General features: G+C 49.0%; 25 protein-coding genes, 2 long non-coding RNA genes, 4 other non-coding genes and 4 pseudogenes across 82 annotated transcripts; 18 read left to right on the forward strand and 17 right to left on the reverse strand.

The window, feature by feature from the left end:
* Window positions 1-5,266: 5,266 nt before the first annotated feature.
* TRAF4 (TNF receptor associated factor 4) lies at window positions 5,267-11,404 on the reverse strand. Of its 2 annotated transcripts, none has more exons than XM_016930514.4 (7): window positions 11,106-11,404; window positions 8,086-8,137; window positions 7,403-7,528; window positions 7,172-7,333; window positions 6,925-7,086; window positions 6,682-6,837; window positions 5,267-6,402 (listed from the first exon to the last, which is right to left on the reverse strand). In XM_016930514.4, exons 1-7 carry the CDS (start codon window positions 11,246-11,248, stop codon window positions 5,770-5,772), a joined length of 1,434 nt encoding a protein of 477 aa, XP_016786003.1. In that variant the 5' UTR covers window positions 11,249-11,404; the 3' UTR covers window positions 5,267-5,769.
* Window positions 11,405-11,906: 502 nt separating this feature from the next.
* NEK8 (NIMA related kinase 8) lies at window positions 11,907-27,349 on the reverse strand. Of its 5 annotated transcripts, none has more exons than XM_016932161.4 (15): window positions 27,189-27,349; window positions 21,223-21,428; window positions 20,411-20,643; window positions 20,044-20,175; window positions 17,902-18,110; window positions 17,680-17,741; window positions 17,416-17,597; window positions 17,171-17,321; window positions 16,669-16,745; window positions 16,215-16,332; window positions 14,806-14,956; window positions 14,434-14,597; window positions 14,183-14,341; window positions 13,848-14,006; window positions 11,907-13,460 (listed from the first exon to the last, which is right to left on the reverse strand). In XM_016932161.4, the coding sequence occupies exons 1-15, from the start codon at window positions 27,305-27,307 to the stop codon at window positions 13,432-13,434; spliced, it is 2,151 nt and encodes a 716-aa protein (XP_016787650.1). In that variant the 5' UTR covers window positions 27,308-27,349; the 3' UTR covers window positions 11,907-13,431. The 5 variants fall into 5 exon arrangements, with proteins under 5 accessions (XP_016787650.1, XP_063654906.1, XP_063654908.1 ...); XM_063798836.1 differs by having other exon boundaries at window positions 11,907-12,065; window positions 27,189-27,341; XM_063798838.1 differs by lacking the exon at window positions 27,189-27,349 and adding an exon at window positions 26,585-26,904 and having other exon boundaries at window positions 17,680-17,760; window positions 17,837-18,110.
* A 1,108-nt stretch (window positions 27,350-28,457) lies between these two features.
* On the forward strand, window positions 28,458-31,080 carry TLCD1 (TLC domain containing 1). 2 transcript variants are annotated; one of them, XM_003315562.5, is made up of 4 exons: window positions 28,458-28,684; window positions 29,872-29,954; window positions 30,042-30,124; window positions 30,535-31,080. In XM_003315562.5, the coding sequence occupies exons 1-4, from the start codon at window positions 28,632-28,634 to the stop codon at window positions 30,916-30,918; spliced, it is 603 nt and encodes a 200-aa protein (XP_003315610.1). In that variant the 5' UTR covers window positions 28,458-28,631; the 3' UTR covers window positions 30,919-31,080. The 2 variants fall into 2 exon arrangements, with proteins under 2 accessions (XP_003315610.1, XP_511362.2); XM_511362.9 differs by lacking the exon at window positions 28,458-28,684 and adding an exon at window positions 29,181-29,531.
* Window positions 31,081-31,493: 413 nt separating this feature from the next.
* On the reverse strand, window positions 31,494-36,043 carry RPL23A (ribosomal protein L23a). Its single transcript, XM_511361.8, has 5 exons — window positions 35,461-36,043; window positions 34,605-34,788; window positions 32,524-32,700; window positions 31,786-31,855; window positions 31,494-31,559 (listed from the first exon to the last, which is right to left on the reverse strand). Exons 1-5 carry the CDS (start codon window positions 35,483-35,485, stop codon window positions 31,545-31,547), a joined length of 471 nt encoding a protein of 156 aa, XP_511361.2. The 5' UTR covers window positions 35,486-36,043; the 3' UTR covers window positions 31,494-31,544.
* Window positions 31,673-31,744, reverse strand: LOC112206154 (small nucleolar RNA Z17). The gene has a single exon (XR_002940355.1). It is a non-coding gene; the product is annotated as a small nucleolar RNA Z17 (small nucleolar RNA).
* On the reverse strand, window positions 31,935-31,998 carry LOC112206144 (small nucleolar RNA SNORD42). The gene has a single exon (XR_002940346.1). It is a non-coding gene; the product is annotated as a small nucleolar RNA SNORD42 (small nucleolar RNA).
* On the reverse strand, window positions 32,770-32,841 carry LOC112206153 (small nucleolar RNA Z17). The gene has a single exon (XR_002940354.1). It is a non-coding gene; the product is annotated as a small nucleolar RNA Z17 (small nucleolar RNA).
* Window positions 34,879-34,945, reverse strand: LOC112206143 (small nucleolar RNA SNORD42). The gene has a single exon (XR_002940345.1). It is a non-coding gene; the product is annotated as a small nucleolar RNA SNORD42 (small nucleolar RNA).
* A 980-nt stretch (window positions 36,044-37,023) lies between the features above and the next one.
* RAB34 (RAB34, member RAS oncogene family) lies at window positions 37,024-41,219 on the forward strand. 9 transcript variants are annotated; one of them, XM_063798855.1, is made up of 11 exons: window positions 37,024-37,134; window positions 38,213-38,291; window positions 38,510-38,601; window positions 39,446-39,511; window positions 39,603-39,704; window positions 39,799-39,863; window positions 39,997-40,048; window positions 40,227-40,308; window positions 40,381-40,471; window positions 40,603-40,710; window positions 40,793-41,219. In XM_063798855.1, the coding sequence occupies exons 2-11, from the start codon at window positions 38,238-38,240 to the stop codon at window positions 40,858-40,860; spliced, it is 780 nt and encodes a 259-aa protein (XP_063654925.1). In that variant the 5' UTR covers window positions 37,024-37,134; window positions 38,213-38,237; the 3' UTR covers window positions 40,861-41,219. The 9 variants fall into 9 exon arrangements, with proteins under 9 accessions (XP_063654925.1, XP_511360.3, XP_016787656.1 ...); XM_511360.8 differs by having other exon boundaries at window positions 37,071-37,382; XM_016932167.3 differs by having other exon boundaries at window positions 37,116-37,134; window positions 39,443-39,511.
* A 2,166-nt stretch (window positions 41,220-43,385) lies between these two features.
* Window positions 43,386-51,996, forward strand: PROCA1 (protein interacting with cyclin A1). Of its 6 annotated transcripts, XM_063798853.1 has the most exons (6): window positions 44,456-44,652; window positions 47,060-47,678; window positions 48,743-48,826; window positions 50,663-50,798; window positions 51,071-51,199; window positions 51,294-51,996. In XM_063798853.1, exons 2-6 carry the CDS (start codon window positions 47,615-47,617, stop codon window positions 51,952-51,954), a joined length of 1,074 nt encoding a protein of 357 aa, XP_063654923.1. In that variant the 5' UTR covers window positions 44,456-44,652; window positions 47,060-47,614; the 3' UTR covers window positions 51,955-51,996. The 6 variants fall into 6 exon arrangements, with proteins under 6 accessions (XP_016787667.1, XP_016787670.1, XP_016787669.1 ...); XM_016932178.3 differs by lacking the exons at window positions 44,456-44,652; window positions 47,060-47,678 and adding an exon at window positions 43,386-43,932; XM_016932180.4 differs by lacking the exon at window positions 47,060-47,678 and having other exon boundaries at window positions 44,089-44,652.
* A 1,281-nt stretch (window positions 51,997-53,277) lies between these two features.
* Window positions 53,278-93,332, reverse strand: SUPT6H (SPT6 homolog, histone chaperone and transcription elongation factor). Of its 5 annotated transcripts, XM_063798835.1 has the most exons (38): window positions 93,172-93,309; window positions 86,894-86,991; window positions 82,004-82,143; window positions 81,073-81,231; window positions 80,901-80,977; window positions 80,353-80,545; window positions 80,030-80,114; window positions 79,089-79,362; window positions 77,701-77,802; window positions 77,325-77,441; window positions 76,883-76,972; window positions 76,554-76,696; window positions 74,104-74,252; window positions 73,528-73,626; window positions 72,650-72,779; window positions 72,414-72,564; window positions 72,084-72,238; window positions 71,690-71,885; window positions 70,770-70,909; window positions 70,534-70,651; window positions 69,101-69,177; window positions 68,727-68,862; window positions 68,291-68,428; window positions 68,045-68,212; window positions 67,296-67,423; window positions 65,953-66,160; window positions 65,285-65,432; window positions 64,451-64,593; window positions 61,677-61,817; window positions 59,967-60,162; window positions 58,432-58,670; window positions 57,764-57,877; window positions 57,467-57,591; window positions 55,616-55,728; window positions 55,259-55,336; window positions 54,997-55,163; window positions 54,381-54,568; window positions 53,278-54,070 (listed from the first exon to the last, which is right to left on the reverse strand). In XM_063798835.1, exons 3-38 carry the CDS (start codon window positions 82,110-82,112, stop codon window positions 53,884-53,886), a joined length of 5,181 nt encoding a protein of 1,726 aa, XP_063654905.1. In that variant the 5' UTR covers window positions 82,113-82,143; window positions 86,894-86,991; window positions 93,172-93,309; the 3' UTR covers window positions 53,278-53,883. The 5 variants fall into 5 exon arrangements, 4 of the variants coding, with proteins under 4 accessions (XP_063654905.1, XP_009430793.2, XP_016787661.1 ...); XM_009432518.4 differs by lacking the exon at window positions 86,894-86,991 and having other exon boundaries at window positions 93,172-93,332; XM_016932172.4 differs by lacking the exon at window positions 86,894-86,991 and having other exon boundaries at window positions 81,896-82,143; window positions 93,172-93,312.
* Window positions 93,333-93,586: 254 nt separating this feature from the next.
* On the forward strand, window positions 93,587-106,992 carry SDF2 (stromal cell derived factor 2). Its single transcript, XM_024350400.3, has 3 exons — window positions 93,587-93,791; window positions 100,122-100,318; window positions 106,311-106,992. Exons 1-3 carry the CDS (start codon window positions 93,641-93,643, stop codon window positions 106,596-106,598), a joined length of 636 nt encoding a protein of 211 aa, XP_024206168.1. The 5' UTR covers window positions 93,587-93,640; the 3' UTR covers window positions 106,599-106,992.
* On the reverse strand, window positions 99,498-100,079 carry LOC107969036 (small ribosomal subunit protein eS12-like; annotated as a pseudogene).
* A 3,779-nt stretch (window positions 106,993-110,771) lies between the features above and the next one.
* Window positions 110,772-141,878, forward strand: KIAA0100. 7 transcript variants are annotated; one of them, XM_054670159.2, is made up of 39 exons: window positions 110,772-110,977; window positions 111,780-111,909; window positions 112,308-112,357; window positions 112,656-112,803; window positions 112,983-113,101; window positions 113,635-113,695; window positions 113,892-114,081; window positions 115,292-115,415; window positions 115,951-116,075; window positions 116,645-116,712; window positions 116,827-116,972; window positions 117,645-117,763; window positions 117,872-118,035; window positions 118,193-118,451; window positions 119,117-119,322; window positions 120,677-121,769; window positions 122,198-122,389; window positions 122,533-122,735; window positions 122,883-123,001; window positions 123,122-123,342; window positions 124,044-124,234; window positions 124,364-124,463; window positions 124,602-124,804; window positions 127,723-128,017; window positions 131,878-132,035; window positions 132,302-132,508; window positions 134,779-134,878; window positions 135,107-135,289; window positions 135,647-135,768; window positions 136,265-136,420; window positions 136,505-136,626; window positions 137,303-137,483; window positions 139,008-139,098; window positions 139,331-139,437; window positions 139,573-139,708; window positions 139,817-139,947; window positions 140,129-140,230; window positions 140,528-140,662; window positions 141,080-141,878. In XM_054670159.2, exons 1-39 carry the CDS (start codon window positions 110,910-110,912, stop codon window positions 141,260-141,262), a joined length of 6,708 nt encoding a protein of 2,235 aa, XP_054526134.1. In that variant the 5' UTR covers window positions 110,772-110,909; the 3' UTR covers window positions 141,263-141,878. The 7 variants fall into 7 exon arrangements, with proteins under 7 accessions (XP_054526134.1, XP_063654902.1, XP_054526135.1 ...); XM_063798832.1 differs by having other exon boundaries at window positions 139,008-139,094; window positions 139,327-139,437; XM_054670160.2 differs by having other exon boundaries at window positions 124,605-124,804.
* A 16-nt stretch (window positions 141,879-141,894) lies between these two features.
* RSKR (ribosomal protein S6 kinase related) lies at window positions 141,895-151,718 on the forward strand. Of its 5 annotated transcripts, none has more exons than XM_016932177.3 (12): window positions 141,895-142,237; window positions 142,636-142,884; window positions 142,979-143,062; window positions 143,178-143,246; window positions 143,637-143,706; window positions 143,958-144,062; window positions 144,240-144,280; window positions 144,529-144,556; window positions 144,668-144,757; window positions 144,843-144,931; window positions 145,071-145,181; window positions 151,408-151,591. In XM_016932177.3, exons 1-12 carry the CDS (start codon window positions 142,043-142,045, stop codon window positions 151,453-151,455), a joined length of 1,179 nt encoding a protein of 392 aa, XP_016787666.1. In that variant the 5' UTR covers window positions 141,895-142,042; the 3' UTR covers window positions 151,456-151,591. The 5 variants fall into 5 exon arrangements, with proteins under 5 accessions (XP_016787666.1, XP_009430797.2, XP_009430798.2 ...); XM_009432522.5 differs by lacking the exon at window positions 151,408-151,591 and adding an exon at window positions 145,625-145,957; XM_009432523.5 differs by lacking the exon at window positions 151,408-151,591 and adding an exon at window positions 145,625-145,957 and having other exon boundaries at window positions 142,639-142,884.
* On the reverse strand, window positions 146,056-157,642 carry LOC129137542 (uncharacterized). Its single transcript, XR_010152923.1, has 3 exons — window positions 157,489-157,642; window positions 156,880-157,037; window positions 146,056-146,215 (listed from the first exon to the last, which is right to left on the reverse strand). It is a non-coding gene; the product is annotated as an uncharacterized LOC129137542 (long non-coding RNA).
* Window positions 157,100-179,159, forward strand: SPAG5 (sperm associated antigen 5). 3 transcript variants are annotated; one of them, XM_016932174.4, is made up of 24 exons: window positions 157,100-157,839; window positions 158,100-158,225; window positions 163,676-164,760; window positions 164,870-165,044; window positions 170,226-170,300; window positions 170,543-170,635; window positions 170,727-170,861; window positions 171,072-171,191; window positions 171,314-171,406; window positions 171,510-171,623; window positions 171,980-172,073; window positions 172,248-172,395; window positions 172,476-172,578; window positions 172,742-172,875; window positions 173,078-173,216; window positions 176,609-176,720; window positions 176,892-176,978; window positions 177,244-177,364; window positions 177,477-177,588; window positions 177,977-178,057; window positions 178,201-178,356; window positions 178,437-178,511; window positions 178,639-178,719; window positions 178,959-179,159. In XM_016932174.4, exons 1-24 carry the CDS (start codon window positions 157,789-157,791, stop codon window positions 179,028-179,030), a joined length of 3,582 nt encoding a protein of 1,193 aa, XP_016787663.2. In that variant the 5' UTR covers window positions 157,100-157,788; the 3' UTR covers window positions 179,031-179,159. The 3 variants fall into 3 exon arrangements, with proteins under 3 accessions (XP_016787663.2, XP_024206170.1, XP_054526139.1); XM_054670164.2 differs by having other exon boundaries at window positions 157,638-157,839; window positions 163,680-164,760; XM_024350402.3 differs by lacking the exon at window positions 170,226-170,300.
* A 588-nt stretch (window positions 179,160-179,747) lies between these two features.
* Window positions 179,748-183,610, forward strand: ALDOC (aldolase, fructose-bisphosphate C). Of its 3 annotated transcripts, none has more exons than XM_016930612.3 (10): window positions 179,748-179,928; window positions 180,710-180,765; window positions 181,186-181,309; window positions 181,396-181,607; window positions 181,724-181,778; window positions 181,874-182,034; window positions 182,153-182,236; window positions 182,489-182,663; window positions 182,796-182,995; window positions 183,109-183,610. In XM_016930612.3, the coding sequence occupies exons 3-10, from the start codon at window positions 181,198-181,200 to the stop codon at window positions 183,202-183,204; spliced, it is 1,095 nt and encodes a 364-aa protein (XP_016786101.1). In that variant the 5' UTR covers window positions 179,748-179,928; window positions 180,710-180,765; window positions 181,186-181,197; the 3' UTR covers window positions 183,205-183,610.
* A 1,149-nt stretch (window positions 183,611-184,759) lies between these two features.
* On the forward strand, window positions 184,760-203,356 carry PIGS (phosphatidylinositol glycan anchor biosynthesis class S). Its single transcript, XM_511797.7, has 12 exons — window positions 184,760-185,267; window positions 185,542-185,681; window positions 185,767-185,878; window positions 192,822-192,911; window positions 193,207-193,298; window positions 195,102-195,309; window positions 196,540-196,682; window positions 198,128-198,242; window positions 199,751-199,896; window positions 200,457-200,557; window positions 201,662-201,872; window positions 202,228-203,356. Exons 1-12 carry the CDS (start codon window positions 185,234-185,236, stop codon window positions 202,501-202,503), a joined length of 1,668 nt encoding a protein of 555 aa, XP_511797.2. The 5' UTR covers window positions 184,760-185,233; the 3' UTR covers window positions 202,504-203,356.
* Window positions 203,357-204,104: 748 nt separating this feature from the next.
* On the forward strand, window positions 204,105-210,024 carry UNC119 (unc-119 lipid binding chaperone). Its single transcript, XM_001145903.8, has 5 exons — window positions 204,105-204,405; window positions 208,027-208,140; window positions 208,631-208,733; window positions 208,883-209,055; window positions 209,323-210,024. Exons 1-5 carry the CDS (start codon window positions 204,186-204,188, stop codon window positions 209,433-209,435), a joined length of 723 nt encoding a protein of 240 aa, XP_001145903.1. The 5' UTR covers window positions 204,105-204,185; the 3' UTR covers window positions 209,436-210,024.
* Window positions 210,025-217,830: 7,806 nt separating this feature from the next.
* On the reverse strand, window positions 217,831-250,781 carry FOXN1 (forkhead box N1). Of its 4 annotated transcripts, none has more exons than XM_063798858.1 (9): window positions 250,610-250,781; window positions 232,659-232,790; window positions 231,781-232,242; window positions 229,389-229,499; window positions 227,525-227,655; window positions 225,895-225,991; window positions 222,202-222,409; window positions 221,542-222,033; window positions 217,832-219,615 (listed from the first exon to the last, which is right to left on the reverse strand). In XM_063798858.1, exons 2-9 carry the CDS (start codon window positions 232,779-232,781, stop codon window positions 219,296-219,298), a joined length of 1,944 nt encoding a protein of 647 aa, XP_063654928.1. In that variant the 5' UTR covers window positions 232,782-232,790; window positions 250,610-250,781; the 3' UTR covers window positions 217,832-219,295. The 4 variants fall into 4 exon arrangements, with proteins under 4 accessions (XP_016787678.1, XP_063654928.1, XP_063654927.1 ...); XM_063798857.1 differs by having other exon boundaries at window positions 229,389-229,502; window positions 250,610-250,705; XM_016932189.3 differs by lacking the exon at window positions 250,610-250,781 and having other exon boundaries at window positions 217,831-219,615; window positions 231,781-232,245; window positions 232,659-232,795.
* Window positions 250,782-258,322: 7,541 nt separating this feature from the next.
* On the reverse strand, window positions 258,323-283,389 carry SLC13A2 (solute carrier family 13 member 2). Of its 3 annotated transcripts, none has more exons than XM_009432531.4 (12): window positions 283,219-283,375; window positions 267,710-267,838; window positions 266,461-266,597; window positions 266,145-266,350; window positions 265,434-265,614; window positions 265,199-265,321; window positions 263,261-263,479; window positions 262,945-263,033; window positions 262,538-262,659; window positions 261,234-261,395; window positions 260,463-260,600; window positions 258,328-258,919 (listed from the first exon to the last, which is right to left on the reverse strand). In XM_009432531.4, the coding sequence occupies exons 1-12, from the start codon at window positions 283,318-283,320 to the stop codon at window positions 258,689-258,691; spliced, it is 1,839 nt and encodes a 612-aa protein (XP_009430806.1). In that variant the 5' UTR covers window positions 283,321-283,375; the 3' UTR covers window positions 258,328-258,688. The 3 variants fall into 3 exon arrangements, with proteins under 3 accessions (XP_009430807.1, XP_009430806.1, XP_001146374.1); XM_001146374.4 differs by lacking the exon at window positions 258,328-258,919 and adding an exon at window positions 259,269-259,951 and having other exon boundaries at window positions 283,219-283,389; XM_009432532.5 differs by lacking the exon at window positions 267,710-267,838 and having other exon boundaries at window positions 258,323-258,919.
* Window positions 283,390-309,726: 26,337 nt separating this feature from the next.
* On the forward strand, window positions 309,727-311,317 carry LOC100612811 (ras-related protein Rap-1A-like; annotated as a pseudogene).
* Window positions 311,318-341,726: 30,409 nt separating this feature from the next.
* LOC129137668 (uncharacterized) lies at window positions 341,727-349,935 on the reverse strand. Its single transcript, XR_010152926.1, has 4 exons — window positions 349,847-349,935; window positions 348,350-348,458; window positions 343,989-344,045; window positions 341,727-343,875 (listed from the first exon to the last, which is right to left on the reverse strand). It is a non-coding gene; the product is annotated as an uncharacterized LOC129137668 (long non-coding RNA).
* Window positions 349,076-360,657, forward strand: SLC46A1 (solute carrier family 46 member 1). Of its 3 annotated transcripts, XM_016932193.4 has the most exons (5): window positions 349,076-349,412; window positions 349,830-350,682; window positions 352,980-353,063; window positions 354,535-354,691; window positions 355,589-360,657. In XM_016932193.4, exons 1-5 carry the CDS (start codon window positions 349,185-349,187, stop codon window positions 355,644-355,646), a joined length of 1,380 nt encoding a protein of 459 aa, XP_016787682.1. In that variant the 5' UTR covers window positions 349,076-349,184; the 3' UTR covers window positions 355,647-360,657. The 3 variants fall into 3 exon arrangements, with proteins under 3 accessions (XP_016787682.1, XP_016787683.1, XP_016787684.1); XM_016932194.4 differs by lacking the exon at window positions 352,980-353,063 and having other exon boundaries at window positions 349,087-349,412; XM_016932195.4 differs by lacking the exons at window positions 352,980-353,063; window positions 354,535-354,691 and having other exon boundaries at window positions 349,093-349,412.
* On the reverse strand, window positions 357,136-384,265 carry SARM1 (sterile alpha and TIR motif containing 1). Its single transcript, XM_003315537.7, has 9 exons — window positions 383,135-384,265; window positions 373,515-374,133; window positions 370,767-370,979; window positions 370,406-370,497; window positions 370,061-370,296; window positions 367,049-367,151; window positions 366,786-366,975; window positions 359,274-359,395; window positions 357,136-359,143 (listed from the first exon to the last, which is right to left on the reverse strand). The coding sequence occupies exons 1-9, from the start codon at window positions 383,602-383,604 to the stop codon at window positions 359,014-359,016; spliced, it is 2,175 nt and encodes a 724-aa protein (XP_003315585.1). The 5' UTR covers window positions 383,605-384,265; the 3' UTR covers window positions 357,136-359,013.
* Window positions 384,266-385,182: 917 nt separating this feature from the next.
* On the forward strand, window positions 385,183-388,275 carry VTN (vitronectin). Its single transcript, XM_001146856.6, has 8 exons — window positions 385,183-385,416; window positions 385,510-385,629; window positions 385,705-386,049; window positions 386,128-386,267; window positions 386,528-386,684; window positions 386,882-387,034; window positions 387,496-387,840; window positions 388,078-388,275. The coding sequence occupies exons 1-8, from the start codon at window positions 385,353-385,355 to the stop codon at window positions 388,188-388,190; spliced, it is 1,437 nt and encodes a 478-aa protein (XP_001146856.1). The 5' UTR covers window positions 385,183-385,352; the 3' UTR covers window positions 388,191-388,275.
* A 1,947-nt stretch (window positions 388,276-390,222) lies between these two features.
* SEBOX (SEBOX homeobox) lies at window positions 390,223-393,202 on the forward strand. Its single transcript, XM_003315538.6, has 3 exons — window positions 390,223-390,423; window positions 390,589-390,749; window positions 390,896-393,202. Exons 1-3 carry the CDS (start codon window positions 390,327-390,329, stop codon window positions 391,274-391,276), a joined length of 639 nt encoding a protein of 212 aa, XP_003315586.1. The 5' UTR covers window positions 390,223-390,326; the 3' UTR covers window positions 391,277-393,202.
* Window positions 393,203-393,483: 281 nt separating this feature from the next.
* TMEM199 (transmembrane protein 199) lies at window positions 393,484-397,868 on the reverse strand. The gene is made up of 6 exons (NM_001242622.1): window positions 397,651-397,868; window positions 396,538-396,611; window positions 396,120-396,209; window positions 394,978-395,020; window positions 394,702-394,814; window positions 393,484-394,393 (listed from the first exon to the last, which is right to left on the reverse strand). Exons 1-6 carry the CDS (start codon window positions 397,859-397,861, stop codon window positions 394,298-394,300), a joined length of 627 nt encoding a protein of 208 aa, NP_001229551.1. The 5' UTR covers window positions 397,862-397,868; the 3' UTR covers window positions 393,484-394,297.
* A 70-nt stretch (window positions 397,869-397,938) lies between these two features.
* Window positions 397,939-408,904, forward strand: POLDIP2 (DNA polymerase delta interacting protein 2). Of its 2 annotated transcripts, XM_016932191.4 has the most exons (12): window positions 397,998-398,244; window positions 399,653-399,734; window positions 400,939-401,036; window positions 401,733-401,829; window positions 402,208-402,283; window positions 402,505-402,612; window positions 403,725-403,861; window positions 404,749-404,775; window positions 404,978-405,103; window positions 406,085-406,215; window positions 406,377-406,456; window positions 407,308-408,356. In XM_016932191.4, exons 1-12 carry the CDS (start codon window positions 398,084-398,086, stop codon window positions 407,571-407,573), a joined length of 1,389 nt encoding a protein of 462 aa, XP_016787680.1. In that variant the 5' UTR covers window positions 397,998-398,083; the 3' UTR covers window positions 407,574-408,356. The 2 variants fall into 2 exon arrangements, with proteins under 2 accessions (XP_016787681.1, XP_016787680.1); XM_016932192.4 differs by lacking the exon at window positions 406,085-406,215 and having other exon boundaries at window positions 397,939-398,244; window positions 407,308-408,904.
* TNFAIP1 (TNF alpha induced protein 1) lies at window positions 408,528-419,825 on the reverse strand. 2 transcript variants are annotated; one of them, XM_001147285.7, is made up of 7 exons: window positions 419,690-419,825; window positions 415,829-416,147; window positions 415,077-415,246; window positions 414,231-414,320; window positions 414,101-414,153; window positions 413,114-413,309; window positions 408,528-411,191 (listed from the first exon to the last, which is right to left on the reverse strand). In XM_001147285.7, the coding sequence occupies exons 2-7, from the start codon at window positions 416,031-416,033 to the stop codon at window positions 410,955-410,957; spliced, it is 951 nt and encodes a 316-aa protein (XP_001147285.2). In that variant the 5' UTR covers window positions 416,034-416,147; window positions 419,690-419,825; the 3' UTR covers window positions 408,528-410,954. The 2 variants fall into 2 exon arrangements, with proteins under 2 accessions (XP_001147285.2, XP_054526935.1); XM_054670960.2 differs by having other exon boundaries at window positions 412,992-413,309.
* Window positions 419,826-419,923: 98 nt separating this feature from the next.
* On the forward strand, window positions 419,924-427,226 carry IFT20 (intraflagellar transport 20). 5 transcript variants are annotated; one of them, XM_003953094.6, is made up of 6 exons: window positions 419,961-420,205; window positions 423,171-423,407; window positions 423,566-423,694; window positions 425,032-425,117; window positions 426,280-426,383; window positions 426,818-427,226. In XM_003953094.6, the coding sequence occupies exons 2-6, from the start codon at window positions 423,332-423,334 to the stop codon at window positions 426,897-426,899; spliced, it is 477 nt and encodes a 158-aa protein (XP_003953143.1). In that variant the 5' UTR covers window positions 419,961-420,205; window positions 423,171-423,331; the 3' UTR covers window positions 426,900-427,226. The 5 variants fall into 5 exon arrangements, 3 of the variants coding, with proteins under 3 accessions (XP_003953143.1, XP_003953144.1, XP_003953145.1); XR_010152924.1 differs by having other exon boundaries at window positions 420,056-420,205; window positions 426,185-426,383; XM_003953096.4 differs by having other exon boundaries at window positions 420,061-420,205; window positions 423,372-423,407.
* TMEM97 (transmembrane protein 97) lies at window positions 426,866-436,488 on the reverse strand. Of its 2 annotated transcripts, none has more exons than NM_001251914.4 (3): window positions 436,210-436,474; window positions 429,908-430,052; window positions 426,866-429,021 (listed from the first exon to the last, which is right to left on the reverse strand). In NM_001251914.4, the coding sequence occupies exons 1-3, from the start codon at window positions 436,333-436,335 to the stop codon at window positions 428,765-428,767; spliced, it is 528 nt and encodes a 175-aa protein (NP_001238843.1). In that variant the 5' UTR covers window positions 436,336-436,474; the 3' UTR covers window positions 426,866-428,764. The 2 variants fall into 2 exon arrangements, with proteins under 2 accessions (NP_001238843.1, XP_009430738.1); XM_009432463.5 differs by having other exon boundaries at window positions 427,327-429,021; window positions 429,908-430,047; window positions 436,210-436,488.
* A 13,060-nt stretch (window positions 436,489-449,548) lies between these two features.
* On the forward strand, window positions 449,549-488,845 carry LOC737673 (keratin, type I cytoskeletal 18-like; annotated as a pseudogene).
* Window positions 488,846-494,747: 5,902 nt separating this feature from the next.
* On the forward strand, window positions 494,748-503,164 carry LOC107969211 (leucine-rich repeat-containing protein 37A3-like; annotated as a pseudogene).
* Window positions 503,165-549,342: the final 46,178 nt, after the last annotated feature.

Genomic DNA, 549,342 nt, shown 5'->3' on the forward strand with positions numbered 1-549,342 from the left:
ACCATGCCCAGCCAAGAAATGGGGATCTGGTTTGCTAATAACCCAACCTAAAACTTCAAACCTGCCTTCTTCCACTTCCAACACTTTGGAAATTCTGAGGGCCTCTGACAGAGGTGAAGGTGATAGGCACTGTTATCTGCAATGTAACTGGCTCCTCTTGGTGATTACAGTTTTCTTATGTTGAATTTTGGATAACTTTATTTTTTTGTCTGCAGAGGAAAAAAAAAAAAAAAAAAACTAAGTGATTGCAGCCAGGCACAGTGGCTCATGCCTGTAATCCCAGCACTTTGGGAGGCCAAAGCAGGTGGATCATCTGAGGTCAGGAGTTCAAGACCAACCTGACAAACATGGGAAAACCCAGTCTCTACTAACAATACAAAAATTAGCTGGGCGTGGTGCCACATGCCTGTAATTCCAGCTACTCAGGAGGGTGAGACAGGAGAATCGCTTGAACCTGGGAGGCGGAGGTTGCAGTGAGCCGAGATTATGCCACTGCACTCCAGCCTGGGCGACAGTGAGACTCCCGTCTCAGGAAAAAAAAAAAAAAAAAAAAATGAATGAAGTTACCCTCCTCTTCTGTTGAGCTTGGGTTTGAGCTAAGATGTAATGGAAGGAAAAGTTGATTCTGGCTGGGTGCGGTGGCTCATGCCTGTAATCCTAGCTCTGGGTGGCTGAAGTGGATTGCTTGTGCCCAGGGGTGAGACCCTGTGTCTTCAAAAATTGTAAAAAGTTGGGTGTGTAGTCCGGGTACAGTGGCTCACACCTGTAATCCCAGCACTTTGGGAGGCCGAGGCAGGCGGATCACCTGAGGTCGGGAGTTCGAGACCGGCCTGACCAACATGGAGAAACCTTGTCTCTATTAAAAATACAAAATTAGCTGGGCATGGTGGCGCATGCCTGTAATCCCAGCTACTCGGGAGGCTGAGGCAGGAGAGTTGCTTGAACCTCGGAGGCGGAGGTTGTGGTGAGCCGAGATCGCGCCATTGCACTCCAGCCTGGGCAACAAGAGTGAAACTCCATCTCAAAAAAAAAAAAAAAAAGTTGTGTGATGGGACATACCTGTAGTCCCAGCTGCTTGGGAGGCTGAAGTGGTAGGATTCCTCAAGCCCGAGAGTTTACGGCTGCAGTGCCAGTATCTGGGTGACAGGAGTGAGACCCCCATCTCTAAATGAAAAAAATATTTTTTTAAAAAAAGAAAACTGAGGCCGGGTGTGGTGGCTCACACCTGTAATCCCAGCACTTTGGGAGGCTGAGGCCAGCTGGATCACCTAAGGTCAGGAGTTCGAGACCAGCCTGGCCAACATGGTGAAAACCCATCTCTACTAAAAATACAAAAATTAGCCAGGCATGGCAGCGGGCGCCTGTAGTCCCAGCTACTCAGGAGGCTGAGGCACGAGAATCACTTGAACCTGGGAGGCAGAGGTTGCAGTGAGCCAAGATCGCACCACTGCACTCCAGCCTGGATGACAAGAGAAAAAACTCCGTAAAAAAAAAAAAGAGGAAAGAAAAAAAAGAAAATTGAGGCTTGGCACGGTGGCTCACCTCTGTAATCCCAGCACTTTGGGAAGTGAAGGCCAGCCGGATCACCTAAGGTCAGGAGTTTGAGACCAGCCTGGCCAACATGGTGAAACCCCGTCTCTACTAAAGATACAAAAATTAGCCAGGCATGGTGGCAGGGGCCTGTAATCCCAGCTACTCGGGAGGCTGAGGCAGGAGAATCGCTTGTGAACCCGGGAGGCAGAGGTTGCAGTGAGCTGAAATCGTGCCACTGCACTCCAGCCTGGGCAAAAAGAGTGAGACTCTGTCTCAAAAAAAAATATATATATATGTGTATATATATATATATAATTATAATATCTATATGTATATATATAATTATATAATATATATATATAGATTATATATATACACATATAGATTCCACAAGATGTGGGATTCAGGGAGGGTAGAATCAGACCCTTGGCGGCAAGAGTCCGCAGGTGGCTTCCTGAATGCTGACGGAGCTAAAGCACCAGCCTTCTTTCTTGAGCACACCCTTTTCTGTAGGGTGCTTTTGTTTTTTTATTTTTTTTTTGAGACGGAGTCTCACTCTGTCGCCCAGGCTGGAGTGCAGTGGCGCAATCTAGGCTCACTGCAGGCTCCACCTCCTGGGTTCACACCATTCTCCTGCCCCAGCCTCCTGAGTAGCTGGGACTACAGGCGCCCGCCGCCATGCCTGGCTAATTTTTGTATTTTTAGTAGAGATGGGGTTTCACCATGTTAGCCAGGATGGGGGTGCTTTTTTTTTTTTTCTTGAGATAGTCTCTTGCTCTGTCGTTCAGGCGGGCAGTGGCACGATCTTAGCTCACTGCAACCTCCACCTCCCGGGTTCAAGTGATTCTCCTGCCTCAGCCCCATGAGAAGCTGGGACTACAGGTGTGCGCCACCATGCCCAGGTAATTTTTGTATTTTTAGTAGAGACGGGGTTTCGCCATGTTGGTCAGGCTGGTCTTGAACTCCTGATCTTGTGATCCGCTCGCCTCAACCTCCCAAAGTGCTGGGATTACAGGCGTGAGCCACTGTGCCTGGCCAAGGGTGTTCTTTTGTGAAAGTGTTTTGACTCCTTTATGCCTCATGCCACCCCTGTGAAAGGAAGCTGTCTTCTGCCTGTGTCAGATAAGATCTGCAGTCGGCCCAAAAGCGGAGCTAGACAGTAGTAAAGTACAGCGCTTCCTCCAGAGTGAATGATTCCTGGGCTGAGGTAGATCCTTGGGGAGTGCAGCTCACACTTTTATTGCAGAACATGGCCTGAATTCTGCAAGTTATGAAGCACTGAATAAGGTCCAGGTGTGCAAGGCTTGCAGAGTATGGGGTTAACAGCCCCATTGTTTGCATGCAACTCTAGGAGGCACCATCTAGACTATGTGAATGTGACCCCCGGAATCATGCAGTGACAGTGTATTTATTTATTTATTTATTTAGAGACGGAGTCTCACTATGTTTCCCAGGCTGGAGTTCAGTGGCGCAATCTCAGCTCACTGCAACCTCCACCTCCCAGGTTCAAGTGATTCTTCTGCCTGGGCCTCCCAAGTAGCTGGGACTACAGGTGTGCACCACCATGCCCAACTAATTTTTTTTTTTTTTTTTTTTGAGATGGAGTTTTGCTCATTGTTGCCCAGGCTGGAGTGCAGTGGTGCGATCTCAGCTCACTGCAAACTCTACCTCCCAGGTTCAAGCAATACTCCTGTCTCAGCCTCCCAAGTAGGTGTGATTATAGGCACCTGCCACCACGTCCAGCTAATTTTTGTATTTTTAGTAGAGACTTGTGTTTCACCATGTTGGCCAGGCTGGTGTTGAACTCCTGACCTCAGGTGATCCACCCTCCTTGGCCTCCCAAAGTGTTGCGATTACAGGCGTGAGCCACTGTGCCCAGCTCCTTATATTTTTTTGTAGATATGGGGTGTCTCCCTTTGTTGCCCAGGGTGATCTCCAACTCAGGCTCCCAAAGTGCTGGGATTATAGGCGTCAGCCACTGTGCTCGGTCAGGTGTGTAGTTGGGATTCTGGAAAGGTGTTTCAGCCTGTTGCCTGAAAGCATTTATGCTGCTGGAGCCCATGGTTGCCTCTACCAGTCTCCAGGCATCACCGTACCAAGACGGTTTATCTGGTGAAGAGGCCCAGCTCTAGTTTCTCACCTAGGCAGGAGGGCCCCATTTCTCCCTAGATAAGTCAATTTGACCTTTTTGAAAAGAAAGATTGGGCCGATGATGACCTCCCCAGCCTGGCTCACTGAGGCTTAGTCCTGTCCTGTCACCCCATAAAGGGTTTTTTTTTTTTTTTTTTTTTTTTGATTCTCCCTGTCGCCAGGCCAGAGTGCAATGGTGCTATCTTGGCTCACTGCAACCTCCGCCTCCCGGGTTCAAGTGATTCTCCTGCCTCAGCCTTCCGAGTAGTTGGGACTACAGGTGCGTGTCACCACACCAGCTAATTTTTTTTTGTATTTTTAGTAGAGACGGGGTTTCACCATGTTAGCCAGGATGGTCTCGATCTCCTGACCTCGTGATCCGCCCACCTCAACCTCCCAAAATGCTGGGATTACAGGTGTGAGTGAGCCACTTCGCCCGGCCCAAGGCCTTTTTTTTTGAGACAGGGTCTGGCTCTGCCACACAGGCTGGAGTGCAGTAGCGCAATCTCTGCTCACTTTAACCTCTGCCTCCTGGGCTCAAGCCATCCTCCCACCTCAGCCTCCTGAGTAGCTAGTCGTGTGCAGCAGAGGCTGAGTTTTTTTTTTTTTTTAAACCCTCAGCCTCTGCATGTGAAAAGAAAGAACTACAGTCCTTGAACCTTCCCTTACTAATGATTCTCGTACATACAGCCTCTTCTCAGGGCTAGTCAAGACAGTAAGGCACTGTGTGCTGACCAGTTCATTTAATCTTTACAACAAATCTGGGAGGTGAGCCGCATTTCACCAGTGACGGTAATGGAGGCCCTATGTAGCTCAGAAACTTGCCAAAAGCAAGCACAAGGACCCACACCTATTGCCACAACTAGAGGGAGCTACAATTTCTAGGGACTACTGGAGTTTAAAACAGAATCGAGGCCCTGTCCGAACCTGCGGAAGAATCACTGATAAGTCAGTCTCCTCTGTTCATGTTTCATAGGTGAAACGTGGATAATCACATGCACCCACTGAGGCCCGTAAGAAAAGCCGATGAGAGACAGGAGAAAATCCAAGTGCCTTGAACATCTTGAAGGCCCCTTTTGCTCAACACCCAGTCCCTGGATGTGGCTGGGGTTCGGAGTTAGAAAGCATTCACTAAGCACTTACTCTGGGCCAAGAACATGCACTGCCTCATTAACTCTTCTCTAGAGCCCACAAAGCCAGTTACTGTGCTAAAAAGTATTTCACTTGACAGTTCTTTTCAATGAAATAATAATGCACGTAAAGTGCTTAGCAGTGTTGGTGCTTATTACCATTAGACCAAGAAAGCCCTGCCTAGGGTAGAGGCACTAATCTGGCGGGGCTGACCAGGGACTCCAGCCTTATGAAACATCCAGGCCATACACTTCCCGCATTTCATCGGCAGAGGGCAGTGGCAGGGACCGTCTTCCACACAAAGCCCGATGCAGTTTTCCCGGCGTCCATCAGAGGGCGAGCCAGCAGGTAAGCTGGATCCTGGGGCCAGACCCAGGCAGCGGCCCTTCTCTGACTGGTCCTTTCTTTGCCTTCAGTTTGGTTGAGCCTCCCAGGGACCTAACCAACCCAGTTAAGTCAGGCTGGAAGCAAATTAATAAATACAATTCCGGATTTATTAAAAATCAGGGCTCCCCTGCTGTGCCCTCCTGGCACTAAGGAAATAAATAACCAGAGGGGGCACAGCTAGGTAAAGGGGGAAAAAATCAGATCTCAAGACAGACTCTTTGAACTACCCTTTCTCCCTCCCCAATTCCCACCCCCTTATGGCTCTTGGGACATAGCACCTGAGCAGGCACCTCAGTCCGGGTAGAGTGTGACCGGCACCAAGGCATGTCTGCCCTACCCAAGAAGGGAGACAGGCCCTGGGGTCACTTGTTTCCAGCCCTTCATGACCCCAAGACCTGTTCCCCACAGGGGCCAGGGCTGAAGCACCAATTGGAGGCACCTGAGGGTGGTGGTTGGGGGAGGGAGAATGGGGTAACAGAACCTAGGCAGCAGAAGCAGCTGACGGGGGTCCGGCCCCCTCTCCAAGTTCAGCCAGTGCCTGACTGAGGTCATGCCCCATTGTCCTTTCCCCTCGAACCCCGCCTGCACTCAGCTGAGGATCTTCCGGGGCAGTTCAACAGCAGCACGGATGAAGACTGCATCATCCCGCACATAGTTTCGCTTTCGAATGTCCTGGTGGGAGATGAACTTGGGATAACCAAAGCCCAGAGAACTCTCATCCAGGGAGCCCCGCCACGTGCCTGGCTTCTGGAAATTCTTCCAGTTTGGGTCGGGGTGGAAGGTCTCAGTGACGTGCTGTGGTTTAGCCAGCCCAGGGTCGCTCTGATCCAGCAGGGAGAAGGTGACACGGCGGGCAAAGGGCCACTCAAGGAGATTGTCAAAGGCACCAGGCAGCACACGAATGTACAGTGAGAGGTGTGTGCCCTCGCCACTGCCATTGCCATTGAGGAATGCAGACACCTGCAGCTTGTAACCATACTTATGTGTGTAGAAGGCTGGGCTGAAGCACTCAAGGTTGGGCTTGGCCTTGGCCTCCTGTAGCCGCCGTCCATAGCTGCCAATCTTCCAGATGAGCACACCATCACTGCCCACTGATAGCTCCTCCAGCTCTCGCCGAAGCTCCTGCAGCTCCTGCCGTTGCCGGCTCACCAGGGCACACATCATGGCCAGATGTGGCTTCACACTCTCCTCCACATGCCGTGCCATTGCCAGCTTAGGGCACTGTTGGCAAAGCCCCAGGCCATGGGGGAAGGGAGGAGAGTTATCAGTAGGGGGAGGTCCAGGGAGAGGAGAGGAATGGGTACAGGGTAGCAGGCACCCAGCTCTACGTGAGGAAGACAGAGGGTGTTAGGAAGAGGCTGGAGCTGGCAGCAGAGGGAAGGACTGAGGGTTTCAGAGCAGCACAGCAGGGACCACCAAGGCCTAAGTGGCATCAGAAGCTGAGCCTCTGTCTAGGGCTTCAAGGGCAAATGGGGGCTGACAGGAAAAGGGGCATCTCACCCTGTGCTTGCAGCCGGAGTCTTTGAATGGGCAGAGCACCAGGGCGGTGTTACAGCTGTCCTTCAGATGGCCTGGCAGGTCCTCCCGAGCCACAGTGCCCACACCACATTGGTTGGGGCAGGCAACAGGCAGCCTTGGGCACTGGTACTGGTGGCTCTGGGGCCACAGAGGCAGAGAGGCAGGAGTCAATATCCTGACTACCTGTCACCTACCCTGCAACCCACAGTTCAGGGAAGGCCTCACCTGGATGGTGTCAAAGACGAACTCCTTAGTGCAGTAGGTGCAGGGCTGAGTGCGCTTGGGGCACTCAGAGGTGGCATGCTGGGCCAGCAGCCGCCGCATCATGCGGGCACCACACTTATTCTCACAGTAGACACTCTCCTGGGGGCACATACCCTCATGGCTCTGTGGAAATGTCAGAGGTGCTGAGTTAAGAGATGCCTAGGCCATCAGGTACCCCCTCCTCCACATTCAGCCAGACCCCACCCACCTCATAGGCCTCCCCACTGAAGTCACAGCCACAAAACTCGCACTTGAGGCGCCGCTTGGGGCAGTCATGCTGCAAGTGTGCAGGTAGATCACGGCGGCTCAGCTTCATGGGGCAGCGATTAGGGCAGGGAATGACATTGAAGCTGCAGGTATTCAGGTGGCCCTGGTGGGAAGGCTGCAATTAGTGCCTGCCAAGGGAGAGGTGGTGCCAGCCCTCACATCAGAGCCTCACCTGTAGATGACGTAGTGGCCCACTCCAGCGGCAGCCCTCCTCACTGTGGATGCAGCGGATAGGCAGGCCCAATACTTGTACTTCCAGCTCCGGGTCTGGGTAGATCTGGGGGTGGGGATGGGGGAACTGGCCAGGGTCAGAGCTGACTGCAGTGCCCAGTTCCCACCCCTAGACCCAACTGGGCTGGCTCTACCTTGGAGCCTGTAATAGCCTCTCTTGGGCTCTTTGCCCCTCTTGAGTCCAGGGATGAAGGGCACAGCAGGAAGCATCTGATCTGATGCTGGGTCCTAACATGCCTGCACAGGACGGTTCCTTTGAAGAGGCAGCCAATCAGCCTGCTCAATCCCAGGCTGTCCCTGGGGCTCTGCTTCCTTTCCCCTGGTGGAGGGATACTGGCCCTCAGCCACAGGTCTGGCTTGCCACCGGAAGGGGAGGGAACACTTCTTGCGGGCACAGAGCAGCTCTGTGCACCCCTACAGGCTGGTCATTGTGCATGCCCTCCAGGGCAAACAGGGGCCTCGTTTGCAAACTGGCCTGGTGGGAGGGAACAGGCTACCTTTGTGGAGGCGCACCATCCCAAGGCTTTTGGTTGACACTGGCCCTGAGCCCACTGGCTGCCAGCAGCTCCGGCCTCCAAGGGCAACAGACTGTGCTTGGGCTTCTTCCTGGCAGTGTGGACTCACCTTGGCATAGTCCAGAGGAAGCTGGTCCTCAGGGCACTTGAAGACTCCTTCACTGAAATGGGGGAGGGGCAGAGTCAAGGTTTCTCATTAGGGGAAAGGGAGGCCTGGCCCCACCCCCTCCACTGAGGCAGCCTCCCTTCCTCACCAGACCGGTTCCCAACCAGCCTAGATGAGACAAAAGGGCAAGCAGAGGCCTGAGGGGCTCTACTTCCCCAGGATCCCAGAACACCCCAGCCCCTGTCCTGGGAAGGGGGGTCTGGGCCTAGAGGAGGCACAGACAGCTGCCTCAGTCAGGACTTGGCCAACAGGTGGCAGCTGGCACCCCCTCCCCCAGGATGGCAGCTGGACTGGGAAAGGAACACGCTGCACAGTCACCCCCTCCCCCTAGGTTAGTTTTCATTGGCTGGGCTGAAAGCTGACTGGGAGGGGAAACAGGGATGGGCTGAGATTAAGTGCGAGGGCTGCCCAGTCCCCAGTAAGGTCCTCTGCCAAGAACCAGGGCAAAGGTCAGCTTGCGGCCACCTTACCCTGCCCTGCTCCTTTGAGGGTGTGTCTCCCACAGAAAACGGGAGGAAAGGCATGCTCCTTGGCACCTGTTTACATTCCCACCCGGCCCTTGCCACCTGCCTCTGAGAAGGGGTGGAATGCCCCCATTTTACAGATGAAACGAAGAGGCTTACAGGTGAAGCAGCACCTGGCTATGTGTGTCTGACTCCACAGCTCAGACAGGCTCTACTACACCACACAAAGGAAGAGAAGCTGGGGCAAGGAAAAATGTCCAGCAAGCACAGCTAAGACTCTGGGCACTGCTCAGTGGGCTTCTGAAGCCTGGTGACCGTCCCCTCCTGCTAGCTGCCCGCCTTCTCCTGCACCAAACCCTACCTGGCCGTCAGCACCCAAGGAGCCTGTTGGCATGCTTCTTTCTGTCGACATGCCCTTGCTGACCCCAGCCAGGGCCAGTCACACATGCCTGGCATGGCTCAGGCAGAGCAATGGCTCACCCAGCAGAACTCAGGGCCCTGGGGCAGGGCATTCCTGGCAGGTCTGAGTCAGGTAGGTGGAAGGCAGGCAGGGATCCAGGCGGAACCAGAGCCCACATGGGAGCCCAGTTCTAGAGGCACTCTCCAGGACCCAGGCAGTCCATGCCCCAACTGCCCCAAGGATTTCTAGCACCCACCTCCTCCCCTTGATCCCACTACCACTGGCCATGCTTCAATGCCAAGGACAATACAACCACAGGCACTGAAGGGGTGTGTCTGCCCACAGGGCAACCAGCCTTCCTGGGCCAACCTAACAGCTCAGGCAGGAGTGGGGAAAGAGGGGTGGGCCCAGGGGGAGGGGGTCCACTTGGCTGCTTCAGGAATGTGCTGACTGAGTGGTTTTGGAGAAAGGGAGGGGACGGAGGCAAGTCCCTAGGCTTCAGGCAGAAGCTTAGCCTGCAGCTTGGGGCCCAGCCAGGGCTGTGGACACCCTCACTTGTGCTTGTACCGTGGCGGGTGAGGAGCAGGGACCACCCAACCACCTCTCTCCCCTTCAGAAGCCTCAGCAGCACAGCTCAGGCACTGGGGGATGGGGGACAGGCAGGGCAGAGGCTGCTCCAGGCTGTGCAGTGGAGGCCAAGGCCCAGGGAAGAAGACAGGATGGGGGGAGGGGGTGTGGGAGTGGGAGAGGAAGAGGGGATTTCCGGGAGGGGGAGGGGCAGAGAGGGGGCCAAGAAGGTGGTGGAAGGAATCCGGCCTGACGGCCCCCTCCCCCGCTCCTTTCCCGAGGTAGTCAGGGTGGGTCAGCTGTGGGGGAGTCGGGGGGCTCAGCTGGCCTCATCTGGAACCCAGAGGGCCGGAGAAGAGCAGTGGCGGAGACAATGGGGCTGTGTCTGTAGGAGAGTAAATGTGTACACTGCCGAGGGGGAGGGGGCAGTCCTGCAGCTTGTGCCGGAGCATATGTGAGGGCAGGAGCCGGCCCAGGCTGTGGGGAACAGAAAACAAAGGGCCTGCTGAGATTTCCGCCAGTAGGAGCTACAGAGGACCGAGCGAGGGAGGGAGGTAGGGAGGGAGGCACGGAGGGAGGGAGCACCGGAGGCAGGCGTCTCAGAGGTACTATCCCTGCCGGGCCCTCGATCCCCTCGATCCCCTCGTCCCAGCAAACAGCCAGGCAGTGGCCGACTCGGCCTTCCCCTGCGCTCTGGGGGCATGACCTCCGAAGAGTCGGGGCTCCTTCACCCTGCTTCCCACACCCGGGCCTGAGGGGTTCCCTGCGTGAGCAGGAGATTCAAGACACACAGGGCGCCCAGAAACTTGATGGATGCCCAAGAGCCAAGGGCTAACCTGCGTCCTGAGAGGGCAGCGGGAGTTCAGTAACAACACGAGTGCGACCCCCTTCTTCATGACTTATGGACCACCCGCCTTACTCCAGCCCCCGGGAGAGAGGGGAGCCGCCTAGAGGGGTCCTTCTTCGGGGGAGGATTCAGTCCTTCCTCCATTGTGTGATCATAAGCAGTCCGGGTTTAAATCCTAGTTAAGCCTTTAAGTAACTATGTGACCCTGGGCAAGTCGCAGCCTTTCTTTGAATCTCGTTTCATGATCTGTGAAATGGGAGAACAATAGCTACCGTTCTCTGAACGTTCGAAGAATCAGAAGAGGTTAGATGGGGGAAAACTCCGGAGGCTCAAACTGCCACGCGGGAGCGGGTTTTGTCCTCTTCCCCCAGGATTCAAAGTTCAAGGCTGAGGCCGCGCCGGCTCTCAGGTGACGGGGAAGGGCCTCTTCCCCTCCTGACCCCACGAGAAGGCGCCGAGGTCTTCCGCCCCGGGCCGGGCAGTTGGGACCCGCCCGGACCCCTCGGATTCCTGCGGGGGGGCCTCCCTCGGGGCTTGACGTCATCCCTCCCCGTGACGTCACGGGGCGCCCCTGAGGTCACAGGGTCGCAGCGCAGACAAAGGCCCGCCTTGCCCCGGGCCCAAGACCATCCCCAGGCGGCGCCCCCCGCCCCGCCCCCGCTGTCCCCTGCTCCCCGGCCAGCACCTGAGGAACTCCTGCAGGCAGGTATCGCAGAAACGGTGGCCGCAGGTGGAAACCTGCACAGGCTCGCGCATGGGCTTCCCGCACAGTGGGCACAGCAGCCGTCGCTTGGGCTTCTCCAGGAACTTGTAGTCGAAGCCAGGCATGGCGGGCGAGCGGCCGGCACGGGCGAGCGGGGCCAGGCACGCAACGGCCCCACAGCCCGCGCCTCGCTGGAGCGGCGCTCCCGGCTCCGGGCGGCGCCGACTGGCGGTCGCGGCCAGGGCTCGGCTGTGAAGCCCGCCCGCCGGAAGAGAGGGCGGGGCCGCGGCCGCGCGGTCCTAATGCGCGCCCTCGCGGCCCCGCCCACCCCCGAGTGCATGGTTTTTGGGTCTGGTGACCGCCAGTCTCGCCCACCCACGGGATCATGGGCTTTTCTTTCCCCTGGGGGACAGAGATCGTGGCTTCGCTTCTCCCCAGAGCCCGCGGGCCCCGGGGAAGTGCGGGTCGGAAAAGGGGACGGGCCGCGCCACAAAGGTTTTCTTCTCCAGAGGCAACAGCTCGGCCTCCGGGGCCGTGAGCAGCCCAGGAACCGTGGCCCCAGCTTCCAGGTGCTAGGCAGCCGAAGCCTGGCAACCAGCTCCGGGGAGCCCAGCTGGGGCGGGGAGGCTGGACTGGGCGCTGGGCCAGAGGAACCTCGTCCCCAGCCTCCGGCTGCGCCCACATTCCTCCCTTGGCCGCAGCCCTGCCACCGAGGTCGGGCCCAGCCCAGTCCTGGGGTGCCTGGTCGCCACCCCCACCCTTGAAGACACCACACTCCAGGCAGGCAGCTGATATTTTTATTGGCTTTACTTCCTGTCCTCTGGGAAACCGGTCTGGTCCCACCAGCTACCCATTCTCTCAACTGTTTCTGGGGAAAGGCATGGGGGCACGGGCAATCTCCAGCGCGGATCTTTTCTGCAGCACTTAGTGACTCCTGCCCTCCTGCTGGGGAAGAGAGGCAAGCCGACGTCTAGCAAATCCTGCCTCAGGATGAAAGTGTAGGGGAGGTGGCAGCACTCCCGGGGACCGCCCAGCCCCGGGCTATGCAGAAGCTAGGCAGGCCTAATGGCTAGTCCAGGTAGGCCCTGGCTTGCCCTGCTCCAAAGCATGGAGATAGAGTCCCGGTAAGCACCAAAGACTTTTTTTTTTTTTTTTTTTTTTTTTTTTTGAGAGGGAGACTTGCTCTGTCATCCAGGCTGGAGTGCAGTGGTGCGATCTCGGCTCACTGCAAACTTCACCTCCCGGGTTCAAGGTATTCTCCTGCCTTAGCCTCCAGAGTAGCTGGGATTACAGGCGCCCGTCACCATGCCTGGTTAATTTTTGTATTTTTAGTAGAGACGGGGTTCCACCTTGTTGGCCAGCCTGGCCTCAGTCTACTGACCTCAAGTGATCCGCCCGCCTTGGCCTCCCAAAGTGCTGGAATTACAGGCGTGAGCCACCGCACCCAGCCTTATTTTCTTCTTCTTCTTCTTCTTTTTTTTTGGTGGAGACAGCGGTCTCGCTATAGTCCCCAGGCTGGTTTCCCAACTCCTGGCCACAAGGGATCAAGGGATCCTCCTGGCCAAAGCACTGCCTATGCAGGTGTGAGCCACCGCCGCCGGCCCAGACTTATTTTCTAACTGGGCTAGGGGAAAGAATAGGGTCTGTGTGGAGCTACAGGTGCCTTCAGCCTTTTTTTTTTTTTTTTTTTTTTTTTTTTTTTGAGACGGAGTCTGGTTCTGTCGCCCAGGCTGGAGTGCAGTGGAGCGATCTCGGCTCACTGCAAGCTCCGCCTCCCGGGTTTACGCCATTCTCCTGCCTCAGCCTCCTGAGCAGCTGGGACTACAGGCGCGTGCCACCACGCCCAGCTATTTTTTTTGTATTTTTAGTAGAGATGGGGTTTCACCACGTTAGCCAGGATGGTCTCGATCTCCTGACCTCGTGATCCGCTCGCCTCAGCCTCCCAAAGTGCTGGGATTACAGGCGTGAGCCACCGCGCCCGGCTGCCTTCAGCCTTTTTATGGCAAGGCTCTGGAGGCCACCCTGCTTCCAAAGGCTAGGTCTGCCTTCTAACTCTAGCCAGGCTGGACCCTGGGGACACTGACTGAAGGGAGGAAGGGGTAGGAAGGGCAAAGAGGTGGTAGGAGAACAAAGTGGTTGAGGTTTCCATATCCAAGGCCAAAAGCAGAGCAGGGGTTTTGCCAGCCCTGATACCCCATGATGACACAATCCAGGAGACAGCTGCAAGTCATGCCTTGGGCACCTGCACTTTTCAGAGCATTCAGAGGAGAAGCAATATCAGGGTGGTCCAGAGGTGAATCCGGGTGCCTCAGGGGGGGACCGGCTCATCTGTGACCGCTGGAGGGTACCGAAGAGAAACCCTTGCAGCTTCTGAGGGCAGTGCCTCCAGAAATCATCACCCACCCCCCACTCCCACTGGGCCCTGGATTCTGGACCCTGTTAGGCCAGAAAGAGAGTTTCAGCATCAACGGGACTCAGCAGTAGGAGAAAGAATGCATGTGAGCCCTGGGGAGCAGTGGAGGCAGCCCTTCCATGAGGCCCAAGAAGCACCAGCCTTGGCCACCCCAGGCAGGAAGCTTGAAGCTTTTCAACCGCAGCTTCTGCTTTTTTTATCTGGGGGCTAAAGATGCTTTTGGTGATGTGGGCATCTGTGAACACTGGGGATGGGAGTGTGGACAGGGGCCAGCTGGGCTGTGTGGTGAAGTGGGAAAAGTTACAACTCACATCGAACAGCCAGGAGGGTGTTTCCATGGCAACAGGACACGGAAGTCACCGTGTAAGGGTGTGTCTCATCCAACTGCACTGGCCGAGGGAGTCCGGCATCCTCATCCCTCCTTCCCAATCGACCTCGCGCCCCTTTGCCCCAAGAGTACACTTCGCCCTCTGCCAGGAAGAATCCCCAGGAGGGAAGTGGGAAGTGGGCACAGCCCGAGCAGGATCTCCCCTCCCACATTGCCAGGATGGCCCCTGGGAGGCTCCAGAGTCCAGTGGCCCTGAATAGCAACCCCCACCCCCCACTGCTCATGGCACTGTCTGCCCCCACCATGCTCAGTCCTCACCTGCCCCAATAGCTACAGTGAAGGCATCCCCACAGGCTACCATTGCCATCTTGATGCCCTCAAGGCCTTGGACCTTACAGGGTGCCCGACTGCCTCGGCGAGTATTGGTGCCCAACTGTCCGTGCTGATTGCTGCCAAAAGTGTAGCAATCACCCGAGGCTATGGGGGAGAGGAAGGAAAGGGGTGCTTCGACAGGGTACCAAGGAGACCGTGAGTCCCCCTCTGACCTCCAGAGCCCAAGTCCTGCTCACCAGTCACAGCAGCTGAGTGAGCAGTGCCCAGGTCTATACTCAGCAGAGGCTCCTGGTCCAGGGGTGCAGAGCCTAGTAGTGTGAAGCTCAGGGCCTCCTCCACTTGCTGGTGGGGGACAGGCTCCTCCCCCAGGGAGAGGTGGTCCAGGCCCAGCTTGTTGAACCTGAGGGCAGAGCCAGAAGCCAAATCCAACTGACAGACAGTTTGGGCAGGAGCTGGTGCACCAGGAGACAGATCCCACCCTGGGTTGAACCAATAGCACCCTCAACCCCCTCAATTCTGGTCTTTGGTGAAAGGTAGGCAATGATGGACGGAGCACTTGCAGCCAAGGAGAGCCAGGGGCAGGTTAGTCATCCTGATGATCTATTCACCTGTTGCTCCCACAGGCTAGGGCTTGGCCAGGCACAGTGAGGATCATGGAGGAATCGATGCCACATACAACTCGCTGAGCTTCCTGTCCTGGGGGCATGGGCACCTGCTGGGGGCAGCTGTGGGACTCCCTGGTGCCTAGCCCCAGTCTGCCTACAAGAAGAAACCCAGAAGGAGTTAATTTGAGCTTTAGTGGGGGTGATGCCAGAATGAGGAGGGCCCACTGAGGGGAGGGAACAGCATGAGTTCTCTGTTCTCTCAGTCCCAAATGCCTTTCCTAGGCCCCTCTGCTGGTTAAAATCCTCCTTCTTTATTTTTTATTTTTATTTTTCGAGACTGAGTCTCACTCTGTCGCCAAGGCTGGAGTACAAGGGTATGATCTTCACTCACTGCAACCTCTGCCTCCTGGGTTCAAGTGATTCTCCTGCCTCAGCCTCCTGAGTAGCTGGGATTACAGGCATGCACCACCATGCCCAGCTAATTTTTTTATTTTTAGTAGAGACGGGGTTTTACCATGTTGGCCAGGCTGGTCTCGAACTCCTGACCTTGTGATCCACCTGCCTCGGCCTCCCAAAGTGCTAGGATTACAGGCGTGAGCCACCACGCCGGCTCAAAATCCTCCTCCTTTAAAGCCCTGTTCAGATGACATCTCTCTCCTCCAGTTGACATTACTGTTCACTGAATTCCACGCCTCTGCACTGGGGTGTAGCCCTGATGCTATCTGTTCTCTGGCACGCTGGCAATGTCATCTTTCTCCCACTAGACTGAGTCTTCCAGGAAGACAGGAACCCATCAGTGTCATCTCTAGTTTCAGTGGCCAGCCTGATGCCTGACCCAAAGAGGACCTCAATAAAAATTAGTGGATGGGCCAGGCGTGGTGGCTCACGCCTGTAATCCCAGCACTTTGGGAGGCTGAGGCATGTGGATCACGAGGTCAGGAGTTCGAGACCAGCCTGGCCAAGATGGTGAAACCCTGTCTCTACTAAAAATACAAAAATTTGCTGGGCGCGGTGGCGGGTGCCTATAATGCCAGCTACTTGGGAGGCTGAGGCAGGAGATTCACTTGAACCCGGTGGTGGAGGTTGCAGTGAGCTGAGATCACGCCACTGCACTCTAGCCTGGGTAACAGAGCGAGACTCCATCTCAAAATAAAATAAAAAACTAGGTGGATGAATGAAATTTCCTTCATTACCTCATAAACACCTGAAGGAAGCCATATCTCCATCTCATCTCAGCACCCAGCACAGGGTGTGCACATAGTCGGTGTAAAATAAAGGTTTGTTGAATGAATGAAGAGAATTTGAGAGAAAAGAGGGAAGAGAGAATGTGCTGTGAGGTGGAAGGTGGGTATGAAGGGGAGCAAGTCATGGCTGAGGATGCTGTGAGATGGGGCCTAAAGGCTGGAGCTTACCGCTGTCTCCACGGCCCCAGGCAAATAGTTCTCGCTCAGTGGACAGGGCCAGCACGTGAGAGGCCCCACAGGCCACCTGCACCATTTCATAGCCCAGCAAAGCCTCCACAATGGTGGGCTAGAGAGGAGAGGAAGCAAGGAGAAACTGGGCAAAGGGTCTGGAGCCATCTGGCTTCAACACCCCCTGTAGGGACAAAGCTGGAGGCTACACATTCTCAGGAGGTGGCTGTGTCTTTAAATCCAGCCATACACACTGCCAGGTGGGCAACCATTGGGGAAGCCTGGTTTTTCTGTACTTCCCCCAATGTAGGTGGCCCAGAGCAGGTGCAGCTGGGAAGCTAGAGGAACCTGTGGTTGCTGGGAACTCCCCTGCCCCCAATCTGGTGTCAACTCACAGATGTGGGCTCCCCACCATCCCCCGACTTCCCCTTCCCAAGATATATGTGACACCCACCTGGCTGATGTCAGTGAGGCTGCCATGGCCTAGGCACCCATTGCTGCCGCTGCCGAATGTCATGATGATGCCTCTGTCTGGGGAGAAGGGCAGTGAGGAAGGAGAAGGGAAAGAAGTTAAACAGTCTTTCCAGATAGCCCGGTCCTCCAGTGGGTTGCAGCAGCAAAATAAAGTTGGGGACCAGGGCTGGAAGGATGGGATAGGAAGAGAGAAAAGGATATGAGTCCCTTCAAACATATGTGACTTTGGACAAGTGACACCCTCTCTGAGCCTTAGCGTCCCCACTTGTCAAATGAGGATAATATAATAACTGCCTTGCCAGGCCTGTCCGTAGGTTAAAGGAGGTTGTATAAGGAAATCTCCTCAATAGTTACTAGACAGAAGCAATAACTCGATAACTAGTAGACAGAAGCATTCATTAAGTGCATGTTTTGCAAGAGAAGAGAGAAGGTGCTCTGTGGGGCCTTAGAGCAGGTCCCACAAGGTAGGCCCAACAACTCACCAGTCAGGCAGGCAGTGAAGAAGTCCCCACAGGCCACGTGCTTGATGGTCACGCCCGACTGGCCCTCCAGGAAACGCGAGATGAACTGGGGCTGTGGCTGCTCCACTGCCCCAGGGAGGAGACTGCCTCCGCCTGCACCTAGGGGTGGGGCCTGCAGGGGCAGGGGGATGGGCAGCGCCTGAGCACCCCAACCCTGCTGTGGACCTCCACCTCCACCCATCCAGGCCACCCCCTGGCCTGCTCACCTCCCACAGGATGAGACGCCCAGAGCGCGTGACGCCGGCTTTCTGCGTGCGCCCAGCTGCCACCTGGACCACCTCTGTGTTGAGCATTGGCAGCCGCAGGGGGGTGCCCAGCCCACCACCCCAGGCATACACTGACGACAGTGGTGGTGGGATGGCTGGCCTCACAGGTCCCCGGGGGATACCTGCAGGTACAGTGCATGGGGACTATTAAACTGATGGGAATGGTGTGGCATCCATGGGGACTGGCGGCCTCTTCCCACTTACCTCTGCAGCGGACACTGGTGGTCCTGCTCCCTGTGCTGCTGGGGGCCACGGACTTCTCTGCCCTGCAGGACAGATGGGGGCCTAAGGACAAAGACCCTCCTGACATTCCTACATGCAGGAAGGGAGGACTTGCCCCAGGTTTCCCTCTGCCTCAGACCTCCTGTGCTCCCACTGGGTGCCCACACCCTGCCGCCCAGGACCGCTCGCTGTCCCTGCACAGGCCTCCGCATGCGGACACTGCCCACGTCGGTGTGGAGGTTGAGGAGGGCACGGATGCAGAGGGGCTGTGCCATGATGTGGCTGAGTGGTGGCCGCTGGGCAGGCTCCAGGCTGAGTAGACTCAGGACCAGCTGGCGAAGCTCAGGGCTGTACCGGTCAGAGATAGGTGCAAAGGTGCCACTCATGATCTTCAGCACCAGTGCTGGCAAGTTCTGTGAAGGCACCAGGTTGAGAATTTGGGGAAGTGAGGGCAGCACCCCCCAGCTCCAGCCCCTGGTCTCCTGGGATAATGACAGCTTTGCCTGGAGGCATCATGCTACCTGACTTCAAACTATACTACAAGGCTACAGTAACCAAAACAGCATGGTACTGGTACCAAAACAGAGATATAGACCAATGGAACAGAACAGGGCCCTCAGAAATAATGCCACACATCTACAACTATCTGATCTTTGACAAACCTGAGAAAAACAAGAAATGGGGAAAGGATTCCCTATTTAATAAATGGTGCTGGGAAAACTGGCTAGCCATATGTAGAAAGCTGAAACTGGATCCCTTCCTTACACCTTACACAAAAATTAATTCAAGATGGACTAAAGACTTACATGTTAGACCTAAAACCATCAAACCCCTAGAAGAATACCTAGGCAATACCATTCAGGACATAGGCATGGGCAAGGACTTCATGTCTAAAACACCAAAAGCAATGGCAACAAAAGCCAAAATTGACAAATGGGATCTAATTAAACTAAAGAGCTTCTGCACAGCAAAAGAAACTACCATCAGAGTGAACAGGCAACCTACAGAATGGGAGAAGATTTTTGCAATCTACTCATCTGACAAAGGGCTAATATCCAGAATCTACAAAGAACTCAAACAAATTTATAAGAAAAAAACAACCCCATCAACAAGTGGGCGAAGGATATGAACAGACACTTCTCAAAAGAAGACATTTATGCAGCCAAAAGACACATGAAAAAATGCTCATCATCACTGGCCATCAAGAAATGCAAATCAAAACCACAATGAGATACCATCTCACACCAGTTAGAATGGCGATCTTTAAAAAGTCAGGAAACAACAAGTGCTGGAGAGGATGTGGAGAAATAGGAACACTTTTACACTGTTGGTGGGACTGTAAACTAGTTCAACCATTGTGGAAGTCAGTGTGGCGATTCCTCAGGGATCTAGAACTAGAAATACCATTTGACCCAGCCATCCCATTACTGGGTGTATACCCAAATGACTATAAATCATGCTGCTATAAAGACACATGCACACGTATGTTTATTGTGGCACTATTCACAATAGCAAAGACTTGGAACCAACCTAAATGTCCAACAATGATAGATGGATTAAGAAAACGTGGCACATACACACCATGGAATACTATGCAGCCGTAAAAAATGATGAGTTCATGTCCTTTGTAGGACATGGATGGAGCTGGAAACCATCATTCTCAGCAAACTATCGCAAGGACAAAAAACCAAACACCGCATGTTCTCACTCATAGGTGGGAATTGAACAATGAGAACACATGGACACAGGAAGGGGAACATCACACACCGGGGCCTGTTGTGGGGTGGGGGGAGGGGGAAGGGATAGCATTAGGAGATATACCTAATGTTAAATGATGAGTTAATGGGTGCAGCACACCAACATCGCACATGTATACATACGTATCAAACCTGCACGTTGTGCACATGTGCCCTAAAACTTAAAGTATAATAAAAAAATAAATAAATAAACAATAACAGCTTTGCCCTCAGGAGACTTCAGTCTGATGAGGAGACTCCCAGACTGACAGGGGAGTCCAACCTGGCTTTCAGTGATCCCTAGTCTGATAGGGGAGCTGCAGCTATATCCTCAGAAACCCCAGCATGCTGGGAAAACTCAAGTCTTGCTCTTGGGAGGGTCTTCTGGGAAAGCCACAGCCCTGCCCTCAGGAGCCCTCCGTCTAATGGGAGGCAAGACCTACTCTCAGAAATCCATAGTCTGAGGGACACCCATAGCCCTCCCCTGGGGTAATCTGATAAGGGAGAGACATGACTCAGCTAGAGGAGAAACCTGAGGTGGCTTGAGCCAAGGGCTGCTGGGCGAGGCAGTAGATTTCTCAGTTGTCCCCTGGAGGGTGCATACACTCACCGCAGCCTCGAAAGCCCTCTTGAGGCTGGCCAGCTCGTAGAGGACACAGCCCAGGGCCCAGATGTCACTCTTCTGGTTGTAGGGCTTGCCCTCACACAGCTCAGGGGAGATATAGCATGGGGTACCCACCACCTGCAGGATAGAAGCTGGGATCACAGCCCTGCAGGGAGGGAAGACCAGGGGCTCTATGCATAAGCCCATTTGGGGACAGCTTCTTCTCAAAGCAAGCCAAGGGGCTTCCTCCTGCAGAACCACCCAAACAGGGGCCAAAGGGCCAAGGGTTTTTTAGGGGGAGGGGAGGAGGCAGGGTTAGGTCCTGGCCCTCAAGACTTCTAGCACCCTGGAGGTCCCTTCCATGCCCAGGCACCGTGTAGGCCTTGCTCTTGCTGCTAAGGATCTTGGAGATGCCGAAATCACCGATCTTGACGACCATGCGGTGTTTGTCAAGCAGGATGTTCTGGGTCTTGAGGTCTCGGTGCAGGATGAGGTGGGTGTGCACATGATGCAGTGCAAGCAGGATCTGCACGAAGAAGTGCAGGATGGTCTCCTCCTCCAGCAGGGAATTACAGCGCTTTTGGATGAACTCAGCCAGAGTGCCGCCTGTGGCCCAAGGGACTAATCAAGATCCAGGCTTTCTCACACCTACGACAACCCCTCTCCGTTGTTGTTGTTTTTTTTTTTTGAGATGGAGTCTCGCTCTGTTGCCCAGGCTGGAGTGCAGTGGCACGATCTCAGCTCACTGCTGCAAGCGCCCCCTCCCGGGTTCAAGCCATTCTCCTGCCTCAGCCTCCTTAGTAGCTGGGACTACAGGTGCCTGCCACCACACCCGGCTAATTTTTTTTTTTTTTTGTATTTTTAGTAGAGACGGGGTTTCCCCGTGTTAAACAGGATGGTCTCGATCTCCTGACCTCATGATCCGCCCGCCTCGGCGTTGGCCTCCCAAAGTGCTGAGATTACAGGCATGAGCACGGTGCCCAGCCAACAACCCCTCTCCTTTTATGTATGGAACAGGGCACTGGGACCAGAGAGGACAAGGGGCTAGCCGGGGTCAGATAATTGGGACCAGAACTCTAACCCTTGGCCATGCCCATTCCAAGGAGGGAAGCCAGGAGATCTGTGTCTGCCTGTCCCAGAGGTAAGAGGCCCTCCAGCCAGGCCACTGTAAGGAGGCTGGCCCACCTGGTGCATATTCCATGGCGATCATAAGGGCTTTGTCTTCCAGGAAGTTCTCGTAGTACTCAATGACATTGGGGTGGTTGAGCAGCTTGAGGACCTGGCACTCATTCTGGGCTGCCTGCCGCTCTTCCTTGGTCATCTGTTCCACTGGAATCTGCTTGATGATCACCAGCTTCTGGTCAGCCTTTCGCAGGCACAGGTGCACAATCCTAGGGATACGGAGGACAGGGACAGGTTACCAGCTAAGCCTCCAGCCACATATCAGGCAGGGCGGTGCAGCCTAGTGACTGATGTCTCTTGGAAGAGGGTTCTAGACTAAGAGGTCATCTAACCAAGCGCACAGAACACTGAGCTTGGGAACAGGGAGAACTGATTACAAGCTGTGTGGGACTTCAGTTTCACCACAGGCACTGTGAGGTAAAGTTAGTCTTGATCTCTAAGTTCCCACAGACTGCCTGGGTTCAAATCTGGGTGCCTCCTCTTACTAGTTATCTGGTTTGATACATTATGTGACATCATTGTCTGGAAAATGAAATGGGCCTCCCAGGGTTGTTGAGAGGATGGAATGAGAAAATGCATGTAAGACACTGAGTGCAGTGACCAGCACAAAGAAAACGCTCAATGAATAGAAGCCATTCATATTATTTTATTTTAATTCTGTGGTCAGTCTCCATAAAAGCAGGGACTACAACATTCTTGTTCACCACAATAACCCCAGTGCATAGCCCAATATTTAGCACACAATAGGCAGTCAATAAGTATTTGTTGAATGAGTGGACTATAAGCTGATCTAAGTCTCAAATTTTTACCTCCAGATCAGACTTCTCTTCTGAACCCTAGACTCAGATATCCACTTGAATGGCTCACAGTCATCCTAAATTTTAACAAATTCAAAATAAAACTCTTGATTCCTGCCTCCAAACCTTTCCTTGCTCAGTCTCTTCCATCTCAGTAAATGCTACCATCATCCTCCAGTTATTAAAATCAGAAACTGCTAAAATCAGAAACCTGAGGCAGGGCCAAGTGGCTAAGGCCTGTAATCTCAGCACTTTGGGAGGCCAAGGCAGGTAGATCACTTGAGTCCAGGCGTTCAAGACCAGCCTGAGCAAAATGGTGAAACCCACTCTCGCAAAAAAAAAAAAAAAAAAAAAAAAAATTAGCTGAGCATGGTGGCAAGCCTCTGTGGTCCCAGCTGCTCTGGAGGATGAGGTGGGAGGATCACCTGAGCCTAGGACATTGAACATACAGTTAGCCATGATTGCGCCACTGCACTCCAGCCTGGGTGACCAAGTGAGATGGTCTCAAAACAAAACAACAAAAAAACAGACACTTGAAAATCACCCTAGGCCGGGCGTAATGGCTCACACTTGTAATACTAACACTTTGGGAGGCCGAGGCGGGTGGATCATTTGAGGTCAGGAGTTTGAGAACAACCTGGCCAAAATGGTGAAACCCCATCTCCACCCAAAATACAAAAATTAGCTGGGCGTGATGGTAGGCGCCTGTAATCCCAGCTACTCGGGAGGCTGAGGCAGCAGAATGGCCTGAACCTGGGAGGTGGAGCTTGCTGTGAGCCGAGATGGCGCCACTGCACTCCAGCCTGGGCGACAGAGTGAGACTCCACCTCAAAAAAAAAAAAAAAAAAAAAAAAGAAAGAAAGAAAGAAAAGAAAAAAGAAAATCGCCCTAATCGCCCTAGAATCTTTCCTCCATTTCACACAAGCAAATCCCATTTCTACCTCTGCAATACTGTAAATCCATCCAATTCTCTGTGCCCTCTCTACAGCCCTTGCCCTATAGTCATCATAATTTCTCGCCTAAAATACTGTATAACTCTCCAAAATGGTCCCTTTCACTCCTGTCACCCTCAAATCTAAATTCTACATGAACCAGAATGACATTTATTTTTTATTTATTTTTCTTTTTTTTATAGATATGGGTCTCACTATGTTGGCCAGGTTGGTCTTGAACTCGTGGCCTCAAGATATGCTCCCATCTCGGCCTCCCAAAGTGCTGGGATTATGGGCATGAGCCACCATGCCCAGCCCCAGAATGCAATTTAAAAATCTTACTATCCTGGCTAACACGATGAAACCCCATCTCTACTAAAAATACAAAAAATTAGCCGGGTGTGATGGCAGGCGCCTGTAGTCCCAGCTACTCGGGAGGCTGAGGCAGTAGAATGGCGTGAACCCGTGAGGCAGAGCTTGCAGTGAGCCTAGATTGCGCCACTGCAGTCCAGCCTAGAAGATAGAGCAAGACTCCGTCTCAAAAAAAAAAAAAAAAAAAAAAAAAAAAAAAAAAAAAACTTGGGCCAGGCGCGGTGGCTCACGCCTGTAATCCCAGGCCTTTGGGAGACTGAGGCAGGCGGATCACGAGGTCAGCAGATCGAGACCATACTGGCTAACATGGTGAAACCCCGTCTCTACTAAAAAATACAAAAAAATTAGCCGGGAGTGGTGGCGGGCGCCTGTAGTTCCAGCTGCTAGGGAGGCTGAGGCAGAAGAATGGCGTGAACCTGGGAGGCGGAGCTTGCAATGAGCCGAGATCGTGCCACTGCACTCTAGCCTGGGTGACAGAGCGAGACTCTGTCTCAGAAAAAAAAAAAAAGAAAGAAAGAAAGAAAGAAAGACAAAATATAGAGGAATGGTCTGATAAGATTTTTTATTTTTCTATTTTTTTTATTTTTGAGAAGGAGTCTCACTCTGTTGCCAGGCGGGAGTGGAGTGGCGTGATCTCGGCTCACTACATCCTCCGCCTCCCAGGTTCAAGCAATTCTCCTCCCTCAGCCTCCCGAGTAGCTGGGACTACAGGCGCGTGCCACCACGCCCAGCTAATTTTTGTATTTTTAGTAGAGACGGGGTTTTACCATGTTGGCCGGGATGGTCTCGATCTCTTGACCTCGTGACCTGCCCGCCTCGGCCTCCCAAAGTGCTGGGATTACAGGCATGACCCCCACGCCCGGCCTTTTTGTTTTTATTTTTTTTTGAGACAGAGTTTCACTCTTGTTGCCTAGGCTGTAGTGCAATGGCACAGTCTCAGCTCACTGCAACCTCTGCCTTCCAGGTTCAAGCGATTCTCCTGACTCAGCCTCCCAAGTAGCCGTCACAACACCCAGCTAAATTTTGTATTTTTAGTAGAGATGGGGTTTCACTGTGTTGGCCAGGCTGGTCTCGAACTCTTGACCTCAGGTGATCCAACCACCTCAGCCTCCCAAAGTGCTGGGATTACAGGCCTGAGCCACCGCGCCCGGCCCCTTCTTTCTTTCCTTTCTCTTTCTTTTTTTCTTGTATTATTACTTTTTTTAGATAGGTTCTCACTCTGTCAACCAAGTTGAAGTGCAGGGGTCTCATCTCAGCTTACTACAGCCTCCACCTCCCATGCTCAAGTGATCCTCCCACCTCAGCCTCCTGAGTAGTTGGGACTACAGGCACATGCCAATGCCACCATATCTGGCTAATTTTTTTATTTTTTTGTAGACAGGGGGACTCATTGTGTTGCCCAGGCTGGTCTCTAACTCCTAAGCTCAAGCAATTGCCCATCTCGGCCTCCCAAAGTGCTAGGATTATAGGTGTGAGCCACTGCACCCTGCCCCTTTTCAAAAAACTCTGCCAAGTCTCAGGATCACTCTTCCTCTTTAAAACCCTTCCTGGTGGCCGGGAGTGGTGGCTCACGCCTGTAATCCCAACACTTTGGGAGGCAGAAGCAGGTGGATCGCCTGAGGTCAGGAGTTCGAGACCAGGCTGGCCAACATGGTGAAACCCTGTCTCTACTAAAAATACAAAAAATTAGCCAGGCATGGTGGCACACGCCTGTAAGGCTGAGGCAGGAGAATTGCTTGAACCCGGGAGGCGGGGCTTGCAGTAAGCCAAGATGGTGCCATTGCACTCCAGCCTGGGCAACAGAGGAGACTCTGTCTCAAAAAAAAAAAAAAAAAAAAAAAAAAAAAAAATTAGCCGGTTGTTGTGGCGTGTGCCTGTAGTCCCAGCTACTCAGGATGCTGAGGCAGGAGAATTGCGTGAACCCGGGAGGCGGAGATTGCAGTGAACTGAGATTGCCACTACACTCCAGCCTGAGCGACAGTGCAAGACTCCGTCTCAAAAACAAAAACAAAAACAAAACAAAACCGTTTGTGGCAAATGAACCTTTTATCTCAGGTTATCAGGCCATAATCTAGTCCCCGCCCTCGACAATTACATTTTATACCATTCTCTACCTTGCCCACTACATTCCAACTATTACTAGTCTTTCTCGGTTTCTTGAATGCTCTGTTTTCCCATGTGAGACATTTCACATACGCTATTTCCTTTGCCTGAAAAGTTCTCCCTTCACCTGCAGACTACTGGTCCTCATTCCTCAAGTCTTGGCCTTAAATCTCACTTCTGGCCTGTCGCGGTGGCTCACGCCTGTAATTCCAGCACTTAGGGAGGCCGGCGCGGGCGGATCACCTGAGGTCAGGAATTTGAGACCAGCCTGGCCAACATGGCGAAACCCCATCTGTACTAAAAACACAAAAAATATTAGCTGGGCATGGTGGCGCGTGCCTGTAGTCCCAGCTACTCGGGAGGCTGAGGCAGGAGAAGCGCTTGAACCAGGGAGGCAGAGGTTGCAGTGAGCTGAGATAGTGCCACTGCACTCGAGATCGCGCCACTGCGACAGAGTGAGACTGCCTCAAAAAAAAAAAAAAAAAAAAATCCAAAAAATTTAGCCGGGCGTGGTGGCGCACGCCTGTAATCCTAGCTACTCGGGAGGCTGAGGCACAACGATTGCTTGAACCCAGGAGGTGGTGGTTGCAGTGTGCCAAGATCGTGCCACTGAACTCCAGCCGGGGTGACAGAGGGAGACTCTGTCTTAAAAATCAATCAAGCAAGCAAGCAATCTCCCTTCTCAGAGAATTCTTCCTTGACCATCTCATATAAGTATTCTCACTGGTAATGTACTCTATCCTCACAACCTGCTAATAACACTTCATAACTGCTATAACTTCTTACTTCATAATGTTTTGTTTATTGTATAACTTTCCCACAGTCAGTAAGTTCCAAGAGGGAAAAGACCACGCCCGTTCCGGTTCTAACTATATACCCAGCGGCCAAAGCCTGACATACATAGCTGGCACTCAGTATTTGTTGAACGAATGAATAAAGAAGCTAACATAACTCAGTGGGCGGAGCAATGGGCCTGTCAGGGGCGTGGCCTCCGTAGAGGCGGAGTCTCCCCGCAGGACTGGGACCGGAAGCTTGGGCGGGGCTTCCCAGAGTGGCGCTCACGCCTTGGGGCGGGATTAGGCGGGCGGCGACTTCGCGGGCGGAATTGGGGCTTATTTTCCCTATCCCCTAGCAGTTTCCTCCCCCAGAGCCCTGGCTCACCCGAAGGCACCTCTCCCCACCACTCGGATCCGCTCGTACTTCTCCATCTCATTTCTTAGAGTTTCACTTCCGTCCCCCACGCGGCGCGTGCGCGGACCCACCCACTCTGGGCCCCGCCCCTTCACGGCGAGCGGCTTGCGGGGCGGAGCCAGCGCCCTAGGTGTGGGTTCCGCCACGCGTCCGTATTTGTGGGCCTGCACCACACACCTCCCGCTGCGACACGCCGTCACTTTTCCCCTCACGACCCTGCCCCACGCAGTGTCCAAGAATAGGGCAAGAAAATAGGGCGCGCCCGCAATGGCGGGCACGGTACCCGCCCCTCCCACACATATACCCAGCCCTTGTAAAGCTTGCTAGACTAAAAGGATGTCGCGTTCCCGAGAGTTAAACCCCACAGGCCGGGAAGGGGTGGGAAGAGAGGATTGACCCCCTTCTTGCCCACGAGTGACGCTATTTCAGGAGAAAGCGGGTTCTCCTTGGCACGCAAACGATAAATACACCCAAAACGACCGAGACCAGCGCTCCTGGGAGAAGGCAGCAGGGTTGGTTTCGTGTTTGCCTGGGGAGGGACGGGGGAAATACCAAGTCGTGCAAGTTGATTCACCTGAAGAGGACATGACACGGTCTCGGGCCGTCCCGACTAGTGAGCGCCGCGCTCGTCAGCACTCTCAACTCCCCTTTCACACACGCGCTGCAGGAGGGTAATCTGCCCTCAGTGCTCATCTTCCCATGGGGGAAGATGGGGGCGGTAGTGGGTCAGTACCTGAAAGCATCAAGGGGAGAAGGAAAGACCGCGGTTTCGCCGAAATGAGCTCAAGGCAAAAGCCTAGAGGCAGGGGGCTGGTTAGTGTGACCAGCTAGGCTCTTTACCGGAAGTGAGGTTAATTCCAGGTTCTCCCGGGCTCCTGCTCTGCGGGAGCTCTAGAAAAACTCAGTATTCGGCCAGGCGCGGTGGCTCACGCCTGTAATTCCAGCACTTTGGGGAGGCCGAGGCGGGCGGATCACCTGAGGTCAGGAGTTTGAGACCAACCTGGCCAACATGGTAAAACCTCGTCTCTACTAAAAATACAAAAATTAGTTGGGCATGGTGGCGCGCGCTTGTAATCCCAGCTACTCGGGAGGCTGAGGCAGGAGAATCGCTTGAATCTGGGAGGCGGAGGTTGCAGTGAGCCGAGATCGTGCCATTGCACTCCAGCCTGGGCGATAGAGTGAGCCTCCATCTCAAAAAAAAAAAAAAAAAGAAAACCTCAGTATTCAGGAGGAGGATGGTCACTAACCTGAAGGTTAGCGTCCCTGTATCAGAGTGGGCAAGGGGTGTGAGGAAAGGGGCGTTTTATCTTCTGCCCCTGTCCTGGCTCTCGCAAGGGTATCCAAACCCACCCACGTGGAATGACTGCTGGAAGGGCGCTGGCTCTGGCCGGTGTCGGCCGGCGGACAGAGCAGCTCTGTGAGCCAAGGGGAGGGGCGGGAAAGCCGCTCACCCAGGACACCCGTGTTCTCACCTAGAAACCGACTGGGCTTTGGTTGACTTAAGAGTCCCACAGGGGTTAATGTGTAACCTTGGAGCCATAGGGAAGGAAAACACTCAAACGGCTTGGTCCCTGGGTCCTTGCGCCTCAGGTTTTCGGCTTCTTCCTCCCGCCCGCAGCACCTTTCCCCTCCCCCGCTTCTTCCCGCCCCTCCTCTATTACCACCCTCTTCTCCCTCCCCGCTCTCATCTCCGCTTAACTTCCCTCGCTGGCTCTCAGCTGCTCCTCCTTTCGCCCAGAGTTTATACCTAAACTCTCCCCGAAAGCAGCTGCCTCGCTCGGAGGCGGGAGGGGGAGCCCGCGCCACAGTGAGGGCAGGCTGACACCTAGTGACTAGGAGCCGCAACTGCTGCAAGCTACCGGCTTGGAGAGCGCGGGTCACTCCAGCTGTCCCGGCAAATCGGAGGTCTTGCTTGCCCAGCCTCCGGGGAGCCGGGCCGAGGGCCGGGACTGTCTGAGGGAGGACTGTGACAGTCGCCCGGCCCCAGGAGTTTAAGAGCCGGCGGGAAGAGGTGGCGATGGGTTACTCAGCAGTTCCCAAGTGCCCACCTCGCGGGCGCGGGAGGGACAGGTAAACACGGGACTCCGGCCAGAAGACTGCGAGTGGTGCGGTAGGGGCACTGGGTCTGCACGGAGACCACTGTCGGACGCGGGGCTCCCGAGCCCACCCCAGGACCAGGACTTAGGGGGCGTGGGCGTGTCGGGTCCCGTCCAGCTCTGCGCAGAAAGTAGAGGGCGGAGAGAGCTCTCGCGGTACCCGCCCAGGGCGGGGTAGCCGGTGGCCCGGGGAAAAGTAGGGACGCGGGTTAATGAGGCCAGGCGAGCGAGGGCAGCGGGGACTCCGTCGGCAGTCGGGAGGCGCCAGCGAGGGGTGTCTCGGCGACGACGCCCTCAGCACAGCTCCTAGTTACCCGAAGTCCGCGGGAGCCGGCCGGTGGCCGAGAGGCCACGGGGACACCCGGCTCGCGCGGCAGCAGCGCCTGAGGGGCGGGGGCAGGCGGGCGGGGCGGGGCGGGGGCGGAGGCAGGCGGGCGGGGCGGGGGCGCGGGCGGCTGGGGGCGGGGGCAGAGGCCTCGCAGGGAGGGCGAGGAGGAGCCAAGGGGCCTAGAGGGCTTCGCCAACTGTGTGGGGCTGGCGGCCGGCCTAGACTGGCCCGAGAGGGACCCCGGTTCCCAGAACAGACCTAGGAGGCGGCCTCGAGGGCGGACGGCAGGGAGGGCCAGCATGCCCCGACTGCTGCACCCCGCCCTGCCGCTGCTCCTGGGCGCCACGCTGACCTTCCGGGCGCTCCGGCGCGCGCTCTGTCGCCTGCCCCTACCCGTGCACGTGCGCGCCGACCCCCTGCGCACCTGGCGCTGGCACAACCTGCTCGTCTCCTTCGCTCACTCCATTGTGTCGGGGATCTGGGCACTGCTGTGGTGAGTGAGCGACTGTGGAAATGAGGTGGCCAGGGGATCCTGAGCGGGGAGCCGGGGCCGGCTCTTGTGTTACTACCCCCATCGCTCACCGGCGGGCTGAGGCCACGCAGTCTCACCTGATCCCGTTTGGTATCCTATCCAACCAAAAGCCGCAGTGGCCCCAGGGGAGGGGGATCGCCCCTGGGAAACTGGAGGCTCTTGGGTTTTGCCCAGCCACTCTTAGCTTCCCAGTCAGCCACTAGCGCGAGCCCAGGCTCCCCCGGGGCTGCGAAGGGTAACCGAGAAGTTGATGGTCCTTGAGGGTGCCGAAATGCAGAGCCTCCTCTTCCCTCCTTTCCAGTGTATGGCAGACTCCTGACATGTTAGTGGAGATTGAGACGGCGTGGTCACTTTCTGGCTATTTGCTCGTTTGCTTCTCTGCGGGTAGGTCTTGCCCAGGAAGCGGGAGGCAAATTGGGGACAGGGAGAAGGAAGCTCAGTTCATGATCTCTTGCCCCATCCCTCCACTAGGGTATTTCATCCACGATACGGTGGACATCGTGACTAGCGGACAGACGCGAGCCTCTTGGGAATACCTTGTCCATCACGTCATGGTAAGAGAGAAGCAGACTATGTGGTATAGGCCTGGTGTCAGTAATCTAGTCTCAGCTCCGTCTTTCTGAATCTGGGAGAAGGCCGTGTTTTCTTACCACCCGCCCCCGACCTGTGTGCTACTTCTTATGCTAGGATGCTGGAGGTTGGCAGTCTGTACTTGTTCACTGAGGCCAGCAACCCATGGTTTCACTGCCTCTTTAGACTGAACATCACCCACAGCCAGCTGTGAGCAGGAATCAAAATCTAGTAATGTTGAACTAACAAAACAAAGCATCTTATCCACTATAAACTATTATTCCAGGGGGAAATTTGGGATTTTCCAGCCCTCAATCTGATACCCACACCCCCCAAACTTCCAGGAAAGCGTCTGCATCTGGGTTCCCTAACTCCTATTCTTTCTTCCCTCTAGGCCATGGGTGCCTTCTTCTCCGGCATCTTTTGGAGCAGCTTTGTCGGTGGGGGTGTCTTAACACTACTGGTGGAAGTCAGCAACATCTTCCTCACCATTCGCATGATGATGAAAATCAGTAATGCCCAGGATCATCTCCTCTACCGGGTTAACAAGTATGTGAACCTGGTCATGTACTTTCTCTTCCGCCTGGCCCCTCAGGCCTACCTCACCCATTTCTTCTTGCGTTATGTGAACCAGAGGACCCTGGGCACCTTCCTGCTGGGTATCCTGCTCATGCTGGACGTGATGATCATAATCTACTTTTCCCGCCTCCTCCGCTCTGACTTCTGCCCTGAGCATGTCCCCAAGAAGCAACACAAAGACAAGTTCTTGACTGAGTGAGAGGCACAGAGCCTGGGACAACAAAAACGGACAAGGCCAGAAACAGCTTCACATGGACACTGGGACTTAGCCCCAAGCCTGGGTGTCCTCTGAGGCCAGCCTCTCCACCTTCTGAGCCTGCGCCCACACTATTGAAAACACTAATGAAAGTACTCCTCTGAAGTCCTTGTCCTTTATTGGGCAAGGGGTGAGGGAAGCAGACAGACCGGTTGGACATAGTAGATGGGTGTGTGAGGACAAAATGCTACCAGAGAGCCAGCCAATCCACACTCCCCTGAAATGGATGCTAACACCCTTCAAACCCTGGGCATTGGTTTCATACACAGCCTCTTCCAGGGATAAAAGGGGTTCTTGTACAGCTTGTTACCCTCAACCATGGAGGCAAGTTCTGAGTTCTGGTTTTCCTAGGACACTAACTCTAGTCACAAAGATCTCTGGAGTGATCATACATGGTGGAGTGGCAGGGTGAGGTATTTCAAAAGGATAACTAGAACAGGAGTCTTGCCCAAGCCCTGTCATGTCAGTGTGTGTGTGTGGCCTCCCAGCCCAACCAGAAATTGACAGACAGGCATGTATATGGTGAAAAGATATATATATATATTCAGAATTAGGCAGCTGGACTCAGTTTAGATGATCCCAATCTGAAAAACAAAAGGGAGCCTCGTTACTGGACTTGAAATATGAAGATTAAGCTGGAATGTTATTTTTAGAAAGCAAAATGAGGAATGTGAGGATAAGGTTTGTCAAGGATAGGGGTGCAGTCAGTTAATTATGACTAATCAGCAAAGATCAGGCTTTGGTCGCTAACATATGCATCATTTGCACCCAAGGGGTGAGCATTAAGGGGTTTGTAGGAAGGAAACTTACTTTGTTGGCAACATCCAAAGCATCGTAATCAGGAGCCAGTCGAACATATGCCTTCTTCTCTCCATCAGGCCTAGGGTAGAGAAGGAAGCCTTAGTCCCTGCCACCCTCAACTGCCCCCACACCCTCCCCCTTCCTCCTCCAGTCCTCCGGCACTTCAGTGGTTCCTTTGTTCATGTCATTCTTTTCCAATAATGATTTTTCCATCATTAGCCCAGAGGACACCATGAAGCCACAAAGCCAATTCTCTTATGGGAAACACCACAGGCCACATTAAGACTTAAACCAAGGTAATCTGCCACGTGTCGCACTCTAGTTGCCTTTCCCAATAGAAGTAGGGACCCAGAAAATGAGCACCAACCCCCAATCAAGTCCTAGAAAGCATTGCCTCAGGTCCACACAAAGGTCTGTAACTAAGGCAGCCTGTAATTCCTGCCTCAAGGCTCACACACACTGCTAAACCTACACCAAGTTTAAGTCAAGGAACCTTTTTCCCCTGCTGAAAGGTCCAGGGGAATTTTTTTTTAAAAAAGGGCCTTGCTTGGTTGCTCAGGCTGGAGTACAATGGGGCAATCATGGGTGATTCCTGGCCTCAAGAGATCCTCCTGCATAGCTCGGACTACACGTGTAGTCCTGCATTACCAGGACTACCTAAACATCAAAAAGCTTCATGAAATGCAGGTTTTTTTGGCTCCAGACTGCTGGTCCAGCCTGCTCCCCATCCCTTGAGGCCCAACTCACCGAATCAGGGTGTTGACCTTGGCCACATCAATGTCATACAGCTTCTTCACAGCCTGTTTAATCTGGTGCTTGTTGGCTTTAACATCCACAATGAACACAAGTGTGTTGTTGTCTTCTATCTTCTTCATGGCAGACTCAGTGGTCAGCGGAAACTTGATGATAGCATAGTGGTCAAGCCTGGGAGAGGCAAAATGGGGTCACCTGGCCTGGGCCCATTCTTTTGGAGCCCAGAGCCAGGAGAGCCTAGGTGCATCAGACAACGAGGTACCAATCACTTTGTTCAGACTTTGGTCGCTTTACAGTGTCATCATCTGCACCCTGAAATCTAAGGGCCTGAAGCCCCAATCCCAGGGGCAGAACGTTGTGCATTTTCTTTCTCTTGAAGGGCTCTTACAACCTCAAGTGATTAAAGAATCATCTTTGGGCCAGGTGTGCTGGCTCATGGCTGTATTCCCAGCACTTTGGGAGGCTGAGGCAGGCTGATCACGAGGTCAAGAGATCGTGACCATCCTGGCCAACATGGTGAAACTCCCTCTCAACTAAAAATACAAAAATTAGCTGGGCGTGGTGGTGCACGCCTGTAGTCCGAGCTACTCAAGAGGCTGAGGCAGGAGAATCGGGCCAGAGGCAAATTCCCTTTTTTTTTTTTTTTTTTTTTTTGAGACAGAGTCTCGCTTCGCCCAGGCTGGAGTGCAGTGACAGGATCTTGGCTCGCTGCAAGCTCCGCTTCCTGGGTTCACACCATTCTCCTGCTTCAGCCTGGGACTACAGGTAGCCTGGGACTACAGGTAGCCTGGGACTCAGTAGCTGGGACTACAGGTAGCCTGGGACTCAGTAGCTGGGACTAGCGGCGCCTGCCACCACGCCCGGCTAATTTTTTTTGTATTTTTAGTAGAGACGGGGTTTCACCGTGTTAGCCAGGATGGTCTCGATCTCCTGATCTCGTGATCCGCCCGCCTCAGCCTCCCAAAGTGCTGGGATTACAGGCGTGAGCCACCGCGCCCGGCCAGCCAGGAGCAAATTCTTATGCACAGCTGAGGTTAAGCCACAGCAGTGGCTTAAGCACAACTGTAACACAGCTTTCCCCATTTAAAGTCACACTTGATTCTAGGTCCAGCTTGGTGGCGGGAGGGGCAGGAAGACAGTCTGTGAACTGCTTTCCTATATGAACACAATCCACTTTTTCTGTTAAGAAAGAGTAGAAGCAGCAAAAACCTATTGGTACTAACTACTACCATGGCTCTACTCAAATCTGTGCTCCCTAAAAAGTCAGTTATTACCGATAGCTCAAATACTCAAGTGTCCAACCTTCTGCCCATTTCCCCCCAACTGTTCCTTGAGCAGTATGAAAATTCGGGAAAATGAATGGAAAGAAGCTTCTATACACCGCAGCAGGACATAACTGCCAAATACAGATAATGGAATCCCCATTATCAATCAAGAATCAATCCACGTTCTCACTCTCAAGGATTGTTCCCTATAGCAGTAGGAGCTATGAGCAAGGAATCTCTGTATTCTACTTTATACTCCCCCCAAAATAAGTTTTCAAACCGTGACCACATGTGAAGCAATAATTAACCTAACAAATTTTGAGAGACTCAGGGTTTTTTTTTTTTTGAGACGGAGTTTCACTCTTATTGCCCAGGCTGGAATGCAATGGTACGATCTCTGCTCACCGCAACCTCCACTTCCCGGGTTCAAGCGATTCTCCTGCCTCAGCCTCCCGCGAGTAGCTGGGATTACAGACATGCGCCACCATGCCCGGCGAATTTTCTATTTTTAATAGACGCGGGGTTTCTCCATGTCACTCAGGCTGGTCTCAAACCCCTGACCTCAAGTGATCCGCCCCCCCCCGGCCTCCCAAAGTGCTGGGATTACAGACGTGAGCCACCGCGCCCGGCCTCTGGGCTGATCCTGCCAGTTTTGTAAATGCAGCAGAAACAATCTCCTCATACTTCCAATTAGAGAAGCACACTGGACACAATTTGTGTTTGAGAAACCATCACGCAGAGTGAGTGAATTTCCAAATTACCAATGGAGAATACCCAAATCTTTTCATGGGTACAGGGGGCAGTACTGACTTGTTTCTCCTGGGAGCGCTCTTCCGAGGATATTTGGGCTGTCTCCGGAGTCGCAGTGTCTTCGGCCGCCGGAAGGTGGGTGACGTGCGGATCTTCTTCTTTTTGTGGCTGTGGACACCTTTCAACACTGCCTTCTTGGCCTTTAAAGCCTTCGCTTTGGCTTCAGCTTTAGGAGGGGCAGGAGCTGGGAGAAAAGGAAAGAAAACGTGGGTGCGGGATTTAGAAATCGGTCACTTCCGGCCCCAAGAACTGCAGTGGGCGACCCTGGCCACAGGTGCATCAGTGGTTCCTTTGAAGACATCACAAGTGTCAGGAGATTAAAACTTTTCCATCATATGCACGATACCAGAGGCGAAAGCGACCAACTCTAAGTAACTCCAGGGATACGACTATGAAACAAAGTAGCACTGAATGAACGCTTGATACTTTCCAGAAAATGTCCTACGAATTTTACACATACCCCATCGCAAAACCACGCTGCGGAGAGATGGGCGGGTAATGTAGCCCGGTTGAACATGAACCAGAAGGAAAATGGTTAAAGCTGAGGGCACTAATTCCTTACAGGCCCGGGGACATGGAGCTCCAACCAGTGAATGCGTGTAGCTTCCCAGAGCCGAATGTCTGGCCCTCCCTGGCGGATGATGCCTGCCGCGTTGCCCCCCACCAACTCCCTCTACCGGAACTCAGCCCACGAGGCTGGGCCCACGCGGCCCACGTATACTGCAGTGTGTCCGAAACGCAGGGAACAGCCCCGGGGCAGAGCCCTCAGGGCTTAGCCCAGCAGCCGTGTTCCCAATTCGTTCGCTCTGCGGCGCGGCAATCCCCGGTAAACCAGCTGCGGCCCCATCACACACACCTTCCTTCTTCGCTTTCGGCGCCATCTTGTGAAAAGGGTCTCCAATGCCCGTTCCCACGGGCTTATAGCGCCAAAGAGCACTAAAGACTCGCGATGCTTTGTACTTAGAGCTGATTGGGTAATTTGCAGAGCGGCGCCCTCTGGGAACGGTAGTTAGGTTTAATTTCTTTTTCGTGCGTGAACAAACATGCGCCACTCCTCCCCTCAAAGGCACTAAAGCTTCATGGGGGTTGTAGTTTTTTTTTTTGTTTGTTTTGTTTTTTTTTTTGAGCGCTCTGTCGCCCAGGCTGGAGTGCAGTGGCGCGATCTCGGCTCACTGTAAGCTCCGCCTCCCGGGTTTACGCCATTCTCCTGCCTCAGCCACCAGAGTAGCTGGGACTACAGGCGCGTGCCACCATGGGGATTGTAGTTTTTTGAAGACACGCGTTTATTTGTTCAGGCCAGCGGACGGCGTAGCCGGCTGTCGCTCGGGTCTGGTCCCGGGAGCTTCCTATCTTGAGCAACTGCCAGTCTCAGGGAAGAGGATTGCCATGCCAGGAGGCAGGAACGCTGCCAAGAGGAAAGAACACATTTGGATTGACTCGGGAGTTAGATACAGCTAAGTTCTAGAGTGCTGGGGCAGGACTTGCTCGGTCGAACTGAGGTCCAGAGAGGAATGTGGTTTATCAATAACACAGTGATTTGGTGGCAGAAAAAAATCAAGTCAGGGCCGGGCGCGGTGACTCACGCCTGTAATCCCAGCACTTTGTGAGGCCGAGGTGGACGAATTGCTTCGAGCCCAGGAGTTCGAGACCACCCTGGGCAACACGGCGAAACCCTGTCTCTACAAAAGAATACAAAAATTAGCCGGGCGTGGTGGTGCGTGCCTGTAGTCCCAGTTCCTTGGGAGGCTGAGGTGGGAGGATCGCTTCAGCCCTGGAGGTCGAGGCTGCAATGAGCCATTCCAGCCTGGGTGGCAGAGTGAGACCCTGTCTCAAAATAAATAAATAAATAAATAAATAAATAAATAAATAAATAATCGAGTCACGAGGGGGAAGTGTCAGAGGAAGTACAAGGCGGCCACACCTGCCCCTCTTTACCTGCGACACTGATACTGTCAAGTTTTACTGCGTTTCCTGATAATGCACTTGAAGTTCTATGAAAATTCCACACATTTCTCCAAGATTCGCTAGTTCTTCTGGTTAGTAACTTCACTCACAATCCCCTGCCCTAAACTAGTCTTCCCTTCCGTGTCCTGGTCATCTTTACATCCTCAAATTCAGCCCCAGACACAGAGAAAGGTTTCTTAACACTCAGGTTTGCTTCTCCTAAGGTGTGTGCCTAACCCATCCCCACTTGATCCCTTCTTCTTCCCTCTCCCTTCATAAAACCAGACATGTACCCTTTGACGGTGAAATTGATTGTGCACTGCCCCCTCTTCTATCCTGCAGGACTTTGCACAAAGGAGTTGTCCCTGGGGGATAGATTCCAATGGGGCCAGAACAATGAACACCCATACCAGAGGGGAGTCCCCGCCTCCCAGAGCGGAGACCACCCCAAAGAGCAGAGTTTCCGGGTCCACTTAGCCCTTCTTTAACCGCCCTCGAGGGAACTTGATCTTCAGCCCTCCCACCTCACAATCTACACAGCAGCCTTGAAGGAAAAGACGCCAGACTTCAGACGTCTCTCTCCTCGGTGGGCACCTCATTCTAACCCTGGCACCCCCTTCGCACGCTTCCCCTCCACCATCCCCACCCCCGACCTCCCAGGGCAGAAGGGCGAGAGGGGGCAGACTCTATGAGTCACCTCCCAGGCCTGGAGTTGAGGAGGGAAGCGCCGCCTCTCCTTGGGCCGCTTCTCTCCCCCTTTCCCCTCCCTGCTGGTTCCTGGCATCGCCAGATGCTGCGCAGCAGTCTCCGATTCCCCATCACCAATTCGGCTGGGTAAGGGTCCCCATGAAGGCGCAGCCGGGCATAGAGGTGCAGGGGAGAGCAGCCTGGGGAGTCCCTATCTGGATAGGCTCCAGCCTGGGTCGGGGCGGTCCTGGTGCCCGGTGAAGCGTCAAAAGAGGGAGCCTGAGCGGGGCAACGCAGAGGGGTGGAGAGGAGGGGGTGGCGAGGGCGGGCAGCGAGGCCTGGAGCCGCCAGGAGAGGGGCGGGGGGCGGCCCTTCTCCAGGAATTTCCGGGGATCGTGTTACAGCGTTGGCGGAGCCCGAGCGGAGTGGGACTCGAGGCCCTGTAGCCGGACTGGGCCCCTCGCCCCCTCCTCCAGCGGCCTGCGGGCCTTGGCAGCGCCGCCCCTGCCCACACTGACCCCGTGTGGCGGGGCCGCTCCGCGCCCCCGGGCCGCTCTGTAATGGTAGGGCAGCCTCAGCCCCGAGATGACGTCGGGTCTCCGCGGCCCCGGGTTATTGTAGGAACTATCCGGCCCCGCGTAATCGTAGGAACTATCCGGCCCCGCGTAATCGTAGGGTCTGCGCGGGCCCGGCCCCCACCAGACGGGACTCCCCGCCCCCAATTGGCGGCCGAAGAGTCTCCTCGCCCCAGAGTCATCTTCGGGACGCCCAGGGCCCGGGTGATTTTGGGCTCGCCGCGGCCCCGGGTGATTGTTTCATCTCCGTGGCCCGCGGTGGTCGTAGCGTCTCCGAGACCGCGGACTCCCGTAGGGTCCCCGTGGCCCCGAGTTGTAGTCGGGACACCCCGGCCGCGGGTGATCGTCGGGTCTCCACGCGCCCGGGTCGCTGACGCGGATCCGGCATCGGCGCCTTCTCAGGGCGCCCTGCAAGGCCGCAGGCAGGATGAACATTCTGGCACCCGTGCGGAGGGATCGCGTCCTGGCGGAGCTGCCCCAGGTAGGCGCCGGGGCCACGTCGGGCTTCAGTCTACAGCCCGGGGTGTGGGCGAGGAGGAGGCGGCACCAGACCAGTTAGAGGACTGGGCCCAGCCCTGCCACCCAGCTAGGCCTGGTGCTTCTGGGTGGTCCCTGCACTCCACCCCTACCCGGGCCGCTTGGCTGCGGGACAAGGGCCAGGAGTAGGAAGCTCCATTCTCTTCCATCCTTCCCACTAAGTGCCTGAGGAAGGAGGCCGCTTTGCACGGGCACAAAGACTTCCACCCCCGCGTCACCTGCGCCTGCCAGGAGCACCGGACAGGCACCGTGGGGTGAGTTAGGGACACCCACAACAAAGAGAGGAGGTCCCAGGAAACTCTGTAGTCATAGCGAGGGTAAACAACCACCCCCTTGGGGCTTCATTTCAGCCCCTACCAGCTATATGTTTTTTTCCCCCTCTTTAAGCCCCTGTATCCCCTCCTTTTCTCCCAACAAGGTTGTTGTGAGTTCTATGAGATGGGGTTGGGTAGAAGGGTGGCAGCTGGATTTCTGAGTAGAGACTAAGGTGTCTGAAATGGGAAGGTGGTCACCTGCTCAGATCCCCACATAGCATCCACGGAGCCCCAGGGCAGGGGTCTGGCTGTGCTTACAGGGATGAGTCTTATTGTGGGTTTTAAAGGTAATACTGATAACAGTTGGCACCATTAATTAAGCATTTGCTGTGTGCCAGGCAGTGTTGGGTACTATCATCTTTATTGAATGGAAAAGTCCATCACTTAAGATATATCCTGATTTCAGACATTAAAATGCGGGGGGGAGGGTGTCTTAGAATATAGGACATTTATCTCATTTTAACCTTCACAACGACCCAGTAAAATATATACTAACTTTACTTAAATGTTTAAACTGAGGCTTAGAGAGGCTAAATAACGTGTCCAAAGTCACACAGCTAATCAGTGTGAGAGCTGGGATTCAAATTCATGTCTCTCTGCTTCTGGAGCACAAAACACTCCTCCTCCCCAGCACACCTGTCCACGCAGCTGCCTGGGACGCCTGGTGTCTATAATACCCTCAGCCTGGGTGCAGCTACCTTTCTGGACCTAGTCGGGAGCATTGGAACTCCCTAGGGTGAAAGAGCTCGTGCCCACTCCCCTTGCCCACTCTTGTGTCCAGCAGATTTAAGATCTCCAAGGTCATTGTGGTGGGGGACCTGTCGGTGGGGAAGACTTGCCTCATTAATAGGTAAGGGGGTGCTGGAGCTGAGCTGGGCAGGGTGGGGCCAAGCCTAGCCAGGTGGGCTGGCTCCAGATCACAGCATCTGGTACCCTCTCAGGTTCTGCAAAGACACCTTTGATAAGAATTACAAGGCCACCATTGGAGTGGACTTCGAGATGGAACGATTTGAGGTGCTGGGCATTCCCTTCAGTTTGCAGCTGTGAGTGCTTCCACACCCCTTCCAGCTATCCCTTCTCCCCAGCACCCACACCCCCCAAGATACATACCTGTGCTTCACTCTTCCTTCCTTCCAGTTGGGATACCGCTGGACAGGAGAGGTTCAAATGCATTGCGTCAACCTACTATAGAGGAGCTCAAGGTAAGGGGCTGGGTGAAGTGGGGTAGGTGGGTCTCAGAGTGCACATGGCTTCTCATATGGAGCTGGAAGGATTGGGGAAATGAGCAGTAGTGTCTTCCCTGTCAACCTGGGGCTGTTTCTGCCACTCTTCCAGCCATCATCATTGTCTTCAACCTGAATGATGTGGCATCTCTGGAACATACCAAGTAAGTGAGCATCCTGCAATATAATGGGAGGCTCCGGGAAGAGAGGTTCAGAACAGAGGGGTGGTCAGGAAGAAGAAGAATGCATGTAGGACCAGAGAGGGGGTAATTGGGCCTATGAATGTCAGCGGGAGGGGCCCTGCAGACTCACTCATCCCTTACTTTCCACCTCCCATGGCAGGCAGTGGCTGGCCGATGCCCTGAAGGAGAATGACCCTTCCAGTGTGCTTCTCTTCCTTGTAGGTTCCAAGAAGGATCTGAGTGTGAGTGTGCCAGTGGGGGGACTTCCCAGCTTGGTGAGGGAATGCCCCCCTCTGACTCTGGCCTTCCCTCAGACCCCTGCTCAGTATGCGCTGATGGAGAAAGACGCCCTCCAGGTGGCCCAGGAGATGAAGGCTGAGTACTGGGCAGTCTCATCTCTCACTGGTGAGTTGGAGGCTTTAGGGCTCTGCTGTGACACTCTTGCCTGGCTCTCCTCTCACTGCTACACCTCCAGCTGTGCCCTGTGTCCCCAGACCCAGCACTGCCCCTGAGCACCTATCTGCTCTCTGTGTCAGGTGAGAATGTCCGAGAATTCTTCTTCCGTGTGGCAGCACTGACCTTTGAGGCCAATGTGCTGGCTGAGCTGGAGAAATCGGGGGCTCGACGCATTGGGGATGTTGTCCGTGAGTGCTTGCCTGGTTGAGGGTGGCAGAGGGCACAGTGAGCCTCCAATCCCTGCTTCACATATTTTCCACCCTTCTTTAGGCATCAACAGTGATGACAGCAACCTCTACCTAACTGCCAGCAAGAAGAAGCCCACATGTTGCCCATGAGGGCTGAGGAGACTGTTCAGAGACTGCCCAGCCCTAGGGCACTGTGCCACCCTCATTCCTCCAGAGCTTGACCCCTGGACATTTGCACTGACTTTATCCAGACCAAAGAGCTGCCTCTTGGTGGCAGTATTCCCACAGAGGGGTAGCTGGGACCATGCTAGTCACTTCCTGCCCCCAGGCACCGTGCCAAAGACTGGATGCCCCCTACTCCTCAGGGGACTGTCCAGGGCACCCAGTGGTAGTGAGGGAGAGTGTCTCTGTTCTTTTGCTCAGCCTGCTGGGCCCTTTGTGTTTGAGGATGCTTAATGATTCCAGCCTCTCACTGTGCCTTATGCATTAAAATTTCTTTGTTACGAGCACTTTGGGGCTGGAGTTCTTTGTTGGGGATGATGGATGTGGAATGGGCATGACTGTGTGGCCATTTTGGCACTAGAGTCCCCTGGGGATGCTGTGCTGGCCATCCCTGGCCCCTGGGCAGGTTCAGGTAGGCTGGGAGCTGAAACATCAGTTTGGGGGCTGCACTGGGCCCTCACTGGGTGAAGTCTGAATGGCTGGCTTTGAGAGCCCTTTCCCCTGATCCTTTCCCCACACGTGTCCTCCTACTTGGTGCTTATACCCAAATTTTCACCACTGGAGAATCTTTTTCTTTTTTTCACCCTTTTCTTGCCTTCCCTTTAAGAAATACTTTTCCAGGCAGGGTGCGGTGGCTCGTGCCTGTAATCTCAGCACTTTGGGAGGCCAAGGCAGGCAGATCACTTGGATTCAGGAGTTCGAGACCAGCCTGGCCAACATGGTGAAACCCGCGTCACCATTAAAATCCAAAAATTAGGCCGGGCGCGGTGGCTCATGCCTGTAATCCCAGCACTTTGGGAGGCCGAGGCGTGCGGATCACGAGGTCAGGAGATAGAGACCATCCTGGCTAACAAGGTGAAACTAAAAATGCAAAAAATTAGCCAGGCGTGGTGGCTGGTGCCTGTAGTCCCAGCTACTTGGGAGGCTGAGGCAGGAGAATGGCCTGAACCTGGGAGGTGGAGCTTGCAGCGAGCCGAGATGGCACCACTGCACTCCAGCCTGGGCGACAGAGCAAGACTCTGTCTCATAAAAAAATAAAATAAAATAAAATACAAAAATTAGCCGGGCGTGGTGTTGCGTGCCTGTAACTCCAGCTACTTGGGAGGATGAGGCAGGAGAATTGCTTGAACTCAGGAGTTATAACCATTAACTTTTCTTTCTTTTTTTTTTTTTTTTTTGTTTTTTTGGTTGTTTATGCCATTAACTTTTATAAGAAAGAAAGGTGACCAAGACCCTGGCTCCCTGTTGACATCTAACCCAGAGTTCCAGAGTAGCTGGAAGCACCTCAGACATCTGGGTCAACAAAGGAGGACTTATGGCCTCGTGTCATCCTGGGAGGCTAAGGGGGTGTCCAAGTTAGAAGGCAGATTCTGGCTCCCAGTTGCCAAGTGCTCTGTCTGTTCCATTCCTGGTTCCATTCTCACCAGGATGGTTGGTTTTTCTGCACACTTCCCTTCTCCTGGCTTCCCCTCCCTCGCAGTTCCTAGACTCTCTAGAGCTACCACGGGAAGGAGGGTCTGGGCAGGAGCCCTACCCACTCCGGACTTGGGTCTGGAGGAAAGTGAAGGTGGGGATCAGGCAGAGCAATAGTAGCAGCAGCAGAGCCCCTGGATGATGGTGGAGAAAACAAGGTGTGGACCCCATCCTTTCTCCTCCTCTTCATCCTGGCTTTGGAAGCTGGTGCCAAGAGAAATGGAGGGGTGTGGTGCATGGAATGTCGTCGATATGGCGATAACTTCTTTTCACACTCTCCTGTGATTGTTTTTTCCATTTCTGTTCCCTGGCAGCACTGGGCTCCTCACCCTTGCCTTGCCTGTTAACAGATGTGTGTGAAGCCAGCACCACAGTCCAGGTGTGGTGTTTGTGCTGCACCGGGTGTGGGAGTTCTGTGTTCCGTGTGCATGTTGTATTAGTCTGTGTGTGGTGAGTATATTTTGTGTGTCTGTGATATATGCATGCGCAGAGTGTGTATGTTGTACCTGAGGGCGTGAGGGGTGTCACTGGGATGAGGTTCCTATGAATGCAGCCTGCCCTGTTCTCCAGACTGTCTATCAGGATAAGCTTACGACTCTCTATTGGGCAGTATTGTCTCTAGAATAGGGTGTCCCCTGGGGGCCAGGGGCGGGGAACGCTGCGGGGTGGCGCAGGGGCTGGGAGCAGACATCAGGTCCTCAGCCCGGAGTTAGGTCTTCGGAGAGGCCTGTGGGCGGAGAAAGGGGAAGCCCGGGCTCCACCAGAGGCGGAGGGACCTCGAAGCCCGGAAGGTGGAGTGGAAATGGCGACGCCAGGACCTCCCTGGGCTCAGGGGATCCTCCCATCTCAGCCTCCCGAGTAGCTGGGACTACAAGTGCGCACCACTAAAGTAGCTAATTTTTGTGTTTTTTGTAGAGATGGGGTTCGCTCTCTCGCCAGCGGGCAGAGGCAGGGCTGCGGCTGGTTTCCCAAGCGTCGGTGGGGCGGGGAGCGGGACGGGTGTGTGCGGTTTAGAGAATGGCCGGGGCGGGGCTAATAATGGGGCTGGGGGCAAGGCTCGTTGTAACACTAAGAATTGGGGCTACGATCTGGAGGCAGGGTGAAAATCTGGGGTTTGGACTGCAAGCTGGAACCAAAGATGGGTGGTGAGAGCTGGGCCTGTAAGGTTAAGGTCTGAGATAAAGAGGGGCCTGGGAGGCGCCGGAGGCCCCGGATGAAGAACGCGGCTGACGCTGAGACCCAGCTGGGAAGACTACGCAGCCTGGAGCCGGGTTGGGGAGGCCGGGGGCTGCGCCAGCATGAGGCGGGGTTAGGGGCTAGGCGGGGGCGTAGCCGAGACTGGAGTTCACGGCTGGGCCGAGGGCTCGGCCGGGCTGAGGCTCAGGGTTGGACTTCACGCAAGAGTCCTGTAGAGACGAAGACCTGGGCGGAGAGCGATGTGGGTCAGGACGACGCTCACAATTGAAAGATGGACTAAGGAAAAGACCGAGCCCAAGGCCCGCTCGTGGGATGAGAGCAGATGCCGCGGTAAGAGGGGCGGGACAGGAGCTGGGCAGAGGGCGCGGCCCGGCTCGCAGACCCCGAGCGGCGCACGCGGGAGGCCGGCAAACCGACGAGGGAGGCGGGCAAACCAACGAGAGAGGCGGGCAAACCAACGAGAGAGGCGGGGCCCAGTGCTGGGCCGGGGCGGAGCTAGGGCCGGGGCGGAGCTAGGGCCGGGGGCGGGCTCGCGTCGAGCCGCGGGCCAATGATAGAGGACTGGGGTCCTGAGGCCCTGCTGGGTCGCCCGCGGGATGGGCGGGAAGTCTGGTTCCAGCCAGAGCTGGAACGCTCGGCTATCGGACTGGGTGGCACCGGGCGCAGGCCGCTGCCCTTGAAGCGCCGGCCTTGGCTGGAGCCCGTGGACCAGCGCCCACCCGGACGCCGGGGCGGGAGCGGGCGGTTCCATCGACCCTGAAGGTGGACGAAGGAGACTAAGGGTTCCACCCGTGGCATCACAATTACCTCCGCGGCGACGAGGCCAGAGAGGCATTTCCAAGGAGACGCGGGCGCACTGCCCCTCCCTTGCTTCCTCCAATTCCCTCCTTCCTCTCCTAGTTTCTTCCCTCCCTTCCCGCCCTACTCCATCCCTCCCTTCCCACCCTACTCCTTTCGGCTGCTCTGGTGCCCACCCCCAGTGCCTCGAGGTCGAGGAGAGCTCCTCGGCCCCGCAGGACGGGGAGGATTCTGTACAGATGAGCATAACCTGTGAGTTTTGAGTTAGGCCTTTGTGCGCCGATTAACGCCTCACGGGGAAAGACGCCATAAGCCTCCCACTTTCTTTCACCCTATCACCCTCCTCATTCATTGTGTGTGTTGTCAGTCACTCCTGCTGCAGGAACTCTGGACTGCTGCTGGTCAGAGGTCTCCTCCTGTCCTCTGGAACTAAAGAGCAGATTGCTTTTCTCAGCTCTGAAGAGAGTTACTAAATTCGTCTCCCCCTTTGTCCTTCCTCCCCTCGTCTCCTTCACAAACAGAGCTGATGGGTGTCCGAGCTCTGGGGGAGCTAGTGAGTGGAGAGTAAACAGGCTCTGACCCTGCATGTGTGCTTTTTTTTTTTTTTTTTTTTTGAGATGGAATCTCGCTCTGTCGCCCAGGCTGGAGTGCAGTGGCGCAATATCGGCTCACTGCAAACTCCACCTCCCGGGTTCAAACAATTCTCCTGCCTCAGCCTCCTGAGTAGCTGGGATTACAGGCGCGCGCCACCACGCCCAGCTATTTTTTTTATTTTTTTTATTTTTAGTAGAGACGGGGTTTCACCATGTTGGTCAGGCTGGTCTTGAACTCCTGACCTCGTGATCCGCCCACCTCGGCCTCCCAAAGTACTGGGATTACAGGCGTGAGCCACCGCGCCTGGCCATGTGTGTCTCTTTCATGGTGGCTCCTGAAACAGCAAGGCAGAGGAGTTTTGGTTCCTCACCCTGGCTGAGGTCCCAGCGGCATGACTTTAGGGTCCAGGGTGGATAAGGGAGGCTGTGGAGTCCAGATTGAGTAAAACCAGAGGGTGAGGAATTGGTAGTGTTGGAGCTGAAAAGCAGGTGCAGTAGGAAGTGACTGTGCCTCAAAAAAACACCTGTCCTTCCCGCCGTCTCACTCTGCTGCCCACACTGGAGTGCAGTAGCACAATATCAGCTCACTGCAACCTACACTTCTGGGGTTCAAGCGATTCTCATGCCTTGGCCTCCAGAGCAGCTGGGACTACAGGTATGTGCCACCATGCCTGGCCGATTTTTGGATTTTTATTAGAGAAGGGATTTCACCATGTTGACCATGCTGGTCTCAAACTCCTGACCTCAAGTGATCCGCCCACCTCGGCCTCTCAAAATTCTGAGATTACAGGCATGAGCCACTGCACCCGGCCTGGTAGGACAGGTTTTGCATATGGAGCTGAACGTGATTTATTTTATAAGACAGAATCTCACTCTGTTGCCCAGGCTGGAGTGCTGTGGCTCTCTCAGCTCACTGCAACCTCTGCCTCGCCAGCTCACTCAAGCAGAATGTGGTTTTAAGGCTTGGCTGTGGGCCGGGTGCGGTGGCTCACACCTGTAATCCCAGCATTTTGGGAGGCTGAGGTGGGCGGATCACGAGGTCAGGAGATCAAGACCATCCTGGCTAACACAGTGAAACCCCGTCTCTACTAAAAATACATAAAATTAGCCGGGCATGGTGGCGGGCGTCTGTAGTCCCAGCTCCTTGGGAGGCTGAGGCAGGAGAATGGCGTGAACCCGGGAGGCGGAGCTTGCAGTGAGCCAAGATCCCGCCACTGCACTCCAGCCTGGGCGACACAGCCAGACTCTGTCTCAAAAAAAAAAAAAAAAAAGGCTTGGCTGTGGAGCTTCACATACAGAATGACCTTTGTTTACAGGGGTGTGTCCCCAGCCAACAGTAAGTAGACAGGGCTGAAAGAGCATAGGCTATGGAACCAGGAAGACCTGGGTTTGAATCCTACTTCTGCCGTCTATTAACATGCATCTTTGGACAAATTACTTATCCTCTCTGAGTTTCTGTGTTCTCATCCATAGAATGGGGCTGTGGTGGGGATTTAGAAACAAAGGCATATATTTTAGTTGAGACAGGGTCTCACTCTGTTGCCCAGGCTGGAATGCAGTGGCTTGATCACGGCTCACTGCGGCCTCGACCTCCCTGGGCTCAGGTAATCCTCCCACCTCAGCCTCCTGAGTAGCTGGGACTACAGTTGTGCACCACTAAGCCAGCTAATTTTTGTATTTTTTGTAGAGATGGGGTTTTGCCATGTTGCCCAGGCTGGTCTCGAACTCCTGGACTTGTGATCTTCCCGCCTCAGACTCCCAAAATGTCGTTTTTTTTTTTTTTTTTTTCCTTTTTCTGGAGAACGGGGTCTCGCTATATTGCCCAGGCAGATCTCGAACTCCTGGGCTCAAGCTATCCTCCCGCCTCTTGCCTCTCTGAGAGCTGGGATTACAGGCGTGAGCCACGGTGCCCGGCCCAGACTCCCAAAATGATGGGATTACAGATTTATGTCATTTCATTGGTGGATGTTGAAAACATGGAAGTTGATGAAGTTATCCAGGACATGCTTTTGTAGAGCCTTCTGAGGAGGTGACCAAGTCAGAACTCTTGTAATCACCAATTTAAGGCATACAACAAAACAAGAGGAGACAGCAAAGGAGACAGGGAAGAACTAAAGAGCTGGTTAGAGAAGGAAGAGAAAGATGAGGTCTGCCATGGAAGCCCAAGGAACAGTTTGCAGAAGGAGATTCATTGGTCAACAGGGTCAAGTGAGGCCGGGCGCAGTGGCTCACGCCTGTAATCCCAACACCTTGGGAGGCCGAGGGCGGATCACAAGGTCAGGAGTTCGAGACCAGCCTGTCCAACATGGTGAAACCCCGTCTCTACTAAAAATACAAAAATTAGCCAGGTGTGGTGGCGTGCACCTGTAATCCCAGCTACTCAGGAGGCTCAGGCAGGAGAATTGCTTGAACCCGGGAGGCAGAGGGTGCAGTGAGCCAAGATCCCACCACTGCACTCCAGCCTGGGCGACAGAGCGAGACTCAATCTCAAAACAAAACAAACAAAAACAAAAAACAAAACAAAACAAAAAACAGGGTCAAATGAGATAAGAAGCCCACTGGATTTGGCTACTGGGAAACTGCTGGTGGCCTTTGCCAAAGCTATTCAGATTGGGGGGCGGATGGCTGCCATGTTGCAGGTGGCTGGAAGAGAAGAAAGAAGTGAAGACACTGAGCCTACTGAAGGTAGGGACTGGGCCTCTTTTCTAGTGCCGAGGGAAGCCACCCAACATATGTCCTCTGAATGAGTTAATCAATTTGGATTGAAAGGGGGATATGCAGTGGTAGGAGAAACAGGATTGACAGAGTGTTTTGTTTTATGATGTCTATAGCCTGTAAGGGGGGAAAAAAGAAGCCAGTAAAGGAGGAGAAGGTGTCAGTTCTGGCTGGGACCTAAAATATAGATGCTTTGGGCATGAGAAAGGAGGGACACCCTTTTCCCAGGCAAGCAAAGTTGATGAGGGTTGGAGTGTCCACAGATAATGGCGGTGAAATTATCTGCTGAGAGAAACAGTGGTTGCAGGAGTTTCCAGGAAGTGCTTAAAGTCATTCATTCATTCTTTTGTTCATTTAACAAATTTTGAGTACTTGCCGTGCTGTGGAAAACAGGAGGAGGAGCTGACCAGAGACTTATAGGAGGATGACCAAGTGCCACTGAAGGCTTGCTGAAGACCCCAAGCAATCAGTTTCCCTTCCTTAAGCAGACCTCAAGTCCAGTGCCTCAAGGGATAAAGCTAGTTGTGGGAAGGAAAGGCAAAGGGGCAGACTGTCTTGTGGCTGCTAATGGCTGAGGGAGCTGCCACCCCAGTTGGAGGTCTGCTTAGGGTCATCCTCTGTCCAGGCTCCACACACCCTGGGACAGTTTCTGGAGCTGTCCCTCCTTGCCTAGACCCTGGCTGGCTCCTATTCATCACTAACTCTAGTGATGCTCCTTCCAAGAAGTCTTCCATAGTCCCCAGTCCTCCTTTCCAGTCCTGGTAGGTGGCCCTTGTCCTGTGCTACCATTTCCCTGTCAGCATCTGCATCACATTACTGTCATGAACCTCCCGTGTCCCTCTCCCCTCCCCCTCTCCCCTCCCCCTCACCGCCCCACCCCCCCGCAACCCCTTAAGAGCAGGGACTGTTGTTTAATCTCTGCATCTCCAGGATGCAGCAAGGGCCTGACATGTGGAGCTTCTCGGGGTATGTTTGGTGAATAAATGGCACAGGGAGGGGGCTGCTGCCACCACTGCCACTCTATGCTCTCTCAGATGTAAACAGGTTACCCAGCTGGGAGAGAGGACATCTGCTGGCTGGTGTGGCGTCCAGCACTGATGTGTCTACCTTCTCTGAAGGTGGGTCCAGGAGACCTTTGACCCAGGGGATCCTCATCACCCCTCACCTGGGAAAGCTGACACCTGGTGGAAGCTTGGTCCTAAGGCAGGGAGGGAGGGAAGTGTGGTCCTGAAGCTGCCCCATCCTCAACCCATCCCCTACAGATGCCAGAGGGGACCCCTTTCTCAAGGCCGCAATCACCCCATTCGTTTATATAGAACTTTATGGCACATAAGTATCTTTGACATATGTGAATTGAGTCCGCCCAACAACCCTGCAAAATTGGTATGACCACCATCCCATTTTGTGGATGAGGAAATTAAAGGCTCAGAGAAGTAAAGAAATTTGCCCTAAGCCACCCGGCTAGTAAGTGACAGACCCACGACTTGGGCTTAGGCCTGACTACAAGTTCAGGGCACTTTGCCACTATGCTGCCCTTTGGCCCAGCTCAGCCATGCTGAGGAAGGCCAAGGTGGTGGTGAAGTTTCAGGGTCCTGCCACATACCCATGCCTTCCTCATCTTCCCGGGGGATAAAGGGTACAAGAGGGGAGGAGAGAGACACAGATCACCCATGGGTCAGCGGTGTAGTGAGGACCCAGGACTTCACAGCCTTGTGTGGGGAAGGGAAGGAGGAAGAAATGTGGGTAAGCCTCAGGCCAAGCTGCTGCACTGTGAGGCCACTTGGACTCACACCCACAGCCTGGGCTCATTCCTGGCTGGTGGCCGGTATGAGGTCTCACCCTAGTTCCACTCCTCGTGGGGGCTGGCAAAGGCACAATTCTCGGCCTGTTTGAGGGTAATCCAGCCACAGCACCCCAAGCCAGTGCCTGCTCCCTCCCTCCCCTAGGAGTGCTGGGGAATCCGAGGTAAGGTCCCTTGTCCTTTGTCGGGTGAGTGAGATTCTGGGCTGTGAGAGGCGCAGAGTCGCCTCATGGGCTTACCTTTGAGATAGAGGCCTGAGGGGACAGCCGGGCCTTAGGCAGTGTCAGAGGTGAGGCAGTGGTGGTAGACCGGGGAAACTCCTGTCTTCAGGACTGGCATTGAGCTGAGCAACAGAGGTGGGGGCCTTTCTCCAGGGCTTTTCCCTAACCCCAAATTCTCACCCCAGCAGCTTCTTCCTGTGCCCTGGGAAAGGGGATGTGGTCTCTGTGCTGCCTAAAAGAGTGCTTAGGCTGGGGGTGGGTCATTCGAAAGCCTGGGGCTCTAGGGACTGGGGAGAGTGTGGGAAGGTGCTGAGTGAAGAGCAGGGAAAGGATCAAGAAGGGGGCATGGGAAGGGAGGGGAGTGAGAAAGGTGTCAGGCAGGAGAAAAAAAGGGGCTTGAAGGAGAAGGGAGGAGGGGGAAGTGGGGAGGGAAGGACGAGTCAGAAGCTAAGGAGCATGATGCAGGCCTTAGCTCCTGGCCAGGCTGTGAGAGATCAGCGTGGGCCAGGGCAGGTGTAGGAACTGAGGATGCTGCGGCTCTGCTGCTCCTGGGGCTCTGGGGTGCCATAGCAGGAGGGCCTTCTCCTACCAGGCGCCTTGTGGAGCAGGGCTGCCACTCATTGTCGGCACCTGGTTGAGGGGCAGGCAGGAGCTGGTGGAGGCCTCCCACTGGAGGGAGAGGACAGAAGTAACAGGGAATCACAGGACTGCAGGGGGCTTGATAAGGGTCTCCTGTGTATCAGACATGGAACCAGACACTTTGCTGGGACATGGGGTTACTCTGCGGCCAAGTTACTACTACTGAAGCAGAAACACTTCTTGGGGTGGACAGCTGGTGGTGGCAGGTGAATTTGGTGAGGTTTTAGCTTGAGCTGTGGGAAGACCCAGAGGTCTGCGGCTGCTACTGATGACCCAGACTCCTGCCCCCTCAGGTGACTGCAAGGAGCCTGACAAGTGCTGCTGGAGACACAAGCAGTGCACTGGGCACATCATCTACCCTTTCGCCTCTGACTGTGTCCGCCACAGCCTGCACCTACACTCTGTCAACCACTGCAACTGTAATTCTAGGTGAGGGCCCACCCCCTTGGGGGACCCATGGCAGAGCCAGGTCCGAACTTTCATTGTGGTCTCCCCTTCAACCTTTGGTTTGCCTCTTCAGCTTTGAATTGGTGCTGCCAGCCCAGTCCCAGCTCTGCACACCTTGCTCTGCTCTAAGAGAAATGGGGAGGAGGTCTGTTGGCCTGAGGCAGGCCCAGCGGAAGCCCACTGTCCCTCAGGCTTCTGGCTCTGGGTCCCTGGGGGAGTGATGGGAGCCAGGCTGAGAGTCCCATGTGTGGCAGGCTGAAGGACTGTTCAGAGGATAGCAGCAGCTCCCAGGGCGCGGGCCCAACCTGCTCCCATGTCATCGAGTCCCCTTGCTTTGAGCTCACACCGGAGGAGGAGCATGTGGAGCGATTCCAGTATGGCTGGTGAGTGAGCCCCGGTGGGCTGATGGGGAAGGGGCCTCTACAGGGCACTGCCCCCCACTCTCTGTCAAACTTCCCCCGTTGTCCCTTCTCCCAGGTGCAAAAGCTACAGACCTGTTTCTGTGGCAGTGATCCACCATCCACTCTACCATGAGTGTGGGGCAGATGATCTAAATGAAGAAGAGGAAGAGGAGGAGGAGGAGGAGGAAAGCAAGCCCCCCATCCCGACGCAGGTGGGGCCCGCCACCGCCTCCCCTGACCTAGGCACCAGCATGGCCACTGGTACCCCTGACTCCACAGCGCCCATCACCATCTGGCGCTCTGAGAGCCCCACAGGGAAGGGTCAGGGCAGCAAGGTGATCAAGAAGGTAAAGAAGAAAAAGGAAAAAGAGAAAGACAAGGAGATGGATGAGAAGGCAAAGCTGAAGAAAAAAGCCAAGAAAGGCCAGTTGACTAAGAAGAAAAGCCCGGTTAAATTGGAGCCTTCCCCGCCAGACGTGAGCCGATCATTAAGCCCAAGACAGCTGGCCAGGATGTCCGAGTCCAGCCCAGAAAGCCGGGAAGAGCTGGAGAGCGAGGACAGTTACAATGGCCGGGGGCAGGGAGAACTGTCCAGCGAGGATATTGTGGAATCATCATCGCCCAGGAAGAGAGAGAAGAACACAGTCCAGGCCAAAAAGACAGGGGCAAAGCCCTCACAAGCCAGGAAGGTAAACAAGAGAAAATCTCCCCCAGGATCAAACCCCAACCTCAGTTGAGGCCAGGGTGGTCAGGGTGCAGAATAAATGCCATCGAGCCTGTGGCTGGCCCTCTGCTGCTGTTCTCTCCCTCCAACCTGGCTGTTTCTTGCAGGGCAAGGGGTGGGCTCAGGGCTGCAGGGGTTTCTCAAAGGCAATCCAGCTTTCACAAAGGAAGCCCATGGGAAGGCAGGTGGGAGGGAAAGGAAGGGGCACAGCCCTATTTCTTCCTACCTGCTAGGACAAGGTGGAAGAGTGTATCTGGGGTGGGAAGGAGGGCTTCCCCTCTCTGCTGCAAGAGACTGGTCTGTGTGAAATCCACTTCTGGGACAGGCAGTACTGTCTGCAGCGATACCCCCAATAAACGGAACTTTTTAACCCACTCTGTGCCACTGTGCCTGGCCTTTCCCTCCTCTAAGTGGCTCTGCAGAAGGTGCTCGTGGTACTACCAGAGACTGACCTTCCCAGCTGGTGGTCTAGCTCCTCCCTTGTAGCCCTTTTGTGCTGAAGGGAGCTGACTTGAGTTCCTGGCAGAGCTGGCCCCTTCCCCCAGATCTTGAAGAAAAACAAGGGGAGGGAGTGTGCCACATCTGGGCAGCAGTGGCCTTTTCTGACTTCTCTGCTGAGCCCCAAGCAAAGGAAAGGGAGCCAGAGGCCCCACTCTCCCAGCATTGACTCACAGAGCTGTGAGACGAAGCCCTTGTGCAGAAACAGGGATGGCAGGAGTTCAGAACAAAAAATGCAGTGGGGCAGGGACAAAGGGCCAGGGCCAGTGTGTTGGAGGGGAGCAGGTGAGCAGGGCCCCATCCTGGGGCAGGAACACCTTACTGCTGAGAGCTTGCGAGAGACCAAGGCCCAGCTGGGAAAAGGGAAGAGATGAACGGCAGAGGCTCAAGTTGAGAAATCCAGATTTACTTGTGGCCTTTCTCCAGGGTGCCAGAGAAGACCAGCAGGCATGGGCGGATGGGGCAGCTGTGCTGTGGGTGAGTGAGTGGGTGTAATAATACCGGGTAACATTTGCGAGGTACCAGGCGTTGGGCCAAGGAGCTTGCACACGCTGCCTTGGTCCTCACAGCAGCTGATGAGGCAGGTATCACTATCTCCATGTTACAGGTAAGACAGCCAGCTGAAAGGCAGCAGGAACTGGCACAGGGTCACCCGGCTGGGAAGTAGAGCAGGGATGTGCCCCAGGCAGTCTGATGCAGAAGCTGCCTCTAGTCTATGAATCTTTGCCTCTGATGGATCAGAAGAGGGAGTCAGGGGAGTCCTTGGAGCTCCAAACACTGCTTTGAAAGCCACCCCTCAAAGAGCTGGAGAGTTGGAGAGAGAGGCTTTGGCAAGAGCTCAATAGAAACACTGTTTATTCAAATGACAGGCAGGAAGCGGTGGCAGCAGCAGGGGGGAAAGGGCAGCGAGGCAGGGGCTGGGCAGTGCTTCCCTGTGTCCCCTGCAATCCTGCTTGGACAGCCACCCGGCTGTTGGCATCAGGGTCAGAAATACTTTCCCTCCTCTCCCTCCTGCCCCAAACTGAATAAATAGCATCCCTCTCCCCACGAGAGCTAGGGGAGACTCATGTGCTGAGTTTGGTGCCCCAGTCACAGCCCAGAGTCCGGTGAGGGCAGAAGTTCAAAATGGCTTGTAGGGAGTAGAATACAAAACTGTTCTACTCATTCTCACCTTCCTCTTCCTCCTCCCTGCCACACTCCCCTCCCAGCCTGGTCCCAGGACAGGTGGTCGGTGAGGGTCTGGAGCAGGAGAATTGTTGCCTAGCATACACTGAGCTCAAGTTCACAAGGCCATCCAGCCTGTCACCCATCCGGGTTGACCACCAAAGAGAACGTCTCACTTCACGCCACTTTATGGACATAAAAGGAGGGGCAGGGAGGGAGGCAGTGGGCGGCCAGGCCTTTCCCAGCCTCAGAGGTAACCAGAGTCCGAGGAGCAGGCCCCCTACCGATCCATCTCGTCCAGGAGTGGGGTGGCATCGCCAGCAATGGACATGGGGGTGCTTTCGATCATGGGGCTGGGGGAGGGCCGAGGTGTCAGCCGCTGCTTCTGTTTCCGCCGTTCTGCCTCCTTTTCCTGCAGCCACTGCTCCGCCATTTTCCCCCAGTCGATGGCTGCATGGCTGTTGGACCTGGGAGGGGAAGAAAAGTTGAGATTGGGACTTTGCTAGAAGGAAGTCTTCCCACCAATCACTGTACCCTTGCAGAAAGGAACCTCATACCTATGGGCAGCAGCCCCTCTACTGGGATGAGGCAGATACAGCAGCAGCTGGCTGCCATACTGCCCTCTTCCGTCTTCACCCAGAAACTAGTGTTCCTGGCATATCATGTGGTCAGGGCCCTCAGAGGATCCAGAGCACCTGCCTCTGCTAAGCCTTTCGGTCTCTTGACAACACCTGCCCCTACCACTGACCTGCACTGTGCCACCATCCAGATACTTACTTTGGCTGCTGCTGCCGTTGCCGGGAGCTGGAAGAGGGCTGGGGCTGGGCCTGGGCCGACTGTGGGGTGGTGCTGGCCTGGAGCTGGTGGTACTGAGGGGTGGTGATGGGCTGGCTTGGGGTCGCGTAGGAGTAGCTAGGGGTCATTAGTGGTGTGGCCACTGGCTGCTGGGCTGGCGTTGGGAATACCTGGAGAGGCATGAACAGTTAAATAGGGATGGGTGTGGGGCTTGTTTGGCCTTGCTGTGAATTCTGGGTAAGCGCAAGGGTGGGCTCAGCAAAGCTTTCCAGATGATCTTCTACTGAGTATGTGCTTCTGACCAGCAGTGGGAAGCCTGCAGGTCAGCACCGAGCACACAGTGGTGCCCACTGGTCCTGACCATGTCAACTTTCTGGTGGCTTGCGGGTTCCAAAGATCCCAAAGGCCCGTGGAAAGGTTATGCCCTCTCTTACCCTCTTCCCCTTCAAATGGGCCTAAGGACAAGAAATATCTGTTGGAGACAGTTACCAAGGCCGTGGCAGCTCCATCTGTGCATGTGAAGCCCCTTGTGGGCAATGCGAGAGGGCAGTCTATGGGCCCCACCCTGCACAGGGAGCTTCCTCCCCAAGCCACATACGTGGTAAGCACTGCTGCCGCCTCCACTGCCGCCATAGCCGTACTGGCTGGAGGCCCACTGGGCTGGGGTGGCATTAGGGTTCTGTCCTTGGCCTGTCACCGCAGCAATGGCACTGAACATCTGTGAAGTCATGTTCTGAGGCAGGGCATTCACAGCCCGTGTCAGATCTGTAAGCACACAGAGGTGGGGAGGGGCATGTTAGAGGTGAAAGTCCCTTTAGCTCCATCCTTCCCACCTCCAGTCCCAGGCTCAAGCTCCTCACCTGCAAGGTTGATGTTGGCTGGGGTAGCATTGATAGAGGCAGGTGTCCGGGTCCTGCTGCTGCTGCTAGGGGTGATGCCTGCAGGAAGTGATTATTTAGTTACATCCCTCCAGAAACCTATTTTTGGTTTCCCAATTCAGGGGGTGGAAGGGGCACTGAAGTAGGTGGAAGGAGGAAGGGAAGCTGCATAGGCACAGTGGATGGAGAACCTTCCTGGTGCTGGGAGGCTGCAGGAGGAGTAAGACAGCTGCAGTGACAGCCTACTCCTCACCTGGTCCCCTAGGCTGGGACTACTCTGAGTCAGGTCCTAGGTGTTCCTCCAGCCACGTCCCTGAAGTCAGGAAGAGCAGAACTCACCTGGTACAGGATCCTGGTAGTGATCCTTAAACCATCTAAACAGTCCATTCACGGTTGGGAAGATCTGGCCCCGGTACCGGAATCCCTCTGGAGTCACCGTTACATATTCTATCCTAGGATTTTAGAAGGAAACATGCATCAGAAACCACTTGGGACCCACCACAAGAGCGACCAGAACAGATGCCCACCATGTGAAGTAGCCATTCTGGGTGCTAGGGGAAAGGAGAGATGACACAGCCAGTCCCCAGGCCTGTGAAGGGAGGTGAGCAGCACATGGCAGAACATATTGAAGACCAAGGAGTCAGTGGCCCTCTGTGTGCTGCATACGGACTGCCGGAGGAAGGCTTGCTGGAGGCTGTGCTACCATACTGGGCTGCAGTATGAAGGCAGGATACTGCCGGTGAAGTGAGACCGAGATCCCATAGTGCCAGGGTTGGAAGGGGCCTCCCAGAGCAGCAAATCGCAACTCCCCTAAAGCAGGCATCTTTCTGCAGTGGCTGTGGAAGGTGGTAGTCTGCCCTTGTTCAACACTTCTGAGAGTAGCAGATAGTTGTTAAGAGGGGCTCTGGGTGAGTTCCAGTTCTAGTTCTAGTTTTAGCTCTGCCATTCACCACATATGACACGCTGCACCAAGTTACCAAACTTGAATCTCTGCTTCATTTGTCCAATGAGGACCACAGCACTTAAGCCTATGGGGTGGGTGTGAGGATAAATGAGAATGCACAGAGCACATTCCACAATGCCTAAAGCTGGGTTGTGCTCAATAAAGGCCAGCTATCAATGGCAACCAGATAATGCTACATAGTACACAGTTCTCATTTCTATTAGGCTGACACCTGCCTCCTAACTCTTCCATAAGTGTTAATTCTGCCACACAAGGAGAGTCAGCTCCTTTCCCCAGAAGCTATCATGCTGCACCTGGTCCTGGTTAGAGCCCCCACCCCCGCCACCAGTTTGCTCAACTGTTCCACATAGGACACAGTTTCCAGCCCCACTTAGCCCTGGCTGCTGGCCTCTGGAAGCACACTGGTGAGTCAACAGGCTTCTCAAGAAATGAGCACAATATTCCAGATGTGCCCAAGATGGCACACGGTACAGAGTCTAGGGCTTCCTGTCATCTGGCCACTGAGCCCCTACTAATGCAGCCTGAGCTGTGCATCAGGTAAAGCCAGTACAAGGATAAAAGCAGAAGTGCACATGGCCAAAGGCCAATGGAAGGATGGGGGCAGGGCTTAGGCAGAGAAGCAAGTGTGATTACCAGTCTGTATCACAGACACAAAGATGCCAGTCTAAGGAAACTGGACTTTGTCCTCTAGGTTCAGGGTAAGCGCTAGAGGGACTCAGATAAAGGAATACCTCAGGAAGGCCAGCCTGTTAGTCACACAGAAGCAGGCAGAGCAGGAGACAGAGCAGAACAGGAGACAGGCTCTCCTGACCACCGCTTCAGTGCGGGCGGAGTGAGCACATTACAGCAACAGTGAGCCACTGTGTGCAAGCCCTGGTGAGGGTGAGGCAGGTGGTGGACAGGAGAGACCAGTGTACTGGCCCCCAGTTTCTGCAATCAGGTGAAGAGTGTCTGGTGACTCCTGTCACTCTGTGGGAGGGAGAGGAGGTGAAGGGAACTCCTTTCTCACGGTGTTAAAGAAAGCGCCCTTCTTATGTGAATCCTTGCCTTTTTGCCTTGAAATCATCACCCTCTTTTCCCACCTCCAACCTCCACCTCTGTTCTAAACAGATGAGAGGAGAAAGGCAGTCCAGCAGAGCCAGAGAGGGCACTGCTCCGGGCCTCTCCCTGCCTTCTAGCCTGCCTATGAACCCCAGTGGCAGCACCTTCTCAGCACTAGTGCTCACCTGGGTTTACCCCGGGGCTGGTATCCCAGTAGGAACTTGCCGGGCAGTTCCTTGCAGGCACAGATGAAATAAGGGATGAAGGTGGGCTTCTCCTTCTTAGTTTTGATGAGCAGCTCCTCTAATTTCTGGGGGTAGAATGAGGGGGAGAGGTTGGGATAGCAGCATGCTTGGTACACAATGTCTGGTGCACACATGATGTACACTTCCTTCACCGCCTGAGTGTCCCCTATACTGAAGGGAAAGCGTACATCCTTAAGTAATTGGCAAGTGTCATTCCTCAGAGGGCCCTGGGCTTACCTTGCGGTCCCCACCGCTGCAGTCCTGATAATACTTGTGATTCAGAAGGTCCCGGGCAAAGGATGCCATGGGCTGGACATAGCGAGCAACAATCTCATCCAAATCTTCGAATTCCTGTGGGAAGAAGGTAAAGGCCCCATGTGTCATATCCAGAGCTGAGATTCTTGATCAAATCCATCCAGAAGAAAAACCATGGGAGGGGATGGGCTTCTCAGTCCTGCTGAAGCCTCACTCCATAGCAAAGTCCCCTCAGTTTATCCATCTGTGTCATGTCTAGATATATTAGCTCACAGGGCATAAAGTCCTTTAAATCCTGGCTTTGATTCTCCCCTAGTGCTTGGGAACAACAGGAAAATTCACCAGATTTCTCTTCACTGAAAACAGAAAAGAGAAACTTGATATATGTGTGTACGTATATATGTGTATTTTCTCCTCTTCCTCCATTGGCTCTCTCTAGGTAGACTATTTTAACATTTGGAGGACACGGAAGGAGGGGACAAAATAAAATTGATATCAAATGACTCATTCCGCAAACCACCTCCCGTTTTGTTGCTGTGCACAGCTAAAATACCTATGACCCGAGTTACTAATGTCAGGTGAAGGCACCCTGAAGGGCGCCTTTCTGGAAGCAGGAGTGGGATGGGAGGTGGGCAGGCACTGGCTCTCACCTCACTGTTGATCCACAGAGTGGCTCCCAGGCTGAAGGCATTTTCCTTGCCCTCCTCCCGCACATCCACATGCTGGTAGATGCCATCACTGACTTTCCAGGTCACTGTCAGGTGGTTCTCGCCCTTGCTGCTTGGTCGGATAATCACATCACCCTGGTCCATGGTCTCCATCATCTTTTCTGCTTGCTTGAAATTGATATTATGGAAGGATGGGTGTGCGATCACTCTCTTGATGTATGCTGAAAAGGGCAGAAAAGCAGTACAGACTGGGTGATGGGGCTAGGAGCTGGCAGCAACAGGACAAACCAGGCCTTCATTTCTTATTTATTTATTGAGTTGGGGTGCTCTGTCATCTGGGCTGGAGTGCCAGTGGCAAATCATGACTCACTGTAGCCTCGAACTCCTGGGCTCAAGCGATCCTCCTGTCTCAGCCTCTAAAATAGCTGGGAATACACCGGTGCACATCACCATGCCTGGCTTTCTTTTTTTTTTTTTTTTTTGAGACAGTCTCATTTTGTCACCCACGTTGTAGTGCAGTGGCGCAATTCTGGCTCACTGCAACTTCTCCCTCCTAGGTTCAAGCAATTCTCCTGCCTCAGTAGCTGGGATTACAGGCGCCCACCACCACGCCTGGCTAGTTTTTGTACTTTTAGTAGAGACGGGGTTTCACCATTTTGGCCAGGCTCATCTTGAACTCCTGACCTCAAGTGACCCGCCTGCCTCAGCCTCCCAAAGTGCTGGGATTACAGGTGTGAGCCATCGCGCCTGGCCATTTTTTTTTTTTTTGAGACAGAGTCTCACTGTGTCACCCACGTTGTACTGTAGTGGTGCAATTTCGGCTCACTGCAACTTCTCACTCCTGGGTTCAAGCAATTCTCCTGCCTCAGTAGCTGGGATTACAGGCGCCCACCACCACACCTGGGTAGTTTTTGTATGTTTGGTAGAGACGGGGGTTCACCATTTTGACCAGGCTGGTCTTGAACTCCTGACCTCAAGTGATCCACCTGCCTCAGCCTCCGAAGTGCTGGGATTATAGGCATGAGCCACCGCACCTGGCTCCTGGCTATTTAAAAAATTTTTTTTGTAGAGATGGGGTCTTACTAAGTTGCCCAGGCTGGTCTTGAACTCCTGGGCTCAAGTGCTCCTCCTGCCTTGGCCTCCCAAAGTGCAGGGCTACAGCCGTGAGCCACCCTGTTTGGGCTTAATTTCTGACCCACTATGGGATTCTGAGACTCTTTCACCTTCTCTGGGCTTGGATTAGCTGATATGAAGGACATGTTCACCTGGGCTCCTAGGACACTGAAAGAATGAGGCTTTAAGAGTCACAAGGCATTAGCAAAGAAAATGTGACCCAAGAGACTCTGGGTTCCAGCCCTACCTATGACTTTTTCATGACATCTCCAGGCCTTAGCACCTCAAAGCTGAGTCCCCACTTCCACTGGGAGACTGACACATGTGCATCCTGTGGCCTGAATCCTGCACTGGGAGAACTGCCAAGATTCAGGGCGCACAGAGATGGTGGGAGGCACACTCACTGGTCCGCTGCTGCTTCCGCTTCATGTCCTCCTCCTGCTTGTGGTCTGCAGCTTCAGCATCAAAGTCATAGTAGGTGTCTTTGGGCAGCTTCCACTCATTGTTCCTGTCCATGAGGTCTGAGGTGCGGCAGGTCAGGTCTGCACTGAACTTCTCAATGTCAATCTTCATGATGCGGCAGTGAACAGTCATTCCCACCTAGATCCACAGAACATTTGAGCTGGAAGGAACAAAGATGATCTAGCCCGATGCCCTATTTCACCCATGAGAAAACCAAAGTCCAGGCAGAAAGGTGTAAGGTGTAAAGTGACTTGCCCAAAGCCAGCCAGCTGCTGAATGGCAGACTGGGAGTTTGGGGTGGAATCTTGTCTGTAGACTACAGGCCAAGCCCTGCACTAATGCCTCCACTCTGGGCAGGAAAACCAGCTGAAGCCTGCTGGATCTACCCTGTCCCTGGCACTCTTCTCTTCTCCCATGAAGTTGCCTAGTTACTGCTCCCAAGGTGCCATCAAAGGTTGACTCCCCCAACACCCCCCGCCTTTTTTTTTGAGACAGTCTCACTCGTGGCCCAGACTAGAGTGCAGTGGCGTGATCTTGGCTCACTGCAACCTCCACCCACAGGGTTCAAGCGATTCTCCTGTCTTAGCCTCCCGAGTAGCTGGGATTGCAGGCGTGTGCCACCACGCCCGGCTAATTTTTTTATTTTCTGTAGAGACAGGGTTTCACCATGTTGGCCAGGCTGGTCTCGAACTCCTGACTTCAAGTAATGACTTCACCCACCTTGGCCTACCAAAGTGCTGGGATTACAGGTGTGAGCTGCCATGCCTGGCTTGACTTCCCTTTTTGAAGGGGAAGCAAAATAATAGCTGTTTTCTGTATCTTACCCTTGATATGAGCCCTTCTGTCTAAGTAGTGGCAAAAGCCAGTCACTCTGCATCACTCTTCTCCTTGTGAAAAATCTCCCCAGCTTCACTTATTAGAACTATCTTTCCCCAGCCCTCCTAAGTCATAGTTCTCAGAGGTTCACAACACTCAGAACCAGTGAATTTCGCAGAGCTGGTATCAGCTATATCACTAACTGGGTGATTTTGAAAAAAGTTGAATTTCTCTGACAAAAGACAATATTTCCATTTCCATCAGCATGTGAGATTAGAGACAACATATGTCGATGTCAGTGCTGGTATCTAGTGGGTGCATGATATATGGCCGGAAAATAACAGAACAGAAATGGAGCCTAGAGATTTCCTCCCTATCCACAGACACCATCTCAAGGTTCCTTCTGTGTCATCTGGTTCTGCCTAGAGGATCCAGAGGCTCCCTGTGCACAGGGGCTGTGCCATGCATTATTTTCCACCCTCTAAAGCACTGATGCCTGGTCTTGGGAGAACAGGCAGAGCCTTTCTGTTTCACAGCATGTAATGCTGGGCCCTGCCCTCTGGACTGAACTGCAGCTTCCCACACAGGAAGAGCCCTCTCCCAAAGGACTGGGAACTTGCTGAAATTTCACAAAGGCAGTGAACAAAAGCTGCTACTCATTCAAATGCTTCTCACCCTAGCTTCTTTCAACTAGTTATAAATCTTCCCTGAAACACTTCCCACCAGCAGCCACTGGGAACAGAGCCTAACTTCTGGTGGGGACAGCCCAAAGTTAAAGAGACCTGATCTGGGCAGCTGAAAATTGCACTACGACCTTAGGACAGTCAGTCCTCTACCTTCACTCGTTCTTCTGGCCGCTTTACCACTTTGTCACTGAGGAATTTGGTGGGGATGAAGCCGGTGACACCATTGTCTAGCCGTGTTTTGACACCGATGGCCTGGCCTGGGCACGAACCGCTGTCAAAGTGGTTCCACACCTGAAGAGGGCATGAGGAGAGGAGCTTGATTATCAAGATTCTGGAGATCGCTCATTCAGAAAAGAGCTCCCAGAGGTGTTGTAATTTCTTTTACCATTGACACCTTGCACCATGATCTGAAAACACAATGACTTAGTCATCTGCCAAGACAGAATTTGACCATCTACAAAGTCCCTTGTCTCATAGCTGATGCTTGGCACCACTGGCCATCAGATGAATCTTTTTCTTTTTTTTTGAGATGGAGTCTTGCTCTGTTGCCCAGGCTGGAGTGCAGTGGCGCAATCTTGGCTCACTGCAACCTCCGCCTCCCGGGTTCAAGCCGATTCTCGTGCCTCAGCCTCCTGAGTAGGTGGGATTACAGGCGTGCATCACCACACAGGGCGGATTTTTGTATTTTTAGTAGAGATGGGGTTTCATCATGTTGGCCAGCCTGGTCTCGAACTCCTGACCTCAGGTGTTCTGCCCACCTCGGCCTCCCAAAGTGCTGGGATTACAGGCGTGAGCCACCACACCTAGCCATCTTTTTCTTATGACAGTATCACTCTTTTGCCTAGGCTGAAGTGTAGTGGTGCAATCAGGGTTCACTGCAGCCTCAACCTCCCAGGCTCGAGTGATCCTTCCACCTTGGCCTCTCGAGTAGCTGGGACTATAAGCGCACGCCCCCAAGTCTGGGTAATCTTTTTTTTTTTTGAGACAGAGTCTTACTCTGTTGCCCAGGCTGGAGTGCAGTGGCACAATCTTGGCTCACTGCAAGCTCTGCCTCCCGGGTTCACGCCATTCTCCTGCCTCTGCCTCCCGAGTAGCTGGGACTACAGGCGCCCGCCACCACGCCCAGCTAATTTTTTGTATTTTTAGTAGAGATGGCGTTTCACCGTGTTAGCCAGGATGGCCTCGATCTCCTGACCTCGTGATCCACCTACCTCGGCCTCCCAAAGTGCTGGGATTATAGGCGTGAGCCACCGCGCCCGGTTAAGCCTGGCTAATTTTATTTTGTAGAGATAGGGTTTTGCCATGTTGCTCAGGTTGGTCTTGAACTCCTGGGCAAGCACTCCACCTGCCTCGGCCCCTGAAAGTGCTGGGATTACTGGTGTGACTGTGCCCCATCCTCTTTTATGTTTATCCAACTTAGATCCCTTTAGCTGCAACTGAGGCCCCTCCCTTTTGTGTTTTTTTTTGAGATAGGAGTCTCACCACCACACCCTGCTAATCCTTATATTTTTAGTAGAGACGGGGTTTCATCATGTTGGTCAGGCTGGTCTGGAACTCCTGACCTCAAGTGATCCAACTGCCTCAGCCTCCCAAAATACTGGGATTACAGGCATGAGCCACTGTGCCCGGCCTGGCCCCTCCCCACTTTTTTTTTTTTTTTGAGACGGAGTCTCGCTGTCGCCCAGGCTGGAATACAGTGGTGCAATCTCGGCTCACTGCAGGCTCCGCCTCCCGGGTTCACACCATTCTCCTGCCTCAGCCTCCCGAGTAGCTGGGACTACAGGCGCCCACCACCATGCCTGGCTAATTTTTTGTATTGTTTAGTAGAGACGGGGTTTCACCGTGTTAGCCAGGATGGTCTCGATCTCCTGACCTCATGATCCGCCTGCCTCAGCCTCCCAAAGTTTTGGGATTACAGGAGTGAGCCACCGCGCCCGGCCAGCCCCTCCCTTTTTAAAAAAAGGAGATGGGGTCTTGCTATGTTGCCCAGGCTGGCCTCGAACTCCTGGGCTCAAGAAATCCTCCCAAATTAGCCTCTGATGTAGCTGACACAATACGTACATGCCACCATGCCTGTCTGCCATTTTGTTTTGACCCAGCGACCATAAGAAGTTTCTTTTTTTTTTTTTTTTTTTTGAGATGGAGTCTCGCTCTTTTGCCCAGGCTGGAGTGCAATGCTGCTATCTTGGCTCACTGCAAGCTCCATCTCCTGGGTTCACGCCATTCTCCTGTCTCAGCCTCCCGAGTGGCTGGGACTACAGGTGCCCGCCACCGTGCCTGGCTAATTTTCTGTATTTTTAGTAGAGACGGGGTTTCACCGTGTTAGCCAGGATGGTCTCAATCTCCTGACCTCATGATCCGCCCGCCTCGGCCTCCCAAAGTGCTGGGATTACAGGCGTGAGCTACTGCGCCCGGCCGACCATAAGAAGTTTCTAAGTCAGCCTTTTTTTTTTTCCTTTTCTGAGATGAAGTCTCATTCTGTCACCCAGGCTGCAGTGCAGTGGTATGATCTCGGCTCACTACAAACTCCGCCTCCTCGGTTCAAGTCATTCTCCTGCCTCAGCCTCCCGAGTAGCTAGGATTACAGGCATATGCCACCACAACTGGCTAATTTTTGTATTTTTAGTAGAGACGGGGGTTCACCATCTTGGCCAGGCTGGTCTCGAACCCCTGATCTCAGATGAACCGCCCACCTTGGCCCCCAAAGTGCTAGGATTATAGGCGTGAGCCACCGTGCCCAGCTATGTCAGCCTTCTCAGAAGGGACTTCATGCTAAACCTGTGTGTTTCCCATCCGTCTTCCTTCTTTGTGTACTTGTTTGGTGAGAGAATGATCTAGAACACCCTCATTTCTGATTCCCTTCTAGGCACCGAGATCATTCAACCAAGGAAATCCACTGAGCAGGATAACGCTGCAGCACACACCTCGCTTAGTTCAGGGAAATTGTCCTGCTGACAGAAGGGGCACTGCCACAGCCCTGTCTCATCATTACGGATCGCCTGGTCATAGCTCTCACCCTGGGGACGCCTGTGGGCGATGCCAGTGACATTGCAGATGATGAGCTTTCCTGCAAGAAGGAAAAGAGGATGGGGAGCAGGCTCAGAGAATGTGGAGAGCACTTCTTTCCACCAGCCTTTCAGTGACAGAATATCTGACTTCCTTCCCATCCTTGAAGAGGGAACTCTTCCCGATTTTTATTTATTTATTTATTTTTGAGATGAAGTCTTGCTCTGTTGCCCAGGCTGCAGTGCAGTGGTGCTATCTTGGCTGACTGTAACCTCTGCCTCCCAGGTTCAAGGAATCCTCCTGCCTCAGCCTCCCGAGTAGCTGGGATTACAGGTGCCCACCACCACGCTCAGCTAATTTTTTACTTTTAGTGGAGATGGGGTTTCACCATGTTGCCCAGGCTGGTCTCGAACTCCTGACCTCAGGTGTTCTGCCCACCTTGGCCTCCCAAAGTGCTGGGATTACAGGCATGAGCCACTGTGCCTGGCCATTCCCCTGATTTGATGATAGGGGAAAATAAAGCCTATAAGAAGACTAACTGCACGAAGATTCCATAGCACACTGGAAGCACATTTGACCTTAAATTCAGTTTTGATTTCCAGTCCAGGACTCTTTAGTCTTTTAAAATGCTCTCCTGGCCTTCCCCATGTACAACACAAACCTGCCTCAATCTGTTGGAACTGCTGCTTGGTTTGAATGTACACAGTAAACACACCTCCTGCCCCCAATAAAAAAATGACCCCAGAATTTACCAATGTAGAAGGTCTCTGGTGTTTCTTTGGTTAACATATTGAAGATCTCCTCTGTGTTGGGAGAGCGGTAGGCTGTCCGGAGGTCCTTATATCGACAGCTCAGCTCTGCCCGGATGTCATAGAGTGTGATGTGTTTGTCACCATAGCCCTGGGGAAGAAGCCCATCAAGAAGAGCCTTGCAGCTGCCCCCCAACCTGAGCCCCAAGGAGTCCCGTGGAAGGGGCGGGCCTCTCCAGATGGGAGTAAGTTTCTTTCAGGGCTTCTTCTTTTCTTTCCATCAACATCTACTAAAGGTGGTTTTCAAACTTAGTCATGAAACACTGTAATCAAAATGCTTTATGGAACCCCAATGAGTCCACAGATAAATGCAAAGCTGTGCTGTTAGAAAGGAGGAAAGGGGGCCTAGACGGAAACTGTAGTACTGACATCCTCCCAACTCCCTCCTGCCCCTTGTAATTATGGTGGCAATCTCTGAGACTTCCCTGGCTCCTTAACAAGCAGACCAAAAACTTCCTTGAGGAGCCCAGTAGAGCAGGGCAGGGAGATGAGGATCAAGTCTGCCATACTAACAGTATCAGGCTTTCTCTGCACACTCACTGCCCAAGTCTCCTACCAACCTGGCCACTTGGGATGGGTTCTCCTGCCGGGCCTTCCATGCTGTCCCTTACCTGCCTCTCCAGCTCTTCTGCAAAGGCATCAAGGTCCAGGTCTTTCAGTCGCTCTGGGTTTTCCAAGATTTCTTCAAGGGCTCCTGCAGGATTGGCATCCTCGGCTGATTCATCGTATTCCAGGGCATCCACTGCCATCTTCCTAGCCCACTCATAAGTCTCAGGGTGGACACGGGAACCATCAAGGACTTCAATATATGAGTCAGTGCTGGAGGAAAGGCAGAAAAGGAACAGGATATAGAACGATAAGCTTCTAGTAACAACCCAAATGTCCACCAATGGGGAACTGGTTAAATAAATTAGGGCACCTCCATACAATGGAATACTATACAGCCATTAACAAGAATGAGGTAGATCTATGTGTGCTGACATGGAAAGATGGCCACAATATATTGATACGTGAAAAATGCACTGCAAAAACACTATGAACCATATGATCCCATTTTTGTAGTAAATGGGTAGTTAGTAAATGCATAGCAAAAATAAAATTTAGAAAAACTGTAGTATACATAAAATTGTTATGGTAGTTATCTCTGGGGGGTGGGATTATGGGGGACTTCCACTTTCTGCATAATATTTCTATATGTTGAATTTTATATGATGAACTTATATGAGTCTCATAATAAGATAAATCAAGAAAGGGGAAAAAAACCTTTGAAAATTTGCTGATAGCTATTTTCCCCCATAAAGCCTTCCCAGGCTGGTCTTGCCCGTGCACTCACATGGACCTATGTTATTCGTGGAGTGTTACAGCAAAGCTGAGTGGAAAATGAAGTTTTAGAACTTGAAGCCTATTTCCCCACTGATTTCCATTACTGAATGAGGAGCTATGTGCCCGTGGAAAAGATCCTCCAAAGACTGAGTTGATAACTTCTGGAGAGGAAGAGGTCAATAGTGAAGTCCAAAGTCCAAGTGAATAGAACTTTCTCTTAATAACATCATCTCAAAACATACCAAATCTCTCTCCCCCTTCCTTATCTCTTTATACCCCCAAACTCCTTTTTCATTGCCCCCGCTATTCCCACCCTTATCTGGCCACAACAAACCATAATAATAAAAAAGCAAGTTTGTGTTTACTGAACAAAATCTTGTGTTTTCCATGCTTAATTTATAAGCTAAGCTGGTACTTTTTATGTTTCTCTCACACGAAAAATGTTTCACATGATTGAACCGATCTTTTCCATAGGTCAGGGGCTCTTGACTGAATAAAGTTCCTTACCTTTTCTTTAAAACATTTCCTAAGTTAAAATGGCTTGTGGCCCTTTGATAGCCCTAACCCCTGAAACCCGAAAACAAAGCCCACAAGGGAATTCCTCCTGCCCCATCCAGGCAGAGGGCATCACCTGTCCCCCAGGGAGGCCGTGTCGATCTTGAGGAAGCCAGCACAATTCATGAAGACTTTGGGACCCATGTGGCACATGGTGACCAGCTGGGTCCGGCTCTCGAGCCGGGTGTTGTTCTGCTTCAGGATCTGGGGGAGAGAGCTGGACTGAGCCAGGGCAGTAAGCAGGCCCCACCTCCCCAGACTGTTCCAGTCTCTATTAAACCCTCATAACAAAAACTCTATCCCACCCAGTATCTAGTTGAGCACTACAGCATGCTATCGACCACTCAAAATTTAAAAAAAAAAAAAAAAAAAGTTTTGCTTTAAATGGGAAAATAATAAACAAATAAATGATGTTATACCTACATCAAAGACCATATACAACGAATGTATGGCTTATAAGTTACAAGTTAACACTAGTTGGCCGGGCACAGTGGCTCATGCCTGTAATCCCAGCACTTTGGGAGGCTGAGGCGGGTGGATCACCTGGGGTCAGGAGTTTGAGACCAGTCTGGCCAACATGGTGAAACCCCGTCTCTACTAAAAATACAAAAAATTAGCTGGGCGTGGTGGTGCAAGCAGCAGTGAAGGGCACAGCTTTGGCCAACTGGGTCTGAAGTCAGACTCTTTTGACTCTCACTAGCTGAGTGATTTTGGACAAGTCACTGACCTTGGTCCTCCCGATCTGTCAAATTATACTGACAAAGTATATATTCATATTCAATGAAATGGCAAGTTTTAAAATTTCTGAATTCACTCCAATCCTACCTTCAGGAGGTGGGTCCCTTTCCGAGGTCCCAAGCCACAAACATACTGGATCAAGGCCTGGCTGTAAGGGTGGGCAATGGCACGGTTGACATCGACCCCGACCTCATTGACTCGGTTGATAAATTCACAGTACAAGGCGTTGAGCAGCTCCTCTTTCACCACATGCTCCTGTGGACATTCAGCAGGCAGGAGTAAGGTTACTCTGCCTTACCCTTCACCCAAGCCTGCCTGTCAAATCCTACTCACCTGCAAGGGGTGAAACTTGAGACATAGGATGTCTTCATCGGAACTGCACACCTGGGCAAATTCAATCAGAGGGTCCTGGATGCGCCGGGCCAGGGAGACGGCCTGTCTCAGCACTGGAGGATAATCCCGGAACTCTGCCTAGAGTCAAACGAGGGTCAGCAGGGCCTTAAAATCCCCTTAGCTACAACATCAAGAGGAAATCCAAACCATTCTGGTTTAAATCATTTTCTCTGCTTCTCTGGGATCTTTTTTCCTGAGACCGATTTAATTTCTGGGACTCCCAATCTGAACCGTAACTGCAAAACGGAGAACTTCTGCATGAATAAGTACACAGGTACAGTCCTGTGCCCCTGATAACCTTTGTTTCCCAATTTAATCTCTTTGGGATTAATAGCACTTGCCTGGGCAGGCCCTAAGGGTGAGGCTCCAGCATTACCTCTGACTTCTTGCTGTTCATATAGAGAATGGCCAACTCGTTGTCAACCAGCTCTACCCCAATAGATGACAGCTGCTGGCCCTGGTCCAGCTCATGTACAATGCGCTTCACATCTTCAATCAACATCTGGGCGTCCCTGGTGGGATGAGTGTTGGTCAATGAATACGTTTTCTTAGGGATGGACAGTCTCATGACTGCCTTGGGGGTGAAGAGGTAGGGGAGGAAAGGGCTTTGAAGAAAATGAGGTCAAACATCCCCAGGGACACTCCCTGCACAAGCACAAGCCCCATCTGTTATGGGCATATGCCAGACTCAATAATAAGGGATGAGTTGGGTCACAGCCTTAAACCAGGTGTGGTCTAATCCCTACCTACCTGTTCTCTCCTGCAACTGTCACCACATGAGGCTTCTTATTCAGGAGAAATTTCTTTAGTGTTTCAATGTCTTGAGCCTGGATTGAAAGAAAATTGAAGCTGAATGGCTCTGAGGATGTAAAGATTTCAGGAAATTCTGTCTCCCTATGTTGGAGATCTTGTAAGAACTGGAAGTCTTCAGAAGATATCTGGTCCAAGGTGCTACCAAGGAACTATTCCCACCTCTTCCTGAAAGTTGGCCAACTCTGCCTCTGCTTAATAATTCCACTGACTAGAACTGCGCTCCAGTGGTACCAGCTGCCACTGGCTAGGTCCCAAGGATGAAGTTAGGAAACCGTTCTTTTTTATTGTAAACCAAAATCTAATACTTAGCCATTGGTTCTAGTTTTGATGAAGCAAAACAAAGAACTAGTAGCTGCCCTCTTTTGGGTGAGGGCCCTTTGAAAAGGTCAACATGGTTAAGTATGATTTCCTTCAGCTTAAAGATGTCCAGTTTCTTATGATTTACTTTCCAGTGCCTCACACTCCTGCAGGTCCTCCTTTTGTGGCTATTTCATTTGTGGTGTGACTTTTGCTAAAATGTGAGTAGTTAGGACTATTAGATATTCTGATCTCCATTTCAAGATTTTAAGGGCTGGGTGCAGTGGCTCACACCTGTAATCCCAGCACTTTGGGAGGCTGAGGCAGATGGATCACTTGAGTCTAGGAGTTTGACACCTGCCTAGGCAACATGGTGAAACCGTGTCTCTACAAAAAATACAAAAATTAGACAGGTGTGGTGGTGCACGCCTCTGGTCCCAGCTACTTGGAAGGCAGGAGGATCACTTGAGCCTGGGAAGCAGAGGTTGCAGTGAGGTGAGTTCTTGCCACTGCACTCCAGCCTGGCGACGGAGCAAGACTCTGTTTCAATAATAATAATAATAATAATAATAAAATTTAAAAAATAGTTGTTTCTTAAGAAGTTTTTCTTTTAAGAATGGGGCTCTGTTAACAAAACTGAAAGATACTACAGATACCATTAGGATAAACAAAATTCAGAAATATACCAACCAAATGAATTGAAAGTCTTCTTTCCCTGGAAAAAAGAGACCCTGAAAGGCTAAAGCAGGGAAAAGGCTGGCTTCATGCCTCAGTGGCTTTCAGCTGCTGGAACAGCCTGACCCAGATGCTGGTAAGAAAAGAGGCAGTTAAAGCAACTCCAGAAGCACACAAGGCCTAGGAACTGGCCTCAAGCCAGAAGCAAATCCTGTACCAGATAACTTGAGTGCCATCTACTGCTCATGGAAGTGAGGCATCCCAGGGGACAAGTCAGTGACCAGATCAGACACAATCAGTCTTGCATAGGATGTTGCTTAGACCGTAAACACTTATCTCCACTGAATCATAAGACATACTCCAGATGTACACTTAGTATCCTCGTCCTAGCCACTTGCCTTCTTTTCCCGCTCTTCCTCTCTCCATGCAGTTCGCCGTTTGGTAAAATGGGGCAGTCGAAGGAAGTCTGTCACTTCTCCTTCACCATTGACCAGGGCGCAGAACACAGGGTGATCTCTGCCAGACAGACAGAAAAACAAGAGTGCAATAATCAGCAATATGAAGTTATGAATGAGAGAAAAATGAAATTAGGAAGACAAGAGATGGTGCTGGGGAGGCAAAAATAGGCTGTTACCTGGCAGAGGAGAAAGCAATGCCGAGGACTCGAATGCCCTTCCCTTGGTTCTCATCCATAAAGTCGTCATCTTCTTCCACCTGCTGATCTGGTCGGTAGGGTGCCACTCTCAACCAATTGTAGAGCTTTCGACTACAGGCCTGAGGGAAGAGACACAACAGGTATTACATACATGATGACATTATGGTCATCAGGCTCACCAAGAGTGCTATGGAAACACACTCATACACACATGTGCAAGGGTGTGTACTCTTATGTGCAGATGTTCCTAGCCATTGGCAGGCTTACCACCTGAAGGCATATCTTGCTTGTGGAAACAGGAGCGTATACAGAGAACAGTGATATAAACAAAGAATGTTTGGATGAGTGGGGCTGGGGGAGGGGAGAAGCTCCTGGAGCAGAGAGGTCTTGGAGGTGGTCCCTGTGGCCTTGTTAGCATTCCCTCTCAGATTATGCTTCACCTGCCCCCCGTGTTTCTCCATTAGCTATGGGACTATTCCTAAGGGGTTCCTTCAAGCCCAACTATAGTTTGGGGAAATCATGACTAAAAATCATGAGTCTCGGCTGGGCGTGGTGGCTCACGCCTGTAATCCCAGCATTTTGGGAGGCCAAGGCGGGCAGATCATGAGTTCAGGAGATCGAGACCATCCTGGCTAACACGGTAAAACCATGTTATTTTATAACATATTTTATACTAAAAATATAACATATTTTATACTAAAAATATAAAAAATTAGCTGGGCATGGTGGTGGGCGCCTGTAGTCCCAGGTACTCGGGAGGCTGAGGCAGGGGAATGGCATCAACCTAGGAGGCAGAGCTTACAGTGAGCCAAGATTGCGCCACTGCACTCCAGCCTGGGCAACAGAGCAAGACTCTGTCACCAAAAAAAAAAAAAAAAATCATGAGTCTCTGTCCTCACCTTTATGACATATTCCTTGGCTTCAGCCAGCAGCTTGTTCTTGAGTTCTTTGGCCATCTGCACATAGAGGAACTGCTGTAAAGCCCGTTCGATGGCCATGGTGCGCTGCCGGTTCCACTCCTGCACCTGGTGGCTGAACTCATCTCGGTAGTAAAACTGTTTTATCTCCTCAAAATATGTCTGGTCGTTGCCATAGCTGAGAAGAGACACAAAGCTATGGTGTCAGGAATGGAGAAAAGGTGACACCCAATGTCCATGAACATTCTAAGCAAGCCAGAGACAACAGCCTGCTCAACTCTGAAATTGTGGTTCCCCACTCCTGAGGGGCCCTTCCCTCCACCAGACTCCTCACCAGGCCTTCCCCAGAGAGTCGCCAGCCCAGGGCTCTGCTTACCCTTCCACTCCCTTCATATCTATGCTGATGTCAATGGTGAGGAGCCCTTCGTCTTCAGCCAGGCATATCTTGAGAAACTGGTCATCTCTCAGTTCCTTAACAGGCTTGTTCTTTAAATACTTGAAGGAATAGGCATAGTGGGCCTCATCCACATCCTGCACACATGAAGGGGGAATCATGAGCCTGCGGATGGGCTGGGCCAGGCCCCAGGAGAAAAGACAGCCTTTCTGCTTTCAGACACACAGCTCAGTGAAGAGGAAGGCAAGAAACTCAGGCAATCAAAGAAAGAGCTGGCGCACATCTTGGATCAAAGCCCTTCACCCAGCTCACCTTTCTACCTTTCTTGGTGGGGGTTATATTTAACTTGGCTCTCTCTTGGAAGGTTTGCCTCAGCACCTGCCGGACAAGGGGCTCACGGGCAATCTGCAGGGCTACCATGTAGCGGGCGCCTTCTAGCACAGCTTCTGGAGTAGGGAACTGGCTGTGGGGAAAATGGTGCAGCTACAGGACCAGGGTGTTGTGGTCCTCAGGCCCCTCCTCCTGTCAGCCACCTGCTGCATGCCTACCTGCAAACGTAATCCTTGGCCAGCTCCAAGGGCTCCGCGGGAAACTGCTCTGTCTCGTGCCGCTGGTAGCTGTCCCGCAGGTTCTCCCCAAACTGCTCGGGAGTAAGCCCAAACTTTTTGGCCAGGCCATCTAAAGCAAACAGAAGAGTGAAGGGTAAGGCAGCAGATGGGCTGATAAACCTCTTGGCTTTCAGAATCTGGAGTTGGAATTCTGGGAACTAGCCTTTTTTATTTTCCTGAGACGGTCTCGCTCTGTTGCCCAGGCTAAAGTGCAGTGGTGTGATCATGGCTCATTGAAGCCTTAACCACCTGGGCTCAGGTGATCCTCCCACTTCAGCTTTCCCGAGTAGCTGGGACTACAGGTGTGTCCCACCACTCCTGGCTAATTTTTTCTGTATTTTTTGTAGAGTTTTGCTACGTTGACCAGGCTGGCCTCCAAATCCTGGGCTCAAGTGATCCTCCCACCTTGACCTCCGAAGTGCTGGGATTACATGCGTGAGCCACTGTGCCTAGCTAGAGCACTGGAATTTAAAGAGGCCATAAATGAGCAGGACCAGGTGGTCAAAGAACAATGAAAAAACTGATTTTAAACACTTGATGGGCTGTTATAAGGCAGAAGAAACAGACAGACTGGACTCTCTCCCTCCAATCATGAGTTTCCCATTATCTCAGGAAATTAGGGAGAGGCTGAACCATCATGTCGGGCGGGAATGGGTTTGGAGAGGGAGTATTTTTAAAGACCAGGTAATAGGCTAGTTCAGGATTGGATTGGTGACTGACCCAGATAGCCTTTCTTTTTCCTACCTACCAGTCTTTTTTCTGGGTAACTCCCCTTGCTCAGGCTAGAATGCCTAAATCCCAAAGCAGCTAGCTTTTACCTAGCCCAGCACTCTGGCAGATGGTGTACATGTCTCGGCGAGAGGCTTGCTTGAGCTCAGGCCCCCTCTGCTCCTCATCTTCTGCCTCGTCACCTTCACCTGGGAAGAAAACATGGGGAGATTTAGGGTTCCAGTTTCCAATCACTCCCAAGGATCTGACACATTAGGAGAGAAGCCTCAAAGGGTACCCAGCCAAGGGCCTCCTTCAAGATGCCATGGGCTGTCAAGTCTCCTGGGTTTTCTTTCTTGATTTTTTTTTTTTTTTTTTGAGACAGAGCCTCGGTTTGTTGCCCAGGCTGGTGTGCAGTGGCATGATCTCAACTCACTGCAACAACTGCCTCTAGGTTCAGGCATGCCTCAGCCTCCTGAGCAGTTGGGATTACTGGCATGTGCCACCTAGCCTGGCTACTTTTGTATTTTTAGTAGAGTTGGGGTTTTGCCATGTTGGCCAGGCTGGTCTCGAACTCCTGACCTCAGGTGATCCACCCACCTTAGCATCTGAAAATGCTGGGATTACATGCGTGAGCCATCATGCATGGCCATCAAATCTCCTGGATTTTCTTTTCCAGCACTAACCTTCTTCATCTCCCTCTTCCCTGACACGCTTCAGCTTCTTGCGGCTAGCTTTGGCGGCGTTCTGCATCTTAGGGATGTCTCGGCCATAATAAAGAAGAAAATGGTTGTAGACATCTTTCAGCTCATCCATTGATTGGACATCCTTGAGCCTGAAAAGGAAGAGACATAAGGTTTCAGTCATCACTGCAGAAAGGGTATATCCCAATTTGGCTACAAGAGGTCCAATTCCCAAAAGGCAGTATCCCAACTAAAATGGGATCCCAACCAGTTTTTTCCAATTATTATTACTATTGTTATTATTTTTCTGAGACAGGGTCTCACTCTGTTGCCCAGACTGGAGACGGGATGATCACTTGAACCCGGGCGGTTGAGGCTGCCGCGAACTGTGACCACACCACTGCTCTCCATCCTAGGCAACAGAGAAAGACCATTTCTTTTTTTCTTTTTAAAAGACACATAGCTGGTGCAGTGGCTCATGCCTGTAATCCCAGCACTTTGGAAGGCCAAGGCGGAGGGATCGCGACGTCAGGAGATAGAGACCATCCTGGCTAACACGGTGAAACCCCATCTCTACTAAAAATACAAAAAACTAGCAGGGTATAGTGGCAGGTGCCTGTAGTCCCAGCTACTTGGGAGGCTGAGGCCGATGGTATGAACCTGGGAGGTGGAGCTTGCAGTGAGCCAAGATCGTGCCACTGCACTCCAACCTGGGCGACAGAGTGAGACTCCGTCTCAAAACAAAAACAAAAACAAAAACAAAACCAAGACACATGATAGCCCTAGACCATATCGTATTTATTTATTTTTTTGAGATGGAGTCTTGCTCTTGTCACCCAGGCTGGAGTGTAATGGCGTGATTTCGGCTCGCTGCAACCTCCACCTCCTGGGTTTGAGATTCTCCTGCCTCAGCCTCGCGAGCTGGGATCACAGGCATGCACCACCACACCCGACTAATTTTTGTATTTTTAGTAGAGACAGGGTTTCACCATGTTGGCCAGTCTGGTCTCAAACTCCTGATGTCAGGTGATCTGCCCACCTCAGCCTCCCAAAGTGCTGGGATTACAGGTGTGAGCCACCACGCCCAGCCTCTCTTCTTTTGAGATGGAGTTTTGCTCTTGTCACCCAGGCTGGAGTGCAATGGCGTGATCTCGGCTCATTGCAACCTCCACCTCCCAGGTTCAAGCGATTCTCCTGTCTCAGCCTCCTGAGTAGCTGGGATTACAGGTGCCTGCCACCACACCGAGCTAATTTTTTGTATTTTTAGTAGAGACGGGGTTTCACCATGTTGGCCAAGCTGGTCTTGAACTCCTGACCTCAGGTGATCTGCCCACCTCAGTCTTCCAAAGTGTTGGGATTACAGGCATGAGGCACTGTGCCTTGCCTCCTTTTTCTTTCTTTCTTTCTTTTTTTTTTTTTTTGAGATGGAGTCTAGCTCTGTCGCCCAGGCCTGGAGTGCAGTGGCACGATCTCGGCTCACTGCAACCTCTGCATCCTAGATTCAAGCGATTCTCCTGCCTCAGCCTCCCGAGTAGCTGGAATTACAGGCGCCCGTCCCCATGCCCAGCTAATTTTTGTATTTTCAGTAAAGACAGGGTTTCACTGTGTTGGCCAGGCTGGTCTCGAACTCCTGACCTCATGACCCACCCGCCCTGGCTTCCCAAAGTGCCAGGATTACAAGCGTGAGCCACCGTGCCCGGCCCCAGCCCCCTTTTTCTTAGGAGACAGGAGCGGCTGGGCGCAGTGGCTCACGCCTGTAATTCCAGCACTTTGGGAGGCCGAGGTGGGCAGATCACGAGGTCAGGAGATCAAGACCATCCTGGCTAACACACTGAAACCCTGTCTCTACTAAAAATACAAAAAAAACCCGGATCTTGCTCTTTCACTCAGTGTGGAATATAGTGGCATAATCATAGCTCACTGCAACCTTGAATTCCTGGGCTGAAGTGATACTCTTGCCTCATCCTCCCAAGTAACTGGGACTACAGGCAGAAGCCACTGCGCCTGGCTTTGACAAGCTATAATTCTTTTTTTTTTTTTTTTTGAGACGAAGTCTCGCTCTGTTGCCCAGGCTGGAGAGCAGTGGCACGATCTCAGCTCACGGCAACCTCCGCCTCCCGGGTTCAAGCAATTCTCCTGCCTCAGCCTCCTGAGTAGCTGGGATTACAGGCGTGTGCCACTGCTCCCAGCTAATTTTTTGTATTTTTAGTAGAGATGGGGTTTCACCATGCTGGCCAAGCTGATCTTGAACTCCTGACCTCAAGTGATCTGCCCGCCTCGGCCTCCCAAATTGCTGGGATTACAGGCATGAGCCACTGTGCCTGGTTGACAAGTTGGATTTCTAAGGGATGGGGCCCTGTGCTACACATTCTCCAAGGTTTAACAGTGCTCCTGCAGGGCCAGCCTTGGGGTCTGAGGGCTTCCCATAATGGAATAAACACCGCATGTTTTACCTCTCCATGTCAGTGGTGTCCAGAGCCCGGATGCCATCAGCAAGAGGTTTGTCAGGGTCAGCAGAGATCTGTTCATACTGATAAGCCTGCATCTTCTCAAACAGCCGTGTTAGGTTCTCTTTACGGATCCGCAGCTGGGTCCACTAAGGTGAAGTAGGGCAGGAATGAGAGCTTGTGTTCAGCCCTGGAGACTCAAGGCTGCTCTGTTCCTTACCAGAAACCTAGTGGGGGAGGACTAGACAGGCCTGGGAGGTTTGGGTTTGTGGTATCCTGGTAGTAATGGTGCCTTCCCTGGCCCACACCTCTTGGGGGCCACGGATCCACATTACCTTTTCATCCCACTGCCAGACTCTCCATAGGTCATTGATGTGCAACTCAGGCTCCACATACTCCTTTCGATAGAAGGCAATAAAAGGCACCTAGGATGGCAAAGAGACTGCAGTCACTCAGAGAAGACAGATTTGCTAAGATCCCCTCTGTCAGTAGATAATGACTTCCTGGAGAAACAGCTCCAGGAAATTCAACAGTCAGAAGCCTGGCCTCCCTCACAGCCCTTCCAGGGCCTGGTGCTTTCCTCAATAGGAGAAAATAAAGCTGCAGACAGGGTAGCATTGTTCTTACGATCACTAGGGTCTCTGCTGGTCCTAACACTTGTTGAGTCATGGATAGGGGATAGGGGAAGGGGGCTCCCACCTCATTTAGGTAACTATCTTTTCCCTCATCCCCTAACTAAATTTCTCATCAATGGGCCACCAGAGCTTGAGGTGTTACCTCAAAATGCTGATTTCGCATGAAGCCCAGGGCCTCTTTGATCTTCTGAATTGTGCTGGGCCCTTTCCGACTGAAGCTGCTGGCTGGCTGCCCTCGGTCTAGGTAATCACAGCTTTCCTACAGTAGGAAAATAAAGAAATAGCAAGACAATGTTTACTTGGTTTGTCTTACCATACAAGACTGCTTAATAACAAAGGATAACCTTTCTAGATGAAATCTAAAAAATTTTTCTCATATACACACACTTGTTGGGACTACATACACACAGTTTTCTAATACCAGGCACACGGATGTATGAAATAGGGGAGGAAGAGCTCCCCATCTTGATGAAGTGTCTTTTGGTTCATGTCAAAACCTAAGGATCTTTTTTGTGTACCTGGAGAGAAATGGTTGGTGTGGCAAAAGCATTCCTGTAGATCCAGTCAGCTTCTTCTTCTAGTTCATCATCTTCAGCCCCCTTGACTGGGATGGAGCGGAGCTGGAGTGGATAAGACAACAGGGTGAGACTGACTTTATCTTGTGTCTCACTTAAGAAAAACATACCTTTTTGGACAGAAACGTGTGATCATCAAGTGCACATTTCCAGTATTGTTCTACAAATGCCATACCAGTGTTGTTCTGGCATGAAATAAGCATTTTTTCTTTTGAGATGGTGTCTCACTCTTGTTGCTCAGGCTGGAACACAACGGCGCGATCTAGGGTCACTGCAACCTCCGCCTCCGGAGTTCAAATGATTCTCCTGCCTCAGCCTCCGGAGTAGCTAGGATCATAGGTGCCCGCCACCACGCCCAGCCAATTTTTTTTTTTTTTGAGATGGAGTCTCGCTCTGTTGCCCAGGCTGGAGTGCAATGGCGCGATCTCAGCTCACTGTAACCTCCGCCTCCCAGGTTCAAGGAATTCTCCTGCCTCAACCTCCCAAGTAACTGGGATTACAGATGCATGCTGTCAACGCCCAGCTAATTTTTTTTTTTTTTTGTATTTTAGTAGAGACAGGGTTTTACCATGTTGCCCAGGCTGGCCTCTAACTCCTGAGCTCAGGCAATCCACCCACCTTGGCCTCCCAAAGTGCTAGGATTACAGGCGTGAGTCACCGTGCCTGGCCGCCCAGCTAATTTTTTACATTTTTAGTAAAGACGGGGTTTCACAATGTTGGCCAGGCTGGTCTCGAACTCCTGACCTCAGGTGATCCACCCACCTTGGCCTTCCAAAGTGCTGGGATTACAGGTGTGAACCACCGTGCCTGGCCATAAGCATTTCATGGTTTTTTTTTTTTTTGAGACAGGGTCTGCTTCTAGGCTGCAGTGCAGTGGTGCAATGATGGCTCACTGCAGCCGTGACCTCCCAAGCTCAAGCAATCTTCCCACCTCAGCCTCCTGAGTGGCTGAAACTACAGGTGTGCACCATCACAACCAGCTAGTTTTTTGTATTTTTTGTAGAGACAAGATCTCCCTATGTTGCCCAGGCTGGTCTTGAGTTCCTGGACTCAAGCAATCTGCCACCCTGGCCTCCCAAAGTGCTGGGATTATAGGTGTGAGCCACAGCACCCAGACTGCATTTCACAGATTTCTAAAGAAAACAGTATTTCTAGAACCGTAAGCAAGGTAGAGTCTATCTTCCCTTCTCTAAGAGCTGGATTTCCCAGGACCCAGGTGAGATGAGGTTCAAACCTGTGCTGGATACTCAATGCCAGACTTTTGCTAGAATATTTCTTGGCTACAAGGTAATTATGGATTGGTAGAAGAGCAGAGGCTGGTGGTTTTTTACCTGGAACCTCTCAGGCAGGTCAGTGGCTCGGATTTCATTGTCCTGATCTGTGAGGTGGCTGCTTTCTAGCTCACTGGGCTCATACATTTCAAAGATGCTCCTACGGCTCACACGCTTCTTGGTGGTCTTCTTGGGGCGCACTCGGATTTCACCCTCAGCCTCATCATCCTCATACTCATACTCTTCCTCCAGTTCTTCATCATACTCATTGTATTTCTCAAATTCATCATAGTCAAAGTCCACACCGAAGATTTCCTGGGCTTCTTGCAGGGCCCTGTAGGTGGCAGCAAGAGGCAGGTGGCTCAGGTTCAGGTGAGAGGAGAGAAATGCAGCCCTTGCATAGATCCTTTACTTGTCCCAGGGGAACTGAGAGGGTTAGGAGGAAGGTAAACAAAATAACCATATTCACTGTGGACGAAAGGCTTCATTGGCGGATATTTCTGGGCAAACTATTGTATATGGAAGATTAAAAAGCTCATCTTTGGCACCTTCGAGTGACAGTAATCAAATAGCAACAGAGCAGACGGGTCTATATCTTGCTCAGTGGACCCATCTTCTGCTAAGGCATTACAGTATTCCCTTAGGGCAAAAGCTTTCAAATTTGTAAATTGTGATGCGGGCATTTGTCTTCCAACAAAAATATATTAAGAATGTCAATATATATATAATTGAATAAACATGGAGCTGTAGGCGGAAGAGGAATGCTGGAGTCTTGCCCATGTGGGACTCTACTCCAATCCCACAGTAGTCCTAGAGTGCAGAGACAGCTCCCAGGGCTTCCAGGAGCAGTCTGAAATCACTGCCTGGTAGAGGTTATTTGAGGCAGGGAAGCAAAATGGCTGCAAGCTGGGAATGCCCCATTTTTGGCAAAGGCCTCTGATCTCCTCCTTCCTGACTGGGCCCAATCACTTTATCCCCACCTTGTACCAGACCCCACTCACGCGTCTGTGTATCCAGGAAGCTTTTTCCGCCACTTAGGTTTTTTCAGAGGCTGTCCATCATCATCCACAATGAAGTCGTCAATATCTGGGTAGGAAAAGGACGGGTTGGGGCTCAGAGTCAGGGGCTGAGCCAGGACTAAATTGCTTTGGTTCCTACTATGTGAGTGGCCAGTGAGCAAGAGAGAAGGGAAGCTCCTGAAAAGGAACTTCTTTGTGTCAAATGCTGGGGGATGTAGCTAAAGAATGGTTTCCATCCTGTTCCCATGGGCCAGGAAATCCCAACACCCATCCAAACACTGGCTTCCCTGCCCAATATAACATACCTGACTCCTCATCATCTTCTTCCTCCTCCTCTGGAGGAGCCATGGGGGCCTCCATGGCCTCCTGCCCTTCTTCCCCTTCCCCATCCTGGAAGATTTCTTCCGCAATAGCTTCTTTTTCATGTTCCTCCTTGCCATATTCCTCCTCGTCATCGTCCTCATCATCTGACATTTTTTTGACACGCCGGTACTTTTGCTAGGGGTGGGAAAACCTGCCTTATCAGGATCTGAGGAGTCTGGCATATGGATACCAAATCTCCAGTCTCACTTCCTTCTTCCCACCACAATTACTCTGACCAAGAGAGATGGGAAAGAACATGCCGAGTGATGCTCTTGTAGCCTCAAAGCCCATCCTTGAAACTTGGACAAGACTTTCTCTAACAGGCACCCAGATCTGGGATGCAAATCTAGGCTCCGTAGTACAATGATACCGAACACCGTGCTCTAATGTTCTCCAAACTGTCCTGCGTGTGCCTCCTCACCCAGAGACATTGAAATTTCCAGGGCTTTTTCCTTTACCCCCAGGGACAAAGACAAAGAATGACACTTACTCCTCTTTTGACTTTGACACCCAAATTCTCCTCAATGAGGTCAAAATCATCATCCTCCAGGCGGTCATCAAAAGAGGCTGAAGAAACAAAGTGTTGCCCATGGTGATGGGGTTGCCCTTTTCCGCTGCAACCTCCACCCAAGCCTCACTTGAGCCAACGACAGACTACTCACTGCGTTTTCTCTTCTTGTGGCCAACATCATCTTCTGAATCACCAGAGTCACTGCCCTCATCCTCCTCCCCTTCATCTTCATCATCATCATCATTGATAAAGCCTTTCAGGTTGCCTTGCTCATCCTGATCATCTAGGTTCTCCTCGTCCTCCTCCTCATCTGGAAGACATGCATGTTTGAGGCATGGAGACTGAAAAACAGGCTAGAGGTTCAGGGTCACTTGATTAATGTGATTATCCATTTGCTCTGCACCTAATGACCTGGGTGCCATGTTAACTCTTCTGCCTCATGTAAAGACGCAAAACATAGCCATTGATTTAGAGTAGCAGCATCTGGAAAGAATGTTTTCTTCCCCTACATTCACCATCTGTCTTTGGGCAGGATGATCTTCCCGGTCACTTTGGCTTCTCAAAATCATTACTAGATTATTATAGCCACCAATAACTTTGTTTTACTCAGTTTGTAAACTCAGCAGCTATATTCCTTTTTTTTGCCATAATTCCTTTGATAAAACTTGTATGTCCCTTTACCCCTTTGAAGTCATTTCGTGGTTCTACTCTGTTGACAATTCTAAAGATTGGGCTTGGCCAGAGAAATAGGAAACTAGGTGAATAAATATCAACAATGCTAGGTCTAAAAGCAGAAAGTATTATATACAGACTTATCTATTGATTTATTATCAACCATCCCCCAACTAAAGTAAACTCCACAATAGCTGGATATTTGTTGTTTTATATTTCTAGTTCCAGGCCTAGTGCCTGGCATACAGACAGATGCTCAGTTAGTATCTGCTAAGAATGACTGAAAGTTCTCAAGCTGGTACCTCATGTGTGATAACTTCTGTGCTGAGCCTGAGCTTTTCATCAGCAAGAATCCAACTATCCAAAGCTTAGCAATAGTGGGGAGAAGCTTGAGGCTGGGGCCTCCTCACCATCATCCTCCTCTTCCACAAATTTCTTGGTGACTCGGGGTACCACCTCGCCTTCATCATTGTATTCTTCCTCTGACTCCTCAGCCTCGCTTTCCACAAAATCAGACATTGCTGCAGCTTCTCACTCTGCCTGAAGACAACTAGGGAAAGAAAAGAGTGAAGGATAAAAAAATGGGACACATGATTGTACAGAGGGCTCTTAAACCTTCCCACAAACAGCCTTTTAGCAACATGCCACTGCTCTGCCCACTCAACATTCCCACTTGGGGAGAAGAAAAGAAGAATCTGATGGTTCCAACTCTTCCATTATCCATTCCTCCCAGCATTGCTTCTCTCATATGTACTTTTTTTTTTTTTTTTGAGGTGGCGTCTCACTCTCTCACCCAGGCTGGAGTACAGTGGCGCAATCTCCGTTCACTGCAACCTCCACCTCCTGGGTTCAAGTGATTCTCCTGCCTTAGCCTCCTGAGTAGCTGGGATTATAGGCATGCGCCACCATGCCTAGCTGATTTTTGTGCTTTTAGAAGAGATGTGGTTTCAACATGTTGGCCAGGCCGGTCTTGAACTTCTGAACTCAGGTGATCTGCCCACCTTGGCCTCCCAAGGTGCTGGGATTACAGGCGTGAGCTACCGCACCCGGCCTCATACGTACTTTTAAAAAGAAGGCAAAAGCCAGGCTACTCGGGAGGCTGAGGCAGGAGAATCTCTTGAATCCGGAAGGTGGAGGTTGCAGATTGCGCCACTGCATTCCAGCCTGGCGAGAGAGTGAGGCTCTGTCTTAAAAAAAATAGCCATTAGGCCAGGCGTGGTAGCTCACTCCTATAACCCCAGCACTTAGGGAGGCCAAGGCAGGTGGATCACCTGAGGTCAGGAGTTCGAGACCAGCTTGGCCAACATGGTGAAACCCCGTCTCTACTAAAAATACAAAAATTATCCGGGTATGGTGGCAGGTGCCTGTAATCCCAGTTACTCTGGAGGCTTAGGCAGGAGAATGGTTTGAACCCGGGAGGTGGAGGTTGCAGTGAGCTGAGATTGCACCACTGCACTCCAGCCTGGGCAACAAGAGCAAAATCTGCCTCAGAAAAAAAAAAAAAAAAAAAAAAAGAAAAAAAAAGAAAAGAAAAAAAGAAAAAGAAGGCAATTATACCAGACTTGTATATGTATCATCTCTCTTCCCCAAAGTTTTACCTCACTTACCATTTGAAGACAGGAATGGGCAAATGAGGAAAGAAACTAATGTAGGGACAATTAAGTGGGGATATGGTGGTAGAGTGGGATTATGTGATCTGCTTCTAGGAGGCTTGGAAACAATAAGTGCCAACTTTATAAAAGGTGCTTTCATATGTTTACATACACTATTCATACTTATTAGCAAAGTCAAAAGCAAAATCTCTTTTCAATAGATTAAACACACAAATACTTCATGAACTTGAGCCAATTTGTGTGAGTACTGGTTGGGAGCATTTGGGTCTGAAAAGGGCCTATTTTTATCATTTACTCCCCTTGCAGGCAAAAAATCTTGAAAGGCTTCCATGTCCTACAAAATAAACGCAACATGGTTAAATGGAAAGACTGCTGGGCTCAAGAGTAGAAATCAAATCCTGGTTTCATACCCTACGGGCTAAACATAAACTTAAGCAAATTATTGGACATGCCTGAATATCACTTTCTTAACCTGGAAAATGGTAATAGCGCTACCTACCTTACAGGATAGTTGAGAATATTACATGACATAGGGGAAAGAACCTATTGTTTCAAGATGGGTTAACTTGAGTTTGAATTTGAATCCTGAGCCTAATTTTCCTTAGCATTCTGTAATTCTGTACCAACCAACCCCAACTTTATCTTCTACTTCCCTGCTTTCAGACTCATCCAAAGCCTGGGAACGACAGTAGGGATCTTCAAGAACCGTAACATGGAGCTTGATAGGCCTTGAGTAGGACTTAAAAAACAGCACACATCATCACAACAAGATTCCATTGTGGAACCCTAAAGCTGGCTGCTGACACACTCAGCATCACTCCTCACCCCATCCAGTAAAATGGTCTATGGGATATATCCCATGTACCTTTCTCTCACTTAGACTACAAGCTTCTGGAAGATAAAGAACATATCCAATGGAGGGACTAATAAAAATCATGAAAACATAAACGGCAATACAAGACGCATTACAAGGCACTCTGTGATTCTGCACCAGAAAAGCTATATCCCTTTAGGTGTGCTGCAACACATTAGCAACAAATTAGCTGCTAACAAATTAGCAACTGTTAAGTGTCTGTTAAATAAACTACTTACGTTTTCATATTGCTGCCATCTTCCCAGTTAAAGATGGCAGTGGGAGGGGAGAGAAGAGAAGGGTGGCTAATGGCTACCTGAAGGTGCCTTAAGTTCTGTGGCTCTAATTCTCCTCAAAATTGCCCTTACGGAGCTCAATCAATACTATAACCAATGAACTTGAGATTAACTAAACTCAAGAAAACAAAACTGAAGGTATAGGAGGGAGGGGGAATGTTCAATTTTCGGTTGAGGTTTCAGATGCCATTCTTTCCACAAACCTAACTGAATGCCTACAATGTACATATACTCTGCTAAGAGCTGGGGATTTGAAAAGAATTGTTCATTTTCTTTCTTTCTTTTTTTTGAGATGGAGTTTCGCTCTTGTTGCCCAGGCTGGAGTGCAATGGCGTGATCTCGGCTCACCGCAACCTCCACCTCCTGGGTTCAAGCGATTCTCCTGCCTCAGCCTCCCGAGTAGCTGGGATTACAGGCATGCACCACCATGCTGGCTAATTTTGCATTTTTAGTAGAGACGGGGTTTCTCCATGTTGGTCAGGCTGGTCTTGAACTCCTGACCTCAGGTGATCCGCCCGCCTCGGCCTCCCAAAGTGCTGGGATTACAGGCGTGAGCCACCGCGCCTGGCCGGATTGTTCATTTTCAAGGAGTTGAATGTCTCCTAGAGGTAGAAATATGAAAATAAGGACCATAAAATCGTTTTATATATTACAATAGACACACAGAACAGGCATAGGAAGAGAACTGGACAATAAACTCACAACACACACACAAAACCCAATCAAAATAATATGGGTCTCTCTTGGGTATTTTAAGCAATTTTTTAAAAAGTACCCTGAGGAATAATGCTTATTACACACCTACCAAGTGCCAGACACTAACAAATACCCTACTATTTTATGTCCCTATCAAGGAGAACAAGTATTCTATTAATCCCTACACTGTCCTATGAGTTACAGCACACTTCTCTCTCAACAGAGGAGGAAACAGACTCAGAGAGATGTAGTCATTTGTTCAAGGTGACAAAACTATCATCTGTAAGTGCTGAGGTCCGTCTGACTCTTCATGGTTGACAGTACCACATCTATCAATAGTTTTCAGGGCGTGGTCCAGGGGCCAGTCCCTCTGTTGTCTCAGGAGCATAGAGTGGAGTTTTCCAGAGGTTATATGACATGTGGTTATCACAACAGACTGAATGCAAAAACATATGAGAACACAGCTGTATTCTGTTAGAGCAGACATTAAAACGTTGTACTAAAAAACAAAGAATGTCATTCTTACTTAATTTACTTATTTTGAGACAGAGTCTTACTCTCTCACCCAGGATGAAGTGCAATGGCACGATCCTGGCTCACTGCAACCTCCGCCTCCTGGGTTCAAGCGATTCTCTTGCCTCAGCCTCCCGAGTAGGTGGGACTACAGGCGCTCGCCACCACGTCCGGCTAATTTTTGTTTTTTTAGTAGAGATGGGGTTTGGCCATATTGGCCAGGCTGGTCTCGAACTCCTGACCTCAAGTGATCCACCTGCCTTGGCCTCCCAAAGTGCTGGGACTACAGGCGTGAGCCACCACGCCCGGCTATTCATTTATTTTTTAAGACAAAGTTTCACCATGTTAGCCAGGCTGGTTTCGAACTCCTGAGCTCAAGTGATCCACCTGCCTCGACCTTCCAAAGTTCTGGGATTACAGGAGTGAGCCACCACACCCAGTCCATTCTTACTAAAATGTTTTGTTTTAAAAACTATTATTATTCGGCCGAGTGCTGTGGCTCATGCCTGTAACCCCAGGCTGAGGCAGGCCGATCACCTGAGGTCAGCAGTTTGAGACCAGCCTGGCCAACATGGTGAAACTCTGCCTCCACTAAAAATGAAAAATTAGCTGGGTATGGTGGCAGGCGCCTGTAGTCCCAGCTATTCAGGAGGCTGAAGCAGGAGAATTGCTTGAACCCGGAAGGCAGAGGTTGCAGTGAGCCAAGATGGTGCTACTGCACCGACAGAGTGAGACTCCGTCTCAAAACAAACAAACAAAAAACCCCAAAAAACTACTGTTATTCATAAAAAGTATTATTGTTTACTACTTTAAAATAAATCAATAAATATTTTTAAATGTCTCACTGAGTTTTAATTTCGAATCTGGTAAATATCAAAGGATATAACTCACATAAACAAAATGTCTTTGGAGTCCTAAATAAGTTTTAAGAGTATAAAGGGGTCCTGAGTCCAAAAAGTTGAGGAGTGACTGTAAAGACCCTAAAGAGATGCGGTATAGTAAGCCTAGGGGTTAGGGTGATGCTCCCCCATGACCCCAAGATCTCTATCCTTAAGGTCATTTAGCTTGAGCACTGCCAAAAGTGAAAGTCTTAAACTTCTGCCAATTAAATCTAGAGCTCTAATTTTAATTTTGACATTGCTCCCCCTCAGCCCTGAACTGAGCCATTAAAAATAGATTTGAGTACGGCAGCCCCCACACATAGCTTGTCCTATAGGCTATCAGACCCACAAGTTCAATCTTTTAAGGCCTCAACATCTTCAAATTAAATGCCAGCTCCTGCAGACCAGATGCCCCTCAGCCTACTTAACAGAGAAACACACAGCCTACCTGATGAAAACAACAGCTTTCTTCTGTCTCAAGGGCAGCTGGTGCTCCATGCTGCACACAGCTTGGAAAGATAGCTGTGTTCTCTTTCTTCCCATCGCCTAGGTTAGCAATAAAGCAAACACCATGCTATAGCTGGGGAATGCCTCCAATCTAGCTCAATACCAAGACTTCCAGTTATAAGAGGTGTGCCAGAAGCAATTCTGACTTGCTGCAACTTGCAGGAGCTAGATGTGCAGACTGCAGTAGCACTGCAGTCTGAGACTGACAAGTGGGAACTACTCTAGAATAAAGACACTAATGTATTTATTTGTATATGATTATTATTAATACATGGTATCTATGATGAGCCTGATGTAGTTTGGATGTTGTATTTAGCACTTATGCTCTTAAAATTTTCCCCATACTCACACTGTAAGTTAAATTTGCAACTGGAATAGGTCTAGAAGGGCAGTGGGGAGATGGAGGGAGAGGTTTCTCTAGGCAGAGGCACAGCTGCAGAACAAGATGTGGCTCAATGGGAGAGGCTGGTGGTTACCATGACATTCGCTGGAAGAGGAATGGAACTGGGATCAGATTGCCACAAGGCAGGCCCTCTGCAGTCCCTCCCTTTGAACAAGAAGTTGTAGTAGGCAATTAAGAGGAGACCAGAGTGAAAAGAGATCTAGTCTGTTAATTCCTTCCACTTTGCAGCTTCAATTAACATTTGCTGGGTTTTTTTTTTTTAGAGTCAAGCTCTGTGCTGGGACTTGTGTATATAAAAATGAGTAAAATATGCTTCCGACCCTGGTGGAGTTCACAGTCTTGGTGGAGTTCACAATCTATCTCAAAAAACTTGTTAATAACGTTATGACAAAGCACAATAGGGTTATGTTAAGTTATATAACTGGACCATGAGAGCAATGGGAAGGTTGGGGAATATCTGAGAAAAGGTGATGCCCGAATAAAAGAGGATTTAAGAAAACAGTCTGGAAAAAGGCAACATGAGCAAACATTTAGGCGTGGTGCCCTGGAGAACAGCCCCAGAAGTCTAGGGTGGAGTTTAAGCTACAAGACATTCCACGTTGTCTTGTATCATATATACATATACATATACACACACACACACACAATGTATTTATATATATATACACATATACATATATACACACATTTATATACACATATACATACATATATATACACATATACATACATACATATATATATGTATATATACACACTTTCTTTTATTTTTTTTTTTGAGACGGAGTCTTGCTCAGTCACCCAGGCTGGAGTGCAGTGGCATGATCTGGGCTCACTGCAAGCTCCGCCTCCTGGGTTCATGCCATTCTCCTGCCTCAGCCTCCCAAGCAGCTGGGACTACAGGTGCCCACCACCACGCCCAGCTATTTTTTTTTTTTTTTGTATTTTTAGTAGAGACGGGGTTTCACCGTGTTAGCCAGGATAGTCTCAATCTCCTGACCTTGTGATCCGCCCGTCTCAGCCTCTCATAGTGCTGGGATTACACTTGTATCCTATATTTTATGGGCAAGGGACTAGGACTATTCCAAAGGTATCCATAAGTGAATATCCAATTTGGAATTTCAAAACCTAAAAGTTTAATAGATAAAAGTATTTAGAGTCTACTTAAGTCCTTTTAAATCTGGAATTCAGAAGGCTTTGTAATTAAAAAAAACCTGAAAACCTAATTACATGAAGTCAAGATGTTAAAATACAGAAAAAGTTAATTTTGTTCATTTAAAAATATTATTTATTCGACTGGGCGCGGTGGCTCACGCCTATAATGCCAGCACTTTGGGAGGCTGAGGCAGGCTGATCACTTCAGGTCAGACGCTCGAGACCAGCCTGGCCAGCATGATGAAACCCTGTCTCCACTAAAAATACAAAAATTAGCCGGGTGTGGTGGTGCACGCCTGTAATCCCAGCTACTCAGGAGGCTGAGGCAGGAGAATCGCTTGAACGTGGGAGTCAGAGCTTGCAGTGAGTCGAGATCATGCCATTGCACTCCAGCCAAGGTGACAGAGCGAGACTCCATCTCAAAAAAAAAAAAAAAAAAAAGTATTCCTTTTCTTTCCACATTTCTTTAGAGAAACAGGGTAAGGGCTAAAGAAGAGTACAACTGAAATATGTAACCAGATTCAGAACCCCTGCAACACAAAGAGAGATTAACAGTTACTGAACCTTGTGGTACACACATTGAGGAGCGCATAGTTCCTGCTCTAGCACAGGGGTTGGCAAACCTTTCCTTTTCTCTATAGGGCCAAATCTGCCACTGTAGCACAGCATACATAACATGTAAATGAATGGGGGTGACCTTATTTGGCTCACAGGCCTTAGTTTGTGACCCCTGATTTAGAGAATTGATGATAAGGATAGCATGGGATCCTGTAATAAGACAACCTAACCTGGTTTTGAGGAAGTGACTTTAAACAAAGACCTTAAGAGTAAGGAGGAATTAGTTCAGCAGAGGAGCTGGCTTCTTTGGAGATGGTTTGGGGAGTGATGTCGGAGACTTGTGCTTCTAGCACAACACGTGTACTGTGGCAGGTACAGAGAAGGCCCAGGAGAGGAAGAATGGTTCATAAGGGTTGGAGAAGTCATAAGGATCTAGGCACTGGGAAGCCATTGCAGGGTTTTAAATGTAGAACTGAACTTAATCTACTTGCTAATCCAACAAAAACTTATTATTTTCTGAGATGGGGTCCTGCTCTGTCACCCAGACTGGAGTGCAGTGGTGTGATTACATCTCACTGCAGCCTCCACCTCCTGGGCTCAAGCCATAATCTCACCTCAGCCTCCTAGGTAGCTAGGACAAATACATATACATATACATATACATTTTTTTGAGACAGAGTCTTGCTCCATTGCCCAGGCTTGGAGTGTAGTGGCACGATCTCAGCTCACTGTAACCTCCGCCTCCCAGGTTCAAGCAATTCTCCTGCCTCAGCCTCCCAAGTAGCTGGGATTACAGGCACCCACCACCACGTCCAGCTAATTTTTTCTTTGTATCTTTAACAGAGACGGGGTTTCACCATGTTGGCCAGCCTGGGCCCGAGCTCCTGACCTCAGGTGATCCGCCTGCCTCAGCCTCCCAAAGTGTTGGGATTATAGGTGTGAACCACCATGCCTGGCATAAATATGTATTTAATGAGTGCCTACCACATGCCAGGCACGTACAAGACTAGGTCCATGCCCCTAGGATGCCCGTATTCTGGTGCAGGAGACATACTGGCAACAAATAAAATAAAACTTGCTCTAAGAGCGAAGAAGGAAATGCATATTCTCATCTCATCTAAAGTGAGTTTACTTAGGCTGAGATGTCAATAGGTAGGATATGACCTGTAGAAGTAGGAGGAGAGGTTCCAGTAGAGAAAGTGGGCAAGAACATGGTATATAATAGGTGATGTCCTGAGGCTGATGGCACTAGAGCATGGTGAAGGCAGCAGTCTATGAGGGAGAGGTATGCTCAAGCAGGGCGTAAAGGCCACGGAAAGTCACTGGAGAGTTTTAAGTAGGGAAATGACATGATCTGCCCTGATTCAATTCTGTTACATGGAAAATGAACTGGAGGAAGATCTGAGTGGAAACCAGGGAAAACTGAAGATACTGTTGTGGTAGCCCAGGCAAAAGATGGTGGTGGCTTGGAATAAGGTGGTAAAAGTGAAGATGGAGAATAGAAGACAGATTACAAAAACATTCTGGAAGTGGAAGTGACAAGACTTACTGAAAGACTGGGGAAGAGGAGTAGTAAAGGAGAAGAACAAAGATGATTCTCAGAGGTCTATCTTTGGTAACCCTGCGGATAGGAGCACCACTCAGTGAAACGGGAGGATAAGGTTTGCAACGATGAGAAAACCAAAACTTTCTTTTGGTTATGTTAGCTTTGGGTGCCTAAGAAATATCCAAATGGAGATAATTAAACAGGCATTTTTGACGCGTGATTCTGCAACATAGAGGAGAGGGCTGGACTAGAGATTTAAACTTTGGAGTTGCCAACTTTCAGGTGGTAATTAAAGCCATGGGGCTGGGTTACCTAAAGGGAAGCATGTAGAAGGCTCGGGATTCCTGTGAGAATTCCAACATATGTAGATATACATATATTTTGAGATGGAGTTTTGTTCTGTTGCCCATGCTGGAGTGCAGTGGCATGATCTCTGCTCACTGCACCTCTGCCTCCCTGGTTCAAGTGATTCCCCTGCCTCAGCCTCCCAAGTAGCTGGGATTACAGGCGTGTCGCCACGCCCGGCTAGTTTTTGTATTTTTAGTAGAGATGGGGTTTCACCATGCTGGCCAGGCTGGTCGTGAACTCCTGACCTCAAGTGATCCGCCCACCTCGACCTCCCAAAGTGCTGGGATTATAGGCATGAGCCACTGCGACCAGCCCCAGCATTTAGACATTAGATAGAGAGCAAAAGTTGCTAGCAAATGAGACTCAGAAGGAACAGCCGGAGAAATGGAGAAAATCCAAGAGTGAAATGTCAATAAAGCCAAGATGAAAGTTTGGAGGCAGGAGTAACTATGTTGAATATTGCAAAGACAGAGGAAGATGAGAACAAAGTATCCATTGGATTTGGCAACATAGAAGTCACTGGTGACCTTGATAAGAGCAACTTCAATGGAGTGGGCAAAGTAGATGTGGTGGCACTTGATTACTAGAAGCTGCCTCAGGAGGACTGCTTGAGCTCAGGAGTTCCAGGTGGCAGTGAGCTATGATGGGGCCACTGCACTCCAACCTGGGCAACAGAGCAAGACCCTGTCTCCACAAAAAAAAAAAAAAAAAAAAAAAAAAAAATGGAGTGGGCAGAAGAGAAGCCAGATTGGTATAAAATGAAGAGTGAATAAAAGGTGAGAAAGCTGAGTTGGTACAGGTAGAAATCTATGAATGGAAATTTAAAAAATTGGCATGGTAGTTGGAGAGGGATGTGAAGGATACCAGAACATAATTTGTATGCTGATGGGAACAGTTTCAGGGAGAGACAGGATTTGGTGACTGATTTTATTGGGAAATAGTGGACAGGAAGGAAGACGAGGATTACAGGCAGGACTGATGGTAGTGCCATTTATTAAGGTCAAGAATACAGAATCAGGGCAAACGTATTTGCCTACAAAGATCATGTTTCCACCACACTAGGTAGGCTTTCAGAGGAAGAACTGTAAAATTTGACTAAGCCTCTCCAGACGGTACCACTTTCTGATGTAATTAATCTCCTGATGAAGTTAAAACCTCTTAGAGTTGCAAGGCTATGCTAATCCAATCTAGCAGCCACACAAGCCAAGTGAATAAAAATGTACTTGTACTGGTGAAAGGGACATTACTCGTAAAAAAGGGCTCTAAATTCACAGCTGATGGAAGAGCAGTTATGTTTCTGTAATCAAAACACTGAAGACTTACAAACTGGTAACTTCCAGATAAACAGTGGAACCAGACATTTTTCTTAAGAAATTAATCAAATTCAATATTGTTTACACTCCCTAATGCTCATTAATGATGTAGCTTCATACACCCTTGTTACTTTTGATATTACAGTGAATTTCCACGGAAGTATTTTCAGAGATCTTAGCCCTCTGAAATAAGTATCAGTTCTTGCAACAACCCAGGAAAATTAACTTCTCCAGCTGGTTCAAAGGAGTGCCTGAGGAGAAAGGTAGAAACTAGAAGATGGAGTTTTGACTTAATAACTAATTTTGATGTTCATGATAGGCCTCTGGCAAACGTTTGAGGAAATAAATCTATAGAGAATGGACGGGCTTTAGGACTTCTACAAGACCTTCGATCTTTAGAAACGGATGAAGGATGCAACCATCTACAAAAAGTTCTATTTGTATTATTCAGCAATATGTAAAGAGCTGGAATTTGGCATCGCCCTCTAGCCTGATGGCCGAGCTGCTGAAAGCTCCACAGGATTCATATCCCCAGAACAAACAACTCGATCACCTGATCCTGGCTCAGAAGCCCCAGGTCCCTTCCATCCCCAATCCTTTTCCGTGGCCCAGTTTTTAAAACCTGCGGAGAGAAGGACGGGATGCCAGGAAGCCTGTTGATTCAACGTGCCACCCGATTCACGGGTTCCGGGTGTCACTGGGCTGGGAAAAGCTTTCAGATTCTGAGCAACTACAGCGCTTTCCTCCCCCTTCCCCCCATAGAGCAGGGAAGGCCAGGCTCCCCCTTCTTCCCGCATACGGCTCCCCACTGCCTCTTCCCTTACGTGACCAGGCCCTAGGAGCCCGGTTCCCCACCTGACTCCTGCGAGAAACACGCTCTCCAGTCGGAACTTTACCTGTCTGAAGCCCGCCGCTTCTCCAGTGCGCTAAGCCCCCACCGAGGAAAATGGAGTCGTCGAACCGAGACTGGGAAAAGATAGTACGGACCCACCGCACTGCCCCTCCGCCGCCGCCACCGCCGCCGCTGCTGCGTCAACGTGCTACGTCATTTCCGGCTCCCTGTCACCGGGAGTGGGCGGGCCATTTCTTGTTCTCTCTCCCGCTCTCGGGAGCTTTCGTCCCGTGGGTGCGAAAGGTAACCGAAGCGGCTCAGGAAGGCAGCTGTCACTGAGCCCCTGGAACAGAGCGAGAGTATCGTAAGTAACCAGGCTCAGCCGGTTTCTCAGGCCGCTCTAGTCAAATAAACCATAAAGATCAGACTCGGGCTTCTTCACTTCCTTCTCTCCGTGGTTTCGCCATTAGCTTCCGGTTCCGGGGAGGGGCCGAGTTTTCTTCGAAGATTTGGGGCTCCGCGATACAGTTAGGATGGCTGTTGTACCTCTGCTGTTGTTGGGGGGTTTGTGGAGCGCTGTGGGAGCGTCCAGCCTGGGTGTCGTTACTTGCGGCTCCGTGGTGAAGCTACTCAATACGCGCCACAACGTCCGACTACACTCACACGACGTGCGCTATGGGTCAGGTAATGCTGGGGACCGGGCTCGGGTGGGCTAGGGAGGACTCGGAGGCTCTGGAGGGGCGGGGCCTATAGAATATCTGACAGTGTGGTCTGGGAAAGTTAGGGGTTCCCTGGGAAGGTTCCTCAGGTCTAGAGAGTCGGAGAACTGAATTGTTCTAAGGCATCTTAATCGCAACACCACCTAATATTTGGTGAGCTACAGGCCAGGCACGTTACCTATGTCCTTTTTCCGATTATTAACATTGTTGTAAGGTGGACAGTATTGTTATCCTCATTTCACAGATGAGGAAACAGACGCAGAGAAATTAAATCGTTTATTCAAAGCCTTGCAGTTAGCAAATGACAAAGTCGGGGTTCTATCCAAATCTATCCAGGTTCAAAGCCTGCTTTAGAGACAAGAAAATTACAGTAAGTGCTGTGTCTGAAATTTTAAAGTTACAGTAAGTACTGTCTCTGAAACTTTAAACTCCAAGAGCTCACTCGTTGACTACAACCCTTTGTCTTCCAGCTCTTCTGCATCTTACACTTGCTCCTCAGTTTCTATCTTTGGCCCCCTTCTACCCAAACCTTAACCTCCTTCTTGTAAGAAACTTGGAGCAGTGACAGGAATTGCAGAGAAAACTGCTTTTTTTTTTTTTTTTTTTTTTTTTAGCGTTTGAAATTAAAATGTTTAGTAATAAATTATTTGTGGATTCATTCAGCATAGGTCTTAATGAGTTCCTACTACATGGCTAGAATTGTATTACATACGGGAGATTCGGTGGTGATAATCAGTCAAGAAAATTACAATATAATAAAAACAGACTAAAAAAAGAAAGTCTTATCTGCCTGAAAAAAAAAGATAAAGTTAAAAAAAAAGAATGAAGGTCAGCTAGTGAGATGTGAGAGGCATCTAAGATAGCTGGTAGATTTCTGTCTTGAATGACTGATGATGCTGTTTGCTGAGGGAGGAAAGAGTTCTGTCAGGTGGGCTAGTCTGGTTCATGATTCCCAAAACCCATCTGATCAGTCAGACTAGGCAAGGACATGAGTTATCATCACTGCGATGTCTTAATAATTCTAGCACCCATTCAGTGAACACCTACCATGTTGTCAGGCTTATTTTTTACTTTGTTTTGGTTTCCTACTTTGGATCTACTGAATTAGAGTGGAGGTGGACAGAGGCTTGGCAGTAGCAATCTGTAGGTTTAAAAAGCTCTTCAGGTGGTTCTGATGGACAGCCAGATTTGGGAACCAGGTTCAGTCCGGAGCTCAGAAAAGGGATCTGTGCTGAGCCTGAGATACAACATTAAATATAACATCTTGTACAGACTGTGGTTGAAGATGTCAGGGTTGTAGATGAAATTGCCCAGAATGAACTGTGATTCTCTCTCTGGGATCCATTTGAATAACTTGAGAAACTTGTTAAAAATACAAATGCTTTTGTCCTGACCCTCAACAATTGTTTAAGAACTACAGGTAGCCCTCTCCCTCTCTTGTCTCTTCTCTCTTTCCACGGTCTCCCTCTGTTGCCAAGGCTGGACTGTACTGCCGTGATCTTGGCTCGCTGCAACCTCCCTGCCTGGGGCTCCCGTGATTCTCCTGCCATGGCCTGCCGAGTGCCTGGGATTGCAGGCACACGCCGCCATGCCTGACTGGTTTTCGTATTTTTGGTGGAGACGGGGTTTCGCCGTGTTGGCCGGGCTGGTCTCCAGCTCCTGACCTCGAGTGATCTGCCCACCTCGGCCTCCCGAGGTGCTGGGATTGCAGATGGAGTCTCGCTCACTCAGTGCTCAGTGTTGCCCAGGCTGGAGTGCAGTGGCATGATCTCGGCTCGCTACAACTTCCACCTCCCAGCCGCCTGCCTTGGCCTCCCAAAGTGCTAAGATTACAGCCTCTGCCCGGCCGCTACCCTGTCTAGGAAGTGAGGAGCGTCTCTGCCTGGCCGCCCATCGTCTGGGATGTGAGGAGCGCCTCTGCCTGGCCGCCCCGTCTGGGATATGAGGAGTGCCTCTGCCCAGCCATCACCCTGTCTGGGATGTGAGGAGCGCCTCTGCCCGGCCGCCCCGTCTGGGAAGTGAGGAGCGCCTCTGCCCGGCCACCCCATCTGGGATGTGAGGAGCGCCTTTGCCCGGCTGCCACCCCATCTGGGAAGTGGGCCGCCCATTGTCTGGGAGGTGAGGAGTGCCTCTGCCCGGCCACCCCATCTGGGATGTGAGGAGCGCCTCTGCCTGGCTGCCACCACATCTGGGAAGTGGGGAGCACCTGGCCGCCCCGTCTGGGATGTGAGGAGCGCCTCTGCCCGGCCGCCACCCCATCTGGGAAGTGGGGAGTGCCTCTGCCCGGCCGCCCCATCTGGGAAGTGGGGAGCGTCTCTGCCTGGCCGCCCCGTCTGGGAAGTGGGGAGCGCCTCTGACCGGCCGCCCCGTCTGGGAAGTGGGGAGCGCCTCTGCCTGGCCGCCCTGTCTGGGAACTGAGGAGCGCCTCTGCCCGGCCGCCCTGTCTGGGAAGTGAGGAGCGCCTCCGCCCAGCCGCCCAGTCTGGGAAGTGGGGAGCGCCTCTGCCCAGCCACCACCCTGTCTGGGATGTGAGGAGCGCCTCTGCCCGGCCGCCACCCCGTCTGGGAAGTGAGGAGCGCCTCTGCCTGGCCGCCCCGTCTAGGAAGTGAGGAGCGCCTCTGCCCGGCCGCCCATTGTCTGGGATGTGAGGAGCACCTCTGCCCGGCCGCCCTTCGTCTGGGAGGTGAGGAGCGTCTCTGCCCGGCTGTCCCATCTAGGAAGTGAGGAGCGCCTCTGCATGGCCGCCCCGTCTGGGAGGGGAGGAGTGCCTCTGTCTGGCCTCCCATCGTCTGGGATGTGAGGAGCGCCTCTGCCCGGCCACCCAGTCTGTTAAGTGAGGAGCTCCTCTGTCCGGCCACCCCGTCTGGGAAGTGAGGAGTGCCTCTGCCCGGCCGCCCCGTCTGGGAAGTGAGGAGCGCCTCTGCCTGGCCGCTGTGCAGTCTTCCAAGTGTGAAGTGACAGTCTTTCTGCAGGTGTACCCAACAGCGCCGAAGAGACAGCGACCATCGAGAATGGGCCATGATGACGATGGCGGTTTTGTCGAAAAGAAAAGGGGGAAATGTGAGGAAAAGAAAGAGAGATCAGATTGTTATTGTGTCTGTGTAGAAAGAAGTAGACATAGGAGACTCCATTTTGTTCTGTACTAAGAAAAATTCTTCAGCCTTGGGATGCTGTTAATCTATAACCTTACCCCCAACCCCGTGCTCTCTGAAACATGTGCTGTGTCAACTCAGGGTTAAATGGATTAAGGGTGGTGCAAGATGTGCTTTGTTAAACAGATACTTGAAGGCAGCATGCTCGTTAAGAGTCATCACCACTCCCTAATCTCAAGTACCCAGGGACACAAACACTGCGGAAAGCTGCAGGGACCTCTGCCTAGGAAAACCAGAGACCTTTGTTCACATGTTTATCTGCTGACCTTCTCTCCACTATTATCCTATGACCCTGCCACATCCCCCTCTCCGAGAAACACCCAAGAATGAACAATAAATACTAAAAAAAAAAAAAAAAAAAAGAACTACAGGTAGAAACAGATGAAGGCCAGGCATAGAACTTTGGATAATCCCAAGGTATAAGGATTTGGAGGAGGAAGTGAACGGTTGAATAGAAAGCAGAAAATGTAGGAGACAAAATGTAGACCATGGTTTAGTGAAGCGTGGCTGTGAGGACCCAGAGAGCTGTAAGGCAGTAACCAGAAGTAGGAAGGGAGACTTGGTTTGCATTTTCTGAAAAAAGATATAATAAAGTCATGAAAGGAGCTGATAGTTGGCTACATTTACCCGTGTAACTGGCAGTGACACAATTACGACTCATTGCAGCCTTGACCTCCTGGGCTCAAGCAATCCTCACATCTCAGCGTCCTGAGTAGCTGGGACTACAAGTGCACCCCACCACACCTGATTAATTTTTTGCATCTTTTGTAGAGATGGAGTTTTGTCAGTTGCTTAGGCTTGGTCTTGAATTCCTGGGCTCAAGCGATCTGCCCACCTTGACCTCCCAAAGTGCTGGGATTGACGGTGAGCCACTGTGCCCAGCGTCTTTTTTTTCTTTTAAATATAAAAATTTTTTTTTAGGCTGGGTGTGGTGGCTCACATCTGTAATCCTAGCACTTTGGGAGGCTGAGGCAGTTGGATTGCTTGAGCCCAGGAATTCGAGAGCAGCCTGGGCAACATGGCAAAAACCCATCTCTACAAAAAATAGAAAAATTAGCCAGGTGTGGTGGCAGGCGCCTGAAATCCCAGCTACTTGGGAGGCTGAGGTAGGAGGATCACCCGAGCCTGGGAGGTCAAGGCTGTGGCGAGCTGTGATCGTGCCACTGCACTCCAGCCTGAGTGACAAGAGGGATCCTGTATCAAAAAAAAAATATATATATATATATATGTATGTTTAGAGACTGCATTTTGCTATGTTGCTGAGGCTAGTCTCAAACTCCTGGACTCAAGGGATCCTCCCCTCACCTTCCCAAAGCGCTTGGATTACAGGCATGAGCCACTGTGCCAGACCTCCAAGGATACATTTTGTTTTTGTTTTTGTTTTTGTTTTGAGACAGAGTCTTGCCCTGCCACCCAGGCTGGAGTGCGGTGGTGTGATCTCGGCTCACTGCAACCTCCGCCTCCCGGATGCAAGCAATTCTTCTGCCTCAGCCTCCCAAGTAGCTGGGATTACAGGCGCATGCGACCACGCCCAGCTAATTTTTATATTTTTAGTAGAAACGGGGTTTCACCATATTGGCCAGGCTGGTCTTGAACTCATGACTTTGTGTTCTGCCCACCTCAGCCTCCCAAAGTGCTGGGATTACAGGCGTGAGCCACCGTGCCCTGCTTAAATAATACGTTTATAATAATTGACCACTTATGGGAGTTGGGAGCTGTAATGGCTGCTTAAAGTTGGCAACATAAAGTAGTCTCATTTTAATTGTGAAATACAAAAATTTTTATCGTAATAGTTAATGAACATGAATAATATTACAAACATGTTAAAATTATGTGATTAGACACATTAGGGGCTATCCAGGCTAGTGTGTATAGGTTACCACTGCCTGTGCCTCAAAAAACTCACATAGATTTGTGCCTTGGATATCCTTTGATGCAAATTCTTAGAATTTTCTGATATGACATACCCGTAAGTATACTTTATCATATAATAACTAGTATTACGTGGACACAGTTTATTTATTTATTTTTTTGAGACGGAGTCTGGCTCTGTCATCCAGGCTGGAGGGCAGTGGCGCGATCTCGGCACATTGCAACCTCCACCTCCCGGGTTCAAGCGATTCTCCCACCTCAGCCTCCCAGATAGCTGGGATTACAGGCTGCCACCACCACACCCAGCTAATTTTTGTATTTTTAGTAAAGATGGGTTTTTGCCATGTTGCCCAGGCTGGTCTTGAATTCCTGGGCTCAAGCAATCCAACTGCCTCAGCCTCCCAAAAAGTGCTAGGATTACAGGTGTGAGCCACCACACCCAGCCTAAAAAAATTTTTTTTTATTTAAAAGAAGAAAAAGGCTGGGCACAGTGGCTCACCGTCAATCCCAGCACTTTGGGAGGTCAAGTTTCACTCCCAAAGTGCTGGGATTACAAGCGTGAGCCACCACGCCCAGTACGATTTGTATTTTTAATAAATATTTTAATGTTGTAGAAGAAAAAATATTGCCAAGCATAGCATTTTTCTCCCCACCCCTTCTTACCTGTTTTATGACACAGGGCACAATATTGGCCATAGGCAAGAAGGGTGAGGCTGAGCTCACTTGCCGTTTTTTTTTTTTTTTGAGGAATGGGTACCAAATTTATTTGTTAATTTCTTGCATTTGAAGTACACAGTCACATCCTTGGCCTGAAATTCTTTGCTGTAGCCCTTCACTGTGACACAACTGCAACCAACCACTTTACAAAGTTTTCCTTGTCTATCAGTTTTACAAAGGCTTAGCCATGTCTCTGGTTTCTTAAGGTCATCAACCTTAATTGGGTTGATTTGGTGTTCGGCACAAAGGGCCACCCCTAGCTTGACATACATAGGCTCTTCACATTTGGATGCAAGCACACAAAGATGGGCTTGGCCCTTGTCTAAGGCTTTGGCAGCTTTGCAGGTTCCACCTGCTAGGCCATCATGGCTGAGGGCGGTCTTCAGTCTCTTGTAAAGCAGTATTAATATCCATTACACCTCCAGCAGCGTGTCTTCCTTGGTCATGGTGGTGGGTTACAGGTGAAGGTGAATCTTGAGCGCACTCAAGCTTCTGTCTCTGAGCATGTTGTCCATGGCAGAGAAAGAGAGTTGCCTTTCTTTTCTTAACTGCAGGTAGTGGGCAGCAGTCAGTGACAGGTGTAACCTCTGTGGATGACAGCAACAGTTATTGGAGGATACGGGGGAAGAGTGCCACAGTGTGTGAGAGGGGAACCCCCATCAAGTGTGGCCAGCCCATCCGGCTGACACATGTCAACACTGGCCGAAACCTCCATAGTCACCACTTCACTTCACCTCTTTCTGGAAACCAGGTGAGGTGGCTTTCGATGGATTGTTGCTGCTCTGCATTACTCAGTGGGTGCTTGTTTGATCTCTTGGTTCTTAAATGTTTCTTTTCTAGGTGTAGATGTTCTCTTTTGTGCAGACCTGGGGAAATGGCTCTATTTTTGTGTGGGTTTTTGTTGTTTTTGAGACGAAGTCTCACTCTGTCACCCAGGCTGCAGTGCAGTGGCATGATCTTGGCTCACTGCAACCTCCGCCTCTGGGTTCAAGCAAGTCTCCTGCCTCAGTCTCCCAAGTAGCTGGGATTACAGGCGCATGCCACCATGCCCGGCTAATTTTTGTTTTTATTTTTATTTTTTTGAGATGGAGTCTCACTCTGTCACCCAGGCTGGAGTGCAATGGCATGGTCTCAGCTCACTGCAACCTCTGCCTCCTGGGTTCAAGCGGTTCTCCCACCTCAGCCTCCCGAGTGGCTGGGACTACAGGCATGTGCCACCACACCTGGCTAATTTTTTTTTTGTATTTTTAGTAGAGATGGGGTTTCACTGTGTTGGCCAGGCTGGTCTTGAACTCCTGACCTCGTGATCTGCCCACTTCGGCCTCCCAAAGTGCTGGGATTACAAGTGCAAGTCACCGCGCCTGGCCTGATTTTTGTATTTTTAGTAGAGATGGGTTTTCACCATATTGGTCAGGCTGGTCTCGAACTCCTGACCTCAGGTGATCCACCCTCCTCTGCCTCCTGGAAGTGTTGGGATTATAGGCATGAGCCACTGCACCCAGCTGGCTTTGTTTTATAAGTGTGAAGAAAATTGTTTCTGGTCAAAGTGGAGACAACAACTAAACCAAATCAAGAAATGGGAAGGACAGACAGACTGGGTATACATTAGCATATCATAAGTTCTGATATTCTGCAATAAAGAAACCTAATGTTTTCCAACTTGCAGTGTTTTTTTTTTTTTTTTAATGATGCTAACTAGTTACATTAGGAAAATAGATTTGCTTTCGTGTCACTGTTTTTTGTTTTTAAACAGGGTCTTGCTCTGTCACCCAGGTTGTAGTGTGATCTTGCTCACTGCAGCCTCAGCCTCCTGGGCTCAAGCAATTCTCCCACCTCAGCCCTCACTACAGGCTCACGCCACCATGCCTGACTAATTTTTGTATTTTTTTTTGGTAGATACGGGGTTTTGCCATGTTGCCTAGGCTGGTCTCAAACTCCTGAGCTCAAGCTATCTGCCTGCCTCAGCCTCCCAAAGTGCTGGGATTACAAGCATAAGCCACTACACCCAGCCTTGTGCCACTGTTTTAAGCCTTGAGTTGTCAGGGGATGTGCACACCTTAATGACTCCTTCCCTGTCCCCAGCCCCTGTATGCAGTTTTCCCTATTAACATCTTACCTTCGAAGGGTAAATTTGCTATATTTAATGAAGCAATATTGATACAGTTTTACTAACTAAAGACCATAGTTTTTTTCTGATTCCCTTGTTTTGTTTTGTTTTTTGAGACAGAGTCTCGCTCTGTCCCAGGCTGGAGTGCTATGGCGCTATCTCAGCTCACTGCAACCTCCGCCTCCCAGGTTCAAGCTATTCTCTTGCCACAGCCTCCTGAGTAGCTGGGATTATAGGTGCCTGCCACCACGCCCAGCTGATTTTTGTATTTTCAGTAGAGACGGGGTTTCACCATGTTGTCCAGGTTGGTCTCGAGCTCCTGACCTCGTGATCCACCCACCTTGGCCTCCCAAACTGCTGGGATTACAGGCGTGAGGCCTCTGTGCCCGGTCCCTTAGTTTTTACCTAATGTTCTTTTTTCCATTCCAAAATACCACATTACATATACTTGCCATGTCTCATTAGGCTGTTCTTGGCTGTGACAGTTTTTCAGGCTTCCCTAGTTTTTGATGACCTTGACAGCTTTGAGGAGTGCTGGTCAGGTGTATTGTAGATTGCCCCTCTGTTGGAATTTGTTTTTCTTGTGATTAGACTGGACTTATAAAGGGTTTGGGGGGAAGATCACAGAGGTAAAGTGCCATTTGTATCCCATCATATCAGGGGTACATACTATCTTTATGATTTATGACTGTTAATGTGGACCTTGATTACCTGGCTGAAGTAGTGTTTGTTCGTTAGGTTTCTCCTGTAAAGTTTTTCTTTTCATTTTCCCCCTTTCCATGCACTTTTTGGAAGGAAGTCACTATGTGCATTTCACTCTTACAGACTGGAGAGTTATACTCTGTCTACATTAGGGTGGAATATCTACATATTTTATTTGGGATTTTTCCATATTGGGGATTTGTCTCTTTTCCCCAATTTATTTATTTATTCAGTTATTTACATTAGTATAAACTTATGGATAGTTTATACTTCGTTATAATCTAATGCTACTATATTTTGTTGCTCAAATTGTTCCAACTTCGGCCATTGGGAATTCTTTCAGCTGGCTTTGTGTCCATTGGCAGTATCCCATTGTGTTTTTGTATATATGTGCCTGCACTTTAAAGCACTTCTTTCCTTTCTGACACCAAAAGATGCTCCAGGCTCATCTTGTTTATTTCTTGCTCCAGTACTAGAATCAGCTATTTCTCCAAGGAGCTCTGCTTCCTTTTATTGGAGAATGATATTAAAACCAAGTTCTAGGCCTTATGTAAGCTTGTTGCTACTGGAGTGTTTCTTTTAGGCCCTCTCACTTGACAGAATAAATAACTGTAAGCCAGGCGCAGTGGCTCACACCTATAATCCCAGCACTTTGTGAGGCAGAGGCGGGTGGATCACAAGGTCAGGAGTTCGAGACCAGCCTGGCTAACATGGTGAAACCCCGTATCTACTAAAGTACAAAAATTAGCTGGGCATGGTGGCGGGAGCCTGTGATCCCAGCTACTTGGGAGGCTGAGGTAGGAGAATCGTTTGAACCTGGGAGGCGGAGGTTGCAGTGAGCCGAGATTGCACCATTGCACTCCAGCCTGGGTGACAGGGCGAGACTCTGTCTCAAAAAAAAATTAAAAAAATAAAGAATTGTTACCTCTGTGTGCTTACTCGTGTATATATACGTATCTATAAATTTTTATTTGCATAGCCATCTGTATCTACATATATTAAGTTAAATGAGCTTTCTTTTTCTTTTTCTTTTAAGATGGGTTCTTGCTGTGTTATCCAGGCTGGAGTGCAGTGGCTACTCACAGGTGTGATGATAGTGCACTAGAGCCTCGAACTCCTTGGCTCAAGCAGTCCTCTTGCCTCAGCCTTCCAAGTAGCTGGGGATACAGGCATGCCCCACTGTGCCTGGCTAGTGTTCTTATTGATGTCTTTAGCTGTAATCCATTACCACATAGATCGTCCTAGCCTCCTCCCTGTGCTAATTTGTAAATTCCCACTCCAACAGTAAGATACCTTGTTCCTACCATCTGCCGTCCATGTATTGAACTTCAGTTCAGTTCCAGTATACAAATATAGCAGTATCAGAATTACATACTGGTACCCTCCTGGGAACAATTTTATCAAGTAGAGTGTACACACACACACACACACACACTTCTGAAATAATCAGTAATTTTTTAATTGCCATCGTATAGAAACTGAATATTTGGCCTTAAGGAAGATGGGATTTAGATGAGGAGTAGAATATAGAGAACTTGCTTTCTCTCTCACTGCCTTATTAGAAAGAAAGAAAGAAAAGAATGTAGAAAACTTGCTATGTTTTGCTCAGTTAATATTTGCTATCTCATTTAATTCTCACAGTTGCTCTGTAAGGTGATATTGTGATCATTTTATAGAGGAGAAAACAAAGGCTCAAAGGATTTACAGAAGAAGGGATCAAGTTGAGATTCAAGGTCAGCCTGACTCCCAGAGTCCATTCCCTTTTGAACTTGTCATCAGGTCATTTAAAATCTAGTTAAGAGAATGAAGCAGTAATATTTAAAGTCAAATAACAAGAGATATAAAGTATTTTAAGGGCAGAATGTGGTGGCTCATGCCTGTACTCCCAGCACTTTACTACGCTGAGGTAGGTGGATCACTTTGAGGCTGGGAGTTTGAGACCAGCCTGGTCAACATGGTGAAACCCCCATCTCTATTAAAAAATACCAAAATTAGCTGAGTGTGGTAGCACATGCCTGTAATCCCAGCTATTCTGGAGGCTGAGGCATGAGAACCCAAGAGGTGGAGGTTGCAGAGAGCCGAGATTGTGCCATTGCACTCCAGCCTGGGCGACAGAGCGAGATGCTGTCTCAAAAAAGTAAAGTATTTTAAAGCCAGCACGGTGGCTCACACCTGTAATCCCAGCACCCTGAAAGACCAAGTGGGGAAAATCATTTAAGTCCAGGAGTTTGAGGCCAGCCAAGGCAACACAGTTGCCTACAAAAAAACTTTTAATTACCTGGGTGTGGTGGTATATGCCTGTTGTCTTAGCTACTCAGGAGGTGAGGCCATAAGACCACTTGAGGCACTGCACTCCAGCCTGGGCAACAGAGCAAGATATCCTAACTGATTTTTTTTTTTTTTTTTGAGACAAAGTCTCACTCTTGTCATCCAGGCTGGAGTCCAGTGGTGCAATCGCGGCTCACTGCAACCTTCGGCTCATGGCAACCTCCGCCTCCCAGGTTCAAGCGATTCTCCTGCTTCAGCCTCCCGAATAGCTGGGATTACAGGCGCCTGCCACCACACCTGGCTAATTTTTGTATTTTTAGTAGAGATGGGGTTTTACCATGTTGGCCAGGCTGGTCTTGAACTCCTGACCTCAGGCGATCTGCCCGCCTCGCCCTCCCAAATTACTGGGATTACAGGCATGAGCTACCGTACCTGGCCACAATCCCAACTCTTAAAAAGAAAAAAAAAAAAGAAATTCTGTTTTAACACTGTAATAGAAAATATAAGGCAATTATAGTATTAATTGCAAAATAAGTGTTTGGACCATAATCTTTTTTTTCCCTTTCTTTTTGATGCCATGACTCAGATAAGAACCATGGACCATAATCTTATAGCAACGAATTTTTTTCCTCCTATGTCCTTTATGTCTTTCATCTTTTTCCATGGTTCATGGTTTAAACAACACTGGAGTGGCCGGGCACGGTGGCTCATGCCTGTAATCCCAGCACTTTGGGAGGCTGAGGCGGGAGGATCACCTGAGGTTGGGAATTTGAAACCAGCCTGACCAACATGGAGAAACCCTGTCTCTACTAAAAATACAAAATTAGCCGGGCATGGTGGCACATGCCTGTAATCCCAGCTACTAGGGAGGCTGAGGCAGGAAAATCACTTGAACCCCGGAGGCGGAGGTTGTGGTGAGCCGAGATTGCGCCATTGCACTCCAGCCTGGGCAACAAGAGCGATACTCTGTCTCAAAATAAATAAATAAATAAATAAATAAAATAACAACACTGGAAAGCAGCTGAATTTTTTTTTTTTTTTTTGAGATGGGGTCTTGCTCTGTAATCCAAGCTGGAGTGCAGTGGTATGATCACAGCTCATTGCAGCCTTGATCCCCTGGACTCAGGTGATAGCTGTAGTAGCTGGGTACCATAGGCATGTGCCACCATGCGCAGCTAATTTCTTTTTTTTTTTTTCTTTTTTTTTTTGAGACAGAGTTTTGCTCTTGTTGCCCAGGCTGGAGTGCAATGGCGTGATCTTGGCTCACCGCAACCTCCGCCTCCCGGGTTCAAGCGATTCTCCTGCCTCAGCCTCCCAAGTAGCTGGGATTACAGGCATGTGCCACCACACCCAGCTAATTTTGTATTTTTAGTAGAGACAGGGTTTCTCCATGTCGGTCAGGCTGGTCTTGAACTCCTGACCTCAGCTAATTTCTTTTGTATTTTTTTTAGGGATAGCGTTTCACCATGTTGCCCAGGCTGGTCTCAAACTCCTGGGCTCAAGTGATCTGCCCTGCTCAGCTTCCCAAAGTGGTAGGATTACAGGCATAAGCCTGGCCCCTCTGATTTTTTACTTCAAGGTGGCCTTCTTTTTCTTCCCATTGCCTCCCACCCCTTTTCAAGCCCTTGTCAGCCATTCTAATGTTACTACCTTCTGTATTTTCTAGGAAGTGAGTGCTTTTGGTGAGGAAGGTGAAGGTGATTATCTGGATGACTGGACAGTGCTCTGTAACGGACCCTACTGGGTGAGAGATGGTGAGGTGCGGTTCAAACACTCTTCCACTGAGGTACTGCTGTCTGTCACAGGAGAACAATATGGTCGACCTATCAGTGGGCAAAAAGAGGTGCATGGCATGGCCCAGCCAAGTCAGAACAGCTACTGGAAAGCCATGGAAGGCATCTTCATGAAGCCCAGTGAGTTGTTGAAGGCAGAAGCCCACCATGCAGAGCTATGAATCTAGAGGCTCTGAGCCACTGTTAACACACAATGTTCACAGACGTCTGTTGCTGCCTCACCTTGGGATCCCTGCCACAAGTTCCTTGGGCAGTGGCCATGTCACCATTGAGATGAAGATATACAACAGAAAATAGTGGCTGTGTTTGGAAGCTTCAGCCCTGCACATTTGAACTAGTCACTCTCCCAGACTTGCGTGGGTCAGTTCTTTCTGAGTAGAGGACTTGCTGGTAAAGGGGCAGATGCTTTTTATTAGTGCTGATAAAGCAAACTGAGGGGAACATCCCTCTTAGCTGGGAAACTTTTACTCTTCAGGAGCTTGGCATCATGGACTGTTAATGTATGTGATTTTCCCCCTATTTTCTCTCTCCAAAATGATAAAAACAATAATTTTATTATGAGTCACTGTGTTATTTATTAGGTGTGCTATTTCATTAGCTGCTTAATCCTTTGAGTCCTAAGACTCTTTGGAGACGCTATGAAGCTCCAATGTGGGCCCTTTTAAGAGCTTTACTTGCATACAAACCTTTTCTCCCTCTACTTTGACTTCTCTCCAGGCATCTCATCTTTAATAGATCTTTGACTAATTATAGCTAAAAACTCTCAGAGAATACAGCATAATAAATAGCCAGTGAAATGTTTGCTTTGTATCTGTTACTGCAGATGAGAAAAAGGTGTAGGGGTAGAACGAACCAGTATTTATTCACTGCTAAATACTAGGTACCATATTATAGATCTTTTTATTTATTTATTTATTTTTAGACAGAGTCTTGGTCTGTCACCCAGGCTGGAGTGCAGTGGCGCGATCTCGGCTCACTGCAAGTTCCACCTCCTGGGTTCACACCATTCTCCTGCCTCAGCCTCCCAAGTAGCCGGTGCTACAGGCACCCGCCACCACGCCAGGGTAATTTTTTTGTATTTTTAGTAGAGACAGGGTTTCACTGTATTAACTAGGATGGTCTCGATCTCCTGACGTCATGATCCGCCCGCCTCAGCCTCCCAAAGTGCTGAGATTACAGGCGTGAGCCACCGCACCCGGCCTATAGATCTTACCTCATTTAATCTTCACAGAATTCATATAGGGTAATACTGCATTTTTATCAGTGCAGCAGTTGAGTAACTGCCTGAATTCTTTTTTTTTTTTTTTTTTTTGAGACAAGTTCTTTGCTCTGTCACCTAGGTGGGAGGGGCACAATCATGGCTTATTACAGCCTTGACCTCCTGGGCTCAAGTTGATCCTCCTGTGTCCGTTTTTGATTTATCGTAGAGATGAGGTCTCACTATGTTACCCAGGCTGGTCTGGAACTCCTGGGCTCAAGTGATCCTTATGCTGTGTCTTCCCAAAGTGCTGGGGATTACAGGAGTGAGCCACCATGCCTGGCCTACTGCCTGAATTCTTTTTTTTTTTTTTTAAGATGGAGTCTCACTCTGTCGCCCAGACTGGAGTGCAGTGGCGCAATCTCGGCTCACTGCAACCTCCACCTCCCAGGTTCAAGTGATTCCCCTGCCTCACCCTCCTGAGTAGCTGGGACTACAGGCGCCCGCCACCACACCTGACTAATTTTTGTATTTTTAGTAGAGATGGGGTTTCACCATATTGGCCAGGCTGGTCTTGAACTCCTGACCTTGTGTGATCCGCCCACCTTGGCCTCCCAAAGTGCTGGGAAAACAGGTGTGAGCCACCGTGCCCGGCCTGAATTCTTAAAACTAATAGATCATTTTGGAATAGGAATCCAGCTGTTTCTGACTCAGGTTTTTTTAAGTGCACTACGATTGTGTTTAGCTTTTGGAAAACAAATCCTGTTTTTTGGACAAACGTAGATATATCTTTCTGTAAAAAGGTGGATAGAAAACTACTTTTGTCCTCTGCCTACCTGATTTCCTCCTTTCCTGTGTCAATTGCAGAAAATTTGCTCCTGTAGCTTTCAATCATGGTATTGGTGAACGGAGATGGCTGCCATCTGCTGGAATTTCAGTGACTAGCAGGCTTTTTTTATTTTTAGAAACTTCCGGGTTTTGTTCTTTTTTTTTCTATTTGTTTTGTTAATGTTGAACATTTAGAGACACCATTTCTGTGCCAAACATGGCCCGTGACGTTAAAAGACTTGGTCTCTTTTACAAGGGTTTGTGGTGATGTTATGCCCAGACCGTTAGTTCCCCAAAGAAGACCACCAGAGTCCAGAGTCAAAGCCAAGCGGCAAGGATCTTTACTACAAGTTCGAACCTGGTCCCTCCATTCCACAGCATACAAGAGGGCCCTGAACAATGCGAGTGTTTGCTTTTTATAGCCTGAAAGTTACAGGGGAACAAAGGAATTCTTTTGGTTCCCGCTCTTTCAGTAAAACTTTGAACGGCTGTCCCCTTATCGGAGACTTTCCTGGTGGTGTTTGTACTGGGCTCAGGAAGTTTGAGAGATATATGGCGATACGTGGTGGGATGGGAGGATGGGATGTGTTTGTACTGGGCTTGTTTGAGCCCGGGGCTGAGGAATGTGCCCGGCTCCTTTCAGTCTCAATAAATGGAGGCCATGAATTAGTTGAGCCCCACTGTTGCCTCAACCACCCCCCACCCCCGACTCCCTGCCTTTATTCCACTTCACTTGTGTTGATCCCTTAAGATCTCTCCAGAAAGAAATAGACAAATCATAAAATCAACATTTTAGGCTATGAGATGGCTGGGAGTAGGGCTGGTAACAGTCAAGGGAGAAGGAAGGAAGTTACAGGAATCTTGGTTCAATAAACAGATTGGATAAGATGAACCAGAGTAGGGATATGTGTTGCACGGCACCCCTCCTTGACTTGGACAGAGGTTTTCAGTGAATTGGGCCTTCCCAGAGCATTCGGAGGACATACCCTGGGGGAAGGCTGCAGATGACGAGGAAGATGACGCAAATACAGTGCTTGAGAGGTAAGTATGACCTTGAAACAGCGTTGGAGCTCTTGGGGAGATGTGAAATCACTGAAGAGAGGAATAGATAAGGGAGGAAACAATCAGAGGAGTGAAAGCAACTTCGGGCAACACACAGGTGAAAGATGAAATGGTGTTTTATCTGAGGGAGCCAAAAAGAGAGGCTCTGAGTAAAATCTTGAAGGATATATATGGAGATTAGGACGTGGGAGCGAAGGGGTATGAAAAGAGACGACCTCCTCCATAATACTTATTTTGAAACCGTCAGGATTTCCTTAGCTTGTGCTGTATCAGTAGATCATCATTCAGATACTGATCCTTAGCAGCACAGTAACGCTGAGGGACCTTTGTCCTGTTCTCTCATTTTACAGAGAAGGAAGCAGGCAAAACTATGTATTGTCTATTTTATGTAATTATGTTTGCTTCCCAGATAAACTACACAGAAGGAAGAAGGCAAAACTGACTATGTATTGTCTACTTTATGTAATTATGTTTGCTTCCCAGATAAACTATTTTTTGCTAAAGGGCAAGAACAATATTCACTACTTCTGCAGTATCTCCTCCTCTCCTCCATCAGGGCCCAGTTCGTGCCATAAGTAGATGGACCAGAACAGTGTTCAAACAGTAAATGAAGTAAAAACTCATTGGCCAGGAACCGTGACACGCGTCTTTAGTCCAAGCTACTCAGGAGGCTGAGGCAGGAGGATCCCTTGAGCCTGCAGGAGTTCGAGACCAGGCTGGGCAACGTAGCGAGTCCTTGTCTCAAAGAAAAAAAAAAAAACAAAACAAAACCTCATTAGTTTCCTCTGTGGATGGAATGAGGCGGGATTTTTGAGGCCTTTTAATTACCTCCTAGTTTCTGCCTCAGTAATTTTCAAACGGGATCTTGAATAAGATGGGAGTGCTACCACGTCTGACCAGGGGTGTAACTTCCGCAGAACCCTGAGTCCAGGCCTAAGTGGCTAGGCGGACTCCAACTCCCCTCAAAGTGAGCTCCCCGGACCGAAATGAGTCAGCCAGGTCCACCGCCAGCCCAGGTAGTGGTCCCGGACTCCGACCCCCGCGGGTCCCCGAGCCCCGCGGTTCGGGGCACCGTGGGGTGCGCCCGGGGCGTGTTTCAGCTCTTGGTCCGCTCCCCCGCGCCCTCCTCCCGGAACCACGCCCGCTCCTCGCGCACGCAGCCCGTCGGCCCTGCAGCGTCGTGGGACAGGGCGGGACTGGGGTGGGAGGCCGTTGGTTGGCTGGCGGGCTGCGGAAGGCGGGGCTCGTGTGCGCACCAGCGCGTCCTCGCTCAGCGTTGCTCCTGCGCGCGCAGCTGGTCGGCCCGCGGCGGTGCTGCGCGGATCCGGCGTCGGGGCCCGGCATGGCGGGGGCCGGGGCCAAGCCGGGCCGGACCCGGACCTAAATGCCTCTGTTCTTCTCCGCGCTGTTGGTCTTGCTGCTAGTTGCGCTTAGCGCCCTCTTTCTAGGCCGGTGAGGGTTCCCGGCCGCGCCGGCGGCGGCGGCGGCGGCGGGAGGGAGGGGGCGGAGAGGAGGAAGAAAGACTGAGGAGGGGGCGCGCGCCTTACTGAGGCGCGTGAGGCAGAGTGGGTAGGGTGGAGGGAGGGGGCGCGCGGCGAGGGGAGGGATCGTGAGGAGGCGCGCGGCCCGAGCTCCCGGGGATGGGCTGCGAGTTGGGGAGACTGAGGAAGCAGGCGAGGTCTGAGGAAATGCTGAGGCCAGGAACTGAATAGGAGTGTGAGGAAGGGGCCTGGTTCAGTGGCTTCCCTTTCCCCCTCCACCCACCCCTGCATGTCCCTTTCGCCAAGCGCGAAGGGCACCTGCAGCATCGGTCTGGGGAGAACAGCATTCGAGCTGCCGGGTCTGACCTCAAAGTGCCTTCTCGTGGATACCTGTCTGGAGGGTGGGAGCAGGAGACAGACGGACCCTCTGGGGAGTGTGATGGCACATCTGACAGAGCCGCCTCCGCTTTGACTCTTGCTGGGGTCTTCTCTCTCTGCCTCTGGGATTCATAACAATTTGAGGGATTTTGTTTTTGTCTCCAACTTAGAGGGTGCAGTTTCTGGTTTCATCTGGGTGGAGGGGTCAGTCGGGAGCTAGGATCTTGATCAGCGTGGCTGAATGTATATGACAGAGTGGTGCTTTGGAAGAAAGGAGAGTTGCTCAGATCCAGTTTCAGGACACGACCTTTTGCAAGGCTTTGTAAGACCAGCAAGGGGTGAGGGAAACCATCATTGGAAAAAGGTCCTATGAATTAACAGGAATTTTTCTGCAGGTGGCTTGTGGTCCGGTTGGCCACCAAGTGGTGTCAGCGGAAGCTGCAGGCGGAGCTAAAGATTGGCTCCTTCCGCTTTTTTTGGATCCAGAATGTCAGTCTTAAGTTTCAGCAACACCAGCAAACAGTGGTGAGTTCTGGGAAACTCTGGATATGTGTGTAGGGTTGATCCAATTGAATTTAAACTCTTAATTTCCTTTTTTTAAAAAAAGAAATCCTGGTGGCTTTTCTAGTTAATCCCAGCCTTGCCATTTCTTTGCCAAAATGATCTTAGAGCTAGTTGGAGAACGCTGCAAGTTGTTCAGTTAAAAATGTTTGTAGGATACAGAGTGTCCAGGGCACATAACAAAGATACAGAAGAAAGATAACAGGAAATCGAAGATTTTACTGTTCTAATTTAAGATGGGATTCAAGGCAACATGGCTATGAAAGAGAAATTCTAATAATCCAGAACATTTCCTGGCTTGTCAAGCTGGTCGTGGCTTATTTAGCAGCTAGCACACAGAGCTTTCTCCCTCACTGTTTTAGGAAATTGATAACCTGTGGATTTCCAGCAAACTCCTTAGCCATGATCTTCCGTGAGTACCCTATATTCTCACTTCTCCCCTAGAAGAGTACTTTGGAGTTGGTGTTTGCAGAGTGACACTCTTCTGCAGAGGCATCACAATCCAAGGAGGAAGGGAGGTTGTTGCTGAAGTCTTCCTGTTAGCCTGGGTGCCATTGTGTTGTGAGGAAGATATTGATAACTGCTATGAAACTAATCTCTGTGATTTGAGCTATATTTCTAGGAAGGATGAGAAAGTGAATGTGAGGGTGGGGAATAGACTGCTATGGGAGGGATGGACCTGGTGGCAGTGAGATTTCTCTTCTGGGCAGACACTATGTGGCATTGTGCTTTGGAGAAGTGCGTATCAGAACGGACCTACAGAAAGTTTCTGGCCTGTCTGCCCCATTCTCCCAGAGCGCTGGGGTGGATCAAAAGGAACTGTCCTTCAGCCCATCGTTATTGAAGATCTTCTGCCAAGTGAGACAACTTCTCCTGCTATCCTGGACTGTACTTTGGCATGGTTGGCTTTGGAGTTATGGGTAGATTTTTCTACTATTTTTAGGGCATAATGCTAAGAGCTGCCCCTCTTTCTCATCTGGAAAGGAAGGGCAGTTCCTTAACATTAATTATTGTTCATCCTTGCTTCTTCCTTCCAGCTATTCTCCATTCATGTAGATGCTATAAACATCATGGTTCTCAAGGTGGATACCTCTGAGTCCTTATGGCATATTCAGATCAGTAGAAGCAGATTTCTTTTGGATAGTGATGGGAAAAGGTAAGCACTGGGGAGCAGAGGATCTAGCCGTCCTATTCTTGCCTCAGAGTTGCTTCAGGGCCTCCTTATCAAGGTGTTAAGTTCTCATTCTGTGCAGTTGGAGGAGATGCTAAGGTTAGACATTTCCAATTGCCTTGTCCCTTCTAGCCAACAGAGCTTGACTGGAGGTAAATGGTGAGGAAAGGGACCAAGTTCTCTTTTTTTTTAAATTTTTTTTTGAGACAGAGTCTTGCTCTGTTGCCTAGGCTGGAGTGCAGTGGCGCGGTCTTGGCTCACTGCAAGCTCCGCCTCCTGGGTTCAGACCATTCTCCTGCCTCAGCCTCCCGAGTAGCTGGGACTACAGGCGGCCGCCACCGCGCCTGGCTAATTTTTTGTATTTTTAGTAGAGACGAGGTTTCACCATGTTAGTCAGGATGGTCTTGATCTCCTGACCTCATGATCCTCCCACCTTGGCCTCCCAAAGTGCTGGGGTTACAGGCGTGAGCCACCGCGCCCGGCAAGGCCAAGTGCTCTTAATTTTTTTCCTTTCCCAGGCTAATCTGTGAGGTGAGCTTATGTAAGATCAACAGCAAAGTTCTAAAGAGCGGTCAGCTGGTAAGTATGCCATGATCATTCAGATGCCTCATTTCCTCCTGGGCGTAAAGTGTGAAGGAGCTTAGGGCTTACATCCTAGGTTCTTTGACCTTAGGGGGTTCCCTCAAGTCAGTACCCAGTGTTCCAGATCACCACATTTTGACCTAAAACTTCCAAACTTTCTTACATACACCTTAGAGGCTTATCATCCCCACAGGAGGACACCTGCCTAGTGGAGCTTTCACTGGCCCTGGACCTGTGTCTAAAGGTGGGCATTAGCAGTCGGCATCTCACTGCTATCACTGTGGATGTGTGGACACTCCATGCTGAACTGCATGAGGGCCTCTTCCAGAGCCAACTGCTGTGCCAGGGCCCAAGCCTAGCATCTAAGCCTGTTCCCTGTTCAGGTAAAGCCCAGTGATTGAGCTTCTTGGCTGCCTTGTTCTCAGGGTTTGTTTTGGAAGTAGAAAAAATAGTGGTCTCACTGCTTATTTAGATGTGATTCACTAGTCACCATGGACTTTGACCCTAAGGATAGTTAGAGGAAATAGGGCATTTGCTTGTGCTGAGTGGCAGAACCAACATTGAGTGGGCACCTATCATGAGTTAGACCTGTACTATGGGTTTTTTTTTTTCCTTTTTTTTTTTTTTTAAAAAAAAAAGATGGAGTCTTGCTCTGTCACCCAGGCTGGAGTGCAATGGCGTGATCTCGGCTCACTGCAACCTTTAACCTTCTGGGTTCAAGCGATTCTCCTGCCTCAGCCTCCTGAGTAGCTGGGATTACAGTCATCCGCCACCATGCCTGGCTAATTTTTGTATTTTTAGTAGAGACGGGATTTCGCCGTGTGAGCCAGGATGGTCTCGATCTCCTGACCTCGTGATCCGCCAGCCTTGGCCTCCCAAAGTGCTGGGATTACAGGCGTGAGCCACCATGCCTGGCCTTGTACTATGTGTTTTATATACAGTTGACCACTGAACAACACAGGTTTGAGCTGTGCGGATCCACTTATGTGGATTTTTTTCAATAAATACAGTTGGCTCTCCGTATCTGTGTGTTCTGCATCCACAAGCAAGTGTGGATGGAAAATGCCAATATTTGCAGGATATGAAACTCACCAATATGGAGGGCTGACTTTTTGTATACATGAGTTCCCACAGGGACAACTGCTGGACTTGAGTATGTGCGGACTTTGGTATCTGCAGGGGGTCCTGGAACCAAAGCTCCAAGGATACCAAAGGATGACTGTATATTCTCTAACTAAATCCTCAGCATTTCACAAATAAGGAAACTGAAGCCTAGGAAGGTTAGCTAGGTAACTTGACTGAAGTCATACAGGCAGTCAGTAGTAAAAATGAGGTTTAAATTATTTGGCCCTAAGGTCCACATTCTTTTCATTTACCAACCTGCTCCTTGTACTCTTTAGGTTTTTAGAGACTGGAGAAAGAAGTACTGCAGGTGCCTGGATCTCTGGGGCATTCGCCTTATGGTCCATCCAGCTTAGGCATTTGCTTAGCTTACTTTATGTGGGAGGATTTGACCATAGAGGCCAGGGCATTTCGGGAGAATTGGGAGTGTTAAGAATTGATGGTTCTTATGTTATTCATTCATATTTTCAGAGGTGACAGAAAACTTAGTTGAGCCAACTCTGCCTGGCCTTTTCCTTCTCCAGCAGCTGCCAGACCAGGTCAAGGTTAAGATGGAGAACACAAGCGTGGTATTGTCCATGAATAGTCAAAAGAGGTGAGGTCTCTCCTGACACAGAAGATGGGAGAGTGATAGTGGGAGCTGTATGTTGGTATCTCTGTAACCAGCCTAGTATTTGCTGAGCTTGTCTATGGGGAGAAAGGAAGTAGAAATGGTTACATCCATGTAGTGTGGGAAGAATAAAAAAAAATTATTATTATTTTTGAGATGGAGTCTCGCTCTGTTGCCCAGGCTGGAGTTCAGTGGTGCGATCTTGGCTCACCACAACCTCTGCCTCCCAGGTTCAAGCGATTCTCCTGCCTCAGCCTCCCGAATAGCTGGGATTATAGGCACGTGCCACCACGCCCGGCTAATTTTTTGTATTTTAGTAGAGGCGGGGTTTCACTGTGTTGGCCAGGATGGTCTCGATCTCCTGACCTCGTGATCCCCCTGCCTCGGCCTCCCAAAGGGCTGGGATTACAAGCGTGAGCCAGTGCACCTGGCCAAAAAATAATTACTTTTAAAAAATAAAAGTAAAAGAAGTAGGAATGGCATTCCACATCTTCCTGAGCTGGAATCTGTCTCGGTCCAGGCACCTGACTTGGACTCTGAAGCTGCTGCAGTTCCTGTACCACCGTGATGAGGATCAGCTGCCCCTTCGAAGCTTCACAGCAAACTCTGATATGGCACAGATGAGCACGGAACTGCTGCTGGAAGGTTCATGGGTCGGGGTACTGGTACTGAGCGAGAATGGGAGGACTAGATACTCTCTTTGCTCATGCCCCATATGGTCTCCTTAATCTAATCTCAGTGTAACTGGGGAGTGGAAGGAGGGAACATACTGAGAGAAAATAGCCCCAGCTCACAAGTTTTGATGACAGTCTGTTTATCCCTTTGCCGGCTTCTGACCCTCTCCCAGTTTTACCTCTTTTTTTTTTTTTTTTTGAGACGGAGTCTCGCTCAGTCGCCCAGGCTGGAGTGCAGTGGCGCGATCTCGGCTCACTGCAAGCTCCGCCTCCCGGGTTCACGCCATTCTCCTGCCTCAGCCTCCCGAGTAGCTGGGACTACAGGCGCCCGCTACCACGCCCGGCTAATTTTTTGTATTTTTAGTAGAGACGGGGTTTCACCGTGTTAGCCAGGATGGTCTCGATCTCCTGACCTTGTGATCCGCCCGCCTCGGCCTCCCAAAGTGCTGGGATTACAGGCGTGAGCCACTGCGCCCGGCCCCAGTTTTACCTCTTGCCCTTCCAGTGCTGTCCTCTGATCTGTCCTCTGGCCTCTTACAGATGGGTTGTTGTTGTCCCAGAGTCGCCAACGCATTGTCTGCCTCAACTCCCTCAAGGCTAGTGTGCAGGTGTGATGATTGTGGTACCAAGAATTGTTCCTCTCTCTATTCTCCCACTACATTATTTCATTTTGAGTTTGTGAAATAAAACCCAAGCCCACAGTTCTGGTCTTCTTATTTCAGGTGACCACCATTGATCTCTCAGCCTCCCTAGTTCTGAACACTTGCATCATTCACTACCGGCACCAGGAATTCTCTCACTGGCTGCACCTGCTAGCACTGGAAACCCAAGGGTCTAATTCACCTGTTCTAAAGCAAAGGAAAAAAAGGTCAGTCTGATCTTTTTCAGCCACCTTCTTGTCAGTTGGATTCTCTGGGATTCTTTTGGTCCAAATTGGCATCCTGTGTTAAATATGTATTTGGTTGTTTGACCTCCTCAAATCCGAGTCTCAACAGCAATCCTGTTTTATATATCTTTCCCATTAGACTAGACTCCTTGATAGCAGAATGCTGTCCTCTTTGTTTTTATGTCCTCGGTGCTCAGTGTAGTGTTTTATACAAAATAAATGTTTGTTGAACTGAACTTAAATGATAAGGAATGTCTTTGTCTTGCCTGCCTTTGATTGTAAGGTGGCAGTCATGTCTTTGTGTAGTGCTTCTATTGTGCTGCACAGAGAACTTAAGGTTACGGTTTAGAAGTGATGCTTCTTGGTTATTTTAGGTTCAAGCGTATAGTATTGCTGGTGTTCATTGTATTTGGCCTATGAAAATGATAATTTTATATGAGTCAACCTAATATCTTTCTGGGGTTCCTGCAGATTACCGTTAAGAGTAGCAATAAACTGATGAGTTCAGCCTTTTATCTTCTAGGTGTGTCTCGTTCTAAGAATCACAATAAAACTCTGAATTCTCACTCTGATTGTGAGAGCTTCAGAAACTGTTCCATGATAGGAAGCTGCAGTTCTTTTCTTACCAAACAATGATGTCTTGTTCCTATGCAGAACCTTCCCCCAAATCCTGGCTCCCATCATCTTTAGCACCTCCATCTCCAATGTCAACATTTCCATTCAACTTGGAGATACACCACCTTTTGCCTTGGGATTCAATTCTATCTCTCTGGGTAAGGTTCTCAGATGGAATAGGAACAAGAATCTGTCCGTTAGTGGAGCTAGGCCCAATTGATGGCCACAGTGGCTCCATGCAATCCCTCTTTCTCACCTTTGTTCAGATTACCAGCACCTCAGGCCACAAAGCATCCATCAGCGGGGCGTCCTAACTGTGGACCACCTCTGCTGGCGTGTGGGCAGTGACTCCCACATTCAGCGGGCGCCACACCCACCCAATATGCATGTTTGGGGTGAGGCACTTGTTCTGGACTCCTTCACACTACAGGTAGGTGAGGGCTTTGGTGAATAGGGGCCTGCACAGCTTTCCTCATCCTGTCATGCATCAGAGCGCTGAGCATCCTAATGCAGCAGGAAGTGCATTAGGGCATTATAAAACTGTGCGCCTGCGTACTTCTAATGGGATCCGTCTGCTTCTTCTCTAGGGTAGCTATAACCAGCCTCTGGGCCTGTCCAGCACCCAGTCAGATACCCTTTTTCTTGATTGTACCATTCGAGGACTTCAGGTGGAAGCATCAGATACCTGTGCCCAATGTCTGTCTCGTATCTTATCCCTGATGGGTCCACAATCTGGGAAGTCAGCTGTCTCTAGGCACTCTTCATTTGGGGAATCTGTGTCATTACTGTGGAAGGTGGACTTGAAGGTCGAAGACATGAACTTGTTTACCCTTTCTGCCTTGGTTGGTAAGTGGGACAAGGAGTCTATACTGAAGTGTGCTACTTGGGAGACTGAGGCAGGAGAATCACTTCAACCCAGGAGGCAGAGTTTGCAGTGAGCTGAGATGGTGCCACTGCACTCGAGCCTGGGCAAACGAGCGAGACTCTGTCTCCAAAAAATAAAATAAAATAAGTAAATAAATATACTGAAGTGTGTAGTGTGTAACCTTAGCAGATTATGTTGGTTTAGTCTGCTCCTCATTTAATGAAGCTGATTATCTGGAATTTTTCTAAATTAGAGGCACCAGATGCTTGAAAGTCTTGCATAAATATTAGACTTCTTGGTATTTCTTAAGGGCTTATGAAAGGCAAGTACTAAGCAAGACATATAAGAAAAAGCCTTGATCTAGTCAAGAGAGATCCATATAACTTTTTATTTCCTTGTGTGTTTAGTTCTAGAGAGTAAATGGTATGTCTCTGTGCAATTTGTAGGAGTTAAGGAACAACTTTGATTCTGCCGAATCTAGTTAGGTTAAGATGGGAAAGGGAAAGTTTACTTAAAACCTAAGAAATGAACTTAGGGAGGCATGAGGAATAAAGATAGTTAAGGGAATAAGTGAGAAAGGCGAGTGAGGACTATTGTTGCCCTTTGAGAGCCGGGAACCAAGGCTGACATGGTTTCTGGTTGTTAGGTGCTTCAGAGGTACGACTGGACACCCTAACTATCCTGGGCAGTGCAGAGACGTCCACTGTGGGGATTCAAGGACTTGTGTTAGCGCTGGTGAAATCAGTCACGGAGAAGATGCAACCCTGTTGCAAGGCCCCTGACATCCCTACCCCAGTGCTCAGCCTTTCCATGCTCTCCATCACCTATCACAGCAGCATCCGCTCTCTGGAGGTAATGTTCCTGTGGAGAGGTGGGGCCAGGCTGGTTTTTTCCTCAGCTTAGAGCCTTTCTCTGTCTTTTTTTTTTTTTTCTTGTCTTTTCCCAAAACAGAGTGTCACATGTTGCCCAGACTGGTCTTAAACTACTGGGCTCAAGCAGTCCTCCTATCTTGGCCTCCCAAAGTGCTGGGATTACAGGTGTGAGCCACCACGCCCAGCCTCTCTTTTTAACTCATGTTGTGAAACTGGTTTCATGAGAAATATGACACCTGATCTTCTTTATTTTTTCTAGCTCGTATGTTTTTAACTTTTTGTGGAATTTAAAATACATGCAAAACTAGAGAGAATATATAAGCTTTTGTATACCAGGATTCAATAATTACCAATTCATGACCAACTTCTTTTAATTATACTGTCACCAATTTCCCCTGCCTCAGGCTCTGGGATTATTTTGAAGTAGGTAAGTACGTATCAGACATATATAATTTCAACTATAAATATTTCACTATGCATCTCTGAAAAATAAGGGGCTTTTTAAAAAGAATGATCTGGTGTTATTTTGCTGAAGCCCTCGGCCCATTAAAAGACTGGAAGGAGTCAGAAGATAGAGGCACTGGCAGGTTTTGAGAGGCTTTCCAGTATCTTTATCCTCAGGGTAACAGATGGACATGGGACCCTCTTAGGAGGAGGGTGGGGCGTTAGTTCCTCCTTGTCAGACTTCACCTTCCTTTGGAAACTGAAGAGTTTCCTTTTTAGAGACTAGAACTTGAGAATTTTATGTCCTGGAATTTTACTTTTCTCTGTCCACTTAGCTATTCAGAAGCTGACAAAGACACTACTCTCTCCTTGAGGCATACTTTTACGTAAGTCAGCTGCCATATTGACTTGTGTGCTCAGTACTTTATTATGCTATATTTTGAGAATTAAATTGATGCAATCAACTCATGAAACATTTTCAAGTTGACTGTTGCAGTGGTTACTAGACAGTGTAGTTGCTGATAGAAAGGTAACTCATAAGCAGAAACATGAAGCCAGATGATTTATTGAGTACCTGCTGTCTATACTGAGTATACTATGGTAGATACCAAAGAATTAAGACACATGACCCCTATTTTCAGACAATTTAGAATCCAGTTGAAGAGAACTTAAAAAGTGTAAGTGCTCTTAAATGTCAGACACTATCAACTGTCAGCTCAGCACATTAGTGCTAACAGGAACAAAGCAAGGCAGTAATTAATGTGATTACTCAGGAACAACTTCTGGGTGGAGATGGTTCTTGAGCCAGGTGTGCATGTATCATAATCCTTGCCATCTCTACTGTTTTGTGACATGGTAATTGACAGATCCTTTTCTTCTGCTCCCTAAAGGTTCAGTGTGGTGCAGGGCTGACCTTACTTTGGAGCCCCCCAGATCACATGTACCTGTACCAGCATGTCCTGGCCACTCTACAGTGCCGAGACCTACTAAGAGCCACTGTGTTTCCTGAGACTGTACCATCCCTTGCACTAGAGACTTCAGGAACTACTTCTGAGCTAGAAGGCCGTGCCCCTGAGCCATTACCCCTAAAGCGGCTGCTAAACCTAACCCTGGAGGTGAGCACAGCCAAGCTCACAGCTTTTGTAGCTGAGGACAAGTTCATTACCCTGGCTGCAGAGAGTGTGTCACTGAGCCGGCATGGAAGTTCCCTGCAGGCATACTGTCCAGAGCTGGCTGCTGGCTTTGATGGCAATAGTATCTTCAACTTCAAGGAGGTGGAAGTGCAGCTGCTACCTGAGCTGGAAGAGATGATCCTCCACCGGAACCCCTTCCCTGCGCTGCAGACCCTCCGGAACCGTGTTTGGCTCCTCTCCTTCGGCTCAGTCTCGGTGGAGTTTCCTTATCAGTATGACTTTTCTCGAACTCTAGATGAGGCTGTGGGAGTTCAGAAGTGGCTGAAGGGACTGCATCAAGGGACTCGTGCTTGGGCCCCTCCAAGCCCTGTCCCACTCCCACCTGATCTACTCTTAAAGGTTGAACACTTCTCATGGGTTTTCTTGGATGATATTTTTGAGGTGAAACTTCATGATAACTACGAGCTGATGAAGGATGAAAGTAAGGAGAGTGCCAAAAGACTACAGCTACTGGATGCTAAAGTGGCCGCCCTTCGGAAGCAGCATGGGGAGTTGTTGCCTGCCCGCAAAATTGAGGAGCTCTATGCCTCTCTGGAACGCAAAAACATTGAAATCTACATCCAGCGTTCCCGTCGTCTCTATGGCAACACACCCATGCGCCGGGCACTGCTTACTTGGAGCTTAGCAGGGCTAGAACTGGTAGCTCTGGCAGATGCCTCCTTCCATGGTCCTGAGCATGTGGTAGAACAGGTTCAAGAGCTTGATCCAGGCAGCCCTTTTCCCCCTGAGGGATTAGATCTTGTCATTCAGTGGTGTCGAATGGTCAAGTGCAATGTCAAGACCTTTCTGGGTAAGTAGTGTTTCCTTTATTTGCAGACCCCGTGTTTGCCCGCTGAGCTCTAGGGAGGTCTCAGTGATTTCAGAGGAACTAGGTTATATTGGGAACTGTGCCGTTTTGGGTGGGTGGAGTGGGATGGGTGGGCTTCCCTTCCCTTTCTTTGTTCCTGAATTTCACTGTGAAATTGCTTGGCTAACATAAAGGGAAAGCTAACACAGTCATCTTTAAGGTTATTGTGTCTCTTGGATCTCAGTGCTATGCCCTTAACCACCTGCTCCAGGGTCACTGTCATTTTTCAGCTTGCTGTCAACTGCCTGCCCTTGTTCTCTCAATTGACTTTGTAAATATAGATGGGTAAAATAGTGGTGAGGAAAAAGATAGGCCCGAGAGTGCTCAGACTGCCCCTGAGTAGCCAGTGTGTACCCTTCCTCTGGTAACAGTTCGGATCAGGGACTATCCACGGTACCTGTTTGAGATCCGTGACTGGCGGCTAATGGGTCGACTTGTGGGCACCGAGCAGAGTGGTCAGCCTTGCTCCCGTCGGCGTCAGATCTTGCACTTGGGGCTTCCGTGGGGTAACGTGGCAGTGGAGAGGAACATGCCCCCACTCAAATTCTACCATGACTTTCACTGTGAGTAGAGATGAGGCAGTTGGTTTGGCTGAGGGACGTTTGTGATGGGTGAAATGGGAGGTGAGCTGAGACCCTTCTGGAGTGAAGGAGGAAGAGAGGGGTAATGTTGTGAACAAGTTATAGCCTTTGTTCCTCTACCCCAGCGGAAATATTCCAGTACACAGTGGTGTGGGGCCCATGCTGGGATCCAGCCTGGACACTAATTGGCCAGTGTGTGGACCTCTTGACCAAGCCCTCAGCTGACCCCAGCCCACCTTTGCCCTGGTGGGACAAGAGCCGTCTTCTGTTCCATGGAGACTGGCACATGGACATTGAACAGGCGAACCTGCACCAGCTGGCCACTGAGGTGAGGGGTGTCATGATACTTTTATCCTATCAGGATGGTATGGTTGAGGTCTGTATAGCACATGTGGGAAGAGAGAAAGGTGCTGATTTGGGAGATGAGGATGGTTTTCTTACCTATATCTCACCAAATTCTCGGGGGTGGTCATAGGATCCATACAACACAACTGAAAATATGCACTGGGAGTGGAGCCACCTGTCTTTTCATTGGAAACCTGGTCAGTTTGTGTTCAAGGGTGACTTGGATATCAACGTGAGAACAGCCTCTAAGTGAGTGGAGTGAAGGGAGGGTCCTCCATGGGATGAGGGGCTCAGGTTGGAGGGAGGGGGAAGAGCCAAGGGGAAGTGAGTGACCAGGGCACTGAGGGCTGGGGTTCCATTGTGAGGCAGGTATGACGACTGCTGCTTCCTTCACCTGCCTGACCTCTGCATGACACTGGACCTGCAGTGGCTGTGCCATGGGAACCCCCATGATCACCATAGTGTCACTCTGCGGGCCCCAGAGTTCCTGCCTGAGGTGCCCTTGGGCCAGCTTCATGACTCCTATCGGGCCTTTCGCTCGGAGAACCTCAATCTCTCCATCAAGATGGATCTGACTTGGCACAGTGGAAGTGAGGCTTGGGCCTGGGGCAGTGGGGAGGAAGGGCTGGGAGGACGGGCATGGATGCTGGGGACTTTAGCTTGACCCTCTGGGGAGGGGAGGGAAGGGGAGAAGGGCAAGGGAGAATCTAGGTTAGGACCTTTTTTTTTGTTTTTTGGCAGGGGAAAGGGTTGGTGTCTTAGTCCATTTTGGCTGCTATAACAGTAATACCACAAGTTTGGTAGCTTATAAACAGCAAGCATTTATCTCTCACAGTTCTGGAGGCTTGAAAGTCAAAGATCAAAAAGAGCTGATAGATTCAGTGTCAGTGAGGGCCCATTCCTCATAGATGGTGCCTTTTTGCTGTGTCCTAATATGGTGGAAGGAGTCAGTGAGCTCCCTTGGACCACTTTTAAAAGGGCACTAATCCTATTCATGAAGGCTCCACCGTCATGATCTAGTGACCTCCCAGAGGCCCACCTCTTAACATCATTACCTTAGGGGTATTTCAGCATGAATTTTGGGGAGATGCAAACATTTAGACCATAGCAGTAGGGGAAAGCAGAGAGCTTAGATCCTTGAAAGAAGAGGGAGTTGGGGATGCTGAATGTGAGGCTAGGTGATGTTTGGATTTTGGATTTTTAAACCTCTACAACCTGCAGCAAGGGAAGGATTTAGCTTTACCTCTGTGTTTCATCCATAACTAGGAAATGTCTGTCCTTCTCTTTGCAGCAATATCCCAGCCCCGAATTCTGCTATATAGTAGTACCCTGCGCTGGATGCAAAACTTCTGGGCAACTTGGACAAGTGTCACAAGGCCTATCTGCAGGGGAAAGCTCTTCAATAACCTGAAACCCAGCAAGAAGAAACTTGGTCAGCACTACAAGCAACTTTCTTATACAGCCCTCTTTCCCCAGCTGCAGGTAAGGCACTGATGTCCCTGCTGACATCTTCACTTTATTCTGCTTCTAGTTTTCTTGTTTCTCATATTGAGTCCCTTAATCATCCCTCTCATGCCATCCTTTGTTAATGGTATGCTCTCTTGTTGCCAGGTACATTATTGGGCCTCATTTGCCCAGCAACGGGGCATCCAGATTGAGTGCAGTCAGGGCCATGTCTTCACTCGGGGGACTCAGCGGCTTATACCTCAAGGTAAAATGAAAGACTCCTTTCATTTCTCCTATCCTGTGCCTTGTTTTTCCCTTCTCAGTTCCATTCCCCTCCTCCATCTCTGTCTTACACTATCCTCTGAACTGGTCAGCATGGTCTCTGTGTGCCTCTTTTTCTCAGCAGGCACAGTGATGCGGCGCCTTATCTCTGATTGGAGTGTTACCCAGATGGTGAGTGACCTAAGTCAGGTGACCGTTCACCTGATGGCCTCACCCACTGAAGAGAATGCTGATCACTGTCTCGATCCCTTGGTAACAAAGACCCACCTGCTGAGCTTGTCCTCCCTCACCTACCAACGGCATAGCAATCGCACAGCTGAGGAGGTACTCCCTGACACACTTTCTTTATTACCTTATTTATATTAGTAGGTATCTCAGCCTACTTGGGCTGCCATAACAAAATACCAGAGACTGGGAGGTTTATACAACAAAAATTTATTTATGAGTTTTGGCTACTGGGAAGTCCAAGATCAGGGTGCCCGCATGGTTGGGTTCTGGTGAGGGCTGTCTTCCTGGCTTGCAGATGGCTGCCTTGTGTCTGTCCTCACATGGCAGAGAGGGAGAGAGAGCACAAGTGTGCACGAGTGCTCTGGTTTCTCTTATTGTAAAAGCACTAATTCTGTCATGAGTGCCCCACCCTCATGACCTCATGTCATTACCTCCCAAAGGCCCATCTCCACATACTGTTACATTGGGGGTTAGGACTTCAACATATGAATTTGGGGGGAACACAGTAAAGTCCATAGGAGTAGGTTGCAGATTAAGTCCCTGGTAAGGTTTCTCATATATTCCAAGCATGTATGTCATTACTTTATGACAAACTCATTTGGTTTAGCTGTATCAGCATCCTTCTTTTTGAAAATACTTTTTCTTTCTCTCCTAAAAATAGTATCTTACTCTTTAGGAAATAGAGTAAAATTTTTTCCTAACACTGAAAAAAAAAATGGTACTGCCTTTCCCCCAATTAGGGAAGGATTTTAAGTTGAAATTCTCAAGTCATTTAAAATACAGTGGGGGAGGGCTGGGTGCGGTGGCTCATGCCTGTAATCCCAGCACTTTGGGAGGCCAAGGCGGATGGATCATTTGAAGTCAGGAGTTCGAGACTAGCCTGACCAACATGGTGAAACCCCCATCTCTACTAAAAATACAAAAGAATTAGCTGGGAATGGTGGTACATGACCGTAGTTCCAGCTACTTGGGAGGTTGAGGCAGGAGAATCTCTTGAACCCGGGAGGTGGAGGTTGCAGAGAGCCGAGGTCACACCAGTGCGCTCCAAGCTGGGTGACAGAGCAAGATGCTGTCTCCAAAATACAAAAAAAAAAAAAAAAAAATACAGTGGGGGCTGGGCTCAGGTGGCTCATGCCTGTAATCCCAACACTTTGGGAGGCTGAAGCAGGTGGATTGCTTGAGCTCAGGAGTTTGAGACCAGCCTGGGCAACAGGAGGAAACCCTGTCTCTACCAAAAATACAAAAAAATTATCTGGGTGTGGTGGCATGTGCCTGTGGTCCCAGCTACTCGGGAGGCTGAGGTGGGAAGATGGCTGGAGTCTGGGAAATCGAGGCTGCAGTGAGCCATGACCGCATCACTGCTCTCCAGCCTGGGTGACAGAGTGAGACCCCATCTCAAAAATAAATAGGCAAAGTGTGATGGCTCATACCTGTAATCCCAGCACTCTGGGAGGCCAGGGTGGGTGGATCCCTTGAGCTCAAGAGTTCCAGACCAGCCTGGGCAACGTGGTGAAACCGTGTTTCTACAAAAAATACAAAAAAATTAGCCAGGCATGGTGGCATGCACCTGTAGTCCTAGCTATTCAGGAGGCTGAGGTAGGAGGATGGCTTGAGCCCAAGAGGCAGAGGTTGTAGTGAGCCAGGATTGCACCATTAAGGCTGGGTGCAGTGGCTCACACCTGTAATCCCTACACTTTGGGAGGCTGAGGCAGATGGATCACTCGAGGTCAGGAGTTTGAGACCAGACTGGCCAACATGGTGAAACCCTGTCTCTACTAAAAATACAAAAATTAGGCCAGGTGTAGTGGCTCACGACTGTAATCCCAGCACTTTGGGATGCCAAGGTGGGCGGATCATTTGAGGTCAGGAGTTTGAGACCAGCCTGGCCAATATGGTGAAACCCCATCTCTACTAAAAAATACAAAAATTTGCTGGGCGTGGTGGCAGGTGCCTGTAATCCGAGCTACTCGGGAGGCTGAGGCAGGAGAATCGCTTGAACCCGGGAAGTGGAGGTTGCAGCCAGCTGAGATCGCACCATTGCCTTCAGCCTGGGCGACAAGAGTGAGACTCTGTTTCCAAAAAATAAATAAATAAATAAATAAAAAATAAATAAATTAGCCAGGTGTGGTAGCACATACCTGTAATCCCAGGTACTTGGAGACTGAAGCATGAGAATCGCTTGAACCTGGGAGGCAGAGGTTGCAGTTAGCCAAGATCATGCCACTGCACTCCAGCGTGGGTGATGGAGTGAGACTCTGTCTCAAAAAAAAAATCACACCACTGCACTTCAGCCTGGGAGACAGAACCAGATTCTGTCTCAAATAAATAAATAAAAATAAATAAATATATTTAAAAAATAAAATGGGGCCAGGCACAGTGGCTTGTGCCCGTAGTCCCAGCTACTTGGGAGACTAAGGCAGGAAGATTGCTTGAAGCCAGGAGTTCAAGACCAGTCTGGACAAAATAGACTCCATTTCTTAAAAACAAAATTTTAGAGGAACTCTAAAAACGTTTTTTGATAACGAATAAAATACAGTAGGTATAGTTTGAATGTAATATAATATAAAAGCCAAGACCACTTATTTTTTCTTTCTCCAGGGTCTGTCTCCCCACCACGCCCAGTGAATTTTTTTTTTTTTTGAGACTGCGTCTCTTGCTGTCGCCTGGGCTGGAGTGCAGTGGTGTGATCTCGGCTCACTGCAACCTCCGCCTGCCAGGTTCAAGCGATTCTCCTGCCTCAGCTTCCTGAGTAGCTGGGATTACCAGTGCCAGCCACCATGCCCAGCTAATTTTTTGTATTTTTAGTAGAGATGGGGTTTCACCAGGTTGGCCAGGCTGGTTCCAAACTCCTGATCTCGTGATTTGCCCGCTTCTGCCTCCCAAAGTGCTGGGATTACAGGCATGAGCCATGGCATCTGGCCAACAGGTTTCTTATTCAACAAACTTTTATCACTGCCTCTGTGGCACTGGGGGCAATTTCCATGCTACCCTGAAGTCCTTTTCCTGTTTCTTAGGAGCTCTCTGCTCGTGATGGGGATCCTACCTTTCATACACATCAGCTGCACTTAGTAGATTTACGGATTTCCTGGACAACTACCAATCGAGACATTGCCTTTGGGTTATATGATGGGTACAAAAAGGCAGCTGTACTCAAACGTAATCTCTCTACTGAGGCCCTGAAGGGGTTAAAGATTGATCCACAGATGCCAGCCAAAAAGCCAAAGCGGGGTGTCCCAACTAGTGCCTCAGCCCCACCTCGTGTTAACACTCCCAGCTTCAGTGGACAACCTGATAAGGGGTCATCAGGAGGTAAGCTCGGGGAGATGAGACTTTTTGGGTTTGGGTTTAGAACATGGATATGGGCTTGGACAGGAGTTTGAAAAGGACTGAGTCATGGTGCTTCTATCTAGGTAAAGAAGTGAAACTTATTTTTCCTTCTTAGGCCACCTAAGTCTTACATATTAAGTAACAGTGATGTTGGGGCATTAAATGGTCTGGTCCTATGGCCAGAAGAGAATCAGAAGGGGAGTGTTGGAGCCAAAACAAGATGAGTAAGGGAAAGAAGCAAAGTGGTAAATGCCATAAGAGAGAAATAAAAGAAAATGGGAGTTGGATGGGCGCAGTGGCTCACTCCTGTAATTCCAGCACTTTTGGAGGCCGAGGTGGGTGGGTCACTTGAAGTCAGGAGTTCAAGACCAGCCTGGCCAACATGGCAAAACCCCATCTCTACTAAAAATAATACAAAAAAAATTAACCAGGCATGGTGGCAAGTACCTGTAATCCCAGCTACTCGGGAGGCTAAGGCACGAGAATCGCTTGAACCCAGGAGGTGGAGGTGATAGAGCAGGACTCCATCTCAAAAAAAAAAAAGAATATGGGGCCGGGCGCAGTGGCTCACACCTGTAATCCCAGTACTTTGGGAGGCTGAGGTGGGTGGGTCAGGAGATCGAGACTATCCTGGCTAACACGGTGAAACCCCATCTCTACTAAAAATACAAAAAAATTAGCCGTGCATGGTGGTGGGTGCTTGTAGTCCCAGCTACTTGGGAGGCTGAGGCAGGAGAATGGCATGAACCCGGGAGGCAGAGCTTGCAGTGAGCCTAGATCGCACCACTGCACTCCAGCCTGGGCGACAGAGCAAGTCTCTGTCTCAAAAAAAAAAAATGGAGTTATTGCTGACAGGAATGAAGGGGGGAATACCATCAGGGGAGGGTTTATTGAGGAAGTAGCATTTGAGCCAGGCCTTGAAAGCCTAGTATGGTTTGAACATGTAGAAATGGGGTAGAAGGGCAATCAATGCAGAGGGAATAATCTGAGTAGGAGTGGAGTTTGAAAGCCTAGTGTGTTCAAAGCAGAGTCTTGAGTGGAAAAACCCAAACTCAAAAGTGTTTTTTCTGTTCCCTCACTCGAAAACAATTGACACAGAAGACTTCTGTGACCAAATGTGTGGGAATTTTTCCCAACCAATAAGCAAGCAATTAATTCTGCAGTGGACACCAGTTGGGTGTCCTCTAATTCAGTTCAATTCTGACACTATCTACCCGGGGACAGCATCAGATTCCAAAGGTTGACGACTCAGTCTCTAAGCCCGCCCCTCTCCTTCATATGCCAGTCACAGGCTCCAGGTTGCTTTATCTGTGCTTCTCACCAACTGGCTATAAACGGGTTCCCACAACCCCCTCCTTGGGTTCAATTAATTTGCTAGAGCAGCTCACAGGACCGAAGGAAACATGTTTACTGGTTTACTGTAAAGGGTATTACAAAGGATATGGATGAAGAGATGCATAGTGCGAGGTATGGGAAGTGGCGGGAAGCTTCTGTGCCCTCCCCAGGCAGGCATGCTATGCCCCAGGAACCTCTACGTGTTCAGCTATCCAGAAGCTCTCCAAACCCTGTCCTTTTGGGTTTTTAATGGAGACTTCATTATGTAGGCATGATTGATTAAACCATTGGCCATTGGTGATTAACTTAGCCTTCAGCCCCTCTCTTCCCAGGAAGTGTGGGTTGGGTGGGGGGCTGAAAATTATAACCCTCTAATCCTGCCTGGGTCTTTCCAGTGACCAGCCACCATCTGGAAGCTACTTAGGGGCTGCCAGCAACTAGTCAACTCAGCACACAAAAAGACATCACTTAGGAGGCACTAATGATTTTAGATTTTATATGCCAGGAAGCAGGGAGGAAGACCAAATATATATTTCACAGTATCACAGAGAGTAAACAGTCTCTTTTAGTAGACAGAGAGTAACTAAGGGAGAGGAGTGAGAGAAAGGACTGGAAAGGAAAGCTGGGGTAGATCATCAAAGACCTTTCATATAGGGCTAAGTAGTTTTTGGTCCTTGTACAGTAGGCAGTGGTGAACTACTGAATGTTTTTGAACATGGGTGTGTCATTGTTTTACTTTTATGAAGACAGATCTGGGAGTAGTGTGTAGGAGGATTGGAGAGGAAGAAACTGGAGGTGGGGAGACAAATTAGGAAACTATCATGGTGTCTCAGTAAGAAGCATTGAGGACTGGGGCCAGGCATGGTGGCTCACGCCCGTAATCCCAGCACTTTGGGAGGCCGAGGCGGATGGATCACGAGGTCAGGAGCTTGAGACCAGCCTGGCCACCATGGTGAAACCCTGTCTCTACTAAAAATACAAAAATTAGCTGGGCATGGTGGTGTGTGCCTGTAATCCCAGCTACTCGGGAGGCTGAGACGGTAGAATTGCTTGAACCTGGGGGTGGAGGTTGCAGTGAGCCGAGATTGCGCCATTGCACTCCAGCCTGGGCAACAAGAGTGAAACTCCATCTCAAGGAAAAAAAAAAAAGCATTGAGGGCTAGAACTAGGTAGAGGCAGTGGGAATGGAGATAAGATGGATGGAAAGATTAAGATGCATATGGGAGAACTGACCACTGGTTGGAAGGAGGAGTTTAAGGGAGAAAATCATAATGACTAGATTTTGAGCCTGATGACTGGCATGATGGTAACAGTAATATCAGAAATAGAGCCTGAGACTAAACAGGTTTGGGAGGTGTAGGATTGTTGAGTTCACATTTGGGCATGCTGAATTTGCGTCACTAGTAGGCTATCAATATAATGTCTAACAGCTGGAAATTAGAGTCTAAAAGCTTAGGGCTAAAGATAGATATTTGGGAATTTCAGCATAGAGGTAAGAATATTTTTATGTATTTTTCCATTAAATTTTCTTTTTTCTTTTTCTTTTTTTTTTTTTTTTTTTTTGAGACGGAGTCTTGCTCTGTCACCAGGCTGGAGTGCAGTGGTGCAATCTCGGCTCACTGCAACCTCTGCCTCCTGGATTCAAGCTATTCTTCTACCTCAGCCTCCCAAGTAGCTGGGATTACAGGTGCATGCCACCACACCTGGCTAATTTTTGTATTTTTAGTAGAGATGGAGTATCACCATGTTGGCCAGGATGGTCTCAATATCCTGACCTCGTGATCTGCCCACCTCAGCCTCCCAAAGTGCTGGGATTACAGGCGTGAGCCACCGCGCCTGGCCCCGTTAAACTTTCATAGCAATCTCATGAGAGAGTTACTCTTTTACAAACAAGTAAACTATGACGCAAAGAGGGCAGACTGCCCAAGGTCACAATACAGGCAGACTAGTCTGATTCTGGAGACTGTGCTCTTAACCATACACTCTGTTAGACAAACCCATTAAGAGAAAGAGTAGGAAAGAGAAGGGAACATGCCAAGGATGGATCTGAGGAGCTTAGACCTGGGAGAAGGAAGAGGGCCTGGAGACATAATCAGGGGAAGCAGCAGACCTCAGAGAATATAATGACATTGATGGCAAGAGAGTGGTTTCAAGTGGAAAAGAGTGGTCAAATAACATGTAAAATAATATGAAATGAAAAAAGAAATAAAATGGGGGTAAGGGAGAGATCATAGAGTAATACCTAAGAGAAAAAAATGTTACCTAGCATTTCTAAGTTTCTGTTGGGAATCTGTTACTTTTATTAAAATTGAAGGGAAAGTGAAATAACCCTTGTTTTGCCTTCATGGGTCAAGGGATGGGCTGGGCTAGAGTTGTAGGTTTGGGAGGATATATTCTAAGCTCTTACCTAGCCAGATAAATTGAGGGAAGATCAATTTGGCTCTGGAAAGGGAAAAGTCTTTCCCTTTGAGACTGTGACCTTTCCCTGCTTCCTATTTCTCTGCCAGGTGCTTACATGTTGCAGAAGCTAATTGAAGAGACAGATAGGTTTGTAGTGTTCACAGAAGAGGAATCAGGCATGAGTGACCAGTTGTGTGGCATTGCTGCCTGCCAGACGGATGACATATACAACCGAAACTGCCTTATTGAATTGGTCAACTGTCAGGTACCTTCTCTTTACAAGTTACCTCAACATCAGGCTAGATCATGATCATATTGTTCCCCTTCCCCCACCTCTAAATATGAATGGGTGAATAGAGCTCCAAAAAATTTGGCCTTCTCATAGGTATCATAGGTAATCACTTCTATGTCTAAAAGCCAGTAAAATTTTCTTGGTAAGCCAGCATTAGACCTAGCTGCAGTGGTTGATACAATGTGCTCACTAACCTCATCGTCCTTGGTAGCTTAACTCTGCTTCTATGTCTGGCATAGATGGTTCTTCGTGGAGCAGAGACAGAAGGCTGTGTCATTGTGTCAGCTGCCAAAGCCCAACTGCTGCAGTGCCAGCACCATCCAGCCTGGTATGGTGATACATTGAAGCAAAAGACATCCTGGACTTGCCTCTTGGATGGCATGCAGTACTTTGCCACCACTGAAAGCAGCCCCACAGAGCAGGATGGCCGACAGCTCTGGTTAGAGGTTAGTCAGTGAGTTTGTGAAGGCCCATTATATTCCTGGTTTTCCGTAGACTTTCTAATGGCTGGAAGATTCTTGACAGTAACCTGCTGTTAGTAGCTTAGCAGAATAATGAGGCTAATAACACCTTGAATGTGGGCAATCTCTGGTCTGGAAGCATGTAGTGCTTTTTTTTTTTCCTCATGGTGTTCTATTTCATTGCGAAAGAAACTCTCATTTCTCAGAACTCGTATAAAATGGACTGGAACTGTTTTACTCTTTAAGATTGCTGATCCCTATTAATGTTCACACTAATCAGCAGGCAGCCAAGAAAACAGGCAGTGACTCTGAGAATTTTCAGTAAGTTCGCTATCTGCCCTTTCTCTGTCCTCTCATGAAAATGACTGATTGGTTATTTCAGCAAGGCAGTGAGGTTGAATGAAAGACTGCCTAGGAGTCACGTTATGTGATTTCTAATGATAGCTTTCCCATTATAGTAGCCATGAGCTCTTGGACAAGTCACCTTTAATCGTGAAATGGAATTGATACTTCACCCTCACAAGATTGTTGAAAGGATCACATAAGGTGCTTTGAAAATATAAAGCTTTATTCAGGTGGAAAGTACTCTTATTTTTTTTTTTAAGTCAGTATGTCTGGGGAGGTCTAAGTGTGTGGCAAGGTAATGTGGTTTTGGTTTTTTTGTTTGTTTGTTTTTTGAGACAGAGTCTTGCTCTGTAGCCCAGGCTGGAGTGCAATGGTGTGAACTCAGCTCACTGCAACCTCTGCCTCCCGGGTTCAAGCCACTCTCCTGCCTCAGCCTCCTGAGTAGCTGGGATTACAGGCGTGCCCCACCATGCCCGGCTAATTTTTGTATTTTTAGTAGAGACAGGGTTTCACCATGTTGGCCAGGCTGGTCTCACGCTCCTGACCTCGTGATCTGCCCGCCTCGGCCTCCCAAAGTGCTGGGATTACAGGCGTGAGCCACCCCACCCAGCCAAGATAATGTTTTTGTTAAGATGGTGAGATTGTGAGCAGTTGGCAGAAACAAGGGAAGGAGCCTGTCTTTGCATTGCGTGGTTGTTAATTTTCTTTTCAGCTTCTTGGTAATACTGAACCAGGTTATATTTTACCCTGTAACTTCTAAGATATAATATCATCAGAATTATTGGAGAGTCTATTGATTATGAGATATGCCTAGGCAATATTGTGCGTTATTACTTATTTAACAGGTGTTAAGTGCTCACATTGTACTGGGCATGGTACACCCCCCATATGAGTTACAGGATTTAGCTGTATCTGGTAAGGACCACAGTGATAAGTCCATTTGCAGTTCTACTTAGTGGGGATAAAACTGATCCCTCTTTTCACCTCCCTGGCTAATGCTTCTTATATCAAGGACCTTAGGGCTTAATCCAGGCAACCTCAAGTGTAATAAGAGGTAATGAGCATTTAGATCAGATGTCAAGCCGTGTAAGGGACCGGTTGTTGGTAATATGAGAAGTCATGCTGATATATAAGAGCTGTGATTCACTCAGGCAAGCAGTGCTCTTTATCAGTAGTCTTAGGAGGTAAGCACAGGTGTTAACTACCCATGCAGAAGTAGAATGGATGAGCTATCAGGATCTTTCTGGCATTTTTTGCACCTCTGCTGCTTTTAGGCATGCCTTCTTTTGTGGGTGAACTCTTTCCCCCCGCCCCCCTCAGGCTGCGATACTAGCATTAGAGTGGAACATCTTGGGCTTAGGTACAAGGGACTTTGATCTGGCCTTTCCTATATTTTTTTGAGACTTGTCAGATCCACCATCTGCTGTGGTCTTCCCATCTCACTCAATGTTATTCACTCTGACTTCAGCTTGGCAGAGTGAATAAAAATAATTCAATTCCCTTCGCCCATGGCAACATTGTCAGAGTGGTTATCTATCTGAAGATAGAAAAAGCAAGAACACAAATGGAACAAATACCAAAATGTGTGGGAAAGTCATTTTTTTTTAATGAGATATTTTGCCCATGACATGATTAGATTTGAACCTTTCTCATTGTTTTTCTGGCTCGAGACCTGTGGGCCTGGCAAAGTGTGCATGTAACTCAGTTGGGTTGGAGAATTTGGGTAGACTGGGGCAAGAGAATGAGACAAGTATGTCCTCTATCCTGGGAGATATGGTTCAAGCTATTCCATGCAGTGGAGGTCCAGATAGTAAGTGTAACTACTTGAAACATGGAGATCTGTCACCCAATTGTCCAGGACAAGCCACTCTTTTCCCAGGAGCTAAAGTTGCCTGCATCTCTGTCTTCAGGTGAAGAATATCGAGGAGCACCGGCAGCGTAGTCTGGACTCTGTGCAGGAGCTGATGGAGAGTGGGCAGGCAGTGGGCGGCATGGTTACCACAACCACAGGTCAGGCCTCCCCCTCCTCTGCATCAAATGATTAGGAGCAGATGTGCATCCCAAAGGGACCTCATTTCCCTACCTATTCTTAACGTCAGTGTATGCTGGAGTAGGACCATTTTGTGCTAGGCTAGGTTGAAAGCAGTGTTTCTGGAGTTTCTGAGACATAGCTGGGAGGCTCTCACATTACCTTTATTGAGAATGTCTTTTTCTTATCTCTTTCCCACCTCTTCCCAGATTGGAACCAGCCAGCTGAGGCACAGCAAGCCCAGCAAGTCCAGCGGATCATTTCGCGTTGCAACTGCCGAATGTACTATATTAGTTACAGCCATGACATTGATCCTGAACTAGCAACTCAGATTAAGCCACCTGAAGTTCTTGAGAACCAGGAAAAGGAAGATCTCCTAAAGAAGCAGGAAGGTATTCAGGGCTTGAAAGGCTTTTAGGAAGGGACTAGAGAAATTGTGAAAGTAGTTATTTCCTTGGTGGTTTTGAGACAGTAGAGTTATTAAAAATCCACTGTGCACTGGCATTAACATTTCACTTTGCTCTACTTTTTGTAAGTTCTGCTATGAGAAAATAACCTCTATTCTTGGAGGGAGCTGGGATGAATGGGCATTGTTTATGATTCTGAAATAAACATGTTTCTGCCCATGAGCAACTCTCACCCTTTCTGTGGGGTTGACTAGTGGGGTGGTTCCAAATGTGGGTTAAGAGATGGAGTAGATATTTAGGTAGAAACTTGAGCCTTTTATTTAGCTGCTAACAATTATCTAGGGGCTGTGGATACCTTCACCCTTATCCACCATGAGCTGGAAATTTCCACCAACCCAGCTCAGTATGCCATGATCCTGGACATTGTCAACAACCTGCTGCTCCATGTAGAACCTAAGCGGAAGGTGAGCATGGGCCCTTGTAGAATGCTGGTTAGCCTCACAGGAACACCCAGACTTTGTGCTTTATTTGGGCTTCTGTAAGAAAAGCCATGCTTCACACTGAAAAAGGGCCTTGTGGTTGATAGATTCTCTTAGTCGGCAGTGACAATTGAAATTCCACTTACTTAGGAAAGGCCTGAATATCTCTCAGACCGTAGGGCTTGTTTGCCTGATTGTTTTCTCCTAGTCATTTCTCTACTCAGTCACCTAGACACCTCTAAAAACATTTACTATTCCCTGCTTCCACCTCCATCCCATCCTGTTGGGCCTGACCTATTGTGAAATCCACATTGCCAAATTTTCTGCATTGACCTACTACTGTTACTATTACCAGTGACAGATAAAGGTTAGCTTTCTAGAAGAGACCCCCCCCCCCATTTCTTTCTCCTTTCTCTATTTTACTTTACTACAAGACTTGTCTACTTAAAAATCGTATTCATTTCCCTTTCCATTCCTTTAGGAACATAGTGAGAAGAAGCAACGGGTCAGGTTCCAGCTTGAGATCTCTAGCAATCCAGAGGAGCAACGCAGCAGCATACTGCATTTGCAGGAGGCTGTGCGGCAGCATGTGGCCCAAATACGACAGCTGGAGAAGCAGATGTATTCTATCATGAAGGTAGTCACTGCAGATAGATAGTTTGAGAACCAGGAAGTCTCCTAGAACGAGGGCGGTCTCTCAGTTTCTATCCTGGTTCCCTAGTCTTTGCAGGATGACAGCAAGAATGAGAATCTGCTTGACCTGAACCAGAAGCTTCAGTTGCAGCTAAACCAGGAGAAGGCCAACCTGCAGCTGGAAAGTGAAGAACTGAATATCCTCATCAGGTGCCCCAGCATTCTTTCCTTGCCCTTTTCCAGTGCCCCAGCTAGAGGCAGTTCTCTTTCTTGCCCATGTTTTGACTGTCTTTAGGTCTAGTGTGCATTATCAAAGGCTGATGTAGGAGTAGGTTCAGACATCTCTTCCTGAATAAGAAAATGGTAGTTGGGAAGGATCACTTTTTTTTTTAGAGACAAAGTGGTCTCACTATGTTGACCAGGCTGGTCTGGAACTCCCGGGCTCAAGCCTCCTGCCTTGGCCTCCCAAAGTGCTGGGATTACAGGCGTGAGCTGGGATTACCACACCCAGCTGAAAGATCACTTTGGTGGCCTTGATACTATGCATCTGAACTGAAAATACCTTTTTTTTTTTTTAATGAACCTGACATAAACATATGAAAATGTCTTGAAGTTGATCAGTATACAGTTGCAGATAAAATTGTAGGAATTATTAGTGGGAAGACACTACTTTATCAAGAAGCTATAGAGCTGAAAGATGGGATTTGTGCTCCTATGACCTAGAATGTCAGGAGCAATAAATTCAGTGAAAAAAATGTAGGGACTGGCTAACCCAGAATAGGTTAATTTCTGGGTTTACCTCCTGCATCATTCTGGAGCATTCTATCCCACCCCCAACCCATGTGCTGTTTCCCTTACTGGCTTTGGCTCCCCTGTCCACTTACAGGTGTTTTAAGGATTTCCAACTGCAGCGGGCTAACAAGATGGAGCTGCGAAAGCAGCAAGAAGATGTGAGCGTGGTCCGTCGCACTGAGTTTTACTTTGCTCAGGCACGGTGGCGCCTGACAGAGGAAGATGGACAGCTGGGAATTGCTGAATTAGAACTGCAGAGGTTCCTCTACAGCAAGGTATCTGGGGTATATGGTCACACAAAGGCAGCTGTATTGAGAGACATTGACCTAGCTTAGGAGTCTAACTCATAAAAGAGAAATAAAAGGGGGTTAATTATTGTATGATTATTAATGATAGTATCATTAATATTAATGAGCTCATTAATCATATTAATGAGCTCAATCATATTAATGAGCTCATTAATCATATTAATGAGCAGAGCTTCCTTAGACACATCGGTTTATAATGAATGATACACATATAGCTCTGATGCCATAGGGGGAGAGTAAGAATGAACAAAGAAATAATTTTTAAAAAATGATACAGGCCACGTGTAGTGGTTCATGCCTGTAATCCCATAACTTTGGGAGGCTGAGGTGGGAGGATTGCTTAAAGTCAAGAGTTCAACAGAAATTTTAAAAATTAGCTGGGCATCATGGTGCATACCTGTGGTCCCAGCTACTTGGGAGGCTGAGGCAGGAGGATTGCTTGAGCCCTGGAGTTCGAGCCTGCAGTGAGCTGTGATCACACCACTGCACTCCAGCCTGGGCAACAGAGTGAGACCCTGTCTCTAAAAAAGAAAATAAATAATTAAAAACATATATGATAGACCGGGCACGGTGGCTCACACCTGTAATCCCAGCACTCTGGAAGGCCGAGGCAGGTGCATCACCTGAGGTCAGGAGCTGAAGACCAGCCTGGCTAACATGGTGAAACCCCATCTCTACTAAGAATACAAAAATTAGCCAGGCGTGGTGGTGCACGCCTGTGGTCCCAGTTACTCGAGAGGCTGAGGCAGGAGAATCGTTTGAACCTGGGAGGTGGAAGGTTGCAGTGAGCCGAGATCGTGCCACTGCACTGCAGCCTGGTGACAGAGCAAGACTCTATCTCAAAAAAAAAAAAAAAAGAAAAAGAAAAAAAAGAAAATTGGGTGTGGTGGTGTGTGCTTGTAAGCCCAGCTACTCAGGAGGCTGAAGCAGGAGAATCGCTTGAACCCAGGAAGGAGATGGATGTTGCAGTGAGCCAAGATTGTGTCACTGCACTTCAGCCTGGGCAACAGAGTGAGACCCTGTCTCAAAAAAATAAAAATAAAAATAAGATACAGATACAGGTGAGTTTGATCAGATGCTTCTCTTGTTGAGTAAGAAGATGATCCCTAGAAGTATGGCCCAGAGGCAAATAATCTTTCATGTCTAGCTTGGAATAGAATATTCTAATACTGACATTCAGCTTTTCTGCCATTGACGTAAAGAAGGCAGTATTATTTATTACTTTCTCCTACCAGAGGCGTTTGGAAATGAATTAGAACATTTTTTAATGTCACAATGGCTAGATAGTACTACCAGCATTTAGTGTCCTGGACAATAGTGCCCATGAGACACACTGGATTAAAGAGTGTTGATTGTATGAGTTTGAAGGAGATCTCAAGGTTGGGATTAGGCATATGTAGAGCCTGAAAACAAACTGGATACATAACAATTGTCTAGTAGACTTCTGAGAAAGGTTTATTATAGTAGATGGGGCAAAATCTGTCTTTATAGGTGAATAAGTCTGATGACACAGCAGAACATCTTCTGGAGTTGGGCTGGTTTACCATGAACAACCTCCTCCCCAATGCTGTCTATAAGGCAAGTCTTTTTTCCCCATTCCTAGTCCATTTGCATGTTTTTAGCACGGGGCATTTATAACGGCCCTTCAGTATAAATCCACTATGGAAAACAATGTGGTGATCTGAGAGGGTGAAAGCTTGCCCAGCTTAGCAGTACCATTGCTTCTCCTCTCATTCTGCAGAGGATTTGTGGGTTGCTTTATGGCAGGAAGGACATTGGGTTGGGCTCTTCTTTACTCTCTATCCTACAGGTAGTACTGCGGCCCCAGAGCTCCTGCCAGTCTGGGCGACAGCTAGCTCTCCGCCTCTTCAGCAAAGTTCGGCCCCCTGTTGGGGGTATCTCTGTTAAGGAGCATTTTGAGGTTAGTAAGCAGTCCCTTAGGGACCTGGGAACAAAGGACATTCAAAAGCCAGCTGTGTGTTACACGATATTAGGAGTAGGTAAACTGATGATGGTATCTGAGCTTAATTGCTTCTTGAATCTTTTTCCTTTTTAGGTAAATGTGGTGCCTCTCACCATCCAGCTGACACACCAGTTCTTCCATAGAATGATGGGCTTTTTCTTTCCTGGCCGAAGTGTGGAAGATGAGGAAGTTGGTGATGAAGAGGATAAGTCCAAACTGGTGACTACTGGTGAGAACTTTTATGGTGGAGCCCCAGAAGAATAGGGTAGCAGCCCCAAAGACAGCTGAGACTTCAGAACGAGGATGGATGACAGCTGGTACACTTGCTTTTTCATAGGAATACCAGTGGTGAAGCCTCGGCAGCTGATTGCAACAGACGATGCAGTACCACTGGGCCCTGGGAAGGGTGTGGCACAGGGTTTGACTCGGAGTTCTGGGGTCAGAAGGTCATTTCGCAAATCGCCAGAGGTACCAAACATGCCCCTGATGATAGAAAAATGGGAGAGTCTTGAGGTCCTGTTTGGTGTGGCTTGGGATTTCTTCGGTTTCCTCTAAGTCCATTCTAGGGATAAAAGAAGAGGGAGATGTTTGGGGTCCTGAGTTTCTTCTGATGGATTCAGGGCTCACACTCCTTGCCTGCCTTTCTTAGCACCCTGTGGATGACATTGACAAGATGAAAGAGCGAGCTGCCATGAACAACTCCTTCATCTACATAAAGATTCCACAGGTTCCACTGTGTGTCAGCTACAAGGTCTGCACCTCACAAGCACTTTGTAGAACAGGGTGGGAAGGGAACCAGATAAGATCAGAGATTCTATACAGGGAGACAGCCAGGTTGTTTGTGATGCTGAGCTGTGGGTGATAAATCTGCTGTTCCCTCTGCTCCCCTCAAGAGTCAGCATCATTACGAGGCTGAGGTAAGGGGAAATCAGTATCTGTAGGTTACTATTGTAGGACTTGGCACTCAAGTGACTGGCTGGGACTCAAAATGGCAGCTGATGTATTCCCCACCCCTCTTTTTTTCTTTCCCTTCCCCCTCCTCTTACAGGGTGAGAAGAATAGTGTGGACTGGGGTGACCTTAACCTGGTGCTGCCCTGTCTGGAGTACCACAACAACACATGGACATGGCTAGACTTTGCCATGGCTGTCAAAAGGGACAGCCGCAAAGCCCTGGTTGCCCAGGTATCCCGCCAGGGCTCATGGCTGTTTGGCTAATGGGGCTGGCAGGCAGATCCTCTTTTCAGGAGCCTTTCATTTTAGAATCCATGAATAAATATCCTTGGGAAGGGGCAGGTGCATGAAGTGAGTGGCTTCTATGCCTACCCTCTCCATGACCTCACTCAGATTATTAAATTCAGTGTTTACTGAGTGTTTCGTATAGCACCATTGATTTTAGGGAACTGAGAGCTAACACAACCTAAAGTTTAGAAGGGGTAATAATTAGACTGTAAGCTTCTTGAAAGCAGAGACCATTGTATGTAAATTGCCCCATTGTGCCTTGGATGTGTTTAATAAATCTTTATTGTCTTGGTTCATTTTGATTTATTCTGCCTGCCCACTAATATTTACATTTTCTTTTTCTCCTCTCCAATCTGCCAGGTAATCAAAGAGAAGCTAAGGCTGAAGCCTGCAACAGGCTCTGAGGTCCGGGGAAAGCTAGAAACTAAATCGGACCTGAACATGCAACAGCAGGAAGAGGAGGAGAAAGCCCGGCTCCTCATTGGTTTAAGTGTGGGCGACAAGAACCCTGGCAAGAAGTCCATCTTTGGCAGGCGCAAATGATTTGGCGATTCGAGTGGCTGCAGTACAGGATCTGACTCTGGCTCAGGCTCCAGGGACTTGTGGGGTGGGAGGGGCTTCCCGTTATCCACGAGGATTTGTGGGTGTCAGAGCCCATAGGCATCACTCTTCAGCACCTGGCCTGTTCACTGCAGGGCATGGTGGACAGTAATGCTGAGTTCTGTCTCACACTGATCAGGCTCAGGGCCAGAGAGGCAACAAGAGAGCAAGACCCAGGGAATGGGCCCAGGGCAGGACCCTATTCCCTTGGGGTCAAGTGGAAGGGTAGGGGGATAGTCCTGATCAAGTGTGATAAATTTTTATAGACATATATAAATATATATATTATATATATATTTCTAAGTGTAACTGTCCTTCCTCTGTGCCAGGAAACGGGAGGGGGCTGATCCTCTGATCCTCACTCCACTGTCATGTTTGAAAGAGGTACTGGTGTTCTGGAGTGGGGGTCAACCCCTCCCCAGTCTCTGTGCTAAGTTCACTTGGGAGGATGGCAGTAGGAGCCAGGGCTGGCCATGGGTCCCCTACCCTTCCCCGTAGGATATACCCTGGAGAATGGCAAAATGATTTAAAGAGAAAAAAAAAGATATTTTAAACTTGATGCTCATTTTTTTGTGTGTGTGTTGAGTGCATGCATTCAATCTGTGTATTCCTCCCTCATCAACCCAGAACATCCTGCAGCTGCCACTCTGAGGGTGGCCCCTTCCTTCCTCTGCCCTGAAGCTGTATCACAGAAATTTCTAGTCCTAGTGTGACTCTGGCCCCATGCTGATGGGTTTCTGCAGACTGGAAGAGGCGGGGCTCGTGTCACGCAGCATCAGGGAGAGGAATTGCTTATATAACTGGGACAGCAGATTTAGCAGAGAGAGGAGGCAGAGGCTGGGAATGGGAGCAGTAAGCTGTCGGCAGGGGCAGCACACCCAGCAGGGGGAACACACCCGGGTGGCTGTCCCTCACAAGGTAGGCTGTGGGGCTCTGGCAGCCTACTGAGGGGAGGAGAGGGAGACATGGGCTTGAGGCCTGGGAAGTTCCTGGTTAGGAGCATGGAAGTGATTACCCAATGTGGGGGTGGGGCAGGGAGGCTGTACTATGAAAGCATCACAGCCCAATACTGAGGTGCAGGCTGTACTCTTAATGCGTCATGGTGAAAATGTCCAACAATTATTTTCCTAGAGGATTTGAATTGTGCCCAGGAAATCTGGGGCTTAGCACAAAGCAAGAGTAATGGGAATTTTGCCTCATGCTCAAAAATGTACCTCTAGGGGTTGAGACTTAAGGGGAGGGAGTGCCTAGTAAGATGGGTGGAACCTGCTATGCCTCAGGAGCAGAAAGTTTAGAGTGGCTCCCTTGGTTCTCAGCAGGGTGGCAACATCTGGGGCCCCTGGGCCCGAGGCTGGAAGAGCCTCTGGACAGGTTTGGGAACCATCAGGTCAGATCTGGAAGAACTCTGGGAACTACGGGGGCACCACTATCCGCACCAGGAGTCCCTAAAGCCAGCCCCAGTACTGGTAGAGAAACCTCTGCCAGAGTGGCCAGTGCCTCAGTTCATCAACCTCTTTCTACCAGAGTTTCCCATTAGGCCCATTAGGGGGCAGCAGCAGCTGAAGGTAAGTCAGTGGAATCCCTGAGTGGGGTCTCAGTCTTTGGGAGAAGTTAGAAATGACCAGTCTCAACTGGCCTGTTCTCCATTCCTCTGTACAGATTTTAGGCCTTGTGGCTAAAGGCTCCTTTGGAACTGTCCTCAAGGTGCTAGATTGCACCCAGAAAGCTGTATTTGCAGTGAAGGTAGGGGCGTAGATACCACATTAGTCTCTGTTTCCAATCTTGATTCCAGAGAGGTTGGGAGGAATAAACAATTCAATAGCACTATCTATGAGTCATCACTACTCTCCTTTTATAGGTGGTGCCCAAGGTAAAGGTCCTACAGAGGGATACCGTGAGGCAGTGCAAAGAGGAGGTTAGCATCCAGGTATGCACAGAGTCCTGGAAAGGATTGTGGGAAGAGCTAGGCCACAGGTAGGGAAAGTACCTTTCTTGCCCACCTTCTTTTCCTGGTTCTGCCTCATCCATCTGCTTCAGCCTAGTTTAACACTAAAGTAGATCCTGGGAAAAGTATCAGCTCTCAACACAGTTTTCCCATGTCCTACCAGGGAAATCTCTGAAGCATGTCCCAGTGTATTCCTTAGTATTTGCTGGTTCTAGGATTACCAGATAGTCAGTTCCAAATATTGAGTTCCTCTGAACTGAGAGGTGAGGCAGCAGTTCCCCCTCTGCACATCTGGGTAAAACCTGATTTCTCAGCTGCCTTTATTCTCAATGACCCTGTTCCTCCCTAACTTCCTGTTTTCTTTGTTCCTAGCGACAGATCAACCATCCCTTTGTACACAGCTTGGGGGACAGCTGGCAGGGAAAACGGCACCTTTTCATTAGTGAGTGACTGGACTCTCTCCTCATCCCCCAGGGTCTTTGTACCATGTTCCCCACCTGAGATTACCTCTTTGGCTTGTTCTGCCTTTGCTCTGTCCCCCTTCTCATGGCACCTCTCTGTCCCAAAGGGAGGGGAACAGCAAGTGGTATCAGTTTGGGCAGGAGGCCTACAATGCCTTGAGCCCAGGCATTGCAGCTCCCAAACATTGCCTAGACTTCTGGCAATGTATGTAGCTCCACACTGGCTTTGCAGTGTGTAGCTACTGCAGCACAGATCTGTACTCCCTTTGGTCGGCTGTTGGCTGCTTTCCTGAGGCTTCCATCCGTCTCTTTGCTGCCGAGTTGGTGCTGGTACTGTGTAAGTGAAACAGTGGTAAAGGAAATGGGGAGGGAAGATTTAAGTTCGGAAGAAGGAGAGTAAAAAATTAATATTAATAATGGAGGTTAAAGAATAGGATAGGGATGGGATGAGGGCTACTAGGGAAACTGGAAAGGACAGAAAAGCTGCAGCATACCCCATACTTGTTATCCACAGGTTATCTCCATGACTTGGGCATCATGCATCGAGATGTGAAGGTAGAGTTAAGTGCTTTTTTCCCTTTGTCTGAGAAAGAGTCTCAATAAAAAGTCCCAACAAGTCCAAGAAGTTAGGGAGCTGAGAACTGTAGACATTGGGGCCCCCATGGGTGCCAAGGATTTGGGGAAGGGCTTTCTGAGTATAGATTTGAGTGCTGAGTAGGGCATCACCTTCAGCTGGGGTGTATACATGATGAAAGAGAGTTGAAAGGAAGAGGAAGAATTACTTCTCACCTGTGATCTTTCAGATGGAGAATATTCTTCTAGATGAACGAGGTAAGTCTTTTTCCTTCCTTAGCCCCAGGATGAGAGGTACTTTGGTTTGGGAATAAATCATGGCTGATGATGGGTGGAACGGTGGTGCAGTTGCCTTACCTTCTTTCATAGGCCATCTGAAACTGACAGACTTTGGTCTGTCCCGCCACGTGCCCCAGGGAGCTCGAGCCTACACTATCTGTGGCACTCTTCAGTACATGGGTGAGAGAGGTTAAAGCTGATGGGTAAGCATTGGGCAGGAGGATAGCTAAAGGATGTCTGTGACGAGTATCTTTGAAATCTGTAGCCCCAGAGGTCCTAAGTGGAGGACCTTACAACCATGCTGCTGATTGGTGGTCCCTGGGTGTCTTGCTTTTCTCTCTGGCGACTGGAAAGGTGAGAGAATAGTAGTAGTTTTGGGCAGAGAAGAGCTTTGCCTTGTGGTGGGAAGAAGGAAGACCTTAGGAAATCTTGCCGTATTCCTACTAAGGAATGAACCCCTACCCCTACCTCCACTCCCTACCTCTTAACTCAGTTTCCAGTGGCTGCAGAGAGAGATCATGTGGCCATGTTGGCAAGTGTGACCCACAGTGACTCTGAGATCCCAGCTTCTCTTAACCAGGGCCTCTCACTCCTGCTCCATGAGGTAAGGATGAGCACTGCTTTCCTTCTTGGCTACCAAACCATTAATGCTCTCCTGCCTTCATTAAAGTGATTTTTCCCCATTCCTCTCATCAATTTTTTTGAGGGGGCTCCAACTTAACTACCTAACTACTTGCCATCTAAGCTGTACTGAGTCACATTCCTAAGTTCCTGTTCCCCCAAATCTCCTCCCCATCTAGAACAGAGAGGTCCCTTCTGAGAGAGTGGAACACTGTACACTCATCTGAAAACTCACAAGCACAGCTCCTTATTCCCACCTTTGCCCCAAATTAGCCTCTATTTCTCCCTCTTTTACAAATCATCTACTCTTCAGGGTTCTTATTCCTACCCTCCACAGCTCCATGAACTTCTTTCTTCTTTTCCATCCTTTCTGTTCAGGCCTGTCCTGTCCTAGTCACTCATCCTTCATGCTCTATTTTCCTTCAGCTCTTATGCCAGAACCCCCTCCATCGTCTACGTTATCTGCATCACTTCCAGGTCCACCCTTTCTTTCGGGGTGTGGCCTTCGATCCAGAGCTCCTACAGAAGCAGCCAGTGAACTTTGTCACGGAGACACAAGCTACCCAGTCCAGTTCAGCGGAGCCCATGCCCTTTGACGACTTTGACTGTGATCTGGAGTCCTTCTTGCTCTACCCTATCCCTGCTTGAGCCTCTCTACTGTAAATTGGGGCCCGGCTGGGAGCCTGAAGATCTCCATCCCTGCCTACTCAGTATGACCACCTTGATAATCCAGTTTGTTTTTATTTTGTAGCCTCTTACCGTTCTGTTCTCCTAGGCTTTAGACCAGAGTTCCAACCTGGACATTCTGCTACTGGCAGCCACAGCTGGCCCTATTCCTTCCCCATCGTACAACCTACCTCTCAATTCAACATGTCAGATCAGGGTGGTGACCTTTTCCTTTTCTTTACTTCTCCAGTGCTCTTTACCCTCAGGCTGTCAGCCAGAGCTGCTTCTGCTTGTTTCTCTGCCATGTTTCCTTTCTTGAGCAATAATAATACTTCATGGGCTCCCAGGGTGCTATTGATGTGTTTAATAGGCTTGTCAGAAGCAATATGATTTTTTTTTTTTTTTTTTTGAGACAGAGTCTCACTCTGTTGCCCAGGCTGGAGTGCAATGGTGCGATCTCAGCTCACTGCAACCTCCGTCTCCTGGGTTGAAGTGATTTTCATGCCTCAGCCTCCCGAGTAGCTGGGATTACAAATGCACACCATTATGCCCAGCTAATTTTTGTATTTTTTAGTAGAGACAGGGTTTCACCATGTTGGCCAGGCTGATCTCAAACTCCTGACCTCAAGTGATCGGCCTGCCTTGGCCTCCCAAAGTGCTGGAATTACGGGTAGGTGTGAGCCACTGCACCAGACCCTTTTTTTTTTTTTTTTTTTTTGAGATAGGGTCTCACTCTCGTCACCCAGGTTGGAGTGCAGTGGCACGATCTCAGCTCACTGCAACCTTCACAGGCATGAGCCTCCACACCCAGCCTGTGAATTTTTCAAAAGTCTCAAAAGCTGGCATTTCAACCCCTAAATAATGCAGCTAAAAAATATAGTCTGGGAGCTTGAGGCCAGTCTGCAATAAATCTAATTTTTAAAAATTGAAAAGTGAATAAAATAATCTAGTGAGGAAGAAAATAGAAACTGAAACATGGGTGGGTTAAATGTCTTCTCTAGGTCTATAATTGCAACAGTTATCCAAAATAAAACCTCTTTGAAAAGCATAGGATTTTTAAACTGATAATTTCTCCTAGTGAGCCCATGATTCAGTTTCTGATGGGCAAACCAAGAGATTAAGAGGCGGCCGGGCGCGGTGGCTCACGCCTGTAATCCTAGCACTTTGGGAGGCCGAGACGGGCGGATCACGAGGTCAGGAGATCGAGACCATCTTGGCTAACACGGTGAAACCCCGTTTCTACTAAAAATACAAAAAATTAGCCGGGCGTGTTGGCGGGCACCTGTAGTCCCAGCTACTTGGGAGGCTGAGGCAGGAGAATGGCATGAACCTGGGAGGCGGAGCTTGCAGTGAGCCGAGATCGCGCCACTGCACTCCAACCTGGGAGACACAGCGAGACTCCGTCTCAAAAAAAAAAAAAAAAAAAAAAGAGATTAAGAGGCATGCATCAACCTTAAGATTTAAGGTTATTTGGGAGGCCAAGGTGGGCAGATCAGTTGAGGTCAAGAGTTCGAGACCAGCGTGGCCAACATGGTGAAACCTTGTGTCTACTAAAAAATACAAAAATTAGCTGGGCGTGGTGTTGCACACCTGTAGTCCCAGCTACTCAGAAGGCTGAAGCAGGAGAACTGCTTGAACCCTGGAGGCCAAGGTTGCAGTGAGCCAAGATTGTGCCATTGAACCCCTGGGTGACAGAGGTAGACTCTGTCTCAAAAAAAAAAAAAAAAAAAAAGATTTAAGGTTAGAGACATATCTCAATAACCTTTTCCTTTAGTAAGGAAAATCATCTGGACCTTAAATTTGTATACAGTTTTGGCCTTTATGACTTCTTTTCATTTTTCTTAAACTAATTTCTCACAATTTTCATTTTTGTCCTGAGACTTGAAGGGAAAGTAAGTTTTAATCTAGACCATATTATTTAGTTACATCTAATCTCTCTAGACAAAAGACAGTCTGGAGAGTACTCTGTAGTTCTATTTATTAATTTTGTCTCTAGATTGAGCCAGATTTCCCCATGCATAGCTGGCATTTTATTGGCCTCTGCAGAATTGCTTTTTCTGGATTGGACTTTGGTAATCCATATGAAAATCTCTATGAAATTTAATTGCTCGCCAGGTGTGGTGGCTTACACTTGTAATCCCAGCACTTTGGGAGGCTGAGGTGGGCGGATCACCTGAGGTCAGGAGTTCGAGACCAGCCTGGCCAACATGGTGAAACCCCGTTTCTCCCCAAAAAATACAAAAATTAGCTGGTCATGAGGGTGCACGCTGTAGTCCCAGCTACTCAGGAGGCTGAGGGGGAAGAATTGCTTGAACCCAGGAGATGGAGGTTGCAATGAGTGAAGATCGTGCCACTGCATCCAGCCTGAGCAACAGAGTGAGATCTTGTCTCAGGAAAAAAATAAATTTAATTGCTGTGGATACTGTAAAGGGTGTTTATCGTAACAGTTCATAATGTTCTATTTAAGAATGCGTGGGAGAAATTTTCTCTGGACCCAGTTATGCTTTTCCTGAATTGCTGTTTGGTTTTTACCTTAAGGACACTAAATATTCAGCTGATTGTATTTTTCTGTTTGTACTGATACTAGACCATTTAGAGCCCAATTTGTGGTCTACCTTCAGCAAGTGTTTATGTATTTTGTATGCTAGTCATGTTCTTGGTTCTGTCTTCCTTTTCTACTTTTATTTTCCTTATTCTCATTTTTCTAAGTTTTAATCGTTTTATATTACTATAATATCTGCATCTTGTAAGCCTTTTTGTAATAAGGTTGGGATATAAATAAATAAGGCAATGTATCCTTTATCCTTTTATCTCATTTGTTTCTCTTTAGACACTTTTATTACTTTTTAAAAATTGTGATGACCAGAACTGCACACTGGATAAAAACTCTGAATACTAAAAATAGGAATTAATGGTTTCCAAAATAGTAGTTAAGAGCATTTGTTTGGAATTTAGGAGATCTGATGCCTGGATCCACCAATAACTATCTCATCGTCTTTTTTTTTTTTTTTTTTTGGTGGGGATGGAGTCTTGCTCTGTTGCCCAGGTTGGAGTGCAGTGGCGCAATCTCGGCTCACTGTAGCCTCTGCCTCCCAGGTTCCAGCAATTCTCCTGCCTCAGCCTCGTGGGTAGCTGGGATTACAGGTGCATGCTACCACGCCCGGCTAATTTTTGTATTTTGAGTAGAGATGGGGTTTCGCCATGTTGGCCAGGCTGGTGTGGAACTCCTGACCTCAGATGATCCACCCGCCTTTGCCTCCCAAAGTGCTGAGATTACAGGCGTGAGCCACCACGCCCAGGCTCTCATCTTCTTTAATAAGTCATTTTAACCTCTCTGGATCTTAGTTTCCTGGTGTATAAAATGAGGGTAAAATAACCACTGGTTCTTAATTGTGGGGTATGGGTTCAGATTTCTGTGATGCTGAAATTTATTTATTTATATAAATAAATAAGGCAATTTACTCATATCCTTTCTTTTCTTTCCCCTTCCCCTTTCCTTTTCTTTAAGAGATGGCATTTCGCCATGTAGCCCAGGCTGGTCTGAACTCCTGGGCTCTAGTGATCCACCTGCTTTGGCCTCTCAGAGTACTAGGATTATAGGTGTGAGCCACTGTTCCTGGCCTGTGATGCTTTTTCTTTCTTTTTTTTTTGAGACCGAGTTTTGCTCTTGTCACCCAGACTGGAGTACAATTTGTCACCCAGACTGGAGTACAATGGTACGATCTCAGCTCACTGTAACCTCCACCTCCTGGGTTCAAATGATTCTCCTGTTTCAGCCTCCCAAGTAGCTGGGATTACAGGCGCCCGCCACCACGCCCAGCTAATTTTTGTATTTTTAGTAGACACAGGGTGTCACCATGTTGACCAGGCCGGTCTCAAACTCCTGACCTCAGGTAATTCACTCGTCTTGGCCTTCCAAAGTGCTGGGATTACAGGCGTGAGCCACTGCTCCCAGCCCTGTGATGCTTTTTCAAAGTGCAGATGCAGAGGATTTTATAATACCGTGTTAATTGATATTCAGGTCACCCAACATTATATGGCTTTTGTGGTCACAGCAGCACAGTGGGCGAAGGTCCTTAAGAAATGGTTAACATAATGTCACTAGGGTTTAAGGTCCTTAAGAAATGGTTAACATAATGTCACTAGGGTTTAAGGTCCTTAAGAAATGGTTAACATAATGTCACTAGGGTCTCTCTCCTAGGTCATATTAGTTTAGAGACCATAATCACGTGAATGTAGTTGGAATTACTTCTTACCAAATGAGAACATTTTCAACATACTCTCTTCAGTAGTCTACTACAGCAGTGATTCTCAGGGTGCAGTGGAGGGGGTGACAGAAAAATCAAGGTTTTGGCTGGGCATGGTGGCTCACACCTGTAATCCCAGCACCTTGGGAGGCCGAGGTGGGAGGATCACTTCAGTCCAGGACTTCCAGGACAGCTTGAGCAACACAGTGAGACCTCGTCTGTATAAAAATATTAAAAAATCAGCCAGATGTGGTGGTCCTGTACCACCCAGCTACTCAGGAGGCTGAGGTGGGAGGATTGCTTGAGCTCAGAAGCTCCAGGTTATGATCATAACCTGAAGCTGTGATTTGGCCACTGCACTCCAGTCTGGGTGACTGAGAGAGAGAAAGAAAAGAAAAGAAGAGGGCCAGGTGCAGTGGCTCACCCTTGTAATCCCAGCACTTTGGGAGGCCGAGGTGGGTGGATCACGAGGTCAAGAGATTGAGACCACCCTGGCCAACATGGTGAAACCCCGTCTCTACTAAAAATACAAAAAATTAGCCAGGCATGGTGGTGGGCACCTGGAGTCCCGGCTACTTGGGAGGCTGAGGCAGGAGAATCACTTGAACCAGGGAGGCAGAGGTTGCAGTGAGCTGAGCTTGCGCCACCGCACTCCAGCCTGGCGACAGAGGGAGACTCCGTCTCAAAAAAAAAAAAAAAAGGCCACGCCTATAATCCCAGCACTTTGGGAGGCCAAGGCGGGTGGATCACGAGGTCAAGAGATCGAGACCATCCTGACCAACATGGAGAAACCCTGTCTTTACTAAAAATACAAAATTAGCTGGGCGTGATGGCTCATGCCTGTAATCCCAGCTATTCGGGAAGCTGAGGGAGCAGAACTGCTTGAACCCAGGAGGCGGAGGTTGCAGTGAGCCAAGATCATGCCATTGTACTCCAGCAGCCTGGGCAACAAGAGTGAAATTCCATCTCAAAAAAAAAAAAAAAGTTTCAGAAAGTATAATTTTTATAATTTGAAAAAGCATGGAACCTGGGAGGCAGAGGTTGCAGTGAGCTGAGATCGTGCCATTGCATTCCAGCCTGGGCAACAAGAGAGAAACTCTATCAGAACAACAAAAACAAAAAATTAAAACAACATGAGAAAGTATATAAAATAGAGCTCTCCCTCTCCCTCTCCCTCCTTTCCACAGTCTCCCTCTCATGCCGAACCCTCTCCCTCTCCCTCCTTTCCACGGTCTCCCTCTCATGCCGAACCCTCTCCCTCTCTTTCCATGGTCTCGCTCTCATGCCGAACCGAAGCTGGACTGTGCTGCTGCCATCTCGGCTCACTGCAACCTCCCTGCCTGATTCTCCTGACTCAGCCTGTCAAGTGCCTGCGATTGCAGGCGCGTGCCGCCACGCCTGACTGGTTTTCGTATTTTTTTGGTGGAGACGGGGTTTCGCTGTGTTGGCCGGGCTGGTCTCCAGCTCCTAACCGCGAGTGATCCGCCAGCCTCGGCCTCCCGAGGTGCCGGGATTGCAGACGGAGTCTCGTTAACTCAGTGCTCAATGGTGCCCAGGCTGGAGTGCAGTGGCGTGATCTCGGCTCGCTACAACCTCCACCTCCCAGCTGCCTGCCTTGGCCCCCCAAAGTGCCGAGATTGCAGCCTCTGCCCAGACGCCACCCCGTCTGGGAAATGAGGAGCGTCTCTGCCTGGCCGCCCATCGTCTGGGATGTGAGGAGCCCCTCTGCCTGGCTGCCCAGTCTGGAAGGTGAGGAGCGTCTCTGCCTGGCCGCCATCCCACCTAGGAAGTGAGGAGCACCTCTTCCCGGCCGCCATCCCATCTAGGAAGTGAGGAGCGTCTCTGCCCGGCCGCCCATCGTCTGAGATGTGGGGAGCGCCTCTGCCCCGCCGCCCCGTCTGGGATGTGAGGAGCGCCTCTGCCCGGCCACGACCCCGTCTGGGAGGTGAGGAGCATCTCTGCCCGGCCACCCTGTCTGGGATGTGAGGAGCGCCTCTGCCCGGCCACGACCCCGTCTGGGAGGTGAGGAGCATCTCTGCCCGGCCACCCTGTCTGAGAAGTGAGGAGCCCCTCCGCCCGGCTGCCACCCCGTCTGGGAAGTGAGGAGCGTCTCTGCCCAGCAGCCACCCCGTCCGGGAGGGAGGTGGGGGTCAGCCCCCGCCAGGCCAGCTGCCCCATCCGGGAGGGAGGTGGGGGGTCAGCCCCCCGCCCGGCCAGCCGCCCCGTCCAGGAGGGAAGTGGGGGGGTCAGCCCCCCGCCCGGCCAGCCGCCCCGTCCGGGAGGGAGGTGGGGGGGTCAGCCCCCCGCCCGGCGAGCTGCCCCGTCCGGGAGGGAGGTGGGGGGGTCAGCCCCCCGCCCGGCCAGCCGCCCCGTCCGGGTGGTGAGGGGCGCCTCTGCCCGGCCGCCCCTACTGGGAAGTGAGGAGCCCCTCTGCCCGGCCAGCCGCCCCGTCCGGGAGGGAGGTGGGGGAGTCAGCCCCCCGCCCGGCCAGCCGCCCCGTCCGGGAGGGAGGTGGGGGGGTCAGCCCCCTGCCCGGCCAGCCGCCCCGTCCGGGTGGTGAGGGGCGCCTCTGCCCGGCCGCCCCTGCTGGGAAGTGAGGAGCCCCTCTGCCCGGCCACCACCCCGTCTGGGAGGTGTACCCAACAGCTCATTGAGAACGGGCCATGATGACAACGGCGGTTTTGTGGAATAGAAAGGGGGGAAAGGTGGGGAAAAGATTGAGAAATCGGATGGTTGCTGTGTCTGTGTAGAGGGAGGTAGACATGGGAGACTTTTCATTTTGTTCTGTACTAAGAAAAATTCTTCTGCCTTGGGATCCTGTTGATCTATGACCTTACCCCCAACTCTGTACTCTCTGAAACATGTGCTGTGTCCACTCAGGGTTAAATGGATTAAGGGCGGTGCAAGATGTGCTTTGTTAAACAGATGCTTGAAGGCAGCATGCTCGTTAAGAGTCATCACCACTCCCTAATCTCAAGTACCCAGGGACACAAACACTCTGCCTAGGAAAACCAGAGACCTTTGTTCACTTGTTTATCTGCTGACCTTCCTTCCACTATTGTCCTATGACCCTGCCAAATCCCCCTCTGTGAGAAACACCCAAGAATGATCAATAAAAAATAAAATTAAATTAAATTAAAAAAAAAAAAGACAGGAACCCACACACACAAAAAAAGAAAGTATATAAAATAAAATATTGAAGTCCTTTCCCATAAAAAAAAAAAAAAAGAAAAAAAGAAAAAGCACGGACTCTTTCATCCAGTTCTGATGTGATTATCCCTGGAAGGCATTTTCTCCTCCTCTTCCCTCCACCTCCATTCAGAGTCACTGACTTATACCTTTTACATATTCACATGAAATTCACTTAATATATACACCTATATACTCACAAAAATTAAAAATTAAAATTAAAAGAATTCCTGGCCCGGCGCAGTGGCTCACGCCTGTAAATCCTAGCACTTTGGGAGGCCGAGGTGGGCGGATCACGAGGTCAGGAGATCAAGACCAGCCTGGCCAACATAGTGAAACCCTGTCTCTACTAAAAATACAAAAATTAGCCAGGTGTGGTGCACGTGCCTGTAGTCCCAGGGAGGTGGAGGTGGGAGAATCGCTTGAACACGGGAGGCGGAGGTTGCAGTGAGCCGAGACCACGCCATTGCACTCCAGCCGCCAGGGTGACAGTGAGAGTCTGTCTCAAAAAGAAAAAAAAAAAAATTCCCTTAGGCCCAGTGCGGTGGCTTATGCCTGTAATCCCAGCACTTTGGGAGGCCAAGGTGGGTGGATCACTTGAGGCCAAGAGTTTGAGACCACCCTGGCCAACATGGTGAAACCCTGTCTCTACTAAAAATATAAAAAGTAGCTGGGCATGGTGGTGTGTACCTGTAATCTCAGTACTCAGGAGGCTGAGGTGCAAGAATAGCTTGGGCCCGGGAGGCAGAGGTTGAAGCGAGCCGAGATTGTGCCACTGCACTCCAGCCTGGGTGACAGAGTGAGACTGTCTCAAAAAAAAAAAAAATTTTTTTTTTCATTTTTTTCAATATACAATCTGAAATGATCTTTTAAGTTTATATGCTCTGATTTGTTTTTTTTTTAATCTAAAAGAAATCAGGACCAGGTGCAATGGCTCATGCCTATAATCCCTACACTTTGGGAGGCTGAGGAGGATTACTTGAGCCCAGGAGGTCGAGGCTACAGTGACCTATAATCAGCTTTGGGCAGTGGCAGTATCATAGCCAATAAGGTTTATCTGAGGCACAATTATTACTGATTATTGCCAATTGAAACAGTGAGTTATGATCATGCCACTGCACTCCAGCTTGGGTGACAGAGACCTTGCTTCAAAAAAAGAAAGAGGTCAGGTGTGGTGGCCCACGCCTTTAATCCCAGCACTTCAGGAGGCCGAGGCACGTGGATTACTTGAGGTCAGGAGTTTGAGATCAGCCTGGCCAACGTGGTAAAACCCTGTTTCTACTAAAGAAATATAAAAATTAGCCAGGTGTGGTGGCACGTGCCTTTAATCCCAGCCTGGGTGACAAAGCGAGGCAAGACTCCGTCTCAAAAAAAAGAAATCCGATAGACTTCACTTGTAATAATGGATATTTAATTCTGTATTTCATGTTATCTTTTGTAAGAATTTAAGATTAGTCAACACCAATCCTATACTCCTCTAGAAAGGTATCTTTGTAGCTCTACTCATTATTTCTTATCTCTAACCTAAGTTACTTTTACATATTAATCTGTTCATTTGTTCACTTGCTCATTGATGTAATAAATTAGTAATCTCAATTTATTGGTTACTTGTTTGATAGAGTCTTCAATGTAGAAATGTTGTCAAAGCTTTTTTAAAAAAATTTAAATAGGCCAGGTGCAGTGGCTCACGTCTGTAATCATAGCACTTTCAGAGGCCGAGGCGGGCAGGCAGCTTGAGCTCAGGAGTTGGAGACCAGCTTGGGCAACATGGTGAAACCCTGTCTCTACCAAAAACACAAAAAGTCAGCTGGGCATGGTGGCATGCACCTATGGTCTCAGCTACTCAAGAGACTGAGGTGGGAGGATCGCTTAAGCCTGGGAGGCAGAGGTTTCAGTGAGCCAAGATCAGCCAAACCACTGTGCCTGGCCCACATAAGTAATTTTTAATTTGCTAGTATCCACATTCAAAAAGTAAAAAGAGGGGCCAGGTAGAGTGGCTCATGTCTGTAATCCCAGCACTTTGGGAGGCTGAGGCGGGTGGATCTCCTGAGCTCAGGAGTTCAAGACTAGCCTGGCTAACATGGTGAAACCTGTCTCTATTAAAAATACAAAAATTAGCCAGGCGTGGTGGCACATGCCTGTAATCCCAGCTCCTTGGGAGGCTGAGGCAGAAGGATCGCTTGAGCCTAGGAGGTGGAGGTTGCAGGGAGGTGAGATCGTGCCACTGCACTCCAGCCTGGGCAACAGCGCCAGACCATGTTTCAAAAAAAAAAAAAAAATTAGATTAAAAAAAAAAGTTTAAAAAGGCTGGGTGGGGTCGTTCATGACTGTACTCCCAACACTTTGGGAGGCTGAGATGGGAGGATCGCTTGAGCCTAGGAATTCAATACCAGCCTGGGCAATATGGCAAGAGACTGTCTTTATAAAAAATTAGCCAGGCGTGGTGGCACATGCCGGTAGTCCCAGCTACTCAGGAGGCTGAGGCAGGAGGATTGCTTGAACCTAGGAGTTCAAGGCTGCAGTGAGCCATGATTGCACCACTGCACTCCTGCCTGGGTGATAAAGCAAGACCCTGTCTCAAAAAAAAAATTAATTTTAATGTATTTTATTTAACCCAATATTCCTAAAATATTTCAATATGTAAACAGTATTTAAAAGATATATATATATATATATAATTTTTTTTTTTTTTTTTTTGAGACAGGGTCTTGCTTTGTCGCCCAGGCTAGAGTGCAGTGGGATGATCATAGCTCACAGCAGCCTTGAACTAGGTTCAAGCGATCCTCCCAAGCTGGGATTATAGGTGTGTGCCCCCACCCCTGCCACCCCTGGCTTAACTTGTTTTTTTTTTTTGAGACGGAGTCTAGCTCTGTCACCCAGGCTGGAGTGTAGTGGTGCCATCTCAGCTCACTGCAACCTCCGCCTCCCAGGTTCAAGAGATTCTTCCTGCCTCAGCCTCCCAAGTAGCTGGGATTACAGGCGTGTGCCACCACACCTGGCTAATTTTTGTATTTTTAGTAGAAACGGGGTTTCGCCATGTTGGGCAGGCTGGTCTCGAACTCCTGACCTCAGGTGATCCGCTTGCCTCGGCCTCCCAAAGTGCGGGATTATAGGCGTGAGCCACCGTGCCCGGCCTAAATTTTTTTTTTGTAGACATAGGTCTCACTATATTGCCGAGGCAGGTCTCGAACTCCTGGGCTTAAAGGATCCTCCTGCCTCTGTCTCCTCCGTGCTGGGATTACAGGCATGAGCCACCGCACCTGGCGATATTTTGCATTCTTTTTTTCATACGACGTGTTTGAAATCCAGTTTGTACAGTGTTTTACATTTATAGCACATTCCCACTGGGACTAGTCACATCTGAAGTGCTCAAAAGCCACTATGGCTAGGGCTAACGTACTGGACAACACAGTGCTAGAGGAGCCCGTCCCTGAGGACGCTGCAGTTTATAACATCATAGTTCCTCCTCTTTGGACTGCTGCTTTCCCCCAATGTATTAAGACTTGCAGAGTGTAAACAGGGCGCCGTGAGTGTGCAAAGCACACACACCTTCGCAAACGGCTCACTCTGAATACTGACCTTTCGGCTGTCCTACCTTCAACAGGTTTCCCGTGCATAGGAGATCCAAGACAGCAGAAGGCAGGAGCTGGCGGGACAGGGAGGAAGAGCGGCTCTGCCGTTTACTATCTGTGTGACGCTGAGCAAATTACACACGGTCTCTCTGACTCAGCTCCTTCCTGTCACAAATGGGGATATTTATAGTATTTCTCACTACGTAGGTCCTTATGCGCATTAAATGAGCTACTACACGGCATTCGGCATAGCGCCAGGCACACACTCAATGTTCAATACGTGTAGGCGGTTAGCCCAGTAAACTGGTAGCCGGCCTGAGTAAGTCCCAGGAAAAGCCCAGAAACTCTGGAGACATTACAGCCCAGGTCGAGAACCACGGCCCGGGCCGTCCCGGACGCGGGCCCACCAAGCCTAGGGAAGCCGCTCGGCACCGCTTCGGCTTCTAGAGTCCCTGGCCGGCTCTTTCCCGTCAAGGCTGCGGCTGGAGAGGACTGAGGGAGACCTAGGGAGAGGATTCCTCTTCTCCATCCACGGAGACAACTTGGATATGAACACCATGGATGTGAGGAGGTCCGCTGGAAGCAGGAGGGATGGACTCCTGGACTCTCCAGCTACCTGCGTGGTCCTCCCCGGTGTGAGGACACAAGACCGGTCCTGGGCCGGGCCCGCATCCAGCCCTACCGCCGGTGTCTGAGGTGAGGGCTCCGTCAGCGGAAAACGCTCGACAACGGAGGGGCAGGCAGGGCCGGGGGCGTGGTCAACGCGGGCCCCGCCCCGCGGGCTCTACCCCCGAGCGGACGCGCCCGCCTGAAGCAGCCAACCAGGAAGCGCAGAGCAGGTTCAAACACAGACGGCGGGTGAACATGGCGTCCTCGACTTGGTCTGAGACGTGATCGGCCTGCCTTCTGGTTGAAGATGTGGCGAGTGAAAAAACTGAGCCTCAGCCTGTCGCCTTCGCCCCAGAAGGTAAGCGGGAGATCTCTGGCGGAGAGAACTGGGCCGGGCTGCTGTCACGGGGGCACCGGCCGTGTCTACTGTCCTGGAAAGTTGGGTCGAGCCCGGGGTTGGGGGCTTGTGGAGTCTTTGTTCGCCTTGCTGCTCCTGCGCGACTAGGGTGCGAGCGTACTCTTCTAATCGCATTTTGGGCTTCTTAGGGAGGGAGGAGGGGCGGGCTGGCAGAACCCAGGCTTCCTCACACTCGCCCTCTTTCTTGGTTTCTTTCTCAGGGAAAACCAGCTATGAGAACTCCTCTCCGTGAACTTACCCTGCAGCCCGGTGCCCTCACCAACTCTGGAAAAAGGCCCCCCGCTTGCTCCTCGCTGACCCCATCACTGTGCAAGCTGGGGCTGCAGGTGAGATTCGCCTGGACAGCTTCTCGACTGGGCTGTTTGCCCAGGGTGAGAGCTCAGGGGAACAGAGGGCCAGGGCTACAATAATTAATAACGATAATGAAGTCTTCTACGTCAGTGACATCCATTTACAGCTATTCAGGCCAACAGAGAGGTGCCCTAGGGTGGTTAAAGGAAATCCAGTGAGAACTTAAATCTCTGTTTAGCTGTTAGTTTTTATTACCTCCTCCTCCTCCCTTCGACCTTTATCAAACTATTGAGAAATCCTACCACCCTGATTAGTGCTCTTCCTCCAACATGGGGTCACTTACGGAAAGGTCAGTCACCTGCAAGATTGAGGCAATATCCATTTACTCTAGGAGGTAGTCAGAACTCTCCTGGGATCAAGTTACACCACTGGAAGGTAGGGTACTTGAATCACCTTAGTTTAAACTAGCTCCTTGCAGAATTGCCCTCACTGATTTGTACTTTTGTTAAACGTTTTGAGAGACGTAGCCATGTAGAAACTGCATTTCAGTTGCTGTCAAAACTTGTCAAGGAAGCAGCTTGACTCCTGTATAAGATTCCTCCAAGAAAGGCTTTAGGACTAACTGCCTAGAAAAATTGTCTTCCTGAAGAAATTGCTATCCTTTTCTTTCTGATAATGAGAACTATGTAGTTTACCATATTTTCCCTCTTGCTCTGCCTTCTAGAAAGCTCAAGGCCAAACTGGATCATCACATACAGCTACTGTTATAGCTGTATAGGAAGTTTTGCTTCCTCTTTTTTGACCATGACTTTGTTATTTCATTAATCGTATCTATTCATTTTCATGCATATGAATTATTTTTGGAAGGAGATGGGATATCAATAAAATAGGTATGAGGAGGAAAGAAGAGTGTATAGACAGATGACATCCTGAGTAACAGAAGTATGATGCTAGCATAGCAGTCTTTCTTGAAAGAGTTGCAAAATACCTACTGTCCAATAGAACTTTCTGGGATGAGGGAAATATTTGATAATCTGTGCTGTCCAGCATGGTAACTACTAGTCACATGGTTATTGAGCACTTAAAACGTGGCTGAGGTGACTGAAGAATTGAATTTTTTTGTTTTTGAGACGGAGTCTTGCTCCATCACCCAGGCTGGAGTGCAGTGGCGCGATCTTGGCTCACTGCAATCTCCGCCTCCGGGGCTCAAGCGATTCTCCTGCTTCAGGCTCCTGAGTAACTGGGATTACAGGTGCACACCACCACGCCTGGCTAATTTTTTGTATTTTTAGTAGAGACAGGGTTTCACAATGTTGGCCAGGCTGGTCTCAAACTCCTGACCTCAAGTGGTCCGCCCGCCTCGGCCTCCCAAAGTGCTGGGATTACAGGTGTGAGCCACTGTACCTGGCCTGAATAATTGAATATTTAATTTAATTTAATTTAATTAATTTTTTTTTTTGAGATGGAGTTTTGCTCTTGTTGCCCAGGTTGGAGTCCAATGGCGCGATCTCGGCTCACCGCAACCTCTGCCTCCCGGGTTCAAGTGATTCTTCTGTCTCAGCCTCCGGCATGTGCCACCACACCCAGCTAATTTTTGTATTTTCAGTAAAGACGGGTTTCTCCATGTTGGTCAGGCTGGTCTCGAACTCCTGACCTCAGGTGATCTGCCCGCCTCCGCCTTCCAAAGTGCTGGGATTATAGGCGTGAGCCACTGTGCCCGGCCTGAATTTTTAATTTTAATTTCAATAGCTACATGTGGCTAGTGGCTATCATATTAGACAGTACAGCTTAAGGTGAAAAATAAATAAGTACTAGGTGGAAATTAGCTCTATAGAGCTTATAGAATTTATTATGATTATTAATTAATTAATTAATTTTGAGATGCAGTTTTGCTCTTGTTCCCTAGGCTGGAGTGCAATGGCACGATCTTGGCTCGTTGCAACCTCTGCCTCCTGGGTTCAAGCGATCCTCCTGCCTCAGCCTCCCTAGTAGCTGGGATTATAGGCACGTGCCACCATGCCTGGCTAATTTTTGTATTTTTAATAGAGACGGGGTTTCGCCATATTGGCCAGGCTTGTCTCGAATTCCCGACCTCAGGTGATCCGCCCACCTCAGCCTCCCAAAGTGCTGGGATTACAGGTGTGAGCTACGGCGCCCAGCCTGAACTTATAGAATTTAACCATAATTATTTAATCACAATAGCAGAATACTAGATTGAAATCGAATTCTCCTTCCCTCTTAACTGCTGGGCTTACTACCTCCAGATGCAGTCAGCTACACAATGAAAAGGGTTTTTCCCCAATAAAATAGCTATTATTTTTGTTTTGTAAAAATTTTTTTTTTTTTTTGAGAGTCTCACTCTGTTGCCCAGGCTGGAGTGCAGTGGCACAATCTTGGCTCACTGCAACCTCTGCCTCCCGGATTCAAGCAATTTTCCTGCCTCACCCTCCCAAGTAGCTGGGATTACAGGTGTGTGCCACCACGCCTGGCAGATTTTTTTTTTGAGACGGAGTCTTGCTCTGTCACCCAGGCTGGAGTGCAGTGATGCCATCTAGGCTCACTGCAACCTCCGCCTCTCAGGTTCATGCAATTCTCTTGCCTCAGCCTCCTGAGTAGCTGGGATTACAGGCATGTGTCACTACGCCCAGGTAATTTTTGTATTTTTAGTAGAGACAGGGTTTCACCATGTTGGTCAGGCTGGTCTTGAACTCCTGACCTTGTGATCTGCCTGCCTCAGCCTCCCAAAGTGCTGGGATTACGGGCGTGAGCCACCGCGCCCGGCCTAATTTTTTTTTTTTTGAGACAGGATCTCACTCCTTCATCCAGGCTAGAGTGCAGTGGCGTGATCTCGGCTCACTGCAACCTCTGCTTCCCGGGTTCAAGCAATTCTCCTGCTTCAGCCTCCCCAGTAGCTGGGATTACAGGCGCGTGCCACCATGCCTGGCTAATTTTTTGTATTTTTAGTAGAGGCGGGGTTTCACCACATTGGCCAGGCTGGTCTCAAACTCTTGACCTCAAGTGATCCACCCTCCTTGGCCTCCCAAAGTGCTGGGATTACAGGCGTGGGCCACTGCACCTGGCCTGTTTTGTAAATTTTTGATTATTAATAGATATTAATTGTTTGAAGCATTTGAATATATAAATGTATAAGGAAGAAATATTTCTGCTATCTTAGATAACTGTCATATTTGACAGTTCTTTCATACATCTCTTTATGTGTGTCTATTTTGTATATATGCACACACACACACACACTCATCTTTATATTGTCTTTTTTTTTTTTTTTTTTGAGAAGGAGTCTTGTTGTATTGCCCAGATTGGAGTGCAGTGCCGCGATCTTGGCTCACTGCAACCTCTGCTTCCCAGATTCAAGCGATTCTCCTGCCTCAGCCTCCCGAGTAGCTGGGACTACAGGCACCCGCCACCATGCCCAGCTAATTTTTGTATTTTGGGTAGAGATGGGGTTTCACCATGTTGGCCCAGCTGCACTCGAACTCCTGACCTTGTGATCTGACCGCCTCAGCCTCCCAAAGTGCTGGGATTACAGGTGTAAGCCACCATGCCCTGTCTTTTTAATTTTTTTTTTGAGACAGGGTCTTGCTCTGTTACCCAGGCTAGAGTGCAGTGGTGTGATCTTGGCTCACTGCAACCTTGAACTCCTGAGCTCTAGCAATCCTCCCACCTCAGCCTCCTGAATAGCTGGGACTACAGGTGTGAGCCACCATACCTTTTAATAATTTCAAAATTAAAGTAAGATACATGAAATTACAATAAAACATAACAGCATAACAAATTACTATAAAGTACACATCCATGTAACTAATACCCAGGTCAGTAAGTAGGACAGTACCAGAATATCAGAAGCCCTTTTTAACCTAACCTTGGTTTTGTTTCATCCACTGATATAAATGAGAAATTTCATATGTTTGATTATTATTATTATTATTTTTTGAGACGGAGTCTCGCTCTGTCACCCAGGCTGGAGTGCAGTGTCACGATCTTGGCTCACTGCAAGCTCCGCCTCCCGGGTTCACGCCATTCTCCTGCCTCAGCCTCCCAAATAGCTGGGACTACAGGTGCCCGCCACCACAGCCAGCTAATTTTTTGTATTTTTAGTAGAGACGGGGTTTCATCGTGTTAGCCAGGATGGTCTCGATCTCCTGACCTCGTGATCCGCCCGCCTCAGCCTCCCAAAGTGCTGGGATTACAGGCGTGAGCCACTGCGCCCGGTCTGTTTGATTATTTTTTAAATAAATAATTGGACTTTCTATCTAAAGCTTCCAGAATAGTTTTGTCTTCATTGTAGCACAGAAATTTTATAATTATGTGTCTAGCATGTATCTTTTCTAGTCAGTCCTGCTTAGAAACTGGTGAGCCATTTTAATGTGCAAACTCAGGTCTTTCATTAGGGTAGTTTTCTTCTAATATTTGTTAATCAGCGCCTCATGTATATATGTTCTCTTCTGGAATTTCTTTTATTTAACTGTTAAGTTTCCTGGGTTTATCTTCTAATTCTCTTAGCTTTTTCTTCAGATTTACATTTCTTTATATTTTTATCTTTGCTTTAAGATATTTCTTCCACTTATCCAGGCCAGTAATTCTAGTTTCAACTCTGATAATTTACTCTTTCAATTCATTTTACTGACATTTTTTATTTAAAATAATATTTATTATTTCTAAAATGTCTTTGTGTGTGTATTTATGTTGTAGTTAAAGCTTAAGTACTCGTTTTTTTTGTTGTTGTTCAGATTATCATCTGTGTCTTCCAGCAGCTCTGTTTTGTTAGGGTCTACCTTTTTTATTTATTTCTTTTTTTTTTTTTTTTTTTTTGAGACAGGGTTTTGCTCTGTCACCCAGGCTGGAGTGCAGTGGCGTGATTTTGGCTCACTGCAACCTCTGCCCCCTGAGCTTCAGTGATCCTCCCACCTCAGCTTCCTGAGTAGCTGGGACTACAGGCACACATCAGCACCACCATGCCCGGCTAATGTTTGTATTTTTAGTAGAGATGAGGTTTGAACTCAAGCGATCCACCCGCTTGTGGCCTCCCAAATGCTGAGATTACAGGCGTGAGCCACTGCGCCCAGCCGAGAGGGAGAAGATCTTGTACCAACTCTAGATTCTGACAGAGCTTAAGCCTTCACTCACACCCTATGGACCCCTCCTATCTGTTCATCTAGAAGTGCGTTAGAGTTCAAAATGGAGATGAGTGGGGTCACTTTCAAGCTACCATCTGCCCACGATATGGATCTATATTCTCAGCCTGTTTATAATGTAGGCTGGTTCACTTGGAAGGACCCAAAATGGCTTAGCAGCTTTTCTTTCCCTACTATTGGGTCTCTATATGAGCAACAAAGATTAGCCAAGTTCTTACCTAAGCAGAGGTAGTAAGAATTCTTTCCTTTTTGAGTGCACTATCTTGCACCTGTAATTGTATGTCGGGAACTGAATTGACTGCCTTAGACAACTACTTTGTTTCCTTTGGCAGGAAGGCAGCAACAACTCATCTCCAGTGGATTTTGTAAATAACAAGAGGACAGACTTCTCTTCAGAACATTTCAGTCATTCCTCAAAGCGGCTAGAAACTTGTCAGCATGAATCAGATGAGCAGCCTCTAGATCCAATTCCCCAAATTAGCTCTACTCCTAAAACGTCTGAGGAAGCAGTAGACCCACTGGGCAATTATATGGTTAAAACCATCGTCCTTGTACCATCTCCACTGGGGCAGCAACAAGACATGACATTTGAGGCCCATTTAGATACCATGGCAGAGACAAACAGCATATCTTTAAATGAACCTTTGAGAACAGACGATCTGGTGAGAGAGGAGGTGGCACCCTGCATGGGAGACAGGTTTTCAGAAGTTGCTGCTGTATCTGAGAAACCTATCTTTCAGGAATCTCCATCCCGTCTCTTAGAGGAGTCTCCACCAAATCCCTGTTCTGAACAACTACATTGCTCCAAGGAAAGCCTGAGCAGTAGAACTGAGGCTGTGCGTGAGGACTTAGTACCTTCTGAAAGTAACACCTTCTTGCCTTCCTCTGTTCTCTGGCTTTCCCCTTCAACTGCCTTGGCAGCAGATTTCCGTGTCAATCATGTGGACCCAGAGGAGGAAATTGTAGAGCATGGAGCTATGGAGGAAAGAGAAATGAGGTTTCCCACACATCCTAAGGAGTCTGAAACAGAAGATCAAGCACTTGTCTCAAATGTGGAAGATATTCTGTCCACATGCCTGACACCAAATCTAGTAGAAATGGAATCCCAAGAAGCTCCAGGCCCAGCAGTAGAAGATGTTGGTAGGATTCTTGGCTCTGATACAGAGTCTTGGATGTCCCCACTGGCCTGGCTGGAAAAAGGTGTAAATACCTCCGTCATGCTGGAAAATCTCCGCCAAAGCTTATCCCTTCCCTCGATGCTTCGGGATGCTGCAATTGGCACTACCCCTTTCTCTACTTGCTCGGTGGGGACTTGGTTTACTCCTTCAGCACCACAGGAAAAGAGTACAAACACATCCCAGACAGGCCTGGTTGGCACCAAGGACAGTACTTCTGAGACAGAGCAGCTCCTGTGTGGGTAAGAGCCCCTATGTCCTTGCACCTCGTGAGTTCCATTACCCTGGACCTTCCCCTCCCATCCCTTCCCCTCCTTTTCTTTTCGTCATGTTCTTCTCTTTCTGCTGCAGCCGGCCTCCAGATCTGACTGCCTTGTCTCGACATGACTTGGAAGATAACCTGCTGCGCTCTCTTGTCATTCTGGAGGTTCTCTCCCGCCAGCTTCGGGACTGGAAGAGCCAGCTGGCTGTCCCTCACCCAGAAACCCAGGACAGTAGCACACAGACTGACACATCTCACAGTGGGGTAAGAAGGTTCCTCTCAAAGCTTGAGGGATCCCAGTGGGGATCCTTGGAATTTAAGCTGAGAAGCTGCCAGAGGGCAAAGGGGACTCCTATCACAGGCTTATACTTAGAACATTTGTAAAAGCTGAGAATCTGGGCAGTCACAATGGCTGATGCCTGTAATCCCACTGCTTTGGGAGGCCAAGGTGGGAGGACTGCTTGAGGCCAGGCATTTGAAACCAGCTTGGGCAACATAGTGAGATCCCATCCCTACAAAAGATTTTTAAAAAATCAGCTGGATATGGTTTTGCATGCCTCACTACTCAGGAGGCTGAGGCAGGAGGATCATTTGAGCCCAGGAGGCTAAGGCTGCAGTGAGCTATGATCATGGGCAAGACAGTGAAACCCTGTCTCTTAAAACAAAAAAGCTGAGGATCTGGAAAATCCCCTTAAAGCTGTGGGTAGTCACTATACCCCTGGGGTACATCAGAACTTTCCAAAGGAGTGCAAGCAAGGAAACTTTTAAAGGAATTGGTTTTTAGATCATCATCTTCCACATGTATTCTTTTTCTTCGTTTTTTGCATTGGTAGACTATATTTAATATTTTAAGAAAAATTATGAATAAGCCTAAAACATTTTTTAAAATAATTTTTAATTTTTGTGGTTACAGAGTTAGGTAAATATATTCATGGAGTCCATGAGATGTTTTGATGTAGGCATGTGATGGTCAATAATCACATCATGGAAAATGGAAAATGGAGTATCTGTATCTGTCCCCTCAAGCATTTATCCTTTGTGTTACAAGCAATCCAATTATACTTTTAGTTTTTTTTTTTTTTTTTTTTTTGAGACGGAGTCTCACTCTGTCACCCAGGCTGGAGTGCAATGGCCTGGTCTCGGCTCACTGCAACCTCCGCCTCCCAGGTTCAAGCGATTCTCCTGCCTCAGCCTCCTGAGTAGCTGGGACTACAAGCGCATGCCACCCCACCCGGCTAATTTTTGTATTTTTAGTAGAGACAGGGTTTCACTATGTTGGCCAGGCTGGTCTCGAACTCCTGCCCTCATGATCCACCTGCCTCAGCCTCCCAAAGTGCTGGGATTACAGGCGTGAGCCACTGCGCCTGGCCCCTGTTGTTTATGTGAAGAAGATTTCTCAGTGTTTACATCTGTCAGAATGGAAAGGAGTCAGCTGGCATAGTGGCTCACCCCTGTAATCTCAGTACTTTGGGAGGGTGAGGTGGGAGGATCGCTTGAGCTCAGGAGTTCAAGACCAGCCTGAGAAGTATGGTGAAACCTCATCTCTACAAAAAAATACAAAAATTAGCTGGGTGCGGTGGTGTGTGCCTGTAGTCCCAGCTACTTGGAAGGCTGAGGCGGAGGATCACTTGAGGCTAGGAGTTCAAGGCTGCAGTGAACTGAGATCTTGACACTGCACTCCAGCCTGGGCGACAGAGCCAGACCCTGCCTCAAAACACAGAGTCACGAATTGTTGCTGAACTATTTCTTATTGCTGGAATTATAGTAATCCACAGATATACGAACTAATAAGGGGAAGGAATCTCCATCGATTTCATTAATAGGTGATTCCCAATTAAATTTTGCTGAGCATGTTTATTTTATTAGAAATTATATTACAGTGACTAATATACAACTGATTAAAAGATTTCTCTATCCTAAAGAAAGCTTTTTCATTTTAAAGCCTTCTGGTCAAAGGAATTTAAAGGAAATTTTAATTTAAATTTAGATGAACTTTCATTGTTGCAGAGATGATGGTTAATAACAGATTTTATTTTTATTTTTTGAGATAGTGTCTTGGTCTGTCACCCAGGCTAGAGTACCATGTTGCGATCAGGGCTCACTGAAGCCTCAGCTTCCTTGGCTCAGGTGATCCTCCCACCTCAGCCTCCTGGGTAGCTAGGACTGTAGGTGTATGCCACCACACCTACCTAATTTTTTTGTATTTTTAGTAGAGATGGGGTTTTGCTATGTTGGCCAGGCTGTTCTCAAACCCCTGGGCTCAAGTGATCTGCTAGCCTTTGCCTCCCAAAGCACTGGGATTACAGGTGTGAGCCACTGTGCCCAGCTAATAACATACTTTAAAGCATAAAAATATATTACATTAGGCTGAAATTCTGAGAAAAATAAAAAATATATGTTCAAAGAGAAAAAGGGACGACATAATAAAATTTCTGACTGCTAAGAAGAGCTTTTTCTTGTATTTTTAAAAGATAGCAACTAGGTATCTCATCATTTTGGTGTATGTAGTATTTATGCCACTGGATATATTTAAGAGTAATCTAATAATTTTATTTTAGGCTGGGCATGGTGGCTCATACCTGTAATCCCAACACTTTGGGAGGCCGAGGCGGGAGGATCACCTGAGGTCAGGAGTTCAAGACCAGCCTGGCCAACATGGCGAAACCCCGTCTTTCCTAAAAATACAAAAATTAGCTGGGTGTGGTGGAGGGCACCTGTAATTCCAGCTACTTGGGAGGCTGAGGCATGAGAATCGCTTGAACCCGGGAGGCAGAGGTTGCAGTGAGCCAAGATCGCGCCACTGCACTCCAGCCTGGAGGATAGAGTAAGACTCTGTCTCAAAAAAAAAAAAAAATTATTTTAAATTGTCAATATTGGTAATATGCTGGACATTACAGCCTTTGCAACAATTTAAGCTTAAGGGTACTTAGTTTTTGCAGGAAATATTAGAGGAAAGTAGCTAAAAGACCACTGTTGGCCCAATGTGGTGGCTCACGCTTATAATCCCAGCACTTTGGGAGGCTGAGGCCGGCAGATCACTTGAGGCCAGGAGTTTGAGACCAGCCTGGCTAACATAGTGAAACCCCATCTCTATTAAAAATACAAAAGTTAGCTGGGTATGGTAGTGCACTCCTGTAATCCCAGCTACTTGGGATTCAATTGCTTGAACCCAGGAGGTAGAGGTTGCAGTGAGCCGAGATCACCCAGTGTACTCTAGCCTGGGCAACAGAGTGAGGCTGTCTCAAACAACAACAACAACAATGTTCTAGAGGATTCTATTACAACACAGGCCTAAGAAGGAAGGGAATGGTGGCAGGTGAAGGAATTGATAGCACCTCACCATTGTGGCTGTTGAGATAATAGGTGGCTGCTGCTAAGAAGAGATGGTCCCCAAATGTGCAGAGACCTCCTTTGAGTTGAAAATATCCTCAAAGTAATGACCTTACCATTTGCCAAAAATCCTGGAAACCATAAGCTCCATGTTCCTCCAGCTGTTCAATTTCCCTCCTGTTTTCTTATCTTTGTGTCCTTTCCTCTTGTTCTTGACCTTGTTTCCCATCCCTGAATCTGCCATGCATCCTCTTCCCCTGAAGGTTGCCAGGTCCCTTTGTAGGCCACTGAAGCAGAACCAAAGAGGGGAAATGACATACCTTTAGCCATTCTCCATCAGCATGCCATGTCCTTGCTGCCTGGCTGCCTCCTTCACATTAATCTCATCACCTGCCTGACTGTCCAGCTGAGCACGATGTGAGCCCTATCCAAGCTCATGTGCTACTCTGTGCCTTATTTCACGATGCAGCAGTGAATGATAACTGCTTTGCTGGGGAAGGGAGCCATGAACTCCAAGAAATCAGCAGTGCTGCTCCAGTAGTAACTTTTCCCCCAGATGATGGCTGCCTTGCCTCAGTAATGAAGACTCCCACTTTTCTCTTAGAACTTGTCTTCTGGGGTTCTACTGCCTTTGAGATCATACCTACTTACTCTATGCATACTATGAGTTTTATCTATCTGACCCAGGATAATGAGCAGACAATTAAGAAAGTAAAAATGATGAATAAATACCTAAGAAGGTTAGCATTATTGGCAATAAAAAATGCAAATTGAACAGTGAGATGCCATTTTCTTGTGACTCAATAGCAAAGAATAAAATAGGTAATGCTGGTAAGCATACTCTATTTATCTGCAGGATATAAATTGGTTCATCCTTTTTTTTTTTTTTTTTTTTGAGACGAGGTCTCACTCTGTTACCCACACTGGAGTGCAGTGGCATGAACATGGCTCACTGCAGCCTCCACCTCCTGGGCTCAAGCGATCCTCCCACCTCAATCCAGCTGAGTAGCTGGGAATATAGGCATGTGCCACCATGCCTGGCTAATGAAAAAAAAATTTTTTTTTTGAGACGGAGTTTTACTCTTGTTGCCCAGGCTGGGGTGCAATGGCGTAATCTCGGCTCACTGCAACCTTGCCTCCCGGTTTCAAGTGATTCTCCTGCCTCAGCCTCCGGAGTAGCTGGGATTACAGGCACGTGCCACCACGCCTGGCTAATTTTGTAGTTTTAGTAGACATGGGGTTTCTCCATGTTGGTCAGGCTGGTCTCGAACTCCCGACCTCAGGTGATCCGCCCGCCTTGACCTCCCAAAGTGCTGGGATTACAGGTGTGCGCCACCGTGCCCAGCCTTTTTTTTTTTTTTTTTTTTTTTAGAGATGGGGTTTCACTGTGTTGCCCAGGCTGGTCTTGAACTCCTGGACCCAAGTGATCCTCCTGCCTCAGCCTCTGAAGGTGCTGGGATTACAGGCATGAGTCACTGTGCCTGGCTAAACAAAGAAATTTTTTACCTACCTGTGGATTTTTCTTTCTGACTTGGCTTCATTGAATTGAGTACTTTGCTTCTGCTTTTAATAGGAAAGGTGGCTGGGTGTGGCAGGAGCACTTTGGAAGTCCGAGGCAGGAGGACTGTTTGAGGCCAGGAGTTTGAGACCAGCCAGGGCAACATAGCAAGACCTCATCTCTACAGAAAATAAAAAATAAATAAAATAGGAAAGGCTCCTATAACTCACTGGGTGGGAGGAAGAATGAGGTGCTGGTGGTACATGTTGCCTACTCAAAAGGAACAACTTGGCTGGTCATGGTGGCTCACCCCTGTAATCCCAGCACTTTGGGAGGCCGAGTCGGTGGATCACTTGAGGCCAGGAGTTCAAGACCAGCTTGGCCAACATGGTGAAACCCCAACTCTACTAAAAATATACAAATTAGCTGGGTGTGGTAGTGCGTGCCTGTAATCCCAGCTACTTGGGAGGCTGAGGCATGAGAATTGCTTGAACCTGGGAGGTGGAGGTTGCAGTGAGCTGAGATTGTGCCACTGCACTCCAGTCTGGACGATAGAGCAAGACTCTGTCTCAAAAACAAACAAACAAAACAAGGAACAACTCTGTTTTTCTGGCTAGATAACTAATAAACTTCAGCATCTTAAGGAGAGCCATGAGATGGGACAGGCCCTACAGCAGGCCAGAAATGTCATGGTAAGTGATGATTGACCTTACACCACCACTGGGTCTCCTGTGAAGATGAAGAATGGAGAATCCTGGGTGGTTAGTAGATGGTGATACTAAGTCGTGGTGGTGAAGGGAGGTTTCCAAACATTTGTAAAGTACATCTCCTTATGCGGAGCTTGGAATTGGGGTTAGCGGTTTTCCTCCCCAGTGCCCCTGTTTCCTGCTTAGTGACTTTATTTGATCTCACCTACCCATTTTTTTCTCTACAGCAATCATGGGTGCTTGTCTCTAAAGAGCTGATATCCTTGCTTCACCTATCCCTGTTGCATTTAGAAGAAGATAAGACTACTGTGAGTCAGGAGGTAAGCAGCCTGAAGATGGAGGTGGAGGCCTGTGGTGGGACTAAAAGCCATAAAGAGGAACCAGACACATTAACTGATTCTTATCATATAGTCTCAGCGTGCAGAAACATTGGTCTGTTGCTGTTTTGATTTGCTGAAGAAATTGAGGGCAAAGCTCCAGAGCCTCAAAGCAGAAAGGGAGGAGGCAAGGCACAGAGAGGAAATGGCTCTCAGAGGCAAGGATGCGGTAAGGTGCCAGGCATTTGTTCTTGGATGTGGGAGGTTTCCACCTCAAGGTTCCTGCAGGAACACAAATGCACTTTAGACACAGATGGGTGGCCTAAGAACTGCCTGCCCTGGGCAGTAAAGAACTGATCTATTGAGGTGTCATGGTTACATCTTTTTGTGCTGGCTCCCCTGTTGCCCACTGTGTCCTTGCAACCACTTCCCTCAATAGGCAGAGATAGTGTTGGAGGCTTTCTGTGCACACGCCAGCCAGCGCATCAGCCAGCTGGAACAGGACCTAGCATCCATGCGGGAATTCAGAGGCCTTCTGAAGGACGCCCAGACCCAACTGGTAATTTAAGGGCATTTTCTTTCCTGGGGTCTGTGCTGACAGACTGGGAGGGTAGTTGCATACTCCCACTTTGCTGTATCCAAAGGGAAGGGGCTCCCGCCTAGGCAATCTTTCTTTTGTAGGTAGGGCTTCATGCCAAGCAAGAAGAGCTGGTTCAGCAGACAGTGAGTCTTACTTCTACCTTGCAACAAGACTGGAGGTCCATGCAACTGGATGTGAGTATTTGGGACCATCATAACTAATTCCTTACTCACATCAAGTCCTGTTGTGAGCTTTGCCTCAAGTGTGCTCTACTGACCTGCTTGCTTCCCCTGGTAGTATACAACATGGACAGCTTTGCTGAGTCGGTCCCGACAACTCACAGAGAAACTCACAGTCAAGAGCCAGCAAGCCCTGCAGGAACGTGATGTGGCAATTGAGGAAAAGCAGGAGGTACAAACCAAGAGTGGGGACTGCTTAGGCTTGGTTTCCTTCCTAATGTGTGATACCATTAGCCTCTTACCCTGGATCTGTTTTCTTTTCACCCTGTGGGTTTGGAGGCCAGCCAGTAAGGTCTCTTAGCTGTAAGATGGCCTTAAGCGCAGTTTTTTCCTTTGCCCTTCAGCATCTTTACTTCAGCAACTTTTCTCCTGTCTCTACTTTTTCCTGAGGATCAACCTTATTTTCTGCAATGTTGATGCCCAGGAGCAAGGTAGTTTTCTGTCTTGTCCAGAAAGAGAAGCTGGACCAAGTCCTGGGATTATTGATTCAGGAGGAACTATAGGAGGAAAACCATCTTTTCTTCCTAGGTTTCTAGGGTGCTGGAACAAGTCTCTGCCCAGTTAGAGGAGTGCAAAGGCCAAACAGAACAACTGGAGTTGGAAAACAGTCGTCTAGCAACAGGTGTTTGTGTGTGTGTGTGTGTATGCATGCATGTAAGCATTTGAGCCCCCCTGTTAAGGCTTGGAGTGTGGCACTAGAGCAAGGAAGTACTCAGGAGCACTTGCTTTGGAGCAGAAGTTTGGGGAGTTTCTAGCCTGCTGACCGCATGGTGTCATTAGGATACTTTTGTTCTAGATCTCCGGGCTCAGTTGCAGATTCTGGCCAACATGGACAGCCAGCTAAAAGAGCTACAGAGTCAGCATACCCATTGTGCCCAGGACCTGGCTATGAAGGATGAGTTACTCTGCCAGCTTACCCAGAGCAATGAGGAGCAGGCTGCTCAGTGAGTTCCTAACGGGGTACTGTGGCAGTAGGCATCCAGGATTTAGGACCAAATGGGATCTAATATGTTGTCTCTGGCAGATGGCAAAAGGAAGAGATGGCACTAAAACACATGCAGGCAGAACTGCAGCAGCAACAAGCTGTCCTGGCCAAAGAGGTGCGGGACCTGAAAGAGACCTTGGAGGTAAGGAATATGGCTTGGGCCAAGGGAGCTGGTAAGCCTCAGGAGTGTGATTCTTGCCTGATAGTGTTGAGGTAAGGTTTGAGACTGTGAACTAGAAAAAGCCTCTGTACCCAGGGCACTAAAATTCTCCCTCCCTGTCTTGCTCCTTCTCTTGTCTTCCCAGTTTGCAGACCAGGAGAATCAGGTTGCTCACCTGGAGCTGGGTCAGGTTGAGTGTCAATTGAAAACCACACTGGAAGTGCTCCGGGAGCGCAGCTTGCAGTGTGAGAAACTCAAGGACACTGTAGAGAACCTAACGTAAGTTCTCTAACTTTCTGTACTTCCCCCTAAGTGCTTATTTTTTCTCAGGAACACTTCTAGAAGCCAAAATCTCCAAGAAGAGAACTGTGAGTGTTGAGCCTCTTGTTTCTCTCCTTTAATGCAGCTCTGTGGGGATTTGGGATAGGCGTTCAGAGAAGGTAATTTGGTCTTTGGTCATCTTCCCTGTTCCTTATTTCAGGGCTAAACTGGCCAGCACCATAGCAGATAACCAGGAGCAAGATCTGGAGAAAACACGGCAGTACTCTCAAAAGCTAGGGGTGCTGACTGAGCAACTACAGAGCCTGACTCTCTTTCTACAGACAAAACTAAAGGAGAAGGTAGGATCCTGGGGTTCCTTCTCTTCTCTTCCAATTGTATCTTTATTTTACAGATAGTCTTCCTAAAACATTACTCTTTTTCTAACTGTGACCTTTTATGATTTCAGTTACCTACAGGACCTCATTAGCCTGTTGCTCAAACCTTTCTTCCCCTGTCTCCTATCTCCCTATTATGAACACTTTGCCCCAGCTAGACTGCCTGTATGCTACACACATGTCCCCATTTTTATCCCCAGAACCCAGACTCTGGCTGTTCCCACATTCATTCTATTCTTTCTTCAAACTGGAAATGCCTTTTCTATTAAAATCCTCCCTTCCGACCTGGGCAACATGGTGAAAACCATCTCTACAAAAAAATACAGAAATTAGCCCAGGTGTAGTGTTGTGAACCTGTAGTCCCAGCTATCTGGGAGGCTGAGGTGGGAGGATCACCTGAGCCTGGGAAGTTGAGGCTGCAGTGAGCCATGATCATACCTGGCTAATTTTTTTGTATCACTGCACTCCAAACTGGGTGAGAGTGAAACCCTTTCCCTGCCAAAAAAAGAAATCTTCCCTGGTTTACCTTCTTTGAAATGTTCCCAAATCAAATCATGTGGACCCGGTGATCTTTTCTTCTGCCATATTTCTCATGAACTTACTCTTCTTTTGTATTTGTATTAATTTTCCTTGGATACCTGGTCTCTTCAACCAGACTATGTTTCAAGAAAGCAGAAATATAGCCTTCTTTGGCCTCCCCGCAGTGTGCACTAAACAATAAATGGTTGACATCATTCAGAATACAAAGGTAATTAGCTTATTCAGCAGATAAGGCACAACAAATATCCTAAAATCTGGCAATTGCTTATGACCTGATCCTCTTCCCCAACTGGGTACCGAGCACAGGAAATGCCAACAAGTCTACAGTTTAGCATGGAAGACAAACAGATGTAAACTTGTCATCTTGACTTATGATCATGGTAGAGGTCTGCATGGACCACTGTGAGAGATAGAGAGGGGAGCACCACTTCAGCCTTCGAGAATTAGGATGCCTTCTCAAAGCAGCTGACCTTGGGTACAGTCTTGAGGTTTAGAAGTTTGTGGGGCAGGGGAGGGTATTTAGGAAGTCCCACTAGGCAGAGGGAACGGTGTATGAAAGTTTCATCTGACTACATATGAGAGTCGTACGTAGAAAGTCATGCACATAGTACATGATGTGTTCTTTTTTATAGTGTCTACCTTATAAAACCTGGGTTAGGTGCTGGGACTAGAGGATGAACAAGGCAAGATGCTGCTCATATGGAATGCAGCAAGTCTGAGGAATGGGAAGCAGCTCTTCATGGCTGCAGCGTGAGAGCTCTGTGGGGCAAGGCAGGAGACAACACTGGAGAAGTAGGCAGGAGGCCAGATTTTGAGGGCTTGAAATAATGGCAGTTTTATAGGCGGTAGAAAGGAGAGGATGGAGTGAATGGATTCAATAGATATTTAGGAAGCAGACGCAGTAGAACCAATTTGATGTAAGAGTGACCAATTTGATGTGAGAGTAAGTTAGAAGAGTGAATGATGATCCTTAGATTGCTAGGAAAGAGGGCCCAGCGGGTCAGCTGTGTTAGTGTGTGGAGACTAGGGCTAGTGACACCTCCGGGTCAGCTCTGTGCCCAGGAAGCACTTCAACCTGTGTGGCAGGAGGGATAGCAATAGGAAGCACTTCAATTCCCCACAACTCAGACAACCAGACGGGAGGGCAGAGGACCAAGGCTGAAAGGAGTAGAGAGCCTGAGAGAGAGATGAGACTGAGGGGAGCTAGTGGTGACTCAGGCTAACCAGTCAGCGGGAGAGACCTAGACCGGGGGGCAGAGAAGGCGGGAGAACTGGAGAGAGGACCTAGCCTAGGAGGAGAGGGAGCAGGCTGAGAAGGAAATGCTCTGGGTAGGAGAGACAGACTCCAAGGAAAAATCCAACAAGTAGAGGAGGATTTGGGATTGGAAAAGCTGAGGTCCAGGTGGGAGAGCTGAGGAGGGATAGAACAGAAGAGGTTGAGCCATGGGGTTTCAAGTATGCGGAAAGGAGCAAAGATGTTAGGAAAGGGTCGAAAGGGCACATCCCGGAGTCCCAGGTAGCAGGACGAGGATGGCAGGGGAAGAGCCAAGGAAATGAAGCGGAGATGTTGAGTGGCTCCCGCCTTGCCTGGCCTTACCTGTGCGCAGCCAGTTAGCAGCCGCAGCCACAAGCACAGCTACTTCAGCACTGAGGCCAGCAAGCTTTTCCTATAAATGGCCATATAATAAGTATTTTTGGCTTTTTGGGCCATATGGTCTCTGTCTCAACTACTCAATTCTGCCTTTGTAGTTCAAGAGCAGCCATAGATGATACAGCCATTCATGGGTCTGGCTGTGTTCCAATAAAACTTTATTTACAAAAATAGTTGGCAGGCTAGATTTGACCTGTAGGCCACAATTTGCTAGCCTTCCCTCTCCCTGCTCTAGAATAGTAAATACAGGAGTAGGAACAGACTTTTGATAGGGTGTTCTCTATCAGGGCACAGGGAAAATGGTGAACTCAGCTTCATACATACTAAGTTGACAGATTGACTGTGGAACCTTCTGGTAGATTCTTCACAGGCAGTTAGCCTTTGAGTCTGCAGACTGGGAAAAAGACTGGGAAAAAGTTGAGAGAGGGATGGAAGAGTCATTCATGTGGAAGGGAAGTTTGAAGTAGATGTTTTTGTGATGCTCCCAAGGCAAGGCCACCCTGGGAATGAATTAGAGTAAATTTAGGGCCAAGGACTTAACCCAGAGGATCCAGCAGTTAAGGAAGGACCTGTGAATAGAGAAGAAATAACCAGAAAGGTGTGGGGCCTGCCTTTAAAGGAGAGAGACTCATGTCCTGGAAGCTAAGAAAAGGAAGTTTCTAAAAGAACAATGTGGTCATCAATATCAAATAGGTCAGGTAAAACAAGAGCTGAAATATATGCATTGCATTTGAAAGTAAGGCTGCCATTGGTGAACCAAATGACAAGAATTTAGGTGGAATGACAGGGGAGAAGCCTGAGTGTAGTGGGCTAGGGAGTCAATAGATGGTGAGAGTTATAAACAAGAAGTATAGGCTCTTTCTTTTCTTTCTTTCTTTCTTTCTTTCCTTTCTTTCTAGAAAAGGCAGTAGCTAAAAGGGGATTTAAGGTAAGAAGAAGGGTTTTGTTTTGTTTTGTTTAGGTTTGTTTTTAAAATACTGCTGTTTTTGTCGGAGAGGCTTAAGAATATAAACATGTTCAGAGAAAGGCACTAATGGAGAAGTTGAAGATAGAGAATTGAGATAATAGGTGGAACAGCATTTTGGAAGAGATGGCTGGGAGTTACCTGGAAGCCCAGGAGTTCACTAGACCTGAACAGCAGCTATTTTTTCTTCTTTGCCCTTAGACTGAACAAGAGACCCTTCTGCTGAGTACAGCCTGTCCTCCCACCCAGGAACACCCTCTGCCTAATGACAGGACCTTCCTGGGAAGCATCTTGACAGCAGTGGCAGATGAAGGTTAAAGGCCCTGGGATTTGGGGGTGGGAAAGTTGTGACGCTGCTCCTGATATCTTCTGCTGTTGAGGATGTCCACCAGCGGGCTTGTCTATCTTACCCTGGCTTCCATTATGGTAGACCCCTGCCTGGATCATCAGAGGGGCCCTCTCCCATTATTGGTTTTTCTCTTAGAGCCAGAATCAACTCCTGTGCCCTTGCTTGGAAGTGACAAGAGTGCTTTCACCCGAGTAGCATCAATGGTTTCCCTTCAGCCCGCAGGTTAGGAGGGGCTCCAGGGATCCTGCCTCATTTCTAGAAAATCTAGTGGTGATGAGTAAAGACGAGAGCAGTGAGAAGTGCTTTGCTCTAAAAACCTCAATTCTACTTGGGCTCATTTTATTTCTGCCTTCTGGGATCTGTAATGTTCCAGACATTCAAATCCTGTGGGTGGGGAACATGGATAAGAGTTGTGGAAATGATGGCTATACACTCCTTCCTTCCAGGGCTGGAAGGCTAGACCTCTATCTGGGACTTTCTCTTTCAGAGACCCCAGGCATGGAGGAGAGCCTGGCAGAAATGAGTATTATGACTACTGAGCTTCAGAGTCTTTGTTCCCTGCTACAAGAGTCTAAAGAAGAAGCCATCAGGACTCTGCAGCGAAAAATGTGAGTGGGATGCAGTTTTGGTGACAGAGGGACAGTGAGACATCCTCTTATGCCAAGGGTCCAACTGACCCCTGAGAGGACAGGAATGTTGCTAAATTCTTCCTTCCTTCAGTTGTGAGCTGCAAGCTAGGCTGCAGGCCCAGGAAGAACAGCATCAGGAAGTCCAGAAGGCAAAGGAAGCAGACATAGAGAGGCTGAACCAGGCCTTGTGCTTGCGCTACAAGGTGAAGGAGGGACCTAGAAGTGGGGCGATGAAGAACTGGGGCAGCTCTACTGGCCCACTGGGAGCCATTATCTCTCCAGGAATCTGGGTGGTGGGGATTTTCCAACCACTGCCCTAGTTTTGCCCTTCCTGGGGTCAGACATTTCACATGTCAGCTATGGGCTGACCTATCTTCCCAGGCTGACTCAGGAGAGAAGTCAGGAACTCTAGCAGAGCTCTCCCAACACTGAAATGTGCCTTGCCTGGCTTGGCCCTGGGGGAAGAATTGGCGTGATATCAATTGGTCCCATGTGGGCTAAGCATGGGTCAGGCACTCTCTCCTACCTCCTGGCAAGGGCTGTGAAGAGACCAGCTCTTCATGTGTCTTCTCACCTCCCTTTCCCTCACAGAATGAAAAGGAGCTCCAGGAAGTGATACAGCAGCAGAATGAGAAGATCCTAGAACAGATAGACAAGAGTGGCGAGCTCATAGTATGTTCACCATCATGCCCAGGCCTTTGCCTTCTGTGTTACTGGTCAGCCAGGATCCCAAGTATGAGAAATGGTTTACTTTTGTTCACCACATGTTGTCTATCCTTATGTCCTATTGGACACCTCTCCATTCTCATTCCCAGAGCCTTAGAGAGGAGGTGACCCACCTTACCCGCTCACTTCGGCGTGCGGAGACAGAGACCAAAGTGCTCCAGGAGGCCCTGGCAGGCCAGCTGGACTCCAACTGCCAGCCTATGGCCACCAATTGGATCCAGGAGAAAGTGTGGCTCTCTCAGGAGGTGACTCAGAGTTAACAGAGGAGCTGGACAGCAGGTGGGGACCCCAGGCTGTACCCCTGTTGATCTGGACATATTTCTAGGTGGACAAACTGAGAGTGATGTTCCTGGAGATGAAAAATGAGAAAGAAAAACTCATGATCAAGTTCCAGAGCCATGTAAGAATGTCCATGCCGTTCCAGGGCCATTTCCTACCATCGTTAACAAATGCCCCGCCATGTTTCCCCTGTCCTACCAAGTTTGCTCTTTTATGCATAGGACTTATAAAATCTGTTTGCTTTCTAGAGAAATATCCTAGAGGAGAACCTTCGGCGCTCTGACAAGGAGTTAGAAAAACTAGATGACATTGTTCAGCATATTTATAAGGTAAAGGCAGGAGGGAGGTGATATCACTAATGAACCTGGTACAAGGCCTGGCCCCAGGAGGTACTAATGAGCACAGATCTGGTTCCCAGCCTGTGCTGAGAGCTGGGCCTAAATCACTATTGCAGGCTTCTCTGTGGTGTCTGTTTTCTCCCCTCTAATTCAGCGGCTGCCTCCTGGGGCTGGGAGCCCTGGGCCTTAAGTCTGTGGTCCTGAGCTGCGTTTTCTGCCTCTCTTCCCAGACCCTGCTCTCTATTCCAGAGGTGGTGAGGGGATGCAAAGAACTACAGGGATTGCTGGAATTTCTGAGCTAAGAAACTGAAAGCCAGAATCTGCTTCACCCCTTTTTACCTGCAATACCCCCTTACCCCAATACCAAGACCAACTGGCATAGAGCCAACTGAGATAAATGCTATTTAAATAAAGTGTATTTAATGAATTTCTCCAAGCTTACGGAATCTTACTTTTTGGGTGAGAGGGGGCGGATGATGAAGTCAGGGAAGAAGCAGCTTGGGCCTCCTGCCTGGGCACCCTCCATAGATCCCTCTCCACCTCCTGCTGCATCCAAAGCCAAGGCTGCCTGCCCTTCCTCCCTTCCTCTGCTTTCACCAAAACTCTGGGCACTGGACTGCTTGTTCCCTGGCTCACCGCCTGGAGGAAACAGAAAGGCTTCATTCTCTTACTTTCCCCAGCCCCCTCGGGGGTATACCCTGGCAAATATGGGGGTGAGGACAGAGAAGCTCAGTTCATTACTTCCTGCCCTGAACTTGGGCACCTTGAAGATGCTTCTGACCCACCTACTCAACCTGTTGTTACTGTTCTGGTGCCTCCCCTTCACCAGACTAAGCTTAATCCCCAGCATCCAGCAAGTGCCCGGCACGTGGTAAAGGGATTGTGGCAGAAATGAACGCAAGGTCATGGCCAGGCTCCCCGAGGTGGGAGGGCAGTCCCTAACAGCCACGGATGCCTGGCGGGGCGCTCACTCCACCTCGCCGCCCCGCCTCTGAGGGCGTGGCCTTGCCCCGGACACCAGTCCTGGGGAGGGGGTGTGGTCAGGGCGGGGCATGCAGGCCACGCCCCCGGAGGAGTCACGTAGCTCTGCGACATCCGCAGCCTCATTTACCAGAGGGAGCCAGGGCTGCAGCCTCAACTGTTTGCGGATCAGAACCCGAGCTGTGCTTGTGGCTGCGGCTGCTAACTGGCTGCGCACAGGTAAGGCCAGGCAAGGCGGGAGCCACTCAACATCTCCGCTTCATTTCCTTGGCTCTTCCCCTGCCATCCTCGTCCTGCTACCTGGGACTCCGGGATGTGCCCTTTCGACCCTTTCCTAACATCTTTGCTCCTTTCCGCGTACTTGAAACCCCATGGCTCAACCTCTTCTGTTCTATCCCTCCTCAGCTCTCCCACCTGGACCTCAGCTTTTCCAATCCCAAATCCTCCTCTACTTGTTGGATTTTTCCTTGGAGTCTGTCTCTCCTACCCAGAGCATTTCCTTCTCAGCCTGCTCCCTCTCCTCCTAGGCTAGGTCCTCTCTCCAGTTCTCCCGCCTTCTCTGCCCCCCGGTCTAGGTCTCTCCCGCTGACTGGTTAGCCTGAGTCACCACTAGCTCCCCTCAGTCTCATCTCTCTCTCAGGCTCTCTACTCCTTTCAGCCTTGGTCCTCTGCCCTCCCGTCTGGTTGTCTGAGTTGTGGGGAATTGAAGTGCTTCCTATTGCTATCCCTCCTGCCAAACAGGTGAAGTGCTTCCTGGGCACAGAGATGACCCGGAGGTGTCACTAGCCCTAGTCTCCACACACTAACACAGCTGACCCGCTGGGCCCTCTTTCCTACATCACTGCAGCCCCACTGGGGCCAACCTCTGGTACTGGGTGGGAGTAGGCAATAGGCATAGGCAGGCAGGTTTGGAGTACAGAAAAGGAGAAGCTGCAGGAGCCTGTGACTGGTATTTGTGCCACTCCTACTCCCTACCTGTTCTTCCAACCTTTTCCTCTAGAAGCTGAGAGAAGAGGGTGGCAATAAGTACTTTTGCCTCATTCTGAAGCCTTGGAAGTAAGTACACTTTCCCTAGGGGTCCTGTGGAGGATGAGAAAAGGGAAGCTGGAAAGGCCAGGACTTTTGCTTACCTCAACAAGGGGCCAAGTTCAGTGAAAGAAGGGTTGGCATCCTCGATTGGGCAGCAGATTTATCAGAAGAGCTGTGGCTTCAGGGCTGCTCACCTCCCCACCCCCACCCTGCATCTTTCCCCAGGGCTGGGAAGGATGCCTACCAGGGACAAAAGGAGATGTGGGAACTGGAGCCCTAAGCTTGCTAGCTGTCAGAAGGACTGGTGCCACTTGATGCCCAGGACTCATGCCAAGGACTGCTGCCCTGTTCCCAGCCCCTTGCTTGATGGGGAGGCCATTTGGCCCACCTGGCCAGGATAGGCAGCAGAGGGTGAGGTCTGGCTTTTTTATCTTGTCTCCACTCCAGGGAGCTGTCACCATGCCTCACTCGTACCCAGCCCTTTCTGCTGAGCAGAAGAAGGAGTTGTCTGACATTGCCCTGCGGATTGTAGCCCCGGGCAAAGGCATTCTGGCTGCGGATGAGTCTGTAGGTAAGTGGACATCTGTAGCCAGGTAGGGTACAGGTGGCTAGGGGACCCTGGGGATGTTCTCACTGCCTCTCTTTGTTTGCCCCTAGGCAGCATGGCCAAGCGGCTGAGCCAAATTGGGGTGGAAAACACAGAGGAGAACCGCCGGCTGTACCGCCAGGTCCTGTTCAGTGCTGATGACCGTGTGAAAAAGTGCATTGGAGGCGTCATTTTCTTCCATGAGACCCTCTACCAGAAAGATGATAATGGTGTTCCCTTCATCCGAACCATCCAGGATAAGGGCATCGTCGTGGGCATCAAGGTGCAGCCCCTGGCCCTGCTCTGAATGGAAGCTGGGTGTGAAAATAAGCTTGTGTAGGAGGGGTAGCAAGGAGAATCCTGCCTGGATTCAACCCTCTGCTTGTGCTTCCTCTACAGGTTGACAAGGGTGTGGTGCCTCTAGCTGGGACTGATGGAGAAACCACCACTCAAGGTATAGGATGGGTGGGCTTGAGGACCAAAGAGGTGTTAGATAGTTGATGCTGGTAAAAGAGGGGCAGAGTAATGAGGTTGGCACTGTGCTTGCAGGGCTGGATGGGCTCTCAGAACGCTGTGCCCAATACAAGAAGGATGGTGCTGACTTTGCCAAGTGGCGCTGTGTGCTGAAAATCAGTGAGCGCACACCCTCTGCACTTGCCATTCTGGAGAACGCCAACGTGCTGGCCCGTTATGCCAGTATCTGCCAGCAGGTGTGTGTGTTGGGAGGGTGGTGAGCTAGGTGCCCTGTATGCCTGGTGGGGAGAGAGTTACAAGGCTTTCTTCATCTCCCCTACTGCCCCTCCCAAGCATCTCTGCTCTTGCCTGCAGAATGGCATTGTGCCTATTGTGGAACCTGAAATATTGCCTGATGGAGACCACGACCTCAAACGTTGTCAGTATGTTACAGAGAAGGTGAGTCCACACCTGGGCACACAAACATACTGCAGGGACAGCTCGGCAGGAGTGTTTGTTCCCCAGAACCCCCAGCTTAGATCCAGGCACACTTTCCCCTAGCACTTTTTCACTTCATCCCGGCACAGGCCTGTGATCTGAGCCTGTACTGAGCCCTCACAGTCTGTGCCCATCTACCCCTAGATAGGGAGCATCGAGCAGTAACCAGTGGGGGCCCAGACCCTTAGTAAACCTCCTCTAATCCCCACCCAGGTCTTGGCTGCTGTGTACAAGGCCCTGAGTGACCATCATGTATACCTGGAGGGGACCCTGCTCAAGCCCAACATGGTGACCCCGGGCCATGCCTGTCCCATCAAGTATACCCCAGAGGAGATTGCCATGGCAACTGTCACTGCCCTGCGTCGCACTGTGCCCCCAGCTGTCCCAGGTACTACCCAGCTCCCTAACCTGCTCCTATCCCTAAGGCCCATCTTCAGGTCCTTCTTGTGGCCTTCAGGGGTTCCCTATCCTGGAAAAATTGGGAGTGACCAGTCAGTTTGTCTTCTCTCCTCCACACTAGGAGTGACCTTCCTGTCTGGGGGTCAGAGCGAAGAAGAGGCATCATTCAACCTCAATGCCATCAACCGCTGCCCCCTTCCCCGACCCTGGGCGCTTACCTTCTCCTATGGGCGTGCCCTGCAAGCCTCTGCACTCAATGCCTGGCGAGGGCAACGGGACAATGCTGGGGCTGCCACTGAGGAGTTCATCAAGCGGGCTGAGGTTGGGAGCTACAGGTGGTGGTGGGTGGGGGCAGCACCCAGAGGCTATAGCCTGGGCAGGGCTTGGCACCTGTGGGCTGGCTCAGCCTGCTTACTCCACGCTCCCTTTTGCAGGTGAATGGGCTTGCAGCCCAGGGCAAGTATGAAGGCAGTGGAGAAGATGGTGGAGCAGCAGCACAGTCACTCTACATTGCCAACCATGCCTACTGAGTATCCACTCCATACCACAGCCCTTGGCCCAGCCATCTGCACCCACTTTTGCTTGTAGTTATGGCCAGGGCCAAATAGCTATGCAGAGCAGAGATGCCTTCACCTGGCACCAACTTGTCTTCCTTTCTCTCCTCCCTTCCCCTCTCTCATTGCTGCACCTGGGACCATAGGATGGGAGGATAGGGAGCCCCTCATGACTGAGGGCAGAAGAAATTGCTAGAAGTCAGAACAGGATGGCTGGGTCTCCCCCTACCTCTTCCAGCTCCCATAATTTTCCCATGATGAGGTAGCTTCTCCCTGGGCTCTCCTTCTTGCCTGCCCTGTCTCCTGGGATCAGAGGGTAGTACAGAAGCCCTGACTCATGCCTTGAGTACATACCATACAGCAAATAAATGGTAGCAAAACATTCTACTTTGCCTGTCTGTTTTACACATCAAATTCCCACCTCCCAGTTTCTGATCTCTGCTAATTCTATCTCTGGGCCCTCTGACTCTGGAGGTGGAGAGGGTGGGATTTGAGTCTTACTGGGCTTCAAGTTATGGAGGAAGGGCACATGCAGTCACCATCCCCAGCTCAGGCTCTTGCTCTCTTGATGTCCAAGTCTGGAGTGGGGCAATGAGGAAGACTGCAAGTCTTCTAGGGACTGCCACATCAGTGGCACTGGGCTGCAGCTACAGAAGTATGGAGTGAGGCCAAACTGGCAACTCCTGAAGGCAGATTTGTGCAAGGCTCAAAGCAGGGAGGCAGCAAGACAGGCTGGGATAAGAGTGGGTGGGAGTCTCTCCCATCTCGCAGTGTTAAGCCCAGCTGGGACCTGGTACCTTCCACTAGGGTGAGCCACACCAGTAAGGGCAAGCGAGCACCTGGACTCCCGCCCAAAGAGGAAAACCAAGGCTCTGCGGGCTGCCAGGGCTGAGCAGGGCATCTAGGAGGTTGCCAAGGGCTATGGCCCATTTTCATTTGGGGTAGAAGTGGGCATAAAGGGAGCCAATTGGAGGGTCTGGGTAAGGACAGCTCTGGTGAGGCCTGATGCTGAACTTTGACCACTGGGCTGGGTTGTGAGGTAGGCTGAGAACCTGGGTCTAAGCAGATAAAAAGAAGAGATAACAAGCTGCGTGTGTTCTGTGTCAACTGGGGAGGCTACAAATGCTCCACCCTGTGTGGCCTGACTTTATAATAACAAAAATAGCTTGCACATAGCACCAACCCTGTTCTAATCACTTTATATGTACTGACACATTTCATACAACTCTGTAAAGTAGGTACTATTACTATCATCCCTATTTTAATAGAGAAAACAGGCACAGAGAGGCACAGAACGATCTTCTCACGATCACTCACCTAATAAGTGATGAAGCCAGGATTTGAACCGCAGTGATCAGCATCTAGAGTCTGGGCTCATGACTTTTCAAGATTTTTAAGTGAAGTATTCTGAGTTTTCCAAGTTGGAAATGAATTAAAACGTATTTTAAAATAGCGAGAGAGCCAATTGTGCTAAAACATACTAGCTTGCTACCTCCGTGTTTGAGGCTTTGAGGAGAGGGCACCCTAAGAGGAGTTCTACGATAAGGATAATAAGACCGTGACAGTTGACGTTGAGGGCTTTCCGTGTGCCAGGCTCCTTACAAGAACGGCCTCATTTCTGTAAATATCTCCATTTTCAGATGAGCTTCGGAGCTGCCTGTAGTTGCCCAGCTAGTATTTAAGGACCGCAGAGGTTGCGCTCTTGATTGCGGGGCTAGAAGTGTGTTCTACAGGGAAGCGGGGAACTTCGTTCCAGCAGCGCCGAAACCCGCACGGCCCCTAGGCTGTCCCTCCGCGCCCGGGTGACTTCCTTTCAGATCCCCAGCGAAGCTCCCAGCGGAGCCCTCCCACCCCTCGCCCGCTTGCTCCCGCCTGCGGGTCTGGAGTAGCGCTCGCGATTGGCCCCGATCACCGCCGCCGTCCTGCCCCCTCGTTGCAGAGATTCCGATTGGGTGAGGCTCACGAAGCTCTGCCCCCACGGTGGCCGGAGCAGCCGGAAGCTAGCATGGCGGCCGCCGGGGCTGCGGCTACAGACCTAGGTGCGGTGGGCTTCGGGTGGGGGGCCTGCAGCTAGCTGATGGCAAGGGAGGAATAGCAGGGGTGGGGATTGTGGTGTGCGAGAGGTCCCGCGGACGGGGGGCTCGGGGGTCTCTTCAGACGAGATTCCCTTCAGGCTTGGGCCGGGTCCCTTCGCATGGAGATCCCAATGAACGCGGGCCCCTGGAGGCCGGTGGTTGGGGCTTCTCCGCGTCGGGGATGGGGCCGGTACCCTAGCCCGTTTCCAGCGCCTCAGTCGGTTCCCCATGCCCTCAGAGGTGGCCCGGGGCAAGCGCGCCGCCCTCTTCTTCGCTGCGGTGGCCATCGTGCTGGGGCTACCGCTCTGGTGGAAGACCACGGAGACCTACCGGGCCTCGTTGCCTTACTCCCAGATCAGTGGCCTGAATGCCCTTCAGGTGAGACTGCTGTGCGGGAGGGTCGGGGGACAGCCCCCCCGGCAAGGTGGAGACTCAGTGACGGCCCTGATGCTCCTTCCTGTAGCTCCGCCTCATGGTGCCTGTCACTGTCGTGTTTACGCGGGAGTCAGTGCCCCTGGACGACCAGGAGAAGCTGCCCTTCACCGTTGTGCATGAAAGAGAGATTCCTCTGAAATGTGAGTTACTGGGGATCAGGGCTGCTTTTCGCGTCTGAGCTCAGTTCAGAGCTGAGTTGGGTGGGAGGAGCGGGGGTGTACCATAAACGCAGTTAAAAACTTACTGTTGAAAGACCTCTCTGAATGAACAGTGTGTTTGGTCAGAAAAAAACTACTTTCAAATTCACAGTCACTAAATAGCAATTTTACTCGTAAGACAGGCTACCTAATCGGAAGCAGTTGATGCCCATCAGGGTATAGGGGAAGAGGTGGGATATAGTGGAAAGAACACAGAGTTTGAAATTAAATTGGATTTGCATATAGGCCCTATTTAGTTTGTTTGTTTATTTATTTATTATATTTTGAGACGGAGCTTCGCTCTGTCGCCCAGGCTGGAGTGCAGCGGCGCCATCTTGGCTCACTGCAACCTCTGCCTCCTGGGTTCAAGCGATTCTTCTGCACCAGCCACCCGAGTAGCTGGGATTACAGGCGCGCGACACTACGCCCAGCTAATTTTTGTATTTTTAGTAGAGACGGGGTTATGCCATGTTGGCCATGCTGCTCTCGAACTCCTGACTTCAGGTGATCCGCATGCCTCAGCCTCCCAAAGTGTTGGGATTACAGGCGTGAGCCACCGCGCCCAGCCCCTATTCAGTTTAACATTAAACACTTTACTGGGGTACTTTTTTTTAGGTACCAAGAATTTAGGAATGAATAAGAAATTGATAATGGTTTCAAGATGTTCATAGGTAGGGGAGAAAGATAAAATAAATTACAGTAGAAGTATACAAGAAACAGAGATTGCACTTAGTAAAGAGTATTAACCATCTGGGAGGAAAGAAAGGCAGAGAAAGTTTTGAGAGATGTAATTCTTAAGTCGGATTTTTAAAGGATGTGTAGGAATTTAGGTTAAATGGGAAAGGGAGGGAGAGAATTTCAGGCAAAGTTAATAGCATGAGACAGTATAAGGATAGCTGATAGTTGTTGCTCGCTGTGTGCCAGAAACTAGGTGAAGCATTTTATATGTGTTGCCTCATTTAATCCTTTCTAATGATATGATTCCCATTTTATAAATGAAGAAACTGAGCCTTAGAGAATTTAACTTGTGCAAGGTCACACAGCTAGTAAGAGATGGAACTGGGATTTAAATCCAGGCCTGACTGATTCCAGTGTTCAAGCTTTTAACCAACAAACTATACTCCTGTGTGAAAGTGTGGCGGGGTGAATCAGCATATTGGGGGACCTATGAGCAGTTTTGCCTTACTGGAATGTGTAGTGAAAGACTGGGAATGACTGGAGATTTGGGCTGAGTCTAGAGCATGAGGCATCTGTGTGCCATTTACTTTTTTAGTTCTTTAGCCTTGGTGAAAACTTTTCTTTCTTTTTTTTTTTTTTGAGAAAGGGTCTCTCTTTGTTGCCCAGGCTGGAGTATGGTGGCACGATCAGGGCCCACTGCAGCCTTGACCTATTGGGCTCAAGCGATCCTCCCATCTCAGCCCACCTGCCTTAATAGCTGGGACTACAGCCGCACACCATCACACCCAGCTGATTTGTTTTGGTATTTTTAGTAGAGATAGGGTTTTACCATGTTGCCCAGGCTGGTCTCGAGCTCCTGGGCTCAAGTGATCAGCCTCCCAAAGTGCTGGGATTACAAGTGTGAGCCACCGCACCCGGCTGGTTAAAACATTTTTTTAAAAAAATGATATTTCGTATGGTTCAGCCTCTGTACACGCACAAACTTCTGGTTTTCTTTCTTTTTTCTTTTTTTTTGAGATGGAGTTTCGCTCTTGTTGCCCAGGCTGGAGCGCAATGGCACGATTTTGGCTCACTGCAACCTCTGCCTCCTGGGTTCAAACGATTCTTCTGCCTCAGCCTCTGAAGTAGCTGGGATTACAGGCGCCTGCCACCACGCCCAGCTAATTTTTTGCATTTTTAGTAGATACGGGGTTTCACCATGTTGGCTAGGCTGGTCTCAAACTCCTGACCTCCAGTGATCCACCAGCCTCGGCCTCCCAAAGTGCTGGGATTACAGGCGTGAGCCACCATGCCCAGCCAAACTTCTTGTTTTCTAAACAAAAATTGGACTATCCCTCACAAGTTAGTTTGAAATTTGATTGTTTTCAGTTTATCATGGATTTCTTCATATTTGATAACACAGTGTTCAGTAATATGGGTATACTGTAAACGTATAGTATAGGCAACACGTATAAAGGGTGACCAAGAGTATAGAATCTGGGATCAGAGAGCTGGAATTCAAGCCTTATTCTGCCACTTATTTGTGTAAATTTGAGTAAGGTCGTTAACTTCTCTAAACCTTGGTTTCCTCATCTGTTAGACGGAAATAGTAATAGCGTTGTTCATTTATTCAACAAGTATTTACTTTGTAGCTATGTCAGATACAGTTCTAGTTACTAGAGATATAGCAGTGAACAAAACAGACAAGAAGAAGACAATAAAAAAGACAAAGCTGGATGTGGTAGCTCACACCTGTAATCCCAGCACTTTGGGAGGCTGAGGCAGGCAGATCACTTGAGATCAGGAGTTTGAGACCAGCCCGGCTAACATGGTGAAACCCCATCTCTACTAAAAATACAAAAATTAGCCGGGCGTGGTGGCGGGCGCCTGTAATCCCAGCTACTTGGGAGGCTGAGGCAGGAGAATCGCTTGAACCTGTGAGGTGGAAGTTGCAGTGAGCCAAGATCCCACCACTGCACTCCAGCCTGGGTGACAAAGACTCCATCTCAAAAAAAAAAAAGAAAAAAAGACAAGTAAGTCAAATGTATGTTAGATGGTGATAGAAGAAAAATAGAGCAGGACAGGAGGAGAGGGAATTTTCTTGAGGAATGGGAGGGGATTGCAGTTTTAGATAGGGTGGACAAGGGAGGTCTCATTGAAAAGAGGACATTCGAGTAAATACCTAAAAGGCGAGGGAATAGACTGTGCAGATATCTGGGGGAAGAGCATCTTGGCAGAGGGAAAAGCATGTCTAAGGTCCTGAGTTAAGAGCAAGTGTTGTACCTTTCAGGAGCAGTGAGAATCTCCTTGTGGCTTCACTGGAGTGAATGAGGAAGAGAGAAAGAGGAAATGCAATAAAACCAGAACAGTAGAAGGGGGCTGAATCACTTAGGGCCTGGTAGATCACTGTGAGAATTTGCATTCTAGGCTTTTATTCTAGATAAGAAGGGAAGCCATTGAAGGTTTTTTGTTTCTTTTTTTAAACATGACTACCATTGTCACACCTAACTAAGTTAGCAGTGATTCCTTAATATCACCTAATTCTCAGTCTGTATTTAGATCTCTCCAGTTATCTCCAAGGTATCCTTTCACAGATGGTTTATTCCATCAGGATCAATAAGTTGCATTTGTCTTTTTGTCACTTTTATTTTATGTCAGCTCCCCCCACCCTACCCCCATACATTTCTTTCACACCATTGATTTGTTGGAGAAACCAGGTCATTTGTTTTATAGAACATCTCACATTTGGGATTTGGCGAGTAGCTTCCTCACAGTTTAATTTAACTCATTCCTCTAGCATCCATATTTCTTATAAACTGGGAGTTAGATCTAGTGGTTTGATTAAAGCCAGGTTCAATTTTTTGGATGAGAATACATTGTAGGTGGTGCAGTGTACTTCCTATTGTGTTGTATCCTGAAGCACTTAATGGCTAGTTGTTCCATTTTGGGTGATGCAAAGATTATGTAGTGAGTTCAGGTATTGTCAGCCTGATCTCTATGTTTTAGAGTTTCTCATCAACCTTTTACATATTTTTAGCATCTATTTGATCATGGAATCCATTTCATTAGCAGTCACAAGATAATGCTTTTTTTAATTTTTATTTTTTTTAGAGACAGGGTCTCACTCTGTCACCCAGACTGCTGTGCAGTGGCTCAATCATAGCTTACTGCAGCCTTGAAATCCTAGGCTCAATCAGACCTCCCACCTCAGCCTCCCAAGTAGGTAGGACTACTGGTGTGTGGCCAGGCACAGTGGCTCACGCCTGTAATCTCAGAACTTTGGGAGGCCAAGGCGGTGGATCATTTGAGGTCAGGAGTTTCAGACCAGCCTGGGCAATGTAGTGAAACCCCTTCTCCACTAAACATACACAAATTCGCTGGGTGTGGTGGTGTGTGCCTGTAGTCCCAGCTACTCTGGAGTCCAAGACAGGAGAATTGCTTGAACCTAGGAGACAGAGGTTTCATTGAGCCAAGATTGTGCCACTGCATTCCAGCCTGGGAGACAGAACGAGACTCTGTCTCAAAAAAAAAAAAAAAAAAAAAAAGGTAGGCCGGGCGCGGTGGCTCACGCCTGTAATCCCAGCACTTTGGGAGGCTGAGGCGGGTAAATCACTTAAGGTCAGGAGTTCAAGACCAGCCTGCTCAACATGGGAAAACCCTGTCTCTACTAAAAATACAAAAATTAGCTGGGTGTGGTGGCACATGCCTGTAATCCCAGCTACTTGGAAGGCTGAGGTAGGAGAATTGCTTGAAATGGGGAGGCGGATGTTGCAGTGAGCCGGGATCCCACTGTTGTTCTCCAGTCTGGGCAACAGAGCCAGATTCCATCTCAAAAAAAAAACCAAAAAAAACAAAAAAAAAGAAAAGAAAAGAAAAAGTAGACAAGGGGTCCTTTTTTTTTTTTTGAGATAGGGTCTGACACTCAGGCTGAAGTGCAGTGGCCCAATCATAGCTCACTGTAACCTTGAACTCCTGGGTTCAAGTGGTCCTCTTACCTCAAGCTCTCAAGCTCCCAAGTAGCTGAGACTACGAGAATGTGCCACTGTGCCCAGCTAATTTTTTATTTATTTAATTTAATTTGTTTATTTATTTATTTATTTATTTTGAGACAGAGTCTCACTCTGTCACCCAGGCTGGAGTGCAGTGGCGCAATCTCAGCTCACTGCATCCTCCGCCTCCCGGGTTCAAGTAGATTCTCCTGCCTCAGCCTCCTGAGTAGCTAGGACTACAGGTGCACAGACACCATGCCTGGCTAATTTTTGTAATTTTAGTAGAAACGGGGTTTCACCGTGGTGGCCAGGCTGGTCTTGAACTCCTGGCCTCGAGCAGTCCGCCTGTCTTGGCCTCCTAAAGTGCTGGGATTACAAGCGTGAGCCAGTGCACCTGGCCCCAGCTAGTTTTTAAATTTTTTGTAGAGACGGGGTCTCACTGTGTTCCCCGAGCTGGTCTCAAACTCCTAGGCTTAAGCAATCTTCCCACCTCAGACCCTAAAGTGCTGGAATTACAGGCATCAGCCACCACACCTGGCCAAATTAGTGACTTTTACAATTCTGTCATTTCTTCTTTCTGGAAGAAATGTATGACCTGGAATTCTTTTATAAAGAAAAGAGGAACTTTTTCAATAAATTTTAGGTTTAGCTTGTCAAGTTTCAGGAGGCAAAAAAAATCCCTTCAGGATTGCCTTACATGTACATATTAATTTGGGGAGAGTTGACATCTTTATAATAGTCTTTATAATATGACATCTTTATAATATTCATCTAGGGGCCTTGTATGCTTTTCCATTTTGTTCAGATATTTTATGTCCTTCAGTAAAGTCTTTGAAGTTTTCTTCTTATAGTTTTATACATTTATTCCTGGGTATTTTTATACTTTATTGTTAATGTGATTGAGGTTTTAAAAGATGTTTCTAATTGGATATTGCTGGTATTTATGCGGGTATTGATTCTTGCATATTCTTGTATCTAGTCATCTTATTGAACTTGCTAGTTCTAATAGTTTTTCAGTTGGTTCTCTGATTTTCTTGAGAAATAATTATGCTACTTCAAAGTGGCCATTTTATCTGTTTCTTTCCAATACTTTTAAGTTTTCTTTCTCTTCACATATTACATTGGTCAAGAACTTTAGAAAGAACAATACTGAATAACAATGAGAATAGAGGAGATAGCAGGCATCCTTGTTTTATTACTAACTTTATAGAATTATGTTTAATATTTTGTCATTAAGTGTGTGGTTTTTTATTTTTTATTTTTTTGAGACAAGGTCTGGTTCTATTACCCTGGCTGGAGTGCAGTGGTGCCATCTCAGGTCACTGCAATCTCTGCCTCCCAGTCTCAAGTCATCCTCCCACCTCAACCTCCCAAGTAGTTGGGACTACAGGTGTGCACCACCATAACTGCCTTTTTTTTTTTTTTTTTTTTTGAGATGGAGTTTCGCTCTTGTTGCCCAGGCTGGAGTGCAATGGTGTGATCTCGGCTCACTGCAGCCTCCGCCTTCTGGGTTCAAGTTATTCTCTTGCCTGAGCTTCCCGAGTAGCTGGGATTACAGGCGCCTGCCACCACACCCAGCTAATTTTTTGTATTTTTGGTAGAGATGGGGTTTCATCACGTTGGCCAGGCTGGTCTCAAACTCCTGACCTCAGGTGATCCACCTGCCTTGGCCTCCCAAAGTGCTGGGATTACAGGTGTGAGCCACAGTGTCTGGCACATACCTGGCTAATTTTTGTATTTTTTGTAGAGTTGGGGTTTCATCATATTGCCCAGGCTGATCTCCAACTCATGAGATCAAGGGATCCGCCTGCCTTGGCCTCCCAAATTGCTGGGATTACAAGCATGAGCCACCGTGCCCAGCCTGTGTATTTTGTTTTTTATCAGGAACATTCACTGAATTTAATTATTTTGGGGCAGTGATTGGAATGACCATACAGTTTTTCTCCTTTTGCCTATTAATGTAATGACTATTGAAATAGATTTCCCAGTGGGAAGACGTTTCAAGCTGAGGGACCAGCGTGTGCAGAGGTGAAGGCAAGAGCTGCGGCAGATGGGCGAAATGGGTGTCATGTGTTTGATATCATCTATGCAGAAATCATTAGAGTTGGCTGCAGCTGCTTGGTCTTTTTCTGTAAACAGCCATCTTGCTGTCCTCAGATGCTGGACAGTGTTAGGTCTGGGAAGGTGGGCAGAGGCGTGATGCTTGCCCTTTTCATCGTGCTACTTCTTATCCCTCCCAGACAAAATGAAAATCAAATGCCGTTTCCAGAAGGCCTATCGGAGGGCTTTGGACCATGAGGAGGAGGCCCTGTCATCGGGCAGTGTGCAAGGTATGGGAAGGGATGAGCACACCATTTTAATGTGAAGCCCTCTTTTTCCTTCTGATCTCTAAGTGCATAGTTCCCATGCTTTGGCTTACTTCCAAAACCTCTCTTGGAATGCTGGGAATGAGGAACTGTGGGATTCAGCCCAGTCCACTGAGGGCCAGAGAGGTTGATTGGCTTACCCAAGCCTGACCACTGTGTCAGCTGAATGTGAGTGAAGGGGTGGGTTAGGCATTCTGTGGGGCTGGGGGGAGATGGAATGGTGTTTTGCTCTTGGTGTACCACCTGTTCTTGCCCCCAGAGGCAGAAGCCATGTTAGATGAGCCTCAGGAACAAGCGGAGGGCTCCCTGACTGTGTACGTGATATCTGAACACTCCTCACTTCTTCCCCAGGTAAGGTAACAGAGAGGCTGCAACTTTGCCTTATCCCTTCAGCTCGTGGACTCCTGGGTCACCTCCTTCTTGCATCATTGCTACCCATTTCTTCCATTTGCTACAGAAAACTCTCCAAAAAAAAAATTTTTTTTTTTTTTGAGACGGAGTCTTGCTCTGTTGCCTAGGCTGGAGTACAGTGGCGGGATCTCGGCTCACTGCAGCCTCCGCCTCCCAGGTTCAAGTGATTCTCCTGCCTCAACCTCCTGAATAGCTGGGATTACAGGCATGTGCCATGTAATGTATTTTTAGTAGAAATGGGGTTTCACCACGTTGGTCAGGCTGGTCTCGAACTCCTGACCTTGTGATCTACCTGCCTTGGCCCCCCAGAGTGCTGAGATTACAGGCGTGAGCCACCGCACCCGTCCTCCACATATTTTTAATAAAGAATGCTGGCTGGGTCTGGTGGCTCACACTGTAATCCCAGCACTTTGGGAGGCCGAGGCGGGCAGTTTGCTTGAACTCAGGGGTTCAAGACCAGCCTGGGCAACATGGCAAAACCCCATCTCTACAAAAAATAAAAAAAATTAGCTGGATGTGGTAGTCCCTGTTACTTTTGGAGGCTGAGGCAGGGGGAGCACTTGAGCCTGGGAGGTGGAGGTTGCAGTGAGCTAATATCATGCCATTGCACTCCCCATCTCTACTAACAATACAAGAATCGGCCGGGTGCGGTGGCACATGCCTGTAATCCCAGCACTTTGGGAGGCCGAGGCAGGCGGATCACTTGAGGTCAGGAGTTTGAGACCAGCCTGGTCAACATGGTGAAACCCCATTTCTACTAAAAATACAAAAATTAGCCGGGCGTGGTGGTGGGTGCCTGTAGTCCCAGCTACTCGAGAGGCTGAGGCAGGAGAATCACTTGAACCCAGGAGGTGGAGGTTGCAATGAGCCAAGATAGTGCCACTGCACTCCAGCCTGGGCGACAGAGTGAGACTCTGTCTCAAAAAGAAAATTTATAATCAAGTATTTAATTTTTATAAAAGCACTAAAGAAAATGTTAATGAACGCCCCCATCCCCACCCCCAGCTCACAAACTGCAGTGCAGTAGCACGGTGTGTACTTCCATGGTTATACTCCATTCCCTTTTGGCCCAAGGCAACCAGATTTTGTGTTTGTAATTTTCTTGCTTTTCCTTAGAGTTTGATCACATATGCTGTATCTCTGTAAACAATGTATTTAATTTTACATTTTTGAATTTATATAAATGGTGGCTTATAACACATGTTCCTCTGCCACTTTTATTTTATTCCCTTCATGTGGCAGAGCCTGGTGAGAGAATCATCCATAATTATGTAGTTGAATCTATGTATCATTGTATAAACATAAACATAATTTACCCATTCTATTGCTAATGGACATTTGGATTATTTCTAGGTTTTACTGTTAGAAATAATGCTATTATGAATACTTGTTTCTTTGCCATGTGCCATTTTTATATCAGACTCTCCAGTTGTCTGTTTATTCCGCTTTTCTTGCTCAGCATGCCATCTCTGAGTTTCCATTTCACCATTTTACCAGCCCCTGAAGAGTTAGATGCTGCCTGGACCCATGTCAACTGGGAAAAAGAAGAGAACGGAGACAAATGAAAATACTCAATATATACTCATAGCTCAGAAATGCTGAGTTAATAGCTCATGAATCTCAAGAGAGGTGCAAACCTGTTGGTCATTGGCAAAGGGGCAGATTCGGAACAGTAGGAGCCAGGGTGCTTTTTGGCTTTCTTTTCTGAGCCGTGGGCATTCTGTCTCTTGCTCACCCCCACAGGACATGATGAGCTACATTGGGCCCAAGAGGACAGCAGTGGTGCGGGGGATAATGCACCGGGAGGCCTTTAACATCATTGGCCGCCGCATAGTCCAGGTGGCCCAGGCCATGTCTTTGACTGAGGATGTGCTTGCTGCTGCTCTGGCTGACCACCTTCCAGAGGACAAGTGGAGCGCTGAGAAGAGGCGGCCTCTCAAGTCCAGCTTGGGTAGGGCACCAGGCTCTGCCACATGAAGGGAGAGGAAATGAATTACATGGGGCAGGAGGGAAATCTGCATGCCAACTTCTTTCTCCTTTCTTCTCTAGTCTCAATTTTTTTCTTATTTATTTTATGTTATTATTATTATTATTTTATTTAGTTATTTATTTTGAGACGGAGTCTCTCTCTGTTGCCTGGGCTGAGTGCAGTGGCGCTATCTCGGCTCACTGCAAGCTCCGCCTCCCGGGTAGCCTCACGCCATTCTCCTGCCTCAGCCTCCCAAGTAGCTGGGACTACAGGTGCCCGCCACCACTCCTGGCTAATTTTTTTGTATTTTTAGTAGAGACAGGGTTTCACCGTGTTAGCTAGGATGGTCTCGATCTCCTGACCTCGTGATCTGCCCGCCTCGGCTTCCCAAAGTGCTGGGATTACAAGTGTGAGCCACCACACCTGGCCTATTTATTTTATTTTATTTTTTGAGACAGAGTCTTGCTCTGTTGCCCAGACTGGAGTGCAGTGGCGTGATCTTGGCTCACCACAACCTCTGCTTCCCACGTTCAAGCGATTCTCACTCCTCAGTTTCCTGAGTAGGATTACAGCTGCATGCTACCATGTCTGGCTAATTCTTGTATTTTTATTTTTATTTTATTTTTTTTGAGACGGCGCCTCCTGTCGTCCAGGCTGGAGTGCAGTGACGTGATCTTGTCTCACTGCAACCTCCGCATCCCAGGTTCAAGCGATTCCCCTGCCCCAGCCTCCTGAATAGTTGGGATTACAGGCGCCCACCACCATGCCTAGCTAATTTTTGTATTTTTAGTAGAGACGGGGTTTCACCATGTTGACCAGGCTGGTCTTGAAATCCCAACCTCAAATGATCTGCCTGCCTCGGCCTCCCGAAGTGCTGGGATTACAGCGTGAGCCACCACACCCGGCCGATACTTGTATTTTCAGTAGAGATGGGGTTTCTCCATGATGGCCAGGCTGGTCTTGAAGTGCTGGCCTCAAGTGATCCGTCTGCCTCAGTCTCCCAAAGTGCTGGGATTACAGACATGAGCCACAGCGCCCAGCAGCTTTTTCTTACTCAGTGTTCCTCATCCCAGTTTTGTCCTCCTTTTGGTTCCATGATGGAAAGCAGCCCCATTCCAGAGGAGAAACAAGTTCAGCTCAGCTGGGAGTACAGGCTGCCCCTCTTCTTTGATCCACAAGAGCCTCTGACTTCTCTGACTCCTGTTTCTGTAGGCTATGAGATCACCTTCAGTTTACTCAACCCAGACCCCAAGTCCCATGATGTCCACTGGGACATTGAGGGGGCTGTCCGGCGCTATGTGCAACCTTTCCTGAATGCCCTCAGTGCCGCTGGCAACTTCTCTGTGGACTCTCAGGTGAGACCGGGAGCAAGTTGAGGAGTCCTTTTCAATGTCTATACATATTTACAAGTGCAGTCTGTTCCTCCATCTCTTAGAGCTTGCTGATTTGCTAGGAATTTCCTGTGTGTATATGTATGTGAGTGTCATAAGGGTGGGTACTGGGGGTGCGTGTGTGCCCTTGTCTGTTTCCATCCATCCATTGAGGGCAGATTCTGGTGTCTTTACTTCCTTGGCGTCCTATTGAGAGAGTTTGTCAGTGCTTGTTAACAAACCACCTTCCTATAGCTCCCTCTAGACCTGTACTCACCAATTGTGCTTAGATGTTAATGCCATGACCCATCTTTTTTTTTTGAGACAGAGTCTTGTTCTATTACCAGGCTGGAGTGCAGTGGTGTGATCCCAGCTCACTGCAACCTCCGCCTCCCAGGTTCAAGCGATTCTCCTCACTCAGCCTCCTGAGTAGCTGGGATTACAGGTGCGTGCCACCATGCCCAGCTGATTTTTGTATTTTAGTAGAGACGGGGTTTCACCACGTTGGCCAGGATGGTCTCGATCTTTGCCCAGCTGATTTTTGTATTTTAGTAGAGATGGGGTTTCGCCACGTTGGCCAGGATGGTCTCGATCTTTTGACCTCGTGATCCACCTGCCTTGGCCTCCCAAAGTGCTGGGATTACAGGTGTGAGTGATGGAGCCCAGCAGAGCCATTCTTAAGGAATTTAGTTTTTAGAAAAATGCTTCCTGAAATTTGTTATTGTAGTAACAATAAAGATGTGAAGGGCCGGGTGCGGCGGCTCACGCCTGTAATCCCAGCACTTTGGGAGGCTGAGGCAGGCGGATCACGAGGTTAGGAGATCAAGACCATCCTGGCCAACATGGTGAAACCCCGTCTCTACAAAGATAAAAATTAGCTGGGCATGGTGGCACGTACCTTTAGTCCCAGCTACTCGGGAGGCTGAGGCAGGAGAATTGCTTGAACCCGGGAGGTGGAGTTTGCAGTGAGCCAAGATTGTGCCACTGCACTCCAGCCTGGCAACAGAGTGAGACTCCATCTCAGAAAAAAAAGATGTGAAGAATGTAGCTTTCTGTATCACGCTGTCTCCTTGTAGGGAAAACACGTGGGAGAAATTTTTATCAGGTCTTCCTAGTGGGAGTAATTGCTTCTGAATAACTGGCTTGATTTGATCTTGTAGACACTGAATTATGCTGTTCTTTGTTTCTCTCTTTGTGTAGACTGTTAGGAAACCTGGTAAAATACGTGATTTTTAAAGCACGTATTTAGTTTATTCACTTTACCCTTGGCTTTGCTATTTTCTTCTGCAATTATTTTCTCTCGGCCCTGATTTTGTCTCTTATATGTTGCCTTGTCCTGATTGTGTCTTTTTAAAGGCACCTCAAATCTTTTTTGGGAGAAAGTAGAATATAAATCTAAACAAAGTAACCACTCCCTGTTTGCTCTACAGATTCTTTACTATGCAATGTTGGGGGTGAATCCCCGCTTTGACTCAGCTTCCTCCAGCTACTATTTGGACATGCACAGCCTCCCCCATGTCATCAACCCAGTGGAGTCCCGGCTGGGTGAGCACCTAAGGATGAGGGTCTTTCTTTTCTGCCAGGCTAGGGAGGGACCCTGACGGCTCAGCTGGGTGGGGGACGGGAGTTGGAGGTGGATTATATACAGTGATGGTTCCCAGGTTGGGTTGGTCCGAGGAGACTGTGGAGATTGAGGCTCCTTTTTTTCTTTTTTTGAGACAAGGCCTTGGTCTGTTGCCCAGTCTAAAGTGCAGTGGCACAGTCATAGCTCACTGCAGCCTCCAACTCCTGGACTCAAGTGGTCCTCCCACCTCAGCCTCTCGAGTAGCTAGAACTATAGGTATGTGCCACTACACTTGGCTAATTTTCAAAATTTTTTTTAGAGACAGGATCTCATTATGTTGCCCATGCTGGTCTTGAACTCCCCTCAAGTGATCTTCCCACCCCAGCCCCCTAAAATGCTGGGATTATAGGCGTGAGCCACTATGCCTGAGCCCTAGGTTCCTTTTTCATGATGCTCTGTTGATATCTCCATCTTCACACCTATCATATCCAAAAGCATTTATTAAACGTGATTCCTAGCACTTTTTACAAATGAATGACTAGGCTGGGTCTATCTCCCTAAAAGCCATCTAGGAGAGAGGCTGTCACACACATAGGAAAGACAACAGCAAAAGTACTTGAGGGCAGAATTTGAATTGACAGTTCTGCTGATTGAGGTTGAATAACCTTGAAGCTAGTATTATAGTTTTTCATTTTTCGGGTGGAAACTAGGAAGAGGAGGTGTGACTAAGAACTGTAACACAGGCAAACCAAAGTGAGTATATCTAATTGTGGAATCTCAGATACCAGAGGCAGGCTAGTGTGGCCCAAGGATTGTGAGGGGGTGGCATATGAGGCCTTAGAAAATTCCTCCGTTCATTTATTCATTCAGCAAACATTGACTGAGGGACTACCTTATGACAGTGCTGAGTAGAGAAAAGAAGGGCATTTCAGGCAAAGGGAACTGTGAGCTTAGATGCAGACAAGTGAGAGAGCTTAGGCATTCAGGAAGCTCAGAGTAGTTTAGTGTGGCTGAAATGTGAGTGAGTGACCAAAGATGAAGCTGGTTAGGCAGGCAGGAGCCAGATCATAAAGGACCATGTTAAGGAGTTTGAACTTTAACCTGATATGGGTGGCTAGTGATTGAGGGATATTAAGCAGGGAACTGACATAAGGTCAGATTTCTGGTTTGCATAAAACTATCTGTAGTAATATGGGTACATTGTGGGAGTGGCCAAGAAAGCTGTCGTAGACAGTCAAGGGGCCTTTGAGGAGGGAGAATTCGGGGGTGTTTTGGAGCTAAGGACTATGTTTCCATCGGTATGGCACATCTCAGGAGAACATTCTGAAGCCCTTTACTAGAGACACCCTGGACAGGAGGATATCCTAATGATTGTTAGTTGGGGAATCAGTCCCAGAGTGAGTGACCAGCAAGTTAGAGGCCGACCTGGGACTAAGGTCCAGGTCCAGCATGTTTTGATATTCTGCTTTCCCTTGTCTTTATACCACAGGATCCAGTGCTGCCTCCTTGTACCCTGTGCTCAACTTTCTGCTCTACGTGCCTGAGCTTGCACACTCACCGCTGTACATTCAGGACAAGGATGGCGCTCCAGTGGCCACCAATGCCTTCCATAGTCCCCGCTGGGGTGGCATTATGGTAATAGTCACACTACGCAGACCCCAGAGCCCATGCTTCTGGGACAGGCAGGTGTCCCTGAAACTGTGTTCCTTCTGTTTTCCTTCTGGTGTCCTCCATGGCCCAGCCTGTGGGAGGGGCAGGCACCAGGAAGGTGAGGGTGCTATGTGCTCATGCCCCTCTTCTGCCGGCCCCACTTTTGTTTCCGCCAGTGTTTTCTATACTGTGACCCTTTGCCCTTACCTAGGATCATTCTGTGTCCATCTTAGATCTTCGCCTTATTTGTGGGAGTCTTGCAAGGTTGGGAGCCTTGTCTCCCTTGTTAGACTGGAAGTTTCTCATGGGGGAGAATTCTAAAATGGGATAAGAAAAAAATATGTTCTACAGGACTTTCAAGGGGGTAATTGGGATAATGTATTTAATGCTCTCCGTAGTAGGTACTCAAAAAATATTAGCTATACCATGAGGTTTATAGCTTCTAAAGAGCACAGAATATGTTTTCCTTTTCTCTCCAGAGTGCCTAGGGCAGAGCTGTGCAAGGGCCTGGTATGACGTTGTGGCAATCTCATTCCCCCTTTCAGGTATATAATGTTGACTCCAAAACCTATAATGCCTCAGTGCTGCCAGTGAGAGTCGAGGTGGACATGGTGCGAGTGATGGAGGTGTTCCTGGCACAGTTGCGGTGAGGTCCTGGATGATCCACTTGGGGACATAGTCTCCTTGGGTGTAGAGGGGAATTGCAAAGTGGAATCAAGTCTTACCTGGCAGGGATATCTTGGCCTTGCCTAGAGCCCCAGGGAAACCAAGAAAAGTTTCTAAGGATCCCATCATCCTTCTAAGAAGGACTAGTAGGTGACAAAATCATTTTTTTTTTTTTTTGAGACGGAGTCTTGCTCTGTTGCCCAGGCCGGAGTGCAGTGATGCCATTTTGGCTCACTGCAACCTCCACCTCCCGGGTTCAAGCAATTCTCTGCCTCAGCCTCCTGAGTAGCTGGGACTACAGGCACCCGCCACCACACCTGGCTAATTTTTTGTAATTTTAGTAGAAACGGGGTTTCACCATCTTGGCCAGGCTGGTCTTGAACTCCTGACCTCATGATCCACCCGCTTAGGCCTCCCAAAGTGCTGGGATTACAGGCGTGAGCCACTGTGCCCAGCCAGCAAAACCAGTTTTAAGAAAAATAGACTCATGAATGTCAGGTCCATGGAGTGTGATTAGGGCTGCTTAAGAAAATAGCTGTTAATTCTTACGCTGCCTGATGGATTGAGAGTGGCTGCCTGAGGCTCTGTGTTGAGGATTCTAAGGCTGTATCTGGGCTCATTAGGAAAGAGTATTCTTCTGATTGACTAGCAGTGTCTCTCACGGATGCAGGCTTAGAGAAGCACAGCACATGTGCCTTGGCAAAGGCAGTCCTGGATCATCCCTTAATGCTAAGTCCCATTGGCCCCATTTGTTCAAAGAGAGGGTAGAAAAGGTGAAAGGATTAAACTGAGTTGGTGTTATCAGAAGTATTTTAGCCATGGAACCTTTTTTTAAAAAACAAGATCTTGGAAATCTAATGTAAAAACAGGTAAAAGCAGAAACACCTGTTGCAGCAGCGTTTGGGGCCAACTTGTTTGGTGTTGCCCCTTATGCCCCCAAGACCCTGAGGTACTTCCCTTTAACCCCTATGGTTCTGGGTAAGATTGAAAATCACTGGCTCAGGACAGATATTTGAGAAATCTTAGCCATGATCTCCCGCCTTGTGGTCTCAGCCACCTTGATCTTACTCCGATGTTCCTACAGGTTGCTCTTTGGGATTGCTCAGCCCCAGGTGCCTCCAAAATGCCTGCTTTCAGGGCCTACGAGTGAAGGGCTAATGACCTGGGAGCTAGACCGGCTGCTCTGGGCTCGGTCAGTGGAGAACCTGGCCACAGCCACCACCACCCTTACCTCCCTGGCGCAGCTTCTGGGCAAGATCAGCAACATTGTCATTAAGGACGACGTGGCATCTGAGGTAAGCAGGCAGGGGATGGATTCTGCAGCTTGGGACTGGAGTAGCCAGAGAGGGCCAGAGTGTGGGGAGACCAGAGAGCCTCTGAGGTCCACGGTATGTGTGGGCTTGCCATCTTTAGTGTCCCAGCCTTCCTCTAGACGGCAGTACCAGCCCCCAAGCAGGAGTGCAGATGAGAGTGCGAGGTTTCAAGCTGACCCTAGGAAAATAAACCATATCCCTGTAGAAAGACTTCCATAGATCCTGGATGAACTCCAGGCATCTTCCTTGGTAGATGGAAGGCACAGTAAGGCCCAGCACCCTTTCCACCAATGCCTAGGACTTACTGGTATACCCTCTTGTCCCTTCTCCTTCCTAGGTATACAAGGCTGTAGCTGCCGTCCAGAAGTCGGCAGAAGAGTTGGCCTCTGGGCACCTGGCATCTGCCTTTGTCGCCAGCCAGGAAGCTGTGACATCCTCTGAGCTTGCCTTCTTTGACCCGTCACTCCTCCACCTCCTTTATTTCCCTGATGACCAGAAGTTTGCCATCTACATCCCACTCTTCCTGCCTATGGCTGTGCCCATCCTCCTGTCCCTGGTCAAGATCTTCCTGGAGACCCACAAGTCCTGGAGAAAGCCTGAGAAGACAGACTGAGCAGGGCAGCACCTCCATAGGAAGCCTTCCTTTCTGGCCAAGGTGGGCGGTGTTAGATTGAGAGGCACGTACATGGGGCCTGCCGGAATGACTTAAATATTTGTCTCCAGTCTCCACTGTTGGCTCTCCAGCAACCAAAGTACAACACTCCAAGATGGGTTCATCTTTTCTTCCTTTCCCATTCACCTGGCTCAATCCTCCTCCACCACCAGGGGCCTCAAAAGGCACATCATCCGGGTCTCCTTATCTTGTTTGATAAGGCTGCTGCCTATCTCCCTCTGTGGCAAGGACTGTTTGTTCTTTTGCCCCATTTCTCAACATAGCACACTTGTGCACTGAGAGGAGGGAGCATTATGGGAAAGTCCCTCCCTTCCACACCTCTCTCTAGTCCCTGTGGGACAGCCCTAGCCCCTGCTGTCATGAAGGGGCCAGGCATTGGTCACCTGTGGGACCTTCTCCCTCACTCCCCTCCCTCCTAGTTGGCTTTGTCTGTCAGGTACAGTCTGGCGGGAGTCCAGGAGGCAGCAGCTCAGGACATGGTGTTTTTTGTGTGTGTGTGTGTGTGTGTGTGTGTGTGTGTGTGTGTGTGTGTGTGAGAGAGGTTCCAGAAAGTTCCAGATTTGGAATCAAACAGTCCTGAATTCAAATCCTTGTTTTTGCACTTATTGTCTGGAGAGCTTTGGATAAGGTATTGAATCTCTCTGAGCCTCAGTTTTTCATTTGTTCAAATGGCACTGATGATGTCTCCCTTACAAGATGGTTGTGAGGATTAAATGTGATCAGCATGTAAAGTGTCTGGCGTATAGTAGGCTCTTAATAAATACTGACTGAATATGAATTGGAATGATACAAAGTCTGAGCTCTACTCTTTCTGCATTCACGCGTAATAAGTAAGTTTCCTGGTGTTTGTCCTCCTGTGCCCACAGGTCCACTTTGCTTCCACGTGGCCATGTGCCCTTCCTAGCTGGATTGCCCAAGGCTGTTAGCATCTGCTTTTTACCTGAGATACTAATTCATCAGGTCAAAAAAAAAAAAAAAAAAAAAAAAAAAAAAGTCTTGAGCACCAGCTGCAGGGAGCCTTCTGCTAGGTACAGGGGTCCTACAGAGAACAAAGTAGGCAGGACCAGTGCTTTCACAGAGCTGAGCTTTCAGGGGGAAGAGTCAGCGGACAAATAAAAATAATTTCACATAATGCATTAGAAAGACAAAAACAGGCTGGTCAGATAGTGACTGAGGGGGAAGGACTTCAGACTGGGTGTGAGGGAGGCCCTTTGAGCAGATGACATTTGAGCTGTAACTAGGAGAAAAGAGGCCATCTGGGGAAGACCATCCAAGCAGAGACCCTGAGCCTGGAACTCACGGGCAGAAAGGCTGGAACACCATGAGTAAGCGGAGAGGTAGTCAGGACCCCACTAGTACCAGTACAAGAAAGTGTTAGAAAAACAGAATGAAGCCCAGGGCAGGATACCCCGACTCCCATCCCCTGCGTCCGCCGCATTTCGGGAGGGTTGGGCCGGGCGGCGGGCGGGATCAGCGCAGGGCCCACCCCAGGGGCGGGGCCGGGGCGGGGCAGTACCTGGGGCCCCGGCCGGGGGCGGGGCTGCGGATGCTCCCCCTTCCCCCGGCTCCAGCCGGCGCAGGCAGCGGCGGCAGCAGCAGGCGAGCCGCGGCCCCGCAAGGCCATGAAGGTGAAGAAGGGCGGCGGTGGGGCCGGGACGGGGACGGAGCCCGCTCCGGGGCCCTCGGGCCCGAGCGTGGCCCCCATACCACAGCCGCCTGCGGAATCCGAATCTGGGTCCGAGTCGGAGCCGGACGCAGGCCCAGGGCCCAGGCCGGGGCCGCTGCAGAGGAAGCAGCCGATCGGGCCGGAGGACGTGCTGGGGCTGCAGCGGATCACCGGTGGTGAGCACCCGCTAGGGAGCGCCGCCCGCGGGTGGGAAGGGGAGAGGGTGCGAGGGGCCCTCCCGGCGCGCCAAGCCCTGGCCCCCGCCCCCTTTCCCGCCTCCCCTCCCCCACCGAGTCCCCTCTCCTGTGTCCCCTGCTCTCCCTTCTGCCGCCAGGTCTGAGATCTCTGTGTACCCCCTTCCCTTGATCTCTCTCTGTGCCTCCTTCTTCTCCCTTTCGAGATTTATTCCTTCCTTTTCCAGGGGCCCGTCCCCTTTTCCCAGCGTGGAGGTACGTGCGGCAGCAGCTGCAACCATAGCCCTGTAGCTGTGGAGTCTCCAGAGCGCTTTGAGGCCCGTCCCTGCACTAATGAGGAGAGGGGCTGAGTGCAGCCTGTCCTCAGCCCCCACGCTGGAGGCTAGGTGGAGGCTGAGTTACTTGGGAGGCATTCAGACTCTTCATGTCTCCCCAACCATTAATACCCTCACCCTGATCCTCCAGGAAGACTTGGGCCATTTTCTTCCCCGGGAAAGAAACTGAGCAGGCAGCTTTAGTGTGTTGGCTGTGGTTCCTCTCATGGGGAGTGGCATAATGTCCCTCCAAGCCTGGACTAGCACCTGTCCTCTTCTGGAGGCTCTGTCATCAAGGGAGGCTTGGTCTCCACTGTGGTTAAGAGTTTCTGAGCTGGACTGCCTGGGTTGGAGTTCCAACTCTGCCATATAATTGTCTGTGTGACCTTGGGCAAGTAACCTCACCTCTCTGAGCATGTCTTTTCATCTGTAAAATGGGGATAATGATACCTATCTCGTAAGATTATTGTGAAGATAAGTCCTCTGATTCTGTACAGTGCTTGGCATCTATGCATGCTGTGTACATTGGGCTCTTTGATCAGTAGTATTTTTGGGCCCTACAGGGCTGCTCATAGCTGCTGCCTGGAGTCAAACAACTTGGCTTTCAGGGCAGGGGAGGGGGTCATCATAGGCAGGGAACGAGGGCTAGGAAACCTCATAGCAGAGGCTTTGGATGAGCCTCAAAGGATGAAAGGTGCATGGAGAGACAGTGGCTCTCCCCCTTGGCCACATTCACCAGCAACCTGCCCTGGCCCCCTTTGTGAGAATAACTGTTGGGGGGGCCTCTCTGTGGGTATGGGGGGCATGTATTGGAGTGGACCTGAGCCCTAGAGCTTCCAAAGCAGCAGAACACCGGACTCCTAGACAGAGCTGTGGAGGGGAGACAGCCTTGAGCCTGTGCTCCTGGGTCCCTGGGGGCCAATTCCTCTCTCCTTACTGAGCTAGGCAGCAGCCATTCTTAGCTGGGCCCCCAGAGTACTGAGCTCCCTTGCCCAAGCAGGCATCGATGGAGAGAGGGAGGCTGGACCAGGCTGATGTTGAAGCCAGTTGGGCTACAATTTGCAATAGCAGCATTTAGGATTCAGCTTAGCTCTGGGGCAGAACTTTCTCAGACTGACTGAGTCCTGAGTAACTTTGGGGGTTTATTTTGCAACTAGAGGGAGCTTCCAGCTCATGTACCACCATTTGTCTCCTAATTTGGAGGAAATTCATAGCCCTTAGAGATGGGGCATCTGTGAAGGGTAAGTAGAGGAAAGGGCTTCATGAGAACCCCTTCCTGTGCAGGAATTGAGAACAGAGTTCCAGGGATTTCCACCCTGGCACCCCTTGCCTGGTCTCTTCTGACCCTAATCATGCAGGTCTGAGGTTTGCTGTTCCCAGATTACTGGGCCCTGAATCCAGCTTAGGAAGCTATTTGTGGCTGAGAGGAATAGAGCAGTTGTGTTCTGAGCCCTTGGCCACTCTGCCCCTTATTCTGACCTGACCCTGGGTCCCAGGCCTCATCCTTTCTAGAAGAGAAGGAGTGGCCGTGGTGTTCTGAGCCATAGACATCCGCGTTCCTCACTTCTTCTAAGGACAGAGAGGTTGATAGATTGAGTTTGCAGTAGAAGAGACTGAGGTTAGACTGCAGGAAGTTGTTCCCAAATGAGAGAGGCTCCAAAAGTTGGAGAATGGGAGAAGAGAAGGCCTTATAGGGATCTGGGAGTTGGGCACTGGGATCCTGCTCCCCACTCTGCCACCTCCGTTCCCTATGCTCTGTACCTTCTTTCTATGTCTTTATACTGGTGCTTACTTTCTGTGAAAATAGGGTGAATGGGGTGAGATAGGGGTTGCCCACTTCCATTCTCTCCCCACCCCACATGTGGGCTGTAGTAGACTCAGGGCCCTGCCTCTTCCCCAAGCTGTATAAAGTCCATGCTGGGCCCCAGGGTACCAGATGGCTGCCAGGAGGGCTTCTTGGAGGGGACAGCGTCAGGCTTGGGGAAGAAGCAGGCCTGGGGAAGAGAAAATGACTTTATATTCACTTCCTGTTCCTGCCCCAGAGGAATAGGAGGTGGCCCAGGGGCCTGGAGGGTGATTTCCGGGCCTCTGTGGGCCACCAGGGGAGGATGTGATGCTGTGCAGGCTGACAGCACGAGTCCCTCCCTGCACCTCTCAGCTCTTTTTGTTGCCAGGGCCTCCCTGAGCACTTGAAGTTGCTGCTGCAAGAGCTGTGAGGGTTAGATCAGGCCCTGTAGCTCCCTGAGCTTCCTCAGGCAGGGCCTCCCACTGTTCTTGGTTCCCTTCCTGGGCCTGAGGACTCCCCTTACCCCTTCCACACCCACTGCTGCACCTGCCACACCCTCCTCCTGGCCTAGCCTGTGTTCTTCTCTATGGGGGTCCAGGACTACTTTCTCCATGGTGGTGGCTCATAGCCAGGGCTGCGTAAATGACCTCTAAGGGGGTTCCCTCTGCTTGCTAAGACTTCCTCCCATTTGGAGATCAACAAAGGATGAGAGCAAAGTTGGCCTCCTCCCACCTGCCATATCCCAGGCTCTGGGCTTGAGTCAGCAGAGCTTTGGTTAAGCTGCTTAAGGGAGCTGGGCTGGTGTAAGCTTCTTACTGAGAGGAGGGGGTTGGGAGGAGAGGAGGAATAGGGAAGGGGTTGTTCACCTGCCCCAGCCCCACCCATATCAGGGAAAGTCCCCTCAGCATCAGCCTCACCTGATACATGTAGATGTCATGCCAGGGGCAGCTGTGGGGTGAGGGTAGGAGTATCTTCCAGAGAAGGACAGTGACTCTCCCAAGACAGAGCTGTGTGGCCCCCTTTACAGTGTGGTTCTCAAAGGCAGGGTACCAGAGAAGTTGATACATTGAGTCGCAGTAGAAGAGACAGGTCAGACTGCAGGAAGTTGTTCCCATATGAGAGGAGAGGCTCCCACCAGGCTGGATACCTAGTCATCTAGCCAGCCTTGGCAGAGCGGAGGCCAGAATGAGGACCCTCAACTCCAGAGTGGGAGAGAGAGTGTTCAGGAGGTGGCCTTGTCCTCTACCCTTCTCTGCCCTGCCCTTCCCTGGCCCCCAGAGACCACTAGGATGGCACTCCTTATCCCCTGTTAGATCCCCATGGCGGAGTTATATCTCTTCCACACTGGGGGTGTACCCCAAGGGCAGGGACTGAGGTCCCTCTTTCCAGAGGGCAGTGATCCCAGGGATGAGAAGATGGTAGCTACTCTGGGGTCCCACACAAGCTGACCTGGCAGCAGGGGCTTTGCGGCCCCTTCCTTGCTCAGCTGCCTGTTTCCCCTAGACTACCTCTGCTCCCCTGAGGAGAATATCTACAAGATCGACTTCGTCAGGTTTAAGATTCGGGACATGGACTCAGGCACTGTCCTCTTTGAAATCAAGAAGCCCCCAGTCTCAGGTGAGTGGGCTGGGTGGGCCATTGATGGGGAGGCAGATACGAGCTGCGGAGTGGGCTGCCCAGGGAATCCTTGGGCCACAGAGGAGTCCACAGAGCTGGGGCTTGGACCCCAGCATTCTCAGGAGTCTGCAGGCAGGGGGGCCCTTTCTTTTCCTTCCCATATGTTTCTGAGGCTGGACATCTTGCGAGGTCAGCCCTACCCCTTCGGTCCCTGCCAACCTGCCCTCTGCAGGGCTCTCTGGGAACTGCAGTCCTACGGGTCCCAGGCCTCAGCATCCTGTGGCCCGGGGAAGCGCAGTGGCGATTGGGAACATGCAGACCTAGAACCCCTAGGTGGCACTATTTGGCCAATGGTCTGAGCCCTCAGTGTGCCCCGGAATTTCTTGGGGAGTTAAAAAAAAATCAGATAGATGGGGACCCAAGGGTAGAACCCTGGGTGGACAAGGGCCCAGCCTGAAGCCCACTGAGCCCCAGCTGGGGTACATTGCAGAACGGTTGCCCATCAACCGGCGGGACCTGGACCCCAATGCTGGGCGCTTTGTCCGCTACCAGTTCACGCCTGCCTTCCTCCGCCTGAGGCAGGTGGGAGCCACGTGAGTCGCTGGGCTATGGGTGGTGGTGGGGGTGAGGGAGAGGGTGTGAGTGGGCCCTTCTCAGCCTCTCGTAGGGGTGGCCTGTCCTGAGCCTGGCTGGCTAGCTGACTTCAAGGACAGACTTAGCCCTGCCTCCTTTTCTTGCTCAGGGTGGAGTTCACAGTGGGAGACAAGCCTGTCAACAACTTCCGCATGATCGAGAGGCACTACTTCCGCAACCAGCTACTCAAAAGCTTCGACTTCCACTTTGGCTTCTGCATCCCCAGCAGCAAGAACACCTGCGAGCACATTTACGACTTCCCCCCTCTCTCCGAGGAGCTGAGTGCGCGGGCAGGGTCTTCTGGGAGTGGGGAAGTGGGGGCGTCTGGAGACTGAGCTGCGGGAGGGAGGGGGACTTGTGGGTCTGATCCCATTTCTCCCCACCCTGGAGCTCTTCTGTGTCTGCCACCATTCCCATATCATCTGTAGAGAAAGAGGCTGGGGATATTTCAGGCTGTTTGGCTGTCCCTGTACCCCAGTCCTGAAGCCCCTGCAGTGGCGGGACTCAAGCTCCTGACCTTTGCCCGGCCTGGCTGGGCCTCTCTTGCAGTCAGCGAGATGATCCGCCACCCGTATGAGACCCAGTCTGACAGCTTCTACTTCGTGGATGACCGGCTGGTGATGCACAATAAAGCAGACTATTCCTACAGCGGGACACCCTGACCCCACGGCTGCCCTGACCCCAGGAGGCTCCAGTTCTGGGCTGGGAGCTGTGACCTCCCCAACGCTCACCCCTCAACCCCAAGTCCTCTGCTTGGGGAGTTCTCCAGGAGCTCCGGACCCTGAGTCAATGTTGGGAGGAAGGGTACCTGGTGTCCCCAGTCAAGCCCATGAAGCCCATGCGGCCTGCTACATGGGGTGGGGTCGTAGGGAGGCTGTTTGCCTCCATGTCTAGGAAGGCCTGTGAGAGGAGCAGTCAGGACTTCCGGACAACTTAGCTGGGCCCTACTTGGGCCCAAGTTTCAGAATAGTGTTCCCCTATCAAGGCTGTGACTAGATCAGGCAGGGATCCATTCCCTGTCCCCTGCCCACTACCTTCAGGCCATTTAGAGTTGTAAATTTACAAAGATCCACGGTGGGCTCCAGCTGCCAAGCCACCCAAGGGAGTCTGGGCCCTAGGCCTAGCCCCATCCCTCCCCATGAGGGGCCAAGACACTGCCTAAGGTGTGGGAGGGACTGGCTGAGATTGCAGCCCATGGTAGGAGCTGGACCAACTGTATATAGTTTTCAATAAACTTTTTCCTTTTCTGTTCTCTGGTGTGGCCAGCCTCTGTGTGTATGGGCAAAGAAGGGAGCAGGGATAGGCAGGAATGTGCTTAAGGCAGTAAAAATTTCTCCTACCTCCCACATTCCAGTGCACTCTCACCCCTTAGTCTTCCTGTCCCCTGATTCTCTGTACCCTGACACCATATAGAGTCAGCATTTAGAACATGATGGAGCTGGAGAGGGTCTTTCTTGTGATGAAGGAGACCCAGACCCTGAGAGGGGAAGCTTTGGCCCAAAGTCAGAGCTAACCCTGGCAGAACAGAGGCCGAAACAAAGGCCCTGAACTCCAGGGTGCCAGGGGAAGGTGTGGGGGGGTGGGGTTTGGCCTTGTCCTCCATGCTACCTTCCCTGAACCCCAGAGGCCACTAGGACCACTGGGTTGTGTTTTTAGCCCTCATGATAGACGGTGGCAGGGCTTTGGCTAAGGCCTGGAGCCATCTCCTTGCCCTCAACTGCCTTGGGGAACCCCCATGCCTGGGTAGCCCTGCACATAACACTGCCCTCAGCCTCCACCCCCACCCCAGACTCAGAGGAGGGGGCTGCTTAATGGAGGAAATTCAGGAACTGAGGTGGGCAGAGAGCACACCCTACAGTTTCAGGCCCTCCTTCAGATATGCCCAGAGCTGACGCACCCTCTGGGCTGAGGAGCTCCGGCCCTAGGAGGCCCAGAAGTGCTGGCATTCAGCTTGATTCTGTGAAGCCCTTGCTGGGGGAAGGGGGGTGGAGCTAGGATCTGCACCGAATTCTGGGAATTCTGAAATGAGTGAGACACAAGGAACACACACTCGTCCCTAGGGAAAAAAAAAGGACTGGGGACATGGAGAGCAAGAATCAGGGTCGTTCTGTGTGGAGGGTTCTGGGGAGGATTTTTAGAGGAGGTAGCACTGGAGCAGGTGCTTGTCATGGGAATTGATGGAGAAGAGTGCTTAGGCACAGGGAACAGCATAAACAAAGGCTCAGAGGCAAGATTTGTCAGGTGTTTGTTTGTTTGTTTACTTATTTATTTGAGATGGGGTCTCCCTCTCAAACTCCTGGGCTCAAGGGATTTTCCTGCCTTGGCCTCCCAAAGTGCCAGGATTATGAGCATAAGCCTAGGTGTGTTCAAGAGTCAATATGATGTGAAAAGAAGACAGATTGGCAGAGCCTTAGGAGCAGGGCTTCTGAGAAGTGGGGAGCCCCTGTGGAGGATTAAGTGGGCATGACCTGGTCAGATTATCTCTGGCTGCTGAGTGAATGGTGGATTGGAAAGAATGACACTGACAATAATAGCCAAGATTTACTGAGTGCCAGGCTGGGTGCTCTACATGTGTTAACTCATAAACACGGTCATTTCTGAGGAAGGCACTATTATGATGCCCATTTTACAGAAAATGTAGGTCCAGAGAGGTTAATGTACCCAGCCAACGTTGCACAGCTATGAAGTGGCAGAGCCAGGACTTGAATCCAGGCAGTCCGGCTCCATGCACTACCATACTAAAGGCAGGGGGGCAGTGAGGATGAGGAGGGTGCTGCAGGAATCTGGTGAGAGAGAAAGAGAAACTGAATTAGGTCAGTATCCTCAAAGATGGAGAGAAACAGGTGAAACTGATATTTTTAAGAGGTGAGATCCTCAGGAGTGGTGGCTGATTGGATGAGTGGGTTGGAGAGAGGGAGGAGGTGAGGCTGACTGCCTGGTTTGTGGCCTGGGTGCTGGGGTAGCTACAGGTGCCATCACTGGGTTTGGGAATGCAGGTTGGATCAAGGTGGATGCCAGCAGGAGAGGATGACTTCAGACTGGGACATGCTGTGGCATGGAGGAAATTACCAGAAGACAGGAAAGGTGGGCCCTAAGACCAGGAGGGGAATAAGGGCTGGAGGTGGTGATTGTCGAGGCCATCGGCCACAAGGTGATTTCTGAAGCTATGATGGTGGCTGAGATCATGGGGTCCTCCACTGACACTCTTGTTATTTAGGAATGCCAAATGTCCTGCAATTACTGGGACTCTCCCAAACAATGCTATTATAATACGAATCCCCATCCCCTAATTGAGGGTGCCTGAACGAGAATGTATCACCTTAGGGAAGGCCAGTGTTTGAGAGCAGGGCGAAAGGAAAGGAAACAATGGAGACAGGAGGAGTGAGCCTCCAGGGAGGTGGGAGCAGAGCCATGTTTTGGAGGAAAGAATTTCATCACAAAGCAAGTGGGCAGGAACTATCAGTTGCCACAGTTAAAGAAGGAGAATGAGGACAAGAATGTGGAAGGGAGGGATTTGTTTGCAGATGAGGCTGTACAGGTATGAAAGAAAGTCCAGTATAGGGGTGATTTTGTTGTTGTAGTTTATGGGGTTACAAGTCTGCAGAGAAGGTATAGCAAGGAAGAGGACCTTTTCCTAATACCCTGATAATAGTTCTACTCACTGCAGCTGCTAAGTAAAACTGGGTTGAGGTTCTAGATTGGGCCTGCTGCACTTCCATCTTCAGAGAGAGAGGAGGGTCCCTATTCTGAGGTTCTCATCTCTGAAGCAGGCACCCAGTTGGCATTCACCTTGAAAAGAGGCCTGCGTTCCTTGGGCTTGGAGGAGCCTAGGTTGGGAAAAGCCTTGGCCCCATGCCTTCTTTTAAGTCTTCATGCCTCTGGCACTAGTCCTATTGCAAATGGTACATCTTGCTGCATTCAGTTCCCGGCACTGTCCCTAGGAACCTAGAGGCTGCCTGGGAGGAAGACAGGGTGGAGGTGGGGCTAGTCTTGGCTCTGATGTTGATGAGCTGTTGACCTTGAAGGGGCAATTCCCTTTTGTCTCTGAAATGGGCCAGTCATTTTTGCTTTGACTCTTTTTTTTGAGAAGGAGTCACGCTCTGTCGCCCAGGGCGGAGTGCAATGGCATGATCTCCAGGGTGCAGTGCAATGGCATGATCTCGGCTCACTGCAACCTCTGCCTCCCGGGTTCAAGTGATTCTTCTGCCCCAGCCTCCCAAGTAGCTGGACCCATTACAGGCACCAGCCATCATGCCCGGCTGATTTTTGTATTGTTGTAGAGATGGGGTTTCACCATGTCGGCCAGGCTGGTCTTGAACCCCTGACCTAGGTGATTCGCCTGCCTCGGCCTCCCAAAGTGCTGGGATTACAGGCCTGAGCCACCGTGCCTGGCCTGCTTTGACTCTTTAGGGGTGTCATGAGGATCCTGCCCCTGGGTAGAGAAGGAAAGCCCAAGTACCACAGGGAAACCCACAGCTCGTGCCCTCCTGGGCTGGCTGGCAAGGTGCTCACTGGGACTGCCAAACCAGTGGTTAAAATACTAAGATCTTCCCTTCCAGCTGTTAAAAAGCTGCTGTCCCAGGCCGCCCTAGCCTGGCCCCTCCCCTAAGAGTCACCCTCCACTTCCCCACCATCTGGCAACTAAAGCAAGGACATTACCCTTTTCTTTTTTTTGAGTCAGGGTCTCGCTCTGTTGTCCAGGCCAGAGTCCAGTGGCACAATCACGGCTCACTGCAGCCTCAAACTCCTGGGCCTAAGCAATCCTCCTACCTCGTCTCCCAAGTAGCTGAGACTACAGAAGCTACATGTGCCACCATACCCAGCTAATTTTTTGTAGAGATAGGGTTTTGCCATGTTGCCCAGTCTGGTCTCGAACTCCTGTGCTTAAGCAATCCTTCTGCCTTTGCCTCTCAAGCTACCGGGATTACAGGCCCAGCCCCTTGCTTTACTTTTCTATGTGTCACAGACTCTCTTGTTGTCAGTCTGCTAAAGCCTATGGACAATAAAAAGGATTTTAGGAACATAAAATATATTGTTATCCTATTTATTTATTTATTTATTTATTGGGATGGAGTCTCGCTCTGTTGCCAGGCTGGAGTACAGTGGCACAATCTCGGCTCACTGCAACCTCCGCCTCCCAGGTTCAAGCAATTCTCTTGCTTCAGCCTCCCGAGTAGCTGGGACTACAGGTGTGTGCCACCACACCCAGCTAATTTTTGTATTTTTAGTAGAGGTGGGGTTTCACCATGTTGGCCAGGATGGCCTTGATCTCTTGACCTCGTGATCCTCCTGCCTTGGCCTCCCAAAGTGCTGGGATTACAGGCGTAAGCCACCCTGCCAGGCCTATCCTATTTATTTTATGTATTAAAAACTATATACAATTGGCCATAGGTTCCGCATCTGTGAATTCAGCCAACTGTGCATCAGAAATGTCTGTACTGAATATGTGCAGACCTTTGTCTTGTCATTAGTCCTTAAATAGTACAGTATAACAATGATTGACAAAGGATTTACATTGTATTAAGTATTATAAGTAATCTAGAGATGATTTAAAGTATACGGGAGGATGTGTGTAGGTTACATGCAAATACTCCATCATTTTATATCAGGGACTTACTTGCACATTCACAGATTTTGGAATTTGTGGGAGGTCCTGGAACCACTGTGAGATGACTGTGTGTGTGTGTGTGTGTGTGTATCTACAATCATGCACTAGATATCGATGTGTCTGTCATGACAGACTACATATATGTCGGCAGTCACATAAGATTATAATACTGTATGTATGTATGTGTATATATATATATATATATATGTTTTTTAAGACGGAGTCTTGATCTGTCTCTCAGGCCGGAGTGCAGTGGCGCAATCTTGGCTCACTGCAACCTCTGCCTCCTGGGTTCAAGAGATTCTCCTGTCTTGGCCTTCCGAGTAGCTGGGATTACAGGCGTGTGTCACCACGCCTGGCTAATTTTTTGTATTTTTAGTAAAGATGAGGTTTCGCCTTGGTGGCCAGGCTGGTGTTGAACTCCTGACCTCAAGTGATGTGCCCGCCTTGGCCTCCCAAAGTGTTGGGATTACAGGTGTGATCCACCGTGCCTGGCCAATACTGTATTTTTTACTGTACCTTTTCTATGTGTTGTAGAAACACACATAGGCATTGTGTTACAATTGCCTACAGAATTCAGCACACTAATATGCCACACAGGCTTGTAGCCTAGGGGCAATAGGCTATCCCATAGAGCCTCTAGGTGTGCAGTATGCTCTACCATCTAGGTTCGTGTGAGTAAACTCTATGATGTTTGCTCAATGACAAAATTGCCTAAGGACACATTTCTCAGAACGTATGTCTGTTGTTAAGCGACAAATTACTTTATGTGTGTGTATATGTGTGTGCATGTGTATATATTTATACATATTTTGTACTATCTATAATACAATTACAAAATATCTGTGATTTCTATTGACAAAGTCACAGGTATTGCCAATGCTAGTGTGATTTGTTGCTGACATTCACAATGGAGGGAAATTCTAGATTTCAGGTAAGGATGAGAGAAAATGAAGATGTAACTTTTTCATGCAAGTTCCTGACCTGGGAATTCTAATCCATTTGAGATCTCTCACATTTAGAATCCCTGAGCAAAAGGATTAATTCCCTCCAAATAACAGACTTGAAGACGCTGCATCCATTCAGACAAATTGTTGCTCACCCTGGCCAGGTGTGGTAGCTCATGCATGTAATCCTAGCACTTAGGGAGGCCAAGGAGGTGGCGCTGTTTGAGCCTAGGAATTTGAAACCAGCCTGGGCAACATAGTGAGACCCTACCTCTACAAAAAATACAAACATTAGGTGGGTGCGGTGACCCACGCCTGTAATCCCAGCACCTAACAGAGGCTGAGGTGGGAGGATCACTTGAGCTCAGGAGTTCAAAACTAGCCTGGGTAACATCGCGAGACCCCATATTTACTTAGAAAAATAAAATTAAAAAGATGGTTGCTCACTCTAATAATGGCTATATGCTTGGTATGGGGTGGCCAGCAGGGGGCAGCATATGAGCGGGAGTGTGGGGCTCATTTCAGGGTGGAACTGAGGCCCAGTTAAAAAAAGTCGAAGGGCCTGGTTACACACTCTCTCTCTCTCTCTCTGTCTCTCTCTCTCTCTCTCTCTCTCTCTCTCACACACACACACACACACACACACACACACACACACAACTGGACCCAAGTCCTACCTGCTTGCTACCTGTCTTCTTGCATTAGGGGCCAGTTCACACACAGGTGTGCTGAATGTGCCCACTGGCCAGAGGTTTGACAGAGGGTCCCCTGGAGGAGATGGCCTAGCCTGGGTATATAAGGCAGGTTTGTCTGAGCTCTCAGAGTCTCAGGACCAGAGGCAAGCAAATGGGTCCCAATAGGATTCTCCCAGGAAACATTTGCCCTGTGTTTGGGGGCCTGGATGTCATCAAGACACAGGCCCAGGGTTGGACAGAGCTGGTGTGCAACATCGTCTGAGGTCTTGGCAAAGAGCCTGCACCTGCTTCCTACACAGCCAGGGCCAGGCTGGGGCAGGTGGGCCTTCCTCTTGGGTGCACCCGCTGGCCATGCCTTCCCCACTCCCTATCCTACCTCAGCCCACCAGCCCTGCATCTAGCCTTCCAGCCTCTGCTGGGGCGGGTGCTGGGGTAGGTGGGGTTCTATTATGGGGTCTTTTGCAGACCTATCCTCTCAGAGGTAGGTGTTGGCTGGCCCCCTGGGCCCAGCCCCAAGAAGAGCTTTGTTTTTTTTATGAGACAGAGTCTCACTCTGTCACCCAGGCTGGAGTGCAGTGGCACAATCTCAGCTCACTGCAACTTCCACCTCCCAGGTTCAAGTGATTCTCCTGCCTCAGCCTCCTGAGTAACTGGGATTAAAGGTGCCCACCAGCACACTCAGCTAATTTTTGTATTTTTAGCAGAGGCAGGGTTTCACCATGTTGCTCAGGCTGGTCTCGAACTCCTGATATCAAGTGATCCACCCATCTCGGCCTCCCAAAGTGCTGGGATTACAGGCATGAGCCACTGTGCCTAGCCATCCAAGAAGTGCTTTCTTTTCTTTTTTTTGAGACAGAGTCTCACTCTGTTGCCCAGGCTGGTGTGCAGTGGTCCAATCTCGGCTCACTGCAACCTCCGCCTCCCGGGTTCAAGCGATTCTCCTGCCTCAGCCTCCCTCCTGAGTACCTGGGATTACAGGTGTCCACCACCACGCCCAGCTAATTTTTGTATTTTTAGTAGAGATGAGGTTTCACCATTTTGGCCAGGCTGGTCTTGAACTCCCAACCTCAGGTAATCTGCCTGCCTGGGCCTCCCAAAGTGCTGGGATTACAGGCGTGAGCCACCGTGCCCAGCCTTCATCCAAGAAGAGCTTTCTAAGCAGAGACACCACTTGTGGCTGCTCTGGGACCTGGGGATCATGTATGTGCTTTTGGCTCCCACATCTGCCCCATCTCTCTTGAGATAGTGCTGCGGTGACACCAACCCCACCTGGAGGTGACACCTAGGGGGTGAGTCTGAAGTGGGACTGAGTGAGCCCCTGACCATCCAGAGACCACTCTCCAGGACCAGCAGTGCACACAGCACCAGGGCATGCTCCATTTTGTCACCTGTGGAACTCAGGGCCCCAAACCACTTGGCATCTCTTTCAGCCAGGGACAGATTGGAAGCAGAAAGGCACAGTTTGGACAGGGCAGCAACTCCTTCTTGTGTGAGGAGATGGGGGTGCAAAGAGGGAGTGGGCAGACCTCAGAGGCAAGGGGTCTGGGGGAGGGCATCCCCTCCATTCCTCTGGCCAGGGCAGCCTCTTCCCTGCATCTCTTTGGAAGTTCTCCTGGGAAGAGGCCCTGCTCACCTGCTCCTCAGCCTCCCCAGTGGGTCAAGAAGTTTTCCTAGATGCCTCACTCTTTGGATTAGAAACTTCCTAGTTCTGGGTGAGGGTGACAGGGACGTCACAGGCCCAGGGCATCTGCCATCAGTGTGGCCTGGCCATTTTGCTTAGGGAGAGGGGCCAGAAATGAAAGCTTGGTAGTGAGACCACAAGGCACTTGCTTTATTGTTCCAGGACAGGGGACAATGACAAGCCATCGCGGGATCTGCTTATGCCTCCTATAAGCCTGGGGCCAACCTGTGGAAGTTCTTGTCACCCCCAGGCCCAGGGTGGGCTGAGGTTCCCCCTCGATGGGGTCAGGCTCATGGCAGGCACCTGGGCCACACCCCGCAGGGCCAAGGGTATCCCTTGTGCTTCCCGGGCACCCTAGGTCTGCCAAGCAGTCAAAGCGGGGGTGCTTTGCATGGGTGCTTCCCTGTCACCCTGTGCCAGGCTTTTCTCCTGAATGCCCAGGTTGCCTGAGACAGTTGGAAGTAACTAACAGGTGCTCCTCAACTTATGATGGGGCTAGATCCGGAGAAACCCATCATGAGTGGGAAACATCGTAAGTCGAAAGTGGTTTTTGATTTTCGGTGGTTTCAATTTACGATGGGTTTATCGGACATAACCGCATCCTAAGTCGAGGAACATACTGAATGTGTATTGCTTTTGCACCATCTTAAAGTTGAAAAAGTGTAAGTTGAACCATCATAAGTAGAGTTAAGCCAGGACCTAAACTATGTGAACTTTTCTTTCTGGAGGAGGAGTGAGATTGTGGTGACCTGGAGGGGGCCCTTCCTGCACCCGGGACTGGGGAAAAAGGACATGTTCAAGTTTCCGAGGGCAAGGGCTTTTCCAAACACTGCTTCGGAATTGGGCTCAGTTTGGTGCCCGGGTAGATGTTGCCCCTTCTGTATGTCACCCTGGGGAAAGCTGGACAGAGCATGTACCAAGGATGGGTAGAGAATGGCTGAGTGGGTGCTGCCAATTAGCAGCTCCTGGGGGGGGTCCACAGACAACCCAGGGAGGAGCTCTCTGTCTCCTCCTTCTTGCTGGGCTGTTGGGATGAAGATGGGGGAATAAATACAGGGCGCTTCTGGGAAAGAAAATGACGATGGGGCCAGGACTGCAGAGCATGTGGATGTCAGAATGGGGGTCTGGGGGGATCTTTGGCCTGGCACAGGGCCCTGAGCTTTTGGTAAGCAAAGCGCTCAGCTCTCAGTTGCCCCAGAAATGAAGTCGGGCTCTCAGTGATGGAGTGCTGGTTCCTCTGGCTGTAAGATATGTGGGTGGGTGTACATCTGAATAATTCGTGTGTGTGCACGAGGGCTTAAGTGTGGATGAGTGTGAGCTAGGGACAGTGCATTTTCTTCTTGCCCAGACACTTGCTCTTTGGGGGCCCTGGGTGAGGAGCTGGGCCACCACATGGCAGAAATGTGTGAGAGGCAGCACCCCAGGTGATGTCCTCTGTGCCCCCAGCTACCAGCTAACACACACGTTGGCTTAGTGGCATAGGGGACAGGTAGTATTTTCCTTCCTTGACCTTTAAGGTGAGCCCGATGTGGGCGGCCAGCCAGGACTTCCAGACCAGGCAAACGCTGGAGCTGACGATGCTGGGCACAGCTCATGCCAGGGCCACGGGCTTGGAGCTGGGGCTGAGGTACACAGAGGGGCCTGCAGGGGCCGTGGGGGGCGTGGGCTCCAGCTCCACAAAGGCAGAGTAGAGGGTGGTGAGGTGCAGGTCACCCAGTGCCCCGGAGCCACCACTGCCCGGGGGTGCCAAGTCACCTGCCCCACTGCCTGTCTCTGTCAGACAGGGCCCAGGGGGGAAGCAGTGAGGTGGTGGCTGGGGTGGCAGCATCGAAGATGATGTCGGGGATGAGGTCACCAGTACCAGGGGGTCGAGGGCCAAGCTGTCATCCTTCAACTGTTCCCACAGGTTTCCTAGATGGGGAAGGAGAGAACAGGTGTCACTGGGAGGCACCGGAGGAGCCCTGTCTGGCCCCTCCTCCCTGTCAATCTTCACATGCTGCAGAGAGCAGGGGTCAGGGTGACATGTGCTGGGAACAGAGCCTGGCACTAGCTTGTGACCCCAGGCAGTTGCTGAAGCTCTCAGCCTCAGATTCCTCCTCCCGTGTAGCACAATCTGAAAGCCATCGATCTAGATGACCTCTGTGGTTCTTTTTGGGGGGTGGGCATTGGGGAGGGGTTGATGCCTGCTGACAGGCTGACAGCGTGGATGCCAATGTTGTGCACTCGGGAGTGAACCCTGGCTCATGCCCAGTCTCCCAAGGAAGGTAGATTTGCAGCCCAGATCAAGGAGCTTCCGGCACTGTACTCTGGACCTCATGGGATGGATGGGCATGGCTCCCTGGTTCTCCTCCACTGCAGGGCCCAGGGAATGGGAGCAGAGCCAGGATGCATACCTGAGTCCGAGGAGCAAACAGTGCTGCCACCTGTGGACCCTCATCATGGCTGACCAGGGCCTGGGGCTCCTGCACTGGGTATCCAGGCTGCAAGCTCTGGAGAGAGAGGGCCTGACTAAACCCTGGATTGGATTTGGCTGCCTGGGTTCCAGTCCCAACTCTCCCTCTTTCTAGCTAAGTGACCTAGAGTAAGTTCTCAAGCCTCTGTGTGCTTCCATGAAGCAGGTTTAATAATCCTTCCTATCCTCTAGGCCCAGATGAGAAAGCACATAGAGAGCAGTCAGCCTGATGCCTGATGCCTAGCAGGGGATCAAGTAAATGTTTTTCGTATCCCACATGTCTATAGCTTCCTCTGAGGCTGATTGAGCCCTGCTCCCCACTTCTGGACTGGGCTGAGGATCTATGTGCACTTTTCTAATAGCTTCCTAAACCTGGGTTGTCTCCCCATCGGTTTGGGAGCTCTCTGAGGACAGGCTGCCTCCATCAGCTTGTGAATGTCCCCCACCCCTGTGCACACAGAGTCTGAGGCCTGGGTCGTCACCCCGTTCCAAACCTCCTGTGGCCAGTATCAGGGCCTGGGGTGCACTGGAATTTAGACGGGAATGGGTGGGCTTAGCCATCTGCAGAGACGGAGCAGCCAAGATGGAGTGGAATGGGTAGAACCCTCCCCAAACTCCTATGTCCAAATCTCTCCAGGACTTGCCCAGCTCTGAGACTCTTCCTCTAGGGTAGAGTCTCTCTCCTTCTGCTTTAGAAGATGAACTCTGATAAAATACAAATGCATCTGAGAATGTTCAGACTACTGGTCACTCACAATCGAGTATAGAATAGAACACGGAGCCCTTTGCAGTCTATCCAGAGCTGAGAGTGGTTTTTTTGTTTGTTTGTTTTTGAGGCGGTGTCTCGCTCTGTCACTCAGGCTGGAGTGCAATGGCACGATCTTGGCTCACTGCAACCTCCGCCTCCCGGGTTCAAGTGATTCTCTAGCCTCAGCCTTCTGAGTAGCTGGGATTACAGGTGCGTGCCACCATGCCCAGCTAATTTTTGCATTTTTAAATAGAGACAGTGTTTCTCCATGTTGGCCAGGCTGGTCTCGAATGCCTGACCTCGGGTGATCTGCCCACCTCAGCCTTCCAGAGTGCTGGGATTACAGGCGTGAGCCACCGTGCCCTGCCAAGAGTGGTTTGATGATGAGGTCAGTTGGACCATGTTTGGAGCACCAGGAGGAGGGAGACAGGGGCAAGGACATCCCTCTTTCCCCATTCTCTGGATGGCAGAGAGCAAGTGGGAAGCTCCCCCTGCCAGGTCCGGCCTCCTCTGCTTCAGCTGACCAGAAACCCAGCCACTTGCAGGCTGCAGTCTGGAGACCTGGAGAAGATGAGTCCCAATGCCAGGTGCTCCTCTCCAGTCCTGTCCCACCTTCCCTTTCCCACCCCCAGCTCACCCTGGAAGTCGAAGTCAGTGAGTGAGGGATTGATGGCATCCAGGTCAGTGCCAAGGTCTCCATCTGGCAGCAGGGTGTCGTGCATAGTCCTGGCTGGGGAAGGCTCGGCCAGTAGCTTGGCACTGTGGCTGGGTGGGGTGTGGGCAGGCAGAGGCGAGTCCTGGGGGGTGCCTGGCTGGGCCCGCAGCTCAAGGTGCCCGTCCGGCTGTGGGAACAATGGCTGCGGGGGTCCAGGAGGGGCCAGGCCTGGTGAGAGGTGCAAGTATGTCTGCCCATAGCAGGAGGGTGTGTGCCCCACAAGTAGGTCCTGCAGGGGGTTCTTGCCAGGAATGGGGCCTGGAGCTGGGTGGAGTGAGTGCAGCGGTGGGGAGAGGCCAGCTGGGGGTGCCAGGGGCCGGATGGGGCCTGAGCCGGACAGCCCAGGGGGCGGACAGCCCAGGAGTGGGGAGCCCAGCTTTTCTCTCTTGTCTCCAATGAGGCTGTCCAGCTCTTCTGAAAGGCCCAAGAGAGAAAGAACACCATGAGACCTCCCTCCTCCACAGTCTTCCCCAGACTGGAACCCTTACTCGGGGCCTTGCCTCATTCTCTGATTCTCTTTTTTTTTTTTTTTTGGCTCATGAGTACCCTGGGCCCTTCCTTGCGTGGCCCGGCCAGCCTCACCTGGCTTGGCCATGCTTTTGCGCACAGCAATGGGATCTTTCCTCTTCCATTTTTGCAGCTCCTCTTGCATCTTGTCGATCTTGGCCGGATTGAGGGCCCACAGGCAGCCCTTGCGGGAGGAACTTCCTGATTTGTTCTCCACCTTCTCGAAGCACTTGTTGAGGGAAAGGTTGTGCCGGACAGAATTCTTCCAGCCATCGGGTGCTGTCTGCCGGAACAGAGCAAGACAAGCATTCAGGCCAGGCTCAGGAAGCCAGAGCGGGCTTCAGGTCTGGGTTCTAGAACACTCCTGTTTCTCCTCTGGGCACAGAGCTGCCGCCCACTCTGGGGCTTGTTGTCCTCCTCAGCACCCAGCCCTTGCTTGGTACCCTTCGGTGGTAGGAGAGGGGTGAACACGAACCTTGACCCCAAGTTATTTTCATCTCAAATCTGCCTTCATCCCACCCGCATCCCTTCCTGACCCCTCAGAGGACTGCCGAGGTGATTCGGAAAGCCAGGGCTGGTGGGCGCTACAGAGGCCTTCTGGCCCACAACACTCTCCCATCTGAAGCTGAGCCACTCCCCACTGGGTCTCCATGCCTGTGCTTGGACCCCTCTGTGGAAGGGGGACTCATTACTCTGAGGTCTTGTGGCTGGCTTTAGACAGGGGAATTAGGGGAAGAATGCTCCTCTCCTGGGTCTGCCTTATCCCCTCTAGGACTAACTTGGGAGAAAAGAAAGATGGGCGAGGTTGGTGAGTGTTTGGGTGTGTGTGGTGTGTGCATTGCACATATGTTTGTGTGTCTAAGTGGGTTTGGTATATGAAGGCACAGTGCGTATGAGCATGTGCATACGTCCCTAAGTGTGTCATCCTGGCATAAGCAACGTCTCCTGGATACTCCTTCATGGGTCCATGAATTCCTCGACTGTGAGGATGGCTGTGTGTGAGAAAGTCTCTCTGGGTGTGACTGTGGGTAGCCATGATCGTATGATGTGTGGGTGTGAGTGTTTGCATGAGTGTGCCCAGGGGGCGTGCCCTGGTGGGGAGGCCAGCCCTCAGGCAGTGGGGGGGGGTGCTCGTGCCAATAGAATAAACACCCATTAGGAGGCCTGGTCATGCCACCAGTGCGGTAATTGTGCCTAGGGAGGGTTGTAAAAACCATTAGGCTGACTCAGTTGGGTGAGAGGCGGTGGCGGGAGGGCCAGTGGGCCCCCTGCCCGCCCACCTCCAGCTCTGTTCCAGGCTCTGTGACAGCCCTGAGCTCAGCAGGGGCTGACTGTGGGTAGGGCACTTGCTCTGGCCGGTGGGGCTCCTTCGCCCTCATTCCCTGGCCCCTCCCCCTTTCAGCCCAAAGTTTCTGCTTAATGAGGGGCGGCCACTCCCTCCTCCTCAGCCCACTTGCCCCAGGGAGCAGCCAAGCTGAATCATGCCCAGCAGAACTGGGTCCTGATGCCAGCGTCACTCCAAGTGGCTGGCAGGACCTGGTGCAGCCTTTCTTGGGGGCAGCTGGCCTGGGGCAGGTTGCTGGTTGAGATGACCCCTAAGGCTCCCAGGGTCACCAGGGAGGATTCTTGAGCCACCAGACCAGCCAACTAGGGATTCACCTTCGACTCCCACCACAGTCTCCACTAGGAGTTAAGGCCATGTTGCCCCATGGGCGGAGTTAATGGGCGCTGGGGCCTTTTATGGCCCCATAAATCTGTGACTTTGGGATGCCAGGGCAGCCCCCACCCCAGCCACTTCCTGTTTGGAAGAGGGATGGTCAGCACTAACAATTATGTCCAGTGGCTGGACACTTCCCCAGCCCCACATCCCTGACTCATGGGGCTATGGGATGCCCACAGTAGCTGCCTTGGGCATGAGTGCTGGCCACTCCAGGGTCCAGTCTATCCTTGCCCAGAAAAATGATCTTCAAAAGGGAAGTGAGAGATGGAAAGAGGTGGGGGATCTTTGAACTAAGGAATTTCCTTAGGTGGGTCACAGGGGAACTGTCAGAGTCAGAAGGAATCTATGTGCCAACAGATCTGACCCACTTTACAGACTGGGAAACTGAGGTTCAGAGAAGAAAGGGCCTAGCCCTGGATCACACAAGGAGGCAGTGACAGAGCTTAGCCTCCAACTCTGTCCCTCAGCTAAGGGCCCTGCCCAGGTCACCCCATAGGGCCTGTCTCACAATCTGGGGCCCATCCCATCCTCACAGATGCTTTCTCTCTGAGATCAAATGTAAACTCAGGAGTGAGGGAGTGATGCAAGTGGCTAAAAACAACAACTAGAACCAAAGGGAACAAAAAGCTGTTAGACCTCTTCACTCCTCAGCCCCATAAAACAGGGATTACATGGCTCCCAGGAAAAATAATTAAGCCAGGAAGATGAGATGCGGGGAGGGGTGGGGGCCAGGCCAGGAGCTGGTGGGGAAGGAAGGCTGAGAGGACTGGGCTTTTCCCTCTCTCTGCCCTGGCCCCTTGAAACCCTAGAAGACCCTCCAAAAGCTTTAGGGGTTAGGGAGAGTTCAGCCCCTGACCTGCTGGGGTACTGGGGGCAGCCCTGAATTCAGGCTTTGATGCTTCTTGAATTCCAGGGACGACTCACCTCCCTCCCTCTTTCTCTTCCAGAACCTCTGGTGGATCAACACACTTTTCCACTCCTGGACAGACCACTCCGGCCAACTTGCCCACTCCTCATCTGATGGCAGCCCAGCAGGATAAACTTATTTGAACATCAAGCATCAAGTGATCCCCAGGCAGGACCATAGATGGTGGGGGCAGGAATCACCCCCTGGCAGGTGGAGCTGAGTTCCGGATTACCCGGGTCTCAGCAACTGCCCACTGCCTGGGTGACAGATGAGATTTGTGTCTACTAGGGCTTGGAGAAGGCACTCCTCACACACAATCTCTGGTCTCCCTGACACCCATCCCAGGAGAAGGGGGTCTGTGCTGGAGGGTCTAGGTGGCACGCAGAGAGGGGTGTGCAAAGCCAAATAGCTTGATCCAGTAACTGATCCCATCTACTGTGCGACCTTGGGGGAATGGACCACCCTGTCTGATGTGTTTGTCCACCTTGGGAGAAGAGCCCCTGTCCTGCCTCTAGAGAGGGAGCTGGGTAAGGCTCCCAGAAGCCCCTTCTGTGAATGATAGAAATGAGATTCTGCCCAAGGGGTTGGGGGAGAGTGAGGTGAGCCAGCCTGGGACACTCAAAGACTGGGAAGCCCACACCCCGCTTTCTGGCAGAACTGCAGCTGAGCCTGCCACCCACAGAGATAGATCCTAATCTCACCTTGGAAGGCAATGGCTTCTTCAGCCCCGACCTCCCAGTCACCGTGGCTGACTAGCTTCTCCAGTCCCACAGCATCCCAGCGGTCGGGGGAGCAATAGTGTCTTATTTCTTCTCCAACTTTCTCTTCCCACTTGGGGTAGATGGATGCTCCCTGAGGCCCATCGGTGCTACCATGCCCACCTTCCCCAGCAGAAGGTCTGACTCCAGTCTGCTGTGCAACCTTGAATGAGCCGCTTGGGCTCTCTGTTCCCCACTTGGAGCACCTTTTGTAGGAACTCTGTCCTTCTGAGGTGGAGACAATGGAAAGCATGGTGGGGGTAAGCCCTCTCCTGGCTTTCGTTCTAATTCTTCTCCCACCTCCAGACTGAAGCCTCTGCTCAGAGAGGCCTGGCCTGTCCAGGACTTGGGGGTGATGGGATGGGCAGGAATCTTGGGCTCACCTTGAAGTAAGGAAAGTGCTCCGTCATAAAATTGTAGATCTCGCTGACGGGAAGGCTCCCAGTTTTACTGTTCTTAAGGGCCATGAAGATGAGGATGCTGAAGACAGAGAAAGCCCCTGAGAGTCCAAACCTCTGACTGGGTCCTGAGCCGACCCCAAGCCCCCCACCCCTGGTGAGAGGCTCTATGGAATTGGAGTTGAAAGAGAAGGGAATGAGAAGCTGTCCATTGAAGTGAGCACGGAAGTCAGGAATTACAGATGTGCGAGGGTCTTGTGGAATCTGAGAAACCTGGGTGGCCATCCTGGCCTAGTTACTCTCTGGCTGTGTGACCTTGGGTGAATGCCTTACCCTCTCTGAACCTCAGTTTCCTCAACTTTGAAGTGAAGAAAGTAATAGCTACCTCAGAGTTGTGAGGGTTAAGGATGGTGCCTGTCACATAGAAGGCACTCATTAAACGGAAGCTGTCATTACTAGTTAGTCCTCAGCCAATTGCATGAATGTTGGAGAGTAGGGAGGGAACTAAGGTTTCTTGAGCCTATGCAATGTACCAAGCACAGTACCTACATTCTCTTACTTAATCCTTCCAAAAGCCTGAACTGCTACCCCAAACCCTGACATTTTTTTCTTTTGAATCTTAAAAGTCTTATATATATATATATATATATATATTTTATTATACCTTAAGTTCTGGGATACACGTACAGTACGTGCAGGTTTGTTACATAGGTATACCCGTACTATGGTGGTTTCCTACACCCGTCAACCCGTCATCTACATTAGATATTTCTCCTAACGTTGTCCCTCCCCTTGCCCCCAACCCCTGACATTTCTTTTTTTTTTAAAGAGGAATAAATAGAGGCTCAGAGAGATTAAGTAACTTCCCTGAGGTTTCATGCTGGTCAATTCCACAGCTGGTCTTGAACTCATTTCTGCTGGACTCCAAGAGCTGCGTGTATGTCTTTCAGTGAATGATCCTGCCTTTCACAAAGCCCTTCTCTGCACTCCTGGCTGATGCTTAAGTTCCTCTCCCTTCCCCTCAGCTCACACTAGCTGATGACCCGATCCCATGTAGGGCCTGACACATATTTGGCCAAGTGTCACTGTTGGTTGGATGAATGAAAGGACAGATGGAAGGGTCTCCCAGACAGGCTGGGTCTGCTGACACTTAAGAGCCCAGCCCCAGAGAAGTCCCACCAGATCTGGCAGATGGTGGATAGCTGAGTCACATCTGCAGGCCTCATCCCCCATTTCCTTCCAGTAGAGCTTTGAGGGGGCCTTCCGTCTGTTTCCGGGGAGGCACAGGGAAGGCAGCAAGCATCCCCCTTAAATTCTCAGATCCAGGCCCTGGGCCCTAGGAGATGAGACCTTGGCAGGCTCACCACAGGGCACCAGCATCTGCTGAGTCAAGTCACAGACATGACTCCCCAGGCTTAGACAAAGGGTCAGAGCTGATCCAGTCTATGCCCCTGCCTTCATGCAGGAACCCTCTCTCCAGCATCTTCTGGAAGCCCACTGGTATGATTTCCACCCGCTGCCATTACTGGTAGACCCAGAGGATTCCATGCCTCAGTGTTCCCAGGGGCCCTCTCACTCCCCTCCTCCTCCCATCCCCGGAGAGTGGGAAATGTACCTGTAGGAATAGATGGGTTTTGGGAAGAGAGGCTGGTGCCCATCGGTGCTGGCCTGGGGTGCCATTCGCTGGTACGGATAGTGTGAGGAGCCCAGGTAGGGTATGGGGTAGCTGCCACCACCTGGCGAGTACTGAGGAGGTCAAAAGGGGCAGAGTGATTGCATGGTACCCAGCCTTTCCCAGGAGGGCCCCCCTCCCCATTTATATACATCCAGAGAAGGGGCTCAGGCCAGATTCTTCCCTCCTGGGTCATGGGCCCCATCACCCCCAACGCAGAGCTGTCTGAGGGGCTGTGAGGAGATCCACACCCTGTAATTCAGGATCTCAGAGGCCTTAAAACCCTCTTCCTCCAGCTCCTTCCTCTCAGCCCTTTTGATGCTCTGGTTGCTATGGTGACGGGACCCTGCAGGGAGAGTATGAAGTGAAGCCCTCGGCCCCTGCACCCTTCCAGGAAGGTGCTCCCAGTGCCTGTGCATCTCCCAGAGCAGCTGGGCCGGAAGCAGGATGTCCAGCCTGGGCGTTTGCTGGGCACTGCCACCTTTTATGAGTTTCAGTGGCTCTTTGAAAGGGCCAGTCATGGTGGTGGACAGGTCGGGGTAGGAGGTGGTTTTACGGCAAAGGGAGTGGCTGCGGTGCCACGGATGGTGTTTTATGGGGGATGGGGGTAGGAGACTCTGACTCCCCCAGCTGCTCCAGGCTGAAGAGCTCTTTCCAGGTTACCCAAGAGACATTTAGTGCCTGAGTCACCCTCGGTCCAGGCTCCATAAAGCCCTGGGTGCGGCCATCTTGAGAGGGGGTGCAGACTGCAGAGGCCATCAAAGCAGGGCCAGGCTTGGTGAGGTCATTTAAGGTCCGGTGGCCCCTTAGTTCTTCTGTGGCTCAATCTCTGTCCCTGCCTCAGGGACATCCTCTACCCTGGGTCAGACCATGAGCCTCAGGATAGCTTCAGCCATTCCACCCAGGCCCCTCATGGCAGAGAGGATGCCCTCTCATGCCTTCTCTTTGCTTCCCTCTATCTCTTTCTTTTCCCTGCAAAGCCAGCAGTCTGACCCAGCCCCTCTCCCTTGCCTTCCTCCCTGGCTTGGCTGAGATCAGGGCCAGTGCCAGAGAGCCGGGTGCAGAACCTGCTCCACAGGCAGGGCCTGTCTCAGTGCCAGGCTGCAGGTGGATGGAGCTGGGCGCTGGGCAGCCACTTGCTCTGTCTTGCCTGGTGACTCCTGGGAGCTGCCTGGCTGCTCTGGGGCTCTTTTCTTTCTCCTTTAAAACTCCTCCATCCCATGCCAGTGTGGGGCAATTACTTGGCATCCTATACACTTGGGAGGAGCTGAAGCTGGGAAAGGAGGAAAGGGCTGAAGATGATGGGGACTTGGAGTCCTCTGGGTGGGAAGGTCCCCTAAGCCCACACTGGGTGCCCACCCTTTCTAGGCTAATAGAAGTTGGAGGCCAAGGTCACATAGCAAGATGGTGGCTGACTATACAGAAGCCCTTGTTCCTCGACCTGCTCGGCCTGTGTTTCACACCACACTCCTCTTTGCCCCTCTCTCTGTCTGGGGCAGCTCTCCTCCTTCCCCCATTTCTGGCTCACATCACAGCCCTGCCTCCATCTCAGCCCCACACTCTTATCTGAGGCCTCTCAGGCCTTGCCAGGGACTCAGACAAGCCCACCCCTGGAGGAGGGCAATTGCTTCTCTTCCCATTAACTATTCCCACCACCTGCTGTGGCCAAGCCTAAGGTTCAGGGCCCTGCTGTCCTTATCTGCCTATCCTGGTGAACACATGCCATCACATAGACACCCACACACCACATACACACACACGATATCCTCAGACCTGGGGGAAGCAGGCCCACTTGCCCCAGACCCACCTGGTGGAAGGGGGGCTGGGAGGAGCAGTACATATGCTGCAAGGGAGGCTGGTAGCAGAACATCCCAGCACCACTCTCCAGAACTGGGGGCTTGACTTTGACCTCTGAACCCTGCTGGAAGAGAAAGCAGATGACTAGATTAGGCCTTATTTTCTCCCTTCCTCTTTCCTGTGTCTTGAACCTTACATAAAAGCAACCCCTATTCTGCTTCCCCCAAAGCTTATTCCTGGAGAACAACAGAGAACAGAGAAGGGCAGAGATTTTCCCAAGGGAACTCAGCAATTTAGTGGTAGAGCCGGGGCTGGAACTGACAGCAGTCCCTACGCCTCCCCTCACGGCAGGGGAGAGGCTGAGGCTGGGCTGTCCTGAGAAGTCAGGGAGACTTGTGCTGGGGTAGGGACAGGGATCTTCTGGAATAGCACAAAGGCACAGTGCTGACCTCACTCGACACGCCTGACTCAGAGGTCTCAGACCCTCTGAGTAGGTGTGCAAAGGACACCAGGAAAAGGTCACAGCTCCAGAACTCTCCCTGAGGATCCATGGTGAGGGGAGCATGGGTAGTGGCCAGACAGGCTGGTCCAGCTGTGGCCCTGGGTCCCTTCTGTTTCCTCCTCTGTACAGCCCCAGGAAGCTCCAGCAGGATCTCTGGATGGGGCTAGTAACTCCTCTCCGCTCTGACTCCTGGCCATCCCTGATGCAGAGCTTTTGCTCCCTGCTCCAGGGAGTCTACACAGTTGCTGGCCTGCGTGAGTCCTGTGGATGCTCTCACACTGGGCATGGGGAGCCTGCAGCTGCTGCTAGCCATGATGGCCAGACTCCGCCTTCCCATGTGTGAGAGGCCGACACAGAGTCCCAGGGCCTAGTGCAGAGCTCTCCAGTGAGTACCGACAGGAGGGTGTGCAGCTAGGCCCTGGAAGGTGGACAAGCCCTGGAGGAGGCGGATTGTGCTTCCTGGGGTTACCAGGGGCCTTGGGAAACCAGCATCTGGGCCGAGGGGCAAATCAGCTGTGACCTCTCTCTGGGTGTGCCCTGGGGTTGTTGATGCAGAGATTGCCATAATCATAGAATCTTGGGCCTAGAAGGGCCAAGAGCACTTGTGTCTAACCCCTTCATTTGACAGATGATGGGGCTGAGCCCAAAGAGGGGAAGCAATATGCCCAAGGTCACCCAGCAAGTCGACCAGATAGCTGTGTGTCTCTGGAGCTCTTCTCCATGTGTGGGAGGGCAAGGGTGTGAACTCAATCTCAGTCTCACCATTTGCAGGCTAGGAGACACCCTGGGCAAGTCACTTGGCCTCTATGAGCCTCAGTTTCCTCATCTGCAACACGGGTATGGTGGGAACTCTCTAGAGTGTTGTTGAGGGGATTAAATGGGGGCACTTGAAAGAAAGCACCTGGCAGAATGATTGGCAGCTGTTATTGAGTGGAGGTTTGGGGGCAGTAGCTGAGATGATGGTGCCCTATCTGTAGGCTGTGGTCATGTTTAAGGGGCCTGAGAAGAAGTGGTCAAAGGGCCAGAATAAAGTCCTGTTTTGGCCACACCTGGTAGGACCCAACCGCCTTCTCCATCTTCCTTCTAAGCCTTTGTTGGGGTGGCTTGGGGCTGGAATGGGGGCCTGTTTGAAAGCAAGAGGTGAGGGGGGCTGGTGGGCATGTGGAGTAGGCACTGCTGAGGCTACGCCCACTCAGTCACTGCCTCAGGGACCTCCAAACCAGAGCGGGGGAGCAGGGAGCAAATTCCCTTTAGCTTTTATCTTCCCTAAGCAACAATCCCATGAGACAGGTAATGTTGACCTTACTTTTCAGATGAGGCTCAGAGACGTTAAGACTTGCCCAGGGTCACGCCGCTTATGGAGGTCAGGCTATGGAAGGACATGTTAACCTTCCAAGGTATTTCCAGGAATACACCCAGGCCCCACTCTGGGCAAAGAATGGGGCCAGGAAGGGTCCCTCCACACTTAAAGTCCTCTCTCAACTCTGTATGCTAAGGCTGGGGAGGGAAAAACTGTGTACCATGGCTCCTCCCCAAACCCTTTCCCTTGGCCTCTGGAATGTGCTTTTCTTGTCACATTTGCATATGGGTGTGTAGGTCTGGCTGGAGTTTCTGGACATTTAAACAAACAGTGAGAAGTCACACACTGGAATCCTGACTCAGGAGCCTCTGGGAAGCTGCCAGCTTCTTTAGCCTGGCCTACCTCCCCCACTTGCCCCCCTCCATGCTGGCCAGGCCAACACCCCTCCCCAGCTGACCAGGAGGCCCCAACTCTCTGGTCTTGAGTGGGAAGGTCTGCAAAGAGAAGGTGGGACTTTGGTCTCAGAGGTCTGACTCTTTCTAGGCTGCTAGGAACTGGGACAGCGGGGAGATGGGACACTCGCTGGCCACTAGTACTCACCAGGACTTGGGGGCCATGCTCCTGGCTGGGGTGGGGGAGCCCGTTACACCAGGCCTCTGCTGAGAAGCCAGGCAGGAAGGCCTCGGCCTCCGCCACGTCCACTGGGATCTCCTCGAAGGCCTCCAGCGGCCCTGGGGTCTTAAAGGAGTGTCCATTGAGGGCCAGGGTGGTCTCGGCCTCTGGGAAGACGTCCTCATGGAAAGGCCGCTTGTACGGGTGGAAGGGCGCGTGGCTGCCCTTGAGGAATCGCCCAGGGCTGCTTGCTGGGGCCTCCTCAAAGCCAAAGCCAGGACACTTGTCTGAGGGTGAGAGCCCGAAGGGCCCGGGGCCGGGGCCGGCTGGGCAGTGGCCCCGGACTTGCTCGGGCCCTGGTGACGCAATGCGGGGGCTGTGTGGGGGCAGTGAGGGTGTCCTCTCTGGAGGGCCGTTGGACACAAATGACGAGCAGCTGAAGCCGGCATGCTTCTGGGTAGACAGAGAGTAGCGAGCCTGTGAGTGGAGGCTGAACCAGGCCTGGGGACTGGCTGGGACCCTACTCTGTTCTGGGGTAAAGGGGGTCTATGGCTGAGCTCTGGGAAGACCCTAAATGGTGGAGAAGAAATAGCCTGCCCTTGGGAGCCCCGATTTCATGAGGGCACCCTGCCATGAAACCTGGGGTACCCCAAATCTGATGGGGCTCACAGCCCTGGGACAGGCTCAGACTGAAGGGATGAGGAGTGACCCCTCTGGATCTCGGGGTCCCTGAGGACTTGTTTGCTGGTGGAGGGGACAAGACAGGCCCTGGGAGGTCCCTGGGGGCGGTAAGGTGACTGGTCTTCTTGTTGCCTGGGCAGCCGCAGGCCTTGGCCTAAACCCAGGCCCAGATGCCGGGTACTTACACTCTGTGGGGCAGGGGAGCCTGGGAGGCCCGGTGCCTGCATGAGGTCCCCTTGGCGCTCGCCCTCCAGTCTGGTGGGGCCCGGCAGCGTGACGTCAGACTGCGGCGGGGGTAGCGACACCATCACCCAGTCCTGGCCTCAAAGAAAGCCGTCTGCCATGAGAGTGAGGACCAGCATCCAGGGGGGGACCAACCCAGGTTCGCCACCTCCACCCCAACCCCATCCTTGGGCTGGGACCCTGCCTCCAGTCAGCCATCTGATGAGAGAGAGAGAGAGAGAGAGAGAACCAGACAGAGAGCGAGAGAGAGAAAGAGAAATAGTTTGGAAAAGCAGAGCAGAGAGATCAGACCCCTGTGGAGAAAGGGCAAAGCGAGCCAGGTAGGAGCCTCAGGAGGGGCTTGGCTGATCTCAGGCTGCAGCTGCAGAGACTGACCAGTGAAACCCCGGCTCCCAGCTGGGCTCTGCCTCTGGCTCCTCAAGATCGGTCTCCTGTGTCTACAGAGAAGGGCCTGGCAAGGTGACCACAGCAGGTGGTCTCCATTCAGTGACTGGGCAAGTCGGTGGTCCTGAGGGGAGAGTGAGCTGGTGCGTGGGTCAGACTCATGCTTGGGGTGGGAGCAACCCCCTCCATGCAGGTGAGCCAGCCCTCAGCAGAGGCTGGTCCTGCAGCGACCCTCAGGTCAGCCTGGCTGATGTGACCACAGTGTGTAACTGGGGACCCAAAGGCCCCCGGTTGCCTGGAGGCCCTGTGAGCCCAGCGGGCCCTGAGGATGTCACCAGCCACACTGCAGCGCCTGGCGAGTGCTGTTCCACCGGTGTCCCCCAAACTCTAACCTGTGACTTTGTGCAGGCCACTGCCCCTTTCTGATCTTCAGTTTCCCCATGAAGACCTAGAGGCTTGGGTACACGATATCGGAGGGCTTTTTCTGCTCAGACCTTCTGCAATCATAGGGGAACCCTGTCCCTAACACAGTGGGGTGGTTAAGAGGACTCAGGCCTCAAAGCCGGGGTTGGCCCTTCCTCTCAAGCAGTGCCAGCAAAGCTCTCTGAACTTCGGCGTCATCATCTAACTGGGAGAGTGACAGGCCCCACCTCACACAGATGTTGTGAGTGTCAAACAAAATCATGCGCAGAAAGCATTCAGCACAGTGCCTGGTGCACAGTCAGTGCCCCATAAATGCCAGTTCTCATTATGAATATTATTGTGAGTGTGGTTCTCACTTTTTTTTTTTTTTTTGAGATGGAGTCTCTCTCTGTCACCCAGGCTGGAGTGCAGTGGCATCATCTTGGCTTACTGCAGCCTCCGCCTCCCGGGTTCAAGCAACTCTCCTGCCTCAGCCTCAAGAGTAGCTGGGACTACAGGCTTGTACCACCACACCTGGCTATTTTTTGTATTTTTGTTTTTATTTTTATTTATTTATTTTTTTGGAGACGGAGTCTCCCTCTGTTGCCTAGGCTGGAGTGCGGTGGCATGCTCTCGGCTCACTTCAACCTCCACCTCCTGAGTTCAAGTGATTTTCCTGCCTCAGCCTCAAGAGTAGCTGGGACTACAGGCACAGGCCACCATGCCTGGCTAATTTTTGTATTTTTAGTAGAGAAGGGATTTCACTATTTTGGCCAGGCTGGTCTCCAACTCCTGACCTCAGATGATCTGCCTGCTTTGGCCTCCCAAAGTGCTGGGATTACAGCCTAGCCACTGTGCCCGGCCTCTCACTCTTACTATCCTCAGCTTTTTGCCTTCCTTTACCACCTGCAAGAGCAATTCCTCTTAAATGTACTTCTCTTTGCCCAAGTGGCCTCTGATAAATGCTACAGTTTGCTGAGGGTCTGCTCTGGGCTGGCCACTGTGTGAACAATTTGGATGGTTTTCTCATTGATCTATTAGAACAATGAGAGGAAGGAGCATTATTGACTCCACCTTCCAGATGAGGACGCTGAGGCTCAGCGGGGTTATGTGACTTGCCCAAGTCGCCCAGGGGCAAGAACTCTGGTCTGTCCGACTGCAGACTCTGCACTCTGCTTACGGTTTCTTCATTGGGTGGGTGTCAAAGTTGGGGTAGGCTAAGCTGGGAGCCCAGGCATCAAGAAAAGCATGAGGTGTACACTCACTCCTTCTACCCAAGACCCCCTCAAGCCAGAGCAGGGCAGCTGTGCTGTGCCCAGGCCATGCTCTTTCCGGAGCTCTGGGAGGGAGAGGTGGCCTCATTGGCCCCCTGGTACCCAGGCTGGGGTTGGCACATCTTTGCTGAATAAACCATCAATAAGCCTCATTTGACAGAGAGGGTAACAGGGAAAAGGAGGGGAGGCAATTTGCCCAAAGTCCCACAGGATTTGCCCAAAGATCCCACAAGGGATCAGTGGTGGAGGGGCTGGAAGCCGGGGTCTAGGTGGGGGCCTGGTGGGAGGCTCTCCCGCCCCTTCAAGAGTCCCCACCACCCCTTCTTGATGTCCTGGCGCCTGCTCACTCGGCAATGCTAAATGTGGCGTGACCAGGGAAGCGCCGAGCTGGCCGTAACGGGACACCACAGCGGAGCAGGCATGGGGCCCGAGGTGCGGGGCAGCCCACCTCCCGCTCTGCATCACTGCCTCCTGCTCCCTGGACAGCTCCTCCTGGAGAGCTCGGGCCTGCCTGGAGGCCACACCTCACCCTGGCCCAGAGCTGCCTTCTCAGGAGGTGGTGCAGGGGGCTTGGTGCAGGGGGCTGGCATTCTCCAGCTCCAAATGGGAGGCCGAGGGCCCTTCCTCCCCCCCAGATCTCAGGCTTTGTAACCTGGGGAGGGTGGCCACTCCCCTCCCTGCAGGTGGGGTAGCACGGTGTTTTAGAGCAAGGATTTGGAGTCAAGCCCAACTGAATTCCAGCCCCAGCTTTGTGACTTTCTGGCTGTGTGACTTTGAACAAACTGTGTAGCTCTCTGTGCCTCACTTTCCGCATCTGAGAAATGGGGCACACAGACCCACCTCGCAGGGTCATCGTGAGGATGGTGTGCATGAGGTGCTGGCACAGGGAAAATGCTCGAGGACATGTGTCATGCATCTGGCCACTGCTGGCCAAGTGTGGCTGCAGGGGCCTTTGGCCCCAGGCTCTACAGCTTCTCTGATGCTCTCGTTGCCTCAGGCCTGGCAGTCCTGGGGCGATTGGCTGAAGACCCAGCCCCAGGTGGCAGCTGCCCTTGCTAGCCCTCCTTGCCTGCCTGGCCTTCACTCAGCCTGGCCTCAGACCCCAGCACTGCTCCCCTGCAGATGTGAACCTGGGGAGGCCTCTCTGAACTCCAGCTCAGGCCTGCACCGCCTCCTGAGGGTCTGGCCTGCCCAGAATGATCCCCGCAGTGTCGGCCTCACCCCATTCTTGCACCTGTTCCCTATTCTCCAGAACATCATCTCCAGCTCCAGCCAAGTTCCTGTATGTCAGAGGCCTTAACAGAGGCTTCAGTTCACAGCCATGACTTTCATAGCCTTGCTTGGCCAAACCACCCTGCTACCTCCTCCAATCCCCCGGGGACAGGATGAGAACCAAGGAAGTTATGCAGAGTTCAGAGGCCTACCCCTTAATTTGCATTAAGGATGCAGAGGTTCCTGACTGGTCCTCTGGGATTCATCTGGGCAGGTTTTGTAAGTGGGGACTCCTGATTTGGTGACCATGATGCCCCCTTGGTTGCAGCTAAAGCTCTATTCTACAAGTGAGACCCAGGGAACAGGTAAAGTGACTTTCCTAAGGCCACACGGCCCAGGAGAGAGGGGGTCCTCAGGGGCTGGTCAGAAGCCCTCTGACTGGTGTTTATGAGGGGCTCCTGTCCATCACTGGGAAGGGCTCACTGCAGGAACCTGGATGAGGCTGCCTTGGCCCTGACCCTTCCCTGGAGTAGCTGGCAGAATCCCTGAAGCTGGACGACCTGGAGTCAGGGCTGGATTTGAATCGCAGGAACTGTGGGACTTTGGTTGGGCATGATGCTTAACTTCCTTCCCCATGCCTCAGTTTCCTCATCTGTAAAATAGGACTAATAAATACTTACCTCTCTGGAGGATTAATAAAATATTGCTTGTAAATAGCTTAACACATAGTACATGCTCAATAAATGATAGCTATTATTAATAATTAGCAGTGGGAAAGAGTTTGTTTAAGGCCTGAGTTATGGGGGTGGGGGGAGGGGGAGCATCAGGAAGGGAACTCCCCTTTCCTGCCTTCTCCTGCCTTCTACCTCCAGGTCCTTGACATTGTCCTCTCCCATTGGCAGAGGCTAAACTTCCCTCTTCCTGACTCTCTGGCCTCAGAGGTCATTTCCGCCTTTCCCATGTGGTAGAGCTAGTGTCTGTAGAAACTTCTGGGACTTATGTGGAGAGGAGGGGGGTTGACTCTGTTGTTTTGGATCTCTCGGGAGGTCTCTCTGCTGGCCCCAGTGTCCTGGGGCTGACATCTGCATTCAGAAGGGATCTTTCATAGAGGTCCAACCTTTATCCTGCCTGTTCCAGTTTCAGGGAGCACTGGAACTGGATGGGATGTGTGTGCAAGTATCAGAAAATACCAGCACAGGAGGCCCAGTCAGCTCTCCTGCCTTCTCAGATTCCGGGAGCTCCTCCAGATCACTCTCATGAACTGCCCCTCAATATGGGTACCCACAACCCACAACCACCTGCTTCCTGGACTAGAGGCTGAGGCTCTCACTGGCAGACTGTGCCCTGGGGTCCCTTCGCCGCAGTTCCACATCTGCAGTGCACTCTGAAGTTTCCTCTGCACTTTTTTTTTTTTTGAGACAAGGTCTTGCTGTCGCCCAGGCTGGAGTGCAGTGGCACAATCATCACTCACTGCAGCCTCGACTTCCTGGGCTCAACTGATCCTCCCGCCTTAGCCTCCCAAAGTGCTGAGATTACAGGTGTGCACCACCGCGCCCAGCCCCTCTGCACTTTTGTATCTCTTGTCTCATGTTATCCTCCCTTTGCCCCAGAGGGTAGGGGGCAATGGTGTGCACAGCCAGTTGGCAAGGGCTCATGAGAGCCAATTGTGCCCATTTCTTCCCAACTCCATGTCCAGTGAAATTGGTGGAGATCAGCCACAGTGGGAGTATTTGCCCATGGAAATTAGCAAATCCTACAAATCAGAGCCTTTTTAAACATTATGATTTATTTACTTTTGAAAGCTGACTGGTGAACATTTACCAACACACCACTGTCAGGGGAGCAAGGTCATCAAGCCCATTTTTTTAGGGGAGAAAATTGAGGCCCAGAGAGAAGAAATGACCTGCGCAGGGTTACACAGCTGACTGAAAACCACATCTGACTCTCAGTTCTTGAGAGCCATGACCATACCGCCAGACGCTGACTCTCCAGGAGGGCACCCCTGGCAAAACCTTGACCAAAGACCTTTTCAGCGTCTGGGCATTCTGGCCACCTTCCGCCTGCCATGATCCTTGGGGAGTGGGGATGGAAGAGGTGGACTTGATCTGCCCTGGCATCAGAGAGAAGAAAGAAACGGCCCTTTGACTTGAGTAGAGGGGATGACGAGTGAGAAATTCCCCAGAAAGACTGACAACAGGATCAATAATCATCAAGGATCAACAGTCATCATTACTGCATTCCTGCTCTGTGCCCTTCTCACAAACAGCCGGCCTGCGCCCGCTCTACCCATCAACATCTCCCCACCTCTCAGAGAGCCTTCTCTTGGCTCCTTAGGACTCAGGCAGAGGGGGCCGTTTAGGAGTGGGAGCCAGGAGACATTGTGCTGGCTGTGTGATGTTGGATAACTCACTTCCCCTTTCTGTACTTCAGTTCCTCTATAAGTCAAACGAGGCCCTGGGACCATTTGCATCTAAAGATGCTGAGGCTAATCCTGTGGAGGTGTGTACCTGGTGGAGGAGTGTACCCTGCGGAGGTGTGTACCCTGTGGAGGTGTGTACCCTATGGAGGTATGGATCCTGTGGAGGTGTGTACCCTATGGAGGTATGGATCCTGTGAAGGTGTGTACCCTGTGGAGGTGAGTACCCTGTGGAGGTGTGTACCCTGCGGAGGTGTGTACCCTGTATCCTGTGGAGGTGTGTACCCTGTGGATGTGTGTACCCTATGGAGGTATGGATCCTATGAAGGTGTGTAAGATGTGGAGGTGTGTACCCTGCAGAGGTGTGTACCCTGTGTCCTGTGGAGGCATGTACCCTGTGGATGTGTGTACCCTATGGAGGTATGGATCCTATGAAGGTGTGTACGATGTGGAGGTGTGTACCCTATGGAGGTGTGTACCCTGTGGAGGTGTGTACCCTGTGGAGGTATGGATCCTGTGGAGGTATGGATCCTGTGGAGGTGTGTACCCTGTGCAGGCATGTACCCTGTGGAGGCATGTACCCTGTGGAGGTGTGTACCCTGTGGAGGTGTGTACCCTGTGGAGGTATGGATCCTGTGGAGGTGTGTACCCTGTGGAGGTATGGATCCTGTGGAGGTGTGTACTCTGTGGAAGTGTGTACCCTGTGGAGGTATGTACTCTGTGGAGGCATGTACCCCATGATGGTATGGATCCTGTGGAGGTGTGTACCCTATGGAGGTATGGATCCTATGAAGGTGTGTACCATGTGGAGGTGTGTACCCTATGGAGGTGTGTACCCTGTGGAGGTGTGTACCCTGTATCCTGTGGAAGTGTGTACCCTGTGGAAGTGTGTACCCTGTGGAGGTATGGATCCTGTGGAGAGGTGTACCCTGTGGAAGTGTGTACCCTATGGAAGTGTGTACCCTGTGGAGGTGTGTACCCTGTGGAGGTATGGATCCTGTGGAGGTGTGTACCCTGTGGCGGTGTGTCCCTGTGGAGGTGTGTACCCTGTGGAGGTGTGTACCCTGTGGAGGTATGGATCCTGTGGAGGTGTGTGCTCTGTGGAGGTGTGTATCCTGTGGAGGTGGGTACCCTGTGGAGGTGTGTACCCTGTGGAAGTGTGTACCCTGTGGAGGTGTGGATCCTGTGGAGGTATGTACTCTGTGGAGGCATGTACCCCGTGATGGTATGGATCCTGTGGAGGTGTGTATCCTGTGGAGGTATGGATCCTGTGGAGGTGTGTACCCTGTGGAGGTGTGTACCCTGTGGAAGTGTGGATCCCATGGAGGTGTGTACCCTGTACCCTGTGGAGGTGTGTACCCTGTGGAGGTGTGCACCCTGTGGAGGTGTGTACCCTGTACCCTGTGGAGGTGTGTACCCTGTGGAGGTGTGTACCCTATGGAAGTGTGTACCCTGTGGAGATATGGATCCTGTGGAGGTGTGTACCCTGTGGCGTTGAGTACCCTGTGGAGGTGTGTACCCTGTGGAAGTGTGTACCCTGTGGAGGTGTGGATCCTGTCGAGGTATGTACTCTGTGGAGGCATGTACCCCATGATAGTATGGATCCTGTGGAGGTGTGTACCCTATGGAGGTATGGATCCTATGAAGGTGTGTACCATGTGGAGGTGTGTACCCTATGGAGGTGTGTATCCTGTGGAGGTGTGTACCCTGTATCCTGTGGACGTGTGTACCCTGTGGAAGTGTGTACCCTGTGGAGGTATGGATCCTGTGGAGATGTGTACCCTGTGGAAGTGTGTACCCTATGGAAGTGTGTACCCTGTGGAGGTGTGTACCCTGTGGAGGTATGGATCCTGTGGAGGTGTGTATCCTGTGGAGGTGGGTACCCTGTGGAGGTGTGTACCCTGTGGAAGTGTGTACCCTGTGGAGGTGTGGATCATGTGGAGGTGTGTACTCTGTGGAGGCATGTACCCCGTGATGGTATGGATCCTGTGGAGGTGTGTATCCTGTGGAGGTATGGATCCTGTGGAGGTGTGTACCCTGTGGAGGTGTGTACCCTGTGGAAGTATGGATCCCATGAAGGTGTGTACCCTGTACCCTGTGGAGGTGTGTACCCTGTGGAGGTGTGCACCCTGTGGAGGCGTGTACCCTGTACCCTGTGGAGGTGTGTACCCTGTACCCTGTGGAGGTGTGTACCCTGTGGAGATGTGTACCCTTTGGAGGTATGGATCCTGTGGAGGTGTGTACTCTGTGGAAGTGTGTACCCTGTGGAGGTGTGGATCCTGTGGAGGTATGTACTCTGTGCAGGCATGTACCCCGTGATGGTATGGATCCTGTGGAGGTGTGTACCCTATGGAGGTATGGATCCTGTGGAGGTATGTAACCTGTGGAGGTGTGTACCTTGTGGAGGTGTGGATCCTGTGGCAGTGTGTACCCTGTAGAGGTGTGTACCCTGTGGAGGTATGGATTCTGTGGAGATGTGTATCCTCTGGAGATGTGTACCCTTTGGAGGTATGGATCCTGTGGAGGTGTGTACCCTGTGGAGGTAAGGATCCTGTGGAGGTGTGTACCCTGTGGAGATGTGTACCCTGTGGAGGTATGGATCCTGTGGAGGTGTGTATCCTGTGGAGTTATGGATCCTGTGGAGTTGTATACCTTGTGGAAGTATGGATCCTGTGGAGGTGTGTACCCCTGTGGATATGTGTATACTTGTGGAGGGGTGTACACCTGTTGAGGAGGGTATACCTGTGGAAATGTGTACCCTGTGAAGGTATGGACACTGTAGAGATATGTTCACCTGTGGAAGTGTGTACCCTGTGGAGGTGTGTACGCCTGTGAAGGTATGTATATCTGTGGAGGTGTATACACCTGGGGAATGGTGTTCACCTTTGGAGGTATGTACACTGTGGAGGGGTGTACACCTGTGAAAGTGTGTATACTTATGGAGGGGTGTATACCTGTTGAGGAGTGTACACCTGTGGAGGTATATTCACCAATGGAACTGTATACCCTGTGGAGTTGTGTACACCTGTGGAAGTCTATACTTTTGCAGGGGTGTACACCTGTGGAGATGTGTAGCCTGTGGAGGTATGTTCATCTGTGGAAGTGTTTACCCTCTAGAAGTGTGTACCACATGGAGGGGTGTACCTCTGTGAAGGGGTGTACACTTGTGGAAGTATGTACCCTGCGGAAGTGTGTTCACCTGTGGAGGTATGTTCACCTGTGGAAGTGTATACACCTTGGAAATGTGCACACCTGTGGAGGGTGTACCCTGTGGAGATGTGTACACCTATGAAGGGGTGTACCCTGTGGAGGTGTGTACCCTGTGGAGGTATGTACTCTGTACTCTTTGGAGGTGTGTACCCTGTGGAAGTGTGTACCCTGTGGAGGTGTGTACCTCATAGAGGTGTGCACCCTGTGGAGATATGTACCCTGTAAAGGTGTATCTGGCCCACAGAGCTGTCAGCAGGGACCTCACCCCTCCTCTGCCTTTATGTGGGGCCCCCCTGAGGACATCCTCAAGGAGATCAGGAAGACTTGGCTGAGTTTTTACATCCCAGGAAGGAGGAGCTGTATTATCATCCCATTTTATAGATGAGGAAACTGAGACTCAGAGAGGTTAACCTGACTTGCCCAAGTTCACTCAGCTAGTAAATTACGCTCCCCAGGATTCCGACCCGGGCTTCAAAGCCAGCATGCTGAACCATTACGCTACACGGCCCCACCTTGGTAACGCCTCAGCCTCCCTGCTCAAGCCTGAAAGGTGGGTGGGGGCGACGTTGGAGGTTTCCTTGGGAGGGTCTGTCCCTGCCTCCCCTGTGGGCAACTGAATCACAGGGACAGACAGGCCTGGGGCACCAAGGGTCCTCCCCAGGCTCTCTTCACGCTCCCTGCTGCCTCCCACCTGGCGGCCTCCTATCCACTCTTTATGAGTGAGGTGGGGACAGCTCAGTTCCACCTTAATGGTTTCTGTTGCTGGCTGCGGCAGCATGTTTTACGAGGGGTGGGGCTCGGCCGGCCGGGTGCTGGCCTGTAGCCCCACCCAGGGCTCCACCCGACAGGCTGCTGGGAGGGGTCCCCTGGAGCAGCTCGGCAATTATGGGGGTGGCAGGGAAGGACCTGGGGGCTCTGCCTGAGGCTTGGGCACCCGAGGAAACTCGGGGTCTGGGAATGCCAAGAAAGAGGGGGTTTCTAGCTCCTTTCTCCCCATCAATGTTGGAAGTTCTGAGGGCAAAATTCTGGCCTCCCTGGCTCTTAACCCAGCATCAGTTTCGGAAAATGGGTTGCGTGCCCCTGCCTTGAGATCTGACTCAAGTACAGAGCAGGTAGGGACAGAATGGGCAGGGAGGGGAGTGGGGAGAACAAAGGATGAAAAGCCACCATGTCCCCCAGGTGACGCTTTCCTCCATGTGACCACCGACACCTGCAGCTGAGTCATTCCAGTCCCCAAATCAGGCTTCTCCTAAAGACTCTTCAGCATTCCCATGTGCCTCTGGAAGCAGGCTGGTCCCAGAGCATTGCCTAGTACGCCCATCCTGGAAAAGCACTTGAGCCTTGGGCCGACCTGGAGGTTCTTCCAGATCTCTAATCCCTATTTATTGTAATCTTAGTCCTCTTGTCCTGTCCTTCCTGCCATTCACCAAGCCACCCACCAGAGCCTCTTTAAGGGCAATAGACTCATCCCTTCTGCAGGGAGGGTCCCAGCTTTGCTTCAGATGCCTGACTCCAACAGCGACCAGTCTCCCACTCTCCTTTGCCCAGCACCCCTTCCTTTTTGCCATCCCTGGCTGCCTCTGGGCAGCTTCCCATCTCTCCAGCCCCTCTCTAACCTCTGCCACCCAGCCATGGCCCCAAAGGAGCCAAATCCAAGCACTCACAGTGGGCTCTGGGTCATGGCCACCATCACCGCTTCGGGGAGTCATTCAGCCTGCAGCTCCCCAGGAGCCTCCATCGAGGTATAAATACTCCCACATGCCTGGACCGGCCCCCTGCCCGAGGGCTGAGGCGGGGCTGTCTCCCCAGGCCAGGCAGGCAGGTCACATGCCCCATAAATGCCACAGGACCACAGGCCCTTCCTAGCAGCCCTGAGGAGGCCAACTGGAGCCTGACCTCTCTGGATGGATGGGTGGATAGATAGATGTATTTATGTATGTAAAGATGAACAGTTGGATGAATGGACAGATCATCGGATGGAGAGATTGATGGATGGAAAGCTGGACAGATGGACAAATCAACAGACAGATAGATGAATGTTTTATTTTTTTATTTTAAGTATTTTTATTTCTGTGAGTATCTGTAGTGTAAAGGATGAATATTTAGTGGGATAGATGGATGGATGTCCTTGACCTACCCGTGAATGTTTATTCTGGTTTTTTTGTTTGTTTATTTGAGACAAAGTCTCACTCTGTCACCCAGGGTGGAGTGCAGTGGTGCAATCTTGGCTCACTGCAACCTCCACCTCCTGGGTTCAAGCGATTCTCCTGCCTCAGCCTCCCAAGAAGCTGGGATTACAGGCGGGCAGCACCAAGCCTGGTTAACTTTTGTATTTTTAGCAGAGATGGGGTTTTGCCATGTTGGCCAAGCTGGGGATGTTTATTTTGTAGATGGAAAGAAAGGGGTGTTTTGTTTCAAGGAAACAAGAAATGCTACCCCTCAAAGCTCCCATCCATTCCCTTCTGAGACGTACCTACTAGGACCCCTTCTCTCCTCTGCTAGTCTGAGAGATCAGCCCTACTGGGTTCTTCCTACTCCTTAGATGCTCCTTGACAGAGATCTCCCACCTAAGCATCCTCGGCCTCCAGGGATCTTTTGCTCTTACTTGTGGGTGTCATTCATGGTTTGCCTCCTCCACCCTCCTGCCTCCCTGGCTACTGTGGAGTCCAGGCTCTGAGGCTGGGAGCCTACCCCAACATCTTGCTCCCAGAAGCAAGGTCAGCAAGCTTGCCCCGCCAAGGTTAGTGGGGGAGGGGAATTCCCAGTTCCAAAAACATAAAACCCCCTTGGACAGGCAGTTTAAGGAGAAGGTTCTCCCACCCCCACCTTCCCCAGGTTCTAGAGATGGGGTCTTGCTTTGTTGCCCAGGCTGGTCTCAAACTCCTAGGCTCTCGCCTCAGCCTCTGGAGTATATGAGACTAAAAGTGCATGCCACGGTGCTCACCTATTCCCAGGGATTTTTTGAAGCCATGGCTGAGTCTGATGGTGAGAACTGGCCTGACCTAGGACTTGGAGGTGGACAAGGTGGCCTAGAACCACTCAGGGCTTGACTGGAAAGCTGGACTTTTGAGAAGGAGGAACTTGTTGCCTGCTTGATCCTTCCAGGGGGCAGTGTTCAGAAAGCAGTGATCTGAGGCCTTAGACATTGGTTTCTAGAGAAGAAAGTTCCCTGAAATCCTCAGTCTGCCCAGCTGTGATAAGGGCCAAAGAATGGCTGATGAGATGGGGCATGAGTGAAGGACCAGGAGGCTTTTGCACAGATTGTGAAGCCTTGCCTTCATCCCTCCTACAACAAGCTTCCTCCAGCTTCACTGGCTGAAGGGGATGGAGAAATGGGCTGAGGTATGGGATGAAGTGGCTGACCTCTAAGCACTCATTAGCTCTGGGTCCCTGTGGCCCGGAAGTCCTACCCCTGTAATGAAGTCACCCAGGGCTGAGCCCGATGGTCCCACCCCCAGCCTCCTGTGGGCTGTGTAGGTAATTGGCTTTGGAGTTGTTGGGCTGTGGCAGTGATTGGCAGCAGAGGATTTGATCTGTGAGACCAACAGGGATGTTGGAGCTTGGTCTCACCTCCCCCGTAACCTGGCGTTATAATCTCTGGACGCCTTCACTGAGCCCAGATCCTGGCTTCCCTACAGAATCCCCCTTTTCCCTCACAGTGAGTCCTCCTGACCAAGGACTGCAGGAGGGTCCTTTCCCAGCTCTGCTCTCAGTGTGGGCTAGTCATGAGAATAAACCTTGTTCCCTCCTTTATAAAATGGAGTCCTCATCTTTGCCCTACATACCTCATCTGGCTGTCCTGGGGACCGAGTGAGAACCAGAATGTCAAAATCCTCAGAAGTTAAACCAGCACCAGCTTGTCTGGTGCCCCTGCCTCCTCCCCTGGGGTCCCAGGCCTGTTTTCAGGAGTGGGATGGGGCTGAGTGAGATCTTTTTACCTTCAAACATCTGCCCTTCCTAGGGGTGTGCCCCAGGGGGATGGTCAAGAGGGCCCTCGTCCTGCTGGTGCGCTCGCTCTTTGCCTGTCCACCTGAGTGGGGGCAAAGAAATGGCCCAGGATCCCACTGTCCGTTGGGCCAGGGGCCTCTCACATTCTGTACATATCATTATCAGAACTGCTCATTAATACCAATCTATTATTAAGGATATTAATTCTGCCACCACTACTAATAATACAGATTTAGTACAAGACAAATACATACTGGTGCACCTCCTCTCCCAACGCCATCTTGCACAGGGGATGGGCAGGTGGTTATCTCCTTGAACTTACTAAGCCTTGAAGTGAGAAGTGCACTGGGAGGCCCTCCCACCCAAGCCCCTCTTTATCTGACAGATGGGGAAACCGAGGTCCCACCAGTGGGAGAGATTGTTCCCTGCTATGCAGGCATCTGTGCGCTGCTCCTTCCTCCAGGTGCTGGGGCTATGGGAAGCAGCTCTCAGCACCTAATCATGTCCCTGGAGAAGGGGCAGGCTCTGGGGGCATTTTCCTGAGCCCATCCAGCTCCGTGGCTCCAGCTGCCATCTTTCTCCCTTGACCACCCTCAGATCATATTGGATTTGGCATTGCCACCCCAAATAATTTTTTCTCCAAAACCCTTCCCACTTTAGGCAGATTGACCACGCTTACGGGAAGGCACAGAGAAGCAGAGCCACCTCTATGAAGCCACATGCTCTTGGTGCCCAACGTGGGCTCCAGGAACCCTCTCCAGAGGAAGCTGGGGACACTGCCCCCACTGACAGTGAAGACTGCTGTGGTCACTCTGGGCCTGCGTGGAGGAGGGGTGCTAAGTGCAGAGTCTGATAATTGGGTTTTCTGTTCACAGCGATGTGTGTGTGTGTGTGTGTGCGTGCGTGTGTGTGTGTGTGTCCTTCCTCATGTACATTCTATGCCTTCCGAGACTGTTGGGCTGGTGCAGTCTGGGACATGGCTATGGAATTTACAAGTGTAAGTGGGACCTCCAACTGTCTCCAGGCAATCTGGTTCCAGGGATGCACCCCATTCTCATTCTGTGTGTGTGCGTGCACGTGTGTCTGTGTGTGTCTCTGTGTGTGTCTCTCTGTATGTATATATGTATGCGTGTGTGCATGTATGTATCTCTGTGCATGTGTCTGGGTGTGTGTGTCTGTGTGCGTGTGTCTCTGTGTGTGTGTGTCTCTGTGTGTATGTGTGTCTCTGTGCTGTAGTTTGTCAGAGGCAGTGGGGGGAGCCCTGAAGGCCCCGGAGGGTGTATGAGGGCAGGATTTGGAGCTGACTGACCGTGCATCCTCCTGTGAGCATGGGGTGGAGGGCGAGGGTCAGACCTTGCAGTGGGCTTTCTGTTGCATTCTGGAAGGGGATGGGAGGATCTGGAGGGTTGCCTACCCCTGGAAGCTTCTAGAGTAGCTGTGAGAGCACAGGTTCCCTTTTCTCCATGACTCACAGCTGGCTCTCCAGTCAAGTTCCCCAAGAGATCACGATTCAGCGAATTCTCTCCCTGGCCCCATTAATCTGAGCTGACTAAGCAAGGGCCACAGGCAGGGTAGAGACCCGGGGATGCGCACTCCTAATCAACCCTAAAAATCCCTGCTCCTGCTTCCATGCCCCCTCTTCCTTGGCCCGCCATGCCTGATAGGATCAGTTACGCTCCCAGCCCCCTGAGAAAGGCTGCCCCGGCCCCGCTTTGGGGCTCTATGAGGGTGTCTCTCCATCCCCCCTTCACTGCCACATGCCCGCAGTGTGGAGGTCTGTCTGGGCGCCAGCCCTCCACTTGTCTTGTTGCATCTGAACTCATTTTTACTGTTTGGTGAGCATCCAGCCTTTACCGCCCAGATAGGATGAGGAAGCTAAGGGCTGCTTCAGGGATGATCTTGTCCTGCTCGTTTTGTCTATTGGCATGGCTCTGGGCTTTTCCTCAATGCTCAGACAACCTGGGGGACACCCCAGAACCTGGCGGGGATGCTGGTGAGGGGTGTTAGACTCCAAGGGAACCTGTGACATAGGAGGAGATCCATCCTGAGGAATGGAGCAGGAGGTGGAGATGGGGATAGGAGTGTGGTTGGAGGTGGGAGTGAGGAGATGAGGTAAGGAGGAAGGAGCAGGATGGGGTGGTGGTGATGGAGGCAAGTTTGGGGACGGGGATGAGTAGGAAGGGGGCTGGGCGGGATTGAAGGTGGGAATGGAGATAGGTTATGATGGGGAAAGAGACAGAGACGGGTGGAAGGGTCAGGGATGAGGTTGGAGTTGGGCACAGAGAGGGAGGGAGGGGCAGGGGATGGAGATGAATAAGCTGGAAAGACCCAATGTATTCTGGAACCATGTGGTTCGTGCTTGTGGGAGGCCCTCTCCCAGAGGTCATCTTGTCTTTCCCCAGCTCCTGGAGGTCCTCTCATCCTTCCCCAGCTCCTGGGCATGTTGCCAGCCCAACCCCCCCCACCCCAGATCAATGGTTGCCTCTCCACTCAGGAAACCACCTCCTGTGGTCACATAGTCCAGTCAAACTCAACCTAAAATGCTGAGAACTTTCTCTGAACTCTGTCAGTCACTCCTGCTGCAGAAGCCAATCCTGGTTTCCTGAACTCCCCTCTGCCAGCCACAGCAGGGATGGCAGGCTGTGATTTGGAAGGACAGAGGGGAGGGCATACCTGCAGGACCTCGGTCCCCTCCATCCTTCTGTTATGGGCAGACGGGGAGGCAGGCAGAAGCGGACCGCAACTTCGACAGAATGTGGAGTCAGAGAGAATAAGAGGGGCAGCGAGAGTGGGGCCTTTCTGTCCCTGCCAGCGCCCAAGCAACCAGGGCATTTCAATGTGACTTAGAACAGTCTCTGCCTATGTGCCTGGGCCCTGTGCAGGCAATGGGGGTTCTGCTGGTCCATGAAGACCAGGTGTCAACTCAAGCCAGAAAGGGAGAGGTTAGACATCAGGAAGGACTTCCTAGCTAGAGAAGGTGAAGAGTCCAAGGAAGGAAGCGATATGTTGCTTTCTTAGAGGCCAGATGAGACTGTCTGGGGGATGGGGGGAAAGGAAGGCTTTCCCTGAGGCAACGGATGGCACATGACAGAAGGCACATGTCACCAGTGGGCTTTCCCCCTTGTCTTTAACTTTCCTAAGCCTTCTCGCGATGAAGCCTTCTCACGGTGAAGACGGCTGTTGGTTGGAGGCAATGTGGCGTCAGTGCGTGGATGAGACAAAGCTGGGGAGCAGGGAGGGGTCCTAAGCCCCCTAATTTTTCTCTAGTTTCCCAGGACCCACTGGTCCAGAAGATTCTGGGGCTCCCTGAGCCCCTGGGAAATAAAGTCCTCTGAGAACTCCCTGGCATTCCCGGGAGAACAGGTTTCTGGCTCTGGGAGTGAGTGAGGCGCCGGGCCTGGGGGTGCAGCGTGCCTCGGCAGGCCCTGGAGCCGGGAGCTGAGCTCGCACAGGCAGCGCGGGCGGGGCGGGGCTGGGCGGGGAGCCGGGAGGACATGCGCCTCTCCCTGTGGCTCCTTCGCCTTTGAGGATCCCCAACCTGGGGCAGCCCTCACCCCGTCTGCCCCTCTCCAGGACTCAGCCTGGCTCTGTCCCTGCCTGGCTCACCCTGGACCCCTCACAGAGCCACAAGAGAAAGGGACCAGGATAGGAGGCGCTGCCCCTTCCCCCATCCACTCGGGGTGCCCTTGTACTGCCTGTGTCTTGTGGTCAGGGAATGAGCAAGATGGTAAAAGGTTCTGAGCCAAGCCCGGTGGGGACAGGACTGCAGTGCAACGCCGCCCTCGGATCCGAGGAACTAGTGTTCCTCAGTGCGGGAGGCAGAAGGCTACCGGGCAAGCAGAGCTGGACCCTGCAGCAGTAAAGACTTCAGAGAGGCTCCAGGAAGGACTTCATGATTGTGAGGAAACTGACCAGATGTTCTCCTTCAGGGATTAGGAAAACTAGGAGGGGCAGCCCTGCCCGATGTGGGCAATGACTGGCATAGGGGCAGGGGATGGATAGGATGACTTCCCAAGATGAGCCCCTCCGCCCGGGTCCCTTCCCACTGACCAGTTGTGCATTGCCACAAAGCACATCCAGACATATCCCCCATGCCTGTAGGTGCCGAGAGAAGAGGCAAACACGCCCACTTGCTAGAGTCTACTCTTCATCCGATGGGCTTCTTTGGATATTTAGGGAGGGCCTGGGGGACTCCACGGGGAATGCCAGAACCTTATCTGAGCGGGTAGTGGGTGGGGAGGAGTCGGGGGAGCTGGCAGGGGCTTCCTGCTGCTTCGGCCATTTCCCTAAGGGCCTTCATTTCCCACGCCCCCAACTCTAGGCCCCAAAGGCCTCAGGGCTCCCTGCCTGGCCCAGCTCTGCTCACCAGGACTCTGCCTTAGGGGTCTTGCGGGAGAGAAATGGAGCTGGGGATAGGAGGCGACTCTGCCCTAAGCCCAGCATCAACTCATGGCCACAGCACCTGTTTGCCACCTGTCTGCTTCGCCACAAGGTGCACCATCTCCTTTCTGCAACCCAGGCCTCTGCATGGGCCCAGGCATCTAGACCCCAGCCCAGGCTGCGTGGAGATGTTGAGCAATTCCTTGATCTGCACACACTCTTGGTGCTCCCCAGCTCCCAGAGCTGGGCTCTCCCTTCTTCACCTGGAAAACCACTACACGGAGAACTTGGCCCCCTACCTTTCAGCTCTAGTTTTCCAGATCTAACACTTTTGAGTCCTCATTTCCTCCCAGCACAGGGTGGGTGAGCGCATCTCCAACACACAGAGACACACACAAAATCCAGCACACACCAGAATGAGACCCACACCACAGCAAGAGGGATTCAAGTTGGACAACCTAGAAAAGGAACTGGAGGGGGACGTGGGGGAAGGGGTGCCCCTTGGCCTCCAGGCACTCACCCGAATTCTGAGTCTCCCTTGAGCTGCAGTGAGAACCTGGGTGCTCCCCGTCACTCCTGAGCCCCGTTAAAAAGGCGAACGCCCTCCCCGTGCCCCAGCCCGGCCCTGCTGGCCTCCACGGCTGACTTGGGCCGGGGCTCCTCTTACCTGCTCAGTGAAGCAGGTCGGCGTGGGGGCCCGGGTCTGGGGGGCCAGGAGCTCTGTCCGTCTGTCAGTCCGTCAGCTCGGCTGTCCTGTGTCTGTGCTGACATCAGGTGAGGGGAGGCAGCTGCCAGGTGAGCCAATAATTATGATATCAGCTTCCCCTTGCCCGGAGGGGCTGCTGCCAAAACGGGGAGAAGAGAAAGGTGACTAAGAAGCTAGTTTGCTCCTTGGCTCTTGTTTGACAGGTACCGGCTCCCGTGCCCGCCCCAGCCGCACCCTGGCCCCCCAACCCCTCCCTCCTCCTGAGCTAGCCCAGGCCCCCTCCCCTGTCCCTGCCAGTGCGCACAGCCTGTGGCTTGTAGAGGAGGGGGTTGTCCCGTGGCCCCCGCCTGCACTCCAGAAGGGAGATGTCGCCCCCCCACCCACAGGTGGGGCACAGGCCTGTTGGAGCATGCACGTGTGTCAGGAGAGCCTGGCCGCCACATGTATGCTCATGGAGCCCACTCATGAGGTTCTGGGGAACAGCGCTGGGTGGCAGCCCAGGGTTCTCTGAGGCACGGCATGGACAGGTTGGGCCCTTCAAGGGCCAAGCATTAGCACAGATTTGCTGGGAACTGTCTGTCCATGGGGCCGGCCATCTGTCTGTCTCTCCACAGCTCCCGCAGCACCTCGAGGGTGTCTCCTTGTGGGTGGGGGCGTGTGCACCCACTGGAGCATGTGCTGGTGACTCCCATCTCCCTCTCCCTCAGGGGCAGATACATGCGAGTCTGTCTGCATCTCTCCCTGGGTCTGTACATCTGTCTCCTGGGTGGGCGTGTGTCTGCATGTCTTCCCCTGTGTCTGTGTCTCTGTGTCCCCAGACCCAGGTCTGTGTGTCGTCCGTGTGTTGACATGCTCATGTCTGTGCACACGTCTCTGCTGTGGGTCAGCAACCTAGTCCTGTGTGAGCATGTGGGTGTCTGTGGGGGTGGAGATGGGGGCTCCCTGGTTCTGTGTCTTCATCCCAGGCTACTCTTCATTATTTGGAGGATAGAAACAGAAACCTGAGTGGCTGTTGCCCTGGTCTCTGGCCCCTTAGAGTTCATGTTGAGGGTGAAGCCCTAGGAATTGGCTTCCCTGGTCCCAGCTGGACTCAGGCCTGGAGCCTGTCCCTGCTCCCTGACAGCTTTCTCTGCTGTTCCCCCAGACCCTGTCCTCACCTTCTTCTCTCTGCTTCCTTCTCATCTTCTTTGCCCTCCATCCCCTTGTCTCCTGTCCCTGGTCATTCTTTCCCTCCTCCGTCTCCCTGACCCTTGCACTGGCCTCTAAGCCCATTTGTGTCTCTTCCTGGAGCTAAAGGCTCTAAGGACCTAGTACCAGCACTGCTGCCCAGCAAATTCTGGGATTTGGCTTCTGGCCTGAGGGTATGGACAAGTCAGCTCTTCCCTAGTGACTATCTCATTCCAAGGAGAGAGGTAATATCAACGCTGGCCGGGGCACAGTGGTGGTCATCTGGCACAAGTGTGGAGCATGCTAAAACATTTAGAGAGTTCTTAGTGGAGGCGGAAAATGTTCTGTACTAAATATCCATTTCAGAAAAGAGGGTGCAGGGGCAGACAGCAATGAACCCATTTGTAAGTGATGGTTAGCTGTGTGATCTTCCATACTCCCCACTCTGAGCCTCAGTTTCCTCATTTGTTAACAAGGGAGTAATACTCACCCACAGGGTGGTTGTGAGGATTAAATAAATTTATATGTCTAAGGTTCTCAGCACAACCCCTTGTATATAGTAGATGCTCAGTAAACAGGTGGCTCCTTTCTCTTCACCAAGGCCAGTGGTGCTGGGAAAGAAATGAGGACGTGCTGGCATGCCCACTCCAGTATAAGAATTGTGTTCTGGGGTTAGGAGAGGGGCCCTGACTCAATCCACCTTTCTCTGGGACTCACAGTAGCAATCAAAGCTCTGCTCCCTTAACCCTAATAGTCTACGGAGTTTCACAGTGAAAGGGCAGCTATCAAGACCTGGGTGTTTGCTAACTGCTTCTATCTGATGTACACAGAGCTAATTGTTATTTCTAGACTCACAGATATTTCTGTATGGATACTCTGGGCACAGAAAACCACAAAAGTTGTAAGTTGAAGGCTGCCATGGTTGTTATCAATGAACATTATTCTGAAAGCCCCAACCAGTACAATAAGAGAAAGAATTAAGGCATTAATATAAGAAGGAAGGATGCAAAACCTTCAAGAATTACAAATGTTGTGCTTATTTAGGAAATCGAAGAGAATCGACTAAAATACTATTACAACAAATGAGAGAATGAAGTAAGATAGCAGAATATATCAATGTATAAAAATCAAAACCATTTCTATACAACTAAAACAACCAATTAAAATAGGAGATAGCTGGGCACGGTGGTTCACACCTCAGCAATTTGGGAGGCTGAGGCGGGTGGATCTCTTAAGCTCAGGAGTTCAAGACCAACCTGGGCAACATGGCGACACCCTGTCTCTACGAATAATACAGAAATTAACTGGGTGGGGTGGCATGCGCCTGTAGTCCCAGCTACTTGGGAGGCTAAGGTGGGAGGATTGCTTGAGCCAGTGATTCAGAGGTTGCAGTGAGCCGAGAGGTTTCGGTGAGCCACTGCATTCTAGCTTGGGGGACAGAGTGAGACCCTGTCTCAAAAAAAAAAAAAAAAAAAAAAAAAAAGAAAGAAAAAAAAGGAGACAAAAAGATTTAGCTCACAAAAATAACAATACAAAATATCCAGGAATAAACTTAATAAGAAATGCATGAAATCTACATGAAGAAAACAATACATTTTTACTGACAGACATAAAATAAGACCTGAATAAAAAATAAGGGCATATCATGTTACTGAACTGGAAGGCTGAAAAAAAAAAAAAAAGTAAAAAAGAAAAAAAAGGCTAGGCATGGTAGCTCATGCCTGTAATCCCAGCACTTCGGGAGGTGAGAGGATCGCCTGATCCCAGGAGTTTTGACACCAGCCTGGGCTACAAGGCGAGAGACCCTGTCTCTAAAACAGCAACAACAGGAAGGCTGAATATAATATTGTAAGGATGTCAGTTCTCCTCTAAATAGAAGCTGAATGTAATTCAAATCAAAAGTCTAAAGGATTTTTTGCCCCCTAAACTTGACGAGTTGATTCTATAGTTTGGGGGAAGGGTAAATACATGAGAATAGCTTGGAGCTTTTTGAGAAAGAAGACTAACAGGGGTAACTTTCCCTGTCAGTTTTCAAAATGTTCAATAAGGCTTCCATAATTAAAGCTGCAACTTTGATACAGAAATAAATAAATTAATGGAAGATAATAGAGTCCAGAATAAACTTGGATATTTGTGAGAAATGGGAATATGATAACAAGGTATTTTAAAATAGATATATAATAGTAGGGTATTTTACTTTATTTTTCTGAGACAGGGTCTCGCTCTGTTGCCCAGGCTGGAGTGCAGTGGCAAGATCATAGCTCACTGCAGCCTCCACCTCCTGGACTCAAGTGATCCTCTCACTTCAGCCTCCCCAGTAGCTGGGACTACAGTTATACCATGCTCAGTTAGTTAAAAAAGAATTTTTTTTTGTAGAGATGGGGTGTTGCTCTGTTGCCCAGGCTGGTCTCAAACTCCCAAAGCACTGGTTTTATAAGCTTGAGCCACGACATCTGGACTGTAAAGTATTTTAAAGTAGCAAGTAAAAAATTTAATAAATGGAGTTGGGGCAATGAACTTTCCATTGGAAAGAAATAAAGTTAAATCCTACTTCATACTGTACATTAAAAAATCTAGATGGATTAACAATCTAATGTAAAAATGAAAATCATACAAACAAATAAAAAATATAGGAAATATTTTTATGATTATGGAGTGGAGAAAGGCATTTTTAAACATGACATCAAATGCAGAAGCCATAAAGGAATACATTGACAGATTTGACTAAATAAAAACTGTAAATTTCTTTAGAGCAAAATGTAACATGAACAAAGTTAAAAGACATAACATAGCCTGGAAGAAAGTGTTGAAACATATGTAACAGATAGAGAGTTAATATCCACAATATATAAGGAGCTCCTCTAAATAAATAAAAAGATGATTTCACAGAAAAATGGGCAAAGGACACAAGCAATTCACAGGTAAAATACAAACGGCCAAGACACAAGTGAAAAGATTTTCAACTTCATTAAAAATCAAGAAAATGCAAATTAATTCAGGGGCCACGGGTCTCAGGGAGGCCCTGATGGGATGCCCCGGAGAGACTGTAGTTATCACCTCCCACAGTGAGACTGCTTCTGGCGGGTGAGATGAACTTCTTTCTCTTCCAAATCAGGATCCACCTCTGCCCCAGGAATGGGTGTAGGCTCTGGCTCTGGCTCCCTCTTTCCTTTGGGAAGCATGACTTCCTCATTGCATGCAGTCTGGGAGTTGAAACAGGAACCTTGGGATTGCCACAGTCCTTGGACTGAAAGGACTGTGAGGTGTTTCTCCTCTGTCACTAGATAGGACCATCCCCTCCTTCTCTCATCACACCAGCCCTCCAGAATTCTCTCTTAGGCCCAGAAAGTCTGTCCTGGTGTCTAGCCTCAACTCCAGCTGCTGCAGTATTGGGAAAGGACTTTTGTCTGGAGTTTTGGTCCCACACACTCCAGCACCCTCATTTCAGGTCCTCAGATGGAGCTGAGCTGGGCTCTGGCCTGGAGGAGCTGCAGCTAGGTGCTTAGACAGGCTGGGGCCAGAGAAAGCTCTGTCCCTCTGAATACTGGAGGTCAGAAGCAGTTCACTGTATGCTGCTGAGCTGTGCCCAGGGCTGGGCTGCTTTGAGCCAGAAAACAGCCCTGGCTGGGGATGGAAATCCCTGGGGCCCATGTCTGCTATGCTTCAGTCTGGGGAAAGACCCTAGGGACGCTAGGAAGAAGGAAGAGCAAGTGCCCACCCTTGGGAGCCCCAATGTGATGGAGGAGGGGGACCCCTCCCTGAACCCTGCATCTGGATTGGCCATCTTCTGTCTGCTTCCGCTCATGCAGGCTGGACTTGCTTTTCCAAAGTGAGTTCCCAAGATTTGAGCCTGCTGCTTTCCAAGTCTCACTCCACTGGTGTGCAAGACACTGAAGAACATCCACGGAGGAACAGGGCCCAAGCAAAGCTGCCATGAAGCCCTGAGGTCCAGGGACCACATGTCAAAGAAGGGGTGGGGAGATCTGGGGTTAATTAGGGTGAGCTTCCTGGGGAAGAGCAGGCAGCTCATTGGCTGTGGCTGATGGAGAAGCACCCAGAGCTGTGGAGGGTGTGTGGCGGGGCAGCTGGGCCGAGGTCTGAGCCTGTTCTGGTTGGCTGACCCCCTGGGAAATCCAGGGAGTTTCCAATCTGAGAGCTTGGTGGGGGGGTCGGTGGGGAGGAACACAGAGTCCTGCTGGGTGGGAAGGGCTTCTCACCTCTTGTCTTAATCCCTCCTGCTGTGGAGGTGGGAGAAGCAATGCTGGGGTGTGTGTGTTTTCACTGGTGTCAGTGTCTGTGTAAGTACATGTGTACCTCTGCATGAGTGTGTACGTATTTACATTTGTGTTCTCACTCTCACGTGTCACCATGGGTGCGCCTGAAGTCTGTGGAGCTGTAATGTGCTACTGGGTATGTCCGTGCCAGAATCTGTGTCTAAATGTGGGTATCCACATGCAGCGAGAACACTCAGGTCTGACACGGGGTGCAGAGGCGTCTGAGCGACTGTGTGTGTACAAGTGGCTGTGGCTGTGTATGTCTGTGTGTGTTTCTGGGGGTGGTCCTGTGTGTCTTTCAGGCTGTGAGAGCCTGTAATGTTGTATGCATGAGTGTTTGTGTGTGAATGTGTGTAACTGTGTGTTCCCGGGTATCCATGTCTGTGCATGTGTCTATGGGTTCTGTGGGTACCCAAGGATCTGTGACTCCACGTACACACATTTGTGGGTCTTTCCACCCTTCAGAGCACTCTTCTGAGTCCCCGTCACATTCTTTCCAACTAGGCTGCTCTGTTCCCATCCTTGCCTTCTCCTCTGCACATCCCCTTCCCCTTCCCTTGCCAAACTGGGGTGGAGGCTGCAGGGTTGGAGACTGGTACTCCACCAGAACTTCACCCACCCAGTTCTACTCGACCCCTGACCCAACACTCCCTAGCTTCCTCCACCCTTCCCTCCCTCCTTCAGAAAGCAGCCTCCCCTCCAAGACTGTGAGGAGATAGGAAGTCATGGCCTGCGCCCCCAAGGAGCCTACTCTGGGGCCAATGACCTTAACCTCTAGAGCGCACTTTGGCCGGGGCCCAGGTCCAGGTGAACTCAGAGAGTGGTGTGGACAGCCCTGCTCCTGCCTCCACAAGCTCCCTAACAAGCTCCACCTATCCCTGGGCCCTGTGGTTGCCATAGAGGGCTGGTGCTGGCTGGCAGGAGGAGGGAGTAGGGAAACAGGGACACTCCCAGGACCTCAGGGGACAGGGTCAGGGGAACACTATGGGTCGGCTCAGAAATCTGGGCCTATCTGCTGAGCTTAAGGTGACATTGGCCCAGAGAGGTCAAGATGTTTCTCAAAGTCACACAGCACTCCACACACGGCAGTCTGGAAAGAGGCTTGGAGGGGAGCGTGTCCAGCTTCCCTCTGGGAGCAAGAAGCTCCTGTATAGTTCCCACACATTCCTCCTTCATGCACTATTTGCTGTGCCAGGCCCTGTGGAGGAACTGGGGACACAGCTCCAATCAGGCAGACTGTCCTCAAGTCGCTTCCAGACTTGTTGATCTTAGCAATGGGATGCTCACTACCGCAGAAGTTGTTGAGTCCCAGCACCGCACAAGTCCGGCTGGTAGGAGACACCCAAAGCTCACTGCTAACTTCCTAGAAGCCATCAATGATGGGGTGTGGGTGCCTGGGCAGCAAGGCTGCAGACCCAGTCCCAGCAGGGCCCATCTACCTGCCGCAGCCTGGAGTGTGTGTGGAGCCGAGCTGCCGGGCTGCCTGTGTAAACCTGACCTGGCTGGCGGGCCCTTGCTTCAAAGACTGGCCCAGGCCGTGCCGCTTTATTGCCCAGTTAATGATGGTGATTAGGCCGACAGGTGCCACCTGCCGCCTGTCCACCCTCCTGCCTGCTAAAGAGGGTGTTTTCTGAGCACCTAGGGGAGGCTTGGCCCCAGAGCTCTGCCAGGGCATCCACCGCAGCCAAACTCTCGACCCTCAGGCTGGCTGGCGTCCACCTCCTTCCTGGAGAATGCAGGGCCAGCCGGGTGCTCACTTTCTGGGACTGCTGTGTGATCTCAGTCCACACCTGACCCCCTCTGAGCCGGACTGAGGGGGAAGTGTGCCGAGAACAGTGGGCAGGGCATGTGCACCCGGAGAAGCACACTCTCCTTTTCCCCAGCCAGGGTCCAGAAGGAAGTGGCAGCAGAGGGTCCTCCTTGCAGATGGAGCTGGGCTGCTCCTTAGGGAGCCACTGCATTGTGGGTAGGCCACTGGGGGAGCCCCAACATTCTGGGGCCAGCCGTTTCCAATGCAGGGGACTGTTGCCTGGGGCTTTGGTGGGTGAGAGGGGGTCCTCCTGTGGGTCTGAGTGGGAGCTGTGATTTATGGCTGTGCTTCATGAGTGAGGAATGCCAGCCTGGGGGACCAGGGTGGGGCTGGAGCCACCCGCCTGACATTCCTGGCTCTCTGGGATGCCTGGCGTGTCCTGTCAGGACCCCCTGTCCCCTGGGGACAGCCGCGTACTCCCCCACACAGTGCCCCCTCCTAACTGCACTTCCAACCCCCAGCTCTGGGAGGACCCAGTGAAAGCCCGGCCCATGGGGATCCAGAAGGAAATCCTTTCTGGTTTTCTCTCTTCACAGCCCAGCCCCCTTTTTCATTTGGGCATGAAGGTGATGAGAAATATCTCTTTTCTGTCCCACTGGAGGAGGAGGGGATGGGGTGAGACTCTACGAAACTTCCTTCTGGATGAACTCAAGGCTGACACGCCACCGTCCACAGTGGGCGAGACTTAGCATCAACACAAAGATGAACTTCCAGCAGGGAAGGGCTGTTTGGCTCACAGAAGGAACGATGGATACGGTGTCATTCTTCCCCATCCCCACCCCCACCTTGCTAGATAAATGAAAACTCTGGAGTCCATGAGGTTGTGGGGTGGGGGAGTGTGGGGAGGCCGGGTGGAGGTGGGGTGGGGGAGGCGGAATCATCCAAAGTTGTCTGGTCCTGGACTCTGAAGGCCATGCCAGTTTCCAGCCTGTTGCTGTGCTGCAGGATGAGGGTCGGTCCTCTGGGCACCCAGCACAGGTCAGCCTGCCTTCTCTGGCCTGGTGGGACCGGTTTTTCCAGCTGGAGGAAGGGTCGATGAGGAATTGGCAGGGGCAGAGGGTTTTATGTAAATACCCAGGGAGTGCTCTGGGAACGGGGAGGCTGGTTTTCCCAAAGACACGCAGGGACTGGCAGCTCCCAATTAGCCGGGCCCAGTGATGTCAGTGCTGCTCTCCTAGGTGGCTGCGCCCACTCTGATGGGCCTTGGCAGGGATGCCCGGCCATTACCTTCCCCCCTGGGTGGGAGGGGTGCCAAGGGGGCTGCATATAGGACAAAGGCCAGGCCCCCACCTTCTGGACTCCCCCAACCTGGGGTCTGAACCACATTGGGGACTAGCCCTGGAGAGTGCCATGAAAAACCATCCCAGACTTTACTGAAAAAGACTTTAATGTGACTTTAACAGCCCAGAGGCTGTTCCCGTGGCAGCTGCTGGCAGGCCCTCCTCCCAGGCCACTCCAAGCCTGAATTTCAATAAATACAGTGCAAGTAAGTCTGGTCACTAAGCTGGGGATACCAAGACCTGGGGCACCAGAGAGGGCATGTTGTATTGTCTGTGAACACACACGTGTGCACTGTCCAACATACATACCTAGGATCATGTGCATGCACACAGCCCCCCTCAGATAGCCTCACGTCACACACCCCTCACATCCATGCAGGCGCACACATATGCGCACACACACATGCACACACCTTTTCTTCCAGCACATAGGAAACTGAGCATACACCCCTTCCTTACAGACACACGAGAGATTATGTACACACGTGCCTTTCAGCCTTTGGCCTGGAGCTTGGAGCTTGGAGCTTGGGGTGTCCCCTCCCGGCTCAGAGGAGTGGGAATGGGGTGGGTCTTCCTGGGCATGGCCAGGCTGTGCCCCAGCCTAGGGGCTTGGTGTGGTGGTGTTGGCCAGGCTCGGCAGGCACTGGGCTGTGGTGTTGGACTGTGCCCAGGAGGGGAAAGAGTGCAGGCTGAAGAGGGGGATGCCCCAGCTGTTGATGGCCAGTGCGATGACCAGGACTCCAATGATGTTGAGGAGGAATCCTGCCCGGGCCTGGTGTGAGGAGAGTCCATTTGGCTAAGCAGGGGCTGGGCTGGACTGCCCCCAAGTCCCCAGGTGTTTGGGGGTGCACAGGAGCCCTCCTACCAGCAAAATTCTCTCTGGGAAGTCCTCCCGTTGGTATAACCTGCAGCATAGCCAATGCCTTTGCCCCTTGCTTTACTCCCTGTGCTAACAGGGGAAAGGGGTGCTCCTCCTGAGCTTCCAGGGCCCTGGGCTTGTTCTCTCTGAGCTCATCTCCCTGAGTGTGGGTGCCTGGCACCTTGGAGCCTTCCCCATGTTCCCCACCCACTTCCCTCCCTCTCACATAGCCTGGGGCTGGCAGGGCCTGAAGATGCCACCACTGAGAGGTCATGTCCCAACCTCCCCAACTGCACCTTCATTCCAGATGAGGACCCGCTCAACTCTGAGACTCTCAGTGGCTTTAAGCTGCTTTGTGGTTCACTAAGATGAAAAGTCAGAGCAGGAAGGAGGGATGAGGCATTCAGGCCTCCCTGCCACTTACCATATCCAACACCTTGAGGTCCCCGAAAGAGAAGACGATGGCATTGGGCGGGGTGGCCACAGGCAGCATGAAGGCCAGGGAGGTGGCCAGAGTGCAGGGGAGCATGACGTAGAGAGGGTGGAGGCAGATGGCCTGGGCCTGGAGTGGGAGGCAGTGGCGCAGAGCTGAACTTGGTCACCAAGCCAGAGGGAGGGGCATGGCCCCCAATTCTCCTGCTTCTCTGGGGAACAACCCCTGCACCCTAATACACTCTCTGGTCATGAGCCCACCACTTCTCCCAGAAGGCACTGGGTGACCTGGAAGGGCCTCTTGACCTCTCTGGAGGGAATGAGTGTGCTGCCCTGCCTTGTGGGGTGTGGTGAGGGGAGGGGCCCATAAAACCGATCTCAAAGGGGCTCCGGGGGTGTCATCAAAGGCTGCAGGAACACGCCTGGGGAGGAAGGGGCTTGGGACGCTTCGGGGAGCAATTTCACCCCGTCACCTCAGGAATGACCAGAACAGGGACTGGGGTGGGGAGGTGGGTGAGGCCACCAGGATCCCCATCAGGATACTCCAGGGGTGACATCATGAGGGACGGGGTGAGTCAGGGGCCAAAGCGCCTTGGGGCCCAAGGTGGCTCAAGAGCCTGGAGAAGGATGGAAACTCAGGGGTCCTCTTCAGGAAAAGGAAAAGAGGAGGTGCAAAGACAGGATACTCTGCCCAGCAGGCAGAACCCCTGGTGGGGCAGGCAGGCGGGCTGCCTGGAGGAGGTGTTTCTGAGGGCCAGCTCACCATGGAGGCTAGGATGGGCAGGAAGATCGTAGTGGTGGCCACGTTGCTAGTGCACTCGGTGAAGGTGGCCACCAGGAGGGAGAGGATGATGGCAATGGCTGGAGCTGGCACACTCTGCAGTGGGGTCAGCTTGTTTCCCAGCCACTCTGACAGGCTCGATCGCTGTGGGCAGAGGAGGATGGCATGTGAGAGGCAAGGCTGCCTGGGCCCCCAAGTCTTCTGCCGAGGCTCGATGAGGCTCCTGCTCCTGCTAACATCTCCCTGGTATTCAGAGTCAAAGACAGCTCTAAAGGGATGATAGGACCCAGCTAAGACCAAGGGGTACCCTTTCCTGCTCTTGAAGAACAGCTGGGTGTGGGAAGAAGGGGCAGATGAGAAATTAGGAGGGGGCCAAAGGGCCTTCTTGGGAAATTTGGGGCTTGGTGGGAGCAAAAATCTTTGACCGCACTGACTCCTGCCTTCCTGACCTCTCTCAGGAGGTCCCTGGACAACCTTAGCCCTCTTCCTGCCCCTTCCAGTCCAGTGGCTTGGGGCAGAGGGAACCTTGCTCCTGGCAGGGAGGGAAAGTTGGGGGAGGACCCTGACAGAGGCTCCAAGAGGCTAATGGGAGGACAGGGACAGTCCACAGGGTCAGAAGAGCTCCGAGGTCTTGCCTTCCCACGTCTGGAATGCCAGGCTGTAAGGTGGGACTTAATCCCGCTCAGTGGGGCCAGCGCCTAGCACAGGACTGGGCACAGTCAGTGGATGAACATGCCACAGACCCAGGAGTCCCCTGCACCGATCCCTGACCTGGGCAGCCACCTTCTGTTTGAGCCAGAACACGGAGGCCCAGGGATGCCGTGTCAGGGATTTCCCTCTTTTGGATGGAGGCTCTGGGGAAAGATGTTCTGGTCCCCAGAGCCTGGGTGGGTGTGATCATGGTGCCCCCTGGTGGCTGCGGAGGGCAGACCGCGTCAACACAACCCCCAATTACTTTGGTGCTGATGCTATTGTGTGCTCTGGCAGCGGGCAAAGGGCTGGGGTGGGATGGCATTTGTCTCTGAGAACAGGCTCTGCCCACCAGAGAATCCTGCCTTCCCCTGGACTTTGAGAACTGAACAAAGAGGTCCCTAGGGCTTGTGTTTCTTCCTCCCACATGAGGGCTCTAACCTAAGTCTTCCCAGCTGCTGCAAAGGCTCTGCCTACCCGAGAGGCTCCTACGTGGGGACCAGGTCTCCCCTCTGTGGGATAGAAGCAGGGCCCCCTCTCTCCCTGCCACAGAGACACCCTCACACAGGCTGAGGAGGGGGCTGGGGGCCTCTCACCTCACTGCCCTTGGCCAGGGCATAGCCACCACCCAGCAATAACACGATATTCCACGGCATCTTCTGGTTCACCGTCTTCCAGTCGAGGAGGCCAAGAGGGGCCTTCAGCTTCCCCGGGTTTTCTACTCCCCAAGCAGAGAAGGATGGGTCACCAAAGAACAAACAGGCCTTTCCCCTCTCCATTTGCGGGCTCCCTGTGTGGGTCCCTTTTGGAGCTTAACGCATGCAGGAGGGGACCCTCAGTTCTGCAACATCTCAACTTTGTCTCCGAGTCCCTGTGCCCTTGGCAAGTCGCTCCAGCCTTTCTGGGCTTTGCCTACTCCTGCCAAGTGTGGTGGAAGATACATTACATACTTGAAGGCAGGGGCTGCCCGGAGACCCTTCCCTGCCCCAGTCCAGGTGCTTACCTGGGTCCTGGGTCAGCCCTGGGAACTTGGAGGGTATGATGAACATAATTATGCTGATGAAGATGGCCACTGTCCCATCGGACACCATGCTGTTGGTGGAGGGGGCGCGGGGAGGGCTGGGTTAGCCGCTTGGGGTTGCTCAGGGCCACAGGGTGGAGGGTGGTGGAGATGAGCCTCTCCCATAGACAAGCCTGGGGAACCTTCATCCCCCACCAAGTGTCACCTCCTATTCTGCAATGGGGGCCCTATACCCTTCCCTCCTTCCCGAGCATGTGAGCCCCAGATGTGTCCTCCTCCCAACCCCTGCAACTCTCACCTCTCCCCCTTGGCATTGGGAAAAGCCAAATTGCCCCAGCCAAGAAAAAAGCCCGGCTCCCGGGTGAACCAGAGCAGCACCAGGATGACGAATAGGACGCTGATGGCCTTTTCTGCAAAGGTCATGGGGCCCAGCAGCCTGTGCTCGGTCTGGATGACGCAGTAGGCTGCCTGCTGTTGCTCCTGCATCTTTTCCCCAATGCCAAAGTTCTTCCGGAAGCTGCAGGCAGAGGGACGGGGCAGCTCGTGGGGGGCCTGCTCCAGCAGGGAGCAAGGGGCTCTGAGTGCCTACCATCTAAAGGCTGAGGCCCACAGAGGGCATCTCAGGGTCACTACACTCAGGCCCCAGCTCCGCCTGAGGTTCTGGAGGAGGAGCAGAAGACTTTTAGAGGTCATAGTTCTTGCTTATTCTCCATGCTTGGCCCTGCCCCATTGAGCCCCTTTTCCTCCAGGGGTTCTATGGTGCTGAACCCTCCCTTGCCCAGGGTGAGGAGGACCTAGCAGCTCAGACCCTGGGACTTCTTCCTGCCCTGGCTCACAGCTCTCCTCCTCCAACAGCCTTCGGGAAGTCCTCCCTTCCCTCCTCTGCCTTCTCTGGTTATCCCCTGCCAGCCTGAGCCCCACCTGCATTGTCCTCAGAGGCACAGTAGGCTGCAGCCCATTTCCTTCTGCTGCTGACTTAACTTGTGTTGACATTTAACTTTCCACTTGGGTAAATCTCAACCTCCCTGCTGGACTGTGAGTTCCTCAAGGGCAAAGACCACACTTCACACATCTTTGACTCCCCCGTGGTGCCTGGCACTGTGCTGACCTCTTCTACTACCACCTTGCCTTGTACCAGCTCCCAACCTTAATCCAGCTTCCTTACATTTGCCCAAGTGATTTTTCCAAAGTGCAGCAGCAATGCTTAAAAACTTTCAAGGGCTCTCCACTGCCTGGGCAGGAAGGGCAAATTATAATTAATACCACAGTAACACTCATACCACCACTCTTATCCCATATTCATGGCAGACATCACTAATCAATCACAGACTTGATACTAACTGAGCCTTAGCAGGGTCTCCTATGATTTTCCAACTCAGAGCTCCAAACAGTGACTACCAGGAACCTGGTGGAAGTAGGAATGAAATCTATTTACTACTCTTGGCTTCATTAGGTGGCACACAAGAGCTTCCAGAACCTTCCCCTGCCTACTTCTCCAGCTTCATGACCTGATGCTCCTTTTTGCTGTTTGTGTTTTAGTCCTGCAGAACTAGAGTTCCCTCGAACACGTCTTGTCTTGCCTCTGTGCTTTGTGCAATCTGCTCCTGCTGCCTGGAATTTCTTCACCCATTCTCTACCTGGCTGACTTCTAGTCCTGCAAGATTCAGCCCAGGCATGATCTCCTCCATGGTGTTCTGGAATCTTCACTCACCTGGGCTGAACTAGGCACTGTGTTCTCTGTGCTCTTGCAGCATCTGGGCTTCCCTCTGTCATGGCCCCCACCATATCATCATCCACCTGATGGGCTACAAGGACAGGGACTGTGCCCAGTGCCTTCTAGTATTCTCAGTGCCTTACACACAACCCAGTATACAGTAGGAACACAGCAGGTGCTTCTGTAACTAACCATGCTCAGTGTGTGCCCCTTAAGCACCTATCAAAGGACGATGGACCATTATGGGAAGGGGCATCAAGTGACCTGGTTTGCAGCGCCAGCACTGACAAATCTAGTTGCGAACCACTCCTGAAGCCTCAATTTGCGCGTCTGTGAAATGGGATAATACTCTTTACCCAGTAATTTCCTCAAATGGGGGTCCAAGTGCACAGAGGGGCTTTGGGAGGGAGAAGCCTTCTCATTGGGATGGTGATAATATCATTTTCCACATCTGCACCCAACTGGAAGCTCCCAGGGCTAAGGGCAGGGACCTGGGCTTCTCTCACCAACTTTGCCACTTACTTGAAGCCCAGGAAGAGTATCTGCAGCCACAGCCAGGCCAGCAGCAGCAAGATGACCATGGTGGGGAAGGCGAAGCTGAACCAGGAGGCGAAGTTCACCACGTTGCCGTTTTGGGGGAAGAGCCTGAAGGAGGAACATGGGCTGCCGTGTGACATTGCCCAGAGAACTGCCCAGCCCCATTCACCTCCCAGTGAGTGTGCAGATCCCCCAAGGTGGCCCACCCCTTGTCACTCACGAGTTGATCTGGCCTTGCAGCACCAGGTTGGGTGCGGTGCCAGTCAGCGTGGCGATGCCCCCGATGCTGGCGGAGTAGCACACGCACAGGCTCATGCACTGGGTGAGGTGGAGATGCTTCTGGCTGAGATGTGCCCTCCCCTCCGAAGAGGCAGACGTGACAGGGAGGACCTGCCCATTATCTGGGAACAAGGGAGAGCCCAGGTGGGGGCAGGTACAGGGCCAGCTCTGGGGAATGGGGCCAGGGCTGCAAGGGCCTCCAGGGCACCTTGTCTGTGAACAGCCCAGACCGGGGCTGGAAGGAGGACAGAGGATGTCTCCAGGCCTGAGGGGCCCAGCATTCCCCAGAGTCTCAGGCTGGGAGCACCCTCGGACACTCTCTGATCTGACCTCTCTCTTGAGAGAGGGAAACGAGGATTACCCAAACCACTCAGGAAGAATGGAGCCTAGACCTTGGACTGTTCACCTAGACTCCAGCTCTCTTCTTGCTACGGTGACCAAGCATCTTGGTTTGCCCAGGGATGAGGGGATTCCCAAAACAGGGTACTTGACATTTTTTAAAAAAGGAAAAACAAATTGGTCACTGTCCTTCTTGCATCGCTTTCTTCTCTCCCCAAAGGCTCCAAGATGACCAGCCCTCGAAACGGACAGACCCTCAGACTCTCTCCAAGAACCAAGGGGTTGGGGCAGAGTCTAGCCTCATTTTTCTCACCAAGCTTGGTCACCTCCTTCTGGGGACTTGGTTCCTGGAGCTCGAAGGTGGGGTTGTTGCTGCCCTCCTCGACATTGCTGCTGGCTTGAGAGCTGTGCAGCTGGTCCAGGACGGCATGTGCGATGGGCACCATCATGGCTGAGGAGGCCGTGTTGCTGATCCACATGGACAGGAAGGCCGTGACCAGCATGAAGCCCAGGATTAGCCTAGGGATGGGCAGACAGACACACTGCTGTTCCAGCTTCCCTTCAGGGACCGGGTGCCCAGAATATCTCCTCATCAGGTTCTCCCGTGCTGGTTTGCAGGAGGAACTCACGGGGCAGGCCGCACCCCAACGATGAGGAGAACACGGAGGGCGATGCGTTTATGCAGGTTCCAGTGTTCCACCGCGATGGCCACCAGCAGCCCCCCGAAGAACAGGAGGTTGGAGTCCTTAAGATACTCGACGGCAACCTGGCAGGTGGAGACACGGCTGAGCGGCGGGAAGACCCTGGAGTCTCCCACGGTGCCCCCGAGGTTATGGGATGCAGTCACTGACATTCCCACAGACTGGCATTCCCCTGGGCTCTCAAAACTGGATGGAAATGGTCTCTGAATGATCTGCCATTTAAAAAAAATAAATTTAACTTTTTGGAGACAGGGTCTGGCTCTGTTGCCCAGGCTGGAATGCAGTGGCACAATCACAGCTCACTGCAACCTCCACCTCCTTGGCTCAAACCATCCTCCCACCTCAGCCTCCCAAGTAGCTGGGACTACAGGCACGCACCACCATGCCTGGCTAATTTTTGTATTTTTTGTAGAGATGAGGTTTCACCTAGCTGGCCAGGCTGGTCTCGAACTCCTGAGCTCAAGTGATCCACCCGCCTTGGCCCCCTAAAGTGCTAGGATTACAGGCATGAGCCACCACACCCGGCCTGGATTATCTATCATTTAATATCAACCAGGTTCCACTCTTCTTGTCAAACTCACTTTATCTCCCCTCAGGAATAATTAATTGGGAGATAATCTACCGTGATTCCATTCATGTTTCAAGCCATGGACTGGGAGATAGATACTTTAGTGCTGTTTCTAAAAACTAGACAGTGGTTCTCAAAGTATGATCCCTGGGCCAGCATCATCACCACCAACTGGAACTTGTTAGAAATAAAATGCCTAGGCCCTACCCCAGATCTACCGAATCAGAAACTCTGGACCCAGCCATTTGTGTTTTAACCAGCCCTCCAGGTGACTCCGATGCTGTTCAAGTTCAAAAGCCACTGAACTAGAAGTATATGAGTGTGTTAGCTGGCCCTCAAGGCCCCTTTTCTGTGTCACTGGGCCTTCCACCTCCCACCTAAGGCTGGCTAATCACTCTCACCTTGAATGAACTCGCAGCACTAATTCTGCACCCCTCCCCACCCCAGCCCGCAGCCTTCTAGCTGACTTCTTCCTCATGCAGAGTCAGGAACCCCTACTCCATGTGCCCTGCCTATGATGAGGCTTCCTTTGTCAACAAGGTCTGAGGGAACCCACCCCCTGGCCTCCCGCACTGCCCAGAACGCTTTCTCCTATGGATGGGGGCTCACCTCAGAGGCATCCAAGATGCCCATCATAGGGAACAGGATTAAGGGGAAGAGGGCAGTGACGGCCAGGGGCAGGGCCTCAGTGCACCAGAAGAGCGCCATGAGGATGATGGCATATGCGCAGTAGGCCTCCTGCAGGTGGGAGAGAAGCGGCAGAGCTGTCAGAGGGCCTGTGTCCCAGAGCTATGCCACCTCCTGTCTGTCAGACAAACCAGGCCATTTGTGACTGCCTGGGGAGAGCCTGTGAAACCCACAGTCATTGATTCCCAAGCCCAAGGTCTCATTTCAAAATGCAAATAAAAAGCAAAGCAAGGCACTCAATATCACCTTGTCTTTGACCCTGGGGAGCCCAGACATTACAAGCCAGCCACTTCGGAGAGTCTGGAGTTGGTTACCAGTCCCCATCCAGCCCAATGGGATTGCAGGGGCCCAGCTGAGGATCCCAAGATGAGATGGGGGCTGCCAGAAGAAGGAGCAGGACCTGGGCAATGTGGACCTTTGCCTGGCACCCTGGCGTTCCCTGGCTTTTATCACAAGCTGCAAGAGTATGTTTGTTTGTTGGATATTTAGTGTTTGTTCCCTTTGCTAGGAGTGAGCTCTCCATCAGACAGAGTCGGTTTTGTGGCATCCTTTCTAGCAATCCTGGTCTGGCTGCTGCATTACACAACTCCAGAGGAGCAATTTACATTTATAGGCTATGTGAAGTTTCCCCCAAGATGCTTGTGTTGTGCAGGGAATTGTGAGGCAATGCTGAGTCTTGTGAGTCTTTGAGTACCAGAAGTCCCTCTTTCCTGCATGAAGCCCCCAAGTCTAGAGAAGCCTGACCTCAGGCCTGGAAGGGGACCTGGGGCAAGAATGGAGGCCCACCCCCCTTATAGAGCCTCTCCCAGGGCTGGGGAATCATTAGCCAGGAGGCTTCCCAGGGCTGGGGAATCATTAGCCAGGAGAGGGCACCCGTATCCCCTCTCCAGGGGCTGGGCACCTGCCCACTCTTTATTTGCCAAGGGAAGGGGCCGCATGCTGGGGTTTGTTGGACAATGGGGCTGGGGAGCCCCTCCTCCCTTGCCCATCCCAATTGCCCTGTCCTTGTCCTCTCCACCTCATACAGGCTAGGCTCACACTCTTAGTACCCTAAAGCTTGGGAAGGGTCCCTGAGGTGGGAGTAGGCGGTGGCCTGGGGGAAGAGGCAGCTGCTATTTATTCAGCAACTCTTAGGAACTTAGTATTGTCATTTTTGTGTTTACATGAAAACATAACAACCATTAAAGTGGGTGTGGTGGTCCCACCTTATAGATGAGCTCAGAGGGTACACGGCTTGCTCAGGGTCACAGAACTATTAAAAAAAAGTGGCAGAGCCTGGATGGAACTCAGATAAAGGATTGGGATTGGGTAACTTTCAAGCACTACCTAAGAGCACTCCCCTTGTAGTCTGTGTGAATGGTGCCCCAGTAATTGTGCAGTGTGTAGCCTGCCCAACTGCACATAGCCCCACCAAATCTGTCCGAAGCCAAGCTCTCTTTCCACCAAACCTCTACTACCTCTCTTCATCCTGGAGACAAACTCATCAGCCCCAGGATTGGGGCCACTTTGACCCTCAGACAGAGAAACCCAGCCCCCTCCTCCCCCAGCAGGATTCTGCTGATGCCAGTGTTTCCTCACCCGCAATGACTGAATGGCCAGTTACCCTCCCCTTGGACTAAGGGCGGGCCAGCCCTCCTGGACCCTGGTGTCCTCCACCCTGTCCATCCAGAACTCTCTGGCCAGAGACAAGGAGCAGGGCTGGGGTTGCGCTCACTCTGCTGATTCAGGAAGAAGTTTCTGTATAAGTATTGGAGGATGACTTTGTGCCAGGCATCATATTCTATGTGCTTCAAATGCTTTTACAAGTTGCATTTATTTGCTCTCAGAGGTAATAACTATTGTTCACATTTCACAGTTGAAAAAAGAAAGGAGTAAATACATTTCAAAAATGCCTCAAAGTCACACATATAGTAAGTGGAGAAGCCAGGACATCTGCTTCCCGGGCCCCAGCTTTCACCTGCTACCCTGAGCATGATCACTTGCATTTGAGGGTGTCCTCAGCCTCAGGCTCCCTGTGACCAGTGGAGTGTAGGGAGAATGAGCTGGGGCTCTGAATCCAGAGCTATCTTCCCCAGGGCCTGCCACTTCCTGTGGCTGGGCTCTGTTAAGCATGTCACTTTGAGACCCTGTTTCCATACTCCAAAGGGAGTTGTTAATAATCGGACCAGGCTGGGCATGGCGGCTCACGCCTGTAATCCCAGCACTCTGGGAGGCCGTGGGGGGCTGATCACTTGAGTAAAGGAGTTTGAGACCAGCCTGGGCAACATGGCAAAACCCAGTCTCTACTAAAAATACAAGAATTAGCTGGGTGTGGTGGTGAGCACCTGTAGTCCCAGCTACTTGGGAGGCTGAGGTGGCAAAATCACCTGAGCCCAGGAGGTTGAGGCTGGAGTGAGCTGAGATCACGCCACTGCACTACTCCAGTCTGGGCAACTGGAGTGAGACCTTGTATCAAAAAAAAAAAAAAGTCAGACTCGCCTCCATGTGCTCCAGTGTGTTTGATGCATGGCTCCCTGCTCCCTGCTGCCTATGTCTGTGATGAGTTCCTCTTTATCTCCCTAGGGCTCTGCCCTCAGGGAGAGCCCGAGAGTACCTGACCCAGAGGGCCTCTCAGAACACTGACAGCTCCTCAGTCTCAAACCCAAACCCTTTAAACATCTTGCATTTGAGGGTGTCCGCAGTCTCAGATCAAAACACAACACCTGTTCCGAAGTTCCATCCAGAAGCCTTCATTAACCCCGGGTAGCTTTGGCCCTGCCTCCCCATCCCACCTCCTGGGCAGCCTGTCAAGCTGGAGCACAGTTTGCTGATTTGTTCTTCCTGCATCATGAGATTCTTAACTGGGGCATGGAGTTCTGAGGATCCATGAAGATAAATGGGAAAACTATTTTATCTATTCAAGAACATCAAACTAAGGTTATGAACATAAAATCATAGTGCTATTAATGGCATTATTGGTGACTTGGTCACAGATATTTGACTGTGGCTATCAGCTATTAGACACCGATCCAGATAAGTTGTTGCAGTTATTTCAGAATAGCTCTCGACATTTTGTTTACCTCCATCATTATTTTGAAATTTTGGTAGTTATTATACCAACTTTAGATCTTACCTAATGCACTAGCAAGGAAGTACATCTATTTCTGAGCTGCAATTTATTTTTCCATATTTTGATACCTGTATCTCAAAATAATTGGTTTATTTGTAATCCCATGCATTTTATTTTGTATATTTTATTTCTTATTTTTTCTAATTAAAAAAAAATTTTTTTAAAGACAGAGTTTTGCTTTGTTGCCCAGACTGGAGTTCATGATGTGATCAAGGCTGACTGCAGCCTCCAGTGCTGGGCACAGGCAATTCTCTTGCCTCAGACTCCCAAATAGCTGGGACTACAGGCATGTGTCACAACGCCCAGCTAATTTTTTTTTTTTTGTATCTTTTGTAGAGATGGTTCTTGCTTTGTTGCCCAGGCTGGTCTCGAATTGCTGGCTTCAAGTGATCCTCCCACTTCAGCCTCCTAAAATGCTGGGATTACAGGTGTGAGCCACTGTGCCTGGCCTGTGCATTTCAAAGGAATTTTCTGAAAAGGGCAGAACCAAGACTCAGAGAGGTCTAGCTTTGGCTTGTTGACAGTTGTTGATGCTTAGAGGGTTTGGGTTCGAGACTGAGGAGCTGTCAGTGTTCTGAGAGGCCCCCTGGGTCAGGTACTCTCGGGCACTCCCTGAGGGCAGAGCCCTGGGGGTCTTTTCTTCTTAGGCACACAGTATATCCAATTACAAGGTCAGTATTCCCAGCTCTAGAAGTGGGGATTTGGGGATCAGCCTTATCCTTCCAGGTCACTCTAGTGCTCTCTGCCTTGCAACCCAGCTCTATGGAACCTAGGCCAGCCAAGTTCAACTGACAGCCTATGGCATTGGACTCAGCTGGTTTACACGCTGGCCACTGGCTGCTCCCCAGGACTGCTGCACTGCACAAGTCCAGGTTGCCATTCTCATATGGAGTTGTGCAAGGCATGGCCTGCACCACAGTCCCTGGTGGCCCCTCCTGGAGCTCAGAAACCAGCAGGGAAGAGTTTTCTCCTGGTGGCAAATGCTCTTCTTTCTACCTCTGGCCCTGCCTCCTCCTTCCCCAGGCCAGCAGGGTGGTTGTTCTCCAGCTCTGTTCCTTGACTGTAGCAGCTACTCTCCTCTCAAGATCTGTTTATGGGCTCCTGAGGACGGGGGCGTAGCCTCTTTCTCCTCTATGATCTAGCCTGTCTCTCTTTTTCAGGTGCTGGCCTGGTCTGTAAAGCCTCCTTTCCCACTGGTGTCACCCCCACCCCCAAGGAAGTCACCCTGTTCAGATCCTCACTCTTCTCCACCCAGCAGTCAATCCTTGTGATTGGAAGCCCACTGCAGGCAGACCCTGGGTCTCCTGCCTGTTCATCAGCCACTCATTCCACAAATACCCTCTCTGGGCCATGCACCCAGTCCTGCTGGTTCTGCCCCTTGAGTGCTCCCATTTATTTCTCTGTAGCTCTGGACCACTAGCCTGGTCCAAGTCTCAGCAAGACCTCTGCAAAAGCCTCCTTATTCATCTCCCAGCTTCCTCTCTTGACCCTGAAATCCTTTCTCCTTGCTGCAGCCAGAGTGATCTCAAGGCACAAATCTGTTTAATTTGCACCCCCCCTCCCCCAGCACACACACACACTCATCTCAAAACAGCTCACATCTCTTCAGTGGCTTCCTAGTGCTTTCAGGAACCTAAGTTCAGAGTTGGTCTGTGCCTCATGTCTTAACACTCTCCCCCTTACTCTCTCTGCTCTGGCCATACCAGCCCTCTGTGGGTTCCTCAAATACTGCATCCTCCCTCTGGCCACAGGGCCTCTGCACATGATTTCCTCTCTCTGGACCTCTCTTCCCTCCCTACTTTGCGTAGTTGATATCTACTGGTTCTTGAGATCTCAGCTCAAATATTGATTTTTCAGGCTGGCTTCCAGGAGGGGATATAGTTCCCATTTTTCACACTCTAAGTCCCTGTACCTCTTCTGCATAGCACTCATCATAGTCTGCAATTAAACATTTAGTTTTAGGGACTAAAAGATGAGTATCAATCTTTGTTGTCAGACTCTACCCTCCAGGGAGCAGGGTGCAAGTCTGTTTCTGCTCACCCCAGCAAGGTGCCTGGCATCTATTTAGCAGAGTTGACACTGAATGAGTGGATGAATGCACGTGGGCCCTAGGGGAACAGGCATCAGTCAGGCCCAGCGCTGGCCCTCGGGGAGTCTGAGTGCCTGTGTGGGCTGGCCTGAAGGGCAGACTGAAGAGAGAAACCCCCAGAGGGGCTTCCAAACCCTAAGCCAGGCAGCTTGCTTCTTCTGTAGTGGGAAAGCACATGTCCAGGGCACATGCTGAGTGCTGAGGCCCCGCTTTACTGCTGTGTGTCCTTGGGCAAGTTACTTAACCTCTCTCAGCTTTTCTGGTAAGAAACATCAAGCATTCGCCGCTGTAAACACATTTATCTCCATTATGCAGTTTCCTCATCTGGAAATGGGGATAACAGAAACATCCACCTAACTGGGCTACTGTAAGGATGAAGAGAGCTAACAAATGTAGGAATAAGGTTTTTTTAAAAAAAATTTTTTTAAGAGACAGGGTCTCACTCTGTTGCCCAGACTGGAGTGCAGTGATGTGATCACAGCTCACTGCAGCCTCGATCTCCTGGCCTCAAGTAATCCTCCTGCCTCAGCCTCCTGAGTGTCTGGGACATAGGCATGTGCCACCACACCCAGCTAATTAAAACAATTTTTTTTTTTGTAGAGGTGAGGGTCTCGCTATATTGTCCAGGCTGGCCTTGAACTCCTGGGCTCAAGCAATCCTCTCTCCTCAGCCTTCCAGAACACTGGGATTATAGGTGTGAGCCACCGTGCCCAGCCAGGAATAAGTTTTAAAGCATTGTAGCCTGTGAGCCCATAGCAGGGTTGGTGCTGGGAGAGAAATGTGCTCCTGGGCTTCTGGAGAACCAGAGAGGTTACATGAGGCACAAATGGAAGTGAAGGTGCCAAGGAGTCCAGGGCAGACTCCGGACCCGGGGTGTGTGGCAGGTGTGGGACCTGTGGGCATCATGGCCTCTGTCACTGGCACAGTACAGCCTGTGACTGTCAGGCAGCAGCACATGTGCCCACAGTCTCAGAGGTGTCACACCTTATTCCTCCTGGTGACTGAAGGTTAACCCAAGGGTGGGGACAGGCTGGCACATGGGGGACACTCCCACTGCCCCTCTGCCCCTAGCAAGTGGACATGCTGCTGGCAGGAGCACTCCCGGGTCTCAGGAGCAAGGCGAGGCACTGGGTGGCAGCCTGCCAAGCACCTGTAAAGCAGAGTCCAGAAGAATGGCGCTCAGAGGAGAAGGGGCCCCGTCCCTGAGCCTCCTTTTGTTTGGGCTGAGGAAGGCTTCCAGAGAGGGAACCTTGAGCGGGTACTGAGGGGTGAGTAGGAGTTCAGTTAGTGGGCAAAGGGGGTTGGGGTGAGGGAGTAAATGTAGAACAGAATGAGACATAAAAGATCAAGATGCATTCTTGGAAAGAGCCTTGTCTGCCCTGAGAGGATCTAGGAATTTGTCTGGAAGACAGGGGAGAAAAAGGGAGAAGGCCTCAAAGAGTTTTAAGCAGAGAGAGAGTGGCATGGTCAGACTCGTGGTTTAATAAAATATTACACAGATACTACCACATGCGGTTTAAAAAATTTGTGTGCAAGTGTTTGTATACATTCAGGGAAATTTCTGATGTAGGGGTTTGTACACTTTTTTTGGTACCAGGATCCCCTTGGCAGCCTGATGAAGCATTCCAGTGTCTTAGAATAATGTTTTTAAATGCACTAAATAAAATACATAAGACTACAAAGGAAACCAATTTTATTGAAATACAGGTAATAGGCTGGGCACGGTGGCTCACACCTGTAATCCCAGCACTTTGGGAGGCTGAGGCAGGAGGATTTCTTGAGCCCAGGAGTTCAAGACCAGCCTGGGCAACATGGCGAAACCCTGTCTCTACTAAAAATACTAAAACAAACAAACAAACAAACAAAAAAACTTAGCTGGGCATGGTGGCATGTGCCTGTAATCCCAGCTACTTGGGAGGCTGAAGTGGGGGAATCACCGGAACCACCCGGGAGGCAGAGGTTGCAGTGAGCTGAGATTGCACCATTGCACTCCAGCCTGGGTGACAGAGTGAGACCCTGTCTCAAAACAAACAAACAAACAAACAAACAAAAAAACCGTTAATTTTTAAAACCTAAACAAATAAATAAATACAGCTATTAAAATATGAAAAGGTGCTGGGTCCAGTGGTGTGTGGCTACATGGAAGGCTGAAGCAGGAGGATTGCTCGAGCCCAGGAATTTGAGGCCAGCCTGGCAACACAGTGAGACTCCATCTCACAAACAAACAAAAACATGAAAGAGTGTGGAGGGATGGAAGTCTCTTCCAGGAAGAATAGGCAGATGCCAAATGCCTAATTCTTTGAGGACTGAATATACAAAGGGGACAATGGCCAGTTCGTATGTAAAAATATGTTTCACAACTTCTGTAATAACCAGCCGAGAAGTCAGACGACAACCTCTACAGCAGTAAGCCCTAAACACTCAGGATTTGCTCGATGATTGCCAATTCCCCTGATTTTTGCCCCAAACTCTTTACTCCTACTTCCAACTCAGGACCAAGCCCAGAAAGCGAAATGTGCTCCCCTAACCAGTCACCTGGGGTGCTGCTTCTAGTTAGCCGCCTACGGCTTCCCTGTGCCCAACAGCATGCACTGGAAGCCTTCCCTTTTAACCATTCTAAAGCTTTCCCACCCCATGCCTGCCTCAAGATGCACGTGATGGCAGTGACTCTTCCTACCCTTCGCTTGTTCTCATTCAAGTGTCCTTCATTGATTTGCACACCTTGATGTGAATGACTTTGTTGCATCAGCTTCTGTTTTAAGAGGCCAAAGGGAACAATGAATTTTTGAGTGCTGGAGAAAACAAAAGTGGGGAGAAGAGTCCTGATATCACAGCCTGGGCCAGGGCCAGCCCTGCCTGTATGCACTAAAGAGCAAAATGCAAGCTCCTCTACGAATTTGATCCTTGTGACAGCCCTGAGCCTCTCTGCTGGATTATATCCAGGAAACTTTACTGTCAAAGAGGGTGACTTACTTTCCCATTCCTGGCCTTCACCTAGCAGGTGCCGATAAACAGGGACACGATTTAGTAATCTGGGCAAAATCCAAGTTGGGGACTCTACGCCAGGGATCCCCCTGGCCTTTGAGGCTGGGTCCTCCTTCTTATCCTATTTCCAGGCATCCCAGAGGCTAGAAAAACTATCTCCACACAGCTGCAGGTATTCCTAGGGACACAGCTCACCAATCTGGTGGGTGACCAGACATTCTTTCCTGTTCTATAGGTGGGAACATCTGAGGCCCTCCTAAGCACAAGAGCCCATTTGAACAGAGCAATGGAGAAGAAGTGAGGCATCCACACAGGGCTCCAGACCAGTCTGTGTTTTCCAGGGGCCCAGGAATTCAGATAAGAGGCAGAGGGCGAAGGGAGCAAGTGTTTATCAAGCCCTAGGTGCCAGGCACTCTACGTATATGTGTGCTATCTCAGCTCATCTTCACAACACCCCTTAGAGATGACAGGGTTTGAAAAGGCTCCGTCAGGTCACATGGCAGTACACACTGCTGAATGGATTTGAACCCACACCTGTTTGGCTCCAAAATCCATGTTTTGTTCACTGGACTCTGCTATCTCAGCTGAGGGCCAAGAAATCTCAAAAGGTAGAGGTGGGGCCCAGAACAGAGGTCCAAATTCCTTGTATAGTTTTCATGCCCGAAGTGAATCATCCAAGTCCCTGCCTTTGAGGTTCAGGAACAGCTTGCACTAAGAGTATTTTAATTACACAGATTTTTTTTTTGACAAGGCCTTGTTCTGTCACCCATGCTGGAGTGCAGTGGTATGATCACTGCTCACTTCAGCCTCGATCTCCCTGGCTCAAGTGATTCTCCCACCTTGGTTCTCCTAAGTAACAGGGACCACAGGCATGCGCCACCATGCCCAGCTAATTTTTTTGACCCCCCCCCCCTTTTTTTTTTGAGACAGGGTCTCACTCTGCTGCCCAGGCTGGAGTGCAGTGGCGTGATCTTGGCTCATTGCAGTCTCTGCCTCCTGGGTTCAAGAGAATCTCCTGCCTCAGCCTCCCGAGTAGCTGGGATTACAGGCATGTGCCACCACGCCCAGCTAATTTTGTATTTTTAGTAGAGATGGGGTTTCGCCATGTTGGCCAGGCTGGTCTCGAACTCCTGACTCCAGGTGATCCACCTGCCTCGGCCTCCCAAAGTGCTGGGATTGCAGGCATGAGCCATTGCGCCCAGCCAACTTTTTTGATCTTTAGTGGAGACAAGTCTCTCTACGTTGCCCAAGTTTGTCTTGAACTCCTGAACTTGAGCCACCCTCCTGCACTGGCCTCCCAAAGTGCAAGAGTTACAGGTGTGAGCCGCCACTCCCAGCCTTAATTACACAGATTTTAAAATTCAAACACATGTAATGTTTATGCATTCTAAAAGGGCCAGTGATTCAGATTAAGAAATTCTGCCTTCTGGCCTTACAATAAATGCAATATTGACTTCAGCTGAGTTCTGTCCTGGCCAATGTTGAGCCACTAGGAGACTGTTTTTACAGATGCCTTTGGGTCCTGGGAGGTGTTTGTGTTTTGACTGTAACTTACTAGCTGAACGACCCCTGAGTCGTAAGTTATTCACCCCTTAATGCTCACAGCACAAAATCCCTACTCCTCCCTGTAGCCTTGTAGGGCTGACATTGGCTGACCTCAACCCTCGTCTCTAAACTTGACTTAAGCAATCTAGTGAGGCCTCTTAAGGCCTCACTCGAGCCCCCAAAGCCACACTGGCCTTGCTTAATCTCTTGAATTTGCTAAGCTCTCCCCATCTGCAGGCCTTTGCACTTACTGCTTGTTCTGCCTGGATGGCTCTTTACCCAGAGCTGTGCTTGGCTGACTTTAGAGAATTTATTTTTGAGATAGGAGTCTTGCTCTGTTGCCCAGGCTGGAGTGCAGTGGCACCATGTGGCTCACTGCAGCCTCAACCTCCTGGGCTCAAGTGATCCTCCTGCCTCAGCCTCCCAAGTAGGTGGGGCCACAGGGACACACCACCACACCTGGCTAATTTTTTTAGTGAGGAGACAGGGTCTTGCCATGTTGCCCAGGCTGGTCTTGAACTCCTGAACTCAAGCGATCCACCCACCTTGACCTCCCAGAGTGTTGGAACACCCTCCTCAGGAGGCCTTCCCTGACCCCATCTAGAGCAGCGCTCCCCAGGCTGTGGTCATAGCCTGCTGCATTGTTTCTGCTTTTTGTATGTCTCCCCACTCCTCCCACTTTCTCTTCCCAACACACCCAAACAGTACTTGTCACATAGTACTGAGTTCTGTGTTCACTAACAAAATGCATGGTTGGATGAATAAATGAATGCATGGAAGGTTTCCATGTCTGGCTGCAGGGTTGGGAGAGCAGGAAGACCCCAGGCCCTCCTGTTCCCCATCTGCTGGGAGCACCAGAGAGTGACTAGCATTTCAAGGTTCTGTTGCCACCCCTCAAACACACCCTACTATTCCTGGCCCCTACATCTTTCCTCCTGTGGTTCCCTTCACTTGTTCTGCTGATGCCTCTGACTGTTAAAACTCCACCAACCTTCAAGGCCCAACTCAAATGTTGCCTCCTTCAGATTCTCCCTTGACTCAGTTGGAAGAATTTGCTCCCTCCTCTGAGCTCTGCAGCCTTCTGGCTGAACCTTTGTGTGGCGTAAACACCTGTCTCCTCCTGTAGACTATAAGCAACTTGAGAATGGAACATCTGTATTCCTTTTGGTAACCCCTGACACAGAGCAAGAGCTCAACAGATATGCTGGACTGAAGTATGGTGGGAGGACTGACTGACAGCTGGACGGACATGAGAAAGGATGGCCTGAGAGGTGGGTCACAGTGGGGGCACCACCGGCCTCCCAGGGAGCCTCAGGCAGAGACTCCAAGACCAGGTTCCAGTTCAAACCTTTTTCCTAGCTGGGATTTTAAGCAAATTGCTTCCCCACACTGGCCCTCAGTTTACATGTCTGTAAAATGGAGATAGTGGTAGTAACCTCATGGTAACACATAGGCTTTTTTTTATTTTTTGAGACTGAGCCTTGCTCTGTCTCCTAGGCTGGAGTGCAGTGGCACAATCTCAGCTCACTGCAACCTCCGCCTCCCGGGTTCAAGCGATTCTCCTGCCCCAGCCTCCCGAGTAGCTGGGATTACAGGCATGCGCCACCACACCCGGCTAATTTTTGTATTTTTAGTAGAGATGGAGTTTCACCATGTTGGCCAGGCTGGTCTCGAACTCCTGACCTCAGGTGATCTGCCCACCTTGGGTGCCCGCCTCCCAAAGTGCTGGGATTACAGGCATGAGCCACCACGCCCGGCCCGACACATAGGCTTTTGAAAGAAATAAATGTTCTAACAATGCTTTGAAGTGCATGGCATGATGTCAAGCACATAAAATATACTCAACAAATGTCAATATTATTATTATGGGCACAAATTTGAGCCTAGGCTGGGGCTCCTTCTTCCCCCTTTGGAGGCCAGGGCCATGGGGCTAAGCTTGGGGACTCATTACAGAGAGTAGAGATTCAACAGGGATGCAGGTCAGGATCCACTGTGTGCACATTCCTTCCTTTCTTCATTCAAAAAGTTGGGGGTGGCCGGGCATGGTGGCTCACACCTGTAATCCCAGCACTTTGGGAGGCCAAGGCGGGCGGATCACGAGGTCAGGAGATCAAGACCATCCTGGCTAACACAGTGAAACCCTGTCTCTACTAAAAATACAAAAAAATTAGCTGGGCGTGGTGGCAGGTGACTGTAGTCCCAGCTACTCGGGAGGCTAAGGCAGGAGAATGGCATGAACCTGGGAGGCGGAGCTTGCAGTGAGCCAAGATTGTGCCACTGCACTCCAGCCTGGGTGACAGAGTGAGACTCAGTCTCAAAAAAAAAAAAAAAAAAAAAGTTGGGGGTTTTTTATTTGTTTTTTTTTGAGATAGAGTCTTGCTCTGTCACCCAGACTGGAGTGCAATGGCGTGATCTCAGCTCACTGCAACCTCCTCCTCCTGGGTTCAAGCGTTTCTCCTGCTTCAGCCTCCCAAGTAGCTGGGATTACAGGTGTGCGCCACCATGCTTGTCTAATTTTTGTGTTTTTTTTATAGAGACGGGGTTTCATCATGTTGGCCAGGCTGGTCTCAAACTCCTGATCTCAAGTGATCCACCTGCCTTGGCCTCCCAAAGTGCTGGAATTATAGGCGTGAGCCACTGCGCCAGGCCTAACAAGTATTTTTTGAACATCTACTTTGTGCCAGGCACTGGGGATTCTGCATGGGACAAGACAAAGTCCCTGTCCTCACGGAGCCGACATTCTAGTGCAGGAAGCCAGAGAAGAAGTAAAAAATAAGCAAATAGATAATTTCAGAGAGTAAACACCCAATAAACAAAAGAACAGGGCTTTTCCCCAAGAATGACTGGGGTTGGTCAGAGAAGGCTTTTCTAAGGAGGTGGATTTAAGCTGAAACCTAAAAACAGGAAGGAGGTATCTGGGAGAGCAGTCCAGAGCAATGTGAGGAGCAGAAAGAAAGCTGGTGAGGGTGGGGGAGAGTGAGCAAGAGGTGGGTCACAGGGGGAGGGAGCCTGGGGAGTCCAGGGCTGAGCCTTGGTGACTCCTGGCTGCTTGAAGGGGTTTTATCCTAAGTTTGACAGGAAGCCAGTGTAGGGTTTTTTTGTTTGTTTGTTTTTTCAAATTAAGGTGGGGTCTCACTATGTTGCCCAGGCTGGTCTCAAACTCCTGGGCTCAAGCAATTCTCCCGCCTCGTCCTCACAAAGTGCTGGGATTATAGGTGTGAGCCACTGCGCCTGGCCAATGTAGGGTTTTGAGCAGAGTGGGACACATGGGAAATGACCGGGGAGACAGTGGATCTGAGGGCGGGGAGTGACTCCATTCAGAGTATTTTGGGGTATCAAATGAGCAGGACCTTCTGCTGCACGTGGAAAGGAGGGAAGGAGAAGAATCAAGAATGCCCCCGAGTTTTTGGCTGTTGCAGCAAGGTAGATGGTTGATGCATTTCTTGATGCCTAAGCCAACTGGAGAAGGGCAGGAAGGGTTTTGGTTTGGACGTGGAAAAGTGTATCCTGCTTATCCTGCTTACAAAGAAAATATTCAATTAGGGAGATGGCTGGTGTTCATTGGATAATACAAGTTTAGAGTTTAGGGCTGGGGTTATAGATTGATAACTCATTGGCATAGAGATGCTTCTTAAAGCACGAGATGACATAAGATCAGCTAGGGGAAGTGGGGACCCTGGAAAACCTCAGAGTCAGATGGAGAAGGAACCTCAGAGTCAGGAAAGGTAGGAAGGGGCAGGGCTGGGCAGGAACCAGGAGAAGGTGTCACCAAAGCCAAGAGAAGACAGCACGGCAAAGACGGAGTGACAGCTGTGACAAATGCTGCCGAGGGACTGAGGAATGTGAGGGTGGCCCAGGGTTTGGTCACAAGGAAGTTGATGGGATCTGAGTCTTGGAGATGGGAGCTGACAAAAGAGAAAGTGCGCCTGTGGTGTAGACAGTGTCTTGAGACTTCCTGTTAGAGAGCAGGGAAAGAGGCACTATCTGGAAGGAGCGTGGCCTTGAAAGAGAGCTCTTGTTTGTTTAAGATGAGAGATATTACAGCACCTCCGTATGTGGATGGCGGAGATCAGGCAGAGAGGAAATATTTATCTTGTAGGAGAGTGAGAGGACAATTGCAGGAGCAAAGTCCTTGAGAGGGGCTGGCCTCTCCTAGACAGGACCAGAGTCAGGATGGGGCTGGCAGCATCTGTGAGCCAGAGGCAGGTAGCAGGGCCAGATACGGTGCACAGAAGACAAGGGCTCCTAACACATCCCAGTCTCACCAACAGGCATGGCTTCTAGCACTGACTCAGGATTTCCTGTGTGACCTGGGCAAGTTACTGAATCTTTCTGTGCTGTGCTTCCCCAGGTCTAGGGGAATTGGGAAGAAATCAAAATCCCTGTCTGGCTTCCCTCCTGGGGTTAACACACTTGCCCCAGCCTGTCGGAAAACCCATCTGATGGGTCCCTAGCACTGAGATGCCACCGGCTTTGGCCTGAGATGAAGGTCATCTCAAAGGTCAGCTGGGCCTTGTTACTGACCAGGTGTCAGGGGCCCAGGGGCTGTGCCACTATCACCCCCAGTCTCTCACCCCTTTGGGATACCATGAACAAAAAAGTCTGACTCAATTTCTCTATCTATGACAAAAGGAAGAAAATGGCTTGATGGGCAGTTCTGGGGGTGTGGGGTGGGGCAGGAGGCAGCAGGGTTGAGAGAAGACATGCTTTGGCACCAGATCACACCCCCAGCTCTGAACCTCCCAGCTGTGTGATTTGCCAGAGGCCGACTGACTGAAGATTGAACTTCAAGGCCTTCCCCCTGGACCCTTCCCAAAGCCCGAAACTAATTTCAGATTAATACTTGTGTGTCCTTTTTCTTACAGAGTGGGGCCCAAAGGTGTATGATATCCAAGTTCCATGAAACTCGGATCTGCCCTGGGACTTTGACTAAGTGACTTAACCTCACCTTCCCCATTTGTCAAATGGGACAGTCAGGCCTGACCTCTTAAGATGGTGGAAAAGGTTACTGGGTGCCTAGGGCAGGGCAGGCATTGGCGGCTTGATTTAATGAGAGATGAAGTTATGACTTCTGCTGGGGGTGGAGGAGGAGGCAGTGACGCCTGGTTGTGCCCAGCTCCCCCTCCATCCAGGGCACAGTTTTTGTGCAGTCTACCTGCAGCGGTCCCCTCTTCCAACTCCCACCCCTCCTCCTCCACAGACTTAGCCCTTGAATCCACAGGTGAACTCTTTCTCTTCCTGTTTATGCTCTTAAAGATGCAGACCGCCTGCAGCCAGCTTTCTCCTATTCTCCTTCCAACCCTCGTCACTCTGCTGCTGCTTACCCAGCCGTCCCCTCCCCACAGCCAGCCCATCTCAGCCGCCATGGAGCCCAGTCCAGGGCTAGGTGGGCACACAGTAGGTAGATCAGCTCCATCTGCCCCCCTTGCATCTCGTTGATGGAACTGGTTTCCTGTTTCCTAGGGCAGTAGGTTGCAAACCCACCTAAGCAATTCAAGCTGGGCTCCTACAACTGGGTGCCAAGCAAAAGCCCCTTTGACCTCCTAGCCCTCAGTCCTCAGGAGGAGCAGGGGGCGATAGCCTCACTTCCAGGGCGGGGGCAGTGAGGAAGTTATGCTGGATCCTAAGGATGCCCAACCCCGGCCCAGACAGTCCCTCCCCTGCCCCCTGGAGTTATCAGTGCTCAGAACACCAAGTCCTTACCTTACTGGGGACGAGGATGGGCAGAGGCAGCAGGAGAATGGGCACTAAGAACACGATCAGGTAGGAGCGATAGGCCCACAGGGCCTGCCAGCAGGTGGCCATGGTGTGGAGCAGCAAGGGCTGCTACAGCCACTGCCTCCAGGAGCTGGGTAACAGAAGGACCAAAGATGCAGCCCAGCAGGCAGGTGGCAGGCTTATATAAAGCCAGTTGAGTGTTAACCATTGACCCAGTCTGGCAATCAGAGTGTTTTTGGAGTTGGGGAGGTGAGAGTAAGGAGGAGGGACCCACAGGCGGAGTAAAGATCAGGAAGGGAGAGGGAGAAGGAAGGAGGAAAGAACAAGGATTAAAAAACTTCAGGTTCCTTCAAGAAGTTAAGCCCAGCGTTAACTCCTTCTGTTCTTGGAGGCTGCTGAGGGTGGCGCTGGAGGAGCTGGAGAAGGAAGGCGAGTCCCCCAGCCACCCTCCACAGGCAGCCCCCAAGCCACCTCCGTTGGCCCGGCCTTTCCTTTCTCCTTCTGTTCTCCAAAGCTAGCTTCTCAGCTGAGCACTTTATGTGACAGCCTGGGTGGGGTGGCCCTGCCCTGCCCACAGAGATGCCCTAGGAATTTTCAGTCTAAGACTGACAGCAGCCAAGGCCTGGAGCAAGTCCTCCTCCTCCTCCTTCCAGGTATCGAGGACCATCAAAGTCCCTGGTCCTGACTACGTCTTGTGTGACACTGATCCACCGACTTAACCTCTCAGAATTAGCCACTTCCTTATTCTGCAGTAATATCTTGCTATTGTGAGGCTCAAATTAGACAACTTATATATGTTGAGCTTTGATGCGTGGCAGGTGTACAATGAAGGTTAGTTTCTTTCAGGCTCTTCCTAGCCCCCTCGCCCCCCAGCAAAGATTGTCTCTTATTTTGGAAACATACTAGATCTCTCATTTATCCATCATCCATCCATCGATCCATCCATCCATCCAACCATCCATCCATCCATCCCTCCACCAAGCAAGTATTTAGCACCAATTATGTATTCAGCCCTGTGCTCAGTGCTAAAGATACAGAGATTAAAATGCTGCTGCTGCTGCTGCTGGTGGTAAAGACTGACATTTGCTCAGCACTTAGTACAAGTCAGTTACTGTACTTCATCAACTCGGTAACTACACCATGGGTTAGGTGCTACTATTCCATTTAACAGATGGGGGAACTGAGGCCAAAGGACATGGAGCCAGCCAGAATTCACACATGCATTATGGGTATCCTGAGGGAGGTCCAAACCAGGGCAGAAGCTCTGGGTGAAAGGCACCAGGCAAGGGCTCCTGGAAGAGATGACATCTGAGCGAAGGCTTGAGAGCTCAGTCTTACTTGGCACGAGGTGATAGGGGAAGGGGCACAAGGAGAGGGAAGAGTGAACGAAGGCCTGGAGGGTGGCGTGTGCATGCGTGTGTGTGTGTGTATGTATGTTGAACGGAGCAAATTGTAGTTTGGAAGAAATTGTGGGTCTTATCTCTGGCCAGACCCTCAGTCTCTTGGCGCCCTCACCCCTCCTCACCCTGACTGCATGCAGTTGAAGGTCAATGCATGTTTCTGAGGTTATCAGAGTATGATGATCTGTGTGTGCTAGGATAAGGAGGCGGGGTATCAGGGAGAATGTTTCAGGCAGCGAAGACAGTCTGGGAAGAGATGCAGAAGCGTGGGGACGTTTAGAGAACAGAAGGTTCTGCGTGGTTGGAATGTGGATTTGCGGGGGACAGGATTAAGAGCTGATAACTATAGTTCTAGGTGTACCATAGCATGGCCCGGGCTGTTATGCCACCGAGACACTCCTGGAGCCAGTGGATCTTTTAGAGAAAGGCCCCTGGTGCTTTCCGCAGGGCGGTCCTAGAGGTCAGAGGGATCCAGGTCGAGGGCTCCTGGAGCGAGGCCAGGCTGGGTGGGATGCTACAGTAACAGAGTACAGGCTAGCCACCCCAGCCCCCCTTCAGGCATGGCTCCTTCACTCCCACACAGTGGCCTGCCACCTGCCTAGGGCAAAGTAAGCAAGAGCCAGGAAGGACAGGGAGAGACAAAGGGTTTCAGACACTCAGGACAATGCCCTGATTCTATCTCACCTTGGGGGAAGCCTCTCCCATGGCCTGAGGCTTTTAAGGAGCCACAAAAAAACCAGGCCCAGCTTCACCATGTGTAAAATCTGCATCCCAGTTTACCTAACTCTCCATACCAATTCTGTGATGTAGGCTCAGGGCAGTGAGGTTACTCGTCTAGAGTCACACACCTTGTGAGTAACAGAGAGAATGCGGATTTGTTTCCAGGAAGGCTGTGCCCTTAGCTCAGCCCTCCATTCTCTGGTCTCCTTTGATGGAGCTGGGACAAAACTCAATGTTTTACTGAGACCCTCTGGCTTCCCCCTACAGCCCTCTTCTAAGACATAGGCTTTTGGGACCTTCTTTGATTCTTTTTTGAGGCCCAGCGTTGGGGGGCTATTGCATCACCAGCAGCCAGGCCCCATCAGTGATGAATTCATCTCAAAGCAGTGATGAATTCCCAAGGCCAGCGGGAAGACTCCAGCTGTCATATTCATTACAAAAACTTCCCCTTTGCCTGGGAGTCATGGCCAGGGCCCCACTCTGCCAGGTCTTATTCAATATTCCCTTTTGCCCCACCCCCTTCTCCTTTAATTAATGCAGCAGATAACTGTGGTTTTTTCCATGGCTCCTAATGAACTGTGAGTAACATACGGTAGTTGCCTGGCTGGCTTCTTCAGTCTTTGCTGGGGCCTTCCCTGTGATGGGTCTCTGTACTATCTCAGGAAGGAGTCACTACCAGGAAACACCTACCCTGCACTTTGTCCATTGCCTCTCCTGGACAGGGCTATCGGAGATTGGCTGCAAGTCCTTGGGGGAGAGGAAATGGTCTCTGGCTTGCAAGAGCCAGCTTGTCCTCAGAAGCAGGTGGCTGATAAGCTGGAGATAGAGCTGGGGCTGGGTCACAAAGGTGGCTTTTAGGAAGTTTATATCTGAACATGTGAGGCAGGCCTTAAGACAGGAGCCGTTGAGGCAACCCAGCAGGCTGGGCCTGGGGCCCACAGGGGCACAACTCCAGGGATCCTAGAAAGGCAGGATGGCTGGACATATTAGGGAGCATCAGGAATGATTTCTAAGACCTGAGACTGCCCAGCCTAGAGGAGAGAAGATAGGGTATGGGCAGGGACAGTCATCAAATCCTTGATTGAGGAAGAAGGGATGTTCTCAAGGACAGACAGGATCACAGGATAGGGGGGCTAGGGAGGCACCTGGGCTGTTTTCAAGAAGACCACCCTCCCTCGAAAAGAAGTGCCCCTCCTGGGTGGCTGGCATGCCTTGGGGAAGGGTGGACTCGGGGGTTGGGCATCGTGTTTACAGCTCTGAGAATCCCAGACCCCAAATCCGACTCCAGGTGCTCTGACCACTCCCCTCATCTTCCATTGCCTCTCCAACTGGGTCCACAAATTTTTTGTTTGTTTGTTTTGTTTTGTTTTGTTTTGTTTGAGACAGAGTCTTGCTCTGTCGCCCAGGCTGGAGTGCAGTGGTGCGATCTCGGCTCACTGCAACCTCCTCCTCCTGGGTTCAAGTGATTCTCCTGCCCCAGCCTCCCGAGTAGCTGGGACTACAGATGCGTGCCACCACGCCCAGCTAATTTTTTGTATTTTTAGTAGAGACCGGGTTTCACCATGTTGGCCAGGATGGTCCCAATCTCCTGACCTTGTGATCCGTCCGTCTCGGCCTCCCAAAGTGCTGGGATTATAGGCATGAGCCACTGTGCCCAGCCACAAAATTTGTTTTACACGTGTTCAAATCCACCCCCCTCTGCAACTCGCGAGGTGCTCAAAAGGTGCCTAAATGTCCCTATAAGATCCAGTTCTCCCTTTCCTCTTTCGCCTCAGCCCTCACCACTCCTGCCTGCAGTCAACAATACGCCAGACTCAATTGTTTTCAGATCCTCAGTTGGGTCCTGCAGTTTGTAAAATCTCCAGGCAGTTCCCACGCTCTTGCTTCTCCTAAGCATATTCTCCCTGACTCCTCCTCCTTACCCTACTGGTTCAGTCTTGTTTACCTTTCAAGCCCTAAGACCGAACTTTCTTTGTGAACTCTCATCACAGACAGGATCAGGACCCCTGCAAAGTGCCCTAGATATCAAAACACATGTCACGCTGCATTGCATTCTCCTGATAACCCATCTCTGTCCCCCACAAGACTACAGGCTCCCTCCGGGCACAGACTGTCTGTACGGACCTGGCACAGGGCTGGTACTCAACAAGTATGTGTTGAAAGAATGGATGGCTGGATGGATGGGTAGATGGGTGGATGGGATGCCCATAAGATAATTTGTAAGGTTTACGCCAGAGAGCCAAGCCCTCCTTCCAGCATGTTCTGGAGCTAGTCCCTGGAGCTTCAGGCAGAACATATAGGGGCCATTGGTCAGACCACCAGGCAAAGAAGTGAATGGATTTTCATTACCATCAAGACCGTGATGAGGAGATAGGGAGTAACCCTTCCAGAGCCAGCCCTGTTGGAGGCTGGGCAGGGACCCAGGGAGTATTCTGATCCTAAAAGAGATCCGAGGCTCATTTATACACAATCAGTCCAAGAACCACCTTCTTGCATCACCAAGTAGCAAGGCCCATTCTTTCTCCTTCTAAGTCTCCAGGCCCAGCTCTCTTTAAACATTGTGATAAAACACACATTTTAATGACCACCTGAAACCTTTTTCAGTGTACAGCTCAGTGCTGCTAAGTATATGTACACTGCTGTGCAACCAACTTCAGAACTTTTCATTTTGCAAAACTGAAACTCTATACTCATTAAACAACTCATTTCCTCCTTCCCCCAGTCCCTGGCAACTACTTTTTTACTTTATGTTTCCTTGAGTTTGACTAGTCTCAGTACCTCATAGAAATGAAATCATATGGTTATTTGTCTTTTGTGAAAGGTGTATTTCACTTAGCATAATGTCCTTAAGATTCATCTATTTTGTGTATGTGTCAACATTTTTATGGCTGAATAACATCCCGTTCTATGTATATACCACATTTTGTTTATCCGTTCATCTGTCAATAGACATTTGGGTTGCTTTCACCTTTTGGCTATTGTGAATAACCCTGTTATGAACGTGGGTGTACAAATATCTCTTTGAGACCTTCCTTTCAATTCTTTTGGATATATACCAAGAAGCAGTATTGCTGGATCATCTGGTAGCTCTATGTTTCGTTTTTTTTTTTAAGGAAATGCCATGCAGTTTGCCACAGCAGCTGCACCATCTTACATTTCCACCAACAGCGCACAAGGGTTCCGATTTCCTCACAGCCTCAACAATACTCATTATTTTTGTTTTGTCTTTTTTAAAACAGCAGCCATCCTAGTGGGTGTGTGGTGTTTCATTGTGGTTTTGTGCTCCCTTCGGCAGCCCACATATTAAAATTGGAATGTTGCAGAGAAGATATTTCGTTGTGGTTTAGACTTGCATTTCCTTAGTGATTAGTGGTGTTGAGCAACTTTTCATATACTTGTCCACTTGTATATCTTCTTTGGAGAATGTCTATTGAAACCGTCTGCCAATTTTTAAATTGGGTTACTTGTTTTTTGTTGTTGTTGGATTGTAAGAGTTCTTTATATATTCTGGATATTAACCCCTTCTCAGACGTATGGTTTACAAATATTTTCTTCCATTCTGTAGGTTGCCTTTTTATTCTGTCGATTGTGTCCTTAGATGACACATGCCCAGCTCTTTTGAGGACTCTTTCTCTCTCTGTTTTCTATTTAAACTTTCGTTTGATATTTATTTTAAGCTGATTTCACCTAGCTCAATGTTGTGAGGAGGCCCTAGAGATAGGAGGAGGTGGTAAGATTAATGCTGGCTTCCAATCTTTGGGTCCCTGAACCTGATTCCATTCATTCCTTATCTACCCATGTATTCATTCATTCGGCAAACACAGAGTTTTGGAATCAAACAGATCTGGCTTTGAATGCAATGTTTCTGAGTCTCAGTTCTCTCTCTGTAAAGCAGGGGAAAACTGGACATGTAGTCAAGAGAGAAGATTTGATGCTAGAAACATCAAACTAGAAACAGTATGCAAAGGGCCTGCCCTGGGTGGACACTTCATAAACAGTAGCGATTGTCATTTCTCAGTGGCCAGCAGTGGGCAGATGCAGCCCTTCTCCAGGGTCCCTTAAATCTCAGGGTCAAGAGAGTTCAGCTTCAGTTTATTTTCCCAAGAGATTAAGTGCTGTTGACAAATCACAGCAGTGCTCTGACCAAGCCTCTCCCCACAGTGGCAGTGATAGTGACAAAGTCTCCCTCCTGTCATATGTTCTGACCCTGAAGGCAAGGAGGCAGGGAAGACACTCTGCCTAGCAGGGAGCCAAGGGAGCCCATGTTTGTGATGAGCAGAGTTTCTGTGAAAGACCTTTCACCAAAAACAGCAGGGTTGAATCATGTTGCCCTGGGTTGTGTGGCGATAAGATAAGCTGAGCTACTCTGCACTGTTTGAACCGTGGAGCTCTCTGACTAGAAGAGCTGCCTGACTGGGAAGACTGCCTGGAAGAGGAGCGACGCTTCATTAGTCCTTCCCCTCTTGCCAAAGAATCCTCCTCTCCTGGAAGCCTAGGAGGAGCTTCAAAGCAGACGAGGTGGGGAGGGGGTCCTGGGGTTCTGGACCCCACTTCTAACCCTGGCTCTGCTCCCCACTGCCTATGCCACCTGTTCCTGGTCTTTGCGAGTCTCAGCTCCGCATCTGTAGAATGAGCACAGGAAAAATACCTGGAAGGTGCGCGGTTTATGTGAGAAGATCCATGAAGAGTGCCTGGCACGCGTTCGGCCCTGAGCAAAAGCTGGTTTCCTTCTCCTCCCCTTCCTCCTCAGCCTCTGCTTGCAACTCCACTCTCCAACTTCCACAGGCACAGGCGTGCACCCCCCTGGCTCAGCATCCTTGGGACTCCCACGCTCTCCCCTCCCTGGCTGCACAGAGCCTTGACTTCCGGCTTGTGTTGCCTGCCTCCTTTTCCCTCCAGGAGAACTTTCTCATCCCTCAGGAGCAGCTCCCACCTGCCACCCTTGCCTGATATTGTGGCCCATCTTGATGACACTGTTCCCAAGCCCCTTTGAGGACATACTGCTCTGGTTTTTGGCACAGACCATACTTACTTTTGGTGGTAAGGATTTGTCCTTGGCATGCCCCCAGCGGGGCTGGGAGTCTGGAGAGCAGAGCTGGGATGTGAATCACGCACCTTGGGTGGGTAGCTCAATGCGGACCGCCACGTGTGCAGCGCTCCATGTGCCCAGTGCTCTTCTTGGAACAGGGGTCTGAACGATGGTGGTGGCTGACAGATCGACCACACGTGACTGACAGATGGATCCCCTGGTCCCCTTTTCAAGCATCCAGTACTCTACCCTTCCCCCACCCCATACACACATACTGACCTTCTTCCTTCACCAAGATGTCATAGTGGAGCCTCTTACCATTTAATTTGCAAAGCCTACAGGTCCCTAGGGCAGAAGGGCATCCACGCTCTGTGTCTCTCCCCAACCTTGACACCCTGAACACTCTGTATGTGTGCCCTTAGGGAAGGTACGCTGATAGTTCCCACCCCAGAGTGCTGGGGAGTAGAGCTGGAAAAGAGGCTAGAGATGATCCAGGCCAATTTCTTCATTTCATGCTGAGGAAACTGAGGCTCGGAGAAGTTGGGAGACTTTTGAAGGTCACACACATTTGGCACATCCTGGCCTAGAACTCAGGGGTCTCCCTCTATTAATTTTACTTTAACAATTTGTCAACATTAGTGAGTCCCCACTGTGGACCAAGCCCCAGCTAAGCATTTTCACACTCATTCTTGCATTGAACTCGGATCATGTTGTTTGAAATTGATACTATTATCATTGAACAGAGGGGGAAACTCAGGCCTCAGAAAAGGGACACGACTGGCTCAAGGCTCATGGCTAGTAAGTGGCCAAGTGAGGACTTGAACCCAGATCCTTCAACTGCCAGTTTAGCACTCTTTCTGGCAACCTTGAGCCCCTCCTTGGCAATACCAAAAGGTTGCTGAGGGTGCTGGCACCCGTGCCCCGCTAAGAGGAAAGGCCCATTGAGATGCTGGGTGGCACAGATGATGGCAAGGGCCCTGAACAGTGGCTTTCTGGCAAAATGTGGCCCTGTTTTGCATAACATGCAAATAAAATCTCATATTCCTCAGGAATTCTGCACAACAGCTCCCTGGCTCAGGGTCGGCAGAGTCCCTGCTGAGCAAGGCTTCCTAGCCCTGGCTGGACTCACATCTCCTCCTAGACACCCCTTGCAATGCCAGCAGCTTCCATACCCAATCCTAGGGCCAATACTTTTACCTTCTTTGGGCTTTGGTCTCTTGGCCTCAAATGGGATGATGATGGTGTATATAAAGGTATTTCTTAGTCCAGGCATGGTGACTCACACCTATAATCCCAGCACTTTGGGAGGCTGAAACGGGAGGCTCACTTGAGGCCAGGAGTTCGAGACCAGCCAGGCCAACATGGTGAAACCCCATCTCTGCTAAAAATACAAAAAAATTAGCCGGGCATGGTGACACATGCCTGTAATCCCAGCTACTCAGGAGGCTGAGGCAGGAGAACCACTTGAACCTGGGAGGTGGAGGTTGCAGTGATCCGAGATCGTACCACCTGCACTCTAGCCTGGGCAACAGAGTGAGACTCTGACTCAAAAAACAAACAAAAAAAAAGGTACTTCTTTCTCCACTGAAACACTACTTTAGGGAGGTCAAGCCTCCATTAAAATACCTTTAGCCTCCACATATGCTTCACACTAACAACAGTTGTGGCTTGTGATTAAGCACCTACAACATTCTAGAACATAGTTACATCCCTGCAACATCCTGTTTTATGGATAGGAAAACTGAAGCACAGAAAGGTTAAGCCAACTGACCTAGGTCACACAGCTAGTAAGTTGCAGAGCTGTGATATAATCTCAGGATCATTCAATTCCAATTCCAGGGCTTTTTCCATGACATCACAACATCTTTTTGTTTGCAATTCAAAGTCCTTCCTCCATAATCTGCCTCAACTTCCCTTTCTAATCCCAGTATCAATCAGACAGGCCCACTTAATGGTCCCCTCTGGGTTTACCACCTGGGGTAATCTCCCCTATCTCTCCAATGGCCTAAATGTATACTTATTTTGGGGCCATTCGTATGAGTGTTTAGGTACATGTATGTATATGTACATAGGGTTTGTGATATATATATGTACATATGTATGGTGCATATGTATTTGTTTGTAGTATGTGTGTTTGTGTGAATGGATTTATGAAGGTTAGTGTGTATCCTGGACTCATGCATGCGTGTGTTAGCATACTTCAGTTTATGACCAGCGTGGGCAACACAGTGAAACCCCGTCTCTACTAAAATTACAAAAATGAGCTGGGCATGGTGGGCATGCCTGTAATCCCAGCTACTCGGGAGGCTGAGGAAGGAGAATTGCTTGAACCCAGGAGGTGTAGGTTGCAGTGAGTTGAGGTTGTGCCACTGCACTCCAGCCTGGGTGACAGGACAAGACTCTATCTCAAAAAAAAAAAAATGTTTCTGTCTACACATATACTGTGTATTTCAGTGACTGGGGGAGCATTTGACAAGTACCATATGAAGTGTTAATATCATTATACCTAATGAGAAAGAAAAAAATCCTGACAGCTTGCAATTGGCCCATAGGGTAACCAACTGTCCTCGGTTTCCCAGGACTCTCCCAGTTTTAGCACTGAAAGTCCTGCATCCTGGGTAAGCCCTTGGTCCCAGATAAACTGGGGTGGTCACCCTACTGGCCTGGCAACCAACAGCTAGGCTGTCATGTTCTTTGCTGAACATGACAAAATATCACAGAATATTGACATCAGATGAGGCTTCTCTGTGACCATGATAGAACAAGGCAAGATCAAGGACACTATGACACTCAAAATGACCAAGCATCCTTCTCCCTTGGCAAACATGAGTGACTACCGTTTTCTTTCTTTCTTTTTTTTTTTTAACCGATGACAACTCTAGCCCTGCTTGGACCTTCCTACCTCCTAGATAAAAATTATTAAGATGCCCAATGATCAAATTGCCCTTGCTTCCCGACAGTGCTCAACCCAGAACAAACTCTTGCTTCCTTAAATACCCTCCAAAATCACCCAGCACAATTCCAAACAAGCCCATCCTCACTGCCTCTTACTAAGACATCCCACAGTCCCTCATGGTGTGTGCTCCTTCACTGCAGCAAGTCAAGAAACCTAACTTTGTTCAATTACAGGTGTGCTCCTGGTGCTATTTAGTTACTGGGCTTTATCACTGAGTGAGAGCCTATCAAAATCTCTGGTGAGCAGAATGTATCCATTCAACCATCATTTGCTAAACAAACATTTTCTGAGTGGCCAGGTGTGTTGGCCTATGCCTGTAATCCCAGCACTTTGGAAGGCCGAGGCAGGTGGATCACTTGAGATCAGGAGTTCGAGACCAGCCTGGCCAACATGGTGAAACCCTGTCTCTACCAAAAATACAGAAATTAGCTGGGCATGGTGGTGCACACCTGTAGTCCCAGCTATTTGGGAGGCTGAGACAGGAGAATTGCTTGAATCTGGGAGGCGGAGGTTGCAGTGAGCTAAGATTGTGCCACTTCGCTCCAGCCTGGGAGACAGAACAAGACTCTGTCTCAAAAATAACCCCGAAAAGACAAACAAACAAAACACATTTACTGAGCTCTTAACTATGTGTTAGGGTGTCAGGCACTATGCTGGGCACTGGGGACAAACCTAGGGGAGTTTATGGTTTGGTGAGGGAGACAGACTATTAAATAATGACAAAAATAAATATGCAGTTAAAGACCATGCTAAGTGTTGGGATCCATATTCAGTGGGTCATGGGATATTTAACAACACCTAACCCAGCTTCACTGATCAAAGAAGTACCTCATTCAAATCTGGATTCCCCCGGCCCCCACACAAAAAATCTGGATTCCCCCAATCCTCTAAGAGCCAGCCTTCCAAAGAGCCTCTTGGGTTGTTAAAATTCTACCTGCAGCCGAAGACCTATTTGGAGTTGGAGGCACAGAGAGGCAGAAGTTCTCTATTTCTCCTCTCAGCTTTCTTCCTTTAAATGAGTTCATTGGGCCAGTCGTGGTGGCTCACGCTTGTAATCCCAGCAGTTTGGGAGGCTGAAGTGGGTGGATCACCTGACATCAGGAGTTCGAGACCAGCCTTAGAGACCAGCCTGGCCAACAGGATGAAACCCCACCTCTACTAAAAATACCAAAGAAATAAAAAATTAGCCGGGTGTGGTGGCAGGCGCCTGTAATCCCATCTACTCGGGAGGCTGAGGTAGGAGAATCGCTTGAACCTGGGAGGCAGAGGTTGCAGTGAGCTGAGACAGAGCCATTGCACTCCAGCCTGGGTGACAGAGTAAGACTCCGTCTCAAAAAACAAAACAAAACAAAAAACCAAAAGAGTTCATTGGAGCCCTGTGTCATAACTCTTATCCTAGGAGATGTTTAAGGTCTTAGTAGCAGCTGGAGATTGGGAAAGTGGGTCTTTGGTAAAGTAAGCCTAACTGGGAGCCGTGTCAGCCTGGCCAACATGGTGAAACCCCGTCTCTACTGAAAATAGAAAAATTTAGCCGGGGATGGTGGTGTGTGCCTGTAATCCCAGCTGCTTGGGAGGCTGAAGCAGGAGAATCGCTTGAACCCGGGAGGCAGAGGTTACAGTGAGCCGAGATAGCTCCATCACACTCCAGCCTGGGCAACAAGAGCGAAACTCGGTCACAGAAAAACAAAAACCAAAACCACCAAAACAATATACAGGCCCTGGGACAAACTGTTGCCTGGAACGCGATGTCATTTCTCAGAGCCACACGCAGGAGGCATGGGCGTCACATGTAGGAGGCATGGGCCACCACAGGATTCCCAGCCCAGGCGCAGCTTGAGGGTGGGGTGGGGGCATGGCCAGGGATGGGTGGGACCGGGCAGCCCAGCTACGCACCTAACAGGTGAGCAGTATCTCCAAGCCGCTGCTACAGTGCCAGCCCCAATCAGGGCGCCCTGAACAAAGGCATCAACCCTCCTGACCAAGCATGAACTTATGCCGCCCAGATTGGAGGCGTTCGTGGCTTTTAAGTTATCTTGGGGCCACATCTTTATATTCCACCTTTAGTCTGCCCTTGCCTGAACTTATTCATCTTGTGTAGTCTCATAGGCCCTGAAAGTCCTTTTTGAAACAAAGAAGTAAACAAACTGAAATGGCAAGACTTAAACTGTACCTAATAACAAATATTTTATACTTCTCTAAGACTAAAGACTCTTAAACAAAGTTGAGACACGAACTTGCTGGGAAGAAAAATATGTGGAACAGCCAAAGCAAAGTATATATAAAATATGAAAAACTCCTACAAATCACTAAGAAAATGGCTGAAAGTCCAATAGGAAAAAGGATTTGAGGCTGGACGCGGTGGCTCACGCCTGTAATCCCAGCACTTTGGGAGGCCGAGGCAGGCGGATCACGAGGTCAGGAGATCGAGACCATCCTGGCTAACACAGGGAAACGCCATCTCTGCTAAAAATACAAAAAATTAGCAGGGGGTGGTGGCGGGCGCCTATAGTCCCAGCTACTCGTGAGGCTGAGGCAAGAGAATGGTGTGAACCCGGGAGGTGGAGCTTGCAGTGAGCCGAGATTGTGCCACTGCACTCCAGCCTGGGCGAAAGAGCCAGACTCCGACTCAAAAAAAAAAAACAAAGAAAAAAGGATTTGAACAAGCAATCTGCAGAAGACATTAAATGACCAATAAACCTAAAAAAGCTACTGAATGTCAGCAATAGTCGAATAAAGCATTATTTGCCTAACAGATTAGAAAAAAATTTAAAGAATTGGTAATTGCAGGGGGAAATGGGCTAACTTTTGAGTGGGACTATAAATTTGTACGACCTTTCTGGAAGCAATTTAACAGTGACTATCTCAAAAAATAAAAAATGAAACAAAAAATAAAAACAAAAACAAAACAGTAACTATCCTAATTTTATTTTTATTTTTGGAGGCAGAGTTTCGCTCTGTTGCCAAGACTGGAGTACAGGCAGGATTCTGGCCCACTGCAACTTCTGCTTCCCAGGTTCAAGCGATTTTCCTGTCTCAGCCTCCTGAGTAGCTGGGATTACAGGTGTGTACCACCATGCCCAGCTCATTTTTTTTTTTTTTTTGTATTTTTAGTAGAGACAGGGTTTCACCACGTTGGCCAGGTTGGTCTTGAATTCCTGACTTCAAGTGATCCACCTGCCTCGGCCTCCCAAAGTTCCGGGATTACAGGCATGAGCCACCGTGCCCAGCCATTATCCCTATTTTATTTATTTATTTATTTATTTTTTATTGATCATTCTTGGGTGTTTCTCGCAGAGGGGGATTTGGCAGGGTCATAGGACAATAGTGGAGGGAAGGTCAGCAGATAAACAAGTGAATAAAGGTCTCTGGTTTTCCTAGGCAGAGGACCCTGCGGCCTTCCGCAGTGTTTGTGTCCCTGGGTACTTGAGATTAGGGAGTGGTGATGACTCTTAACAAGCATGCTGCCTTCAAGCATCTGTTTAACAAAGCACATCTTGCACCGCCCTTAATCCATTTAACCCTGAGTGGACACAGCACATGTTTCAGAGAGCACAGGGTTGGGGGTAAGGTCATAGATCAACAGGATCCCAAGGCAGAATTTTTCTTAGTACAGAACAAAATGAAAAGTCTCCCATGTCTACTTCTTTCTACACAGACACAGCAACCATCCGATTTCTCAATCTTTTCCCCACCTTTCCCCCTTTTCTATTCCACAAAACCGCCATTGTCATCATGGCCCGTTCTCAATGAGCTGTTGGGTACACCTCCCAGACAGGGTGGTGGCCGGGCAGAGGGGCTCCTCACTTCCCAGTAGGGGCAGCCGGGCAGAGGCGCCCCTCACCTCCCGGACGGGGCGGCTGGCCGGTGGAGGGGCTGACCCCCCCACCTCCCTCCCAGAGGGGGCGGCTGGCCGGGTGGGGGGCTGACCCCCCCACCTCCCTCCTGAACGGGGCGGCTGGCCGGGCGGGGGGCTGACCCCCCACCTCCCTCCCGGACGGGGTGGCTGCCGGGCGGAGACGCTCCTCACTTCCCAGACGGGGTGGCTGCCGGGCGGAGGTGCTCCTCACTTCTCAGACGGGGTGGCTGCCGGGCGGAGGGTCTCCTCACTTCTCAGACGGGGGAGCTGCCGGGCGGAGGGTCTCCTCACTTCTCAGCCCGGGTCGCGGCCGGGCAGAGGCGCTCCTCACATCCCAGACGGGGTGGCGGGGCAGAGGCGCTCCCCACATCTCAGACGATGGGCGGCCGGGCAGAGACGCTCCTCACTTCCTAGATGGGATGGCGGCCGGGAAGAGGCGCTCCTCACTTCCTAGATGGGATGGCGGGCGGGCACAGACGCTCCTCACTTTCCAGACTGGGCAGACAGGCAGAGGGGCTCCTCACATCCCAGAAGATGGGCGGCCAGGCAGAGACGCTCCTCACTTCCCAGACGGGGTGGCGGCCGGGCAGAGGCTACAATCTCGGCACTTTGGGAGGCCAAGGCAGGCGGCTGGGAGGTGGAGGTTGTAGCGAGCCGAGATCATGCCACTGCACTCCAGCCTGGGCACCATTGAGCACTGAGTGAACGAGACTCCGTCTGCAATCCCGGCACCTCGGGAGGCCGAGGCTGGCCGATCACTGGCAGTTAGGAGCTGGAGACCAGCCCGGCCAACACAGCGAAACCCCGTCTCCACCAAAAAAATACGAAAAGCAGTCAGGCGTGGCGGCGCGCGCCTGCAATCGCAGGCACTCGGCAGGCTGAGGCAGGAGAATCAGGCAGGGAGGTTGCAGTGAGCCGAGATGGCAGCAGTACAGTCCAGCTTCCGCTCGGCATCAGAGAGAGACCGTGGAAAGAGTGGGAGAGGGAGACCGTGGGGAGAGGGAGAGGGAGAGGGAGACCATGGGGAGAGGGAGAGGGGGAGGGGGAGGGGGAGGGAGAGATTTATCCCAATTTTAAATGCAAATTCCTTTGACTCAGGAATCTTCCTTCTAGGAAATCTATCCTGCAGACTTATTCAAATGTCCAAACTTTTTTTGTACAAGAATATTCATTGAAACTTTATTTTTAATAGTTAAGGATTACATATATAAATTATGAAGTATCTGTACAATGAAATATTACGCAGCCATTAAAAAGAACGGCCTATATGAAGGTACATGGAGGAATCTTCACAGTACACCAGTACACTCTTAAATGAATGCAGCAAAATGATTGCTTTTTTTTTTGTTTTTTGAGACAAGGTCTTCCTCTCTCACCCAGGCTGGAATGCAGTGGCATGATCATGGCTCATGGCAGCCTTGAACTCCTGAGCTCAAGCAATCCTCCTGCCTCACCCTCCCAAGTAGTTGGGATTACAGGTGCACACCACCATGCCTGGCTAATTTTTTCAGTATTTATTTATTATTTATTTTTGAGACAGAGTCTTGCTTTGTTGCCCAGGCTGGAGTACAGTGGTGCAATCTTGGCTCATTGCAACCTCTACTTCCTGAGTTCAAGTGATTCTCCTGCCCCAGCCTCCTGAATAACTAGGACTACAGGCACGTGCCACCATGCCCGGCTAATTTTTTGTATTTTTAGTAGAGACGGGGTTTCACCGTGTTAGCCAGGATGGTCTCAATCTCCTGACCTCATGATTGCCCATCTTGGCCTCCCAAAGTGCTGGAATTACAGGCGTGAGCCACCATGCCTAGCCAACATTTTTTTTTTTTGAGGAGACAGGAGATCTTGCTATGTTTCTCAGGCTTGTCTCAAATCCCTGACCTCAAGTAATCTTCCTGCCCCGGCCTCTCAAAATGCTGGGATTACGGCGTAAGCCACTGACTCTGACCGTGATTCAATTTTTGTAATTAAAAACAACAACAACAATCAAAACTCTCAGTGTGTATCAGTTAGCATTCTTTTGTTTTTTTTGTTTTTCAGATGGAGTCTTGCTCTTGTTGCCCAGGGTGGAGTGCAATGGCATGATCTTGGCTCACTGCAACCTCTGTCTCTTAGGTTCGAGTGATTCTCCTGCCTCAGCCTCCCGAGTAGCTGAGATTACAGGCACCTACCACCACGTCTGGCTAATTTGTGTATTTTTAGTAGAGAAGGGGTTTCATCATGTTGGCCAGGCTGGTCTTGAACTCCTGACCTCGTGATCCGCCAGCCTCGGCCTCCCAAAGTGTTAGGATTACAGGCGTGAGCCACCATGCCTGGCCCAGTTAGCATTCCTAATAGCAAATAACATACTTTACTGTAGCTAGTTTTAGCAGAAAATAATTGATTAAGTCTTTTGAAAAATCCCTGGGACAGCCAGAGTTCAGGCTTAGAGCCTCTGCTACCATTAACAATACTCAAACCAGACCGCAAGGCTTCTCTAGCACAGACCCCACTGCTACGACTGTCTACACCAACAGTGCTCAGCATTAGGTACCAGACCTCCTTTATGATTACTCCTGAGAAGCTGTATTGTCAGCATTCTCCAGTGAAACAGACTATAAACACACACACGCACACACGCGCACACACACACACACACAGATACATGTCTATTTATACAAATGTATACATGTATAAAGAGATGTGTTATGGGAATTGGCTCATGTATCTATGGAGGCTGAGAAGTCCCACCATCTGTCATCTATAAGCTGGAGAACCAGGAAGGTGAGGGCTAAACTCTGACCTTTTTCCTTGCTTGCCCAAATTCTTATCTAAGGGACCTGAGGAGTTATGCCCTACAAACCATAAAATCTCATCAGATGGATTTTATTTAACCCTATATAATGTAGTGTACTTTCCAACTTGACTGTGGCATAACATCACATAACAGAAATAGAAGGAAATCAAATCAAAATGTTTCTTTGCTTTTTTTTTTTTTTGACAGTCTTACTTTGTCTCCCAGGGTGGAGTGCAGTGGCTCGATCTCGGCTCACTGCAACCTCTGCCTCCTGGGTTCAAGCAATTCTCCTGCCTCAGCCTCCCGAGTAGCTAGGACTACAGGCGTGCGCCACCACACTCAACTAATTTTTGTATTTTTAGTAGAGAGCGTTTCACCATGTTGGCCAGGCTAGTCTCGAACTCCTGACCTCAAATGATCCACCCGCCTTGGCCTCCCAAAGTGCTGGGATTACAGGCATGAACCACGGCATCTGGCCTAACCCATATGTATTGACTGATGTCTTAACATCTCCCTAAAACTTATCAAATCAAATTGTAACCCAACTACCTTGGGCACATGTTGGGAGGACCTCTTGAGACTGTGCCTCAGGCCTTGGTCACTCACACTTGACTCAGAATAAACCTCCTTAAATATTTTATAGGATTTGACTCTTTTCATTGACCAAAGCCAGCGTGTAATTCAGTTTGAACCCGAAGGCCTGGGAACCAGGAGACCTGATGATGTAACTCCCAGTCCAAGTAGGGATGCCTGATGAGAGGGGGTGGAGGTTGGGAGGCTCTGGTGTAAGTCCAGTAGTCTGGCAGGACTGAGAACCGGGAACTCTGATGTCCCAGGGCAGGAGAAGATGGATGTCCCAGTTCAAGAAGAGAGGAAGAGAATTTCCTGTTTGTGATATTGTGAAATATATATTTGGTTTTGTCCCTGTTTCCTGGCCCACAACTTCTAAAACCCTTGGAATCTCCACAGTGATAAGAGCATCTTTTGTATCCTAATGAGGTGGCTGACGACTCCCAGGGAGCTTCAGGGTAGGGGCTGGTCACCAGAAAAACCAAGGCATGATTAGAGGGTTGGAACTTTCACTCCCACCCCCAACCTCTCAGGAGGGGAGATGGGTTAAAGCTTGAGTTGGTCACCAATGGCCAATGATTTAATCAATTATGTTTACACAATGAAGCTTCCATAAAAACCCAAAAGGAATTGGTTTGGAGAGCTTCCAAATAGCTGAACATGTTGAAGGTGCTTGGAGGGTGGTGAGCCTGGAGACGGCATGAAAGCTCCGTGCTCTTCCCACATGCGTTGCCCTATGCATCTCTTCCATGTGGCTGCTCATCTGTATCCTTTGTGAAATCCCTTTTAATTTAATTTAATTTTAATTTTATTTTATTGAGGCAGGGCCTTGCTCTGTTGCCCAGGCTGGAGTGCAGTGGCATGATCTTGGCTCACTGCATCCCTAACCTCCCGGCCTCAAGTGATCCTTCCACCTCAGCCTCATGAGTAGCTGGGACCACAGGTGTGTGCCTCCATGCCTGGCTAATTTTTTTATTTTTTGTAGAGATGGGGTTTTGCCATATTGCCCAGGGTGGTTTCAAACTCCTGAGACTGGTCTGATCCTCCTGCCTTGGCCTCCCAAAGTTCTGAGGTTCCAGGCGTGAGCCACTGCACCTGGCCGTGATATTCTTTAGAATAAATGGGTATCCAATGATGATGACTACTTAAATAAACAAATAAGTAAATAAATGGGTAATTGTAAGTATTTTCCTGAGTTCTGTGGGAGCTGTCTTATCAAATTAATTGAACCTGAGAAGGAGATGGTAGAAACCCCAGTTTATATCTGATTGGTCAGAAGTATAGATGCCAACTTATTACTTGTGACTGGTATCTGAAATGGGGGGTATTCTTGTGGGATTGAGCCCTCAACCTGTAGGATCTGACACTATCTCCAGGCAGATAGTGTCAGAATTGAATTGAATTATAGGCCATCCAGTTGATGTCCACCAGAGAACTGACTGCTTGGTGTGTGGGGAAAATAACTCCACACATCCAATGTCAGAAATATTGTACTGAGTGAGAGTAGAAAATAGGAAAAGCAAAGTTTTTTGTTGTTGTTGTTTTGTTTTGTTACACCTTTACTCTGCCCTGTTGTTCTGTTCGAGGCCTCAATAGATTGGTGAGGGCAATCTTGATTGATTATCTCAATAGATGTAGAAAAGGCTTTCAATAAAATTCAACATCCTTCATGTTAAAAATTCTCAATAAACTAGGCATTGAAGGAATATACCTCAAAATAATAAGAGCCATCTATGACAAACCCACAGCCAACATCATATTGAATGGGCAAAAGCTGGAAGCATTCCCCTTGAAAACCAGCACAAGACAAGGATGCCCTCTCTCACCACTCCTATTCAACATAGTATTGGAAGTCCTGGCCAGAGCAATAAGGCAAGAGAAAGAAATAAAGGGATCCAAATAGGAGGAGAGGAAATCAAACTATCCTTGTTTGCAGATGATATGATTGTACATCTAGAAAACCCCGTAGTCTCAGCCCAAATCTCCTTCAGGTGATAAACAATTTCAGCAAAGTTTCAGGATACAAAATCAACATACAAAAATCACTAGCATTCCTTTACACCAACAACAGCCAAGCCAAGAGCCAAATCAGGGACGGAATCCCATTCACAATTGCCAGAAAAAGATTAAAATACCTAGGAATACAGCTAACCAGGGAGGTGAAACATCTCTACAATGAGAGTTACAAAACACTGCTCAAATAAATCATAGATAACACAAACAAATGGAAAACATTTCATGCTCATGCATAGGAAGAATCAATATCATTAAAATGGACATACTGCCCAAAGCAATTACAGAGTCAATGCTATTCCTATCAAACTACCAATGACATTCTTCATAGAACTAGAGAAAACTATCTTGGCCGGGCGCAGTGGCTCACACCTGTAATCCCAGCACTTTGGGAGGCTAAGGTGGGCGGACCACCTGAGGTCAGGAGTTGGAGACCAGCCTGACCAACATGGAGAAACCCTGCCTCTACTAAAAATACCAAAAAATTAGCCAGGCATGGTGGCACGTGCCTGTAATCCCAGCTACTCAGGAGGCTAAGGCAGGAGAATTGCTTGAACCTGGGAGGCAGAAGTTGCAGTGAGCCAAGATTGCGCCATTGCACTCCAGCCTGGGCAACAAGAGTGAAACTCCGTCTCAAAAAAAAAAAAAAAAAAACCTATCTTAAAATTCATATGGAACCAAAAAAGAGTCCGATAGCCAAGGCAATTCTAAGTGAAAAGAACAATGCTAGAGGCATCATGTTACCTGACTTCAAACTATACTACAGGGCTACAGTAACCAAAATGACATGGAACTGGTACAAAAACAAACACATAGACCAACAGAATGGAATAGATAACCCAGAAATAAGTGTGTACACCTACAACCATCTGATCTTCAACAAAGCTGACAAAAACAAGCAATGGGGAAAGGAATTCCTATTCAATAAATGGTGCTGGGATATGCAGAACTGGGTAGGCATATGCAGAAGATTGAAACTGGACCCCTTCCTTACACCATAAGCAAAAATAAACTCAAGATGAATTAAAGCCCTAAACCCTGGAAGACAACCCAAGCAATACCATTCTGGACATAGGAACAGGGAAAGATTTCATGATGAAAACACCAAAAGCAATCGTAACAAGAGCAACAATTGACAAATGGAATCTGATTGAACTTAAGAGCTTCTGCACAGCAAAAGAAACTATCAACAGAGTAAACAAACAACCCACAGAATGGGAGAAAATATTAACAAACTATGCATGTGACAAAGGTCTAATATCCAGCATCTATAAAGAACTTAAAACAAATTTACAAGAAAAAAACCAAACAACTCCATTAAAAAGTGGGCAAAGGACATGCACAGACACTTTTCAAAACAAGACATACATGCGGCCAACAAGCATATGAAGAAAACCTCAATATCACTGATCATTAGAGAAATGCAAATCAAAACCGCAATGAGATACCATCTCACACCAGTCAGAATGGCTATTATTAAAAAGTCAAAAAATAACAGATGCTGGTGAAGTGGAGGAGAAGAGGGAACACTTACACGCTCTTGGTGGGAGTGTAAATTAGTTCAACCTTTATGGAAAGCAGTGTGGTAATTCCTCAAAGTGCTAAAAACAGAACTACCATTTGACCCAGCAATCCCATTATTGGGTATATACCCAAAGGAATAGAAATCATTCTACCATAAAGACACATGCATGCGAATGTTCAATGAAGCACTATTCACAATAGCAAAGACACGGAATCAACCTAAATGCCCATCAGTGACAGACTGGATAAAGGAAATGTGGTATATATACACTATGGAATATTACGCAGCCATAAAAAGAATGAGATCATGTCTTTTGTGGGAACATGGATGCAGCTGGAGGCCATTATCCTTAGCAAACTAATGCAGGAACAGAAAACCAAATTCACATGTTCTCACTTATAAGTGGGAGCTAAATGATGAGAACTTATGGACACAAAGAGGGGAACAACAGACACTGAGGCCTACTTGAGGGTGGAGGATGGGGGTAGGGAGGTGATCAGAAAAAATAACTATTGGGTACAAGGCTTAGTACCTGGGTGACCAAATAATCTGTACAACAAACTCCTGTGACATGAGTTTACCTATATAACAAGCTTGCACAGGTACCCCTCAACCTAAATAAAAGTTAAAAAAATAGTATAGAGCCTCAGTCACAGCCTGAGTTCTAGCAGCAAGGGAAAAGAAATTCTAGCTCCTCTGTTGGTAAGATGAACTGCATAATGTCAGGAATGCCCCCCAAGTAGGAAAGCTATTCAAAAGATCCTAGTTTTCCCCAAATAGAAAACCTATTCAGAAGATACACAAAGCATGATGCATGTTCACTGCACTCCTCCCCTTGGCTGCCCAACATCTGCTTCCATATTTAAATTCCCAAAACAATAACAACAAACTCTTCTAACTCATAATTTATTTATCCTGTGTACAAATGAAAATGAACTTACTCTTCCCCCCATAGGAGGACATTTGAAAGCCCCAAGACTTACTGCATCTAGCTCCAAGACTAGGATCTCTGGGTAATGTCCCATTTTCTTTTAATTCTGTCATAGTCCTGCCTTGATATTCTGCAAATAGATTGTAAAGTTAACCAACAAAAAATAAATATTTTTATAAAATGGGGAAAATTCATCAAAAATGTCAACACAGCAAATAAGAAAATATGGGTGCCTACTATAGTCCTCATTTATGCAACTGATCGCTAGGCCAGAGTTGATCTTTGTAATTTCCTCCTTCCACTACTCATTCCATGCTCTCTTAGCTCACAACCAGCAGCTCAGCCCAGCAACTCAGCCCAGCAGCTCTTCATCTGGTGGTGTGACCCAAACCTTTATTTCTAAAGAATCTGGGCCCTTGGTGCCCTTATGAGGTTGCTTTCTATTAACTTTTAAGCCCTAAATATGATAATATTAGGAGCCATCTGCAAGATATTCCCCTAGATTCTAAGTAGCTCTTTTTTTTGCTCCCATTGTACAGCAGCAACCCTATTTCTTCTATTTCACATTTTTGAAAATCAGGATCAATAACCAATAATGATCCAATATTTTGATCTCATCTTTTTCCTGATTATTCAATGGTAGAAAAGCCCCAAAAGTCTAGGAGACAGTGTCAACTTCCAGTTCAATGGAACCATTCTTGTGTTCCCTGGTGGAAGCATGGGAACATGCTTTCTTTCTTTTTTTTTCAGTATTCTTTTTCTGACTTCTTAATTTAAGACCTATCTGATTATCAGCCCCTTGCTTTTCTAATATACGCATTTAAAGCTATAAATTTCCTTTAGAGGACCATGTTGGCTTCATCCCACATGAAAAATCTGGTAAAATTTGTCGAGCTTCAATAAATAGACCATGGACCAGAATATGATCTATCTGGGTGGACATTCTAGTTGCATTTGAAAAGAATGTGTATTTTGCAGTTGCTGTAAATAGCATTTTATAAATGTCAATTAGGTCAAGTTTGTTGTTAGAATTGTTCAAATCATCTATGTTTTCTGATTTATTATCTACTTGATCCATCAATTATTGAGAGAGGTGTAAACATCTCCAACTACGGTTGTGAATTTGCTTATTTCTCCCTTTTGTTCTGTCAGTTTTTCTTCATATATATATTTTTTGTTTTTGTCTTTTTTTTTGAAACAGTCTTGGTCTGCTGTGGCGCAATCTCGGCTCACTGCAACCTCCGCTTCCTGAGTTCAAGCAATTCTCCTGTCTTAGCCTCTGGAGTAAGCTGGGACTACAGGCATGCAACACCACGCCTGGCTAATTTTTATATTTTTAATAGAGACGAGGTTTCACCATGTTGGCCAGGCTGGTCTCCAACTCCTGACCTCAGGTGGTCCGCCCACCTTAGCCTCCAAAGTGCTGGGATTACAGGTGTGAGCCACTGTGCCTGGCCTTTTCATATATTTTGAATCTTTGTTATAGGTGCAAACATGTTTAACATTGGTATAGCTTTCTGAAGGATTGACTGTTTTGTCATTATGGTCATTTCTCTTTTTATTTCTGGTAACACTCTTGTCTTTTCTTTTTTTAAATAATTGAAATCAGGTGTGGCTCATGCCTGTAATCCCATCACTTTGGGACCAGCTCAGGCTGGTCCAGGAGTTCAAGACCAGCCTGAGCAACATAACAAGACCCTGTCTCAATTATTTTATCTATTTATTTTAAAATATATGTATTGTAGAGATAGGGTCTCACTCTGCTGCCCAGATTGGTCTTCAAATCCTGGCCTCAAGCAATCCTCCTGCCTCAGCCTCCCAAAGTGTTGGGATTACAGGTGCGAACCACTGTGTCTGGCCAATACTCCTTGTCTTGAAGTCTGCCTTATCCGATATTAAAATAGTTACACTAGCTTTCTTATGCTTCCAGTTAGCATGTTATATCCTTTTTCCATCCTTTTACTTTCAACTGATCTGTGTCTTTACATTTAAAGTACATCTCTTGTAGATAACAAATAGTTGGGTCTTTTTTTCCCCCAGTCTGTAAATCTCTTGCCTTTTAATTGAATGGCTTAGTCCATTTATACTTGATGTAATTATTGAAATGGTTGTATTTACGTTTAACATCTTGCTATTTGTTTTTTATTTATCCCGTCTATTTGTACATCAATTCGCCTTTCTTTCCTTCTTTTAGGTTAACTGATTATATTTTTAGAACTCTATTTTATTTATTTCCTCTATTGGCTTTTTAGTTATGCCTCTGTTTTTATTTTTAGTGGTTGTGCTAGTTATTAAAATATACAGCCTATGTAGAATTACAATAATATAATTCTGTTTACTTCTCTTTCTTCTGTAACACTGTTGTCATATATTTTATTTATACATACATTGTAAACCCCAAAATACAATGTTATTTTTTGTTTAACATTATGCTAGGTGAATGAAGCCAGTCACAAAAGACCACAAGCTGTATGATTTCATTTTTATGAGATGTACAGAATAGGAAAATCTGTAGTGACAGAAAATAGTTCAACGGTTGCCTAGACCTGTGGAGGAGGTGCTGGGGAAAGGGGAGTTGACTACCAACAAGTACAGGTTTTGTTTTTGTTTATTTGTTTTGGTGGGTGTCTTAGTTAGGTCTGGCTGCCGTAACAAAATACCATAGACTGGGTGGCTTAAATAACAGAAACTTTTTTCTCAGTTTTGGCGGCTGAAAGTTCAAGATCAGGGTGCCAGCATGGTCGAGTTCTGGTGAGGGCTCTCTTCATGGCTTGAAGATGGCCATTTTCTTTCTTTCTTTCTTTCCTTTTTTTTTTTTTCCCCCATGACACAGCTCGAGGAGGTCCTGAGAACATGTGCCCCATGGCCACTTTTCACACTGTGTCCTTACATGGTGGAAAAAGAGCAAGAACAAGCTCTCCTGTGTCTCTTCTTATAAGGCACTAGTCCTATCCTGATGCCTCTACCCTCATGAGCTCATCTAAACCTAATTACCTGTCAAAGACTCCATCTCCACATATAGTAGTCCGCCCTTATTTGCAGACCCCCAGGGCATGATTGAAACCACAGACAGTACCAAACCATATGTATACTACATTTTTCTTGTACCTACGAGAGCATTTAATTTATAAATCAGGCACAGTAAGATATTAACAAAAATAATAATACAATTAAACAATTATAACAATATGCCAGCATCACTACTCTTGCACTTTGTGGACCCATTATTAAGTAAAATAAGGGTTACTTGAATACAAGCACTGTAATTCTACAACAGCCGATCTGATAGCCAAGGTGGCTAAGTGACTAATGGGCAGGTAGCATACACAGCATTGATATGCTGGACAAAGGGATGACTCATGTCCCAGGTGGGATGGAGCAGGACGGCGTGAGATTTCATCACGCTACTCAGAATGGCACACAATTCTTCGAGACCAGCTTGGGCAACATGGCATAACCCTGTCTCTACAAATAATACAAAAAATTAGCTGAGCGTGGTGGCATGTGCCTGTAGTCCCAGCTACCTGGGAGGCTGAGGATCATCTGAGCCCAGGAGATTGAGGCTGCGGTGAGCCATGATCATGCCACTCTACTCCAGCCTGGGAGACAGACTGAGATCCTGTTTCAAAACAAAACAAAAACCTTATGAATTGTTTATTATTTATTTATTTATTTATTTATTTATTTATTTATTTTTGAGACGGAGTCTCGCTCTGTTGCCCAGGCTGGAGTGCAGTGGCTTGATCTCGGCTCACTGCAAGCTCTGCCTCCCGGGTTCACACCATTCTCCTGCCTCAGCCTCCCGAGTAGCTGGGACTACAGGCGCCTGCCACCACGCCCGGCTAATTTTTTGTATTTTTAGTAGAGACGGGGTTTCACTGTGTTAGCCAGGATGGTCTCGATCTCCTGACCTCGTGATCCGCCCGCCTCGGCCTCCCAAAGTGCTGGGATTACAGGCGTGAGCCACCGCGCCCGGCCCATGAATTGTTTATGTCTGGAATTCTCCATGTAATATTTTCAGCCATGGTTAACTACGGGTAACTAAAATTGAAGAAAGTAAAACTACTTTCTGTGCCATTATACTGTAAGAGGAAACTGCTGTACAATGATACTGAGGGTTAGGGCTTCAACATACAAATTCCGGGGGGGAACACAATTTAGTTCATAGCAGCGGGTGATGAAAATGTTCTAAAATTGATTGTGATGATGGTTGCACAACTCTGTGAAAATATTAAAAACCATTTAATTGTACATTTAAATAGGGAAACTGTAGGGTGTGTGAATTATAGCTCAACAAAGCTGTTAATTTTTTTAAAAATAGTTATACTTTATAAAAATTGTGAAAAGAGACCAGTGCTCCAGAGGCCATCACCATGCAGAGCCGGGGCAGAAGCCACGGTTGAGAGGTGGGAGGAGGAGGGGAAGGAGATAGGAATAGATTCCCACAGGGCGGTTATCCTGTGTATAAGAGTGTGAGGGCTGGGAGAGATGGCTCAAGCCTGTAATCCCAGCACTTTGGGAGGCCGAGGTGGGAGGATCCCTTGAGCTCAGGAGTTTGAGGCTGTAGTGAACTATGACTATGCCGCTGCACTCCAGCCTGGGCAACAGAGGGAGATCTTGTCAAAAAAAAAAAAAAAAAAAAAAAAAAAAAGCATGTGTGTCTCACAGCACCTTCAATGGCATTGAGTAGATTGTCAGTATTTAAACAGACCCTATCATGCATCAGTACAAGCTAATGGTCCTTGGTTCAGGAGATGTTAGGAAGTCTACTCTGACAATTTAGTTTATTCAGGGAATTTTTGTTGAAAAATATGATCCAATGATAGAAGATTCCTGCAAAAAGCAAATTGAAGAAGACTGCCAATAGCGCATGCTCAAAATCTTGGATATAGCAGGGACAGAGCAACTTACAGCAATGAGGGATTTGTGTATGAAGAATAGCCAAGGGTTTGCACTAGTATATTCTTTTTTTTTTTTTTTTTTTTTTTTTTTTTTTTTTTTTTTTTTATAAAGACAGGTCTCACTTTGTTGCCCAGGCTGGAGCGCCGTGGTGCGATCACAGCTCATTGTAGTATCCACCTCCCTAGCTCACACGATCCTCCCACCTCAGCCTCTCAAATAGCTGGGACTACAGATGTGCACAACCATGCCCGGCTAGTTCTTTATTTTTTGTAGAGACGGAGTCTCACTATATTGCCTAGGCTGGTCTCACACTCTTGGGTTCAAGTGATCCTTCCGCCTTGGCCTCCAAAAGCGTTAGGATTACAGGTGTGAGCCACCATGCCTGGCCTGCACTAGTATATTCTTTTTTTTTTTTTTTTGAGACGGAGTCTCACTCTGTCACACAGGCTAGAGTGCAGTGGCGCAATCTGGGCTCACTGCAAGCTCCGCCTCCTGGGTTCACGCCATTCTCATGCCTCAGCCTCCCAAGTAGCTGCGACTACAGGCGCCTGCCACCACGCCCAGCTAATATTTTGTATTTTTAGTAGAGACGGGGTTTCACTGTGTTAGCCAAGACGGTCGCGATCTCCTCACCTCGTGAACTGCCTGCCTCAGCGTCCCAAAGTGCTGGGAATATAGGCGTGAGCCACCGCGCCTGGCCACACTAGTGTATTCTATAACAGCTCAGTCCATGTTTAATGACTTACAGGACCTGAAGGAACAGATTTTATAGGTTAAGGACACAGAAGATGTTTCAATGATTTTGTTGGGAATAAATGTGACCTGGAGATGAGTGAGTAGTTGGCAAAGAACAGGCAGACAGTGGTATAACTGTGCCTTTTCAGAATCTTTTGCAAGGTCAAATTTAGCAGACAGTGGTATAACTGTGCCTTTTAGAACCTTTTGCAAGGTCAAAGTTAAACTTCTTTTTTTTTTTTTTTAATACAGAGTCTCAGTCTGTCGCCCAGGCTGGAGTGCAGTGGCACCATCTCAGCTCAGTGCAACCTCTGCCTCCCAGGCTCAAGTGATGTTCAAGCAATTCTCTCTCATGCCTCAGCCTCTCGAGTAGCTGGGATTACAGGCACCCGCCACCATGCCCGGCTGATTTTTGTATTTTTAGTAAAGACAGGGTTTCACCATGTTGACCAGGCTGGCCTGGAACTCCTGGCCTCAAGTGACCTACCCGCCTCAGCCACGCAAAGTGCTGGGATTACAGGCGTGAGCTACCACGCCCGGCTCAAAGTTAAACTTTAATGAGCTATTTTGTGACCTGGTCACAGATAAATAGAAAAACACCAGTGGAAAAGAAGAAACTTAAAAAGAAATCATGTTTGCTGCTCCAGGTCCATAGTCAGCAGCAGCTCTGAGCCAGATTACAGGAATGAACTGTTGCCTACTTGGAAAGTGCCAGCATTCTAGACTTCAAAAAATCAATCTGAGGAACTTCTCCTGTTTTACATATTATGTGAAGAATTTAGATCTTATATTGGTTTGCACTAGTTCCATGAAGAAAAAAATGTTCTGTGTGTATTTCTTGGAAAATAAGACAATATTTTTCCTTTGCGGTAGCAGTTATAACACATATGAAAATAAATATACTTTAATGTGAGTATACTAAAGAGCATGGATGCATTTCAAATGGTAGATATTTCTACTATAATTAAAGTGTTTCATATTGACCTTTTTTAAAATCATGATTCCTTCCTGTCAAGCACTAAAAAGTTGTACCATTATGTTTTATATCTGTTATGATATAAATGATGAAATTTCCCCTCAAACTCATCACAGTGATAACTTTTTTGAGTCATTGACTTCACTTTATATTTTAAATATTATGAAATATCATCTGTCATTATATTCAAATTAAAATTGTTTTCATATAAGGCTTTGGAAAAATGGTCTTTTATAGGAAGAAAACTGGGATAATTGATTTCTATGGCTTTCAAAGCTAAAACATAATATATTAAACAAACTCTAGTATTGCTTCTTGTGTTTTACTTTCAGATTAAATTACTGCTTTTATGGATAACTGAATTTTAATATATTAAAAAGAGATTAAGAAAAGAAAAAAAAATTTCTGTATTTACCTACAAATTTGCCATTTCCAATGTCTTTCATTTATTTCTGTAGATCTGTATAATGTAGTATAATTTATCTTCAGTGTGAATAATTTTCTTTACCACTTCTTGAGGTGCAGTCTCCAAGTGACAAATTATCTCAGCTTTTGTTTAACTGAAAATGTCACTATTTCACCTTCATTGTTAAAGGATAATTTTGTTGGATATATAATTTTGGGTTGACGGTTTTTTCCCCGCTTTCAGCACTTTAAAAATGTAGCTCCAAGCTGGGCGTGGTGGAGCGTGCTTGTAGTCCCAGCTACTTAGGAGGCTGAGGCAGTAGGATCACTTGAGCCCAGGAGTTCAAGGATTATGATTCAAGTTCACATTATGATTGTGTCTGTGAATAGCCACTGTACTCCAGCCTGGGTAACATAGTGAGAACCTTTCTCTTGAAAAAAATAAAAATTAGTTCCATTGTTTGCTGGCCTTCATTATTACTTATGAGATGTCAAGCATCTTTTATATCATTTTCCCCTAGTATATAAAGTGTCTCTTGGCTGGGCATGGTGGCTCATGCCTATAATTGCAGCACTTTGGGAGGCTGAGACAGGCGGATCACCTGAGGCCAGGAGTTGGAGACCAGCCTGGCCAACATGGAGAAATCCCGTCTCTACTAAAGATACAAAAAATTAGCCGGGTGTGGTGGTGGGCACCTGTAATCCCATCTACTCAGGAGGCTGAGGCGGGAGAATTGCTTGAACTTGTGAGGCAGAGGTTGCAGTGAGCTGAGATTGCGCCATTTCACTCCAGCCTGGGCAGCAAGAGCAAAACTCCATCTCAAAAAAAATAAAAAAATAAAGTGTCTCTCTTTTTTTGCTGCCTTTCCCCACTTTACTTTTCCCAACATCTTAGTATGAAAAATTTCAAATATAAAACAAAGTTGAAATAATGGAACAGTGAATATATGATACATACCCATCTTGATTCTACTTTTTACTATATTTGCTTTAACATGCATCTATTCATCCTTCACTCCATTTTATTCTTTGGATGCAATTCAAAGTTGTACATCCAGTGGTGTGCTGATAAACATTTAACAAGTAGATCCCTGAAAAAAAAAGTCTCGTTTTGTAGTATTTGCCAATTACTATTGTGTAAATACTCCCATTATGTCTGATTCCAAGCTATCAATGTGATACCACTGAATACAGAGCTGGGAAGAGATGCTCAATAGCACACCATTATGTAGGCTATTCACATGCAAAAGAATGAAGTTGGACCATTTTACAGCATATACAAAAATTAACTCAAAATGTATCAAAGGCCTAAGTAAGTGTAAGGTCTAAAACAATACAATTCCTAGAAGTAAACATAGAGTAAAAGCTTCATGACATTAGATTTAACAATGATTTCTTGCATATGATACCAAAGGGACAGGCAGCAAAAGAAAAAATAGACAAATCAAACTTAAAGAAAATTAAAATAAGCCAGGCACAGTGGCTCACACCTGTAATCCCAGCACTTTGGGAGGCCGAGGCAGGCAGATCATGCATCAGCTCAGGATGTCGTGACCAGCTTGGGTAACATGGTGAAACCCTGTCTACAAAAAATGCAAAAAAATTAGCTGGGTGTGGTGGCACATGCCTGTAGTCCCAGTTACTCAGGAGGCTGAGGTGGGAGGATCACCAGAGCCTGGGAGGTTGAGGCTGCAGTAAGCTGTGATTGCGCCACCACACTCCAGCCTGGGCAACAGAGGAGACCCAGTCTCAAAAAAATAAATCAATAAATAAAGCAAAATAAAAATAAAAATAAAAGCATTTTGTGCATTAAAGACACTGTCAACGGAGTAAAAGGCAACCCACAGAATGGGAGAAAATGTTTGCAAATCAAATACCTGATAAAAAATTAGTATCTAGGCCAGGTGCGGTAGCTCATGCCTGTAATCCCAGCACTTTGGGAGGCTGAAGGGGGTGGATCACTTGAAGCGAGGAGTTCAAGACCAGCCTGGCCAACATGGTGAAACCCTGTCTCTATCAAAAATATAAAAATTAGCTGGGAGTGGTGGCACGTGCCAGTAATCTCAGCTACTTGGGAGGCTGAGGCAGGATAATCGTTTGAACCTGGGAGACGGAGGTTGGAGTGAGCCGAGATTGCACCACTGCCCTCCAGCCTGGGTGACAAAGTCTTGCTCTGTTTCAAAATACTACTACTACTACTAATATCCAGATTATATAGAGAACTCCTGAAACACAGCAACAAAAAATCAAACAACCTGATTTAAAAATGGGCAAACGATTTAAGTAGACATTTCTCCAAAGAAGATATACAAGCAGCCAATAAGTACACGAAAATATGCTCAACGTTACTAGTTATTAGGGAAATGCAAATCAAAACTACGAGATATCACTGTCAAAGAAAAAAATCAGCTTAAAAGTTAGCTTTATTCAGAGTCTTACTGAGGATTGCAACCGTGAGAGTCAGAGTTTTTGTTAGACTGCTTCAAAGCAGCGTTTCAGCCCACAGTTTATATATCAGGTGGGGAGGCTCTGCCTGTGTTCAGAAGTTACATCGAATGTGCTCAGAAGTTATGTTACAGCAAAATCTCATCAAAGTTTGACATAATCATTAATCCTGTTGGACACTATCTTATGTACAGGAAAAGGCAAGGGCTAGGATCTTTGAACTTACTTTTTCTAAAAATGCAGTGATTCAGGGAAGAGATGTGGGAGCCTGTGCTCTGTTCTGCTTGTCGTCTTCAAGGCGTTCTTCCAGAGGGCCACGCTCAGTTGCTGAGTCAAGGGTTTGTGAAGTTGGGCTGACAAGCAGAAGGAGAAATCATGGCTTCTCAAGGCAGGGGCTGATCAGAGGCAAACATTTGCCACTTTGTCTCACACCATCTCATGCCCATTAGGATGACTACTATTTAAAAAACAGAAAATAGGCTGGGCATGGTGGCTCACACCTGTAATCCCAGCACTTTGGGAGGCCGAGGTGGGTGGATCACAAGGTCAGGAGTTCAAGACCAGCCTGGCCAATATGGTGAAGCCCCGTCTCTACTAAAAATGCAAAAATTAGCTGAGCATGGTGGCATGTGCCTGTAGTCCCAGCTACTCGGGAGGCTGAGAGAGAAGAATTACTTGAACCCGGGAGGCAGAGGTTGCAGTGAGCCGAGATTGCACTACTGTACTACAGCCTGGGCAAAACAGCAAGACTCCATCTCAAAAAAACAAACAAACAAAAAAAAACAAAAAAAAAGAAAGATAAAACAGAAAATAGGCCGGGCATGGTGGCTCACACCTGTAATCCCAGCACATTGGGAGCCTGAGGCAGGCGGATCACTTGAGGCCAGGAATTCAAGACCAGCCTGGCCAACATGGTAAAACCCCGTCTCCACTAAAAGTACAAAAATCAGCCGAGTATGGTGGCAGGCACCTGTAATCCCAGCTACTCGGGAGGCTGAGGCAGGAGAATTAGAGAATTGCCTGAACCCCTGAACCCCTGAACCCGGGAGGTGGAGGTTGCAGTGAGCCGAGATCACGCCACTGCACTCCAGCCTGGGCTACAGAGCGAGATGCTGTCTCAAAAAACAAAAACAAAAACAAAAACAAAAAACAAAAAAAAAAAAAGAGAGAGAGAAAGAAAGAAAAAGAAAATAACGAGTGTTAGCAAGGATGTGGAGAAATTAGAGCCCTTCTGCACTGCTGGTGGGAACATAAAATGGTGCAGCTGCTGTGGAAAACAGTATGGTGGTTCCTCAAAAAATTAAAAATGTACTCAGGCGGTTGAGGCAGGAGGATCACTTGAGGCCAGGAATTGGAGGCTGCAGTGAACTATGATTGTTCCACTGTGCACCAGCCTAAGCCACAGAGCAAGACCCCATCTCAAAATAGAAAAAGTTTAAAAACAGAATTACCATATGATCTAGCCATTTTACTTCTAGGTATATACCCAGAATAACTGAAAGCAGGGTTTCAAAGAGATATTTGTATACCCATGTTCATAGCAGCATGATTCACACACTAGCTAAAACACGGAAGAAACCCAAGTGCCCATGGATAGACGAATGGATAAGCAAAATGTGATATATCCATACACTGCAATATTAGCCTTAAAAAGGAAGGAAATTCTGCAATATGCTACAATAGGAATGAACCTTGAGGATATAATGCAGAGTGAAATAAGCCAATCACAAAAGGGTAAATATTGTATTATTCCACTTTTATGAGGTACTTAGACTAGTCAAAATCATAGAGACAAAAAGTAGAACGGTGGTTGCCAAGGGCTGTGGGAGAGGGGAATGGAAAGTTATTGTTTAATGCGTATAGAGTTTCAGTTTTACAAATTGAGAAGAATTATAGAGATGGATAGTGGTGATGGTTGCACAACATTATGAATGTATATAATTCCACTGATCTGTACACTTAAACATACTTAAGATGGTAAATTTTATGTTATGCATAATTTACTATAATAAAAATTGAAATAAAATAGTATACCATAATAATAGTATTCTCACAATACAGATACAATTGATAGATGTAAATAAACTCAAAATCACAGATTAGGATGGGCGTGGTGGCTCACACCTATAATCCCAGCAGTACTTTGGGAGACTGAGGCAGGAGGATCACTTGAACCTAGGAATTGGACAACAGCCTGGGCAACATAGTGAGACCCTGTCTCTACAAAAAATACTTTAAAATTAGCTGAGTGTGGTGGCACACTCAGTTTGTCATGATGCTTGTAGTCCCAGCTACTTGGGAGGCTGAGGTGGGGGGCTCATTTGAGCTTGGGAGACGGAGGCTGCAGTTAGCCATGGTTGTGCCACTGCACTCCGGCCTGGGTGACAAAGAGAGACCTTGTCTCAAAAAAAGGAAAAAAAAAAAAGCATACGTTATAGTAAAATATCATAAAATAATTAAGAAGTGGTGATTTTGAGTATTCATTACCTTTGTTTTTAATATTATTTATTATTTTTAAATGTGTGTAATTTAATTTTTAATAATAGCTCCAGTTAATAACTGGCCCTTTATAAAAAATGTTTGCTAACCCCTTCTATAGAGTTTCTACATTGGAAGTTTTGAAAGTTTTCTGTTTTTGACTTCTGACCTAATTGTGTTATAGTTAGATAATATTATCAGTATACTATTGATTTTTTAAATTTGAGGTAAACTTTGTTGCCTCATACATGGCCAATTGTTATAAATTATCCGTATAGGCCGGGCGCTGTGTTTCACGCCTGTAATCCCAGCACTTTGGGAGGCTGAGGTGGGCGGATCACGAGGTCAGGAGATCGAGACCATCCTGGCTAACATGGTGAAACCCTGTCTCTACTAAAAATACAAAAAATTAGCCGGGCTTGGTGGTGGGCACCTGTAGTCCCAGCTACTTGGGAGGCTGAGGCAGGAGAACGGCGTGCACCTGGAAGGCGGAACTTGCACTGAGCCGAAGCCAAGATCGTGCCATTGCACTCCAGCCTGGGTGACAGAGGGAGACTCTGTCTCAAAAAAAAAAAAAAAAGAAAAAAAAATCCATATATAATGTATATTAAACCAAATTTAAGTTGCTCACATTTTTCATTTTTTTGTGAATTTTATATTTGCTTGATCTATAACTTACTGATAAATGTGTGCTAAAGTCTCGTATAAGGATGGAAATTAATCTGTGTCAAGTATCCTTGTCAGTTTGTCCTTGTAGTTGTGTTTGCTTGTTATATATTTTTCTGTCCTTCAAGTTCAAGCTGAAGGTGTGTTTACATCATAGACATTTAAATACCCAAATATTCTGAGAAGCTTAAAAAAAGGGTAGTTTCCTGTCCACCCCTCTTCACTCCCTTAGTCACCTTCCTCAACATCAGCCGTTTCCAACTCTTTCCACCATTTATTTTGACATTTATATTTATATTATCTTTGTTTCTAAATAGTATATATGTGTGTATATATATATATGTGTGTATATATATATATATATTTTAAGACGGAGTTTCACTCTTGTTGCCCAGGCTGGAGTGCAATGGCGCGATTCCGGCTCACTGCAACCTCTGCTTCCGAGGTTCAAGCAATTCTCCTGACTCGACCTCCCGAGTAGCTGGGATCACCCACCACGCCCAGCTAATTTTGTATTTTTAGTAGAGACGGAGTTTCTCCATGTTGGTCAGGCTTGTATGGAACTCCTGACTTCAGGTGATCTGCCCACCTCGGCCTCCCAAAGTGCTGGGATTACGGGCGCGAACCACCCACGCTCGGCCTCCAACCTCGAATTCTTTAACCAAACAAGCTATTGCTTCAGTGTGAAGGTAGAATCAGACAGTTTCAGATATGCAATATCTCAGAAGTTACTTCATACACCCTTTCTCAACAAGCTATTAGAAGTTGTCCTCTACCAAAATGAGAGTATAAATTAGGAAACAGAAAGTAGATGCATGAAATAAGAGATACGACACAGAAGGGAAGGTATGGGAATTTCCAGAATGATGACAAAGGCAGATCCTAAGATGACGCTTGTGCTCCAGAGAGGACAGCTTGTTCACGTTGGAGCAGTGTGACTCATGAGGCACGTGAACGTAATTGAGGGTTATAATAACCATGCCCTCTGCTAGTGAGTGTGATCCACAAAAAGGAAGTAAATCGGCCGGGCGCGGTGGCTCACGCCTGTAATCCCAGCACTTTGGGAGGACGAGATGGGTGGATCACGAGGTCGAGAGATGGAGACCATCCTGGCCAACATTGTGAAACCCCGTCTCTACTAAAAATACAAAAATTAGCGGGGTGTGGTAGTGCACACCTGTAGTCCCAGCTACTCGGGAGGCTGAGGCAGGAGAATCACTTGAGCCCGGGAGGTGGAGGTTGCAGTGAGTTGAGATCTGCCACTGCACTCTAGCCTGGGCAACAGAGTGAGACTCTGTCTCAAAAAAAAAAAAAAAAGAAGAAGAAGAAGAAGAAGAAGAAGTAAGGTCAAGGAGGAAGGCATGAAACCCAACTCAGGAAAAAGGGAAAGAGTATTACAAGGCGATAACAAAGGAAGACCCTAGCAGTGCAGCATGTCCAGAGATCAACTAGCCTAGATTGAAGAAGATTCGAGGTCTCCTTGATGGAGGAAAATAAAGCTCTCCAAGAAATGATATGGAAGTGATGGATCACCTGATGTGACTAAACTTTTGGAAAATTGTACCAAGAGGCTTTTAAAAAATGTTTTATTTGTTCATTTTTATTTTAGAGACAGGGTCTCACTTTGTTGCCCAGGGTAGTGTCAAACTCCTTAGCTCAAGCTATTCTCCCAGCTCAGCCTCCTGAGTAGCTGGGATTACAGGTTCAAGCTGCCGGGCCTGGCTCTCAAGAGGCGCTTAGATGGTGTGAGAAGGGTTAGTGATACATACAAAGGAAATCAAGCTAATGAAAACACTAGGCAATTATTAACTTTAGGAAAAAGCCAAAACTAAGAAAGGAATCATAATCATCATATACATTACCCAACTATGAATATTTGCATGAACATTCTAATGTAAACACTGAATCTTGATTTAATTTAAAATTGTAATATAATCTTATTTGATTTAAGAGAGCTAAATCTTTCCAGTATAGTTATATTGTATTCAAATTATACTCTAATACGAAGTTGATAGCTAAAGTCCAAAATTGATGAATAAAATATGAATGTGGCCGGGTGTGGTGGCTCATGCCTGTAATCCCAGCACTTTGGGAGGCCGAGGCAGGTGGATCACCTGAGGTCAGGAATTGTAGACCAGCCTGGGCAACATGGTGAAACCCCTTTTCTACACAAGTACCAAAAAAAAAAAAAAAAAAAAAATTAGCCAGGCATGATGGTGGGTGCCAGGAATTCCAGCTACTCGGGAGGCTGAGGTAGGAGAATCCCTTGAACCCAGGAGGCAGAGGTTGCGGTGAGCCAAGATCACACCATTGCACTCCAGCCTGGACAACAAGAGCAAAACTCTGTCTCAAACAAACAAACAAACAAACAAAACAAAAATGAATTCGAGGTTGGAAATAATTTTTCTTCAGAATTTTGGAGTTATTGCTTCATTGCCTTTCTGCTTCAAGTATCTCTTCTGGGAATTCTAAAGTCATTCTGGTTCCTGATCTTCTTGTGAAAGCTTTTTTGTTTTCATTTGGGAAACTTGAACGTTATCCCTTTGTCTTGAAGACCCTACAATGTGACAATAATATGCACTGGAGTGGGTCTATTTTAACAATTATGCTGAACATTCTGTGGGTTCTGTCAATCTACATCCTCCAATTCTGAGACATTTTCTTGAATAATTTCATTGATGTGTTCTTCCCTTTAATTTTTATTTTCTCTCTTTATGGATTATTTGGATTCTGGGTTTCCTGGGCTGTCTCTCTCTTTTTCCTGTCTTTTCTTTTTGCTTTAGTATTTTAGGGATTTCCTCAACTTTCTCTTGAGTTTTTCATTTCTACTACCACTTTTTTTTATTATTTTAATGCTTTTTTTTAATAGCATCCTGTTCTTGTTTCATAGATGTAATATTTTCTCTTATCTCTCTAATGACATTAACAACAGGTTTTTTGTTTTGTTTTGCTGAGATAGGGTCTTGCTATGTTGCCCAGGCTGGTCTCGAACTCCTGGGCTCAAGGGATCCTCTCACTTCAGCCCTCACGAGTAGCTGTAACTACAGGTGTGTACCACTGTGCCTAATAACAGGGTTGTTTGGAAATTTGGAGGTTTTTTCTTGTATAGTTTCTATTTCTTCTGAGTGCTTTTCCTGTTTGCTTTAATCCCTCCCTACAATGTTAGAGGCTTATCTCAGGTCCAGGCTTATCTCATAATCCATGGTCATTTTGTTATGATTAAGAGTGGGGAGGGTGGCCGGGTGCAGCGGCTCACGCCTGTAATCCCAGCACTTTGGGAGGCCAAGGCAGGCAGATCACCTGAGGTTGGGAGTTCGAGACCAGCCTGACCAACGTGGAGAAACCCTGTCACTACTAAAAATACAAAATTAGCCGGGCGTGGTGGCACATGCCTGTAATCCCAACTACTCAGGAGGCTGAGGCAGGAGAACTGCTTGAAACTGGGAGGTGGAGGTTGCGGTGAGCTGAGATCGTACCATTGCACTCCAGCCTGGGCAATAAGAGCAAAACTCCATCTCAAAAAAAAAAAAAAAAAAAAAGAGTTGGGGAAAAATTAGATACTCTGAGTCAATGAAGTCACAGTGAGTTTCACTGTGGTGACCTGGATTGGTCATTTGTTTGGAAACCCAAAGTTTCTGTATCTTTGGGTCTTTTTTCTGTGACTGTTCATATTCCTCAGAAAAGACTCTTCTAATCTTCCAATTAAAGGATATAGGTTTCACTTTAGCATTCTGGGAGCCCAGTGGCAGAAAAGGGTTAGGGGAAGTCTTAGCTTTCAGTATGTCTACAGTCACATAATCCCAACTTCCAGCGTGTCTTCAGCTGTGCTCATCAGCCTCCCTCCAGGCAGAGACCTTCTGTTGTTCCTTCTTTCAAGAATAATCCCCTAGTCATCTGCTAGGGTTAGGAGAGGCAGTACTGCCATGGTGTGGAATACTGGAGGGGATTTGGCATCTAACTACTTCTCAGCTTTTACCTAATCCTCCTGATTTTAAATTCCTCTCCCATACCATCTCCAATTTTAGAGTTGCCTGTAGTTTCCAATTACTAAGTATTTTGAGGATTCTATGGTGAGAATGTGGTTGGTGGCCCACTGCTGTCTCAGAATTCTTCGCTATGTTGTTAAGTCATTTGGCCCATATGTTCATGTCTTCCAAACTGTTACTGTTGTTGTCTTCCCTTCCCCAACTCTTCTCCCCTCCATTAATTTTTTAAAAATAAATATTAAAAAATATATATTGAGACCAGGCGCGGTGGCTCATGCCTGTAATCCCAGCACTTTGGGAGGCCGAGGCAGGCAAGACTTGAGGTCAGGAGCTCGAGTCCAGCCTGGCCAACATGGAGAAATCCCGTCTGTACTAAAAACACAAAAATTAGCCAGGTGTGGTGGTGAGCACCTGTAGTCCCAGATACTTGGGAGGCTGAGGCAGGAGAATTGCTTGAGCCCAGGTGGTGGAGGTTGCAGTGAGCTGAGATTGTACCACTGCACTTCAGCCTGGGAAATAGAGTGAGACTCAGTCTCAAATATATATATATACACATATTATATATATATTATCTTATATATATACATTATATATATTATATTATATATACATTATATATACATATATACCATATAATATATTGTATAATAATATAATATATATTGTATAATAATAATATACTATATATATATATATACACAACTTTAAATTGAGGCTTTTGGTTGGAAGTGAGATAGATTAGTTGTGTGTGCACCTTAACTTGGAAGATTAGTTGATTTTGCATCTTAACTTGGAAATATCTTACTTTTCAAATTTAATTCTTCCTCTCCCTCTTTGGTTTGGAGGTTATAAACTCTATTTCCCCTCTTTTAGAATATTAATCATTTGACATGCATACTTTATCTAAAATCTAAAATTATTCAAGTTCTCTACCATTCTCCTCATACCAATCATCCCCTTCTGTCTCATATAGTCCATTATCTTATTTCTATCTAGTTATTTTTTATAGCTTCCCTCAAGTTAAACATTATTATTGTATCTTTTGTGCAGTTAATGTTTGATATACCTACTTGCTTATCAATTCATTGGCACACAACTCCTTCTTTCATCCCAAACCTTTTTTCCAGGATCACTTATTATCCTACATGGACCTATGAATTGAATGATTTGCGTCTTTCATGAATTCTGGAAACGACTCAGCCAATACCTCTGCAAAGAGCTGGGCATGGGCAACATAGCAACACTCTGTCTCTAAACATTTTTTTAAAAGGTCTACTCTAGACGCTCCTCCTAGAATTCAGAGTAGACCTATGTTAGACTTCATACTTTATTCTATCCTGTAGGTTTTATACCTCTATTTTATTTGTCTTTGTGCTGAATTCTGAGTATTTCTTCAGCTCTATCTTCAGTTCTTCATTTCACTAATTCACTCTTCATCTGTGCCCAGTCAACACAGATGATGTTTAGCCTGTCCTCTGAATTTGGTTTACTTTTATAAAAAAGCAAAACACAACAAAGCCAAATTTATCTATCATCTATCTATTTGAGACAAGTAGGAGAGAATGGGGTGGAGGAGAGTATATGGCTAAGAGAATTTTTTAAAAGATGAGATCAATTTAGCATGCATAAATGCTGACAGGAAGGACCTGAGAGAGAGAGAGAGAGTCCAGGTTTTCCTATTCTTCCATGTGGAGTAGATATGATCCATTAGCAACTGTTGGATCTTCTATTGTTAGGCTTGGTTCCTAATTGTGGTCCACAGCATCTATTCTACCTGATTTAAGCAGAAAGAAAGTTATTGGTAGATATCAAGTGGCTCAAAGAGGGCTGGGCATGGTGGCTCATGCCTGTAATCTCAGCACTAATCCCAGCACTTTGGGAAGTCAAGGTGGGAGGATCACTTGAGCCCAGGAGTTCAAGATGTGGCAAGACCCCATCTCTACAAAAAATAAAAATGTTAGCTGGGTGTGGTGGAGTGTGCCTGTAGTCTCAACTACTTTGGAGGCTGAGGCAGGAGGATATCTTGAGTCCAGGAGGTCAAGGTTGCAGTGAGCTGTGATTATGCCACTGCACTCCAGCCTGGGTGACAGAGCAAGACTTTGTCTCAAAAACATATAAAAAAATAAATAAAACAGTGAAATCACCAACAAAAAGCACAAAAATGTAAAAACCATGGCACTAAATAGACCTTGAAGGACATATTTACATTATGAGCTGAAACAAGACAGCAAAGTGTTGCTTTGTTTGACCTCAGCTGGGAATGTGTATTGGATAACTCAAATTTTCACTACATTGTATATGACCCTGAATGACCCCAAAATGCTGAGAAAGTGTCAAGAGTATTAATTTTGAGTCACACATAAATTTTAGCAAGTAGGAGAATTTGCAAATACAAAATCTCCATGTAATGAAACTATACTAATGTTGGAAACCATTTGGGAAAAGGGGCTCTATTTCTGCCGGGGGTCGGGCTGAGAGGACAGGACCTAAGCTGGGCACTGCCTAGTTGTAGTTCCTTCATTCTTGCTGTATGATATCCCATTGTGTGAATACCCACAATTTATTTATCTGTTCTACCTGTGATAGACATTTGGGTTGTTTCTAGATACTTGGCTGTCTTAGTCAATACTTGACATTTTCTGTTTTTTACAAATTTTTTTTTAGCCATTCAGATGTAGTAGTATTGGACTGCGGCTTCAATTTGTACTTCTGGTGATCAATGAGATTGTACAATGTTTAATGTTTTTTAGCCATTTGGATGTTTTCTTTTGTGAAGTGTCTGTTCAAGTCCTTTGCCCATTTGTAAAAATTGGGTTTTCTATCCTTTTCTTACTGATTTTTAGTTCTTTAGATATCCTGAATATGAGTTCTTTGTCAGTTAAATGTACTACAAATATCTCCTATTCTATGGCTTGCATTTTCACTCTTTTAAGGATATCTTGTGAAGAATAAAAGTTCTTTTTGTGTCCTGTTGAAATAATCTTTGCTTACTCAAAGGCTATTAAGACATACTCCTGTTTTCTTCTAAAAAGCTTTATTATGCCAGGCATGGTGGCTCACACCTGTAATCTGAGCACTTTGGGAGGCCGAGAAGGGCAAATCACCTGAGGTCAGGAGTTCAAGACCAGCCTGGCCAACATGGCGAAACCCCATCTCTAATAAAAATACAAAAATTAGCCGGGTGTGGTGGTGCATGCCTGTAGTCCCAGCTACTCAGGAGGCTGAGGCAAAAGAATAGCTTGAACCCAGGAGGTGGAAGTTACAGTGAGCTGAGATCACGCCACTGCACTCCGGCCTAGGCAACAGAGTGAGACTCTGTCTCAAAAAAAAAAAAAAAAAAAAAAGGCCGGGCGGGGTGGCAGGCACCTGTAGTCCCAGCTACTCAGGAGGCTGAGGCAGGAGAATGGCGTGAACCTGGGAGGTGGAGCTTGCAGTGAGCCGAGATTGCACCACTGCACTCCAGCCTGGGTGACAGAGGAAGACTCTGTCTCAAAAAAAAAAAAAAAAAAAAAGCTTTATTATCGTACCATTTACAATTTATCTACAATTGATTTCTCTGTAGGAGTAATGTAGAAGTCAATATTTTTTTTCTGAATGGACTATGGACTTTCAATTGACCCAGCAGTACTTATTAAAAACACCTCTGTGATGCTTAATTTTTTTTTTTTTTTTTTTGAGAAGGAGTCTCGCTCTGTTGCCAGGCTGAACTGTAGTGGCACGATCTTGGCTGGCTGCAAACTCCACCTCCCGGGTTCAAACAATTCTCCTGCCTCAGCTTCCTGAGTAGCTGGGACTATAGGCACGTGCCACCACACCCAGCTAATTTTTGTATTTTTAGTAGAGATGGGGTTTTCACCATGTTGGCCAGAATGGTCTTGATCTCTTGACCTCATGATCTGCCCGCCTCGGCCTCCCAAAGTGCTGGGATTATAGGTGTGAGCCACTGTGCCCAGTGAATTTTTATATCAACTTAACTGGGCTAAGGGATGTCCACATAGCTGGGTGTGTTTGTGAAGGTGTTTCCGGAATAGATTAGCATTTGAATTGAAATACCGCGTAAAGAAGATCACCCTCACCAATGTGGGCAGGCGTCATCCAAGCCACTGAGGGCCTGAAAAGAACAAAATGCTGAGGAAGGGTGAATTCAGTTTCTCTATTTGAGCTGGGACATTCATCTTCTCCTGTTCTTGGACATCAGTGCTCCTGGTTCTCATACCTTCATACTCAACCCGAATTATACCCTCAGATTTCCTGATTCTCCAGCTTGCAGGTGGTAGATCATGGGACCTGATGGTTTCCGTAATCATTTGGGCCAATTCCTATAATAAATCTCTCTTTCTCTCCACACACACACACATACACACACACAAACACACACACAACTTATATTTATATTTATATTTATGTATCTCCTATTGGTTCGGTTTCTTTGGAAAACCCTGTCTAATACAACCATCTTGAGGGTGGGAAGTATAAGAGACATTCCTATGGCTTATGAAGGGGATCTCTGAAAAATTAGAATTACTTTAGACACTTTTGGTTGTTAGACTGTTGTTTGTCCACAACATGGTCCCAAAACGAGGTCAAGTGAAGCACCAAAGTTTATTTTGCAATATTCTTTATCTCTAGGTAGAGTTCTAAATACATGGGTTTTTTTTTTTTTTTTTGAGACAGAGTCTTGCTCTGTCACCCAGGCTGGAGTGCAGTGGTGCCATCTCGGCTCACTGCAACCTCTGCCTCCCAGGTTCAAGTGATTCTCCTGCCTCAGCCTCCCGAGTAGCTGAGATTACAGGCACTTGCCACCATGCCCGGCTAATTTTTGTATTTTTAGTAGAGATGGGGTTTCACCATGTTGTCTAGGCTGGTGTCGAACTCCTGACCTCAGGTGATCTGCCCGCCTCAGCCTCCCAAAGTGCTGGGATTACAGGTGTCAGCCACCACACCCGGCCTTAAATACATGTTTTCAAGATTTGGGTCAGGTGCAGTGGCTCATACCTGTAACCCCAGCACTTTGGGAGGCTGAGGCAGGAGAATCACATGAGGCCAAGAGTTCAAGACCAGCCTGGGCAACATGGCAAGATACTGTCTCTACAAAAAAAAAAAATTTAAAAATTAGCTAAGCATGATGGCACACACCTGTGGTCCCAGCTACTCAGAATGCTGAGGCAGGAGGATTGCTTGAGCGCAGGAGTTTGAGACTACACTAAACTATCAGAGCACCACCGCACTCCAACCTGGGTGGACAGATCAAGACCCCATCTCTAACAAAAACAAATGTATTTAAAAAAATTTTTTTAAAGAGATTGGGTATTGCCATGTTGCCCAGGCTGGCCTTGAACTCCTGGGCTCAGGAAATCCTCCCGCCTCAGCCTCCCAAAGTGCTGGGATTACAGGCATAAGCTACCATGCCCAGCCTATTTTTAAAATGTTAAATAGCAATAGAATTCAGCAATATACAAAATAATTATACACAGTGACTAAGAGAGGTTAACTGTAGGCATGCAAGGTTATTTCAATATTTGAAAACCAAACAATGTAATTTCTTCGGCAACATTGAGGATATAAGATAAACACAAAAAAATCAATTGTGTGTCTCTATAAATTGACCCTTGAACAGCACAATTTTTTTTTTTTTTTTTTTTTGAGATGAAGTTTTGCTCTTGTTGCCCAGGCTGGAGTGCAATGGCGTGATCTCGGCTCACCATAACCTCTGCCTCCCGGGTTCAAGCAATTCTTCTACCTCAGCCTCCTGAGTAGCTGGGATTACTGGCATGTGCCACCACGCCTGGCTAATTTTGTATTTTTAGAAGAGGCAGGGTTTCTCCATGTTGGTCAGGCTGGTCTCAAATTCCAGACCTCAGGTGATCTGCCCGCCTCGGCCTCCCAAAGTGCTGGGATTACAGGCGTGAGCCACCTAACTTGGTTGTGAACAGCACAATTTTAACTGTATGGGTTCTCTTGTATGCAGATTGTTCTCTATAAATATTTTGATGAAATATACACAAATCTATTTCAAAAGTTAACATTTATCGAAATATGTACACACAGATAATACACAGTGCCATTGCCATTTGCGGTCAAGAGAAATGTAAACAAATGTAAGGATGCAGTATTAAATCATAACTGCATAAAATTAACTGTAGCACAGACTATACCACTGTAATTATTTCCACCTCCTGTTGCTATTGTGATGAGCTCAAGCATGTGAGTATCTGCTTACAATACCATATGGTGCTAACCGTCTCCATGTGAGCAGTTCGTGTCTTCAGTAAATTGCATATTGCAGTAAAAAGTAATTTCCTGCAGTTCTCATGTATTTTTTCCTTCCTTTCTTCCCTCCCTCCCTCCCTTCCTTCTCTTTCTTTTTTTTTTTTGACAGAGTCTCACTCGGCTCCCCACGATGGAGTGCAGTGGTGCGATCTTGGCTCAGTGCAAACTCTGTGACCCAGGTTCAAGCGATGCTCCTGTCTCAGCCTCCTGAGTAGCTGGAATTACAGATGCATGCCACCACACCTGGCTAATTTTTGTAGTTTTAGTAGAGACGGGGTTTCACCATGTTGGCCAGGCTGGTCTCAAACTCCTGACCTCAGGTAATCCACCCACCTTGGCCTCCCAACATGCTGGGATTACAGGTATGAGCCACCGTGCCCGGCCCAGGTAATTTTTTAAAAAGTGCTGGGATGAGCCACTGCAACCAGCCTTCTTCTTGTTTTTTGTTTTTGTTTTTGTTTTTTGTTTTCCTGGGGAATAAGGCACAGCCTGACTTCTGGGGATACCCAATACATGGGGGTTAAGCATGGCAGGTGGTGGCTGGCTGGCTGATGGGGGTCTAGGGAAGAAGTGTTGGCAGTCAAGTCTGGAGAGAGTGAGAGGTCTTGAGTGATCAGAGAAACCCCAGCAAAGGGGTGTGTGCTGGGAAGGAAGTTCCTGGTGGGAGGGCATGTGAAATGTTGACAGGCTAACACTTTAATAGTGTGTACCTTTTGTCCCAGCGTAAAGCCCCACAGGGCTGAGGGTCTGGTCCCTTGAAGGGACACCACTAGCACAGTCTGATCCTTGCAACATCCTAGGGCAGTCCTGGTGCCTGTACTTCTACATAGGTGACTTGGAACGTGGCTTGCTAGATGTAACTGCTCATTCACAGGATTCGAGTTTACAGGACTCGTCATTATATAAGTCAACCCACCAAAAACCAAATCTGTGCCATGACAAGTCTTTGGGAAATATGCCTGCTTAATACTGGCTCACTTTCCAGATGTATACAGCTGGGTCCCTATCTGCCGGTTGGGGACTTTTTCCCTGTGTTGGAGAGCACTGTGGTACCAGGCGTGGCCACCAGGAGGGAAACAAGCAGCCTGGGCCAGGTCTGGAGGAAGTCCATGAGGACCCAAGGAGAGAAGGGAGGCAGCTGGGGCTCCCAGTTAGCAAAAAGCGGGGAAGCCTCCCGAGCTGTGGACATTGGAATTCGTCTTGCTGCCGAAGCCTGGTCCCTGGCATTATCTGTGGGGTGGTGAGCACTGAACCCACATATACTCCGTAAGTCCTAGCCTGTCCCCAGGTGAGGTCGGCTCTGAACACTATGCCCATTCCCCATGTAGCCCCGGCCTGGAAGGCCCTATGCCTACATCACCTGCCTGTTTGCTGGAGAAACTCTTTCCTACTCAACCTTCTAGACTCACCTTGGATACCTCCTGCTCCCGGAAGCCCGTTCCCCGTCTGGAGCAGGCACTGACACAGAGCCCTGTACTTCCCCCATCGGAGTACTAGACTGTTGCTTCTCTGAGGAGAATATGTCTTGCCTCATCTAGCAGTGCCTGTCATGCTATGAATAATAGCTGGATGACTGAAAAAGTCATATTTTAAGACAGCAACAGGCATGGTGGCTCACTCGTCTGGTGCCTGTACTGAGCCACCGAGGATGCCCTGCCAGACAGGATGTTCTATGTATTGTATGCCGTATAATATATAATACAGCCACACTCTGGCTGCACAGCTGCCTTCAGGATTACCTGCCACAGGGCTCTGCTGCTCAGAAGCAAGCCACGAACAGACTCGGCCAGAGCCTGACCACACTTACCCTGCACAATGCACTAAATCTTCCCCATCCCGGCTTCCTTCATCTTCAGAATTTGCTCGAGGTATGACATAAAGATATCAGCATGGATAGCAACGTTTTCCCCTGATAACAATCAGTTCACCTTTCGATAGCAGCATCTCGCTCTGCCTGCCCCACTGGCTGCAGCCTTGCAGGAACTGTCGTCAAGATGCTTCCCTCCTTGCCAAGGGGCAGGCATGCAACGCAGGCCGGCCGGCCAGCCTCTCTAGTTCCCAGAACCGCCATCTTGGGTCGAGTGATGGAACAGAGTTAGAGCGCATGCCTCCTGATAGCAGCATCCTGTAAAGTGTGTTGGGTGGTTCCTGCTACCTGGATTCCCAGAATGATCCTCTTTCCTGTCCTACTTGTGTCCTGGTTGTTCAACATTCTTCGTATTCTGAGAGCTACCATTCAAAGAAATTCCTCAAAAACAAAACAAAACAAAACAAAAAAACCACACACAGCCAGAATTTGTTGCTATTCCCCTTGCAAGTAGAGAACATTAAATGTTACAGATGGGCTAAATCTAAGATGGTGACATGACATCTAAGGAATAAATGCATAGGCCAGAAAATGGGTCCAAAACCACCTGCACTTGGGCCACATTGTGAAGTGAATGCAGGAGCAGAGCGAGGAGAGAGCTGGAGGGTCCCGGGAACGATACTGCATGCAGGAGCCACCAAGGCAGTGAGAGTGCCCTCTTCTCCCCAGTTAAGCCTTCATTAATTGGGACACAGAACCTGAACGAGTCAGGTGAAGCTCATGCTACGTCTGCAAGAAAGCCCATGTTGGAGAGAAATCTGGGAATTCCATCAAAGGAAGGGTGGTTGAGGGAGCAGAGTTGTTCAGCCTGGAGCAGAGAAGCCATGCGGTCTTTTTTTCTTTTTCTTTTTCTTTTTTTTAAGACAGCTTTTCGCTTTATCACCCAGGCTCAAGTGCAGTGGCGAGATCTCAGCTCACTACGGCCTCTACTTTCTGGGCTCAAGCCATCCTCCTGCCTCAGCATCCTGAGTAGCTGGGATTACAGGTGTGCACTACCATGCCTGGATAACTTTTGTATTTGTAATAGAGATGGGGTTTCACCATGTTGGCCAGGCTGGTCTTGAACTCCTGACCTCAAGTGGTCCTCCTGCCTCAGCCTCCCAAAGTGCTGGGATTACAGGCATGAGCCACTGTGCCCAGCCTGATGCTGCCTAAAATATCACTTTTTCAGTTATCCAGCTATTATTCATAGCATCACAGGCACTGCTAGATGAGGCAAGACATATTCTCCTCGGAGAAGTAACAGTCTAGTACTCCGATGGGGGAAGTACAGGGCTCTGTGTCACTGCCTGCTCTGGACGGGGAATGGGCTTCCGGGAGCAGGAGGTATCCAAAGGCGAGTCTAGAAGGTTGAGCAGGAAAGAGTTTTTCCAGCAAACAGGCAGGTGGCGTGGGCATGGGGATTTCTAGGCGGGGGCAGTAGCAGGCCCTTGGACTAGATGGGCAGTGGGCGTAGTGTCTGGCATGGAGTGGGGGCAAAGTGTGAGGGAGCTGGCACCAGACCGGAAAGGGCCTCAGATATCATGCCAAGGCAACGATCGAAGGTTTTTAAGTAGCGGAGTAAGAAAACGAGATGCATTTTAAAAGATTACCATGGAGAAAGATTTGGAAGCAGAGCAAGTCTGGAATATATGAGACAAGACCAGGCACAGTGGCTCATGTCTGTAATCTCGGCATTTTGGGAGGCCCGTGTGGGTGGATCACTTGAGGTCAGGAGTTTGAGACCAGCCTGGCCAACATGGTGAAACCCCATCTGTACCAAAAATACAAAAAATTAGCTGGGCGTGGTGGCACATGCCTGTAATCCCAGCTACTCAGGAGGCTGAGGCATGAGAATCACTTAAACCTGGGAGGCAAAGGTTGCAGGGAGCCAAGATCATGCCATTGCATATCACGTCAGTGCACGCCTGGGCACATCGAGATCCTGCCAGTGCACGCCTGGGCAACAGAGCAAGACTCTGTTAAAAAAATAAAATAGAGTAGAATATATGAGACAAGTTAGGGGTTAGTTGGAATAGTCCAAGGAGGGTCTGGGATGGCGAAGTGACAGTGGGGACAGGGATGAGGACAATGAAAAAGCTATTGAGGTGGTGGAATAAGGGTGAGGGGAGGCACAGAAGAGGTCACAGAAGGCCTCATTCACCAGGATAAGATGTTTTGGTGGAGTTTGGAGGGTGGAGGGAGTGACTAGTCTTGTAAAAAAGCCATTCTGTCTATGGCAGCAGAACCTTGGACACCCAGGTCTAGGCTCCCAAATGCTACTTTGTCAGGACAGCTAGACTGTGTTTGGTTTTCAGAGGCTGAGACACAGTAATCAAACTTATAAGGGACTGCCTGACAGGTCCAAACACCAACGTGTTAACTCTCAGTGGGAATCAAACTTTAAAAAGCCTGAATAGATCTTCCCAGGGACCTACATGCATGTGCCAGTCCATCAAGCGCCCTGGAGGCCAGAAGGTCATCAGAGGTCACCAAAGGAGAAGAAAGATGAAGATGTGCAGGTGGGTGGCTGGGGAATCTGTAAGGATATTTATGAAAACTTTGAGCAACTTGCTCACAAGGGACTGTCTTGTCTGCTGTTGAATCCGAGGTGCCTGTAGAAGTGAAAGCTTGTGCCTGCCTGACTGCATGCAAATCACCCAGAATGGTAAATTCCATTCCAGGTAATTTACCCTGGAATGGATGAACTACCAAGTTCTTTCTTTCCCTTTGATCTCCATTTCCCAGATGCCTCCTATTTCGGGCCACTCTGGTGGATACATTTTTCTACTATGGGCAGTGCTTTTATTTTTATATACTGTGGAAGTCAAGGATATAAAAGTTGAGCAATAGATTTACATATCATATGATAGAATCCACTCTTAGAGCTCAAAAAATGCTATAAAATCCCTATTTATAATATAAATTTCATGAGTAATTTTTACACTAAGTATTATTCAGTGTGCACATGATTTTTTAGTAAATCTTCACATTATTTCTATAACAAGCCAATGTTATTTTAAAAAGCAAACAGGGGCCAGGTGCAGTAGCTTATGCCTGTAATCCCAGCATTTTGGGAGGCCGAGGCAGGCGGGTCACTTGAGGCCAGGAGTCCGAGACCAGCCAGGCCAACACAGCAAAACCCTGTCTCTGCTGAAAATACAAAAAAATCAGCTGGGCATGGTGGCACACACCTATAATCCCAGCTACTCAGGAGGTTGAGGCAGGAGAATTGCTTGAATCCAGGAGGCAGAGGTTGTAGGAACCAAGATCCGCCACTGCACTCCAGCCTGGGGAACAGAGTGAGATTCCGTCTCGGAAAAAAAATTAAATTAAATTTAAAAAAATACAAAAATTAGCTGGGCATAGTGGCACACACCTATAATCCCAGCTACTCGGGAGGCTGTGGCAAGAGAATCACTTGAACCCGGGAGGCAGAGGTTGCAGTGAGCTGAGATCACGCCACTTCACTCCAGCCTGGGCAATGGAGCAAAACTCCATCTCAAAAAGAAAAAAAAAAAAGAGAGAGAGCGAGATTGAAGAGCCTTAAAGTGCTCTTAGAATGCAACACGTGGGCTTGTTTGAAGTCTAATTCAAACACACCAGTCATAAAAAGATGTTTTGTTGAAACAGTTATTGAGTACCCAGTATCAGATCGTGTCAAAGAATTGTTAAATTTTAAGGTGTGGTAACAGCACTGTGTTTATGGAAGAAAATGTCTATATATTAATATTTTAGAGATGCATGCTAAAGTATGTAGCAGTGAAATGACACTACACCATGACATTTGGCATGTCTTAAAATACTTGAGCAAAGGGAAAAATAGATTAATCTGTAGCAATATTTTGATAATAACTGTTGAACATAAGTGATGATATATGACGGCTCATTGCATGACTCTATTTTGCGTATGCTAGAATTTTTTTTCTTTTTTTGAGGCAGAGTCTAGATCTGTTGCTCAGGCTGGAGTGCAGTGGCACAATCACGGCTCACTGCAACCTAGAACTCTTGGGTTCAAACAATGCTCCCACATCAGCCTCCCAAGTAGCTGGGATTACAGGCGTGCGCCACTACACCCAGATAATTTTTTTGTATTTATTTGTAGAGACAAGGTTTCACCATGTTGCCCAGGCTGGTCTCGAACTCCAGGGCTCAAGAGATCTGCCCACCTCAGCCTCCCAAAGTGCTGGGATTACAGATTTGAGCCATTGAGCCTGCCCTAAAATTTTTAATAATCATAAAAGTTAGGCCGGGCGTGGTTGTTCACATCTGTAATCCCAGCACTTTGGGAGGCTGAGGCGGGTGAATCACTTGAGGTCAGGAGTTTGAGATCGGCCTGGCCAACATGGTGAAACCCCGTCTCTACTAAAAATATTAAAAGAAATCAGCCAGGCGTGGTGGCACGCACCTGTAGTCCCAGCTACTGGGGAGGCTAAGGCAGAAGAACTGCTTGAACTCAGGAGGCGGAGGTTGCAGTGAGCCGAGATCGTGCCACTGCACTTCAGCCTAGGCAACAGAGTGAGACTCTCTCAAAACAAAACAAAACAAAACAAATAAATAAAAGTTAAAGATGGAGTAAACAGTAGCAACAATAAAAGTTTAAGTTTCTAGGGCAGTTTCTTATCACTCAATTCTCATTTTCTCATCTTAGGAGACAGAAGAAATTTATTTTCAGGTTGGGAACAAGGACTTGCTGATGTTGATTTAAAAACATTTTTTTAGAGACAGGGTCTCACTCTGTCACCCAGGCTACAGTGCAGTGGCATGATCATTGCAGCCTTGGACTCTTGGGCTCAAGGGATCCTCCCACCTCGGCCTCCCAAAACCCTGGAATTACAGGTGTGAGCCACTGCGCTCAGACCCTGATGCTGATTTTTCAGCAGGAATTTTGTAGACAATTGATGAGTAGGAGATTGTGATGTGGGTGTTGATGAGTTTTAGTGACTTGAAAATTTTCAAGAGGAAAGTGAACGCAGCTTTCTTTGCTTGAGAAAGGATTCGGTAATGGGCTGGCTGTCCAACAGCTCTCCACGCCTGGGAGGCAGCAGAGGGCAGGAGCGAGAAGTCTGGCTTTCCATGCAGACTGACTGGGGTTCCAGTCCTGTCTTTGACTCTTAATTAGCCACAGTACCCTTGATAAGTCCCTCAATCTCTGTAAGCCTCTGTATCCCCTCTATAAATAGGGAATGTAAGGTTTTATAAGGATAAGTTGAGATATTTCAATGCTTACTCCATAAATACTCATTAACCATTAGCTACTGCTATTATTCTTGCTGCATTTGGGTCACTTATATTTCTTTGTTGTTAATTCTTTTTTGTAATATGACTTGCAGTTCCCTAAAATATGTATACAGGGAAAAGTGAGAGGATATTCCACTATCCAGAAGCTGGATAACTGCTCACATCCGTTTTTACGGTTCTCTTTATTTCATAGGGATCAGCCCGCTCTCGCCACATAACCTGTAGGATCCCCAGGGCAGATTGTGAGTGATCCTTGCACTCACAACTAACATTCTTACACATCTGGAGAGTGATTCAAGTCTATAATAGCAAACAGGTAAAGTATATATTTGAATGGAGATTCAGATACACACATTCAAAAAGAAAAACGAGGACAGAGTATTTGTTCACTGTTGTTCATTTTTAGAGCGTCTGACATAGTGAACTTTTTTTTTTAATTTAAAAGTAAACTTTAATGTCGAAAATGCAAACTTGGGGAGGGCAGAAAGACCACACACAAGGCTGCCACTTCACACTTGGAGGGTTGCACGCAGAGGCGCTCCTCACTTCCCAGATGGTGGGGTGGCCAGGCAGAGGCGCTCCTCACTTCCCAAGCTGTTGGGCCGCCGGGGAGAGGCGCTCCTCACTTCCCAGAGGTTAGGGCGGCCAGGCAGAGGCGCTCCTCACTTCCCGGACTATGTGGTGGCCGGCCGGGCAGAGGCGCTCCTCGCTTTTTTTTTTTTTTTGGAAACAGGGTCTCTCTGTCACTCAGGCTGGAGTGCAGTGGTGTGATCATGGCTCACTGCGGCCTCGACTTCACTTCCCCAGGCTCAAGTGGTCCTCCCATCTCAGCCTCCTGAGTAGCTGGGACTACAGGCACAAACCCCTATGCTCGGCTAACTTTTTCTTAAGTTAGAGATGAGGTCTTGCTGTGTTGCCCGGGCTGGTCTTGAACTCTTGGCCTCAAGTGATCCTTCCACCTTGGCCTCCCAATTAGCTGGGACTACAGGTGTGAGCCACTGCACCTGGCCATAATGTGCTTTTATGAGAGGTCCATCTTCCTCTCTCTGAGGATGCACAATCCACACATTTATACTTCATTAGGCCATAAAGACACTGTAAGAGGCCAGGCGCAGTGACTCATGCCTCTAATTCCAGCACTTTGGGAGGCCAAGGCAGGCGGATCACTTGAGGTCAGGAGTTCGAGACTAGCCTGGCCAACATGGTGAAACCCTGTCTCTCCTAAAAATACAAAAATTAGCCGGGTGTGGTGGCAGGCGCCTGTAATCCCAGCTACTTGGGAGGCTGAGGCAGGAGAATTGTTTGAACCTGGAAGGCGGAGGTTGCGGTGAGCCAAGATGGCGCCACTGTACTCAAGCCTGGGTGACAGAGCAAGGCTCCGTCTCAAAAAAAAAAAAAAAAAAAAAAAAAAAAAAGAAAGAAAGAAAAAAAAGAAAAGAAAAAAGGAAAAACAAAAGCACTGTAAGAGACTCTGGGACTGGGAGCAGTGGCTCACGCTTGTAATCCCAGCACTTTGGGAGGCTGAGGCGGGCAGATCACAAGGTCAGGAGTTTGAGACCAGCCTAACCAATATGGTGAAACCCCGTCTCTACTAAAAGTACAAAAATTAGCCGGGCGTGGTGACGGGCACCTGTAATCCCAGCTACTCGGGAGGCTGAGGCAGGAGAATCACTTGAACCTGGGAGGTGGAGGTTGCAGTGAGCAGAGATCAAGCCACCGTACTCCAGCCTGGGCGACAGAGCCAGACTCCGTCTCAAAAAAAAAGAGACTCTGGGCCAGGCGCTGTGGCTCACACCTGTAATCCCAGCACTTCGGGAGGCCAAGGAGGGGTGGATCACGAGGTCAGGAGATCAAGACCATCCTGGCTAACATGGTGAAACCCCATCTCTACTAAAAACACAAAAAAATTAGCTGGGCGTGATGGTGGGTGCCTGTAGTCCCAGCTACTGGGGAGGCTGAGGCAGGAGAATGGCATGAACCTGGGAGGCGGAGCTTGCAGTGAGCCGAGATTGCACCACTGTACTCCAGCCTGGGAAAAAAACAAAAAACAAAAAAAGACTCTGGAGGGAGAGGGACAAGGTACAAGGCTGGGAAAGGAAGACCAGACACTGGCCGCAGCAAACTACCACTGCAAACAAGGTCGAGAATTAGGGCTCCTAGAAGAATCCTATGTTGGTGTTCGTCTGTGTTCTAGTTCACACCAGTAGTCCTGAGGTGGACTTTAAAAAAATCCTTAATTCACCATGTTAGAGATTTCACATTCCCATTTCTTCGTATTTAATTAATTAGTTTTAATTTATTTTTATTATTTATTTTTATTTTTGAGATGGAATCTCACTTTGTTGCCCAGGCTGGAGTGCAGTGGTGTGATCTTGGCTCACTGCAACCTCCACCTCGTGGGCTCAAGCAATTCTCTTGTCTTGGCCTCCCGAGTAGCTGGGACTACAGGCATAAACCACCATACCCAGCTAATTTTCTAATTTTTGTAGAGACAGAGTTTCACCATGTTGCCCAGGCTGCTCTCGAACTCCTGGGCTCAAGCTATCCTCCCATCCCGGCCTCCCAAAGAGTTAAGATTATAGGCATGAGTCACTGTGCCTGGCCAACAGGTTTATTTATAATTATTATAAAGTTGTACTGCTAAAACTTGTTCACTGAAACATTCTGACTTGCATTGATGCTTTACCTCCCTGCATTTATACTAAAAACTCATACACAGATGAAAATGGGAAAACGGCCAATTGATTTCTCTCCCTTATTTTTCTACTCTCAATCATATACTTAAGACCCTATGGGAAAAAAAACCTGACATTCAGAATTACCAGTAATAGGAAGAAGAGAAAAATATTTTGGGAATGAAGTGTTTCCCATCATAGTGAATTCTTAAGCACGTTCTCTACGTAGGCAGTGTGTTAGCTGGATGTCTTTTGGCATAGTTGTTACACGTTTGGCATGGGTTGCACACAACTCGGTGTCTTCAAAAGGCCAACCAGACAGGCCTCACTTCCCTCCTGCAAAACACCAATAGCTGCGCTCTGGAAGCACAGATCTGTTTTTTGTTTGTTTGTTTGTTTGTTTGTTGTGACGTGCTTTCACCATGTTGGCCAGGCTGGTCTCAAACTCCTGGCCTCAAGTGATCCACCCAAACTGCTGGGATTACAGGCACCAGCCACCTGTAATGGTGCACGTGCCTCTGGGCACGTGAGCCCACCGTGCCCGGTCAGCACAGATCTGTTTTAAAGTTCTGAGCAACTTTTCACACCAGACATTGGAAGGGAAGTTTGCAATCAGAGGTTTGGTGGACTTCTGAGCATGTCTACGTTCCCGGAGGATAGGGTTTCTTCATCTCTGCAGTAGAGGGCGCACTCTTGCAAGCGGCTTTTGTAGTCAGTAGCTCCCTGGATGCTTTACCACAGGTCAATTTCAGGCAATTGGCTTTGTATCAGCCATGGTATAGAGACCTCCTTACTCACTCGCTTCTCCTTGTATAGAGTCCTCCTTTATCCTTCTCCTTGGGCTGTAGCTCGGCGAGCTAGAGGAAGCTCAGGGTTAGAGAGCAACAGTGGCATGGCTGCAGCTGCAAACACAATTGACTTCCTATCCTTACCTGAAAGATATCAGCGCTAGAGTCGGCCCCAGTGTTCTCCGTTTTTCCACTCAGTCTCATGAAATAAGGGCAAATGTCAGCCAAATGTCAAAATAACTGCGTAAAAAAAGCTAAAGTGAGCCGGGTGTGGTGGCTCATGCCTGTAATCCCAGCACTTTGGGAGGCTGAGGCGGGCGGATCACAAGGTCAGGAGTTCGAGACCAGCCTGGCCAACATGGTGAAACCCTGTCTCTACTAAAAATACAAAAAATTAGCTGGGCGTGGTGGTGAGCGCCTGTAATCCCAGCTACTCGGGAGGCTGAGGCAGGAGAATCGCTTGAACCCAGGAGGAGGAGGTTGCAGTGAGCTGAGATCATGCCATTGCACTCCAGCCTGGGTGACAGAGCAAGACTCCGTCTCGGGGGAAAAAAAAAAAGACAAAAAGAAAAGCTAAAATGGAGAAGGCACCACAGGACAGCCTCAAGTGAGGCAGGGCTGTGAGGCTGTGCCAGTTTAGCCTACCACAGGGGCTTAGGAGCATCGGAGTTAAGCATGAAAAAATCAATTCTGGGCCCATGGAGGGTAGCTGGCTACCTGGACAGGTTAACACCTGGGGAGTGCGTCTGCTGCTGTCATCCACCTAACCAGCTAGGCCTGGGCGGGGTTGCACCTTTTGCCTTCTCACTACCCCTGACTGGGTTTCAGCCTCAGATATGCTTCCCTGAGATTGCACTGGCCATAAAGATTAGGCCTGCCTGTCCCTAGTGCACCCCAGTTCCACCTTTGAGAGAAGAGCTACTCTCATCCCAGAATGTGTTGCATCTTGCTTGTTGGAGTCTCTAAGGATTACCTTATCAAGAGGCACCTTTGCTTCATTCCTCAGTATTAAATGTACAATTGATCCTGACTTAACCCATTGTGATCTGACTTCTATTTTTTTCCTTTTTTTAAAAAAAAAATCTCACCTGCTGAAACTTCTGGAGTGACCACTGTTGAGTTTCAATTGCCAACGTTTCCCTAGACCTCTTTCTGTAGTACCTGGCATGTCACCACTCTCATCTGCAATTCTCTCCTTTTGGCTTAATGCTCCCTTCTGCTGCTTCTCTTCTTCCTCTCTGCCTGCTCCATCTTCCTCCCTTCATCCTGAAACGGTTGTGCTCCTTACTGACCCCTGCCTAGGCTCTCTGTCCCTTGTCACATCCTCTCAGGGTGGTCTGCTACTCCCAGGCTCTATCACACATATGCCGATGGCTCCTAGCGCTGCCCATCCTTGTTAGCTCTGGGTAGAGCTGCCCTTTGGAGCCCCCTCCACCAGGACATCACACAGGCACCTCAATCTCAGTAAGATCCAAATTGAACTCCTGAAGGTGAGGCGCAGTGGCTCACACCTGTAATCCTGGCACTTTGGGAGGCCAAGGCCGGTGGATCACTTGAGGTCAGGAGTTCGAGACCAGCCTGGCCAACATGGTGAAACCCTGTCTTTACTAAAAATACAAAAATTAGCTGGGTGTGGTGATGTGCACCCGTAGTCCCAGCTACTTGGGAGGCTGAGGCAGGAAAATCGCTTGAATCTGGGAGGCAGATGTTGCAGTGAGCTGAGATCACACCACTGCACTCCAGCCTGGGCGACAGAGAGAGACTCCATCTCAAAACAAAAACAAAAACAAAACAAAAACAAAAAACACCCAACAAACTGAATTCCTTAGAGGCATCACCTGGCCCCTGCCGACTTCTTGACTTCTTCAGCCTCACACTGTCTCCGCATGGCTATAAAGTATAGCAGTACCAGATTGTAGTGGGCTGGCCACTAAGGTGTTCCTTATCGCTAATTAAATCAGCCTAAAATGGGAGAAAACAGAATGCTTTTCAGACGCTTGGAATAGTAGCTTGGTGTTGTGTCACAGTGATTCCATCGCTTTATGTTCAGAAAGCCTTGGTCCACGCCCTTTAAGAAACCTGGGATCCTCTTCCCAGGCAGCAGCACAGCACAGGAAAGGGGCTGCAAGCTCGAAAACCTATAGGACCAGGCATCCTCTATGAGTGGAGGTGGGTAGTGGGGGAGTGGTGAAGTGGAGAACATATCCCACGGCTAAAGGGAGGGGACAGTCCCTTCCCAACTTCAGCAAGGTATTGCCTGATGTGAATGTTGCCATCATTTCTGAATTTTCAAGGGAATGCAAAAACCTGGATTTTTCATATGAATCTTCCAATTGTTAGATGTTGGCAACTAATTCAAAATTTAAAATACACGATGTGAGCCGATTATTTTTTGAAAACAAGTGTGAATCAAACAAAACACATCTGTGGGCCATATCCAACCCCTGGGTCACATGTCTGTGAACTATTGAGAGTACAAAGTGTGGAGGCTTTGGAGTCAGACAGACATGGGCTGAATATCAGCTCTGTTACCCTTTAGCTGTGTGTCTTTGGGCAAGCCACATAACCTAATTCCTCATCTATAAAGCAGGGATCACAATACTTACTTCACTGAATTATAATGAGGATAAGAGATCATATATGTAAAGTGGCTGGCACACAGCAGTTCTCTAACTAAAAACTAACTATTACTGATCAGCACTATTGACAGACCTACAAAAAGAATGTATGTACATGGTCAGCATATGAAAGTATGGTACAGGAACACCACCAAGGAAGTGCCACAACACTTCAGTCCCTAGAGAGCAGTTCTCAGCGGTGGCTTTCCTTGTGCCTGCTCTCCCTACCGCAAACCATCCTCCGTCCCTTGGCTCTGATTTGCGGCTCACCTAGCACCTTCCCGATCCCTGCTTCCATCTTCTATTTCCCTGGCACTGGGAATAGGCAGCCCTAGATAAGTGATGTGGCCATTACAGCCTACGAATAGATACCCCATGTTAGAAAACAGCCTTCTGATTTGCACCCCCGTCTTGCTTGAGTTTAGTTCTCTGGTGCACTAAAAAAAAGTCAGGTGCTCCAGGGCTTCACAGCTGGGCTTCTGAGCCTGGGACTGGAGGGAGGGCCTGACCAGAAGATATCCTTCCTGAGACCAAATGGAATCCCTAGATATTACCCTCTATGTCACCCCCAAACTGTGTCAGCCAGGAGGCGCTCCTGCAGGGTCTCCCAGAGATCAAGAGACCTGGGCCATTTTTCTTATTTGAGAATCCAGAGAAACTAAAAATAAAGACTTGCCAAGACAGGCTTTCATAGCATATTTTAAATATTTAAACACGTTGTAACACACAATATAATGCTACTTAGCTGTATTAGTCACAGCATAATTACAGAATTAATATATACATACATATTTATACATACACACATATATTTTCTTGCCCCATGGGTCCCCATGAGTAAATATATTCATAGACAACTATAGAAATTGGGACACCAGTTAAAACTGTGTGACTTTTTTTTTTTGAGACACAGTCTCGCTCTGTTGCCCAGATTGGAGTGCAGTGGCATGATCTCGGCTCACTGCAATGTCTGCCTCCTGGGTTCAAGCAATTCTCCTGCCTCAGCCTCCCAAATAGCTGGGTCTACAGGCACGTGCCACCAAGCCTGGTTAATTTTTGTATTTTTAGTACAGACAATGTTTCACCATATTGGCCAGGCTGGTCTCAAACTCCTGGCCTCAAGTGATCTGCCTGCCTCCGCCTCCCAAATTGCTGGAATTACAGGTGTGAACCACCACCTCCGGCCAAAACTGTGTGAAGTATGCTCTTCTTTCTTTGAAAGCATTGGTGGGGAGTTAATACAGGCAGGACTTAAGGGGTTATAATCCTTGACATAAGGGAAGAAGGCAGAAATGAAATAATATAATTCACCCAAAAGATAAGAGAGGAGAAGTAAAGAAACAAAACAGGTAGGAAAAGAAGAAAAGATTTGGCAAGGCTGGGTGTTGTGGCTCATGCCTATAATCCTAGCACTTTGAGAGGCTGAGGTGGGATGATTCCTTGAGGCCAGGAGGTCAAGACCACCCTGGGAAACATAGTGAGACACTATCTCAAAAAAAAGATTTTTAAATTAAAGGAAAGATTTAGCAAGATGGTAGACTTAACCACAACTACATCAGTAATTACATTAAATGTAACTGGACTAAACACGCCAACTAAAAGACCAATTTAGGGAGTGAGTCTCTGGGACTGAATGTCTAAAATGGAAACGCTTTGTGAACATGAGGCCTTGGCTCATTTTCCTTCAGGGTGTCCTATGATGACTTCAGTACCCCCAACAAAATAGGTGTCCTTGCTGTCTCTCAGAACTTGCCTTTCCCACTGTACAGAAAGCCCTTTATCATGTCTTCTCTCTGTTGTCCTGGAGACTCCTTTTTAACTTCTCATGCTTCAAAATTCAGCTCCTCTGTGAATCCTTTGACTTTCTCTTGATGACACACACACACCTTCTCTCTGAAATTATTCATCCTACGGCATGCTTTTGTTATTGTTATTTGAGATTTGTTGTGCTGCTTCCCACTAGCCTGAGGACTCATAGAAGGAAGGAATTATGTAAATTCTTGTCTGTAACCTCAGCACCTAGCAGTGGGCCTGGCAGGTGGTAGATGCTAAATGAATAGATGGATAGATGCAAAGGCTCTATCAAAAGGAAAGTGTTTAAAATGAAACCAAGGGCAGGAGGCCAAAGACAGAAAGTGTTTTGTGAAATCTCCCCCATGCGGTAATGACATCTTTATGCACTTAATGCACCTCTAGCCCTGTACTTCTCTGAATTCTGGGTAGCATCCCTCTGTAAGGCCCAACTTTTCCTCTCCCTTGGGACAGCCTCACTTCTTTCTGGTGAAATCCTTCCTACCTTCAAGCTCAGTTCAACAGCAATCATCATCTCTGGCACCTGGACACAGCCACATAAAGTTCACGGCCATACATATTTTCTCATTTGACCCAAACATCCACCCCATAGGTAGATATTATTACTTCATTTTTCACAGACAAGGAAATAGAGGCCCAGAAATTATTTCATTGATGAGAAAATTGAGGCCAGAAAGGGACTTGGTCAAAGTCTCACAGCGACGGGGACATAGTTGCAGCTTCTACTCAGTGCTGGGAACACCCTTAGTTGTGACAAGGATGCTGCTTTGACTTTTAGGGTTGCTATGTGAGAAGCAACATCTCAAAAAGGAAAATAGCTTTTCTCTCATGCTGTCTCCTTCCTTCCTCTCAGTGTCTAAAATCATGAAGAGCTCTTTGGAAGCTGTAAGTGGCCTCTTGCAAAAAGGAGGCATAGGTTTTGGGTGGAGGCTGTGATAAGACTGCTGTTTGGATGAAGAATCCCTGTTGCAATCTTCTCTGTCACAGTGGTTGTATAGACAGCCTCTCGTAGGCATTATCCAACTGGAAGCAAAGAGAAACCCTTATGACTTCCAGGCACTTCCCCAAAGCCTCTCAAAATTTACTGAGTACATATCCTGGGGTTGGACAACACAGTTTTTAGTGCCAGTACTTACCATTCCCAAGCCCACGGCAGACATCAAGAATGAATCGCAGGACTCCTTCCCACAAAGCTGGAAAAATAGCCCATCTCAATGTAGCAATCCAGACAGATTCAATCAATTGACTGGAGTTGATGCATGTCATCAAAGTTATTTAACATTTTATCTTATTGCATGTCAAGCCCAGGGATAGGGAATACAGAGGTGAAAAAAATTTTCTGTGCCCTCAAATCTGGAGGCAGGACATAGGTAGGGGTTAAGAGGAGACAAACCTGGGAACACATATTTATAACCAGGTTAAGTTTAAAACCAGGGTTAAATGTATGAACCCAGTATTGTGGAAGTACATATTAGCCAATGACTAATTCCGCCTAGAAGTGAGACACAGAGGTGGGTTTTGAAGGATGAAAAGGAGCTGAATAGGCCAAGCAAAGTAGGAAGGGTATTACTGGCAAAGAGACTAACATATACTAAGGCTTAGAATAACAGAAAGCACTAGAACAGGTAGGTGTAAGGAAAAGAAAACCTGTACCCAGAGTGAGAAAAACCATTTCCCTTCATCCCTCTATGCTGTAGTTACATCATCTGTAAAAACAATAATACCTGGCCGGGCGCGGTAGCTCACACCTGTAATCCCAGCACTTTGGGAGGCCGAGGTGGGCGGATCACTTGAGGTCAGCAGTTTGACACCAGCCTGACCAACATGGTGAAACCCTGCCTCTACTAAAAATACAAAATTAGCCAGGTGTCCCGGCACATGCCTGTAATCCCAGCTACTTGGGAAGCCGAGGCAGGAGAATCGCTTGAACCTGGGAGGCAGAGATTGCAGTGAGCTGAGATCATGCCATTCCACTCCAGACTGGGCAACAAGAGTGAAACTCCATCTCAAAGAAAAAAAAATTGTAATACCTATCTCATAAGGCTGTAGTCAGGATTCAGTAAGATAATGTATGTAATGTCCTCAGTATGGTGCTGCCTGCTTCAATAAAAGTCAGCTCCTAGTGATGTCTCCAGAACATCAAGGAGCATGAAGCTGATATTTGGCAATTGAGCCAGAATACATTTGAAGGAGAGGAGTATCATCAGATTTTTAAAATGTTTATGTTTTCCATGATTAAAACATATGTTTATATCTGTTTATAGCAGAAGGGTTGAAAACATTTTAAACAGAAGAAAAGAGAATCTTACCTAACCCTACTACCACGCAGAGAGGACTTCTGTTAATATATTGGTGCCATGGTTTCCAGTCTTTACTCAGTGCAATTCTTTTCTATGCCTATGACCATACCACATAAACAAGCTCTCTGTTTTTTCTACATACAAATTATTATGTAAGCAGTTTTCCATATTGTTATAATCTCTTTGAACATATCATTTTAATGACTCATATTCATGGAGTGGATAGACTATAATTTACTCAGCCATTTCGCTACTGTTGGACACGTAGGTTGTTTATCTTTTTTTTTTTTTTTACTCTTGTCAATATAATGTTATGGAGAATATCTTAGCACATAAGGCTTTTTTCTGTACTTGAGACTATTTCCTTTAGATAGAGACCTACATGTAGAATTAGAGGCTTCAAGGGTCTTGATTAAAGGCTACCAAATTTTTTCCTGAAAGGGTGTATTTACACTCCTTCAGCAGTATTTGTTTCACTGTAGCCTTACCAGCTTTGAGCATTCTCATTTTAAACAAAATCATTGCTAATGTGTTGGCTGCAAAGAACAAGATCAAAGGCACAGTGTTTTTCTCACTATTCAGAAGCTGGAGAAGAGCTCATTTGTGTGTCTCACATGCATGTTCTGTGTTACAACCTCTCAGTGCTTGGTTTTTATCTGTTTACTGAGGGAGGGATCTTCAGGTTATTATCACATATAGTTGAAATAGTAACCCTTTGTCATATTTTATTTTATTTTATTTTATTTTTTGAGATGGAGTTTCGCTCTTGTTGCCCAAGCTGGAGTGCAATGGCGTGATCTCGGCTCACGGTAACCTCCGCCTCCCGGGTTCAAGCAATTCTCCTGCCTTAGCCTCCCGAGTAGCTGGGATTACAGGCATGTACCACCATGCCCGGCTAATTTTGTATTTTTAGTAGAGATGGGGTTTCTCCATGTTGAGGCTGGTCTTGAACTCCTGACCTCAGGTGATCCACCCGCCTCGGCCTCCCAAAGTACTGGGATTACAGGCATGAGTCACTGCGCCAGGCCATATTTTAAAAGAAAGATTTTTCTTTCTTTTAATGACAAACAAATGACTTTGTTTGTCATTTGCCTTTGAATTAAGGCTTTATGTTCTGATGGAAATAAGTCTACAGATCTTTTCCTTTGCAATAGCTTCTTCTTTCCTGTAGGAATTTGACAGGCAGGACTTTTTAGCTCTCTCTGGGTAAGTCACCTTTCCCTCTGGACCTCAGTTTCCCTGTCTTTTAAATGGTTGGATGGGTGGAGATGTGATTTCTCAGCTTCCTTCTAGGTGGAGATTCTTGGGCTCTGGACTCCACAGTGCAGCTCAACATTGGCAACCCTCTCCACATGCTCTGGGGCTCCAGCTGCGGAATCTCCTCTCCTTGAGACTGAGAGTTCATTCAGTGATCGTCTTTTGAGCATCTACCACACGCCAGGCACTATTCTAGATGCTGGGGATATGGTAGTGATGAAAAAACAAAGTCCCTGCCATCATGACCTCTAGTAAAGGGAGATGGACAACAAAGAAGCCAGAAAGTTATAATTCAGATGGTGATAAACACTATGGAAAAAAATGAAACAGGGTAAAGGATTAGGGAGTGCCAGGAAGCAAGGAAGGAGGGAAGTTGCTTATATAGGAGGGTCAGGTGACATTTTAGTGGAGACTTGAAGGAAGTGAGGGAGCCGGCCAGGCGGATATCCAGGAGAAGAGCATTCTAGGTAGTAGTTACCGCAAGTGTAAAGGCCCTAAAGCAGGAGGCCAGCATGGCTTGAGCACAAGGATTGAGGGGGACAAAGCAGGGGAGAGGGACAGAGAAGAGGTAGGTGGCCTTAGGGCTCTCATAAGGACTTGGCTCTCACTGAGCGAAATGGAAAGCCCCAATGGTTTTGAGCAGGCCAGTGACCTGATTGCAGCTGTTTGCAAGGAGTTAGAAAAGACCTCTACCCTAGTGGGTACTGCAGGCTCTGGCTCTGGGATGAGCCACACCCTGTCCCATTCCTGATGAGGGACCTTGGCCTCTCCTAGCCTTAGTTCTTTATCTAAGAAATAATTCCAAGGATTTAGCCAAGTACCCCTCCCTCACTGCAGCTGACCTAACTGGGCCAAGCTTTTGTATAAGTGGTAGGGAGGAGTTGGAAGGGGAGGGAGGAGAGTGGAGCCAATCCAGAGGCTTGAATGTTTAATGTGGAATTTCCTCTCTCTAGGGGACCACAGGTGGGGGCAGCTTGCAGGGGGAGGTTATTCAGTTCACTAGTATCTAGCCAGCACCTACCCATCCGGAGTCTCGGACTCCTGGCTCAGGGGAGGTGGGGTAGCTAACAAGCTCCAACAGGCCCAGGCACAGTCACAGTGGCCAGAATTGGAGCCATTCATCCTCCCAAGAATCAGGCCTGTCAGGACCTGCCTCCAGAAACCCACTCAGCTGCTCTGTTCTCAGGGAAGGTGGCCTTTCCTGATTCTGCTCCCCCTACCTCCAGCCCCTGAATTAGCACCCTTGGAGTTCAAAACTATTTTCCACGGTTGGAATTTTTTATCAATTAGTGGGATTCTTTGACTATTTTTCCTCTCCCACCATTCTAGAAACTAACGGGCCTGGTGAGGGCTTTGTCTATTTCCTTTCCTGTTGTGGTCCTGGAGTCCCCCAGCACAGTGCCTGGCACGTAAGGGGCACTCAGTAAATGAGCTGAATGAATGAAAGATAGGGGAGTAAGGCAGGTAATGCTGTTCCTTTTTACAGGCAATAAAACAGAGGCCCAGACAGGGTCTGACCTCCTCAGCAGCAGAGCAGGTGACTGCCTTCTGGCCTAATTCCTATAATGGGAGCCACCCAGGAGCATAGGTTCACACCCAAGGACCTCCCAGGCCCTCCCCCATCTTCTCTAAGGGAACTGCAGAGCCAGGCCCTGCCTGAACCCAGAAACAAGACTAGTTTCCCAGGAAAAGATCCTAGGGCAGGAGTGGAGCAAGTGACATCTTGTTTTTTATTTTATTTTTATTTTATATTTTTTGAGACAGGGTCTTGCTCTGTCACCCAGGCTGGAGTGCAGTGGTGCGATCTCAGCCCACTGCAACCTCTGCCTCCTGGGCTTAATTGATCCTCCCACCTCAGCCACCCGAGTACCTGGGACTACAGGTATCTGCTACTACGCCTGGCTAATTTTTGTGTATTTTTTGTAGAGACAGGGTTTTACCGTGTTGCCCAGATTGGTCTCGAACTCCTGGGTTCAAGCGATCCATGCGCCTCAGCCTCCCAAAGTGCTGGGATTACAGGTGTGAGCCACCACTCGCAGACGTGACAGCCTGTTAATAGCAATAATAGCACTTTGAATATACCAGACACTGCTTTTCCACAACTTTTTGAGACATGTTTTGTTAGCAACTCCATTTTACAGATGAAAAAACAGAGGCTCAGGGTGGTAAGTGGCATGCCGAAGGTAGTGGCAGAGCCTAGGTGTTCCAACCCAGGCAGCTGGGCTCAGCCCACTCCGATCCTCTCCAGCTGCCTCTCTGTTAACAGCGCAGAACATCAGCAGCATCAGGAGTCATGTGCTCTTCCAGCTCTGCCTTGAGTACCCGATGACCTCGTTTCCTCAGCGGTAGATAGCGATGGTTAATATTGGCTAGCCTGTAGAGTTAGCGGGAGACCAACGCACAAAAAGGGTTTAATACCGTGCCCAGCACATAGTAAGTGGTCAATACATGTTAATTGTTGATATTCTTGTTATCTGTGGTGTGTCTGGGCCGGGAGGGAGGGCTGCAGGGCGGTGTCTACGCACACTTTACGGGTGAGGTCATCCCGCGGGCTAGGGGTGCCGGGCCCCTCGCTGGCCCACGCCCAGCCAGGTGCACCCGCGGCGAGAGTCCGGTGGCCTCAGGTCACAGGCCCCTCCCCGCCGGACATTTAAGGAGGGACGCCGGGCGCAGGCGCAGACAGCGCAAGCCCCACGCCACGCGTCGCTGGTCCCAGGCAGCGAGTCGCTCGCGCGCCCCGCCGCCCGCCTGGCGACAGCTCCGCCGCGCACGCACATGGAGGGGAGCGCGAGCCCCCCGGAAAAGCCCCGCGCCCGCCCTGCGGCTGCCGTGCTGTGCCGGGGCCCGGTAGAGCCGCTGGTCTTCCTGGCCAACTTTGCCTTGGTCCTGCAGGGCCCGCTCACCACGCAGTATCTGTGGCACCGCTTCAGCGCCGACCTCGGCTACAATGGCACCCGCCAAAGGGGGGGCTGCAGCAACCGCAGCGCGGACCCCACCATGCAGGTAGCGGGGCGGCGAGGAGCCTGGCAGGTGGAGGGCCCTGGGCTGGAGCGTGGGGGCAGCGGAGGGGCGGGGCCTGCGTAATGGTAGTGGCGGGTAACTGGAGGGAGGGTGCATTTTGGATGGTGGGCGGGACCAGAGCAAAGGGGCCTGACCGAGAACCTCAGCGGGTGGGATGCGAAAAGCTGAGCTAAAGTCTGGCCTTGCAGGTTAACAAAAGCGGGGGAAAGGAAAGGGAATGGGGCCTTGGTCCATGTCCTTCCCCCTCTCCACTGGCAGATTTTGAAAGCTGTGCTAAGATTCTCTGAGGTTTAGGGCTCCAAAGGAAGTCCTCATCCCTGTAGCTCCCGGGATGGCGAGGATTTGGGGATTGTGGAACCCAGAGTGAGGAACCGCACCCTGGTCATTGTGCCCCTACAGGAAGTGGAGACCCTTACCTCCCACTGGACCCTCTACATGAACGTGGGCGGCTTCCTGGTGGGGCTCTTCTCGTCCACCCTGCTGGGAGCTTGGAGCGACAGTGTGGGCCGCCGCCCCCTGCTAGTGCTGGCCTCGCTGGGCCTGCTGCTCCAGGCCCTAGTGTCCGTTTTTGTGGTGCAGCTGCAGCTCCACGTCGGCTACTTCGTGCTGGGTCGCATCCTTTGTGCCCTCCTCGGCGACTTCGGTGGCCTTCTGGCTGCTAGCTTTGCGTCCGTGGCAGATGTCAGCTCCAGCCGCAGCCGCACCTTCCGGATGGCCCTGCTGGAAGCCAGCATCGGGGTGGCTGGGATGCTGGCAAGCCTCCTCGGGGGCCACTGGCTCCGGGCCCAGGGTTATGCCAACCCCTTCTGGCTGGCCTTGGCCTTGCTGATAGCCATGACTCTCTATGCAGCTTTCTGCTTTGGTGAGACCTTAAAGGAGCCAAAGTCCACCCGGCTCTTCACGTTCCGTCACCACCGATCCATTGTCCAGCTCTATGTGGCTCCCGCCCCAGAGAAGTCCAGGAAACATTTAGCCCTCTACTCACTGGCCATCTTCGTGGTGATCACTGTGCACTTTGGGGCCCAGGACATCTTAACCCTTTATGAACTAAGCACACCCCTCTGCTGGGACTCCAAACTAATCGGCTATGGTTCTGCAGCTCAGCATCTCCCCTACCTCACCAGCCTGCTGGCCCTGAAGCTCCTGCAGTACTGCCTGGCCGATGCCTGGGTAGCTGAGATCGGCCTGGCCTTCAACATCCTGGGGATGGTGGTCTTTGCCTTTGCCACTATCACGCCTCTCATGTTCACAGGTAAAGTGTGTGGGCTCAGGGACAGCTTGTCCCAGAGGCACTGGGTAAGAACTGGGGGCCGGCCACTCGCTGCCCCCAGATGTGGTTCATTCCTGTGTCTTTGGAAACATAGTTATGCCCCCAGCCTGCACTGGAGAACAGACAACTAAGAAATCCCTCAAAAATGCCATCTTTGATACATGGAAAATATAGACCTTCAGTAGCTAAAGTAATTAACCCACTGTTATCAACCATTAATATTGTTAGTAATATAGAGCAAAAGACAAAAGTGTGGCTCATACACTAATTGCTTTACCCCTTGGCCTCCCACCGCCTATTCATATGTTCTTAAACAAAGTCCATGCCATTAATGCCTGGTACTCACTTCTCTGATAAGAATCACAGGACCTACCTCAAATACCCTTAGTCAGCTTCTTTGGGTTTTTTAAAAACCAGTCTTCTCGGACCACAGATATGAAATTCCTGCTTCAGTTCCTCTTCTCCTCTTTCTCCTTCTCCTTTCCCTCCTCACTTCCTCCCCTTCTTTTTTTGATGGGAGAGGGTCAACAGGCCAGTAAATGAGGAAGTTAACTTTTTAAAATTTTTATTTGATTGATGTATTTAGAGACAGGGTCTCGCTTTGTTACCCAGGCTAGAGTGCAGTGGCACGATCATGGCTCACTGCAGCCTCGTCCCCCGGGCCCAGATGATCCTCCCACCTTGGCCTCTCTAGTAGCTGGGACCACTGGTGCACATTACCACACCTTGCTAATTTTTGTATTTTTTATAGAGATGGGGTCCTCACCATTTTGCCCAGTCCAGGTCTCTAACTCCTGAGCTCAAGGATCCGCCTGCCTCAGCCTCCCAAAGTGTTGGGATTACAGGCATGAGCCACCGTGCCCGGCTTTAGTTAACTTTTTTTAAAGGGACAGATTTATTTTGATAGAGCCCTAAAATGTGCTGTGTATAGTCAACAATACAATAATCACAGATTTCTTAACTCAACTGCTTGTCTGACAATTAAGCAGAAGGGAACCTTTCCCTCCTGCTGATGGCCCTGGGGGATGCAGAGATGATAAAGATGCTGTCATTGCTCTGGGTCGGGGGGAGGTCTCAACAGAGTGGGATTTGAGGGGCCTGACACTGCTAGGGTCCCTGGATGCCTCATCGTATACCTTCTTTGGAGGATCCACTGTCCTGTAGGAGTTTGCAGTTTTGCTGAGGAGTCAGCAGTCGCACAGGGAGAGAAATGGTTATGAAGAAAACAGGAAGCCTGTAAGTAACTGAATGCAAAGGGAAAAGGAACTCCCATTTGCTGTGTCCCTATGCCATGCTCTTCATAGATGTTACCTTTTTACCTCATGTATTGGTTCCCTGAGATTGCTGTAATGACATACCACAAACTTGGGGGCTTAACACAACAGAAACATATTCTCTCACAGTTCTGGAGGCCAGAAGTCCAAAGTCAGTACCACCGGGCTGAATGGAAGCAGTCAGCAGGCAGTGCTCCCTTGCAAGCCTCCAGGAGAGAACGTGTTTCTCATTTCTTCCAGCTTCTGGGGCTGCTGGCATTCCTTGGCTTGGGGCGGCCATCACCAGTCTCTGCCTCTGTGCTTACATTGCCTCTCCTCCTCTTTGTGCCTTCTCCATTCTGTCGGTGCCAAATCTCCGTCTGCTTTCCTCTTATAAAGATATGTGTGACGGCATTTAGGGCCCAACCTGCTAATCCGGGATAACGCTGCTCTCTCAGGAGGCTTAACTGCACACCTGCATAGACTCATTTTCCAAATAAGGTAGTATTTACAGGTTCCAGGGCTATGAATCTGATGCCATTGGGCACCATTATTCAGCCTCCTATGCCTCAGAACCATCCTGTGATGAAGGCCTTATTATCCTCCTCATACAGGGAGTCAGGATCAGAGAGGTTAAGTACCCCAGGCCACACAGATAATATGTAATGGCATCAGGTTTTGAACTCAGGGCTGACTCCAAAGCCCATGCTTGTTTTCTGTGCCCTGCCATATCCCTACTAAGTGCCAAGTGGGTGGGTGATGCCTGCTGTGACCACAAGAGGTTCAGACAAGAAAGCAATCAATGGGAATTAGCATTCATTCATGAGAGCTAGCAGGTGGCCAAGCCCAGACAAGGGCAGTCTCCATTCCTCCTTGACTACTGTCTTCCCACCCTCACCATCAAGGAAGTTCTTCCTGGGTCTAACCTAAGCCCCACATGGGGTATGGATAGGAGCTCTGCTGCCTTTCCCTTGGACGCCCCTCTCCCCAGCCCCATTTTCCTGATGAGTGTTTGTTTCTCCACAGGATATGGGTTGCTTTTCCTGTCATTAGTCATCACACCTGTCATCCGGGCTAAACTCTCCAAGCTGGTGAGAGAGACAGAGCAGGGTGAGTGTCAGAACCCACCTGTGTCTGGTTCCTCATGTCCAGTGCTGCCCGAAACGGGCTGATGGGCAGCCATGGCTGGGGGAACAGCTTGCCTTCCCCCCTCTCACCCTGGAGAAGTAAGTGGCCAAGACAAACACATTTCTGTGAAATTGCCCACAATGGGCAGAGGATGATGCCGCCTTGGATTTTCAAACCGCAGAGTTGGGATTTGCAGTCAGCAGAGCACAATTATGTTCTTTCTGGATAACCAGAGCAGAGGATTTACTCTCTGCAGACCTCAGCTTTTCCATCTGTAAGATGGGTGTGGTGATGCCAGAGTTCCCTGTTTCTCTGGGGTCAGCGTGTACGAGCCCAGAAGTGAACAACCTTGTGACATGGGTTTCATTTTCCACAGTTGACAGATAAAGAAACAGAGACCCAGGGGGTTACATTGGCTCACCCAAGGTTACTCAGTAAATGGTGGAGCTAGGATGCAAACCCACGTCTGTGTTTAAAAGCAGCTGGTCTCAGGATCTGGGTTTTAGTCCGAGCCCTGCCACAGGCCTGTTTCTTCATCTGTGATGTGGGTGGTTTGCTTTTGATGACATCACAGGCCCCTCTAGATGTGACAGAATTTAATCTCAACTTCTGTTGGGTTGTTGCACATTTTGTAAACTGTGGGTTCTCCTGGTATATCTATAAAGAACAGCTTCTCCAGCCTCTGGGTCTTTATGCCCCAGTCTGGAAACATTCATCTTTCTCCATCTGTCCTGGAATGAGGATCTGATGATGACAGAGACTCTGGTGCCATACAGAGCCCACTGTGGGTTCTGGTGTCCCCAGAATCCACGTGTCTTCATTCATTCACCTAAACTTTTTTTCCCAGCACTTTCTCTGTGCCCAGAGATGTCAAGAGAAACACGAGAAAAGAACAGCCCTTACTAACTAGCTACTTCCAGGGGACCAGGCCCAGTGATGGGTGATTTCCATGTGAACTTAATGTTGCTCACAATCTAGGAAATAGGTATTATCCTTATTTAGCAGAAGGAGGAACAGGAACCCAAAGGATAAGAAGCTATTCAGTGGTGACACCGCTATGAATATTGGAACTGATCAGACCAGCAGTTAATCCCAAACAGGAGATGATTCCAAAGAGGATAAACCAGAAAAAAGCCATTTCCATCAAGCTTTCATCAGACAATATCACATGTACTTTTTTTTTCTTTTATGTGCTGGGTTCTGTCAGATCACGTGTACTTTTAATGTGGATTTAATAGCAGCCATTTGTTTAGTAACCCCTCTGTGCCAGCTACTGTCCACATATGACCTTACTGAATCCTTGTCACAGTACATGATGTAGCAGGATTTACTGGTGAGGAAGGGGAGACATAGGTTAAGTGACTACTCCCGGTCACACAGCTGTGAGGTGGTGGTGCCAGAGTTGGAATATGGCCCTTTCGGACTCCAGAGTATGGTATTTCTTTCTTCACAGGTGCTCTCTTTTCTGCTGTGGCCTGTGTGAATAGCCTGGCCATGCTGACGGCCTCCGGCATCTTCAACTCACTCTACCCAGCCACTCTAAACTTTATGAAGGGGTTCCCCTTCCTCCTGGGAGCTGGCCTCCTGCTCATCCCGGCCGTTCTGATTGGGTAATGCAGGGCCCTGAACCCATGCTCATAATGGAGCCCTTTCTCTTAAAAGTTTCCTCTTCTCCTCCCAACCAGAAATGGCAGCTTCATTCCTGGAATCCTTACCCTCTGGGTGTCTTGTCCCAGGTTGCCCCTCTCCTTGCAGATGGCTGCCTAATCCTCCAGAAGCCATTTTCCAAGGGCGAGATGGCGAGCTAGGTGGAGGAAGGATCAGGCTAACATTGCTGCTTGGCAAGGCTGTGTTCTCTCTCCCAGTTCCCCTATTTCCCTCCATTCCCATTTTATAGATGGAACTATGGCAGCAGAACTGTGTTAAAGGGAAGGCCAGGAAGCTTTGTCAGCTAGTTGTGGCTGGGCCACAGGCTAGCTTGACCCGCTGACTTTTTCCTGTATGATATTAAGAATTATATTTCATGGCCGGGCGTGGAGGCTCCTGCCTGTAATCCCGATCCTATGGGAGGCTGAGGCAGGAGGACCACTTGAGCCCGGGAATTCAAGATCAGCCTGGGCAACATAGCAAGACCTTGTCTGTATAAAAAATTTTAAAAATCACCCAGGCATGGTGGTATGCACCGGTAGTCGCAGCTACTAAGGAGGCTGAGGCAGGAGGATCACTTGAGCCCAGGAGTTCAAGGGTACAGTGAGCTATGATTATGTCACTGCCCTCCAGCCTGGACAACAGAGCAAGACCCTGTCTCTTAAAAAAAAAAAAAGTTATTTTCCAGAGCCATGTCCCTGGATATTGTCCTCCAGCTCTCAGCTTCTCAGCTTGGGGAAGGAGGAGGTTCAGGAGAGCTACCTGGACCAGCCCACCCCAGTAAATCCTGTGTCACTTCTCCAGACAGGCCTTGAGGGTTCCCCACATGAAATCCAAACTCTCTCTCTGGTCTCTCACAGGATGCTGGAAAAGGCTGATCCTCACCCTGAGTTCCAGCAGTTTCCCCAGAGCCCCTGATCTGCCTGGACCAGAAGACAGAGGGCAAGAGGAGCAAAGTGAACACCAAGCAACTGGAGGTCTGCAGCTGGAAGCCCAGCCCACAGCAGGACAAGCAACTCTTGTCTAAGGGCAGTGCTCTCTTTGGACGAGGTAGTCAAGAGAGACCAAGGCACCACCCCATCCACAGCTGACCCAGCCTCTGTCTAGGATCTAGAATCATAACCCACACAGGCCCACTGCAGGACAGGTGGCAGAGGAGCTATTTGGGACAGGAGTCAGTTCTCCCTTTCTGCCATCCATCACTTATAACCCCACAGGCCAGAGGAGAGGTCCTGAGAGAGGTGACACTTCAGGGACCAGAGGCAGCACGAGGGCTGGCATCTCTCCTTCCAGCCCAAACTGCACAGCCCCAACCAGGTTCCCAACACGTGTAGCAGTCATCAGCCATTCCTTAACAATGAATGTGGTACCTGGTTAGTGCCAGCCTTGGGAAGGAGGGAGGGAGGTAAGAGGGGCTTGGTGATCTCTGGAGGAAGAGTGTTGCCTTTGCTGTGGTTGGGGAATCGATCCTTGGCTATGGCCTACCCACTCCCCGGGCTGAAGAGTGCCAATCATTATAAATCAGCTTCAGCAAACTGAAACAAACCTTCTGGTGCCTTGGGCTTTGGGGCCCTCTGTTTTCCTGCTCCCAGTCTGCCTGCCATACGTTAGACAACAGAAGCTGCTGGGCTGGGCAGGAGCCCTGAGCTGCCTGGTGGATTGGTACCAAGTGGGGCCAGCCAGGGCTTCTACTGACTCGCTGTGCAACCTTGAGCAAGCCCCACTAGGAACGGCTAGATCAGCAATGCCCCAAATTGTTGAATCGTGGTGATCACATTTGGATGGACAAGTTAGGAAACTTAGCTGATTCTCTGAGATACTTCCCACTTCCTCATACATTCTACAATGAGATGCCTCTCTTCATGGGCCTGGGGAAAGGATGAATGAGTGTGGCTGGACTTTTGACCTTTAATGTCCCTGAGCAGTTCTTGGCCCTTGGGGAGAAGTGGGGGGAGGATCTGGCTGACTCAGCCCCAACCGAGGGGTAGCAGCTGCAGCCCAGCCAAGCAGAACACCCTGGCCCTACAGACCTGTGTCTGAGCAGGCTTTGGAGGAAAGGCCACTTCTGAGTCCTGTCTCAGGAGAAGCCAGGCCTAGGTGCTTGACCTGGTGATCTGAGCTGTGTTTGTCCTAGTATGGGTGGCAGTCACCTCTGAACACACTGGCCTTGGCTTAGAGGAGGCTTGTGACTTCAGCTGTTCCAGCTGGGGCTGGATGCTGGACTCTGATTCCCCCAGAGAGACAGAAGATCGGGCAGAGGTCAACCAGAAGGCCACACAGGGCAGTGGACAACAGTGGAGGGTATACCAAATAGAAATAAAACGCAGGAAACCTCTCTGAATACTGCCCATGGGGACCTCAGGAGGGAGTGGGACTGATTGGAGACAAAGAGCCAGAAATCATCCCCTGGAGATACTCAGACACTGTATTGTTATTGACGCTGTCCTGTGAGGGCAGTGTCCAGGCTGCCCTGCTTGTCATATCCATGCCCTGGCTCTGGCCCCGGTGAGCACTTGTGCTGCATGAGGAAAGGAGGATCAGGTGGGGTCAAAACCAAAGCATCGAGGCTGGCACTGGCCAAGACAGACTCTGGCAGGGAGGGGAGTGGAAGGAAGGAGCCCCAAACCTGGAGTGAGACCTTTGACTTTCTGATGATGTGGCCAAGAACTAGGAGTCACCTGGCCAGCACAGCCAAGAGTGGGGCTGGGGGCGCAGCCAGCTTTAAGGTGTCAACACCTGGCCCTTGCGGGGAAAGAGCCTTCAGCAGCCCCCACGGCCTGAAGCCTGGGTTTATTGGAGGGTGCTTTCTTACCCTCTGAACCCAGTGGAGGAGGGGGCAATGGGATATTCCTGCTCTGTATGGCCTCTGGGTCAGCTTTTTGTTGCAAAATCCTATCCCCCGCTGCTAGATTCTTTGAAGCAAGGGAGAAGCAATAGCCCAGCCTCAGAATGATTCTCAGGAAAGCAATTCCACTGCCAGTGGACAGGGTGCCAGGAGGCCTAGGTCTGGATCTGGGGCTGCCATTAATGACAGGAAACTGGGCTTATCCTCAACCTTTCTGAGCCTCAGTGTCATTATCTGTAAAATGGGGATGATAATACCAGGTAGAGTTGCTCTGATGACTGGAGACCATGGAGCGGAGTGTTTGGGAAATGGCAAAGATTTGTGAGGGCTTCGTGCTTTAGAGATTTGCTACCCTTAACCACCAGCATCAGCTCACCTGGGAATCTGTAAGAAATGCAGAGTCCTAGGCCCCACCCCAGATCTCCTGATTTTAACAACATTCCCAGGTGACTTGGATGCATGTTAAAGTTGGAGAAGCTGCCCTAAGTGACAACCCTTTGCCTTCTCAGGACTTTGCCTCTTTCCACAGAGCTGCAGGTTCTGTCTAGGCTGCTTTTACTGCCATGGGGGCTGCCTGGTCCCTGAGCAAGCAGTGGGTAGCCCTGGATGGCTGAGGGGCTGGGGAAGCCAGCTGGGCCAGACCAGGAAGGAGCCTGAGGCACAGCACCAAGGTATGGGGTAGGGTGGGCTTTGAGGCACGGCCTCCCCATGCCCAGACCCAGGCCCAAACAGAAGGCTCCTGTGCACCAGCAAGTGCAGCAAAGCTGGCTGCAGTGACAAGGAAGTCAGAGGGAGGGCTGGTTTGCCTCAACCCTCGCCCTGGATGTGGCAAAAGATACCACACCGAAGGAAGCTGTAGGGGATCTGGGACTTAGTCAGGCTAGCTAAGGGCACTGAGTGATTACAGGGCAAGGCCACAGAGCGGCAGGAAGTTGTAAGTGCAGGGGCCAGGCACAGTCTGAGTGGAGAGCCATGATGGCACTCATCCCTGGCTGGCTCCTGGGCCCAGGCCCTTGCTCAGAATACAGTGCCCAGGCCCGCCTGGGCATTGCCTTAATTCCTGTCTGAGGCTGCCTTCCTTCATCCTCCTCAAGCTGACTGCTATCAGCAGGAGAAGGGAATGCAGAACCACCCCCACCCCAACTCCAGTGTCTCCAGAACTGAGCAGGGACCCTCCCCATGATGGAGACAGACAACCCAATGGCAGGGCCTGGGGCAGTTCTAACCTCCCGCGCCCAAGCCTGACTTCCCTTCCCTCTCCAGATACTGAGGAAAGTGGGTTGGAGGTGGGCCACGAGGGTGGGAGACAGGGAGAGGGAGAGCCATTTCCTAAGAAGAGCCCAGGTTGTCTCAGCCCAGGGAGACTGGTTTCAGGAGCTGTTCCTTCAGAAAGGACGATGGAAATGGAAGTCACGGCAGGGCTGGGGAACTGGGGACTGGTTAGGTTGGACCCATGGGTGCAGCACCCTCCAAACTGGTGTCAGAGCCTGCAGATGAGTCCCGGGAGGAGCGGCCCTGCAGGAAGCGGATGATCTTCTCAATGGTGGCCTCCTGGTATTCGTGGGACCACCTGTGGGCACAGAAGCCAATGTGGTTCAGACAGCTGGGCAGAGGGAGCTGCTAGTCAGCTGTTTGCCCACACTCTGCCTGTCATGGTGATTTGTACCCCACCCCCCTGGTCCCAGGGCCCTGGGGCTCACTTGATACCGTTGAAAGTAAGCACAGCCTGCATGTCCTCAGGCAGGACCTGGGGCTCAGGCCACTCGAAGCCATCAATGATGGGCACAATGTTCTTGCCGCAGCTTAAAGCAGTCACAATCTCCTGGAGAAAGAAAGGAAAGGAGGAAGATACCCCTGTACCCATCTAGGGACCCTTGTAGCCAGGCAGGTGCTGGGAGGGCCACTGGCCCGAGTCTGGGCCCAGGGCAGGACACCAGTCTTGATGTCCACCTTGATGTCTACCTTAACCCTTGTAGTATAATAAAAAATAAATATTTTTCCTTTGCCCAGAGTTCCTGGCACAGAGCTGCTAAAACCCTTGGACTCTCTTGAGTGATGAGTGTCTTTGTATGCTAAAGAGATGATTCCCCACTGGGGGCCTGGGGGGTGCTATGGGGGTAGCCTAGATAGTTTCAGGAAGAGGGCTGGTCACCAGGGAGACCAGGGCATGATTAGAGGATTGGAACTTTCAGCCCCACCTCCCAGCCTCCAGAGAGGTGCTGGAGATTGAGTTCAATCATCAATGGCCAATGATTTAATCAATCATGCCTACATAATGGAACCTCCATAAAAACCCCTAAACAAGGGGTTTTGAAGAGCCTCCAGGTTGATAAACAGGTGTAGGTGCTGGGAAGGTGGTAGAAGGCATGGCATCCACACCTCCACCCTCCATACGTAGAGATCCTATGTATCTCTTCCATTTGGCTATTCTTGAGCTGTGTCCTTTATAACTGTGAAATTAAATAATTCAGCTGGGCATGGTGGGTCACGCCTGTAATCCCAACACTTTGGGAGGCTGAGGCAGGAGGATCACTTGAGCCCAGGATTTTGAGATTAATAATATTATTTATTATTATTATTCAAGCTTTGTTAAATCAAACCTAAAGCTCTTGGAACTTTAAGTTATTCTGAGCCTTGACAGGAATTGGTCTCTGCAGCCTGAGTCATGGGGCATGCAGCTGCAACTTCCACCTATTTTTTTTTTTTTTCTGTAATTACTTAAGAAGACCAAATGGCACCAGAGATAAGACTCCCTTAGATCCCCACTCAGATCACCACCCTTTCTCAGGGGGTAATAAAGTCATCTTCCTTGGAATGTAGCAATCTATAACCAATCAAAGCACTGTAACATATGCACTGGTCTTGTATGGAAAATGTTGTAATCCTGCTAAAATTCCTCTCTCTTTGCCTGTGGAAGTGAAACCTTAACTTCTCCAGTTTGGAATGCTCACCCCATTCCTTTGGAGTCAATGCTTACTGGGTGGCTATTCTCAAACTTTGCACTCAAAGAAACTCTATACTTAGTCTTATTTTCTGAATCTCATTATTTAAGGTTGACATAATAAACAACTAATAGTAAGTAAAGTGCTTTCCTGAGTTCTGTGAGTCATTCTGGCAAATTGAACCTCGGGGTGTCATGGGCACCCCCGAATTTGTAGCCAAATCAAACAGAAATGTGGCAGCCTGGGGACCTGGGCCTCGTGACTGACATTTCAGAATTGAATTGAATTGTGGGATACCCAGTTGGTGTTGGCAAGCTGGAGAATTAATGGTTAGTGTGGGAAAAACCCCAAACAATTTGGTGTCAGAAGAAAAACATCACACTCCTGAGTACAGGTTGATCCATCATGCGCCCTGCCAATTGTACTCCTTACTTATTTCTCAAATCCACTATTTTTCCCTGCCTCCACCCCACTACCACCCTCTTCCAATCCCCATTATCTTTAAGCCCCCACCAGGTCTTTCCTCATCCACCCTTGTCTTCTCTAATTCACTCTCCACATTGCCCTTTCATGTAGCTAATATTTGCAAAATGCACATCTGACAAATTAGGTCCTGTCACCCCCTACTTAAAATTCTTCAAGACTTTGCATGGTCTTAGAATAAAGTCCAAACTCCTTCATGTGGCCTGTGAGACCCTATGTGGTTGGCCACAGTCCACTTCTCAAACTCTACCCCTGCCCTGTCCTCCCAGACACACAAAATAAGCTTCCTTGTCCTTCCCCCTTGATAATGCCCATTCATTTTTCTGATCTGAGCTCAATCAACTCTTACACAGGGCAGTTGTCTCCCACTGCCCTGACCAAGTCAGTTCCCCTATTATAGGCTCTGCAGAACATATTATAGTTGCAAATTTTAATTAATTAATGGGTAAATTACTCAGTATTTGTCTTCTCTGCCAGACATGAGGAGGGATCATATCTATTTTTCACTGACCTTATATCTCAGCATCTTTCACAAAGCCCTTATAGTTAGCCCTTGCTAAATATTTAATGGATGGATGAATGAATGAATGAGAAAACATAGCACAGCAGTTAAGGCTGCACTCTGGAATCATCAAATCGGGGTTCGCATTGAGTCTCTGACACAGGCTCTACGACCTGAGGCAAAAATAATAGGTTCTCAAAGTCTCTGTTTTCTCTTTTCTTTCTTTCTTTTTTTTTTTTGGCGGGGGGCAGGGGAACAGGATCTCACTTTTGCCCAGGCTGGAGGGCAGTGGCACCATCAAGGCTCACTGCAGCCTCAACCTCCTGGGCTCAAGCCATCCTCCCACCTCAGCCTCCCAAGTAGCTGGGACCACAGGTGTGTGCCACCATGTCCGGCTAATTTTTTGTATTTTTTAGTAGAGATGGGGTTTCACCATGTTGCCCAGGCTGGTCTCAAACTCCTGGCCTCAAGTGATCCTCCCACCTTAGCATCCCAAAGTGTTGGGATCACAGGCCTGCACTACCACACTCGTTCCTCTGTTTTCTAATATATAAAGCAGGATTAATGATAGTCCCTGTCTTCAGGATTGTTCCGTGGAATAAGCGCAACATTCCACGGCAAGTAATTAGAACAGTGCTTTGCATGCAGTGTATGCTTAATACGTAATAGGTGTTATTATTTCCTCTTCTGTAAAGTGGGGATAATAAAACCTACCTCAAAGCGTTGTTCTGAGGAATTATTTGCTAGTAATCGGGTTCCATTAAGTGCTTATTGAATGTTTTTCTTCCTCTTGAGAGGGAACCAAAGGGATTTTACTTTTTTGAGTGCAGTTCACTTGTGGTTTTCCGTATTGATTACCCACTAATGTGGCTTCAGGGAAAGGAGTTTTAAAACCAGAGGCAATTAAGCACCAGAAACAACCAAAGAGGGATGACGGAGCCTCTGGGGCCGGTCCAAGACAAAGGCTCCTCCCACCTCTTTGCCATCTGCTGGGACGACAAGGGGTGCCAAGCATTCTTGGGAAGTGGAGCCTTCCTGGGGAAAGAACATGCGTAACTTCGTCCTTGACTGGCTTCCTGGGGAGCCGCTGCATTTTACAGATGGAGAGAAAAAAGCCCAGAGAGGAAGGGATTTCCTCCTAAGCCACACACACGCCCAGCCCACGAGGGGCCGGTCCTCTGACTCAAGCCTCGAGAGTCCAAGTCCAGGCTGTTTCAGCCAAGCCCTGCTGCCTTTCTGCTGAGCATTGGAATGAATCCTGAGCCTGCAGCAATTTATTTGGAAATTTTTAGACATTTGTTTCATCCAGAATTATACAAAACCAAAGACAGTACAAATTATTCATCGCACAGATTCAGAGGCTGGCCAAGAAAGGGATAATGGCGGCCGTGTGTGGTGGCTCATGCCTGTAATCCCAGCGCTTTGGGAGGCCAAGGCGGGCGGATCACGAGGTCAGGAGATCGAGACCATCTTGGCCAAGATGGTGAAACCCCGTCTCTACTAAAAAATATATATATAAATTAGCTGGATATGGTGGCGTGTGCCTGTAGTCCCAGCTACTCAGGAGGCTGAGGCAGGGGAATCACTTGAACCCGGGAGGCGGAGGTTGCAGTGAGCCGACCAAGATCTCGCCACTGCACTCCCACCTGGTGATAGAGCAAGACTGTGCCTCAAATAAATAAATAAATAAATAAATAAATAAATAAAAGAAAGGGATAATGGTTTGTTCAGGATCACCTAGCTGGTTGAGAACGAAAACAATTAGAGTCAAGTCCTCTGGCTGGGCACGGTGGCTCATGCCTCTAATCCCAGAACTTTGGGGAGCTGAGGCAGGCACTGAACTCCAGGCTTGAGCTCAGGAGTTCGAGACCAGCCTGGGTGACATAGCGAAACCCTATCTCTACTGGAAAAAAAAAAAAAAAAAAAAAAGGAGTCAAGTCCTCTAACCTGGTAAATCTACTAGATATGTATGGCTCTCCCAGGCATGGCATCTCAGCTTCATCAGTATCACTTGTCTGCTTAATCATTGATTCAATTGTTCTATAAACTCCTCTACAGCCTCAGCCTCTCTCTCTCTCTCTCTCTCTTTTTTTTTTTTTTTGGTGTAATTGCATAGAGCCTCCTTTGTACCATGCATGGTTTTAGGCACCAGGGACACAGATGAATGAGGCAAGGTCTGAAGTCTCATGGAGCTCACAGACACTCTTGTTTCTCTCAAAAGGCTGCCTGCCACATGCTCTGGGTTATCAGCCATGTTCTTCCTGGATGCTCAACTGCCCCAGTGCCCCTCCCCAAACCAGGCCTAGTACTCAGCCCCTCCTACATGGCCTCTGGGGCTTGACTCCACACTCCATGTGGACTGCATTCCAGTGTCAGAGCCTTCATCCTGGCATCTTAACCCACTGCCCTGGCATCTTCTCCTTCATGGGCTCCTTGATTTCCAGTGCTTTAAGCACAGGTCTTCTCCTGCCTTTAGACACTCCTTTACCTGGTTTCCATAGTTCTTATCCAGCCAGTGGTGTGCTGGTAACTTTATAATAACTAGCTATTAATGGGGGAAGAAAACCCAACCAGCCAATCAACCAAACAAACAAAACTTTGATTTGTAGTGGTTGCCAATTTCCTTGGTGTAAATACTCCCACCATGGCTGATGTCAAGCTACCAACATGACATCACTGGATGTGGAGTTGTGAAGAGATACAATCATCTCTGGTGTCAACCGAATCCAGCCCTACCCCATCACCTCCCCTCACACCCCCTCAGAGCTGTGCCATAGAATGCAGTGTGGATCTTGGGAAAGTGATGAGCTTTGGAGTCAGATAGATGGAATTTGAAGCCTAGCTTTTCTGATTTCTACACTAGTAGTGCAGCCAGGGGAACATTATTCTACTTTTCTGAGCCTCAGTTTCTTCATCTGTGATATGGAGAAAGCAGTACCAAGATGTATGTGGGCTTTCAGCACTGTTCTCCTCCCTACCTTTATTCCTTTGCTCATGCTGTTACCCTGGCCTGGGATGCCTTCTCTTCCACTTACCCAGATTCTTAAGATTCTTCTCAAGACCTGCTTCCTCCATGAAGTCTTCCCTGATTATTCCAGTCCTCTGAGGACTAAACTCTGATTTTTTTTTTTAATCTTGCCCAAATTCCTACCTAAGGAGCCTAGGGAGTCATGCCCTACAAACCATAAAGTCTTATCGGAGGAGGTTTTAATTTTAACCCTATATAGTGTGGTCTGCTTTCTAACCTGACTCTAGCATAACATCACATAATAAGGGAGGAAATAAAAATATTTTAACCCCAAATATATTTCCCTGCCATATCTTGAAATTGCTCCACAAGTTTGTCTCTTGTGGGAAAAGGCCACATTCTATAGAGAATCCCCTTCCCCCCATTTTTTTCTTTTTCTTTCCAGACTCAGGAGATAATCAACAAAGAGCCAGGCACCCTTTTAAGTCTGATAAGAAACATTTTATAACCTACTCCCTCTGAAGTCTGCCCTGAGAACTTCCTGTGCACAATAAAACTTGGTCTCCACAACCCTTTATCTTAACCTAAACATTTCCTTTCTATTGATCCCAGGTCTTCAGATAAACTCAACTAATTATCAACTGGAAAAATTTAAAATTTACCTGTAGCCTGGAAGCCCCTGCTTTGAGCTGTCCTGCCTTTCTGAACCAAACCAATGTACATCTTAAATGTATTGTTTGATGTCTCATGTCTCCCAAAAATGTATAAAACCAAACTGTGCCCTGATCACCTTGGGCACGTGTTCTCAGGGTCTCCTGAGGGCTGTGTCACAGGCCATGGTCGCTCATAGAGTCTGACTCTTTTCGTTGACACCTTGATGCTCTCTCCCTTCTCCAAACCCCTGTGGCAAGCAAGAGGTTTGCTTACCTGGCTCAGCATTTACACCAACTTGTATGCGATCTAGTCATTTTGAGACAGGGTCCCACTCTGTTGCCCAAGCTGGAGTGCAGTGGTGTGATCTCCGCCTTCTGGGCCCAAGCGATTCCCCTGCCTCAGTCTCCTGAGTAGCTGGGATTACAGGTGTGCGCCACCATGCCTGGCTAATTTTTGTATTTTTTTAGTAGAGACAAGGTTTCACCATGTTGCCCAGGCTGGTCTCGAACTCCTGACCTCAAGTGATCCTCCTGCCTCAGCCTCCCAAAGTGCTGGGATTACAGGTGTGAACCACTGTGCCCAGCCCCGTGGGCATATTCTTGTCTCTGAGCTGACTGCTTGTCTCATCCTGTCTCTTAGATGACTACTGCATCCCTCAGCCCCAACTCCAATTCCTACTGACCGATTAATGATTAATAACCTGAAGATGCAATATGGAGCTATCCATCAATGCATTCTGTTAGTATTCGATAAGTTCCTACAATGCGTCAGGCACTGAAAATACAATGATGAATTAAACAGATATAGTAGTTATAATAATTATATTAATAATAATAATTGCTACCATTATTGAGCAGTTACTATGTGCCAGCCATTCTGCTAAGCACTTCACAAATTTTGGCTTTTTTAATCCTTATAACAATGTTCTAGGGAGTTAGATACTATTATTATACCCTCTTTCCAGAAATAAATATGAAGCTTATCGGGGTTAAGTAACTTGCCCAAGGCCAGAGCCAGGATTCAAACTCTCAGTTTTGAGCTCTCAACAGCTATTCCATTCTGCCTGTCGCTATGCTCTCCTATCTCTCATGGAATTTATTTTTCAAAGCATTTTTATGTCTCTCTGATCCTCACAACAGTTCTACAAGGTGAGTAGAACAGGTAAGTTACCCCATTTTGCAGATAAGAAAACTGAGGCTCACATCCTGGCTAACACGGTGAAACCCTGTCTCTACTAAAAATACAAAAAAATTAGCCAGGCGTGGTGGCGGGCACCTGTAGTCCCAGCTACTCGGGAGGCTGAGGGAGGAGAATGGTGTGAACCCGGGAGGCGGAGCTTGCAGTGAGCCAAGATCACGCCACTGCACTCCAGCCTGAGTGACAGAGCGAGACTCTACTTCAAAAACAAAAAACAAAAAAAAAAAAAAAAAGAAAAAGAAAAAGAAAACTGAGGCTCAGAGAGCCAAAGCCTAGTCTCTTGTCCCTTGTGGTTTGCTAAAGTCCTATTACAGTCAGAGCTGTGGTTCCTGACTTCCAGCTGGGCCAAGGAGGTGCTTCAGGGCTAAGTGTGCTGGGATGTGCAGACAGGAAGGAATAGAAGACGACCCTATCTTCTGGACCACAGGCCAATGCTGGGACCGCAGAAGCATAGGCGGGCACCTACCTTATGCACCCAATCCTTGCAGTCATGGTCTTGCATGCACTTGTCCAGTGCTCCAGGTGATAGCACCAACACAAAGTTGCGGGCACCCATGACACTCTGGATGAGTTTGTCCTCGAACTTGCCTGCTTCCAGCTTCTCCACATCAATGAAGACACTGAAGCCATGCAGCTGCAGGTGCACCTTCAGGAGACTGCAAGTAAGTCCTGTGTCAGTGCCACAGCCTTGTCCCCACGCCCCATCGCTGCCCGCCCGCCCCTCCTCACCTGGCCAGCTGGGAACCTGAGTTCCGGCGGTAGCTGATGAAGACATCTGGAGTGTCCCCACTGGGTTTGCCACCAGTACAGGGCAGCGGGGAGTGTAGCATTTCTGAAGTGGGCAATAGGCAGCATGGTGAGGGTGGCCCCTCCGCATCACTCACTGTCAGGTATATCATCCCTTGTGGACTTAGTCCCCAGTCCACCAAGCCCTCTCAGCCCAGCCTGGGAAGGGTGGCCTGCCCCAAAAAGGAGAAATGGGGCCTACAGGAGGAAGGTCATGTTATTGTTGGGTTCCTCTTAGGAGGCAGGCACTGTGTTCTAGGGACATTGATATGCATGCACTTCCAGCCCTGACCTCTCTCTGGAACTCCAGACCTGAACAGCCAGCTGCCCAAAATCACTCCAAATTCAACACACCCTAAATCTCCCCCTCATTCCTTCTTCCCTATTTCCTACCAAAGCCAGACACCTGGGTATCAGCCTCAACTCCTGCCTCCCATTTAATTTATTCAGCAAATACTTCCTAAGCGCTTGCTGTGTGCCAGGACTGTCTTCAGTGCTTGAGATTCAGCAGTGAGTAAAACAGACAGCACTCTGCTCCTCTGGAGCCACGCTCAGTGCTAAGCGCCAGGCACCACATTCTGAGGATTCTACCTACTAAACATACTGGACTCCAGCCTCCGGGCCCTTCCCTGGCTCAGGTTTCCAATGCCAGCCTCCTCAATGGCCTCCCCAAACCCAGCTAGAATTGCCCAGTCTAGGCCAGGGGCAGTGACCTACACCTGTAATCCCAGCACTGTTGGGGGCCAAGGTGGGTGGATCACTGGAGGCCAGGAGTTCGAGACCAGCCTGGCCAATATGGTGAAACCCTGTCTTTACAAAAAATTATCCAGGCATGGTGGCACATGTCTGTAATCTAGCTACTTGGGAGGCTGAGGCACGAGAATCACTTGAACCCAGGAGGCAGAGGTTGCAGTGAGCCAAGAATGCACCACCACATTCTAGCCTGGGCGACAGAGTGAGACTCTGACTAAAAAAAAAAAAAAGAAAAGAAAAGAAAAGAAAAGAAAAGAATTGCCCAGTGTAGTCCATTTGCCACAGCTACCAGAACATCTTTCTAAAATGCAAATCTGAGCATGTCATTCCTCCCACATAAAAACTATGCATGGCTCCCTACTCACTATACAAACTATTTTTTGTAAGCTATTTTTGCCCTAGGATTTTCCTGTTGTTTAAAAATGAAATCTTGCGCTGGGTGCGGTGGCCCACGCCCGCAATCTCAACACTTTGGGAGGCTAAGTTGGGAAGATTGCTTGAGGCCAGGAGTTTGAGAACAGCCTGGGCAACATAGTGAAACCCTGTCTCTACAAAAAATACAAAAATTAGCTGGGCGTGGTGTTGCGCACCTGTGGTCCCAGCTACTTGGGAGGTGAGGTGGGAGAATCACTTGAGCCCAGGAGGTTGAGGCTTCAGTGGGTTGTGATTGCGCCACTGCACTCCAGCCTAGGTGACAGAATGAGACCTTGTCTCAAATTAATTAATTAAAATAAAAATGAAATCTTGAAGTTTTAATGGGAGCTGCAATGTAAAAATAATAAAAGCCAACCTGCTTTGGTTGAAGCATAAGAATGCAGCCAAAGCTCAGTCCCTTGTGTCTTGTGGGTGCTTAGTCTGTAATTGCTGAATGAAAGGATAAAATGAAAAGAATTCATCTTCTTATAATATTTAGACATAACCCTCATAGACAACATTTGTTTGTTTATGAAGCAGAAAGACAAGGGCTCAAGTCCCAGTTTTGCCATCTAATGACTTTTATGACTGTGGGAAATGTATTTGAATTCTTTAAATGTTAGTTTCATTATCTTTAAAAGGAACACCCATGATGGAAATATTCTATATCTTTAATGATGATGGTGGGGGTGGGGGTGGGGGGTCACACAGATGTCTTTCAAAACTCCTCAAACTGATACTTTTTTTCTTTTTTGAGATAGGGTCTCACTCCTGCTGCCTAGGCTGGATGGAGTGTAGTGACCTGATCACAGTTCACTGCGGCCTTAACTTCCTGGGCTCAGGTGATCCTCCCACCTCAGCCTCCCAAGTAGCTGGGACTACAGGTATGCGCCACCACACCTAGCTAATTTTTTGTATTTTTTTGTGCTTTTAGTGGAGATGGGCTTTCACCATGTTGCCCAGGTTGGTCTCAAACTCCTGGACTTGAGCGATCCGCCTGCCTTGGCTTCCCAAAGTCCTAGAATTACAAGCATGAGCCACGGTGCCCGGCCCTCAAACTGGACACTTACTCCTCTTTTTATTCTTTCAAGACTTCTTTAAGGTTGATTTTAAAAACTGAACACTCATTGCATAGAATCAATATAAAGACTGATGGGATAATATCTTAAAAACCAAACAGAGTACCTTGTAATTGACAATAAAGATTAGCTAAGTAGTAAATTAGTAAGTAAAAATAAATTAGTAAATAAGGAGGGTGGCTAGAGGCCTAGAATTCACTCTAAACCACCTCTAGACCCAAATTTTGTAAGCTGTTGGCCAATAGGATAACACACATACGCACACCCTTCCCGCCTACACCCCACTGCATGGACTCTCCATAGGCCACTGCCTCTGCCTGGGCTGCCCTTCCTGTTGCCACCCCTCCCCGCCAGTGCACCTCTCAAGACATGGTCAGGCATCCTGTCCTCTCTGAAATCTAGACCTGGGTGGATGGGGTGGGCTGGGCTTCCTCTGTGCTCCCACTGGAGACCTGGGTAGCTTCCTGCCGGGGCCGCTTGCCTGTTTAATACCCTCCTTCCTCCCACCGCCTACCCACCTCAGACTGGGAACTTCTTGAGGTAAAGTGCAACGTATTCATCTTTACATCCTCAGAGCCCAGTGTGACCCACGTTTGTGCTCAATCAATCCACGGTGAGGCTGGAAGGCTCCACCCCGTGTCTCCCCTCACCCTTCCAGGGCCGTGGCTGGGGCTGGGGCTGGGGCGGGGTCCCGGGTGAGCGGGCTGACCTCTGGCCGCCGTGAGGATGCGGGCGCGGTGCACGCCCAGGTGGATGCCGCAGTCTTCCAGCAGCTGCTGCTCAGACACGCGGTGCAGCAGGGAGCGGTCCAGGCCGCAGCTGACCAGGCCGTAGGTGTACTGGCGGAAGCGCGGGTCCAGGCTGCCCAGCCAGTCCGCCAGGTTGCTGCGGTCGCACGTAGAATAGTTGGCGAAGGTCTTGAGCTCCGTGAGCTCCCTAAAGAACCTGCACCCCACGGAGGAGAAGACGCTGAGGTCCAGACTCGGACGGGCTGTGGGCGGAGGGGGGGCTTATTTAGACCTAGCTGGGGTCCGGCGGGCAGGAGGCTCCGTACCTCTTGCGGGTGATGCCCGATTTCATGCCCAGGTCGGTCTGGAGTTCCTCCTCCGTGAGCCGCAGAAGCAGGTCGCCATCCACCTGCTGCTCCTGGGGAAGGAGTCGGGTGTCAGGAAGGGCTTCGCTACTCCGCCCTTGGACCTCGAGCACAAGATGCAAGGGAAGGAACTGGAGATGGCGTGGAGGAGGCGGATGGGACCTAGATCAGAGCCGAGTGACCCCAAGGGTGGCTGCGTACAGGCTCCCCGCCCCCAAAAGCCACCCTGGCGCCGCGGGAGTCCGAGGCGGGGAGGGAACGCAGTCCCTGTGCACAGGGCGCCCGCTCTGACTCGGGGGAGGCGTATCCCACGCGACTCTACCCGGAAGCTCTCGCAGTACTTGGAGAAACCGATCTGCTGCAGCCACGTCTGAACCTCGGCCTCCTTCCAGCTGGGCACGGAGGGCAGGATGGGCCGTGGCACCTCCTCGCCCAGCAGGCGCAGCGCGCGCTTGGCCAGCGCCGACTTAGTGCCATTGGTAGAGTAGGAAACCAGGCGTTTCAGGCTCTGGATGGCGCCGATGTCGCTGAACACCTAGGGAGGGAGTGGGGAGAGGGCTGTAGGTCCCACCAGCTCTCCAGGTGCTCCCACACGTGCCCAGTCCCTCTCCTTGTCTCTTCTCACAACCCAAAGTCCCTCCATCTGCCCTGGCCCCACCTTCAGCCACTAAGTCATGGGGTCCTGCGGATTCCCCCTCCTGAAGTTCTCTCAATTCTTGACCAGGTCCTGACTCGGATGGGTTGGGGGCGGAGGGGCCTATCCCTCCTTTATATCCCTTCTACAGCATCCACCGGCCCTGGAATAAAGTTGAGCTCTCAGCATAGCGCCAGGCAGGGCACAGTGCAGCTGCCCATCACTCCCAGTTCACCTCACCTTCCACTAACTTACACTTCACACACACACGCACATGCACACATTCCAAGGCTTTCACACCTCTGGGTCTTGGCCCACTATGTTTCCAAACCCTTAGTTCTTCCAGTCTGCTCATGGGAATCCTCCCACTCCACGGAAATCCTACTCATCCACCAGAATCCAAATTGATTAGCACCTCCTTCATGCAGCCTGCTTTGATTCCCCCACATCCTGGCCCACACCTCCAATGAGGTCTTATACCACACTCTGAATGCCACTGTCACTGGTTGACGATGCAACTTCCACTGGAGTATAAGCTGAGGACATGTCTTAGTCACTACTGGAAACCTGCATCTGGCACGATGAAGGACACAGAGTGGGACTCGAGATGTCTTTGTTGAACTACACTCACTTGGCCTCGATGGGAAAGGGGTGACAGGCTGGTGATCATGGTTGCGGCCCAGATCCAATCCTTGGGGTCCTCACTCCCTACTTCCTTTAAGACCCTTCTCCCTAAGCAAAATGACCTGCCTTGTACAGCAGGTCCTCCCTGACCCAGCTCTGGAGTGCAGAGGGAAGAATCAGAAGTTCCTAGAACACTGGATGTTGAAAGAGGCCCCAGAGACCCCCCTAACATAGCAGTCTCCTTTTTCTTTTTCTTTTTTGAGATGGAGCCTCACTTTGTAGCCCAGGCTGGAGTGCAGTGGTGCGATTCCAGCTCACTGTAACCTCTGCCTCCCAGGTTCATGTGATTCTTCTGCCTCAGCCTCCCGAGTAGCTGGGATTACAGGCACCTGCCACCATGCCCAGCTAATTTTTGTATTTTTAGTAGGGACAGAGTTTCACCATGTTGTCCAGGCTGGTTTTGAACTCCTGACCTCAAGTGATCCGCCTGCCTCGGCCTCCCAAAGTGCTGGGATTACAGGCATGAACCACCTCACCCAGCCAGCAGTCTCTTTTTGATCTGCAGGGACATACATGATGGGTGACAATCATCTGTAAGACACACTCCTTTGAGCACCCCCAGATGACAGCTGGGGTACAGACAAGGTGGGTCATGGGGTATGTACCACGTCTCTGTGCACCAGCTATCACCAACCTCCAAGCTTCCACAAAAAAATGCAAAGAAGAGAGAGTGACATTGTAGGGAGAATCTTCAACCTGTAACATTTTAAAAACAAAGCCCAGCTGGGCGATGTGGTGCATGCTTGTAGTCCCAGCTACTTGGGAGGCTGAGGCAGAGAGGATCGCTTGGAGCCTGAGAGTTTGATGCCAGCCTAGGCAATATAGTAGAACTCTGTTTCCAAAAAGTACAGTCCACAAACTTGTGGTGCTAAAACTATCCCACATCTAGGGTAAGACCTGCTGCTGTGGTCCAATTTACTGAATTTTCCAGAAGATAAAAATGAGGCCCAGATAGAGGCCTAGAGAGGGGAAGCCAGGTGCTCAAGGTCACACAGCAAGTTAAAGCACTGGGCAAAGGTCACTGGTGGATTAGACCCTGGACATGAGGACCCCTTGGGACTCCGATGGGGGTTATCTGGCTGACACACTGATGTCCTGTCCCAAGCCCCAAGCCTCTGTCTCTAACAGCCATCTTGACTCCAGACTCAAAAGGCTACACTACCCACTGAAGCTCCCCAGCCGGGCATCTCTCAGGCATCTCAAACTCCATATGTCCTGCAGAAGTCACTTTCTTCCCCTTCCCCACTTCCACTTGTCTCTCACCCAGTTCACTTTATTCATTGCCTATGTTCAGGGCCAGGAGTCATCCTCAGCTCCTCTTTCTCCTTCTCCCAGCCACCAAGTGCTAACTCCATCTCTTAAACATCTCTTGAATCTGCTCTCTGCCACTGGCATCGCGGTCTCCCCCTTCCCCCAACGCCCACCCCTGCAAGTCATAGTTTTTTATTGGGTTGCCTTGCCTCCGTCCTCACCCTTGCCAAGCCCCTTTCCACACAGCAGCTAGGATGATCTTTGTAAAACACAGGTGTCCCCTTGCTTAAAAGCTTCTTAGTGTCTTCCTCTTGCCCCCAAAACCAAGTCCAAACTTCGGGTTTTGCCTTCAACGCCAAAATGACTGGCCCGCTCCTCCTTTGTCTTGCTTCATCTAATTCTGATGTGTATTTCAAGACCCGGTTGAATGTGACTTCCTCTGGGAAACCTTCCCAAAGGCTCTCTAACCCCTGATCCACCCAACCCCACATCTGCACCCACCTTGGTCTTGCCTTGCAGGCTCTTGATGGCAGCCTCGGCGCAGAGGTAGAAAGCCCCGATGCACTGCGCCTCCAAGCGGTTAGAGTCGAGCAACGGCACGAGGCGCTGCAGGTCGTCGGGCCCGCGGCCCTGGCTTGTGTCGCTGGCGTCCACCAGACAGCGGGCGAAGCGGCCAGGGTCCAGCGAGGCCACAAGCGGCTCCACGAGCGCCAGCGTGCCCGAGCGCTCCACCTCGCGCTCCACCTCCTTGTTAGTCGCCAACACCGCTACTGCGAGGCAGGCGTGCAGCCGAAGCAGCTCGTCCTCCTTGGAGAAGGCGAGCGGGAAGAGCCACTCGGCTGCGCGCTTCTCTACCATGCGTCGCTGCACCGCCTGGCCCCCGTGCAGCGCGCAGTTGCCCAGCGCCAGCGCGCAGTGGCGCAGCAGCGCGGGGTCCGTGCGGCGGCACCAATACAGCACCGCGTCCAGGCCGCCGGCCGCCACCAGCCTCTGGCATGTCTCCTCCGAATGCTTGAACATGTGCTCCAAGATGCCTGCCACGCTCCGCGCCAGCTCTACGGGTTCGCGTTCCTTCGCCAGGTTCAGGATCACGCCCAGCCCAATGCGCGCCACGCGGTCTCTGCCCAGTGAAAGTGGAAGGGGACAGTGGAATTGCCGCAGCTTGGGGAGCTTGGCTTGCCCGTTTGGGGCCTGGTCACTAACCCTCTCTGGGCTTCACCGGCCTCATATAGGGGAGAGCATTCCCCTCCCTGCTCCCCACCCTCACCTCCTCCCCTGGGAGGACCCCACTTCTCGGATTCTAAGGGCGCTCTATTCTGGCCATAGCCGTTCTCCCCCTCCCTCCTCCCCTTGAGAGGCAGTATGTGTGGTGGCTAAGAGCCTCAGCTCAGGAGCAGATCCCTTGGGTCCTGGTTTCTTCTCAGCCCGTTTTCTAACTGGGATAAAGGAGACCTTTGGGCAGCTTCCTTTATCTCTCTACCTTGCTTTCCTTATCTCCTAAATAGAAAATAGAAATACCTGCCTCATAGGATTATTATCAGGACTAATGAGATAAGCCTTATAAGAGTGCTTGGCACAATGCCTGGCACATGGTAAAAACTCAACAAATATTAACTTGTCCTAATTTGAAGTGTCACTTGAAGCACACCACTCTTAGCCTTGCCTTTTCCTCACTCCATGGCCCATGACCGGGGCATATCTATTCATTCATTCAACAGATGCTTCCTGAGGACGTCCCCTGTGCCAGGCACTGCACTAGGGGCTGAGGTTTAACAGAGACTGGCCAGAGCTTATCCTCAGGGCGATAGAGGAAGACATAGACAAGAAAACAATGAGTGAACCAGATCGTAGTGATAGGGCCTTGGCGCTAGCAAAACAGGATGATGTAATGGCGTGTGCCTGGAGGAGGGGTATGTGGGAAGAGGTGACTTCTAAGCTTAATGTGAAGAAATCCCTGTGTGCAAATATCTGGGAGGAGCATAACAGGCAGAGAGAGGAGCAAGGATGAAGGCCTGAGGGCAGAGGAGCTGACGTGTTTGAGGAATAGAAAGAATGCCAGAGGTATTGCAATGTCTAAAACCAAAAAGGGAAAATATAAAACCAGGCTGGGCAAGGTGGCTCATGCCTGTAGAATGCTTGGCACAATGCCTGGCACATGGAGGCCAAGGTGGGAGGCTCACTTGAGACCATCCTGGACAACAAAGTGAGACCCTGTGTCAAAAGAAAAAAAAAAAAAAGAGAGAGACAGAAAAAAAAAAAAAAAGAAAAGAAAAAAATCAATGAGGGGTTTATATGTAGAATATATCAGCAAATATTCAAATCAAGAAGAAAAAGGCAACAAATTCAAAAGAAAATGGGCAAAGGACATAAACAGGCAATTGACAAGAGGAAATCCAAAATTTGAAAAACCAGATAAAGAGATGCTCTAACTCATTAGTAATCAGAGAAATGAAAATTAAAACAATAGGCCGGGCGCGGTGGCTCACGCCTGTAATCCCAGCACTTTGGGAGGCCGAGGCGGGCGGATCACGAGGTCAGGAGATCGAGACCATCCTGGCTAACACGGTGAAACCCCGTCTCTACTAAAAATACAAAAAATTAGCCGGGCGTGGTAGCGGGCGCCTGTAGTCCCAGCTACTCGGGAGGCTGAGGCAGGAGAATGGCGTGAACCCAGGAGGCGGAGCTTGCAGTGAGCCGAGATCACGCCACTGCACTCCAGCCTGGGCGACAGAGTGAGACTCCGTCTCAAAAAAACAAAAAGAAAAAAAACAAAAAAAAAAAACAAAAAAAAAAACCAATAGCTATCGCTACCTGAAATGTTCTTCAACAAAATCCGCTTCATGGTTCGTCATTCCAATGTCTGCTCAAATGTTACTTCCTTCCAATCATCCAATCTAAAGGCTTTCCCCCATCACTTTCTAACTCATTACCTTATTTTATTGTCTTCAGGGCATTTAATATCTGATATTATATTAATAGTCTACTTGTTTGTTAGTTCCATAGACCAGAAACCTTATCTGTCATTTTCTTTCTTAAAATGATCTAGGCCGGGTGCGGTGGCTCACGCCTGTAATCCCAGCACTTTGGGAGGCCGAGGCGGGTGGATGACAAGGCCAGGAGCTCGAGACCATCCTGGCTAACATGGTGAAACCCTGTCCCTACTAAAAATACAAAAAATTAGCCGGGCGTGGTGGCGGGTGCCTGCAGTCCTAGCTGCTAAGGAGGCTGAGGCAGGAGAATGGTGTGAACCCAGGAGGCGGAGCTTGCAGTGAGCCGAGATGGCACCACTGCACTCCAGCCTGGGCAACAGAGCGAGACTCCGTCTCAAAAAAAAAAAAAAAAAAAAGATCTAAATGGAGAAAATTACCCTTTCCTAGAGTTTCTTCACCTAAATCATTTTATTTTATTTCAAAGGCCATTCCCACTCTCCTTTGTCCCTGACCACTCTCCACACACATACCTTGAATAAAATGTTCACTGGCAGAAAACAAGCAAACAGAAAACCAGCTACCACTTTACACCTGTTAGATGGGCAAAATCAGAAGCTGAACAATACAGGCAACCTCTCCCAAAGAGATTGTCATATAGATAGAGAAAAGCACTTAGACAAGGATGTTCACTGCAGTGTCATTTGTAGTGTGAGGAAGTTGGAGGCAATCAGTATCAAGCTTGGGGAGAGTCAGGTAACATGGGCAGGTGCCTACTCTGTAGGATTTGCGAGGAGGTCCAAGTGACTGAGCAGGTGATAACACAGCAACATGAACCTGGACAACATAGCCTGGGCAACATAGCAAAACCCTGTCTCTACAAAATCAAAAAAATTAGCCATGTATGGTGGCACAGGCCTGTAGTCCTAGCTACCTGAGAGGCTGAGGCAGGATGATAGTTTGAGCCCAGTAGGTTGAGGCTATAGCGAGTCATGATTGGGCCACTGCACTCCAGCCTGGGCATCAGAGCAAGACCCTGTCTCAAAACAAACAAACAAACAAAAAAACCCAAAAAACAAAAAACAAAAACAAAAACAAAAATAAAACCCAACACTGGGTGGGAAAAAGTAAGAAATAGAATGTGCTATATGACACAGCACTATTTATATACATTAAAAATACATGCACACAAGACCAAGAATAAAGATTTAAAGATTTTAGCAGAACACAGATAGAAAGATACACATTAGATATACTGAATGGTTCCTTATGGAGTTAGGGCAAGAGAATAGTGTGGGCACTAGTCAGGAGGAGAAGGAGAGATTGCATTTCAGTTGCATTTCAGGCACAGGTGTATGCAAAGAGTTGGAGGTGTTGGAGAGCTGGTGCACTTGGGGAGCTGCCCACACTTCCATGGCTGAGGCAGAAGATTCAAGGGGAGAGTGTGAAAAGAGATCGGACCTGGGGACCTTTTGAGGCACCTCAAGGCATTTGTACTTTATCTTGATGTCAAAGAGAAGCCATTGAAAACTCTCAGGGAGGGGAGTGGCCTGGCCATATTTGGGTTTTAGAAAATTCACTCTGGCTGTGGTGGAGAGGACAGATCCAACAGAGAGAACTTGGAGGCCTGCTGAGCAGGTGGGAGAGTTGCCACATCCTGGTAGAGGTTCAGGCTTCCTGCCTTATTGACCTCCACAAATGACGTCTTCCACAGATGGCCGGGCGCAGTGGCTCATGCCTGTAATCCCAGCACTTTGGGAGGCTGAGGCAGGAGGATCACTTGAGGTCAGGAGTTCAAGACCAGCCTGGCCAACATGGTGAAACCCCATCTCTACTAAAATTACAAAAATTAGCCAGGTGTAGTGGTGTGCGCTTGTAATCCCAGCTACTCAGGAGGCTGAGGCAGGAGAATCACTTGAACCCAGGAGGCAGAGGTTGCAGTGAGCCGAGGTTATACCACTGCTCTCCAGCCTGGGTGACACAGTGAGACTCCGTCTAAAAAAAAAAAAGTGATGTCCTCCACAGGTGACATTACTGCCAAAGAGGTAGAGGCCCAGCCAGCAATGGAGTCCTTGCCCAAAGGGCACCACAGTGACCACAGTGCATGTGATTTTGTGTCCACTGCAGAACCTACCTGAGTCCGGAACATGCCATAAGCTCACAGCTCACTGCAGCCTTGGCCACCTAGGTTAAATTCATCCTCCCAACTCAGCCACCTGAGTAGCTGGGACTACAGGCATGTACCACCATGTCTGGCTGATTTTTTTTGTTTTGTTTTCTTTTACTTTGTAGAGACAGGATCCCATTATATTGCCCAGGCTGGTCTCAAACTCCTGGGCTCAAACAATCCTCCCACTTCGGCCTCCCAAAGCGCTGGGAATACAGGCATGAACCACCTCACCTGGCCCAGTTATTCCTTTTTCCAATGAGAAAACCAAAACTCAGAGAGGTTACATGACATGCCCAGAGTCACACAGTTTCTGAGAGGCACAGCTGAGATTTGAACCCAGATCTGCCTGTCTCCAGAGTTCAAGATCCTTCACCTTCATTTTGCGTTTCTAGACATCTGACGCATAAATGCCTAGAATATAAGAGCCAGGATATGCTTAAGAAATATCTAATGTGGCTAGGTGTGGTAGCTCACGCCTGTAATCCCAACACTTTGGGAGGCTGAGGTGGGCAGATCACTTGAGGTCAGGAGTTCGAGACCAGCCTGGCCAACATGGTGAAACTCCATCTCTATTAAAAATGCAAAAACTAACTGGGCGTGGTAGCAGGTGCCTGTAATCCCAGCTACTCGGGAGGCTGAGGCATGAGAATCACTTGAGCCTGGGAGGCAGGGGTTGCAGTGAGCCAAGATCGTGCCACTGCACTCCAGCCTGGGTGATAGAGGGAGACTCCATCTCAAAAAATGAAAAATAAAATAAGAAAATTATTTAATCTGGCTGAATGCAGTGGCTCATGTCTGTAATTCCAGTACTTTGGGAGGCCAAGGCAGTAGGATTGCTTGAGTCCAGGAGTTTGAGACCAGCCTGGGCAACATAGAAAGACCCTGTCTCTACAAAAAACAAAAACAAAAACAAAAGATAAGAAGGAAATTATCTAATCCAACACCCTTACTTTCTTTTTCTTTTCTTTTTTTTTCTTGACAGGATCTCACTCTGTCACCCAGGCTGGAGTGCAGTGGCGCAATCTCAGCTCGCTGCAACCTCCACCTCCTGGGTTCAACTGATTCTCATGTCTCAGCCTCCCAAGTAGCTGGGATTACAGACATGTACAACCACACCTGGCTCTTTTTTTTTTGTTTTGTATTTTTAGTAGAGACAGAGTTTTACCATGTTGGCCAGGCGGTCTCGAACTCCTGACCTCAAACGATTCGCCTGCCTTGGCCTCCCACAGTGCTGAGATTACAGGCGTGAGCCGCCGCCCCTGGCCAGCCAACACTCTCATTTTCAGAGGACTTACTTGAGGCCCAGCGAAGGGAAGGACTTGCTCAGGAACATATCAATTCAGACCTAGGACTTTATTTTGAGTCTCCTGATGCCCCAGCCCTCACTTTTCCCTATGCACCTGGCACCTTTACAGAGTGGAACTGTGCTGCACTCTTGTGATAACTACTCACCCAGCTCCCAGTTCTTCTGTGGTCTGAGAGGCTGTGGGTCTGGTGAAATGGGCACATATTTTAGAATTACACAGGTCTGGATTCAAATCCCAGCTCCAAAGGAGGGGAAGATTGTATATATATTGCAAACATGTCTATATAATATACATGCAAATGCCTGTATATGCAGAGACTCTCTCTGGAAGGATATACAAGAAACTTGTTATAGTGGTTTATCTCCAGAGAGGGGGTCTGGTTGAGAAGAACTTTTAAAAAATGTTTAATTTAATTTTAAAAAATTGAGACAGGGCTCTCACTATGCTGCCCAGGCTGGTCTCAATCAAACTCCTGGGCTCAAGTAATCCTTCTGCCTCAGCCTCCTAAAGTTCTGAGATTACAGGCATGAGCCACCATGCCTGGCTGAGAATAACTTTTAACTGTATACCTTTTGTGTGCTTTTCCACTTTTTTGAATTTATGTGCAATGGCTTTCGTGATTTTTTTTTTTTTTTTTTTTTTTTTTTTTAGATGGAGTCTCACTCTTGCCCAGGCTGGAGTGCAGTGGCACGATCTCGGCTCACTGCAACCTCCACCTCCCTGGTTCAAACAATTCCCCTGCCTCAGCCTCCGGAGTAGCTGGGATTACAGGAGCACGTCATCACGCCCGGCTAATTTTTTTGTATTTTTAGTAGAGACGGGGTTTCACCATGTTGGCCAGAGTGGTCTCGAACTCCTGACCTCAGACAATCTGCCCGCCTGGGCCTCCCAAAGTGCTGGGATTACAGGCATGAGACACTGCTCCTGGCCGCCTTTCTGTGATTTCAAAAACCTGTCTCCTCCATTTATTCATTGAATATTCCTGGGAAAGCCATTTAACTACTCTGAGGATAGGTTCATTAAGATCCCCTGAAGGGGGTGGACTGTGAATATAGAGGGCTAGCAGTCATATGGGGACCTCACTGGGTGTTGTGGGGCCAGATTTGAAGAGCCATATTCTGTTGGACTTCTGGTAGTTGGAAGTCAGGAAAACTGTGACCTAGGCTCCTTGACAATGGGTGCAATAGCATCCCGAGAAGAAGAAAGCAAGAGGGAAGTGGCAAAAAGGGGTAGGCACACTGATGGAATTGGTTTGTTTGTTTTTTTTTTTTGACAAGGTCTGGCTCTGTCACTGAGGCTGGAAAGCAGTGGCATGATCTCAGCTCATTGTGACCTCCGCCTCCTGGGCTCAAGCCATCCTCCCACCTCAGCCTCCTGAGTAGCTGGGACTGTGCATGCCATCACGCCCGGCTAATCTGTATATTTTTTGTAGAGATGGATTTTTGCCATGTTGCCCAGGCTGGTCTTGAACTCCTGGCCTCAAGTGATCCACCCACCTCAGCTTCCCAAAGTGCTGGAATTACAGGCATGAGCCACCATGCTTGCCCAGAAGAGCCTTCTTTGAGATGAGGCAGTGGGGGCTTGGTTGGTGAAGGAGAAAAACGTTTCATAAACAAATTCGCAGTGTGTCACTCCCCTTCTCTTCTTTCCAGCCCCATTCTCATGCAGCCTACAAGGGGTGCAGGGACCCTCCCCTTCTTTTTTCTTTTGAGATGGAGTCTCACTCTGTTGCCAAGGCTGGAGTGCAGTGGCGCGCTCTCAGCTCACTGCAGCCTCTGCCTGCCGAGTTCCAGCAATTCTCCTGCCTCAGCCTCCAGAGTAGCTGGGGTTACAGGCACACACCACGCACCACCACCATGCCTGGCTAATTTTTGTGTTTCACTTGACCTCAGGTGATCCGCCTGCCTTGGCCTCCCAAAGTGCTAGGATTATAGACAGTGTCTTTTTTTTTTTTTTGAGACGAGTCTTGCTCTGTCACCCAGCCGTGGGGTGGAGTGCAATGGCACAATCTCGGCTCCCTGCAACCTCCACCTCCCGGGTTCTGTGCGATTCTTCCACCTCAGTCTCCCCAGTAGCTGGGATTACAGATGCCCGCCACCATGCCCAGCTAATTTTAGTAGAGACAGGGGTTCACCATGTTGGTCAAGCTGGTCTCGAACCCCTGACCTCAGGTGATCCACCCGCCTGGGCCTCCCAAAGTGCTGGGATTACAGGCGTGAGCCACGGCGCCTGGCGGGGATCCTGCCTTTCTTTGGAAGTATTGTGATAGCAACCACGCACGTTGTGCTCTGTCCTTGGTCCTGAAGAGACCAGCGTGCGTTTCTTGAGACCAGGGACACTGGTTAGTGACTCTTCTCTCGGTAACTCTGAACCAGGTGAGAATTGCCATTTTTAACCCTGAGATATAGCAGTACTGTTTGCATCTTGCAGCCCTCCTCTCCTTGGGCTGCTGGCTGTACTCACTCTCCAGGGATTGTAGTTATAGCTCCTGACTCCACATAGCAAGCCTGCAGGGCACACCTACCAGCCTTGACCCCACCACACACAGTGAGCACATATTTTATTTGCTACCCCCTCCAAATTCATGGCCTATCCCCATCATGGCAACGGATGTCAGATGGGAGGTTAATGGCTTGCCAAATAAGCGGAACCCTATCTTGGTCTCCCAACCTAAATTGCTTCATTCATGCATTTTTGACAGTTGTATCTTTCCACCAATCACCAGGTAATTTTTTTCTTTTCGAAAATGGCAAGGAAAACACCCCCAACCCACTCCCTTCACACTTGTGAGAGCTGCATGAGCTGAAAGTGACTCTTCCAAAAACTCTTCTAAGCTTGAGAAGCTGGAGACTTCAGCATGAGACTGGAGTGTGACAGCTTGGTCTGCTCTGGCATCAGAAGGGAGGGAAAGTGAGTCCTTGGAGGTCTTCATACTCCAGGAGAGATCCCAAGAGACATGCAAGAGTGGCAACCAGGCCTCTGTTTGACCCTCTTGCGGCATCTTGGTGCTAAGTGGGGTGAAGGGAGAGAACACACACTCTGCCTGGTCCCTGCCGGGCTCTGCACCCCGGTGTCCTCTTCCCCCACCCATGCCTCCCAGCAGAAAACTGTTTCCCATCAGCAGCTGCAGAATGAGATCATGTCTGGCCTGTTGCAAGAACCAGAATGAAGGATGGAGCAGAAGTTGGATTGGGGCGGCAAGAAGGGAGTAAGCAGCCTCAGGCCAGCACGCCTTACAGCCTGGGGAGGAGGGAAAGGAGAGGTCTCCCTCCCTCTTTTCTGAGCGTTGTGTTTCCCTTCTTCTCTCATTGGGAGGGGGATGGGATGATGGCGAGAGAAGGTGTCATAGAAGGGAACCCAAGCCGGTGGGAAGGAGAGCTGTGGGCTTGGGGGGCGGGGGAGAGGGAGAATTGGCAATAGGATGCCATCTCCATCCATAGACCCAGGGACGGACTCCTGTCCTGTAACTCCATTCCTCACCCCACTAGCCCTGGGAGCAAATCTTAGTTCACTGTGACCCACTGAGCAAGTCACTAAACTTTCCCAAGCCTCAGTTTCCTTATCTGTGAAACAGACAGGCTGACCCCTAACAGAGATGTAGTGCAGGCAGTCAGAGAGGTGAGGGAGGCAAAGGCACGGCGCAAGGCACACGGGAACGCAGGCGCTTAACTGTCCACACCACGCGGCGCTCTCCCAACCCCGGCCTGGCGCGCTCACCGGTTCTCAGCCACCAGGATCTGCTCCAGCAGGCGCGCGGCCTGCACACGCGTCTCCAACTCCGGCGCCTGCAGCAGCCGCAACAGCAGGTCGAGGCCGCCATCGAGGCGGATGGCGTCGCACAGACCCTGGGCTACCTCGCGGCCCACGGCCGGCAGCAGCCAGGCCTCCTCCACCAGTTGGAAGACCTCGGCCAGGCCGGCGCCCACGGCCCGCGCGCCGCCCGCCTGCTTCAGCGCGGACAAGGCCTGCTGCAGCTCCGGCAGCGCGCGCTCCAGGGCGTCCTGCACCTCGGTGCCTGCCCCCGGCGACACTTCGCGGGGCCCGCGGCCACCCGCAGCCCACCATGGGCCCGTGCCACCGCCCCCATCTGGCCCAGGCACCGCCAGCCGCTCGGCGCCCGGCCGTGGGCCCGACATGGCGAAGAAGCGACACAGCTTGTAGGCGGAGAGGAGCAGCGTCAGGACCATGGGCGCGGGGCCGCGGGGGACATCCCCGGCCTGGAGGCGGGGCCACGCGGAGAGACCCGGGTTTTGGGAAAAGAGGGACCCGAGAGGGGTCGGGGAAAGAAGATGGAGGGGGAGGAATGGAGAGAAGGGTACCAGGCAAGGGTGCCGGTCAGAAGTTTGGGGGAGGAGTGTCGGCAGGATCGGGGGAGCGGTTGGCAAAGGTGATGCAGGCCCAGATGCAGGGAGTGGGCGAAAGGAGAGAGCGAGCAGGCGAGGGATGGCTCCGGACGCCGGAGGGTAGAGGAGGCGGCGGCTGGAACAAAGCGTGGCCTGGGCACGGGCTCTGCTGAGCTGGGAGATGCTCGGCAGCAGCCACGCCCCGGAGCAGCAGCGGTCCCCGGGCCGACGCCCCGCCTCTGGGTCCCGCGGGGCTCCTCCAGCCTCCTGCGCAGCCCCACCCCCAAGCCGTCCCCAGCCACGCCCACGCCCCTGGCCAGCCTTCCCTAGCCCCTCGGTCAGTCGCAGCCGCCACCCCCTACGCTGGACTTGGAGAAAGGGGGTGGAGAATAAGAGGACGCTCTCCGTTCTCCGCCCCGCCTCCCCGCCCCACGTGACATCGGTACGTGGGAGCAACACCGCTGGATGCCCCCTCCCTACTAAGTGGTTAAAACAATCATCATAACTCTTAAGGCCCTTTTATGGCTGTTTCTCAGCGAAACCTCACAACATGCCTATGGGGTGGGAATTGATGTTCCATTCCACAGCTGACTCCACTGAAGCCCATGAGGAAGAAATTGGCCCAAATCACAGTCCCCTCTGATTACAGAACAGAAAAAGTCAGCTAAAATCTCAGGATCACTTTTTTCAGGTGATGGGAGGATTTCAGAAGTTCTGTGGACACCTGAAATTGGGCACAAAATCAGGTGTTTCATGCCAGTGGGCATTTTCCAGGTAGAGGGATCATATTTCTCTTGAGAGTCTAAAAGTGTGTTGAACAAGCCCACTCTTTACAGATGGGGAGACTGAGGCTGGGGACAGGGAGTGGCTCAGAAAAGACTCAGAAATTAAATCCAGTCCAGTGGGTTGATATTTACCCAAATTTCCAGCCTGGGGAGATTGATGCACCCAAGAGAAGAACCCAGAAATGAAACTTTGTTCTTTTATGCTAAAAAATAAAATTCCCCGGAGTGCTTACAATCTCTCCTCCCACTCCCTTTTTCCTGCCCTAAATAAATAATGGCGAATGAGCACCCAGCCAGGGATGTGTCTGATCAAACAATCATGGATCAATATCTATGTTTGGAGAAGGAATTTGTGGCTGCTCCAGCTACTGGGCATTTTGTCTGTTCCAGTTCATGTAATCTCCCAACACCCCATGAAGCAAGGCTTTGTTAATCCTATTTTACTGAAAATGAACTAAGACTCAGAGAGATAAAGCTGTTGCCCAATGAGCCTTCTTTCTGCCCTCCAGACCCACGGTGCTAATTCCCCTTCTGATGACCTAATGATTCTGAGCTTGGCAAAGGTCTTATCTCCCAGCTCTCCCAGGCCCAGTGTTCCAGGAATGTGACCTTTGCTGCAGCAGCCGCTGGAGGGGGCAGAGGGGATGGGCTGGAGGTTGAGCAAACAGAGCAGCAGAAAAGGCAGTTCCTCTTCTCCAGTGCCCTCCTTCCCTGTCTCTGCCTCTCCCTCCCTTCCTCAGGCATCAGAGCAGAGACTTCAGGGAGACCAGAGCCCAGCTTGCCAGGCACTGAGCTAGAAGCCCTGCCATGGCACCCCTGAGACCCCTTCTCATACTGGCCCTGCTGGCATGGGTTGCTCTGGCTGACCAAGGTACAGGGGAGTGTTGGTGGCCATCTGGGTCAGTGTAGGGAGGGCGAGGGTGGTCTGGGCTTGGTGGCACCGACTGACACTCCTTCCTCATAGAGTCATGCAAGGGCCGCTGCACTGAGGGCTTCAACGCGGACAAGAAGTGCCAGTGTGACGAGCTCTGCTCTTACTACCAGAGCTGCTGCACAGACTATACGGCTGAGTGCAAGCCCCAAGGTGTGTTCAGAGCCCAGGTGGGTGGGCTGGGGTGCCCCCTGCTGCTGGAGACTCACTACCATCCACTCTCTGCAGTGACTCGCGGGGATGTGTTCACTATGCCGGAGGATGAGTACACGGTCTATGACGATGGCGAGGAGAAAAACAATGCCACCGTCCACGAACAGGTGGGGGGCCCCTCCCTGACCTCTGACCTCCAGGCCCAGTCCGAAGGGAATCCTGAGCAGACACCTGTTCTGAAACCTGAGGAAGAGGCCCCTGCGCCTGAGGTGGGCGCCTCTAAGCCTGAGGGGATAGACTCAAGGCCTGAGACCCTTCATCCAGGGAGACCTCAGCCCCCAGCAGAGGAGGAGCTGTGCAGTGGGAAGCCCTTCGACGCCTTCACCGACCTCAAGAACGGTTCCCTCTTTGCCTTCCGAGGTGAATCCAGGGCAGGTATTGGGGATGCGGGTCTGCCCCAGGAGTGTCCCTGCTCTCACACCATCTCCTCCACTCTAGGGCAGTACTGCTATGAACTGGACGAAAAGGCAGTGAGGCCTGGGTACCCCAAGCTCATCCGAGATGTCTGGGGCATCGAGGGCCCCATCGATGCCGCCTTCACCCGCATCAACTGTCAGGGGAAGACCTACCTCTTCAAGGTGCCAGGGGCTGTGGGCCAGGGTAGAAAGCATCTAGGGAGGGTTTGAGAGCTATTGCTCCCAGGGACAGGGTGGACAGGGAGGCTGGACCCGGGGCCCTGCAGGACCTGGTGGGAGCTCTGTGAGCACAGGGCAGCCCCAAGACTCCAGGTCCTGGGCAGTGAACCTGGACCTGGGAACGGCTGCCTTAGGGCAAGGGACTCTGCCTCTGTGCCCAGCCAGCGGCCTCCATACCCCTTTTCACTTTCCCCACCTCTTAGGGTAGTCAGTACTGGCGCTTTGAGGATGGTGTCCTGGACCCTGATTACCCCCGAAATATCTCTGACGGCTTCGATGGCATCCCGGACAACGTGGATGCAGCCTTGGCCCTCCCTGCCCATAGCTACAGTGGCCGGGAGCGGGTCTACTTCTTCAAGGGTACTCAGGGGTGGTGGGAGACTGAGCAGGCAGTGGAGCAGTCTTGGATTCCTTTCACACTTCACCGGGGACAGGCCTCAGCATGTGCCCACCCCTGACCCCCACCTCATGCTGGGAGATCCTAACTTCAACAGCCTCTGGGATCTCCAGTCTTGCCCTGGCCCAGCCCTCCTAATGCCCACCACCCTGCTCCTCAGGGAAACAGTACTGGGAGTACCAGTTCCAGCACCAGCCCAGTCAGGAGGAGTGTGAAGGCAGCTCCCTGTCGGCTGTGTTTGAACACTTTGCCATGATGCAGCGGGACAGCTGGGAGGACATCTTCGAGCTTCTCTTCTGGGGCAGAACCTCTGGTATGGAGAGAGGGCAAGTCTTGCTTCTCCCTCAAAAGGGCTGAAACCCCTTGGTATTGGTAGAGCCAGGCTGGCTGGAGGGAGCTGTGGTTGTGGAGCTATCGATCAAAGTCTGTTTGCTCAGGCCAGACTTTGCTTCTGTTGACCTTTTGGGGAAAGCTCAGCTCTACCTGGACCCCACACCTTGGACTTTGCCTAGCACAGCCGAGAGCACAGCCAGCAGAGGGAGGGGCTATGGCTGAGGAGTTTAGGGGGCCTGGGGGGGTGGGGTCGAGACACCAGTGATATGGTGGAGGGAGAGCACAGGGGGAAGGGAATTGGACTGAGAGTCAAAGGCCTGGCTCTGCCATTCGCTGCTGTGTGTCTTTGGGCAAGGTGCAGCAGATGAACTCTAATGGCCCCGCTGGAAGGGGCAAGATTCGGACCCCCAAGACCTCTCATTCACCCCTTCCCTGCCACAGCTGGTACCAGACAGCCCCAGTTCATTAGCCGGGACTGGCACGGTGTGCCAGGGCAAGTGGACGCAGCCATGGCTGGCCGCATCTACATCTCAGGCATGGCACCCCGCCCCTCCTTGGCCAAGAAGCAGAAGTTTAGGCATCGCAACCGCAAAGGCTACCGTTCACAACGAGGCCACAGCCGTGGCCGCAACCAGAACTCCCGCCGGCCATCCCGCGCCACTTGGCTGTCCTTGTTCTCCAGTGAGGAGAGCAACTTGGGAGCCAACAACTATGATGACTACAGGATGGACTGGCTTGTGCCTGCCACCTGTGAACCCATCCAGAGTGTCTTCTTCTTCTCTGGAGGTAGGAGCCGCTGCCACCCCTGAAGCTGGTCTAGCTTGGGTTTTCCTTACTGTCCCTGGTGCACAAGGGCTGAACGCAGCCTGCAAGTAGTGACCACAGAAAGCCAGGCCAGAAGTCCTTAGCTGCATCGTGGATGTTCACTTTCCCTTCTGGGAGAGACCCTAGACTTTCTTCTCAAGGGAAGAGTGGGCAGGGCCAGGCTGGGCCTCACGCATCCTCTGCTTTCCTCTCTTCCAGACAAGTACTACCGAGTCAACCTTCGCACACGGCGAGTGGACACTGTGGACCCTCCCTACCCACGCTCCATCGCTCAGTACTGGCTGGGCTGCCCAGCTCCTGGCCATCTGTAGGAGTCAGAGCCCACATGGCCGGGCCCTCTGTAGCTCCCTCCTCCCATCTCCTTCCCCTAGCCCAATAAAGGTCCCTTAGCCCTGAGTTTAAAACTATTGTTCTGACTGGGGTAGACACATCCCTGTCTGGGTAAAGGAGAGGAAGCTGGACTGTCAGAATGGGTTGGTGAGGGGGACAGAGAAGGGACAGAGAAGGGCCTCGCTGTGTCCAACCCATGTTGGGCTCAGGACCTCTCTGTGCTCAGGACCTCTCTGTGAACTGAAGTTTGGGGCTGGGGAAGGCCTCCTGAGAGCTACCCTTCCTCTTGAGCTAAGCAGCCCCCAGCAACCCACCAGCAGCTAAGCAGACACTTGAACCCCTCTGATGATGACAAAGTTACCAGGCCAGCCTCCCTGGGTGAGGCTTGCTTTGCCCCTTGGAGTTGACTAGGGTCTTGGAGGAGAGAGAAGGGGCAAGAGTTGGTGGGGTTCTGGCTCAGCTTTTTTGTCCATCCTGATCTGAAATCATAGTAGCTCTGACTCCTGAGCACTTGGGGAACCAGTCACTGTGCTTCCCCAAACCCACCCCTAGGGTGAGCCTTTCTTGAGGTCTCTGTCTAGGGTCTAGGATGGGGAGCAGCAAGACCAGGAGAGACAGTGAAGGGCAGAAACTGAAAGGAAATTCAAAAGCACACACTTCTTGTGGAAAAGTGGCCCAGGAGCCCAGGAGTTTGAAGCTGCAGTGAGCTATTATTGTACCACTGCACTCCAACCTGGGGAATAGAGTGAGACTCTGTCTCTAAAAACAGAACAAAACAAGAAAGGGGGGGAATTTTTGGCTGGGCATGGTGGCTCATGCCTGTAATTCCAGCACTTTGGGAAGCCAAGGTGGGAGGATTGCTGGAATCCCGAAGTTTGAGACCAGCCTAGGCAATATAGCAAGACACCATCTCTACAAAAATAAATAAGTTAGCTGGGCAACTTATGGGTGGTGTGTACCTGTAGTCCCAGCTATTTAGGAGGCTGAGGTGGGAGGATTGCTTGAGCTTGGGAGGTTGAGGCTGCAGTGAGCAGAAATCACACCACTGTACTCCAGCCTGGGCAACAGAGTGAGAAAAAGAAAATTTAGGCCAGGCACGGTGGTTCATGCCTGTAGTCCCAGCACTTTGGGAAACCAAGGCGGGTGGATCATGAAGTTAGGAGTTCGAGACCAGCCTGGCCAACATGGTGAAACCCCGTCTCTACTAAAAATACAAAAAATTAGCCGGGTGTGGTGGCAGGCGACTGTAACCCCAGCTACTCCGGAGGAAGAGGCAGGAGAATTGCTTGAACTTGGGAGGTGGAGGTTGCAGTGAGCCAAGATCACGCCACTGCACTCCAGCCTGGGTGACAAAGCAAGACTCCATCTTGAAAAAAAAAGAAAAAAGAAAAAAATTTTCAAAATTTAAGAAAAAGTGGCTCAGAATATATCCAAGGAAGAGAATACTGTACACATAAACATCTTTATCATCTTTCTTAGAACCCCTCAACTGCACCTGTGGAATCTCCTCTGGTTCCAGGTTCTGAACCCCAGGAAGTCCATCTGGCTCTTGAGGGGCCAGAGAGAGAAAGGGTTAGATGAGGCAAAGCTCTAAAGCAGACCTGAGGGCAATCTGGTGGTGACATCTGTTCCCCAGTCCTGCTGACAGCAGCTGGCTCCCATTCATCCCATTGACACCCTACCATCCTTCTCATCCTGTCCCACTTCACCAGCCCAGTCCCCAGTTGTGGGAGAGGACTCCACTCCCTCTCCCCTGAAGGTAGCCAGGTTCAGAGCACTAAGGGCTCCAGAAGGGGCAGCCAGTGCCTGGGAGCACTGGAGAGATGGTTTTCTTTGGCTGCCTGGAAGGACCCCTGGGAGGATTTTCATGAAGTATAGGATTTCAGGCACAGACTGCCAGTTTGAGGTTTGAGAAGGGATGCTGGGTCCAGCTTCCTTTGCGAGGCCTTGGAGGGGCAGGGGGTATACAATTTGCCCCACCCATACCCTCATAAGCCCAACCCGGCCTCCAGCCTCCCTTCTTCCCCACCGAGACTTCTCTGCCTTGCTTGAGCTGGACTCTAAACCTCTCCACTCCTGAAGGCGGGGCCAGCCACCCTGAGCATGATAAAACCCAAATGGGGGGGTCTGGTGTGGGCACAGCCCTGGCATGGCCCTCTGGCACCTTACCCTTTGCCAGCTCCATGCCCAGCCCTGTGGATGCATCCTCAGCAGGTGATCTGATGGGGGAAGTGTGGGCAGGGTGAGAACGCGGGCCATGGTAGGATGAGGACGGTTGAAGAGGGGTGGGAGTAGGGACTTCGGGGTTGATTGAGGGCTTTGAGGCTGGGTGGAGGCTCTTGCAGGGAGTCCCAGCTTGACCCCCACCATGGCCTGCAGACGGTGGCAGCGGGTTGGGTTCCCACCGGAGAAAGCGGACCACCTTCAGCAAAGGGCAGCTGCTGGAGCTGGAGAGGGCGTTTGCAGCATGGCCCTACCCCAACATCAGCACCCGTGAGCACCTGGCCTGGGTCACTCGCCTTCCTGAGGCCAAGGTACAGGTGAGCTGTGACCCCTTCTCACACAGCCAACATCTGGGCTTGGCCCACAGCCCCTTCGCTGGGTAGCCTGCCTTCAGGTTGTTTCCCCTGTCCCTGGGTGGAGGGGATGCTGGGGCCAGAACAGACCCCTTCTTCTTTCCTAGCAGGTGTGGTTCCAGAAGCGCCGGGCCAAAATGATCAAGAACAGGAAGTCAGGAATTCTAAGCCCCGGGTCTGAGTGCCCCGAGAGCTCCTGTTCTCTTCCAGACACCCTCCAGCAGCCCTGGGATCCCCAAATGCCAGGCCAACCTCCACCCTCCAGCGGCACACCTCAGCGCACCTCAGTGTGTCGACATAGCTCCTGTTCAGCTCCTGGCTTGGGTCCAGGGCAGGGCTGGGAAGGGGCTAAAGCTGTAGCCCCATGGGGACCAGCTGGGGCTTCAGAGGTCCACCCTTCTTTAGAGCGAGCTACTCCCCAGACTTCACTAGGCAGCCTGTCTGACCTCATCTATGCCTCGGCCATTGTCGTCAATGTGGACCACTCCTAGTCTTTGTCCAGAACTTGCAAGGCCCCTCCTCCTCTGACTCCTGTGGCCCACCCTGCCCCTCCTGGGATTGAACACATCAGAAGTGGATCCCCTGGCCCCACTTTTTATGCAAAGGGATTCCCTATGGGAAAGGAGTTTAGCTCAGGCATCCCTCCCTTCCACTGGCCTCCAGGCCAGCCTAGATGCAGGTCCTAAGCAGACTGGGGCCTGGCTCCTGCCACCCCACACCCTGACCCCTTTGGGGCATATGCTCATTGTTGTGGCAGGTGGTACCTTCAGAAGGATGAGATGAGGGTCATGTTTTCCTCCACTCTTGCCAGGCCTGGTCCCCAGTTCTCACCAGCTGATGGCCTCCTCCTTCTGAAGGGGCAGGCTCCTGTTTCCTGAGGTGTCTCCAGGCCATTACCTTGCTAACTGCTAAGTGAGGTAGGAGAGGAGAGTGCTGCTCCTCATCTAGACTGCTGGAGAGCCAACTTCTTTATGGGTCAGGGCCCCCTCTCTTGACCATCGACCACCTGGACAAATTAATCAGAACTATGGATGTGAAGAAGGAGTGGCATTAAAGTAATGAAGCAAAGATAGGAAGCTGGGGCTTATGTTGATTTAATTTTCACAAAGATCAGATTGGATGCCCTCTGATGTGGGGCTGTGGAGACAACCTGACAGATCTGGGATGGAGGCAGGTACAGCAGCATTGGGTTTTGGTATCACCATCATCTGTAATACCAACTAATCTCCAAATAAAACCCAAACTCTGTACCTTAATCTGGATTGTTGTGCTCTGCAAATGAATGGGGACAAGGGCCGTTTGCCATGGAAATTTATCTCCATCACCTAATCCCTAAATAGGGCCAGGTTCCACACAGATACCTCTGGTGGGAGGTATTACCCAGGCTTCAGCTGGGATTAGAGGGATAGTTAATTGAAGGGTTTAGGACTCTGACTGACAAGACCCTGGGGAGATGAGAGCCTCTGCTAGCACCCCCTGCTCCTGGTCCCACTGAATCTAGGACATTCCAGTCACCTCCACCTCTGGAGCTGCTCTGCTTTGGAAAGAAAACCATGGTGTTTGCAGTCTGCACTGGATTCAAATCCTGACTTTGCGATGTAACTGTGGCAACTCTGGAACTCTATGTGACTAAAAAATGGGGATACTTATTTGCTCTCTGTTTGGGGTATAAGAAATAATGTAGGTAAAGGGCTTTACATGGTGTGTAACACATCGTAAAAACTCAGTAAACGCTAGTTCCCTCTCCAGACAGGCCCTAAGAAACTGGGAAGGCCCTAAACTTCTTGTTCTTCCCACCTCCTGCCAAGCAGTCCCTGGACCCAGAGTGCATTACAGAAAGCATGGCACAGTGAGGCAGGAGTGGCTAGCAGATGAGAGAGCTCCCTTCTATATGCTGAGAACTGGAGGATAGGGCATTTGGTTCTCCCCTCCCAGTGCCCCCTGCTTTTTTATTGAGACAAGGTCTCACTCTGTCATCCAGGCTAGAGTGCAATAGCATGATCTTGGCTTACTCAGCTTACTGCAACCTCTGCCTCCCAGGCTCAAGTGATCCTCCCACCTTAGCCTCCCGAGTAGCTGGGACTACAGGCATGCGCTACCATGTCAGCTAATTTTTGCGTTTTTTTGTAGAGATGGGCTTTCGCCATGTTGCCCAGGCTGGTCTCGAACTCCTGAACTCAAGCATCCTCCCACCTTGGTCTCCCAAAGTGCTGGGATTACAGGCATGTACCACCACGCCTGGCTAATTTTTTTGTATTTTTAGTAAAGATGGGGTTTCGCTATGTTGGCCATGCTGGTCTTAAACTCCCAACCTCAAGTGATCCGCCTGCCTCAGCCTCCCAAAATGCTAGGATTACAGGTGTGAGCCACCTCACCTGGCCCAGTGTAGCTTTTTAACACAAATTTTATATAGCTCAGGTTACTGGAAACACTGTAAAATGCCACCTACTTTTTCTTTTCACAGCTGACACTTCTCCCAACTAACAGAAACTGGCAAACATTGTAGAGGAAGTGTCCACTGAGTGAATGAGTATATAATTTATGAAAACAGAAAAGTGCTTTGGAAAAAAAAAAAAAAAAAAGACAACAGGAGTACATACAGTGAACCAAAAAGAGTGTACCAGGAGGAGCAGACCCTGAACAGTTAGAACTATGGAAATCGCTATGCTTTGTGTTGTCACAGGAGTTAAAATAGGAATACCCTGCATACGATAAATATTTATTGGATAAATAACTAAGCCTGATACCCTTTTCAATGCATTATACAGACTCTATCATCACACCACTAATCTAAGTTCTCAGAAGTTAAACATTACAAGACTTCAGAACAACATAGGCGTCTTTGGCTCCATTTAACAGAAGAAGGACCATACTGATCATTTAATCTCTATGAGTCTGTCTTATCTTCTGGAAAAGGGGCCTAACACCATTTCCTTTTGCAAAAAGGTAGCTGCCTTGCTTCCAGTTCTACCATCCTCTAGCAACCCATCTTTCTCTTATTTGATGTCTCTGATCAGCTCCTCTTCCAGCACAAACTGGAGAAAGGGGATCCTTTCTGTTTTCTTGGAGGCTTCTGAACTCAATTACAGGTCTGCATTAAAAATGTATGGAGAAAGCTGGTGATCAGTTTGTACATATGGACAAGTTCAAGGCAGTATGGTCTACTTCTGGGAAGGCCTGGATTCCATTTGCTCCTGATGGAAAAACCCTAGTCCCAGCAGTGTTTAGAATGGACTGGAGAAGGCAGATGGGTACCAGATTCAGGAAGAGGTACTGATAGACCAACACCAGTTCTTTCCGTTTTAAAGATGTGTTATCTCAATCTCCTCCAAGGCTCCCTTTGGAAATTCACAGAAGATAGGGCTCCCCACAGAAACAGCAGCTGGCCTGGGCTGGTCTTCTGACTAACTGGAGCTGAATACACAAAGTCTGATGGGTTGACTGAGTCGGTGACTGCCAATTGGAGCCTGAAGCCCCCAAAGTCTTCTCTAGACTTGATGATGAAGCACCAGTTACAGTTCTCCCAGCTCGCCTTCCATTGCCCGCACCATGACATACAGCTCGGCCAGACCCACCACAGAGGCGACGATCAATGCAGCTAGCACCCGCTGGAGATGGGGAGAACCAGGCTTAAGGGATGCAGGCCAACAACCAGCTCTGTACCCCAGCAACTTTAATGAGGATGGAGAGCCCCCAACCACCCTCTAAGTTGGGGGAGGGGAAGAAAAGAGAATGTGGCTTCTCCTGGGGTTATTACCTAACCTCCCGTGACTGCTGGAAAGCTCTAATGCTCCCCTTATTAATGGCATAAATATCTGTTCAATACCTCACCTGTGCAAGGCACTTTCACATACGTCCTGCCTTACCCACTAACACCCCTACCAGGGGCACCCTGCCCTGCCCAGTGCCTACTCACCGAGGCCATTTCTGTGAAGATATATTGGCTTCCAAGGTAAGTGCAGACGAAGGCAGCAACCACCGTGACAATGAAATTGAAGATGGTGATGACCAGAGCCTTCAATGATCTCACTTTGGGGAGGAGCCAGAGAGGGCACCTTTAGTTCAACATTCTCTAGGAGGTGCTCTTATCTCATGGCTCCCCCACCAACTGGGTTTCAGTCAAACAACAAGCCTGAGTGTCATGACCCATCTCAGGAAAAGGTTTTAGAAGCCTGATCTCCTAGCACCTCACCTTGCTTTCCCAGGTCGCTGAGAGTCCCACCATGTCTTGTATCCTGGGAAAAAGAAAAAGAAGATGATTCAGAATAGAAGCAGCTCAGAGAGCATCCATTGACAGTCTGGGCTCAGCCCTCTCTATTCCCCAGCACATTAACTCTGCCCTCTCCATGGATTCTTTTGTCTGGAACCATTTTGACTCTTTTCTGGACCACAGAGCAGGCATTTCGGAGAGAGGACATAGGCTGCCAGTACCCATCTACTCTCCTGTTCCAGGGTAGGAGCATGCCATAGAGTAGTAGGGAGCCCTGTCAGAAGAAATGCTCCAATGACTGGGCACAGTGGCTCACCTTGTAATCCCAGCACTTTGGGAGGCCGAGGCAGGAGGATCACCTTGAGGTTGGGAGTTCAAGACCAGCCTGGCCAACGTGGTCTCTACTAAAAATACAAAAAATTAGCCCGGCATGGTGGTGCATGCCTGTAATCCCAGCTACTTGGGAGGCTGAGGCACAAGAATCACTTAAACCTGGAAGGCAGAGGCCACAGTGAGCAGAGATCCTGCCACTGCCCTCCAGCCTGGGTGACAGAGTGAGACTCCGTCTCAAAAAAAAAAAAGAAGAAGAAAAAAAGCCTCCAAGATTCATTCCCACTTATTTATTTATTTTTTTGAGATGGAGTCTTGCTCTTGTTGCTCAGGCTGGAGTGCAGTGGTGCAGTGTTGGCTCACCGCAACCTCTGCCTCCGCCTCCTGGGTTCAAGTGATTCTCCTGCCTCAGCCTCTCGAGTAGCTGGGATTACAGGTGCCCGCCACCATGCCAGGCTAAGTTTTGTATTTTTTGTAAAGACGGGGTTTCACCATGTTGGCCAGGCTGGTCACGAACTCCCGACCTCAAGTGATCCACCTACCTCAGCCTCCCAAAGTGCTAGGATTACAGGCATGAGCCGCCGTGCCCGGCTAACTCCCACTTCTATGATGTTTAAAACTTGGTCACCATCTCAGCCCAGAGTCTCAGTGAATGAGATGGGAACTGTGTTGTTTGTATGCAGACAGTATAGAAACCAAGTTTCCATGTTTTTTCTAAACTCTGTATCTTCTTCCAGTGCAGGGCCCTACTCTGAGGGGCTACCTAGACCACGTACTGAAGAGCATGTCCTTACCTGACAAGTGACGTTGCGGGTGATCCGCTTATATTCCTCATTGGCCAGCTGTATCTTAATCTTCTCCAGCCGGGCAACTAGTTCTGGGTTCTGAAGCAGAAAAATCAAATGAGAAGAATGATATTCCCAGCTTGTTAGAAAGCACATCACAATCATTGGTTCCAGGGGTAAAGCACTGCTAAAGGTATCAGGAGACCCACATACTAGTCACAACTCCAGTGCTTTGAAACTGTTTTTTTTTTTTTTTTTGATCTCAATTTTCCAAACAGCTGATGGGGAGGACAATATCTGGCTCCCCCAGATCCCAAAGATTTCAAAAACAATTTTTCAAGCCTAAAAGTTGATTTATAAGTTCAGTGTATCATGGATAAGCCCAACTCAGTCAATAACCACTCTCACAAACATATCCCTTACATACCCGTGGAGGCTTCACAACCTCTGGGAGATAGATTTCACTGCCTTCTAGGAGCTCATGGAGGTATAGTTTGGAATCTGAGAAGAAAAGGTTTCACAAACACAATGATCCACAGAGCTGAGGTTGAAGGGTTAAGATCAAGAGGGGTGTAGCCCTTCTTTCTACCAAAATAAAACAGGGCCATCTCTACATTAATCCATTTCCAGGATCATTTTCAATTGAAAAGAATTTTGGATAATTCCATGTAGGTATCTCCCAGTGCTGCGCAGGTGACTTTAGCTGTCAGCTCTCAATTATCCTGCCAGTGTTATAACTAACAAGTAAGCCATTTACTTGTGCCTTTGGGTTAGATCAGTTCTGTGGCCACAACAGCTCTTCCCTAAATAAGTTTAGGTCATAGTGATGCTAAATGCTCAGAGGACACTAATACTAGGCAATCTCTTTCTAAGGTCCTTTCTAGTTCTAATAATTGAGCAGTCTACCCTTTGCACTTCTGGCTGGTCTATGTTACTTCTGGCAAAATACCTTATGTGCTAGTTTGTCCTGTTCCTTCCCTTTACACATAAGGGAACTGAGGCCCAGCGAGGAGAAATGACTCCTTCAAAGGATTAGTGACAGAGCTAGGACTGGAACTCACATGCTACTCTCAGGCCAGATCTTTCAACACAGCTTTTGCCATCCTATATCAAAAAAAAAAAACAAAAAACAAAACAAAGTATCAGATTTCACCACTCTTGCTTTTGAGGTGGAAAGAAATCCGGATTCCTACAAGCTCACTATGCTAAGCTGATTCCTAAAGTGGAGAAAAAGAAGAGACAAAACCTGTGATATTTGTATTTAGTAAAAACCTAGACTTTCTCAAGGGTGAATTGGGCCTAGGTGTGCCTGGAAGTGAAGAGGGGGCTCTCAAAAGAGCAGAAACTGCACAAGCAAATTTGTCATCCACGAGGAATTCCCATGGGAGTTAAGAAAGTGGGTGGCCCTGGGATTTATGGAGTGACTCTTGGCTTGTCTAGATGAGTGTTCCGTAGAAGAAGGGGAATGATGGGAAAAGACCTCAGGAGGGAATCGATCTGGACACAAGGAGGGGACCCCGGACTGGAGACTGGGGCTCACCCCTTTCTCTCAGATGCTGGTGCAGATCCCGGATGAGACGGAAAGAAACCAAGCGTTGGGGGCCACTGGAGCTATCACCGCCCTTGTGCTTCTTCCCCAGCGCGGCCTCAAGCTCGGCCCGTAGCTTTCGGGGTAGCCGCTCTGGCTCCAGCTCCCCGCCGGGGCCCAAAGCACGCACCAATCGCTCGCCCGCAAGCAAAGAGGACGCCATATCTAGCCGGCTCTCCGGTCAGGTGACCGCAACCCGGACTTCCGCCCGCCGCGCGCCGGAAGTAACGCTAAGCGCACCGGAAGTTGCTCTGAGCTCCGGGGTGGCACCAGGCGGGCCAAGAGGGCCGGGACGCCGCGCGGGGCAGTGTGGGACGGGGGCGGAACGCCGCCCGGCCGCGGGTCGGGCTCTGTGTCAGCAGCCGGGCGGGCGCTCGGGCGGGACATGGCAGCCTGTGCAGCCCGGCGGGCCCTGGCCGTGGGCAGCCGCTGGTGGTCCCGGTCGCTGACTGGGGCCCGGTGGCCAAGGCCGCTCTGTGCGGCGGCTGGAGCTGGAGCCTTTTCGCCAGCGGCGACCACGACGACGCGGAGGCACCTCTCGTCCCGGTGAGGGACGGAGCCAGGGGGCGCGAGGACTGGGCCTGGAACCCAAAGAGCGTGTTCCTAGCCAGTGCGGAGGCCAGGGGCCCGGGCCTGCTGAGGGTGACTGGAGTTTGACCCGGGAGAGGGTCCCGAGCAGGGAGCCGACCTGCGCTGTCTGGGACATGTGCCAGGAGCAGGGAAGCCAGCGCGGCCCAGAGCCCTGGTTGTACAGGGCTGGCCCTGAGGGGGAACAGGTTACCCTCCCCAAGTGAATCCTACTTCCCCGGCTGGGGTCCCCAGCACCGATGTCAGAGGGAAGCTTTTTAATTCAGCCCTAGGGCATTGGCTTGAACCCTCAGCCTTTGGATTTGGTCAAGGTCTGCCTCAGAAAGATGCTAGAGGTGGGAAACGAGACTCTTGGGTGTGGACCCTCGTAGGCCCCAGGTTTCCAAGTGACTTTGGGGAGATCGATTTTCTATCTGTGACTTGGGGAAGGGGGTTTGAGGCCATGGGGATGGTGTGGAAACTGTTTCCACGGATGGGACAGGCGGATCAAATGGGCTGGTGGATCAGTGGGAGGAAGCATAAAGTTCACATCTTCAAAACAGTAAAAACAGCCTTTATTTGAAGGGCCCCTAGAAAGAGCAGCCCTGTTCAGAGTGGCGACTGACATTTTAGTGGCTGATATTAGACACTGAACATTGGGGAGAGATGATAGCTATTTGCAATTTAAGACCCCTGTGAGAATATGAACAAAAACGGTATTGAGAGAGTGATGTGCCGTAGGAAATCTAGAGATGTTTAAGCTTTTCAAGGGCAATGTAAGGGCTACAGGTTAGAGGGGGAGATGGATATGGAATTATAATACAGGACAAATATTTTTTGAGCACCTCTTGTACACTAGGCTCTGAGGGGGCAGTACCAGCTAATCAGACTCAGGCATTGCTCCCAGGGAATTTACAGTATTTAATAAAGATAAGACATGGACACAACTGAAATGTAAAGGGAGCAGGATATTGTTTGATGACTTGTGATATAGAAAATGTAAGAAAAGAAGAAAAAAAGATATTCCCCTTCTAAAAAAATTGAAAAAGTGAGCAAGACAGTTAAAGTGCTGTGGGAGGTCAGGAGGGTGGGTTAGGGAAGAAACAAGGGCAGGGGTACATTTGAGCAGTGTGAGGGCATGATATGAAGAATGCCCAGTGAAGAGAGAAGACAGTAATATGGGAGCGGTCACATCTAACACTGGGAGACTGTGGAGGTTTTCACCAAGGAGGAGGAAAGCCTTTCCTGCTCCAGCTGGTCCCACTACCCCAAACCCTTCTCTGCTGTCATCGCCCTGGCCCCTCAGTATCCTAGGAGCTTTTTCTTATGGATAACTACCATTACCTTCTCAGCTTTTCTGTTGCTTGTTCTTTTCCTTCCTACTCAGAAACCGACCAGAGGGCAAAGTGTTGGAGACAGTTGGTGTGTTTGAGGTGCCAAAACAGAATGGAAAATATGAGACCGGGCAGGTGAGTATTGGGCTGGGTCACCTTTCATTTTCATAGAGTGCTCTGCTTCTGAAAAAAGTCAGATTAGGTCACAGGCCTGCATGGTATGGTGTTCCATTCATTCCACCTTGATGTTTGGTGCCATTCCAGAATCAAATTTGTATTCATTTTTAATTTTATTTATTTATTTATTTTTTGTGAGACGGAGTTTCAGTCTTGTTGCCCAGGCTGGAGTGCAATGGCATGGTCTCGGCTCACCGCAAGCTCCACCTCCTGGGTTCAAGCGATTCTCCTGCCTCAGCCTCCCTAGTAGCTGGGATTACAAGCATGCGCCACCACACTTGGCTAATTTTGTACTTTTAGTGGAGACGCGGTTTCTCCATGTTGGTCAGGCTGGTTTCGAGCTCCCGACCTCAGGTGATCCACCTGCCTTGGCCTCCCAAAGTCCTGGGATTACTGGCGTGAGCCACCGCACCCAGCCCAGAATCAAATTTTTATAGATAGGGTTTCTGTTCTCCTGGATTTGAATGCACTTAATGTGTCAGTGGGTTCTCTTTCCAAGTTAATGTGGACAGGGATGGTGTGGACTATAGTGAGGTTTAGCCAAGTTGCTGAAGATTTCTCTAACATAGTGGATGGTGGGAAGTCGTGGAGGGAGCTTTCAGAAAAGTATACCTTTGATGCTTTGCCGTAATAAAATTGACTTCAGTGTGGTAAACTCTGGATGTGTGGTTCTTTTTCTATATCAGCTTTGTTCTGGGTCCACTGGGATAGATTTAGGCCCTTCTAGGATATTGTAGGTAAGGAAGACTTTTTGTTTGTTCAACATTTTATTTTTCTGTGTGCCTACAATGGACTAGGCATTGTGCGTGCATTAGGGTTAAATCAGAAAGCAAAGTAGACATGATTCCTGCCATTGTGGAGTTTCTAGTCTAGAAAAGAACGATTTGCAAATGGCCAATAGCTGTACATTGTGCTAAGTGGAAGGGAGGTCAGGGAAGGCTTCCTGGAGGCCTAAGCTTTTACCTAAAGGATGAGTAGAGTCAGCCAGGTAAAGAAGAAATAAGAGTGTTCCAGCATTGGTCTGGTTGATCACAGACTTCAAGGGAAGAGGTAGCAAGACCTTGTGCTGGAGTTGCCTCCACCTGTGTTGCTTTGTGGTCTGGGGCCCACCTGGATGGATTTGCTGGACTGCAGACTCACTGAGGCCCCTCTTTCCTTCCAGCTTTTCCTTCATAGCATTTTTGGCTACCGAGGTGTCGTCCTGTTTCCCTGGCAGGCCAGACTGTATGACCGGGATGTGGCTTCTGCAGCTCCAGAAAAGTAAGTTTCCCTGTGGTTGTGCCTCACAGTATCCTCAGGAGGAGATGGCAGACATATGTAATTGGGGTACTAGGGGTGAAGACAGCGTCCTCCTAGGCCTTGGAAACATCCCCAGAGTACTTCTCTGGGACTAAGACCCATGGAGACAAAAGTGCTGAGTGCCAGGGATAGTCTAAGTCAGAGAGTCCCTTTAGGCCTCCCCAGAATGCTTTCCTAAGCCATTCCTAATTTTCATTATGAGTATCCCAGAGGGCATTTGGGGGACAAGTCTTCTTGATTTCTTGATGTTCAGCTTGAGTCTTTCCCTCAATCTCACATCATCCCTAGAATACATTAAAACAGAAAAGGTTCAGCCCCATTAAGTGATCACAGACAGTCCCTGGGATATAAGAAGACAAGAGTACTCTGGGCCCTGGGGATTGAGGTGGCAATTTGATTTTCTCAACATGGCCCCCTTCTTTTAAGAGGTATCCACACGGTCAGATGATGGCTCCATACCATGGTCTTCCATGCTCTATTATTTGCCCCAACTGAGGAGCAGCTGAGCTGAGGTGCTGCAGAGCAGGTGTCCAGCTGGTGCTAAAGCCCCTTTAGATCAGAGACCAGCCTGTTTAGGTGAGGAGGAGTAGGGAGCTGAGTCAGCCACAGCTTCCATTTCTCCTGGGGTGATCTTGGCCTCCTTCTCCCACCCCATAGAGCAGAGAACCCTGCTGGCCATGGCTCCAAGGAGGTGAAAGGCAAAACTCACACTTACTATCAGGTGCTGATTGATGCTCGTGACTGCCCACATATAGTAAGTAAGCAAGATGGCTGGGCTTGGGGGTCCTCTCCATGGAAAGTCCTGCATCCCAATGGGGACAAAGGGAGGGAAGGGGGTCAAACAGAGCCCAGGTCAGTCTTGGTCCCCAAGGCCTTGGACTGCACAGTGGCCAACAAAGCCCTGATTCACGTCTTTTTTTTTTTTTTTGATATGGAGTCTCAGTCTGTCGCCAGGCTGGAGTGCAGTGGTGAGATCTCAGCTCACTGCAACCTCTGCCTCCCGGGTTCAAGTGATTCTCCTGCCTCAGCCACCCGAGTAGCTGGGATTACAGGCATCTGCCACCACACCAGGCTAATTTTTGTACTTTTTAGCAGAGACATGGTTTCACCACTGATTCACTTCTTGCCTTAGTCTCAGAGATCTCAGACAGAAGCTGTGACCTTCTTGGCTAACCATGATGACAGTCGGGCCCTCTATGCCATCCCAGGTGAGTAGTTAGCATTTGAATGGTGCCCATCAAGAAGGAGTCTGGTGTGTCTCAGGGAGAGGATTCTGATGTCCTGTCATCCACTGGGAGGGATTATGATGCTGAGAGGTATGATATCAGGGTTATCCCATACTGGAACAAGGCCAGTTAATGTTTCTTCTCAACCCCATCTCTCTCCTCTTCTGTGAGTTTCACCACTGTCTTTTGCATCTCTGTGCCAGGCTTGGACTATGTCAGCCATGAAGACATCCTCCCCTACACCTCCACTGATCAGGTTCCCATCCAACATGAACTCTTTGAAAGATTTCTTCTGTATGACCAGACAAAAGGTAATCTCTCTCAAGAAGGGGAGGTGGAATGGGAGGGCCTTTTCATCAAAGAATATCATAGAAATAATTCCAGGGCCGGGCACGGTGGCTCACGCCTGTAATCCCAGCACTTTGGGAGGCCCAGGCAGGTGGATCATCTGAGGTCAGGAGTTCAAGACTGGCCTGGCCAACCTGGTGAAACCCTGTCTCTACTAAAAATACAAAAATTAGCTGGGCGTGGTGGTGGGCGCCTGTAATCCCAGCTACCTGGGAGGCTGAGGCAGGAGAATCACTTGAACCCAGGAGAGCGGAGGTTGCAGTGAGCCGAGATCGCACCATTGCATTCCAGCCTGGGCAACAGAGCGAGACTCCATCTCGGGGGGAAAAAAAAAAAGGCCCGGGTGCTGTGGCTCACGCCTATAACTCCAGCACTTTGGGAGGCTGACACGGGCAGATCACTAGGTCAAGAGATCAAGACCATCGTGGCCAATGTGGTGAAACCCTGTCTCTACTAAAAATATAAAAATTAGCTGGGTGTGGTGGCGTGCACCTGTAGTCTCAGCTACTTGGGAGGCTGAGGCTGAAGAATTGCTTGAACCCGGGAGGCAGAGGTTGTAGTGAGCTGAGATCATGCCACCGCACTCCATCCCGGCGACAGATCAAGACTCCGTCTCCAAAAAAAAAAAAAAAAAAAAGGAAATAATTCCAACGCTCTATTTCCACAACCCTTTTCAACCTCCTGTTAGAGCTGTCATGCCTCATAGGTGTCATACCTGACAGATGACAGATGGCAGTTATTTCCTTACAGATATGGAAACTGAGGATCAGGGATGATGACAAGGGACTCAAGGTTGCTAGTAGCAGAGTGAGGGCTGAAAACCAGGGCTCTTAACTGCCAGTCCGATTGTTTTCCCGTTGTATCACACTAGCTCCTCAGGGCTTATTCTTGGTAGCAGTCCTGTGCCTTCTTCCAGCCTGTACTTTTGCTTCATGTATGAGCACCTTGTTTGCCTGGGCCACCACTAGGGAGGGTTTTCTAGGAGGGGCAATAGCACTGGACTGTTGTGTGATTGGACTAGATACAATTGTATCCACAACACACAATTGGACTAACCAATTGTATCTTGCCCCAGCACCCCCTTTTGTGGCTCGGGAGACGCTAAGGGCCTGGCAAGAGAAGAATCACCCCTGGCTGGAGCTCTCCGATGTTCATCGGGAAACAACTGAGAACATACGTGTCACTGTCATCCCCTTCTACATGGGCATGAGGGTATGTGGCCAGCCTGGACCCCTTCTAGCAGGGGTAGGCCCCAAGGTGTATGGTGTCCTTAAGGTGACTGCCGGGGGAAGGGAGTCTAAATATAAACCATGTCCCTGTGGTTCTGCTCCCAAGTGGTGGCATGTGTTGGGTGGGGTTGAGTAGCCTCTAGACAGTGGCTGACACCAAGACCTAGAGCGGGCAGGAAAACTCATAGGTCCCAGGAAGGAATCCTTTATCCTGTCTCTTCCCTCTTGCTCAAAGGGAGCCATGTTTATGAAGAATATACACATAATTATTTAAAGCAGTGTAGGCATAACACTTTTTACACATTATAGACACTTACACATCGCCTGGCTGTAAGCATGTGCAGTGGTAGGGGCCGACCAACTCCACAGACAGAAGCTATAGGTCAGAAAAGTATGTATAGTCAGTGCATGCTTGGATACAAATATAAATGAAACACCGTCCCTGTCTTCCAGGACCTTATAGTAGTGGAGGAGGCCAACTTAAAGTATTATAGCAAGGGATAGTAATGGGAGACAGGAGGAGGACAGGGGCCCAGGGCAGCAAGGATAGGGGGCAGGGCTGGTGAGGAGGGCAGTGAAAAAGGTAAGAGCCCTGTAACTGATTTCTGTTGGCATCCAGCTCTGTTGGCATCCAGCTCTGTTGGTGATCTTGAAGGGGTGAGGAGTGGGCAGGCCAGGAGTGGATACAGGGATGTTGCCTCCCTGTGGGTGTGTAGGCCATGGTTCAGCTATCACCCTTATCCCACAGATACTCTCAGCTTGGTCTGTCTGCAACCTTCCTGGAATACATCAACTGCACTGGAGAGATGTTGATTGGAACACACTTGGTCTTGCCCTGTGGGACTTAAATTCTTTTTGTTTTCCCCCTAGGAAGCCCAGAATTCCCACGTGTACTGGGTGAGTGTCACTGTCTGGGAGAAGGGGAGCTTGTGGGGTGTGCCTGGGGGTCAGGGTGGAGGTGGGGGAGCCCACCTTCTGACGGGAGCGGAACCTGTGCAGTGCATGTGTCAGCTTTGTTGACTTTTGCTTTGCACAGAATTCTGAGGAGGGTTACCCCAATTTTATTTTTTTTAAACTCTCTCTCCCACACCCACCTCAGTGGCGCTACTGTATCCGTTTGGAGAACCTTGACAGTGATGTGGTACAGCTCCGGGAGCGGCACTGGAGGATATTCAGTCTCTCTGGCACCTTGGAGACAGTGCGAGGCCGAGGGGTAGTGGGCAGGGTGAGCATCCTTGGTCTAGTAATTCTGGTCCTGTGTGGCAAGCCTGGGGGCTTAGCGCATGGCTTCCTTCTCCTTTGTTGTTATAGACAGAGGCTCACTTTGTGAATACATTGTGTTGTTTTGGGTTAGAAATCTTAAAACAACCACATGAGATATGTTTCTTGAAACCCATTTCATAGATGAAAAGAGTGAGACTGAGAAGTTAAATAACCAGCCCATGGTCCCATAGCTAGTAGTGGCAGGGCCTCAATTTAAACCCAAGTGAGTCTGAAGTCAAAATTTGTGTAGTTTTTAAAACTGGTATAGTGTCTTTTAAAAACCAAAATTTGAATGTCGTTAGGTGGGGCACGCACCCCCACCAATCCCTGTGGTCTTGCCTCTTTGCCCCTTTACATGTTTACATCCTCTGCTGGTCCTTGAAGAGATCTGATTTCATAATCCCTGCCTACCCAACCCTGTCTCCTGAGAAATAAAGTCACAAGCAGTACTGGTGTCAGGGGCCACATTCAACAAGCATTTATCAAAGTCAGCGGGGACTGGGGAGGCAGTTGGGCAAGTGAATAAGAACAAGGCTTTGGATTTAGGTAGTCACTTCAAATTCCAGCTGAGTTATATATTAGCATAACTTTCGGCAAGTTATTTAACCAAAATCTTAGTTCCTTACTCCTAAAATGTGGATCACACCAGTTATCTTATGATCATTAGGAGAATTAAAGCAGCAGAAGTTTGCAGAGTACCTGCCGTGGTCCCCGTAGCATGTGTGAATGGACACTGGAGGGGATATCTCCACAGGAGGTCCTTTGTTTTTAGAGACAGGGTCTCGCTGTGTCACCCAGGCTGGAGTGCAGTGGTGCGACCATAGTTTACTTTTCTGGGCTCAAGCAATCCTCCGCCTCAGCTTTCTGAGTAGCAGGACTACAGGCACACACCACTATAACTGGTTAATTTAAATTTTTTTTTTTTTTTTTTTTTTTTGTGGAGATGGGGTCTCACTGTGTTCCCCGGGCTGCAGAGGAGGTCCTTTGCCCAGTGCCTTCGGACATTCAGTCTGAGATTATCTTTCCCAGAGCCAGCATAAAAGGCCCAGGCCAAATGGCCATCTATGGGAGGAGGTACTGGCAGGAAGTGTATCATGCTATGGGAGTGCCTGCTGTGGTGGTGGCTGGGTAGGGGACATCCAGTCTTGATGAACTGGCAGTCAGCATGTAACCCTGGGGTGCAGGAAACATGTCCCTGGGGCTTGGCCTGACCCATTTTGCCTAAACCTTTACAGGAACCGGTGTTATCCAAGGAGCAGCCTGCGTTCCAGTATAGCAGCCACGTCTCGCTGCAGGCTTCCAGTGGGCACATGTGGTGAGTGAGTGTGCACAGCAGTAGGGGCCACCCAGCTCCACAAACAGAAGCTGTAGGTCAGAAAAGTGAGAGCATAGAGCTTGCCATTAACTCTGGGCCAAGTTACATTCTTAGAGGGAGCATTATCTGCTATATTGTTGTGTGGGACTTGTCTGATTTTCTATTACTGCCTGTTTCCCAGTACCCTGTGATTTGTGGACTGAGGACTTAGGCTAAAGAGGTCTGGTGATTTGATGCTGCAGAATTGCTTGTATAGTTGGGTTTTTTCCCTTGGTGTTTCACTCCTTAACCTGAAAATGCAGTTGGCTAGCTTATGCAGTATGTATCTAAAGGCCAGAATCTGGACAGCTGTGTTTTCCTTTTTTCTTTTGTGAGATGGAGTTTCACTTATTGCCCAGGCTGGAGTGCAATGGCACAATCTTGGCTCACTGCAACCTCCGCCTCCCAGGTTCAAGCCATTCTCTTGCCTCAGCCTCCCGAGTAGCTGGGATTACAGGCATGCGCCACCACGCCCGGCTAATTTTGTATTTTTAGTGGAGACGGGGTTTCTCCATGTTGGTCAGGCTGGTCTCAAACTCCCGACCTCAGGTGACCTCAGGTGATCTGCTGGCATCAGCCTCCCAAAATGCTGGGATTACAGGCGTGAGCCACTGCAGCTGTGTTTTTCTTTTCATGGATAACCATGAGGGGCTCTTGGGTCTCTGGACCAGTCATCCTGTCATGAGCTAGAGATAGAAGAGAGCTCAGGCTCACATGTCCTCTGTGGCTGGCAGCTGAGGGCATGGGGCCATCCAGATCCTTAGGAGGCCTCAGCCCTGGCTCCTTCTAAACCAGCTTCTTTCTGACTGTAGGGGCACGTTCCGCTTTGAAAGACCTGATGGCTCCCACTTTGATGTTCGGATTCCTCCCTTCTCCCTGGAAAGCAATAAAGATGAGAAGACACCACCCTCAGGCCTTCACTGGTAGGCCAGCTGAGGCCCCAAGTGCCCAGGCTTGGTCACCGGGAAGAACAACTCTCATCCCACAATTGCTGCAGAACTCTTCTCTCCCCATCATGGGCCACAGTGGGTCTCTTAATTTGATTGTGGGGTTCTTTTTGTGGGGAGGGGTGGTATAACTTTTCTTCAGAAGACCCATGTGGGACACCTCCAAGGCTGGCCTCCTCATAAGCCCTGCCTACACCATGTTCCAGTAAACCTCTCCACCAAGGAACTGTGTTCAGCTGCCACAGGCCTGGAGGAGTTTCCTGGCCTGTCACGTGAGGTTTGATCAGTAAACCAGTGCACACTTGGCCACCCTTGCCATTTCTGCTCCCAGAGTCTCAGGCTCCCCTTCTGACCCAGTGTGCGCCCTTGACTGCTTTCTTTGCTGCCCTTCCAGGGAGCTGCCCCCCTGGTAGGGCATGTGCCTGTTTCCCTCTCAGTCTGGAGGCTGGCTGGACATCTCCTAGGGTCACTGTGCCTCTCAGCTAGTTGGCGGGGGTGCTGGACTGGACTCTTGTTCACTTTACCTTCTGCCAAATGCAGACAGGGAGGCCAGTGTCAGGGTCGGAGTGGCCTGGCTCTTAGCACTGACCGACCATTGCCATTTCTGGCCTCGCTAGGCCCAGGAGAGGAGGGAGGCAAGCCAGTCGGGTTTCCTGAGCAATGGGTGTGCCAGCCCTCAGCATGACTCTGCCAAGCATCCAGACCACAAATGCAGGAATTTGGCTGAGGAGCAGCTTTAGGTATGGATGATGACTAAGTCAAGCTACTTCCTGAGCTTCTCTCAGATTTCCAAGAGCCAGAGATGAATTGTGCTGCATCTTGCCCCAATTCTTAGGATTTCTTTTCCTCCGCCACTGCAGTGATTGTTAGAGGTAGTTTTCTTGAATTAATATTAAATCACAGTTCCAGCCCTTGTTACTCTTGTCCTTAGTCCTCCAGGGGGAGCTGGGGTTGCAGGGCAACAGTACAGTCGCGCTTACGACCTAGCTAGAACACAAGGTCAGATGATAAACAGAAGCACAGGAACTCAGCCCATGGCCGCAAGCTGGCCAAGGCCTGCTCACTGTAAACATGGCTCTGTACCATTGAGTTTAACACAATTTTATTAGAAATTAGTGTTTGCTTCCATCACTTATGCTGAGCAACCAAATATTACAGTTATGTGATAAAGGAAAAATTCTTTCCTGCCCAGGACCTGCGCCATCCTTTAGGCCGACCTTGGTCACATACCAAATTCAATAAAACCCAATACTGGCCTGTGTTGTTAACAGCAGGCTGCCAGGTTTCTCAGAAACTGACAAGAAAATCTGACCTTCATCCATACTTTGTTTACTTACCCCTGGGCTGCTTGGAGTTGAAAAATGCACACAGCCAAGAGTTGCTTTCTGAATAGGGCTGGAAACTTTCAAAGAAAACCCCCAAACTTTTAAGTCACAAAGTCTGATTAAAGAAGCTAAGATCATGTCAGTGAGTTCAATGTTAGTATTTTCCTTAAGACCAAGGAGAGATTTTCAGTCAGAGAAGATAAATGCCCAGTCCCAGACTACTGTGCTTTCTCGGCAAAAAAGACTGAGACACTGAGGACGTGAATGTCAAAGTAGTAAGCAGGGACTAAAGGGGATGGGGAGGTCAAAAGGCAAGCATCACAACACCTCAGTGGGGAGCTGGGAATTTGAGTGTTAAAGGACCTCAAGAGGGCAGCTGAGAAAATAGGCCAGTGGTCTCAGGCTGACGCATTCCAGTCTCTGTGGGAAAGCCATAAAGCCAAAGCCTGAATTTGGCCAAAGAAGTGGATTTGTCTTTATCTTGTTACCTCAATGAGGGCTGGAAGAACTAGTAGCTGATCACCAAGGTACCTGACCTGAGAGTCTTAGTGCTGTTTATACATTCAAGACTGTGACTAACATAAAATGCCTAATTAGAAAGTCATATTTCCCCTGTCCCGCCGTCATGTCACTTCAGGTCCTTGTGTCTAACCCTGGGTCTGGCATTTGCCCATAGGCTCTGTGGCATCAGCTATCATAAGACTAGTCAAGAGAGATGAACTTGATAACCTGTGTTCTCTCCAAAGAGCAGAAAGTGGGTACTATACGTGGCTACGTTGCTTTGTTAGGCTCGCAGAACAGTCCCTCCCTGACAGCATTCCTTTGGAAAATAATTCAGATAAGCTGAATTCTGGTTTGGCCAAGCCAAACAAAAAGGAATGAAAACCAAAGCCCTAAAGAGGAACTCACCTCCTGGCTAGTGCTTGGCATCTCCATGGCTGAGTTACCCAACAAGGAGTGAAGGCCTTCAGGGTGCTTCGGTTGCTCCTGTCATCCTGCGCTCAGAGACACCACTGGGCAGAACCGCCATCCCAGCCAGGACCAACCAAGAGCATAGATGGTGTGGGCAGGGAGTAGATGTGTGGCCAAGCATGTGCCACCTCTGCAGGGGCTGCTGGGAGCACTGGGCTCTGAGTTTGCTGTCCTCAGCTGATGGGCATGCCAGCCAACACCATGCAGTGCCCACGGGCTCCACGGTCTTCCTGCCGTGGCTTATGTTTCTGGCCCCTGTGACAGCTCTTTGGCTTTACCGTATGTGAGGACAGCATGGCTGGAAGCCAAGGGTACTCAAGAGAATCACAAAGAGCAGTCGTGCTAGACCTAGGAGTCAGTGATGTGACTCTATGATGGGGGGGTAAAATGTCCTTTCTCACAGGCACCCTGTGAGGACTGCCGGTCCCAGCTTAGCCATCCTTCCCTCCTCGGTGCACTCTGAGCTGCTGGCCAGGCTGGCAAAGCCAGAGCTGCTCTGTCGGATGTTTTTTTTTATTGCTTCCTCTTTATCCCCTCCCTCAGATTGATTCTGCAGGGAAGTGGGGATTAGGGTAGAAAGACATGGGTCAAGGAGATTATCAACCTCCTGAATAACAGTACAAAGTGCTTTAAAGAAACAGATCCCACAGGCATGGAGAAGGGCCAAGGGTTCTGTCATATGTAGGGTCTTGGCACCCTGGAGGGCAAAAGAAATGCTCAGTTTCCTCATTACTAGATTTAGAATTATTCATTTCCTAGATTATTTTTTAAAAACCAAACTTATCAAGCCTGTGCTTAAACACCTTAAGAAAAAAGATGTCCCACTTTCTGCACCAGGGCCTCTACAGCACCAGGAACTGCCTTTCCCCCAGCTGAGGCCTAAGGGGCAGTAGCCCTTCTGCACAGGGCCTAGGGGAAGGTTCTCAGCAGGAGGTGGGTCAGTCCATATGCCCCAGGGAGCAGAAGCAGCTCCGTCGGGCAGGAAGGGTGATGGTGAGCAGATAGGACAGGACGCAGTCTCCAGAAGTGCTCAGGGGCAAGGCAGGGGAATGTGGTCCCTCCTCTGCCCAGACCCTCTGACCTCTGAGCAGGGCCTGTCATGCCTCTGGGTGCTAGAGCAGAGACCCAGGCAGCAGCAGCATGGGGTGGCCAATGGGGCGGGTTCCACAGGATGGGAGATAGGGCCTCCCGTGCCCTGACTCCCTGAGGGTCTGGTCAGTCGCGATGGGTAGACTGGTGGCCGAGCTGCCGGTCATCGTAAGTGCTGTAGCGCTTGACGTGGATGCGGCGGACACGGTCCCGCAGTTCAAAGGTCTCCTCATCTTCACTGGGGGAAGCCTGGCTGCGGCTACGGCTTGTGGCCTCCAACAAGGAGTTGTCGGGGACGCGGGGAGTCTCATAGAGTAGGACGTTGAGTGTCTCCTCATAGATTCGGGCCTCTGGGAATTCCACCTGGGGTTAGGGAGGAAGAAGGTGGAGCAAGGTTTCATCTTCAAGAGGAAGCCATGTGTCAGAGCGGCTGGCCCTGAGGCTCCATAAGGCCTCCGCTACCTCTCATAAAACAGGTGGCGGTCCATCTCCAGGGAAAGCCAGCCTCCCTCCGAAGGCGGGGTGAGGGGATGTACTCTACAGACATGAGGACAGGGAAGACCAACATCCTCCACACCCCTGCCCCAGCCTGAGACCAAGGGACTAGTGGGCATAGAGGGTGGGCCAGAGCTGGGTCCCAACACAGCTCTACCACTTGCTAGCTGTGGAGCCTTGGGCTGAACCCTTCTGGGCTGCAGCTCCCATATGTACAAAAGGTTGGTTCAGCTCAACCCCTGAGAGTTGCTGTCAACATTACAGGAAAGATGTGATTGCTTAGCAGAAGATTGGCACACAGCAAACCACCAAGCAGAGGCATACACAGAGCAGCTGCTATGCTGAGTGGTTTTGCTGCCTTTCTCTGCCTGCCCGACGCAGTGTGTCACCGGCATGACCTGCCTGGAGGAAGGAGAAAGGGAAGGCAGTCAAGCACCTGAATTCTAGCCAGACCTGCTCTGTTGGACTGAGCTTCTGTTCACTCATCTGTCACATGGGGAGAGTGGCTCTAGCCCTGCGTGTCTCACAGGCATGTTGTGAGGGGTCACACGAGTTCATGAAAGACAACACACTTAAGAAGATGCCAGGTGCTGCTGCCACTTGCGTCGCAGCATCACCAGCCACTAGAGACCTGCCCCTGAACCCTTTCACCACCGATAGGGTCAGGAACCACCTGTCGCCCTCCCTCCCACCCCTACACCAAAAACCGCAGAAGGAAGTAGGGCCACCTGTAAGTTGGCCTTCCCCAAACCCTCTGCAGATCTCCCAGCTGGAGGCACTTGGAGTAGTTTGGGGGTCGACAAGTTGCTTGGCAAGTCTGGCTACTTTGAGCTCTTCACACCCACATGGCCCTTCCTGGATGACCTGCCATCCACCCCAGCGTATCATCTCCAGGACCTGCACTCACAGGAGGCAGCTACTCTCTGGGGTAACTGACTGCAGCCTGGGGGAGAGGGGCCAGCTGAGTTTGTGATGACTGTCACCTATCAAATGCCTCCTGTGTACCTGGCACTAAGTTGATTAGCCAGAAACCCCCAGCTGGTTGGGGCCAGTAAGGAGATTTTATTTTATTATTATTAAAAGTGTTTGGAAGTGGAATCTTACTATTTTGCTTAGGCTGGCCTCAAACTCCTGGGCTCAAGGGATCTTCCCACAGCAGCCTCCTGAGTACTTGGGACTACAGGCATGTGCCACGATGCCTGGCTAATTTTTCTATTTTTCGTAAAGACGGGGTTTCACCATGTTGTCCAGGGTGGTCTTGAACTCCTGGGCTCAAGTGCTGTGCCCGCCTCTGTCCCTGGCTCAGACAGGAGATCTGAACAGCATTCTAACACGAAAGCCCAAGCTGTTTCTACACCACACTGCTGCTCCAAAGAGTTGTATCATTTTCATATCTCGTTAAATTCATACTATCACCCCCATGTCTGCAAATGAGGAACCTGAGGCCCAGATGGCTTAAGTGGCTTATCCAAAGTCAGAAAACTGGCAAGTGGTGTGAGCCAGCATTCAAACCTGAATTGGGCCAACTTCAAAGACCCAGTCCTTCCCACTGTACTAGGCAACTTCCTGGTGGTCAACGGCCCCTGCCCTGCGCTGTCAGGAACAAAGCGGTTCCCGTCCATTCCCCACACCCCTTGTTCTGGCTTTGTCCTTGCCCAGCACCATTACCGTGTTTGGAAAAAAGAGCCAAGTCCATGCCCCTTTTGCTCCGTGCTGGTCACAGCCCGACCACGTCCCCCGCACAGTGGGTGTGTGTCCTCCCCTACCCAGGCAGGGGCAATCCCCCACACCTTGGTCTGCTTCTTCTCCGTGGCATACACGATGGAGGTACAGCACACCTCTGCCAGCTTACGGCCCTGGCCATAAAAGGACCAGCAGCAGATCTCGTCACCAATGACATCCTTGATGAAGAGCACGCGGCCGTTGAAGCGCAGGGAGAGCTTGTCAAACAGCTCGATGTTTTTCAGCAGGTGGTCGTCAGAGTTGCTGAAAAAACCATGAGAGCCAAGCGGCCTGGGAATGAGGTTCCAGTCCAAGGGAGGGTGCTAGACAAGTGGGGCCCTCCCCTCCCTCCCTTCCCCCATCCTGTCCTGCCGAAATGAAAGCAAGATGCCAGGGGGCCAGGAGAGAAGGGATCATAGGGTATCCTCTGGGTTGGGGGGCCTGTGAGGAAAAGGAACTCAGTTGGTTTTAAGTCAAAGTAGGGACAGCTGAGGACGGAGGTCTCCCCTCACTAACCCTGGAAGGAAGGAGACAAGGCTGCTATTTCAGTGGGAGGCATTCCTTCCCTTACTGTGGGGGTGACAGTGGCAATATGCCTGGCCACAGGGAATCATAGGGAGGGTTTGGGACTCTGAACCTGCAGCCACCTGTGTCTACCTAACTGTGGCCTATGGAGAGGACATGGCCTGGAGGGTGTGGGGAGGGAATCGGCCCAGTGTGAACTGCACAGGCTGGCTTGGGGGACTCCCAGCTCACTGGCCTCCTAGCATCCCCTCCACCCGGTAGGATGACACGTGTGAAAACACCTGCCATGCTGCCTTCGTGATACACGTTGAGGGCGCATTTCACCTTCAATCATTTATATCCCAGCCAGGGCACCCTGCTGAGTTCCAAAGGCCTCTGTCCCAATTTCCCTTCTACTTTCTGTTTTTCCCCAACTTAGCACAGCCAGTTCCAAGACCCAGGCCCAGACCCACACCGACCGTGCTGGGAGTACAGGCAGTATTCCTTGGGTCTGCTGCCCAGTGTCTGTTCAGCCCTGTGACGCACCCTACCTGGTGTAGGAATACTTGTTGTTGCTTCTGTTGTACAGCAGCTTCACCACGGGCTGTGAAGGAGTTCAGAGTGAGGGGCCAGGCCAGGGGACTGGCATCCCCGGCCCGCACCCCTCAGAGGTCCTGGTACCTTGGTGGAGGATTCGATGAGCCGCTCCTCCTCCTTTAGGGATGTGATGATGGGGATGTTGCACACAGGCTGGTAGGAGTCCTTCTTGTCCTGTGCGACACAGAACAGAGAACCCTCTTTAGGATCTTCTGCTTCCCAGGCTTATCGAGGTACCTCTGGAGCCCCTCTGCCATGGCCACCCGCTGCTTGGTGAGGAAGTGTCAGATACAGATCATGAGGCCCCTGACAATAGAAACTGCCAGCTGGAAAGCAGACCCCCAGTTAGAAAACCCAAGATCCAGGCCGGGTGCGGTAGCTCACACCTGCAATCCCAGCACTTTGGGAGGCTGAGGCAGGCAGATCACTTGAGCCCAGCAGTTCGAGACTAGCCTGGAAAACATGGTGAAACCTCATCTCTACAAAAAATACAAAGATTAGCTGGGTGCCATGGCGCATGCCTGTATTCCCAGCTACTCTGAAGGCCAAATCACGAGAATCACTTGAACCCAGGAGGCAGAAGTTGCAGTGAGCTGACATCGCACCACGGCACTCCAGCCTGGGTGACAGGAGTGAAACCCTGTCTCAAAAAACAAAAACAAAAACAGAAACAAAAACAAAAACAGAAAAACCCCCTAAAATCCGGGTAGCAAAGCACAGAAACCAGAAGCAGGGCCTACTCACGCTGCCAAGTGTGAACACCTGGCTGCCAGGTTGGTGGGCCTGGGTGGCATCTCACTTGTCTCATTAGGTTTGCACTCATCAACCACGCCTCCCACACAACCTGCCAGGAACCAGAGTCCTCCATCCCACAAGAAGGGGGCAACTCCTGACCTCATCTGCCCGCCCTGCTCTGCCCCACCCATGTACCTGCAGGGCACTCTGGCACATATTCACCAGCCCCTGGATGAGGTAATACTTTGCTTCAGCCATCAATTCCTTGATTTCTTGCCGGTTCTGAGGGAGGGTGATGGTGTCATCTCGGAGGTAATTCAAAATGGTGCCAAAGTGCTTTCCACAACGGTCTATGAGGATCCAGCCTAGGGGTGCAGAAGGCCCTACAGGGTTAGTTTGCCGCCAGGTACCTCCGAGGCAGGCAAAGGCCACCTGACAAGCTGGCGGCAGGTGGCAGGGAAGGGGGTCCACGAGCACAAAGCCCTTACGCAGGGTGACAGAGGCGGGGATGGAGGTTCTAGCACTCAGGCCCATGGCTGCTCTTCACCCTTCCTCTCTGAAACCCAGAACTGGCACACCCCACGGGGGATACAGCCCTCCAGGCTATAGAAGCCACAGGGGCCTAGGCTCAGGGCACCAGGCCCAGCCCAACACAGAAACCACCAGCCACTGCCGGCCTTCTGCCGGCTGCCCAGTCTTAAGGTGACGGCTCCTATGAGAATCTTGTCCTATTTAAACATTTTAAAAGTATGGCTCTTCTTCCTGGAAAATGCATAAACACAGCATTCCATATACAATTTCACAGAATTCTGAAGCTCTACTAGGGACTCCAGGTGAAGACACCCTACATAAGGTGAAGAGGAAGAGTGACTGAATTCTAGATCTGGTCATTTCCTTGGGAACTCCTCCTGCCCTCCCCACCCCGAGCAGCAGCCCCAGTGCCTCACCTTCTTTGTCGGTCAGCACCTCCATGCGCCCACTGAACATGGCCTTGAGCATGGTGTCGTGGCGGGTCAGGGCCCGCACAGTGGTGTAGTACAGAGAGCCGCCCACGTTGAGCTGGACATACTTGTTGCCCAACCCTCCTCCCTTGAGGCCACTGAGCTTGGGCTTGGCCCCTGAGGCTGGGCACAGGCAGGTGTCCCCCGACATCTCCCGCTGCAGGTAGATCACCACACGGCAGGAGGTAGGCTTGGAAGGCTCCGCCGTGGTGGAAAGGGTCACGAGTGAGTGGCCAGTGGAGGCCAGAGCCTCATACTCTCAGTGCTGTACATGGGAGAGGGAAGAGAAGACACGAACCAGCTGAGAGAGCCCAGGAGGAGACAATAGCAGAAACACAACCGTACTCATTCTCTCCCTGACAAGCCCAAGCACTGCTCCCTGGCAGAGGCTAAGTCCCTGCCATTTTGCTTTCTTTTTTTTTCTTAGAGACAGGGTCTCACTCTGTCACCCAGGCTGGAGTGCAGTGGTGCCATCTCGGCTCACTGCAGCCTTTGCCTCCCAGGCTCAAGTGATCCTCCCACCTCAGCCTCCTGAGTAGCTGGGACCACAGGTGCACACCACCACACCCAGCTATTTTTTTTTTTTTTTTTTTTTGGTAGAGACAGGGTTTTACCATGCTGCCCAGGCTGGTCTCGAATTCCTGAGCGCAGGCGATCCGCCCACCTCAGTCTCCCAAAGTGCTGGGATTATAAGCATGAATCACCGCGTCTGGCCTCCCTGCCATTTTTACTATAGCAGGAACCAGGGCTGGAGGCAGTCTCCCAGACTCCTGCCCTGGTCACCTCATCAGCCTCCCTGAGACTCAGCTCCACTCAGGGCAGCGAGGAAGACAAGCAAACCCATGGAACCAGTTAGAGAGGGCCAGAGGAACAGATCACCCTAGAGATCTACCAGTCAGATTCCAGTTACTTTCTTGTCAAGGTTCCCAGGATCCCAGACTTCCAACCAAACCTACTGGGAATCCAGCCAGTCTAGGAGTTTCCCAGGAGCCAGAGGGACAGGATGCACTTCCTTTCTAAAGATTCCAGCCTCAAGAGCAGCCTGTGCCAGTGTTTATTTTGAGCACCACCGAGAGTCTGGCTTCAGGAAGGAAAGTAAAAGCAGCTTCAGGAGAGAAAGCAGTAAGCCAGGGTCGGGGGTGCTGGCCAGTGTTCTTGGTGCAGGTTACCTGGGCTTCGGCTGGGGCTTCCTGACCTTCCCCTTTCTTGGCACCAGCCTTGTCCCAAGTTCCTGAAATTGTCACCATTTTTCAGGGAAGAACAGCTATAGGATGGCTGTTTTCCTTTCTTTTTCCTGAGAGGGAGCCCAGCCCTACTCTCCTCTTCCCTCCCAATAAGAATGGGAGAAGAAAGGACTAGAAAAGATCAGAGGATAAATCTAAAAACAATGAGGTGAGATGTGTGCTGCCACCTGCCTGTACTCCTGGCTACTCAGTAGGCCGAGGTGGGAGGATCTCTTGAGCCCAGGAGTCAAGACCAGCCTTGGCAACATAGCAAGACCCCATCTCTTGGCATTTAATATGTACTAGCTCATTTAACTCATTCAGCAATTAAACTACTGAGTGCCTACTATGTTAAGCAGTAGGGAACAATGAAAAAATATTGTCTTTGCCTTCAAACAGTTCAAAGAAGCATCATAACAGGAATTTTCAAAAAGAGAGAAAGCTAGCATTTATTGTACCCCTACGTGCCAGGCATTGGGTACTCAGAAGAGAACACATATAGAAAGTCATGTCCACATGGAGCTTACATTCTAGTGGAAGGAAACAGACTATCAACAAGGACTTAAATAAATAAGCAGATAATTCCAGAACCTGATAAATGCAATAAAGATAATAAAACAGTGATATGAGAGTGATTAGGGAGAGGCACTAATTTAGACAGAGGGACAGGAAAAGCATCTTTGGGATGGTGACATTTCAGCTGAGGTTTGAAGAGAGCATTGTAGACAGATGGAAGAGTAAGTGCAAAGTTCCTGTTAGAAACAAGTTTTAGGGGGCGGGTGTGGTGGCTCACACCTGTAATCCTAGCACTTTAGGAGGCCGAAGTGGGTGGACTGCTTGAGCCCAGGAGTTCAAGACCAGTCTGGGCAACATAGTGAGAGTTTGTTTCTACAAATAAAAAAAAATTAGCCAGATATGGTGGCTCATGCCTGTGGTCCCAGCTGCTCGGGAGGCTGAGGTGGGATGACTGCTTGAGCCTGGGAAAGTCAGCCTGGGTGACATAGGGAAATCTCATCTCAACAACGACAAAATTAAAACAAGTTTGAGGATCAGAAATACGGTCATAATGGCTGGTGCACAGACAGTAGGGGGAAGTTGGTTTGATGTCAAGTCAGGGAAGGCAGGCGTTAGATGATAACAAAGGTGGATTTCATACTAATTGCTATATAGTATATGAATCAATTGGAGGGTTGCAAGCAGGGGAGTGATATGATCTGACTTGCTTGTAGTGTATTTTGAAAAGATAACTTGCTGCTGGGTAGAGAATGAATTGTAAAGGTGCAAGAGAGAAAGTGGGAAGACCAGAGGAAGCAGTAGTCTAGGCAAGAAGAGATGATGGCAGCCTGGACCACATTGGTAATAATGGAGACAGAAAAAAAGTGGAATGATTTCACCGAATGCTCATCACATGCAGGAGTTTACAGTTGCTCATCCCTTGTAAGTGCAACCCAGAAGCAGGGCACTGGTTTCCCAAGTTTACCGCTGTGTTCCCCTAATGGTGCTCAGCACAATGCCGTGCACATTTTAAGTATTTAACATACGTCAGTTTGTTAGACTGAAATTGTCCCTGAAAAGATTTAGGTAAGTCCCTGGGAAGAATGTCCAAGGAAGTGGACAGCCAGCGTGGGTGCTGTGTGAAGCAGTGAATTCCTTTGGCGGCTTGTCTGGGAGACTCTTTCATTCGCCACAGGGGTTGGGTATGGGAGGTGAGCCCTCACCAGGAGGTTGCCAATGACTAAGAAACACTAGAATGGTATGAGATCACCTTCCCTTTTCCCGCCCACCTCAAAGGAATAAATCCACCTCTCTAACAGGTATTAGCAAGTTCCCTATGTATTTTGTGTCTAGTCCTAGTTTTCCCAGGATCAGAGAAAGCACACATACATGTTCTGCCAATGCAAAGGAGCTCAAAGGATAGGCCTGCCAAGAGAGGTCGGCGGATCCAGAGCTAATCTATTCCTTTCCTACAAAGCAATTGCTTTGAGCCCCTGGATGACGTCAATCACATTCCGCCCAGACCAATGGGTTCCAGGAATTCTGTGGCAGGTGACGCCCCAGAAAGTAATTCCAGTGAGAATGAAGTTTCCACTGATAGCCACAGTGCTCTTCCTTCCGCACTTTGTGTGTGGATATTTGGGGATGCCCGGGGCTAAGGGCGGATCCGTGGCTCACGCAACGAAGCTAATGGGAACCCAAGCACAACAAAGGGCAAACAGCCGCGGAGGTGGAAAGAGGAGGGGTCTAAAAGGAAGAAGGACCCAGAAATCCGTCAGACACGGAGGACGGCGGGAGGAAAGCTGAGGGCTAGAGTGGCGGATCTAGCAGAAACCCTAGGTGTAAAGGTTAAGCGTCACCCAAAAAGTCCTGGGAAATGTGGCCGGTGTGGGCTCTTCTCTAGCCCGGACCACTCCTCACTACCGAGAAACCCACACCGGTTCTCACGCCCACCCTCCGTGGGAGATCGGAGCTCTCCATCTCCCCTACGCCGCCCGCGCCTTTTCCCCCAGGACCTGGCCGGGCTCGCTCTACTCCAGCAAGGGCCGTCCATCCCTTCCCCGAGGGCATCGGCGGGCCCGGCTCTCACCGTCCCCGGGGGCGCCTCTCCTCTCAGCTGGGTGGCCAGCGGACTCCGAGCCGCCCCTAGCCTGCAGCCGCCTGCCCCTCAGCAGTCCCAAGCTGTGAGCTCACATCCTGCGCTCGTCGACTCCGCCCGGAGTGCTGCCCAGCCCAGCCGGCTGGGGAGCCTGAGACTACAAGTCCCTGCATGCATAGCGCTCTATCCGGGAAAGGGTGGAGGCGGAATCCCCCGAGGGTCTTCGCGGAGAGAGCAAAGCCACTTCTGGCCGCCTTGCTGGCGCTAAGGCTTCTGGGTCTTGTAGGCCGGGCCTCCCCTCGGGCCTCTGTTTCCCAGCAGGCTCTGTGGAATGGGGCTGTAAGTGCTTCCGGAGTCAGGAAGGTAGTGACGTCATAGGTAAACAGGCTCTGTATCCGTGGCAGCGGCCGTGGCAGGCTGGCTGGGTACCGGCTGCCGCTGACCCAGGAGAAGCTGCCTGTCTACATCAGCCTGGGCTGCAGCGCGCTGCCGCCGCGGGGCCGGCAGGTAGGCTGACCTCGGGTCGGGGGACGCGGGCGGACCAGGGGCGAGAGGAGCCTGACAGGCCCGCGTCCTGAGGAAAGGCAGTACCGGGCGGGGAGAGACGTGGGAATTCCGCCCCACTCTCAGGGGGCGCTTTCACACCCAGCTTAGGCCTGGAGTTTGATGCGTTGATGCTTGCCACGATCTTACGAGGAAACTGCGGCTCGGATAAGTTCGGGGAGTTTACATAGTAAAGAGTCGGCTCGCAGTGCCTCGCATGCATCTGGGAGAGCAGGGGCGCAGAAAGTATGCCACCGCCTCATGCTCAGGGAGCTTAGTCCCACCTCTTGGGCCAGGTGTTGCTCAGATGCTCAGACACGCGTGTGATGGGAGTTGGTAGATAATCTGTGAACTCTTTCCCTGCACCTCTTCTTCCATCTTACCTATCTCTTTAAGCCAGCCCTTCCAATCAGATAGGTGGGCCAAGCCAGATTCATGGGAGTCATGCCTGACTTGTTTTTCTCTTATCCCCAAACCCCCACATTCAGTCAGTCCATTGCTAAGCCCCATCACCTCGACTTACAAAACATCTCAACTCGGAACACTTGTCTTCGGCTGCCAGCCTTGGTTACTGTAATAGTCTCCTGTTTCCACGGTCATTCATTCCACAAACATTTACTGAGTGCCAGTTATGTGTGGGCACCATGCTAGGTGCTAGGGTTAGAGTGATGAACAAGAAGGTACTTGGGGCCTTGCCCTCTCTTGTTCCCTCCAATCGGTTCTCTCAGGCTGAGCAAGAGTGATCTTTCTAAGTCTGATTTTGTTGGTCTGCTGAGAACCCGCTGGCTGTCCATTACCCTTCTGATAAAATCCAAGCTCATGACTGCGTCTTTCAGAGCCTTCGGTGATCCAGCTGTTGTCTCCCTGTCTAGCCTCATTCTGTTCCCTTCTCTTGCTCAGTCTCTGTTCTCGGAATGCATCAAATTTCCTGTTGCCTCAGGATCTTCACATACGTGTTTCCTTCTGCCTGCAATGCCTTGCTTCCCCTTTCACTTGACAAACTTTTGGACAGTCTTTAGGTCTGTTTAAGTGTCATTTTTTTCAGAAGGCCTCTGTTGGCCCTCCCCTCCAAGTCCGCCCCCCATGAACTGTGTCCTCCTGCAGCACTTCACATAGCACCATGTACTTTTCCTTATAGTAATATCACGATTTGTGATTATTTGTTTACCATCTGTCCAGAGGCATTGTTTTCACTAGTCTGTCCCCAGAGCAGGGACTCAGTGGATGTTTCTGAATAAATGCATGCTCTCAGGGAAGGGGGTGGAAGTTGAAGCAGATATTTGCTCCCTCATGTTACTTCAATCTTTCTGGAGCAGCTGGTCAGATTAACGACCTGTAGCTGCGAAAGACAGATTTTTTGGTTTTTTTTTTGAGACAGGGTCTCACTCTGTTGCCCAGGCTGGAGTGCAGTGGTGTGAACACGGCTCACTGCAGCCTCCACCTCCTGGGCTTAAGCGATCCTCCCAGCTCACCCTCCCAAGTAGCTGGGACTACAGGCACATGTCACCAGGTCTGGCTATCTTAGAAATCTTTTGTAGAGACGGTATTTTGCCACATTGCCCAGGCTGGTTTCAGACTCCTGTGCCCAAGTGATCCTCCCACCTCAGTCTCCCAAAGTGCTGGGATTACAGGCATGAGCTACTGCACTGGCCAGATCTTTTTAAAAAGCCCTATTTTAAGGAAGCTACAGATGAACAAAATGCTTCAAAAGGATGATGCTAGCTCACTTACATCAGTGGATTCCAGTGAGGCCAAAGGCCAGAGTCGTCTACAGACAGCTCATAGACATGTATTAGTTGGCCCATGCAGTGTTGGATGTGGGTTTTCCCCCTTACTTAAAATTTTTGAATTACATACCAACATTGAGGTACTGGATTTCTGGTCCTCTTAAAAACCAGAAGTTCTGGAAACAGTGAGACTTGATTATTTTCCAACCATTGCTCCTCCTTGGCACACCTGCCCTGGACAGCCAACCCCAGAATCACCCCATTCAGAACAGGACTTCTCTAAGGAAGCCAGAAGGGAAACAGCTGAGGCTGGGGGCAGTGGGGGCAGAGGGAAGGGGCTGGTGCAGGTCCAGGTGATGGTAGACTTTGGAGCACCTGGGTTTTAGAATTGGCATAGCAGCCAATTGCTAGATGTAAGTAGCATTGCCTCCCTTTTTAAACAGGTCATAATGATGTCTATGTTTAATTTTGTGTGTGTGTGTGTGTGTGTGTGTGTGTGTGTGTGTGTGTGTGTGTTTTGAGCCAGAACAAGGGTGAGTTTTCAGTATTTCCTTCCTAGAATTGAGGCATCCTTTGGAACAGGAATGCAAGGTGGCTTGGTAAGGGAGAAGATATCTCTGTTAGTTCTCTGTTGCCTACAGAAAAAAATCCAAACTCCTTAGCTTGGCATGCAGGGTCTTCCTGGTCTGGCTCCAGCTCACCTTTCCAGCTCCATTCTTTTTCCTCTCGTCCTTAGGTGAGATAGGTCCTTTCAGTGACTTCAGGCCTTTGTCCATGCTGTTTTCTCTGCTTGGAATACCTATCCCTGTTCTCCTGCCTTGATATGTTCTTGCTGATACTTCATTCCTTTTTGTGTTTTCTGCTAGGAAGAGAATGACCCAACTTTGATTCCCAATTCAGGCAAGCATACGTTTTGAGTAATATTCTTACTCCTGACTTTTTATTTTTTAACCATAATTTTTAATTTACTCGGATTTCCTTTATTTGGTTTTTGTGTTGTTCCAGTATATGTATTTGAGAAGCCTTTTCATGTGCTTTTCGGTACATAACTGGTGATATATAAATACACTTATGGCTTACAACTTAGTTCACATGTCACTCCTTCATTAATGGCTCTGTCCTCCTCTGGCTCTTTACTGATGTTTCTAAACAAGCATTTAACGCAGTGTGGTTTTTCAGTTTCCGTGTCTGTCTTCTTCCAGCTGAACTATGTGCTCTTCAGGGCGGGCACCGTGTTGCATTCATCTTTGTACCCCCAGCATCTAGCAGTGTTGGCATGTAGTAGGCACTCAAGAAATGTGTGTTGAATGAACGATGCCTGTGACAAGCAAGCGGACTTTATTCTTTCCTGACCCTTGCTCCTATGACACACCTCCTCCTGACTGCCACTGTCACTCCTTCAGAGCAGAACTCCTCTAGGGAACCTGGATGGGAAACAGGTGAGGCTCAGAGAGGTGGTGGCAGAGGGAACGGGGATCCTTTGGAACACCTGGGTTTTTGGCATTGGTGTCCAAGGGCAGGAGTGGGGCTGGCTTGGCAGCAGGCATTTCCTTGGGTGGCTGGGAATTGATGAGGAATTGGGCCTGTTTCTTTACAGCCATGGCCAAGGACATCCTGGGTGAAGCAGGGCTACACTTTGATGAACTGAACAAGCTGAGGGTGTTGGACCCAGAGGTTACCCAGCAGACCATAGAGCTGAAGGAAGAGTGCAAAGACTTTGTGGACAGTGAGTATTGGGGAGATACAGTGCCACTCAGCTTTGAGCTGCCATTTCAACTGTACCCCAGGCTCATCTTGGCCCTGCCACAGTGGAGCTGCTGGCTCCCTGGAGGTTGAATCTGGCGTCTGTGAGTTCCCACGTGCTACCCTTTTCTGTCTGCCCTCTTGTGCTCTCATGTGTCCCCAACAGGGCACCAGTCAAACCAAACACTGGGATGGGGAGGGGAGGGTGTTTTTAGATATGCCATCTTTCATTTCTTGCTCTTAGAAACCTTAAACTTTCTGGGAACACAACCATGGCTTGGGTGTGGGAAATAGAATTATGTACTCATGATTTGATTTCTTCAGAGAAAGTCTTCTCAGTGGCAGGTTCTCTGTTATCTGGAGTTAGAAGTGATAGGTGAAGTTTCTAGAAGCAGCTCAACAGACTTACTGAAGTCATCTTTTGGCTGGAAATCTTCAGGAAGCCTCCTGTCCCAGCAGCCAAGCAAGCCCAATGCCCGTACAGAGCCAGATCTAGCTAGAGCAAGGGACTTCTGAGCTTTCTGGGGGCTTCCTAGGTTGTGGAGAGAGCTTGGTTAGTGAAAGGTAGCTTGGGTTCTGTCACTAACCTGTGATTGCTGTGCCATGCACACACCTCTCTGGGCCTTAGTTTCCCCTCAGTAAATTGTGTTTCTGTCACATCCAGGGCATTGGAGAAAGTGAGTGGGAGATTAGGCACTTAATGCTGTGAGCTTGCTTTTTTGTGGTTACAAGTGGGAAGTCCCCATCCCCACTGTTAATTGAAATCTGGTGTCATACCTGTAGCTAGTCCAGAGGCAGCGCTTGTGTCCTGAGGCTGCCCTTTTGTGAACAACAGTGCTTCCTGTCACTCCTGGGGAAGCAGGGTTGGGGTCTGTCTGGAGAATGAGCCCAGTAAGGGCCTAGTGCTTTCATAGCCGGAGGTCATAGCGGCTGGCTGGCTCAGTGGGGATGCAAGGTCCGAGTATGCCCTGGTCCAGCTGGCCACCCTTCTCTAGGTTCAGACCAAGGGTAGGAGACAGGCCAACAGGCACCAAAGTGTTTAAGTGACAGGGTCTTGCTATGTTCCCCAGGCTGGAATGCAGTGGCAGTTCACAGGCATGATCACACATCCTCTAACTCCTGGGTTCAAGTGATCCTCCCACCTCAGCCCCCTGAGTAGCTGGGACTACAGTTGCTCTCCACCACGCCTGGCCCACACGGAACTATTTTAACACAAATTAGAAGGGGCAGTCTGCTCTGCCCTCTCACTGCCTTAGCACTCTACCGAAGGGGAGTGATGATACTAAGGAAATATTTTATTTTTTGTTCTTTTCCTAAAAGAAATTGGCCAGTTTCAGAAAATAGTTGGTGGTTTAATTGAGCTTGTTGATCAACTTGCAAAAGAAGCAGAAAATGAAAAGATGAAGGTAAGATCAGCATGTGTTCCGCCTACATCTTGGCCTGGGACCCTAGTTCACTACCCTCTCATCCTTCTTCCCTCTTGATTTATTTAGAGGGGTAGAGGGCTGGGTGGGTGAATTTTTATTTAAGATTTTAATAACTTCTGGTCCACTTAACCTACTGAACTTATACCAGTCTTTATTTCCTTTAATCTTTTTTTTTTTTTTTTTTGAGACAGAGTCTTGCTGTGTCACCCAGGCTGGAGTGCACTGGTGCAATCTCGGCTCACTGCAAGCTCTGCCTCTCAGATTCAAGCGATTCTCCCACCTCAGCCTCCCGAGTAGGTGGGACTACAGGTGTGTGCCACCACACCCAGCTGAGGTTTTTGTTTTTTTTTTTTTTTCTGAGACGGAGTTTTCTCTCGTTGCCCAGGCTGGAGTGCAATGGTGCGATCTTGGCTCACTGCAACCTCCGCCTCCTGGATTCAAGCGATTCTCCTGCCTCAGCCTCCCGAGTAGCTGGGATTACAGGCATGTGCCACCATGCCTGGCTAATTTTGTATTTTTAGTAGAGACAGGGTTTCTCCATGTTGGTCAGGCTGGTCTCAAACTCCCAACCTTAGGTGATCCGCCTGCCTCAGCCTCCCAAAGTGCTGGGATTAAGGCGTGAGTGACTGCGCCCGGCCATTTTTTTGTATTTTTAGTAAAGATGGGGTTTCACCATGTTGGCCAGGCTGGTTGCAAACTCCTGGCCTCAAGTGAACTGCCTACCTTGGCCTCCCAAAGTGCTGGGATTGCAGGTGTGAGCCACCACACCTGGCCTCATTTCATCTTCATATCAGCACTGATGTAGATGGTCTTATCCTCATTTTATAAATGAAGAAATGAAGGCTTACATAGTATGATTGGTGAAAGGCACAAGGCTGAATGGCACCACCAAATGTGCTATTGTGCCTGTGTCCCTGGCTCTAGGAATACTCCTAGACCTGCCTCAAAGCTGCCGTCTAGTTCTTGAGGCACTTTGTGATCAGTAGGTTAATCCTTCTGACTTAACCCAAAAGCTTTGGGGCTCCACTTTCTTTTCCTCTCTGAAGACTGACACAGCTCCCAGATAACCCCTCCCCACTTCGAGGACTTGATGCTGTAGATGGTTTTAATGAAGCCATGGCCTTCTCTGGCAATACTGTAGGCCATCGGTGCTCGGAACTTGCTCAAATCTATAGCAAAGCAGAGAGAAGCTCAACAGCAGCAACTTCAAGCCCTAATAGCAGAAAAGAAAATGCAGCTAGAAAGGTAAGAAGTCATGATGTAAAGCAAGTTTTTTACACAGCTGAATTTCCACTCTTCCTTCTGGAATGATCACTTCTTGTCCTTATTCTTCATCATTGTTTTCCCAGGAATAGCATCTCACTTGTCATCCTGAAGATTTTAAAAAATAAAATTACATTTGATGGGAAGGAAATAGAAAACTTGTTAATATCAAACCACCTCTAGTAGTTTGAGCATGAAAGGGTCCACGAAGTTGGCTGGCTCTCTGAAAGAAGACTTTCCTAGGGCTGGAGATTTCTCATGGGTGGCTCTGGGTAGGGCTTTGCCTCTTTCTTTCTTCATTCTGAACTCACACCATTTCTTGAAATCATTTAAACCTCTGTATCCTTCTCTAGAAGAATTAGGTCTGTGGTTTACTTCATCTTTTTTTCAGGGCCTCTAACAATTTTGTTTTTCAGGTATCGGGTTGAATATGAAGCTTTGTGTAAAGTAGAAGCAGAACAAAATGAATTTATTGACCAATTTATTTTTCAGAAATGAACTGAAAATTTCGCTTTTATAGTAGGAAGGCAAAACAAAAAAAAAGCCTCTCAAAACCAAAAAAACCTCTGTAGCATTCCAGCGGCTTGACCAATGACCTATGTCACAAGAGGTGGCGTGTAAGGAATGCAGCCCCCTGAAGACGGCACTACAAGTCTGGGGGAGCCAGTTTTAACATCAGTGCACAGCTGCTGCTGGTGGCCCTGCAGTGTACGTTCTCACCTCTTATGCTTAGTTGGAACTAAGCAGTTTGTAAACTTTCATCCTTTTTTTTGTAAATTCACAAAGCTTTGGAAGGAGAAGCAATAAATTTTTGTTTTCAAATGGCTTGATGTACCTTTTTTCCTGTTGCTCTTGAAATATGTTTAACTCCTCATGAGAGAACCCTGGATTCTCTATCCCCTAGTCCACAAAACAAACCAGGCAGTAGTCAGCAGCTACCTTTATTTGGATCACACACGTGAGTCAGACAGTACCACTAATCAGGCCAATATGGCTTGTGAGCAAAATGGGTGAAAATAGAGGGAACTGACTGGGACCTGTTGTCTAACATCATTTTAAGGTTGAACTTGAGCAAAGACTTAGAGAAAGCTGATGGAATGCCAAGCATCAATGTGAAGAGACCCTCTATGCACACAGTGGATATGTTATGCCTGGCTGTAGCCACCTTCTCTTCTGAAAACAAGATGGGAATGACGGAACTGTATTAAAGGATTAAGTTATCCACTAGGGAGCATACTAGCACACTTCCAGATCAGCCTTGAGATGCTAGACTTCAGATACAGGGACTTGTGTCAGGTGGCCTCTAGAAATGTGGAAGACTAAGATTTAGAAATAAACTAATTTAAAAGCAAACAAACAAAAAAAAACTTTCGCCTAGGATGATCTGTTTACAACAGAAACAAAAACATTTTCCAGTTTAATCCATTTGACTGAAAGTCATTGTTGGGCTGACCCTTAAGGAAAACTTAAGTTTAAACTTCCTTTGCATAGTATGTTTTCTCTTTTTTCCTTGGGTTAGAGGTGGGGACAAGAAAACATTGATATAGTTTTGAATTAACATTAAAGAGGCAAAATTTCACATTTAAAATGGCCCAAAATATCCCACTATTCATTTTGCTGACAGGTGATACACTCTTGAGAATCAGGAGTGGAGGGTTTAGTCATAAGCATATATGCTGTGGGTCAGGTGACTCATGAACATGTCAAACAGGCCATGTTCTTTAGCAGTTTCTGGTCTGGTCCTGCTTTTAGTAATCTTGCGGTGGAACTCAGGCACACAGTTATTTGGTACCACTTCCTTATAACCTAGCCCACACCCCTTTGCCCACCCTCAAGCCGATCGGTCTGTTCATCCCAGTGCCCTTAGAAGGTGAAGGTTTGGGCTGGGCCCAGTGGTTCACATCTGTAATCCCAGCACTTAGGGAGACTGAGGTGGGCAGATCACTTGAGCCTAGGCGTTCGAGACCAACCTGGGCAACATGGCAAAACCCTGTCTCCACACACACAAAAAAACCCCCAAAAAATTAGCCATACGTGTTGGTACACGCCTGTAGTTCTAGCTACTTGGGAGGCTAAGGAAGATGGCTTGAGCCCAGGAGGCGGAGGTTGCAGTGAGCCGAGATCATGCCACTGCCCTTTACTCCAGCCTGGGCAACAGAGTGAGACTGTCTTAAAAAAAAAAAAAAAAAAAATGGAAGAAGGTGAGGGTTTGACATGGTTCCTGACACCATCTTGCTCTTGTGCATTGCTGCCAGTGTTTCAAATGCTGCTGAAGACGTGGGTTCTGAGCAGTGTTCCTTGTATTGTATCCAACAAGCAACCACCCTGTAGGCATCTCTACCCTGGGTCAGTGGTTGTTTCCTTCATTTTTTTTTTCTTTTCTCTTCATACTTGTAGGGGCTCCGCAACATGAAAATTAAAAGTACAAATGGGATGAGTAAGTAGGGGGCATAGACAGACACAAGGGTTAACCGTTCATGCAAAGTCTCAGGTCTTTGTCCCTTGAAACCACTGGCTTTGGAGAAATCCTCAAACAGAAATGTGGAGAGTATCGGAATTAAGGTTGTCATGGTGTGAACAGAGTAGATGATTGCAGGAGTTCGAATCCACTTGCAGCTTCCTGAGGTAGTCAGGGGAAAAGAAAAATGGTTAGGTCTGTTCATGACTCAAAGGTGTCCATGACCTTCCCACTGTCTCTGCCTGCCTGCTTTCTTCTACTCCCTTCTCCAAGTGGAAACTCGGAACTGGAAACCTGGATGTGCCACACTGCCCAACATGCAGACTTACGTGACAGCTCACCGACAGCTCGCCAAAGAACCAAGAATGGGGGTCAGAACATAACTCGGAAAAGCTCTAGGGCAATAAAACTGCCATTACCGGTTAAACCTGTGTGGTATAAAATCCAAGGGGCGGGAAATCCCTGCCCCATGGCATCTGTTTGTTCAGTAATTATATATAGGTGAGAGGATCAGGAGGCAGATTCAGTGACCCCAGGGGGTGCCAATGGGAAACGAGCATTTTCAGTGGTTTTAGCTTATCAAGTACACGTGTATGGTCACCTTTTTAAAAAAGCATTGATTATATGAGAACACTAAGAAGAATTTTAAAATGAGAAGCACATTAGGGATTAGCCTGATGCTACAGCTTATAAGTCAGTATGATACTATCCAACGCAGAGAAATAAAAGCCAACAAAAAGAGAAATTAATTCTGTTGGGGAACAAAACAAAAGGGAACAAGCTCATTGTTTAAGTGGTCTCAGGCTTCATGTGTATGCAAGGGATTTCCAGACGACTGAGGCAGCCGTGCAGGCCTGCTGACCACAGACATGAGCCTGAGCCACACTAACGTCCCTTTACAAGATCTACCCTGGCTATTTATCCCAGATCCTGTAGCATTCTCCCACAAACTATCGGGACCATCCCCTTCCCTTTGGAGATACTTTCCCAAAAGATTTCTGGGACCTGATTTCTGAGTAAAAATGGGATTTTCCCACCATTTACCAACCTTTGAGGAAGGCATACGTTGCAATGGGAAAGAAAGGCAGCTGAAACACAAGCTCGCAAAACAGAAAGGACTTAAACCAGGCTGGGGGCTCCTGTAGCAGCGGGTCTTTGAACTCCTTAGCATACCACTTCAGCAGGTTTCTAAACTGAAAAAGAAAACGAACATGATGAATTACAGCCACTTGGCCTCAACAGGCTCGGCGCTAGCTCATTTGAAAATACACTGGAGGAGCCTGTCATTAATTAGCCACCCCCCACTACCCCGGCAGCAGATGGCATGTCCAGCTGGCTTTTGTGACACAGCCTAGGTGGTCATTTAATAAAAACTTACTATCCCTAACTCAAATGTTCCCTTCTCTGAAATTTTCTCAACTCTTCCAGCCCCTTCTTTGTGTTACCCAGAATCTGTTCATAATTCCAAGATAACACATCCAGGTGTGTTGGCCACTGTCAGGAGCAACAATAAGTATCTGGCACTTGGTAAGCACTCAGGGTGTTCGCTGAATGAACAAATGTGACATTTCTGTCAACAATATCATTCTTTGTTTAAAAAAACAAATACACATGAAAACCATCCTGACACTTTCCCTTTTGTAATGGCAACTACACACCAAACTCCTCCAAAGGCCAGATTCCCTCAAATGCAGAAATGAATTGAATTTCCCTCTTCTTTTTGCGGGGTGGGGGTGGGAGTGAAAGGGGAAGTAAATCTAACCTCTGTGGCGATGTAATTTTGGACACTTTAATTCCAATATGACAAACAAGTTCCTTAACTCCCCTAATTCTAATTTTTGGTTTATTTTAGGAGACAGGATTTTAGTGGAAGAACAAACTCTGCCCCAAACTACAAACTACCTAGTAGCTTCTTGGTTATGCAGGGTTTTAGCGTCTCAGTTCTAGCTTGGGCCCCACGCTTGTAATTACCTTGTCAAATAAAAAGGATGTGGATCCATGCTGACCTGGCTACAGGCAGAGAAAAGAAGCAGAGTTTAAGGCTTCCCATCTTGGGCTTTTATAGGAGCCCAAAGCCTAGTGCTCTTGGCTCTATGTGGACTACTAAACGTTTGTCACATTTAACCTCCTAGATGTGGCGTTGCCCTGACACACAGGCCTTCAAAGACAAATAAGTCTTGATATTATGATTAATAAAGGCAACTCCAGGGTAAGAATTTATCTTACTTACAATGGAAAATCCAAGAATATTTTTCCTGTTAATTTTTAATCAAAAGATAAAGCCTCGCTATTGTGAAATAGAAGCCCCACTGCTGCAAGAGCACTTTAAGCAAACATCCAGAAACAAATATCCTGTTAGCATATTATTAATTTCAGAAAGGCTTTGGCTAGATAACCAATTTATTGACCAAAGGATATCCAAATTTGTACTTAATTTGAAATTGAAATTCATAGCAATGCCCTTTGCTTCCTTCTAAGCACTTTTCTGGATGGGAATGTGGTTTGAATAGGATTGAATTGATAAGAAACACAAAGGCTAAGTCACTGTCCCTCTCCAGGGTTCTACTTCCTCATCTGTAAAATGAGCAACTTGGACTAGATGTTTTCTTAAGATCCCTTTTTTGCTTTTTAGATTTTTAAAAATACTGGATGACACTACCTGCTTTAAAAGATTGACTATAAAATTATTATTATTTTTTTTGAGACAGTCTCTGTTGCCCAGGCTGGTGGAGTGTGGTGATTTGATCTCGGCCCACTGCAGCCTCAACATCCCGGGCTCAGATGATTCTCTCACCTCAGCTTCCCCAGTAGCTGGGACTACAGGTATGCGCCACCAAGCCCAGCTAATTTTCTGTAGAGACGGGGTTTCGCCACATTGCCCAGGCTGGTTTCGAACTCCTGGGCACAAGCGATCCTCGCTTCAGCCTCCCAAAGTGCTGGGATTACAGGTGTGAGCCACTGCACCCGGCCTGACTGCAAAATTTAAGAGGCATTCTGGGCCAGGCCCGGTGGCTCATGCCTATAATCCCAGCACTTTGGGAGGTCAAGGCGGGTGGATCACCTGAGGTCAGGAGTTCGAGACCAGCCTGGCCAACATGGTGAAACCTCGTCTCTACTAAAAATACAAAAATTAGCTGGGTGTGGTGGCTCACGCCTGTAATCCTAGCAACTCTGGAGGCTGAGGTTGCAGTGAGCCGAGATCGAGCCACTGCACTCCGGCCTGGGTGACAAAGCGAGACTCCATCTCAAAAAAAAAAAAAAAAAAAAAGGCATTCTGGCCATTTGAACTTCACTTTCTATTCAATTTGTTTACAACCTCTCTGATCCAACTATTTCATAAACTGAGGCAGACTTGTACAGCACTTTAATTTCTAAGGCCTACAAGATGAGATCAGCGAAATTTAAAAAACAATCACCCAGATGTCGTAATAATGAATTATCATAATCGTAACCAACCATCTGCCCACAGTCATATACCTGCCACCTGATGCCAGAATGAGGCTGGGACTAATTGTGAGTAGGAGAGTAGAAAGCCCAGGCACCTGGCAGACGGGTGAGGCATGTAGGACCTGGGGTAGAGTGCCTGGCTTTAGGCAAGGCCTTTAATCTCCCTACACTTGTGTCCCCATCAATAAAATAGAGCCAGTAATAGTGCCTACTTCACTATTGGTAAGAGAGTGACTTAATACATGTAGTCTTTAAAATAATGGCTAGCACATAATGATTAATTGAATGTAATTAATACATATTTGGAGATATTCAAGTTTAATCCCATTAAAATCGCAGCTCACAACTGGTCATTAAAAATTATTAGTTATGGCCTCCCTACCAAAGGTAATGAAACTGTTTCCACTTATACCTGACTCACATTTGACTCAACTCACCCTTGTTATACATAAAAGATTCACCTGGCCTGCACGCACGATCTCTAAACCAGTGGTTGCTACTCACCAATCTTGTACTTCTGTAATTTAGAATGGGAACACAGACTGATTTCAGAGCCAGATGCTCACTTGTTTTTCCTTATTTTTACCAGAAGCAATGTTACCCAGCTGCAAATGATACTACAAAATGCTTCCCATCCTCTCCTTTCCATGTTCTCATCCAAACTAAATTCTTACTGTTTCATAATAAAATAAGAGTTTTTCCAGGCCAGGCGCGGTGGTTCACACCTGTAATCCCAGCACTTTGGGAGGCTGAGGCATGCAGATCGCTTGAGGTCAGGAGTTTGAGACCAGCCTGGCCAACATGGTGAAACACCATCTCTAAAAAAATACAAAAATTAGCCAGGCGTTGTGGCACGCACCTGTAATCCCAGCTATTTGGGATGCTGAGGCAGGAGAATTGCTTGAACCCGAGAGGCAGAGGTTGCAGTGAGCCAAGATTGCACCACTGCACTACAGCCTGGGCGACAAGAGACTGTCTCAAAAACAAAATCAAAAAAAAAAAAAAAAGAAAGAAAAACAAAAAGTAAATTAAAAAATGAGTTTTTCCAAGCAGTGATTTGGTGCAATCCAAGAAAAAAAATTTATTTGGCATGTTTCAGCCCAACCACTAGGTGATCTCCTACAGGTTTTTTAACTCTAGGGAAACATTCCTTCTATTTCAGGAAGAAAATGACAGATGTTAAATTTTGTCATTTTTCAAAGAGAATGTGAGAATAACTCAAGGCGTTTATTATTATTTGCCCCATAGAGAAGCAACAAAATCAGCATTTCCTACACCAAAGCAACAAGAATGGAGGCACCGACCTTCCATGCCAGGATGCCACCGAGCTAATGCCTTCAAACATCATCACACACACAGATACACACACACCCAGGATGCCCCTGTGCTAATGCCTAAATCTCACACACACACACACACACATACACACACACACACACACACACACAGAGGTTCTGGCCAGATGCTGCCTGCACTGGCCCTTGGGCCTTCTGCAGTAAGTCAGCATTAAAAAAATAAAGCTGACGCTGGGCACGGTGGGTCACACCTGTAATCTCAGCACTTTGGGAGCCCGAGGCAGGAGGATGGCTTGAGCCCAGAAGACCAGCCTGGGTAACACAGTAAGACATCATCTCTACAAAAAATAAAAAATTAGCCAGGTGTGGTGCTGTGCACCTATAGTCCTAGCTACTCAGGAGACAGGTGGGAGGATCTCTTGTGCTCAGGTTCAAGGCTGTGGTAAGCCATGACTGCATCACAGCACGCCAAGCCTGGGTGACAAAGGACCCTGTTTCTAAAAAAAAGACTGAGAAAATTTTATCAAATGTAAACATTTAAATGGGATCTTTATGATATGATGCTGAGCACCTTTTAAGTGTATTTTGTTAGGGGTGAGCAAGACGGGCTTGTGAGAATGGCACATCCAGGAAGGATAAAGAAGACAACAGCTGTGAAGTCTGGAATGGCTACATGGAGTAGCAGGCTAATTACCAAGTATTAAAACGTCCTATAACACCAGAGATTGTAAACAGGCAGCCTGTCTGAGTATTGCTGGCCACACAGGTTTCAAAAACCACAGATAGGCCAACACTGTAGTAGATTTTCCTTTCTTCAGGGCAATTAATGGTTACTGCAGAGCTGCGATGACCTCTTCGGTCTTTGGGAAGAGTCTGTACTCTCTGGCCCTGTAGTAGGCTGAATAATGGCCCCCAAAGATAACCACATCCTAATCCCTGGAACCTGTGACTATTACTTTATTTGGCAAAAGGGACTTTGCAGATGTAATTAAGGATTTTGAAATGGGAGATTTTCTGGGTTATCTGGTGGGCCCTGCATGTATGACAAGTGTCTTTATAAAAGCGAAGCAGAGGGAACTCTGACTACAGAAAGGGAGGCAATGTGATGACCCGAAGCAGAGATTGAAGTGATGTGAACACAAGCCAAGGAACATTGGCAGCCACCAGAAAATGGAAGAGGCAAGAACCAGATTCTCCCCTGGAGCCCTCAGAAGGAGTGAGCCCTGTCTTGATTTGAGCACTGTAAGATTTCGTTGTGAACTTCTGGCCTCCAGAACTGTAAACAAATAAATCTGTTAAATCACTACATTTGTGGTAACTACAACAGCAATATGAAAACTAACCCACCCTGTATATGTTTGAGCTTATAATTTAACTCAACTCTCTCAACAGTTGAGGATATAGAGCCCTGACCTGCCCAAGTCACCTCCAGTTCTTGGAAGAACCAAGTCCCCAGACTGCAACTTGCTACACACTACCTACGCTTTTCCCATGCAAAAGGAGGTCAGAGGTCTTCCAGTTGTGTTTGGTTCTAGAAGCAAACAAAAAAGAGTGACTTATGGGAGTGGTAGAACATTCTTGAGCTGTGGCCTTTTTGGGAGAGTTAGGCCCCTTGAAAAGTCGATGGAAGCTATATTCTCCTTGCAGGAAACAAAAGGCACACACATTTGCACCCATTTTTGGGAGTTCATGACCCTCAGGTAAAGAACCCCTCCTCGGCAGATAAAAAGCATTTAAGGAAAAACAGACGCAAAATAAAATCTTCAGGTAGACAAGTCAGTCCTGCCTACAGTTATAGATAAGTTGGAGAAACAGAACTGAGGACAGGAATTCCATGGAAGAAGGTCACAGGGTCCAGATACGAGAAAAAAACCTCAACGAACCGGGAAACTAAAACTGTAGCTTTGAAGAAAAAAACAAAGCATTAAAGCAGAGTTTGGGGTTGAAAGAATGCTCTCCAACAACCAGGAAATCGGGATTTTCACCTTTATTTTTACTCAGGAGATCATTGTTACTCGAACCCAATATTGAAGAGCCAATCTGAAAAGATGGCAATTTACTCTTGAGCTCTGGAAGTTGCTGGAACCTGATCTCGAAGCAGTGACGATCTGTGAACGCCCCAGCTGCACCAACCAAGGTGCTAAACCTTCAGACAGGTCTATTTCTACTCGGATTTTTTCTTTGGGATCAGACTGGTATTTTAAAGCCCTTCCAAACAAACAAACAAACAAACAAACAATCAAACAAAAAACCAGAAGCTTAAAGCAAACCTAACATGTGACTTTGGACACCACTTCATCCAGACTACTTCCCTCGGACACTGACAACCGGCCAGAGGTGGAATCGCGGGAAACCTTAAACCCAGGGAAGAAGTGACTTTAAAGGAAACAAAGCGTTCGCCCCCGCCGCTTGGGAGAAGGGGCTGGGATAGAGACAAAGCCCGAGGAAAACACCGAACTAAAGTTGGGTTAGGAGCGGGGGAGGCATGGGCAGGACCCGAGGGAGGCAACTGGAACCCAGAGTGCGCGAGCGCGGAGGAGGTGAAGGCCCTGTGGACGCAGCGCGCGGGAGAGCCTCAGCGGGCCGGGATAAGAGGGGCGCCCCTCACCTCGACTGGGTAGAGCTCGCGCGGCAGCACCGCCTGCAGGTCCACGAACAGGGTGATGGGGATGTGGCTGAGGAAGTAGAGGCCCAGCAGCCACTCCACGCAGCGCCTGGTTGCCGGAGCCCCCATAGTCTGTCGGTTGGGCCTGGACCCGCTGATGTGAGAAGAGGGGCCAAATCCGCGCGCCTTCCCGGACCCACGCGCCTCGGTCGCCGCCTTGCCCCCGCGAGGGCTAGGCAGACCGCTTCCATTGGCTGGCGAGAAGAGGAGGCTCGTGGACAGGGGGCGGCACTCCCCACAGGGCGCACCCATTGGTCCGTATAAGTATAGCGCGTGGAGAAGGCGACTCGTAAGCCATTTCCATTGGCCGCCAGGAGCGCCGTGTGGGCGGGGCTTAGCACGTCGTTCGGCGCGCGGCTACTCAGTGTAGATCGCGGATGTGAGGGCGAGCCTAGCGTTTCGGTGCTGGCCGCGTGGTATCCTGGGCTCCCGGCAGCTGCCGGCGGCGCTCCCTTCCCTCGTGGCTCCGTTCGCCACTACAACAGCAGTATGAAAACTGCACTGGCCCTTGGGCCTTCTGCAGTAAGTCAGCATTAAAAAAATAAAGCTGACGCTGTGCACGGTGGGTCACGCCTGTAATCTCAGCACTTTGGGAGCCCGAGGCAGGAGGATGGCTTGAGCCCAGAAGACCAGCCTGGGTAACTTAGTAAGACATCATCTCTACAAAAAATAAAAAATTAGCCAGGTATGGTGGTGTGCACCTGTAGTCCTAGCTAGTTCGTGTACTAGTGACCAGCGCCTGTGCTGGGCCGCGGTACCCCGGTGCAGTGCGGGCGTCACGGAGCAGGGGTCGCAGAGCGGGGCACGAGCGCCGCGGTGCAGGTTCCCGGCCCAGCCGGGGTTGCGGGTCTGGGGAGGCAGCTGGCCGCGGTGAACAAAGAAGCAGAGGGGAGGACTCGAGGGACGTAGGAGGCAGTAAAATGGACAGGAATCCTCACCGGCTGTGGAGCATGAGGGAAGGTCAAGGATTCGTTTACACGTTCAGCAAATACTGATGTTCATCTCCACGCTGGGCGCAGGCCTGTCTCGGGGCAGGATCGCCGAGGCTGCCATTTGCTAAGAGGGGACACAGGGCAAGGGAGTGCGAGGAAGGAATGCAGCTTGGACTACGTGGACCTTGAGTGGGCTGCAGCGTTGGGTGGAGGAGGCAGTTGGGTGAGCCTGTCTGGAGTCGTAAGCTTGTGAGGCATCAGCCTTTGATGGCGAGCAGAGGGCCTGGGAGAGATCCTGGGGGAGCTCCAGCCTCAGGTCATGGGAGGAGGGGACTGAGATAGGAGCGTACTAGCAGGGGGCTATGTCACAGGGAGGGGCAGCCGTGTCAACACTGAGTGATGCCCGCCTGTGGCCCTGTGGGGAACAGTTGTGTCGTGGGGGCAGGAGCCAGGGAGTAAGAAAGTGGGGAAATGGAGGCAGGAAGTGTAGACAGCTGGTCACGAAGGGGAGAAGACATGGGGCAGTAGCTGGAGAGAGATGCACTCGAGAGTTTATTTTGCAGGTGAGAAAGACTTGAGCTAGTTTAGTTTTGACAGTGGGAGAGGTTACCCCTACTCGAGAAGAGCAGGAAATGCGGCTCAAAGCCCTGGAGGAGGCGGAGGGAATGGAAGGATTGGGGTGGGTTAGGTGGGTGCACTGCGCTCCGCCCAGCTTCCCCTTCCCTTGGGGCGCTATGGGCTAGGACAGAGGGATTATGGCAGTGTTGAAGGCCCAGCTGAGGTTGGGGGCCGCTGACCCGGAGGCCCCAATCTCTTAGGCTGTGTGCTTTGCATTTCTCTAGTGCGGGGTCTACCCAGAAGAAGGCTGTTGGACCCCTACAGAGTTTGGGTTCAGAAAAGCGAAAGGTGGCTTTGAAGAGCTGAAGAAGAGTGATTGAGGTGCAGAAGGTTGCAGTTCAAGCTAGGTAGGGGGAGAGGGAGAGGTGAGGCCAAAGGGGGCTGTAAGACAGGGAGACAGTGGAGGCCTGCTGAGGAACACGTGCCAGCGTGATGGGAGTCACTGGGCCGGAAGGGTGGGAGCTTATGAGGAGGGCGTGCAATACCTGAATTCCTGGGATCAGGAAGAGGTTCTGCCCGTGGGAGTGTGCGGCTGAAATGGAGTGGAGGGGAAGGTCTTTGGAGATGAGGTCAAGGGAAGGCCACCCAGGGTGGTGGTGGCGAAAATGCCACTGCACACGGGGGAGTAACCAGAAGGAAGGTGAGCATGGGATGAGAGTGGAGGGGAAACTGTGTGGACATGGCCTTGCGGAGGGAGGAGGCCGCTTATCCTGACCTTGAAGAGTGCGAGAAGGTGAATAGCCTGCGCTGGAGAGGGCTGTGGGGAAGCTGAGTCCTCAGCCAAGTGCCAGTTACTGGGGGAGGTAACAGTGGAGGGGTTTGGCTGGAGAGGAGGAGGAGCAGGTTGGAAGGAGACAGTAGGAGAAATGTGGAGGTCTTTGGGTGGGGAGCAGGGGATGAACAGCATAGGTGGCTGAGCATCGTGAGGGCACACAGTTCTGGCGTCCCCCAAGCCTCAGGTCAGCCTTGCCCAGGACCACAGAGCCGGCAGCCAGAGGGAGGCAGGGGTGTTCAGGGCTGTTTGTCCTGCTCCGAGGGGGGAGCCGGGCTCCATGGAGAGAACACTCTACCAGGGGCTCAGGAGGGAGGACTCAGAATTAGCTGCTGCTTTTTTTCCAGGAAAAAAAAAAAAAAGTCAATGCCTGGAAAACCTTAGGTCACCTGAGGAGAGAGGCCATTTTGTTCACACCATAAATCTTTAAAGGCAGTTTGCTCTTTCTCAGACTCCACTCTGTTCCCAGACTAACTACTCCTGTTAGTCACTTAGTAGCCATCTTGGTTATCAAATTGACCATTGAGTTATCACGGTGCTTGTGTTCAAGTAACCCTTATGTTATTTAATAGTGGGCCAGGTGTGGTGGCTCATACCTGTAATCACTTTGGGAGGCCGAGGCAGGAGGACCCCTTGAGGCCAGGAGTTTAAGACCAGCCTGGGCAACATAGCAAGACCCCATCTCTTAAAAAAAAATTAGCTGGGCATGGTGGCTTGCCTGTAGTCCCAGCTACTTAGGAGGCTGAGGTGGGAGGATCCCTTGAGCCCAGGAGTTTGAGGCAGCAGTGAGCTGTGATCACCTCACTGCACTCCAGCCTCCGCAACAGTGAGACCCCTCTCAAAGGCCCTAAAGTGCAATGGTAGCGATGTGACAATTCGGATATGCCAATGAGAAACCATAAAGTTCCTTTATGTGAAAAGGTGAAGATTTTTGACTTAGGAAATAATGCTGAGGTTGCTAAGATCTACAGTACAGTAAGATATTTTGAAAGAGACCACATTCACATACTATTTATTACAGTATATTGTTATACTTGTTCTATTTTATTGTTAATGTCTTACTGTGCTTGATTTATAAATTAAACTTTATCATAGGTTTGTATGTATAGGAAAAAACAATATGGTTCAGTACTACCTATGGTTTCAGGCCTCCACTGGGGGTCTTGGAACATGTTCCCCCACGGATAAGGGGGACTTTTGTATACAGCTCCTCTCTCACTTCTCCAAACCATTCACTTGAATGAGAACATGAAGGCTGGGTGCGATGGTTCACACGTGTAATCCCAGCAGAGGCCAAGGCAGGTGGATTACCTGAGGTCAGGAGTTCCAGACCAGCCTCACCAACATGGTGAAACCCAAACTCTACTAAAAGTACAAAAGTTAGCCAGGCATGGTGGTGCACACCTACAGTCCCCGCTACTCAGGAGACTGAGGCAGGAGAATCACTTGAACCTGGGAGGCAGAGGTTGCAGAGTCATGATAGCACCATTGCACTCCAGCCTGGGCGACAGAACAAAACTCTGTCTCAGAAAAAAAAAAAAAAAGGCTGGGCATGGTGGCTCAGGACTGTAATCCCAGCACTTTAGGAGGCTGAGGTGGGTGGATCACCTGAGGTCAGGAGTTCAAGACTGGCCTGGCCAACATGGTGAAAATCCATCTCTACTAAAAATACAAAAATTAGCCAGGCATAGTGGCGTGCGCCTGTAGTCCTAGCTACATGGGAAGCTGAGGCAGGAGAATCACTTGAACCTGGGAGGTGGAGGTTGCAATGAGCCAAGATCGCACCACTGCACTCTAGCCTGAGTGACAGAGCGAGACTCCGTCTCAAAAAAAAAAAAAAAAAAAAAAAAAGGAACATGAAGAGCTGGGAGGGCCTTTTTAGATATCTAGGGCCTAACACCTCATGAGGAAACTGAGGCTCAGAGAGGTGTTTGTCCCAGGTCACAAAGTGAGTGACAAGGCAGGGACTGGAACCCTGGTATCCTAACGCCCAGCCCCAGGCCAAGTCTTCTATCCCTAGGGCAGAGCAGTGCCTTCCCGCACAGGGTCTTCAGACCAAACCCAGGGCCCAGGAGAGGCCTGGCTAGGTTGGCACACTACACAGCTGGAGAGGCCTGGCAGCACTGCTCCCACCCTCCATCCATTATGGCTTTAAGGATATGGTGGTACCATATCCTTTTAATTTACCTTGGGGTGGGTTAGGTGTGTGCTCTGCGCTCCACCCAGCTTCCCCTTCCCTTAGGAAGTTATAATTAAGTTCCCTGTAGAACTTAATTATAACTGCTTGCTGGAGGGCAATGGGGCCGGAGGAGTGTGGGCTAGGATTTGTCCAGGAAATGTGGTAAGTACAGGTGTCAATGTGACAGTTTCTCAGAAAACATCTCATCCAGCCCTGGCAACATAGTGAGACCCCCATCTCTATAACAAAAATTAGCCGATGTGGTGGTACGCACCTATAGTCCCAGCTACTCAAGAGGCTGAGGTGGGAGGATGGTTTGAACCCAGGAGTGATCACACTACTACACTCCTGCCTGGGTAACAGAGTGAGACCCTGCCTCAAAACAAAAAACCCCAAATGTCACCTAGCCAAATTTGTTACCTATAAAGATTTTCAAGGCCAAGCACTTTCAGTGGATGGTTCCTCTGTCCAAAAACATTCTGTCCAGCTGTTTGAAATTTCTTTAGTAGGGGACCATAGCTCTTAATTTGATGAAGTCAGATAAGTCTTAGAATGCAAATGGCTCTAAGAGAGGTCAACTGAGGAAGACAACAGTGTGGAAAGAATGACCCTGTCCTTATGAGAACAATGTTTAGTGCCTTTAAAAAAGTATTTATATTGTGACAAGACAAACACCATTAGCCTAACAGTGGACCCAATGATGGCAGAAAGCGAATTCTAGCATTGTAACCCCAGCTGAAAGGTACTTGGAGCAGGCCATGCCAAATTGGCCACTTGCCTCTTCGGCAGCAACTGTACAAAGCTCTTTCTTCACCTCTCAACTTTTGCTTCACTTTTCTGTCTACTTAAAATGCACCCACCCTTCTCACCCCACCCCTGCTTACCTCCCCCATCTCTATGTATTTTACTATTTGGCTGAAGGCCACCCTACCCCCGCCCCCAATTGCCTCTATTTGGTGGCACTGTTACGTCCTCTGAACCTGTTTCCGAAAGTTTGTCCCTTTCCACTGAGCAACACTGATCGGAGCCCATGTCTCTGGACATATTTCCCACTAGATCGTAGATTCCTTGAAAAGTATAAAAACTGTTTATATTTTTCACTGTTTTAAAACTTAACCCTTTTAAAAATTAGGAGCCACAACACCAAGTCAAAAAGAATAAGAAATAAACACATCATCAAAATTATTTATTATACAAGAAAAATTATCAATACATCTTTCAGTTCTTTAAAATGGTTATCAGCAATTCTAAGTCCTGTCTTCATTAATAATTCACTGTATGACCTCATGCAAATCATGTCATATTCCTCATTCTTTGTACCTTCATTTGTAAAATGAACTTGAACTAGACACTCTTTCATGCCATTTCTTGGTCTAAAATCCCACAAATTTGCAGATTTAAGCTGAATTAAAGTTACCCTATTAAAAAGGCTAATTGATTTCTTTAACGTTAATGCAAAAACATAAACACCATCAACTCCCACAAAAGTAAACAATCACAGTATCACAACAATCATAGTAATCCCTGGTAGTGAAGCACAAAACTTTTTCCTCCTACTGCTAAAATAAATGTAGTCTCATCACAATGACACGAACACCAAGTAAAAGCAAACAAAATACTAGGTGTCACTGGGGTTAGTGATGACTTTTTAAATGGAAAACCAAAGGCACACCCATGAAAGAAAGAATTGGTAAGTTAGACTTTATTAAAATTTAAAACTTCTACTCTGCAAAAGACACTGTCAAAAGAAAGGGAAGACAAGACAGTTTGGCAGTTTCTTACGAAGTTAAACCTATTTTTACCATTCAATCCAGCAATCACACTCCTTAGTATTTAACTAAAGGAGCTGACAATTTATGTCTACCCAAAAACCAAAACACCAATATTTATAGCATTCTTTATTCATAATTGCCAAAACTTGGCAGCAATTCAGGTGTCCTTTGGTAGGTGAATAGATAAGCAAACTGTGATATGCCAGACAGTGGAGTATTATTTATCACTAAAAAGAAATGAGCTATCAAGCCAGGAAAGACATGGAGGAATCTTGGATACATATTCAGCAGTATGTGAAAGAAGCCAATCTGAAAAGGCTACATAACGATTGGAAATATATGGCATCCTAGAAAAGGCAAAACTACGGAAACAGTAAAAAGATCAGTACTTGCCAGGAATTTGAAGGGAAGAAAGTAAAGGGATGAACAGGTGACACTGGGGATTTTTTGAGCAGTGAAATTATTCTCTATGATACTATAATGATAGATAAATGTCACTATACATTTTCCAAAATGCATAGAACTACACCAAAAGGGGACCTTTCATCTATTGTAACAAATGTATTATAACAAATGTGCAGGAGGCCATGTCTTTACTTTCAGCTCAAATTTGCTGTGAACCTAAAGCTACTTGAAAAAATAAAGTCTATCTATATAAAAGTAAACAAAACAAAAGTTAATAATTACAATAAACTCATATGCAATATTTCTGAAGCACATCTTCCAAACAGCGTGTGTATTTTAAAATTTTAAAACTTTACTAAAAAACTGGTAACAAATTGAAAACAATGGTTACCTCTAAGAAATGAAACAGAGGAGAAAGGAGGGCTTTCTTTCAGTTTTTACTTGTTACAGTGTAGCGTGAACTTTTAACAACATCCGTTTTACATTTGTATTATTTGTGTTTAATAGTATATTTTTAAAAAGGGGCCACAATGTACTAAAAAATTAAAGACATTGCTAGCACAACCTTTCCTCACCTGTGACCAGGCTGTCAGACAAGATAATGTAGCTATAGGTAAGATTAAAGTTCTTACCAAAAAAAAAATTTTTTTTAAGTTCTGCCTATGTGTTCAGTCTAACAAAAATGTCTCAAGAAAAGCATCTTACACAAAAATGTCCTTAATGGGCATAATTTTAACAGTGCTAATTACCTTTAAAAGACTGTGGGCCTGTAATCCCAGCTACTCTGGAGGCTGAGGCACCAGGACTGCTTGGGTCCAAGAGTTTGAAAACAGCCTGGGTAACACACGCTGTTAAAAACAAAAAGAAAAAAGAAAAGAAAAGAACTGGAACAAATGGAGAGAGAGGAGTGGACAAGAGCAAGGATGTGAAAGAACTCAGTCTTTACCGTGGTTAACCTGAATAAAATAAAAATTGTCTTGTATGAACCAGCCTCTTCTCATTTCATTTACATAGGCAACATGGCAAAACCCTGTTTCTACCCCACCCCCCCCCCCCAAAAAAAAGCCACACACGCACACACCAAAAAGAACAAAAAGTAGCCAGATGTGCTAGTGCACACCTGTAGTCCCACAGCTACCTGGGAGGCTGAGTCAGAAGAATAATTGAGCCCAGGAAGTAGAAGCTGCAGTGAGCCGTGATTGTGCCACTGCCTTGTAGCCTGGGTGACTCTAAATCAACACTTTTTTTTTTTTTTTTTTTGAGATGGAGTCTAGCTCTGTTGCCCAGGCTGGAGTGCAGTGGTGCAATCTAGGCTCACTGCAAGCTCCGTCTCCCGGGTTCAGGCCATTCTCCTGCCTCAGCCTCCTGAGTAGCTGGGACTACAGGCACCTGCAACCACGCCCGGCTAATTTTTTGTATTTTTAGTAGAGACGGGGTTTTACTGTGTTAGCCAGGAATCAACACATTTTTTTTTTAAAGGAATAAGCTTTGTAAATATTTTCTCCCAGTCCAGCTTATGAATTTTTTATTTCATATATTGTGCTTTTGGGCTGTCTCTAAGAAAATATTTGTCTAGCCTGTGGTCGCAAAGATTTTCTTCTGTATTTTTCTTTTAGAATATTTCATTTTCAGTTTTACATTTAGGTCTGTAGCACATTTTGAGTTAATTTTTATTATGATTCAAAGTATGGATTGAGGCTCTTTTTTTGTTTTGCATATGGACACCGAGTTCTAGTGTCGTTTATTGAAAACACTATCATTTCTCTGTTGAATTCTCTTTGTACTTTTGTTGAAGATTAATCATAGATGTGTGGGTCTTTTTTTGGACTAAAACTCTAAAACTATATTATTAATCCTGATTTGTATTGCATCTGACAGATCCAGAATGATTTGAAAAGTTAATTAGCTAACAAATTTAGAAGTTTGTTAAGTGTCTTATTTGGAACCTGGCGTTTTCTAAAATAACTTTAAGCCTAAGATTAAAAGAAGATTTTGCTAATGACTCATTATCTGTTTGGAAAAACTTGTGTGATTTTTCATGCAGTAGGGATGAGCTGAAATGGTTTTTCCTAGAAGATGCCCATTTTCTTTTTTGTAGAATTACTTGGTAGTTCTCTTTTTCTTTTTTCTTTTTTTTTTTATTATACTTTAAGTTTTAGGGTACATGTGCACATTGTGCAGGTTAGTTACATATGTATACATGTGCCATGCTGGTGCGCTGCACCCACTAACTCGTCATCTAGCATTAGGTATATCTCCCAATGCTATCCCTCCCTCCTCCCCCGGTAGTTCTCTAATAATCTGTTTGTGCTTTATATCATCTTTGATAGTGATACATTTGGGGGCAGTTCTCTTTTTGTTTAAAAACCGTCATGTAGTTGTCCTAAGTTAAATATTCTAGGCCAGACTTGATGGCTTATATCTGTAATCCCAGAATTTTGAGAGGCAGAGGTAGGAGGATCGCTTGAGCCCAGGAGTTTGAGACCATCTGGGCAACAGAGTGAGACCGCTCTACAAAAATCAAAAACAGGTCGGGTGTGGTGGCTCAGGCCTGTAATCCCAGCACTCTGTGAGGCTGAGGTGGGCGGATCACCTGAGGTCAAGAGTTTGAGACCAGCCTGGCCAAAAAAAAAAAGAAAAAAGAAAAAAAAAGTAGTTGGCTGTGGTGGCGCATGCCTGTGATCCCAGTTACTCAGGAGGCTGAGGCAGGAGAATTGCTTGAACCCAGTTGGTGGAGGATGCAGTGAGCCGAGATCGCGCCACTGCACTCCAGCCTGGGTGACGGAGCAAGACTCCATCTCAAAAAAAAAAAAAAAAATCAAGAGCATATCCAGGCATGGTGGTACATTCCTGTTGTCCTAGCTGAGGTGGAAGGATTGCTTGAGCCCAGGAGTTCAAGGTTACAGTAAGCTATGATGGCCCCACTGCACTCCAGCCTGGGTAGCAGAGAGAGACTCTGTCTCTAAACAAACTAAAGGTTTAATTACTTTTTAAAAAGTAGTACACAATTATTGTTTTTAGGATGGATTTTTTTTTTTTGACAGACACTTGGTTTGCCACCTAGGCCTGAGTGCAGTGGCTTCATCAGCTCACTGCAGTCTTGAACCCCTGGGCTGAAGTGAGGCAGGAGACTCAGCCTCCCGAGTAGCTAGGACTATAGGACTAGGAATACAGGCACATGCCACCACACCCAGCTAATTTTTTTGTAGAGACAAGGTCTTGCTATGTTGACCAAACTGAAGTCCAACTTCCTGGCCTCCGGCAATGAATGCTCCCACTTCGGCCTCCCAAAGTGCTAGAATTACAGGCGTGAGCCACTGTGCCTCGTCTATTCTTTTATCATTAAATTGTATAGACCTGTAGAGTGAAAGAATTGATATTCGGCTGTACATTGGTGTTCTATAATATAATGAGGTTTGAGCCAATCTCAGTATTTGAATATTTATTATTTAGTAATTTAGAAGTACTTTGCAATTAACACCTTTAAATTAACTTAAAATTTTAAATGTAGTAGAAATTAAAATGCCAAGAAGCAGGTGTTATTTAAAAAAAATCATTGGACAAAATATTGAGGTTAATTTAAGACAGACTTTCAGGATTAATAGCTATTTTAAATTTTTTAAAAATCATTTGTTGATGAGTGCTTTTTCTTATTCCTGAAATACCTACTCATAAGTCCTTGTTTTATTTTTTTATTTTTAATTTTTATTTTTTTTTGGTCTTTGGAAAACATACTCCTGTCCCTTACTATTCCATTTTTCTCCTTTTTCCCCCCTTTCTTCATTTGGATAGACTTTGCCATACAATTTTATTTTTATTATTTTTATGTGGTAAAATACATGTAATGAAATTTATCACTTTAACTGTTTTAAAGTATATAATTCAAGCCACGTGTAGTGGAGCCCGTAGTTCCAGCTAGTCAGGAGGCTGAGCCTGGGATCCTTGAGCCCAGGAGTTTGAAGACAGCCTGGGCAACATAGCGAGACCCCCTTCTCTTAAAGCAAAAGTATATAGTTTAGTGGCATTAAGTACATTAACAATATTGTATGACCATTACCACCACCATCTTGTTCTAGAACTTGTTCATCATTGCCACTTAATGTTAGCACCTAATTGTTCCCTAGTGTTTGGCTGCCATATTAAGTATTAGGTTTGTAAAGGATAAACAAGACTTAGTTCTTGTCCTCGAGGACTTCAGAGTCTAGTGACAGAAACTTAACATTTATGATACAATGTGGCAAATTACATGCTAGAGTTCCCCATCACTGAATTTTATTTATTCAATTAGAATTTTTTTATATATTTACCAATGCATATATTTAATGAATCAGGCATACAATGCTCACCCATTCAGCAATTTCAGTGCTTTTCCTGTTTGCCTTGAAAATTTCATCTAGGAGTTCACAAAGGAATACTCGATGAAGCCACATCATCAAATGGATTTTTCTCCAGGAAGTCCAGTTTTTTTCCTTTTTTTTTTTTATTATACTTTAAGTTCTGGGGTACATGTGCAATTCCTCAATTAGAATTTTAATTTTACCTTGAGAAAGCAAAGTAACTTTTTGTTAATATTCCGGTTATCGTATCATTCCACACACTGAATTCATTTAGGCTAGACCAAAAGACTGAAGTCTTTAGTCTTTTGACTTAGGTCATTGTGGGACTCAAATCCTCATGCCCTATACTATATTGCAAGAAGGGAACCAGAAAATTGACATTTTGATTTAGAACCAAATTATGAGCTATTCCTTCCTAATGAAGCAGGGAGATCTGTGAAAACTATGATTAGAGAGAACTTCTTAGTTGTCTGCAACTATCATTTGTTGAAACTGTTTTTACTTAGTTGCAGTGACAACTTGCTTATGATCAAATACAGTATTATATGGGTATGTTTATCTCTCTAGGCAGATCATCTTGATGAATAGTTGCTTTGGAAACTGTCAAGAGATTGTTTTTAATTTCTTGAAAAGCCTGGGAGTGCATTTTACAAACCTCTTGTAAGACAGAAAAGTTCTCTAAGTCCCCACTCGACCCAGGAAGGATTTTCTTCATTATTAAAAATTTAATGCAATATTGCTTATAAGAGTAAAACAGCGTGGCTTTTTCCATCTATAGAAGGGCTAAATATGGCAAATATTTTCTATTAAAAGGTTGGGGTGGAGTTGAGAGCAGCTTTTTCATATTATATACACAGGCCTTCTATAAACGGCCAGTAAATCTTCCCAAAGGGTGGTGGGCATTTCCAACGGGCCAAACATGGCCTGTCATTCTACTATTTCTCTCTTCCAGCAGCAAGGTCTAGTAGCACTAAGACCAACCGCCCGAAGGCCGCTAACTGTTCTACCGGTCGTCGTTCGGAACTCCGTTCTCCTTCTAGGCCAGTTAAGGCCTTCGTCCGTTGAGGTCAGGACTAGGTGGTCTCAGCCAATGGGGACAGAGCGGTCACGGGGACCGGGTTTGCGCGGCTCCGAGGCCTAACCAGGCAGCCGAGCCTGCCTGCGTCCCGAGGCCGCCTTCCCGGGACCTCTGCACCCTCAGGTCCTCCGTTGGGTGGTGTTCGGGCGGCCGCCAGGCTTCCCGGCCCGCCACTCCCGCTGCCACCCAAAGGCGCTGCGTGCCGGCGGCTTGGTGGGGTTTCGTCGAGGCCCGGCAGGCTTGGGCCAGGAGATCCAGCGGCCGGGCGGGGTCCGGGCTGAGAGAGGCCGATGCCGCCGTCAGTCACCGAGATGGGGTGGGGACGCTTCAAGGCCTGGGTCTGGCCAGGGGGCAACCACAGCAGGGCCCTAGGTGTGTGCAGGGCGGAGGGCGCCGCCTGTCCCGGAGCCCCCAGCTCACCTGCCGGCCCGGGCAGGAGGAGCTTGGCGGGCCCTGGGGGAACGGGTCGCGCTCTGCCGCAGCTCCTAAGAGTCCATAGTCTTCCTAATGTAGTCAGTCTAAGACAATTGGTGTCCCAAATGGTTGATAGTGTTTTAGTTTACAATTTCAACATTTGTTAGAAGAAAAGTTCAGATTACTGGGCCTAGATTCCTAATAAATTGTGTTTTGTTTTGTTTGAAATAGGGTCTCGTTCTGTCACCCAGGCTTGGAGTGCAGTGGCTTGATGACAGCCCACTGCAGCCTCGACCTCCTGGGTTCAAGTGATCCTCCCACCTCAGCCTCCTGAATAGCTGGGACTACAGGTTCACACCACCATGTGTGGCTAATTATTATTATTATTTTTTCCAGAAACAGGGTTTCACTCTGTTGCCCAGGCTGGTTTTGAACTCTTGGGTTCCAGTGATCTTCCTGCCTCGGCCTCCCAAAGTGCTGGGATTACAGGCGTGAGCCACTGTGCCTAGCCCTAATACGTTTTTATAAATTTTTTAAAGTTGGAATTTGTGGTGTGGTTTTGATTGTCTACTGAAAAAGAATGATTGCAGTCTCCTTTTAGGTAAAAAAAAAAAAAAAAAAAAAAAAAAGCAAACAAAAACAACAACAAAAAAACAAACTTAAAAATAACTCTTAGTTTGGTTAGGCTGTTAATAAATTTGACATTTATTGCTCTTGAAAAATAGCTGTGATCATCCTTTTTTCAGGGTAATCACTTTGATCAACATGACGAAGGACACTTGGAAACTGAACAAGCATCACTTTGACGAGCCTACAGAATCCATAAGATGGATCATTGCTTAATTTCGGGTCTTAGCCAGTTAGGTAGGTAGTGTTTGTGTGACACTTAATGTGAATGAAGTTAAACTTATTAATAACCAATACAGTTTAGAGTTTAGGCTGGGCCGGGCGCAGTGGCTCATGCCTGTATCGCAGCACTTTGGGGGGTCGAGGTGGGCGAGGCTAGGCTAGGCTAGGCACAGTGGCTCATGCCTGTATCGCAGCACTTTGTGGGGTCGAGGTGGGCGGATCACCTGAGGTCGGGAATTTGAGAGCAGCAGCCTGGCCAACGTGGTGAACCCCATCTCTACAAAAATACAAAAATTAGCTGGGCGTGGTGGCGCACCCCTGTAATCCTAGCTACTCTGGAAGCTGAGGAACGAGAATTGCTTGAACCCAGGAGGTGGAGGTTGCAGTTAGTCGAGATTGTTCCACTGCACTCCAGCCTGGGCAACAGAATGAATCTCCCTCTCAAAAAAAAAAAAAGAAAGAAAGAAAAAAAGAGAAGAAACAGTTAAGGAGTAAGAAGTTTTATTTATCAGACTCTTGTGAAACATGGCAAGTTTGGGCTCTGTGGCTTAAGAAATGTCTAGTTTTTGTCAAAAGTTGATTATTTCTATCTTTTCACACTGCTTAGTTTTAGACACTGATGATATCAAGCAATAGAACAAGGAGATTTATTTACCTGGCTCTTAGTTTAAAAACAAAACAAAACAAAACTTTGACTGGATGCTGTAGCTTACACCTGTAATCCCAACACTTTGGGAGGCTGAGGTGGGTGGATCACTTGAGGTTACGAGTTCAAGACCAACCTGGCCAACATGGTGAAACCCTGTCTCTACTAAAAATACAAAAAAATTAACCGAGCATGGTGGCGGGCGCCTGTAATCCCAGCTACTTGGGAGGCCGAGGCAGGAGAATCCCTTGAAACCAGGAGCTGGAGGTTGCAGTGAGCTGACACCATACCATTGCACTCCAACGTGGGCAACAAGAATGAAACTCTATCTCAAAAAGAAAAAAAGTCTAAATTTTTTAACATTATTTTTATTTTGAAAAACACATTATTTTTAAATAACACATCCATTGTTAAAATGAACTTGTCATTATCATCGGCATTTACTGTTTGTGCTTAAGTGCACATATTTAATCAGGGTTTCAGTGAGTTATTGGTAAAACTTGAGTGGGGAAAAAAAGAGCGAATCGTAATCATTATAACCATCATGACAAGCCCTCTTCCTCTTAAGCAACACTAGCTTCTTAGGAAAATAAGGCAATTTAGAGAGTGCAGATAGTTTAACTTTAGCTTTTATTTTCAAAACTGTAACATAGTAAAGGATCAATATATATTAATGTTCCTAATTAGGTTGGTGTTTTGTGTGTTTGTGTGTGTGTTTAGATGTTTATAGAAACTTACACAACTTGGGGTGTACAACATTTTTCTTCCACAGCAGTTGGCCCATATTAGCTGAGCAGCCATGATCTGGTTTGTTTTGCACAGTCTGCCTTTTTAAAATTTCTTCTCTTCTTTCTCTCCATCTCCCTCGCTCCCCGCCCATTTTTTTTTTTTTTTTTTTTTTGTTGTTGTTTTTTTTGAGACAGAGTTTTTGCTCTGTCACCCAGTGGCGCAATCTCGGCTCACTGCAACCTCTGCCTCCTGGGTTCAAGAGATTCTCCTGCCTCAGCCTCCTGAGTAGCTGGGATTACAGGCACCCACCACCATGCCCCGGCTAATTTTTGTATTTTTAACAGAGATGAGGTTTCACCATGTTGGCCAGGCTGGTCTCGAACTCTTGACCTTGGGTGATCCCCCTGCCTGGGCCTCCCAAAGTGTCAGGATTACAGGCATGAGCCACCACGCCTGGACTCCACCTCCCTTTCTTACTTCTGTCCTTCTGGTCCGGTGAAAACTGCATAGAGTACCTTCTATCTTAATGTGCTGGCATGATGCTAGACTTAGGCATGGCAGTAATTGATGGTGCATGTGATAATACTGCAGAGGGAGAATTCTCATCTGCTGTTTCACTGAAAGCCTAGTCTTGTGTTTTGACATAAGGATAAAATGCCAAGCTCACTTTGCTAAGTTAAAAATCACTGGTTTGTGTCTTGTTCTGTATTATTTTGGGGATTATCACAATAATCAAATCTGTAGGCTAGATCAGTATCTTGTATTTGAAAAATAATTTTTCCATTTTAATTTTAAAACTCGGGGGTGGGGGGTGAAAGTTTCAGATCAGAGCTATCAGAATCAACCTCCCAGTACCATATTCTACAAGGTGCATGGTTGGTTAATATCCTTACACAAGCTATAATTCTGTGGGTACTCAACAGTAGCAGGAAATTTAATTAAATGAAATTTGCAACCTAGTATTCATCATTACTACACACAACAAAGATTTTTTTAAACCACTAAATTAAATGATATTTAACATTTTTAAGCCTTCTTAGAGGCTGAAGGCTTAAAAGATTTTTGGAAAATTTATTCCTGTGGCACATGAGACTGATGCTATTTTACCTCTCACAATGTCCAGGATTTTTTCTAGCACACATCATAGGGAGAACACTATCAGAGGCAGTCTAATTGAGTAATCATTGTTGAATAATCTCAATGAATAGGAGTAGAATTGATATATGCCTTATTTATTAAATAGTGCTACCTTCTTTACTTAAAATAGCAAATAGTACATAGTACTCAGGCTGGATATTTAATTTTTTTAAATAAATAAATGCATGTTCAGAAATGTATATTAATAATTATACTTCTAATGAAAATATACTTCTGAAATACATAAATATATGTATTATTTGTGATGTGGTAGTTTAGGGAGGAGGAGGAGGAGCTTCGTAGCCTACATTGTGTTAGATAGAAGTAGGACACAGGATATGGGAGAATAAACAAATATGTAAGACAAGAAAAAGAAGGAGGACACACAAGATAAGAGGAATCTTATTTCTGTTGCCTGATCATTTGGGAGTAAAATTTTAAGTGTTCTTCTTTTTTTTTTTAACTTTTTTTTTTTTCTTGAGCCAGAGTCTCAAACGATTGCCCAGGCTGGAGTGCAGTGGTGCGATCTCAGCTCACCGCAACCTCCACCTCCCAGGTTCAAGCGATTCTCGTGCCTCAGCCTCCCAATTAGAAGAACTTAATTTCCAACCAAAGAACAGGCCACACAGCCACCATTTTGGGGTCTTGAGCAGAGAGAGAAAACAAATAGGTGGTTTGTGAGAACTCTGAATTATGTAGAAAACCAGCTTTTTGCTTATTACCCTTTGTCAAAATTCAGTTGCCTTATTAATTAAAAGTTAGGATTCCTTTGCAATTCTTCCATGTCCATTTAAATTATATCAAGTTAACTCTTGAGAAGAAAAAAAAATTATAAGCAGCCTACTTGTATCATGCTTGTTTGTTGTAAACCACGCAGTTGTGTGTGTGTGTGTGTGTGTGTGTGTGTGTGTGTCTTTTGAGAGACAGAGTCCTGCTCTGTCACCCAGGCTAGAGTGCAGTGGCATGATTTCAGCTCACTGCAACCTCTTTCTTCTGGGTTCAAGTGATTCTCCTGCCTCAGCTTCCCAAGTAGCTGGGACTACAGGCGTGCGCCACTATGCCCAGCTAATTATTGTATTTTTAGTAGAGACGGGGTTTTGCTGTATGTTGGCCAGGCTGTTCTCGAACTCCTGACCTCAGGTGATCCGCCCACCTCAGCCTCCCAAAGTGCTGGGATTACAGGTGTGAGCCACCACACCCGGCCGACAGTTTTAAAAAAGTTTCTATAATTTATTTTTGGTTCTATGAGATTATAATTAAACCCCAAATTATATATTTTATTTTAAAAAAAAGCCAAAAGATTTTTAGTCATTATTATAGTAACTGAAACTAAGTAAAGAGTTACTTTTTAAAAAATTATTTTTCAAAATACTACTTTAGAAATAAATTGGCTGGGCGTGGGAGCCCGGCAGGTCAAGGATGCAGGAGCTGTGTGACTGTGCCACTGCACCCCAGCCTGGGTGACAGAGCAAGACCCTGTCTCAAAAAAAAAAAAAGAAAAGGTAAGAAAGAAATTTAGTATTCATTGCTCTTGTTCTGTCTAGATTACATGTTTGAGCCATAAGCTAGTTGTACCAACTTAGTGTTATAAATAGCATCCATGGGCCGGGTGTGGTGGCTCAGGCCTGTAATATAATCCCAGCACTTTGGGAGGCTGAGGCAGGCAGATCATGAGGTCAGGAGTTTGAGACCAGCCTGACCAACATGGTGAAACCCTGTCTCTACTAAAAATACAAAAATTAGCTGGGCGTGGTGGCACGTGCCTGTAATCCCAGGGTCTCAGGAGGCTGAGGCAGGATAATCGCTTGAACTCGGGAGGCAGAGGTTGCAGTGAGCCGAGATCACACCACTGCACTCCAGCCTGGGCAACAGAGCAAGACTCCGTCTCAAAAAATAAAATTAAATAAAATTAAAAAGTAGCATCCATGGACCAGGCGTGGTGGCTTAGGCCTGTAATCCCAACACTGGGAGGCTGAGCGGGCGGATCGCTTGAGGTCAGGAGTTCAAGATCAGCCTGGCCAACATGGGGAAACCCTCCTCTACTAAAAATACAAAAAACGATTGACCAGGCATGATGGCACGTGCCTCTAGTCACAGCTACCCAGGAGGCGGAAGTTGCAGTGAGCTGAGATCGTGCCAGTGCACTCCAGCCTGGGTGACAGTGAGACTCAATCTCACACACACACACACAAAAAAGCATCCATGGGAATAATTGAAAAAATCACAGTACTAAACAGAGAGAATAGATTGCTTGTTTCTCACAGACTGGTTATTGAATTTCTTGTTCTTTCACAGAGAAAGTTTTGATCATTTCAGAGATAGACAAGTCTGGTTTGTTTTTACTTTGTTATAAGTTATTTTGATGTGCCTCCTTGTGTTACCCATCATCCTTAAGCCTGTTGGATTTTTGATGAATGTTTATAAAACCTTACCCTAAGCCTATTGGACTTTGACAAGTGTTTATAGAACCGTTTTTCTTTTATTGGTGGGAAAGGGGACCATACTGAATACTAGCCCTTCCTGCAGAGTCACAGAGCTGCCTCTTTTCCTCCCAAAGCAGGTAGTTTGAAATGATAGGAAAGTTCCAGGTTTTCTGTGTTGGTCATTCACTTGCCCTGGGAGGTTGGTGAGGGGAGGGGATACTGGGAGAAGTGTCTATTGTTTCTGTTGCCTTTGTTATGATTGGAAAGACTGAGAGTGGCCTATTCACTATTTTATTATAGTCCCTGAGAAAGTAGATTTAATTAAATAACAGTTTTAACCTAAAGTTTTTGAAGAAAAATGCCACTACCATTTTTTTTCTGAGAAGGTGACAGCATCCTCTTGAGTGATTTTGTAAAAGTGGCACTAATGTGTGTAACTTAAATTTTTTCTGTTTTCTCCTTCTCCCTTTAACATTTGCTTTTCCTTTCACTGTTGTCAGTCACAACACGCTGCTCTTGAATCTCTCAGCTGGCCTTGACTTGTGAATTTACTTATGCTTTCACTCTTCTTTAATACATACATTACTTGCAAGCAGTGAATTGAAAACAAGATTTAAAAAAAAGACCATCAATCAACTGTGATTGGACAGTTTCTTACTTTGTGTTACATTTATTTATTTATTTATTTATTTATTTATTTATTTATTTATTTATTTTGAGACAGAGTCTCGCTCTGTCGCCCAGGCGTGATCTCGACTCACTGCAAGCTCCGCCTTCCGGGTTCACGCCATTCTCCTGCCTCAGCCTCCTGAGTAGCTGGGACTACAGGCGCCTGCCACCGGGCCCGGCTAATTTTTTGTATTTTTAGTAGAGATGGGTTTTCACCGTGTTAGGCAGGATGGTCTCGATTTCCTGGCCTCGTGATCTGCCTGCCTCGGCCTCCCAAAGTGCTGGGATTACAGGCGTCAGCCACCGCGCCCGGCCCACTTTGTGTTACATTTAACTGTTCTTTTGACAGCCCAGTTTTGAAAGCCAGGTTCGTATGGAAATGCTCTCACTCCACTTGGACTGCTTTCGGAAATAGCGTACTGCTTCATCTGCATGTTTATTTTAGTGCATTCATAATATAACACAGTCAGCATAATGTCTCATCTCCACTTAGCCAAAGATTGAGTTTCCTTTAAAAAAAAAAAAATGACAACAACAAAATGGGAGGGAGGAACAATTTTTGTCAGCATTGTTTAATACCTAAATCTTGGTGCCAAATATAGTTACAACATGAGTCTATTAAGAGATTAAACAAGGCCAGGCGGGTGGCTCACACCTGTAATACCAGCACTTTGGGAGGCCGAGGCAGGCGGATCAGTTGAGGTCAGGAGTTCGAGACCAGCCTGGCCAACTTGGTGAAATGTCTTCTCTACTAAAAATACAAAAATTAGCTGGGCATAGTGGTGGGCGCCTGTAATCCCAGCTACTCAGGAGGCTGAGGCACAAGAGTCCCTTGAACCCAGGAGGTGGAGGTTGCAGTGAGTTACTGCACTCCAGCCTAGGCGATAGAGTGAGACTCAGTCTCAAAAAAAAAAAAAAAGAGAGACAGAGAGAGAGAGATTAAACAATAATCAACCATATACTCTTAGAGTCATTCTGCTATCCTTGCCCTTTCTAGAATTATTCAGTTGTAGGAATTATGATATGAAATAAGGATTTTCTGCACAGGTAAGTTTGTTTTCATAGTAGTAAAATAAGGGCCTGTTTACCTTTGTTTTCTGCAAACATTACTTATATTGAGACTTTTAATCTTTTATTTTTTTGGGGGTAAGAAAGTTATAAATAGATGCTGAGCACTGGGTAAGGGAATGCTTTTCCTGGCAGTTCATTTGGGAGGGGAGAAGGGAAGAAGCCACAGCAGCAGTAGTGTTATATTAAGTTTTCGTGATGTATAGTAATGTGGAAGTCAGCACTTGGCATCAGTAGTGTTTCTAATTCTTTCAGTTCATATGTAGCAAAAATAACTTGCAGCAAACTTTTGTGTACCATAATGATACCATATATATATATATATATATGTATGTATATTTAAAACAATATATGTTTTGTCTTAGAAACAATTTTTCATTATAGTTTGCCTCCAGTTTTTGTTTTTTAAGAAGTATCCGGGGCTCATGCCCAGGACTTTGGGAGGCTGAGGAGGGAGGATCACTTGAGCTCAGGAGTTCTAGATCATCCTGGGCAACATAATGAAACCTTGTCTCTACAAAAATGTAAAAAGTAGCCAGCCAAGGCCATGTGTGCCTGTAATTCCAGCTACTCGTGAGGCTGAGGTGGGAGGATTGCTTGAGCCCGGAAGGTCAAGGCTGCAGTTAGCTGTAATTGTACCACTGTACACCAGCCTGGGCAAGAGAGCAATAACCTGTATCAAAAAAAAAAAAAAAAAAAAGTGTCCTGATTTTCCTCCATCAATGAAATAATCAGCTGCTTAGCCCAGTTTTGTAGGTTGTATGCTATCATAAACTTAAAGAAGGAAATTGTCCTTTAAAAACAAAACACAACTGAGCATTTGGAAGGCTTAATTTTCTTCTGACTTCTAGTTAGAGAAGATAACAGTAGAACAATGTTTTTCTTTCCTCAATGACTCCAAAGAACATTTTATCATTGAATATGGAGATGTAAGACAAACAATTTAATGTGCAATATTTGGTTTTAATGCAGAAATTTGTGGTTTAGTCAGCTTTATAAATCGATTTCAGGAAATATGAGATTATTTTCTAATGGTTTACCTTTGTTTTCTGCTAACATTACTTATATTGAGACTTTTAATCTTTTCTAGATTAATACTATAAATTACATTTTAATACATATAGAATACCTTGTGTTTAGAATTTTTCAATCTTTGAATGTATAGCACCATTTTTTCTGATATGGTTAGTGCTTATTTTAGCCTTGTCTTCGTAATTCACAATAACTGTAAAAAGCAAACAATTGGACAAAGAGCTGCAGATGTTTCTGATACCTTGACCCCTTAAACAAAAGCTGACATTTAATCGTTGTTTTTAGCATTTTTTTTCATGTAGTTTACATTAGAATACCTTTTCCAGTGTGCTCCTGGGAAGATGAGACATTATGTATGTTGGTTTCTCCCCACTACGTGCACTACTGGTTCTTTTTATTTATTTATTTATTTATTTTTTGAGAGGGAGTCTCGCTTTGTCGCCCAGGCTGGAGTGCAGTGGCGACATCTTGCCTCACTGCAACCTCTGCCCCCCGGGGCCAAGCAATTCTCCTGCCTCAGCCTCCTAAGTAGCTGGGATTATATACATATATATTTTATATATGTGTGTGTGTGTGTATATATGTGTGTGTGTATATATATGTATGTGTGTGTGTATATATATGTGTATATATATATATACACACACACTTTTCTAAAACCAATCAAGTCTAGCCTGGATTTTGCTCTGATTGTTTTTTTCATTTCTAGTGGTGGGACAGTCTTACATTTACAACTTACTTTGTATCATGAAAGCCTGACACATAAAACAACTAAACACAATGTATATTATCTTTAAAAAAGAATCTTAAAGTGGTGCTGTTTAGGTGGTAGATATGACTGTATACGTACTTTGATTTTATGTTTTTTTTTGAGACGGAGTCTTGCTCTGTCCCCAAACTGGAGTGCAATGGCATGATCTCGGCTCACTGCAACCTCTGCCTCTGGGGTTCCAGCAATTCTTGTGCCTCAGCCTCCTGAGTAGCTAGGATTACAGGCACCTGCCATCATGCTCGGTTAATTTTTGTATTTTTGTAGAGACAGAGTTTCACCATGTTGGTCAGGCTGGTCTTGAACTCCTGACCTCAGGTGATCTGCCCACCTCGGCCTCCCAAGGTGCTGAGATTACAGGGTGAGCCACCACGTCTGGCCTATTTTATGCTTTTTAATGTTACTTTAAAACTTCATAAATGTATTCTTCCCCTTTTCCCTTTCCCTGTTTTCTCCATTTTAAAATGTTATGTACGAAAGTTGCCCAGCACACCATCAGAAAGGACCTTTATCCTATATGTTCTTCCCATATAAAATACTAGCCAGCTTTTCTTTTTACATTAGTGTCCCTCTTATTGGACACATTTACGCTATTATTAGCACCTTTTTGCATGCATATATGTAGAATTATCGCTTGCTCATCATCTGTTTAAGTGTCACTAGGCAGGGAAGAATATACTATTGGAATATTTTTGGTTTGTCTTTATGTTTTGTCTGTCAGGATAATATTGGACACTGCTTACTCCAGAAACATGGGTGGAAACTGGGCCAGGGATTGAGAAAATCTCTTCAGGATAAGTCTTTACATTTACCAAAGAAAAAGAAAGAAAACTGTTTCTGATGCAGATCTTGTACCTGAATATATTTGTTGTCTTTCTAAAAAGGTGCTTGGGTTTTTCTGCCTCCCTGCCTTTCTACCCTTAGATTAGTCTATTTTTCCTATAACTGTATTTTAAGTCACTGTTAAATTTGCCAGTAATTTGCAAGAGTAAGCTGCTGTGTCATCGAAACTTTCAAGTCAAATATACTGTGTGTGGCTCAACCTGTTTTTTATTTTTATTTTTATTTTTGGTGGAGGTGATGGGTGGGTGGAGTGAAAGGAATGCAGAATATCAGAGTATGCTTTATTTGTGCTATTTAGTAATGTATTGTGGCTTCAGTATTATAAAGAGAATCATCCAGTAGCAGAGTTTAATTTTTATCGTTTTAAATTCTCCCTGAAGCTGTTGATTGCCCTGGCTCTTTTGCTCTGCAATAAGAAATCTGTGTAGTGGTAGAAAGAAAAATTAACCCCCATGAAACATAAAATGAAAGCAGGGGTTTCTGAGGGCTCTCTAAGCAGAGGGGTTATTTCTCAGGTTCCTATCAAGGTCTGGAAAATGTATGGCTTAAAGTTTCCATTGCATTTGTTACCCTGTTTAACTATACCAGTCATTTGGATTATTTCAGCTTCTGAGTTCTTGCTAGTTGGAAACCAAGCAGCTGCATTCACTTTTTAGCTCTCTCGGATTCAAGAGCTACTGTTTGTTCTTTGCAGATGTGATGTGAATGCTGCCTCAGAAATTATGGGAATCATTGTGTCTGTACATCTGGTCATGGGGGAGCTTATTGTATAAGAGCATCTTTGGGGAGAAGGGTGCTACTGTTGACGAATTCTTTGAATTTTGGAAATTGATTTTGACAGTTTGCTGAAGTCTGATCAATTCAAGTGTGTTGAGAGGAACAAGGACAGGTGTAGTGGCTCATGCCTGTAATCCCAGCAATTTGGGAGGCTGAGGCAGGAGGACTGTTTGAGGCCAGGTGTTCAAGACCAGCCTGGGTGACATAGCAAGACCCCATCTCTATTTTTTTAAAAAAGAAAAAATTAATTAATTAATTAAAGAGAGAGAGAGAAACCAAGAGGATAGGACTTGAAATATAGGACATTTCAGTTATTAAAACCTTTACTTTTTAAATTCTACTTCTGCAAATTCAGTGGTGACAAATGGGAGATGCTCAATAAATATATTTTGATGGAATATTCATCACTAAGCATTAACCTATTCTTTTGGGGAGTTAGAAAGATGCGATTACCTTTAAACTTGTTTTCCAGTGGCACAAGAATTATTTGCAAACACTACAAAGAATACTCTGATTAAGAGCAATTTGTATGGTATAGGCCACAGATTGGTTTTTGTTTGTTTGTTTGTTTGTTTGGAGACGGAGTCTCACTCTGTTGCCCAGGCTGGAGTGCAATGGCGCAATCTCGGCTCACTGCAACCTCTGCCTCCCAGTTCAAACAGTTCTCCTGCCTCGGCCTCCTGAGTAGCTGGGATTACAGGCGCATGCCACCACGCCTGGCTAATTTTTGTATTTTTAGTAGAGACGGGGTTTCATCATGTTGGTCAGGCTGGTCTCGAACTCCTGACCTCATGATCCTCCTGCCTCGGCCTCCCAAAGTGGTGGGATTACAGGCGTGAGCCACCGCACCTGGCTAGACCACAGATTTTGTAAGAGCCCAGGAGAGAGAAGATAATGAAGACTGAAATAGAGTCGGCTTTTTGATAGAATTTGTCCCATTGGTTTGCATAGTTGTAAGTGTTGGGTTGAACTGAATGGAAGTGATTGCTTTAGAAGAAGACCAGAAGACTAGATTTGCTTTTCCCTCCAATTTGAAATACCACTTCTATTCCAGGACACCCAGGAGCATTGTTGATTGTTACTCTCTTTGTTCAGGCACACAAGATGGGGCCGTTTCATAGTAGCTAGCAAATCTGTTTGAATCCCAGAATGTTCATTTTAAGCATCAGAGACTTTAAAGTACAATCAGAATCTGCAGAGAGGAAAGGAGGGGGAAGAGATAGATAATGTATTTAAGAGAACATAGGTAAATGGCTACTCATCTACTTTGAGTGATCCAAAATTATTATCAATTTTTGTTTTTAAGGAGATTTTAGGCAGGGTGCTGTGGCTCATGCCTGTAATCTCAGCACTTTGGGAGGCTGAGGCAGGAGGATCACCTGAGCTCAGTGAGACCAGCCTAGGCAACATAGTGAGACCCCATCTCTGTCTTCTCTTATGCCCCCCCCAAAATTAGTTGGGCATGGTGGTGCATGCCTGTGGTCCGAGTTACTCAGGAGGCTTGAGGTGGGAGGATTGCTTGAGCCCGGAAGGTCGAAGCTGCCGTGAGCCATTATTGCACCACTGGGCTCCAGCCTGCGTGACAGAGTGAGACCCTGTCTCAAAAAAAAGGAAATAAAAAAGAAGAACAGTTTAGAATTTTGGTTCTCTTTAAGCTTTGACCTTCTTGAAAAGAGGAATTAGGTTTTCTCTATATTTTACCTCCATCTCCATGGTAACAGGTATATATAGTAAGTACTCAATAACACATAAATCTATTCATTTAAAAATACAAGGGAAATTTAAAGCTCATTTGAAGTTTTTTTTTTCTTTTTAATTGTTAAAAAATACGTAACATAGCCAGGTGCAGTGGCTAGCACCTGTAATCCCAGCACTTTGGGAAGCTGAGATAGAAGGATTACTTGAGGCCAGGAGTTGAGACCAGCCTGGGCAATATAGCAAGACCCCATCTCTACAAAAAAAATTAAATTGGCTGGGCTTGGTGGCACACACATGAAGTCCCAGCTACTAGGGAGGTTGAGGTGGGAGGATCACTTGAGCCCAGGAGTTGAGGGATGCAGTGAGCTATGATTGGGCCATTGCACTCCAGCCTGGGTGACAGAGCGAGACCCTGTCTCTGCTTAAAAAAAAAAAAAGAATTCCCCCTTTCCAAAACATATAGCATAAAATTTACCATCTTAACCATTTTTAAGTGTACAGTTCTGTATGTTAAGTATATTCACATGTTGGCGTGAAGTCCATCTGTTTTAAATGGTTAGTGTCTTTATTCTCCAAAAAGAATGGAGCCTTATTCTGTTTCCAACATTAAGAATTGAGTTTGTTTCATAACTGGCTGTTTATTTCCTAGTGTCAGATTCAACAGTGTGCAGGCATTGTGCTGGTTTCTCTCACGTATCTCCTTCTGTAGCACCCACATAATTTTACCTAGAGTATATCCACATTTATGGCATATTGAAACAAGTTATGACAGATTTCTTTAACTGTACTAAACCTTTGCTATAAATAACCACTCAAGAAAGCCCTGTCACTCTGGTGTAAACAGTCATGCCTTCTTGTTTTTTTTGTTTTTGTTTTTGTTTGTTTTGTTTGAGACGGAGTCTCACTCTGTCACCCAGACTGGAGTGCAATGACGCGATCTCGGCTACTGCAGCCTCCGCCTCCCAGGTTCAAGCGATTCTCCCACCTCTGCCTCCCAAGTAGCCAGGACTATAGGTGGCGTGCTAACACATCCGGCTAATTTTTGTATTTTTAGTAGAGATGGAGTTTCACTATGTTGGCCAGGCTGGTCCCGAACTCCTGACCTCGTGATCCGCCCATCTTGGCCTCCCAAAGTGCTGGGATTGCAGGCTTGAGCTACCGCACCCAGCCGCCTTCTTGGTATTTTATAGACTAGGTATTGCGTGTAATTTCTGGGCTTATGCTTTTGTAAGCTCTTTGCATTGACTAGTTTATTGTCAACTTGCCTTTTTATTTGAGTTTAGGACTCTAACATATCTAACATGCAACCATCCACTAAAATTTTAAGCCTGGTCTCTTTGGGCTTTCTTTATCAAAGGCTTAAAAATTATCTTGACCCATGCAAGGCTTTTGCCAACAAAAGTTGCAGTCCTTGAGGCTCCAATGCCAATATCTTGTCACTGGATAGATGGGAGAATAGGGCGTGCAGACTCTGAAGTGAAGTTATCTGTGGCAGGATACAAATTGAACTTTGTAAACTGAGTTTATTTTTGTACTTCTATTTTCATATTCATGTTTTGTTCTCCCTTAGTATTTGCTAAAATATTTCAGAAGTTTTAAAAAAATTATCATATGTGGCAGATAAGTGATTGTTAGTATTAAAAAATAAAAGACCTGCAGAAAATATATATTGACAAGATATCTGAAGGAAACAACACAAAGAAAGCACAACTGATGAGAAATATTATGAACAATTATTTATTGTAGAAGCAGAAGATGTGTTTAATTCAGAGTAAAGCAAGAGTGAATGATAGTTGTATTTTGTAGCAGTTGGACTAGATTCAGTTCTGGAAATTGTTTTATAACCTTTTGGCAGTTTTGAAATGAAATGTAGTTCAAAATTTTTATTTTTCTGTGAAATACATTTAGTCAGTAGGTGTAGCCCAGTAGGTGTAGACTTACATTGTCTAAGAACTGTTTGATGATTTGGCTGAGTCTTTGGTCACAGACAAAAGTTTAGCCCATGGGAAAAATAAGTGGGATCTGATATTATTTCATATCTCACCCTGTCTAGAAGTTTCGATCAGTACATTTAGACAACCAACAAATATTTACTGACCTAACACTACATTCTAGTTATACCAGCTGTAAATACTGTATGACAAGGAGAGAGTAGATAAGATGGTTCCTGACCTTCAGGTTTATTTTCCAGTCTCCCAAGCCTTATTTGTTTAAACTGCTGTAGACCTTTGAAGTTTCCTTAAAGCCAAGGATGTTTTCTACTTCTGTGTACTCCTTTCATGCTTAGAATTAAGTATGTGCTTGGTCTGAATATTTAATTGAAAAATCGTTTCAACCTCCTTGTGAGTAGGAAGTCTCATTAATTTTTGCATAAAAGTACTTGGTGCAGGATATAAAAGCAGAGTGCTAATATTTGGAAATATGAGATCTGGGTTTGAGTTTGGCACTACCAATTCCTATAAGTAAAGGGACAAGGTACCACCACTGAATTATTTTCCTCAGCAATAAATGGAAATTAAAATCTCTGCCCATCTTCTTAAAGAGTAGTTATGAAGACAAAGTAAGTGAACTCACATTATACAAACTGTAAAAGTGCCATATAAATGCTTATTATTAATACCTATTGTATAGTACATAGTTATTTTAACTGAATTAGAGATAATCCATCCTTAGGTCTTCCAAGTCTAACAACAGTACTAGTTAATATGCTTTCTATGTGATAGATGTTGGACTTCAGGATCTGTGCTTTTAATGTTATATGTGTTTTAGGACCCCTAAATTCCTAATTTTGGTGTTGGTTTCACTAATTCTGAGCTCACTAGTCATCTCTACTTCTGAGTCTAACTTCTAAAAAATCATCTAAAAAGAGCTTCAGTTACTCAGTAGTGGTGTTGGGACAACTGAATAACAACCCAGAATTTAAATAACTGGATCCCCATTGTCGTTCCTTACCCCAAATAGATTCCAGATGAATAAAAGCTTTAAATGTAAAAAATGAAATCATAAAATTATTAGGATGAACAATGGTAGAATTATCTTAAAAATAATATTTGAATAAGAAAAACTTTTCTAAGCTTAACCCAAAACTTAGAAGCCATAAGACATGGACAAATACGCCTAGTATTCCATTATTGGAATGCTAAGCATCTGGGAGTTATTCGTGTCCTACTGTTCAAGGTCATTGCCAAGGTCTGATTGCAAAAATTTAAAAAATTGCAACCTCAGGCATAAATGGGTTAAGAAAAGGATAAGGCCAGTCACAGTGGCTCACACTTGTAATCCCAGGACTTTGGGAAGCCAAGGTGGTGGATCACTTGAGGCCATGAGTTCAAGGCCAGCTTGGGCAACAATAAGACCTCGTCTCTACAAAAATTAAAAAAAAAAACAGATTAGCCGGGTATGGTGGCATGCACCTGTATTCCTAGCTATTTGGAAGGCTGAGGTGAGAGGATCGCTTGACTCCAGGAGTTTGAAGTTGCAGTGAGCTATGATCCCACCACTGTACTCCAGCCTGAGCAACACAGCAAGCCTGCCTCAAAAAAGGAAAGGATAAATTTGGTTATATTTCATCATAACAAAGTCAACAAACAAATAGACTGGGGAAAATATCTGTAATATCTCATTATAGGCAAAGAACAACTTTGCTTCAGGGATTTATCAGTTTAAGAAATACCTAAATATAATAGAAAAGGGGAAATGGTATGAACACTGTGTACAGAAAGGCAATACAGATGGCCTTTACTTTTTATTATTTATTTTTTTGAGATGGAGTCTTGCGCTGTCGCCCAGGCTGGAGTGCAATGGTGCAATCTCAGCTCACTGCAACCTCCAGTTCTCAGGTTCAAGTGATTCTCCTGCCTCAGCCTTGTGAGTAGCTGGGATTACAGGAGAGAGCCACCACACCTGGCTAATTTTTTTGTATTTTTAGTAGAGATGGGGTTTCACCATGTTGGCCAAGCTGGTCTTGAACTCCTGACCTCAGGTGATCCACCCACCTTGGCCTCCCAAAGTACTGGGATTACAGGCGTGAGCCACCATGCCTGGCCGCAGATGGCCTTCAAATATATGAAAATATTCTCAACCATTCTCATAGTAAGAGATGTGCATATTAAACTATGAAATGTTAGCTTGGTAAGATTATGGGAAAATAGGTACTTACATCATAGCCATGAGAATAGAAATTGGTGAAAGCCACTACAGAGAACAATTTAGATTACTTAAAAATTAAAATGGAGGTATTCTTGAATCCAGCAATTTTTTTTTTTTGAGACCGTTGCTTTGTTGCCCAGACTGGAGTGCAGTAGCATAATCATAGCTCACTGCAGCCTTGATCTCCTGGGCTCTAGTGATCCTTCTGCCTTAGGCTCCTGAGTAGTGGGGACTACAGGTGCACACCACTATGCCTGGCTAATTTTTAAGAAACTTTTTATAGAGACAAGGTTTCACTATGTTGCCCAGGCTGGTCTCAAATTCGTGGGCTCACGCGATCCTCCCACCTTGGATTCCCACAGTGCTGGGATTACAGGTGTGATCCACCATGCCTGGGCTAGTCGTGCAATTTTTTTTTTTTTTTTAGATGGAGTCTTGCTCTGTCGCCCAGGCTGGAGTACAATGGCGCGATCTTGGTTCACAGCAACCTCTGCCTCCCGGGTTCAAGCAATTCTCCTGCCTCAGCCTCCTGAGTAGCTGGGACTACAGGCACCCACCACCACGCCTGGCTAATTTTTATATTTTTAGTTGAGACGGGGTTTCACCATGTTGGTCAGGCTGGTCTTGAACTGCTGACCTCATGATCCGCCCACCTCAGCCTCCCAAAGTGCTGTGATTACAGGCGTGAGCCACTGCGCCTGGCCATATTCATGCAATTAACAAAATTTTTAGGATATAAAATTCTTAAGCATTTCTTCCTGGTTACTAAATAATTCATATAACACACAGTTGCTTCCTGTGTAATAACACGTACATTCCTTTTGTTGATATTGAAGCAGATTTTTCAAAGTTTTGTTAGTTTTATTTGGAATATATCTCCAGACATCTCACACATCTTTTTAAGAACATTGTATTATGTTTTGGGATTGAAATAAATAAATGTAAAAATTTTACTTTATAAAATCATTAGCTGAAAAAATGTGTTAAGAGAGATGAACATTCTCTATAGCTTGGATAGTAAAACTGAGGCATTTTATTGTGAAATATTAAAATGGTGCATTCTGTGGGTATACAGGAGTGTGCCTGTAAATTTATGTTTGTATTTGCTTGATGATGAAGATAAAAATTTGTGTAAAGATAGACTCTCTGAAGGGAAACTGAGTTGCATTTTCCTGTATTTAAAAAATTTGATATCATGTACTTGTATTACTATTCAAAAAATATAATTGTTTTAGAAAAGACCTAGAGTGGGCAGAGTGAAAGCAGAGTAGGGTTGGGGCATTTCTTCGGTTTTGCTTATGTATACCTCCTTCCCAGTGTTGTTTCAGTTAGGAAATAAATGGTGACTACAGTAGAGTAAGGCCTGCATTAGGTAAGTCTCAACAATATTTAGTCTACATTTTATGACTAAATGAAAATTAGATTTTTTTCCACTAGAAATGAGGTCTTGCTATGTTGCCCAGGCTCCTGGCCTCACACAATATTCCCACCTCAGCCTTGCAAAGTGCTAGGATTACAGGCAGAAAACTAGATTTGAATTCAATACAATAGAATAGAAACATGTAATGTTACAATTTAGGCCTTATGGTTAAATTAGAATGCTAATTAATATTGCACTAACTTCTGACCTGGTGTGGTGGCTCACACTTGTAATCCCAGCACTTTGGGAGGCTGAGGCAGGAGGGTAACTTGAGGCCTGGAATTCAAGACCAGCCTGGACAACATAACAAGACCCTGTCTCAACAGAAATAGAAAAATTAGCCAAGCCCGATGGCGCATGCCTGTAGTCTTAGCTACTTGGGAGGCTGAGGGGAGAGAATTGCTTGAGCCCTGGTACTGGAGGTTGTAGTGAGCTGTGATGGGCCACTGCACTTCCTGCATTCCAGCCTGGGCAACAGAGCTAGACCTGTCTTTATAAATAAATTATGCAAGACCTGTCTCAATCAATCAGTATCAATATTTTACTAATTTCTTAAGAAACATCATTCTTTGAGAAAATATTTTTATTAATATTATAGTGACATAGATACATTTTTCTGAATAGACTTTGCAGAAGCTAAGTTGTCTTTGTATCTTCCTTTTCCTTTTCTTTCTTTATTTTTTTATGAGATGGAGTTTCACTCTTGTTGCCCAGGCTGGAGTGCTGTGGCATCATCTCGGCTCACTGCAACCTCTGCCTCCCAGATTCAAGTGATTCTCCTGGCTCAGTCTCCCAAGTAGCTGGGATTACAAGCACACACCAGCACACCCAGCTAATTTATTATATTTTTGGTAGAGATAGGGTTTCACCATGTTGCCAGGCTGGTCTTGAACTCCTGACCTCAAGTGATTGGCCCGCCTTGGCCTCCCAAAGTGCTGGGATTACAGGCGTGAGCCACCGGGCCTGGCCTTACTTTTCCTTTTCAATTCATATTTTCCTTTGTAAAAAGGAAATAATGCTTAATATTTATTATGTGCCAAATATTGATCTAGAGTCTAGATGTTTTGCATTGTCTCATTTAATGAAATAGATATTAGTATGCTCATTTTATAAATTGAAAGTTTTGGAAAGTTTATACAGCTACTGAGTCTCTGCCATTCAAACATAAGCCTGACTTTGAAATCAATATTCATACCTTTTCCCTTCTCAGGAAAAGCTGATACTGAAAATAGGAATAGGTAGGTGGTAGGATAGCAAACATGCAGCTCCCCCAAATCACAAAGCAAGGTATGGATTGTCAGAAAGGCTGAGTTATACAGACAGCTGGCGTAGCTGAAGGAGCATATAGCTGTAATCTCTGTTTTTTGCTAATTAAATGGGCCTTGGAGTCTTTATTCAGTTGCCAAAGGCAAGCATAATTTTAGTTATTTACAAACCAGATTTAATAAGGTATGGGCTCTATAGAGTCTTTGACCTGTTTAATGGAATAAATATAAACAATAGAAAAGAGGCCCAGATAATAAACAAGATTAGTCAGAATTGGCTGTCAACAGTAAGAGGTTAGGTTTTAGGGATAAAATAGAAAAGGAAAGGGCCGGACGTGGTGGCTCACACCTGCAGTCCCAGCACTGTGGGGGACCAAAGCAGGAGGATTGCTTGAGGACAGGAGTTCAAGAGTAGCCTAGGCAATATAGCGAGAGCCTGTCTCTACAAAAATTAAAATAAATATGAGGATGAAAGGGATTGCAGGAGAGGAGAGGGAATGAGAATGGGGAACTTGCATGCTGTATATAAAGGGACTACTCGTTTCCTAGTACAGAGATCATCACATTTAAAGGATAAATTAAAAGACCTTAAATGTGAGTTAAGTCAAGAAAAAATAATAATCAGAAAAGAAGTTGCAGTTCCAGTGGCATGTGCCTGTAGTCCTAGCTACTCAAAAGATTAAAGCAGAAGGATCAGTTGAGCCTGGGAGTTTGATCCTGGGCAACATAGTGAGACCCCATCTAAAAATTAGCCAGGCAAGGTAGTGCACACCTATGGTCCTAGCTACTTGGGGGGCTGAGGTAAAAAGATTGCTTGTGTCTAGGATTTGAAGGTTACCGTGAGCTATGATTATGCCACTGCACTGCAGCCTGGGCAACAGAGCAAGACCTTGTCTCTAAATAATAAAAAGAAAATGCTATAAGGGTTCAAAAGAAGAGTGACTAGGGATGACTTCAGAAAGAAGTCCTGAGGAGAGAGGAATAGGTATTATCAAAGACAGGAGATACTGATGTATACACAGTAATTGCAGTTGACAAAGAGTAGGCATAGCTAATTGGAGCAGATTGTGTCTGTGGCATAGTGGATTTCATGTATTCTTTAACAGAAGAAACCACCTCAAAATTTTTTTTAATGTTGAACTTCAGTATATGAAAGAGAAGGGAAACCCACACAGTGGTTTTTTTGTTTTTGTTTTTGTTTTTGTTTTTGTTTTTTTGAGACCGAGCTTCACTCTTGTCACCCAGGCTGGAGTGCAATGGCGTGACCTTGGCTTACTGCAACCTCTGCCTCCTGGGTTCAAGCGATTCTCCTGCCTCAGCCTCCCCAGTAGCTGGGATTATAGGCATGAGCCACCACGCCTAGCTAATTTTTGTATTTTTTAGTAGAGACAGGGTTTCATCATGTTGGCCAGGCTAGTCTCGAACTCCTGACCTCAGGTGATCCACCCGCCTCAGCCTCCCAAAGTGCTGGGATTACAGGTGTGAGCCACCACACCCGGCCCACTCAGTTATTTTGATTGAAGCAGAGTTCTAGGTCTCCAGGAACAGTTTAAAAGCTATAGGCTGGGTGCGGTGGCTCACGCCTGTAATCCCAACACTTTGGGAGGCCGAGGCAGGTGGATCATGAGGTCAGGAGTTTGAGGCCAGCCTGGCAACATGGTGAAACCCTGTCTCTACTAAAAATACAAAAATTAGCTGGGCATGGTGGCGCATGCCTGTAATCCCAGATATTTGGGAGACTGAGGCAGGAGAATGGCTTGAACTCTGGAGGCAGAAGTTGCAGTGAGCCAAGATTGTGCCATTGCACTCCAGCCTGGGCGACAGAGCAAGACTATCTTAAAACAAAAACAAAACAAAAACTGTAACTAGGCTGGGCGCGGTGGCTCACGCCTATAATCCCCAACACATTGGGAGGCTGAGGTGGGAAGATCTCTTGATCTCAGGAGTTTGAGACCAGCCTGGGCTACAATAGTGAGACCCTGTCTTTACAAAAAAAAAAAAAAAAATTAGCCTGGTGTGGTGGTGTGCACCCTTGTTCCTAGCTACTTGGGCAGCTTAGGTGGGAGGATCACTTGAGGCCAGGAAGTTGAGGCTGCAGGGAGCCCTGTCCATGTCAGTGTGCTCCAGCCTGGGTGACAGAGTGAGACCATGTCTCAACACACACACACACACACACACACACACCTTTATAACTGGAAGGCAGAAATGGGAAATATTAGAATAGGCACAAATCTCATACTTATTTATTGTTTACTATGTGCTAAGCACTTAACAAATATCTCATTAAAATCTTATAATAGGCCCCTGAGAGAATTACTGTTATTCCCATTTTGTGTAAGAAACTTCTCTTTTGTGTAGAGAAGTTTAATAAGTTCAAGGATAAGCAACCAGTAAACTATAGAATCAGGATTAAGATCTTAGGCCTTCTGCCTCCAAAACTCATGCCACACTGAATGTGGAAGGCTTTAATGCTCCTCCAATGCAGAATTGTATTTTGTAAGCCAAAGGCAATTTTTGATCAGAAGAGAGGTATAGACTTATAGCAAGAAGAGATACTGAAGGCTGGACATGGTGGCTCACGCCTGTAATCGTAGCACTTTGGGAGGCCAAGGTGGGTGGATCGTTTGAGCTCAGGAGTTTGAGAACAGCCTGGGCAACATGGCAAAACCCTGTCTCTACTAAAAGTACAAAAAAAAAAAAAAGTTAGCTGGGCATGGTGGCGTATGCCTGTAGTCCCCAGCTACCTTGGGGACTGAGGTGGGAGGATCGCTTGTGTTCAGAAAGTCAAGGCTGCAGTGAGTTGAGATAATGCCACTGCACTCCAGCCTGAGTGACAGAGACCCTTTCTTAAAAACAACAACAACAACAAAGAGAGATTGAAGATAATTTAATCTAAAACTCATTATACAGTTGAGAAATTTATTTTTAGCATTCTACAATGTTTTAGTGATACTGCTGAAACCCAAACCCAAATTCTTTTATTTGAAATCTAAAGCTCTTTCCATTACCCCAGCCTGGCATTTGTGGTGGAAATAAAATAATAGTCTGGTCAATGTATGTCTGAGGATGGAGATGGAAAACCATTTAGAAAGTTATCTGGGTATGAGTGTAGATAAAGGCTTGAAAGAGTAATAGCATTGGAAATGGAAAGGGAGGTATAACTATGAAGGTTGATAAAACAAGTGAACTATGAAGCACACTATATAGTCAGTTTATGCATGTGTTTGACTAGCAAGCCCCTGTTCACTAGATTTATTGTTAATCCTTTATAACAGCTATCATTTATTGTTTACTGAGTGCTTGCACATGAATGATCTAATTTAAATCCTCTTTGAGGTAGACATTCCCATTTTATAGGTGAGGAAATTGACATTCTGAGCAATAATTTGCCCAAGGTCTTATAGCAAATAAGTGGTAGAATCGTGGTACTGAAACCTATGCTTTTAACCAATATGCCTTAAAGTACCTAAACTGTAGGTGCTAGTTCACTTCTCTATCCTGGGGAGATATGATAGTGGTAAGGAATACCAGTGCTACAGAATTGAAATATACTGGGCCGGAAAAAGTGGAGATAATTCTGAATATGATATATTTTCTTAGGGCACTTGAAGTCGTAATATATATTTTTCATGATGAGTATAAATTCACTAGAAACCTGAGGTTAAAATTGAGTGGTAAGAACTTTTGCCAAATATTTAGGGATGGAAATTGGTGTCCAGGGAAAAAGAAAATACTGTAACTTATATCTTATACTGTAATTTCCTCCCTGATTTCTTCTTATACTTTATATTTCTCTCCTGTGGCATTTTAAATGTTCTCTCTTGTATAATTTTTGTTGATGTGTGTCTTTTACCCTCAGTAGACTGTAAATTCCTAAAGGATAGTAATTACTGTGCATTTATGTATTCTCTATTGTTGCTTTTCTTGTTTTGTATTCTGCATTTGTTTATTGCATGCTTAGAATGTGCCAGATCTGGGTTGGGCGTCGTGGCTCACGACTGTAATCCCAGCACTTTGAGAGGCTGAGGTGGGCGGATTACCAGCCTGGCCAACATGGCGAAATCTTGTCTCTCCTAAAAATACAAAAATTAGCCAGGCATGTTGGTGCATGCCTGTAATCCCAGCTACTTGAAAGCTGAGGCATGAGAATCACTTGAACTCAGGAGGTGGAGGTTGCAGTGAGCCATCTGGGTAACAGTGCGAGACTCTGTCTCCAAAAAAAAAAAAAAAAAAAAAAAAAAAAGCCAGATCTGTACTAAGTCTTTAAGAGTGAGTAAAATATAACGTCTGCCCTTCTGCTCTCCAGAGACTTATTTCTAATAAGGAGACAAATGTAACAAATTTAATACAGTATAATGACTGTTGTAATTATGAAGTTAAAGGTACAGTGGAGGCTTAATAGAGAACTGAGCAATTTAACTTAGAATTTCAATTTGTTGGCCAGGTGCGTTGGCTCATGCCTGTAATCCCAGCACTTTGGGAGGCTGAGGCAGGCGGATTACCTGAGGTTGGGAGTTCAAAACCAGCCTGACCAACATGGAGACACCCTGTCTCTACAGTACAAAATTAGCTGGGCCTGGTGGTGCATGCCTGTAATCCCAGCTACTCAGGAGGCTGAGGCAGGAGAATGGGAGGCGGAAGTTGCAGTGAGCCAAGATAGCACAGTTGCACTCCATCCAGGGCAAGAAGAGTGAAACTCCGTCTCAAAAAACAAAAAAAAGAATTTCAATTTTTTTTTTAATGATTAACAAGTGAAAAGTCTCAGCTTGTGAGAATAAAGAAGCAAGAAACTATTTTCTGTACGTGCAGCTATACTTGCTGATAGATACGTGGAGCACAGGTGTCTGTGAGTTAGTGGAATCTCTTTATTCTTCCATGAGAAGCATTGGTATTTTAACGTGGGATGAAACCTGAAAATAAGAATACAAAGTAAAAAGTGTTTTATAAGAAATCTATTTTATTAAAGAAAATCTTTAGAAAGTTCATTTAAAATTTACCACCAAAATTCAAAGTAATGGTGCTTAAACATCTGGAAAAGAGAACAAAGTGTAATATCTTTTCATGTAGTGTAATATCTTTTCAAATGTAGTTTATTAGTTTAAAATCCAGTTTTTCCTTTCTCACTAAATCTTCTCAAACCAGTAGATAGAACTCCCACTGGATTTTCTTGTAACTCCCATTTTGTTCAGAAGGAGGGAGCAAAGAAGGTAGGAGCTGGGGCCTGGTGGTAGCATACATATTTGAAATTGTCTGAGTGTGAGACAATAGCAAGTGGTGTGAGTTGTGCTACGTTTAGAGAGGACTGATTATTGACACCTAGGATTATAGTCTCAGTGTAACATTTTAAGGTTATTTGAAAATTTCTGAACTTACCTGAACAATGAATGAATAAATGAAAAAATAAACATTTTACACTTAAATATTTCATTTAGATGAACTTTATAGAGGAGCTAGTAGCCAAGCTTCTATTTTTGAGATCCCCATAATGGTAAAGGGGGTCACATTTGTCCCCTATGTAGTCCAAAATCAGTCCCCTGTCCTGGACCTTATCTCTAGAGAATCTCAGTATGTCTGGGGCACAAGAAGCTCTACATTTAGGGCTGGGCTCAGTGGCTCACGCCTATAATCCCAGCACTTTGGGAGGCCAAGGCGGGCAGATCATTTGAGGTCAGGAGTTCGAGCACAGCCTGACCAATACAGTGAAACCCCGTCTGTACTAAAAATACAAAAGTTAGCTGGGTGTGGTGGTGGGCACCTGTAATCCCAGCTACGGTGGAGGCTGAGGCAAGAGAATTGCTTGAATCCAGGAGGTGGAGGTTGCAGTGAGGCGAGATCGCACCACTGCACTGCAGCCTGGGCTAGAAAGTGAGACTCTGTCTTAAGAAGCTCTACATTTAACAAGCCCTTCGGGTGATTTTGATGAGCAGCTGGGCTTAAGAACCTTATCTCAAGAACATTTTTTTCCTATACAGGTTTTGCCCTTTGATGAGCTAAATGTAGAGGCAAAGTGGGTGAAGTGGAAATGACTAGATTGTTGCCACTACTTTTAAGTAAAGTAAGAACAAACTTACGTGATGCTGTATAGGTTACACAGCATTTTCATATTTCATTTAGTTTTATAATCCTTTAAATAATTGTTATTATTAATATCCCTATTTTGTAGTTGAAGAGAGGGAAGTACCAAGGAGTTAAATGACTTGCTCAGTGTCCCCCAGCTTGTTTGTTGTAGAACTGGACCTTCAACCCAGATCTCTTAACTCCCAAACCCTGTTTCATGCTCATAGTGGTAAGAGGCAACCTGGATGCAAAGTTGATGTGTATTACATGTTGAGGAGGGGTGAATAGTTTCATGAACTTTTAAAAAGCAGTTCCATTTTTAAATTCTTCCTAGAGCTTCTATAAACCCTTTTTAAGACAGCAACAGTGACTCTGGCTTATTTGCTACTAGTTCTCTGCTTTGTTATATTATCACCCAAGCCCACCATGGGTGGGTAAGACTACCCACCCATGCTAGAGAGGGTAGTCTATCCCATGCTAGAGAGGGTAAGACTTCTTTTTTCTTTTTCTTTCTTTTTTATTTTTGAAACAGTCTCACTCTTGTTGCCCAGGCTGGAGTGCAGTAGCATGATCTCGGCTCACTGCAACCTCCGTCTCTTGCGTTCAAGCAATTCTCCTGCCTCAGCCTCCCAAGTAGCTGGGATTACAGGCACACGCCACCACGCCTGGCTAATTTTTATATTTTTAGTGGAGACAGGGTTTCACCATGTTGGTCAGGCTGGTTATGAACTCCTGACCTCAGGTGATTCACCCGCCTTGGCCTCCCAAAGTGCTGGGATTACAGGCATGAGCCACTGTGCTCGGCAAGACTTCTTTTTTCTAATGGCCACACTCCTAACAAGTCATGCTTGTGCATCACCTGTTTCTTTTTTTTTTTTTTTTTTTTTTTTGAGAGATGGAGTCTCGCTCTGTCACCCAGGCTGGAGTACAGTGGCATGATCGAGGCTCACTGCAACCTTTGCCTCCCGGGTTCAAGAGATTCTCCTGCCTCATCTTCCCAAGTAGCTGGGACTACAGGCTTGCACCAGCACACCCAGCTAATTTTGTATTTTTAGTCGAGACGGGGTTTCACTGTATGTTGGCTAGGATGGTCTCGAACTCCTGACCTCAAATGATCCACCCACCTCAGCCTCCCAACGTGCTAGGATTACAGCCATGAGCCACCACGCCTGGCCTCGACTGTTTCGTATTGACTTCCAGCATGTTGTGTTGTTGGAATTCCCAGTTGAGTTTGAAACAGATTTTCCACTTGGCATATTAGTAGTTCCTATCATGCCATTCATACTTGCTTTGTTGTTTCACATTTATCTTTTCATAGCATGAAATGTAGTAATTGGAATTGCATTATGGGCTACATCTTCTCTAATTGGTTCAAAGCAAATAGAGATTGGATGGGAAAAGTCAGTGGATTATGGGTCTGTACAAAAGTGCTTTGATGAACATCCATGTCATGTACATCTCCTCAATACTAAAAATACTGGGTCATAGAATGGACACATGCTTTATTCTACTAGTTATTTTAGAAATAACTAGTAGAATAGTTATTTCTACTATTTAGTAGAATAGTTATTTCTACTATTTAGTAGAATAGTTATTTCTACTATTTAGTAGAAATAACTTTAAAAGCAGAAAGCATTTAAAGTGTTTTACCCATTTATTTTTATTTTTTATTTATTTATTTATTTTTTTGAGACAGAGTTTCACTCTGTCACTCAGGCTGGAGTGCAGTGGCGCAATCTCGGCTCACTGCAAGCTCCGCCTCCCGGGTTCATGCCATTCTCCTGTCTCAGTCTCCAGAGTAGCTGGGACTACAGGTGCCCACGACCACGCCCGGCTAATTTTTTTGTATTTTTAGTAGAGACGGGGTTTCACCGTGTTAGCCAGGGTGGTCTCGATCTCCTGACCTCGTGATCCGCCCACCTCAGCCTCCCAAAGTGCTGGGATTACAGACGTGAGCCACCACGACCGGCCGTTTTACCAATTTATAATCCCACCAGCTGAGTATGAGAGTTTCAGTTTCCCTATGTCCTCAAACTTTAAAATATATGTCAGTTCGACAGGATAAATGTGATCTCATTGCTTCTCATTTGTGTTTTCCTGGTTGAGTGTCATTTTGTGTATTGATTGACCATTTGGGTTTTCTTTGCTGTCATTTGCCCTTTTTTCCATTAAAAACAAAACAAAACAAAACAAAAAACCAAAAAAAAAAACTTCCTGTTTGACTTTTCCTATTGACTTGCAACAATTCTTTATATATTTTCTGCACATCAGTCCTTTGTTATCTGCTGCAGAGATCCTCCAGTCTGTGCTATTCATTTATTTGTTTGTTTTGTGGCTTTGGTGTACAGAAGTTTTTTTTTTTAAATGTAGTCAGATGTATCAGTCTTTTCCTTTGTGGTTTGTGGGTTTTGTGGGGGCGGGTAGTTTTTGGGTTTTGTCTTTTTTTTTTTTTTTTTTGAGACAAATTCTCGCTCTGTTGCCCAGGCTGGAGTGCAGTGGCACCATCTTGGCTCACTGCAACCTCTGCCACCCGGGTTCAAGTGATTCTCCTGCCTCAGCCTCCTAAGTAGCTGGGATTATAGGCATGCACCACCATGCCTGGCTAATTTTTGTATTTTGAGTAGAGACAGAATTTTACCATGTTAGTCATGGTGGCCTCAAACTCCTGACCTTAGGTGATCCGCCCGCCTCGGCCTCCCAAAGTGCTGGGATTACAGGCGTGAGCCACTGTGCCTGGCCTGGGTTTTATCCTTCTTTAGCCTGAGGTCATTTTTGCATGCCTGTATTTTCTTCAGAAAGTTTGAAATCTTTGCTTTTTCCACTTAAGTTTTAAGGGAGCTAGAGTTTGTTTTTGTGTGTTACCTGAGGTGTCTTTTTGCCGTATGGATAACAACCAGAGCTGTTGGCATTTATTGTAGTCCTTTTTTTTTTTTTTTTGAGATGGAGTCTCACTCTGTTGCTTAGGCTGGAGTGCAGTGGCATGATCTCAGCTCACTGCAACCTCCGCCCCCGGGGTTTAAGCGATTCTCCTGCCTCAGCCTCCCGAGTGGCTGGGATTATAGGTGCGCACCACCACGCCTGGCTAATTTTTTGTATTTTTAGTAGAGATGGGGGTTTCACCATGTTGGTCAGGCTGCTCTCGAACTCCTGACCTTGTGATCTGCCCGCCTCAGCCTCCCCAAGTGCTGGGATTACAGGCATGAGCCACCACACCCGGCCTGTAGTCCCTTCTGTCAAAAGCTCTCAAATACGTGGGGCTATGTCTGAGCTCTTTCTTTCATCTTGGGTCAGGCGTAAGATTTGCCTTTCCTTTTCTGTCTGTACCTGCACTGCCTCCATATTGTTTTCATTGTTATTGCTTTATAAGTCATAATAGCAGGTGGGACACGTCATTCCTCCTCCTCCTTCTTCAGAGTGGTCTTGGCCATTCTTTGCCTCCCCCATTTTTATTATGTCACTGTTCCTGTTGATAATGTTACCAACTTTCTGATTTTTCTGTTAAGTCACCATTGAAAATTTACCTCACAGCCTACCTCGGGACCTCGTTAGAATCCTAATTCTCCTTTCCATCCCTGTTACCATCCAGTCCCCTACACCTGTTCCCATGGTAGCCCTGATCAGATGTCAGCTACCTCAGGCTGCATCCTACATCAGCCCCCATACCTCCACACCCCTGCATCATTCCAAGAATATCCTGGACTTACCTTCCGGATGCAGCAGTCTGGTCTCAGACTCTAGCAGTGATTTCTAGTTGCTTCTCAGTGCCACAGGTCTTGCCTAGGAGCACTCCAGGGAGTCATTTGACAGCTTGCCCAGCTTCTTCTGATGCCCTAGGGCATTCCTGGAGGCCACAGGGAAGCTGTGGAAAAGACTAGGCACAAGCTGAAGCCAAAGTTGGGTGCCTGACTGGCTTTGGTAAATTTGGGGTCATGGTTTGCAGTGCTCACGGTGTAGAGTGGTTGCTGACCTTTCCTCCAGGGGTGGAGATGATGTGAGAGCCCAGCAGGCTCCCTTCATGTGGGCTCTAACTTGCGGAGACCTCCACCATGAGTACCAGGAGGTGGATGGTGGGGCCAGCATAAGCAGTATCCCAAGGACTGATCATGGAGGACCACAAGGAAGGGTCTTGAGGGTGACATTGGCCAGGCCCTGGGAAGCCTCCAGAGAGTGCTACTCAGATCCAGGGTACAGTGTTGCATTTCCAAATGAGACGGCAGTTCCTTCATATTGCCAGGGAAAGGTGTTTACCAAACAGGAGGTCCCTGTCATTCAGGCCTTCCTCTGAATGGTTTCCTCCAACGATTTGCTTCCTCTTCCTCTCCCACTGACCCAACTCTCTTTCAAGCAGCCCACCCTGCTTGCAATCCACATAACATTTCATGTATGCCTTTTTGCATATCATTTTCTTCTATCTTCCTTCACCAAATGATGTCTTCCTTCTTCAAAGTGATACTCAGAACTCTCTCCATCCACAAAACTTAGCTGGTTTTTCTTTCTCAGCCCCACCCCTCTGTCTGCTTGTCAGTGACAGCACTGTGCAGAGCTGCCCCTCTTTCTGTTTGTTAACACTTATGTGTATTGCTTTTCTCGTAATCTTCCCAGGGATTGTTCATGTCTGCCCAGCCTGTCATTCCTAATCATGTTGTTTCTCAAGGACAAGAATTATATCTCCCTTGCACTTTGACTTTTCATAGTATAGGCCAGTGCTTAGCACATTGGGTCATAGAACAGAATTAGGATTGGCTGGGTCCAGTTCGAGGTTTATCACTTGCCGTGTGACCTTGAACAAGTTACATAACCTTTCTGGGCTTTAGTCATCTTATTTATAAAATGAGGACAATAATGGTACTTTCCTCATAGGGTTATTGACTTGGCAGAGTATCTTGATGTAGTAAGCACCCATAATAATATTGCCTATCAGTGTTATTAGTAGTAGTTAAGATATTAGAAACGATGCCAAAATATGAGGCCTAAAGTGCTACATACAAATTTTACAGTTCAGTGATGCTGTCAATTTAAATCAGTTACATCTTGGCATCAGGAAAATTGTCTTTCCTGACTGAAGCGCTGTTGATTGCTCGTCTCCCTCATTTCCTCCCTCTTCCTGTGATAGGCAAGTCCACGAGATCCAGTCTTGCATGGGATGTCTGGAGATGGCAGACAAGCAGTCTGGGCATTGTGAGTAACAACCATGGAGACCAGGGTCCTTTCTCTAATGACACGATGCTAATGGGCTGGGTTTCCTGATTGTGCTCTGCCTTGGGGGCTTAATGATTCAGCACGGAATGAGTTTTGTTGTTAGGGTGGACAGAAAAACCCTATGACAAAGTCACTGATTTCCCTTATTGTGCCCTTTGGAATCCCACAAGTCTTATCCCCCATTACCCCTTCACTCAACCTGACATGGCCCTGTGGGAATGGAAGCACCTTCCTCCATCTGTCTTAATCTAATTACCTAGCCCTTAGAGGAATGTGCTCCATAAAAACTCAGCGATGGCCAGGTGAGGTGGCTCATGCCTGTAATCCCAGCACTTTGGGTGGTCGAGGCAGTGGATCACTTGAGGTCAGGGGTTTGAAACCAACCCGGCCAACATGGTGAAACCCCATCTTTACTAAAAATACAAAATTAGCCAGGCATGGTGGCACATGCCTGTAATCCCAGCTACTTGGGATGCTGAGGCTGGAGAATTGCTTGAACCTGGGAGGTGGAGGTTTCAGTGAGCTGAAATCTGTGGGTAGAGTTGCTGAGGCAGGACTGGCTTGTCTGTCATAATATAAAAGAGTCTTGGAAGATGTCTGGGGTCCAGGGTCTGAAACCCCTCATGGCCTTTGGAACACCAAGCTCTGTGCCAAAGGGTGGAAGGCTGCCCTGCCACACCACAGATCTGAGCCCAGGGCATGAAACCCCTCATGGCTTGGATGGAAGCCAGGGCTCAGGGCATAAAACCCCTTGTGGCCTCTGGAATGTGCACAGACTTGTTGATTGCTCTCCCAGGCTTGTAAACATGTTCTCCATTATCTCAAGCAGCAGAGCATATTCTATATGCGTCAAAGAAAATGCTAAACCATCACAGCTATGCTTGATGCACTGCTACCTTTCTACCCCAACGTCCTCATGCCCTCACCTGTTTACCCCCACATCCGCACTTCCTCACCACCTGCTTCTTTGTTTGATCACCAATGGATAGTGTGTGCTCCTGGAGCTTGGGGCCTTCACAGCCTCCATACCAGCGTTGGCCCCCTGGACCCACCTTATGCACTCTTAACTTGTCTTTTCTCATTCTTTTGACTCCGCTGGACTTTGTAGCCCCCACAGCCTGGTGTTGGGTCTGATCACCCCAACATTTCTGGTGCCCAACGTGGGGCTATGAAGACCCTGGTGAAGGAATGCTAGAGTGTGTGGAAGCGGAGGACACATTGTCACAGGACACCTGAGGATGACTAAAAGAAGCTTGGCGGGTAAGCTGGGTGCTCAGAAGAACCAGGGTGACAATGGGACAGAATGAAAGTAAACATTCTGCTCATTTAAATTTCTTAAGGCATTCATTACGGAGGGGGGAGTGAAAGTTAGTACTCAGAATTTATTAACACTCTTTAGTACAGTAGAGCAGTTTTGCCCATGGTTCCCAGAACAAGGGACAATGGAGTTGGATGAATGGGAAAGAATTGGCAGAGATTTTTAAAAGGTGCATAAAGAAGGAGCCAAAATTCCAGTTTCTGTTTGGTCAGTGTGGGTGTTGATAAAGGCAGCTCTTGAGCCATTTCAGATCATGAGGCAGATTCAGATGAGGAAGAGGCCGACAAGTGTAAAAAATTAACTTCAGATTCTGAATGTGAGGAACAGGAACCAGAGGAAATTAAAGAAAAGAAAAGGAAGCTGAAAAAGGTGTATTTTACTAGCACGTTGATTCCACCTGCTGAATTAAGTGAATGGCCACCTCCTCCCTCTCCCCTTAATGGGTGAGAAGATGAATTAGCTGTAAAACTTACTGCTCCTGTAGTGGCAACATTAAAACTGGGAACAATTGGTGATGCTATACGAAATTCTATTCAAAAGGCTAGAGCTGAGGGAGACCTAGAAACATGGCAATTTCCAGTTAACTATAGCTCAACAAGGAGGACAAAATATAGCTAATTGGGCCACTTTTCCTTTTAAGTTGTTAAAGGAATTTAAGCAAGCCGTTAGTCAATATGGGCCAAATTCTCCTTTTGTACAAACTTTACTAAAAAATGTGGCTCTTGATAATAGATTAATACCATATGACTGTGATACTTTAACAAAATCTGTTCTCACTCTGTCCCAGTACTTGCAGTTTAAAACTTGGTGGGCTGATGAAGCTCAAACTCAGGCAAGAGAGAACACACAAGCACAGCCACCTGTGCCTGTTTCCTTTGAACAATTAATGGGATTGGGCCCTAATTGGGGCTGATTAGACAATCAAGCAGTAATGAAAAATGTTCCCATTGTTCAGTTATGCACTGTATGCTTACGGGCATGGAAAAGAATAAATGTTACAGGGGAAAATATCCTTCTTTCAGTTGTTTGATTAACTGCCAAACTGGTTTGGGTGGAGCAATGACCACTGAAACAGGAAAAACTAGAGGCTTTAAAAGAATTGATGCAGGAACAATTACATAAGGGACATATAGAGCCTACTTTCTCTCCTTGGAACTCTCCTGTGTTTGTTATAAAAAAAAAATCAGGTAAATGGAGAATGTTAACAGATTTGAGGGCTGTTAATGCTGTAATTCAACCCATAGACACACTGCAACCAGGACTGCCCTCTCCAACTATGATTCCTAATTAGTGGCCTCTCATAGTAATAGATTTAAAGGATTGCTTCTTTACCATTTCTTTAGCTACCCAAGATTATGAAAAATTTGCTTTTACTGTTCCCGCTATAAATAACAAAGAACCAGCAGACAGATACCATTGAAAAGTATTACCATAAGGCATGTTAAATAGCCTGAGTATTTGTCAAACTTATGTCAGAAAAGCTATTAAGCCATTAGAGAACAATTCAAAAAATGTTATGTTATCCATTACATGGATGATATTTTATGTGCAGCTGAAACTAGGGAGGAATTAATACTATGCTACAGTTAGAAAAGGCTGTAACTGAAGCAGGGTTAATCACAGACCCCAATAAAATCCAAACATCTACTCCCTTCAATATTTAGAAATGAAAGTAGAACAAAATACTATTAAGCCTCAAAAAGTTTAAATTAGAAGAGATAATTTTAAAACTCTAAATGATTTTCAAAAATTATTAGGAGACATTAACTGGATTTACCCCACTTCAGGCATTCCTACTTGTGCTATGTCTCACCTCTTTTCTACCTTATGAGGTGATTCTGATCTTAACAGTAAATGCTCTTTATCCAAATAAGCATTAGAAGAACTTCAACTAATTGAAGAAAAAAATTCAACAGGCACAAGTGTCTCAAATTGACCCTATGCAGCCATTACAGTTTTTAGTTTTTCCTACTAAACATTCACCTACAGGTGTTATTGTTCAACAAAATCATCTGGTTAAGTGGCTTTTTCTACCTCACCATACAACTAAAATGCTCACTCTGTACTTAAATCAAGTTGCTGTACTAGTCAGACAAGCAAGGCTGCGCAAACAAAGTTAATGGGATATGATCCAAATCAAATTATAGTTCCATTAAACAAACAACAAATTCAGCAGGCTTATATTAATTCCGAGGAATGGTAAGTTAATTTGGCAGGTTTTATTGGTGTCCTTGATAATCAATATCCTAAATCCAAAATATTCCAATTTCTTAAATTAACATCATGGATATTGCCTTCCATTACTCAAAAAACCCCTGTTGAAGGGGCCATTACTGTTTTTACTGATGGATCTAGTAATAAAAAGACCTCATTTGTGGGACCTCAACAACAAGTTTTTCAAACTAACTTTGCTTCTGTTCAAAGGCCTGAACTTATGGCTGTGATAACAGTGTTAAAAACTTTTAAACAGCCAGTAAACATTGTTTCTGATTCAGCTATGTAGTGCAAGCCATGCAAAATATTGAACGTGCCTTAATTCAAAGTATGACTAATGACCAACTTAATCTTTTATTTCATTCTTTACAGCAAGCAGTACAACAAAGGCATTCCCCTTTCTATATCACTCATATAAGAGCACATACTAACCTCCCTGGCCCTTTAACTAAACTTAATCAAAGGGCAGATAATTATATGGGGAAGAGGATTTGCTTGTGTTTAGTTTAGAGTTTAGTTTAAAGGTGTGGATGCTTAAACTTGGGAAGATTGTATAGCAAGTAAGGCTGAGGTGCTACAAAATAATTCCTATGGAATCATTAATTAGTCCCCTAAGGGGATCTTTAAAAAAAATAGCACCAGAAGGCCTTCTTGTAGAACAAATGTAACAAACTGATGGAACCATCGGCAATTAAATCATACACAATATATTTGGACAAAAGGTTAGGTCCTTATCATAGGGAATGCTACTGGCATTGTCACCCCAGTCCAAAAATAATATCTCCTGCCATAGGACAGGAACATTCTGAATTATGGAAATTAGCTATGGCTCAAAGTTCAATCAAAATTTGGGAGGGTAAATATAACAAGTATAACGGGGAGGGAGGTAAAAATAAATAATGCTCTTTCTTTTCTTTCCAACAGGACTTTTTGGATTCAAAGTTATGTCCGGCCACCTTTTGTGCTAGCAATAGGAAATGTTACTCTTGATATAAATACACACTTTATTTCATGCCCCAAATGTCATTTGTTTATCTGCATTAATTCAACTTTTTAATAAAAATCAGACTATCCTAATAAAGCCAGGGAAGCAGTCTGGATCCCTATGTCTTTAAATAAACCGTGGGAGGCATTTCCATCCATTCATATAGTAACTGAAAACCTTTAAAAAACTTTTATCCCATTCAAAAAAATTTATAGTTGCTCTCATAGTTGCTATAATTGGCCTCATTGCTGTTACTACAACTACTGCAATAGTTGGTGTGGCTCTACATTCATCTCTACAAACTGTTAAATTTGTCAATAAGTGGCCAAAGAATTCCACAAAATTATGGAACTCTCAAACTCAAAGAAATAAAAAAATAGTTAACCAAATTAATGATCTCCATCAGACAGTGATTTGAATGGGAGATTGTATTATAAGTTTAAAAAGTAAAATTCAAATGCAATGTGATTGAAATACCTCTGATTTTTACATTACTCCTCATCTGTATAATAAAACAGAGCATGCATGGGAAAAAGTTAAGAGACATTTAAAAGGTCATACTGGAAATTTATCTTTAGATATTGTGAAATTGAAGGAACAAGTATTTCAAGCCTCTCAGGCACATATGTCACTAATGCCAGGAACTGAAGTGCTTGAAGGAGCTGCAGACAGATTAGCAGCTATTAACCCACTAAAATGGATCAAGACACTTGGAGGCTCTGTGATTTCAATAATGATTGTGCTTTTAATCTGTGTTGTTTGTCTTTATGTCGTCTGCAGATGTGGAAGCTGCCTCTGGAGAGAAAGCTGCCACTAAAAACAAGCAATAATAGCTGTGGCAGTTTTGCAAAAAAGAAAAGGGAGACATGTTGGTAGAAGAGCTGAGGCAGGACTGGCTTGTCTGTCATGATATAAAAGCGTCTTGGAAGATGTCCGGGGTCCAGGGTCTAAAACCCCTCATGGCCTTTGGAACACCAAGCTCTGTGCCAAAGGGTGGAAGGCTGCTCTGCCACACCACAAATCTGAGCCCAGGCCATAAAACCCGTCATGGCTTGGATGGAAGCCAGGGCTCAGGGCATAAAACCCTTCATGGCCTCTGGAATGTGCATAGACTTGTTGGTTGCTCTCCCAGGCTTGTAAACATGTTCTCCATTATCTCAAGCAGCACAGCATATTCTATATGCATCAAAGAAAATGCTAAACTGTCACAGCTATGGTTGATGCACCGCTACCTTTCTACCCCCACATCCTCACCTGTTTACCCCCACATCCACACATCCTCACCACCTGCATCTTTGTTTGATCACCAATAGTGTGGGCTCCTAGAGCTCAGGGCCTTCGCAGCCTCCATACCAGCGTTGGCCCCCTGGACCCACCTTATGCACTCTTTTCTTTTCTCATTCCTTTGACTCCGCCAGACTTTGTAGCCCCCATGGCCTGGTGTTGGGTCTGATCACCCCAACAGAAATTGCACCATTGCACTCCAGCCTGGGCAACAAGAGTGAAACTCTGTCTCAAAAAAAAAAAAAAAAAAAAAAAAAAAAGGAAAGAAAGCTCAGAGATGTTTAATTGGAATTGGCCATTTCTTCTGAGCTGAGTACTGTGGCTTTTCAGGAGAATTATTCAAAAATGAACAGCAATGTTAATTAGTTCCCACACCATGGTTTCTTTTGAGAAGCATTATGGGATTTTTTTTTTGTTTTTTTTTCGTTCTATGGAAAGGTCCTTTTTCTGAGTTGGTCATATGGATACCACCTATGGGGGCTGCCTTCCCACCTGACTGCTGGGCTCCTGCCAGGCCCATTCCTCCCGTTCTCTCACATCTTCTTTCACAGCTTCAAAAGCAGCTCTGCTGTTGGTTCTGTGTCCCACTTTGTTCTTCTTTTTTTTGAGATATAGTTTCACTCTTGTTGCCTAGGCTGGAGTGCAATGGTGTGATCTCGACTCACTGCAATCTCCACCTTCCGGATTCAAATGATTCTCCTGCCTCAGCCTCCAGAGTAGCTGGGAATATAGGCGCCCACCACCACGCCTGGCTAATTTTTGTATTTTTAATAGAGATGGGGTTTCATGACATTGGCCAGGCTGGTCTTGAACTCCTGACCTTAGGTGATCCACATGCTTCGGCCTCCCAAAGTGCTAGGATTACAGGCGTGTGCTACTGCGCCAGGCCCCCCACCTTGTTTTAATCTCAACTGTCTTTGTTCGCTGTGGGCACAAAGGCCTAGGAAGGGGCAGTGTCACTGCTGTCACTTCTTTGTGGGGCAAGAGGCAGTTTGGATGCTTTCTTCTGTGCACAGTTTAGCTTCTTTGTTCATCGGACTTTGCCTCCTCAACAATCTCGTTGTTATATGATTAGAAATGGAAAGAGGTCATTTTGACTGTCTTATCAAAAGGGATAAGGAAAATTGTATTTTTTTTTTTGAGACAGAATCTTGCTCTGTCGCCCAGGCTGGAGTGCAGTGGTACAATCTCGGCTCAGTGCAACCTCCACCTCCTGGGTTCAAGCGATTCTCCTGCCTCAGCCTCCAGAGAAACTGGGACTACAGACACGTGCCACCACACCCAGCTAATTTTTTGTAATTTTTCTTTTTTAGTAGAGACAGGGTTTCACTGTGTTAGCCAGGACGGTCTCGATCTGCTGACCTCATTATCCACCCGCCTCAGCCTCCTAAAGTGCTGGGATTACAGGCGTGGGCAACCGCACCCGGCCAAAAATGACCATATTTATCATATCTCTTTACGTTTGTGAATTCTTTCCTGGGCCTTTCGTGTTGATATTTGGTCTGTTTTGGGGATGTCAACATTGTTTAGCCCACTCATTCTTACAGAAAGCCTTAAGCGAACTCTTCTCCATGTTTCACATACTAATCTTCTCCTTCCTTTGTGCTTTTTTTTTTTTTTTGAGACGGAGTCTCACTTTGTCACCCAGGCTGCAGTGCAGTGGCATGATCTCTGCTCACTGCCACCTCTGCCTCCCGGGTTCAAGCAATTCTCCTGCCTCAACCTTCTGAGTAGCTGAGACTACAGGCATGCACCACCATGCCCTGCTAATTTTTGTATTTTTCAGTAGAGACAGGGTTTCACCATATTGGACAGGCTTGTCTCAAACTCCTGACCTCATGTCCGTCTACCTCGGCCTCCCAAAGTGCTGGGATTACAGGTGTGAGCCACCGTGCCTAGCCTATATTGTTGTTTCTAAACAAACAAACAAACAAACCTCATTACTATAGGGAATTAATCTGCAGTCTTCTTACTAGGTATTTATAATCCATGTGTGAGAACAATCTCAAAGGAAAAGAGAACTGTATCAGAAAATTTAGCGTAAGGTATTTATTTGGACAACCTTTAAATGTTTATTTTCTAAAGGTAGAACATTTATTTCTACAGATTTACCTTCAGCTTTAACAAAAAATTGGCCGTCAAAACCTGAGTCCTGTCCTCTTGCTCTCCTCCCCGGACAGCATGAACTTCACCACTTGCTCCACCTTCTCCACCAACTACCAGTCCCTGGGCACTGTCCAGGCACCCAGCTATGTGCCCGGCTGGTCAGCAGTGTGGCCAGTGTCTATGCAGGCATCAGGGGCTCTGGTTCCCGGATCTCCATGTCCTGCTTCACCAGCTTCCAGGGCAGCATGGGGTCCAGGGGCCTGCCCGCAATGATGGCCGGGGGTCTGGCAGGAATGGGAGTCATCTAGAATGAGAAGGAAACCATGCAAAGCCTCAGCGACCACCTGGCCTCCTACCTGGACAGAGTTAGGAGCCTGGAGACCAAGAACCGGAAGCTGGAGAGCCAGGAGCACCTGGAGAAGAAGGGACCCCAGGTCAGAGACTGGAGCCATGACTTCAAGACCATCGAGAACCTGAGGGCTCAGATCTCTGCAAATACTGTGGACAGTGCCCACATTGTTCTGCAGATTGACAATGCCTGTCTTGCTGGTGATGACTTTAGGGTCAAGTATGAGACAGAGCTGGCCATGTGCCAGTCTGTGGAGAGTGACATCCGTGGGCTCCACAAGGTCATTGATGACACCAATGTCACTTGGCTGCAGCTGGAAGCAGAGATCAAGGCTCTCAAGGAGAAGCTGCTCTTCATGAAGAAGAACCATGAAGAGGAAGTAAAGGGCCTATAAGCGCAGATTGCCAGCTCTGGGTTGACTGTGGAGGTAGATGCCCCCAAATCTCATGACCTTGCCAAAATCTTGGCAGACATTGGGCCCAATATGACGAGCTGGCTCCGAAGAACTTAGAGGAGCTGGGCAAGTACTGGTCTCTGCAGATTGAGGAGAGCACCGCAGTTGTCACCACGCAGTCTGCCGAGGTTGGAGCTGCTGAGATGACGCTCACGGAGCTGAGACATACAGTCCAGTCCTTGGAGATCGACCTGGACTCCATGAGCAATCTGAAGGCCAGCTTGGAGAACAGTCTGAGGGAGGTGGAGGCCTGTTACACCCTGCGGATGGAGCAGCTCAACGGGATCCTGCTGCACTTGGAATCAGAGCTGGCACAGACCCGGGCAGAGGGACAGCACTAGGCCCAGGAGTATGAGGCCCTGCTGAACATCAAGGTCAAGCTGGAGGCTGAGATCGCCACCTACCACCGCCTGCTGGAAGACAGTGAGGACTTCAATCTTTCAATCTTGGTGATGCCCTGGACAGCAGCAACTCCATGCAAACCATCCAAAAGACTACCACCTGCCGGATATTGGATGGCAAAGTGGTGTCTGAGACCAGTGATGCCAAAGTTCTGATACCTTAAGCCAGCAGAAGCAGGGGACCCTTTGGGGAGCAGGAGGCCAATAAAAAGTTCAGAGGTTAAAAAAAAAGAAAAAAAAAAGAAAAAATATTGGCATTGTTATGGCATTAACAGCTATATATATGTACTTTTTTCAAAACAACATTTATAGCATAACTTGAATTTTCTATTTATTAGTATATACATTTTTCTTCTTTTGAAATGTGTATTTTCTAGTTTATTGGATATTGAAAACAATCTTTGATTTATCATTGTAATTTAAGTTCACTGTCTCTTTTCCAGCAATTATTCTTTTTTCTCTTTTGTGCAGTAGTAGAAAACAAAATCCAAGCAAGCATAGACCAGCAAGATATTCAGCTGTCTGGAAGTCTGGAGATTTTGTCCAGCAAGAAGCCCCCTAACAAAAGGCAGAATGCCAAACTGAGTGCTGACCCCTGACATTGCTCTGATACCCCAGGCCCATTAAGAGAGGCTTTTCTCCCAGCGGGGAGGTGATAGAATATTCTGAATTTTCTGTTGAAAAACTAAGACTATATGCAAAGAAAAATTCCCCCCAACGGGTGCAATTCTATCTGGATGATGCCCTCTCAAAATAAATAGCCTGTGAGGTTTGTGTCTTAGAAGACTTGTGACCCCATACCTCTTTGTGTCGTTTTGAAATTTTGCCTCCGGTTCTGTTTCTCTGACAAGACCCATGGCCACCTGCAGCCTAATGCTGCCATGAAGCTTTGTTCTGCTCTTTGGTTGCTGCTGGGTTCTTCTTGGGTTGAAAAGAAAAATCACTTCAATCAGTCCATCTATAATGAAATACTGATCTAATGTTTGATACTCCACCATGAAATTAAAATGAAACCGCCCTTGCCACCTCCACCCCCAGTGCCTGTTTCCGAAAGTTTTATGAAGCTTCGTGGATGCTTTACCTCAAAGATGCCCTTGGGCTTCCTCCAGGAGAATGAAGAGGTCAGCGAACCTGCTTCCTGTCCCCCGTTCCCTGTCATGCATTCAGAATCAGAGAGCAGCAGATTCTGAAGTCAAGCTGCCAGAATCTCATGCGCTACCATCTCACCTTAACCACAGGCTACTTCTTTACTTTCAACATCATTGATCAAAATCAGACTTCATGGTGGGTGGGGGATAGTGGGGGGGGGTGGTGTAGGGAGAAGTAAGGAAATGCTGTCTTTTGTCAGTACAAAATCTGGCCCCCTCAGACTCTGCTGCCCTGAGTTAAATTTAATCTCTCTTTCCATCAATTCCAGTCAGGTTGAGCAGTTAAAGTATGATGTCCATCAACTGCAGACTGCTCTCAGAAACTTCCAGCACCAGTGCTATGCAAGGGAGCAGCAGGAGAGACAGCGAGAAGAGCTTCTGTCTCGAACCTTCACTGCTAACATAAGCCAGGCTTGCGGTGGGGGACGGCCTGCACTTGACAGATTGTGGGGGCTAGAGTTCAGATCTCTGAGCGTCATCTTTTTTAGGGGGTATCTGAAAAAGATTGATGAGGAGGAAACCAACCGGAAATGACAGGGACTTTGTGCATTGCCACAGAGACTAGACCTAGACAGAATAATCTCTTTTTCTAACACAAAAACCTGAAGAAGAAGCAGTTAAATTGAAGGGGAATAGGCAGAAGTGAAAATAACCTGGTTGGACTGGTCTGAGACAGAAAGGTGGAAATTCACATGGTGGAAACGTTTTTCTGATCAGATAGAGACAGATGATTAGAATTTAGGCCATTTGTAGAGAAGGCAGCATTTCAAAGCTGCCTGCGCAGTTGCCATTGTGCCGAGTTTGTGTGTGGTTCCGGTGTCAGGTGCATTAAAATGTTTTTGTCCCTAGTCTGAGCAGCGATTCGAAGGAATTTGTTAATAGATATTTAGGGTTAGATGGACTGCTTGCCTGAGTGTGTGAAAGTGTGTTGGTTTCCACATTTGATTTCTCAGAACCCATTGTCCCCGTCCTTTAGTCTTAACCAGACCATTTCCTGAACGTGGCTGTAGAACATATTGGCCTTTTCTGTGTCATGCGTAATATATTCCACCAAGTGAAGTGTGCTTTGGCTTTTTGTGTGTTTTTTTTTAGAGGTTTATTTTCCAGAGATGTTAACTTTCTAAGCCTGTTGTTAGAATTCACATCATTTCCCACTTTGCAGATGTTTAATCCTCAATGCTTCATCCTTGCTTTGCAATACATTTCCCCAAGTGTTTCAAAATCTGCCTATGTAGTTTTTGCTTCTCCAGAGTAAAAAATCAAGTCACAGTGGTTTTTTGTTTGTTTGTTTTTGTTTTTTGAGACAGAGTCTCGCTCTGTCACCCAGGCTGGAGTGCAATGGTGCGATCTCAGCTCACTGCAACCTCTGCCTCCTTGGTTCAAGTGATTCTCCTGCCTCAGCCTCCCTAGTAGCTGGGATTACAGGTGCCCGCCACCAGGCCCGGATAATTTTTGTATTTTTAGTAGAGACAGCATTTCCCCATGTTGGCAAGGCTGGTCTCAAGCTTCTGACCTCAGGTGATCTGCTCGCCTCGCCCTCCCAAAGTACTGGGATTACAGGCATGAGCCACCACGCCTGGCCAAGTCACAGTGTTTAACAATTCAAAAATTTAATGAACTATAAGACACACTAAAAGATGATGTTTGGATTTTAGATTGTTACAATTATGATTCAAGTCTTTTTTCTGTGAAGGATGATCACTCAGGATTATTTTGTTTCTTGCCAGCCTGGTGTGATGCTGGGCATACAGTGGGTTCTTAATAAACACTGACTTGCAAGATGAAATTTCTTCCTGGTCATTCTACCATCTGGAGCTATAATACATTTTTCTGAGAGATAATGGACCATCAGCCATACCTTTTGAGATGGGAGGGTAAGAAAGATTTGTATATAAATGGAGTTCTGTAAGTGCTTGGCAAATTACTGAGAGAAGTCTCTGAGTCTTTCAAACACTAGCATCTTTTGATGCACTGAGCATTAGCTGCATGTTTGTTGGTGTGCTCTCAGGGTTCAAACCAACACAAGAGCCTTACAGTGCCCAAGGTGGTTGGGGTAGAGCTTGGTTTTATATATTTCAGGGAGGCATGAGGCATCAATCAAATACATGAAGAAATGCAATGGTTTGGTTCAGAAAGGCGGGACAACTCAAAGTGGGGGCTTCCAGGCTACAGTTAAATTTAAATATTTTCTGGTTGACAATTGGTTGAGTTTATCCGAAGACCTGGGATCAATGGAAAGGAATGTTCAGGTTAAGATAAAGGATTGTGGAGACCATGTTTTGTTGTGCAGACGAATCTCTCAGCAGAGTTCAGGGGGAAAGTAGGTTATAAAATGTTTCTTATTGGACCTAAAAGGGTGCCTGGCTTATAGTTTATTCTCTCCTGGATCTGGAAAAAAAGGAAGGAAAACAAAGGGGAAAGGGGATTGATTCTCTATAGAATGTGGATTTTTCCCACTTGAGATTTGGCAGGGCAATTTCAAGGTATGGCAAAGAAATATATTGTGGGTTAAATATTTTTTCCTTGTGCCAGAATTAGATTGAAAAGTAAGTCATGATATATAGGGTCAAATAAAACCCATCTGGTGAGAATTTATGGTTTGTAGGGCATGACTCCCTAGACCCCTTAGGTAGGAATTTGGGCAAAATAAAGAATCAGAGCTTAGTCATCAACTGTATCCGGGCAGCCTGCCTTCAGAAGTCCAGGTGAACTCAGATGAGCAAGCTGGACTTTCTCAATTCCTTCTAGAGCCTGAAACTCAAAACCCAGAGACCCTTGAAGAGATCCAGTCCTCTTAGCTCCAGCAAGAAGCCCCAGCACAGCTTCCACAGCTCCCTGAGGAGGTAGAACCTTCTTTAACCAGCAGGAGTCCCCAGCTCTGCCTTCACAGTCCCTTGAGGGGGTCGCTCTTCTTCAACAGAGCAGGAGTGCCCAGCACAGCAGCTACCTCCCTCTGAAGAAATTGTAGCTCAGCCATCAATACATCATGAGGTAAATGTCCCATTTAAAAGTTGGAGTGAAACTCAGCACTCACACTTGCCCAATGTCAAGCCAGGAACAGGCTGCCTGTCTGCCTCCAGAGCACCCCAAGGAGGTCAACTCTTCCTCAGCCCAATTAAAGGCCCCAGCTCAGACAACAGAGTTCCCTGAGGAGATGAAACCTTCTGCAACTCAGCAAGGGACTCCAGCTGAGCCTCCAGGTCCTCCTGTGGAGGTTGAACCTTCCCCCAGTGAGCAGGAGCAGCCAGCTCAGCCTTGTGAGTTTCCTAGGGGAGTTGAACCTTCTCAGACCCAGCAGGAGGCCCCAGCTCAGCTCCAGAGTCTATGGAGGGTGCAATTCAAACTCCACTGAATCATGAGGTGACAGTTCAACTTCCAGGCGAGGATCAAGCTCATTATAACTTGCCCAATGTTACAGTTAAACCTGCGGATGTGGATATTGCCATAACTTCAGAGTCTGCCAAGGAGACTGAATCTTCTCCATCCCAGCAGGAGGCCCCAACCCAGTCTCCAGAGGAGGTGGAAACTTCTGCAACCCAAGAGGAGGCCACAACTGATCCTCCAGGTCCTCCTGTGGAGGCTGACCCTTCCCGCAGTGAGCAGGAACAGCCAGCTTAGCCCTCTGAGTCTTCTGGGGAGGTTGAATCTTCTCCAGCCAAGAAGGAGACCCCAGCTCAGCCTCCAGAACATTATGAAGTCACAGTTTCACCTCCAGGTCACCATCAAGCTCAGCATTCCGGTTTGCCCAATGTCACTGTTAAGCCTCCAGATATGCAGCTCACCATAGCAACAGAGCCTACTGCAGAGGTGGGAACTTCTCCAGTCTACCAAGAGGGTACAGCTCAGCTCTCAGGGCCAGTTAATGATGTAGAACCTTCTGCCACCCAGCATGGGGGCCCACCCCTGCCTCCAGAGTCATTGGAAGAGGCTGGGCCTTTACCAGTTCAACAGGAGACTTCAGTTCAGTCTCCAGAACCTATTAAGGATCAGAACCCCTCTGCAGCCCAGCAGGAGGCTGAGCATCCACAGACCCCTGAGGAGGTTGAGTCTTCTCTAACCCAGCAGGAGGCCCCAGCTCAGACTCCAGAGCTCCTTAATGAAGTTGTAGCTCAATCTCCAGAGCATCATGAGGTAACAGTTTCTCCTCTAAGTCATGATCAAGTTCAGCCTCCAACATTGTACAATGTCACTGTTAAACCTGTGGATCACATGGTTACCATGACTCCAGATTTCACTAATCAGGTTGAAATTTTAACCCAACAGGGGGCCCCAGCTCAGCCCTTAGTGTCCCCTGAGAAGTTTCAACATTTGAAAGACCAGCAAGAGATTATAGTTCAGCAGCTAAATACCCCGAAAATGATGAACTTCCTCCAGTCCATCAAGAGCCCGCAACTCAGCTTCCAATCGAGCTCTCTTCAGACTTTGAAAGTTCACTGAATGATGGGATGATATTTTCACCTCTAGATCTGTCTTCAATATTCAGAAGTAATTCAACTTTGCCTAATACCACAGTTAAAAATGTGGATATGGAGCTTCCCATACCTTCAGCAGTCACTATGGAGGTTGAACCTTCTCCAGTCCAGCAAGACAACCCTCCTATTCCCACTGAGCAGGCTGACTTTTCTCTAGCCCAGCCTGATCTGCCTTCCCCACCTCTGCATTCTCCTGAAAAGATTGAACCTCCAGTCCAGTAAGAGGCCACAGCTCAGACTCCAGATCCTCCTAAGAAGGTAGAACCTTCTCCAGTCCAGCAAGAGTTCAAGCTGAGTCACCAGAGGCCCCTAAGGAGGTTGAACCATGTGCAACCCAGCAGGAAGCCTCAGGTCATCCTCCAAAGTCCACTGAAGAGGTCACTCCTCCACCGCAGCAGGAGATATCAGCTCAGCCATCAGAGCCACCTAAGAAGGTCGAACCATCTCCAGTCCTACAGCAGCCCCCAACTCAGCTTTTAGAGCCAACTAAAGAGGTAGAATCCTCTCCAGTCTAGCAGGCAGGCCCTGCTCAGTCTTCAGAGCCCCCTATGGTGACAGAACCCTGTCTGACCCAGCAGATAGCCCCATCTTTGCCTCCAGAGTTCCCTCAGGAGGTTGGACCATATCTAACTCAGCAGGAGGTTCCAGCTCAGATTCCAGAGCCCTCTATGGAGGCAGAACCTTCTCCAACCCAGCAGGAGGCCACAGTTCAGGTTCCAGAGCCCCCTAAGGACATAGAACTTTCAAGCCAGCAGATGGTCCCACTTCAGCTTCCATAGCCACTTAAGGAGGTTGCAGCTCAACATCCAGCTCACTATGAGGTGACAGTTCCAACACAAGCGCAGAATCAAGCTCAGCACTCAATATTAGCCAGTTTCACAGTTCAACCTTTGGATCTGGGGCTTACCATCACTCCAGAATCCACAACAGACGTTGAACTTTCTCCAACCATGCAGGAGACCCCAACTCAGCCTCCTAAGAAAGTTGTACCCCAACTTCCAGCATATCAAGAGGTAACAGCCGCAACACCAGGTCAGGATCAAACTCAGCATTCAATGTCACCCAGCATTACAGTTCAACCTTTGCACCTGGGACTTACCATAAGTCCAGAATCCAATACAGAGGTTGAACATCCTACACCCTTGAAGAAGACTATAGTTCCTCCAAACCACCCTAAGGTGACACTTCCACATCCAGGCCATGTTCAGACTCAGCATTCAAACCTGACTCAAGCCACAGTTCAACCTTTGGATCAGGGGCTTACCATCACTCCAGAATCCACTACAGAGGTTGAACCTTCTACAGCTCTGACGACTACATTTTCTTCTCCAAAACATCCTGAGGTGAGACTTCCACCTTCAGACAAGGGTCAGACTCAACTCACAATTCAACCTTTAGATCGGGGGCTTACCATCATGCCTGAATCCACTACAAAGGTTGAACCTTCTACAGCCCTGACGACTACAGCTCCAGCTCCAAAACGCCGTAAGGTGACATTTCCACCTCCAGACAAAGGTGAGGCTCAGCATTCAAGCCTGACTCAACTCACAATTCCATCCCTTACCATAACTACAGAGCCTACTAGAGGTTAAACTGTCTCCAACCATGGAGGAGACCTCATATGCCTGATGATCTGCAGTCTGATCTTCATCTACATTTTGAACCTCACTTTTGAGGTGAAAAGCTAAGCTAGGGCCTGGTTCTGGTCCCAGTCTAGCATTGGAACCACTTCTAGGAACGTTTCTTGCTGAGTCAGCTTGTCATGCAGATCCTGGTGTACATTTGGAACCTTACTTTTGAGGTGAAAAGCTAAGCTAGGGCCTGGTTCTGGTCCCAGTCTAGCATTGGAACCACTTCTAGGAACGTTTCTTGCTGAGTCAGCTTGTCATACAGATCCTGATCTACATTTTGAACCTTACTTTTGAGGTGAAAAGTGAAAGGCAATGGAAGGGTGCCGCGGACAAAAAGGGTCGAGAGGCAGGGCAAAGAAGGCAAAGGTTCCTTTATTAAGCTCTCAGGCGAGGTTCACTGGTCCGCAGGGGAGGGCCAGGGAAGTCACATTGTGTTGGAGGTGCAGCATGCTTATATGGACACTAGGTGAGGTAGGGGCAGAGTTGGGGTGGGGCAAGGGCGGAGTTAGTTAGGTTTCATTTTGATGAGTGTGACGCGCCTTAGTGGGCACACGTGCTAGCCCGGATGGCGGGAACGGGGGAGATGATGAACCCGGAAATGCTGAGTCAGGGTGGCCAAGATGGTTGCCTGTCGCCATCTTGGGGCCTTCACGGGAGTCCAAACAAAAAGCTAAGCTAGGCCCTGGTTCTGGTCCCAATCTAGCATTGGAACCACTTTTAGGAACGTTTCTTGCTGACACAGCTTGTCATACAGATCCTGATCTACATTTTGAACCTACTTTTGAGGTGAAAAGCTAAGCTAGGGCCTGGTTCTGGTCCCAGTCTAGCATTGGAACCACTTCTAGGAACGTTTCTTGCTGAGTCAGCTTGTCACAGAGATCCTGGTCTACATTTTGAACCTTACTTTTGAGGTGAAAAGCTAAGCTAGGGCCTGGTTCTGGTCCCAGTCTAGCATTGGAACCACTTCTAGGAACGCTTCTTGCTGAGTCAGCTTGTCATACAGATCCTGGTCTACATTTTGAACCTTACTTTTGAGGTGAAAAGTGAAAGGCAATGGAAGGGTGCCGCGGACAAAAAGGGTCGAGAGGCAGGGCAACGAAGGCAAAGGTTCCTTTATTAAGCTCTGGGGCAAGGTTCACTGGTCCGCAGGGGAGGGCGAGGGAAGTCACACTGTGTTGGAGGTGCAGCACGCTTATGTGGACACTAGGTGAGGTAGGGGCGGAGTCGGGGTGGGGCAAGGGCGTAGGTAGTTAGGTTTCGTTTTCCTGAGTGTGACATGCCTTAGTGGGCATGCGTGCTATCCGGGATGGCAGGAACCGGGGGAAGATAAACCCGGAAATGCTGAGTCAGGGTGGCCAAGATGGTTGCCTGTCGCCATCTTGGGGCCTTCACCAGAGTCCAAACAAAAAGCTAAGCTAGGGCCTGGTTCTGGTCCCAGTCTAGCATTGGAACCACTTCTAGGAACGTTTCTTGCTGAGTCAGCTTGTCATACCGATCCTGGTCTACGTTTTGAACCTTACTTTTGAGGTGAAAAGCTAAGCTAGGGCCTTGTTCTGGTCCCTGTCTAGCATTGGAACCACTTCTAGGAACATTTCTTGCTGAGTCAGCTTGTCATACAGATCCTGGTGTATATTTTGAACCTTATTTTGAGGTGAAATGCTGAGCTAGGGCCTGGTTCTGGTCCCAGTCTAGCATTGGAACCACTTCTAGGAACGTTTCTTGCTGAGTCAGCTTGTCATACAGATCCTGGTCTACATTTTGAACCTTACTTTTGAGGTGAAAAGTGAAAGGCAATGGAAGGGTGCCGCGGAGAAAAAGCGTTGAGAGGCAGGGCAAAGAAGGCAAAGGTTCCTTTATTAAGCTCTCGGGCGAGGTTCACTGGTCCGCAGGGGAGGGTCAGGGAAGTCCAACTGTGTTGGAGGTGCAGCACGCTTATATGGACACTAGCTGAGGTAGGGGCGGAGTTGGGGTGGGGCAAGGGCGGAGTTAATTAGGTTTTGTTTTCATGAGTGTGATGCGCCTTAGTGGGCATGCGTGCTATCCGAGATGGCGGGAATGGGGGGAAGATGAACCCGGAAATGCTGAGTCAGGGTGTCCAAGATGGTTTCCTCTCGCCATCTTGGGGCCTTCACCAGAGTCCAAACAAAAAGCTAAGCTAGGGCCTGGTTCTCGTCCCAGTCTAGCATTGGAACCACTTCTAGGAACGTTTCTTGCTGAGTCAGCTTGTCATACAGATCCTGGTCTACATTTTGAACCTTACTTTTGAGGTGAAAAGTGAAAGGCAATGGAAGGGTGCCGCGGAGAAAAAGCATCGAGAGGCAGGGCAAAGAAGGCAAAAGTTCCTTTATTAAGCTCTTGGGCGAGGTTCACTGGTCCGCAGGGGAGGGCCAGGGAAGTCGCACTGTGTTGGAGGTGCAGCACGCTTATATGGACACTAGGTGAGGTAGGGGCAGAGTCGGGGTGGGGCAAGGGTGGAGTTAGGTTTCATTTTGATGAGTGTGATGCGCCTTAGTGGGCACACGTGCTAGCGCGGATGGCGGGAACCGGGGGAAGATGAACCCGGAAATGCTGAGTCAGGGTGGCCAAGATGGTTGCCTGTCACCATCTTGGGGCCTTCACCGGAATCCAAACAAAAAGCTAGGCTAGGGCCTGGTTCTGGTCCCAGTCTAGCATTAGAACCACTTCTAGGAACGTTTCTTGCTGAGTCAGCTTGTCATATACATCCTAATCTACATTTTGAACCTACTTTTGAGGTGAAAAGCTAAACTAGGGCGTGGTTCTGGTCCCAGTCTAGCATTGGAACCACTTCTAGGAACGTTTCTTCCTGAGTCAGTCTGTCATGCAAATCCTGGTCTACATTTTGAACCTTACTTTTGAGGTGAAAAGTGAAAGGCAATGGAAGGGTGCTGCGGACAAAAAGCATCAAGAGGCAGGGCAAAGAAGGCAAAAGTTCCTTTATTAAGCTCTCGGGCGAGGTTCAGTGGTCCGCAGGGGAGGGCCAGGGAAGTCGCACTGTGTTGGAGGTGCAGCATGCTTATATGGACACTAGGTGAGGTAGGGGCAGAGTCGGGGTGGGGCAAGGGCGGAGTTAGTTAGGTTTCGTTTTCATGAGAGTGACGCACCTTAGTGCACACACGTGCTAGCCCGGATGGCGGGAACCAGGGGAAGATGAACCCGGAAATGCTGAGTCAGGGTGGCCAAGATCGTTGCCTGTCGCCATCTTGGGGCCTTCACCAGAGTCCAAACAAAAAGCTAAGCTAGGGCCTGGTTCTGGTCCCAGTCTATCATTGGAACCACTTCTAGGAACGTTTCTTGCTGAGTCAGCTTGTCATGCAGAATCTGGTCTACATTTTGAACCTTACTTTTGAGGTGAAAAGCTGAGCTAGGGCCTGGCTCTGGTCCCAGTCTAGCATTGGAACCTTCTAGGAACGTTTCTTGCTGAGACAGCTTGTCATACAGATCCTGATCTACATTTTGAACCTAGTTTTGAGGTGAAAAGCTAAGCTAGGGCCTGGTTCTGGTCCCAGTCTAGCATTGGAACCACTTCTAGGAACGTTTCTTGCTGAGTCAGCTTGTCGTACAGATCCTGATCTACATTTTGAACCTTACTTTTGAGGTGAAAAGTGAAAGGCAATGGAAGAGTGCCTCGGACAAAAGGGGTCGAGAAGCAGGGCAAAGAAGGCAAATTTCCTTTATTAAGCCCTCGGGCAAGGTTCACTTGTCCGCAGGGGAGGGCCAGGGAAGTCGCACTGTGTTGGAGTTGCAGCACGCTTATATGGACACTAGGTGATGTAGGGGCGGAGTCGGGGTGGGGCAAGGGTGGTGTTAGTTAGGTTTCGTTTTCCTGAGAGTGACGCGCCTTAGTGGGCACGCGTGCTAGCCGGGATGGCGGGAATGGGGGGAAGATGAACCCAGAAATGCTGAGTCAGGGTGGCCAAGATGGTTGCCTGTCGCCATCTTGGGGCCTTCACCGGAGTTCAAACAAAAACGTAAGCTAGGGCCTGGTTCTGCTCCCAGTCTAGCATTGGAAGCACTTCTAGGAACGTTTCTTGCTGAGTCAGCTTGTCATACAGATCCTGGTCTACATTTTGAACCTTACTTTGAGGGGAAAAGCTATGCTAGGGCCTGGTTCTGGTCCCGTTCTAGCATTGGAACCACTTCTAGGAACGTTTCTTGCTGAGTCAGCTTGTCATACAGATCCTGATCTACATTTTGAACCTACTTTTGAGGTGAAAAGCTTAGCTAGTACCTGTTTCTGGTCCCAGTCTGGCATTGGAACCACTTCTAGGAACATTTCTTCCTGAATCAGCTTGTCATGCAGAATCTGGTCTACATTTTGAACCTTACCTTTGAGGTGAAAAGTGAAACACAATGGAAGGGTGCCGCGGACAAAAAGGGTCGAGAGGCAGGGCAAAGAAGGCAAAAGTTCCTTTATTAAGCTCTTGGGCGAGGTTCACTGGTCCGCAGGGTAGGGCCAGGGAAGTCGCACTGTGTTGGATGTGCAGCTCACTTATATGGAAACTAGGTGAGGTAAGGGCGGAGTCGGGGTGGGGCAAGGGCGGAGTTAGTTAGGTTTCCTTTTCCTGAGTGTGACGCGCCTTAGTGGGCACGCATGCTAGCCGGGATGGTGGGAACGGGGGGAAGATGAACCCGGAAATGCTGAGTCAGGGTGGCCAAGATGGTTGCCTGTCGCCATCTTGGGGCCTTCACCAGAGTCCAAACAAAAAGCTAAGCTAGGGCCTGGTTCTGCTCCCAGTCTAGCATTGGAACCACTTCTAGGAACGTTTCTTGCTGAGTCAGCTTGTCATACAGATCCTAGTCTACATTTTGAACCTTACTTTTGAGGTGAAAAGCTCAGCTAGGTCCTGATTCTGGTCCCAGTCTAGCATTGGAACCACTTCTAGGAATGTTTCTTGCTGAGTCAGCTTGTCATACAGATCCTGGTCTACATTTAGAACCTTGCTTTTGAGGTGAAAAGTGAAAGGCAATGGAAGAGTTCCGTAGACAAAAAGGGTCGAGAGGCAGGGCAAAGAATGCAAAAGTTCCTTTATTAAGCTCTTGGGCGAGGTTCACTGGTCCGCCGGGAAAGGCTGGGGAAGTCGCACTGTGTTGGAGGTGCAGCATGCTTATATGGACACTAGGTGAGTTAGGGGCGGATTCGGGGTGGGGCAAGGGCGGAGCTAGTTAGGTTTTATTTTCCTGAGTGTGACCCGCCTTAGCGGGCACGCGTTCTTGCCGGGATGGCGGGAACGGGGGGAAGATGAACCCGCTAATGCTGAGTCAGGGTGGCCAAGATGGTTGCCTGTCGCCATCTTGGGGCCTTCACCGGAGTCCAAACAAAAAGCTAAGCTAGGGCCTGGTTCTGGTCCCTGTCTAGCATTGGAACCACTTCTAGGAACGTTTCTTGCTGAGTCAGCTTGTTATACAGATCCTGGTCTACATTTTCAACCTACTTTTGAGGTGAAAAGCTAAGCTAGGGCCTGGTTCTGGTCCTAGTCTTGCATTGGAACCACTTCTAGGAACGTTTCTTGCTGAGTCAGCTTGTCATACAGATCCTGATGTGCAGCAGCAAATTGCTCTGGCTCCAGGGGCAGGTCTCCAGCTGAATGTGTGCCTAGGAATGGAATCAAAGCCTCATCAAAATCTCAGTCAGTTCCTGAGGCAGAAGAGATGGGTGTGTCTTATCCAAGATTTCTCTGGCTCCAGGGGCAGGTCTCCAGCTGAATCTGTGCCTACAAATGGAATCAAAGTCTCATCAAAGTCTCAGTTCCCGAGGCAGAAGAGATGGGTGTGTCTTATCCAAGATTTCTCTGGCTCCAGGGGCAGGTCTCCAGCTGAATCTGTGCCTACAAATGGAATCAAAGTCTCATCAAAGTCTCAGTTCCTGAGGCAGAAGAGATGGGTGTGTCTTATCCAAGATTTCTCTGGCTCCAGGGGCAAGTCTCCAGCTGAATCTGTGCCTACAATGCAAACAAAGTCTCATCAAAGTCTCAGTTCCTGAGGCAGAAGAGATGGGTGTGTCTTATCCAAGATTTCTCTGGCTCCAGGGGCAGGTCTCCAGCAGAATCTGTGCCTACAAATGGAATCAAAGTCTCATCAAAGTCTCAGTCAGTTCCTGAGGCAGAAGAGGTGGGTGTGTCTTATCCAAGATTTCTCTTATGGAACAAAGTTACATCAAAGCCAATTTAAAAGCCTATGTAAAAAAAATTATTATTATTGATGCAATGTATACAAATATATAGACCAATATAATAAGTTAACTATTCCTACCATGATTTGTCTTTAGTAAAATGGGAAACTGGAGAAAAACTTATGTTTCCAAATGATTATATATCTGTGTTAGATTCTAGTCTTGCCTAATTTTTTTTCAATTTGGATTACTTTCTACAGTTTGGACCAAATTCTAATTTTTTTTATTACAAGTCTCCAAAATAATTTTTAAATTTTTTTCCTTCTTTTTTCCATTTTTCCTAATTTGGAGTCACCGAAAACTAAGCTGTGCTTTCTTAAAATCCTGTGAACTGAAGCCAGACAACTTAAACTTCAGAAGAAAATAACAGCAACCTATTTACATACATAAACCACTTTCATACCTGCCTACTGATGCATAGACTTCAGAGTAATGTGGCCTATATCAAATGTTTCCCGGATTGTTCTTTTGTTTGTTGTTGTTTTCTCTCTCTTCCTCCCACTATTTTCTCTTCACAGGACATGAGACTTAACAACCTGCTAAAAATGAGCTTTTGGGACCTACCCATCAAGGAATAAACTGTCCTCGCCATGAGAGATCAAATGAAACCTGAGACCAGAGACTTATTTTCTTGTAAAATGCTTTCTCCAACAGGTTTTTAAAAAGAAAAGGGTGGAAATGTGAAAGGAAAATATCTGTGGTCCCCAAAATCACGAAGGAAAAGTCAAGCCGGGAACTGCTTAGGGCAAACCTGCCTCCCATTCTATTCAAAGTCACTCCTCTGCCCAATCAGATAGATGCTTATCTGATTTGCCTCCTTTGGAAAGGCTGATCAGAAACTCAAAAGAATGGAACCATTTGTGTATCAGCCATCTGTGACCTGGAAGCTTCCTCCCCACTTCAGTCTTCCTGCCTTTGCTTCAAGTTGTCCTGTCTTTCCAGATGAAGCAATGTACTTCTTAACATATATTGACTGATGTCTCATGATGTCTCCCTAAATGTATGAAACCAAGCTGTGCCTGACAACCTTGGGCATATTTTGTCAAGACTTCCCTGAGGCTGTCATTGGTGCATCCTCAACCTTGGCAAAATAAACTTTCTAAATTAACTGAGACCTGTCTCAAGTTTAGGGGGTTCACAGTGGGGTGGGCAATTCAGTCTGGGAGAGAAGGCTTTAATCCGAGTGAAGAGCCCTTTGCACTACTAGCCTGCGAGGAGGCTGAACTGTCTTCCTGCCTTGACTTAACACAGCTGTTACCATAGAAATTACAGCGCCACTCTTCAGAGGTCTACCCTGTGTGCACACATGGACAAGAGGTTTAGGTTGTTAAAGTCAGCATATTAAACAATTTCCTGAAATGCGGCTGTAACTAGAACCCAGCTGACTTCCCCGACTGCCATTCTTACCTATTTTATTGCTCATTGTCTGGCACAATCAATAGCATGTGAACGCCAAGCAGGTGCTTCATCTTATTCCAGTGCCTAGAATAGGCATATGTTGCAGATTAATGGTTTTAAATGGAAGGGATTCCAAGACTCACCTCATCCAGGGGTAGATCTACTGTTATAATCAGATTTCTGAAATCAGTGCTGACTTCCTCTCACATTTCATGGGAAGCTAGATTTCTTAAAGGTTAAAGTTTCCTTGATGGGTTTTATTTAAATTGAATTAAAATAATTATTTTACAGAGAAAAACCTCGAAACACTTTGCAACTTTGGGGTGAAAGTTAAATAAAACATGCTAGCCCCAAATTAAGTTCCCACTGAAATGAATGTTTTAAAAAAAATTCTGGCCGGGCATGGTGGCTCACTCCTGCAATCCCAGCACTTTGGGAGACTGAGGCGGGCAGATTACATGAGGTCAGGAGTTTGAGACCAGCCTGGCTAACATGATGAAACCCCGTTTCTACTAAAAATACAAAAAATTAGCTGGGTGGATATTGCGGGAACCAGCCCCCAATATTTCAACGTAGGTTCTTTTCTATTTTCCCTAAGTGTCAGCCGGTCTGAGAAATAAAGGGAAAGAGTATAAAAGAGAGAAATTTTAAAGCTGGATGTCCGGGGGAGACATCACATGTCGGCGGGTTCTGTGATGCCGCCCAAGCCGCAAAACCAAGTTTTTATTATGGATTTCAAAAGGGAGGGAGTGTATGAATAGGGTGTGGGTCACAGAAATCACTTGCTTCACAAGGCAATAAGATATCACAAGGCAAATGGGGCAGAGCAAGATCACAGGACCAGGGTGAAATTAAAATTGCTAATGAAGTTTCATGTCCCACTGGGCACACATTGTCATTGATAACATCTTATCAGGAGACAGCGTTTGAGAGCAGACAACTAGTCTGACTAAAATTTACTAGGCAGGAATTTCCTCATCCTAATAGGCCTGGGGGTGCTAGGGGAGACCGGGGCTTATTTCATCCCTTATCACAACTGTATAAGACAGACATTCCCAGAGCGGCCATTTTAGAGACCTCCCCCTAGGAATGCATTCTCTTTTCTCAGGGCTGTTCCTTGCTGAGAAAAAGAATTCAGCAATATTTCTCTTATTTGCTTTTGTAAGAAGAGAAATATGACTCTGTTCCGCCTGGCTCCCAGGCAGTCAGATCTAATGGTTATCTCCCTTGTTCCCTGAACATCGCTGTTATCCTGTTCTTTCTTCAAGGTACTCAGATTTCATATTGTTTAAATGCACATGCTTTACGAACAATTTATGCAGTTAACGAAACCATCACAGGGTCCTGAGGCGACAGGCATCCTCAACTTATGAAGATGACGGGATTAAGAGATTAAAGACAGGCACAGGAACAAGAGTATTGATTGGGGGAGTGATAAATGTCCATGAAGTTTTCACAATTTATGTTCAGAGACTGTAGTAAAGACAGGCGTAAGAAATTGTAAAAGTATTAATTTGGGGAACTAATAAATGTCCATGAAATCTTCACAATTTATGTTCTTCTGTCACGGCTTCAGCAGGTCCCTCCATTCGGGGGGTCCCTGACTTCCCACAACAAGCATGGTGGCAGGTGCCTGTAATCACAGCTATGGGAGGCTGAGGCAGAAGAATTGCTTGAACCCGGGAGGCAGAAGTTGCCGTGAGCCAAGATCCTGCCATTGCACTCCAGCTTTGACAACAAGAGTGAAACTCCATCTCAAAAAAAAAAAAGTCCATATGCAGTAAATAATGACTTTTTTCTTTTAGAGATTTAGAAACTTAATCCCTATTTAAGAGCTTTCATATACAGTCATGCATTGCTTGCCATATGAGGAGGAGCTTGAGAAATGTGTCATTAGGTGATGTCACCTTGTGCTAACATCATAGCGTATACTTACACAAACCCAGGTGGTATAGCCCACAGCACACCTAGGCTATGTGGTATGGCCTACGGCTCCTAGGCTACGAACCTGTACTATATGTTACTGCTGTTGGGTTTTGAAGGGAAGGTGAGGGCTAAAGAAAGACACAGAAAGAGGGCAGCTTAACAGCAAATGCAGGCTTTACATCCAGCATAAAACCTACAGAAGACCAGCCTAATGCCAGAGCCTACACTGCTTACAGGCTGGGGCAATTTATAGGTATGGGTGGGAATGGTCTGGGCAGTATGGCTTGCTACCTGGCAGGATATTGATGAGATATTCGTTCCCACGATGTGGCTGTTCTGGCCCTTGTTCCAGCAGGATGTCATCATGGTGTTCCTTGGATCTTTGTCCAGCAAGACATGATAGGGATATTTCTTTAGTTGGGCCTTTGTCCACCTTGTGGTCAGGTGGTTAGGCAAGATGTTTCTCACAGCACAAACCCCTGTGAAATGTTTCACTTTGACCAAGATCTGCAAAATAGCAGGGAGCTTACAACATGGTGCAGTTTGGACTAACATTCTTGCCTTTTACTTTAAAAGGAAGAGGGGCATTGTTGACTGTCTGGCTGCTTCTTGCTGAATAGGGCGCTGTACTCAGGTTTGTGTTTTGAAGCAGTGGGTATTTGACTTCACAATTGTTTTCTTTCTTTCTTTTTTTTTTTTTTTTTTTAGATGGAGTCTTGCCCTTGTTGCCCAGGCTGGAGTGTAATGACACAATCTCAGCTCACTGCAACATCCGCCTCCTGGGTTCAAGCAATTCTCCAGCCTCCAGCCTGTAGGCACCTACCACCATGCCTGGCAAATTTTTGTATTTTTAGTAGAGACAGGGTTTCACCATGTTGGCCAGGCTGGTCTTGAACTCCTGACCTCAGGTGATCTGCCCACCTTGGCCTCCCAAAGTGCTGGGATTACAGGCGTGAGCCAGCACACCCTACCCAGAGCTGTTTTCCTTGAGGCACTGATATTGGACTTGGCAGAAGAGAATGATGGTATTAATGTGTTTCTGGGTGGTTGCCTGGACAAGGGAGTTCAGCCTTTGGAAGAGAAAGTGGGATAGGAAGGTGAGTACACATGGGCCAATTGTTAGTATTATGAGGAGGAAAATTTGGGGTCCTAAGAAAGGGCCAACCAGCTATCCTGGTGCTGAGTGTAGCAGAGATGTTTTGCCCCTGCTAAAGAGAATGAAGTGTACAGCCCGCCTGGTGTGTGTGGAGAAGGAGGAAACAGGGACTACTAAAGGAACCTGAATAGTTTGGTTGTTAGGCAAAATGTTAATGTTTGGAGATTGAAACACCAGGGTGCATGTTCCTGGCCAATTGGCCAGTAGGCAGGGATAAGAGTTTGTACTGCAAAGGAAGAAGATCACAGGTGCACACCACCACGCCCGGTTAATTATTACATTTTTTTTTTGTAGAGACGAGGTTCCCTAAGCCCCCCAAGGGCAGCCTAGGGAATTCTGGCACTCTCCAGATGTCAGAGGTCATAATCAAGGATGACGCCTTTAGTTAGACAAACCAACTTTGAGCCTTCACTCCACACTATAGGGGAGTCCCAGACAAGAACACAGCTTGGGCTGGGCACAGTGGCTCACACCTGTAATCCCAGCACTTTGGGAGGCTGAGGTGGGCAGATCACTTGAGGTCAGGAGTTTGAGACCAGCCTGGCCAACAAAGTGAAACCCCATCTCTACTAAAAATACAAAAATCAGCTGGGCATGGTGGCAGGGACCTGTAGTCCTAGCTACTTGGGAGGCTGAGGCAGGAGAATTGCTTGAACCTGGGAAGCGGAAGTTGCAGTGAGCTGAGGTCACGCCACTGCACTCCAGCCTGGACCACACACAGCAAGACTCTGTCTCAAAAATAATAATAATAATAATAATAATTAATAATAATATGCAGCCACAAAAAAGAATGAGTTCATGTCCTTTGCAGGGACATGGATGAAGCTGGAAACCATCATTCTCAGCAAACTAACACTGGAACAGAAAACCAAACACCACATGTTCTCATAAGTGGGAGTTGAACAATGAGAACACAAGGACACAGGGAGGGTAACATCACACACTGGGGCTTGTCGGGAGGTGGGGGACAAGGGGAGGGAGAGCAGTAGGACAAATACCTAATGCATGCAGCTTAGCTTAAAACCTAGCTCACGGGTTGATGGGTGCAGCAAACCATCATGGCACATGTGTACCTATATAACAAACCTGCATGTTCTGCACATGTATCCCAGAACTTAAGTAAAATAATAATAATGTGTTATATATCATATGTCATATGATATATAATGTAGCTATAATGATAATAATAGCTATTAAAATGGCATTTGAGGCAGGTCTTGAAAGATATGCAGCCTCATTGGCCAAAATTTCCATCACTCCCTGCTTGTTCTCCCCTGTCAGTCAATCAGCTGCTACCAGGGAGGTCTAGTTTCTGAAACACGGGAACTGTGTGAGCAGAAGGGTGAGGAGGAGGGCGTTTGAAGGTGAGGTAGCTCTGCAGCCCCCAAGCTGCCCACCACACTGGAAACCAGTCAAGGCGTGGCCTCCTCAGCTGGGCTTGACATCCTGTTCTGCTCTGGACCTGCCAAGGGTCAAGCTCTGAGGGTTTCCTGCCAGGCTGCAGGGAGGGGTTTGGGTGTAGAACTGGTGGACTGGAAATGTACCGATTTGCCCCCAGATTAATGATTAACAGGTTACTACCCTCACCGTGTCTGGGAGAGGAGCCCACCTCCAGGCTGGGCCAGGGGGAGCCCAATAGCACCTACCTCTGCTTGGGGGTTTCGGAGATATGCTCCATGATGGGACTGGAATCTACGGGTGATTTCTGAGGGTACCTGGGGCCTGGCCAGGCTGCATAACCTCTGGTGAGGCTTCTGACTTCTGGGGCATACAGAGAGGGTGTGGCATCCAGCCAGACGTCCTGGCTAAGGCAGGTGGCTTCAAACAGGAGAGCTGTGCCCTTGGCTCAGAGGGATGTGGGCCTCTCTAACCACTCCTGGCTTGACCACAGGACTTGCCTTGGCCAGTGGCACCTGAGCAACAGTGGCAAGTGCCACATCCAAGCAGGAGCTCTAAGAGCTATCCCCTGCTTCCACCTTTGCTTTGCTCTTTTTTTTTTTGGATACAGGGTCTCACTTTGTTGCTCAGGCTGGAGTGCAGTGACGCGATCTCAGCTCACTGCAGCCTCTGCCTCTCAGGCTCAAGCTATCCTCCCATCTCAGCCTCCCAAGTAGCTGGGACTACAGGCTTGTGCCATCATGCACTGCTAATTTTTGTATTTTTAGTAGAGATGGGATTTCATTATGTCACCCAGGATGGTCTCAAACTTCTGGACTCAAGAAATTCACCTGCCTTGGCCACCCAAAGTGCTGGGATTACAGGCGTGATCCACCACACCCAACCCACTTTTGCTCTTTTACCATGGCTATGAGGTCAGGATGCCCCAGAATGGGGTTACTTCTTTTGGTGGGGGGGAGCCCTGGAATGATGTATATTCCACCCACACTGGGGGGCACCAGGGTATAGGACAGCAAACATTTTGAAGCAGCAGAGCTATCTCACAGTTTCTGGGAAGAAGGAAGGCAAGCTCTAATTCCAATTTCCACCCTGCTGCCAATATGTTGAATGACCAAGCCAGTCGCAGCCTCCTCATTAAACCATCATTTCCTTATCTGGACAAAGGGGAGACTCTGCTTAGTTGGAGAGTAAAGCATATTGCAAAATGAGAGAAATTTTGGAAACTCCAGTTAGCAGGAAGGTAGGCCTGCATGTGGTTAGTCCATTTCATATAATCCTCCCAGCAACCCTAGGAGGTAGAGAAGATCACTCTCCCCAATTTCCAGAAGAGAAAAACCAAGGAAACCGCACAGCTATAAAGTCAGTCTTAGAATTTGGCAGCTTGGCTCCAGAATCGATGAACTTTGGATCTAGGAGAACAAGAAGTCTGGGATTGATGGCCTGATGGGAATTCAGCTCCTTCACCTTCATCCAACCATCCATCAGTCCTTCCTCCCTTCCCTTCTTTCCTTTCCTCCCCTTCCCTCCTTTCTTTTCCTCCCCTTCCCTCCCCAGGCATCTATTTGTAGCGGGCACCAAGTGGTCAGATGGTTGAAGGTCTATCTGGGAAGTATGGAAACATGTTAGATTGGTATGGGATTACCTGGGCAGCAACATTATGTAAGGGAGAGAGGGATGTCAGGGGACCTTGGCTGGGTGTCCGCTCAATGTGCACATCCCCTCTGCCGGCCTCCTCTTAGGAATGTGGCTCTCCTGGCCAGGCAGCGACAAATACCATGTGTGCTATTTCCCAAACTTCTTGGATCACAAAAGCTAGCCGGGGAATGTGGTAAATATACATATTTCCAGGCTCAATTCCAGACCAGTAGACTCCGAATTGCCCAGCATGGATCCTGGGAAAGTGTATTTTTAATAAGCACCCCAGATGATTTTTCTAACTGGGCAAGTTTGGGAAACAGGGTGGATAAGAAGAGCAGAGATCGGAATCTGGAAAACTTGGGTTTAAGGTCCTGCAGCAACCTTGTTCCAGGAACTTTGGTTTCCTAATCTGTAAAATGGGGACGGGACCCCCATGGGGTCAGCCTGCCACCCAGAAGGGCAGTAAATGAAGCCCCCGAGAAGGCCCCCTTCCCTTCATCTGCCCCACGCCACCATCCCCAAGGCTCACCCATCTCCCTCTTCTTGCCCTCTCCAGCCTGACGGGGTGGGAGGTCTTGACGCCATTCCCAGGATTGGGCGCTGCGGTGGCCCCAACACGGGGCGGGGCCCACCTGAAGCAGTGTGACCTGCTGATGCTGAAGTTTTCCCAGCGGCAGAAGCAGCTCTGCTGGAGGGACCCCGACCTGGCTGAGACCCTGCGGGACGCTGCACACCTGGGCCTGCTCCAGTTTCAGTCCCATCCTGAGTTCCATCCTGAGTTCCAGCTCCGTCGTGAGCACTGGAACTGTAGCCTAGAGGGCAGGATGGGCCCGCTCAGGAGAGGTGGGGAGGAGGGCCAGGGAGGAGGAGGGCTGGGAGAAGAACACTGGGGGGAGGAGGAGGCTGGGAGAGGCCACCTTTTCCTCTTCCCTGGCCCCTGTGCCCAGGCCACACTGCCCTTCCTGCCCTAGCAAGTCCCAGATGAGAAGAGTCCTGGGAGGTAATAAGGGGCAGTTGAAGGCCAGGTGTGGCCCAGCCTCAGGTTTAGGGGAGCAGAGGAGCAAGGAAGATCCAAGAGAGGAGGAGACACAAGCCTGTTTTGGAGGAGCCCACAGATGAGATGGGGGGTCCCTCGGTTTCCTCCCTCTGCTTCTTCCACATCCACATGTGAAGCTAAGCACATGGACACGTGAGGACGGGTGGCAGCTGCTTCCAGGCCTGATGAGGTGAGCCAGGCCATGTATTTGTTCACTCATTCATCTGTCCCTTTGTCCCTTTGTGGGTCACATCCATTGATCCAAGAGTCCCTCCTTCCCTTCTGCTCCTCCCTCCCTTCCTCCTGCCTCCCTCCCACCTCCACCCACCCCCTAAGCATCCAAGGAGGCCCACGGTGAGCTGGGCACTGTGCCAGATGCTGAAAGTTCAGAGCTGAACAAGACCCCAGCTGCCCTCAGGAAGCATGCAGTCTAGAGGGCAGAACACAGGACACCATGAGACTCCTTCACCAAGGGGAAAGGGCTTCTATGGGACTTAAAAAAAAAAAAAATGCAGTGATGCTGTACAGGGCAGCCAGGCCCCTCCTAGGCCAGCTGCTCTCCACGGTCTGCAGCCTAGCTAATGGCCTCTCTCTCTGTCTCTCTCGGGATGTCACCAGCACCCCAGATGCACTGGAGGGCAGGTAGGAAGGAGTGAGCCCCTGGGAGGCCAGGTTTGGGCCACCCCCAGCAGAGAGGAGTAGGGGTGGTCCCAGAGTGGGTTGGATGGTCAGTCTGGGGCAAGTCAGCCAGGAGACTCAAGATCACTATCACTGGGTCTGTTCCACAGTGGGTAGCAGAGAATGATATTTGAGAACCATCATGCCTCACAGGAAGCCCACGGGGCTTATCTCAGGGGCCCTGGAAATGGGCCGGTCCAAATGGTCACACACCAACTTGGAGCCCCTGTCCTGCTGCTCTCTGGGAATCTGGGCACATACTCCACAGTGAATTTGGAAGGTCCATTTAAATGGCAGCTTTCAGTCAGAGTTTAAGGGGTGATTGACAGGGATACCCACCTGGAGCTGTGTCCTCAAGCCGCATTCCCTCGTCCTGCCCATCACAGCGCTGCCACCACTGCCTCCTGCCCTCAGAGGTTGGCAGGCAGCCTCTGAGCATCCTCCTTTCCTTTCTTGCGCCTTTCCTCCCTCCCCATAACCCTCCACAGTTCCCGGAATTAGTAAGGGAGTCCAGAAGAGTGAGGGGCTGAGAGCCCTCAGTGCCTGCAAAAGAGCCTGGGTTTGTTAGGACAGCTGAGACTGCAAAAGGACACATCGTTTGAGCTCTTGTAGGGGCGGGGGGATGTTCAGCACTGGGCTGTGACTAATGGGGATAAGGAATAGCCTGTTTACTGGTATTTAGGGTACACTGGTCCCTAGATATCTCCTCCCACCCTGAACTATGGAATTTTTTCATGGTAATCTCATTTCTTTTTCTAGAGATTATTGGCTCCATAGAAATGCAGTCCTGGTCTCACTTGGCTACTGAGCCATCCCATAAACTTCAGTGACATTGACATTGAGTTTCTCACACCCCCACCAAAAGCAGGGTTTGCTTGTTTGTTTGTTTTTGTTGTTGTTTTGAGACAGAGTCTTGCTCTGTCACCCAGGCTGGAAGTGCAGTGGCGCAATCCTGGTTCACTGCAGCCTCAATTTCCCAGTCTCAAGCAATCCTCCTACCTCAGCCTCCCCAGTACCTGGGACTACAGGCATGTGCCACCCACACATAGCTTTTTTTTTTTGAGATGGAGTTTCGCTCTTGTTGCCCAAGCTGGAGTGCAATGGCACGATCTTGGCTCACCGCAACCTCTGCCTCCCGGGTTCAAGAGATTTTCCTGCCTCAGCCTCCCGAGTAGCTGGGATTAGAGGCATGCACCACCACGCCCATCTAATTTTGTATTTTTAATAAAGACTGGGTTTCTCCATGTTGGTCAGGCTGGTCTCGAACTCCTGACCTCAGGTGATCTGCCCACCTCGGCCTCCCAAAGTGCTGGGATTATAGGCGTGAGCCACGATGCCTGGCCACACCTAGCTTTTAAAAAATTTTTTGTAGAGACAAGGTCTCTCTATGTTGCTTAGGCTAGTTTCAAACTCCTGGGTTCTAGTAATCCTCCTACCTCAGTCTCCCAAAGTGCTGGCATTACAGGCATGAGCCACCATGCCTGGCCAGGAGCGGGTTTTAATAAGGAGAAGAGGCCAGAAGATGAGACACTTTCAGAAGTGGAGATGGGAGAAAGCGTTTCTTTCATGAATGGAGGGGCTCACGCCTGTTAATCATCTAGCATGTGCCAGGAGCTGTCCAGAGGCTGAGCTACATAATCCAAATCCATCTTCACAACAGTCCTAACGAGCTCCATTTCACAGATGAGGATGTGGAGGCTCAGGGGAGATGATGTCCCTTAATCAAGGTCACACAGCCAGGAGGTAGTGAAGTTAGGATTCCTACCCAGAAGACTTTGCTCTTCCTAGTGTGCCCCTTCTGGGGTTGGGGTGGGCATGAAGAATCGGCGCACATTTCACAACCTTGCCCCAGAAAGGTGGCAATATTGAACGGGTAGAGGCGACCTGACAGGCCACACAGCTGAGGCTCTGTGGCCTGAGGCAGCCAAGGCCTAAGTTCATCATCCAAGCAGTCAAGACTCCAGAAGGCTTAGCAGGTCATGCCTCAGGGGCTCCAAAATGGCCAGGCAGGCTGAGAAAATCTCCAAGCTGTGCAGTGGGGCCTGCAATCCTGAAACCAGAAACCATAACCCCACCCCCTCCCCATGGCAGCAGGCCTAGGGAAGGGGAATAGGGGTGCTGGGACCCCACAGCAGCCCTGTAAGGAAAGGAGGCACCTTGGATCTAGCCAGATGGGGAGGGGCATCTGGTCTCAGCATAACTCCCTGACAGTAGCCCCTGGGAAAAGCACAGCCCCCTCTCAACCCCAGAGCCAGTTTCTCCTTGGATCTGTATACTTGGAGCAAAACATTACCCTATTCCCCAGGCCTCCCTGCCTCTGCCACCCACACCTCTGGGCCCCTGGCAGGGACTGTGCCCTGGTCAGAACAGCTGGTAGCCCATGTGCTTCCACCCCCACCTTCTCTCTGTTCCGGACTTTCAGGTCATGACACAGGGGGAGGAAAAGAAGGCTGCGCTGGAAGTGGAACTTTAGCGGGAAAGGGGGCATGGATCCTTAGGAATATAAAGGGACTCAGGTCCTGGCCAGAGACGCTTTGCTGTGCTCCTCTGCACCTGCCCAGCACCATGGTAATGTCCGGTGGCCAAGTTTGGGCCCCCTATCAGCTGTATTCTCTAGGAGCCTGGGGATGGGGGCTGACACCAAGGGCCCTCCTCAGGCTCACTAAGGGCATGAAGGAGTTAGGCCAGGGCAGCCTCGTCTGCCATTCTGATGGTCAGGACAGCTACTAAGGCTTCTTATCCCTGCTTGGGGTGGTGGGGATGAGTGGAGTTCCCGGTTAAAAGAGGGTTGAGGGGCTTAGGAGCTCTGGGGGTGTGCATCATGTTTATGGGCATCGTAGTCTGTGAATCATGGTGTGTTGCAGGCACAAAATTCTCTGTGCATTGGGTGTGTGAATCATCAGGCTGGCGTTCCTGTGTGTAACTGTTAGTCATTCATTTAATATGTATTATTGAGTATCTGCTAAGTGCCAGGCACTGTTCTAGGTGCTTGTGATCCATCAATAGACAAAATAAACAAAGAGCCCAGCTGCAATTAATGATGCCTACACTGAGGGAGGAGATGCCGCTGGGAAGGGATCGGACATAAATATAATAAATATAGAATATATAAGTTAGAAAGTGCAGGCCAGGTGTGGCAGCTCATACCTGTAATCCCAGCACTTTGGGAGGCAAGGCAGGAAGATCGCTTGAGGCCAGGAGTTTGAGACCAGCCTGGGCCACCTAGCAAGACTCCATTTCTACAAAAAATTAAAATTTAGCTGGGCATGGTTGTGTGCACCTGTAGACCTAGCTACTTGGGAGGCTGAAGCAAGAGGATGGCCTGAGCCCAGGAGTTTGAGGCTGCCGTGAGCCATGATCCCTACACTATACTGCAGCCTGGGCGACAAAGCAAGACCTTGTCTAAAAAAAAAAGAAGAAAAAAGAAAGTGCAAAAATAGAGCAAGAAAAAGCAAGATGAGGGGTTGGGTTGCAATTTTTTTAAATTTATTTTTTAAATTGTTGAGACAGGGCTCTCTGTCTTTTGCCCACACTGGTCTCGAACTCATGGGCTCAAGTGATCCGCCCGCCTTGGCCTCCCAAAGTGCTGGGATTACAGGCGTCATCTACCGCACGCTGCCGGGTTGCAATTTTAAACAGGGGTGTCAGGGTAAGACCCATTTAAAAGGTGGATTTTGAGCTAATGCCTCCAGGGGGCGACAGAGCCGGCCATGAGGATGTCTGGAGGAAGAGTCTTCTGGGCTGAGGACAACCTGACTGACACTTTGAGGGAAGGGCAGGGAGAAAGGAGGGCGATAAGTAAGGAATTTGCGGGAGAGAGGTCGGTGAGATTAGGGAGCTGACCAATGGTTTTATGCCGTCCTCGTGCGTACACCTTAGGGGTGTCTCCCCGTTCATTTTTACCTCGATGCTTTCTGCGTGCATCACCGGGCATGTCCAGGTGTGCACCATTCCCCTGGACACCAGGATGTCCCTTAGGGCGTCCGTGCACTGGTGTGTGTCCCAGAAATAGCCAGGTCCCTCGGCTGAGCGCCCCTGCACGCCAGGCTGCCCACTGCGCGGAACACCCGCAAGCTACGGTCAGGGGTCGCGCCGACCCCAGCCGTGGGGTCACGTGACCGCCCGCGGCTCTGTCCGCCCTGCCCCCTCCAGACGCGGGCTCAGCGCTGCTCATGTGCTCTGGTCGTGGCCGGCCTCGTGTGGCTGCTGCTGCCGCCGGAGGGCGCCCTGGGCGAGGGGCTGCAGGTGCCGCAGCAGTCCAGGGCCGCCAGCTGCTCGATCAAGAAGTACGTGGGGAGGCTCTTCAACAGCAGGTGATCCGGCGGAGGGCGCGAGGTTGGGAGGGAGGACGACGGAGGGTGCGGGGGGACACGGACGCCGCCGGGCACCCCCACGCGCATCGCGGCCCAAGCTGGGCTCTGAGAGCAGCCTCATGACCGCTGCAAAGACGTGTTCTCAGCACAAAGAAAACTAAAAACCACAAGAAAATTGCAAACGCCACGAACACCTCCCCACCGAAAGCCACGAAACCCCCTCCATGGACCACCACGAAACCCCAGTGGCTGAACACCTGGGAACCCCGACCACCAACCTCCTGGGGCCCCAGGTAGGACAGCCTGTACGGTCGGCACCGAACTAAGGGCCTCGGGACTGGGGGCAGCTTGGGTGGGAGCGAGAGGAAGCCCTCGGGGGTGGGCGTGCGGGGAGATACTGGCGCCCTGGGGCTTCCTTCTCCAGGCTGGGGCTTGGCCTCCAGACGCCTGGCCCTCCACCAACCCTTTTATGTTGAGAGGGGCCTCAACCCTTCCTCATCCCCCTCAGCGAAAACAATAAAGACAAATCTCTGTTGCTTCAGTGACTTCTGTGGGCCGGGGAGGGACCAGTCCTTCGACGGGGAGGGGGAACCCTGGAGTTCCTGCTGTGGGAGAAAAAGACCTCAGCTGCTGGGTGGAAGGGTCCTCCCCTCACTCCCCCAGCAACCTTCCCCCACCTCACCCCACACACCACCACCAGCGTAGGGGAGACTCCAACGCAGAGGGAGGGCAGAGGTGAGAGAAGCGGGAACCTCAAAGGAGAGCTTCAGCTAGACACACCCCCAGTCCCACCTCACCCAAGTTTCTACCAAACAGCCCAGCTTGGGCTGTCAGAGTTGGCACAGCAACAAGAAGAGGTGCCTTTGCCCCTTACCGTGCAGAGTATAGGGGGCCGCCTTTGCCTCCTGGACTTCTAAGCTCTTCTGGGGTGAGCAGAGCAGGGGAAGGGGTGGACCTGGCCAGGGCCTGTCCCTGAGAAGCTGGGTGTGAGGGTGGCTCTCTCTCCTGGGGGCTCCCTTGGCCATCAGAGAGGCTTGGTGGGGGCAGAGCCCCCTGCCCTGATCCTACTCTCAGACCCAGGTATGTCTCCAGGTTGCGAACTCCTGGCTCTAGGAAGTATCCACACCTCTCCCCATTCTCACCCCATCCCCTTAAGCTGCCAGAGAAAATGCTGGGACTTCAGGCTCCCTTATTCAGACTCAAACTGTTCTCTTGCTGAAGCCATCTCTCTATCCAGACACCCCTTGGATTTAAGAATCAACCTGAGGTCGGGCATGGTGACTCACACCTGTAATCCGAGCACTTTGGGAGGCTGAGGTGAGCAGATTATTTGAGCTCAGGAGTTTGAGACCAGGCTGGGCAACATACCAAGACCCTGTCTGTACAAAAATAAAAAAATTAGCTGGACATGGTGGCATGTGCCTGTAGTTTCAGCTACTTCGGAGGCTGAGGCAGGAGGATCGCCTGAGTCCAGGACGTCAAGGCTACGGTGAGCTGTGCTCCTGCCACTGCACTCCAGCCTGGGTGACAGAGCAACACCTGTCTCCAAAAACAAAAAATCAATCTGAGCCAAGCAGCTGCATCCTCTTAAAGCTCTTTGCCTTTTAGGACCTGGTTCTACTTCCAGGTCATTTGCACACACCAGAGTGAGTCAGGACTTGAGGGGAAACACAATCGTGGAGTCACTTCCATGGGGTCTGTGCAAGGTGCTGAGCTGAGCTCAGGAAAGTGGACCCCTCATCCTCCAAACCCATAACCCCATCCCTTCAGGCCAAGCATGTGGGGGAGGCAGGAGAAGCCATTCTAGGAACCAGACACATTCTAGTTTCCTCACTTCTCCCCTTTACACATACGCACACACGCGCGCTCTGTCCCCACCTATTCAGGATGACTGAGAAGGGCCAGGAAGAGACAGGTGCACTGGGACTCCGGGCAGTCCTCCCTGGGGCAGGATCCAGGTCCTTGCCTTCCCAGAGCTGGAGTGTGGAATCCACAGATTGGATTCATGGCAGTGGCTGGAACTCTCAGCTAATCTAGCCTCCTCCCTTTCCATAGCAGCTTGAATACCTCCTGTGCCCAGGATTTCACTACCTCTCCGGACAGCCCATTCTCTCCAAATTTCTGGACGGCAGCTCAGGCCCCTGGATGCAGCCATGACTGCCATAGCACCAGAATTGTGCCTCCATGCTGGGCTGATGCCCCTGCCCCCATGCCAAGGATGCTTTAGTATACCTTTTGGTGCTCCTGCTGCCTCAGCCACAGGAAAGCACTGGTGCACTTGGGGCAGGGTTGTCATGGGGCTGGGTCGGGAGGGTCTACAGGTGCTGAACTGGGAAGATTCAAGCTCAAGACTGCCACTTCACCGATTGCCGAATGACCACAGAGGAGTCCCTGCCTTCCTCTGGCCACAACTTGTCCCTCTGTGGAGAGGATGAGCTGAGTGACTGATGACCTCATGGACGTTCTAGATGATTTACAAGCACAGCCTGCTTTCCTTGTTGCCTCCGCCCTGCCCTCCCCTTTCCATGCATTTGGCTCTTCCTGCTGCCCCCCACCAGGGGTCCACAGAGACACAGAGATAAGCTGTGCTTTGACTTGCTTTATTGAGCCTGTGCAGGAACAGGGAGCGAGCTTTGGCCAGAGCCAACAGTGTGGAGGGGAGAGCTGGGCTGGCACTGCCTGTGGAGTGGTAGGGGGCAGGAGGTAGTGTTACAAGTCCAGCGGGCTCAGCTCTCTGTGAGGACAGAGTGGAACATGGCAGTGTGGGGGGCAGGCCTCGTGCATCAGGAGGCCTCAGGCCAGCCCTGGGCTCCTGTTCTCCCTCTTCCACCCCCCACCACACCTTTTCAAGCCCTGATTCAGTCCCACCATCCCCATTTCAGCCCCAGGGAGCTGGACAGACAGGGTAGGGAGTCGAACTCACCTGGGGGCAGCAGCATGGGAGGGCCCCACTCTGAGAAGGCCAGCGTGTCCTCTTTGTCTCTTTCCCCATACCTGGAAGCACTGTGCCCAGGTGCCAGCCCACCGGTTTCATATCTGCCTGTAGGCACCCTCTTGCCCAGGGCACATGGGCCCAGGCCTGGTCAGCACAGATGCTCTGTTTCCCCAAGAGTGGCCTGGAAGGGGCTGGGACTGGGGCTGGAGATGGGGCTTGGGCTGGGGATAGGGTGTGGCCAGGAATGTGGAGTGGGCCCAGGGTCCCAGGGGCTGGGATCTCTCTCCCTGTCCATGGCACATGCCTAGGCTTGGTCAGCATGTTGATGTATCTACGGAGCTCAGCTGTGCACTGGGCCATCTGCTCCGGTGTGGTATTGTCCCCTGGGTACAATGGCTCCAGCGGGGCTCCCCGGGCACCCAGCAGTGGCCACAGCAACAGAGCCACACAGGTGGACAGGAGCAGCAGGGAGAGGCAGCGGCATGCGGCAGCCATCTGAGGAGCAAGCAGAGGGGAGGTGGAGGTGGAAGAGCCCATGCTGCAGATTTTCCTATGCCCTGGAAGCAGGGCCCATCTACCCAGCCCCTTAGCCCATCATCCATTTCTCCAAGCCTGGGGACGAGAGGGCAGAGAAAAGGGCCACTCCGAGCTGACCACTCCACCTCCTAGACAGTGTGCTGGAGGCACGGACAGCCTGTCCTGTGAGCAGCCCAGCAGCCAGGGCCTTGCAAGTTAGAGAAGTGTAGCACAGAAAATGGAGACATGAGTCCTGGAGACACATGTCTCATGACATCCAGGTCCTCATGGCTCTGAGGCAGCAGTAGCTACTGGGAAATAAGGGCACACCAGGTCACCCACAGGGTGTGGGACATGGAATGAACTGGGGAAGCAAAGGACAGAAATCCACGGCCTTGTGGGTCTGGCCCTCCACCCAACAGTAGAGACAGATATGGGTTCTGGAGAAGACATCCTGCACAGACCGTGTCATCCTGCACAGACCGGCACAGCCACTCACACAGGGACACATTCCAGTTCACAGCTATGCACACGAGTGTGCACACACACTTGCAGTCATCAGATGGCTCTCCTAGTGTGACAGGTGTGTCCAGATGCAGAGCAAGACCCAAGCAGGACCTTAGGCCTTTGAAGGCCCCTGGCCCTGCAAAGCACGAACTCCTTCCCTCCATCCCAGACCCCAGCCTGGGGGAGTTCTCCAGAGCCCCAAGCAGGCTGAGCCCACTTACCCAGAGTCCAGAGTAAACGGTCACTGGACCAAGCAAGGACGTGTCCCTGCCCTCAGCCGGGCCGCTTTTTCAGTCCTCAGTCCCCTAGAGTCCCCATCTCCTGTCAGCCTCTCTCACTCCACAGCCCTTACTCCCTCCTCCCACTGTCTCCCTGGTACTCGCAACGCCACTACTGGGCCAGAGATGGGAGGGGGACGGGAGTGCTGGGGGTGCCAGACTAGCAGCATAGTCAATAAAACTGGATCACAGCAAAAGTCTCCTGTGGGCCCCCATTGCTGAGACCCCTTTCTTTTGGGCACCAGAGCAGGCTTGGTTCAAGAAAGATGGGGTTATGGGACTTCAGGGTGACTGAAAGTTTTTGGTCACAGGCCTTGGAGCTGGCCCTCCCATCTCCCAAGGATCAAACCAAATCAAATGGATTCTCTCAGGGCAGAAGATTGAGGCTGCAGCTGGAGCCTCCAGGATGAAGAATGGAAACTCAGGCCATCCTTTGCAGTTTGGAACTAGAACAAGGTGGGAACAGGGAAGAGGCTTCAGGTCCTCAGGCAAGGTGGAAAGAAGTGGGGTGCCAGGTTTGGAGAAAGCCATTTGGTGGGTTCATAGGATGCAGAATGAGAACTAATGTGCCTAGGTTCAGGGGAAAGGTTGAGGGGGTGCCAGTTTCTGGTAGCCATCCTAGAGCCCCCATTCCAGAGGAGTGCTAAAAACCAGCATCATTTGTAAAGCCTCACCTTTTCCAAAGTGCTCCCAGCTCAGTCACCTCACTAAATCCCCACAACAACCCACTTTACAGATTCAGGGTCCAAAATCTGCACAGAAATGTCAAGTAACTGACTCCAGACCACACAGCTAGTCAGTGGGAGATCCGGGGTTTGGAACAAGGGGTTTGGAACAAAATCTAACTCCAAAGTCTAACTCCAAACCTGGATTGTTTTTTTTTCTAAGTGGGACTGTCAAAGTATTGGTATAATTTCCCAATTTTTTGCTGAGAAACCTGAGGCTCACAGAGGTAAAGAGGCTTGCTCAAGATCTCATAGCTACCTAGGTCTCCAATTCTGGCTTAGATTCTCAACCCCACTAACCCATCCCCACCAGAAGCCCCCAGGTTTCCCCTGCCCAGCGTCTCTTCCCAACCCCAAGTCTCCCTCCCCTGCTCAGGCCAAGGAGTGGTAACTGTGTCTGAATGACACGGTGACACCCAAGTAGGGAGAAAAGGACTTCTCAGTGCTGACGTTCTGCTGTCCCAGATCAGGACACCAAGAAGTTGGTGGGGGGACTGTTGGGGAAGAGGGGGCCAGAGGTGAAACTCCATGGATCTGGCAGGGTGAGCTTAGAGTCAGATAGACCTGGGTCCAAATCCTGGCTCTGCCATTGGCTGGTTGCATGAGCCTGGGAAAGTAATTTCTTTAGCCTCCCTGAGTTTCACTTTTCCTCTCTGTAAAATGAGCTCATCACATCCATCTCAAGGTAAGGAGAATAAAGGAAGGCTCAGCGAACATCAGTGTTCCTCCTTGATCCTCTCAATTTTTTTCTTTTCTTTTTTTGAGATGAAGTCTCACTCTGTCACCCAGGCTGGAGTGCAGTGGCACGATCTTGGCTCACTGCAACCTCCGCCTCCTGGGTTGGAGCAATTCTCCCAATCAGCCTCCTGAGTAGCTGGGATTACAGGCACGTGCCACCACACCCGACTAATTTTTTATGTTTTTGGTAGAGATGGGGTTTCACCATGTTGGCCAGGCTGGTCTCAAACTCCTGACCTCAAGTGATCTGCCGGCCTCGGCCTCCCAAAGTGCTGGGATTACAGACATGAGCCACTGTGCCCGGCCGATCCTCTCAATTTTGATTTCTGGTAACAAGAAGAGCAATAATGCTTCACCAGACAACTTACGTTCCACAAGGCAAATATGAAAGTTGTTCTGTCTCAGCAAACCTGGGTCTTTCTCTGGACTGAGGTTTTCCACTTGCAAAACAAGGGTGTGAACTGGTGACTGGTCTCAGGCTGGCCTTGGGTTTGGTGGGTAGAGGCTGCAGCTCACCACCATGGGGCACCAGGCTCCAACCCTAGTTAAAAGGGTTGAAGCTTCCACAGGACCATGGCCTGGAGGGACCTGTTCTGGCTGCTATTCGTGTCGGGACCCAGCCCCACCTGACAGACGTGGGTCTAGGGATTGACTCAGATGCCTGGGCCACTTATAGTTCTGTTCTGTCGCAGAGATAAACCTAAGTGTCTAGGAAATAACAGGTACTCCACAAATGTCAGCCAAACTGCACCTTTCATTTTCTCCTTTGCAAACAACAGATTCCTCTTCTGGGTCCTCTCAGAGATGTGTTGACAATCTAGGAGGAAGTGGTAGTGGATGTGCTTTCTATACTGCATGTCCATGTGTATTAGTCCGTTTTTCATACTGCTATAGAAAACTGCCTGAGGCTGGGCACGGTGGCTCACACCTGTAATCCCAGCACTTTGGGAGGCTGAGGTGGGCAGATCACCTGAGGTCAGGAGTTTGAGACCAGCCTGGCCAACATGGTGAAACCCCATCTCTACTAAAAATACAACAATTAGCCAGGTGTGGTGGCTCGGACCTGTAGTCCCAGCTACTGGGGTGGCTGAAGCAGGAGAATTGCTTGAACCTGGGAGGCAAAGGTTGCAGTGAGCTGACAGCGTGCCACTGCACCCCAGCCTGGGCCTCCATCTCAAAACGAAAAACAAAAAGAACTACCTGAGTTTGGGTAATTTTATAAAGGAAAGAGGTTTAATTGACTCACAGTTTGGCATGGCTGCGGAGGCCTCCGGAAATGTACAGCCATTGCAGAAGGCGTAGGGGAAGCAAGGGACCTTCCTCACAAGGTGGCAGGAAGGAGAAGTGCCGATCGAAGCGGGGAATAGCATCTTATAATATCATCAGATCTCATGAGAACTCACTCACTATCACGAGAACAGCATGGGGAAAACTGCCCCCATGATTCAATGACCTCCACCTGGTCTCTCCCTTGACACATGAGGACAATGGGAATTGCAATTCAAGATGAAATTTGGGTGGGGACACAAAGCCTAACCATGTCACCATGTCTAGAACACAGCAATGCTCGGTCATCTTCATGTGTTCCTGTCTGAGGCGTTTGAACCAGAGCGAGTCCATTTGAACAGGGGCTGGGTAAAATGAGGCTGAGACCTGCTGGGCTGCATTCCCAGGAGGTTAGGCATTTTTAGTCACAGGATGAGATAGGAGGTTGGCACAAGATACAGGTCACAAGACCCTGCTGATAAAACAGAATGAGATAAAGAAGCCGGTACAAACATGCAAAAAACAAGAGGGTGATGAAAGTGACCTCTGATCATCCTTGCTGTTCTTTTTTTTTTTTTTTTTTTTTTTCAGTAGAGATGGGGTTTCACCATGTTGGCCAGGCTGGTCTCGAACTCCTGACCTCAAGTGATCTGCCCACCTCAACCTCCCAAAGTTCTGGGATTACAGGTGTGAGCACGCCCGGACTCACTGATCATTATATGCTAATTATAATATATTAGCATGCTAAGAGATGCTCCCACCAGTGCCAGACAGTTTACAAATATCATGGCAATATCTGGAAGTTACCTTACATGGTCTAAAAGGAGACGGGACCCTCAGTTCTGGGAAATCCGCACCCTTTTCCTGGAAAACTCATGAGTAACCCACCCCTTGTTTATTAGTATATGATCAAGGCATAACCGTAAAAATAGCCAACCAGCAGCCATGGGGGCTGCTCTGCCTATGGAGTAGCCATTCTTTTGTTTCTTTTTTTTTTTTTTTGAGATGGAGTTTCACTCTTGCAGCCCAGGCTGGAATGCAGTGGTGCAATCCTGGCTGACTGCAACCTCTACCTCCTGGATTCAAGTAGTTCTCCTGCCTCAGCCTCCCGAGTAGCTGGGTTTACAGGCATGTGCCACCACACCCGGCTAATTTTGTATTTATAGTAGAGATGGGGTTTCTCTATGTTGGTCAGGCTGGCTTTGAACTCCTGACCTCAGCTGATCCACCCACCTCGGCCTCCCAAAGTGCTGGGATTATAGGCATGGGCCACTGTGCCCGGCCCTCTTCTGTTTCTTTACTTCCCTTTTATTTATTTATTTTGTAGAGATGGGGGCTCAGTTTTTTGCCCAGGCTCAAACTATCCTCCTGCCTCGGCCTCCCAAGGTGCTGGGATTACTGGCATGAGCCACCGCGCCTGGCCCTTGTTTCCTTTCTTCTCTAATAAACTTACTTTCACTCTACTCTGTGGACTCACTCTGAATTCTTTCTTGCAGGAACTCAAGAACCCTCTTTTGGGATCTGAGTCAGAACCCCTTTTCAGTAACTCCCATAGTGCTTGCCACAGATCCTGATCTGAAATCACCAATTCACGGCCTGCAGATGCACTAAATGAAGATGATAGTGGTGCCTCTTCCCCTGCCCAACACCATGCCCTCTGGCACAAGGAGGATGGCCACTGGCAGTGATGGGGATGGAGTAAGTGCTATGAGACTAGGAGAGGAACACCCCAGAAACACCTGAGGTCACAGAGTGAACGAGGCAGGTAAAGGAGCAAAGGGAATGGGGTCCCCACATACGTGACCCCAGGGCAGCAGTTTGGCCTGCACTGTGTCCTCCATCACAGCCCCGGTCTTAGCTGTCTAACTGCAATCTCTACTGCTTTCAGTGAATGACCATCGAGTGGTCATTTATTGCACATCTGTTCTGGGCCTGGTGGGGGCAGCGGGAGGAGATGAAGAAGCAAAGGTTCTGCAAGGAAGTTCAAGCTGTGTGAGGAGCCGGGGGATGGCTTGCTTTTTTTTTTTTTTAGACAGGCTCTCACTCTGTCACCCAGGCTGGAGTGCAGTGGCATGATCATGTTCACTATAGCCTCTGCCTCATGGCTCAAGGGATCCTCCCATCTCAGCTTCCCAAGTAGCTGGGACCACAGGTGTGTGTCACCACAGCCAGCCAAATTTTTTTTTTTAATTTTGTGTAGAGACGGGCTCAAGTGATCCATCCGCCTCGGCATCCCAAAGTGCTGGAATTCAAGAGTGAGCCACTGCACCCAGCCAAGACGGTTTTTTGTTTTGGGATTTTTTTCTTTTTTGAGATAGAGTCTCACTCTGTCAACCAGGCTGGAGTGCAGTGGCACAATCTCAGCTCACTGTAAACTCTGCCTCCCAGGTTCCAGTGATTCTCCTGTCTCAGCCTCCCGAGTACCTGGGATTACAGGCGCCCGCCACCATGCCTGGCTAACTTTTGTATTTTTAGTAGAGACAGGGTTTTGCCATTTTGGCCAGGCTGGTTTCGAACTCCTGACCTCAGGTGATCTGCCCACCTTGGCCTCCCAAAGTGCTGGGATTACAGCCGTGAGCCACTGCATCTGGCCAGGATGGCTTTTTTTGAAAGCAAGGACACGAAAGTTCAGAAAGGGAAGAAGCTGGCGGTGGCCCTCCAGCAAGCTGGCAGCCGTCCCTCACCTAAGGGTGCACTTCAGAACCTTCCTCACAGGTCATTTTACAAATGCCTCTTTGCTACCTTGTGAGGGAGGCAGGAATTACTCTTTGCTCTTATCAGATGAGAAAACCAAGGCCCAGTGAGGTAGCTGAGGCTGTCTAAGGTCACATGGGAGTCAGGAAGGGTCAAGACTAAACCCAGGTCCGCATGGTTCCAGCCTGGCTTTATCCCTGTTTCCAGACACCACCCTTCCGCCCCCGACCTCTGCCACTGGCCAGAGCCTGGCCCAGCCCTTAGGCCAATGTCTTATTCCAAAATTGAATGGCAGCAGCAGAGGACGGGGGTAAATTGGGGGGTAGCTGTCCCCAGATGCCAGGACCTATGCCCTAGAGAAACCTTTGCTCTGGGGATAGCTGTGACACCCACACGCATACCTTGAGCACCTTGTCTCACCCACTCTGAGCCAACTCAGGACCCAGTGGGGGCTCACTCCACTAATTTGGAGCCTGGGCTCTGCCTCCACTTCTCTCTGCCCTGGGAACTCCATGTGCCTCCAGGGCCTCCTGAAGACACACAGGGAGAGTTAGATATTTCTCCTTTCCTGTGTCCAGTGTCCGCAACGGCAAATCCTATCATTGCCACTCCAAATTGTTCTCAAAGAGGACGGCTTCTTTCTTGCTGAAATAGAGACTACACCAAGCTACAAAATACAGTGTTGGGGAGGTGAACAGGGAGGGCAGGGCAGGAAGGTTCCTGGAGGGAATGAGGCCTGAAGTGGCCTTGAAGGTTGGGGCAGGGGGAAATGCTATTTCACAGAAGTGGGGCTGTGGCAGTGGGGCTGAGCACTTTAGGGGCACACACTGAGGAATTGCAGGAGGAGGAGGAAGGGGTGTTATGAAATGCCTGGAGTTTCCAGGAAATAGTTTAGATTTCATGTTTAGTAGAATCAGAACTGCTTTGGGATGAGAACTCTTACCTCTGTCCCTCACTCTATGGGTTCCTGCAAGCCTCTCTCCCTCTTGGCCTTGGGATTCCCATTGGTTCAATGAAGAGATAGGACCCAATGATTTCTAGATGACATCCAAAGGATATCATGTTTCTAGCAGATAATGCTAGGTGCCCAAATATCCACATTCTCCTTTCATCATCAAAGAGCTTGAGATGGTACATATGTAGGTTTGTTATATAACAAAAAAAAATCCATTTATAAATAAAAATATTTTTAAAAACAAAGAGCTTGCGATGGGCCCACAGACACTCAGCTAAAGATGTCTCGTAGGTTGTCCTTGCAGCTAAGTGGGGCCATGAGACTAGGCTTTAACCAATGGGCTGAGAGTTAAAGTGATTTTTGCCATTCTGTTTTTAGGAATGGGTGTGTCTGCCTGTGGCAGATTATATTTTTCAAAGATGACCACAAAAATATCTCCTATCTCATGTGTGATTCTACAGTGGGGTCTATGTCCTCTCTTCTTGAATATGTGTGCACTTGTGACTGCTTTGACTAACAGAGTATGGGGTAGGATGCCATGTGACTTCTGAGGCTGGGTCACGGAAAGCAACTGTTATGAGTTAAATTGCATGTCCCCACCCCCCGCCAAATTCATACGATGCAGTCTTAATTCCTGCTGCCTCCGAATGTGACCTTATTTAGAAAGAGAATCATCGTGGATCTAATTAGTTAAGATTAGGTCATACTACAGTGTGTGAGACCCTAATCCCGTAGGACTGGTCTTATAAAAAGGGTAATTTGGGCACAGAAACAGACATGCATAGAGGGAAGACGATGTGAAGAAACACAGCTCAGACACCCATCTTCAAGGCAAGGAGAGAGGCCTGGAACAGATCAGAAGGAATCAACCCTGCCAACACCTTCATTTCAGACTGCTAGCCTCCAGAACTGTCGTTTAAACACCCAGTCTGTGACTCTTTATTATGGCAGTATGGTATGAGACCACCACTTCTCCTGTTGTCCTTCCCAGTTTCTCCCCAACCTCCCCTTTTCCCTAGTTTATAAGACAGGAGAAAAGGGAGAAAGCAAAAAGTTGGAAAGAAACAGAAGAAAGATAAATAGCTAGACGACCTTGGCGCCACCACCTGGCCCTGGTGGTTAAAATAATAATAATATTAACCCCTGACCAAAACTACTGGTGTTATCTGTAAATTCCAGACATTATATGAGAAAGCACTGTAAAACTTTTTGTACTGTTAGCTGATGTAGGTAGCCCCCAGTCACGTTCCTCACGCTTACTTGATCTATGATGACTCTTTCAGGTAGACCCCTTAGAGTTGTAAGCCCTTCAAAGGGCTAGGAATTTCTTTTTTGGGGAGCTCGGCTCTTAAGATGCGACTCTGCCGATGCTCCCGGCTGAATAAAAACCTCTTCCTTCTTTAATCCAGTGTCTGAGGAGTTTTGTCTGCGACTCATCCTGCTACATTTCTTGGTTCCCTGACTGGGAAGCGAGGTAATTGATGGACGGAGGGTCGAGGCAGCCCCTTAGGTGGCTTAGGCCTGCCCTGTGGAGCATCCCTGTGGGGGACTCTGGCCAGCTTGAGTGACGCGGATCCTGAGACCACTCCCGGGTAGGCAATTGCCCCGGTGGAACGCCTCATCAGAGCAGTGCGTGGCAGGCCCCCGTGGAGGATCAACGCAGTGGCTGAACACCGGGAAGGAATGGGCACTTGGAGTCTGGACATTTGAAACTTGGTAAGACTGGTCTTCGGAACTTGCCCACTCCATCTGAGTGGAAGCGTGGCCTGATCACCCATGGCGTGCCTGTACCGGCACTTTGGTTTTTGTTTTTGACTTGACTTGAATTGCTTGATATTTTGGTTTTGGTTTTGACCTGGCTTGGACTTCTGGATACTCGGATTTTGGTTTTGATTCTGGTTTGGTGTAAACTGAAAAAGTGTGTGTGTGCCCTTTTTACCTGTTCTTTGTTCTGTGATGTGTGTGTGGTGTAAGCTTGGTGTTTTGTCTCGAGGAAACACGGGTCAGACACAAAGTAAGCCTACTCCGCTAGGAACTGTGTTGAAAAATTTTAAGAAGGGATTTAATGGACACTATGGGATTACTATGACACCAGGGAAACTTAGAACTTTGTGTGAAATAGATTGGCCAACATTAGAAGTGGGTTGGCCATTAGAAGGAAGCCTGGACAGGTCCCTTGTTTCTAAGGTATGGCACAAGGTAACTGGTAAGTCAGGACACTCAGACCAGTTCCCATGCATAGACACTTGGTTACAGCTGGTGCTAGACCCCCCACAGTGGCTAAGAGGGCAGGCAGCAGCAGTGCTAGTAGCAAAGGGACAGATAGCCAAGGAAGGATCCCGCTCCACCGTTTGAGGGAAACCAACTCCTAAAGTTCTGTTCAACCCAACATCAGAAGATCCATTGCAGGAGATGGCACCAGTGATCCCAGTGGTGCCCTCCCCTTACCAGGGAGAGAGGCTCCCCACTTTTGATTCCACAGTGCTTGTACCTCCGCAAGACAAACATATCCCTAGGCCACCCAGAGTAGACAAGAGAGGAGGTGAAGCCTCGGGAGAAACCCCTCCCTTGGCAGCTCATTTAAGACACAAAACTGGGATACAAATGCCCCTGAGAGAGCAGCAGTATACTGGAATAGATGAGGATGGTCACGTGGTGGAGAGGCGTGTTTTTGGGTACCAGCCCTTCACCTCTGCCCACCTTCTCAACTGGAAAAGCAATACCCCGTCCTATACTGAAAAGCCACAAGCTCTAATTGATTTGCTCCAAACTGTTATCCAGACCCATAATCCCACTAGGGCTGATTGCCACCAGTTGCTCATGTTCCTCTTTAACACAGATGAAAGGCGGAGAGTGCTCCAAGCAGCAACTAAGTGGCTAGAGGAACATGCACCGACTGATTACCAAAACCCCCAAGAGGATGTAAGGACCCAGTTACTGGGAACCTACCCCCAGTGGGACCCAAATGAAAGACAGGATATGCAAAGGCTAAACCGATACAGGGAAGCTCTCTCGGAAGCATTAAAGAGGGGAGCCCAGAAGGCCACAAACATTAACAAGGTCTCTGAGGTCATTCAGGGAAAAGAAGAAAGTCCAGCACAATTCTACGAGAGACTGTGTGAGGCCTATCGTATGTATACTCCCTTTGATCCCAATAGCCCTGAAAATCAGTGCATGATTAACATGGCTTTAGTTATTCAAAGCACGGAAGACATTAGAAGAAAACTGCAGAAACAGGCTGGGTTTGCAAGGATGAACACATCACAGTTATTAGAAATAGCTAACCAGGTGTTTGTAAACAGGGATGCAGTAAGCCGTAAGGAAAACCAGAAAGAGAATGAACGTCAGGCCCAGCGAAACGCTGATCTGTTAGCTGCAGCAATCAGAGGGGACCCCCCAGAGAGGCAAGGGAAGGGGGGCCCCGGGAAAGAAACTCAGCCTGGCTGTCAGAGCTTGCAGCGTAATCAATGTGCTTATTGTAAAGAAATAGGACATTGGAAGAACAAGTGCTGTCAGCTAAAAGGAAAACAAGGTGACTTGGAGCAGGAGGCACCAGACAAGGAGGAAGGGGCCCTGCTCAACCTGGCAGAAGGGTTATTGGACTGAGGGGGACTGGGCTCAAGGGCCCCCAAAGAGCCTGTGGTCAGGATGACAGTTGGGGGTAAAGACATTGATTTTCTTGTAGATACCGGTGCTGAACATTCGGTAGTAACCGCCCCGGTCGCCCCCTTATCCAAAAAGACTATTGACATAATCGGAGCCACGGGAGTTTCAGCAAAACAAGCTTTCTGCTTGCCCCGGACTTGTACATAAAGTGATTCATCAGTTTTTGTACATGCCTGACTGTCCCTTGCCCTTGTTGGGAAGGGACTTGCTTAGCAAGCTGAGATCCACTATCTCTTTTACAGAGCATGGCTCTTTGCTGCTAAAGTTACCCAGAACGGGAGTCATTATGACCCTTACGGTCCCCCGAGAGGAGGAATGGAGACTTTTCTTAACTGAGTTGAGCCAAGAGATAAGACCAGCTCTGGCTAAGTGGTGGCCAAGAGTGTGGCCGGAAGACAACCCTCCAGGGTTGGCAGTCAACCAAGCCCCCATACTTATAGAAGTTAAGCCTGGGGACCAGCCGGTTAGGCAAAAACAGTACCCGGTCCCCAGAGAAGCTCTTGAAGGTATCCAGGTCCATCTCAAGTGCCTAAGAACCTTTGGAATTAAAGTTCCTTGTCAGTCTCCATGGAACACTCCTCTCCTGCCTGTTCCCAAGCCTGGGACCAAGGACTACAGGCCGGTACAGGATTTGCGCTTGGTTAATCAAGCTACAGTGACTTTACATCCAACAGTACCTAACCCGTACACATTGTTGGGGTTGCTGCCAGCTGAGGACAGCTGCTTCACCTGCTTGGACCTGAAAGATGCTTTCTTTAGCATCAGATTAGCCCCTGAGAGCCAGAAGCTATTTGCCTTTCAGTGGGAAGATCCGGAGTCAGGTGTCACTACTTAGTACACTTGGACCCGGGTTCCCCAAGGGTTCAAGAACTCCCCCACCATCTTTGGGGAGGTGTTGGCTCGAGACCACCAGAAGTTTCCCACCAGAGACCTAGGCTGTGTGTTGCTCCAGTATGTTGATCTTTTGCTGGGACACCCCACGGCAGTCGGGTGCGCCAAGGGAACAGACACTCTACTCCGGCACCTGGAGGACTGTGGGTATAAGGTGTCCAAGAAAAAAGCTCAGATCTGCCAACAGCACGTACGTTACTTGGGATTTACTATCCGACAGGGGGAGCGCAGCCTGGGATCAGGAAGAAAGCAGGTCATTTGCAATCTACCGGAGCCTAAGACCAGAAGGCAGGTGAGAGAATTCTTAGGAGCTGCGGGGTTTTGCAGACTGTGGATCCCAAACTTTGCAGTATTAGCTAAGCCTTTGTGTGAGGTCACAAAGTGGGGGGGGGGGGGGGACCGGGACCTTTTGAATGGGGATCCCAGCAACAGCAAGCCTTTCATGAGTTAAAGGAAAAACTTATGTCAGCCCCAGCCCTGGGGCTATCCGATCTGACAAAGCTTTTTACATTGTATGTGTCAGAGAGAGAAAAGATGGCAGTTGGAGTTTTAACCCAAACTGTGGGGCCCTGGCCGAGGCCGGTGGCCTACCTCTCTAAACAACTAGACGGGGTTGCTAAAGGATGACCCCCATGTTTGAGGGCCTTGGCACCAACTGCCCTGCTAGTACAAGAAGCAGATAAGCTGACTCTTGGGCAAAACCTGAACATAAAGGCCCCCCATGCTGTGGTGACTTTAATGAATACTAAAGGACATCATTAGCTAGCGAATGCTAGACTCACCAAGTACCAAAGTTTGCTCTGTGAAAATCCCCGTATAACCATTGAAGTTTGTAACACCCTGAACCCCACTACCTTGCTCCCGGTATCAGAGAGCCCTGTCAAGCATGATTGTGTAGAAGTATTGGACTCAGTTTACTCTAGCAGACCTGACCTCTGGGACCAGCCTTGGGCATCAGTAGACTGGGAACTATACGTGGATGGGAGCAGCTTCATCAACCCACAAGGACAGAGATTTGCAGGGTATGCGGTGGTAACCCTGGACACTGTTGTTGAAGCCAGATCGTTGCCCCAGGGCACTTCAGCCCAGAAAGCTGAACTCATTGCTTTCATTCAGGCCTTAGAACTCAGTGAAGGTAAGACTGTCAACATTTACACTGACTCTCGGTATGCCTTTTTAACCCTTCAAGTGCATGGAGCATTATATAAAGAAAAGCGCCTATTGAACTCTGGGGGAAAGGACATAAAATATCAACAAGAAATCTTGCAATTATTAGAAGCAGTATGGAAACCACACAAGGTGGCCATTATGCATTGCAGAGGACACCAGCGAGCTTCCACCTTGGTGGGTTTGCGGAATTCCCACGCTGACTTAGAGGCTCGAAAAGCAGCATCTGCCCCATTCCGGGCATCAGTCACAGCACCCCTGCTCCCTCAAGCACCTGATCTTTTACCTACTTATTCTAAAGAAGAAAAGGACTTTCTCCAGGCAGAGGGAGGACAAGTGATGGAGGAAGGATGGATTCGGTTACCGGATGGGAGAGTAGCTGTGCCACAGCTGCTAGGAGCCGCAGTTGTACTGGCTGTGCATGAAACCACCCACCTAGGTCAGGAATCACTTGAAAAGTTGTTAGGCCGGTATTTCTACATCTTGCATTTGTCAGCCCTTGCCAAAACGGTGACGCAGCGGTGTGTTACCTGCCCAAAGCATAATGCGAAGCAAGGTCCAGCTGTTCCGCCCGTCATACAAGCTTATGGAGCAGCCCCCTTTGAAGATGTCCAGGTGGACTTCACAGAGATGCCAAAGTGTGGAGGTAACAAGTATTTACTAGTTCTTGTGTGTACCTACTCTGGTGGGTGGAGGCTTATCCAACACAAACTGAGAAAGCTCGTGAAGTAACCTGTGTGCTTCTTCGAGATCCTATTCCTAGATTTGGACTGCCCTTACGGATCGGCTCAGATAACGGGCCGGCATTTGTGGCTGACTTGGTACAGAAGAGGGCAAAGGTATTGGGGATCACATGGAAACTGCATGCTGCCTACCGGCCTCAGAGTTCCAGAAAGGTGGAGTGGATGAATCGGACTATCAAAAATAGTTTAGGGAAAGTATGTCAGGAAACAGGATTAAAATGGATACAGGCTCTCCCTATGGTATTATTTAAAATTAGAGGTACCCCTTCTAAAAGAACAGGATATTCCCCTTATGAAATATTGTATCATAGCCCCCTCCCATATTGCAGGGACTTCCAGGCACTCTCCGAGAGTTAGGTGAAATTGAGTTACAGCGACAGCTACAGGCTTTAGGAAAAATTACACAAACAATCTCAGCCTGGGTAAATGAGAGATGCCCTGTTAGCTTATTCTCCCCAGTTCACCCTTTCTCCCCAGGTAATTGAGTGTGGATCAAGGACTGGAACGTAACTTCTTTGTGCCCACGGTGGAAAGACCCCAGACTGTCGTCCTGACCACTCCCACCACTGTGAAGGTAGAGGGAATCCCAGCCTGGATCCACCACAGCCGTGTAAAACCTGCAGCGCCTGAAACCTGGGAGGCAAGACCAAGCCCAGATGACCCTTGCAGAGTGACCCTGAAGAAGACGACGAGCCCTGCTCCAGTCACACCCGGAAGCTGACTGGTCCACGCACAGCCGAAGCATGAGGAAGCCCATCGTGGGATTCATTTTTCTTAAATTCTGGACTTACACAGTAAGGGCTTCAACTGACCTTACTCAAACTGGGGACTGTTCCCAGTGTATTCATCAGGTCACTGAGGTAGGACAGCAAATTAAAACAATCTTTCTGTTCTATAGTTCTTATGAATATATGGGAATGTTAAAAGAAACTTGTTTGTATAATGCCACTCAGTACAAGGTATGTAGCCCGGGAAATGACTGACCTGATGTGTGTTATAACCCATCTGAGCCCCCTGCAACCACCATTTTTGAAACAAGATTAAGAACTAGCCTTTTCCTAGGTGACACAAGTAAAATGATAACTAGAACAGAAGAAAAAGGAATCCCCAAACAAATAATTTTAAGATTTGATGCTTGTGCAGCCATTAATAGTAACAAGCTAGGAACAGGATGTGGTTCTCTTAACTGGGAAAGGAGCTACAGAGTAGAAAATAAATATGTTTGTCATGAGTCAGGGGTTTGTGAAAATTGTGCCTTTTGGCCATGTGTTATTTGGGCTACTTGGAAAAAGAGCAAAAAAGACCCGGTTCATCTTCAGAAGGGGGAAGCCAACCCTTCCTGTGCTGCCGGTCACTGTAACCCATTAGAACTAATAATTACCAATCCCCTAGATCCCCATTAGAAAAAGGGAGAACGTGTAACCCTGGGGATCGATGGGACGGGGTTAAACCCCCAAGTTGCCATTTTAATTAGAGGGGAGGTCCACAAGCGCTCTCCCAAGCCAGTATTTCAAACCTTTTATGAGGAGCTGAATCTGCCAGCATCAGAACTTCCGAAAAAGACAAAAAATTTGTTTATCCAATTAGCAGAAAATGTAGCTCATTCCCTTAATGTTACTTCTTGTTATGTATGCGGGGGAACCACTATCGGAGACCGATGGCCTTGGGAAGCCCGAGAGTTGGTGCCTACTGATCCAGCTCCTGATGTAATTCCAGTTCAGAAGGCCCAAGCTAGCAACTTCTGGGTCCTAAAAACCTCAATTATTGGACAATACTGTATAGCTAGAGAAGGGAAAGTCTTTATCATCCCTGTAAGAAAGCTTAATTGTATAGGACAGAAGTTGTACAACAGCACAACAAAGCCAATTACTTGGTGGGGCCTAAACCACACTGAAAAGAGCCCATTTAGTAAATTTTCTAAATTAAAAACTGCCTGGGCTCTTCCAGAATCTCATCAGGACTGGGCAGCTCCCGCTGGACTATACTGGATATGTGGGCACGGAGCCTACATTCGGTTACCTAATAAATGGGCAGGCAGTTGTGTTATTGGCACTATTAAGCCGTCCTTTTTCTTATTACCCATAAAAACGGGTGAGCTCCTAGGTTTCCCTGTCTATGCCTCCCAAGAGAGGCATAGTTATAGGAAACTGGAAAGATAATGAGTGGCCCCCTGAAAGGATCATACAGTATTATGGGCCTGCCACATGGGCACAAGACAGCTCATGGGGATACTGAACCCCCATCTACATGCTCAATCAGATCATATGGTTGCAGGCCATCTTAGAAATAATTATAATGAAATTTGACTGTTTTAGCTTGGCAGGAAACCCAAATGAGGAATGCAATCTCTCAGAATAGGCTGGCCTTGGACTACTTGCTAGCAGCTGAAGGAGGAGTTTGTGAAAAATTTAACTTAACCAGTTGCTGCCTACAAATAGATGATCAAGGACAGGTGGTTGAAAACATAGTCAGGGACATGACAAAGGTGGCACATGTGTCTGTACAGGTTTGGCACGAGTTTGATCCTGAGTCTTTCTTTGGAAAATGGTTTCCAGCTACAGGAGGATTAAAAACCCTCATTGTAGGTGTAGTGCTAGTAATAGGAACTTGCTTGCTGCTCCCCTGTGTATTACCCTTGCTTTTTCAAATGATAAAATGTTTTGTTGCTACTTTGGTTCATCAAAAAACTTCAGCACACGTGTATTATATGAATCACTATCGCTCTATCTCGCAAAGAGACTCAGAAAGTGAGGATGAGAGTGAGAACTCCCACTAAAAAGTGAAAATTCTCAAAGGGGGGGAATATGGTACGAGACCACCACTTCTCCTGTTGTCCTTCCCAGTTTCTCCCCAACCTCCCCTGTTCCCTAGTTTATAAGACAGGAGAAAAGGGAGAAAGCAAAAAGTTGGAAAGAAACAGAAGAAAGATAAATAGCTAGACGACCTTGGCGCCACCACCTGGCCCTGGTGGTTAAAATGATAATAATATTAACCCCTGACCAAAACTACTGGTGTTATCTGTAAATTCCAGACGTTGTGTGAGAAAGCACTGTAAAACTTTTTGTACTGTTAGCTGATGTAGGTAGCCCACAGTCACATTCCTCACGCTTACTTGATCTATGATGACTCTTTCACGTAGACCCCTTAGAGTTGTAAGCCCTTCAAAGGGCTAGGAATTTCTTTTTTGGGGAGCTCGGCTCTTAAGATGCGAGTCTGCTGATGCTCCCGGCCGAATAAAAAACCTCTTCCTTCTTTAATCCGGTGTCTCAGGAGTTTTGTCTGCGACTCGTCCTGCTACAGTAGCCCTAGCAAACTAAATAGCAATGCCATCTTCATCCAATTCTCTGGAAATAAGCGGGAAGCCAGCTACAATGTAAGTCCAACTACCCCAAGAATATCATGCTGGAGAGCCCATTTGTAGGTACGACAGTCAACAGCCCCGGCTGAACTCAACAGCCGGCACCAGCATGGGAGTGAGACTCCTCAGGCATCAGCCCGGTGGATCATTTAGATAACTGCAGATCTGCCAGCCTCTGATGGTATCCGCATGTGAGACTCAAAGCGAGAACTGCTGAGGTGAGCGCTTCCTGGTCCTGACCCACAAAATCATGAGTGACATACAATGGTTGTTTGAGGCTGCCAAGTTTTAGGGTAACTTATGATACAACATAGTAACCAGAGCACCTACCCTCTCCCTTCCCCCACTTGCCACTGGCTGGAACACAGATGAGGTCATGGCAGGCTGTCTTCAGTCCTGTAAATGACATAGATGAGGGCATGGGGAAGCCACAAATGAGGAGCCTGGGCTTTTGGATGCCCTCGTGGAGCAGAGAGGCCAGCTCCCCAGATGTCACTTGCATTTCAGGTAAGAGAAATAAATTTCCATTCTGTTTAAGTCACTGTTAATTCTATCTGTTTTTTTAAGCCAAATCAATATCCTAGTAATATCATATATGTAAAACGAACAGCTCAGAGTCTAGCACATAAATAAGTGCTTTTTGGAAAAGGTAATTATTGCTATTATATTAATTATTATACTAATAATAGTTATTAATAATATTATTACCCTAAACTGCTCAACACTCCTCAAAATGAACATGAGGTGGACCCATGTCACTGATGGTCAATGAGACATGACAAGCTGGGCAAAAATTGTCTGTGGTCATGCCTAATTCATACCAGGTCTCTCTTCCATCCACCTTAAACTGACTACAGCTCTCCCAGGCAGACCAATAGATAAGGGATCACAGACAGCAGCGCACAGACACATCCTCCCACTCCCCACCCACACAGTGAGCAGAAGCTCCGGGTAGCCACTGTATGCTCCCATCCCACCTGTCCTATCGCAGGAGAGAAGACAGGCAGCAAAATGGGATGGAAAGTGGGTCTAAGATAATGAGTGGGGAGAGGGAGCCAGAGAAACTAACTCCATCCCCAGGAAATCAGGCAAGGCTTCCGGGAGGAGGTGACCACTATCCTGAGAGTATCTTCCAGGCTGAAGAGAGGGAAAGGGCTCTCTGCAAGCAGGGAGAGTGGCCTGGGCAAAGGCACAGAGCATCAGAATCCACATAGCCAGTGACCTACACCTGCCTCTTCAGCTTCACCCTTTCAGCTCTACCTCCAGGGAGGCTGGAGGGCAGCACAGGGGAGGGTGGGTGTCAGAGCCCTGTGGCCCCCTGGGGACCTGTGTCCAAGCAGGGACCTCCTCTGCAGCTATGGCAGAGTTAGCTTTAGAGTCTTCTCTTCTTCCAGAGCCATGGAACTGCAAACAGTACTTCAAAACCCTGATCCACACAGGGATGCCTGCAGTCTTCCTGTCCTTTTCACCCTCTCTGGGTCAAAGGCTTTGGCCTCAACCCTGATTCTCCCCCTCATCTCCTAGCCCCCTGCAAGATTTGGGCAGGTCTTGCTGAACTAGAGGCCCAGGAGACATCCCATAGATACAGGAGGCTGCATCTGGAGACATCCCATAGATACAGGAGGCTGAGGAAGGAGACATAGGCCTTTCCTTCCTGAGGCCCCAGGAGGGAGACAAGACACAAAGACACAGACAGAACTCTCAGTGAATAGAGCAGAGGCCCTGAGAGCTGGGCAGCCAGAGAGGGCAGGAAGAGTGCAATTAGGCAATCAAGGCAAGCTTCTTGGAGGAAAGGGGCAGGAAAGGGTGGATGTCAGGGGAGATCACCCTACAGGCAGGCTCTGGAATCGGTGCAGAATGGTGAGTTTAAACATCCACAGCGCCCTTAGGCTTCAGTATCTAGTCCAGGGGAGGGGGGTACATGGGAGGGTGTCCCTATGGCCTTGTCACTAGGAAAGCACAATTCCTGACTTATCCACTGAGTGTGGATTCAGCGAGATGAGAGAGGGCGGTTTTTTAGCGATCGGGCGGCCTCCACACTCCCCATTGCTCCTCTGCTCGGGGAAAGGGGGACGGTAGAAATTACCTGCCTCTCCCGCGGCTCCTGTCCACGCTCCCTGCCCCTTCTTCCAGAACCCCATCCACCCCTGCCCCCACTCAACTAGAGTTCCTTCCACAGCAGCCCCTGGTCTGGGCGCTGTCCAGCCCCAGGCTGGGTGGTCGAGTTTTCCTTGGGCTCCGAGCAGAGGGAACCCCCGCGCCCGCCCCAGCCTTGTCCTGGAGCGCCTCTGTCCGAGTAGGTTTTCTCTCCTCTGGCCCCCACGCCTCCACCCTCCACTTCCACGAGACGCCACCTCCACGAAGGAGAAAGGAAAGAAAATACAAAGGCACACATTCCGTTTCTGTGGAATTCGCTCTTTATTTTGGGACCAGGGAAGGACCACACACAGCCCTGCAGCTCAGGGGGCGGGGGCATCCAGACGCGGGACTGCAGTACCCGAACCCTGCCCAGACGCCGCTGTCGGGAGGCGGAATCCGGGTTTCCAGGGTCGGGAGTTAACATGTAAATGAGGTGGGCGTGGTCTGCAGGTCTCCCAGGAGGCCTCGGGTGTCCTCACCACAGGTCTGCGCCTCCGGCATGCGGGAGCGAAGGGAAAGGAATCCGATCTGGGGAGGCAAGCCTGGGAGACGTCGTAAGTGATGGACCAGGGTGGGGCCAGACCGCGCTCTCGGAGGCAGGATGTTATGTGACTTGATGGGGGCGCTTTTACCGCCACCTGCCGAGGCGGTCCTCGCAGTCTGGGAAGAACGTTTTGGAGAGGCGCGCGACCGGGCGGTCTAGTTTCCCATACCTGAGGGCGGGGCCTGGAAGGGCGCGGTCAGATCTAGCCACGCCCCCGGTGGAGCGGGGCCGCTGGGGGAGAGCCCCAGGGGTCCCGCTCCGCCCACCCCGCGCCTGCGCTCACGGCGGCTGAGTGACCAGGATGAGGTAGTGGCGAGGATAGGCGTAGCCGCGGCTCAGCTACCCCAGGAAGGCGTCTTCGCCGGGAGCCTCGGGTTTGATGGGGTAGGCGTCGACCAGCGCCCCCAGGTAGACGAGCAGGGCCAAAAGCACCGTGGCCATGAGAGGCCACGACCTGCGAACCGACACCACCTGGGAAGGCGACATTGGGGTGTGGGTCATTCCGAGCCTCGAACCGACACCACCTGGGAAGGCGACATTGGGGTGTGGGTCATTCCGAGCCTCGAACCGACACCACCTGGGAAGGCGACATTGGGGTGTGGGTCATTCCGAGCCTCGACCCTCCACGGCGGGAGGCTGCGGCTGCCGTCGGGGCCGTGCTCCGGTGCTCTCCCTGGGGCTGGTAGCGGACCAAGGTTCAGCCACCAGGTTGCCATATGTTCTCCGGCACTGCACCGTCTCCTGCCTCAGTTTCCTAATCTGTCAGAGGGACGTAAGCCCTGCCTGACGTAACCCCACCCCCACCCCCGCTGCTGTCCAGAGAGGTAGATTAAAGAGGGTTGTGCTGGCAACGGGACTCCCGGGCCTCCTTCCCACCTCCAATGGCCCCCTCCAATTCAGTTTCCCACCACTCCACCCCCAGCTTCCACCATCCCAGCCTCAGTTTCCCCACAAAACAGCCTGGATTTCCCAGTACCAGACCATGCTTGAGCTCCAGCCACTCACAGCGACAGCTTGTGAAGCAGATGAGCAGGAGGTGGAAGGTGAGGAAAGTTTCAAGGGCTGCACTGGGACAGGTCAAGCTGAGGCCTCCTCTGCTCAGGGCTTTCCTTTCGGGGCTTATATCCCCGCCTGGAAAGGAAAGGGAGTCCCACGGGGAGGGGGAGCCAGCAGGGGGTGCGCCCCTCTTCCTCCTTCCACCCGCACCAGATCCCTGAGCTTACGCTCAGCCACTGTGTGACGTCTCCACCTCATAGGAGCTCAGGGGGCAGCTGCCATGCTCAGATTTGGGGTCCCACTGGATGGGGTACCTAGCCTGAACCCTGTGTTCAGCCCACAGCCCCCCAGGGGCAGGTCCAGCCTCCTGAGGAAGTGAAGTGGTTGGATTAGACTCCTGGGGCAGCCCCTAGGACCAGGAATGAGATTCTGTCTTCCCTAGCCAGTCCATGGTGGGAGTGGGGGGTGGGAGGGTAGACACATTTCTTCCAGCCTGTGGGATCTGTGACCACTCTTTCCAAAACACAACTCTTTTCAGCCTCTGCTCAGTAATACCTTGGAGAAGGGCTGAGGAGTGACAGGACCTCTGGGGGAAAGTCTTTCTCCTGGAGGCAGGGGTGGGAGCACCTGACCTTGGGCTCCTGGCCTGCAGTTTATGATATCCTGGGGGAGAGGCCTCTCTGAACACTCCGTTATGTTCTCTCTCCATTAAAGAGTTGGGAAAAGAGGCAGGAGGAGGCAGAAGCCAGTCCCCCCACCAGAAGCAGCTGAGTCAGCTACCTGTATATCCAGCCTGGCACACAAAGACCCTGGTCCAGCCATGTGTGGCATAGAGCCCTCTCCCCAGGCAATGTCCCCACCCCTATGCAGGTGTCAATCAGGGCACTGGTTTCTTCTGGGCCTGAGTGATGCCAAGCCTTCCCAAGCACATGCCACTGTCCCCAGCCCATGGCAGTCTCCACTGGGCTCTGAAGCCCAGATCCTTTGAAGGAAAGGACTCATGTTTATTAAGCACCTACTGTGCACCGGGTAGTACATAATTTCAGACATCACAAAACAATGAGCTGAGTTTATCTCCATTTTCCAGATGAGGAAATTGAAGCCCTGATGAAGCAGCCAAAGTCACCCATGATTCAAACAGGAAAAGGAGGGTGAGGCAGACCCCAGGAAGAGGACCTCTCAATTGTGAGGGGCAGAAAGGCTCAGCACCTGGAGTAGCCATGTGGTGCCGGAGGCAGGCCTGGGAGCAGGGACCGGAAGCCTAAGTCTGGGGCCCACCACCCACTATGAGAGGCTGAGTAGGGGAAGGGCCTCCAGAATGCCAACCCCCTCAAACCCACCTGCCCAGTAGGAGAGAGGGCTGTGGGAAGGTCTCTCCATAAAGCCCTTCCAGCTTCCTCTCCCTGGCCTGGCCAGACCTCCAGTACTTCCAGATGTCCCATCAACCCATGGGGGCTGAAGGGGCCAACTTGTCCAGGCCGCTGGTTCTGAGCCAGCCCCTCCAGCCCCAGGACAGATGGCTTGTGGGTGCTATTTTTAGAGCTCTCCTGAGAGGGAGAGTTCAGGGCTCTCTCAGTCACTCTTTTATGGGTTCAATCACCTGCATTCTCCGCAGATGGCTCCTTATCAGCCAGTCAGGCCCCATGGGACCACACATCCCAGGAAACACCAGGGTGCCCTGCTATTTGAAGGTGGAAGAGGACACCAGGACAAGGGGACATAGATCCTACCTTTGAAGGAAGGAGAAAAATCATTCTTCTTAGGGACCCCTCATCCAGGGGGCAAGGCACGGCCCTGTCCTTCAAGAACTCCAGTCTCAAAGAAAGGACATGGCCGTATCATGGGGGATCCTCAGTCTGAGGCGTTCTCAGAACACAGATACAGAGAGACAAACAGAGAGACAGCTGTTGTCCTGTTTGGAGGGGTGACAGCAGAAATCAAAGAATTCCACTCCTCCATGGAAAGACAAAAGACAGGTGCTCACCCTGGGATGGAGGGGGCAGTGGGAGCTTGTTAGTACATCTGTGATCCCAGGGGTCAGGGCCTACAGAAGGACCCTGCAGGCTAATGGGGGCAAGGACACCAGAGAGTAGGGGCCTGTTTGCTCTTCTGACCCTGCAGCACTAACCATGGGGGGATAGGGAGTTTCTAGTGCACTGATTCCAGGCAGAGAGATGGAGCCTGTGAGATGTCCACAGGGAATCTGACATCCCTGGAACCCCGTCATGTCTTGGGGAATATGGGGTCCAAGGACAGATGGGAAGACAGGAGAGACATTATAGAAGCTAAAGGGTATGGGATGGCCTGAATTTGGGCTACAACCTCTGAAGAAGTCACTTCCTCATTTATAGCCAAAGTAAATGGGCACCCAGATAGTCTCAGTGTGGACCAGGAGCCAGCCTCACACATCCCTCCAAGCCCTCCCTATCCATCATACTCCCACCCTCCAATTTCACTCCCCACTTACAGGGCAAGCCGATTGGTTCATTAATCACTGCCTCCTCATCAGAGAGCTTGTTAACTTGTTGATTAGTGGGGAGTATGTCTCAGCCCTCGGTCAATGGGCTTGGCTACATCCATCCACACACCCACACCCATCATTGATGCATGACTCAGTGGTCATGAGAGATGTCTGGGGGTTGGGGGGCTGACATCTGTGAGGGCAGAAAGTTCAGACACAATTGTTTTTGTAGATGTTTGAGACCAGGGCCTGCCTCCAACTTGTCCTTGAAGGGTAGGGGACAGAATCACTAGGGCTTCCTTGGCCCCATTCTCAGAGCACCGGGCAAGGCCACCCTAAGTCAGGGAGACCATGGACCTGGACCCTAGCCAACCATTCCCCTTGTCCGGTGGGCTCAAGGGTCACTCATCAAGGGGGTGTGGCCTCTGCCATTCATCCTTAGAGGTCTAGAATTTTGCACCCCATCACCCACCTGCCCATACCCACTCCCCACACATAAGCCCTCTCTTTGATCATCGTGCACTGTGCAGCACTGGCCCACTGCCCTTCCGCCTGCAGGCATTTCCTCATGCCCAGGGTCCTGCAGACAGCAGATGGTCATACAGCAAGAGTAATTCGATCCTCATTCAACAAGCATTTATGAAGTCCCTGCTGTGTGCCAGGCACTCATCTAGGGACTGGGATAGGGCAGTGAACAAACAGGCAAAACCCTTGCCCTCATAGAGCTCACATTCTAGTGACAGGAAATAGAAAATAAATCAATAAGCATGGAGGCTGGGCGTGGTGGCTCATGCCTGTAATCCCAGCACTTTGGGAGGCCGAGGCAGGTGGATCACCTGAGGTCAGGAGTTCAAGACCAGCCTGGCCAACATGGTGAAATCTCGTCTCTATTAAAAATACAAAAATTGGCCAAGTGTGGTGGCACATGCCTGTGATCCCAGCTACTTGGGAGGCTGAGGCAGGAGAATTGCTTGAACCTGGGAGGCGGAGGTTGCAGTGAGCTGAGATGGTGCCACTGCACACCAGCCTGGGTGACAAAGTGAGACTCTGTCTCAAACAAATTAAAAATAAATAAATAAATAAATAAGCATGGAATATATCTGATAAGTGCTATAGAGAAAAATCAGAGCTGGGTATAGTGGCTCATGTCTGTAATCCCAGTGCTCTGGTAGACCAAGTTGGGAGGGTCACTTGAGCCCAGGAAGGAAGTGACGAAGCAAACCATGAAGCTACCTTGGGAAGAGTGGGAGGTGGGTTTGGGAAACAGTGATGCCAAGAAGGAAGGGATTTTCACTTTTTGTGGTAGGCATTCTCCTAGAAGCTCTCCCTCTCACCTGAAGCTTCTGCAAACCACAGTAACAGATACCTGTGGCATAGTGAGCACCCAAGGCTCAGGCTTCGCTCTAGAACAGAGGTAGGCAAACTCTTTCTGTAAAGGACCAGATAGTAAATATTTTAGGCTTTGTGCTCCAGACAGTCTCTGTTGACACTGTTAGGCTCAGCCATGGTAGCTTGAAAGCAGCCACTGAATACACCAAAAAAAAAAAGAATGGATGTAGTAGTGCTTTAGTAAATCTTTACTTACAGACATTAAAGTTTGAATTTCATATAATTTTCATGGAATAAATATTTTTTTTAGTTTTTTTCAACCACTTACAGATTCAACCACTTTAAAAAGCCATTCTTTTTATTATTATTATTGAGCTCAAGGGATCCTCTGGCCTCAGCCACCTAAAATGCTGAGATTATAGCCATGAGCCACTGTGCCTGGCATAAAAGGCATTTTTTTTTTTTTTTTGAGACAGTCTCACTCTGTCACCCAGGCTGGAGTACAGTGGTGTGATCTCAGCTCACTGCAAGTCCCCCTTCCCGGGTTCAAGGGATTCTCCTGTCTCAACCTCCTAAGTAGCTGGGACTACGGGCGCCCGCCACCATGCCCGGCTACTTTTTGTATTTTTTGTGGAGATGGGGTTTCACCATGTTGGCCAGGCTGGCCTCAAACTCCTGACCTCAAGTGATCTGCCTGCCTTGGCTTCCCAAAGTGCTGGGATTACAGGTGTGAGTCACCACACCCAGCCCCTAAAAGGCATTTTTAACCCCCAGGATGTATAAAAACAGGCCCACAGGGCTATAGTTTGCTGACCCCCGGTCTAGAAAAGCAAGAAGTCAGCTACCTCTGCTCTGGGTTGAGTTGTCGGTTTACCAAGAGTTGATTGGGTGTGTCCCTAGCCTGTTTATGCCAGGTGTACTGTCATTGTAATCATATAATTAAATTAAATATTACATAAACTGATGAAATGTGAGTGCATAAAGAATTGTTTCCTTGCAAATGACGTTAAATGCTTTGGAAGTAATACACAAAAAGATTTGCTGACATGTTGAATTAGATGTGAAAGATAAACTATTCAGGGAAAATCCTAGAAATCTAGAACTGTTCTACATCAGATTGCTTCACAACTGTCTTTAAGTTTAAATAAATTGAAAATAATAGGTGATGAATTATAGGATTGTGGGTGTGATTTATGCAAGAAAGTCAAAGAGGGATTTGAGTCAAGATACCCAAAGAAAAACTAGTGCCTGAGTGTGAATTTTGTTTGAAGTCAAAACAAAGTGATCAGGACCTACATGTGTCTGTTTTTAACGATTGCCCACTTGAACTGACGTTTCCAAAAGACTGGTCAATGACTCAGACCTACTTATATCAAAACAAGGGCTTCTCCAGTATTTTATATATTTCCAATATAGTTTGAATGTTTTATGGGGTATTTCGTTTTCTTTCTTTCTTTTTTCTTTTTGAGACAGAGTTTTGCTCTTGCTGCCCAGGCTGGAGTGCAATGGCGCGATCTTGGCTCACCGCAACCTCTGCCTCCAGGGCCCAAATGATTCTCCTGCCTCAGCATCCTGAGTAGCTGGGATTACAGGCATGTGCAAACACGCCCAGCTAATTTTGTATATTTAGTAGAGATGAGGTTTCTCTATGTTGGTCAGGATGGTCTCAAACTCCCAACCTCAGGAGATCTGCCCGCCTTGGCCTCCCAAAGTGCTGGGATTACAGGCGTGAGCCACCGCACCCGGCCAGGGTATTTCTATTTAATGTCTTAAAGAACAACCAAAGAATTTTTAAAAACCAAATATAAACCAAATGCTGGTGTGTGTTGTGAAGCCTTAAATAAAATACTGTGAGGGGCCCTGGGCTCCAGTCCCGGGAAGCTCTGTGCACATCCCCTCCACACCAGTGCCCCTGTTCCCAGTCTGAATCCAAAACTTTTTCTAGGGTCCAACAGTCTCAAGAGGCCTGTGCTGCTGGTGCAGAAGCTCAAGTCCTGAAAGAAGCATGGATTCAGGGAGAAACAGTTCTGACCTGGTTCAGACACGGTCAGCTCCCTGTTTCACCAGGCCCCTGTGGACTTCTGTCTTTGTGGCTCCTGGTATCTGATGTGGTGCTGGCACATGGTGGCTCTTAGGTTATTGAATCGATCAGTCAACAAGTGAACATATTAGTTAAAATATTGGTGCACCTGCCTTAATAGAGACCAAATAACAGTAACTTAAATACTGTAGATATTTATTTCTCTCTCATGTAAGGGTCCAAGCTGGCAGCTGGGGGGTAGGGTGCCTCTGATCTACAAGGAGCCCAAGCACCGTCTGTCTTGTTATTCCAAGATTGTGCACCCATCCACATGGTTTAAGAATGTACATTACCGGGCCTGGCATGGTGGCTCACTCCTGTAATCCCAGCACTTTGGGAGGCTGAGGCGGGTGGATCACGAGGTCAGGAGTTTGAGACCAGCCTGGCCAATATGGTGAAATGCTGTCTCTACTAAAAATACAAAAATTAGCCGAGCGGGGTGAGGCTTGCCTGTAGTCCCAGCTACTCAGGAGGCTGAGGCAGAAGAATCGCTTGAACCCGGGAGGCGGAGTTTGCAGTGAGCTGAGTTCATGCCACTGCTCTCCAGCCTGGGTGACAGAGAGAGACTCTGTCTCAAAAAAAAAAAAAAAAAAAAAGAATGCTCATTACCCCACATTCATATTCCAGGCCACAGAGATGAGAAATAAGGAAGTAGAGGGCAAGCATTTTGCCATTTAAGAGTGTGGTGTGGTGAAGGTCAGGTTCCTGGCCCACATCTGTAATCTCAGCACTTTGGGAGGCTGAGACGGGGGGACCACTTGGGCCCAGGAATTTGAGACCAGTCTGGGCAACCTAGCAAGATCCTGTTTCTACCAAAACAAAAAATAAATTAGCCTGGTATGGTGGTGTGTGCCTGTAGTCACAGCTACTTGGGAGGCTGAGGTGGGAGGATCACCTGAGCCTGGGAGGTCAGGGCTGCAGTGAGTTGGGATTGCCCCACTGCACCCCAGCCTGGGCAACAGAGCAAAACCGCATCTCAGAACAAAACAAAACAGAACAAAGAAGTGGGGGAGGAAGGAGCGTATCAGGAAGAATAGCTAATGGATGCTGGGCTGAATACCTACATGATGGGATGATTTGTGCAGCAGACCACCAAGGCACACATTTCCCTATGTAACAAACCTGCACATCCTGTACATGTACCCCTGAACATAAAAATTGGAAATCAAAGAAAGAAAAAAAAGAGTCCAGTTGCGGTGACTCATGCCTGTAATTCCAGCACTTTGGGAGGCCAAGGTGGGCAGATCATGAGGTCAGGAGTTCGAGACCAGTCTGACCAACATGGTGAAAGCCTGTCTCTACTAAAAATACAAAAATTAGCCGGGCGTGGTGGTGCACACCTGTAATCCCAGCTACTCAGGAGGCTGAGGCAGGAGAATTGCTTGAACCAGGGAGGCGGAGGTTGCAGTGAGCCGAGATTGCACTGCTGTACTGCAGCCTGGGTGACAGAGCGAGACTCCATCTCAAAAGAAGAAAAAAAAAGAAAAAAAAGAAGAAGACAAGTTTGTCGAGGAAGCTGCATTGCTTCTTGTGCTCCTATCCCATTGGCCAGAACGTAGTCATGTGGCCAACCATAGCTAGAAGGCACCTGGCCTCTGTTTTGTTCCATTTTCCCCAACCCTCATGTCACCCAGTCTCTGTCTTCTCTGCCTTCAGACTTACCTGTCCCTTACCACAATGAAGGCTGTATGGCTTCACCTCAGCATACAGCCTCCTCCTCCTCAACCCCCTGCCTGGAAGTGGGAGCCTTTTGCCCTACCTCACAAGTCTTTTCCTTTCACTCTTTCCCATCACTCTTAGTGAAAGAGACTGCCAGTTGTTCCCCAGTATCTATTTTCCCCTTCTTCCCTTATAATAGAATTTAGCTGAGCATGCAGCTTCCCAGCTAAAAACTACATTTCCCAATCTCCCTTGCAGCTGAGTGGCTTCTTGTGACTAAGTTGTGGCCAACGGATGTGAGCAAGAGTGTGGTGTGCCACTCCCAAAATGTGCTACTGGAAGGAATGGGGGTACCCTCTCACTCCTCTGTTTTCCAGGTTCCATGACCCTGAATGCAATGCCAAATCGAAATGTAAAAATGAGCCATTTTTGAGCTTTATTGAGGTATCATTAACCAATAAAATTGTATATACTTAAAGTGTACAATATGATGATTTGATATATATACATATTGTTAAATGATTACTACAATCAAATTAACACATCCATCATCTCACATTACCTTTTCTCATGTGAGAACCCTTAAGATCTACTCTCTAAGCAGATTTCAAGTATGCAATACAGTATTATTAAATATAGTCACTCTGCTGTACAAAAAATTGGCCATTCTTGACCATGTGAATGAAGGAATCTTTTAGTCACAGGAGTGCCCTCAGACTGCCAGGACCAATTTGTCTGCATCACTCTGGAAATGCCTGGGACTTCCCCATTCCCCAGGGGCACCTTTAACCAATGACTGATGAATGCGGGGGTATACACACTTCAGTTTGCCTCTGATTTGTGTGACTTGAGATGTGGCCAACAGGTGTTCCCTGGAAAGTGTGATGGGCATTTTTTGGGTGGCACACAGCTGCTGAAACAGCCATCACAATAGCAGGCGAGGCCAAGGGCACCAATGCCCTTATTCAAGTCTAAAGGGCCTGGAGAAGTTCTTGTCCCCTGAGCTCTCAGCACTGACCTGCCAGGACTCCCTTACGGTACTGAACCCACACTGGGGATAAACCACTAAGAGCAGGATCAAAATTAAGCAGCACAGAGACAAGAAAAGTGGGGGAGAGAGATCCAGATAAAAGGGGGAGAGAGGAACAGAGCCAGAAAAAGCTCAAACCAAAGCCACTGTCATTTTCACACTTCATGAAAACAATAAAAGGAAGAGATCTGTGAAGTTAGAAAAACTCTCTGATGAAGCCTCCTTCTGAAAATTCAGGAAAATTTATTTCACGTAAAAATCAGCACAGTAAAAGTATTAAGATCAAATCCCATACAAAACTATTATTAGAAATATAGCCCTGGCCAGGTGCAGTGGCTCATGCCTGTAATCTCAGCACTTTGGGAGGCCGAGGCAGGTGGACCGCTTGAGCCCAGGAGTTCAAAACTAGCCTGGGCAACATAGAAAAACCCTATTTCTACCAAAAATACAAAAAAAAAAAAAAATTCTGACATGGATGGTCAAAATAGAAAAAAAAATACAAAAAATAGCTGAATGTGATGGCACGCACCTGTAGTCCCACTACTCAGAAGGCTGTGGTGGGAGGATTGCTTGAGTGGAGGAGATCAAGGTTGCAGTGAGCTGTGAATGTGCCTCTGCACTCCAGCCTGGCAACAGAGAGAAACCCTGTCTCTACAAAGAAAGTTATATTACCATCACTTTTCTTTCTGTATTTTCTTTTTTGGGTGTGTGTGAGGGGACAGGGACATCCTGAGTAGCCGGGACTACAGGTGCAAACCACCACATCCAGCTAATTTTAATATTGTTTTATTTATTTATTTTTGTTTTCTAAAAATCATTATTATACTTTAAGTTCTAGGGTACATGTGCACAACGTGCAGGTTTGTTACATAGGTATACATGTGCCATGTTTGTTTGCTGCCCCCATCAACTCATTATTGGTCTATTCAGAGATTCAATTTTTTCCTGGTTTAGTCTTGGGAGGGTGTATGTGTCCAGAAATTTATCCATTTCTTCTAGATTTTCTAGTTTATTTGTGTAGAGGTGTTTATAGTATTCTCTGATGGTAGTTTGTATTTCTGTGGGAT

Source organism: Pan troglodytes, chromosome 19 (genome assembly GCF_028858775.2).
Source record: "Pan troglodytes isolate AG18354 chromosome 19, NHGRI_mPanTro3-v2.0_pri, whole genome shotgun sequence".
Taxonomy (NCBI): Eukaryota; Metazoa; Chordata; class Mammalia; order Primates; family Hominidae; genus Pan; species Pan troglodytes.

What these genes read in the sequence shown, in the direction of transcription:
- TRAF4 (XM_016930514.4), bottom strand. Translation starts at nt 11,248, where the DNA reads ATGCCTGGCTTCGACTACAAGTTCCTGGAGAAGCCCAAGCGACGGCTG. An exon ending in GGCCACTACGTCATCTACAG is followed by an intron (nt 7,334 to 7,402) that starts GTGAGGCTCTGA and finishes CCTTCCCACCAG; the next exon opens with GGCCACCTGAATACCTGCAG. An exon ending in TCAGTGGGGAGGCCTATGAG is followed by an intron (nt 7,087 to 7,171) that starts GTGGGTGGGGTC and finishes ACATTTCCACAG; the next exon opens with AGCCATGAGGGTATGTGCCC.
- NEK8 (XM_063798838.1), bottom strand. Translation starts at nt 26,631, where the DNA reads ATGGAGAAGTACGAGCGGATCCGAGTGGTGGGGAGAGGTGCCTTCGG. An exon ending in ACCCAGTGGGAGCACAGGAG is followed by an intron (nt 17,761 to 17,836) that starts GTCTGAGGCAGA and finishes CTTTGTCCTTAG; the next exon opens with GCCCCCATCTGTCCTGCAGG. An exon ending in CACCAGTGTCCGCTGCAGAG is followed by an intron (nt 17,598 to 17,679) that starts GTAAGTGGGAAG and finishes CTGTACCTGCAG; the next exon opens with GTATCCCCCGGGGACCTGTG.
- TLCD1 (XM_511362.9), top strand. Translation starts at nt 29,338, where the DNA reads ATGCCCCGACTGCTGCACCCCGCCCTGCCGCTGCTCCTGGGCGCCACG. An exon ending in GGGATCTGGGCACTGCTGTG is followed by an intron (nt 29,532 to 29,871) that starts GTGAGTGAGCGA and finishes CCTCCTTTCCAG; the next exon opens with TGTATGGCAGACTCCTGACA. An exon ending in ACCTTGTCCATCACGTCATG is followed by an intron (nt 30,125 to 30,534) that starts GTAAGAGAGAAG and finishes TCTTCCCTCTAG; the next exon opens with GCCATGGGTGCCTTCTTCTC.
- RPL23A (XM_511361.8), bottom strand. Translation starts at nt 35,485, where the DNA reads ATGGCGCCGAAAGCGAAGAAGGAAG. An exon ending in GCCGAAAGCGAAGAAGGAAG is followed by an intron (nt 34,789 to 35,460) that starts GTGTGTGTGATG and finishes CTTTTCTCCCAG; the next exon opens with CTCCTGCCCCTCCTAAAGCT. An exon ending in AGCGCTCCCAGGAGAAACAA is followed by an intron (nt 32,701 to 34,604) that starts GTCAGTACTGCC and finishes TGCCTCTCCCAG; the next exon opens with GCTTGACCACTATGCTATCA.
- RAB34 (XM_009432512.5), top strand. Translation starts at nt 37,237, where the DNA reads ATGAGTCACCTCCCAGGCCTGGAGTTGAGGAGGGAAGCGCCGCCTCTC. An exon ending in CTACTATAGAGGAGCTCAAG is followed by an intron (nt 39,864 to 39,996) that starts GTAAGGGGCTGG and finishes CCACTCTTCCAG; the next exon opens with CCATCATCATTGTCTTCAAC. An exon ending in GGCAGTCTCATCTCTCACTG is followed by an intron (nt 40,472 to 40,602) that starts GTGAGTTGGAGG and finishes TCTCTGTGTCAG; the next exon opens with GTGAGAATGTCCGAGAATTC.
- PROCA1 (XM_016932178.3), top strand. Translation starts at nt 43,842, where the DNA reads ATGTGGGTCAGGACGACGCTCACAATTGAAAGATGGACTAAGGAAAAG. An exon ending in CACTGCAACTGTAATTCTAG is followed by an intron (nt 50,799 to 51,070) that starts GTGAGGGCCCAC and finishes CATGTGTGGCAG; the next exon opens with GCTGAAGGACTGTTCAGAGG. An exon ending in GAGCGATTCCAGTATGGCTG is followed by an intron (nt 51,200 to 51,293) that starts GTGAGTGAGCCC and finishes CCCTTCTCCCAG; the next exon opens with GTGCAAAAGCTACAGACCTG.
- SUPT6H (XM_009432518.4), bottom strand. Translation starts at nt 82,112, where the DNA reads ATGTCTGATTTTGTGGAAAGCGAGGCTGAGGAGTCAGAGGAAGAATAC. An exon ending in ACCAGAGACCTTCTACATTG is followed by an intron (nt 64,594 to 65,284) that starts GTAAATTCTGGG and finishes TCCTTCTTGCAG; the next exon opens with GAAAGCTCATCATCTGCAAT. An exon ending in CAACGGCAGCAGCAGCCAAA is followed by an intron (nt 54,071 to 54,380) that starts GTAAGTATCTGG and finishes TTCCCCTCCCAG; the next exon opens with GTCCAACAGCCATGCAGCCA.
- SDF2 (XM_024350400.3), top strand. Translation starts at nt 93,641, where the DNA reads ATGGCTGTTGTACCTCTGCTGTTGTTGGGGGGTTTGTGGAGCGCTGTG. An exon ending in CGACGTGCGCTATGGGTCAG is followed by an intron (nt 93,792 to 100,121) that starts GTAATGCTGGGG and finishes TCTTAACTGCAG; the next exon opens with GTAGTGGGCAGCAGTCAGTG. An exon ending in CACCTCTTTCTGGAAACCAG is followed by an intron (nt 100,319 to 106,310) that starts GTGAGGTGGCTT and finishes TGTATTTTCTAG; the next exon opens with GAAGTGAGTGCTTTTGGTGA.
- KIAA0100 (XM_054670159.2), top strand. Translation starts at nt 110,910, where the DNA reads ATGCCTCTGTTCTTCTCCGCGCTGTTGGTCTTGCTGCTAGTTGCGCTT. An exon ending in TAAGCCTGTTCCCTGTTCAG is followed by an intron (nt 114,082 to 115,291) that starts GTAAAGCCCAGT and finishes TCATATTTTCAG; the next exon opens with AGGTGACAGAAAACTTAGTT. An exon ending in CCCTCAAGGCTAGTGTGCAG is followed by an intron (nt 116,713 to 116,826) that starts GTGTGATGATTG and finishes TTCTTATTTCAG; the next exon opens with GTGACCACCATTGATCTCTC.
- RSKR (XM_009432522.5), top strand. Translation starts at nt 142,043, where the DNA reads ATGCTGATGGGTTTCTGCAGACTGGAAGAGGCGGGGCTCGTGTCACGC. An exon ending in AAGCTGTATTTGCAGTGAAG is followed by an intron (nt 143,063 to 143,177) that starts GTAGGGGCGTAG and finishes CTCCTTTTATAG; the next exon opens with GTGGTGCCCAAGGTAAAGGT. An exon ending in TCATGCATCGAGATGTGAAG is followed by an intron (nt 144,281 to 144,528) that starts GTAGAGTTAAGT and finishes GTGATCTTTCAG; the next exon opens with ATGGAGAATATTCTTCTAGA.
- SPAG5 (XM_016932174.4), top strand. Translation starts at nt 157,789, where the DNA reads ATGTGGCGAGTGAAAAAACTGAGCCTCAGCCTGTCGCCTTCGCCCCAG. An exon ending in GACACTGTAGAGAACCTAAC is followed by an intron (nt 172,876 to 173,077) that starts GTAAGTTCTCTA and finishes TCCTTATTTCAG; the next exon opens with GGCTAAACTGGCCAGCACCA. An exon ending in AGGACTCTGCAGCGAAAAAT is followed by an intron (nt 177,365 to 177,476) that starts GTGAGTGGGATG and finishes TCCTTCCTTCAG; the next exon opens with TTGTGAGCTGCAAGCTAGGC.
- ALDOC (XM_016930612.3), top strand. Translation starts at nt 181,198, where the DNA reads ATGCCTCACTCGTACCCAGCCCTTTCTGCTGAGCAGAAGAAGGAGTTG. An exon ending in GGCTGCGGATGAGTCTGTAG is followed by an intron (nt 181,310 to 181,395) that starts GTAAGTGGACAT and finishes GTTTGCCCCTAG; the next exon opens with GCAGCATGGCCAAGCGGCTG. An exon ending in GCATCGTCGTGGGCATCAAG is followed by an intron (nt 181,608 to 181,723) that starts GTGCAGCCCCTG and finishes CTTCCTCTACAG; the next exon opens with GTTGACAAGGGTGTGGTGCC.
- PIGS (XM_511797.7), top strand. Translation starts at nt 185,234, where the DNA reads ATGGCGGCCGCCGGGGCTGCGGCTACAGACCTAG. An exon ending in ACTTCTCTGTGGACTCTCAG is followed by an intron (nt 196,683 to 198,127) that starts GTGAGACCGGGA and finishes TTTGCTCTACAG; the next exon opens with ATTCTTTACTATGCAATGTT. An exon ending in CCCAGTGGAGTCCCGGCTGG is followed by an intron (nt 198,243 to 199,750) that starts GTGAGCACCTAA and finishes TTTATACCACAG; the next exon opens with GATCCAGTGCTGCCTCCTTG.
- UNC119 (XM_001145903.8), top strand. Translation starts at nt 204,186, where the DNA reads ATGAAGGTGAAGAAGGGCGGCGGTGGGGCCGGGACGGGGACGGAGCCC. An exon ending in CAAGAAGCCCCCAGTCTCAG is followed by an intron (nt 208,141 to 208,630) that starts GTGAGTGGGCTG and finishes GGTACATTGCAG; the next exon opens with AACGGTTGCCCATCAACCGG. An exon ending in CTGAGGCAGGTGGGAGCCAC is followed by an intron (nt 208,734 to 208,882) that starts GTGAGTCGCTGG and finishes TTTCTTGCTCAG; the next exon opens with GGTGGAGTTCACAGTGGGAG.
- FOXN1 (XM_063798856.1), bottom strand. Translation starts at nt 232,781, where the DNA reads ATGGTGTCGCTACCCCCGCCGCAGTCTGACGTCACGCTGCCGGGCCCC. An exon ending in AGCATGGCCCCCAAGTCCTG is followed by an intron (nt 229,503 to 231,780) that starts GTGAGTACTAGT and finishes TTTCTCTTCCAG; the next exon opens with CAGGGTTCAGAGGTCAAAGT. An exon ending in CCCAGCCCCCCTTCCACCAG is followed by an intron (nt 227,656 to 229,388) that starts GTGGGTCTGGGG and finishes TGACCTCCTCAG; the next exon opens with TACTCGCCAGGTGGTGGCAG.
- SLC13A2 (XM_009432531.4), bottom strand. Translation starts at nt 283,320, where the DNA reads ATGGCCACCTGCTGGCAGGCCCTGTGGGCCTATCGCTCCTACCTGATC. An exon ending in CTGCAAGGCCAGATCAACTC is followed by an intron (nt 265,322 to 265,433) that starts GTGAGTGACAAG and finishes TTCCTCCTTCAG; the next exon opens with GCTCTTCCCCCAAAACGGCA. An exon ending in ATACTCTTCCTGGGCTTCAA is followed by an intron (nt 263,480 to 265,198) that starts GTAAGTGGCAAA and finishes CTCTGCCTGCAG; the next exon opens with CTTCCGGAAGAACTTTGGCA.
- SLC46A1 (XM_016932193.4), top strand. Translation starts at nt 349,185, where the DNA reads ATGGAGGGGAGCGCGAGCCCCCCGGAAAAGCCCCGCGCCCGCCCTGCG. An exon ending in CACGCCTCTCATGTTCACAG is followed by an intron (nt 350,683 to 352,979) that starts GTAAAGTGTGTG and finishes GTTTCTCCACAG; the next exon opens with GATATGGGTTGCTTTTCCTG. An exon ending in GGTGAGAGAGACAGAGCAGG is followed by an intron (nt 353,064 to 354,534) that starts GTGAGTGTCAGA and finishes CTTTCTTCACAG; the next exon opens with GTGCTCTCTTTTCTGCTGTG.
- SARM1 (XM_003315537.7), bottom strand. Translation starts at nt 383,604, where the DNA reads ATGGTCCTGACGCTGCTCCTCTCCGCCTACAAGCTGTGTCGCTTCTTC. An exon ending in TCGGGCATCACCCGCAAGAG is followed by an intron (nt 370,297 to 370,405) that starts GTACGGAGCCTC and finishes CGTGGGGTGCAG; the next exon opens with GTTCTTTAGGGAGCTCACGG. An exon ending in TCAGGTTCCCAGCTGGCCAG is followed by an intron (nt 366,976 to 367,048) that starts GTGAGGAGGGGC and finishes ACTTACTTGCAG; the next exon opens with TCTCCTGAAGGTGCACCTGC.
- VTN (XM_001146856.6), top strand. Translation starts at nt 385,353, where the DNA reads ATGGCACCCCTGAGACCCCTTCTCATACTGGCCCTGCTGGCATGGGTT. An exon ending in TTCCCTCTTTGCCTTCCGAG is followed by an intron (nt 386,050 to 386,127) that starts GTGAATCCAGGG and finishes CCTCCACTCTAG; the next exon opens with GGCAGTACTGCTATGAACTG. An exon ending in TGTCTTCTTCTTCTCTGGAG is followed by an intron (nt 387,841 to 388,077) that starts GTAGGAGCCGCT and finishes CCTCTCTTCCAG; the next exon opens with ACAAGTACTACCGAGTCAAC.
- SEBOX (XM_003315538.6), top strand. Translation starts at nt 390,327, where the DNA reads ATGGGGGGGTCTGGTGTGGGCACAGCCCTGGCATGGCCCTCTGGCACC. An exon ending in TGTGGATGCATCCTCAGCAG is followed by an intron (nt 390,424 to 390,588) that starts GTGATCTGATGG and finishes CATGGCCTGCAG; the next exon opens with ACGGTGGCAGCGGGTTGGGT. An exon ending in TTCCTGAGGCCAAGGTACAG is followed by an intron (nt 390,750 to 390,895) that starts GTGAGCTGTGAC and finishes CTTTCCTAGCAG; the next exon opens with GTGTGGTTCCAGAAGCGCCG.
- TMEM199 (NM_001242622.1), bottom strand. Translation starts at nt 397,861, where the DNA reads ATGGCGTCCTCTTTGCTTGCGGGCGAGCGATTGGTGCGTGCTTTGGGC. An exon ending in CCAGCATCTGAGAGAAAGGG is followed by an intron (nt 396,612 to 397,650) that starts GTGAGCCCCAGT and finishes TTTTCTTCTCAG; the next exon opens with ATTCCAAACTATACCTCCAT. An exon ending in AGGTTGTGAAGCCTCCACGG is followed by an intron (nt 396,210 to 396,537) that starts GTATGTAAGGGA and finishes TTTCTGCTTCAG; the next exon opens with AACCCAGAACTAGTTGCCCG.
- POLDIP2 (XM_016932191.4), top strand. Translation starts at nt 398,084, where the DNA reads ATGGCAGCCTGTGCAGCCCGGCGGGCCCTGGCCGTGGGCAGCCGCTGG. An exon ending in GGCCCTCTATGCCATCCCAG is followed by an intron (nt 402,284 to 402,504) that starts GTGAGTAGTTAG and finishes TCTCTGTGCCAG; the next exon opens with GCTTGGACTATGTCAGCCAT. An exon ending in GCTTCCAGTGGGCACATGTG is followed by an intron (nt 406,457 to 407,307) that starts GTGAGTGAGTGT and finishes TTCTGACTGTAG; the next exon opens with GGGCACGTTCCGCTTTGAAA.
- TNFAIP1 (XM_054670960.2), bottom strand. Translation starts at nt 416,033, where the DNA reads ATGTCGGGGGACACCTGCCTGTGCCCAGCCTCAGGGGCCAAGCCCAAG. An exon ending in TCATCGAATCCTCCACCAAG is followed by an intron (nt 414,154 to 414,230) that starts GTACCAGGACCT and finishes ACTCCTTCACAG; the next exon opens with CCCGTGGTGAAGCTGCTGTA. An exon ending in AACAAGTATTCCTACACCAG is followed by an intron (nt 413,310 to 414,100) that starts GTAGGGTGCGTC and finishes TGGTTTTTTCAG; the next exon opens with CAACTCTGACGACCACCTGC.
- IFT20 (XM_003953094.6), top strand. Translation starts at nt 423,332, where the DNA reads ATGACACACCTCCTCCTGACTGCCACTGTCACTCCTTCAGAGCAGAAC. An exon ending in CAGAAAATGAAAAGATGAAG is followed by an intron (nt 425,118 to 426,279) that starts GTAAGATCAGCA and finishes GCAATACTGTAG; the next exon opens with GCCATCGGTGCTCGGAACTT. An exon ending in AAGAAAATGCAGCTAGAAAG is followed by an intron (nt 426,384 to 426,817) that starts GTAAGAAGTCAT and finishes TTTGTTTTTCAG; the next exon opens with GTATCGGGTTGAATATGAAG.
- TMEM97 (XM_009432463.5), bottom strand. Translation starts at nt 436,457, where the DNA reads ATGGAAGCGGTCTGCCTAGCCCTCGCGGGGGCAAGGCGGCGACCGAGG. An exon ending in GCGAGCTCTACCCAGTCGAG is followed by an intron (nt 430,048 to 436,209) that starts GTGAGGGGCGCC and finishes TTTTCAGTTTAG; the next exon opens with AAACCTGCTGAAGTGGTATG. An exon ending in AACGTATGCCTTCCTCAAAG is followed by an intron (nt 429,022 to 429,907) that starts GTTGGTAAATGG and finishes TGACTACCTCAG; the next exon opens with GAAGCTGCAAGTGGATTCGA.